This window comes from Nycticebus coucang, chromosome 16 (assembly GCF_027406575.1).
Source record: "Nycticebus coucang isolate mNycCou1 chromosome 16, mNycCou1.pri, whole genome shotgun sequence".
NCBI classification, from domain to species: domain Eukaryota; kingdom Metazoa; phylum Chordata; class Mammalia; order Primates; family Lorisidae; genus Nycticebus; species Nycticebus coucang.
In genome coordinates this window covers 54,331,086-54,907,801 of record NC_069795.1, presented here as the reverse complement: position 1 = coordinate 54,907,801, position 576,716 = coordinate 54,331,086, and the positions used below count along the sequence as shown (strand labels likewise).

The 576,716-nt window shown below is 36.5% G+C and overlaps 1 protein-coding gene and 1 pseudogene across 6 annotated transcripts; one reads left to right on the top strand and one right to left on the bottom strand.

Annotated features, from left to right (window-relative positions):
* Positions 1-293,153: 293,153 nt before the first annotated feature.
* Positions 293,154-293,277, bottom strand: LOC128568353 (uncharacterized; annotated as a pseudogene).
* Positions 293,278-321,334: 28,057 nt separating this feature from the next.
* Positions 321,335-535,093, top strand: CBLB (Cbl proto-oncogene B). Of its 6 annotated transcripts, none has more exons than XM_053565169.1 (19): positions 321,335-321,621; positions 322,707-322,888; positions 337,722-337,972; positions 418,148-418,294; positions 435,819-435,975; positions 441,580-441,701; positions 446,970-447,107; positions 450,143-450,230; positions 453,083-453,214; positions 461,881-462,084; positions 484,306-484,491; positions 486,032-486,397; positions 493,290-493,384; positions 502,084-502,230; positions 505,281-505,378; positions 505,495-505,626; positions 508,437-508,574; positions 515,750-515,869; positions 531,352-535,093. In XM_053565169.1, exons 2-19 carry the CDS (start codon positions 322,721-322,723, stop codon positions 531,612-531,614), a joined length of 2,952 nt encoding a protein of 983 aa, XP_053421144.1. In that variant the 5' UTR covers positions 321,335-321,621; positions 322,707-322,720; the 3' UTR covers positions 531,615-535,093. The 6 variants fall into 6 exon arrangements, with proteins under 6 accessions (XP_053421144.1, XP_053421143.1, XP_053421147.1 ...); XM_053565168.1 differs by having other exon boundaries at positions 321,379-321,841; XM_053565170.1 differs by lacking the exon at positions 321,335-321,621 and adding an exon at positions 321,862-322,002.
* The last annotated feature ends 41,623 nt before the right edge of the window (positions 535,094-576,716 follow it).

The following is a 576,716-nucleotide window of genomic DNA, read 5'->3' as shown; positions in this document are numbered from 1 at the left end:
ATTGTGGGAAGTGGCAAAGCAGGAGAGTAGACTTTGAGAAGGCAATATTTGATGTAACTTGCTTGTGGATTGGATAAGAAATCTGAGGACAAGGGAATTGCTAGGACTGTCAAGACTGACTTCTGGACTTCTAGGAAGTATAGCAGGATGAATGGAAATGTTAGTCACTGAGAAAAGGGACACAGGGGGAGAACCAGAGACTAATGGAAGATGATAGATTCAGTTTAGGATACATTAGATTCACTCAAGAAAAGATTGCAATAGGCCTTAGATATATAAATCTAGATTTTAAAGAAGCAGTCTTTGATAGAAATATAAACGTGTAAGTTTCTATGTAGATGTGGTAATGGAACCTATTAGCATGAAGGAAACTACTTGAGAGTAAACAGTAAAAAGAGGTGCAAGCGTAGGCTTGGAGGAAAAAATACATTCAAACTCATCACAGAATCCAAGACAGCAAGAACTTACCTGTCACCTCTCTCTCGCCCCCACCCCCACCCCTTATTCCTTTCTTTCTTTCCTCCATTCTTGTCATTTTTTAAACTTTATTATTCTTATCTGAAAATAAGTATGATCATATATTTCTGGAGTTGTCTTTGGACAAATTAAGTTAAAATATGAAGTGGCTTCCATCAGGACTTGCAAAGAAAAGTGTTAAAAAGTGGTAGAAATGGCAATGCTGCAGATGCTAGTAACGGTGATGACAGTAAAGCAGTAACAACGTTAGATAAATGTTAGTCCTTTGAATTCAGAACTTTTGTTTTAGACATTTCATTGATTTTTTTTCCTTTTGACCAGAGGAAATGGAAGATAATTTAACCTTTCCTTGATGACTCAGGGTCATAATTTGAACATCAGTTCTTTTTTTTTTTTTTTTTTTTTTTGGCCGGGGCTGGGTTTGAACCCGCCACCTCCGGCATATGGGACTGGCGCCCTACCCCTTGAGCCACAGGCGCCGCCCTGAACATCAGTTCTTTTTAATGGACTCGTATTTTTAAATCATTTAGGAGTATAAACCTTAACATTAATTAGAGCCAAATTCCTATGATAATTGACAGGTTGTATCTTTAGGTTATGATATTCCATCATAACCATCCCAAGATTTTCCTTTAATTACTTTAAAATCATATAATTGACTTTATTAGAAACATGACTAAAATAAATGGACTCTGAACAAAGCACACAGATTTTGTGGCTTCAATTGAGGTTAGATAAGGGATCACGATTGCTTCCTTTCTGATTGATTGCTAGCTTTCAGATGCATGAGATTTCTAGATGGTGTGTCTGTGAGTATATCTGTGTGTTAATTGACCTAAATACATAAATTAATTCCTTCTTTTTCACAAATTCTCTTTATATGAAATTAAATGTAGATACATTTTAATGTATATGTTTATTTTAATTCACTTTACTAATAAATTCTCATTTCATGAAGTTATGAGCATTCTTACCTACCATTTCTTTTCTATTTTTTACATGTACTCTACATCCTAATTTCTTACTTTTACAATGTAAAGTTTAAGAAGATTTAAATACTTTTGTATATCCATATCTGTTCTCTAAGGAAGATCCTTATAATTTTTGTATAGACTGATTCTCAGAGACAGAAATCAATGAAAAAATTTGAAGTTTTTATAGCTCTGTATTAATTGTCTATTACAACAAATAAACTTAGTGATTCAAAATAATACACATTGTTGGTTCACAGTTTCTGTGGATCAGGGGTCTGGGCACATATTAGCTGGATCTTCTGCTTCAGAGTCTCTCACATGGTGGCAATCAAGGCATGGGCCAAGGCTGTGCTCTGCTTCTGAGCTCAGATGGTTGTTAGCAGAATTCAGTTCCTTGCTAGTTGTAAGAATGAGGGTCTCAGTTTATCCCTAGGTGTTGGCTAAAGACTGTCTTGGACTCCTTATTAAATGTGCCTATGCAGAAAGAAGCTCCTATTACAGCAGCTCACCTCATGAAAGTCAGGAAAAAAGAAAAGTCAGCTAACAAGACAGATACTATAATCTTATGTAATATTACTGTACAAATGCCATCTTGTTACTTTGTCATTTTTTATGGGTTAGAAGCAAGTCACAGTTCTTGCCTCAAGGGGAGGAGATTATAGAAGACCCTGAATACTAGGTGGCAAAGACAATTGTGAGACACTTTATAGTTCTTTCATCCCAAGCCATATAGTTATTTTTCTTTGAAACACTTACTAGTATACTTTTATTGTATTTTTTCCTTTATAATTTGCTCCAAAGTTTCCAATTCTTCCTTCAAATATCATCTTTATCGTAGACTCATTTTCTCCTCCTCTCCTGCAAATTTAACATTTAATCAAGTATCATATTGAGGTGTTCTTTTTTTCCTAGAGATATTTTTCATGTGAACCTCTACCTCCTACTTCTATTTGGAGGGGTTACTACATCATACTGTGTGGGATTGACTATTTTTCCTATGTCAGTGACATCTTTAATTGTGTTGCAGAACTTCCTCAGTCTATATACATTCAGTCAGTATTATTGGGTGACTACCATATGTTAGGCACTGTAGAAAAAAGAATAAAACTGTCTGCCCTTGTGGAGCTTATACAGGTACTCTAAGGGAGGGAGACAGAAAATAGACAGCATAAATGAGAAAACAATGTAGCTTGTCTGATGTTATTAATGATAAATATTTAAAAGGACAATGAAAAATTGGAAGGGAGAGAGAGAGAGGAATTGCCTGGGCATAGGCAGGTTTTAGAAAGATGGGGGAGTTAAATTTTAAACAGAGTGAGCAGAAAATATGTCACTGAAGAGCAGATATTTAAACAAAGACCTGAAGGAGGTGAGGAAGAGACACGTGTGTGTATTTAGGAATGAGCTCTTTAGGCAAAATGAACTGCAGTCCAAAGCTTCCTTATGTTGAAGTAGCAGTGCTTTGTACCTTGTCACACTGTATTTCACATAAAAAAGGATTGGTTCAGGAATTATTGCTGGAACCAAAGTGGCCAACGAGTTGTCTTTACTTGGAAACTCTGCAAAATAGAGATATCCTGTTGTGGAATGGGAGTCCGCCCATGATATGTACAAGAACAGAGAAGAGAGAATAGCTGGGAGGGATCCAGCAAAGGCCATGAGGCAACAGCACCAGTGATAAAATGAAGCTAAGCTGTAGAGAGATACATGTTTTGAACAAGCAGAGAACAGAAACCAAAGTATCAGCATAAAACCCCACTCCTGAGGTAATGAAAAGGCTTGTCTGTGACTGATAAATGGAAAAAAAAACTCAATTATAAAATAGAAGCAATTATTTCTATTTTTCTCAATCAGTTTGATGTCTTTAGTTAATACTTTGTCTTTAATTCAATCTTTAAAAACATTAAAAAAAAAAAAAAGGTAGGTTTGGAGCATGAACGGGTTCAGCAGCTTCGAAAGTCAATCCAACCTATCGCCACCTATTTGCATCTTCCATATCAGGGTTTTGTTTTGTTTTTTAAGTTTTGTGTTTTATTGGTTGTTGTTACCATGCCCCATTCTTACCAAAGAATTTCTAGAATTTATACATCAAAGGGAAATTTATCATCTTTAGGACTGATCTCTCAAACTCTTATCTATTCATTGCCTGTCCTTGGAATTGAGCTAATAGACTTATAAGTCTCTGTATGTTTACACTAGGCTATCAGCAAACATGTTTCCTGCCCCTTTTTATATAATTACTACCTTGAATCTCAATCCATTAGATCAACAGTGGGAAGTAATTTTGTACCCTCACCTTGAACAATTGTCACCATAACCTCTCTCTCTTTCTCCATTAAAACTTCAAGGGGTACCGATTATAAATTTGTACTCTCAGAGACTAATGTATTTGTAATATCTTGCAATATAAATTAGACCAGTGAGTGCATGACTGTTGCACTTTAAATAGTCCGTTACTTAAAGACAGGAGCAATGACTGATAGCAGGCTCTGAAGAGATGCTTTACATTCTTACATTTAAATTGCTCCCTGTTCCAGTGGGATGAGTAAAACAAAACATCATTTCTTTTCCTGTTTTCTTTCTGCCAAATTTCTACCTTCATATTACAATAGTTGAGGAATAAGTGCCCCTAATAAAGTGTGCTTAAGTGTAATAATTCAGCAGAAGGATGCACATTAGTCACTGGAGTAGACTTTTAGTAATCCCTGTTTTTACTCATGAAAAGAACTGAGTAAAATTATGATAACAGAACATAATGCATACTATGATTATTATGCTAAGCTCAGCCTCCGAAGTGCAAGAAAGGCTATGAAAATTTTTAAAATCAATGCTTAGGCAATTCATTATATTCTATATTTATTTTTTAGGGGTTATGTCAGCCATGACTGTAACCTTAAAAATCTACTTTATTATAAAGCATTTTTTGCACTCATATAAATTTCTTCATCTGTTAGTGTTGTATTATTCCATTTTGCCACTGCTACCTTATTCTAAATAGCACAACATGAAAAAATGTGCACTGAATTTTTTGTAGTAATAAAATGAGTTTACTATTTATTAATTCAACATCTTGAATTCTCCAGAGCATTTCCCCAAATCAGCATTTCCACGTTTGTTGAATTTCAATCGTTTTAGATAATGTCCTTGACATCACATCAACTCACTAAGAGACCATTATTATTTCACAAGGGAGACACTCCATCAGTAGATAAGCCAAGACCTCAAGGGACCCAAATCCTATTTCCCTGTAAGTATATTTAATGAGGATTATAGGCAGAGGCAAAAAGAGAATGGGAGATAAGTCTGTCTAAATTGAAGTGAATGCTTCAGACTGTTAGAGAGATTAATATATAAAAATATAGGGGCTACCTGTATTAATTGATTAGATCCCCACGGTAATGCATTAAAGATTGCCATTTTGACATTTGCATGGGTCTCTACATTTTGCACAGTGGGGAGAAAAGTTTCACAGACGCTACTTCAACTTCAATAAACCATTTCATAAGCATGAGGCATTAGTACAAGAAAATTTTGATGTCCCCACACTGGAAGTCAATTTCCCAAGCACTAAACAACAATCTTGCCTGCCAGTCCCATTTAGAGTATCCAGTGGCCATTTGTTCCTATGAAACACAAAGTTGATATTGTTGAAATACCCATATTTCTCTGAGTAGTTACACAGAGTAAGCACTTAATAACTATTTGTTGAATAAAGGAATGCCTGATTCTATGAGCTCAAGAAAAGCAGTTACTATGAAATTAAACAGACATGTGTCGTGATAGAGAAGGGTAGCTCAAAGTACAGATACAGAGATGGAGTTTGGGCATAAAAGACTGAGAAAGCTTTCTGGAGTTTTGCCTAATTTTTCCTTTCACTTGCTTTAGCCAAACAATGTTGAGAAGGAAAGTGAGATAAGAGCCTTCTGGACAAAAGAGACAAGTCGCAGGGTAAAAAGCAGTCTGATACTGTAGAATTGCCTGGCCTTCCATTGAGAAGGATTAAAACTTCCCTCACTGTTATACCTCCCATATTATCTTAAGAACTCCAAATTATTTTCAAGGAATTAGGAAATATACTGGATCCTCCATTGCCACTGCTACCAGGTCTACTATGCATCCTGTCTCGTCATCTTATATACCTACATTTGTTGTAGCAAAATGAACTGTAGAATCAATTATCTCCTGAATAGTCTGCCAGCCCTTGCCAGAACTACCAGACACTTAGGGCCAAGTTGTCTTTGTAGATTAATAAAAGTTATAAAAATTACTCCACTGAAGTGGATTCAAAAATTTGTAGAAAAAAATGCCTACTTGGGAACAATCTTAGCAGTGCCTGGAAGGAAGAAAATTTTGTTTAATATTCTTATTGAAATAAGAGCAACACCACACAAAGAAATAGTAAGTAATGAGAATGGCTGAATAAATTGAAAGGAGTTTGATGGACAGTTAGCAATGTAAAGATATTTTAAGTGGAGGAAATGGCTGGTTGAAAGGAAGGAGAGAGTAAAATTCCATCTTATATTCACATATAATGTTAATACTTAGAAAGTAATGAGTTGCCTGTTCAAATTTGCTGAGAATTTGACAATATTTACTTCATGCTCACCCTGCTTTTAAGCCAGCAACCTCACAACAGTTTGTAAACAATAACTGTGTGAGTGATTATTCTCCTTTCTTCATTAATTGCTATGATCCAAATGTTTGTGTTTCCCCCAAAATTTAGCTGTTGAAAACTAATCACTAATGTGATGATATTGGGAGGTGGGGACTTTGGTAGATGATTATGAAGGCAGAGCGCTCATGACTAAGATTAGTGTCATTAAAAATGATGCCCAAGAAAGAGAAATTTGTCTCACTGTGAGGTCACAGCAAGAAGTCAACTTTAGCAACCAGGGAATAGGGCTCTCTTCAGACACTAAATCTGCCTCTCCTTTGACCTTTAACCTCCCAACCTTTAGAATTGTGAGAAATAAATTCCTGTTGTTTATAAGCTACCCAGTGTGTGGTATTTTGTAGTAGAAGCCCAATTGAACTAAGATACCAGTTCTGTGGTCATTTTTTGTAATTAATTAAATACTTGGTGAGAATAAATTTTACTTTATGTCTTTTCCTTTTAATAAAAATCTTTACACATAACACCCAAGATTATCAGTGTTCTTTTTAGAAAAGAAAAATCTGGTTGAGCAAGCTCTTGGATTGGTCAGCATATTCAGTGTAGCCAATTCAATAGAAAACTTAATTGATAATTAGGAATTTTGTGGCAAATGACTGCTCTATCATAATAATGTAATTGTTTAACATTTGAATTTGAAATGTGTCTCTCTTAAAATATTACAATTTATATAAAATCATAATGTATTTCAGAAGATAAAAATAGTCATCTGATCTTTGGAATTGCCTTACAAATTTGATTGTATATGCATATATATATACATACACACACATATATAGACGTAAATTATATATATCATACATAATATATATTATTTTATTGAATTACACCAACCTTGGGAATTAAGACCTTACATTAGATTTATTTTTCAATCAAAGAAATTTTGAAAACTTGTCCAAAAATACACAACAGATTTATGATGGATCAAGATTTACAACCAGTTTCACCTGGCAATAAGATCAAAGTCCTTTCACTACATCACAGCACATTTTTTTTAAAAGAAAAATATGATGTGTTTATGTTTGAAGTCATCCTGTCTTAACAGGCTTTAGTTGGATAAAAATTACTTAAAATTATGGTGCTGGGAAATTTAAAAAAAATATGTTTTAATGATTTGATTAACAAAGAAATGATATATGGAAAATAAAGCTAAGAAAGGAAAGGACAGACAACAGAGACAGGAATTTTCAAGAAATAGCGAAATTGTGGTGTTCGGTGTTTATCTCTTGAAGATTTGGCCATGATCCTGCACCACTTGCTCCCTGCTCTGAGCACTCAGATTATAGTAGTGAGAGATGCTTTTCTTAGGTATTATCTTTGAATCTGCTATATTTTGTCTACTACTTGCAAGTACATTTTAAGGAACAAAAGTTTTTCTTTCTAAACTTTTAGATTCAGTAACTGGAGTCTGTGAATTAAACTCACAAAAGACAGACTAACAGGAAAAAAGTATACAGTTTTGCTTTGAATTTTATATCTAAGGAAGTTATGCAGCCAAGTGAAAACCCAACTTGGGGGGTATTTATCATTTTAGCAAAGAGTGATAAATTGTAGAGAAGTGACTATACGAAGAAGAAAAGAGATTGAGGATTCCAGAGTGATAAATCATGGGAAGGTAAATACATTGGGGAAACTAATGGTAGATAAGAATCATTTAGTAAGGCTTGTTTATGTAAACTCATCTTAATGTTGTTTCCACCTATGGTAAGAAAGGTTGTTCTCCTCTTTCTGGTACGGGGAAGGGGAAGAGATACCATCACAGGGGGGATTTGTGCCTTGCTTTTATACAGATAGGGCAGAGCAGAGACTTATTTTTATGTCTGTTTCCTCACAATTGCCTTCATCTCAAAATAATCCGTATGCCAAAGTGGCATATTTTGAAGTGCCATAGTCTGATCCCCTTCACACAAGATTCCACATGACATTCAATACAGTAATATTTTCTTATAATCTACTCTGTCTTCAAATGACATTCTTTTTCCATGTTGATTCTGAAATATTTATATCCAGAAACTTTATTATTAAGCTAAATTGTTTAGCTTAGAAATCTTTGCATTCTGGCTTGAAAGGAAATATTTGGATATAGATAGATAAATACACACACACACACATAGAAGGAGAGGATAATAATAGAAAGCAAAATTTAGAAATTGTGTTAAAATCTGCAACCTAGTGCAATTTAGTCTTTAAATCATTGAAACTACCTCATTACATGTGCATTTTGTGTCTTCTTTGCTCTCTACTTTTTATTCACTTTTTTTTCTGAATTTTTTTCCAGAGTCAATCATTGATCTTCTTTTTAATATATATTTCCCTTAGTGAATTAACTTTGATTCAATGTTGATATCATTCTTCTCTAGGCTGTATTTAAATGGCCTGTGAACTGAAAATGGTATGTAAGAGATGAATGTTCACAGTTTGATAAGAAACACTAATTTGAATCTCAGCTAGAAAAAAAGATTACCTTCATAAAAGAATTCAGTTTTTATCAATAACAAACCTGTTAAAAATGGACCTTGCTTATTAAACCCTCTATTTTTAACATTTTAATAAAAACAGTTGAACCTGGTTTTCTCTTTTATAAACACCTATGTAATATCTTTAATCTTTTCATTTGTCTTGTAAAGCCTAAAATATTTATGTCTGTCTGTCCTTGCATAGAAAAAGATTGCCAACCTTTCATTTAAAAGTTGTATTCACTCAGTAGGTATTTTCTATTTGGATTTCAAAATGTATTCCAGAATGTTTGAAAAGCATTAATAACAAATCTCATATAACCTTCTCTCTTTTCTGAGCTCCTTTAGCATCTTATAACTTAGTGTGCTTTCTAGCTCTGGGATATTAGTGTTGTGCTGTGCTGTGTTGTGTGTGTGTGTGGGCGCACGTGTGTGCATGTACATCTATAGAACCGAACCTCATCTCAGCTCTTCAACCGAATACAGGCTTAGAGAAGGCAAGGAATTGTTTCTTAAACTTATTTTGTTTCCCATGGATGATAACATTTTCAAATTAACAAAAATCGTGGAAATGATTTCAGTTTAACTTCATGCAATATGATATTGGCTGTGGGTTTGCTGTAGATGACCTCTATCAGTTTAAGAAATGTACCTTCTATACCAATTTTCTTAAGTGTTCTGATCATGAAGGGATGCTGGATATTATCAAAAGCTTTTTCTGCATCAATTGAGAGAATCATATGGTCTTTCTTTTGGAAATTGTTTATGTGCTGAATTAGATTTATAGATTTACGTATATTAAACCAGCCTTGAGACCCTGGGATAAAACCAACTTGGTCATGATGTATAATTTGATATGCTGCTGGATTCTGTTTGTTAGGCTCTTGTTGAATATTTTTGCATCTATATTCATTAGTGATATTGGTCTATAATTTTCTTTTCATGTTGGGTCTTTTCCTGGTTTGGGGATCAGGGTGATGTTTGCTTCATAGAATGTGTTGGGTAGTATTCCTTCTTAATCTACATTTTGAAACAGGCTGACTAATATAGGTACTAGTTCCTCTTCAAAGGTTTGGTAGAATTCTGACGTGAAGCCATCTGGTCCCTGGCTTTTCTTTTTAGGGAGATTTCATATGATGGATGCTATTTCAGAACTTGATATTGGCCTGTTCAACATTTCCACTTGATTCTGGCTAAGTCATGGAAGGTGACGTGCTTCCAAGTATTGGTCAATTTCCTTCAGATTTCTATATTTCTGAGAATAAAGTTTCTTGTAATATTCATTAAGGATTTTTTGAATTTCTGAGGAGTCTGTTGTTATTTCATCTTTGTCGTTTCTGATTGATGAAATGAAATTTTACTTCTTTTTTCCTGGTTAGGTTAGCCAAAGGTTTATCTATTTTATCGAACTTTTCAAAAAACCAACTTTTTGATTTATTGATCTGTTGTATAATTCTTTTGTTTTCAATTTCATTTAATTCTGCTCTAATTTTGGTTATTTCTTTTCTTCTACTGGGTTTGAGGTTGGAATGTTCTTCCTTTTCCAGTTGCTTGAGATGTCCCATTATGTTGTTAACTTCCTCTCTTGCCATTCTCTTGAGGAAGGCTTGCAGTGCTATAAATTTCCCTCTTAGGACTGCCTTTGTGGTGTCCCAGAGGTTCTGATAATTTCTGTCTTCATTGTCGTTTTGTTCCAAAAATTTGGCAATTTCCTTTTTGATCTCATCTCTGACCCAGCTATCATTCAGCGTAAGGTTATTTAACTTCCATGTTTTTGTATGAGTACGCAGATTACTGTTGTTACTGAGTTCAACTTTCATTCCATGGTGGCCCAAGAGGATACAAGGACTAATTTCTATTTCTGAGGGTAGACTTGTGACCTAAGATGTGATCGATTTTGGAGTATGTTCCGTGGGCTGGTGAGAAGTATGTGTATTCAGTTTTGTTGGGATGAAATGTTCTGTAGATGTCTGCTAAATCCAAATGTTGGGTGGTTAGGTTTAAATCTAAAATTTCTTTGCTAAGCTTCTTATTAGAGGATCTATCCATTTCTGCCAAGGAGTATTGAAATCTCTGACTATTATGGAGCTGGAGGAAATCAAGTTGCTCATGTCTGTTAGAGTTTCTCTTATAAATTGAGGTGCGTTCTGGTTGGGTGCATAAATATTCATAATTGAAATCTCATCATGTTGAGTATTACCCTTAACAAATATGAAGTGACCATTCTTATCCTTTCTTACTTTTGTTGGTTTAAAGCCTATTGTGTCTGCAAATAGAATTGCAACGCCTGCTTTTGTCTGGGTACCATTTGCCTGAAATACGGACAACCATCCTTTCACCCTAAGTTTATATTTATCTTTTAAGGTAAGATGTGACACTTTTGTATGCAGCAAATATCTGGCCTGAGTTTTTGTATCCAGTCAGCTAACCTGTGCCTCTTTAGAGGATAGTTTAAGCCATTCACAATAAAGGAGAATATTGAAAAGTCTGGTAAAATTTTGGGTATCGAGTTTTTCAAAAGTCCAGTGGACATTTTTAATCCTTTTGCCACTGTGGAAGTTGGAATTTGATCAAAAGTTTCTGAGTGAGTTTATTTTTGTGGTAGAGGATTGGGCTGGTCATTATGGAGGATAGGTCTGAGAATATCCTGAAGAGCTGGTTTGGTTATGGCAAATTTCTTCAACATATGAATGTCATTAAAGTATTTAATTTCTCCATCATAAATGAAACTCAGCTTAGCTGGATACAGGATCTGGAATTGAAAGTTATTTTGCTTTACGAGATTAAAAGTCGATGATCACACTCTTGTGGCTTGAAAAGTTTCACCAGAGAGATCTGCAGTCATTCTAATATTCTTCCCTTTGTAGGTAGTGGATTTCTTATGTCTGGCTGCTTTGAGAATTTTCTCTGTCATATTAACACTAGTGAAATTAATTATGATATGCCTGGGGGATGTCTTATTTGGATTGAGTCATGCTGGGGTTCTGAAGTGACCCCATTGCAGGCTGGGCAAGGAACTTGAATAGAAACTTCTCTGAAGAAGACAGGCACATGGCCTACAGACATATGAAAAAATGCTCATCATCTTCAATCATCAGAGAAATGCAAATCAAAACTATCTTGAGATACCATCTAACTCCAGTAAGATTAGCCCATATCACAAAATCCCAAAACCAGAGATGTTGGTGTGGATGTGGAGAAAAGGGAACACTTCTACACTGCTAGTGGGAATGCAAATTAATACATTCCTTTTGGAAAGATGTTTGGAGAAAACTGAGAGTTCTAAAAATAGATCTGCCATTCAATCCTATAATTCCTCTACTAGGTATATACCCAGAAGACCAAAAATCACTTTATAACAAAGATATTTGTACCAGAATGTTTATTGCAGCCCAATTCATAATTGCTAAGTCATGGAAAAGCCCAAGTGCCCATCAATCCACGCATGGATTAATAAATTGTGGCATATGTACACCATGGAATATTACACAGCCTTAAAGAAAGATGGAGACTTTACCTCTTTCATGTTTACATGGATGGAGCTGGAATTTATTTTTCTTAGTAAAGTATCTCAAGAATGGAAGAAAAGTATCCAATGTACTCAGCCCTACTATGAAACTAATTTATGGCTTTCATATGAAAGCTATAACCCTGTTATAACCTAAGAATATGGGGAAGGGAGAGAGGGAGGGGAGGGAGGGGGGAGGATAGGCAGAAGGAGGGTGATTGGTGGGACTACACCTGTGATGCATCTTACAAAGGTACATGTGAAACTTAGTAAATGTAGAATATAATTGTCTTAACATAATAACTAAGAAAAATGCCAGGAAGGCTATGTTAAACAGTGTGATGAAAATGTGTCAAACTGTTTATAAAACCAGTGTATGGTGCCCCATGATTGCATTGATGTAACATTAGCTATGATTTAATATTAATAAAAAAATTGGGGTCCATGAACAGTATAAAAATAAGTGATTTTTTGAAGAATTTGATTCTTAACATTAAACCTTATACAAAGTACACATTTTTAAGGATCATGCTTACTTTGGAAAGTTCTCATCTTTAGACTCAGGAATTCTCAGTAAAGGAAGAAGCACTACAACTGTAAGCGGAAAGAACCAGACTGTAGTGAGCGCCCCCTTTAGAGACATGACTCAGTCGCAACTCCTAGATGGCCAAAGCAAATTGGCTCATCTGACTGAATCTGTTTCCAAATTGGAGTGGATGATCTTTCAAATTATGATTCCTTCAAATTATGACAATCTGTGGCTGGCATGATGAGATATCATACCAGCAAAGAGAATAACCAGTCAGATATTCTTTCTACAAATCATCAGTCTTACCAATTATTAACTTTTTTATGTTGTTACCATGCTCAGCATTTTCCTGTATTTTTATTTAATTTTGAATAGAAGGTAGCTTATATTGTGATTCCCATTTATTTTTTTAGTTGAAGACTTTAACTCAAAAGAGGTTGAAGTCATTTGCCCATGTTTATAAAACTTGGACTTGTGAAAACTGAAATTTAAGTACTGTTTTAGTTTGAAACTCCCATTGTTTATACCTGAGCTATATAATTTCATGGTTTAGTGGTCCCCACCTGAAAATTCTTTCATTTTCTAAATTTGAAGAAATATCCTTTGAAATCTCTTACCACTTTATCTCTCAGTCAACCTTTTCATAAGAATTAAGGAAGGTAGAGAGACAAAAGGGAGAAGCTATTTTGACAGAGGCCGATGGACAGCCAGAAAAGATGAACTTTACTTTGGTTATTATGTTACACAGGACAGGCTTTATTTGCAGCTATAATTTTAGATGAGTTATTTCCTTTATGCCCTTTAGGGAAGAACCCTCTAATAGACATGAGCAACTTGATTTTCTCCAGCTCCATAATAGTCAGAGATTTCAACACTCCTTTGGCAGTGTTGGATAGACCCTCCAATAAGAAGCTCAGCAAAGAAATTTTAGATTTAAACTTAAACATCAGAGGGGGAGGACACAAGATGGCTGACTGAAGCCAGCTTTCCACAGAGGCTCCCGTCCAGAAGGAGTTAAAGGACAAAAATTCAGCAAGTAACCTGGTGGATTTGAGCTGCACTAAGAGAGAAGGTTGTAGAACGCACGTCAACCCCGCTGAGGCAAGCTGCAACCACAAGGATACAAACAAAAGGTACAAAATCCATCACCAAGCAGATGGGAGTCCCCTCCCCCATGAGAACAGCTCAGAGTGCCCCACAAACAACCGGGCAGAATTCAAAGGTCCTCCCACTACACTCCATGGGAGAGATCCTCTTAAAACTGGACCTACCTCCCCTACTAGGGTGCCATGGCGTCCTCCTGCCAGGCATAAAACTGTATAAACTGTATATAGTCTCTACCTGGAATTCTGAGCTCCCAGCACTCCCCTTCACTCACACTGGGGTCTGGAGGCCAGTCCCAGTTGGTCGGCGGAGAGGGAACTGCACTGAAGTGGCACTTCCCTGAGGCACAGTGCGATGGCCATCCTTTGGTGACAATATGGCCAGGCATAAAACTGTGTAAAGCTGTGTGTGTTCTCTGTCCGCAACCCAAGGCTTCCAGCGCTCCCTGCGCTCCCCTCTGCTCTCGCTCCAAGGTCTAGAGTACTGTCCCCCAGGGGTCCAGACCCTTGGGCTATTGCTCCAAGGTCTAGAGTACTGTCCCCCAGGGGTCCAGACCCTTGGGCTATTGCTCGAGGGGTGTAGACAGTGCTGGGCTGAAGCCTGTCGGTGCAGACTCTGGGGTATGGGAGTGGAGAGAGGACGGTTGGCCAGAGGGGAGCTACACCGGAGCAACAGTTGCCTGAGCCATAAGGCAGCAGCCCTCTTTTGCTAGCAATACGGCTCACTACAGAATATTCTGAAGCCACACGCCCTGTCTCCCTGGACAACCAAAGACTCTGAGTTTGCCTAAGGCAACTCCAACTTGCAAACCAGGGAAACTCCCAGGGCAGGGCTGACCCAGAGGTCCGCTTTACTAAATCTAAGATGCACCTGGCCCTCAGGGGATCATCAGCCTATAGACAATACAAGAGCAAAGACAAGCTGATTTGGAACTCAATTCAGCTTCTCTTCTGCAGGAGAAACGCAGAGTTGTTCTGTTCTGTTCTGTCAGTAACATTAATCAGGGGCGAGACTGGACCTGAGTGAAAACCCCCCAACCTTCATCAAGCGCCCGAAGTTGTCAGGCCTCACCTCCTCCTGCTGGAGAGAGGCAGAGTGCAGTGGCCTGACAGACTTCCTTGTGATTCAGGCAGGTACAAATTCCTGGAGTACCGATTCACTACAGGCAACTAGGTCAGCCAACTGCACGGCTATCAGTGACTGGGTGTGAAGTGGTGCAAGGTGGGGAAGGAGGCAGCAACCTTCCCAACTGATTTATTGACTGGGTGGCTTCTCCTGACTCCACGCAGCACTGGAGCAAACCACACCAGAGTAGTCACCAGACCCCTGTGATACAGTTCCCAGAGACCTCTTAAACTCTCTTACCCGAGACAGGTGCAGACTGAGACAACTGATTTGGACTTTTTGAACTGAACCAATCGCCTGAGGACAAATCAGGTGGTGCCCTGGATGCACGGTGGTGGGGAGGTTTGATTTTTCTTTTCCCAATTGTTTGCCGGTGGGGGGCAGGGTGACTTAATTGCTGATATTTCTCCACAGCTGAGACTTCAATCCAAAGTATCTGTTTCACTAGGGTGGAACAGAAACCAGCTGAAAACAAGACAGAACCCCTTAGCCCCACCACACCAGACAGGGTCCCAGTTTCTCAGGCCACAACACTGTACGGGCACTCGACAAAGCCCCAGGGGAAAAATCAGAGGGAGTAAAACAACCATGGGGCGGAATCGGCAGAAAAACTCTGGTAACATGAATAACCAGAATAGATCAACCCCACCAATGAAAGATATGGCAGATGCAACTAAAGATCCCATTCATAAACAACTGGCTGAGATGTCAGAAATCGAATTCAGAATTTGGATTGCAGACAAGATTAACAAAGTTGAATTAGGAATTCGAGGAGAAATTCAAAAGGTGTCTCAAGAATTTAATGAATTTAAAGACAAAACCACCAAAGACTTAGACACACTGAAGCAAGAATTTGAAGCCCTCAAAGATATGAAAAATACAGTAGAATCCCTCAGTAACAGAATGGAGCAAGCAGAAGAAAGGATTTCTGACATCGAAGATAAAGCCTTTGAACGCTCCCAAACTCTCAAAGAGGAAGAGAAAGGGAGAGCAAAAATGGATCACTCTCTCAGAGAGCTCAGGGATAATTCAAAGAAGGCGAATATCCGAATCATAGGAGTTCCAGAAACAGATGAAGTGGCCTCGCTGGGCACAGAGGCCCTTCTTCATGAAATTATGAAAGAGAATTTTCCAGACATGCCTAGAGATTCTGAAATTCAGATAGCGGACAGCTTCAGAACCCCAGCACGACTCAACCCCAATAAGACATCCCCCAGGTATATCATAATTAACTTCACTAAAGTTAATATGAAGGAGAAAATCCTCAAAACTGCCAGGAGAAAGAAAACCATTACCGTCAAAGGGAAGAATATTAGAATGACTGCAGATCTCTCTTGTGAAACTTTTCAAGCCAGAAGAGGGTGGTCACCGAGTTTTAATCTCCTAAAGCAAAATAACTTTCAACCCCAGATCTTGTATCCAGCTAAACTGAGTTTCATTTATGATGGAGAAATTAAATACTTTAATAACATTCATATGTTGAAGAAATTTGCCATAACCAAACCAGCTCTTCAGGATATTCTCAGACCTATCCTCCATAATGACCAACCCAATCCTATACCACAAAAGTAAACATACTCAGAAACTTCGGATCAAACTCCAATTTCCATGCTGGCGAAAGGATTAAAAATGTCCACTGGACTTTTGAAAAACTCGATACCCAAAACTTCACCAGACTTATCAATATTCTCCATTAATGTGAACACCTTAAACTGTCCTCTAAAGAGGCATAGTTTAGCTGACTGGATACAAAAACTCAGGCCAGATATCTGTTGCATACAAGAGTCACATCTTAACTTAAAAGACAAATACAGACTCAGGGTGAAAGGATGGTCATCCATATTTCAGGCAAATGGTAATCAGAAAAAAGCAGGTGTTGCAATTTTATTTGCAGATACAATAGGCTTTAAACCAACAAAAGTAAGGACGGACAAGAATGGTCACTTCATATTTGTTAAGGGTAATACTCAATATGATGAGATCTCAATTATTAATATCTATGCACCCAACCAGAATGCACCTCAATTTATAAGAGAAACTCTAACAGACATGAGCAACTTGATTTCCTCCAGCTCCATAATCGTCGGAGATTTCAACACTCCTTTGGCAGTGTTGAATTGATCCTCCAACAAGAAGCTGAGCAAAGAAATCTTAGATTTAAACCTAACAGTCCAACATCTGGATTTAGCAGACATCTACAGAACATTTCATCCCAACAAAACTGAATACACATACTTCTCATCAGCTTATGGAACATACTCCAAAATTGATCACATCTTAGGTCACAAGTCTAACCTCAGTAAATTTAAAGGAATAGAAATTATTCCATGCATCTTCTCGGACCACCATGGAATAAAACCTGAGCAGAGTAACAACAGGAATCTGCATACTCATACAAAAACATGGAAGTTAAATAACCTTATGCTGAATGATAGCTGGGTCAGAGATGAGATTAAGAAAGAAATCCCCAATTTTTTGGAACAAAACAACAATGAAGACACGAACTATCAGAACCTCTGGGACACAGCAAAGGCAATTCTAAGAGGGAAATTTATAGCACTGCAAGCCTTCCTCAAGAGAACGGAAAGAGAGGAAGTTAACAACTTAATGGTACATCTCAAGCAACTGGAAAAGGAAGAACATTCCAACCCCAAACCCAGTAGAAGAAAAGAAATAACCAAAATTAGAGCAGAATTAAATGAAATTGAAAACAAAAGAATTATACAACAGATCAATAAATCAAAAAGTTGGTTTTTTGAAAAGGTCAATAAAATAGATAAACCTTTGGCAAACCTAATCAGGAAAAAGGAGTAAAATCTCTAAGCGTATCAAACAGAAATGACAAAGACGAAATAACAACAGACTCCTCAGAAATCTGAAAAATCCTTAATGAATATTGTAAGAAACATTATTCTCAGAAATATGAAAATCTGAAGGAAATTGACCAGTACTTGGAAGCACGTCACCTTCCAAGACTTAGCCAGAATCAAGTGGAAATTTTGAACATGCCAATATCAAGTTCTGAAATAGCATCAACCATATGAAATCTCCCTAAAAAGAAAAGCCCAGGACCAGGTGGCTTGACATCAGAATTCAACCAAACCTTTGAAGTGGAACTAGTACCTATATTACACAGCCTGTTACAAAATGTAGGAAAAGAAGGAATACTACCCAACACATTCTATGAAGCAAACATCACCCTGATCGCCAAACCAGGAACAGACCCAACAGGAAAAGAAAATTATAGTCCAATATCACTAATGAATATAGATGCAAAAATATTCAACAAGATCCTAACAAACAGAATCCAGCAAAACATGAAACAAATTATACATCATGACCAAGTCTGTTTTATCCCAGGGTCTCAAGGCTGGTTTAATATACGTAAATCTATAAGTATAATTCAGCACTTAAACAAATTAAAAAACAAAGACCATATGATTCTCTCAATTGATGCAGAAAAAGCTTTTGATAATATCCAGCATCCCTTCATGATCAGAACACTTAAGAAAATTGGTATAGAAGGGACATTTCTTAAACCAATAGAGGCCATCTACAGCAAACCTACAGACGATATCATATTGAATGGAGTTAAACTGAAATCATTTCCACTCAGATCAGGAACCAGACAAGGCTGCCCATTGTCTCCACTGCTCTTTAACATTGTAATGGAAGTTTTAGCCATCACAATTAGGGAAGAAAAGGCGATCAAGGGTATCCATATAGGGTCAGAAGAGATCAAACTTTCACTCTTCACAGATGATATGATTGTATATCTGGAAAACATCAGGGATTCTACTACAAAACTCTTAAAAGTGATCAAGGAATACAGCAGCATCTCAAGTTACAAAATTAACATTCATAAATCGGTAGCCTTTATATATACCAACAATAGTCAAGCTAAAAAAATAGTTAAGGACTCTATTCCATTCACAGTAGTGCCAAAGAAGATGAAATATTTGGGAGTTTATCTAACAAGGAACATGAAAGATCTCTATTATAAAGAAAACTATGAAACTCTAAGAAAAGAAATAGCTGAAAACGATAACAAATGGGAAAACATATAGTGCTCATGGCTGGGAAGAATCAACATTGTTAAAATGTCCATACTACCCAAAGCAATATACAATTTGAATGCAATCCCTATTAAAGCTCCACTTTCATACTTTAAAGATCTTGAAAAAATAATACTTCATTTTATATGGAATTAGAAAAAGCCTCGAATAGCCAAGACATTACTCAGAAATAAAAACAAAGCAGGAGGAATCACACTACCAGACCTCAGACTATACTATAAATCGACAGTGATCAAAACAGAATAATACTGGCACAAAAACAGAGAACAGAATAGAGAACCAAGAAATGAACCCAGCTACTTGCCAATATTTCATCTTTGAGAAGCCAATTAAAAACAGTCAGTGGGGAAGATTCCCTATTTAACAAATTGAGCTTGATGAACCAGCTGGCAACCTATAGAAGACTGAAACTGGATCCACACCTTTCACCATTAACTAAGATAGACTCTCACTGGATTTAAAATTTAAACTTAAGACATGAAACTATAAAAATACTAGAAGAGAGTGCAGGGGAAACCCCTGAAGAAATCAGTCTGGGTGAGTGTTTTATGAGTAGTACCCCCCAGGCAATTGATAGCAGCTTCAAAAATATACTACTGGGACCTGACCAAACTAAAAAGCTTCTGCATAGCCAAGAACACAGTAAGGTAAAGCAAGCAAACAGCCCTCAGAATGGGAGAAGATATTTGCAGGTTACGTCTCAAACAAAGGTTTAACAACCAGAATCCACAGAGAACTCAAACATATAAGCAAGAAAAGAACAAGTGATCCTATCTGAGGCTGGGCAAGTGACTTGAAAAGAAACTTCTCCTAAGAAGACAGGCGCGCGGCCTACAGACATAGGAAAAAATGCTCATCATCTTCAATCATCAGAGAAATGCAAATCAAAACTACCTTCAGATACCATCTAACTCCAGTAAGATTAGCCCATATCACAAAATCCCAAGACCAGAGATGTTGGCGTGGATGTGGAGAAAAGGGAACACTTCTGTACTGCTGGTGAGAATGCAAATTAATAAATTCCTTTTGGAAAGATGTTTGGAGAACACTTAGAGATCAAAAAATTGATCTGCCATTCAATCCTATAATTCCTCTACTAGGTATATACCCAGAAGACCAAAAATCACATTATAACAAAGATATTTGTACCAGGATGTTTATTGCACCCCAATTCACAATTGCTAAATCATGGAAAAAGCCTAAGTGCCCATCCATCCACAAATGGATTAATAAATTGTGGTATATGTACACCATGGAATATTATGTAGCCTTAAAGAAAGATGGAGACTTTACCTCTTTCATGGACAAGGGTACACATGAAACTTAGTAAATGTAGAATGTAAATGTCTTAACACAATAACTAAGAAAATGCCAGGAAGGCTATGTTAACCAGTGTGATGAAAATGTCATACTGTTTGTGAAACCAGTGTATGGTGCCCCATTATCACATTAATGTACACAGCTATGATTTAATATTAATAAAAAATTTGAAAAATTAAGACAAATAAAATAAATTAGGCATAATAAGAGATTAACAATAGCTAATCATAAAATAGAACAATTATAACATACTATAAAAAGGGTAATGTGAATGTTCTCTCTCCCTCAGTGTTCTTACTGTTCTCACCTTTTTTTTTTTTTTAACTGCAGTTAAGCAAGGTAGCTGCAGCTGAGAGAGGTGAAACCACAGACAAAGGAGCACCATTGTACTGCCCCAAGTCCTAAGGTCAAAGAAAGTCTAGATTACTGTAAATGGTTTTTTCCTTTTTTTCCTTCTATTTAAGTGAAATCGAACTATCAATCTTACGTATTTGATGATTTCCACCTTTCAAGTTTTTTTAAAAAAATAAATCAAAGAATATGTGTGCCTAAACTTCTGAGTTTCATTTAAAAACGATTTCTTATTGCATCTATTTTGGCCAACTCATGAAAAGTTACTGTTTCAGTTCATGATGAAGTGTTATTAACAGATGTTTTCAGTGTCTTTGGTGCATGAGAGGCAGGTATATATGGAGGGGAAATGGAAGAGAGGCTAGACTAAGTGACAAGGACCTTCGTAGTAGCCTAATAAAATATCATGTCATTGAAGCCCCTGTACCACAGAAATGCATATATGAATTCATGAATTTGTATGTAAATATAGCTGTCAACCTGTGTACGATAATGTATTTGGTAACAAATAAGTCAATTAATGAAAAAATCCTCTTATAAAATTTTTTAGCTAGCCCTACAAACTGAGGCTTCTATAACGTTTTTCTTAGAGCTTTTAGGTTAATAAAACACAGCCAGTTACAATGATCTTCCCAGTATTTCTCTTCCCCACTGATCGTGGTTTACTGGATGCCTCATCCAAAGCAGAGTTTGCTGGGACAATTGAGCAAGTCTAGTGTTGAAAAGTTTAATATAGTTGGAAAATACCCAGCATTGAACAAGAGTCTATGTCAAGCTTTAAAACTAGCCTTTTCTTTTTTTTTAGGATATAAAAATATAAGTTTGTTTTATATTAGAAAGAGGGAAGCGATTGCAGGGAAGAGATGAGAAAGAGAGGAGAGAGAGACAAGGGCAGAGGGCAAGGTGCAAGAGGAGGGAAGATATCTTTTATTTCTCTTTCTCTCTCTCTCTCTCTCTCTCTCTCTCTCTCTCTCTCTCTCTCTGGAATCATTAAGTTTCTGTTTCCCTGAGTCCTCAGGCTGTTGGGAACCTTCAGGAGAGATAAGCAGTTCCTCTGGTTAGACAAGATGCCTTGGTGCTTTAGTCCTTCTTAAACTCAAGTGTGTCTTACAGCAGGACTTTCCCCTTGCTTGCCTGTTTCCTTTTGTGAAACTTGTGGGTTTTCTAATTCTGAGCCAGTTCACAAGTTGGCTGATGACGGGTGAGTAGTTATCCTCATGCAAAGGGAGCTCTATAAATGAGTGTTACATTATGCTAAATGAGTCCTGTGGAATAATGTAAAGCTGCTAAGTCAAGAAGCAGTCAAAGCTGCTGAAAGTATTTATTGCTTACCTTTAGAGTCTGAATTAATTCATGGAACTAGAAGACAGATAAATCAAATAATAACTGTTATTATTTGATCAATTATTTGATCAAAGTGATCAAAAGTAACTGATCACTTTTCAGTTACTATGCTGAAATGTTTTATATAGATTAGTTCACCTACCTCTTACCAGCCTAGGAGGTAGGTATTGCTATTACCTTCAGTTAGAAAATGAGTAATCCACTCAAGGACTTTGATTAATGAATAGTGTGTGAGAAATAAAACCCAGGGCACTCTGGTTCTAAAACAATTACATTGCATTGCTTATAATGTAATTGTTGCCTTTGACCTCTGATATTAACAGAATTTCATGCCAAGTTCATTCAGAGTTTCAGAGTTAATCTGAAGTAAGAATGCCTAAGTGACTCTGCCAATCACTAGTGTATGCCCTCTTGCAAAGTTATACAACCTCACCTATAAAACAAGATCAATAATGGTCCCTACCCATAGGCTTGTTGTGAAATAACCCATATGGAGCATGTGGACAAGTACTCAGTATCTAGTATGCACTCAAAACATTTTAAGTACTATTAGCACTTACCTAAGACAATATCATGTTAAATCATAGCATTACCACTTTCATCTGGAAAGCATGCACATGTATAAATACTAATGCACAGGTCTTCCTTGACCTATTGGTTCTTACCTGCTAATACAATCAAAATAAAGCAGTTGTAGCCTCTTACACAGATAGTTGTCTGGCTTAGTTATAATATTTAAATATCAGATTAAATTCAGCTTTCTATCCCAAGACATTTTGAATGAGCTAATTCAAAATTATGTGTGTTTTAGGAGAAATTATAGGGTGAAGTAATGGCTCTGTTATGCACAATAAGGGTTTCCATTCTGTATGGTCAGTGGGTAGGAAGAATCTGGAGTTACTTCAAATCATCCTTGTAATTGAACCTATAAGTCTTCTCTATAAGCAGATAAGACCTACCAAAACCTCTAGTTTAACCAAAGAGTAGACAAAAAAAGAAAATGTGTATTCACGTTTGTTTCCAAATAGCCTGTGGAAGCCACAAGGAGTTATGTAACCCTAGAGAGAATATTGGAAATTTCCTGGGTTGGTGTGTTTAAAGTCCCCTAAATTCAGCACCCCTCCCCACCAAGCACTCTGCTTTTATTAGCTTTGAGTTTGAAGTCTACCTCTCCACTTAACTAGAAATGTGAACTTAAATATCTCTCTATGCTTCTGATTCCTCACTGGGAAATGATAGCATAGTACCTACCTCATTAGACACATTTAAGCGAATGATTGTAATTAATATAGTGATTGGCATACTATGTTCTCAATACATTTTAGCAATTATGATTTTATGAGTTTTTTTTGTTTATTCCACTCAGAATTGAGTTTGACTATAATTTCAACTTATCTTTTGAGTCTCTATGGCATTAAAAAGGTTAAAAAAGACAATAAGCTATGTTTCATGGAAATTAAGTAATTAAGGATAGCACAGAAATATGCCTTTTACTTGCAAAATCTTATAGTCCTCTAAATTCCAGGTAATAAAAGAGCCACCTATTGTGGTTAGCTTTTTAATTACACAAAATCATAAAACCATCAAATAATGTTTGTGGAATGCCTGCATGAGCTGCGTGAGCACGGCATCATGCTGGGTTCCATAATACAACAATTAATGATGATGCAATGCATAAGCAGCATTTTTCAAGGTTTTAAAGATGCTTGTGAACTGATTAATTCAAATATTTTCATAAGAATAAAGAACTTATTCTTATAAAAGTGCAGTTTTAATTAACTGGATTGAGATCACAAGCCAAAAAGCAACTGAATTCTTCTGATACTGAAATCCAAATCCTATCCACATTTTAGTCAATGTTGGAACTTCAGGTAATTTACGTGCTTTCTGTTCCATCTGAGGAACTTAGATGATGTGTAAGAGGACACACATAGAAGTAGCCTCCAAATTCAGCTCTTCCTAAAGTTTCCTGGCTTGCTCTCTGCATACCACCATTGCCCAGCCAGGACATTCTCAGATAGAATCCTCTTTCCTCCCCTCTAGTCCTCATATACTCCTGTTTAGCCCACAGACTTCAGATCACTTCCCATTCCCAGACTCGTTGTGTAAGTTAATTTTCATATTGTGCATTAATTTCCATATCATATCATCTTAGAGCATCATATACCTTAATGTTTCTCACACTTGTAATGTTACAAATTTCACTGATTATTTGATCATTATCTGCCCCACTAGACAGTGTTGTTCAACAGAAAATCTTCAGTGCCTTGTACTAGTATAGCCATATCAAGCATTCAATTAATAAATATTAAGTAGATGAATGCATTAATTAAAAAGCTCATTTCCCATAAATATATGAAACATTAAAAAACAAATCCCACAACAATTAGGGCATAGCTAATCCTTATATATTGCAGTAAATGCTAATGAAAAATCTTACACTGACAGGCAACTACTACATGAATTATTGTAACCTATCCCTTCTTGTCTAAGAGGAAACTATGGCTTTTGGGAGAAAGAAAACACATAATAATAAAACATGGCATAATGTCAAATGTGTTATAATCCAAAAGGCTCTGGGGGCAAAATATCTGAATTGCAGTGTCAGCCAAACTAATTCCTAAATATATATATTTGAACCAAAGTGCTTAACAATCAACCCTAAATATATGTGAAATCCTTCAGATTAAAAATGTCTTATAGAATCTCCTATATCATGAGTCAATGGCATACTTCCCTAATTAAATTTGTTTTTTACAGATGCTAAAGCACTACTGAAACATAAACCTCAAAATTACTTTCAGAAAATAAACATTTAGACTTCCATTTTTAGGGGTGGTCATTTCATCAGCCATTTTCAGAGTCTTTAGCACTCAACCCTATGTCTAAATTCCTAGAGTAGTTTCATGGAAATCACAGATACTGAACTTTTATTTTAATTTCCCTCTACTGCTTCCTCTACCTATATTTCATCTTTAATTTAGGGGGCTTCATTTCACATCTCCACTTCAGATGTCTCATCAATAATGTGGAGATAAAATGTCTATATGATCCTTAATGGGAGAATAAAATTAAATAGTGTGCAAAATACCTACCACCGAGTGAGGTGTATACTCAACTCTCAATTAATGCTAGTCCTAGCCCTCTTATTCCCTCTCTTATTTTCTTTCTTATTTGTCTCATTATTTTGATTATTCAAGATCTTTGAAACATCTGGAGCTCTACATGCCAATTTGTATGTGTTCCGTTTCAAACCATGTTTCATCCCATCTCTCCAGCAGATGGATATAAAAGATCTTTCAATCGAGGAGTGAATGACTCTTTTATTCTGACAAGTACATTTATTTATGGAAAGACGCTAATCAAGAGCACACATGAAAGACACGAAGACCTTAAAAAAACAGAGGAAGAAGCATTTGTAACTCATGTCATTTTCAGATTGAAGTGATCTGACATGTGGTTTGCCTAAAGGAAATAACAAGCGATACTGAAAGAATTTAACCTAACCTCTTCTACATCTAAAGCCAATTCTCAAGGACCACTTTCACGTGGAAATCTGAGTCACACACACTGCTTCTCTGGAAAGAGTGATTTTGAAACCAACAGCTAACTTCCTCCAGTCAGTTAAGGGAGGTGTCCCTTTGACCAAGTAGTGTACAATAGAAAGAACAATTGGTTTCCTCTTCCTTTTTAGTAGCCTAGATTAAAAAAAAAAAAAAAAGTTAAAAATCACTTAAACTTTCCTGCTCAATAATGTCTCTTTGGCAATTGGAATGAAAATTTGACAGTTTGAACCTATAAGTAAAGTGGTTTGTGTATTTTTTTTTTCTGGTAGTTTATCACAGTCCTTCAGACCACATTGCTATATTTAACTCTAAATGTGGAAGAAGTTCAACTTTGAAAACAAATCCAAAGTAATGACTGAATATGACTTCTGTTGGAATATAAATTGAATCACTGACATTTGGCAGTGGCAGCCAGCAAAGTCTTAGCCTGAGGTGATGAATAGTGTCTCTCAAAATGAAATTCTCTGGCTTAGGTCCTTATTGCAAATAAAGATACAACTCTTTGTACACAATGACTTAATGATTGCATTCCATGGGAGTAAGAAAATGGTTTCATTAATCCCATGTATATTAATAGAACCCAGCAGCATTGCTTAGGAGTTAAGAATATGGACTCTAAATTCAGTTTTTCTAAGTTGAAACCCTGCCTCCAACACTTTCTAGCTGTGAGATCCTGGACAAGTTATGTAACATCTCTCTGCTTCCATTTTCTCATTTGCAAAATGGAAGTATTAATGATCTCTTATAAGATTGTTATCAGTTTAAAGGACAAAGCATATATATGTATATGAGTAATAAATATCAGCTGCAATTTTGTTATAAAGTCTGGAAACAAATAAATATTTACCACACAAAATCAGTGTATTAAGTGATCACTGAATGCTTGGGCAGCTAGAGTTTCTCCAGAGGGAGAGCAATCCAGGGGTCAAAGATAGAATCAGGTCTTGGACTAGAACTATCTTTACTGTGTGTGGCTTAATGACATTTTTGGAAAACATAAACCTGATTAGCACATTAAAAGGCAAGCGTAGGACAGTGAGAGGAGGGGGTTAATAACAGTGTCAGGTTAGAAGAACAAAGTCAGTGATGCTAAAAGGAAACTATATTATCATTTTCCTTGCTGTCTTCTAAACAATAACTTTAAACTTTCTTTAGGCTGACAAGCGTAGATGGACTGTGGTTGATTCTCTTCATGGTCTGCTTCTGTAGAAGGTGGAGGGTTCTAGGATTTTACTCTTGAATGGTCTAGGAATCTATTCCCATAACTTTAACAGCTGTAGAAAAAGACAAGATAACAGAAAAGGGACCTTCCTAAGTTGGGGTTAGAGAAGGTGAATTGGAGGGAAGAGTTTTGATCATGACTAGATCTCCAGGACAGAAAAGCTCTTTTAGCGTTGAATGTGAAAATGTAGTTGGGAGGTTTTTAAGGATTGGTTGAAATTAGCTACAGAAGTAATATGTTTTAGCAATTTTGTAGTTTCTTGATCTGTAAAGGTGAAATTTACTAAATGTAGAATATAAAAGTCTGAACACAATATCTAAGAAAATGCCACGAAGGCTATGTTAACCAGTTTGATGAAAATATTTCAAACTGTATATAAAATCAGCACATTGTACCTCATGATTGCATTATTGTACACAGTTATGATTTAATAAAAAATAAAAAAATCACTTGTTAAAAAGGGTCTTCCATATAATAATGCAAATGGGCTACAACTGAGTTTATGGGGTAAATTTCTTATTCTAAGGAGAACAATGGAAAGCAATTTAGTCCAAGTGAGAAGAGTCTCTTGAGTTAGTTTTTGTAACTGTCCTTCGATTTTATCATTCATTTTTTCTACCTTCCCAGAGGATTGGTGCCTCTAAGAGCAGTGTAGATGACATTTTATGCTTAGGGCTTTAGACATTCCCTGTGCAACAGCTGCTTTGAAGGTCAGCCCATTATCACTTTGCAAACTTCGAGGGAGTCCAAACCTGGGGATAATCTCACATACTAAAGCCTTTACAACTTTCTGGGCCTTTTCTGTCCTGCAAGGGAATGCTTTAATTTAATTAGTAAAAGTATCTATAAATACCAGTAAATATTGTATACCATGTACCTTAGGGAGGCGAGTGAAATCCATTTGCCAATCTTCACCTGGATATTTACCTTGTTTATGTATACCTGGGGGAGTTTGATGGTGATTTGAAGGATTGTTTCCCTGACATAACTCACAAGTCCTTGTTATTTGTTTTATGGTTATAAACTATATAACCATATAGTTTGGTTTTCCACTAAAGAGAGCTTTAGCCATTTGATAGGTACTTTCATTGCCAAAATGAAAAGACTGATGTAAAGTTTTAAGTATTTTGCATTGACTTGCAGCAGGTAATAGCAAAAGTCCACTTGTATTTTGTAGCCAGCCTGATAGGAGTAGTGAATAAAGTAGCCTGTAGATAAAGCCCATTCCTTTTCTTTTTGTGTATATTGAGGTGTATGATTCTCAAGTGATCCCTCCCAAATGAGGAGGATTATTTCTTTCTGTGCTGCATTTTAGCCTCTTTATCAGCAAGTTGGTTACCCTCAGAAATCTCATCTAAGGTTTTTTGGTGTCTCTTACAACAAATAACTGCTATTTCTTGTGGAGCATGAACGGCTTGTAACAATTGTCTATTTCATGATGATATTTTATGGGGAAGCCATTGGAAGTTAGGTATTATCTTTTCTTCCAAATAGTAGCATGAGCATGTAAAATAAGGAAGGTATATTTTGAGTCAGTATATATATTGACTTGTTTGTTTCTCTCAATTTCTAAAGTACGGGTTAAGGCTATTAGCTCAGCTAATTGTGCACTGGTTCCTGAAGGAAGAGATCCATTTTCAATTACAGCGTTCTGAGTAACTACAGCATAGCCTGCTTTTGTGAGTTCCTTGTTCAATGAAATAACTTTTATCTGTATGAAAAATTATGTTTGGATTGGGTTTTGCTCTTCCCACTTGTTCCTTGGTAGCCCACACTTCTGGGTTAATTTCTGTCTCTGATAAGGGAAGACATAGTAGAGGTTTTTGCCCCATAGTCATATAAATGGTTGTTCCCGCTTTAGTTAGTATGTCCCTCCCCAAAAGGGGAACAGGACTTTCAGGCATGATTAGGAAGGCATGAGAGCATAGCCAGTCACTCCAATTGCAGCTTAAACGCTGAGAGAAAAATTTGGTAACTGGCTTTCCAGACACCCCTGTATAGTTACGGATCAGGGAGATAAAAGACCAGGTCTAGAGAGGAGTACAGAAAAGGTTGCTGAAGTGTCCAGAAGAAATTCTGTCTCCTGGCTCTCCACTATGAGGCAACTCGGGGCTCTTTAGGGGTGATGACACAGCTGGAGCCATAAGAATCTGCCCCAGGCATCCTCAGTCCAGTTTGGATGCTGATGGGATCACTGTCCCAGGAGGCCTTCACCTCTGAGGACAGGCCACCCACCAGTGGTAATCCTTGTATTCTCTACAGGGGTTAGGTGGCTTGCCCAGCTGGTGGTGCTGCTGGGGGCAGTTTCTCCTGAAGTGGCCAGCTTGACCACATTGGAAGCATTTGTTCTTGGCTCCTCTGGCTTTCCTCTGCCCGTGAATGGTGCTCATTTGTCAGAGTGCCATTACTAGAGCTGCCATTCTTCTTCTTTTTTAAATCCCTTCTCTCTTTTTCCTTTTCTTTCTCCTGATCTTGGTTATAAAAGACCGCAGTGGTCATTGTAAGAAGATTGTCTAGGTTATGATATGGGCCTAGAGCCAATTTCTGGAGTTTTCTTTGAATGTTTGGAGCCACCTGCGTGATAAATTTATCTTTTTAAGTAATTTGGCCCTCTAAGGAGTTGGGTGTTAACTGGGTGTTTTCTCATTGCCTCCCGAAGCTGCTCAAGAAAGGCTGAAGGACTTTTATTTTGCTCCTGGCAAATAGTAGACAACTTGGAATAATTCATAGGCTTTTTCTTTGATCAATGTAAACCTTCCAGGATAAATGTTAGAAAACGTTTTTGCCATCAGTCACTTTATTTCTCAGGGTCGCATTTGGGATCCTCAAAGGGAACTGCCTATCTTCCCGTGGGGTATCTGTCCCTGTCCCCAGGAGACATACTGCCATCAGTATTGGACAAGAACTACAAATTACCCCACTTTCTAGCTTTATCTAAGACTTCATTTTTTTCATTAAAAGTTAAAGTTTGATCTAGTAGTAACTCTACATCTCTCTAAGAGAGGTCAAAGCTTTGTCCTAACCCTTGGAGAACATCTGTGTACTTATTAGAGTCATCAGAAAATTTTCCTAAATCAACTTAATTTGCTATAAATCTCCCAGAGAAAACAGAGTGTACACTCATGCACTTCCCCTTTTACCACCCACAGTCTCAACCAAGGGACACAAAGAATATGGTTGCCTTCTGGGGGTTCCAGTAGGACCAGAAAAAACTCTTGGGACAACCTCCCTCCTGGGATTTTCTGAACACACGGAGGAAGGTGTGGGAGAAGTAGATGGTGGGTTTGAACTAGGTGGTGACAGTATCTCTCTCAGGAATCTCTGACCATTTGGGGAAGTTACTACAGCCAGGAGAGTTGAATCTATCTGACAGGTCTTACACAGTTGGAGGTTGCTCCTGAGGAAAAAAAAAAGCTTGCACATAGAGCACTTCAGACCACTTTCATTCCTGTTCACAAAAAAATATCTAACTGAAAAATGATATCATAATTTAGAGTACCCACTGGGGGCCATTGTTCAGCAGTGGAGAGTTGATACTGAGGACAGGCCTGGGTGCAGAAGAAAACCATACATTCTTTTTCAGTGTCTGGGGATCAAACATGTCCCAACATAGCCCAGCAGAGTGTTCTGGCAGCACAGGCTGAAATATCAGGTATCTAGGAGCCTGATCCCACCTGATGACGGTTCTCTTGGCAAGAGAAAATTTTACCTGGGTGTTCTCTTAGAGAGAGAACGTTACCCCTCTGTGAGAAAGAACAAACATCCAGCATTTTAATCAATCCCACCCTGTATTCCTGGGTTGTCAAGGCGTCCTCTGACCAACCCAAGAAGCCTTCTGACCAAACAGAAGGAAGCATCCTTCCAATGCGTGGGAAAGAATCCCTGAGGAGAGTGGCCTCCTCAGCCCCTGCGCTTGTCTGGAATTAGCCACTCATACCAGTGTAGTGCTTAGTACCTGCTGGTTCTCCTGTGCTTATTACTTGCCGACAGCACAGCCGGAGAAATCAGATATCAGGGAGCCTGGTCCCACCTGATATAAGTTCTACCTCTTTCTGCACCTGCCCCAGAGTATCAGTGAAAGTGGGGATGAGCCTGCCCTGGAGAAAACGGCTGTGCAGTGCTTGCACATTTAACCTTTTATAATTTCTACAAGCTTTTTCCAAATCCCCAGTAACAAAGGAAAATAGGCTGTTATGAGCAACTCTTTTCCAGCTATGTTTCCAGCTATGTTTTCCAGCCTCCCTTTCATTCCCAAAGGTTAGCAAGGCAACAATAATTAAACTCAGTGACAAATCACAGTTGTGAGGCACTTCAAAAGTTTGCATTACAATTAGTTACAATTAGAAGAAGTCTTAAAGCAATGGTTCTCAACCTTCCTAATGCTGCGACCCTTTAATATAGTTCTTGTGGGTTGTGACCCACAGCTTGAGAACCACTGTCTTAAATCTGGAATTACTTTAAAATTCCTCGTTTACACCAATAAACCATAAGAAATCAAATACCCAGGGTCATTCTTTGCTTTTCTTTATTTTCAAGAGACTAGACTGTAGCTGGGGCTTTAGGGCCATTCTTGCATTGGGGAGTTGCCCTTGTCTTTCCTTCACAGGTCTCTGGTTGCCCACAGAAACCATGTTGGGGAGTCATTTTACCCTTTGTTTGGAGCTGACTTGCAATTAACATGATTCAGCCTTTTCCTCAGACACATAAAACCTCAATTGAAGTTAATTTTGCAATGAAAAGCAATAAAAAGGACCTTACAACATACCTACAACATTACATTTGAAACACACTTCAAACATCTTAAAAATATCAGAACTACCCAATAACAAATCTACCTAAATACATAAAGCAATCCTTTACCAAGGTTCAAACAAAGCAGATATACTATCAAGGAGAGAGAGACCAGAACAGATCTATAGAGATAAATAGGAACAATTTGGGACCATGGAAGAGAAGAGAAGATAGTAAAAGCTTGGAGAGCATGATTTTCCAAAAACCCTCCCATGTCCTGGGGTCAGAACCACTGCTGGGGACCCCAGGGCCTCTGGGTGCTACCTCCTTGCTCAACTCTCAACCAGGAAAAAGGAGTAAATACAGAACAGGTTCAAAAGTCTTCTAACATTCCCTTTGGCTCCTTTCTGGAGCCAAGGGGAATTAGAAAGTTCATTCCCCAACATCCTCTTGCCCGTGACCTGGAGGTCAGCAGCCACCCTAGTGCATTTACAGGCTGATGGGCATCAAAATTATTAGTCTCCATTATTATAACTATAGAGAAAAGCAAGGATAGAGGTAAATGGTCCCATTACTTACCACAGATCATCTTCTTACCCCTTCTGTGCCTCCAAATATGATACCGGAATTTTATCTTCAAGGGTTCTTGGTGATTTGAAGAATGAATCCATGGACCACAGGTCAATGGTAAGACAGGATTTATTTACAGAAAATAAAGAATACAAAAACCACCAAAGTCCTGGCAGAGAGAACTCAGGTGTGTGGGGGAGAGCTCTCTTGCTCCCTCTCTCTGTCTCTCTCCAGGCTCTCTGCTCAGGGGTATATATAGTCCCAGGGGGTTATTTAGCAGGAGTGGGTCCTCTATTTTTTATTTTTTTTTTATTAAATCATAGCTGTGTACATTAATGCAATTATAGGGTACAAATAGACCTGCCATTCGATCCTTCAATTCCTCTATTAGGGACTGGGTCCTCTAAAGTTACATTCAGCCGGAACTCAGTTGTTACTTTTAGCTGCATGGCCCCAAACTCAGTTAATGAATCACTACAATCCCTTTCATTCAGGCCTAGGAAACTTACATGAAATTGACCAGGCCTAGAAAAGGTGGGATAACCCATTCAGAAGTGAGTGCAAGGGGAGGGATACTTAAAGTGCTGATGTCTCCCCAGCAGTTATCTGGCCCCTCTGGTTACTGGTGGCTCCCATCCCCCCCAACTCCCCACCCCCACTCTAGCCTACTGGTTCCGCTGCTGCTGCACCAACACTGCCAGGGCTAAGGCGGCAGGTCCTGGCACCACCTGTCCTGTATCACCACCACATTATGATAGATTTCTGCTCGGGCTAGTTGGATGATAATTGCCAGGTCTGCAGTGGCTTATATGGCCCCATGGTTTGGGCTACACCCTCATCACAACCAAACTTCTTAGATTACTTCTTCTAGGTGTGCTAAAGGTATGAATTGGTTCAGAATAAATCCAAGACACAAATCATCCTACACAATGTGTAACAGATGCACAGACAGGCACTACCAAAGCAAAGCCTTTGCTGCAATTTCACACAGCTTGTACATCTATGCATTGCTAATGTGGGACAACCCATGGAATGTAGCATATAAACCACTGGACAAATTATAATGTAAACAAAGCTTACTATGTACAATTCCTAAGTTTTCAAGTTTCTGAGTGCCCAGCATCATGGAAATGGCAGGCATGTCAGTGTAAAGGTAGTTTACTGTGCTCTCATCCATCTCCATCAGTTCTCCAGGGGATTTTCCCTGCCTACACAGCTAGAAAGTGGCAGGTGTTACACAGGGAACCCTTTGTCTAGGCTCCCTTCTTTAAGTGTAATAGGTGGAGCAGATAATAAGCTACGAAAAAGGTATAACTGGAAGACACTTCATCTGAGTTTAGGAGGAGGAATCTTAGAGATTTCTCTCATCATGTAAATGTGTTCCTTTCCAAGGCAAGAACTAGCTGAGAGTAATCTTCATAGTGAAGATAAAGTAGATTGTGTGAGATAGTCCTGAGAAGGTCAGACAAAGATTTTTAGAAAATCTTGTTCAAAATAATGTTCTGATAGAAGCAGAGCTTGAATCCAGATCAATTTGCAAAAGTCTTTTCTCTTTCTGTTACCATTTTCTGCTTCCAGAGATATTTTTCAGCTCCCATGATGCGATCGATCATCAAGGTGCCAGTGATTCTACTGGTGAACAATTGCCAGATTTAGCAAAAAAGTACATGATCCCCAGTTAAATTTGAATTTCAGACTAACAATGAATAATTGCTTAGTATAAGTATGTCCTATGCAATATTGAGGACATATTTATATAAAATAAAATATTTGTTATTTTTCATCAATAATCTGAAATTCAAATAGAATTACCAGATGAAATACAGGGCACCCAGTTAAATTTAAACATCAAATGAACAGCAAATAACTGTTTAGTATAAGCATGTCCCATGCAATAGTTGAGACATCTTATATGAAATATATTATTTGTTTTTTTGTCATTAGCCTGAAATTCAAATTTAATTAAGTCCACCATAGTTCATCTGATAACTCCATTTGAAGTTCAGGTAGCTAATAAGTGATCAACTTTGGCTTACTTCTTTTCCAAGTCTATGCTGATAGGTTTAGACTTCCCTATAAAGTGGGAAATGGGTACAAAAAGGGAAGGAGGATGAAACTCAGAACAACACCTACTTTACCATTTTGATGGGAGTTCTGGTTCTGTACCCCAAGATTTCTCCTTTTTTAAATTCAACATCACTTTTTGCTACATACTCCAAAAATTTAGTAAAATAGAACATAAGGGGCCAATACTCCTACTCTTAACACTCCAAAATATCAAGTCAATTTTCTTTAATCAAAACTCAAGGTGGCCACTTTGAATCTAATCTGATAAATAGACAAAATATTGAAATAATAATGTTCAGGAAATTGTAGGATAAATGGTCACTTGGCTCATAATTCTCATTTTTTATAAGCACACATGAAGTATGATATTTTACTTGGTCATTTGGTAGCATTTTTCTTATATTGATGCCAATATAATTTCTCATTTATATATAGTGGTTTGTGTCTTCCACCTATCAGTATCAGAATCTTTACATTAGAGTAAAACCTTCTCTAAATAGAGTTTTACAGACTCTCTAAAAATCCTTTATAACCATAAAACACCTCCAATGTTAATTCATTTCCAAAATATTTTAACTAGCCACCATAAACTAATTCAGGTAATTGACATAGAGCATTGGACTTAAAGAGAACTCTCAACCAGAGCATAATGTGATAACACTTTTTTTTACATAATGAATCCACGGTACCCATTCTTTGAAGTTTTTGTTTATTTCTTTGTTTTTCCTGAATGGAGATGTCTTTTTCATTTACCCCTCTCTCTCTCATGACTTCTTTCCAAACAAATGACCTATCTTGATGGGGATGTCAAGTCTGGGTTGCTATAAGAAATGCTGTCATAGTAACCAACACTATCCAGCTTCCATAAGAAATTTATACCTAATTATACAAACTTTTCAGAGGAGATACCAAAATAACACCTAAAATAAGCATTGATTAATAAGCAGATTTTTCAAAAAATAGCACTCACTTCTGATATCATTGTTATTAGCGCTATATATAAAAGAAGCTACTAAAGAAGTTTGAGGTCTTGCTGTTTTGTTGCTTTTTTTGAAAGTATGGATCATGACTCATTAATAGGTTGAGAAAGTCATTTAAAATAGAAAAAATCAACATGCATTGCACGTAAAATGATTTATCATTTTCTGCTCTTTAATTACATCCGTCAGAGTCAGAAGCATGTGATGGTTGTACTTGAGTGATTAGCATAAGACAGAGTTCTCTTGCATGAATGTCTTCTTTTCTTATTCAAAGGGGAATCATAGTTCTATGCCTTAGTTTGGGCTGCTACAACAAAGTACTCCAGGCTGGATGCCTTGTAAATAACAGAAAATTTCTCACAATTCTGAGATGCTGGAAGTGTGAGATCAGGTTGTAGTGGTCCAGTTCTAGTGAAGGCCTTCTTGTAGGTTTTAGATGGGTAACTTCTTCTATCACACAGTTTAAAGAAGAAGAGAGCGCTCTCTAGGGTCTCTTTTATAAAGGCACTAATTGCATTTCTGAAGGCTCTACCCACATGACCTCATTATCTCCCAAAGGCACCACCTCCAAATACCATCCCATTGGCAGTTAAGATTCAACAGGTGAATGTGGATGGGAGAAAAACAAATATTCAGTCTATAGCACCTAATTTATGAGAAAATCAGAACTATTGATAACATAGTGATAAAATATCACTTTCATTGCCATTTTGTTTATCATTTACAAGGGAGAGAGTTTTGGATGCCTCTCTCTCTCTCATATATTGAAGAAAATGTGTGTATATGTACACATGTGTGCACATAAGCATGTGTATAATCTATCCATCTATCTATATTAACTGGCTGTGTCAATCACAAAGACCTTGAGATCATTTTTGGAACTGCACAATTGTCAAATTTTATCTGTATTCAGTATCTTCCACTGAGCTATCTTCCAACCTACATCTCTCTGTTGTCTTTAAATTTAATCTAATAAGAGGAATCACTTTCTTACTCTCATTCAATATGTCTCTCTCTCCTCCCTCTCAATCATTTACATTTATGTCATATGAATGCTTAAATTATAATGGCCTATATCATTTGATTATTCCAAATGATCCCTAAAGTAGAAGAGAATGTGGAAAGAACTCACACTGATCCCATTGAATGCCCATCAGATGCTAAGCACATTTACAGATGCTATCAAATATAATCCTCACAGTTGTTTTATGAAGAAAGATATAATTGCCTGCCATTTGTGAATTACCTATACTGAAGCCCAGCATGATAATTTAGGTTGGGGTGATACTGTCTTCATGACTTTACACACAGACCAATTCAGATTTGTAGAGTGCAGGTCACTTGCATGAGTCACACAGAGTAGTGGAAGCAGCTGACTTCCCGTTCAGTGCTTGCTCTTTTCCCCATTTCCCCACTGCCAAAGGCTTGTTTGTGCACTGTTTGCAATTCTTTGGAGAAGTGGCATGAGTGTTAGACAAAGTGACTATGTCACGAGTATTTCTTTTTCATGTAGTGACTTCCAAGAACGCTTACGCTGTGTATTTGAAGTTGTAACAGCTTAAAAAAGTAAAAGTGATGTGTATTGTTCTCCTTCTCGAAAAACCGCAACATTAACAATAATGATAGGTTTGCTGTTTTTGTTGTTGTTGTGTTTCATTGAGTTTATCTTGTTTTGTGTTTTCATTCTTATTAATGCGGGAGGCCGGATAACAGTGCTGTGGATACCTGAGCCACTTCCATAACAAATGCAAAAATTGATCTATCTTAACATTATTCCTAAAGTGAGTGCTAAGTTTTGAGATTATAAATTATTCCATTTTCAACTATATTCAACTTCTAATAGAGTCTGAAGTAGATGAGACTGTCAAATTCCAAGATTCGGAGAAAGGATGCTACATGCTGCTGTGAAGAGGAGAGTAAAAAGCACTTAAAAGAAATGATCTGCCTAAGGGATTCTCATTTATGATTGATTATTGATCTCCAGAAGGGCCTTTCTGCAGGTAGAAAAGTCTCTGCATTACATCTTATATTCTAGAACACAACCCAAGCATCCTTACATACAACCTGAGCATTGTAATATTACTATAAAGAGATCTTAGGAAGAAGACTCTAATCCCTTTTCTTCATTTTATCTGACTCCCCTGCTGCATCTGACACTGTAAGCAATCTATTCTCAAAACCCTCTTTTCCAGGCTTCTGACACTGTATTTTTATGATGCATCTACTTACCCTTTGATAAGTTCTTCTTAGTCAAACCGTCTTCCTTCAACCTCTTAACTCTGGGTATACTGACAGTCTAGTCTAATCCTTGTCCCTCTGCTTGCTTTACTTTATTTTCACACTCAGAATATTAACCTCCTGGGGCAGCTTTCTGACAATTATTGTCTCAATTACTTAAGGTAGCAATAGTTAATTAAGAAAGATTCATCCCATCCTGTGTTTAACCTTAAAAATGTTGGTAGACTTTATTTTCTATTTCATTATACTTCAATGCATGAGTGGATGACATTTTTTTCTTAGTTCCACAAATTTTAAAACCTTTCCCCAATATCTTGGGATATGCTTCAAAAGTTATCTCATTATATCATGTGCCTTTATGCACCCCCTGGCCTCCTGCCACATACCCTCGGAGCAGAAGTACAATCCGAGAAGCACTGCCTTAAATTATATTTATCTCCAGCACAGACCTACATCCTAAATTTAGATAAAATGCTGTCTAGTAAGGATTTTACTTAGAAATTCTGGCAAATTCCTGAAACTGAGCATGTTTAAAGCCAAACATGTCACCTTCATTTCCAAACTGATCCTCCGCCACCCCCCCAGAAATATTATCATGAGATTCTCAGTGACAAAGATTAAAATTTCAGTATTCTTTTAAATCCCTTTTTAAATTTGTATATGCAGTGATTAAATACAATTTATTATGTGATTCCATTTCTCTTCCTTAGTTTCTCATTTTAGCCCCTTCTGTAATACACACAGCGATCTCACCTTTTTGGAAGTCATGGATTCATTCAAAAATTGAAAGCGCATGGGCAGTGCCTGTGGCTCAGTGAGTAGGGCGCTGGCCCCATATGCCGAGGGTGGCGGGTTCAAACCCAGCCCCGGCCAAACTGCAACAAAAAATAGCCGGGCATTGTGGCGGGCGCCTGTAGTCCCAGCTGCTCGGGAGGCTGAGGCAAGAGAATCGCGTAAGCCCAAGAGCTGGAGGTTGCTGTGAGCCGTGTGACGCCACGGCACTCTACCCGAGGGCGGTACAGTGAGACTCTGTCTCTACAAAAAAAAAAAAAAAAATTGAAAGCTCATGTATCCCTTGCCGGAGAAACTACTATACATGTATTTTTATATACTCTCTGCTCTATAAAATGGCTTATAGCTAGTTTTCTTTCCTTCAACACTTCCTCCAAATTGCTGTAAGATTTATCTTTCTAAAACACCGTCTTTATCAAGTCATTAGCCTACACAAAATTATTTACAGCACTTGACTATGTAGAGAATAAAATGGAAATGTGGAATGGTGTTTAACATGTATCAAGAGTTTATATGGCTCAGCCACTTCATACATATTATTATATTTAATACTCATAATAAATCCATATGATGTTATTATTTTCTGTGTACAAGGAGGAACCAGAGATTCATACATATATTTAGAAAAACTGGGATTCAAATCCAAATCTTTCACTTCAAAACTTATGCATTTTTTTTAACTCCAAGTTGTCTTCGTTCTGCCATTTTGTCTAAATCTAAACAACATTCTTAACCCTGCCTAAATGGCTTTTCTCCAAATCTTTAACTTTGTCTTCCATACCTCTCTTTGTATAGTCCCTATACAAGCTGGAGTTATTTGTTAATTCTCCCCAAAGCTTGACATGCACATACACATTTTTTTATGTTGTATCTTCACCCCATCAGGTAGAATAAAAACCCTAAAGCCCTTTGCTCTTCCAAACCAATTCCTTGCTGTCTTCCAACGCCTAATTAATTTGTGATTTCCCCTGTCATAACTTCCCCTGTGAACCTCCAGTTCGTACTTTTAATCATACACTTTACTGCCATTTCATTTTAGCATTTTTCTACAATCATTTTGCACTGTTACACGGCTTAGTGCTTGTGTGTACCCTCCCTGCCCATTAAACTGCAGGCAGCTGAGGGAACCATATAATTTAATTTACAAACAGCAGGAGTTGTCTGTATTTGTTGAATGAGTGATTGTGTATATATGCATAAGTGACCCATTTTCCTGGCATAAAACCCAGCCACACTATTTAATCTTTATTTTCCCTAAACTGGTCCCTTTGTGAATTCTATATGAAGTAGAATAACCAAGAGTCTTGATTCTTTTCTTTAAAATGTTATTAAAACGTTTACTTTAACCACACTGGAAATATATATTGAACTCTAAATAGATTTCTTAATTTAAAATAATGGGAAGGAAAATTTAACTCAACTCTGTGGTTTTTAAATAAGCCATTAGGCTTTCCTTCTGTCAATATCAATGTTCATCCATCAAAATGAAAGACTATTCTGGCTTGCCTTAAGAAACAGTAGAAATGGAACCTGTTCACTCTTGAAAATCTGTTAAATTGCGTGCTTCCTATTAACTGGTTTGGACATTGACTTGGAATGTCGAGAATGATGCCAGACATGCCCACAAGTTCACCATCTGTGCCACCCTAAATGGAATATTCCCACTAGTTGAGCTCTGTGTAGCTATAGAGTAAGAAATATGTATAGTGTTCTTTTCAGGAATATGGGAGAAGAAAAATAATTTCTTCAGAAAACGCATAGTAAATCAAAGGCAGAACCTAGTATGAAAAGATTGCTTCTCTTCTTCTTATTTAAATACCAAAGAATTTGCTCTCTCTTTGTGTAAAAGAACTGAGCCCCCTAAAAAGAATTGAACAATAATAATTGTTTCTTTATTCCATTTTATGTTTGTTTATCCTTTCATTCTTTTAATAAAGTATTTTTGGAATTATTAGTCTAGGCTATAATCTCAGCCTTTCCTATTAATTTAGCATTTGTTCTTGAGGAAGACATTGGCTTTTCTCCCCAAATTGCATTCACACTTAGAAATTGCTGATAGTTATAGCATTACCTCCTTTCAGCGAACACTAGGATATGCTTTTAATTTAGACACTTACCAGTGTGTAGATTTTTAAAATAATTTTTAATTGACACATTACATATGCATATAAAACGCACCACATTATTAATTTTGAGACATTCAGAAAAGCATTCATGGAATTAGTTCAAGAAATAGAATGCCAACCCTCCCTAAACTTTACTTCTACATCTGGCCTGTACTCCATCCTTCTTTGGTAAATGTACAATCAATCCTGACTTGCCCATTTTTTAAAAAATTTTTATTCTGTCTCTTGTATTTAACTGAAACTTTTCATCTTGTCATTCATATCCTTACCTCTATTCACATGGTTATTTTAGAATTTTTAAATGATAATGACAACATTGAGTTTGTTTGGTGTATGTATTTCTATTGTTTCTTTTCTTTCTTTAGTCATTTGATCTCAAGTGTTATTATAGTTGATAATTTTTGGTTTTGAGTGTCAAATATTATGTATGTGACATTGAAACAATGCTTTGAAATTTTGTAAGATATAATTTTCACTTGGATTGGATTTTTTTTTTTTTTTTGGTTTGCTCAACATTTCTTCTCCTACCCTTTCTTCAAATAATACTATTTCCCTTATTTGAACAACTGCCCCTCCACCACTTGTGTGGTTTTGGTGGGTGTGGTAGTTTCTTAGGGTTGGCATAACAATGTACCACAAACCGTGTGGCTTTTTCAGGAGGCCAGAAATCCAAAAGTAAGGTGTCAGCAGAGCTGGCTTCTTCTTGGGAACTCAGAGAAAGAATTTGTTCCCTGCCTTTCTCCAGCATCCAGCGGTTGCTGGCCATCTGCGATGCTCCTTGGCTGTGAACCCAACACTCCAGTCACTGCCTCCATTGTCACGTGGCATTTCTCCCTGTGTGTCTTTGCTTTGTCTTCCTTTGTGCAGGTCAATCTCTTTGTCTTTTCTCCTCTTCTCATAAAAACACCAGTCATACTGAATAAAGAGCCCACTCTACCCCAGCATGAATTCATCTCAACTAATTACATGTTCTGTGACCCTACTTCTAAATAAAGTTCCATGCTAAGTTTCCTGGAAGGACATGAATTCTCAGGACACACTAGTTAACCCAGTAGAATGAGAACCAGTCACGCTGTTCAGACTTTTGGTTACAACAATTTAACTAATCAGACTCCTTCCCTGGAATTTTATATATGAAAGGAAAACTAGCAAAGAAAATTTATCTCTTTCTCGTTGGATTACATAAGGACAATGTAAACCTGATGCCTTTTTCAGCAATGTCTTTAAGAGAATTTGGCAAATATAAAGAGAAAACTAGAACAAAATGATGGAAGGAGTAGAACATAGGGAGAGAGAATCAGAGAGAGAAAGATCTGGAATTGCTGAAAGCAGTGTCATAGGCTTGGTCTAGACAAGGTTGAGAAGTATCATTTTAAGACTTCAGGGTATGTGGAAAAGAATTGTACACCTGGAGTTTTAAACTTATGTCTAAAACTTTACCCAGCCATTTACAGGACTTTTAAAACTAGACCAATTACTAAAAAACCCTTAAATCTAAGCTTCTATTTTGGTAAAACAAAAATAATCATATTGCTTCTCAAAACCTATGTGGATTAAATGTTCATGAGCACCATTTTGTAAAACCTATAAAGTGTTTCATTTTGCATGTTTCACTTTGGAAAATTTTTTAAGTATAATTTTTGCCAAATTTTTTCCACAGTTTTCATCAAACTGGTTAACATAGCCTTCCTGGCATTTTCTTAGTTATTGTGTTAAGGCATTTATACTCTACACTTAGTAAATTTAACATGTATCCTTGTAAAATGCACTGTAGGTGTGGTCCTACTAATTACACTCCCTCCAACCATCCTTTCATATGAAAGCTATAAATTGGTTTCATAGTAGGGCTTAGTACATTGGATACTTTCTCTTCCATTCTTGAGGTGGAAGAAGAATATGTTCCAGCTCCATCCATGTAAACGTGAAAGAGGTAAAGTCTCCATCTTTTTTTAAGGCTGCACAATATTCCATGGTGTACATATACCACAATTTATTAATCCATTCATGGGTCAGTGCACAGTTGGGCTTCTTCCATGACTTAGGAATTATGAATTGGGCTGCAATAAACATTCTGGTTCGAATATCTTTGTTATACAGTGATTTTTGGTCTTCTGTATATATACCTAGTAGAGGAATTGTAGCATTGAATGGCAGGTCTATTTTTAGATCTCTAAGTGATCTCCAAACATCTTTACAAAAGGAACATATTAGTTTGCATTCCCACCAGCAGTGCAGAAGTATTCCCTTTTCTCCACATCCATGCCAATATCTCTGGTTTGGGAATTTTGTGATGTGGGCAAATCTTACTGGGGTTAGATGATATCTCAAAGTGGTTTTGATTTGCATTTCTCTAATGATTAAGGATGATGAAAAGCTTTTCATGTGTCTGTAGGCCATGCACCTGTCTTATTCAGAGAAATTTCTCTTCAAGTCCCTTGCCCATCCTGAGATGGGATCACTTGTTCTTTCCTTGCTAATATGTTTGAGTTCTGTATGGATTCTGGTTATTAAACCTCCGTCACAGACATAACCTGCAAATATCTTCTCCCATTCTGAGGGTTGTTTGCTTGCTTTACTTACTGTATTTTTGGCTGTGCAGAGCTTTTTAGTTTCATCAGATCCTAGTAATGTATTTTTGGTGTTACTTCAATTGCCCTGGGGTCCTCCTCATAAAATATTCACCCAGGTCGAATTCTTCAAGTGTTTTCCCTGCATTTTCTTCTAGCATTTTTATAGTTTCATGTCTTTTTTTTTTAGAGACAGAGTCTCACTTTGTCACCCTCGGAAGAGTGCCATGGCATCACACAGCTCACAGCAACCTCCAGCTCCTGGGTTTAGGGTGATTCTCTTGCCTCAGCCTCCCAAGTAGCTGGGACTAGGCACCCGCCACAACGCCTGGCTATTTTTTTGTTGCAATTTGGCTGGGGCTGGGTTTGAACCTGCCACCCTCCGTATATGGGGCTAGTGCCCTACCCACTGAGCCACAGGCGCCGCCCAGTTTCATGTCTTAAGTTTAAATAATTATTCCAGTGAGAGTCTATCTTAGTTAACAGTGAAAGGTGTGGGTCCAGTTTCAATCTTCTACAGGTCACCAGCCAGTTCACTCAGCACTGTTTGTTAAATAGGAAATCTTTTCCCCACTGAATGTTTTAAATTGATTTATTGAAAATCAAATAACAGTAAATAGCTGGGTTCCTATCTTGGTTCTCTATTCTGTTCCATATATCTACCTCTCTGTTTTTGTGACAGTACCATGCAGTTTTGATCACTATTGATTTATAGTATAGTCTGAGGTTTGGTAGCATAATTCCTCCTGCTTTGTTTTTATTTCTGAGTAAAGTCTTGGCTATTCGAGGATTTTTCTGATTCCATATAAAACGAAGTATGTTTTTTTTTTTTTTTTTGAGATCTTTAAAGTATGACAGCAGAGCTTTAATAGGGATTGCATTAAAATTGTATATTGCTTTGGGTAGTATGGACATTTTAACAATGTTGATTCTTCCCAGCCATGAGAATGGTATCTTTTTCCATTTGTTAACATTTTCAGCTATTTCTTTTCCTAGAGTTTCATAGTTCTCTTTATAGAGATATTTCACATCCTTTATGAAGTAAACTCATAAATATTTCATCTTCTTTGGCACTACTGTGAATGGAATAGAGTCCTTGACTGTTTCTTTCAGCTTGATTATTGTTGGTGTATATAAAGGCTACAGATTTATGAGTGTTGATTTTGTAACCAGAGGCACTGCTGTATTTCTTAACCGCTTCTAAAAGTTTTATAGTAGAATCACTGGTGTTTTACAGATATACAATCATATCATCTGTGAGGAGTGAAAGTTTGATATCCTCTGACCCTATATGGAGACTCTATCGCCTTTTCTTGCCTAATTGCGATGGCTAAAACTTCCATTACAATGTTGAAAAACAGTGGAGATCTAGTGACTGAATTAGGAACCAGTCAGCCTTGCCTGGTTCCTGATTTGAATGGAGATGATTTCAATTTAATTCCATTCAATATGATATTGGCTGTGAGTTTGCTGTAGATGGCCTCTATCAGTTTAATAAATGTCCCTTGTATACCTATTTTCTTTCTTTTTTTTTTTTTTTTGTAGAGACAGAGTCTCACTGTACCGCCCTGGGGTAGAGTGCCATGAGGTCACACAGCTCACAGCAACCTCAAACTCTTGGGCTTACACGATTCTGTTACCTCACCCTCCCAAGCAGCTGGGACTACAGGCACCCGCCACAACACCCGGCTATTTTTTGGTTGCAGTTTGGCAGGGGCTGGGTTTGAACCCACCACCCTCAGCATATGGGGCCAGCGCCCTACTCAGTGAACTACAGGTGCTGCCCTATACCCATTTTCTTAACCGTTCTGATCATGAAAGGATGCTGGATATTATCAAAAGCTTTTTCTACATCAATTGAGAGAATCATACGGTCTTTGTTTTTTATTTTGTTTATGTGATGAATTATATTTATAGATTTATGTATATTGAACCAGCCTAGAGACCCTGGGATAAAACCCACTTGGTCATGGTGTATAATTTGTTTGATGTGATGCTATATTCTGTTTGTTAGGATCTTGTTCAATATTTTTGCATCAATACTCATTAGTGATATTGGTCTATAATTTTCTTTTCTTGTTGGGTCTTTTCCTGGTTTGGGGATCAAGGTGATATTTGCTTCATAGAATGTGTTGGGTAGTATTCTTTCTTTTTCTATATTTTGGAAAAGGTTAAGTAATATAGGTACTAGATCCTCCTTAAAGGTTTGGTAGAATTCTGATGTGAAGCCATCTGGTCCAAGGCTTTTCTTTTTAGGGTGACTTTCTGTAGTTGATGCTATTTCAGAACTTGATATAGGCCCGTTCAACATTTCCACTTCATTCTGGCTAAGTATAGGAAGATGACATACTTCTAATTATTAGTCTATTTCCTTCAGATGTTTGTGTTTCTGAGAATAGAGTTTCTTGTAATATTCATTAAGGATTTTTTTAATTTCTGAGGAGTCTGTTGTTATTTAGTCTTTGCTATTTCTGATTGATGAAATTAGAAATTTTACTCTTTTTTTCCTGGTTAGGATAGCCAAAAGTTTATCTATTTTATTGACCTTTTCTAAAAACCAACTTTTCAATTGATTGATCTGTTGTATAATCCTTTTGTTTTTGATTTCATTTAATTGTGCTCTAATTTTGGTTATTTCTTTTCTTCTGCTGAGTTTGGGATTGGAATATTCTTCCTTTTCCAGTTCCTTGAGATCCCATTAAGTTGTTTACTTCCTCTCTTTCCATTCTCTTGAGAAAGGCTTGCAGTGCTATAAATTTCCTTCTGAGGACTGCCTTTGTGGTATCCCTGAGATTCTGGTAATTCATGTTTTCATTATCATTTTCTTCCAAAAATTTGGTAATTTTCTTCTTAGTCTCGTCTATAGCCCAGCTATTGTTCAGCATAAGATTATTTAGTTTCCATGTTTTTATGAGTATGTAGATTCCTGTTGTTACTGAGTTCAACTTTTATTCCATGATGGTCCAAGAAGATGCAAGGAATAATTTCTATTCTTTGACATTTCCTGAGGTTAGACTTGTGACCTAAGATGTGATCCATTTTGGAGGATGTTCCATGGGCTGATGAAAAGAATGTGTATTCAAGTTTGTTAGGATGAAATGTTCTGTAGATGTCTGTTTAATACATTGTTGAATGGTTAAGTTTAAATGTAAAAGTTCCTTGCTTAGCTTCTTATTGTACGATCTATCCAATATTACCAAAGGAGTATTAAAATCTTCGAGTATTATGGTGCTGGAGGAAATCAAGTTGCTCATGTCTCTTAGTCTCTCTTACAAATTGAGGCGCATTCTGGTTGGGTGCATAAATGTTAATAATTGAAATTTCATCATATTGAGTGTTATCCTTAACAACTTTGAAGAGACCATCCTTATCTTTCCTTATTTCTGTTGGTTTAAAGCCTCTTGTATCTGTGAATAAAATTGCAACACCTGCTTTTTTCTGATTTCCATTTGTCTAGAATACAGATGACCATCCCTTCACCCTGAATCTATATTTATCTTTTAAGGTAAGATGAGATTCTTGTACGTAGCAAATATCTGGCCTGAGTTTTTATATCCAGTCGGTCAACCTGTGCCTCTTTAGAAGACAATTTAAGCCATTCACATTAATTGTAAATATTGATAAACTTGGTAGAATTTGGGGTATTGAGTTTTTTGAAAGTCCAGTGAACATTTTCGATCCTTTCGCCACTGTGGAAGATGGAATTTGATCAAAAATTTCTGAGTGAGCTTACTTTGGTGGTAGAGGATTGCACTGGTCATTATGAAGGATAGGTCTGAGAATATCCTGAAAAGTTGGTTTAGTTATGGCACATTTTTTCAACATGTGAATGTTGGATTTCCATGAGAAATGAAACTCAGTTTATCTGGATACAGGATCCCGGGTTGAAAGTTATTTTGTTTTAGGAGATTCAAAGTTGATGACTACCCTCGTCTAGCTTGAAAGATTTCAGCACAGAGATCTGCAGTCATTTTAATATTCTTCCCCTTGTAGGTTATAGTTTTCTTACGTCTGGCTGCTTTCAGAATTTTCTCCTTCATATTAACTTTGGCAAAGTTAATTACAATGTGTCTGGGAGATGCCTTATTCGTGTTGAGTCATGCTGGGGTTCTGAAACTGCCTGCTATCTGAATTTCAGAATCTCTTGGCATATCTGTGAAGTTCTCCTTGATTATCTCATGGAGTAGAGCTTCTGGGGCTTTCAAAGCCACCTCGTCGCCTTCAGGAATTCCTATAAGGCGAATATTGGTTTTCTTTGAAATATCCCAGAACTCTCTGAGAGAATGATCCATTTTTGCTCTCCACTTCTCTTCCTCTTTGAGCATTTGGGAGAGTTAAAAAGCTTTGTCTTCATTGTCAGAAATCTTTTCTTCTGCCTGCTCTATTCTGTTACTGAGGGATTCTACTGTATTTCTCAGATCTTTGAAGACTGCAAGTTCTTGTCTCATTATTTCAAAATATTTGGTTATTTTGTCTTTGAATTTTTGAGACAACTTTTGAAATGCTCCTTGAATTTCTAATTCCAACTATACCTCCATTCTATTAATCTTATTTGCGATCCAAATTCTGAGTTCGATTTCTGACATCTCAGCCATTTGTTTATGAATGGTGTTTTCTGATGTGTCTGCCATGTCATTCAATGAGGGATTTAATCTACTCTGATTATTCATGTTGCCAGAGTTTTTCCACTAATTCCTCCCCATGATTATTTGACACTGTTTGGTTAGATTAGCTGATAAGATGAAGTTGGGTTGGGGACTCTTGGAGTGGGGATTAATCAGCCCTTTGCCCAAGAGCTGTGACTGGTATCTGTCCCTTTTCCCCTAGAGCTTTGCAAAGGACCTGTACTGTGCTTTGGCCTGAGATACTAGGGACCTGCTCGGTGTTGTGGGGCTAAGTGGCTCTGTCATGTTTTCAGCTGGTCTCTGTCCAATCCTAGTGAATCAGTAACTCTGGATTGAAGTCTCAGCTGTGGAGAAATACCAGCAACTAAGTCATCCTGCCCCCCAAGAGAAACAACTGGAAAAGGAAAATTAAACATTCCCACAACCGCATATCCAAGGTACCATTTTGGATAGTCCTTAGGTGATTGGCCCAGGTCAAGAGTTCCAAATCAATTGTCCCAGTCAGCACCAGTCTCAAGTGGGAGAGTTCAAAAGGTCTCCAGCAACTAGAAAGCAGGAGTCCACTGGCAGCTTGAGTATGACTGGTTCCAATGCTCAAAGGAGTCAGAAGGATCCACCCAACAAATGAATTATTCCAGGAACATTGATGCCTCCTTCCCTACCTTACAGCTCTGTTACACCCCGTCACTGGGTGTAACAGCCTGCAGGGCTGTGACCCAATTCCCTCCAATGAGCAGATGCTCCAGGGGTTTGCATCTGCCTGAGTCACAGGGAGAGCTATGTCTCCTCAGCCAGACTGCAACAATTTGCCACCACCCGGCAGGGGAACTGAAGCCTGACAACCTTGAGTGCTTAATGGAAGCTGGGACAGTAAACTCAGTTCCAGCCCCACCCCAGATTGATGTTGCTGCCACTTATATTCTGGCAGAATTAGTGTTTCTGGCCCAACTTTATTCCCCTGAGGGCCAGGCTTTATTTGAGTTCACAGAAACTGAGGCTCAGCCCCACCCTGTACTGCTGCCATTGCGCCAATTCTCACAGAGCTGACAGCTCTGTCTCAGCTGCACTCTGTGTTGGGGCAGGCATGGTTAAAGCTCACATTCAGCTCTCAGTTCCTGCCTCTCCCTGGCCTGGTACTTGCACACAGCTCTCAGTGTCTGTCCCTGGACTGGTGCTGTTGCCCCACATGCTTTTGTCTCAGCTATGTTCCCCTGGGGGCCAGGTGCTTCTTAGGCTCAGTAAAGCAGCATTTTTGACTCAGCTCCACCCTGTGAGTATGCGGTTTCTGCATGCTGGTATTCTAGTCTCCATCCTCACTGTGCCCTGCCCTGGCAAGTACTGCCTCAAGCATACTCTTCACTCACGGGGCCCAGATCTGTTCCACCAGTGGCTGCCACTGGAGTAGAGACCTAGCTTTCTCTAGTTGCTAAGAGAGGCGGAGAGTGTCTCTCCAAAATATCCCCAGGGATGTGAGCCCTATTGTTTCTGCCACTGCTACTGCTGCTCTGTGTCATGGGGCACCACTTCTCCATCTCCATCTCAGTCCACGGTATTCTCTTTACACCCGTGCCACAGAATCAGCACAGACCTGCAATAGCTCATGCCTTGTCCACAAGAATCTGGACTCCATGGGAGACAGATTCCAGACCACACAATGAGAGTGGAGGGGAGTGCTGGGAGTTCAGAATTTTAGGTAGAGAATATATACAGTTTTATGCCTGGTGGGAAATTGCCATGGCCCACTAGTGGGTCCTCTCTGGGAAAGGAGTTCCAGTTATTAGAGTGTCTTTCCCATGGTATAAAAGGGGGATGTATGAATTCTGCTCATTTGTCTGTAGAAAGTATGTTCTCATGGGGAAGAGGACTCCTGTTTGTATCTATTGTTTGTTTCCTTGGGATTGCAGCTTGCCACAGCAGGGTTGATGTTCATTCTTCAACCTTCTCTCTTTGTTCAGCTCCAAACCATCAGCTTACTTGCTAAACTTCTGTCCTTTAACTCTCTCAGTATGGGAACTTCTGTGGAAAGCTGGCTCTAGTTGGCCATCTTGCCTCCACCCCCCAGCATCAAATTTTGAGAAGAGCAAAAAATGTATCTACATTTTAAGAGATCTTTTTTGAAGTAAAATTGATCATTCCCAAAAAGTGTACAAATTGCTAGTAAAGTGGATATGCCTAGCATGTCTAGGTACGCTTGACCAATAATGGTACCTTCAATTGAACAATGGAGAGTAGTACATAGATAACATCTCTTAATATGTATATGCATTTTTTGGCTCCCTCTGTATATTTAAGTTGTATAGTATGATGTTTTGATATATACACATTGTAAAATGATTGCCATAATTAAGCTAATTAAAATTTCCACCACCGTACATAGTTAACTTTCTTTATGTATGTGTTTATGTGGTAAAAAAAAATTGTTTTAAATCAATTCTTATCAAATTTTAAGCACCCATTATTATTAACTATAGTCACTATGCTGTACTTTAGGTCTCTAGAATTTATATTTATTATGACTAAAAGTTTGTACCATTTGACCAACACCTCCCCTTCTTCACCTTCTACAAGCAAAACAATTAAAAATCAAGCTATTCTAGAATTTGCCAATCCTACTTCTGGGTATATTGCCACAGTAAATAAAATCACAATCTAGAAGAGATAGCATTCTTGTGCTCACTGTGGCAGTCTTTACAATAGTCAAGACATGGAATCAAGCTGAGTGTCCATCAGTAGGCTAGGTTTTTTTGTTTTGTTTTGTTTTTTTGGTTTTTTGGGGTTTTTTTGAGACAAAGTCTCAAGCTGTCACCCTGGGTAGAGTGCCGTGGCATCACAGCTCACAGCAAACTTGGGCCCAAGCAATTCTCTTGCCTCAGCCTCCCAAGTATCTGGGACTACAGGCACCTGTCACAACTTCCAGCTATTTTTGTTGTTGTTGTTATTGTAGTTGTCATTGTTGTTTTAGCTGGCCCAGGCTGGGTTCGAACCCGCAGCCTCAGTGTATGTGGCTGGTGCTCTACTGCCTGAGATACGAGCACTGCCCAACTAATGGGTTTTTAAAAGTGATATATGTGTGTATATATGTATGTGTGTGTCAGACAGTTAAGTTCATAAACTCACTTTAGAAAAAGTGCTATATACCTCATTGCTGAATATTACTATGGTCACCTTCTAAGTACTCCCTTTGGCCATCTGGTGACCATTGTGTCAGACCTCATATGACAACAGTTCTAATGGTCATTCCAGAAAAAGAGTTCCAAAATTGCTTTGAAGGGTGGATGAGGTGCTGGCCTGGGTGCATAGCTTCCCAAGGGGAGTACATCAAAGGTGACTATAGTGACATTCAGCAAGGGGGTATGTGGCACTTTTTCTAGAATGAGTTCATGAACTTGATTATCCAACCTCACATGTATGAGTGAGAATATATATAGAATTGACAATTAATCAGCCTTGAGAAACAAGGGGTCCCTCCATTCCTTCTATATGTGACAACATCAATGAACCTAGAAGGCATTACGCTGAGTAAAATGAGGCCACATAGAAAGACAAACATGGCATGACATCACTCGTATCTGGAATCTAAAAAGGTTGAAATCATAGGAGCCCATATTTTTAAAACAAGATAATTTCTCCTGATGATCTGATCTTCCAGGTTTTCTAAGAAAATATAACATTCACAGTGCTGGGTCATAATGGCCCCACAGCAGAAGGATCCTGAGGCACGGGAACTCCGGAGAGGGATAGAGGACATATTATGTTGACCGGTCTATGCTCAGCACTCTCTGTTCACCGCTGATAACCTCCTTGTTCCCTGCAAGGACCAATGTGTGTGACACACAAATTCATTTCTTTCAAAGACCAAATGTCTTTATAACTATAGGAACATATTTAAATTAAGGAAAATACAGCCTTTCAAAGAAGGCAAATCTGCAAAGATTATTTTCATTTATTTTGCTGATCTGTTTGATTTAACGAAGAAGTAAGTAGTAAAGTAATACACACAGGCACAAACATATATATATATGTATATATACACACACATATATATTTATATACATATTATATATATATACACACAGAAGGAGAGAATAAATACACAGAAGGGTTAAATAAGAAGCCCCTATTTATCTTTGCTCCAAATCCCCCATCCCTATATTTTTTAATTATCACTATTATTAATATTTTTGCATATAACCTTCCAGTATATGTTTCTACATGTGTATGTAGTTACACACGCATGCATGTACTGTTTTCATAAATGGTTTCAAAATATACAAGTTATTCCATGAGTTATTTTTGATACAACAATAGATTTCTTGTATAAGTATATATAAATATGCCAAAAATTTTAGTAGCAGTATAATATTAAAGTTGCAAATTATTGATTTATTTAACCATCCCATCATTGATACACATTTACTTTTCAAACAATAATGTTCTGGCTCATATTGATACATATTTCTTGATGCACATTTGTAACTTACTATATAGGATTTTAACTCAAAGAGGTTATATTACTGGGTCAAAATTAGTTAACATTTTAGATCCTAACTTATGTGGCTGAACTGAAGAAGTCAATCATTAATCATCGATCCTTGACAAATCCTTCCTCTGATGTTTAGGTGAAGTGTAGATCTGGTTAGATCTTGGTGAAGGCTCCCTAAATATAATGTGACCTTTTCGTTTAATAAGAAGATTTATCTTGCTTATGTTCTCTCTAATTGCAAATTTCAACCATTCTGTATCAAAAAATAAAGAAGAATGGCATCCAGTTCTCTGTTCTCCTCCCTGCCACCCCGTATCAGTGGTGGTACAGCTGTCTCTGAAGAGTAGATTAGACATCTTTTACTTCTGAGAAAGACAACACTGGAGACAGAACTGATGCTCCTTATAACAAATCAGATGCCTAGAGGAAAGTCAAGTGATAAGGAAGCAAGGCCCTGTGCCAAAATTCCTAAGAGGCAGGATGTGTCTTGCAATGTGCTCCAGCTGCAGAGGAAATGTGAGAAGCCTCAAACAGTTAAAAGGAAATAGTCTGGCAAATGAGAAACTTGTGTGTTGGAGGATGTGTTTCTACAGCTTTTCTAGCTCTTTGTTGTTATTTAATACTGTGCATATTCATTTGCTTTTTACTGAGTTTTACTGTCTAAGAGAAAGGCTATGGTACATAGCCTGATTCCCCTGTATGGTACATACTGATTTTCCTCTACTGTTGACATTGCACCTTTGCATCTTGCCTGTAACTTTCCCATGAAATACCACTGAAGAGGCAATGAGTTGTAAAAATGGCCACGTTTTCCTCTAAAATAATTTTCACTAATATGTGTTCAGAAATTTATATAGTATTCCAATGACATAGATTTATTGTAAAATGTATCTTTATTCTGGGGGAAAGAATATCCTATTATTCCATAACAGTTTTGCCCGAAGGGCAAATATAAACAGAGATTAATGGATTCATTCTTTAAAAATCTATACAATGTAGGAAAGGACAAATAACATTACTCTCATTAAAGATTCTATAGTCCATCGAAAGAGCACTAGCATGCTGTGAGCTTAACTGAACATAATTTATGAATGGGGAAAATCTAGGATATTTGTAACAATAGCTTTTATTTGAGAAATATCTGCAATGCTCAAAGCACTTTTGAATATCCTAATTGGAGCAATTTCATGGTGATCAGCAACCTAGTGAGTTTTGCAGGATAGCTGCTAAATTTGATTCACTGATGTTACCTCAAGTTCCTATGTAAAAGGTCAGAGTATAAATTGATTCAGTAAGCAATTTTGAGATAAGAAAACTGAGAGGCTAAGTGTGATACTGAAGATCATACTAGTTACATTAGTTAGTAACCAGATAAGGCCAACATTTCTGTAGACTTCAACAACACAGCTACTTAAGTCCTACTTGCTTTTATCCTTTTTCTCCCGAGAGAATATATACTCTTATCTGTGAGGTTTTTAGTTTGCCCACTATATCAAGAATGGCCATTATGACTTTTGGGCCACTCTCCACAATAAGATATTTTTCTTCTTACAGAATTACTTCACTATATTTACTGTCATTTGGCATTAGCTACGCTGCTTTGGCTCCAATGAAGAAATAGTATTTTCAAGTTGAAAAGGATAAAATAGACATGAAAATTTCAAGAGCCTGAACAAAGGTGAAGAGAGAGAATAAAAGAATAGCCATCAACTTTTAATGAGTTCACATCTCAATGGCCAGAAAATGTCGTGTGGTGAAAGAGCATAGGCTCTTGTGTCCAACTTGGGTTTGAATTCTGAATTCTGCTTGTTGTATGAAATATGGTCAAAATGCTTCTTAGCTACCTTGAGCTTTGTCAACCTGAATGGTAAAGTGAAGATGATAATAGCTGTCATAGAATTTTTGAAGATATAAAATAATGTATGTAAAATAGTTGTATTTCATGGGTTCTTAATAAAGTATAACAATACCAATGCAGTATAAAATCAACTTGCTAAATTTACTTACATGTCATATGATATATAGAATATATTCCTAACTCATAGGTTTTTACCAGATTTGGGGAGCAGGGAAGCAAGGAGAACTAAGACTTAGCAAATATTCACTGAAATCAAGTCATGCTATACCAATATCACTGCCTTTATAGTGTGACACTAGATTGGAGGTCAGCAGCAAAACACAATACACAGGCCAAATCTTGTCTGAAATATATATAATTGTTTTTATATGTCTGAGATGTTAAAAAAAAAACTATGTTTTTAAACAAAAAAAAACACAGAATGATTATATTTGTTTACAGAAAAATTATACAAAATTCAAATTCTAGTGTACATAATCAAGTTTATTGAAACATAGCCCACACTTATTTACTATTACATAAGGCAGCTCTTGTATTACAATAGCAGGCATTGGAACAGAGACCATATGACCTGCCAATCCTAAAATCTTCTAGCCCTTTACAGAAAAAGTTTCCAGACCCTGTACCAGAATAGTAGGTTAGAGAAACTTCCTAGACATGTATTATCTCTGTATTTAAGAAAGTATTTAACAAAGCCACTGGTGGCAAAGACTATTGTCTAACAAACTTACCATGTTTTATCTTTGCATGTTAGGCTACTATCTTTGCATGCCACTCTGGGAAGTGGCAGCCCACAAATGGTCATATTTCCTAGGCATCTTTTGTCTAGATGGGCCATATGACAAGTTTTTCCAATGTGCTATGAGTGAAAATAATGAGCCTTCTTTCTAGAGAAGGGTTTTATGAAGCAGGTGTTCCTTCCAGCCGACTGGACTCAGAGGACTCAAAAAATAACAAAGCCACAGAATGTCAGGAGCCTCAGGCACTGGATCACACATGGAATAAAGTTATCCACCTACCAGAAAAATCTGATTTGTGCTATTATTTGAGTGAGAAATGAAGTTCAATTGTTTTATCACTGGAACTTAGGGAGTTTATTATAGTAGTGTTTTCCTAACAAATTCACTTCTCAGGATACCCTCCTGGAAAAAAACAAAGGAATGTGTATGAATAACAACACTTGAATGGATTCAGAGATGAACAACTGATACCAACATAGATGGGGTAGGCATACACAGAGTTTTTCTATCCTTGGCCTTATCATGACAACCAGTTCTATGAAATTGACACAAGCATTTTCAAATGCTTTGAAGGTTGCCCATTTTAGGGTAATTACTATTTATATTTCCTCTGAAAATTCACAGTGGATAGAATAATTGGGAAAAATAATCAGAGAGATTTCATCTCAGTCTAAAGAAGAATTAAAAATAAAAATAGAGACACCTAAGTAGACTACCTTGCAAAGGAATATGCTCTTTACAAAATGCTCAAGCAATAAATGAAAAGCTCTCATTATTTTGGCAAAAAAAAATAGTCTATAATTATTCAAGAAGGTATACTTTTAATCTCTTTAGTTCCTTCTAGCTTTGCATTCTTTAATTTCATCACTAAATGTTTTCTTGTTCTAATCATAGACTTCCCACTTTAGTTTCAGTAAATTGACAAGTCAACGAGATGAAAAGATAATTCTGTCACTCTGACAATCTGATTACCCATAAAATGACCATATTCACTGGTCATAAACATATAATCCAGGAGTTCCTGATTAAGGTGTTCATTATGTTATGCAGGAGATAAGGTACAATGGGGACTAGGAAAATAACTTGAAGGATTGTTATACATGTTCGTACGTGTTCAGCTGCAAGTAACATAATAACAAGTAATAATGGCTTCACTAAATGATGAAGTTATTTATCTATCTATTTATTTATTTTTGAGACAGAGTCTCACTTGGTCACCCTCGGTAGAGTGCCATGGTATCTTAGCTCACAGCAACCTCAGACTTTTGGGCGTAAGTTATCCTCTTGCCTCTCCCTCCCAAGTAGCTGAGACTATTGGTACCACCACAATGCCCAGCTATTTGTAGATATGGGGTCTCGTTCTTGCTCAGGTTTGTCTCAAACATGTGAGCTTAGGCAATCCACCCACCTTGGCCTCCCAAGTGCTAGGATTATAGGTATGAGCCATCACATCTGGCCTATTCATGAAGATACTCAATCATTTCACATCAAAAAGTCTGAATTCAGCTGAGAGAACATTAAGAGAGCAAAGTTGACATGATATGTAATGCTATATTAGTAATTATATAATAATTAATAAATGTATAATAAGACAAATTGGTATCCTGTACCCTTGATATGATACACCAAGAAGGGTTTATGACTTCTTGGTCATTCTGGCCAAAAATGGGTAATATATCATGAGAAAACATTGAATAAGCTCAAATTATGGGATATTCTGCTAAATAATTGACTAGCACTTTTCCAAAGTGTGAAGGTCATAAAAGGTAATAATGAGTAGAAAAATATCACAGGCCGGATGCAGTGGCTCCCACCTGTAATTGTAGATTGCTTAGAAGCAAGCAGATTGCTTGAGCTCAGGAATATAAGACCAGCCTGAGCAAGAGTGAGACCCCCCTCTAAAAAAATAACCAAGTGTTGTAGTAGGTGCCTGTAATCCCAGCTACTGGGGAGGCTGAGGCAAGAGGATTGCTTGAGCCCAAGAGTCTGAGGTTGCTGTGAGAGACAATGTCACACCATTCAACTGAATGAGGCTCTGTCTCAAGAAAAGAAAGGAAGAAAGAAAGAAAGAGAGGAGAAGGAAGGAAGGAGAGAGAGAGAGAGAGAGAGAGAAAAGAAAGAAAGAAAGAAGGAAGGAAGGAAGGAAGGAAGGAAGGAAGGAAGGAAGGAAGGAAGGAAGGAAGGAAAGAAAGAAAGGAAAGAAAGAAAGAAAGAAAGAAAGAAAGAAAGAAAGAAAGAAAGAAAGAAAGAAAGAAAGAAAGAAAGAAAGAAAGAAAGAAAGAAAGAAAGAAAGAAAGAAAGAAAGAAAGAGGAAAGAAAGAAAGAAAGAAATTATCACAGAAATAAGGAAACGAAGAAAACACAGCAACCAGATTCCATTTGGGAGCCTTCACTGAATCTTGAAACAGAGACAAGAAAGCTATTAGCAGTAAAATCCAAATACATATAGTTTATTTAATAGTACCATACCAATGTCAGTTCATAGTTCTGATATTTGTACAGTGGTTATACAAGATGTTAACTTTAAAGGAAGCTGGGTGAAAGCTATACAGAAACCCTCTATTATTTATGTAGCTTTTCTATAATTCTAAGATAATTTCAAAATAAGAAGTTAAGGAAAATAGATACAGTATAGTGATATAGGAACAGTAGCAGCAGCCTACGTTTTTTTTACTGCTTTTCCATTCTGCTATTCTTCTTTGCTCCCTTTTTGTCTCTAGGCTCATCTGCATACTGGATGGTCTCCAGTATACCCCAGATCTGCATATTTCTACCCTATTCTGTCCACCAGCAGGCAGCTTTCTATGGATTGAGTCAACTGCGCTTCCTGGTCTTAAGCCTTCTGTTAAGACAATACCAGCGGCAGGACAAAGGGCCAGAGGACTGTGAGTTTAGGAAGTTACTACACTGGCTCTTTCCAGTTTAGGCTAAAATTTGTAAGAGCCTGAGGTCCTGGTGACAGCTCCTATGGGGCAATCCTCTCTAAAGCCACAGTCAGAGCTCTCTGCAAGTTCATGCAATAATAAGCTCTCTTCCTGCATGTTCAGACCCTGGGATGCCAACTATTCCTGCAGTTGCCTTTGACCTCACTCACATTTTACTCAACTTTCAATGACCACATTTGCACATGCCATTTCATTCTTGCCTAAACTCTTAACTGATACAGTTCCTCATAGTAATGAAATAGTCCATGTAGTTCCAAGCATCAGGTCTTTTCTCATACAATTAGGAAGCAAGTGAATGGTATTTATGGGCAAGAAAAAAAAAGCGTCTGATATACAGGACTTCCATTCTAGTTGTGCCACTCATTGGCTTCATGTTTGGCACACAGTGAGCATACACCATCTCGTTAATGGAAAATTAATCCTGTCACTGGGGAGAAATACTCTTATTCACTTTCTCTCCAATCCTGCAGAGAGTGGCAGCTCTGCCTCCAAATCTATGTAGAACTGCTGATCAATTCTCACACTCTGTAACATCACAGTCCTAGTTCACCATCTCTCCTTTGAATAATTGTGTTTGGCTCCCTGCGTTAGCACTCCTCCATCCCCCATGCTTCTTCTCTCTCTCTCTCTCTCTCTTTCTCTCATACACACAGTGTTATCTTCACAATAGCTAGAGAAATATTTGAAAAGGCAATTCAGTTCATGTGGCTTTTTTGCTCAAATCACTCACAATTCACTCACAGTGAAAGCTAATCTGGGTCTTAACAATGGCCATAGGGCCCTATACAATCTGCCTCCTTCCACACCTTACGTCCATTACCTAGTTGCTGTTGTTGCCAAACAAGCAATGAGCTCACTGCCTGATGTGCATCAAAGCCAATTCTATGGCACCAGCTTTGATAAAAGAAATGCTTTATTGAGAGTTCACTGTCAAGGAGGCAGGAGGCAATGCTCAAGTCTGTCTCCTGAGGCTGGGAGCTAGGGCAGGTTTTACATGCAGAGAGTAAGGAGGCATGATCTGACTGGATAGTACCAAGGAGTAATGCCAGGGCTTGACCTGATTGCATCATGGGTCATGCCAGGAGGTGCTTGCTTCTTAATTCTTCTCTTGTTCATTGGTCTTAGCGCTTAGGCTTCACCCATGGTTCATCTGGACATGTTCACTTTCCATAACTTGCAATCTGGGGTCCATGACAACTAAAAAACAACTCACCATTTTAGTACACAAAGTTGAACCAGATAGGGCTTAATTATTTAAATTATTATCATCTACTTTATACACTATCCAACCACACTGGGCTCCTGCCTGTTGCTGAAACATACCCAGTATGTTTCTACGTCAGGTGCTTTCCTATTTCCTCTGCCCTGAACTTTGTTGCCTTTCTGATTTTTCCTATTTCCTCTGCTCCCTCACTTCCTTTGGGTCTTTGCTCAAATGTCAACTTATGTTACCATTGTAAATGAAATACAATAAAACTCCCTCCCATCATTCCATCACCAGAATTCTGTATTCCAATAATTTACTTTTTTTCAAAGAGTTTATTTATGTATATGAGCTTTATGTATGTGTACGTGCAAATGCTTAGACATATATACTGTACATGTGGGTCCCTACATAACATACATTCTAGTTCTCTCATTAGAATATATTATCCTTAATGTCATGGCCTTTGTTCAGTGTTGTATCCAAACTGCCTAGAATGGTACCTGGTATAGAAGTGGTACTTAATAATATTTTTGAAATAAATAAATGTGTATTAATTAAATGCCAATCTGCACAAATATCTTTTATAGGTTATTTTGCCCTTGGGATTTGGGGGCACATCCTCATCTGAAAGAAGCAAAGAGAATTTGAACAAAATGACTACATTGCCTACTGAATAAGCTATCGAGGATAAAGGTACAGCTTATCAAAGATTCTTTCCACATTCCTCTCACAGAGCCAGTTTGACAGGAGACTTCCTTAGATAGTGAGAGACAAGTTATATGGATACAGCAAAAATAATTTTATTGCTAAGTAAGCCAAAATATGAGCAGAAATTCTTGATGATACTCTTGATATACTAGAGGGAACTTTCCACAAATGTCATACATTGCTGACATGTCAGCTACAGCTCTCCACACTTGACTGAGAAGCTGTGAAAACAATTACCAGGTCATTAACAAGGACTTCTAAGATTATTTGTGAATCCACACTGCAAAAAAAAAACAACAAAACAAATTGCTGTAATAGGCATATTAGCCCACAGTGTGCCCTGGATTTGGAAAGTTTCCAACTGTCTTCTTGGCTCCATACCTGTTTATTCCTTTTCTTCCTGAGGACGCTCCAAAAGGCAGGTAGAAAGTATATTTCAAATTTCATTAAAATCCCATCTACCTAGGCCTGAACTAGAGGAAAACTATTTCTAGAATGTCTTTCATTCTAAGTATTCACATTCTGACCATTGGGAATAGGAAACAGAAAAATGACAAATTGGGAAAAAAAGAAAAGTACAATCTCTCCCTTATATGCTTGGGAAATCAAGGGCAAGATTCAATAATTTTTATTCCCTCATCTTTTAAAATTGTTTATAGCAAAAACTAGCCCCTGAATCTTGGACCGTTTCTAAGTTGGTATAGTTTACTTTTCTATCCTTGACTAAGTTTATTCTGCATACTCCTCTCAAACCTGGGGCCTTTTCTCCTTTCATGTCTAATATCCTGGTGTTCACCATGTTCATGCAGCCTATAGCTGTTCTAAAGTTTTAAGTGGGACAGCTCATCCCCTGTCTTCTCCCGCAAGGCCCCAACTGCTTCCACATTACTTTCTCTCTCCTGGAGGCAGAAGTTCTGTCCCTTCTCTGCTATCTCGTATGCATAGAGAAGAACATACGCTCATATCCTAGTCAAAGTGGTTTACACAGATTATAAGTTACTATTAGACTGAATGCATCACAGACATATTTGCATTTTTAAAAAGAGTCCAACAAAAATGAATTAAATGTTATGTAACCTCCCATCTTTGAGAAAAACAGTACTGTTTCGATTTATTTTGCTTTCACTCTAACAGAAATCAAAGATACACAATAAAACAGACACCAGTTAGGAGGGTTTTAATTCTCTTTTCATTTATAATTAAATGAAAAGCCAACCAACAGCCATTATCATCAGATGTGCTTCTCCCTGCCTTTCCTCCCCTACAAAGTAGAATTCTTTTTTATTATTATTATTAAATCATAGCTCTGTACATTAATGCAATCATGGGGCACCATACACTGGTTTTATATAACCTTTGACATATTTTCATCACACTGGTTAACATGGCCTTCCTGGCATTTTCTTAGTTATTGTGTTAAGACATTTATATTCTACATTTACTAAGTTTCACATGTACTGTTGTAAGATGCACCTTAGGTGTGGTCCTACCAAATACTCTTCCTCCACCCATCCTCCCTCTTCCCCTCCCTTTCCCCATATTCTTAGGTTATAATTTGTTTATAGCTTTTATATGAAAGCTATAAATTAGTTTCATGATAGGGCTGAGTACCTTGGGTACTTTTTCTTCCATTCTTAAGATACTTTGCTAAGAAAGTATTTCCAGCTCCATCCATGTAAACATGAAAGAGGTAAAGTCTCCATCTTTCTTTAAGGCTGCACAATATTCCTTGGTGTACATATATCACAATTTATTAATCCACTCATGGGTCGATGGGTACTTGGGGTTCTTCCATGATTTAGCAATTATGAATTTAGCAAACAATCTGGTACAAATATCTTTGTTACAATGTGATTTTTGGTCTTCTGGATATATACCTAGTAGAGGAATTGTAGGATCGAATGGCAGGTCTATTTTTAGATCTCTGTGTTCTCCAAACATCTTTCCAAAAGGAACATATTAGTTTGCATTCCCACCAGCAGTGGAGAAGTGTTCCCTTTTCTCCACATCCCTGCCAACATCTCTGGTTTTTGGATTTTGTGATGGGGGCTAATCTTACTGGAGTTAGATGATATCTCAAAGTAGGTTTGATTTGCATTTCTCTGATGATTAAGGATGATGAGCATTTTTTCACATGTCTGCAGGCTATGCACCTTTCTTCTTCAGAGAAGTTTCTCTTCAAGTCCCTTGCCCAGCCTGAGAGGGGATCACTTGTTCTTTTCTTGCTAATATATTTGAGTTCTCTGTGGATTCTGGTTATTAAACCTTTATCGGAGACATAACCTGCAAATATCTTCTTCCATTCTGGGGCTGTCTGCTTGCTTTCCTTACTGTGTTCTTGGCTGTGCAGAAGCTTTTTAGTTTGATCAGGTCCCAGTAATGTATTTTTGGTGTTGCTTCAATTGCTTGGGGGATCCACCTCATAAAATATTTTAACAGGCCAATTTCTTCAAGAGTTTTCCCTGCATGTTCTTCCAGCATTTTTATAGTTTCATGTCTTAAGTTTAAATCTTTAATACAGTGAGAGTAACTCTTAGTTAATGGTGAAAGGTGTGGGTCCAGTTTCAGTCTTCTACACATCGCCAGCCATGACCAAGTAGGTCTTATCCCAGGGTCTCAAGGTTAGTTCAATATATGTAAATCTATAATTATAATTCATCACATAAACAAATTAAAAAATAAAGACCATATGATTCTTTCAATTGATGAAGAACAAGCTTTTGATAATATACAGCATCCTTTCATGATCAGAACACTAAAATTTGGTACAGAAGGGACATTTCTTAAATTGATAGAGGCCATCTACAGCAAACCCACAGCCAACATTGTATTGAATGGAGTTAAATTGAAATCATTTCCACTCAGATCAGGAACCAGGCAAGGTTGCCCATTATCTCCAGTGCTTTTTAACATTGTAATGGAAGTTTTAGCCATCACAATTAGGGAAGAAAAGGTGATCAAGGGTATCCATATAGGGTCAGAAGAGATTAAACTTTTACTCTTCATAGATGATACGATTGTATATCTGGAAAACACTAAGGATTCTACTACAAAACTCTTAGACGTGATCAAGGAATAGAGCAGCATCTCAGGTTACAAAATCAACACTCATAAATCTATAGCCTTTATATATATCAACAAGTCAAGCTGGAAAAACAGTCAAGGACTTTAGTCCTTTCACAGTAGTGCCAAAGAAGATGAAATAGTTGGGAGTTTATCTAACAAAGGACGTGAAAGATCTCTATAAAGAGAACTGTGAAACTCTAAGAAAAGAGATAGCTGAAAATGTTAACAAATGGAAAAATATACCATGCTCATGGCTGGGAAGAATCAACATTGTTAAAATGTCCATACTACCCAAAGCAATATACAATTTTAATGCAATCCCTATTAAAGCTCCACTGTCGTACTTTAAAGATCTTGAAAAAATAATACTTCATTTTATATGAAATCAGAAAAAAAACCTTGAATAGCCAACACATTACTCAGAAATAAAAACAAAGCAGGAGGAATCATGCTACCAGACCTCAGACTATACTATAAATCAATAGTGATCAAAACAGGATGGTACTGGCACAAAAACAGAGAGGTAGATGTATGGAACAGAATAGAGAACCAAGAGATGAACCCAGCTACTTACCATTATTTGATCTTTGACAAGCCAATTAAAAACATTCAGTGGGGAAAAGATTACCTATTTAACAAATGGTGCTGTATGAACTGGCTGGTAACCTGTAGAAGACCAAAACTAGACCCACACCTTTCACCGTTAACTAAGATAGACTCTCACTGGATTAAAGATTTAAACTTAAGACATGAAACTATAAAGATACTAGAAGAAAGTGCAGGGGAAACTCTTGAAGAAATCGGCCTGGATGAATATTTTATGAGGAGGACTCCCCCCCACCCCCCGGGCAATTGTCACAGCATCAAAAATACACTACTGGGACCTGATCAAACTAAAAAGTTTCTGCACAGCCAAGAACACAGTAAGTAAAGCAAGCAGACAGCCCTCAGAATGGGAGAAGATATTTGCAGGTTATGTCTCCGACAAAGGTTTAATAACCAAAATCCACAGGTGGAATTCTTTATATAAAACCGAATCTGTGCAGATATAGAAATGAATATGCATCCCGATGGGATGACTACGATGCTAACATGAAACCTGATAGGAAGTGAGGAAAGGGGACATTTTGACTCCATTAACACTTTCCACAGGGCATTCTGTCACAATTTCATTACTCATTTGGAACACTGAGAAGGAGTGTCTCCTGACTTATGTATGGAAACATGAAAAAAACAGATCAATGTGATTTTCAAACAAGGAAATTTTTAACAGAGAACATACAGATAGATATTACATATTCTCTCTAATTATAGAGACCCAGGCTATCTCAGAATGGGCATAGAAATTGTGCAGAATCTCATTTCATTAAAAGGCAATAGTCAAAGTCTGCTTCTAATTTGAAGACTCAGGCCCCACTGGGTATTTTCTGTCGACTCTTGCTGAACAGGTATCAAGTACATGTTTGATTAGAAAAGTCTCTTCTTTTCTCTTTTTCTTTTTTAATTTCAGTTTTTCTATCAACATCCCTTTCCATTGAAAATAATTGAGTAAAAAAACAAATCTTGGTATTCTTCCTACAGGGTCTTGCTGTAATCAATCTAAGCTCTTACAAGAACTAATATTGCTCTATTTCATTTCATCTATTTCTTAGACCACTGAAGAGATCTATTTAAGTACTTCAAATACTAGCTGTTTGAAGTATTAAATGGTTGAAAGCAAATGATTAGTTTGATTAGTCAAAACTGTTGATTATTAATTTTGATAATTATTTATAAAAAATGAACAACGGAAAACATTTCATTTTCAAATGAGAATATTGCAAAATTTAAGAACCCCGGAGCTTTTCCCCAGGACATAATAAATGCAAGGGTGGCATCCTAAAGTCTTTCTAATAATCGTATTTCCTTACCATTCAAAACAGATAAGTATTTGACATATACTAATTTTTTTCTCATGTGACAAAATAGACTGTATTAATTGCCTGTTGCTATATATAAATTACCTCATAATTCAATGGCTTAAACCAGAATAAATATTTTTTTTCCCTCTGTTCAAAGGCTGAAGAATTTGGAAGTAGACTAGATAAGTGATTCCAGCTTGATGTTGCATTAAGATACTGGCTGCATCTTGGCTCGGTGCCTGTGGCTCAAGCGGCTAAGGCGCCAGCCACATACACCTGAGCTGGGGAGTTTGAATCTAGCCTGGGCCCACCAAACAGTAATGACAGCTGCAACCAAAAAATAGCCGGGCATTGTGGTGGGTGCCTGTAGTCCCAGCTACTTGGAAGGCTGAAGCAGGAGAATCACTTGAGCCCAGGAGTTGGAGGTTACTGTGAGCTGTGATGCCACGGGCACTCTACCAAGGATGATAGCTTGAGGCTCTGTCTCAAAAAAAAGATACTGTCTGCATCTGAAGTCTTAACTGGTGTGGGCGATATAATTCCAAGATGCCTCACTCCCGCAGTTGGCAGGTGTAGGCGGATTGTTAACAGGAGGCTTCAGTTTTTCAATATGTGGACATCTCTACTGGACTGTGTGGACCTCATACTCCTAATAGGGTTGCTGCATTTGCTCTGAATAAATTACCCAAGAAAGAACATGGCAAAAGTGACAACATGTTTGTAATGGACTGAGTGTTTGTGTCCTCCCAAAACTCATGTGTTGAAATCCTAGCCCCCAATTTGAGTGTTTATTTGGAGGTATGGACTGTCTTTGGAGATAACTCTTTAGAGCAGTGGTTCTCAACCTGCCTAATGCTGCAATGTATTTTCTTTTCTTTTTTTTTTATGCTGACAGACATTAATTTTTTTTTATTAAATCATATCTGTGTACATTAGTGCAATTATGGGGTATAATGTGCTGGTTTTATATACAATTTGAAATACTTTCATCAAACTGGTTAACATAGCCTTCACAGCATTTTATTAATTATTGTGTTAAGACATTTATACTCTACATTAGTAGATGTAACATGTACCCTTGTAAGATGCACCGTAGGGTGGTTCCACCAATTACCCTCCCTCCACCCATTCTCCCCAGCCCCGACCCCTCCCCCTCCACTTTCCCCTTGATTTTGGGCTGTAGTTGGGTTATAGCTTTCCTATGAAAAGTGTGGGCGCTTATAAATTGGTTTCATAGGAGGACTGTGTACATTGGATATTTTTTCTCCCATTCTTGAGATAGTTTGCTAAAAGAATATGTGCCAGCTCCATCCATGTAAACATAAAAGAGGTAAAGTTCTGCACTGCTGGTGGGAACACAATGTATTTTCATTGTTAAAAAGGGGTCATGACCCACAGGTTGAGAACCACTGCTTTAGAGTGATCATGAATGATATTATAAAAGGGATCCCAGAGCACTCTCCAGCTCTTTTTTCACCATGTGAGAATACAATAGGAAGAAAGCCAAGAAACGAGTCTCTGAAAAGGTTCAACTGTTACAGTTTCAGTCTCCTTCTCTAAAAACATTTGACAAAATTTCAACTGAAATGAAAATAGTTTCTAAATGGCTAACATAAGAGCTTTGAAAAATTATCTACAAATTAGATTCTATGTTGGTTTAGTATATTTTCATATCGGAAGCAGTGAAAATGTTACGTATGTATTTTTTAAGGCTGCATAGTATTCCATGGTATACATATATCATAATTTATTAGTCCATTCATGGGTCCATGGGCACCTGGGCTTCTTCCATGACTTGACTATTATGAATTGAGCTGCAATGAATAAGCTGGTGCAAATATCTTTTTTGCAAAGTGATTTTTGGTCTTTTGAATATACTCCTAGTAGAGGAATTGCAGGATCAACAACAGGTCAATTTTTAGATCCCTGAGTGTTCTCCAAACTTCTTTCCAAAACGAACGTATTATTTTGCATTCCCACCAGCAATGCAGAAGTGTTCCCTTTTCTCCACATCCATGCCAACATCTGTAGTTCTGGGATTTTGTTATGTGGGCAAATCTTACTGGAGTTAGATAGTATCTCAAAGTAGTTTTGATGTGCATTTCTCTGAAGATTAAAAATGACGAGCATTTTTTCATGTGTCTGTAGACCATACGCCTGTCTTCTTCAGAGAAGTTTCTGTTCAAGTCTCTTGCCCATAGTGAAATGGGATCACTTGTTCTTTTCTTATTAATAAGTTTGAGTTCTCTATGGATTCTGGTTATCAGACCTTTGTCAGAAACGTAACCTGCAAATATCCTCTCCCATTCTGAGGACAGTCTACTTGTTTTACTTACTGTTCTTGGCAGTGCAGATGCTTTTTAGTCTGATAAGATCCCAGTAATGTATTTTTGGCATTGCTTCAATTGCCCTATAAAGTTTTCTCCCAGGCCAACTTCTTCAAGTATTTCCCCTGCACTCTTTCCAAGAATCTTTATGGTTTAATGTCTTAGATTTAAGTCTTTTATCCAGTGAGAGTCAATTTTTGTAAGAGGCGAAAGGTGTGGGTCCAGTTTCAGTATTCTACAAGTCTCCAGCCAATTCACCCAGTACCCTTTGTTAAATAGGGAGTCTTTCCCCCAATTTAAGTTTTTGATAGGCTATACCTCTTTTTTGTTTACATGGAAGGACCTGGAACATATTCTCCTGACTAAAGTATCTCAAGAATGGAGGAAAAAATATCCAATGTACTCATACTTCTATGAAACCACCTTATATTTATTCACACTTTCTTATGAAAGATAAAACACAACTATAGCCCAGGATGAAGGAGAGAAATGGAGTGGGAAGGGAGGGGAGGGAGGAGGTTTGACAGAGGCAGGGTAAAAGGCGGGAAATACTCATATGGAGCATATTGCAAGGGTACAAGTCAAATCTGTCAAGTGTAGAACGTAAATGTCTTAACACAATAATCAAGTAAATGAGGTGAAAGCTATGTTGATTGGTTTGATGTAACCACGTCAGATTGTATAAAAAAAATCAACACATTGTACCCCGGATATGCATAAATGTATTCATGATCTATGTGTATAGACTTAATACAAAAATAAAATTACAGAAGGAAAAAAACTAAATTGATTTGTATTAAAAAAAGAAAATACTATGCATGTAATTAGCAATCCTGATTATTTCATTCTAGTATTTGCATATTTTCCTAATTTTATCTGTTTAAAATAAATAATGAAAATGTATGATACCTTTAAAATCTTAAATGTGCTCAAACTTTTAAAATCAAAGAAACATCTTCCTCCACTTAATCACTCCCTTCCCATAAGTTCAATGGGCTTCTCTGCTGGAAGACAGGAAATGATTTTTTAAACTAACTCTCTGCTTCATCATCTCCTGCTTAAGTCCTTTTATTCTTGGAATTGATAAAAAGGTAAAAGTTCTAATTAGAATACATGGTCCAAATAAGACTTTGGCTTGAGATTTTTGAAAATCTTCAGAGAAATAAAACGTTCTCAAGATGCTGAGAGTCAACCTTGCTCCTCTGAAAATTAAGCATAATTACTTCGCTTGAAGTATTATTTCAAAATGCAATCCATCTACTTCCAGTAAAGTTGTCTTGGTTTTAAACTTAGCTTGCCTTTCTTTCTCTTTTTTATCCTGGACTTACAGCAGTGCTCTTTTATTTTGTGAAGCAACCTACAGGGAATGCAAATGCTTCACAAATTGAACAGTATTTGAACAAATTCAATATAGAAATGAAGATTTTTATACTTGAAATTTTATTTATTTACATATTTATTTATTCATTTTGCAGTTTTTGGCTGGGGTAGGTTTGAACCCACCACCGCCGGTATATGGGCCCTACTCCTTTAAGCCACAGGCGCCACCCTTGAAATTATATTTAACTTCATTCATTTTCCTTCGTGTCAAGGGTGACAGTGAATTTTCTGTATGAATATTCATATCTTCTCTGAATTTTTTGCTAAGAAATCTCTAGTATTGCAAAGGTTTTTTGCAAAGGCTTGCATACATGGATAGGCAGAGTTTCGCTGTTCTAGTTCATGTTACAAGGTGTAGTTTTTGTATTCTTCCCTAAGTTTGGTCAACATTCTGAGATAGTTGTCTAGTAACTGGGCTTTGCTCTGCTGTACTGTGTTCTTTTGGTCTGTCTTCATAAATCACTCTTCCCAGCCCCTAGATGACTCTCGTTTCTCTTCTGAATTCATTCCAGATTTGCTTCTTACTTTCTTACTGTTGGGCAGTCTTAAATGTATTTCAGAGCTTCATTCAGAAGGAAACTTGTACATTTTTGGCTGCCATCCTGAGATAGATATCCCCAAAGGACAAGCAGTATATAATAGGAAAAACACAGGAGTAAAATTAGGAAGCCTGGTTCCAGGTCTCGCTGTTACACTGTTGTTACAGGTTTGCTTTGTACAGTTGAGAAAATCACCTAAGTGCCCTGATCTCCCCTGTAGTCATTCATCCATTCATTCATTCAAGAAGCACATATCATGGGAGTACTTGGGGTTACAGTCATGGGTAGGTAGGGTAAGTTTCTTCCTCCTTATAACTTTAATTGCAGCTAGGGTTGACAAATGACAAACATGATAGTTAAGAAATTGCCCCACACTTTTATGTTCTAGAAAAATCATAGAGAACTACCTGTCCTTGAATGTAAAAACCCATCTTCATCCTTCCTGTGAACTCCCATATCAACTGTAGATAACTCCCTTGTTCACTTGCAGCTCTAAAACTCCAGGCTTTCTCCTTTTTCTTTGAGTGCTTCTCATTATTGCACATTGTCCATATTGCAATAACCTGGATAAAATCAGATCACAATTCCTCAATATAGTCTTTCACAATCCTCTCTCGCCTATGCTTCTTTAATATCTGAAGAATCACAAATACATATATTCAAAAATCTGTGTTTGGTTAAGTCATAGTGGAGTCTGTTTTCCATTCAATTTCTCAACCAAAAAATAATTATTTTCCCCGTTACAACTAACTAACTTTGTAGGACCACTGAAAACAACTCAAATATGTACAACAGGGAGTAGGACTCTGATTAGCCAGCATGCCCTCACTCTCTCTCCCAGTAGCCACACTGGTGTTGTGTTTATGCAGGGGTTTGAGTTGTTCAATTCTCAGTCACACTGAGGATAATTTATAGCCTAATGGACATTAGCTAAGTACCATAATCATAAGGAACACTTCTATTGAACAATAAATATTTTGTAAATTCACCTTAAGAGGAGCTTCATTAAATCCATGAATTACGTCCATTAATTAAAGACATTCAGATAGGATATCATAATTTTTGTAGTATTTAAAAAATATATTAAAGAGATAAAATATGGTGCAGATCAAAGCTTATTTGGAAATAAAGACTATCCATAACCAAAATGTGTTTTATGTGGAAAAAAAAAGTAAATAATATCTTCAAATCTTCTCTTTCATCTCACCTCAATTATAAACAGAACCCAAAATATTTAAAAGCTGAAGATCTTTTAAATGTAAAATAAAATATCAGCAGCTCACAATGTCATGTTTGTTCATTTTAATACTGCAAGTCTTTATTAAAATATAATCTGTATTTTAATACGTATGGCCCTAAAATCAGACTTGATATAATGCCATTTCAAGATTTACCAAGAAGTCAAGCTTTTTCTTTTTTCTTGCATAATTATTTTAAAATTAATTAATCAGAGTATGCTACTTGCTAAGTATCATTAAAGTTTATGCTAAAACCTTAAACACCAGCTTTAACAATTGTAACCTGATATAAATACATTTTTTCTAAACATCATATTTCTGTGTCACTCAAAAATGATAAAATAAAAAAAACACCCTAAGAGTATGTCTTATAATAAAGGAGGTTTGAGGCAAACATCAAAACACATGTGCACACTCAGATGAAAGATAGCTAGCTAAGGTCTTTTTCAGTCATAACATGCTCCAGAAGGGCCATGATAAAAATGTGGAGTGAATGTGCTTATTTAACTGTAACTTCTTAAAATAAATATAGGAATGAGTTGTAATAGCAAATGTTATTTCAACTATTATAGCTGCTACAATTACATTAAAAAGGAGGAAAAAGTGAAAACCCAAAATCTTGAGTAAATATTCCCTTTCCTCCGTTTCCAGTCTTAGTTCGCTCTGCCATACCACTTTCATTAATAGAACAAAGATTCATTCCCACTAAATGGTAGCTTTCAAACTGCAAATTCTCAGTAAATTGTGATTTTTTTTGTTTTTAATTTGAAACCCAGAAATATAGTTCCTTTTCTTGCTTTCATTTTTAAGATATCACTGTTAAATTTTATTTGCATTCTTTCTTCTTTAGCTTTATTTATAAGAACTCAAACTTCCGTCTCCTGCCTGAATTCCTCCCGTACCCAAGCACAGTACTTAAGTCTTTAATGTGGAGTTCCTTTCCCTCTTTTCTTTCCCCAACCTCTCTCTCTCTCTGAGCTTTATCTTTGTGATAATACCGTCTTGAAGCATTTAACCGGTTTCCTACACCTTCATGGATTCCATTACTTGTCTAATATCTCTAGAGTTTTTCACACTATTTCACGCCAAGTTTTGGGAAAATGCCAATACCCCTTTCATACAATCTCAGAAATGGTTAATTTGACGAGTCACCAAGAATGATTAACTCTTTGTGTTTTCTGTAGTTTCAACACACTGAATATGGTTAAGGTTTTGTTTCTCTGAAGATTTAGAAACCATAGGCCTTGATGCCCATTCAGTACTAGAAAGAGGTTCGCCAAGAAAGATCTGGGAATCACACCCTTATTTCTTGTAAGTCTTCCTGCACTGTGAGATCTGAGGCAATAGTAACAAGGTAGAAACCACCTAACAGCTAGATGTAAAACTACAAGTCACAAACATAAAAATAATTGAGTAGTCTAGTAAACCTGCATTGATACTATGGTAGAAAGAAAAGTGTTGGTGTACAAACCAGCAGAGAGCTGGGTTTACTGCAGGTGTCTGCACAATGTGTGATGATGTGTCAAAGAAGCCAAGGAAGAGCTGAGCCTCTAGGACTCATCTCATGCCTTTCTCTAGCAGAGAAGTTGGATTTGCAGATGTCAGAGGGTAAGGAGAAGATGGAGATATTCAGCTAGAAACTTTCTCTATCTCTGTAGTCTTTATGGACCTTTTCTTTGCTAAATCCTATACCAAATTCTGTCTGCACTATTTATTTTGACCTGTAAGCAATTATTCCCCTGTATTTTTTATTCAAATGTTTTCTAAATATTTAGTGACCTTTTGGATACCCCTTTTATGTGAACTTTTGTCTCGCACTATGGGGATTACTGGCATTCCACTAATGAAGGGCACAATGACAGACAGGTGATTTCCTGAACAGTCTTACATCTTCAGCATTAAGCATGTGACCCAGGCTCTGCCGATCAGATGAACAGACCTCAAACTTCTGAATTAGAAGACTGAGAGTTTAAAAAGTAGCAATCCTGTCCTTTGGTAAGAGGGAGGTCAAAAGCAGCCTACAGTCTAGAGGCCAAAGCGCTAGTAACAATGTCAAGTGACCAGAATGGTAGGGCACTTGCCCTGCTGTACAGGAACAGTGGCCGCTTCTTCTGTGGTATGATTGTGGCCATTGATCCACTTCTGGCCACCAAATGAGTTCCCTGGCCCTTCTAGATATTCTGTTAACTATCCAATATTATTTAATAAAATATTTGTCTGTTTTAAGAATTCAGATTGATTTATTTCACTTGCATCCAAGAATTATGAATTATAAACTGTTGCTCACAAAACTCTTTGAAGACTGAGTTATGTCCTTTTTTCATCACTTCATTATATTTGGCAATCACTAAGTATTGATTAGACTGAATAAAATGATTCAGACATTTGCCTAACAAAGCCTTGAACGAAAGGTTGCAAGCTGGTTGCCCAAACATAAATCTAATAAACAGGTATGATTTCTTTGGTCTTCGGGGTTTTTGATTGTTTTGTTTTATTTTTAATTTAACTAGTGGTTTAAAATTTTTAGGTTTCACAATGAAAGTCAGATTTCCAGCTTCACTTTAAATATAGCTCTCAAATCAATGATTCTACCTTCAACACAACACTCAGCAGGCACTCGATAGGAACTGCCTAATTTATACAACACTGTCCAGTGTGCCAGAGTCCACCCATGGCCCATTTCACTCACTTTCTTCCCTATATAAACCTATAACTATTTTGCTGTAGTATTCCAACATTATAGGGTTTAAAAACCAAGATATTCACTTGTTCAGAATGCATGAAAATACTCCTGCACATCGGATTGGTTTGCATACTACCATTTATCACCTATCTCTAACTTAAAAGAAATGAGCAAGAAATGACCATAATTACAAGCATAGGACCACGAGCCAGAATGTGTGTGATAGAATCTTGGCTCAACCTCCTAAGCGTTCTGTTTCTCTGTTTCGTCCTCTGTAGCATAGGGATAATACTCGTGCCTCTCTGCCATGGAATTGCTGTGAAAATCAAATTAAACTAGCAAACAAAGAGCTCAGAGCAAAGCCTCAATAAATATTATCTTTTATTATAGTATCATTTATAATAGCCTATCCAAATGAAGTTTTATGATTTCTATGATTTTAATTATAAATATAAAGTGTGTTTTTAGGAACTTGCAAAGTCTTTTAAAACCTTCGTGGGTGTGTATATATAGATATATGTAACATATATATAATTAGAACTCAAGATTGACTATTTTCATCAATTTAAAGAAAAAAATCTGTAAATTAACAAGAGTATAATTTTGATACATTATGACTTGAGAAAGAAGAATTTATAATAAATTGCCTATCTTAAAAATAATGTCTATAAAAACCCAGGCATTCATTTTCTTCCTTTCTTTATCCCTTTCTGAACAATGACTGGGAAAACCTATTACTGGTCAAAGCCATGTCCTAGTACTCTGCCTGTAAACCCCTACCCAAACCATCCAATAGTTCTGTCCTTCCCCCAACTAGCTCTCCACAATGAAGTTAATAAAATACGCCAAAATACCGATGAGATAACATTTAGTGAGCACCTACTAAGTACTAAGTCTGGTATATGTACAAAGAGAATCTGTAGGGCTGTAGGTGACTAAATCCTGCTCTTAAGGAGACCTAGTAAGACATGAGTATAGTAAAACAAAGAAAAAAAGAAGTGATTTGAGGATTTTGCTATTCTGATTAGACAATATTTTCCTAAAATTCTCTTAAAATGTAATAAATTTATTCTTTAAGTTTAAACATTTTTCAAACTACCTTTATGTTTTTTGATCAGTCTTCACTGAAATAATATTTGCTTATCATTAGTGAATGCAGAAGGAGAAAATGCAACTTTCTCTCTGGGGCCATTCTGTTCCAAATTTATTGTTACATCTTATCATGTCCTGCAAAATAAGAACCTGTTTGCTGGCAGACACGACTGAGGAAATTCACAATTTCAGGACAGTAATCATGAAATTCTTTGCACATATGATTGCTTCAGAGTAATATCTTTTTGGCCATAATGTTTTGAATCTCTTCTACAATGTCTATTTTTATTCTCACAGAATTTCTTTAAGGATGTCAGATAGCATTTTTGGCATATTTATTTTATGTATAAATAGGGTGACAAAAGTTAATTGATTTGCCCTGGGCCACACAGCAAGTCTAGGTAGGAACAGAGATTAGAAACCTAGTTTTTTAATTTCCAATTTAAGACACTGTATACAAAAAAGATCTCACAGATACATGCACTGGTGTGTGGCTTGCTGAGCCACCTCAAGCACTGACAGAGTTTCAGGACAAGCTCACCAATGTAATTGCTTTTGTTTTTCACTTCAGCACCTCAGAGTAGAAATTCTCACAGCTACTTATCTGTGAAGTCTCAGACTTTGTTCTTTCCAGAAAAACAGTGCCATACTGAGAAAATCTAGAAAGGAAATGCACTTTTTATACATACAGAATATACTGGAATAAAATCTCCACTAATGTAAACTCACAATAATGACTTTGATAATGACCTTGTGAAGAAAAATCCAAATGTGTATATAGTGTGTGATTTGAATAACAGAGTGTCAAGATTATTGTAGGTTCCAACTCACTCTGTAAGGCCTAACACTTCACCTCCAAACAGGTCTAATACCTCAGGGGGCCTTTGGACAAATGTACATTCTTCAGGTGTTTCAGTGAGGCTATCCAATGGCCTAATCAGATTCCTCATGGTCACCCTTTATGTTCTCTGCCTCCACGTAATCTCAGACTCAAACCTGGGGATAAGACATTTCTGAACAGTGTCTTCAGATAAGAGGAGATAATGTCTGCCTTTGCTTCAATTTAGAATAAAATTCTGGAATTCTAAGGAAACCATTCTGGTTAATCTAACTGCAATGTGTCAGACTAAAATGCCTGGTTTAGAGACTCACCTTCTAGAAACTTGATAAGATTGGTTCTTAATTTTAGTGTCTTCAAAAATTAAGAGTATTGGCCTATTCGAGCTCTAAATTCTAAATTCTTAGATCCCTCCAAAATAGCATCTATAACATAATATTAGAGGTAGTGTCGGCCTTGGAGAATATCTGGCCCCATAGTCTTCAAACTGTGATCTGAAGAAATCCCTCACCTGAAAGAATAATTCTGGGAAAAAATGAAGCATTAAATTAACTGAATTCCATGTTTCCCAGCAAATGGAATCTTCTTAATCATGGAACTCTTGATTTGACCAGTTTTATATAATGTGCTTCCTTGCCTTAAAATGTAAAAGCTTGAAATAAGTAATCTACTTAAATGTCCTACTTGCAAAGGAGGAAATTAAATTCCAGAAAAATCCAAGGAGGTTGCCCAAGATGCACAGCTTTTTGTGGGCAGACTATGAACATCAGATCAAAATTGACAACTCTTGTTTTTCTTAAAATTTTGTTAAAAATTATTTTAACTTCATTGAGTCAGCTCACTGAACTCACTGTGTCCTTGTCTCCCACTGGAAAATCTTAAGTAGGAAAGGACTGGAAAGAAATCCATGCATTTAATAGTGTGGGCTACTGAGAGAAATTAAGGGAAAGAATTGTTATTCCAAATTCTAAGAATTCATTTCAACAAAGTTTCTCGACAACTCATTGCAATTAACTGTACAATTAACAAGTGATTAACAAATATTATCAGAGGGGTTCAGAGTTTATTTATCTCCTACAAATGTATATTCTTAAAAAAAAAGGTTAGGAAAACAAAATGTGAACAAACCACACACTACATTAAATTGGTTATTTTTTCCTTCCTACTTAGGAAGCCTTAAAAGAATGGACCTGCCTTTTAGGATAACAAATACGATACCCAAAACATTTCACCAAATATCTAAGGGGCAAAATAAAAACTAAAATTCAAGTTTGGTGTTTTGTTTTTGAATAGAAACCAAATTTACTTGTTTTCCTACCAAAAAACTGTAATTTAACATTTAAAAAGATACTTAAATCAGGAAGAACCTTAAATTTTGTTTCACAATATTGACATAGATGTACACAAAGCAGGCTTTGAAATCTTTTGAAGCCATGAGCACATGAAACTAATATTTTAAACAAATACCAATTGACTTTATTGCATTTTTCTTTTTTACAATCTTTATTTTCCCGTTAAAAAGTGTTAAATAAATACAAGGACATCTGGAGCGCTTGTGTTTTCATTTGTGTCCTCACAGTATACCAAAAAGTCTGAAACCTCATAAAATATTCCTCAACAACATCAATATTTTAAAGATAGATTTTTTTATCATGCTGAAAATTTAGTTATTATCTTAAAAAGTAATTATAAAATCACTGGAATTCCCAGGTATCAGTCTCTCACAGAAAATATTTTAAAACTATTTTTTAAATGTATGCTTATAGTACTCAATGCTGCCAAATCAGCTTTTGTTCTTGGGCTTAACTTTGGCAGATTGTCTTGGTAGGGTTCTTGTTCCCTAGACAACCAGCTAATGGAAAAATATATATATATATTAAGGTTCATATGACACAGATGAGACCAGCCTGGGAAATGAGCTTCCTTCTCTCACTTGTTCAGCAGTCATTCCTCTGGGATGGAAGCATCTGGCCCAGCTGATGAAAGCTTCTTCTACCTGCCTGGAGGCAGTTTATAATCCAATTTCTAATCTAAACCCAAGAATTTCACTGCTGTGGGTAATCATACACTATCTCAGTGTGAAGAACCAGTTTGCTTGAAAAAAAAGGGTTAGTCTGAAGTTTTATAAAATCCCACTGTTTGCCTTGGGAGTTTAAATAAGGGCCCTGTGTGCTCTGAGGGCCTGTGATCTACGCCTCCCACGCTACCCAGGCTGCTGAACCAGCTGCCTACGAAGAGACGTTCTATAAATCCAAATGGATGCTTTCCTTCCAGTCCCACATGCTAGGCAGCTGCACCCCTTACATACAGTAAATATGCAAAAAGTTATGCCCCTTGGCTTGGTATCAAGTGTTGGGCTGAAAATGGATAAACTTTTCTTAAACAAAATATACAAAATGTCTTTGTGAGACCTTACCCTACGGCAGCAGGCCCAGCGCTGCAGCAAATGAGCGGGCACAGGGCAAATCTGGCTGCAGGAGGCGCTTCCTGAGAATTCCTGGCTGTGTCCGATGAGAATGAGCGAGGAGGGGGGAAAAAACTTTCCAAGAAGCTATGAGTAACTTTCTTAACATTTTAAGCAGATGAATATTTAAAGAAGAAAAAATTTACCCTGGGTCAGACTGACAAATGAGGACTTGACATTTCCTGGAAATCTAGTTGATTAAAAAAGACCATAAAAAAGAAAACCAAAATACTTAACCAGTCCCTCACCGATATGACCAATGCTGTCATAGATTAATAGAAAATTTTAGGAAAGAAGCTTTATTTCAAAGGTTTATTAAAAAGTATTCTTTTTTTTATTTATTATGGGCAAATTTTGATCTGTTTATATCTGAATGCTAGCTAAACATGACCTTTAAGATTTTCTTTTCACACAATTTTTTTCCTGAGTCATCTAAGTCTAAGGAGCAAAAAGGAAGGTATGTCTCTTTCTGGAATTTTTTTTTTTTTTAATGCTCTTTTCCTCCTTGTTTTTGTATAACTTTAAGCATTTGGATTAAAATCTTGGAACTGGCTTCAATTGTCTTGTGAAAGGAAAATGTATCTCTAATTTCAGAGGAAAAAGTTTCACTAATTACAGTAAGACAAAAAAGTCCTGGGCAATTCTATTCCATTATGTTCTAATTAGGTCAGTACTAATTCTTTCCACTGTATGGACTCGTCAAATTCTCAGCTTTTTCATAAAATATTCTGAAAAGTATTGATATTAAAGAAAAAAAAAGAAAGTAAATATACTCACAATTTCTCAGAAAAATCTTTCTTTCCCCAAGATTCTCACTCCTTCTAAAAAACACTTTCCTATTAGACTATTTTTTATATTTCTCATTATTTAGGGGCATAAACTTTCCTTTTTGACTGTTTCTCTACATGATTCCTTTAGACTATTTACTATCCTCTAAGATAACCCACTCTGTAGTATCACTGAATTACTTTAGATGAGGCATGTTACAATAAAGAAAAATTAATAGAACTTCCCTTTCTGCCATGTGGTTTATAAAATTGGAAGAAATTAAATCTGAAGACAAGTAATATCATCTTGCCAAGTAAAAATGTAAACAGTTTGAAAAATAAATCCAGTCATAGAAATAAAATAATGTTAAAGCTTGGCAAATAGAGTGAAATAATCTCCTTAACCTCTTCACCATCTTAATCAATTAGCTATAATACTACGTGTGAATATATTTGTGTATTTCTTCTCATGCATATTTTCAGAAGTTGTAATCATTGTGTGTGTGTTTGAAATGTTTGGTTTTAATTTTATCCCATTGAATAAATGTACAGCAATCTACTTAACATGTTTCCTATTTACGGATGTCTGGATTATTTCCACATTTTAGGTTTAAGAAATAAAATTTTGTTGTGATCTTCAAGCTCAAAAGAATGCTTATAAGTATGATTATTGAACCAGCAACTATATTTTATTTGCACATTTCTAAATACCTATCGCCAAATTGTTTCCCAAAGGCTTATACTGGTCTATAGCTAACGATAAAAGAAAGTACTAATTTAGTTGATACTCAAATCCAACTTTTGAACTTGAAGGAAATCAAACAAACTATAATGAGTATGGTTGTCAAACACTGGTTATTTATACTCAGGAATAAGTAAAAGACTTTTGTGTTTTGAAACTCTTAGTTCATTATTTTCTTAAGTATCATGAGAATAATTTTACTCATTAGTACATTCATTCTTTGACCCATTTATACATGTATTTGTTTATTTAAAAGCTATTTATCCAGAACTGCAAAAAGGCATGATGCTAAATGTAGCGAAAACACAGCATTAAATACATGGAAGAGATATAGCACTGGGGATAGAGGAACAAATATGAAAAACCCAGTGGGTGGCACCTGTGGCTCAATGGAGTAGGGAGCCGGCCCCATATGCCGGAGGTGGTGGGTTCAGGCCCAGCCCCCACCAAAAACTACAAAAATAAATAAATAAATAAATAAATACAATTATTTTAAAAACAAAGAAAAAAGAAAAACCCAGGTCAAACTTTTGGTACAGAGTCCAAGGAGGGAGATGGAAATTAAACACATTATTATATAATAATGTTAATAATGTCAACATAATTGTTACATATGTAAACATGGAAGGGAAACCCTTATTAAATACAGTAGAATCTCTGTAAGTTGACTACCCAAGGGACTGTAACAAACTGGTCAACATACAGTGGTGGTCAACAAGGCCTACCATACTGATATGTACAACTGGTGTGTGTTCGATATCCGAAAATTAGGTCAACTTAAGAAGGAGGTCAGGGTAGGGTTTGACTGTACACCAAAAGGACAAAATGAGTATGGATGGACAGGGCAGTTTCCCTCTGGAGGTTATAGCTAAAATTAACTCTAAAGAATCAACAGGAATTTGCCAATGGGTGGAAGCAAGGGGTTAAAAGTGAATTATTATTCTAATGCAAAAAAAAAAATTGAAAAGTCAAACAGTCAAAAATGAATCCTGAAGGATGAAGCACTAATAAGAAAGTGAGAAATTTGCAGGAGATGAGGCCTCAGGGGTAAACAAGGAAAAAGCTACACAGGGCCTTAGCACAGGACAAGTGAAGCCTGTTTGTTTTATATTAAGTTCAACAGAACTTTAACTTAAGAGTCAGGGGGAGACACATCAGCATTTTAAGTGGCAGAGCCTTAAGACAGATTTAGCTTTAAAAATATGTATAATAATAACCATGTGGAGAAAAGACTGGAAGCAGAAAAAAATTGATGAAGATGTATCATCTCTGAGACTTTTGAAGGAAAGAGAACGGCAAGAATGCCGAGCCCCAAATAATCCAAATACTTTCCCATCAGGTTAAAAGGAAAGATCTCCCAAAAGGGATTAAGAAGAACAGAAAAGAAGAGGTGGAAGGAAGGCAACCAGAATGAAAAGAGATTTTAAAAATGTCGAATTTTACAATTACAGTGATGAATGCTGATGGGGTGACGAATAAAACAAGGAATGAAAATTGGAAGCCCAAATGATCTTAAAAGGAGAGGTTTGATGGGGTGAGGTAGCCAGTTAAAGTAGAATGGAGTGTGTAAAAGAGGTGAGAAAGGAAATATGGCAAACAGGGCTGACTGTTTGAGTGATTTCTGATGTACAAATCACAATGATATTAAAAACTAATGATACAATAGAAGACATGTTCTGGGGCGTGTTGTAAGTTGTGCCACCATTATAGAGGCACTTCCTATCTCCTAAGGACCAAAAGGTACATGCCCTTCCATGGCTTTAGGGCACTAGAACGCTCCAAAGAGTATTTCTAACTCTCTTAGTTATTATATTGTAAGCTTAAGGAACTATGATACCCATACATTTTGACCGGAAGAGAAAGCAGAAAGGCTCAGGATTATCAGGGAGTGACAAGAGGTATTCATAAAAATTTCTCAGACAGACTTTATTACAAATATACCCTATTAGAAGACAAGGGTTTTTATATTCCAAGCCACTATAGCATATTCCTATATACAATATATATTATATCTAATGCATTTGTCTATTTCTAGATAAGTAGAAGGAAAGTATAAGCTCTAATTTAGCCAGCTCTATGACTTAGCAGCTCAATATTCTTTGTTGCATACATTGCTCTACTAAAAACAACATTTCCTGAACGAATACTGAACTTAAAAATCCCAGGTTCAAACTGCAGTGCGTACGGTTGATGGGCACACCAATAGCTCTGACTCAAGCATTACAAAAGCTATCCATGTAACCAAAAACATTTGTACCTCCTTAATATTTTGAAATTAAAAGAAAAATCCTGGGGTGCTGGGAGAAAAGCAAAACAAAAACAAAGTTATGTACTTCCATCATGCATTGTATTAGTGAATTTTTTCAATTTAGTTGTTTAATATTTTAATTACTTATTTAGATTTACTTCCAATGTAACATTTAATATACACCTTTGGCCCAGATAAAAGAGTGTTATTTAACTGCATTCACCAAGGCAACCAGGAACTTTGCTATTTTTCCTGTGTCTAGCCTTGCTTTTTTTAGGATGGCTTTTAACTAATGAGGCTGTACTCTCACATGTGCAAATTTTGTCTTTTTCCTGGGCTTTTTCTCTTTGGACAAATGCCTCTGAGTAGCCCATTTCAAGGATTTTTCTGGTTCAACTCCTTCCAATGTTTGTCTTTCAGGATAACCCAACAGCCCTTCCATCTTTATCGACTCCATCTGTTTTCTATTACTGTTCCTCTGAGCTCTTTTCTACTTGTCAACCCCTAATCGCTCCCCTGCCATGTACCCTCCCTAACCTTAATTTATCTGGGATTCCCAAGAGAACACTGCCCTGTAGTTCATTTGGCATGATAGTTCCCTTCACCGTGAAACGGTTGCAGTCACTGCTGTATTTCTAAGCATATTTTACAATGGATGGTTATTATTTTTCATAAGGAGTGACAACACAATCTAAACTATGCATTAAGTAAAAGCACCTTTCACCATACAGAGCAACTGAATTTTCTAAGGCCATCGCCAACAAAAAACTATTGATCTCTTATTTACACTTCCATTCTTTACTTTCTAATTTCATATTATGAGAGTAAAGAAATCATTTTTATATCTTACCAATTTCTTCAGAGACAAAATGACAGATGTAGGGTATATTCAGAATTAAAATGTAAATGTTAAGATATAATGTCATGGTTAAAACTTTATCAGATGAGTAAAAATAACACGTTTTTATGTGGTGAACCACTTCACTAGGACTGTGTAATTCTACATTATGTGCTCGTTTTTTCTTTTTTAAAAGAAGCCAAGCATCTCTAGAACAAACATTTTCCTTGTGTTGATTGGATTTACAGTGCCAACCAAGTTTGTTTTTTGCTTTAAAGCATGTTTATTTTTAGACCTTTCAATCTACTATTGCAAACAGATGTGCTCTTTTTTTTTCTTCCCATGGAAGCAAATAAATAACCAAGGTTGCAATTCCCTTTCAAAACTTAAAAAAAGAAAAAGAAAAACAATAAGAGTTTTATTTCAGAATTCTGCTGTGCGCCAAGCATCCAATCTGTAAAACATTTTAGCCTATTGGTCTGGGGATAGGGAAAGACATCTGTGTGGGGGGCATCAATCTGTTCTTTTGAAATGAAATTCCAGTTTACAGAGCTTTGATCTGTTGAGTGATAAACACAATTTTCTGAAACTGCTTATTAAAAGGGAGAAATATTGACAGTCTAAATAAATCCAAACTCTTTTAGACAAAGTTTTATGCAAATAAAAAAAACTAATATTCATGGGGTCTCACAATGTACCAGAATCTATGCCAAATACTACATGCACAGTATCTCAGTTAATATTTGCTTTGAAATAGTGTCAAAATTAGCTTCATTTTAACAGATGAGAAAGTGAAGAAGCAAATCACTATGCATTTTGTACAAATCATTTAGCTGATTAGTCAGGAACAGGTAAAGGAGTGAGCTTTTGCCTCTCAGCACAGACATCTTTCTTCTAAAATGAGCTACCTCCCTCAACTAGAGCACACAATGAATTAAAAAGATGAGACCTAACTGTGAGTCAGTTTAGACCACAGCACTACACTTTCTTTTAAAATCAGCTAGGGAATCAGATAAAGGGAGAGAAAGATTGGAATCCATCTACTGCATCTGCAGAGGTCCAGGCCGTACATTATATATTTACGGGGAAAAAAAAAAAAAAAAAACTTTTCTATTGAACAGAAACAATGGTAAAACAAACATCTAGTTGGCATCCCTTCAACAGTCTTTTACCATACATAAAGAAAAGCCTTATCACCTACATTCAATAGAACAGAATGGTCGATAGTCCAACAATTCTTTCTTTAGGTTGGCTTAAGGCCATAACAGATCCTTCTTTAATTTTCAGACAACACATATTGCCTCACATTTAAATCAGGGCTCTCTGTCTAAGCCTGCTGAGCCCTTCTACATGCATTATTCCATTTATCTTCTTCACATCCTTACGGAACAAGGAAATGAACTTCACCTTTTAGGCCTCACTTAGTACTAGTCGATAGAATTGCATTTCCACATCTCTACTTAATTTCTTATTCTCCTTCCTAGAAACTAAAATAAGAATTCCAAAATCCTGCTTCTGTTTTTCTCACTAACCAGCTTGGTCACCTGGGACAGTCCCTTACCTTCCCTAAGCTGGAGGTCTGTCTAGTATATTATGTGGAGCTGGGTAAGCCCAAATGCCCCTCCAGTTCTACTAATTCTAGGATTCTTTGCTCATGGAATCTTTGTAGTCTTTGGCAAAGATTTGCCAAGTCTGAGCAACTTTTGGGCTGCATTTATCTCTAGAGTTATTTCAATTACCATTTGCATTTCTCCAACAGCTGGACTATTACACATCAAAGTTCCCAGAAAACACTGACAGGACTTCAGTTTAGAAGGTAAAAGCTAGGAAAGTGGCAAGGAAAAATAAATGAAACTAGGGGGAAAGGGAAGAATTGTTAGGGAGAGAAGGAAGGGGAGAGGGAGAGTAAGAGAAAGCCAAAGCCAAAGTAAGAAAATAGGTGGGGGAACAACAGGGGAAGGGAGGGAGGGAGGAAGAGAAGTCAGGAGGACAGGAGGAAGATTATAAGGGTAATCCCAGCCTAGCCTCACTTTAGGGTGATTTTTCTGTGTCATTACCATGATGATAGTGCCATTGTCACGTTGGAGAAGACACGGAATTTGTGTAACAGAAAGCATGGACACTAGAATTAGATCAGACTTGGATTCAAATTCTAGCTTTTTTTCCTGACAAGCCTTAATGTCCTGTCTTAGTGCATTTGTGTGGCTATAACAAAATATTGTACACTGGACAGCTTAGGAAGAACAGAAATGTATTTCTTTCAGTCTTGGAAGCCAGAAATCAAGCTCAAGATGCCACCTGATTCATTGTCAAGTCAGGGCCAGCATTCTGGCACAGAGGGTGGCTTCCCATTGTGTCCTCACATGGTGCAATAAGCAAGGAGTGTCTCTCCAAACTCCTTTATAAAGGTGCTAGCCCCTTGCATGACCTGATCATTTCCGATAGGGCCCATCTTCAGATACTATCATTTTGAGGGTGAGGATTTTAATATATAAATTTAGGAAGGACATAAACATTCAGACCACAGCATGTTCCCAGATAAGTTGTTTAATCTCTCTCTAAATCAAGTTATTTTTAATTACAAAAATGTGATAACATCTGTCCTCCCAGGTATATGTGAGAATCATATAATATAAATTGCATAGCACAAATTAAGTTCATATTATTATTTATAATATAAATGATATGTAGTCATCATCCTTGATCTACCAGCATCAATATTATTTATACCTAATAAAGAGCACACAAAGTATATTTCATATGTCTTAAAACTATACTGGTCCCTTTACACCTGTCTCTCATATGCCTACCATTACTTTCTGTTGCAATGTGTATATGTGCTAATGGCCATGGACCTTACATTCCGGGGTCATCTCAGCTGTTTCTGGTCTTCCTTCTAATAGGTAAAATCTATTGAGATAGCGCAGGGCATCATGGAGATTCTGCTGGCTTTGTCCTCTCTCTGGTAGAGCTTTCTCTGCCTCTACACACAAAAAATATTGAATGCTTTTAGAAGGGCACAAGCTTAAAATGGATAATTTTGTTTTGCCTGTGTGTTTACTGACTTACTCACATGGGCACTAGTCATTCCTACTTTAATTAAACCCCATGACTATTATGTGCATTCTAAAAGAAAGAGCTATGCATGAGAAAAGCAAGCATTGCCAGCCTAGATCTCTAGAGAAACAGAAAGACCCTTTGGGAGATAAATTGCACTGTAAGGATCCCTTCTTGAATGAAGAATGTAAGTGACTGCTAAGAGAAGTAATATAATATGCAGGCATCCTGCTCAGAATTAAAATGTGTAATCTCTTCATATACCAAAGTACCACACTTGCAGGTTCTCTTTATCCTAGAGTTTCTTATTATTCATTCAGCTGGCAAAATTTAATATGCTAAGTGAAAGACAAATCTTGTCACTAGGGAAAAGGAAAGGTTATAAAAATCTATAATAGATGACCTTTGCTCTCCAGAAACTTCAGCTTATTTGAAAGCCTTCAAGTAATTTAATTCTTTCCTCAATTGTGTAGCAGTTGACACCATTTACATTATAACTATGAGAGCCCTAAGATTCCTTACAGGCCTACTCAGTTACGTTGCTCAGGTAGATGACAAGGAATAGTCTAGAATGGCAGCATCTAATAGAAATAGAATGGAAAAATAATTACATAATTCTTAAAATTCCCAGTAGGCATAAAATGAAAGGCAAAAAGAAAGGAGTAAATTTTAATAGTGTGTTTTATTTAACTTAACATACCTAAAATAGTATTACTTCAATGCAAAATCAATATAATATATGAATAAATATTTTATTTTTTTTGTACTCAGTCCTCAAAATCCAATATGTATTTTATACTTCTAACACCACAATTTGGAGTAGCCACATTGCAAAGCATTCAGTAGCCGTATGTGACTAGTGGCCAGCATATTGACATCATGGTTGAAATATTTTCTCTGAGCAGTCAACTATTTTAGTCATTGCAATTATGTGTCTATATCTAACTATTCTTCCTGTGCAGTTACCTTACAGTCAAGTCTCCATTATTTTATGGAACAAAGAAGTATATGTCCACATCTTCTAATACCAGGGAAGATAAACGAAGATTCAGTGTTCTTAGATTTAGATTTAGTGTATTTAGATTCAGTATATTTAGTTTCAATGTTTCTAACAATAAACTAGCATGTCTTACCTGTCTTACTAACTGTTTTCAGAAGAGTTTTAACATTCAGGGCAAAAGAGCCAGAATGTCAACATAAAATTATAGTTCTGGACAGGAAATGTGGATGGGTGCTGGAAGCCACTGAAAGAACACCCAGAGTTCAGGAAAGCAGAGAATATAATTGCTGTGCTCATGGTAGCATTTATCTGGGTAATGCTCTCATTATCTTTCAAGACCACCAACAATGTCACTCTCCCATTTATATATGGCTTTGATGAGGATACGGCATATGAAACAGTGCCTTCAGTTGACTGGGAGGTAGAACACTTCTTTCTTCATCTAGTTATAATCTTCTTTGGGAGTCCTTATAGGTCCATCCAGTTTCAATCACTAAGGTAAGTCTCATCTGTAAGAAGGGTGAATGTACCATTTGAATGTTGATAATACCACCTTTTATCAAGAATGATGCAAAGTCTGTGATTGTACCCTATTTTCAAGCTAGTAAGTTATCTTGTCACAGTTTCATAGATGGAGCAGATGGCATGAGACTTCTGGGTCAGAGACAAAAGACTTTATTACATGTTCTTATCAGTACCTCTTGCTTCCCAAGTCCCATGGGGGTGATGCAGAATGTTCCACGTGGGTGCTATACACATAGTGAGTATGTCACATCACACCTGAACCATCCCAGGTTAAGAAAATATAAATATCCCAAAAGATTTGTTAATTTAACTCTGCCCAACTTTTAACCTGGAAGGAAATATTATCTTTATTATCCTAGACATAAAAAAAAAGAAATCTTTCTCTGTCTTAGAAGGAAGGAAACAATCTATCATTCAAAGTTACTTGACTGCCATATAAACACCATTCAAAAGACAGTAAAGAACAAAAGCTATCAACACCTTTGCTCAGAAAAAGGCAGTAGAGCTGGGTGCGGTGGCTCACACCTGTAATCCTAGCACTCTGGGAGCCCAAAGTGGGTAGATAGCTTGAGTTCACAGGTTCAAGACTAGCCTGAGCAAAAAGAGACCCTGTCTCTAATAAAAATAGAAAAACTAAGGCAAGAGGATCTCTTGAGCCCAAGAGTTGGAGGTTGCTGAGAGCTATGATGCCATGACATTCTACCCAGGGTGACACCTTGAGACTCTGTCCAAAAAAAAGGAAACAAAGAAAGAAAGAAAGAAAGAAGCAGTAGCAAGACAGACCCATGGAGTATGAGACTGTGTCCAAAAAAAGGAAAGAAAGAGAGAGAGAGAGAGAGAGAGAGAGAGAGAGAGAGAGAGAGAGAGAGAGAGAGAGAGAGAAAAGAAAGAAAGAAAGAAAGAAAGAAAGAAAGAAAGAAAGAAAGAAAGAAAGAAAGAAAGAAAGAAAGAAAGAAAGAAAGAAAGAAAGAAAGAAAGAAAGAAAGAAAGAAAGAAAGAAAGAAAGAAAGAAAGAAAGAAAGAAAGAAAGAAAGGCAGCAGCAAGACAGACCCATGGAGTAATGTGCCTGAACACCCTTCTATTATCACTCCTCTCTCATACTTTATAATCTACTAAACTCCTCTTTGCATCACTTACTTAACCAAGGTTTACATATTGTTTTAATGTGCTATTTGATGTGAAATATTGTCAGATTTGCAAAAACCAAGCTCTAATAGATATAAAATGTTCAAAAAGTAATAAAGGTGAAAATTACAAGAATTCTAATCTATTCTACAATAAACCCTTTGAAGATTAGCAGATCTTATCATGAGATCTTAGTTTCCCCAAGTCTCTGATAATCATGAGATCTATATTAGCAGGTCCCCTGATTTGGATCAAAGAAAACATGGTTATTGTAACAAAATTAACCTCTCTCTTTTATATGGCATTTTTATATTCTATTTTTTTTTTCTGACAGCAAATCGTAACAGAAATACTACAGTGGCTTTTAATATCAACTATATTTCATAAAACATACTAGGTTATACAAACTCATATTGAAACCTTCATGTGCAGATAGGTTATATTTAAACATATTAGAAGCTATTTAATGAACTGCTAGTACCCTAATTACTCTGTATAGAATCTACAACTTTTTTAACAGCTGTGTAAAGAGGCTACATAATTAATGATAGCAAAAAAAAAAAAATGGAAACCACTTCCAATTCGACCTTTTAGAAGAATCTGTCAGTTAGAAGTCATTCTCCAAAATGGAATCAGAAAGGGGTCCTAGAACTGGCCAATTAGGACTCACTTTGAAAGATGAGAAAATGTTTGCTGTTCTACGGGATTTGTGGAGACCTTGGAGGGACCGGACCCACATTTGGCTCATTTTTTAGCTGACCATAAAGAAAACTTGGGAATAGGTTGTCATAAGGAAAAGAGTGCTACCCACTGAATGAGTCACAGTCCATTTCCTGAAGTTCCTTACTTAGTGTTTTTGAATGGTTTAGTCATCAAATTCTTGATTCTTATGAGAATGAGTTCCCAAAGCTCAAATAGGTTGCACTTCTATGGTAGTTTGATAATTTTCCATCTAGTGCAATATAATCAGCCAAAATCTTGAAAATCATTATTTGTGAACATATAGAATATATAAAAGAGCTTCAGATGAAAGCCAGCTCTGTCGATGTACATCTTCATTTTGGCACTACTTTAGATAAGTCATGAAGCTGCCTGGCTTCCCCACCTGTACAATGGCAGGTAAAGGAAAGGGGTGACGATTCAGTGATCACTAAAGAGCTTTCCAGTCTTACCTTTGTTTAATTCTATCTCATTTAAGACCAGGCCTTTTAAATTGTGTATTGAGAAGGACATATTACACTTGGCAATTTATGCTACTATTACTACCTTATGAATTATGTTGTTCTCTGCCTCATTCAGGAAGCATATGTCTTAGGTAAAAGAGAAGTATATAGCCATTTGTCAGCCTGGGTAACTCCTCAGTGACATTTGGATCACACAACTTGTTTTTTTGGGCGACTTAAGCTTTTAGGGTCATTCTTCTTGGCAACATGTCATATGGTGATATAAAGATGAGACAGATGTCATTTTAACCAGAAGGTAAAGGAAAAATGCAATCATCTTCCAGTCCACTCATTCTGAAATCTTCTCACAGCATCAAAGGGAGGCCCAGAGATAGATTTCTTGCAATTTTCCCAATTGACAGTGTGGAATACCTCAGTCAGATGAATAATACATGTAGTTACAAGGAACACAATTTTAAAAGAATCTGGCATTTACAAAGCAGCTTTACTGGTGGAAAGAGTAAAGACTTTGAATATTCTGTCAGTTTGAAAAGAGTTTCTGTGTCACCCTATCAGGTCACACGAACCATCTGATCAATTGCCATTCAATGAAAGCATTTATTAAAGTCAAACTAAGGAAATATCAACTTGAAGAATGGAAAAAGCTTAGAGGTTTTATTTTTAAACCTTTAGGAATGAAAAAGAGTGGAGATATTTCTGTTTCTGGAGTAAAATATGCTATAAAATTTGGTTTTGATTGAATAGCTGGAATATGAGTCTTAAAGCAGTGAAAAATTATTTCTGATATTTTTTTAAGTCTTGAGACTATTTCCAGGAAGATGGAGTGGATGTATTTTTCCCTATTCCTCCCACAAAATACAACTAAAATCCTTGGGCCAGCTCTAGCAATATGTAAAAAGATATTAAGACAGTAATTGCTATACTAAAATACTGTGATTCCTCTTTTCATTTCAGTAAAGGCTAAACAGAGAGCTGGAACTCTATTTTTTCTTGATTATAATAAGGTATGCATACACACCCCCACTAGTGTGGCATTAGGGAAATCCACACAGGGAGCCAAGACATTCATGACTCCCAACCGAGTTGGTGAGGCAGCCCCTCCCCCATGTGGTCTATGGATGCCACATGGTGAGCCTGAACTTCCGCCCAACCCAGCAGAAGGAGGTGCTCCCCCCATTGCTCATGAGACTGTTTTAAGAGGAGGACTAGGGGACAGTCAGGACCTTCAGATCACTCATTAGTAATGAGGACATCTGTGCATGAGGCATGGTGTCAGGGGAGGCTGAAACTCTTATTTCCACCCAGTGCTAAAGAGATTTCCCCCACCTCACATGGCAAGTGGACTCAGTGGGGAATCTGTCATTTTACTCCCACCTGGCAGTAAGGAGGCAGCACTGCACCAGTGTCAGAGGAATCCAGCTACAACAAAAGGTTAAAATAAGATCCAGAGTCTTATAATTTTAAAAGTCCACATTTCAGGACATGACTCATATCAAGAACCAGAAAATTCTAAAACTAAATATAAAAGACAATTGGTGTATGAAAATAACTGATTTGCATAACAGATCAGAGATGTTAGAATTATTTGACAAAGATTTTGAAGCAGTCACAATAAGTTTTCTTTAAGAGCAAGTATGAGCATGCTTGAAACAGATTTAAAAATAGAAACTATCAGCAAAGAAATAGAAAGTTTCAGCAAAGACAAAAAGTGTAGAAGACAAAGTAGAAATTTTAGAACTGAAAAATACAAATAGCAAAATAAACTATTCTGTGGATTGGCTCAATAGTAAGATGGAGGGGCAGAGAAAAGAACTCGTAAACCAGAACAATGGAAATTGCTCAACTGAATAATAGAGAGAAAATAGATTCAAAAAACAAAACAAAACAATAAAAAGATACCTTGGTGACTGATGGGACCATAATAAATGAACCAACTGTTCATGTTATCTGAAAGCTGAAAAGAGAAAGGTAGAGCGAAAGAAGTTATTTAAAGAAATAATCATTTAAAACTACTCAAATTTGATGAGGCATAAACCTACCAACTCAAAATGCTGAGCAAAATTAACAATTTCAGCCTCAAAGAACCCCACACTAAGACATATCATAATTAGCTGTCTAAAAGCTAAAAGAAGACATTTGAAAGCATACAGAAAAAAAAATTCTAAAAGACAAAATAAATTTAAATACCAGCAGATTTTCTATCAGAAACCTTGGCCGCCAGAAGAAAGTATTATTCAAGTGCTGAAAGAAAATAAATGTCATCCCAGAATTTGATATCCTTCAGGAAAAAAGGAGAAATTTCTCAGATGATAAACTAAAAGAATATGTTGCCAGCAGACCTGAACTAAAAGAATGGCTAAACAGAATGGAAACAATAAAAGAAAGAAGCTAGGAACATTAGGAAGAAAGAACATGGTAAGCAAAAATATGAGTAAATACACTGTGAATTTTGATAGTGAAGTTCTGTTATGTGGTCTTGCCATTCTAGGATTCTATCATTCCCCTTGCTGCTAAGAAGTTTAGATCTGTAATAACTGGCCCAACCTGCAAAGGATAACCACTACTGACCACTACTGTCTTCTCTGCACATACACACACACAGAGAATGTATTTGTACTAAGTAGTTAGTTAAATACACCCCTCCTGATGAACAAAATCAAGGGAAGTAATTTAGGAATCAGAAAAGGATAGGGTGGAATGTAAATGGAACACTAAAATTGTTCCCTCTTGATGGACAAGGTTTAAGCCTCCTCTGGCAAGTGCCATAACTTCCCAAGCCGTTCAGGGAAAGAGATTTCCAGTTGGCAAAGGACAATTCTCCACTCAAGAATGTAGATGAGTCATTGCAGTACAGTAAGTGCGATATGGGTTGTACCAAACCGGTAAGTAGTTCTAGCCAGAGCACCAACTGTATTTATTATAATTCAGAAAAGAGGAAGGAAATCCAAGTAGGGTACACTGGTAAGAACCAGCTATAGCCTATCCCAGAACTGAGATTGAACATGAGAAATGGGCGAAGTTCTTTAGTGGGTTTGGTGGAAGAGTAACACATTAAACAAAAGGATAGAGGTAGAATTTACTATAGTATGAAATTATTAGGAAAAATGGAACTTCAAAGTTCCAGCTAATTAAATGTATCTTCTTTGATTATTTAAAATTTTGTTTTTCTTTTAATTGTATAATGTATATTCACATATATTCAAAATTCAAAATGTACAAAAGGGGACACAATTCTAACCTTTAGAGGTCATCTAGTTTTCTTTTCTTTTTTTTTTTCATGTAGTTTTCTCAGAGAGTCAAGATATGTCTATCAGATATGTAGTCTATGTATAAATGAGTAAGTATTTTTTGTCTTATTGACATAATGATAAACATGTATTTGAGATCAATCAATAGATAAAAATCTTCCTTGATCTTTTTGTAACTTCATAATACTTTCATATGAATATATCATATTTTATTTGGCAAGTTCCATACTGATGAACATTTCAGATTCTTGTAATCATTCATTATTATACATAACAGCAACAGACATCCACGTGCACATACATACACACACATATGTATATTATTTCATAGAGTCCTGAGGACAGCTATAGGATAAATTTGAAAAGTAGGATCATTGAGTAAAAGGCTATTTCAAACAGCTTAGACCAAATTATACCACAATGACAAATTACATCAACCTCTTGATAGCTTGCAACAATAAATATTTATCTCTCACTCAAGTTATATCTCCATTGCAGGATGCTCTGGCTATTTTCACATCACTTAAATACTAGGATTTTAGCTAAAGTAGCAAGCCCTCTTCAGGGCATGTGAGGTGTTGGTAGAAGAAAAACAAGACATGACTAATCATGTGATGGCTCTTAAGTTTCTGCTTAGAAATAATACATGTCATTTCTACTCACAGTTCACTGACCACAAAAATTCATATGATCAAAGCTGACATCAGTGTGGTTTGGATATATGATTCTCTCCACATAGGGATGGAAGGCAAGTATTTAGAATACCAGCAAAGTTCATCACAATGAGTAGGCATATTTATAAATTTGGTAGATGCCAAATTGTCTTCCTCCAAAGTGTTACAAATTTAAAAACCCATCAATAGTATGTGTTTTCTCCATTTTGTCACTAATATATTATGACATCAAACTCTTTAATCTTGGCCATTCGAAGGAGGACTATATTTTGATATGAACTTAATTTGAATTTCTCTTGGCATGAATGAAGTCCAGAACATGTTCATGTTCATTTTCAAATATGCCTTAGCACACAATCATTAACAATATTTTTAATTCTTTTATCTAGATATCCTGTTTCTATTAATTCAACCTATGATCATTAACTTTAAGCCATTTTCATGCCAGCTTGTGTGCTAGATTTTTTCCCCACATACTGAAAGCTGATAAATTCTGTCCCTTTTAGCTGATAAGGTATGTCTACACCATTTTGAATTTTATAACAAATTTTTAAAAATAAAACACAAATGCAGTATTCTATTTCACTTTGCCCTATTTAGTGCAATATTCCAACCTGTTCTGGTCAATATTGTTATCTTCAAAAATAATTTTTCTTACTAAAATATAATACAAGTAGAAAACATTGAAAATCTGAACAAGCAAATAAAATAACTGCTATAACATCACTCAAAGGCAACTACTATTTTGTAATCTTTCTACTATCTTTCATGTCAGGCAGACCAACTGGAATTGAATTATCTCTGAATTTGATATATATGCTTTCTAAGACTTTATTCACACCATCAAAATAATTAATAAGCAAGTTCCTAGCTATTTCTCTGAGCTTCTACTCAGTTGGCAAGTATCAGGCAAATGAAGAGTAATTAAAAGCCAACTCCTAGCTGGTATAAATTTCTCTTTTGCTAGTGGGATGTCTCTTTCTTTGGGGTTTTGGGGAGTGACTAAGAATTACAAGACTGGATACAGAATGGCAAAGAGAGGAGGGGAAGATTGAGTCATTGGAGCTGTCTCTGAGGCAGAAAATTTTTTCCAAAGGTAGAGGAAAAATGTAAAAAACAGTCAACTATATGTACCCAAGACACCCAAACAGAAGAGAATAACCTATGGATATATATCCTTAAAGGTTCAAAGTTGAGAATCAAAGTTGGTGATAGAGGACACTTGAATTCAGATTCGTGTCCAAGCAAGACAAAGCCAATTGTTATTTAGGAAGAGGGAAATTTTTAAATGTGGTCAATTACTCTGAATATTTAAATTGCCCTGATGAACTAGGGAGGATGTGTTTCTGGCCTATTTTAAGGGTTCATTGTATCCAAACATCTAACAGACTCTGTGTCTCCTTTTGCTTAGATCTAATAGGCATTTTCGTAAAAAAGCTTACATTTATGATCACAGCTAGAAAATTAAAAAGTAACAGTGTAGTGTTCAGAAATAGGGCCTGAAAGAAGTTTCTGGTTGTTATAAATTATAAATTATAAATTATACATAAATTATAAAACGTATACTTGCTAACATTGACGAAGTTCAAAAAAATCACAGTAGAAGGAACTTCAAAAGCAGTACCTTTAATCTTAGCTCTGGTGTCTATAACAAAACACTGTAGACTAGGAAGCACAAATATCATCTATTCTCACAGTTCTGGAATCTGAAATGGCCTGGATCCAGGTGCAGAAAGTCTAGTGTCTGATGAGGTTCCTGTTCCTGGTTCCCTCATGTGGCAGAGAGGAAGCAAAGTTTCTCCCATCTTGTTTGAGAAGGATTCTACATTCAGGACCTACTCACCTCCCATGGCTCTCTTCAAAAACCATCACATTGGAGCTCAGGGTTTCCACATGAATTTTAGGGGCCTGAAACATTTAGTCCATAGTAACTCTAATATTTGAGTATCATCATTGCCAGATAGAGTACAATCAGAACATTTTTACACAGAGAAACTCATGTAGTTAAATCAAAAACAGAGTGAGACGGTGGAGGATTTTCCAGGATTCCTAAAGCTAGTTATTTTTTAGCTGCTATCTTGATCTTTATCTCCTTTTCCATTTCTCATTTGCAAATTCAGTGATTAAGTGGACAGGGTTAAATACAGCCTACCCATGCAATTTGTTTTCTGTCATGACCTATGACACTGGAAACAATTTTCTTTGTAGTTTTTCTGAGTGAGTTGTCCTATAATTTTGACAAATATCCTATGCCTGTCCTTGTAAGGGAAAAGACAATGTGCTTAGTTTTCCTAATGAGAATCCCTAGTTGTATCATCTTTGCAGTTCAGAAGATTCTAGTGACAGGTGATTGACAGAAAAAAAATCAAGTATATGAAAAGTTTAATTCACAAAATATAACCATAGATGAGGTCCTGAACTAGACGGTGAGGAAGGATAGAAGAGAAGACAGTTAGGACTCAAAAAACTGACAAGATTTGGACATCAATCAGCTTTAAAGATTATAGGAGAGACACGTTAAGAGAGGGAGGAGCCAAAGATAGTTAAGATTTTGAGTAATGTGAAAGAAAGGAAACAATAACAGCTGATTGGCTTGTTTTCTGAAACCAATGAAAACTTTGGAAAGATGAACAAAATTGTTTTGATAAACTTCACTGTCATGACATGGAATGCATGAAAACCGAACAAACTGGATTTTAAATTTGCTATGATAATCTTAAAAAGAATAGTTTAAAAATAAATATTACTGTAATTTCTAATAGAAATATCTTATATTTGCTATACAGCTATGCTGGAAACTAGAGAAGATTATTTCTTTCATTTTCTCTTTATACTTTTAAACAAAGAACCTTCATCAAACAGCTGGAAAACTGCAGTCCATGTGCCAAATCTAACCTACCCTCTTGCTTGTGAACAACCTGTCAGCTAACAATGATTTCCACATATTTTTAAATGGTTGGGAAAAACATCAAAAGAATAATATTTTGTTACACATGAAAATTATATAAACTTCAAACTTTACTGTTTATAATTAAACTTTTTTTGGAACACAGCCATGTGCAACTTAGATACTATCTATAGCTGCTTTCATGCTACAAAGTTAGAGTTTAGAAGATGCCAGAGACCATATGGCTACTATGCCTAAAATATTTTTTATCTGACTCATTACAGAAAACATCTGCCAACCCTTGCTCTAATATAAGCTGTTGATTAAAAGATAACTTAAGAAATAATACTACCAATTGAAAGCCCTACTAGAAAATAACTGTGATTTAATTTTACCAACTTTTTTGGTCTATGTATTGAATAAATATTTGCAAGGAGCCTACTGTCTGTCAGATCACTGTGTGAGATGCTACACATATGAATGCAAAACATATTTACACATTAGCCTTCTTCCCAAGAATAAAACACTCTATAAATGAAGTCTCTTTTTAGTTATTCCTGGCAAAAGGATAACAAAGAAATAGAGTGCAGTCAGAATAGAGGCCTTCTTCATACTACTCAATGTAACTTTCAAGAATTAAAGTCTGAGGCCAGAAATGCTGGCTCACACCTGTAATATTAGCACTTTGGAAAGCCGAGGTGGGAGTATCACTTGAGACCAGCCTGAGCAATGACAAAACCCCATCTCTACAAAAAATAGAAATATTAGCCAGGTGTGGAATAATACAGCAGGAGTAATTACAGATGTGTGTGACACCAAAGCCCACTCATTTTAATGAGGCCAACAGTTTTAGCACTTTGTTCTAGGGAACCTAAGGGTTCAACAATGGTCATTTAAGAAGTTTCACATTGGGTGGCACCTGTGGCTCAGTGAGTAGAGCACTGGCCCCATATGCCGAGGGTGGCGGGTTCGGACCCAGCCCCGGCCAAACTACAACAGAAAAATAGCCGGGCGTTGTGGCGGGCGCCTGTAGTCCCAGCTGCTCGGGAGGCTGAGGCAAGAGAATCGCGTAAGCCCAAGAGTTAGAGGTTGCTGTGAGCCATGTGATGCCATGGCACTCTACCCGAGGGTGGTACAGTGAGACTCTGTCTCTACAAAAAAAAAAAAGAAATTTCACATATATCGTACATACAACATGTACATACAGTTATGTTGAAATCAAAACATACAACTCAAACTACCATTTAAACAGGACATATTGTCCATATAATTTATTTCTGTCCTCTTACAAAACTTCAAGAAAATAAAAGTCAATGGATTTTAAAACATAAACTTGCAAAGATAAAAAGTACAAAATGAAGCATATTAGACACAACTTTTTGGAATGTGGATGGTGTAAGAATAAATGGTCATTGACTCAGAAGGCTCAAAGATGCTGAACACTGACACAGTAAGGGGAAAACCAAGAAGCAATCTAGATGTGCCTCAGAATGCCCAAGAGGTAGATATGATAACAGAATAAGTATCTACAGGTGAGGGCAAAGGTGGGTGAAAAACAAAAATAAGAACTTGATAAAAGTCTGTTTGAGAAGCTATTGAAAATCCAGATCCCACTCAACATCTCAAGAGAAGACTGGAGACTCAAATGCAGGTCTGGTCATGGGAACATGGGAGCAGTCTGATCAGGTCAACACCACTCTAAACAGGAATCTCTAGCCCATTCTTCTTTTCTATTATCACTCACTGAAGATTCAGGGTGTACCCCAATGCAGAGCAATCTGCTGAGCTAAGGCCCTATGCCTCAGCCTTGGCTGACAAAGGTGGTCAGAAGCAGAAATAGGCATCACTGTATTGGTAGAGTATGGAATAATGACTTCTCCACCTTCACACTGTACACATGGAGGAAGAAATGAGAGCACAAACAGGAATGCCAAAAGGTAGCAAATATCTACTATGTCTGTCTTGTTAAGCATGCCTAAACCACCGATTTAGCCTTCACACAACGCTTTACTTAAAGAGCATTCCTAATTATCTCACAAGCAACTCATGCAGAAGAATAACTTTTTTATAAATTGGTAGTTAAAAATTTGTTGTCTAAGTGACATAGGTCCTACTAAGACCTCCCTGCCTTATTTTCTTATATTAGACTCAAATGTAACATAGGTAAAACTTCTAGCTTCAATCAAATGTTGCATACCTGCGTAGACTGCTCAAGAGAGCAATGGGCGGGGGGTCCTCCCGAGGATTAGCGCAGGGTGGGGGCTCTGTAGGCTGTCATTTGTCAGCAATTCCCGTGGTGCCACACCCTCGTTTTCATGACTGGTGCCCCGACGTCCCCAACCCAGTGACAAATATGCTGAGTTTCTTCCGTAGAACACTTGGGCATTGGTCAATGCAAAAACATGTAGAGAAGGAATGACTCTGAGAGGCACAATGAGCTGCCACACATATTCCTGAAGCTGGAGATTCTAAGTCTATCATCACTCTAAGTCTATCATCATTCTATCATCATTCTAAGTCATGTCAAGTGTCCCTTCTGGAAGGTACTGATGATGTTAGTGTGGATTTGCCAAAAAAAGCCAAAGGACAAGAGTTGTTTGATCAGATTATGTACCACTTGGACCTTATTGAAAGTGACTATTTTGGTCTGAGATTTATGGATTCAGCACAAGCAGTAGCAAAAATATTGAACTAAGACCTTCCCTGCCATTCTGCACTTCCAGTACGCCCTACCCCCATTACCCAATGAACCAGGAGCCTAACCCCTGCTGAGATTGAGGGAGGAGGTTCTTGAGCAGTGCCCCACCACCCTGCAACAGAATCCGGGGGCTGTGCCGAGCCCCCCCCCCAACCAGGATCTCTACCGGACACAGGGCCTCGCACCTGGCACCCACCCAAGTCTCCTTAGGAGTGGCACTGCAACCCACGACCTGCACCCAACTGGACCTCCATACTTCTGCCCCAGCCAGGGACTCACTGACAGCTGTGTGACACCACAACCAGCACCCTGCGATTGCCGGGCATCCGTGCGCCCTGGCCAGGAACTCCGGGAGTCATGCAACCCCGCATCCTCCCTCCAGTACCTTTCTGGCCTCCATACTGGCCCGCTCATCTGGCCAGCGACTCTGGTAGCCGCGCGCCCTCCAGAGCCCTCAGTGCATCTGCATGGAGCCCTTCTCCTGGCCAGAGACTGCTGAAGCCTTGGAATCTCTGTGCCAAAGTCACAGGGTGCCAGGAACTCCCAAAACCGTGTGCACCATCCCCCACTCTGTTGCTGGATCCAGGTGTGTAACACTCTGGAGCTGCTCCCACAACAAGAACTCCCTGGCTAGGGCAGCCCCAGAGGAGCTACACAGGGTCACTCCCTACAAAGATCCAGCAAAAATAGAGTGATCCCGCTGGGGTCTAATCTTGGAGAGACACCTCTCCAACTCTGAGGACAGCCAGAGGCAATGGTGAAAAACAATCATGAGGTGAAATCAACAGAAAAACTCTGGTAATATGAATAATCAGAGTAGATCAACTCCCCCAAGAAACAATAAGGCAGACACAGCACAAGATCCCATGCACAAACAAATAGGTGAGATGTCAGAAATCAAATTCAGAATCTGGATAGCAAATAAGATTGAATTAGAATTCCAAGCAGTAATCCAAAATGTGTCCCAAGAATTCAATGAATTCAAAGACCAAATGACCAAAGATTTTGACACATTGAGACAAGAAGTTGCAGCCCTCAAAGATCTGAGAAACACAGTAGAATCCCCCAGTAACAGAGTGGAACAAGCAGAAGAAAGGATTTCTGGCATTGGAGACAAACCTTTCAAATGCTCCCGAACTCTCAAAGAGGAAGAGAAATGGAGGGCAAAAACAGATCACTCTCTCAGAGAGCTCTGGGATAATTTGAAGAAAACCAATATTCGTCTAATAGGGAACCCCAAAAGTGGCGAAGAGAATTCACAAGGCACAGAGTCTCTTCTTCATGAGATTATGAAAGAGCACTTTCCAGACATGCCAAGAGATTCTGAAATTCAGATAGCAGACAGTTTCAGAACTCCAGCACGACTCAACCTGAATAAGACATTCCCCAGACACATCATAATCAATTTCACTAAAGTTAATATGAAGGAGAAAATTCTGAAAGCAGCAGACGAAAGAAAACCATAACCTACAAGGGGAAGAATATTAGAATAACTGCAATCTCTCTGCTGTTATTCCATGCTAGAAGAGGATAGTCATCAACTTTTAATCTCCTAAAACAAAATAACTTTCAGCCCAGGATCCTGTATCCAGCTAAACTGAGTTTCATTTATGATAGAGAAATTAAATACTTTAATGACATTCACATGTTGAAGAAATTTGCCATAACTAAACCAGCTGTACAGGATATTCTCAGACCAATCCTCCACCACAAAAGTAAATTCACCCAGAAACTTTTGATCAAATTCCAACTTCCACAGTCACAAGAGGATAAAAAATGTCCACTGGACTTTCGAAAGGCTAATCAATATTCTCATTTAATGTGAATGGTTTAAATTATCCTCTAAAGGGCACAGGTTGGCTGACTGCATATAAAAACTCAGGCCAGATATCTGCTGCATACAAGAATTTCATCTTACCTTAAAAGATAAATATAGACTCAAGGTGAAGGGATGGTCATCAATATTCCAGGCAAATGTAAAGAAGAAAAAAGCAGGCATTGCAATCCTATTCGCAGATACAATAGGCTTTAACTAATCAAAATAAGGAAGGATAAGGATGGACACTTCATATTTGTTAAAGGGAATACTCAATATGATGAGATTTCAATTATTAATATTTATGCACCCAACCAGAACGCACCTCAATTTATAAGAGAAACTATAACATACATGAGCAACTTGATTTCCTCCAGGTCCATAGTAGTTGGAGATTTTAACACCCCTTTAGCAGTGCTGGATAGATTCTCCAAAAAGAACCTAAGCAAAGAAATCTTAGGTTTAAAATTAACCATTCAACATCTGGACTTAACAGACATCTACAGAACATTTTATCCCAACAAAACTGAATACACATTCTTCTCATCAGCCCACGGAACGTACTCCAAAATTGACTACATCCTAGGCCACTAACCTAACCTCAGCATATTAAAAAAAAAAATAGAAATTATTCCTTGCATCTTCTCAGACCATCATGGAATAAAAGTTGACCTCAATAACAACAGGAATCTCCATACTTATACAAAAACATGGAAGCTAAATAACCTTATGCTGAAGGATAGATGGGTTATAGACAAGATTAAGAAGGAAATTACCAAATTCTTGGAACAAAACCACAATGAAGACATGAATTACCAGAACCTCTGGGGTACTGCAAAGACAGTCCTAAGAGGGAAATTTATAGCACTGCAAGCCTTCCTCAAGAGAACGGAAAGAGAGGAAGTTAATAACTTCATAGGACATCTCAAGCAACTGGAGAAGGAAGAACATTCCAACCCCAAACCCTGCAGAAGAAAAGAAATAACCAAAATTAGAGCAGAATTAAATGAAATTGAAAACAAAAGAATTATACAACAGATTAATAAATCCAAAAGTTGTTTTTTTGAAAAGATCAATGAAATAGATAAACCTTTGGCCAACCTAACCAGGAAAAAAAGAGTAAAATCTCTAATATGATCAATCAGAAATGGTAAAGATGAAATAACAACAGACCCCTCAGAAATTTAAAAAATCTTTAATGAGTATTATAAGAACCTTTACTCTCAGAAATATGAAAATCTGAAGGAAATCGACCAATACTTGGAAGCACGCCACCTACCAAGACTTAGCCAGAACGAAGTGGAAATGTTGAACATGCCTATATCAGGTTCTGAAATAGCATGGACTATACAAAATCTCCCTAAAAAGAAAAGCCCAGGACCAGATGACTTCACGTCAGAATTCTATCAAACCTTTAAAGAAGAACTAGTACCTATATTACAAAATCTCTTCCAAAATATAGAAAAAGAAGGAATACTACCCAACACATTTTACAAAGCAAACATCACCTTCATCCCTAAACCACGGAAATACCAAACAAGAAAAGAAAATTATAGACCAATATCACTAATGAATATTGATGCAAAAATACTCAATAAAATCCTAACAAACAGAATCCAACAACACATCAAAAAAATTATACACCATGACCAAGTGGGATTTATATCAGGTTCTCAAGGCTGGTTCAATATATGTAAATCTTTGAATGTAATTCAGCAATAAACAAATTAAAAAATAAAGACCATATGATTCTCTCAATTGATGCAGAAAAAGCTTTTGATAATATCCAGCATCCCTTCATGATCAGAACACTTAAGAAAATTGGTATAGAAGGGACATTTCTTAAACTGATAGAGGCCATCTACAGCAAACCCACAGCCAATATCGTATTGAATGGAGTTAAATTGAAATCATTTCCACTTAGATCAGGAACCAGGCAAGGTTGCCTGTTGTCTCCATTGCTCTTTAACATTGTAATGGAAGTTTCAGCCATTGCAAGTAGGGAAGAAAAGGTGATCAAGTTTATCCACATAGGGTCAGAAGAGATCTAACTTTCACTCTTCACAGATGAAATGATTGTATGTCTGGAAAACACCAGGGATTCTACTACAAAACTTTTAGAAGTGATCAAGAAATACAGCAATGTCTCAGGCTAAAAAATCAACACCCATAAATCTGTAGCCTTTATATATACCAACAATAGCCAAGCCGAAAAAATAGTCAAGGACTCTATTCCTTTCACAGTAGTGCCAAAGAAGATGAAATATTTGGAAGTATACCTAACAAAGGACGTGAAAGAGCTCTATAAAGAGAACTATGAAGCTTTAAGAAAAGAAATAGCTGAAGATGTTAACAAATGGAAAAACATACCATGCTCATGGCTGGGAAGAATCAACATTGTTAAAATGTCCATACTACCCAAAGCAATATACAATTTTCATGCAATTCCTATTAAAGCTCCATTGTCATATTTTAAAGATCCTGAAAAAATAATACTTTGTTTTATACGGAATCAGAAAAAGCCTCGAATAGCCAAGACATTACTCAGAAATAAAAACAAAGCAGGAGGAATCACACTACCAGACCTGAGACTGTGCTATAAATCAATATAATGATCAAAACCGCATGGTATTGGCACAAAAACAGAGAAGTAGATGTCTGGAACAGAATAGAGAACCAAGAGATGAATCCAGCTACTTATTGTTATTTGATCTTTGGTAAGCCAATGAAAAACATTCAGTGGGGAAAAGATTCCCTATTTAACAAATGGTGCTGGGTAAACTGGCTGGCAACCTGTAGAAGACTGAAACTGGACCCACACCTTTCACCATTAACTAAGATAGATTCTCACTGTATAAAAGATTTAAACTTAAGACATGAAACTATAAAAATATTTGAAGAAAGTACAGGGAAAACTCTTGAAGGAATCGGCCTGGGTGAATATTTTATGAGAAGGACTCCCCAGGCAATTGAAGCAGTATCAAAAATACATTTCTGGGACCTGATCAAACTAAAAAGCTTCTGCACAGCCAAGAACATAGTAAGTATAGCAAGCAGACAGCCCTCAGAATGGGAGAAAATATTTGCAGGTTATACCTCCGATAAAGGTTTAATAACCAGAATCCACAGAGAACTCAAACTTATTAGCAAGAAAAGTACAAGTGATCCCATCTCAGGGTGGGCAAAGGACTTGAAGAGAAACTTCTCTGAAGAAGACAGGCGTACGATCTACAGACACATGACAAAAAGCTCATCATCCTTAATCATCAGAGAAATGTAAATCAAAACTACTTTGAGATTATCACCTAACCCCAGTAAGAGTAACCCACATCACAAAATCCCCAAACCAGAGATGTTGGCGTGGATGTGGAGAAAAGGGCACACTTCTACACTGCTGGTGGGAATGTACACTATTACGTTCCTTTTGGATGGATGTTTGAAGAACACTTAGAAATCTAAAAATAGAACTGCCATTCAATCCTATAATTCCTTTACTAGGTATATACCCAGGAGACCAAAAATCACAATATAACAAAGACATCTGTACCAGAATGTTTATTGCAGCCCAATTCATAATTGCTAAGTCATTCAAGAAGCCCAAGTGCCCATAGACCCATGAATGGACTAGACCATTGTACTACATGTATACCATGGAATATTATGCAACCTTAAAGAAAGATGGAGACCTTACCTCTTTCATGTGTACATGGATGGAGCTGGAACATATTCTTCTTAGCAAAGTATCTCAAGAATGTAAGAAAATGTATCCAATGTACTCAGCCCTACTATGAAGCTTATTTATAGCTTTCATATGAAGGCTATAACCCAACTGTAGCATAAGAATATGGGGTAAGGGCCAAGAGAGGGGAAAGGAGGGGGGAGGTTAGGGTGGAAGGAGGATAATGGGTGGGGCCATGCCTACGGTGCATCTTAGAATGGGTATTGGCAAAACTTACTAAGTGCAGAATACAAATGTCTACATACAATAACTAAGAATATGCCATGAAGGCTATGTTGAACAGTTTGATGAGATTATTTCAGATTGCATATGAAACCACCACATTGTACCACTTGATTGCACTAATACACACAGCTATGATTTAACAATAATAAAAAAAATTTTTAAAAAGAGAGCATTGGGGTCACTTACCCAGTGGGCTAGGAGGTATTATTTAAGGATTTCTTTGGGTATGTGTCTGTGTGTACATGTATTTAACTTCTACAGGAATAGAAAGGACCAGAATGGGGTTAGAAATTCTTTAAGTACCTTTTAACTATTGGTCTACTAAATTTACTGATCTTCTATAGTATTTGATTATTTGTTTCTCATTTCATGGTAAAATAGCAAGAGCAGTAAGTTATCTTCTTAATCAGAAAAAATGGTATCAATAAAATTCTATGAATTACAACGCCCAGGAAAACCCAGAGAGATATATACAAAGGAACAGTGAGAACAGTCAAAGCTTTTGTCTCAACTCTGCTACACCAGCAACTTGTACAACATTATCTATTAATCGTTTTCTCAAAATTCTAACAAGAAATTTATGAAACAGCAAATAACCACTCCTATAAACAAGGTATCAAAAAGTTCAGTGTTTAGATATAGTGAAGAAAGTGAGGGGAAAAAAAGAAATTGACAATGAGCTAAAAACAAAAAAGTATTTTCTAATCAGCTTTCAAATCAAGGAAAATTTGAGCTCAATATTGAAATAAAATAAGAGCAAAGGAAGTAATTTAGGAAATTTGTCAATAAACATTTTATATATTTTAAACAAGTGAACACAGTGCTAGTAGGGCTCCTCATGTTTAGCAAATATTATTTGAATCAGTTTTTCTGGTGAGGTGAGAAAATATTATTCTAGTCACTTTTCTCTCATTTCCCCAGGCTGTTAATGAGGATAGTTGACTTTTTCTCCATCCCGTGCAACATCAGCACATCCTGAAATCAATTGCAAAATTATAGATGCCCCAAACTCATCCTAGCTGGCCTTTGAAATGATGAGCGTTGTGAGGTAAATGGGTTTTTTAAAATGGGGTACAATCCCCAGTCTGCCTATGCAAGCTAAACCATAAATAATCTGAAAAAATTATATTAATTATGTTTATAAAGAGTAAACCATCTTATCTTAAATATTTAAAAAATTCTCAAATATAGGTGGCAAATGCCAGTATTAGTTTGCTTTTGGGGTCTCCAAGAATAAGATAATATAATTAAGGTGAATTCAAGTCAAAATGCTGTAGTATTTAATGAAACATAATTGGCATTGCCTGTTTTTAAGTTTAGAATTAGGTTTTTTATATTCAACAATGAACAGACCAAACACTTCCATAAGAATTGTAAAATAGGAGTTTATTTCTTATCACATTTTTCATATCTCCGAATTCATTTTATTTTTTCCCTTTAAATATATGCAATATATTATACATTAATTATACCTTAGTAAAGCCATTAAAAAAGTGGTGAGGCCATTGTTTGTTGGGATAGTTTTTTTTTCTAGAATAGTGTAGAAATACAAGCATTTTTGTTACATGAATTGCTTTTTTATGGTTTGAGTCAAAGTTGTAAGTGTGCCCATTACCCAGATACCATGTCTCATACCCATTAGGTGTGAATTTTACCCATCCCCTCATTGCCCGTCCCCCATCTAAAATATCATCTCACTCCAGTTAAAATGGATTTTATCAAAAACACAGGTAATAATGAATGCTAGCAAGGTTGTGAGGAAGGAGAACAGTGTTGGTGGGAACATAAATTAGTACAACTAGTATCAAAAAGTATGGAGTTTCCTCAGAAAACTATTGTATGGCCCAGCAATCCCAGCGCTGAGAGGAGAATTAGTATATCAAAAAGATATCTGCCTTCCGGTTTACTGCAGCACCATTCAAATAGGCAAGATTTAGAATCAACCTTGGTGTTCATCAACAGATGAATAACTAAAGAAATTGTAGCAGAGGTGGCACCTGTGGCTCAAAGAGTAGGGCGCCCTCCCCATATACCAGAGGTGGTGGGTTCAAACCTGGCCCCAGCCAAAAACTGCAAAAAAAAAAAAAAAAAAAAGAATACGAAAAGAACCTGTAGCACATATACACAAAAAGAATAAAAATCTCACCATTTGCAACAACACAGATCAAACTGGAGAACATTGTACTAAGCGATAACCCAAGCACTTAAAGAGAAACCCCATATGTTCTCATTCGTATGTTGGAGCTAAATATTAAAAACAATCAATCTGGTGGGGACAGAAAGTGGAATGGTTGTTACTAGAGGCTGGGAAGGGTAGTGAGGATGGTGGGATAAAGTGAGGCTAGTGGGTACAAAATTATAGTTAAATAATTAGATAGAATCAACAATATTTGATAGCATGACAAAGTGACTGCAATCAATAAGTTAGGATATACTTCAAAGTAACTAAAAGTGTGGAATTAGAATATTCCTAACACAAAAAGAAGATAAACACTTGAGGTGATGTATACCTCAATTACTCTGATTTTATTAACTCATATTTGTATGCCTCTATCAAAACATTACAAAATATCACAGGTACTGTAAAAAGACATACAACTAGTATGCACCCACAAAAATTAAGAAAAAAATCAGGAGCCCTGGATTTTTATATTTACTGCCAGGGCATCTAAAGCAGTGGTTCTCAAAAAAATCTCTGGAATGTATAAGGGGACAAAGAGCCCTATTGTCTTTGCTTGTCACAGTGATTAGGGAAAGTTAATGGCCATGAACATGGGGTCAAATACCTGGCAATGAACAAGAATAGTTTGGTCCATACTCCTGGACCATTACCTCCTTTATCCTAAAGCTTCTATCAAGACAATCTCTTATGGAGTAGGTTTCACTTTAAGACTATAAACTTACACTTTGTGAAAGGGAAAAATGTTCATCATAATTTGTTTTAATGAAAGTAATATTTTTCTACAGTCATGATTGAAGCAATGGATAAAATCACTTTAATTTTAAAATGAAATCTAGAAACTCTGGGTTGTTCCCTGTCTAGTACTATATGATATGATTTTTAGACTGGTTATTGACTCTACCCATCTTCAAAATGAGAATAATGTTAATGTCACTGGAAGAACATCTGAATTCAGGAACAAAAGCCAAGTATACTTGGAAGTTTAATATTATATTTTAATGCATAATTTTATAATTAAACAAGCCATGTACTATCCAGTTGCATGAATGCTTAATAATCACTAAGTTTGCGTAACAATTAGTAAGTCCAATTATATATCAACCGTCATGTGCTTTCCCACCTTACAAGGAAGTTTTTGACTTCCAAGAATGAGATTCATGCCCGTAGAGCAAGTCAATGAAATGAGAATAAATGATGGGCCTCATCTTTAGCCTGAGGGAGGAATGAGTTTTTATACTTCTCTAAAACAGTTATCTTTTTCAGAAAGTTAATGGTCTACAGATATCGTTTGCAATAAAAACAATACCACTTGATTTCAAACAACTATATCCTCAAATAACAGAATGTTGGCTCCATGAAGCTTAATCAAGATCTCTATTTTATTAAAGCATACCAGGACAACCAGATTTCACAAGTTGGGCCTTTTGTACAGCTCCATGATCAGGTTTATCTGAGACCCTCTAAAACCATGAGGCTTCCTTATTCTCTACGGGCACCTGCAAGTATTTCATCTCATTTGTAATCTAAATTTCTATTAATGTCTTCACTACACATGTGATATAGGCCCTCTATTATTCTACTGCTGTAGGAATACATATATCCTGCAAAGTTCTTTTGACTGGAAGGTCAAGGATGAGGAAGGCAGACCCAGGACCTGGAGGGTGTCACACTACTATTAGTCACCATCTACAAAATACTCCTAGAGACTATCAATTTCTAAACCAAAATATGTTTCTTTGAATTTAGTTGTAACTACAAATCAAAATGCTCAGGTTTATAATCATGAACTAAACATGTAAGGAGGATTTCTTACGCGGAAGCCTTTATGAGGCATGTTTTTATAAAATGGAAGTAGAACTGAAGGACCAAAATCACTGAATTCCTCCCAGGATCTTTGCCAGGCTTATCCTTCATGACCAAGCATCCCTTGTTTGGCATCAGATGTAAAGGACTCCCTGATCTGTCTTCCCTGAAAATCTAACAAGCCATTTAAGCTCCACCTCCAACCACACTCCACTGGCCAAGTCCCTGCTAATCCCTGTGACACTGCCCCAGGGCAAGATTCAAGCCGCAACTCAGCTGAAGTCCGTACATCGTAGCATGATCCTGGGCCCCATGTCCACATCTTGTAGAAGTAATTCTCAATTAGTTTGTTTTGGCATGGTCTCATAAAAATTTTGAACCCTATCCCCTAGAAAAATACACAGTTTTACATGTATACACAATGAAGTCTTTTGTTTCTGGGAATATGAGGACTCTCTGAAGTGAATCATCCTTGGACCTAAATTTAAAAAAAAAAAAACAAAAAAACGAAAAACATGTCTGATTAGAGGCATGTAATCTCTGCTGTACTAATGCTCTTCTTGAAGCTAAGAGTGCATTATGGGCATAAATAATAGTTTCTAGAAAAGAATAATTAAATGTCTCTAATATTACCTACTTCTATACATACAGTTGATTTATGTTTTATAAAGTTGTGTTTATGTTCTATATACTGGACCACTGCTTATAGAGAAAATACAGGGTTAAATCTCTGACAGCCTCTGGTCACAACATTTTCATCAACTAATCAATACATAACCTGGTTTTAGACGTTTGTGTGTGTAAAGAAACTTTATTTGATGTATACTGATGATTCATTAACTTTGCATTCACAGCCAACAGAACCATGATTCATTCCTGAACGAGGCTTACCTAATACATGTATTTTCTCCATAAGACAGGTCTTAGCCTTCTTACGTTGTGCCCAAGGGTGATTTTAAAAGGTGAAAAACAACAAAAAGCACAAAAATGTGAAAAGTGTTTCACTAACTAGGCCATGAAAAAGAGCATGAAATGAGAAGGTAGAGCATCGCCTTCTTCTACCTCCGATACAATGTATGCATTGGACAACTCGACTTTGGCCATTCTGGGTGTGCCCATGTAACTGTGAAAGACACCAAGTACTGATCTGAGACTTCACTGTAGACTGACTATTACACCTCCACCCAAGTTCATATGTTGAAATCCTAACACCCAATTTAGTGGTATTTAGGATATGGTGCCTTAGGAGGAAATTGGTCAGACAGGTGAAGCCCTCATGAGTGGAATTAGTAGTCCCCTCATAGTAAAAGAAGCCCCAGAGAGTCCCCGTACCCTCTTCTACCAGTGAGGGCATGGCAAGAAGACAGCTGTCTATGTGTCAGGAAGCAGGACTCACAAGACAATCTGCTGGCACCTTGATCTTGGATTTCCAATGCTCCTTCACTGTGAGAAAAAAAAAAATTGTTTTTCAATAAGCTACCCAGTTTATGGCATTTTGTGATTGAAACTGGAACAGACTCTGAAAAGTTTACAAATAAATTTCATCAAGTAGTCAAATTCACATATACTGAAGCTGTGGATAGTAAGGCTGGACTTCATACTCCCCACACCAGCTTACTATTACCCATATCCTTGGAGACTGTCAATACCCAACCTCTTAATGTCAAAGACCTTGATTCCCATGTTTTGAACCTTTCCGTACTCTATTTTCACAAATTCTGAAAATTCTTTTATTTTGTGAATAATCACTCAACAGACCACCAAATTTAGCTTCATTGATCCATAATTTAGTAAGTCCTATAATTGAGAGGTCTCCAGGACTATTCCCTTCCACTGTCAACACTTGGCACCACCAATCATATCATTCCTTGTAGGAATCTGCATCATCAACTGCGTAAGTTAATTTCAATAGTACTAAAGTCTCTCCACACTTTGGTAGAAAAAGTGGAAACACCCTGTACACAGAAATTCTTAAAATGAATTTGAAAACTAATGAAGGTAGGACTAAGCAGAAGACTAAGAAGATACATGTACAAGCATATAGATAAAGACCTTATTTTTCAGCTTTAACTCATTTGCTTTATATATTGATGGTGCATGTTAATAACTGCATGATGCTTAATTTTGTTAATGGTCTATCGTGATTGCAAGCAAAGTATCTCAATTTTTCAGAGAAGTAAAAATTGTTTCTTACACTTTCCTTCATGTTGTGATTGTGAGCCAGGGAGCAATTCGCACTGAATAGAAAGAAACTTTAAAGTATAATTATGGTTTACTTGGCTTTTTTTTTTTTTTTCAAAATGACACAATTTGAGAAAATTGAAATATTAGCTACATATGTGCTCATAATAGAAGCCAGTGTTGTTTGTTTTGTATCTTTTGAACCATGTAAAATAATCATGCAAGATATCTCACAACAGACCCTTTGTACTAAAATCAACTTAGAAATTCATAGATAACAAAGGATAGAGATGAGAAAACTCATCATTGTAGCATCTACAGCTACAGTGTGGCAAAATTGAACTCACAATGCCAGGTCATGCATTAATAAAGCATTCACAGAAATAGACTTGGGTTCTGCTTTTGGCCTCATGCTTAAAAAGCTAAAAAGTAAACCACAGACTACAGCTTTTAAGGAGAAAAACTCATGGTCTCAATCCTGATCAACTTGGCAGTGACTTAAAAAACCTCTTATGCTATCTATGTCAATGGATACAATGACTGATATATTTTCCATTTTCCTAACAATCAAGCTAAGAAACACAAACGGTCTATGAAACTAGTGTATGATGCCCCATGATCATATCAATGTACACAGCTATGATTTAATTAAAAAAAAGAAACACTTAAGTTTACACTGGCTTTTTCTTGAACATAAACACAGACATTTAAAAAATGCGAAACGATTAGTGATAGCCAAAGAGTAAAAGACTACTCTGACAAGATCACTGAATCTTGTGAGTATTTATGATAAGCTCCCTTTTACACTAGACTCATTATATACCAAATCATTTACATAGGCTCTACCTTCAAACTGTTTACAGTCTAGAGCTGTGCTGTCCAATACAGTAGCCGCTACCAATATATGGCTATTGCAATTTAAATTTCATGAGGTTAAAAATCCATTTCTTCAGATAAACTAACCACATTTCAAACATTCCGTAGGCCCAGGTGGATGGTTGTTGCCATAATTGGTGGTGTAGATTTCCACCACCATGGAAATACCTATTAGGCTGTGTGTGTATCAGGCAGCACTTATTCAAAGACAATGAATATAAATGGTGAATGCAGAGTTTGGTTGAATAGTTTATTTTTTTTAATTTTGAAGAAGTTAGGGAGAGTTGTCATAATTGATAATCCCCAAAATGCTATGGTATTTTTCTCTACAGGGGTTGAGAAATTTCCATGACTTCTAACCAACCTTCTTTTGTCCCTTTCCTCTGTCCTTTCTTCCTTCATTTTTTTTCCCTCTTCTTTTTCCTTTTAGTTTTCTAAAGTATTCTGGATCATTCATACAGAAGTACAGAAACGGAGAGGGGAGAGGGGAGTCTCTGTCTTTGGAGGAAATGAAGCAGTGAGTGGAGCACTGACTTTTATCTGCTGCCTGTGAGTGATTCTGCTCTATTCCTATAACATAATTAAATTGTTCTTTTAATATTTTTGGAAATGACTTTCCAAATAATGAAACGCATTCTCCCATAATTAGCCATTGCTAATTATTCTATCATTTTCTTTATAGTATTAATGCCTCCCTATAATTTTATAGAAAATAAAAATATTCTCACCTTCAGTTCCTGTCTTGCCACACTTATGGTCTCCCTATGTATTGGCCAATCTAGTTAATAAGCACCTAATTTATTTTCAGTAAAGTAGTTTACCAGAGTACTGGACATATGGTACATTACTAATAAATGCTGCAGATTGTTTAGATATAGAAGTGATTACTGACCCTTCTCAAATTGTGATTAAATTTATCAACATTGTAAGATCCTTTGAAAATACAAAATGAAACCTAACTTTCTATTAATAGAATGTAATATTTTGTGTATCATTTTAAAAATATGATGGGCAGTGCCCATAGCTAGTGGGTAGGGACTGGCCACATACACCAAGGCTGGTGGGCTCGAACCTGGCCTGGGCCAGCTAGAACAACAATGACAACTGCAACAACTACAAAATAGCCCAGCATTGTGGCGGGTGCCTGTACTCCCAGCTACTTGGGAGGCTGAGGCAAGAGAATTTCTTAAGCTCAGGAGTTTGAGGTTGCTGTGAGCTGTGATGCTACAGCACTCTACCAAGGGCACCAAAGTGAGACTCTGTCTCTAAAAAACAAACAAACAAACAAAAAATTATATGTTGTAATTTCTGACCAAATGAAACTACCTTTAATAAGAAATAATATATAAGAAGTATGTATTTTCTGCTTGATAATTATCCTATGTCTTTCTTCATAACCACTTTCCACTTTCTTTATACTCCTTCCCAGTTTGTATCATTGATGCATATATATATATATATTTTTTTTTTTTTTTTTGAGACAGAGTCTTACTACATCACTCTTGGTAGAGTGCCATGGTGTCACAATTCACAGCAACCTCAAACTCTTGGGCTTAAGCGATTCTCTTGCCTCACCTTCCCAGGTAGCTGGGACTACAGGCACCAGCCACAATGCCCTGTTATTGTTTGGTTGCAGTTGTCATTGTTGTTTAGCAGGCCCTGTCCGGGTTCAAACCCGCCACCCTCAGTGCATGTGGCTAGTGCCGTAACCACTGTGCTATGGGTGCTGATCCGTATCATTGATATATTAAAGCTCCCCGTGTGTATTATGATCATTTAATTGTATTGAAATACAACTCTGATTTAGCAAAACTTCAAAGTTATGCTATTTATACCTTTTGTTAAATTATTTTTATTGGGTACAGTTTGTTCTCTTTAATATCCATAAATTTTTATTGGTGTTAAATTTGTTTTAATCTTTGGGTTGTTAATTACTATCTTGAATAATATTAACTTAGTAAAATTCTGTAATAACATTTTTCACATTTCAGACAACACTATTAGCTTTCTGAGTGTAATGACCCATTCATTTGACGTAAACGTCCTCCAGACGCAGTCAGTTAGTCACAGTTACAGACCTTGTTGTTCCAAGAACTGTCAAGTACAAGTTTACTTTATTGCTTACTGTCTTATGAAATTGTTTGATACACCTTTAAGATGGTATTTATATATATCTTTTCAACATAAAAAATAGATACTCTATAGATGTAATATTTTTTTCATTTAAAAGCTTTCTATGATCATTAATTTGATTTCTAAAAAAAAGAGAGGTGGACTTAAACATAACATTTAGTGGCCTGTGGTCCTAATTATGGTTGTAAATGTTTATAAGTAATTAAATTTATTTAAATTTGTTTTTTAAAGTCTCAAATATAAGTATTTTATAAACAATAACCTCTTCCTCTCTTATTCAGAAATGATTTGTTTTGCCCTGAGTTTATCTAATACAATTGGATACCTTTTCCTTTTATTTTGGTCGTTTGAGACCTTATAGCTACTTTAAAATTCTTCCATCTTTCTATATATTATAATTCAACATAAACTGCCTTAAATCATAATTTAAAAACAAATAAGATATTAGGTAAAAATATAATTTCCTCTTTTCATCTCCATATGCTTATATGTCATCTCCTCTTATAGAAGAAAATAAGAAAATAACAAAAATCTTTTGTTTTTTTAAGTAAATGTATTTCAGGTTAATGTGGGGGTGAAGGCAATCAGGTCAAAATATTTCATTTAATTCGGTAGAGTTTGTCTTCTGGTAATGTCCCACACACAAAAAGTGTGCCAACCCCCACCCCATGCCCAATGTTGTAAGCATAAATATTATACTCATATATATACTTTCCTTTTTTTCTAAATTTTATTTTTCTTTTAGACAGAGTCTCACTCTGTTGCTCTGGCTAGAGTGCAGTGGCATGATCATAAATCATTGCAACCTCAAACTCTTAGGCTTACGCGATCCTACTACCTTAGTCTCCAGAGGAGCTGAGACTGCAGGAGCTGGTTTTTCCATTTTTTGTAGAGACAACATCTTGCTTTTGGTCAGGCTTTTAGAAAAGCAGACTGTTAACACAGAGAAGGCTGAAGACAAAGAGCGAATTTGAAGTGGGTATGTGACCTTGAGTAAATAATTTAATAACCTTTCCTGCACCCTAATTTTCTTCTCTATAAAAAAGAATGATAGTATCTGCCTTGTCCACTTAGGGGAAGTTTCGTGAATTTGAAATGATGCATGGAAAGATTTATACAATGGGAAATATTTTGAATAATTTCTATTCATTTCAAGATTAAAATGGAAGAATGTTGGAGTTAAACAAAACCTTAGAAACTACTCAGGCAAATTATTTTACATTTCAGAGGGGACACTCAGAGAAGATAAATGATTTGATTAGAGTGACAATATTCAATTATAAGTCTCTTGGTTTTCTGAGTCAGAGATATATTAGAATTGCAATTTTTACATTTTTTCCAGGTATGGGTCTTATTCTCTAGCAAAATAAAACTTAATTATTTTTCCCTATGACTCACAGAGGTATATTAGAGAGACGAGAAATAAATCTCTGTTTCTATTATAAAACATTTTAATTTTTGTATTAAATATTTCACGAAGGCCTCTGACAAGGGAATGAAGCACCTGGTGTGTTTCAGCTAATGATTAAATGGTAAGAAAATAGAGGACCTAAAAGAAGGAAGTACAAAATGCAATGATCTTAGATAACATATAGACTAGACATTGAAATCTCAGTCAAGATTTAATTTGCCATGCTCTTTCTCTTTAAATACTTTTAAAGAATGAGAGTGGTGCAGAGAATTTGGGGGTTTTCTGTCCTTCAGAACAGTTTTTGTAATCTATATGAATGTTTCTTATCAATAATGGATACTGATATTTTTGTTTTAAAATTAAGTGATTTTTTTGCTAATTATCTGATTTAAATAATAATTTCATCCTTTTGTAAGATCAGAAGAACCTAAACTGCAGTCTAGACCACATCTCTCCATTGATTCATGCAGCCAAACTCATGTAAGCATCTACTCTGTTACTGCTCCGTGTTTTTCTGGATGCAAATGTGAACCAGAGAGATTGTCTTTCCTCAAGGAACTCATAGTACACGTATTACAAGGGGTGGGAGGGAAAATCTATATTACAAGTAGATATAACATAATGTAAAAAGCATTAAATACTTCAAAAGCATTGAATTAGTACTTGAAGCCTAGATAAGATTTATACTTACAATTAAGAAAGGTATAGCAGTGGCAAAGCAGGTTAAGTTTGGATGGAAAACAGGGTTTGTAAAAGCAACCAGTAGGAAATAACTATTCTCCAATTGCTTCTTTGAGCCTGATTCCCGTAACTTTCTTCATTTGAATTTTGCTACTCAGTTACCATGAGAGCTGTACTGAGAGTTAAATTTTCAAGTTAAGAAATTCTGTACCATTTGGTTATTTCCCCCCAAAGCACAGAAAATCCTTTTAAAATTATTGAAGTGCATATTTTTAAAGCACAGCAGCAAATATTTGTAGAGTATTTGATTGCTTTGCTTGAAGTAAAAAAAATAATAATTTTACCTCCCATGGCTAAAGCAAGAAAGCCTCAAAGAATAAAGTTGGCTTTGTGCACCAGTACATAGTTTTAATATCACCTTCTTTATCCTTGCATCTCACATAGAAGTTAAGCCCATGTGGAAAGGAAGAGAAGGTCGAAAGTGGCTATACAAACTGCAACAGCTAAAAAAGTAAATATTAAAAATGTGGCCACTCCACACAAATATTTTATATCTATTTTCTAGCATTATTATTTTCATTCTAACTGTATTCTATAACTGCTCCAAACCTACCGGTCGTATTGTCTTTTTGATTCTGTGAAACAAAGCAAGTTTGCAGGACGAGCAATGCTGATGTTGCTTTGAGGTACATAAGGAAAAGAGAAGACTTATGCGTTAGTAAAGTTCAAGTCGTTTTATATTTGGTGTTTGTGCTGAGAAATTTGGAAGGCTACATCTGTGTCCAGTTTTATTGGCTTTGGTATTGATAGACTATAAGTAGATAGACACATTCTTCTGCATTTTAAATAATAAACAATAAAACTGTGGCAGTTTACGATTTAAGTATAATTTCTTGTCTAGCTAGATCTAAAGACTGAAAACACTAGGGGATTGAGCACTGAAGTGTGTAACTGCGCATTCCCCATGGAGACACCTGTGTGTGGTGCTCGGTATTTGTTGGAGCAATAAGTACACGTACCCGAACCCGCCTCAGCACCAAGGTCAGGTCACCACTGTAGATGTGAGAGTTCCCTTTAACACGTATGGGCTCTGACCAAATTTGACAAGGGAGGCACCAAAGCTTGTGAATAATGATGCAGAGTTCATCATATTCAGGTACCTTTGTGTAGCAGTAACTAAAGTTGGTTTTTATTAACTGCATAGTTTATTAAGATGATACAAATGTGGAAAACGATCTTTACCAAACTATAAAAGATAAGACAATATGTTTTGACATCAGTCAATGTCTCTTTACAGAACAATATACATTGTTTGAGATATAAGGTCTACTTTGTTGCCAATTTTATTCCTAATACCTATGGGTGTTCCTGGAACACAAGCAACCCCTCAAATATTTATTGAATAAATACATAAATGAATAAAACTAAAATTCATAATGATTGATGAAGCCAAGTAATTCTTTCCAGTGTGCCCCATATATTATCTTACACATGTCCTGATTTGGGGTCTGTATCAGTGGGTCCATTTCTCTGCTCTTATTATCAATCAGACATATTTCACCTATCATATTTTAAACCTAAGAAGGGCAATGTAAGGAGTAGCTGTGTCTTACATCCCTGTTCTCAAAACACCTGAAGGTAAGTAAGGCTCTGAGAAATTCTTAGGGAAGATGCTTCTTGAACTCTCCTATCGTGCCTTGGTTTGTGGGAATGGGTCAATATTCATGAGCTCTAGTAGGTGCATTTTTTCCTTCAGTGTGAAATAATTAAGAGGACAGGTAGCCTGAGGAGACACGTGGAAAGCAGAATGCATTCAGAGGGAAAAGTCTCTGTTTGGAGTCTACTGGTAATTAGCCTGCTATTTTCCACATCATGAAACTTTCCATATGGTCAAGAAGCAAGACGGTCCACTTGAGTGGCTGAAAGAGTTTAATACAGGGAAAAGCTAGAGCTTATGGAAACCAACAAAGAGCAGTACTCAAGGGCTGGTTACGGTAGAATTGTTACCTCCCAGGACTAAAGTGTCACCCACACAAGGGTAACAGGACAGAAGCACAGCCTGAAAAGAGCTGCGAGCTGTGGTAGAGGGACATAGACAGCATACAGCTACCCCAAAGAGGGGGCCACAACAAAGTAAATACTCCCTCTCTCCACACACCTGTAGATTACCCATCAGTGTCACCAAGAAGCCAGAAAGCAAGGAAGCCTTTCATAAGTCCATGGGGTTGGTCTCCCAGATAATGAATCTGGAAAAGCAAGAGTTAGTTATCTCATTAAACATTGGTTTCAACCAATCTATCTCCAGTGCCAAACTAGGCCCCCATAGTAGGATCTTCAAAGAAATGTTGCTTTTCTATAATGTGGGTAATTATGTTTTTTAAGAAACTACCAAAGTCTGACTTCCACCACATATTAAAAAAGAACTGATTACTCACATTGCAAAATAATTTACCCAGAACTCCCTTTCCAGAGGCTTCCTTAAAGTAATGATGAGAGAGATTTACACAAATTCTTTTTGGTACGTGTCAATTACAAAGTCCAGATAGGTGGACCCCCCAAAAGAATAAGTCTTACTATTTACATTGTTTTTTTCCTAGAATTACCCAAGTGTCTTATTTATAGGAATAAGTATATAATGATTAGTCACTATTTTCTTTTTTTTTTTTAATTATTTTTTTGTGTGTTTTTTTTTTTTTTTTTTTTTTTTGGCCGAGGCTGGGTTTGAACCCGCCACCTCCAGCATATGGGAACTGCGCCCTACTCCTTGAGCCACAGGCGCCGCCCAGTCACTATTTTCTTTTGTGCTAAACATATTGAGGTAAAAAAGGAGGCAATCATGATTTCAGAAATAAGAGAACAGAATACTTCTTGTCTTTAACTTCTTGGTGGTTGAGATGTAAGCTAATTCCCTATGGTTTCCTGTCAATAATAAAGAAACAGTAGCCAATTTGAAAAATTAAGAGAATGTAACTAACATAAATCCACCTCTAGTAGTTTGGTGACATTCTGCTAGCAAGAAAAGAATAATGGAGTAAAGGCCCCAGATGAAAATGAGATTAAGGGACTCCTTAGGAATCGTAACTCTAGAATTGTGTAGATTTTTAACCGTAAAGTTATGTTTCCTTGTCCCTTTGTCATGCTTTCCTTTACTGTAATTCCATCTTGATCTTATTAATGCACACTCGTTTTGACCATTATGCAATTTCTCTCTTTTTTTTTTTCTTTCAGAAAACTGGAGGATTTTTCTTTTAAAAGACAAGCAGACAGAAATATGCTAAAAATGAGATTAGGAAATAAATGCTAAAATGAGAATTAGTATTTAGAAATCTCTAATGATGCTGTGATTCCCAGAGGGAAGCATTTATTTATATAACGACATTCAGTATATTATTTATAGAAGTAAAACTCGGGAAAATTCCACTCTCCCTGTTTTTATCAGCATACACTGTCCCTAGAGGCCTTGTTTTTGGATTTCCATTCTTAGAATCAGAAAGTCCTTATTTGCTCTTGATATCATCCTTTTTAAAAATGAAATTTACGACAGTAATAACATTGATTTTCTGTGTTTATAAGGCCCATTATTTTACAGATCAATTCTCCTTTTTTCAAAAACCATGTTTTTTATTCAGATACACAGGAAATACACATATGTAAATCTGGAATGTTTTAGAGGAATCCAAAAGTTAGGCTATGTGCTCACTTGGCCCATATCCCTAGCAGGGATGACACTATTCAGCATCCAGAACTCAACAGCCCTGCTGTAGATGTAGCCAGGCCCAAATTCATGCTCCAGAAGGGGCCAGAGAAAGACCCAGGTCATATCAAGCTTTGCAAATGGGAGGTAGAAAAAGGGTGGGGTGAAGGCAATCCATTGTTTAAAACACTTGAAGCCTGGAATTTTCCTTTTGCAATAAAAAAAAGGGAGGCAGTGGTAAATGTAGTAGGTTTTTGGTGGTGAAAGCATTCTAAAAATATCAAGTGTTTTATGACAACATTTCCCAGAAAATATTAGTGCTCTTTATGCAAGAAAAACACTTCCTGCATGAGTGGTTTCCACCTTTTACCTCATATCTTTTTTTTTCTGTGATTTTTCAAATCTTCATCTGAAAATTTATAATTTTATAATAGTCACTCAAGTGAAAAGTATTCAGATGAGTCATCTAATGCCAATGAGAGTCAGAGTCAAGGGCACAGATCACTCCCACTCACTTTCACATTTTAATGCAAGGGCCTTTAGGGATCACACTGAAAATGTATCATAAAAGAACATGATAGTAGTCATTACCTATTCAAAAGCAAACGTAAAAACATAAAGGTCGAAAGCACTTTACTAAAGACTTTTAGACTCATAACAGAGACACACAGCTTTATTGTGCCCTTCATAGAACCAATAATCTCTAGTTCAATCAGCTGAAATAATATTTTATGTAAAAAGATTCAGGCTTATAGCAACAGACACTTATAGTGCTCGCATAATACCAAAAATCCCTCGTTCAGTCAACCATCTTTTTTTTTTTTTTTTTTTTTTTTGTAGAGACAGAGTCTCACTTTATGGCCCTCGGTAGAGTGCCGTGGCCTCACACAGCTCACAGCAACCTCCAACTCCTGGGCTTAAGCGATTCTCTTGCCTCAGCCTCCCAAGTAGCTGGGACTACAGGCGCCCGCCACAACGCCCGGCTATTTTTTTTTGGTTGCAGTTTGGCCGGGGCCGGGTTTGAACCCGCCACCCTCGGTATATGGGGCCGGCGCCTTACCGACTGAGCCACAGGTGCTGCCCTCAGTCAACCATCTTAAAGAATCTTCACTTTGCAGAAAATAACAAAACAATTTTTCTTTTTTACAATGTCCAATCAGAGGACCACTGTCATCTTCATATCTACACTTTCTAGTCTGATGTGGGTTGCATGCAAAAATCCAAACAAAAGCAGGATTGTGATTCAAAATCTTGAAGCGTGTTGGACAGAGTCCTATCCTAACAATGATAATTTTCATATTTTCTGGAGCAATTCAAAGATTGCTCAATTCTGAGGGAAAATGATAGGGAAAACAAGCCAGAATGGTGGGCTGAAAATTGCTTTTCGTTCTTCAAAATATGACCTTCTATGTGTTGCAACTGAATGCCTGGAGATGTCAAAAGGGAAAGAGAAAGATACTTGCCAACATTATGAAATTGTTTCCTTGGGAGAAAATGACATTCATGTATTCTGTGAAGGTGTTATCCTCACAATATATGGCATTCTTGGAAGAATTACTTATACCATATTGTTCAAAGCTTCACCAATCTTAACATCAGCTATGCTTCCTCCTTTTGAAACTCTCCCAAAATAAAGTTCTTATCTCTAAAATGATGTGCAGTTAGATAGATTTGTAACTATGCTCCAAAATGTTATGTTCAAAGACTGATGTTCTCTGCTCCAAAGAGAAAAGTATATGAGGATTTCAGAAATCTGACGGATATTGCCATTGAAAAGAGTTAAAGCCCACTTTCTCTGTTGACTCAGGAAGAACTTTTGTGGAGTTTTGTGGAGAATATTTCAGTTGTAGAATTGGCACAGAAATTCAGCAGTGGTGAGTAACATTTGGAAAGGGAAGGAATGACAACATAATCGAAAAACACAATGATCTAGGGTTAGCACCAAAAAAAGGAAGCAACAGGATTTAACTAAGGTAAATTCCAAAGACAATCCCTAGGTTTAGGGATTTTCATGCAGTAAAATTCTAGGGAAAAAAAAATGAGTAAATAAAGAAGTAAAATTATCTCAAGCCTCACTAAGTAGCACAACAAAATGATTAAACTATTGGTTTTAGGAAATTTTGTCAACTGGCAGAGTTTTAATGGTGATAGAAGTAGATACAGGCCATGGCGTACTACTCAACCATGAAAAGGAATAAATTAATGTGTTTTGCTACAATTTGGACCATTTTCTAAAAATTTGGAATCTTTGTGTAGATGGTACTATTAATTTTTGATATTTTATGTAGTATCTCCCTTTAATTCAATATCTTAGTTGTTTGACTAATAGTAGTTATTTCTAAGAGTACTTGGAATCAGATGACAGAGGAATTATCGAGAAACAATATTCCATAAAATTAATTATCTGGCAGAATTTAGGAAAAAGTGTGACTATGGATGCATTAAATATTGTAAATATGTTTAAATTTAAGATTAAATGTTGTTGTCACCAGAACTTTCATATTCATCATCCTGGAAAACCAAAGGCCCAAAGAATATTATTTACCTAATATTAAAAGTGACCCCAGTCACTTCTATTCATGTATTTATATTCAGATTTAAGCTCCGATGTCTCATGCATTTTATCATTAATTATTTTCCAAGGCATGGGAAGGAATTTGCATAAATACATCATTGTGGAAAACTACTAATGATAGTTTGGTTATTTATAAAATTTACTTTATTGGTCTTAAAAAATAGGAATTCTCTTTATGATAAATTTGAATGATAGAGATTTCAAAAATATGACATATATTTAGGACAAGTTCTTAAATACATAATTTTTAATATTTAAACAAAAAAGCTGACACTCATCAGGAAGCAGCGAGGATTCAGTATGACGTTTTCAGTGAGGCATTCAAGGAATTGTCTTCTGCAGATGAGCTAGAGCAACATACATATAACCGTTATAAAGTCTTATGTAAAGTGGATGAATGATGGACTGCAAGTCATTTTCTACTGGGAAAGCAAGACCTACTACTTCTCCCTATTTTATTCCCTTATAAATATGCAGATGATGAAGCATCATCCAGAAACACAAAGAATCAAGATCATCGTCAAAACTAGCAAGGCAAAATTTAATAAGAATAAATCTAAAATCCTGCATTATTCTTCAAGTAAATCAATTAACAAGTTTACATGAAAAAGGAAGTAAGTGTATTAGTTAACTGAAACTCAATATAAGCCAATTTAAATAATAATTTACTAAAAACATTCATAAAATTCTAATCTATAACAAAGCAAGAAGAAATAACATACTTCGTGTTTACTCTATCTTGGTCAGATCACATACAATGTTTATATCTATATGTGGTTACCATGTTTTAAATGTACTGTGATAAAACTGTAGAGAATTATGGGAGTAGAAGGTAGAACATTAAGGGATGTTAACATTGACATTTTATGTAAGAAATATCAAGAAAAACACATAGATATGGTTATACTAGAATTAAAAATACTTAGTGGGAATATGAGAGCAGTGCTAAAATGTGAAAGGATTATCTTATAAAAGCAAAAAGAAAATACCTTTAAAATTGGTAATCTCAAAGTGTGGATCAATATATGGAAGTAGAGAACAAGACTTTGTATCAATAACAGGGAGCCAAATGGTATATGAAGTGAGTGTATGATGCCCCATAATCATATCATTGTATACAGTTATGATTTAATAAAAAAATTAAAAAAAAATAATAACAGGGAGCACATTCTTATATTTCACAATTATTCAACAATGGCATTTGTTTCCTTTCAAGTCCATAACCTCCCTATCACTGGATGATCAAAGCCAGATGTTTTATGAAAGAGAAGATGAGAATGTGATCTGTATGTTCTCTTCCGAAGTTAAGGTTATTGTTTTATATGTATTTTGATTCTGCTTTTTTGAATGAGGAGGTGGTTGTTCTCCTGAGTCTATTTCTGTGTTGTTTCACGCACCGCTGCAGGGTTGAATGCAGCACTCAGCAGGCACAGAGGACACTAATATCAATGCCAGGGAAGTCACTCAGGGAACAAATGATCTGAAGAGTTCCAGCAGTGAGACCAGGCTTTGAAGGGTGAGTTTCAGATCTGATTTGAGTGGTTTGCTGAAACCCTGATTATATGAGATTCTTTGAAGGGAGAGGTCTGCAACTTAACTCTTTCTGGTGACTTTTTCCTTTGTCTTATGGATATTTTATCTCATTGAGGAGATAAAGATAGGCCTAGTTGTGTTTGTTTTAGAGAACATCACCCTCACAGCCCTCTCTACCACAGACCTACACAGCCTTTCTCAATGACATGTACCTGGGTGATTTGAGAGAAAACTTTCCTCTTACCTAATGTTTTGAGCTTGTAAATCTTGTAGGAAGAAACTGAGAGCTTCAAATATTGATGAGCCAGTGGCATTCCTCTTTTTGCCTCCTGTGAATTTTAATGAATTTTAATAAGCCAGGAGACTGTCTTTGCTAGCAACACTTTGTACACTTTAGAGAGCATCACAATGGAAATTAATTTATTTTTAAAATGCCATGTCTACAACATCTAATGCTATTTATCATAACAATGTTAACTTTGTAAAAAGCTGAAGGTATCAGTAGGGATGCAGAATTTTTTGCCAATAGCCCCTGGGAAAAGGCTTTGCTAAAATTTCAGGGAAGATGGTTTAAAATTTTAAATTCCTATGAAGATTAGTGAGAAATTTAAGAATATTATTCAAACATTTGTCTCTTTCGAAGAATTTTTCGAAATGAAACCCAGAAAATGACCATGGCCTTGTTCATTAGGTGATTATCATGTATGCAGGAAATTCAGTGCTGGTTTTACATCGTCACAATGGTCTCTCTGCAACCCTGAAAACTACCCTCCATATTCTGAGCCTCTTCACCACCGTCATCAGGAATCCCAAAGATGATATAAGTGTTGGGAACTTTATTAGTGTGGTGTGTAGAACAGATGACTCTATCTTCTTATCCTATGAGACTATACCCTGGATTTCTCTGAAATGATTTAGGCCAATGTCACTTGAGAGAGTATGCCAGGGGCCAACCAGTTTAGGCTCTGCTAATCTCACATTTCCCTATTAAGTGCTAGGCCTATTGATGTATAAATGTTCACTTCCAAAGGTAAAAGAGATGTCAGGGCACTGTGTAACAATATATCCTTAAATATATCCGATCTAAAGCTTAAAAATCTAGTTTGAATACTCATCATAGTCAGTTTAACTGCCTATTTTAATTCAATTCAACAACATTTGATAATTTGTGGCCTAGGCTGTGCTGTCTTCTTATCCAGCCCCTGACCCCCAGCATTAGGACAAGGCTTCTGAACCCTCTACTTTCCCCCACCACCCAGCTCTCCAAGGCGCCTGCTCTCTTGATGTTGTTAAAACAGACCAGTCTCCCTCCTCATTTCCTGGCTAGAACGACTGCCATAAAGAAGGGGGAAGGCATTCTTTTCCCCTTCAGTTCTTATAGTTCTTTACATTTCCAAATTGCCACCTGAAGTTTTAGTTTTACAGTCTTGCTTTTAAGTTATAGAAGGAGTTCTCTAGAAATAAGATCAAAGAGAATTAAAGGTTACAACCCAATGCGGATTTTCATAATTGATCATGAGCTGGTATCTCAGGTCAAGGAACAGGCCAAAAAGTCCACCCCAGCACTTGTAGGGGCACTTTCACACAACCTATCACTGCCAAAACTCCTTTCCTTGCTCCCTGGACCAATGATTTATTCCTAAAAGTAAGACCCCAGAATACCAGTTATCTCAGAATACCTAACCGGCCACCTAGCAAGGCCCCCATGGCATTCACCTCACTCTCAGAATTCTTTGGCAGCTGTAAATATGATCACCTGTAATTAAAGAAATAAGAACCAATGGAACAGCCATCTTCTTAGATTTCATGTCTGTTAACTTTTGTTTGAACTATAATCCTGATACGACATCCTCTTTTAACCAAAATTATCAATAATTTGTATTTATATGATATGTTTTCTTAAATGCTCCTTCATATTTCTGATTCTCCTTTTCATCAATTATCCTTATTTCAGATTATGCAAAAACAAGAGAGGAATTCTGTTAAACCTGAAATTATCTCTTGATTCCTGAGTGATGAATCCTAAAATTAAAAATAGCCAACAATCTGACATGATTTTAATAATTTTATGTAACATGCAGGAAATCATTTTGTATTATTTTTCAGAGAAAAAAACAAAGTTAAATAGCTTTTATTTCACTTAAGTAGTATAGCCAGCGATGAGGGAAAGAGGAATAGCTTGCTTGATAAGTATCTTTCCCTTACCCTGAGCTCCTAGAAATAACTTATTTGGCCATTTGTAATGGAACCAATTTATTTTAATTAAATAAGCAGTTACTTCTAAAAAATAAAAGAAACAAATTTTTGTGAAAATACACATTAATGTAAATACCATATCACATCTGTAGGATGTTTAAATATCTGACACATATTCTAAATGATTTCTCATTAATCATTAATTTCCAACATGAAAACAATTTAAGATAACAGAATTGAATAATGAAAGCTAAGAAAAAAAAGACAACCTAATAAAACCCTTTGCTGGGAAAAAATAGCATTGTTTGTTGTATTAAGCATAGGTCAGAACAATAGAGCTGTGTACTCATTTTAAATGTTGGAAACCAGGAACATTTTTAACTAGAGAAAAAAGAAAAGTCAGACATGGTTAAAAGTGACATTTGCCTATAGGACAAAGGCCGCAACTTTTTAGCTGTCTAAAATACTTCTGAGTTTTGGTTCTGCTAGAGATTTTCAGAATCCATAAAGAAAAACCTACGATGTCAAGATTTCTGAAACTATGGCCCAAGGGGGACCTAAAAGCACAATTTAAAGATCAGTCAGCTGCGTCTCTGTTGACATCTTTTTCTACCAGCACATTTTCCAAATTGGACGCAATAATTTTTTAAAACTCAGAAATGTGCTATTTCATAAAAACTTGTAATTTTTAATCTGACAATAATAACTACTACTATCACATAATCATCTCACTTTTTAGATAATGTTACTGAAATAGTTACATTAATATTTTCTTAGATCATAGATTTTTTCTTTATTTCTAAATTATGTGAGTGTTGTCTAATTTGTTAATTATTATGATTAGTTTGAATCTACAGCAACTTAATTTACACTTGTATTGATCTCATATACTCCAAAATATATAATCACCTTTGTGGCCAGGTAAGCATTATAATTCCCATTAATTTTCTAATTGGTAAATGCTATTTCCTGGAACAGTTTTAATTTCTCAGCAAAATTAAATGGAAAGTAAACAGAATTCTCATATATCCCTCCACACACATCCTCTCCCACTATACACATGACTTACCTGAATGATGCATTTTTGACGGTCAATAAAGGTATTGACACCCACAATATATATTATTAGGATTCACACTTGGTGTGTTACAGTCCATGAGTTTTCACAGATGATGACATGTGTCCACCATGGTAATGTCATACAGGAGAGTCTCACTGTCCTAAAAATCCTCTGTGCTCTATTCATCCCTACCTCCTCTCTGTACTCCACACCAGGCCCTGGAAATCGTTAATCTCTTTTACTGTTCCCATAGCTTTGGCTTTTCCGGAATGTCATATAGTTGGATCTATACAGTATGTAGCCTTTTCAGATTGGCTTTTAGCATTTAGTAATATGCATTTAACTTTTCTCCACATCTTTTCATGGCTTCACAGCTCATTTCCTTTTAGCACTGAAAAATACCCCTTTGTCCACATATGCCACCATTTATTTATCCAATCATTTAGTGAAGGGCAGTTTGAATGCTTCCAAGCTTAGGCAGTTATGCATATAGCTACTCTGAGGTTTCTGTGAGGACATAAGTTATAACCTATGGTATGGGGACAGTACCTTTGAGTAAATACTAAGGAGCACAGTTACTCTGTATGTGATCGTGTATGGTAAGAGTGTGTTTAGTTTTATAAGACACTACCGCTTATAGCTGGGTGTGGTGGCTCACGCCTGTAATCCCAGCACTCTGGGAGACCAAGGCCAGTGGATTGCTTGAGCTCAGGAATTAAACACTAGCCTAAGCAAGAGTGAGACCTCATCTCTAAAAAATAGCCAGGCATTGTGGCAGGTGTCTGTAGTCCCAGCTTCTCCATGGAGGCAAGAGAATCACTTGACCACAAGAGTTTGAGGTTGCTATGAACTATGCCACCATGACACTGTACTGAGGGTGACAAAGTGAAACTCTCAAAAAAAAAAAAAAAAAAGACACTACCACTTGTGCTATAAAACATTTATCAGTGTTTTAGATTTTGAGTATTCTAGTATGGTTAATGGTGTGTCATTATTTTTTTATCACAATTCTCTAATGATATACAACATTCAACATTTTTTCATATGTACTCCATGTATCTAAGTACAAGTTTCCAATGTACTCAATATTAATATGGAACCAATATATAAACAACTACATGCCCATGGGAAAGAAAAAAACACAAATATATTCTAGCAAGGGGGAGAGAAGTAGGGGGGGTGATTGATGGGAGGTTTACTTATTATTTGTGTGTCTTTTTGATGTAGTATCTATTTGGGCCATTTTTTGATCATGTTATTTGTTTTAATCACATTGGGTTTTAAACTGTTTTTATATTTTGAATAACAGTCATTTGTCAGATATGTCTTTGTAAGTATCCCCACCCTGTGTATGGCTTATTTTCCCCTTCTCTTGATATTGTCTTTCACAGAGCAGAAGTCATTTTTCTTTTTTTTTTATTACACCCTCACATTGTGCGCATTAGGTGAGATCCCACCAATTGCCCTTCATCCTCCCACCAATAACCCTCCCTATTCCCTCCCCCTTGTTAAACTATATTTTTATTTTTTCTTTCATGTGGGCTTGTAGTTGTTTATTTATTGGTTTCATGTTAGTATTGAGTACATTGGACACTTACTTTACTAAGAAGAACGTGTTTCAGCTCCATCATCCAGGTAGACACAAAAGATGTAAAGTCTTAATCTTTTCTTATGGCTGAATAGTAGTACTCCAAGGTATACATATGCCACAGTTTGTTAATCCATTCATGGGTTGATGGGCACTTGAGTTGCTTCCATGTCTTGGTAATTGTGAATTGAATTGCAATAAACATTCTGGTGCAAATGTCCTTGTGGTAAAACGATTTTTGTTCTTCTGGGTAGCTACCTAGTAATGAGATTGCGTGATCAAATGAAAAGTTGACTTTTAATTCTTTGAGAATTCTCCATACTTTTTTCCATAAAGGGTATATAAGTTTGCAATCCCAAGCAGAAGTTTTAAATGTTAATTAAGTCTACCTTATCAATTATTTTTTTCATAGATTGTGGTTTTGGTATTATAACAAAAAGTCATCACTATACTCAAGGTAATCTAGGTTTTCTACTATGTTATTTTCTGGAAGTTTTATAGTTTTGCATTTTACAAATAGATTTATGATCCATTTTGATTTACTTTCTGAAGGTTGTATGATCTGAATCTAGATTTCTTCTTTTTTGTACATGGATGTCCAGTTGTTCCACCATCATTTGTCATAAAGACTCATTGTTCCATTGTCTTGCCTTTGCTCTTTTGTCAAAGATCATTTGACCATACGTATGTGGGTCTGGTTCTACATTCTCTATTCTGTTTCATTTATTTATTTGTCTATACTTTCACCAATACCACACTGTCTTGATTATTGCAGATTTATATTAAGACTTGCAGTCAAGTAGTATATTCACTTTGTTCTCCTTCCATACAGAGTCAGCTATTCTATGTAGTTTGCCTCCTTATATAAACGTTTGATTTGGTATCTCAAAATCTATGTAATAGCTCAGGGGGAATTGGGGTGGGAGTTTGCATTGAAGCTATCAGGCTAGGAAGAACTAACATCTTGACAACACTGAATCTTTCTACCCATGAATATAGAACATCTTTCCAATATTAGTTATTTAATACCTTTATAATGAGAGCATTATAGTTTTTCTTATGTTGATCTTGTACATATTTTGTTATATTTACACCTCTGTATGTCATTTCTGAGTGCTAATGTAAATGGTGAAGTGTTTTCCATTTTAAATTTCACTTGTTTATTGCTGGTATATAGAAAATTATTAAATTTTGTGTATTAACTTTATATCCTGCAACCTTAAAATAATCACTTATTAGTTCCAGGAGACATTTTTGTTAATATTTTTTTAATTTTTATAATCTATCATCTGCAAACAGTTTTATTTCTTCCTTCTCAATCCATATATGTTTTCTTTTTTTTATAGCATTAGATATGATTTCTAATACAACAATTATAATGAATAGTGAGGGGGAATATTCTTTCTTTGTTCCTAATCTTAGTAAGAAAGCTTCAAGTTTCTTATTATTGAGTATGATATTAACTGCACATGTTTTGTAAATGTTCTGTGGTCAAATTGAGGAAATCCAAGTCTTTTGAGAATTTTATCAATAGACCTCTTGTTTTACTAGATGCTTTTCCTGAATCTATTGATTGATTCTGCAGGATGGAAAATAAAATTGATGTGGTGGATTATGTTAATTGATCTTCAGGTAGTGAAACAGCTCTTCATACCTGGAATAAATACTACTTCTTAATGATGTATATTTATTAACAACAATTTTTATTCAGTTTTCTATTATTTATTGAGGATATTTTAATCTACATTCATGAGAAAAATTAATCTTTAGCTTTCTTCGTTTGTGAGGTCTTAGGTTTTGGTAGTGGGGTAATGCTGTCCTCAAAAACTGAATCTGGAAGTCTCACTTCTACTTTAGCCTTCTGGAATTGATTGCAGAGAATTGGTTAAAAAAAAAAAATCCCTTAAATGTTCAGTAAAATTAACCAGTGAATCCTTCTGACCCTGGTACTTTTTGTTTTGGAAGATTATTAAGTATTGATTCAAATTCTTTAATAAATAAAGGCCTAGTCACATCATTTTTTCCTCTTTACTTTTGGTACATTGTATTTTGTAAAGAATTGAGTTGTTTCATCTAGATTATCAAATTTGTTCACAAGAGTCATTCATGGTTTTCATTTATTATCACTTCATAATCCATGCATCCTATAGTGATGCTGCTTCCTCATTTCTAATATTAATAACTGTGCCCTCTCTGTTTTTTCTTAATTAGCCTGGCTAGAGGCCTATCCCTATTCTTTGCCTTTCCCAACAATTGGCTTTTAGTTTTGTTGATTTTCTCTATTGATTTCCTATTTTCAATAACATTTATTTCTGCTGAAATGTTGATTCTTTTTTATATTCTGCTTATTTTGAACTTTCTCTACTCTTCTTTTTTCTAGTTTCCTAAAGTTTAAGATTGGATTAGTCATTTTAGATCCTTCCATTTTTCTAATACATGCATTCAATGTCATAATGCTTTCACCACATCCCATAAATATTGATAATTGTATTTTTAGTTTTTACATAGTTCAAAATATTTTTATAATTTTTCCCTATATTTACTATTTGATTCCTGTATTATTTAGAAGTATATGATTTAATTTCTATATATTTAGGATTTTCCAGATTTCTGTTACTGGTTTCTATTTAAGTGTCCTGTTAATTTAATTTTAGTGTGGTTTGAGAGCAAAAATTATATTATTTCTATTCTTTTTAAGTTTTATTTTTATGGCCTAAAATATGATCTGTCATCTAAATGTTTCTTGTGAGCTTGAGAAAAATGCGTAACCTTCAGTTGTTGCTTAAAGTAGTCTGTACATTTTAATTATTTCCAATTAAGTGATGATGTTCTTAAGTTCAACTATAGACCACCACAATAAAGTGAATATAGCAATAAAGCAAGTTGTACAAATTTTTCAGCTTCCCAGTGCATATAAAAATTATATTTACATTCCACTTTAGTCTATTAAGTGATCAATAGCATTATGTCTATAAAAACAATGTACATGACTTGATTTAAAAATATTTATTTTTTTTATTATTAAATCATAGCTGTGTACATTAATGAGATTGTGAGGTACCATACACTGGTTTTATAGACAGTTTGACACATTTCCATCACACTGGTTAACATAGCCTTCCTGGCATTTTCTTAGTTATTGTGTTAAGACATTTACATTCTACATTTACTAAGTTTCACATATACCCTTGTAAGATGCACTGCAGGGATTTAAAAATATTTCATGGCTACAAAATGTTAATCATCTAAGCCTTCAGAGAGGCATAATATTTGTACTAGTGAAAAGTCGTGCCTTGATGTAGATTGTGCTGATTGATTAGGGTAGTGGCTATTGAAGGTTGGGGTGGCTGTGGCAATGTTTTACAATAAGGCAGTGATAAAGGCTACTTCAACAACTGACTTTTCTTTTTACAAAACATTTCTGTGTAGCACACAATGTTGCCTGATAGAATTTTATCCACAACAGAACTTTTAAACTTGGGATGGATCCTCTCACATTCTACTGCTGTTTTATCAGCTAAGTTCAATGAATATTCAAAATCTCTTGTCATTTCAACAAGATTCATGGCATCCTTTTTATGAGTGTGGGGCCCCAAAACAATTGGTGTAGTTACATCAAAGATTACAAAATAATGAAAATATCTGAATATTTTAAGAATGACAAAATGTGATAGGCATACTAAGAGCATATACATGAAGGGGCTTGGGGGTCACTAGATGAGGAGGCCTTGACATATATCTGTGTCAGGGGACTGAGGAACACTGGGAGGAACTCTCCTGAGTAAACCATGGGTCTATATTTATTGTCACAAAGCAGGAAAAAGTAGTTAAAGTTACTTATTAGACATCAGCATTAAAAAGGGGGGAAATATGGAAAGTGTCAGACAGAATGTCTCCAATTTGTTTTGCAAAATCTCAGACCTTAGGCAAGACTTCTGCCTCTAGTGTCAAGAGACCTTTGGAATTTAGAGAACCTTTACCATAACCATTAGGCTTGGTGTTGCCACACTTGACATATACATTCTCCCTGGGAAGCCAGTTTTCTAATCTGCACTCACACAACTCACATGCCATTCTCATGATTCGCCAGGTCTCTAAGCAGAAAGGGAGTCTCATGATAAAGATCAGGGCTCAGTTTCCTCTACACAGGCACGCTTTTGGAGAAATGGACAGAGGGACTATTTTGACACAGGTTGCTATAAACCTTTGATTTATAAAAAACACAATATCTTCAAAGCACAATAATACAAAGAGCAATAAAATTAGGTATATCTGTATAATCTTACTCAATTTCTGCCTGATAGATCTGTCCATTTTTTATAGAAAGTATTAAAGTCTCCAACCATAATAGTAGATTCATCTATTTGTTCTTGCGGTCCTATCAAATTCTACCTCATGTATTTTGAAATTCTATGGTTAGAAACATTTAGGATTGATATGCCTTCTGGAAATGTTGACCCTTTATCATTATATAATGCCCTTATTTATTCCTAATACTTTTTCTTGTTCATAAATCTACTCCGACTGAAATTAATGCAGCCACTCATACTTACTTTTGATTTGTGTTAACTTGTTACTTTCTTTCCATCCCTTTACTTGTAATCTATGTGTATCTTAGTATTTAAGGTGAGCTTCTTTTATATACCATACGATTAGGTGCTGTTTTTTAACCCATTCTGACAATCTCTGTCTTTTATTTGTTGTATTTGACATTTAAGGTGATATTATATACTTGGATTAATATCCACTTTATTTGTTACTGTTTTCTATCTGTTCCCCTTGTTCTTATTTCCTAATTTTATCTTTCATACTTTCTCTGACTTTTGTAGCTTTAACCATCCATGCCATATAATTTAGTTTTTCTTCCTTTCTTAGCAGATCAATTACATTACATTTTTTTTTACTTTTTATCAGAAGTTCCTACAGAGTTTGCAATACATGTTTATGACTAATCCAAGTCTACTTTAAGATAATGCTATACCATTTCTGAGATATTACCAAAGATCCTATAATAACAAAATAATCCTCCTGTCCCTTGTACCATTGTTGGCATTCATTTCCCTTATACATAATTACACACAAGTTCAAACACATTCTTATTATGATTATTTTGAGTTAACTATTATATCTTAGGTCAATTAAAAACCTTCATTTATTCATTTGCCAATGAATATAGATCTGAATATCTAACCTATATAATTTTCCTTCTCCTTAAAGAATTTTTAACATTTCTTGCAAGGCAGATCTACTGGTGACAAATTTCAATTTTTGTTTGTTTGAGACTGTTTCTATTTCTCCTTGACTTCTGATGAATAATTTTGCATGCTAGAAAATTTTAGATTGATGGGCTTTTTTCTCTGAGCACTTTGTTTTACTCCACTCTCCTCTTGCTTGTATTGTGTCTGAGGATTTTACAGGAAGATGAGGCCCAATGGAGAGAAAGAGCACCCAAACACCATATTTAAGAGGGAAAAGGCTTTTATTCAGCCGATGGAGCTTATGGCATAGAAGAATTCAAAATGGCCACACTCCCCGACTGGCTTGGTCTTTTCCTTTTTATCTCTAGTCAAAAAATTCCACCCTTTCTCATTAGTCAGTTTGAATCAAGCAGGAGAAGATGTTCCAGCCCTCACATAACTATAGGATTTCACAGAAGTGCAAATTGCCAGGTCCTACAAAGTCTATAAATTCCTAAGAGCTAAGTCACTGTGGAGAGGACCCTGCAGGTGTATCCTTGGGGTCTCCTTGAGAAGACCTTTATTTTCCTAGACATTACCCTTCCCGGGTAGCCTCTCTCTAGGAGAAGTTAAATGTAATTCATATCTTTGCTCCTCACTTAATAAAAGGAAAATAAATTTTCGTTAATCTTTGATTTTTCTGAAGTTAGAATATGAATTCCTGTGTCTACTTGTTCGTGGTGGTGATGTTTGCCATTTAACCTGTTTGAAGTTCTTGGTTTCCTGGATCTGTGATTTGGATATCTGACATTATTTGGAAATTCTCAGTCACTACTGCTTTAAAATATTGCTTCTTTTTTTCTCTTTCTTCTCCTTGTGATGTTCCTATTAAGTGTAAGATAAATTTCTTGTAGTTGTTCCACAGTTATTATACTATAATTGTTTTGTTTTGTTGATATTATTTTTTCTATATACTCTTTTTTGTCTCTTTGCTTTCTAGTTTTGGAAATCTCTATTATCATATATTAAAGTTTAGAGGTTATTTCTTTAGCCATGTTTAATTTACTAATAAGCTGATCAAAGGCATCTTCATTTTGTTTGTCATTTTGTTTTCCTGTAGCATTCCTTTCTGGTGCATTCTTAAAATATCCACCTCTCTGCTTATATTATATTCTGTTCTTGCATGTTGTCTGCTTTTTTCATGAAATTCCTTAGAATGTCAATCATAGTTTTTTGATTTTTTTTTTAATTCCTCATCTGATACTCATGTCTCCATATCTGAGTCTGGTTCTGATACCTGTTCAATTTTTTTCAGACAGCACTTTGGCCTTTTATTATGACTTTAAACTTTAATCAAACTAAAATAGGAACTGGTAAATCCCCCATTCTGGCCATCCTAAATATAACCTCATTTTTCCTCTGTGTGTGAGAAAAGGAAGGAATTGCTTTAGGGGTTTTAACCCCAAAATCATGGAGGCCAATGCGATTCTGTTAGATCTCTGTGCCTATGGATTCCGTCTGCCTAACACATAGCCCCTTGCAGTTCTGTTAGTCTAAGAAACTGAGGAAAGACCATGGGATTCCCCCCGCTATATTTGCTCATTATGCTGTGGAAGCTCTCCTAAACTCGCGTCACATGCAACACCTTCCTGCCTACCCACTCATTGGCTATGAGCTTCTCTTACTTGGTGCTCCTCACTTCATCATGCTGCAATCACCTTAACCCCCCTGCCCTCTCTTTCAGAGGAAACATCACATGTCTGTTTAACTCTGGAAGACCACCTTTTAACTCTTTGGGAAACTCTCCTGGACAATGTTCAGTTGTCCTAATTTACAGATGGCTCACATGTAAAAAATGACTCTGGTTAATTACTTTGTAAGCTATGCAATCTCTATTTCCTTTGATATTGTGAAAGCAGCTCCTTTGCCTTTAGCCATTTCAGCATGACACTCGAGCTATCTACTTGGAAAGGGAAAAACTAAATGTTTATATGAACAAAAGAAATGATTTTGGAGTTGCCCATGTCTCTAAAATGTTGTGAAGGCAAAGAAAATTCCTACCTTCCAATGGAGGCAAAATAAACAATGGATCTTATGTAAAAGTATTGCTAGATGCAATATAGCTACCTGCTGCTCTAGCCATTATCCTCTACCTCTAGTCAGGCTTAATTTGTCTCTATTGAAGGTGGAGGAAATAACCGTGCTGGTGGCACAGAAAAAAATGCTGCCCTGAAAGATCTTATTGATCAAATCTTAGTCATGGTCCAGATAGAAAGGTTCCTAAAAGCTGATCTTTAAACAATAACTAAAGATGCACAGAATTATACACTGGAGACTGAAAAGGAAATTTGGAAAAATAGTGGCTGCTGTTTTAGTTATGATGAAGTACTCTGGTTTGAACCAAATAAAAAAAATCTTCTCTGTCAGATTTCATAAAATTTCTGTCATTAACTACTAATATTTAACTACTCTTACACGAGACAAGTCATTGAGTTGCCCCCCCAAAAAAAAAATTATAAAATGATACTGGTGTGGTAACAGCAATAAACCAGTGAAAAATATTTACGTAACCTGTGCTCCTGCCCAAAATTCAATCCTGAAAAGTCAATGTGTACATCCCCTGGCCATTTTAAACTCCCTGATGGGTTATTCAAGGCTTGGCTGTTTGATTTTATCTAGCTACCTCCCTCACATGGATACAAATATGTTTTAGTCTTGATCTGCATGGTCATTGGGTTAAAGCATCTCCCTGCACACAAGCCATAGCATGGTGTGGCAAAAGTCTTATTAGGGAAAATAATCTCTACCTATTGTACCACTCTAGAGCTCAAAAGTCAATGAGGAACTCATTTTATAACTAAACAAGTTATAAAACAAGTGTGTGCTAGATGGCCAACCTTATAGCACTTTCATTATGCTTATTATCCCCAGGCCTCTGCTCTAGTTGAACATAAATAGTACTTGTAAGTCCCAACTTGCAAAGTTTATAGAAAATTTACATTTGCCCTGGCCACAAGCCCAGCCTATGGTGCTTCTGAACTTTCCCTTTCACCATTTGAGATACTTACTGGACACCACATGCATTTGGTTTCTAATTCCTCTGACTCAAAATTAGTAAAAGGTAAAATGCTTCAGTATTGTAAAAGTATAATCAAGTCCATAGATAAAAATTATTCTCTGGTAGAACAAGCGTTCCACAGTGTGTTCGCTCCCAGGAGATGAAGACCTAAATGCCATAACTCACAACTAGGAGATTTTGTCTATGGAAAAAAAAAAAAAAAGAATTTTGCACCATATCTGCATGCCTATAATCCTAGCACTTTGAGAGGCTGAGATGGGTGAATTGTTTGAGCTCAGGAGTTCAAGACCAACCTCAACAAGAGAGAGACCCCATCTCCACTAGCCAGGTATAGTGGCAGGTGCCTATAGTCTCAGCTACTTGAAAGGCTGAAGCAAGAACACTTGAACCCAAGAGTTTGAGATTGCTAAGCTATGATGCACAGCACTCTATTAGGGCAACAGAGTAAGACTCTGTCTTAACCAAAAAAAAAAAGGCATTTGTAAAAAAAACTCCCTCCAACCTGGCTGAAAGCCCACAATGGATCTTGCTGACCAACACATGCATCACCAAACTTAAAGCAATTAATTTCTGGATACATGTATCTCATCTAAAGAAAACATCAGCTCTTGAATGCATTCCTGCCACAAATTAGTACTAAACATTTCTGGGGTTTAAAGAAGACCACATCTGACCAGATGGCTTTTCCTAAGTTGCTCAGACCAGACCTGTATGCTCTCTCCTTATATCTAATTCTTACTTTGTTCTCTCCTTCTTTTTGATTTCAAAATATTGCTGTTCTACCAGGGAACAAATGTCTTGATTACATATATTGATTTTATTATGCTAGAGTCAGAGTTATAAGTGTGCCCATCCCCCAGATCATGTTCATTGTACTGTTAGGTAGGTTTTCACCCATCCCATCCTCCTCTCACCCCACTCAAATACCATTGAGTTTTACTTCCCTTTGTGCACATGTGTGCTCATCAGTTAGTTCCAGTTTAATAGCAAGTGCTTGTGGTGTTTATTTTTCCATTCTTTAGACACTTCCCTCTATCAAAATACTATCATATTTTATAAATTTAAAAAAAAATTAATTCTGCATTTGTTTTAAAACCAGAAAAGAGCCTAAAAGGCACAGCAATTTTAAGCAAAAAGAACAAATCTGGAGGCATCACATTACCAGACTTCAAAATATACTACCAGGGTATATAGTAACCAGAAGGGCATGAAATTAGAACAAAAATAGATACCTAGACTAATGGAACAAAACAGAAAAATCACATACAAAGCCATCCACATAAAGACAACTGATCTTTGACAAAGCAGACAACAATACACACCAGGAAAGAAGCCCCATTCAATAATTGGTGCTGGGAACATTGTATAGCCATGTGCAGAAAATTGAAATAGGATCCAGATCTCTCACCACTCACATAAATTAATTCTGCACAGCAAAGGAAATAATAAACAGAGCAAATAGAAAACTCCACAGAATGGAAGAAAACATTTGCAGGCTGTACCTCCAATAAAAGGCTAATACCTAGAATCTAAAAAGAATTCAAGCAAATCAGCAAGAAAAAAACAAACAACCCCATTAAAAAGTGAGAAAAGATATGAACACAAGTTTTTTCAAAAGAAGGTAGCTAAATGACCAATAAATATATAAACAAATGTTCAGTGTCACTAATTACCATGGAAATGCAAGTTAAAATCTCAATGAGATATCATCTTACCCCACTTAGAATGGCTTTTATTAAAAAGTGCAAAAACAATAGATACTGGTTTGGATTCAGAGAGAAAGGAACACTCAAACACTGTTAGTGTAGCTGCAAACTAGTATAACTTCTATGGAAAGCAGTATGGAGATTCTTCAAAGAAGTAAAAATAAACCTACCATTTTGATCCAGCAATCCCACTACTGTGTATCTATCTAAAAAAAAAAATAAGTCATTTTACTCATTGCACTCAGATGTTTATTGCAGCACAATTCATAATTGCAAAGATGTGGAATCAACCCAAGTGCCCATCAGTTCATAAGTGGATTTAAAAAACGTAGCACATGTATACAATGGAATACTACTCAACCATGAAGAAGGATGAATTAAGGGCTTTTTGCAACAATTTTGATGGAATTGGAGACCATTATCCTAAGTATCTAAAAAATGGAAAAATAAACACCACTTTTATTCAACATAGTGCTAAAAGTCCCAGCCAGAAGCAATCAGGTAAGAAAAAGAATAATGGGATCTCATCTTACGTGCATATTGGGAGTGTGTGTAGCATGTCCCCTGGGGGAAGGGCTCTTCTACAAATGGAACGTTACCCTGGAAGTGAGAATAATGTAACGTAAATATTGTATCTGCATGTTAATTTGAATAAAGTTTAAAAAATAATTAAAATAACAAATTGGGAAAGAGGAAATCAAACTATCAGTTCTTCTAATAATATGATCTTATATCCAAAAGCCCCAAAACTTCACTAAATGACTCCTGAAATAGATGAATAAATTCCGTGGAAGTCTCAGGTTACAAAATCAATGTCCACGAATCTGTAGCATTCCTATGAGGAAGATTGAAATAGGATCCCGATCTCTTACCTATAGGTCGAGGCTCACCTTAGCTCTCGAGCTGAAAGTCAAATCTGAGTCAGTACCATTCAGAATAGCTACTAAGAAAATAAAATACTTAGGAATATATTTGACCAAAGAGGTGAAAAAGCTCTACAAAGAGAACTCCTGGAGAAAGAAATTATAGACAACACAAACAAAAACATATCATGTGGATGAATCAGTATAATCAACATCATTAAAATGTCCTTATTCCCCGAGGTGATTTACAGATTCAATGTTTTTTCCCTGTTTACCTTGGAAGGGCGATGCCCTCATCCAAATTTCCCAGTATATTTCCACAAGGGGACAAGTTTACTAATTAGTGGATCATCATCTTAAATAAAATCAATTCATGACTCTAGTGACCCACTTGTTCAACTTAGAACAAATTTCATTAACATCCCAGTTCCAACCACTTGTACAAATTGCAGCATTGGACCCTTCTATAAGATTAAGCTTTCTTATTTACTTTTAAATTCTCTCATCTGCCTCACCATCTTTAAGTCATTGACCTCCCAAATGCATTCCCCTCCTATCCCATCCTGGGAATATGTAATGGATCATTTCTTCTGAAATATTCATTAGGACTCTCTAACATATGTTAAAAAGTTATTAGGACCAGTTTAAGAAGGAAGAACTATTAACAGCTTATAATGGTATAACAGAACCTGGTTTAACTCTATGTTTTAGAGAAAAATCACAAGTAGAAATGTCTGTGCTCCTTTGGGGTATATTTACCTGTGTTGGAGAAGGCAACTGAGCATGGGCACTCCAGATGTTTAGACAACTGGATAACATTAGGCCAATGAGGGTTGGGACATTTGACTTCTTTATGTAATAGATCTGACACTTATTCTTGGAGTAATCATTAGACCAGCACCCTCTCACTATAATGAAGGGCCAAACTTGAGTTATTCTATAATTTGTGGGACCCTGGATTTGCTTCCTTTGACAGATCTATTGTATCATGGTATGTTGTATCCACTAATGAAGCAATGATAAATACTTATTTGCTACCCTAGGAATTCTTACAGATTCAAGTTTTCTCCCTCTTTACCTTGGAAAAGGTAAGCTTCATGAAAGGTTTCACTGCAAAGGCTATCAATGCACAGCAGCACTCATTAGCTTCTCTTGCCAGGGATGGGAGGATTGCTCTGGATCATCCATTAACTGGGCAATGTGGTGTCTGCTCATTGCTTATGCTACATTTTATACCTGGATAAGGTCCTTTAGGAAAATTGAGACTCAGTTATATAAAATAAAAGAACAAAATACCTGGCTACAGTAGGTCTCACTTAGGCCCCCGTGGTCATTTGATGTTTAGTTGTTGCCTTTAAGTCTAGGTTCATGGCTTAAAACCATTACACAGATAGAAATTGTTGTATTGCTCTTATTTTTGCTTTATGTTTTTCTTTTTAAATAGTGTACCCATTGTCTGTCAAATCTCTGCAAAAATACCACTCTTGAGCAAACAAAAAAAAGAAAATAAAAGAATTTGATCCAGCGCTTTGAGATGATAGCCAACAAGGTCAAACTTAATGTTAAAATATAGATGAACTAAGTCTGAGAGCATCTCCCTCCAGCCTGCTTGTTGATCAAATGTGGCTTAAAGGTACTTGGCACTGAACTTCAGCACTTTATTACCTCCTTCTGATGTGGGGCCAGACTAATCAGGACAGGACTATCCCAGCACCGAGGGACACTTAAAACCTGAATAAAGCCCAATTTATCAGTGATCCTTTTGGAAAAGGATCTTGACCAAAAGTGGGGAAAGCCAAATTTACAGAAGTTAAGATGACGTCACTCTGGTCAGACCCAGACAAGATAGGGCTGGGAAGGCATAAAGGAAGGGCACCCATGTTTGTGCGACTGAGGTGAAGATTATTTCCAATGATTTTCTAAGAAATTCCTCCACATCCTTCATGCAATTCCTGCTTTGTGTGGTTTCATGTTTCACATTTATAGACTTATTTCTATGACAAGGTGTATCCCTATACATGTTTTAGAACTGTAACAATTCAAACAAGATGTGCTAGAAGGAACACTTTTCCAATAACAGCACCTCCACCAGTAAACTGATGCTGACTCTGGCTTTGAACTCCTTCACCAAACGATCTCCTTTTCTAAGCAGATCACTGAACTCCTTTTTGCCAATTCAAAAGCTTTCCATTTCTTGGTAAATGGTCTGTGAAGCTAGTGAGTGATGCCCCATGATCATATCAATGTACACAACTATGATTTAATAAAAAAAAAAAAGAAAAAAAAAACTCGCACAACTACTCACCAAAAAAAAAAAAAAAAAAAAAAAGCTTTCAATTTACCTTTTCCTCTCCATGTATAATGGATTATAACCCCCTTTTTATATCTTGGAATGTGATGTGGATTGCAATGACCGTTCATCTTGCATTATAATCCCTTTCTTATAATTCCTGGATAAATTCGGCATTTAAAGCTATTTTTTTCTCTAATGTCTTTTTTTTTTCGGTTAGTAGCTTTAAATTTTTTTTGTTGAAAGATGTATGTAATATACTAAGAGGGACTTTAATTAATAGGCTCTTCATAACATAGTGATAAAGTATGAGGCATGGGAAACATTCTATTATCCTATGATTGGGTTTTAGTGTTTTGGTGAGTCTGTGCCCCTGGACTATGAACTTTACAAGTGCTTTTCATTTTCCTCTCCTCAGGTCAGTCTGGCTTTAGAGAGCTAGAGTTGTATCATCGTTTCTTTACTTAGAAGGCTAGAGGGAGCTAGAGATGGGCATTCTCCTTTCCCCAGGTAGGTTAGATTAGGCTCTGCTAAAAATTCCAGAAGATTATGAAATAGTTTCTCCTGAGGGCAGACCTTCTTTAGGACAGAATGCGCTGGCATTTCAAAGTGATTCATATTTCCTCTTCCTGCAAAAGATCAAAGGATTTTTTCCCCCCATTATTCATTGTGAGGACTTGGTAGAGCTCCGGAAGATAAAACTCACAAAGTATGAGGAACTTAATGACTGGGTTCCCCTAGAATTTTTAATTCTCAGAGATGTCCACACTAAGGCTCCAGTAAGTAATCAATGACTATTCAGAGTGATTTTCCTTCCCTGACTCTGGTTTCCTAGGAGTTTTCTCCTAGTAAGTTTCTGCTCTGGTAAGTTATAATTTTCTCTACCCACTTGTCTGTCTCTCCAGTTTGAGGGGTTAATAGTTTCCATATGACATCACTTCTTTGATGGATCTAATCTAATAAAGGTTTTTGTTTTCAGTATGGTCACCTTTTTACTTCCTTTTAGAACAGAGTGACAACTTCTAAGTACTTGACATGTATGACCAGAAAACAGAAGGCACCATTTTCATTTTAAGATGAGATATCTAAGAACCATGGGAGGTAAATGACGTCTCAGAAGTCATGCATGTTTGAAGACAGAATATTGAGACTGGAGCCCCATGATCCTTATTCTGAGTTACTAACCTGTTTTGTAATTGTGTAAAGGCTTGGATTTTACATACCAATTCCTGAAAGAAAGTGACTAAATTGGGATATCAATTCCTTAAATTAAGAAACTAAGGTCATTAACAGAGTATTTTATTCCTGAGAATTTATTTTATTTACATTATGCAACTTTATCTGTGTAGTTGATAACTGTGATTTGTACCTGAAAAAGAACAAATAGCTACAATGGCTATGAAAATTATGTATATGCCTCCAGAGAAAAGCATGTTAAAACAGAGTAATGTGAAGATGACTACAAAACTATTTCTACTTAAAATGAACAATGAAGGAAAGTAGAAAAAAATACTAGTTGTAAGTAATGAGATTTTAAAAATATTGTATAACATTTTGATAAATGCCTATACTGTGGCTGAATGTCCCCTACAAAACTCACATTGAAACTTAATCCCCAATATGGCAGCATTGAGAGGTAGGACATTTAAGAGGTGATTGCATCATGAGGGCTTTGCTCTCAAGAATAAATTAAGCCTTTCATGGGTTCGTGGATTAATGGGCTGTCACCAGAGGGGAACTGGTGGTTTTATAAGGAGTGATAGAGAGGCCTGACCTCGCACATTATAATGCTCAGCAGCTTCACCACATGATAACCCCTGGAGATGCTTCAGAGCATCTCCACTACCAAGAAGGCTCTCGACAGATGTGGCTCCTTGACTTTTCAGCCTCCATAACTGTGAGAAACAAATTTCTTTTCTTTATAAATGGCCCAGTTTCAGGCATTCTATTATGAAAACAGACTAATACAGTATGCTAGAATAACTTCAAAATATGTATATCAATGATACTTTACGTATCAGTTGGAGACAAAATATCAGTCTTTTTGAAACACGGAGATCTTACTTATTACAATTTTAGTTTAAAATTCGGAATTATAAGCTTCAGTTTTTTAGAGGAATATGAATGTCATTGTTTACATGGAGGAGTATGCCACCGTAACAGGTGCCCGGTTGTTCCTCTTGCTGTAACATACACTTGAATGAATGGCTCTCAAGAGGCTTTGTGAAATGGCATTGCATGTTACAATAGTTTCAACTAGCTGTTTATTATACAGCAATGTGGAGTATAAAAGGAATGGAACACAAGGCGATTTCTGCAGCAAAAAGGATTTTAATAATGTGACTGGGGATATAAGACACCATAAATGCAGACTTTTGTTCAACCTCATTCATGCAGCACACAGTAAAAGATGCATGTGCTTAAATCCAAGAGAGCAGATAAGTCTGACTTGAAATATGTTTCTTTCTTTAGTATAATGCTTTTTTTCAGCTCTTTTTCATTAATTCCTCCACCTCACACACAATGAATTGTTGGCTTCTTTATTGAAGGGCAGGTGGATGGTAAAAAAAAAAAAAAAAAAAAAAGCACCACTTTTAAAAACCAGTGCCAAAGAAAACCACTTCTTTTGTGTAAAGAAGAGTTGATAATGGTGTCTGCATTCTTTCTATTTCTTATTTGGGTTTTATATTGACGTGTTCAAAACCTAGACATTTAGCTTTAGTATTGTTTAAAAAAAATTTTACAGTAAAAATAAAAGGCTGATTTTTACCATCCTTGACCTATTTTTAGAAAATTCTATTCCTTTCTTAACACATCTGCCCCACCCAAAAGGAAAAATATTGATATATGTCTGCATACCAAAGTATTTACTAACTTGTTTCATTATTTTATTTTCTCTAGGACAATGAATATAATTATGAGAGAAATCTGATTGGAATTACTTTAAGATCAGAAATTTCAACCATAATAATTGTTTAATTTATAGTCATCTCTGCTTTTAATTACTCTGGGAAGATTACTATCTCACTTTGAGTAAGCATCTGAGTAGAATGGAAATAGAAACACTTTTTTTCTGATGCTAGTAGTGCTTTAATTTAATTCTTGGACCCTTATTGCTTTTGTACCAAACTTGGAATAGAAATGCTCCAGTCCATCAGAATGTCTGGCTTTGTCATGAGTAGTATGTATCAAAAAGCCTTTCCCCTTAAGAGATTTATACATTGAAAGGGCAAACAGAAAACAATAAATTGTTCCATGCACAGACTGAAGGATTTAATAACAGAAGGATTACATTTTGTAATGTCTATTCAGATTTTACTTAACCTATGGGCTAATTTTAGCTAAAATTTATAAAGAAATCACTCATGTTATGAAAGTAAACTTGATGTTTCTCTGTCTACAAACATTAAACTTGATCTATTCTTTCATTTACTCAACAGATATTATTCAGCACACGCTTTGTGCCAGGCATCATACTAAGAACTACGGATGAAGGATGAGGAAGACAGGCATTCTCCCAGCCTTCTCAGAACTTAAAACTAAGAGAGAATTATAATACAGAGTGATATTCTAGAGAGAGGGAGATCCAAAAGCATAAATTTACAAGTGAATAAACTAGCGAATGATGAGTTTATTAGTCAAGGCTCTCTAGTAAAACAGAACTAATAGGAGAGAGAGAGAGAAACTTGATTCGTTATAAGGAAATAGCTCACATGATTATGGAAGCTAAAAAATCCTTCCCAAGGTCTGCAGTTGGTCAGCAGGACACACAGGAGAAATGATGGCGTAAGTTCCACTTTGAAGGCAGGAGAAGACCAATGTCTTCGTTCCAACAGTCAGGCCAAAGAAGTTTCCTCTTAATCAAATGTTTTACTCTGTTCAGATCATCAGTTGATGTAATAAAGACCATTCATAATAAGGGCAATCTGTTTTACCCAGTTTATGATTCTGATGTCAATCTCATAAAAAAAAAATAGCCTTAAAATATTAACACTAGAATGTTTATCACAGCTCAATTTATAATTGCCAAGATGTGGAAACAACCCAGTGCCCATCAATTCAGAAATGGATAAATAAACTTTGGTATATGTATACCATGGAATATTATTCAGCCATAAAGAAAGATGGAGACTTTATATCTTTTGTATTTGCCTAGATAGATTTGGAGAACATCCTCCTAAGTATCACAAGAATGGAGAAGTAAATATGCAGTGTCCGGAATCCTAATATGAAGCCAGTAGATGAAAAGCTACACGCTCACATGATAGAAAAACACAATTAAATTCAAGTCGGAGGAAGAGGGAGGGAGGAGAGGGGAGAAGGGAGAGAATTTAGTAAGCCTAATGGGCACAATGTAGAGATATAGGGCACACTTCCTGGTGAAGAGCTCAATGATAATTTGAACTTTACCTAACAAAAGCAAGAGATGTATCCTAATCATTTATACCCTTATATTAATATAAAATTTAAAAATAGCCTGATAGACACACCTAGAATAATATATGATCAAATATCTGGGCAATATATAGTCTAGTCAAATTGACACAAGAGATTAATCACATAAGATTAATCACAATGGGTTTGGTCAAGAATTCCAGAAGGAGAAGAAACTTAGGCTAAACAATGAAAGATAATAGCTACAATTATACTTTTAATTTACTTGTCATAGTTAGTTATACTAAGATATATGATGTTTTTTGTGTCTTTAAATGACATATTTTCTTTTCATTTTTAATGGAAACAAATGCATCTTCATTTTATTAGGCTAAAATCTTAACTAATCCAGTATTATATTTGAATTTATAAAATAAAATTGTCACATGACATATTGATTTTATATCAATAAAATGCCTATTACTTTATATTTCCACAGTTCTACATAGTTTATAAAATGTTCCCATCTACATTATTTTATTTTAGGCTATAGATTTTTAGTGAGACATTTCATTACCATGAAACATCTATATTACAAAATCTTTTATTAAAAATATTTTATTCAACTGGTTTCAAAGCTAATGAGAAAAAGAGCTCTTGGTATCTGTTAAAGGTGTTTTACATACTTCTTCTAATAATAGTTTATGCTAAAGGTGTTGTTTGCTTCGTAGAATGTGTTGGGTAGTATTCCTTCTTTTTCTATATTTTGGAAGAGGTTTATTAATATAGGTATTAGTTCTTCTTTAAAGGTTTGGTAGAATTCTGATGTAAAGCCATCTGGTCCTGTGCTTTTCTTTTTAGGGATATTTTGTATAGTTGATGCTGTTCAACATTTCCACTTCATTCTGGCTAAGTCTTGGTAGGTGGCGTACTTCCAAGTATTGGTCGATTTCTTTCAGATTTTCATATTTCTGAGAGTAAAGTTTCTTATAATATTTGTTAAGTATTTTTTGAATTTCTGAGGGGTCTGTTGTTATTTCATCTTTACCATTTCTGATTGATGAAATTAGAGATTTTACTTTTTTTTCCTAGTTAGGTTGGCCAAAGGTTTATCTATTTTATTGATCTTTTCAAAAAACCAACTTTTGGATTTATTAATCTGTTGTATAATTCTTTTGTTTTCAATTTCATTTAATTCTGCTCTGATTTTGGTTATTTCTTTTCTTCTGCTGGGTTTTGGGTTGGAATGTTCTTCCTTCTCCAGTTGCTTGAGATGTCCCATTAAGTTATTAACTTTCTCTTTTTCTGTTTTCTTGGGCTTAAGAGATTCTCTTGCCTCAGCCTCTCAAGTAGCTGGGACTACAGGCATCTGCCACAATGCCCGGCTATTTTTGTTGTTGTTGTTGTTGTTGTTGCAGTTGTCATTGTTGTTTTTAGACGGCCCTGGGCCAGGTTTGAACCCACCATTCTCACTGTATGTGGCCATGTTAATTCTCAAATTGTTTATGTCTCAGTTACATTTTTCTTTTGTCCTCAAGTCAATTTCACCATGATGGGAAGAGCCAATTCAAAGACATTTAATAAAGTGAAATTAATTTTTTTAAATAAATACAAGTAAAACTCATAAGTGTAAAACAGTGAGTTTTCACAAACAGAACATACATTTAAACCAGATCGCAAGCAAAGAATAGACTATTACCTGGACCCAAGATGAAGTCCACTTGTCTGAAGAATGAACAAGTACTCAAATGTAAGCCAAGCATGCAAAAAGTTTATGGAGGGGCTTGGTGCCCGTAGCACAGTGGTTATGGTGCCAGCCACATTACATTTGTTAAGTAAAGCCCTTCTTATAATTGTGTCCCACCCCCAAGAGGTATGAGTATATCTTAAAAGCTGTATTACCAAAGCAAATAAGTAATTGGAGACACTAAATACCTTAATTAATTTTTCAGCAACATTTCATATAGAAATTTCTTTATTCTAGGATGAATCTTATAGAGCTTTGTCCCAATCATTTTTCCACTTATATTAAGAATGTTGCTCATAATTTTGTTGTGGGTTGGTTTCTTTAGAGTTCTAGAAATAGCAGGAGACCATCTTACTTCAGAATTGTTTTTGGAATAGGTGACTCAGAGGCTGTTACAAAAGGATCCTTTAGGTTACAAAAGGATCACACTTCTGCTGGTTTAGAATTGTGCAGTTCAATACATTAGGAACTAGCTACACGTAGCTACTTACATTTGAATTAAACCTTTTTAAAAAAATTAAAAATTTCAAGACAGAAACAGACTTAAATGTAAAGCACGAAGCTATAGGCATTCTAGAAGAAAATGTAGTAAATACTGTCCTAGGCAATGAATTAACTTAGAACATCTCAAAGGTAATCACAGCAATAACAAAAATTAATAAATGGGACTTGGGCAGTGCCTGTGGCTCAAAGGGGTAGGGCGCCAGCCCCATATGCCGGAGGTGGTGGGTTCAAACCCAGCCCCTGGCAAAAACTGCAAAAAAATAAAAATAAAAAAAATAAATGGGACTTAATTAAATTGAAAGGCTTCTGTTCAGCAAAGGAAAAAAATCAATAGAGCAAACAGATAACCTACCAAATGGGAGAAAATATTAAATGTTATACATCCAATAAAAGACTGATAACCAGAATGTATTAAGAACTGAAGCAAATCAGCAAGAAATTTCAAACAAATCCATAAAAGGTGGGCAAAAGACATGTACAGAAGCTTTTCGAAAGTAGACTAATGGCAATAAACATGAAAATAGGTTCGATATCTCTAATCACCAGGGAAATGCAAATGAAAACCACAATGAGACATCACCTAATTCTAGTAAGAATGTTTTTTTATCAGAAAGACCCAAAGGAATAGATTCTGGCATGCACGTGGATAGAAGGCCCCTTATACTTTGCTGGTGGGATGGCACGCTAGTAAAACCTCTATGAAAAATAGTATGGAGATACCTCAACGAACTAAAAGTAGACCTACCATTTGATCAGCAATCCCTCTATTGGCTATATGCCAAAAGGAAAAAAAAAAGTCATTTCATTGAAAAGGTATTTGCACATAAATATTTATTGCATCACAATTCCTAATCTCAAAGATGTGGAATCACCAAAAGTACCCATCAATACATCAGTGGATTAATAAAATGTTCTGTGTGTATACCATGGACAGACATTAACAAAGAAAAATGTGAAATAATACCATTTGTAACAACCTGTATGGAACTGGAGACCATTCTTTTACATGAAGAATCTAAAGAATGGGGAACAAAAGCACTATATGTACTCGGTATTAGATTGGATAATTGATCAACACTTATGTGCACATATGGAAGTAAAACTCAACAAAAATCAGGCAGGTGGGAAGGGGATAGAGAGGCAGGGTAAAATCACACCTCATGGGGAAAATACACACATTCTGGATGGACACACTTAAAACTTTGACTCAAACTACACAAAAGCAATTCATGTGGCTGAAACATTTATACCCCCATAATATTCTGAAATAAGTAAATTAATTAATTAAATTTAAATAATAAAAATATTATTTTAAAAGCAAAAACAAGTTTTAAAAAGTTAAAAATATTATTCCTTAGTCTCACGAGCTGCATTTCAAACGCTCAATAGCACTGGCTTCTGTACAGAACAGCCCGGGATGTATATCACGTACAAAACATCTACCGGAGCACATTGATCTAGACTTCATAACTGTAGTGTCATCTGTGATTCAGAAGAAAAAAAAATTCAGTCCTCAAATGGCTGTATCAAAACTGTGCTGATTTGTCACCTGGGAGCAGATGGACTTCAGAGGCCAGCCTTACATTGATTCGTTTCATATGAGAGTCTTACTCCATTTTTATTGAGAAAAACAACATATAATAAAATTTAATCCCATGTGAAAAATAAAAGATTATCCACTAGTAAAGAAAAAAGATACTGCCTGTGGCTCATTACACCTTAATTGAGCATCATTTTTCTTAAACACCAGATCAAAAGTGAAGGATCTGCTGTGACAGAATCTGATATCTTCTTTATTTTAACTTGAACAGTTTCTTATTGATTTCCCTCTGGTCTCCACAGAAGGTGTTCAAAGATACTTGTCATTGTCCCATTCTTCCTGAAAATAGAGCTTGAGGCAGGGATTAAAGTGCTTGGATTTTATTTAATATGTGAACGTCTGGGGCACTAAAGACGAAGAAGCAAAGAGACTTAAGGCAGGATAAGATGCCAAGTAATAACATAAAAGCAGCACTGAGCAGACCATTTAATGAACACATAAGACTGATTATTCAGCAAGTGTTTCACTTAGTATGAGGGGTTTCTATGAAAAGTTTACATGAAGGAAACATACATTGGACCAGTCCACAAAAGAGAGAAATAAAGGGATTTCTGTCTGCCCTGTTCTTTCTCATCTCCCTATTCCCATGGTTTAAGGTTCAAATCATGGGGAACTGACTCCTCACTTCCAAGAAATGTTATCAAATAGTATAGCAATCCATATATGTCTGGAAACATATGGACTGTATATTCCATGCAGATCTTGGGACTCAATTTGGATTTCAGCCGGATTCAGAACATGGCAAAGGCATCAACGAAGGAAGCAGGCGCGTGACACAGGACCAGTGTTGGAGGGAGAGGGATTGAGACTGTGAGTCAGATAGTTCTTTACTGTCATAAGGAAGAATGTCATTGTTTGACGACATAATCTTTAAAGGAGCTGGGGACTTTTAGGAAGACTGGAGGGAGAATGTTCTGAAAATGACATGATGAAGAAGAAATTCAAAATAGGGAGAGATCACAACCACCACTTGCAAGGGTAGCAGAGAAAGCAGTGTCATCAGGGATGAGTCATTTTTGCATTAAGATAAAAAGGGAAATGAACTTTATAAGAGGCTACACATAAAGGGTTTGCTGATAATAACTGACTTAAGATTCAGGGAGGAGAACAGTAGGATTTGATGGGTTAGGAACAGGGTAGAACTAGGTTAAAGTTCTAGGAATGAGTGTTTAGATGACACAGGAAGCACTGGGGATAAGGGGCAGCTTGTGGTGACTGACATAAAGAGGATGTAGGTCTTGAAAGGATTAATGGTCTCTGTGGCATATTGAGGGGTAAGGCAGAAAGTATTGGGGGAAGTGGAATGGGTGGGTTTTGAAGCACCATAAAGAGTCCTGTCCTTTGTAGTAAGCAGAAGCACAGAGGCTTAGAAGGCACTGTGTCTCCAGTACTAAGCTCTTCTGATTGAATAACTGAGGCATCAGAAGAGCAGTCTTTGCCAGAAAACTCTGGGAAGGGGGATAGTGGAAAGGCTGGGCCACATGCTCATCTTTCCTTCCAACAACATTAGCATTGTGTGTATCACAGTCGAGAAATATTTACCACTGGTTTACACATTGCTTTCTTGCAGAAAATAGCAATAGCAATTGTTTTAACTAAAACAAAAAGTTATTTAAAATCCTACTGTAACTGCTTTCAGACTGATTATCCAATAGTGCAAAGTACTCTGGTAGCTCAAATTATCACTCCTGCATGAATGAGAGTACAGAATTATAGTATTTATCTTCTATAGATAGGGAAGGTGGGAGGTGCGGTATTGATAGAGGGACTAATACGGAAACCCCCAAATGGTATCACGTAGGGTACAGAGATTTTAATAGAAAGATACCTTTATTTTTCTGGAATGAATTCCATTTGTAAGATAGCTTTATTGCTTTAAGGCATTTATTACATTATAAACACACAAAAATAAAAATCTCATGCATTTATTATGATAGTTCTAAATTTCCTACCAGAATTTGACATACAAAAACGTTTAGATCAAATCTAGTTACAAGCAAATACTCTTTCTAATATTTGCTATTTTTTTTTTTACTTTTTAAGATGATATTTACAAAGCAAACACATTGTTTAAGGAAAGGCATTCAATAATGCACAGAGTATTATTATTAGATAAATCTTCAGTGTCTCCACTTGTGCTCATCAAAATGCATAGGAACTTGAGTTACTACAATCCTCAGGAAATTGCTAAGAGCTTGTAACATGAATAGATATTAACACTCTTTATAGACCTGAAAGAAAATTATGTTTAGCCCAATTGACCTTAAATCCCTTTCTAGCTGTAATAAGACTCTTTTCAGAACTGAGTAAAAATCATGTTTACCCTAATCATGAATCCTTATACTGCTTCCTGGATACGTGACTATTTTCTTCATTTTGTGTGCAACTTGAATTTCGCTTCTGTAGAGTGTACTGAAATGCCTCTTGTCCAAGAATTGAAGGAAATTTGAAATCCAATAGCCATCAGATTCTCATACTCCTTTGCTCATATAAAATTTCTGAACAAAGACCTGAAATAAAATATTATTCCATAGCAAATAAACTTAAAGGTCACTTTAATAATCTAGAAAACAGAGAACAAACGCAGGGAAAGGATAGCAGACATATTCACTGGAAACTGCTGGTGCCCACAGAGGGGAAGGGGCTAAGTTACAGGCAGATGAAGCATATTAGACGTAGGGATAAAAATCCAGGATGTTCATGAAAATCCCCTCTTCCGTGAAAGTACAGGAAATTTTAAAAATCCCTTTCCTCTAATAAAGAAAATATGTCACTCAAGTAAGTCATGAGATGCTATTGATGATTGCTCTGGTTGCAAACTCTTAAATATGCTGGTAGGCTTGATTTATTTTATTTCTTGAAAACATCCTAAAAAAATGGAAAAGTTGGGGAAATACTGAACACATACATGTATCAATTACACAGGATGACAACTATTAATTCTGTCTCACATTAGCTTGACACGTTTTCATAAAAGAAACTATGATGAATGAAGTTCATCTTCCTCATTACTCTCCATCACTCTACTTGTTCCTTGACTATCCAGAGGCCACCACCATCACCACTTTGTGTGTTCAGTAAGTTTATGCTTTTACACTTTACTTTAAACATATGTAGTCACTAGCAAAACATCACATATTTTCAATTTTATAAATGATAGCATTGTGTGATATCATTTAAAACTTGCTTTTCTTTTCATTCAGTGTTGTATTTTTGAAACCTATTGATGTTTACAAAATTATAAGAATATATCGTATTTTATCCATTACCATTTTGATTTGATTTTTTAGTTTCTAATATTTCACTCTGACAAATCATTCTACAATAAACATCTATTTATATCCTCATGCAACATCAAGGAGAGTTTGGGGGTGTACACCTCTAAGTACAATTGCTAAGTCAAAGTGAGAGCATCTTCAACTTTCTGCTGTATTGCCAGATTGCAAGTTGGTTCTTAGACTATAGACTTTTTTCCAGTGTATGAGAGTTCTGATTTACCCACACTCTAAACTATATGTGGAAAGGTCAAACTTTCTATTCTTACTGATGTAAATAATACATCATTTTAGATTGTTATTTAGACTAGTATTTTTAGATTTGGTTATGAGATTGGGAATAATTTTACAATTTTTTTGACCTTTCGAGTTTGCTCTTCTCTGAATTGTTTTCCATGCACATGATCTACTTGTTTATTAAGTCAGTCAGTTTTTTTGCCTTATTCACTTTTGTGAATATGTTTTCACACTGGAACTACCTATTCTTCGGTACCTAAGTTAAAAAATTCTCATATCTTTAGGTTTTGTGTGTCAAGTTTATCTGTGTTTCCTTTGTGGCTTTTTGCCTTAAATGCTTTTCTTCCACACTGTAAGAAAGTTACCTAACATAATCTAAAAGTTTTTAAATTTTGCTCTTCATCGTGACGTCTTGCATCTAGAAGGATTATTTTGGACAGTAAAGTTTGTGTAGGGAATCTCAATGTGTTCGTCCTTACCATGCTCAAAGCGAGCTAAGGCAACTCCAATAAGGGAGTTTTCAGGACTAATTGGTATTACTGCCTCTGTCACACATAGTGTCCCCATATGGGTTCAAGTTCCTTTGGGGGCTCTTTTTCTTGACTACTGTCCAAATTAAATATTGCTTAATCATGTGGCTTTAAAATATGATAGGTGTCAAGTCTTTCTCTGTTTTTCCACTTTCCAAAATTGACTTAGAATAATTTTTGTCAGGTTCTAAGATTTCGTCATTTACAATAATTACACAGATCAATCTGGTGGAGAAATTACTTACAATAAGTTTTCCTATTCATTAAAATAATCTCTCTCACCTATCAGGTACAATGTAGGGATGTGTTTCAACTGCAACTTGACTTTAAGTAACAAACTCAAAAGTGTACCCTAATTGTATGTACCCCTATATTAATCTGAAGAATTTTTAAATGATATATATTCCTATTCATTGACTTATTTTTTATATTCTTTATTATTTTATTTTCTTTATAAATACTATATAGCTTTCATTGTATATATACTTCCACATCATACATTTTTGTTATTATTTCAATATTTTATTATATCTTCTAAATGGTATAGCTGGCATATAGCAATATTATTAAATATGCGTTCAATTAACTTCATATGTTATCATATTCATTTTAAGAGTTTTTCTGTGGATTATTTTGCATTCCTTATGAATCCAATCATATAATCTGCAATAAAAGCATTTTTAAATATTAAATGGTGTAATGTCTATAATGGATTATTGGTTAATATGTACTCTGAATAAGGATCTATGCAAATTTGTTAAGATTTTAAAGTCCTAAAATAACATTAGATTTTATCAACCATTTTTGCATATGTCAAAATATCATATGATACATATTATTTAAATTATATACATAGATCATTCTGAAATGGTCTTAATTTGTCAGAGCATATTATTAACATTTTTATGCGACAGCTAGGGTTCATGTATTAGTATTTGAGTTCATAATTTAGGCCATAAGTTAGTATTTTAGTTCATAATTAGTATTTTTTTCTCTGTTCATAGATTGGTGAGTAATTTTCGTTTCTCGGAATATTTGTCTGACTTTTCGATTATAGTTATATAACTCTTGAAAAATTACTTGAATAGTTTTTTTTTCTTTTTTAGAACAATATTCATTAGGTAGAGATTGTGTGTTCATTAACTATTTGACAAAATTTACCCATTTAACCTTTTGACCTTGGTATCTTCTTTTTTTGCAAGTGGGGAGGCAAAGGGAAGTATCCATTTTTTAATGGTTGTTATTCTCTTCAAGTTTTCTATTTCTTTTTTATTTACTTTTGCAAGTATTTTCAGAAAATTCTCTGTCTGGCATTAATTTTATCATAAATATTTCCTATGGTTCTTAAATCATCCCATAACCTAAAAATGTTCTCCTTTTTCATTTTCTAATATTGATTATTTGGCCTTCTCTGTTTTTTCTTAAATTGTCTTGATTTTCTTTATAAATACTATAAAGAAATGAATGTTTTTCATTTTTCTTTTCTAAATAATAAGCATTTTACTTTTAGATTCTTTTGCTTCTAGGTTTCTTACCTTATTTTTGTTCTTTTGTAATTTGTTTCCTTCTCTTTATTTTATACTTTTATTTTTATATGTATTTTAGGTGTTCTTAAAATTCTTATTTTTTATTATTATGGGCTTATAGTGGTTGTATATATTAGAGTATGTGTGATGTTTTGTATTGATATGAGCTTACCATGTGTATTAATCAAGTCAGGGTAACTGAGATACTGAGGTAATGAATATATATTTTATCTATTGGTTATGTTGGATTTACTTACTGGGTATAGTTTATTTTTCACTTTCACCTACCTCCTTAAGATCACTATGTAGCTCATTTATGTTCATTTTGGCTCTTGTGTCTAACATATGAACATATGTTAATACATATTCTAATTACTTCTCCAACAATATCCCACACATTTTGATACGTTAATTTTTTGCTGCTATTCATTGTTAAATACTTTGGTTTTTCCATTGTGAGTTCTGTAAACTAAAGGTTATTTACACTGTGTGTGTGTATATATATATATACACCTGTATGTTTTAATATATACATGTAAATTAATTATTGATTTCTTATTATTAAACTAGGCAGATAACACAAACTATGTATTTTTTGAAATTGAGATTTGCTTTGTGGCTTGTACTGACTGATACATATATATATATATTTTGTAGTTTTCACATATGTTGAAAAGAAAGTAAAATCTTTATTTCTTTATTGTTGATTTTTTTAATGTTTTAACTTTTTATTATACAGTTTTTTTGTTTTTATTAAATCATAACTGTGTACATTGATGCATTTATAGAGTTCACTGTACTGATTTGATATACAATGTGAAATACTTACATTGAGCTAAGTAACACATCCATCACAATTATACACTTTTCTTAATAATTTTGAAAAATACGATTGCATCATGCACATTAGGTAAGGTCCCCCCAAATGCCCTCCCTTCTCCTACCTCCCTCCTCCCTGCCTCTCAAGAATGGGGGGAAAAAAGTATCCAATGTACTCAATACTACTATGAAATCAATATATAATCACCCACACATTCATATGAATGGTAAAACATAATCTTTATTTCTTAAATATAGAGTTCAAGAAATGGTAAATAAGTAAGCTGGTAGAGATAGAAAAACAGATAAGAATGCTGTTGACATTATTTATATTTTCTATTACCTTATAATACATTTTTTGTAATCAGCTTTTTGGGAGAGTATTTTATGCCCACTATGCTTGTAATTTTGTTAATTTTTTTACAAGCCTATTAAGTTTAGTGTTATGTACTTTCACTGTGTATTGTTAGAGTATCACAATTTGCAGTATTTATATGTATTAGTGAATATATTTTTATAGGATGTCCCATTCTTGTTACGTCTTTTGCTTTTAATTTTATTTAATAATTCCAGATTTCAGTATTAGTACATCAGCTTAGCATGGTATATTGTTTTTATTCCTCATTTCTTATGTCCTTTTATTTCAAATGTTCTATATTCTTTGGCCTTTTTTTGTCTTGTAAGAGCATCATTTAAAATGGATTTGTAATACTTTTGATAGTTTTTTTTTTAATGGATGAGTGGATTCCTGAGTTTGATGTGTATCGGGCATGCTACACTTCCTTTTCCCTTTGATTTTCCTGGGTTCGTTTCTTTTTTTCTTGCCTTATGCTATAATAATGAAGTTGTGGGCTTTTTAAGAAATCCTTTTTGGATATTTGTGTATATGGAGTTATCAATTGTATTTCTACTTTTTTTATTGTTTACATTAATGTTTGAATACATAATTAATGTATAATGATTATTGACTTTGACTTCTCTTTTTTTTATTTACTATTATCAACATTAAATGTTAATTTGGTTTTTATGGGTAACAGGGAAGATCAGGCCTGTGTCAGCCACAAGTGAAACCCACTTTCAACAAACGAACTTGCTGAGGTTGAGCATATAGGTACACAAATTTTAGATCTTTATAATGAATTAGAAACTATTTGGTATTTCTTTTCTCCTCTCTACCCAGACCCCATCTAGAATTTTTGTTTCAGCTTTTCTCAAAAAGAAATAAGTGACAAAAAAGTTTTTAAATTACTTATTTAAATAAAATGGGCAGACACATTTTATCTTTTTTTCCTCATAGTTGCTTTTTGCGTCTCATGCCTTCCATTCTGATATACTTTTCTTTTTTTCTAAAGTAAATGCTTCTGAATTTCTATGAGTGAAAATTTCCGTTACTTGTTTATGTATTAAAAATGTCTAGCTAGTGCCCTTCTCTTGAATAATTGTTTAGAGGTGTACATAATTGTAGTCTAATAACATTTTTTCCAGTAATTTGAAGCTATTACTTCATTGTATTCTGGTTTCTATTGCTTCTAAAGAGATGTCTGCTCTCACTTTAATTATCAGAAAATTTGTTTTTCTCCCACAGAGGTCTTAAGATTTTCTCTTTAGCTATTATGTTCTATAGTGTCACTGTTTGTCAAGGTAATGTTTACTTTTATATTGCTTAGCTCTTGATATGCATTTCTAAATGAGGAGTCAATTGTTTAGCTTAGAAATTTCTTAGTTATTATGTCTTTAAAATGTTGACATTTTTTCTTCGTTTGATAATTGTATGGGAAGAAATTTTAAATCAGACCATTCTCTATGTTTGCCATAACTTAAATGTAATAGTTTCCCTTTCTTCATCTTTTTTTTTACATTCTATAGTTCAATTCCTCAGTACCCTTTTAATCCATTAATCTCTTCCACATTGGTGTTTATCTAATTTATTCATTTTTTTGTTTTTGTTGTTTTTTAATTTCAATGACTATATTTTTCATTTCTATTATAGCCACTTTTTTTTAAATTTCAGATTAGTGTAAGGATACAAACAACTAGATTACAATGTTTGTGTTTGTTAGGAAGGGTCCCCACTGTAATTGTGTCCCTCACCCAGGAGGTGCACCGGGTACCCTTACATTGCACCCATTATACAGCCATGTTTTTATTCGCAACTTTTAGTAAAATAATCATTTGCTCTATCCTTTATTCATATCCTTTAAAGTCTTAACAATACGTATTTAAATTTATCTCTAATTGCTCAATCATAATTATGTCATCAGATTAACGTATGTTTGGAGGCTATCTTTCCTGATTAATTGTTTTCTCATTGTATGCTTTGGGATTTTAATTGTGTTCTTGAATGTGACATTCCTGTTTATTGTATCTCTTCTTTGTTTATTTTTATTTAATCTCTCCTTTCTCACCTCCCCATGTGGGACAGTCTTAACAGCTGTCTCTACCTGCTTTCCTGTTTTATTGGTAACCAGAGCTCTCGGAATGCAGGATATTATGGCTATATTACCAAGCTACTTGGGACCTGACCCAGCTCTGTTGAAGCAAATAGTTGTGTTTTCTCTCACCCACTAGGCAACAACTTCAGCTTTGCCTGTGACTGTAGGTGCCCTGGCGTAGCTGCCTATCCCACTTGTTGGAGCTGTTCTCTCACCCATTTTGATCCGCAAATGCTGAATCCATAGACATTTCTTCTAGTTTGGCCTCCTGGAGCTCAGTAGGCCTCTGACTTCAACCACATCTACTCTATGTGCTTTTATTCTACTTCTGGCCTTCAGAGTATTTATATTTATTTTGGTTGTAGCCAGGTCTTTCAAAAACATGTGTGATGCAGGTGCTTTCTTTGCAGTGATGTTTGGAGCAGAAGCAGAGGAAATAGTCTACACAAACTGCCAGTGCTGACTTGAACTACCATCTGATGGCAAATGGTTTTATCTGAGCAAAGTCCAGAGTAACAGTTATAGATCTAAATGCGAGATCTAAATAAAAGAAGGAAAGCCTCAGCCCCTTTGTCACTGTTACAGTTCTGAGTGCCACTTATTGAACAGGAGAGAATCACCTGGTTTCAGAGTACAGATTAGTCCCTTTACCCCATTTGTGCCTTGATGCCTGTGCTTTCAGGAGGAGTTTAAAGTCTTAGACATAAGATTACAAATAGTTTTATTCCCCTGATGAAATATATATCTCCTTGTGTTCGATATGACTTTCAGCCTTATGAGTCATTTTTGTCCTACCACCTTGTAAGTCAAATTGTCAAATTCTTTCCTGAGAGCGAGGTTTGACTAGAAACACAGAAAGAACAGGAGGACAGAATCTGCCTAGCATTTAAATTTGGATTAGAAATTATGTTGTTTTTGCAAGAATGCTGGTCTTGGAGTCAATGAGGTAGAGGAGCCTTGACGTATAGCCGAGTCATCTTGGGCAAATATTTTAAGTTATGTAAAATTCTATTTTCTTAGTGTCTACTATGAAATCTTTATGAACATTACATTAGATGATGTATGTGGTAGCATTGACTGTATACTCAATAAATGTTAGCTGAAAGACGAAAAGTAAAAGACAAAGAGGTGAAACTTGGAGCACCAGAGAGATTTCCAAATTCATCTGCGTAATTTATCCTTGTCAGTAACAAACACAGAAAACTAACCTGGGTAAGTAATTTAAGTCATATTTATTGCACAAAGTAGGCATCTGGTTATTATTTTCAGGGAAGAACTTCAGATATGAAGTTTTTATAATCACATATTCAGAAAAAAATCAAATTGAATAGACTGGCATTAACAACAGACTTCTCACTGAACTCAAAGATTCTGAATAAATTCATTGTCACTGCACATTCATTATTTTCACTGACAATTAGTTTTAGGTGTAGACTCTGAACTAACACTTTTGCCAAGACCAAAACAGTTAACTTTGCAGATAGCTAAGTAGGCAACAAAGAGCAACTGAATTTGTTCCTAGTTAAAAGTATTTGCTTTTAATAGTCTTAAGAGAAATATCACGGCCTAGGAGATTGTCATTAAGCTAAATCTTAAATGACACATACAGAGATATTTAAGCCCCCACATTAGGTCCAAACCTCCTACTACTCTTATAAAATTATCACAATTAATTGCTATGGTATCAAAAGTGAGCCTAAAGGATATTAATAACCCTATCTTACAGTTCCTTGCAGTTTTCAAAGCACTCAAATAAATCTATAAAGCAGGAATTATTACCTCAGTACACAGATGAGGAAACTGAGTAAAGAAAAGTGAAATGGTTTTCCTCGGTGATTCAGAGCTCCATGTACAGCTGGCAGGGGTGATCAAAATTTCTAGAGCATAACACCATGCCATCTACACTGTGAGGGTTTAAATTTTTATTATCGGATAGAAGAATAAGATACACTGAACTGAGTATTGCAGGGTATATTAAAAGTAGTGTTCCCAAAGTTGCTTAGACAATTCATATGCATAGACTACCATTAGAATTCATGTTTGGCAAACACAGACATATATCCGTGATTTCTTTTTTTTTTTTTTTGTATATTTCTTTTTTTAATTTATGATATTTTTATTTTATTTTTTGTTGTTGTTGTTGCAGTTTGGCTGAGGCTGGGGCTGGAGCTGGAGCTTGAACCTGCCACCCTCGGCAGATGGGGCCGGTGCCCTACTACGTAAGCCACAGGCGCCACCCTATTTATGATATTTTTTATTAAATCATAGCTGTATATATTAATGCATTTATGGAGCACAATGTGCTGATTTCATATATAATTTGGAATGCTTACATCAAACTGGTTAACATAGACTCCACCTCACTTGCTTATTTGATGTATTAAAACATTTATGCTCTACTCTTAATAGTTTTGACATGGACCCTTACATTGTACACAATAGGTGAGGTCCCACCAATTACCCTCCCTCCTCCTGGCCTCCTCCTTCCCTCCCCTCTCCCTTCTGTTCCTACCTTCTCCTTTTTCTTTTTTCTTTTTTAGAGACAGAGTCTCACCTTATTGCCCTCGGTAGAGTGCTGTGACATCACAGCTCACAGCAACCTCCAACTTCTGGGAATAGGCAATTCTCTTGCCTCAGCCTCCTGAGTAGCTGGGTCTACAGGCACCCACCACAATGCCCAGCTATTTTTTTGTTGCAGTTTGGCCGGGGCTGGGTTTGAACCCGCCACCCTCAGCATATGGGGCTGGCACCCTACCCACTGAGCCACAGGCACTGCCTTTTCCTTCCTTCTTTCTGGACTATATTTGTGTTTCATCAGTTGTATTAAAGTGTGGGTGAATATATATTGGTTTCATAATAGTACCGAGTACATTGGATCCTTTTTCTTCTATTCTTGAGATACTTTACTAAGAATATGTTCCAGCTCTATCCATGCAAACATAAACCATGTAAAGTCTCTATCTTTTTATGGCTGCATAATATTCCATAGTATACATATACCACAATTTGCTAATCCTTTCATGGATCCATGGGCACTTGGGATGCTTCCATGACTTGACAAAGCCCTCAGAATGGGAGAAGATATTTGCAGGTTATGTTTCTGACAAAGGTTTGATAACAAGAATCCACAGAGAACTCAAACCAATTAATAATAAAAGAACAAATGATCCCATTTTATTGTGGGCAACAGAAGCTTCTTGAAGAAGACAGGGGCATGGCCTATAGATACATGAAAAATGCTCGTCATCTTTAATCAACAGAGAAACGCAAATCAAAACCATTTTGAGTTATCATCTAACTCCAGTAAGATTAGCCCACATCACGAAATCCCAAAACCACAGATGTTGGTGTGGATGCAGAGAGAAGGGAACACTTCTGCACTGCTGGTGGGAATGCAAGCTATACATTCTTTTTGGAAAGACGTTTGGAGAACACTTAGGGAACTAGAAATAGACTTGCTGTTTGATCCTGCAATTCCTCTACTAGGTATATATCCAGATGACAAAAAATCATTTTACAACAAAGATATTTGCACCAGAAACAGTGATTTATAAGTCTTTGTCTCTTGAGAAATTATCTTTTAAATTTTTTATTTCAGAGATTTCGAGCACGTCAGAGTTTACATTTTAAAAACTTGGCAGTGAAAGCAATTAAGTATTACACAACATATAACTCTGTACAATAAAATGGACACATTTTATACATATTTGTATCTTTGTTAAACCTAGCATCATGAAATAAAAGACTCCTCCTTATTCTTAAGTATAACTTGTCATGGTGTGTCCAAAATTATGTTGTGATACATCAAATACTGAGCTCAATTAACTACACCATAGGATTAAGCACAGAGATTTCCTTAACAAGAAGTTCGGATTTATTTTCCTAAGACATTGCACATTCACGTACACAGGTTTTAAATATAACTCAGTGCCTCTTGAGCAGAAGGGCTATTGAAACATTTGCAATACCATAATACTGTAAATTTATAACAGCACATATTACTATGAGTTCATATTCCAACTCTCCAGTGGGTCTACAAATATTGTTTTTATAATCTTAAATGAAATGTTTTTCCTAATATCTGAGGAATAGTAAAAATCATTTCTGTCTATATTACACTTTTTCTATTTTCTGAAATACTTGTTCTGTCCTTACTTACCTATTATCCATCCAATGAGTCTTTCCATTTCCCAGTGTCAATTTTATTGTGAGGGTGTAGCTCAATATAATTGTGAAAATAACATGCCTGTCACACTCTAACACAGTGAGTACCACCAATTCACCTAATCACCAGCCCGTCTTCTCCCATGGGTAGAAAAGTAACAAATATTAACTATGCTGCTTCCTTCCTCCGCTGGCTCTCCGTGCTGCCGGGAGAAACCTGTATTCCCCACAGTCCAGCAGCACGGTTCAGACAAGGCTGCACTACGGCTTCCTTGGCCTCTGCCAATTTTGCCTTTGGGGCCCCTTCTTTTATTAAAAAATATTTAAAATTACATCTTATGACTATGTTGATGCAAAGATGAATATATACATATATGTTAAATTTTTATCTAAAAATTCATTTTAGTAGAAATTAAAACATTTTTGTGGTGCCCTAAAAGGACTCTGGGCTCTAGGCACTGTGCCTTCTATACACAATAGATAATCAACCTTCATCCCAAGGCCAGCTAATCCTCAGGAAAACTGATTTTTTTTTTCTTTTAATGAATTGAGCATGCTCATCTTGATGTTCAGGTGTCTGAAAAGTATTTGAGGCTTCTTCAGCATCCAAGAAGTAGCTGTCTCCAGACAAGAAAGGAATGCTTAAGTCATTCATTTGTATAATTTCACAGAAAGAGGGAGTCTCACATTTACTGAGGCTTTACAATGTGTTGGGACTATGGTAAAAGCCGCATATGCATCATTGCCACAAATATCACAACTACTCCGAGAAGTAGGTATTATTACCATTACCTGCGTTATATAAATAGAGAAAGTGAAGTTGGAGAATAAAGTGACCTGTTTGGCATTTCACAGGAGTTGGTTGGTAGAGGCAGAATCTAAACCAGTGTTTGTCTGAGTCTCAACCACAATGCTTATTCCACTTGGTGGTATTATTTTGATGAGAAGAGTGTTTCAGCATTAATTTTACACTGCAATGTTCAAACTCTTCCTTTAAGTATATTTCATTGCTAAAATGTGGAAATGGATGATCTTCCTCTGTTTTATATATTATAAAAGGAGTGACAGGAGCTCTAATTACATACAGTCTACTTTGAATTCACCCTCCTCTCTTCATACAGACTCGCAAACTTGCATGTGTACCCAGCACACCCACACTGAACCCTCCACACACACAGCCTCACCTATCCTCCTCCAAACACACATTGCATCAGATTCTTCATAGACTATTTCATCTTTCTTCCTTTTACTTTTAGTTCAACAAATATCTTTGGTTCAATTTCTAAACCCTATACTGGGTGCAAATAAGACATATGAGTAAAAAATAATAATTTAAACTTCTTTCATCATTTTGGCAAAGGGTCCCAAGTCTGTTGATCTCTACACTTCATTAGCTCCAGGCAACCTCTCTTCAACTAAAAATAACTATATGAGAAGGACCACATTTTATTTGCCAAAATGAAAAGAGAGGGTAAAGCAAGTGGGAAGATTGGTAAGCTGCTAGATGAAGAACAGTCACCAACTAATGCTCTGAATTTGTCCTGTTTGGTTTAGATGCTGCTATGATTCTCTCCAGCTGCGTCAAAAAGAAGCACCTTACACAGCCTGGACACTTACGGCTCAGTTAATAGCGCGCCAACTCCTGTTCTTACCACAGCTGTTCTGTTGCTGTTTTACTTAGAGGGTGCTAACGTGCCATAACAGGGTTTTAACAACAGAAATTAACTTTGAGAGGGAAAATATGAATAATAGCAAAACTATCATTTTGCTAATGTTCAACATATAAATCTTTGGACATATTTAAGCAGAACAACGATAAATTCAAATTATGTTCATTAAATGTCTTACGTACTAAGCAGAGGGTGGTGCTTTAAAATACCTGCATTTGCGCTGATACACAAAGTTACAATTTACCTCAACAAAGTTCCTCCTGAGAAAATACCACTAATACAGTGACATTATTGAGCCAGGGTGTGTTGGGTTCCCCAAAAGAGCACAATGTCAATTGTCTTGATTTCTTCCTTCTTGTCATGCTCAGGCAGGCAGGAGCATCCTGCTTCTGGGGTGAAAGACAATTAGGGAGCACACTCTTCTCATTCAGGAAGACGAAATCCTAGGTTATTAAAAAATAAAAAAAGAACTACATGAAATCAAATAAAGCATTCTGCACAAGAAATAACTATGTATTACACAGGCTCTAAAGAACTGTTTTATCTCTAAGCCATGTGTAGATTTCTTCCTGGGTCAGGCTTATTTTAAGACTTGAGCTTTTTCAACTATAAACTGAGGTAAAACTCACATGAGGAATAGACTCAAATAATTAGAGCATGATGATACTAAACTGTAAATTCCTGTATGCTGAAATATTTTATTCAAGCCTGAGGCTTGAGTTAGAAGAATCTATGGTTTATACCTTTAGACCAGGCTCGTCTAAGCTGGAGCCACTCACCCTCTGCTCCTAGAAGAGGAGGCATGTCTTCTTTGTTGACTCAAAAGTACCCCCCGTGCTGAACATAATTTTTCACCCTGTCTACCATTCCAACTCAGCAGTTAATAATTTGGACTTAATCATCTTGATCATTTTGGTTTCTTATCCCACCTACCTATCAAATCTCATGAGTTACTAAAATCAATTGCAATCTGAGCAAAACCGTAATATAAATGAAATACTATTAGATATGTCGAGTGCTCAGAGAAAAAGGTAATTATCCATGCTTTAAATATGGGTGGGTCTCAGTGAATTTTTAGCAATTATGTATTGCTATGGGTAGTCTATGCATCTACGATTAGTTTATCTATAATCTTCAGAGAGTTGTCTAAGGTCACACAGCAAAAACATGGTGGAGCTAAGTAGAGTGAGAAGAGGACTGGATTCAACAGAAAAAAAAGGCAGCAAAATAAATAAATAAAAGCAGAAGTATTAGGTAAAGAAAAGTTTAACTAAGTGTCAAGGAGATCATGCATTTCAAAAGAATTCTTACCTTTGTTTCATTAACTAGAATCCCTTCCCTCTTGTTCCTCCTTTGACTCATGTCCCCAACTTCCTCAGTCTTCTAGGGGCCATTCAAAAATACCATGACCTTTAAAAGATGTTCCAAAATGCTTTTAGTCAAAACTCACCTTTCCCTCCCCTGTTCTCAGGTTGCCCTTGTGGCTTCCTCATGCCACTATGACACACATATGTTTCTCTACCCCATGAAACTGACAGCAACATGACCTCAGTCACCTCTGTGGTCCCTCCACACCACCGTCATGTTAAGTACCAAGTAGCATTTTGTTTAGGTGAAATAAACTAATGTGAACTGAATAAAAATATATACAGAACTGAGAACTGAGTATCCAGAAGCCTATGAGAAGAGAAATTTCTACCGGTGATTAAAAAGGAATTGATGCTAATGATTTTTTTAAAGAAGATTTTATACTAGCCCTATGAGGGTCACACGAGGGTTAAAGCTGAAATAAATCTAAATTTAAATGAGTCATAGCATAAAATGTCAAGAGATTAATTTATGATTAACATTTGCCATGCTAGACTAAAATGCAGACTGGACTTGGCATTACATCCTTGCAACTTTAATGTTCAGCCAGTGTGGTAATTTCACATAGTGACCAACTCTGTGAACTTACTTTGCTAAGAGAAGAGTGCAGCTAGGATCCCAGACTCACAGTCTGAAGAAGAGAAATCAAAAACTTATCATTCAGGAAATTGTACTAAACTGATTAGGGATACGCACAGTCTGGGAGCTATTTGTATGCCCTTTTGTCACCTCAGGTTCTGATGTTGATTTTGCTAACTGAAAGACTTCCTGGCATTGACTACAAACGCTTGATTCACCGCAGTGTGAGCCTTACCCATTCCTGGACTTCCTGTGTCTGAATTCTGAAGGGCAGATGTCCTAGAAACCGTCAGCACTGAACCCAGATATTACATGGAACTGTCTCTGTATCTCAGGGAATATACCTAGAAACGTTTCTGTCTTACTGTGTTCCTAGTCCCATTGCAAAATACTTTAGGCTCGGCAACTTACAAACAATGGAAGAGTATAGCTCAAGGAGCTACATACTTTTCAAGTATAGCTATGTACAAGATCAAGGAGCTAGCAGATTCAGTGTTCCATGAAGATCCATTCTTCTGAGATGGCGCCTTCTATGTCCTCGCATAGTGGAAGGAGCAAACATGTTCCTGAGGTCCTATTTTATAAAGACGTTGATCCTGTTCATGAAGGCTCATCCCTCACGATCTGATCATCTCCCAAAGGCCCCACCTCTTAATACTATTACTTCAGCGATTAGGTATCAATCTAGATCTTTTAAGGGGACACAAGCTTCAGAATATACTAGCCTCCAATCTTATTCTGCAGATTGAGAGAGACACAGGACAAAACAGGACCAAGCATTCCTCACAGGACATCCTAGACTAATGCTGAAAGATGTTAACTAAAACTATAAAAGTGATTTGAACTGGTGCTAACGTACCTGTTAATGCCACAGAGGTTATCTTGATAATTTCATGAAAGCATTTAGGGCCTTTTAAGTTGAGATGATAACAAGCCCACATAATGGGGGAATAATGGTTTCCCCCAATGGACTAAGAACTAATGGCAAGAAGAGGCATATTGATTCTAACAGGAACAGGGAATGTCATTTGGGATAAATCCACTTTGAAACCATGGAAGAGCAAATCCTCCTAATGACATAAACAAACTGTGCTCTTGCTTTCTCTTATAAATTTCTCTCCCTGCGTCTTTAGGTTTCTTCAAGGACAACCCCATGAATACAAGGCCTGCACTCCACTCGTCCAGCCGAGGAGACACAAGTCCCACATCCTCCTCCTCCCCTCTCTCCTCTGTCTTCCTCCTTGAAGCCAGGAATGGCCTTTCTCACTTACTTAACTCTCTTTCTCCTGACTTCCTATTTCCTGTATCAGATGTGACAGGGTATAAGGACTTCTCTGCCTCATCCCATTTTCTAATTACTTCCTTTTTTCCCCAATAAAATTGCTTTAGCAGCACTTTTCCCAGTAATAGTGCTTTACTAGCAAGACGTGACCATTCAAAACAGCCAAGTTGTCATCCATATAATATCTTAATGTGAATCAAAGTTAAAAAGTGCTTGTCCATACAAAATCTGATCTATTTTAGTATTATCTTTTCTATTTTTAAAGATTTACATATTATAAGTTTTTATGTAATATTCCCTCTCATGATATTTTGGTTACAGTAACATTTCTTCACCTTAGGTCATCCTCACTTAACACCTCTTATGTCTGAAATTCTCCCTCTGTTGCTACTACCACTACTGCTGCTGCCATTATTACTACTACAATTACTTATACTGTGGTTATTGTAGCCCTAACTACCACCAAGGCCACTGCTACTATTACGGCTAGGACTCATTCTGGTCATAGCTTTGTCTAATGTTTCAGGTAAATTAAGTTTTCAAAAATGGAGTGTTCCCTTCAGGGTTGTAACCTAATGCAAACTGCTGATATCCTGAGATATTGATCTCCTTCACCGTCCATTGATCCCAGCTGATGATCATAGATGATTATTTGCTATCACATCAAATGCATTTTGTTTCACAGGGAAAATGTGCAGACCCTGCTCTAACCACATAGCTCTCTCTTTTTCCTTCCTTGTATCAAAATTATTTCTGTGACTGTTTAATACGAGGCAGGGAACAATACCAAGGCAGCGACCAAGTCCCCCTCATACAGAGCACTATCTCAGCTGCTTAGCAGAGTGGATGGCACCCAGTGGGCAATCACTACACATTTGTTGAATGAATGAAGTGGCCATCTCTACATTTCATAGCCACCATAAAGAGTAAGGGAATCAGTCAGGGTCTCAATAACTTTGCTGGAGAGTTTAAGTTAAAGAAACAAAAAAGTAGGTCCCATGCTGGTTATACAGGGCAGGAGATTTCAAAAAGTAGCTATCTTGCCAAAGAAGGACAACAGGGTCATTAGACATGCATGGAGACTAAACAGATTCCAGGAAGCATTAAATGAACCACTAGTTAAGCTCAATGCCCTGCTTAGCTTGTCACTGTAGGCAATGGAGAAAGATTGCTGTTGTGGGAGAGAGGGAAGTAAAGGATTTCTCTCTCTTTTTTTAAAACAATGGAAACAAGAAACTTGTATTAAGCTTCTAACAGTGGACCTTTGCCTATTTATTTTAAAGTTGGATTTATTGAGATGTAATTTACATATTGCAAAAATTCATCATGTATAGTATACAGTTCTATAATTTTTGACAAGCACAAGGAGATGAAACCAACATATAATTCAGACAGAGAACATGCCCATCACCTCCAAAATTTCCCTCCTTTCCTTTTGCCAATCTCCTTCCTACACCCCCACTTTTCCGCTTTCTATTACTATCGATTTACCTTTTCCAAGAATGTCATATAAAAGAAATCAGACAATGTGTAAACTTTGAACCTGATTTACTTTACTTGGCATCAATGCATTTGAGGTTGATCCAGGTTCTTTTTTTTTTTTTTTTTTGGCCGGGGCTGGGTTTGAACCCTCCATCTCCGGCATATGGGACCGGTGCCCTACTCCTTGAGCCACAGGCGCCGCCCTGATCCAGGTTCTTGCATGTATTAGTAGTTCACGCCTTTATTTTATTTTGTTGTGTAGCATTATATTATGTGGATGTATATTTACCTATTTATTCACCAATTGATGGGCATATGGGTTATTTTCCATTTGGGAACATTATGATTAATAATGCTGCTATGAACATTTGGACACAGGATTTTTAGTGGACACATGTTTTCGTTTGTCTTGGCTACATACCTATGAGTGCAATTGCTAGGTCAGAGGATAAGTATATTTTTAACTTGTAAGAAATTGCCATTCTATTTTCTAAAATTCACCCTCAGTCTTATTTTCTTCAATTTCTAACATCCTGTCTTCCAGGGTAACCATTGGCAAGGCTGAAGTTCTACAGATGGTATATGACAGTTGTAAGGAAAAAATAGTATGCGCAGATTTGATAGGAAGAAAAACACAGATGACACATAAAGGTACAGATCCTGGGTATCTCTGATAGGGTCTTACACGCCATACTTTGAAGACACAAATGAGGACAAAATCAAAATGAGACCATGCTGCCTGTCAGCTGCCATCTGCAAACACCCATTTTCCTATTCCTGGCTCTACACTCAGGCTCCGCATTTCCCTAACACTCTCTCTCTCTCTCTCTCTCTGTCTCACACACACACACACACACACACACACACACTCACACTCACACACACACACACACACACACACATATCTTATCACCATACACCGTCCTGGCTCTGGGTTCCATGAATGGGACTGAGAGTGTAATTTTCTGAAACTTTAACGCATGCCAAGAAAAAGGAATTATGCCTCTTTGACAGTATTAACAGTGTTCCTGGAGGTTCTTTAAGAGGAAAATAAAGCGCAAGAAAGAAATGTTGCTCACACTACATTATTATGTTTTTCATCTGGCACATCTCCTTGAATTCAGCTGGAATTGGAAAAGCATGTGCCAAAATGAAATCCAGAAATGCATTTATGTTAGGGGGTGTTTCTCCCTTGCCTGAAACCAGGAAGTAGCCAAAGTCTTAAAATGTAAGTTCCCCCTTGAGCTTTCCAAACCAGTTTTGTGGTGTTTTGCCAAGCACTATTGCATCCAAAGCTCTAACTCCAGGTCCTCTGAGATACAGTTTCAAGCAGAATGGGCCCGCTCACATTAAATCGAAAATTAATGAAGATTTGGGGTGGAAAACAGAATGTTTCTCTACTTCTGTTTGCTGATGCCATGAGAAGTTTGTAAGGAATTTATAAGGCAAATGCCCTCAAGAAGGGGGAGATGAACCCTGTCCCTGAAGATCTTGGAGTTCTGAGTTATTTTACCAATCTTCCTCTGACTTTAAAGAGTTCATTAGCTCCAGTCCATGAGTCCATTTTGAAATTGGCAGGGGCTTGACTGTGTTGGGATGTCTTAGTCATGATTAAGCCCTTTTAAAATAACTTTTCACAGAGTGAAAATATCACTCTTGACAAGTAACTCTTCAGAAATACTGGTTGGGAGTCATAGTTTAGTCACCACTCATGACCTATGGCTTATGACTTTTGCACACAGCTGTTTGTGAGTGATCTCTGATGAGTTGTCTTATCAGGAGAAGTTGAGCAGACAGCTTACGGCGCATTGCTCATTAATTCCTCCTTCAAACTATGTAAGAGATATAAGAAATTGTCCAGAATTTAATAGTCATAGAATAATTGTCACAGACTTTATGAAAAAAAGGGATAAGCACAGAGAAATGAAGCCATTTAAAGTCTGTCGAAGAAAAGAGTGAATTTCAAAAACAACCCTCTGTTTCATTAAAAATGTATTTATTCAAGTTTAATGTACTTTGAAATGAATTAGCATTTTTAAAGAACAGAATATCTTTTTGTAATACTTTATCAGGGAAATACCATCCCAGAAAGTTCACTTATAAGCTGTAACAATGTCAAGTGGTTTCTTTCCTAGATTTGGCATGCTTGAATATTCTTATTTCATAAATTACTCATGATAGCATCTTACCTTTATAATGTAACATGGCTTTTGATCAAAGCCTTTTTGAAATAACACTTTGCACTTCAAGCTCATTTATTCTGAATATACCCATTCTTAATGCTTATCAAAAAATACATGTAATACATTTCCTGAAAGTGCACAGAGTGAGAGAGATAAGAAATTAAATTTTTCGTTTCTGAGATGATCTTAAATGTTCAATAATCTGTCCTGGAAAAAAACTGAACTTACAATCTTATAGTTCCATTTTTTTGACAAGGAATTTATATTAATTATTTCAAACACACAATTTTTCTAGAATATTTTCTGTTTTAATTTAGTAGAATCACAAAAAGTTAGATTCTGGGGGGAATTTCAATATTATTTAATTCAGTGATCTGCAAACAATGGCCCATGACCAACCATATGTTTTTGAAAATCAAGTTTTATTGGAACCCAGACACTCTCATTCACTGAAGCAGTATATATGGTTATTTTCATGTTATGGTGGCTAAGTTTAGAAGTTTGCAATAAAGACCACATGGCCCAGAACTTACGACACTATTGGACCCTTTAATAAAAAGTCTTCCAAGAGATAATCTAGTGTATCTTCTATATTTTACAAAAATTAGAGAACACAAAACATATAACATTTTCATTACTGTGTTGAAACAATACCAGGGGAAAAATATTATCACATTATGAAATCTTATAGTGCCAAAAATATACACTAGTTTGCTTTACATTAATATGTATGTAGAATGATTGCCTTATAATCCTTTGTTTTAAAAAGGCATCGAACTATTGTGTCCTATGGGAAAACAGCATTGTCTCAATGGTGTCTATCAAAGAACGGATTTAAAATGCTTAGGGAAAATATAGCTACATAGTATTTAGTGAATTAAAGCATTATGTATAGAGTCAAGTTACTGATCAGAAAAAAAGTGAAGGACTTAAAAGCAAACTAGTCACGTGCAATGAAAAAAATCATCTCTCTCTCCTTATTGTTAAAATACCAATAAGGAGATCTGAAATAAATCAACCACACAACTATTCTTGTAATGTTTCTCTCTCTCTTTTTTTTTTCCCCAATCTGTTAGTGATGAAAAGACAAACCATTTGGAAGAGCAAGTGGAATGTCCCTCTAATAAATTCTAAGCTGGCAGTTTTCTCATAAGGAGATTGGAGGCATACTTTGATTTCAAGGTGCCCTGAAGCCAAGAAGTATCATGGGCAATCTTTAACTTAAAGACACTTGAAAAGGACGCTTAAATGCCAGCTAAATACATGGTCAAATGATAATTGCAATGTCCATGAACAGTGCCCCTTGACTTGTACATTGCACAATTCACATGAACATATATTGGCAGCACTACCTCTAAAGTGCTAGCACTCACACTTTTTATGTAACAATGAGTTTCATAGGGGGGAATAATATATATTTACAGAGTAGAGTCATACGTACAGAAATCTACAGTTTTCATTACTAAATAATCATTCTGGGCCCCTAAGCCTGTGTTTCAATTCACTGAAGTTGAGTTGCTCTATGTGTAGAACCACCTTGTTTTTTTTCATCATGGTTACTTCAGTTCTGTCCATCGCCAGTCTGAAATCTTCTCTTGCATAACAAAAAATATATTTCTATTTACAAGTCCATAATATTTTAAGTAAAGCACAGAGAATCACTACTTGTTTACAATCTTGGCTTGTTTTCTTTTTAAAATTTCACTATATAATGTACAAACAAAATGTGCCTATGTTAAATATGTTGTTCCATGAGTTTTGACAATGTGTATACCTTTGAGATCACCAGTACAATCAAGTTACAAAATATTTCCATCACCTCAGAGAACTTTCTCTTCTCTTTTGCAATTCTCCCCCCACACCCCACATTCCCAGATAATTATTGGTTTACTGTCAGTCACCACCAATTAGCTCTGCGTAGCCTAGAAATTCACATCAATGGAATAATATTATACATAATTTGTGTACATATATTGTACATAATATTGTATCTGCCTTCTTTTGCTCGGCAGAATTTCTTTTGAGATTCATCCATGTCGTTGTGGGTATCAGTATTTAATTTTGTTACTGATGTTATTCCATTGTGTGTGTATACCACAATTTGTTTCACATTCATCTGTTGATGGACATTTGGTGACTCCTCACTTGGGACTTCTATGAATACTGCAGCTACATATATTCATGGGAAGCCTTTGTGAGAACATACGTTTTCATTCCTTTTTGCTAAGTATCAAATAGTGTTTTTTTAGTTTTAAGTATTTATCTGTATTTTAAATTTTATTCTATTTTTTATTTTTTAGCCAGAGAACCCTGTGGTCTATTCTCAGTATTCCTTCACATCTATGTTCCAATTTTTATAAATTATTAATACTTTTGAGGTAAAATAGAATGAAAAGTAATGCATATACCAATATATATATACCAATATATGGTCAAAATTCATAAAAAGTAAAGTATTTCCAAATTATCTGTTCTTTGCCAGCACCTGTTTACAAAACAATTTTGCTAAAATCCTCAGAACAAAATTCAAACCTAGGGGGTTCTGATTTACATGAATTCTCTTTTATTTGGGAGGGATCACAAAACACAAATAAAATTCAGTTGTATAAGTTCTGAACAGAAAAGGTCTGCCCCAATATGAAAGAAATGAAACCCTCTAAGCTTTCTGCAGTCTCGATGACGCATTTTCTTCACCTATATGGTGTGAAACCATACTTGTTTTGATTCTTAGCAGGGAAAAGAGAGATGTGACCAAGAGACTTGTGAGAAGATAATATGTAAATCTCTACTGAGCTTAAAGGTCTAAAAAATGGCCTAGATGAGCATGAGTCTTCTAGAAAACCTAAGGGATTCTTAAAACTTGGAACACAAATTATGAGTCAATAATAAAATAATGTACAGGAATCAAAAATTCTTTTATGTTAAGACTGTCAAAGACTCTGAAGGAAATGAAATTTTGCCCTACTTTCAAGCTAACAAGTTATCCTGCCTACAGTTTCATAGGTTCTGGTAGAAGACATGAGACTCCTGGGTAAGAGACAAAGGGTGTTATTATCCCCAGCAATAGCAGTAGCTAGGGTATCAATATTTGTTCTGGCTTCCTGAGCCCTAATTCTCATAGGGAAATATAAAGAAAACCAAATGACACCACCCAGCATATGCAGGGGGTTGCATTATAGGAAAGGAATTCCCAGCTTAAGGAATCCAAATATTTCATGACAGGAAGTATATGCACCCCTGACATCTGCCTTTAAAGCAAATACTGTCTTTAGTATATTATACAATCAACAAACCTGTCTTTTGAAAGCAAGAAAGGGAGGAGAGAGGTTGTATCTATTTTCTACAGGCTCTTTACTATGAAAACATTCTTAAAAAGATAGCCCAGAACAAAGACAGTACTTTTGCTGTCTTTGCACAGATACGCACAGATATGTGAGACATCCATGGAGATTTTCTTTTCAACAATGACACTGGATTTTCCATGGTCAAATTATCTTTCTCTACCAGGGTCCTATATGATATGAATACTGCAGATAGCTTGGACTTCCTCCAGAATCCCAGGGACCAACACTGTTCCCTACCCACTGGGGTTTACATAATTTCCTACCACTAACACTTCTAGCACTATAAGGTCTACTGAACTGTTTGGCCCAAGCAGCAGGGTGATTGCCCTCATCGCAGTATAGCCCTATTCTGGGTCCCACTGAAAGCAAATAGCTAGGTATTTGGGCTAGAGTAATATTTTGGGGTACAGAATGTGTTGCCTCTAAAATGTCTTGCCTCAAGAAAGGCAACCACAGTATTTTGTGGTAGGGCAGGCAAGATGCAGAAATTTGCCTTTTATATTGGAAGGTATACTCTAGTATAGCCCTCATCACTAGCTCCTTTACACCTGCACTGAATCTACATAGGATTTATCTCCCACTCCGCTGAAGTATCCTACGAAGGCCATGAGCACACAAGCCACCTCTCGCTTGACTTGTTCAGTCATTGATGCAATAATACAGCGGTTCTCAAAAACAATCATGTATCCCTGCCCCGGCCCGCGGGGAATTCCATGGGGACCTGGGAAACAAAGGGGTCAGTTGAATGAGGGGACAAGAGACACGAAAGAATGAGAGCAAGTCAAGAGTCTGATCAAGCTCCTTCGAGTTTATTTTTCAGCTGGACTTATATGCACACAAACCAGGAAGTAACTAAGGGCTATTCCTAACAGGGCGGGGAGGGGGCTAGTTTCTGGAAAATTACTAGGAGAAGGTCCCTAAGGCGGGGGGTGCATTTTTGAGGAGATACGCAAGGGGAAAGTACCGTTGCTGTTATGGCTGAATTCCTGAGAGTAGTTTGCTCGTAAAACTGCAAATCAAGCAGGCTTAGCAAGGGGCATTTTTGTGAGATGTTTTGGCTCCCGGCATATCCCAAGGCAAGGGCAGGGGCAGAGATTGGTACGATCACTAAAAATGAAAAGACACAGAAGGTGTGGTGCCTATCACATCTCAATTTAATTTGCCAGTCTGGCTCCTGCATAAAACATATGGATCCTTTGAAATGATTATAGAGTACCTCATACTTAATCATGAAGTAGCCATGCTCACAGCTATGATGCTTTGCACTCTATGATAGAATTTACCCCCAGAGACCAGAGACCTAATGACAGTGTTTACTCCAACTACCGGGTATGTTGATTCCAAGTACACACTACGGAAATAACTGGCAGCGCTCCATTTATTACCTGACTCCCAAACTACACATATACCTAAATAAATGGCCTCAGTTCCCTTTGGGGAAGGATAAGGAATCATGCTGGCCATAGTGGTGGAACTCCTTCCTCCCAGAGATGAAGCTATCTCTTCAGTCAATGGATTCTGGATGTGAAAACTGGATCAGGGCTGGGAACAAAGCAAAAGATCAAAGGATCATGACTTTTCCTTGATTGAGGAAGCCTCTCTCTATGGCTTCACCTCTCCATGCCCATGCTCCACCGTTCTTGATCTTTATATTTTTTTTTCAGATTTTTGATGTTGTTGTTTTGTTTTGTTAGAGATATTAAGCAACACAGACAGCAATTTAGGCAAAGACTCACAGTGATTTCTCTGCAGATTTCTGGAGTTCTTTTGCTTCATAGCTTCATCCTATTTCCTACTTTCTCCTATAAATTCAAGGCCACCTTTGTCTACCTCATCTCCAGTCTCTGTCTCCTCATTTCAATAGGGAGAGTGTGATTTCCTTGGGATAAAAAAAGAGCCTTCAAACAGAAAGCTCACTTCACGTGTTTACTTTCTTGCAGCGACCACTGATCTGCACTCTCTGCTGTCCAGTGTCTGAGAACAGATGTCTCATGTGTTTTGTCTGGTGTCCTAATAGCTTATGATGATGAGAGGATTAAGTACAATTCCAGTTAGTCTGTTTCTGGAAGTAGAAAGTCCTGTCTTTAAACACTGGCTTTTGATAATTTTATTTTATTGATACATAGTATTTTACATCATACATGAATATGATGTAGAATGATCACATCAGGGTATTAGGGGTATCCATTCTTGAGCATTTCTAGCATTTCTATGAGCTAGAAATATTTTGAGTCCTCTCTTCTAATTACTTTGAAATACATAATACATTATTCCCAAACATAGTCAGCCTCCTCTGCTATTAGAACTCATTTCTTCTGTCTAACTGTATGTTTGCACCCATTCACTGAATTCTCTTCACCACCATCCCCAACCCACACACCCCAACCCACACACCCACCCACCTCTGTTATCTATTGTTCTCTTCTCTATCTCCATGAGATCAATTTTCTAGCTCATGCATGGGTATGTGTCTTTCTATGCCTGACTTATTTCACTTAACATAATGACTTCCATTTCCATCTATTTTGCGGCAAATGACATGATTTCATTCTCTATTATGACCAAATACTAGTCCATTGTGTATGTATACTACATTTTCTTTATCCATTTGTCTTATGATGGACATTTAAGTTGAATTCATATTTTAGGCTATTGTGAATTGTGGGATGAACAGGCAAGTGCAGGTACTCCTGTGATATACTTCCTTCTTTTCTTTGGATAAATATCCAGTAGTGGGATTGCCAGGTCATATGATAGTTGTGTTTTTAGTTTTGAGAAATCTCTGTACTGTTTCTACGCTGGTTGTACTAATTTACATTTCCACCAACAGCATATAAGAGTTCTCTCTCCTTCATATCCTCACCACCATCTGCTATTTTTTGTCTTTTTGATAATGACCATGCTAACTGGGGTAAGATGATTTCTTTGGGGGGTTTTGATGTGCATTTCTCTTATTATCAGTGATGCTGAACAATTTGTTCTTGATTTCTGTCTCAGCTAGTTCATTGTTGGTGTACAGCAATACTACTGATTTTTGTATGTTGATTTTGTATCCTGTAACTTACTGAATTTGTTAGATCTGAGAGTTTTTTGATGAAGTTTTTAGGTTTTTATAAATATACAATCATATTATTGGCAAAGAGGGATAATTCAACTTCCTCTTTTACAATTTGGATGCTTTGTTATTGTTGTTGTTCTTGCCTAATTGCTCTGGCTAGAATTTCCTGTGCCATGTTGAACAGGAATAGTGAAAGTGGGAATTCTTATAGTAACAAACTATTTTATAATTTAATTGAACAATTTAAACATGTAACCTTTCTCCAATGATTTTATGATAAGACCGTTACATGTGTATTTTTCAGACAAGATTGTGTGTGCTTGGGGTAGTATGGCAGTAGGTAACGTGTATTTTTCAAATTGTTTATGGTAATCCTCTATGATATTTCCTCTATCTTCCCTAATTCCTCATCCAATTCATAGCTATACAAGTAGCCTGCATTCATAAGTTTCATGAAGCTTCAAATTACCTGAAGAGATTGTGGTGTCTCTCCCCAAGTGTTTTTTTCTTTCAACAATATTTGTTCAATAAAGTTTTATTGAGCCAGGTCTATTCCCAGAATAGTATCTGCTTCCCTTTGCCATGGGATTCAGTGATCTTCTCAATAAATTCTGATGCCCAAATGGTTCTATAGCCCTGTCCCTCTTACCCTGCCTCCATTTCCCACATTTCACTTAACAGTTTATAGGTCTTTTGTAATTAATTATTTTGAACAGAATCCAAGCACTTTACCTTCCAAAGAATTAACCTCAACCCTGAATAGCAATGCATTTTGCTGATGTTCTAAAATTGTTACTCATTCTTTCCTCCAATCTCTTTTTTCTGGATCTGAGGCCAATTTCTCTCCTTAACTAGAGACAATAGAAAACAACCAATTGCCTTTCTTTCCTGGCTCTATCACTGGTGTCATATTAGGCAGGATACTTAAACTTTCTTCCTGTTCTTCTCCAAAAATTATACTAATATCAACTTCAAAGGATTATTGTAAGATTTGAGTTTGTACACATAAAGTATGCAGAATAATATCTGGCATAGTAAACAGTAAGTACTAACTACTATTATTATTTCTCAGAATCATGAAAGTCTGGCTTCCAGTTATCTGATTGTCATATGTTTCTACATTACTGTATGCTGTGCCTTAGTAATAAGTTTAGATGCTCTAAGTTTCAACAAATTCAGAAATAAAATTCATACTTGGGGCCTTTTTAAGTTTTGGCCCAGACTCCCATTGCTCTCTTCAGGGTGAGTGTCCATAGCCAGGTCCCTTTGCCTTGTCTCTGACCATCCCATTCTCAGCTTCCTCTATACTGGTTGCCGGCCCTGTTTCTCCAAGGGACTAGTCCCACCTCTCTCATGAGGCAATCCAGTATGCAGCAACAGTGTTCACAAGGGCACCATGAAGCTGCCCTTTTGGTCCTGAATTGGGAGGTAAGGCCCCAAAGTGCTAGCTGTGATTGTATGCATTTAAAGACAAGAAAGATGAAAATAGAAAATGGGAGATAATAGGAAAAACAAGTAAAAACTTGTGTATTTGGCCCTAAAAAGAAAAGGAGATAAGCAAAGAATTCATCTTGGCCAGTGCACATTCTGAAAGAATGTGGTGAGTATATGCAGCACGCAACATAAGTTTCCATAAACTAAACTGTAATTACACAATCTTTACCTTAGAGAAGAGATTTGTTTGAGAATCACATGGATTTAGCACAAGACTATATAGCTAAAATTTAAAGTCTGTGTACACAAATAAGTAAAATAAATCAGTCTTATTTTATTAATAAAATCAGTCTTTATTATTTTATTAATAAAGTAAAATAAATCAGTCTTATTTTATTACTTTTATTAATAAAATATTAAATTATTAATATTTATACTGCAAGAATAAAGCACTGACTTCTTCCTTGGCTGGAGGAATTATAAGTCAGTAACGCGTCTTATAAATCAAGCACATGAACCATTTCTCATCTTCTGCGATTCTAAATCAGTCATGTTCACAAAGCGGTTGCATGACTTGGAAACAACTCCAAGGATGAATAAATCAGTCACTTCTAGATATATGAATAAGTGACATGACCCATAAATCACATGACTATATACTCATGCTTCATCAATCAGAAATTTTCATTTATAATTGAAAATTTGAAAACACTGTGAACAATTTACTAAATGCCCATCTGGAATTCCCATAGTACTGTAATATGATACGTATAAGAAATGTGGAAGTTTTCCTGTGCCAAAGACTCTTTTTCACTAAACAGCACATTTTTTTTCCAGTATTTCCTAGTATTTCTGCTTGCAGTAACATTTCATTGTCCCCATATATGGAGGTAGAAGGGCACCATTAAAAAAAAAAAAGAAAGAAAAAAAACTTATTTTTCCTCCTGTATACTTCCACAACACTTCTGGTCAAAAGGTATAGATTTTTGCACACCAAGAAATTCTCTGACACAGAGCTGGGTGGTCCTACAAGTCAATTCAATTCTGTTACTAACTATAGTTAGCAGAGATGCCACTGTTAAGGGCAGTTGCCCCCATTTCAGATGTCAATGGCAAATCGTAGGATTCCAGGTACTCATGGATTCTGTCCATCTTACTGCAAATAGGAGTTTCCCATAACCCTCTTCTCTGTTCTATAATTTGCTAGAGCAGTTCGTGGAACTTGGAAAAGCACTTTACTATTACCCATTAAAAGGATATAACTCAGGAACAGTCAGATAGATGAAATGCCTAGGGAAATGGGGTTGGGGGTTGCATACACTCTTGGGACACTGTGCCTGCCAAGTGTTCAGCAACCAGGAAGCTCTCAATCCTTGTCCTTCTGGGATTTTATGGAAGCATCATTATTTAGGCATTATGACCAAATCATTGGCCAATAGTGATAAACTCAAGTTTCATACTCTCTCCTGGAGTTGAAATTTCCAAACCTCTAATCATAGGGTTAATTCCCCTGAGAGCCATCTCCCACACAGAAGCTGTCCAGGAGTGCCCAGCCATCAGCTATATCATTAGCACTCTATTACAATATCACAGTCCCATATGGAAAATGTAGGCAACTGCAACTTACTTATCCACAATCGTAGCTTTTAAACAATGTATTTTGAGATACCTGAATATAAATGCATCAATTACTAGAAATTATGTCTTTTGGAGAATATTTTCAAAAATAGATAAAGCAATGAAATTATAATTCATAATAAGAAAGAAATAAACATTAACCTAAATAATGTTAGGACTACAAAATAATGTGCCAAAGGACACATGTAAATTTTTTTAATATAATTATGTTTTTTATTTGCATACCCCTTCATATATTAATCAGTCTCACAGTTTTGGTACGAATGGTTATAACCATTACATAGATGAAGAAAGTAAGTAGGGCAATTAAAACAAAAGTCACATGTCCACCCTAACTACATCTCAGATCTCTTGTCTTCTATTTCTGTATTTCTTATTTCACTATGTTGCTTTTCATATGTAGAAAGGCTTGGGTAATTTTTTATCTTTCAATGAATGTATAAAGTTTACTAATTTAGCTTACCGTTCATTCATTGAAGCTTAAAGTTGACTATTTTAGGACTATTTATATAGGCTTAGAGGTGTCACCTACCTCCTGCAGCACTTACCACCTGCTAACTTTGAATGGTATAATAATCATGAAATATTTATTCATACACCATTGTACATTCGACATGAGCCAAAACTTAGATTTTATGTTTGTGATGATAGATGACTCATTTCTGCATAGACTCTGTGAGTTATTGCATGTTTAATGACTTTTGTCTTTGAAATAAGACCACCATTGAGTGGTGGAATTTCATACATCTTCTGACTATAATTTACCTGAATACAAAACCACAAATTACTAATAATTTCCAATTTCTCCAATGTGTCCACACATATCACCTGATGATCACTCCCCAACAAATATCAGGCTGCTCTCTATGCTTTTTCCTGTGACTTAATAGGGGTGAAAGTTTAATCACTTCTATTTCTCATTATCAAACAGGTAGCTTACATAAAATCAATTTAGAGTCCAACGATAGAAACTAATTCTTACCTTCATAAAGAGTACAATGTTCAGTGTACCCCATAAGAAGTGTTAATTAAAAATCATTTCTCTCTCAGAAAAGGTTCTGTTCATGTCTCTTGCCCAATGATAGATGGGATTGTTTGCTCTTTTTTATTAATTAATTTGAGTTCTTTATAGATCTTAGTTATCAAGCCTTTGTCAGATTCAAAATGTGCAAATGTTTTTTCCTATTCTGAAGGTTGTCTATTTGCTTTAATTGTTGTGTCCTTAGTTGTGCAGAAACTTTTCAGTTTAATTAAGTCCCATTTGTTTATTTTTGTTGTTGCAATTGCCATAGACGTCTTCTTCATAAAATCTTTCCCCAGGCCAACATCTTCAAGAATTTTTCCCACATTTTCCCCTAGAATTTTTATAGTTTCCTGCCTTGGATTCAAAACTTTTATCCATCTTGAATCAATTTTTGTAAGTGGTGAAGAAGCAGGTCATGCTTCAATCTTTCACACGTGGTTATCCAGTTCTCCCAGCACCATTTACTGAATAGGGATTCTTTTCCCCAGTGTATGCTTTTGTTGGGTTTATCAAAGATCAGATAGTTATAGGAGATTGGTTTCATCTCTTGGTTTTCTATTAGGTTCCAAATGTCTATGTATTTTTGTGCCAGTATCATGTTGTTTTGATCACTCTGGACTTGTAATATAGCCTAAAGTCTGGTAGAGTGATGCCTCCGGCTTTGTTTTTATTACTAGGAATTGCCTTGGCTATTTGGGGTTTTTTCTGGTTGCATATGAAATGAAGAACTACTTTATCCAGATCTTCGATGTATGATGCTGGTATTTTAATGGGGATTGCATTGAATCTGTAGATTTCCAACAAACCTGTAAAAAAAATGTTCATTGTCCCTAAACATCAGAGAAATGCAGATCAAAACCACCCTGAGATATCACCTAACCCCAGGAAGATTAGACCACATCACAAAATCCCCAAGTTGCAGGTGCTGGAACAGATGTAGAGAGAGGGGAACACTTTCACACTGTTGGTAGGACTGCAAATTAATACAATCTCTTTGGGAAGAAGTATGGAAAATCCTCAAAGAACTCAAATTAGATATTTCATTTGACCCTGCAATCCCACTACTAAGCATCTACCTGGAAGAAAAAAAATCATTTTATCATAAGGACATTTGCACCAGATTGTTTATCACAGCTCAATTTACAATTGCCAAGACGTGGAAACAACCTAAATGTCCAGCACCTCAGGAATAGATTAACAAACTGTGGTATATACATACACATGGAATACTATTTAGCCATAAAAAGATGGTGACTTCATATCTTCTGTATTAACATGGATGGAGTTGAAACACATTCTCCTCAGTAAAGTATGACAAGAATGGAAAAGCAAATATCCAATGTACTCAATACTAATATGAAGCCAGTAGATGATCTAATTCACACGCACATAGGAGAAAAACTCATTTCAATTCAAGTTGGGGGGAGGGAGAATGAGTGAGGAAGTGAGGGGAGTGGGGTTAAAGAGCTGCCCCTGAATGGGCACAATGTAGGGGTGCATGGCACACCTTATGGGAGCAGGACATAGCTACAAAAGGGACTCTACTAACAAATTCAAATATTGTGATTTAGTTGTTTGGACTCTCACATTAACCTGAAATTTTAAAACGATCATCTCTATTTATTGGCTTTAGCATTAGTTTGAGTAACCATTCCATTGTAGGCCATTGTAGTGTCAGTTTTTCATTAGAACTGGTGTTTAGATCAGCTCACAGACTTTGTTTTGGCAATTCTTCCCCCCTCACATTAGTTATCATTTGGGAAGGAGTAAATAAAAATTGTGCTGCACAATTTACGGTATCCACTTCAGAGAAGGGCATTTACAGTTAGATTCCTTCTGAGTTGCTCGTTAGTCATCTGCTAGAGAATGATAACACCACCTCCCTTACATCTCTGGGGTGGCCCATATCACACAGTCATTATGTTTTGCTTAGTTGCCATAATTATTACAGATTTCAGCATTGTTTTGGTTTATCAACAGAGTAAGTCACTTGGGAACTGTATAGAAAACAAGTGATGCTCTGCTGGTCAGCAAGATAGACATTAATTACATTTCTGGTTTAGATGGGGTTTTGTGACCTAGGTGGTATCACTGACTCTCTTTGTGATCTCAGTTTCTTTTTTTTTTTTTTTGTAGAGACAGAGTCTCACTTTATGGCCCTCTGTAGAGTGCTGTGGCCTCACACAGCTCACAGCAACCTCCAACTCCTGGGCTTAAGCGATTCTCCTGCCTCAGCCTCCCGAGCAGCTGGGACTACAGGCGCCCGCCACAACGCCCGGCTATTTTTTGGTTGCAGTTTGGCCGGGGCTGGGTTTGAACCCGCCACCCTCGGTATATGGGGCCGGCGCCTTACTGACTGAGCCACAGGCGCTGCCCCTCAGTTTCTTTTTCTTTAACTTAAAGATTATATTCCTTCCCCCTTTGTGGTTCTTAAGAACATTATGAGCAAACATTAATAAAATGGATGTTGAATTCCTCAAATGAGACTAGGTAAGTCCAAAAGCTGTGACTGAGTCATGAGAGGGTCTGGTTTTAATACTCATTTGGTACACATATTCAGAGTAAAAGAACCTATTTCAGCAATTGGGAATTCATTAGTTTTAAGATCTCTTGGATAAGTGATGGCATTCCCTGCAAAACTCTCCCATGAATAGCTTTGTACTTCTCTTTTAATTCCTCTTGTTCTTTCTTGGTAGTGAAAGCATACATCTGGTCTTTATCTTTGTCAGATGTGCTCAGTGAATGAAATTCCTCAGCATGATGATTTCTGTGAAGTTCTTAGGTTTGATGAAGTTCATGGAGAATTTCTGCTCAAGCTGAAGCAGATATGACCATCATGCTATGCATGTAACAAATCCTCAGTAAATACCCGTTGTCACCAATTAAATATAATATTAAGTTAAAAATGTTTAAATAATATTATTAGGAGATTATCATTAATGAAGTTATATTTTGGTAAAATGCCACCAATCTGCATGCATCATGGTATCTGGGCTTCCTGGCGTCTATGACAGGATGGTGTTCCTTAGGACTTCATCTTCACCCCACACATTCCAGGAAGCAGACCATAACATAATCCTTATTTGCCACCCTGTCCTGTCCATCTGGATGTCAGATGGAAGCAAAGAGATTCATAGCACTTTGAAATAACTGAGGTGGCCTGGGTAGTATTTCATAATCCAACTTATAAAACCAGGTTTTAATATCCACATCTCTGTTTGAACTGTTTATTAGTGGATAATGGAGGCCACATTTTAATCCACATTCACTGTACTACTATATCTTCTAATTCACTATCCTTAAAGTACTTCAGTGTAGCCAGAGTAGAACTAAATTTAATGTAGTATTCATCATAGTTCAACAAAGTACACTGCAGAATCACCTTTAAACCCTAAACCTTCCACCACAAAACCATTTTCCCATCCTATTCTGAATTCCTTATGATTGCACAGTGAATTTGTTATTCTTGGAATGCCTGTCTGGGAAAAGGGGGAAAGGGGAAATGGAGAAAATGGACAAAAAAAATGGAATATTAAGCAAGATAGCATAGATTCAAAAGAACCCTTAAAAGAATGTAGGAGAAATGAATTTGTCCCTTCTCGAAATCTGAAAGCTATCTGTCAAATACCTTCCCCGAATAATAACAATGCTTTGAGAAAAGTTTGACAGAATTTCTGCAAAGATACTTTGGCATCAGCAGCACGGTTCTAATCCTCCTTGCTCCAGGTTCATTGCAAGACTGCAGTTCTTAACCATTCGGGGTGTTTGGGACCATACAACTAGTCTGGCAAATGAGGTCCAAGCAAAAATGAAGTGTGTCATTTATGGGCTATAGTGAAATTCTCCAGAGCATTCTTTTCCTTCTGATAGAAAGGCATATTTATATTGGTTGTTCAATTAGCCAGCATGCCCGAATACTTATCATGAGTACTTGGCATTGCACACTTGTCAAGGAGCAGGGGTAAGAAATCAATGTTTATTATTTTAAGGCACTGAGATCTGAGATTGTGTTTTACAGCAGCACAGCTCACATTATTCTGTTAGAGACACCCAACTTTGTTAAGAATAATTACAGTCCAGTCTTCAGCAAGTAATTTTCAGTGCTTCAAGCAACTTTCATCTTGTATTTGTTCTATATCTCAGACCTTTATTTGATTAAAAATTAAAGGATAGTTTAGATCTATATAATAATGCTCATTAGATTTGTAGAGACAATGTGAATTATTCATATATAGTCATTTATTGACTATACTAGGGTATTCAATATATCCATTTAGTAGTTCTATCTACATTCAGAGTGTAAGTCAATTGTAGATAAAAAAACATTTACTCTTTACATAATTAAATGAGTTAATTGTCCCCAGGTGCTGATTGGTCCTATACAACCAGAAGCTACATTAGAGGTACATATTCTTGTTTGTTAATGCCATGCTTAGGGCACCATAATGTAAGTCACAAGGTAAAAACTTCAGCAAGGAGAGATCTTGAAACCTTGCCATTATGCCCACTTTGTACATGAAACCAGTACTCATGTACTGGTTTCATGTACAAAGAAGAAAGAGATTGATATCCACAGTGTAGAGCAGGTGTCCTCAAACTTCTTAAACAGGGGGCCAGTTCACTGTCCCTCAGACTGTTGGAGGGCCGGACTATAGTTTAAAACAGAAAACTACGAACAAATTCCTATGCACAGTGCACATATCTTATTTTGAAGTAAAAAACAAAATGAGAACAAATACAATTCACACCGCATCATGTGGCCTGCGGGCTGCAATTTGAGGACGCCTGGTGTAGAGCATGTGGTCTACCTGACCAAGAGTCTGCTCAGATGAGAGAACCTTGTGATGATCATTTATGTGAAAAACAAATGTCTTCAATCCTGGGCCCATTTCAAGAAATCCATTTATATTTCTTCTGCCCAAATCACTTTGCCATCAATCTTGTAACCTTCACTCTGAATCTCTGTCCATCTGGCTTAAGAAATTCTTCCCTGTTTGTGATCACTGTAGATCTGTATTTCTGACAATCTCTTCAGTCACAAAGCCTCCCACTTCAACCTTTCTAACACAGATATATTTTGCTCCCGTATGGTAAAATAGATCAAGTAGGTAATTAATGGATTGCTCATCTATTTTAATTCTAGAAATGCCATGATCAATTAGTTATTACCTAAAGTAACCACAGATCAAAGCACTTCTATTTCCACGTTGGCTCTGTGTCCTATTAGAACTTATCTGTTACATTCCTGCCCCTTTTCAGCAGGTGCTGCTACTTTACCTCTGCTACTCAGAGATTCTATAACCCCACTGAAATTAGACAGTCTGTTTCAAACTCACCGTTTCTTGCCTTATCCTTGGCCTACCAAGAACAGGCACTACCGAGCTTTGGCTAACATATTTATCTATACTGATATATATCTCAATTCTGTAGCAAAAGAAGTATAAACTGGATATTCTCAGAAAACAGGACGAAGGTATGCCTGAACCAGTTTCCCATAAAGAATATCTGCTTCAGCCATCCTGTTTCCCCAAGACTTTAGAAACTTTTCGTACACTATAATAAAAAAATTCTATTATCCCAATTTCGTTTATCATAGGCAAATATTGAGAAAACATTTAGAAGCACTCCCAGCTGCTCAGATTAGAACTCTAAACCAAGTAACTTTAGCTCAGTGAGGTCTAGTTGTGTAAACCCATATTATCAACAACAAACAGCAAGCCTATCTGAATGTGATATCCTTCCCATCCTTGGCTAGAATCTGTCTTCATTTTCATAAATATTTTCCAAATTTTCCATATTTTTTCTTGCTAATTTAGCATAGTATTTCAATTATTTTGCTGTGGAAGCTTACCTTACTTCTCCTGGTTACTTTGTAATTTACCCCTTAGGACATATCGAAACCTGATTCCTTTATTGGCCTTAAGGCCAAAAAACCTCCCCCCAAAAAACTAAGTATACATGTTGAAATGAGAAGAATTTGCATTTCTTTTGCAAGATAACTATTTCAGGTAAGACATTTACTGCGTCATCATACCAAAAAAAAAAGTACATACACATACACACACAAGTTAGGTAGGGAAGGAGAGGTTGCTTCTGCTGGCATGGGAGGCAGATTAGAGTTGGGAGGTGGGTTCACTAAATATCAGATCCTTCTCATTTCTAAAGATTTCTTTAATTTTCACTCTAGAGAACTAATGTGGCTATGAATTTAATCTACAGTATAATTCAACTACCCTCATGTAGTGAGTTTGAGGTATTGGAGACTGATTACAAAGAAAAAATAAAGAAGATGATATGATGGCACCAGCATGTAATGCCCTTTATCTTGGAAAACACTTGGAAAGGTTTGTATGGGGGTGGGGGGGGGGTGGAAGTCCTCACAGCACGGCAACATTTAGAGGCCAGAGACAGGCACTATACTCCAGAAAGAGAAGAGAGCAAGGGAATCCCAGGAGAGGGAGGGAGATCAGAGAGATCAGAGAGATATTGTGTTTAGGTAGTATGGTTCAGCAGTCCCGTGGGGAGTCTCTGGAGAGATAGATACTTCCAGAGGACAGTGGAGGCCTGGCATTTTTTATACCTGTATGAAAGATCATTCTGGATCTTTGGATAGCAGATGTTTCGTACTGTTTTATGGGACAGAGAAAGCAGGTGAACTGTAAATGGCTAAAAATCTGCATATTGGGGCTATGTTTAAAATAACTAGATGTGTATAAATTTTAATTTGGTGCTGGCTAACTTCTGAGTTAATAGACCTCAGCCTGCTATAAAGAAGTAAATAAGGTAGGGCCAATACACAGAAACTACCATGGGCTCAATTATACGACACCTAGAAATCAGAAAGACAGTGAATTTTTACTTCTTCAACTTTAATATAAGGGATAAAATGTCATGTTAAGGCAGTCCCAGAGATTTCTTGGTTCGCAAGCTCTACAGTGCAGTTTGAGATAGCTATTCCACCTCCATAATCCTTTTATGCTTCAACTATTATTCATGGACTATTACAACAGTCACTCAATTTGAAAAGCTTGGCTGCCATTTGATCCTGCAATTCCTTTATGAGGTGTATATCCAAAAGACCAAAAATCACTTTATAACAAAGATATTTACACCAGATTGTTCATTGCAGCTCAATTCAATTCATAATAGCCAAGTCATGGAAGAAGCCCAAGTGCCCATCAACTCATGAATGGATTAATAAATTGTAGTATATGTACACCGTGGAATATTATGCAGCCTTAAAAAAGATGGAGACTTTACCTCTTTTGTGGTTACATGGATGGAGCTGGAACATATCCTACTTAGTAAAGTATTTCAAGACATGGAAGAAAAAATATCCAATGTACTCAGTACTATTAAGAAACCAATTTACAATCACTTACACTTTCATATGAAGAATAGATCACAACTATGGCCCAGGATGAAGGAGGGAAGAGGGGCGATGGAAGGGGAGGAGGAAGGTCACATCGAGGGAGGGTGAATGGTGGGATCACCCCTATAGGGCATATTGCAAGGATACATGTTGGATCTATAAAGTATAGAGTATAAATGTCTTAACAATAATTAAGTACATGAGATGAGGTATATATTAACCAGTGTGATGTAAATGTTCCTAATTCTATATGAAATCAGCACATTGTATCCCATAAATGCATTAATGTATACATGATCTATGTGTTTATGATTTAGTAAAAAAATATAAAATAAAATGAAAACTTTGGCATCAATAGGACTTCATTCTAGGATCACCACAAAAGATAATTTAAATAACCATTTTACCATGGGAATATATCCCATTTTTTAATGGTAATGGACCCTAGTTACCATTCACATTTCCTTGAATATCAATTACATACAACGACCTGATGAAGCAACTATTTCTTATACAACTCAGATTTCACCTGCAAATAGACAGCAGAACTCTATATTGTCTAAATGTTTGCATTCTTCTAAAATGTGTATGTTGCAATCCTATTCCAAAAGTCATCATTTTAGGAGATAAGGCCTTTGTAAGGTGACTAAAACATGAAGGTGGAGCCTCATTCTTGGGATTAGTACCCTTCTTTATGTTTTTTAATTTTTTTTAATTATTGTTAAATTGTAGCTGTGTACATTAGTGCAATCAAGGGGTACAATGTTCTGGTTTCATATACAATCTGAAATATTCTCATCAAACTGTTCAACATAGCCTTTATGGCATTTTCTTAGTTATTGTATGTAGACATTTGTAGTCTGCATTTAGTAAGTTTTGCCTGTACCCATTCTAAGATGCACCATAGGTGTGGCCCCACCCAGGACCCTTCTTCCACCCCAACCTCCCTCCCCCCTCCCTTCTAAAGAGGCTCAAGATATCTCATTTTTCTCTTCCACTGTGTGAGGTTACAATGAGAAGGCATATTCTTTGAACCAGAGAGTGAGCCCTCACCAATACTGAACTGTTGGCACTTTGATCTTGGACTTCCCTGCCTCCAGAACTATGAGAAATAAATTTCTGTTATTTATAAATTACCTAATTTGTGGTATTTGGTTATAGTAGCCCAAACAGGCTAGGAAGAATTTATTTTAGGTAGCTCAACCAGACAGGATCTAACAGAGGACATTAGGGGAATAAAAAATTATAAGGGAACAAGTTCTATACTAAGTTCTGAGGAAGAGCTCTCTATAGAATTCCTTTACCTCCATCCTAAGGGCACCACTTGGTTGAAAATTTTCAATGAGATTAATACTCTTGATTATAAAACCACATCATTTCTGCCATAATCCAGGCCATAAAATATAAGAATGCTTCACCCTTTCCCTCTGTCCACATAACTTAGTTCCTAATTAATGTTGTTAGAGATTGCATTTCCTTCCTTCCTTCCTTCCTTCCTGCCTGCCTTCCTTCCTGCCTTCCTTCCTTCCTTTGTTAAGCCTTAAAATACCTACCATATACTTTATTGGTATGCAGGTGTTAGGGATATAGCAGTGAAACAAACAAGCAAATTCCTTCCTTATGGAAGTGGGCAACAAATAGAAAACTCTTTATAAAGAATGCCATAAATGATTTTAAGAAAATGAAGATAGGATAAGGGAATAAGTCAGTTAAAGAAAAGGGGGGATTATTATTATTATTATTATTATTATTATTATTGAAAAGGAGAGATTATTATCCTATGTACCTCTGTCAGAGAAAGCCTCAATCATATATGGGTGATTATGGTAACATTTGAAAAGAGACCTGAAAGAAGGAAGGAAGCAAACCACAGAGATATCTGGGAGAAAAGACTTTAGGAATAGAAAAGAATTATGTCCAAAGGAGCATGTGTGATCAAGAAACATCAAAGAAGTCCAGTAGAGGAAAGGCAGAGTGAGCAAGGGGGTGAGTGGAAGAGCATGAGGTTAGAGGGGCAGAGAGTGTTCTGGATTAGATAGTGTCTTGTAAACCATTCTATGCTGCTTTTCTCCATGAAAATAGGAAAACATTGAGAGGCTCCAAGTAAAAGAGTGACATTATTTGACAGAGATTTTAATAATTTCATTATGACTGCTCCATAGAGAATACAATAGTTGGGTCAGCAAAGGAATAAAGAAACCAAGAGTCTGGAGTAATCCAGTCAAGAAGTTATGATGCGTCAGACCAGGATAGTGGTGATGAGATTAGTAAATTGTCAGTTTTTCAATGTCTAGTAGTTTGAAGGTAGAGACAGTCTACAGGATTTTATGCCAAATGTAAGAGAAAATAACAAGTCAAGAATGACATTGTTAGAGCAGTGCGGTGGCTCAAAGAAATCCCTGAAATAATTGAAAAGAGCAAGTAAAGTGTTACCAAGAAAAAAGAAGTTTATTAGCAACTTGCCCAGCAAGCCAAGTCCATTCTAATGACCACAAGCTCTGTGAAAAGTATGGTTTTGGGTTTTATATGCAACTTTGAGGAGTATCAGGGGCTTCCTGAAAGTCTACCAGGGATACTTATTTAAGTTTGCTCTCAAAACAATCCACCTGCACGATCTGAATGACAACCCACCTGCAAGGTCTTAAACAGCCTCATTCCCATAATATCCCAGATCAGCCTGACCTGAACCAGTCCAAAATAGCACAACCATATCTGTCATCTGCTCTGGTCATATCTAGCTAACTGCCTAATAGCACCAACATTTTTAGCATGACAAATGGATAAAATTGCTATTAACTAACATGATGAAGACATAAAGTAGAACATGTTTTGAGTTAGGGAAATATTAAGGGTTCCATTTTTAGAATACTTAATTTGAGAAATGTAACAGGCATCCAATAAAGATGTACAGATGGTGGTTGGAAGTATATTTGGAGTTCAAGGGAGATGACAAGGCTGGAGGTAGAAATTTGAAATTTATCAACATATAGGAAGTTTTTAAAGCTATATCTAGATACATACTCAGGAGTAAGCAGAGATAGAGAAGAAAAGAAATCCAACAACTAAAGCCCTAGTCCTCAGAGATTTAGCAATCAGGGAATGGAGGAGAACCTAGAAAATGAGATTAAGAAAGACACCAGGATTGAGTAATTTTATAAATGACAAATGAAGAATATATTCCAAGAAGAAATGATATCCTATTGGCAAGTCAAATAAAATGAGAAGAGTGAATTGCCATTAGATATGGCTATGTTAAATCATTGGCAAACTTGACAATAATTTAGGAGAATTATGAGAATGAAAACTTCATTAGAATAGATTCAAGAAAGAAAGGAAGGAAAAGAAACAGTAGGAAAAAAAGACAATTCCTTCAAGGGGGTATAACTGAAGGAGACATAGGTCCAATGAGTTTTTAAAATAAGAAATATTATAGCATGTTTTTATTATAATGCAATGATTAATGTAAAGATTTGGTGATGTTAGAGAAAAAGAGAGACAAAAGGAAGAGGATATCTTCAAGAAGGAAAAAGATCATAGAAAACAAGCAAAATTCCTCTAAACTAGCAAGAGACAAGAAGAATATAGGTGATGATGTTCCAAAAATCATTTCTGATTGCTTGTGTGTAGTATTTTCTCAGTGAACTGAGAGTAAGAATGGGAGGGAGGCTGGGGTAAGGTTGTTTTTGAAGTTTGAGAGTAGAAGGTTTGAAATATCCCATGAAAATGAAGATAAGATAAGGGGATGAAGGGATAGGATAGGTTAGAGGGAGAATGAATGGAATGGTGAACTGTAGAATTGCAAGGCAATATAAAGAGTGTGGGTGAGGTTAATAGTCATGAATTTAATTAAGAGCAGTCAATATGGTTGTTTGATTTTCTGCAACCATTTTTATTGCTCAAGTGCTGGAATAATTGGAAATGGGGTGGATTCAACCAGCATTAGCTCATTTTCCAAGTGAATAGGAAAGAGGAATAGACAAGCAAAACAGTTAAAGTCATAAACAAGATTGTGCTCAGAAAGATAAACCACGTCATAATAGTAGTAAATTGATAGGATCATTGGATTTTAGTCTTAAATATATAAGATTCTTGACGGTGAGATAATAGAAGCAGTGATCTAGAAAGATAGCACAGTTGGAACTGTGAAACCAAACATACTGAAAGGTTTGCCTATATGGACATTGAAATTACTTGAGCTAGGAAACATGTTGTGTTAGAAAAAATGATAAGAAATCCAGCAGCTAAAATCATCAAGCAATTTCAGGAGTCACCCAAGGGCCTGAGAATAACTAAAACAAGGAAAGATCACAGGCAATACACCAATGTTTTGGAAAATGAAATTCTGAAGCAAGAGGTGAAAATCTTCAAAGAAATCAGCAAAAAAATAATTTTAAGCCTTCTGGCCTCTGTACACGAGAATGGATTTGGGACAAATATCAGCAGGTCAGTCCCACATGTACCACAAATCACATTAAATTATATGTGAAATTTAATTCTATGTGTGTATAGATTTTATAGGCAGTGTATTTTTATAGCTATATTAATATTGTCAATGGGTCCATGGTGCAGAAAATCTTTACAAACATTTATAAATATTAGATTTGATTGAACATTTATTGGGCACATATTTGCCAGTGTTCCTGAAATTGTGTCCCAAATATGTGTAAGACAGAAACTTTGTCATAAAGCTTCTTAGACCCTGGTTTCCTGGGGTAGGGAGCGAAGATAATTGTGAGTGAAAAAGTCATAGTACAAGGTTAATTTGAATAACTACAAGTTGGAGTAGAAGGGACATGTTATAGGATTATAAGTGAGGAAGTTGTTCATTGTAACTGAATGCTTCGGAACTCTTTATGGAAACAGTAACCTTGAATTGGACCTTACAGAAAGGGGCATTTCTATAAATAAAGAGAAGAATAATCGAAGCTCAAGAAATGGTATTTTAAAAATCATGGAAGCTTATAATATCATTATGGTTTTCAGGATAACAATAAACATCTGACCAAATTCTAAGTCTCTAAAAGGCTGCAGTAGAAGGTGAGTTTTTTTATTGGGCCATTTCAGAAAGTGTTTGTAATATTATATAAGGGTGTACAAACTGCTGTAGACAGCAGGAAACCACTGAATATTACTTGAGACCACAAGTGACATGTGATACAATCCAACCTGTGATTTAGGGGGGGAAATTCCAATAACAACACAAAAGATGAATTAGAAAGCCAGGAGATTAGAGGTAGGGAGATGGCTACATGACTACATGATGCAATCATCCATCCTAGGCAAAAAACTGTGAGGTTTCAATTAGTACAATAACAGTGAGCTATGGACAAAAGGATATACACATTTAAAAAAAGAACGTAGAATAGACTCTCCAATACCTGGCTACTGATACAGTAGCTTGGATGGGAGGGGAAATAAAAGGTCGAAGAAAATAGAAGAACAAAAAGTGATGAGCTTATCAAGTTCCCCTCCTCCCATCCCCCTCTGCCCCCTTCTTAAGTTGAACTGTGTTTTTCTCTCACGTGGGCCTGTAGTTGTTCATCTACTACTTTCAAATTAGTATTGAGTACGTGGGACGCTTGCTTTTCCATTCTTGAGATAAGGAGAATGTTCTTCAACTTCATCCAGGTACCCCACCTAACAGGTACAATGCAGGCAAATGTTACGTATCTCCTGGGTGAAGCACTCAACTATAATTCAAACATTACCTAACAAATACAAATAATGTAACCTAATCATATATACATTTATATTAATCTGAATTTTTTTAAAAAAGATAATTACCTAGGGGGAAAAAATGATTTTGAGACCAGATGCCTGGTAATAGCATTACCAGAGAAGAGATTTGGCATATGAGAAAAATTCAGTGACTTCTAAGAAGCAAAGTGTTCAAACTTACGACATTGTCTTTTCACTGGCAAGAAATTCAGGTTTGAAGTTTAGGTGTCAGGAATAGAAATTCAGATTTCATGGCTCCATACAAATTTTAGAAATAATTTTTTCTATTTCTATGAAGAATATCATTGGTATTTGAATAGGGATTACAATGAATTTGCAGATCACTTTGGGTAGTATAAACATTTTAACGATATTAATTCCTTCAATCCATGAATATGAGATATCAGTCCATTTATCAGTATTCTCTTTAATTTTCATCAATACTTTATATTATTGTTTTTAGTGCAGAAATATTTTACTACCTTGCTTAAATTTATTCCTAGGTATTTTATTTGTTGTAGCTATTGTAAATGGAATTGTTCTCTTAATATTTTTTTCAGATAGTTAACAGTTAATGTATAGAAATGTTACTGAATTTTGTATGTTGATTTTCTATTCTGCAGCTTTACAGATTTTGCAAAATCTTTAGAGTTTTTAATACATAAGACCAGGTTTTCTGCAAGCAGAGACCATTTAAATTTGTATGGAGTCACAAAAGATCCAAATAACCAAAGCAATCTTGGTGGGGAGGAGGTGATGGGGAAAAAGTAGGAGGAATCACTGTACCTGACTTCAAAATATTCCACAAAGCAACAATAACTAAAACAGTATGCAATTGGCATAAAAACAGAACATAAAAACAGACCAAAGGAACAGAACAGAGAAACCAGAAATAAATCTGCACATCTATAGAAATTGATTTTCAACAAAGAGGCTAAAAATACACATTGAGAAGGGGAGACAAGATGGCGGACTGAAGCCAGCTTTCAACAAAGGCTCCCGTCCAGAAGGCGAGTTAAGGGATAGGAATTTAGTAAGTATCCTGGTGGACTTGAGCCTCACCAAGAGAGAAGGCTGAAGAACGCACATCAACACCGCTGAGGCAAGTTGTGATCACAAGGACGCAAACAAAAGGTACAAAATCCACCACCAAGCGGACTGGAGTCCCCCTCCCCCATGAGACCGGCTCTAGAGCCCCAAAATTGAACAAGCGGGCAGAAATTAAAGGCCCTCCCACTACACTCCACGCGAGAGACCTTCTAAAAACTGGACCTACCTCCCCTACTGGGGTGCCGTGGCGTTCTCCTGCCGGACATAGGGCTGAATAAAACTTTGGGAATCCTTTGCCGGCAACCCTGAATCCCCGGCGCTCCCCTCCCGCCCACTGAGGTCTGGAGGCCTGTCCCCCAGGACTTCGGATCCTTGGGTGATTTCTCAAGGGGAGTGGACAGTCCCCTTGAGTGCGACTGGTCAGCATTGACTCTGAGGCGCGCAAGTGAGGAGAGGGCACCGGGCTGAGGGGGAGTCACGCCTCGCGGCACTTCCCTGCGGTGCAGTGCAGCAACCCTCCCCAGGCATACGGGGCCCAAGACTGAATCAGACTCTGGCCTTCCCGCTGAGAGCTGAGAACCCCAACTCTCACTCGGGGTCTGAGGGCCTATCCCCCAGGAGTTCGGATCCTTGGGTGATTTCTCGAGGGGAGAGCACAGTGCCTGAGCTGCGTCAGGTCAGCGCTGACTCTGGGACACGTGAGCGAGGAGAGGGCACTCTGCTGAGGGGAAATCAAGCCTTGGCGGCACTTCCCTGCGGTGCAGTGCAGGAGCCCTCCCCGGACCGTAGTGTTGCGTAAAACTGAATGAAACTCTAGCTTCCCCCCGCCCCACTCCCAATCGGGGTCTGGGGGCCCATCCCCCAAGAGTTCTGATTCTTGGGGGATCTCTTAAGGGGTGTGGACCCAGCACAAACTGCGGCCGCTCAGTGCTGACTCTGGGGTGCGGGACAGAGGAGAAAAGGGTCACCTGAGTGCCCACATCAGAGCAGCAGTTCCCTGGAGGTAGATCAACAGCCATTTTTTCTTTAACGGCAGAACGCTCACTTCTGGATATTCTGAGGCCACACCCCCTGTCTCCCTGGGCAACCAGAGGAGGCCACCGGTGACACGGCTCACAAACCAGGAAGCCTCCAGGGCGGGGCCGACCCAGAGAGGTGTTCAGACGCAATTCTCCAGCAGCAAAGACGTTTGAACTCAAAACAGCCCGTCTCCTGTAGGCGACGACAGGAACAGAGACAGAACCTCAAAAAGTTGTCTGTTCTGTTCTGTTCTGTTAGCAGCATCCATCAGGGACGGGGCTAAGCCTGAGTGAACACCTCCTTCCCATCACCTGCATCAAACACTCAAAGATGTCAGGCCCCATCTCCTCCTGCTACATAGCGGCAGTCTGCAGGGGCCTGGCAGACTTCCTTGCGATTCAGGCAGGTGCAAACCCCTGGAGTGTCTGTTCACTGCAGGCAACTGGGTTAGCCATCTGCAGAGATACCAGTGACTGGGTCCGACGGAGGGGCAAAGTGGGGAAGGAGACGTCAACCTTCCCAGACTGCTCTGTTTGCTGGGTGGCTCCTCCTGACTCCACGCTGCACTGGGGTGAGCTGTGTCAGAGGAGTCACCAGGCCCCTGTGATCCAGTTCCCAGAGACCTCTTGAACCCTTCCACCCCAGACAAGTGCCAATTGAGACAGTTGATTCGGACCTTTTCAACTGGGCTAATAGACTGAGGACTTTTCAGGTGGTGCCCTGGGTGTGCGATTGTAGGAAGGTTTGATTCTCCTTTTCCAAGGGGCCAGAGGTGGGCAGGCGGGGTGACTTAATTGCTGATTTTTCCACACAGCTGAGACTTCAAGCCAGAGTAGAAGTTGCAATAGGATCGAACAGAAACCAGCTGAAAACAAGACAGAACCACTTTGCTCCACCACACCAGACAGGGCAACAGTTTCTCAGGCCACAACACTGTACGGGCCCTCGATAAAACCCCAGGGGAAAAACCAAAGGGAGTAAACCATGGGGCGGAATCAGCGGAAAAACTCTGGTAACATGAATAACCAGAATAGATCAACCCCCCCAAGAAAAGATACGGCAGATGTGATTGAAGATCCCATTCATAAACAACTGGCTGAGATGTCAGAAGTCGAATTCAGAATTTGGTTTGCAGACAAGATTAATAAAATGGAATTAGGAATTCGAGGAGAAATTCAAAAACTGTCTCAAGAATTTAACGAATTTAAAGACAAAACCACCAAAGACTTAGACACACTGAAACAAGAACTTACAGCCCTCAAAGATATGAAAAATACAGTAGAATCCCTCAGTAACAGAATGGAGCAAGCAGAAGAAAGGATTTCTGACATTGAAGATAAAGTCTTCGAACGCTCCCAATCTCTCAAAGAGGAAGAGAAATGGAGAGCAAAAACAGATCACTCACTCAGAGAGCTCTCAGATAATTCGAAAAAAAACAACATAAGAGTTATAGGAATTTCGGAGAACGATGAAGTGGCTGCCAAGGGCACAGAGGCCCTTCTACATGAAATTATGAAAGAAAATTTTCCAGACATGCCTAGAGAATCTGAAATTCAGATAGCAGACAGCTTCAGAACCCCAGCACGATTCAACCCCAATAAGCCATCTCCCAGACATATCATAATTAGCTTCACTAACGTTAACATGAAAGAGAAGATTCTCAAAGCAGCCCGGCGAAAGAAAACTATAACGTACAAAGGTAAGAATATTAGAATAACTGCAGATCTCTCTGCTGAAACTTTTCAAGCCAGAAGAGGCTGGTCATCAACTTTTAATCTCCTAAAGCAAAAAAACTTTCAACCCAGGATCTTGTATCCAGCTAAACTGAGTTTCATCTATGATGGAGAAATTAAATACTTCAATGACATTCATATGTTGAAAAAATTTGCCATAAGTAAACCAGCTCTTCAGGATGTTCTCAGACCTATCCTCCACAATGACCAACCCAATCCTATACCACAAAAGTAAACTCACTCAGAAACTTCGGATCAAACTCCAACTTCCACACTGGCGAAAGGATTAAAAATGTCCACTGGACCTTTGAAAAACTCGATACCCAAAATTCCACCAGACTTATCAATACTCTCCATCAATGTGAATGGCTTAAACTGTCCTCTAAAGAGGCATAGGTTAGCTGACTGGATACAAAAACTTAAGCCAGATATTTGTTGCATACAAGAGTCACATCTCAACTTAAAAGACAAATACAGACTCAGGGTGAAAGGATGGTCATCCATATTTCAGGCAAATGGTAATCAGAAAAAAGCAGGTATTGCAATTTTATTTGCAGATACAGTAGGCTTTAAACCATCAAAAGTAAGGAAGGACAAGAATGGTCACTTCATATTTGTTAAGGGTAATACTCAATATGACGAGATCTCAATTATTAATATCTATGCACCCAACCAGAATGCACCTCAATTTATAAGAGAAACTCTAACAGACATGAGTAACTTGATTTCCTCCAGCTCCATAATCGTTGGAGATTTTAACACTCCCTTGGCAGTGTTGGATCGATCCTCCAGAAAGAAGCTGAGCAAAGAAATCTTAGATTTAAACCTAACCATCCAATATTTAGATTTAGCAGACCTCTACAGAACATTTCATCCCAACAAAACTGAATACACATACTTCTCATCAGCCCACGGAACTTACTCCAAAATTGATCACATTTTAGGTCACAAGTCTAACCTCAGTAAATTTAAAGGAATAGAAATTATTCCATGCATCTTCTCGGACCATCATGGAATAAAACTTGAATTGAGTAACAACAGGAATCTGCATACCCATACAAAAACATGGAAGTTAAATAACCTTATGCTGAATGATAGTTGGATCAGAGATGAGATTAAGAAAGAAATCACCAATTTTTTGGAACAAAATGACAATGAAGACACAAACTATCAGAACCTCTGGGACACTGCAAAGGCAGTTCTAAGAGGGAAATTTATAGCACTGCAAGCCTTCCTCAAGAGAACGGAAAGAGAGGAAGTTAACAACTTAATGGGACATCTCACGCAACTGGAAAAGGAAGAACATTCCAACCCCAAACCCAGTAGAAGAAAAGAAATAACCAAAATTAGAGCAGAATTAAATGAAATTGAAAACAAAAGAATAATACAACAGATCAATAAATCAAAAAGCTGGTTTTTTGAAAAGGTCAATAAAATAGATAAACCTCTGGCCAACCTAATCAGGAAAAAAAGAGTAAAATCTCTAATATCATCAATCAGAAACAACAAAGACGACATAACCACAGACTCATCAGAAATCCAAAAAATCCTTAATGAATATTACAAGAAACTTTATTCTCAGAAATATGAAAATCTGAAGAAAATAGACCGATACTTGGAAGCACGCCACCTTCCAAGACTTAACCAGAATCAAGTGGAAATGTTGAACAGACCCATATCAAGTTCAGAAATAGCATCAACTATACAAAACCTCCCTAAAAAGAAAAGCCCGGGACCAGATGGTTTCACGTCAGAATTCTACCAAACCTTTAAAGAGGAATTAGTACCTATATTACTCAACCTGTTCCAAAATGTAGAAAAAGAAGGAAGACTACCCAACACGTTCTATGAAGCAAATATCACCCTGATCCCCAAACCAGGAAAAGACCCAACAAGAAAAGAAAATTATAGACCAATATCACTAATGAATATAGATGCAAAAATATTCAACAAGATCCTAACAAACAGAATCCAGCAACACATCAAACAAATTATACATCATGACCAAGTTGGTTTTATCCCAGGGTCTCAAGGCTGGTTCAATATACGTAAATCTATAAATGTAATTCAGCACATAAACAAATTAAAAAACAAAGACCATATGATTCTCTCAATTGATGCAGAAAAAGCTTTTGATAATATCCAGCATCCCTTCATGATCAGAACACTCAAGAAAATTGGTCTAGAAGGGACTTTTCTTAAACTGATAGAGGCTATCTACAGCAAACCCACAGCCAATATCATATTGAATGGAGTTAAATTGGAATCATTTCCACTCAGATCAGGAACCAGACAAGGCTGCCCATTGTCTCCGTTGCTTTTCAACATTGTAATGGAAGTTTTAGCCACCGCAATTAGGGAAGAAAAGGCGATCAAGGGTATCCATATAGGGTCAGAAGAAATCAAACTCTCGCTCTTCGCAGATGATATGATTGTGTATCTGGAAAACACTAGGGACTCTACTACAAAACTCCTAGAAGTGATCAAGGAATACAGCAGCGTCTCAGGTTACAAAATCAACATTCATAATCGGTAGCCTTTATATACACCAACAACAGTCAAATTGAAAAAGCAGTTAAGGACTCTATCCCATTCACAGTAGTGCCAAAGATGAAATATTTGGGAATTTACCTAACAAAAGACGTGAAAGATCTCTATAAAGAGAACTATGAAACTCTAAGAAAAGAAATAGCTGAAAATGTTAACAAATGGAAAAACATACCATGCTCATGGCTAGGAAGAATCAACATTATCAAAATGTCCATACTACCCAAAGCAATATATAATTTCAACGCACTCCCTATTAAAGCTCCACTGTCATATTTTAAAGATCTTGAAAAAACATTACTTCGTTTTATATGGAATCAGAAAAAACCTCGAATAGCCAAGACATTACTCAGAAATAAAAACAAAACAGGAGGAATCACACTACCAGACCTCAGACTTTACTACAAATCGATAGTGATCAAAACAGCATGGTATTGGCACAAAAACAGAGAAGTAGATATCTGGAATAGAATAGAGAACCAAGAGATGAATCCAGCTACTTACCGCTATTTGATTTTTGACAAGCCAATTAAAAACATTCAGTGGGGAAAAGATTCCCTATTTAACAAATGGTGCTGGGTGAACTGGCTGGCAACCTGCAGAAGACTGAAATTGGACCCACACCTTTCACCATTAACTAAGATAGACTCTCATTGGATTAAAGATTTAAACTTAAGACATGAAACTATAAAAATACTAGAGGAGAATGCAGGGAAAACCCTTGAAGAAATTGGTCTGGGTGAGCATTTCATGAGGAGAACCCCCCGGGCAATTGAAGCAGCTTCAAAAATACACTACTGGGACTTGATCAAACTAAAAAGCTTCTGCACAGCTAAGAACACAGTAAGCAGAGCAAGCAGACAGCCCTCAGAATGGGAGAAGATATTTGCAGGGTATAACTCTGACAAAGGTTTAATAACCAGAATCCACAGAGAACTCAAACGCATCAGCAAGAAAAAAACAAGGGATCCCATCGCAGGCTGGGCAAGGGATTTGAAGAGAAACTTCTCTGAAGAAGACAGGCGCACGGCCTTCAGACATATGAAAAAATGCTCATCATCTTTAATCATCAGAGAAATGCAAATCAAAACTACTTTGAGATATCATCTAACTCCAATGAGACTAGCCTATATCACAAAATCTCAAGACCAGAGATGTTGGCGTGGCTGCGGAGAAAAGGGAACACTTCTGCACTGCTGGTGGGAATGCAAATTAATACATTCCTTTTGGAAAGATATATGGAGAACACTCAGAGATCTAAAAATAGATCTGCCATTCAATCCTGTAATTCCTCTGCTGGGCATATACCCAGAAGACCAAAAATCACAACATAACAAAGATATTTGTACCAGAATGTTTATTGCAGCCCAATTCATAATAGCTAAGTCATGGAAAAAGCCCAAGTGCCCATCGATCCACGAATGGATTAATAAATTGTGGTATATGTATACCATGGAATCCTATGCAGCCTTAAAGAAAGATGGAGACTTTACCTCTTTCATGTTTACATGGATGGAGCTGGAACATATTCTTCTTAGTAAAGTATCCCAAGAATGGAAGAAAAAATACCCAATGTACACAGCCCTACTATGAAACTAATTTGGGACTCTCACATGAAAGCTATAACCCAGCTACAACTTAACAATAGGGGGAAGTGGGAAGGGGGGGGTGGGTAGAGGGAGGGGAATCGGTGGGATCACACCTGTGGTGCATATTACAGGGGTATTTGCGAAACTTGGTAAATGTAGAATGTAAATGTTTTGGCACAGTAACTGAGATAACGCCAGAAAGGCTATGTTAACCACTGTGATAAAAATGTGTCAAATGGTTTATGTAGTGAGTGTATGATGCCCCATAATCATATCATTATATACAGTTATGATTTAATAAAAAAATTAATAAAAAATACACATTGAGGAAAAAAGCTTCTTCAATAAATGTTGCTGGGAAAACTGGATATTCACATGCAGAGGAATGAAACTGGACCTCTATCTATTACCATATACAAAAAAAATCAACTGCAAATAGATTTAAGACTTAAATATAAGACTCAAAATTATGAAACTCATTAAAGAAAACATAAGGGAAATGCTTTATGATATTAGACTGGGTAAAGATTTTTAGATAAGACCTCAAAAGCAAAGGCATCAAAAGCAAAAATAAGGATCCAGTGAAGAAGTCAAATGATAGCAGAAGAGCTTTTAAAAGATGCCCAACATTTGTGCTGATGAAGGGATAACCACTAGCAATAAAAGCAGTTCTAGTCGGTGGGGAGGGAACCAACATCAGATTGTTTGTCCCTGTGCATGGCTGGGTGCTGGTTGTGGAGTGGACCAGCAAAGGTATTAGTATTTTCACAAGTTCATTAGTGGAAGCAAAGAAAGAGATGGTCAGAATTCTCTTGGTTATAAGTGAAAGAAAACCCGATTCAAATGACCTTAAACAACAAACAACGACATCAAATGGGGGTCAGGAGGTTAGAAATGGTGACTGAATGGACTCGGCCTATAAACACACTCAGGTGAGGCCAGACCCAGTGTCACCCAGTGATGTAATCAGGTGACAGCTCTTCTCCTTCCCTACGATTCCTAGCCCAGGATCCTAACTGAATTTCATACAGAAAGAGAGAAGAAGTACTTTTCCAGAATTCCTGATAATTTTTTTTAACCTCAGGTCCTTAAGATTGAGTAAACCTCAGATTTCAGGCCATGAAATGTCAACATTGGCCTTTGCAAGGCACCTTGCTTTAGGTATTTATTTATATTATTTATTAACATATTTCTTATCAACAATGTGTCAATTCCATTTTATTTTCCACACAGAAAACCATTTTAATTTGTTTAATATCTCTTTACTTTATGGTGTTCTTGCTAAATATGTACTATTTTGTGACTGTGTTCAACTTACATAAATAGTATGTCATAAATTCTACTTTTTCACTTAAGCAGTATGATTTTAAGTTCCAATTATGTTGCTCTTATGCATCTAATCCATTGATTTTATTTGCTTTATAGCACCCCATAATGTGCATCAACCTTATTTTTTACTATCTCAGAAGCACACAGCCTGCCTCCAAGTCCCCATGCTGCAAAAAACGTATTTATTCACAAAAATAAATAGGACCACTAATTTACACTGCGCCAGGCTCTGTTTTAGGTAATGGCACACATTAGTAAATAAGACAAATATTGCTGCAATAAATGTCCTTACCTAGGACCTGTCCTTACCTAAATTTCCTAGTGGGTCTGTGGGAAAATTTCCCTAACATACAGAGTGGACATAAAGTTCATGTGCAATTTTAAAAATTTATAACTTTAAATTGAACACAAACTTTCTGCCTACATTGTATATATATTTAGGAGTACAATCCAGCAAACTTCTTTTTTTTCCAGTTTTTTATGTCAAATTAATATGAGGGTACAAATTTTAAGTTACATTGTTGTCAATTCTAAGGTAAAGTTTAAGTTGTAGTTGAGGGGACGTGCTCAACACCCTCACGTTGTGCACATTAGATGAGATCCTGCCAAATCCGTGCCTCCTCCCACCAATCACCCTCCTGCAAAATTCTTAATATGTTGGCTTTAATTTGATCATATGTCCTTTTTCTGTACCAGTCACTGCGTTAAGGAGATAGGATGAGCTAATTAGCCTAGGTTACTAAATGCTCACCTCAGAGACAGTGGTTAGGGATGCCGGAAACTATAGCTCATTTAAAGAAAATGAGGATGATGTATTCCATGGAAGGAAGTCGGGCAAAGTGGATGGTAAATAAACAATGAGTAGCAAACACAATTGCTTTCCACTGTAGATGGGATGGCAGCTCAATAGGAACGCCCTCCATTCCTGTGCCTGAGACTCTTGAACACCCCAGAAAGGAGAAAGGCATTTTCATATATATGAAACAAAACAGAATGGTTCTGACCCAGTGTGTCTGCAAAGCACCAAGATTTTGCTTTTTTTTTTTTGCAGTTTTTGGGCAGGGCTGGGTTTAAACCTGCCACCTCTGGTATATGGGGACTGGCACCCTACTCCTTGAGCTACAGGCGCCATCCAAAATTTTGCATTTCTGTTAGACTTCCAGGTGATGCTGATGCTGCCAATGTGGGAGAGGCATTTCAGGAACCACTGCTCTAGTGTAAAAGGTACAAGTGAATAAATATCATAATCAACCAATGCTGTGAGGGCCAGAAAAAACCAGTATACATTAATATTCTTGATAAGTGTGCATGATTTTAAACATGCAACTTTAGAAATGTTTATTGTTACTATTTCATTTGTTGTGTGATATGTAAGGTGAATAATTACTTCATCTTTCATGAGGCATCAAGAAAAGAAATATATCATTAAAGAATGGAATGATAAACCTAAAAAATCTAAATATAAACTTCACTTACTTCTCAAAGTTCTCAGTGAGGTTTTTGTTGGACTTTTGTCGATCCTTACCAGAACTCCCAGAATGACAGTGTAATCATAGATTTAATTTAGGGACAAGGTGAGATCAGAGAGCTCACTCTTTGAAATATAACCTAATAAAATCAATATAAAATAGATAGGGTTGGCCATCTAGAAGATGGTATCTGAAATGGATATTAATGAGACTGGCATGCCTCCTGCAAAATGATCAAGCCGTCTTCTGAATGTAATGAAAACCTGGAGTGCCTTAACCAAATTACGGTGACCAGAATTTATTCTCAAGGCTACAGCTTGGCCATGGGAGAAGGAAACTGAGCTGTCACCCGCTTAATAGGATGATGGGTTAAAGTAGGGAGGTGGTCTCAGGAATAACACAGAAACAAATAATTGAGCAAGAATAAGTTACTGATATAGCTTTCACATGAAAGCTATAACCCAGTTATAACCTAAGAATACGGGAAAAGGAGAGAGGGAGGGGAGGGAAGGGGGAGGAAGGGCGAAGGAAGGGTAATTGGTAGGACCACACCTACGGTGCATCTTACAAGGGTACATGTAGGGTAAATGTAGAATATAAATGTCTTAACACAATAACTAAGAAAATGCCAGGAAGGCTATGTTAACCAGTGTGATGAAAATGTGTCAAACAGTCTATAAAACCAGTGTATCGTGCCCCATGATCACATTAATGTACACAGCTATGATTTAATAATGAAAGTGCATTTCTAAGAGCCCATTCAATTTGGGGTTAACTAACAAGTTTGTGTTTCTAGAATTGCGTAGCTAAGGATCATGCCCCATGCCCTGATGAGCCTTGCACCATGTTTATCACACCTTGAGTGCCCCTAACATAGCAGCCTCCTGACTTTTTTCCTTAACATTTTGTAATAGTTCAGTGTATTTTTAAAAAGTTTTTAGTATTAATATATTTGACCCTTTCCACCTTTCAATTTGGTGAGCAAAACACTCATAAGTTTTCAAAAGTAAATGTTATAAATTTGGGATGGCGAAGCCTTGGCTAAAAATAAAAGATCTTCCATCACATGTGAATATGTTAACGATACTAATTTAGAACATCCATCACAATGCATTTTATATTGATAAAGTAATATGCAAAAGAGAATAATAAACCACATCCAATTTCCTAAACATTATGAGGCATTAGTAGGCAAATCACCATGATAGATGTCTGCATTTAGGGGCCATCTAGTTAAGCACCTAATTCTTGAGAAATATGTTAGTATCAAACACTGCTCCATAATTAATTATAAAACTACTATGGTGTCAGAGAAATTATTTCGTTTGACTCCAGAGGGCAGAGTAAGGGCCAGTGAGTGAAGTTATAAGGAGTAATTTTTTTTATTATTTTTAGAAGGACATTTCTAAGAAAGAAAAAACTGTTAAAAGATTGAATAGACTTACCTAAAACTGAGAATCTTCCATCAGTCTTTATATGATTTCTCTGGGTACGATTCAGAGCATTTGGACATCACATAGGAAATAGACCAAGTGACCTCCAAGATGTCACGCCACTCAGAATTTGTAATTCTTTTAAAATAGAGACTGAATGGTTTCTAATAGTTTGAGTCCGTTTAATCCTAAAATTCAAAAATACAAATAAGGTTACAAAAATGTACCCTGAATATAAATTCATTCTCTGGTAGTGACTTTTTTTCTTCTCTGTATTACCCCACAAGACTCTGAGAAGCCCCAAGTCATGGCAAATGTTTTGCTCCTTCCCGCACTCACTGCACAGTGTCTGGGACATCGTGACCACAGTTATTACTGTTAAATGGGGGCTGGGTTATATTTGGAAATGTTGACAGGTGTTTTTTCCTAGCTATATTTCCCTCTCTGTTTCTACCATTCAACTAGAATGACTCTCCACTGCATTGACTCTGAGGGGCTATGTGGTACATCTCAACCATTAGAAAGATCCTTTTAAGATTACTAAGGAAATGAAGAGGAAGAAAGGGATTCTTGGGTATAAAAAAAAAATGTATCTTTGAGAAGGAAGGAATAAAGAGGACTTAACTCGTCCCATCAATTCTAGAAACAATTCTTCTGGGTTGTGGTTCTGACACTCAGGAACAGGGCCCGTCCCCAGCAGTGTTAGCAGGAGGACAAGTCAGCAGGGAGGCAGTGACTTTCTGGGGCAGGTAAGCAGGCAATACCATGGCCAGATCTCTCAGTAATTCTGTCTCTTCTGCCTGATTCTCTGAGCTTCTGCCACCTTGGCCTTTGTGTTCCTAAGCAGGACTGTGACCTCCCACCTCAAGGACTTCACACAGGCTGCTCACTTACATGCTCCTTGTTGCCCTCTCCTTTGCAAGTGAGCAGAGTTAAGAGCCTCTTGACATGAAAGGTCTGGGAGACAGGAACAACAGCATAGGTGGGCCAGAGCAACGGCCGCTGAGCGACCCTCAGTGTGAACCAGGCACCAGGGACTAGAGGCCGCTGAGCGACCCTCAGTGTGAACCAGGCACCAGGGACTAGAGGTAACACATTAGGCCTCAAAAATGATGGCTCAACCCTGGGGAAGAGAAAGAGGCCTAAGAGGAACTGATATTAACACTTTCCAATAGTCCATTAAATTACAAAGCCAGATGTTAAGTGGTTATAGAAAACAAAGGGGTCCCTCTTTTATTTATTTTTTGAGACTGAGTGTTACTCTGTTGCTCCAGGCTAGAGTCCGTGTCATCAGCTTAGTTCAAACTGCTGGCTCAATCAATCCTCCTGTTTCAACCTCCCAAGTAGCTGGGACTACAGGTGCCTGCCACACCACTCAGCTAATCTTTCTATTTTTAGTAAAGATGGGTCTCACTCCTGCTCAGGCTGGTCTCTAACTCCTGAGCTCAAGGAATACCTTCCCCTTAACCCCACCTCAGCCTCCCAGAGTGCTGAGATTACAGATGTGAGCTGCTCCACCCAGCCAGATCCCTCTTTATACACAAGTTACATGCTGCGATTGATGCCAACCACTAGTGGCTGGAAAGAACTTATCAAATTAGATGAGAGGATGCTGGAAAATTTAAAGCTTATCTTTATTCAGTTTTTAATGTTTCCACTGGGCATTTGTGCTAATTTTTTTCTTTTTCTTTCTTTTTTTTGGCTCACCAAATGAAGCTCCATAATGTCATAGTCCCTGCTGGTGAATTCTGTTTTAATCCATGATACCACAATGTAAGTCATACTGTGAGAAAGTCTGTAAGAATCTGGTTTATGCTGTGTGCGCATCCTCTGTACATCCCCATTGATAATAAAATGCAGTCAAAAAAGTGTTTTTGCTTTTTAAAAACACCCAGAATCAGTTTAACACATGGCAGGCGATTGTTTAATCTTTGTTCAAGAATGAATGCCAAGTTTCTGTCTTGAATATGTAGTATAACAATGGCTCCTTCATCCTCCAATGAATACTTGTTTAAATGTTCCTGAAATTGAAATTGTTGAAATTGTTTCTGTGTTTAACCTAAATCCTCCCTACTGTAGCATAAGACCATTATATCCTCCTCTTTCCCCTTGTCTGGAAGAAATAATGGCTCCCTGTCCTCTATTTAATATCCCTTTACGTCGTTATATACCATGGTTTTATCTTCCCTCTCTCATTGTGAATAGGTTGACAGTGATCACATCCCTTAACCTTGACTTCTTGCTCTCACTTTCCAACCTTTTCTGCTGTATAATGTGTGAACTCTCCCACTGTCATTCATTTTCACTTCAAATGTACATCTATTTGAGCAAGCTGAGGCTGCCAGAGAGATTAAAACTGAAGAACTATTAATCCCAAGGTGGCACTTCTGAATTTTAAAATCAATTCGAAATGATCAGCTTTATCAGGGGTTTCATGAGGTTTCCAGAGCCATATGAATTAAAAGCAGCTTGCTCCACGGAATGAGAGAGAGTCCTGTTGAACTTGAAGATTGCTGAGGAGTGGGGGACACTTCACTGCTTTGATTATGTCATCCCTTGCTCAAAATTTTTCCTCTTACCCCCCAAATAAGTCAAAAGTCTACAGCCTGGGATTGAAAGCCCTGTATATTATTAGTCTGTTCCTCTTGCTATAACAAAATGTTTCAGAACATTTTGAGCAGTTTATGAACAATGGAAAGTTATTTCTTCGTAGTTCTGGAGACTGGCACCAGATTCTAAGACCAAGGCACCAGAATATTCATTGTCTGGTGAGGGGCTAATCCCTATAGATCAGGCCTTCTCATCCCCACATTTAAAGGCAAAGGGGGTCCTATAAGCCACTTTCCTAAGGGCACTATTCCTATTCATGGGATAGAAGCCCTGACAACCTACCTCCCAAAGGCCCTACCTCTTAATATTATTGCACTGGAGACCAGGTTTCTATATATGGATACTGACAAGGAGAAATATTTAGACCATAGCAGAATAGCCCCAATAGTCCCTTCAGCTTCATTGTGTACAGCCTCTGAATGGAAGATTTTATTCGGCCTTACTGGGTTGTTCAGTATATGCTCATTTCAGGTTATAGTTATACATATACATTGTTTTGTAGTACATGGTGTACTCAACACATTACTTCAATCAGGGTTTTTTTTGTTTATTTGTTTTGAGACAAGATCTCTCTCTGTCTTCCAGGCTACAATGACATCATCATAGCTCACACCAGTCTCAAACTGCTGCCTCAGCCTCCCAAGTAGCTGGGATTACAGGCACCTGCCACCACACCTGGCTCATTTTTTCTCCTTCTTTCCTTCTTTCCTTCCTTCCTTCCTTCCTTCTTTCCTTCCTTCTTCTCTTCTTTTTTTTTTCCTGTAGAGACAAGGTCTCTCACTCTTGCTCAGGCTGATCTTAATCTCCTGGCGTCAAGAGATCCTCCCACTATGGCCTTCTAAATTGCTAGAATTACAGGTGTGAGCCAGCACACCCAGCCTAGTTTTATCATATTTAGTTAAATAAGCCTAGTTTGCTGAGTTCTTATACATAGTATTTGTTATTCCCTTATTAAAATCATGCTTCTTGAAGACAAAGGGTAACTCCACTGTTGAATACTTTGAAAATAATCATTGTGAAAGTGGTTGGGTGATTTTAAAATTGGTACAAAGAAGGGATAAAACATCTGATACCAATACACATTTTTTTCAGCCCAAATGAATTGTTCTATTTCACATAAGTATCTCTTACTCGAGATTAAAGACATTACAGTCAATGTATTATATGTGGATTTCCTGAGGGTAATCTGCACAGGAGGGAAATGAAAGATGAAAATCAGGGCCACTATGAGGAGAGAAGAACAAAGTGTCCTTCCCTCATCCACCCAATCCATTTACAATTCTATTCTTGGGAGGGTCTTTTCTAAGGGTCATTTAAGACTTATGTGCGAGGTTAACTGTGCATTAAAATGCCATTAATAATATCAAATAGCTAGGCCCACTTAAAAGCAGGTGCCCTAGCAAAGAAAATGCCTCAAAGGGATGTACTTCAATGAAGCAATATATTTCACACTAATTCAGGACAATTGTGCTCATTCAGGAGTTAACCCAAACGTATAGGGGCCAGAAAATCCAGCCTTACGTGAAGTAACAGCATGGACTATTGGATGAGTATTTGATTTGGGTTTTTGTACAAGTATGAAACAAGAGAAGAAAAACATCTAAACTTCGGGGATTTCATTCTGCAGTCAGATAAAGGTCAGAACTCTCCATAGAAAATCACTGATGATACCTAGAAAGGTTTTAGTCCATTTATGTTAGCACTAAATGAGATTGATTCATTATTAGTTCTACACACCAGTGCTGTGTTGCCATAGAGTTTTTTTTAATATGCTTAAGAGTTTATCTTAAACTCCTTTGTTTCACAAACTCAGTGTATTTAAGAGTTGTGATTTAAGAAATTATTAAGACTATGTTTCACATTTTAAACAAATTGCCTTTCTTTAAAGAATGCTGAGATAAATAAGGTAAACGCAAACAATGTAACCTAATCATTTGTATCTTCATATTAATCTGAAATAAAAAATAATTAATAAAAGTAAAAGTGGTAGGTCCTAGTAGCTATCCCACTAAAAATGAATCTAATGGCTGAAAATACAAATAAATAAATAAATAATGCTAAGACATCACATTTGATTAAAGCTGAATATTGACTAAGTTATAAAAAGTGTGCAGAGGACGTGGAGAGCCTGAAGGCCTCTGAGCGAGATGATTCGCAGCTTGGGGGCGGACCCTCTGGCAACTCATGGGCAGGCCTTAAAGCTTAACCATCCTCTGGAGTCTGGAGAGAGGAGCCCGTGACAATCCATAAGCACGTAATCATGGTCTAATACTCCCCTCACCTGTCATGTACCATCTCAATAAACTGCGCAGGTTGCTGGGGCTACCCTGCACTTAAGGTTAGTGTCACACCTGTTTCTTTCATGGGACAAAATGCATTTCTAGATAAGCACCATACTGAAAATTTATCTCAATGATTCCACAATGTTAAAAGCAATTCATTTTCAAAATAAGTTTTATTGGCCTGGGGAAAGACTTCATGAAGAAGACTGCCATGGCAATTGAACAACAAAAATAAACAAATGGGACTTCATTAAACTGAAAAGTTTCTGTACAGCTAAGAAGACAACCACCAAGGCAAAGAGACAACCTACACAATGGGAAAAAATATTTGCATATTTTGAATCAGACAAAAGCTTGATAACTAGGATATACAGAAAACTCAAATTAATCCACATGAAAAAAGCCAACAATCCCATATATCAATGGGCAAGAGACATGAATAGAACCTTCTCTAAAGAAGACAGACGAATGGCTAACAAACATATGAAAAAATGCTCATCATCCCTATCTATTAGAGAAATGCAAATCAAAACCACCCTGAGATACCATCTAACCCTAGCGAGAATGGCCCACATCACAAAATCTCAAAACTGCAGATGCTGGCATGGATATGGAAAGAAGGGAACACTTTTATACTGCTGGTGGGACTGCAAACTAGTACAACCTTTCTGGAAGGAAGTATGGAGAAACCTCAAAGCACTCAAGCTAGACCTCCCATTTGATCCTGCAATCCCATTACTGGGCATCTACCCAGAAGGAAAAAAATCCTTTTATCATAAGGACACTTGTACTAGACTGTTTATTGCAGCTCAATTTAAAATCGCCAAAATGTGGAAACAGCCTAAATGCCCACCAATCCAGGAATGGATTAACAAGCTGTGTATATATGTATACCATGGAATACTATTCAGCCATTAAAAAAAAAATGGAGACTTTACATCCTTCGTATTAACCTGGATGGCAGTGGAAGACATTATTCTTAGTAAAGCATCACAAGAATAGAAAAGCATGCATCCTATGTACTCAATTTTGATATGAGGACAATTAATGAAAATTAAGTTCATGGGGGGAGGAAAAGCAGAGAGAGGGAAGGAGTGAGAGGGGTGGGGCCTTGGTGCGTGCCACACCTTCTTGGGGCAAGACATGATTGCAAGAGGGACCTTACCTAACAAATGCAATCAGTGTAACCTGCCTTATGGTACCCTCAATGAATCCCCAGCAATAAAAAAACAAAAAAATATGTGCCATGGTATTGGCACAAAAAAATAATAAGTTTTATTCTTAGTTGAAGTATACAATATGACATTACGGGATACATGTGAATACTAAAATAATTACTATAAATGAAACAGATTAATACCTCATCTCACAGAGCTACTGTTTTTTGACAAGAGCAGCTAAAATTTGCTTTACAAACAAAATCCCCTAATATAATACAACGTTATATGGTCTTCATGTTGTCATTATATTTCTAGATTTTTCTATTCACTTATTTGCTACTTTGTATGAATTACTACCTATATTACTCAACCTGTTCCAAAATACAGAAAAAGAAGGAAGACTACCCAACACGTTCTATGAAGCAAACATCACCCTGAGCCCCAAACCAGGAAAAGACTCAACAAGAAAAGAAAATTATAGACCGATATCACTAATGAATATAGATGCAAAAATATTCAACAAGATTCTAACAAACAGAATCCAGCAACACATCAAATTATACATCAAGACCAAGTCGGTTTTATCTCAGGGTCTCAAGGCTGGTTCAATATACGTAAATCTATAAATATAATTCATCGCATAAACAAATTAAAAAACAAAGACCATATGATTCTCTCAATTGATGCAGAAAAAGCTTTTGATAATATCCAGCATCCCTTCATGATCAGAACACTTAAGAAAATCAGTATAGAAGGGACATTTCTTAAACTGATAGAGACCATCTATAGCAAACCCACAGCCAATATCATATTGAATGGAGTTAAATTGGAATCATTTCTACTCAGATCAGGAACCAGACAAGGCTGCCCATTGTCTCCATTGCTTTTCAACATTGTAATGGAAGTTTTAGCCACTGCAATTAAGGAAGAAAGAGCAATCAGGGGTATCCATATAGGGTCAGAAGAGATCAAACTTTTGCTCTTCCCAGATGATATGATTGTATATCTGGAAAACACTAGGGACTCTACTACAAAACTCTTAGAAGTGATCAAGGAATACAGCAGCGTCTCAGATTACAAAATCAACATTTCATAAATCGGTAGCCTTTATATATACCAACAATAGTCAAGTTGAAAAAACAGTTAAGGACTCTATCCCATTCACAGTAGTGCCAAAGAAGATGAAATATTTGGGAAATTATCTAACAAAGGACGTGAAAGATCTCTATAAAGAAAACTATGAAACTCTAATAAGAGAAATAGCTGAAATGTTAACAAATGGAAAAACACACCATGCTCACGGCTGGGAAGAATCAACATTGTTAAAATGTCCATACTACCCAAAGCAATATATAATTTCAACGCAATCCCTATTAAAGCTCCACTGTCATACTTTAAAGATCTTCAAAAAACAATACTTCGTTTTATATGGAATCAGAAAAAAACCTTGAATAGGCAAGACATCACTCAGAAATAAAAACAAAGCAGGAGGAATTACGCTACCAGACCTCTCAGACTTTACTGCAAATCGATAGTGATCAAAACAGCATGGTATTGGCACAAAAACAGAGAAGTAGATGTCTGGAACAGAATAGAGAACCAAGAGATGAATCCAGCTACTTACCATTATTTAATCTTTGACAAGCCAATTAAAAACATTCAGTGGGGAAAAGATTCCCTATTTAACAAATGGTGCTGGGAGGAAGACCTGCAGGAAGACTGAAACTGGATCCACACCTTTCACCATTAACTAAGATAGACTCTCGCTGGATTAAAGATTTAAACTTAAGACATGAAACTATAAAAATACTAGAGGAGTGTGCAGGGAAAACCCTTGAAGAAATCAGTCTGGGCAAGTATTTTATGAGGAGGACCCCCCAGGCAATTGAAGCAGCTTCAAAAATACACTACTGGGACTTGATCAAACTAAAAAGCTTCTGCACAGCCAAGAACACAGTAAGTAAAGCAAGCAAACAGCCCTCAGAATGGGAGAAGATATTTGCAGGTTATGTCTCCAACAAAGGTTTAATAACCAGAATCCACAGAGAACTCAAACGCATTAGCAAGAAAAGAACAAGGGATCCCATCGCAGGCTGGGCAAGGGATTTGAAGAGAAACTTCTCTGAAGAAGACAGGCGCGCAGCCTTCAGACATATGAAAAAATGCTCATCATCTTTAATCATCAGAGAAATGCAAATCAAAACTACTTTGAGATATCATCTAACTCCAGTGAGACTAGCCTATATCACAAAATCCCAAGACCAGAGATGTTGGTGCAGATGTGGAGAAAAGGGAACACTTTTGAACTACTGGTGGGAATGCAAATTAATACATTCCTTTTGGAAAGAGATATGGAGAACACTTAGATATCTAAAAATAGATCTGCCATTCAATTTTGTAATCCCTCTACTGGGCATATACCCAGAAGACCAAAAATCACATCATAACAAAGATATTTGCACCAGAATGTTTATTGCAGCCATATTCATAATTGCTAAGTCATGGAAAAAGGCCAAGTGCCCATCCATCCACGAATGGATTAATAAATTGTGGTATATGTACACCATGGAATATTATGCAGCCTTAAAGAAAGATGGAGACTTTACCTCTTTCATGTTTACATGGATGGAGATGGAACATATTCTTCTTAGTAAAGTATCTCAAGAATGGAAGAAAAAGTACCCAATGTACTCAGCCCTACTATGAAACTAATTTAGGGTTTTCACATGAAAGCTATAACCCAGTTATAACCTAAGAATAGGGGGAAGGGGGAAAGGGAGGGGAGGGGGAGCGGTGGGTAGAGGGAGGGAGATTGGTGGGATTACACCAGCGGTGCATCTTACAAGGGTATATGTGAAACTTGGTAAATGTGGAATGTAAGTGTCTTGGCACAGTAACTGAGAGAATGCCAGGAAGGCTACGTTAACCAGTGTGATGAAAGTGTGTCAAGCAGTCTGTGAAGCTAGTGAATGATGCCCCATGATCATATCAATGTACACAGCTATGATTTAATTAAAAATAAATAAATAAATAAAAATGAAATAAAATAAAAATGTATTTAAATTAAAAAAAAGAAAGATTATTATTCACAGTTCCTAAAGTTTCAAGTGGTGTTTAAAATATTTTACATACATTACATCTATTTCACATATATACTATTGCCATGATTAAAATGTAAGTAGTAAATTTAGAGTTATAACCTCCCAACCTAGGTATATTGCCTTTTTTTTTTTTTAAATGGGAAGGGAGACAAGATGGAGATTAATATAGAAAACTAGTATTCTCCATAAAAATGTATACAGACATGAAAAGAATGGCCATTTCTAGCAGTTTATATTTAAATTACTGACTTTTAGGAAAGGCCTATTTTCAGGTAGATGAGATATATAAATGCACCTCAAATTTCTGCCTACTTTCAATATTTCATTGAGACTTTTAAAATAGAAATATTGTTGAGGACATAAATCTCTAGATTACTAGTGGTTCTACTTTTTTTTTTCTTGGCACTTCTCTTTCTGAAAAAATCTTCCTCTTACATAGACATCTTTGTGTTGTATAGGACCAATACAGAGGAGAAATTTACACAGAGTGAGAAATAGAATGTGAAGCTATTCACGGCTATGAAAGGGAATAAATGAATACTTAACCATGTAGTATTTACTGAGTATCTCTTATTTATTTAGAACTGCACCAAATAATGTTAGATATTAAAGATGTCACATAGGTCATCCTAGCTATCAAGGAATTTTTTTATTCAATAATCAATCATTACTATAGTTATGGATTGGACATTGTTTACATGCCATATGTAGTATCAGCCTCTCAACACGCAGCTCTAACAGGCCTGAGTCTACCCTCTAGTCTAGAAGCTGAAGGCTCCGCAGAGAAACAAATTACAGGTAACAAAGCACACAAGAGCAAAAGTGGCTGGGGCAGAGGTTAGCATTGTGAAACTCCAGTGGTAGAATTTCATCAGAAGGTGAGTGTCATGGTGGGGGAGGCGTGTAAAACTCCATGGGTGGATAGTCAAATAAAGCCCCTGAAAGGGTTCACGCCTGGGACAAATGTTGAAAGGTGAGGCTGACTAGCCAGTGAAGGTAGTGGGGCCATCCAGGCACGGAAGATAGCATGTGCAAAGTGAAAGGATATATGGTAGAGTTCACGAGGGCAAATGGACCAGGCTCGAGTCACTTATAGGCCATTTATGCTTGCTAATGCTCAGGATGTGGATTGAATTAGACGATCCTGATTTTATGAAATTTAAAAATCATTAAGTCAAATCAAATTTAGATAAGTAATTATAAAAATCAGTATTGATTTATAACAATGACAAATGTCAATAAGTAATTGTAAAATCAATATTGATTTATAACAATTACAAATGTCAAGAGTAAGGTGTTTTGAGAGCACATAAACTTAATCTGGAATTTCAAAGAAGGTGATTGATTTAAAATAAGCAGGAGCTCCCCACCTCTCACTCTCAAGCCCGGCCACACGCATCCGTTTGCCCTAGAGAACTGTATCATATAAAGGAGGCGAGAAGAAAGAGATTGAACATCCCAGGCAAAGACCTGGAGCCTATATTATGGTTTTTGGTATAATGCTAAGAACACTTTGGAAGTCACAGAAGTTTGACCTTCAAGAACAGAGCAATTGTGTTATAGTAAGTAGAGGTAATATGGATATGGAGTCAAGAAAGATTTGTAGAGGGAAACAGAAATCAGATCATGAAAGGCTTTTTAAAAAATATATTGATTTTTATCATGAACTGAGGAGTTAAAAGTAAAGGAGACATCAAGTATGTCTCTGAGATTTCTTGGCTTGCAAAACTAGCTGGATATGTGTACAATTCACCAAGAGAGGGGGAAGAAAGGAGAAAATTTGATTTGGAGACTTGATGTGCTCTTTTTGAGATAAAGTGTCTAAGGGACTTCTGAGAGGTGTTGTCCAGCAGCTGATAGATTTATAAGATTCTCAGGTGAAATGCCTTGGTAGTCTAGGTGGGGAGAGAAAACAAGAATAATAAATGCTGTGTGAAGAACTGAGCTGCACTGACCCTAAACCTGTCCAAGAAGGAAAAGGTTATCTTTATTTTTATTTTTTTCATACTGTAATGTTTTATTTTGTTTTATTTTCAAGATTTAGAAAACTACATATTGGAACTTATCCCTACTTTGCCACAATTAGATGGGCTGGACAAATCCTTTTACTCCTTTTATGTGTGTACAGCAGTTAGGAAGTTCTTCTTCTTTTTAGACCCTCTAAGAACAGGTAAAAAAAAAAAAAAAAAAAAAAACCTTATCTAACATAGATAATATTATCTAACATCCTAAAGACTAGAGAAAAGTCTTGAAACATGGTGTTTACTTTCCTAATGTGCCATCACCATTAATAATCTGGCAAATCTCAAGCGGGTAGAAAAGTAAAAAAAAATAGCAACAGTTGGGCAGCGTCTGTGGCTCAGTGGGTAGCCGGCCCCATATACCGAGGGTAGCAGGTTCGAACCCGGCCCCAGCCAAACTGCAACAAAATAGCCAGGTGTTGTGGTGGGTGCCTGTGGTCCCAGCTACTCAGGAGGCTGAGGCAACATAATTGCCTAAGTCCAGGAGTTGGAGGTTGCTGTGAGCTGTGACATCACAGCACTCTACCAAGGGCGACAAAATGAGACTCTGTCTCTACAAAACAAACAAACAAAAAACACAGCATCACCAATTATTCTGAGACAGTTTGCTGTCCCTGATACATGACACGTATGATGAAAAATAAGCATTTGGGGATATAGGAACAAATCAGCCATGATGTATTCTTCTCTCTCTTAACTATATCCTATCTGGGAATCAGATTAGTAAGTATGGCTTCATTAACAGTATGCTTTATTAACAGTATTAACCTGCCCAGACTTAAATACATGTAACTAGGACAGAGAAGGCCCAAATCAAAGTCCTCAATTCTTCTGTACTTGAAAATCCAGCCATGAGTCCAATCACAGCACATAGTAGGTAACAATCTTTTTAAAACTCCTCTATTATAGGCACATACACACACAGCTTTTCTGATTTTTTTTGCAGTTTTTGGCCAGGGCTGGGTTTGAAGCTGCCACCTCCAGTATATGGGGCCTGTGCCCTGCTCCTTTTGAGCCACAGGCATCGCCCACATACACAGCTTTTCATTTTCAAATTTTATAAAATAGCTATTTTGACTATTTATGACATACTGTACTAAGCATTTTGCAAGGATTCTTTTCGTTTTCTTCTTATAACCCCATAAAGGTATTATTATTGTCCACATTTTATGTGAGGCAACTGAGACCTAGCTAGATTATATACGTACAAGTGACATTCACACTCCTGCACACTCTGTCTGCTCTTAACCACGCCTCTATATTGCTTCCTGTTAGTTAATTTCAAGAACAAGACCAGTTCAATTTTTTTTTTTTTTTTGAGACAGAGTCTCACTATGTTGCCCTGCTCATAGCAACCTCAAACTCTTGGGCTCCAGTGATTCTTTTGCCTCAGCCTCCCTAGTGGCTAGGACTACAGGCGTCCACCACAATGCCCAGCTATTTTTTTTTTTTGTCTGTTTGTTTAGCAGGCTTAGGCCAGGTTCGAACCCACCAGCCTTGGTGCATGTGGCTGGCACCCTAACAGCTGAGCTACGGGCACTGAGCTATTCAGCTCAGTTTTTAAAAAGAGCAATCACAGTTGATATTTTAAGGCTTCTAGATCTTATGCTACATTTAATAAAGTTGGTACTTTGTGTATCTACCTATATACCCCCAAATCTATAAATCTAAAAAAAAAGCAGTAAATTCTTTCTGAAATTGATAATTTCTAGAAAATTATCAGATTTCTAAAAATGTTATATTGAATATTTTGTGATTAATAGATATGATATTGCTGGTAAATAAAGAGATTGTCTCTAATTTTCTTTGGTTCTGGAACAGGAAAAGGTTATCTTCAAACAGGAAGGTAAAAACCATCTTTGCTAAAGAGATGGGTTACAGTCAGTTGGCTTTGAAGGGCAGTCGAGAGGGTAGGGATTGTGACAGAGGGAAAACAACAGAAAGACATTATATTATATATAATAGAAAGTATAGGAATGTGAAGGGAAAAAAACAGATACGGCCAATAGGAAAGAAAGATGGTCATGCTGAAAAGGATTCCCCCCACCCCAGAGTCACCTTGAGTTAAAGTCCACTATCAATCCATTAATACATCCCTTGGTTTACAAAGAAATGCCTGCACAAACACTAAATTAGAGCTAAAAAATGGAAACTCGAGCAATGGAACATCTGGCTAGTGCGTCACACTTTGGCCATACAATTTTTATAACTGAAATGAGAAAAACAGTGATTTCTAATAAAATGACTTTCACTCTGTCATGATGAAGTTTTCAAAGTGCCTTCATATGTTAGAGCTTTATGTTCTTATCAACCTTGATGTTCAAAGATGCCTAGTGATTGCCTAAGATTACAAACTAGTGAGTGCCCAACAGAGATTTGATCTGAGTTCCTCTAGCTCCAATTATAAAGCATTTCCATGGTAAATCTGTATAATGGTCAGGTAGATCCTTTTACATATTATAAATTTGCTCCATATAATTTTTCTTGTTTTTGGTTCTTTATTTTTCTCAAAGCATTTACTTTAATTACTCTAATGGAGAGAAATACATACATAGGTATTTTTTCAAAAGTAAATCATTAACAACATCTACAAAGGAATCAGTAATGGCCAAAATACCCAGCCCCTCCATGTTCCCCTCACTGCCTAAATAATAGAAATGTCTTTGGATGGGTAATTCTGTCTTCAAATGCTTCTCAGCTCTGTGAACATGTAAAAATCCATGTGTGACTACAGATGGTAGCCTGGGCTCAGATGTACCTGTTGTTTGGGTTTCTATGGAAACAGAGAAACTTGTCATTTAAAAAATAATTCATTTACAGAGGCATGTGGAAATCATATAAGGGGAGGATTCTTAATAAGTGTCTGTGTGTTTCCCCTTGGGGGGAAAAATATCTGTGTTCGTGCTTCAGTGAATGGTAACCATAGTCCTGACCCTTAAAATGTAAATTCTCAAGTCTGTCTGATAAAAATTATACCTGAGTTTAAGAAATATTCCTAATGTTTACATATACATGATAAATTCTGTTTTTCATAGGTATTTTTTAGTCAGTGTGCATGTGTGATAAATAATAAGGTTAATCAATTTACTAGTTTTCTTCTTTAGAACATTTTTTGGATAATTAATAAATTTTTATTTTACTACATTGAATCATTTTAGAAAATCTAGTATTTATGTACATTAATTTGACCCTATAAATGCCATAAAATAATTTGATTTCCTAACAAACTCCTATCACTTAATTACATCCATCATATAAACAGAACTGGTTTTAAAGAAAGAATAGGAAGAAAGAATACTGTATACTGACATATGCTTAAATAGAAGACAATAATAACTCCAAGAACCAGTATTCAGGGAATAAAAGTCACGGCAAGGTGACCTGAGGCTGAAGGACTGGGGAGTGTCATTTCTAGACCCCTTTGCTCTGATCATAATTGTCAGTATAATGCAGGATACGGGAGACTTGGCTTCGAGCTCCACACTGCCACGTAAAACCTACATAATAGACAGACATAAAATTGCAGGCAAGATCGAGTGACAAGGACTAGATTTAGTCTCCTACCTGAAACAATCACTGAAACCAGATGAATCGTATGAAATAAATGATCTTCATTTGACATCAGGCAACAAAAGACAGAAAACAATCAAGGTAAACCCTACTATTGTCCCCGTAGAAGTAATGAGACAAAAGGAAGATAAATAGAGCCCCCCCCAAAAAAAGAATTTCAGTAAGTGTTCATTAATGTATAGTAATGGAGTTCAGATCAGTGCTTGTGTGAGGATCCATGTGCTGGGGGAGCATTTGTAGAGGAGGGCGGGAGGGAGAGATTGCAAAGGAGTGAGGAAACTTCGGGAGTGGTGGATAGGGTCCATACCTTGATTCTGCTGGTGGATTCACAGATGCATACGCATGTTCAGAAATATCAGATCTTGCAGGTTGAATATGTACAGTTTTCTATATGTCACTATACTTTAATAAAGCTGTTTTTTAAAACCTAGATGACCACCAGCAAGTTACTAAACCTTGACTTCACACATCTGTAAAGTGGTGTTGATAACTCTATCAACTTTATACATGTATTATATGGAATAAATGGGGTATTTGTGGGTGTCAGCGTCTTAACACATCACCCAGCATGTTAGAAGGGCTCAGTGAATCTGCAGGCTTCTTTGCAGAGTACCAGATGGTGCATATTCTTTTTTTTTCTCTCTCCCGCTGACAGTGGATAGCACAGTGTACATAACCATGAACTTTTATCATGCCCCATAAGACAAGTCATCATGGTAGCACCTCTGTGAGTTCATTGGCAAGAAATTAATCTTCCAGCATTGCTGAGCTGTCTAATGCTTGGCTGCAGGAAATGAAGTCCTGTGCGCTGTCTCTGCCGTGGAGCCTGCCTGTGGAAGCCAAACTGATATGATGCCAAGATTTCTGTCAGACGACGTGACAGGAGCAGGATGGAGAGGGGAAAAGCTGCCACCGGAGTTATTCTGACAGAAATTTTGATATCCCGAAGCTGAAGTGACAAAATTCATCAAAGACCTTGGTTTCATGCTGTGTCTACATAGTTAGTGCATATGTTGGTAATGCAAAGACACACTTTTGTGAAGTTGTGGGCTGATTTATGTCCCCTCAAGGTTACATGTTGAAGTCCTAACCCTAGTACCTCAGAATGTCACTGTGTTTGGAAATAAGTTCTTTAAATAAATAAATTTAAATGGTGTCAGTAGGGTGGGCTGTCATCCAATATGTTTGGTGTCCTTATTATAACAGGATATTTAGGTTCAGACACATGCAGAGGAAAGATAAATAGAACAGAAGATGGCCGAGAGAGATTGCAGGGGAAAGAAACACTGGTGTCACCTTGATCTTGGACTTCTCCAAAACCAGGAAAAAATACTTCTGTTGTTTCAGCCAGCCAGTATGACACCTTTTTACAGTGGCCCTAGAAAACTAATATACAGACTATTTTTATTGTTCTTAAAAACCATCATCTTTCCTTGGGTCTAATGAATGACTGCTTTACTTTGGAGTCTCCTTGTATCTACATGTATTTTTATATAGACATAAGAATTGTCCACAGAATTTTTCAGTCAACTGCATGTGTCTCCGTGTTTGTGATTTTTTCCCCTTGCTAATGCTTTTCTGGCTTTGCCTCCTGCTAATTGTTTTTCTTGTAAGTGTTTCTCACTTTTTGGCCTGGTACCACACTCACATTAAGAACACAGAGTTTTCAGGAATCTTCCTCCTCTTTTCCTACAAGTAATCATTCTGGCTTACATGCTGAGATATTTTCCTCTCTCTCATTAAACTTATGAATGTTAAATTTGTACAATACTAATATGTAAATCTTCCTTGAACAGCATCAAGCAAGTTGAAAAATAAGATAGGTAGGTTGTCTTTTTCATGTTTTTGGAAAATTAGATATTTTACCTGTTGCCTTAATTAACCATTCATAGTTATGTTTTGATTACATATGTTTTGGCACCAAGACTGAACTGAAGGGATACTTAAAATGAGGGGGGGGAAGCAGAAAGAGGGACGGAGGGGGGGTGGGGCCTTGGTGTGTATCACACTTTATGGGAGCAAGACATGATTGCAAGAGGGACTTTACCTAACAATTGAAATTAGTGTAACCTGGCTTATTGTACCCTCAATGAATCCCCAACAATAAAAATAAAAAGTATCAGAAAAAAAAAATAGTTGAAGTGATGGAGACTTTTTTGCTAACTTAAGTTTTTCAAGCAGCTACATAACTCTGGAAAAGTGTGAAGAAAGAAAAAATAAGGAAAGAAGGGAGGGAGAAAGGGAGGGAAGGAAGGGTGTTAGAAGAATGAAAAACAGAGAGAGCAAATTTGGTTAAAGATTTTCCCCTTTGCATTCATGTTGTCTGCCTGCAACAACTTTATCCTGAAGCCTTTAATGTTTTGTTTGCTCTACTTTATTTATTAGTGTATTAGAAACAGGGACTCTTGCTTACATTAATGATCTTCAAATCATGGTGCATCATTTTTCTGCTTCAGAATTACTTAGTTTGATCAGTGAAAATGTAAATTCTTGGGCCCATTCCAAATCTACTGAATCAGAATCTTGAGGGGGATATGGTTTGGAATCTGTATTCCTATCATGCTCCAATTTTTTTTTTCTTTTTCAGGGAACAACTTCTTTAAATTCTATGACAGCAGGGAAAGGTGAGGGCTGTAATATTCCCCAACTAAAGAGAAAGCTGACTAAGAAGGTGGAGAACAAGGAAAGTCGCAGATATAGAACCATTTGGTATTTGTTGGTATGCTATTGGTGCAAAGGAAGAAAGCTGTGTGAAGCTGGAAATAATTTCTCATTACAAATAAGAGAACTACTTCAGAAACATATTAATAGTTCAGAGTGCTCAAGAAATCGGTGTATTTTTTAATTAAGCTCAATATGCCCATTTATAATTGAGCTTTAACAGTGATGCTTAACATTGATTCTTGAGAATATTTTAGGCTACTATACAGAAACTGATTTTTATTTGTCAAGAGTTAAAATACATTAATCATATACAATGCTTTGAACCAATAAAAATTTGCTTTTCCAATGTTTTCCAAAAAAAAAAAAGAAGCTCTTAATCATTTGGGATTTGAGAAATTACAAAGACATTTTCAGGAAAGAATAACACGTTAACAGCTAATTATTGTCTCCTTTGAAAAAGGGTAAGTTAGGGCTCCCAGTAAGAAATCATCATGTGCTGAGCCAGCACATGTTCACTCAGCTTCTCTGATCTTCTGACTTCAGCGTCAGCTTTTACAGCACCTCTCCCCCACGCTCCTGTATTATGAGACTCAGAAAGACATCCAGATATTGCCATGTGTTGACTAGGGGGGAAAAAATCTCCCTTGGTTGGGAACACCAGTCTACCCAGCCATTTTGTCATTTACTCTGTATCTCCAAACCAGACTAAATTTCCCCATTCTCTATTTTTCTACAGAAATTAGTTTTATAATTAGCTTTATAATTTTTGCTAAATTGGAATCAGAGTGTTCTATTTAAAGAAAAAAATTAATAAGCTAATCTGTATAACAGTTGTCTATAGATGTAAAATGCTAGGAAAACATAGGCATAGAACTCATCTTTTGTGGTGCCACATTTGATATTTTTTCATTCATTCAAAAAAGTGAGCATTTATCATCCTTTAGTTACCAAACAATTTGGCATAACTGGGTTCCCTAGAGCAGAAGAGTAGATGGGGAGTAGTTAGCAGCTGTTATCCAACCTTCTTTTAGTATGAAACAGATCCTAGGAGCGGCCCCGGACACATCACATGATTAGGGGGTGAAATCCAGTTAACTGGGCACCAAGGTGGGTGGGCATGCAGCATTTTGATGGTTAATTTTATGTGTCAACATTTGAATACGATTAACACTTACATTGGTAAACCTTCAGTAAGCAAATTGTCCTCCATAATGTCAGTGGGCCTCATCCGATCAACTGGGACCTGAATAGAACAAAAGGACTGACCTCCCCAAACAAGAGGGAATTCTCCAGCAGCCTGCCTGAACTGCACCATCAGCTTTGCTGGATCTCTAGCCTGCTGACTCACACTGCAGGTTTTGAATTTGCCAGTCTCCATAATCATGTGAGCAACTCCTTATCACAAGTCTAATTCTATATATGCACATCCTATTGGTTGTTTCTATGGAAAACCCTAACTAATAGATGTATCCAACGAGAGTGGGTAGTTGAAACTGGCAGAAAGCATCAAGAGATCCAATCTTGAGGAGTAAGGTTGGTGGAGAGGCTGGTGGGACACAGTCATAGGAATTTTAGAAAGAGTAAGCACTTAGGAATTCAGGAAGTTCATTGAAGGCAGAACAGTCTTTCAGCAGCATGCCTCCAATCCGCTCATCTTGGTAAGGGTATTAGCAACAAGGTATGACCCTAAAGATTTACCAGGATAGTAACTTGGATCAAGAAATTCATAATGGATTGAGCTTGGATCCCTGAAGAACAAGCTAGATAATGAGTAAAGATACTTTTTTATTACATGGTATATCATGATTGCTATAAGAAGTGATAAGCAGTAATACCAACAGTGATTGTCACAGTGTGGACACGGAGTCAGAAAATCAGAGAAGCTGAGTTAACACATGCTAGCTTAACACAGGATGATTTATTTATTAGTGATAGCCCAAACGTACCCTTTTTTAGAAGAGACAATAATTAGTTTTGTTAACTTCTTATGGTTCTTTCCAGAAAATGTTTTTAGAATTTAATTCATTGTTGTGGGAAGCTATCCTCCTACAACAAGGAATTAAATCTGGTGAGAAGACTATCCTATTTGAATGAAGCCTTTAAGAATTGATAATAATCCAAAAGTAAAAAATGGAAAAAGTTGATTCCAGTCAAAGGAAAAAAAAAATGGAGATAATTCAGAGAACTGTGGTCAAATTTGTAAGTGCAGAGAAAGTGGAATATGATAAAATCAGTAAGGTGAATTGTGAGGGTTTAAAGCAGTGCTTTTGAATTTTAGCACGTAAGAATCACCTGAAAATTTCTTAAAAGCCAGATCAATTGGCTCTACCTCCAGCCTTTGTTATTTGGTTGGTCTTCAATTATGTCATAGAATTTGCATTTCTAACAAATTTTCAAGTATTGCTGCTGCTGGTGGGCTATGAAGCACATTTTTAAGTGTCAGAGATGCCTGGAAGGATGTTAGGAATTTGATTTCTGGGCAAGAAGAGGGCCATTAATCAGAACAGTTATTTAGGAAGATTACTCAAAAACAACATATGGGATGCACTGTATTAGGGAGAAAACCAGTACAAAGAAACAAACCAATTAAAGGCCATGCCAAGGGCCACCAAACAACTTGAATCCTTTGCTTCTGTGACTTGGGCAGCCGGAGAGACCTGGAGCAATGAACCTGTAGACATAATTCCCTCTTGACCCCAGCTGTGTAATTATGGTCTGCCTGGAGTTTGGTCTTCACCACTTATGCACAATCCTTGGTTCTTTGTAATGAATCTCTTGGGATAAACCCTAAGCTGACAGCCTTCAGACAGGCTGCCTGCCTGCACTTAATAAGTAGGATTGAGGTCACAAAAGCTAGGTGACAGCGCAAGGAGAGGCTCCCTTAGATAGCCAAATCACTTGAAATTGTATTTCTTTCTGGGTCAACGAAAGAGCAAAAGATATTGCCTCTGCTGCCACCTCATCCCATTTTCCAAATTATCTCTAAGGAGGTTGGATAAATCCATACGTCAAAAAGCCTTTGTGCAATAATGCAACTTTGCAATAATATAACATTTGCAGGACCTGTCAAACAGACAATTTGTTTTAGAATCCGCACAATACCTAAGAATTCTAATAATCAGAGGGGCTCAGTTTTAACTGATTAGACTTCTTTTCCAAACCAAATTTTCTCTTCTAGACTGAAAACTACTGCTTGTTTATCTATGATGCTTGGTACCACCAGCCCTAGGGGAAAGGGGAAAAAAATGTTCCTTCTCCAGCAACTGATCTGACCCTTTTAATGATAAGGACCCTCTGACCCTCTTGTCAACAAGCTGAAGTCTGGCAAACAAGCAAGCTGGAGGCTGTTTCCACTACTGAGGAATTCTCCTGCCTAAGGGTTGCTAAACACAAGCAGGAACTGGAAAAAAAATGGAGAAATGGAACATATGATAAACATCTCTGTTTCATCTTTTCTTTCCAGGTTTTTTACCCTCTTTCCAAAAAAAAAAAAAAAAAAAAAAAACTTACTCTTTTTTTTTTTTTTTTTTATTGGCCAGAGCCAATGGTGACCCCAGCATCTTCAGACCAGAATGCTGCTCCACCCTTAAATATGGCTTTTTCTTTCTTTCTTTCCTTTTCTTCAGAGATACTATGATCCTCTCTCAAACACATGCTTTTCCTTCTTTTTTCCTCAGTTACTCAGGCTCACCCAAAACTGCTATGGTACTTCCTTATACTCTGACAGCTACTGTGGATATGTTAATAAATAAAGTACACACTTAGGTGCTTTTTGGTAAAATATATACTTTTTTAAAGTTATTATAGGATAGCAAATGGAAATAAAATTGAAGAAATGAAGAGAAGAAGCAAAAAGGAAGGAAGGAAGGAAGGGAAGGAGGAAAGGAGGGAGGGAGGGAAATTTAAACTATACAATATAGCAAGACAGTAGTTTTTCCAAAACTCCTCAGTGGTGGTTCTCAAACTCCGCTGTGTGCCGTAACACCTGGGATCCCCATTGTGGCTGCTAATTTTAGGGCCCCAACCCTAGAGATTCTGATCAGTAAGTCTGAAATAGATCTCTAAGATATACATTTATAACCTTCTCTCCAGACATTTCTGTGCTGGTAGCCTGGGGCAATCACACCTTGAGAAGCTTCCAAAATTTAGATTGTCCCCACAGAACACTGTTAGGGTAAACAGCCTGTGCTTGTTGTCAAGTTTTGCCAGATGAGAGGTAGGATGGATGATAAACAGCAGCTGCTTAGATTTAAATGTCTAGGGAAGTAAGCGCAGGTGGTAGGAGATTCACCAGCCTTCTGAGGCACTAAGCACCAAGATTCCCATCTGCCATGAGCCTCCCTCTCCCATTGCCCAGCTGTTAGACAGCTTTCTCACAGCCCTCCTCTCCTCCATGTGCAAAAACTTTGTTATGGACTGAACTATGTTCCCCCAAAATTAATGTATTGAAGCCCTAAGCTCCAATGCAACTGTATTTGAGATAGGACCTTTAAAGAGGTAATAAAAGTGAGTTTATGAGGGCAGGGCCTTAATCTATAGGACTGGGGACTGTGTAAGAAGAAGAGACACCAGAAATATCTCCTTCTCTCCCTGCAAGTACACAAAACATGCTGTGTAAGGACATAGCAAGGAGGTGGCCATTCATAAACCAAGCAGAAGGCTCACTACACTCCAACCCTACTGGCCCCTTGATCGTGGACTTCTAGCTTTTGGAACTGTGAGAAAACTAATTCTTCTTGTATATGCCGCCCAGTCTGTGGTATTTTGGTTATGACAAGTTAAGTAGACTAATCATATATCTTCCCTCAAAGCTCATTTAGGTATTTCTTACTCAAGAAACCCCCCTTCCGTAACACTACTTCACTGCTCAAGTTTCCAGGAAGGTCAGTTCCCAGAAAAGTTGTGGAATTTGATTTAAAAACCCTATGCAACTTGGGGATGAGCAGAGGGAGCTGCTCAGATACTATAAATACTTTTTTAACCAGAGCATGTGTTACAAACAAGAATTTTATGTCCTGGCATCTAATCTCATTGTCTTTATTCTACTGTTTACAGAATGGCTCTGAGGTCATGGAATGGCAAATAACAAATCATGTAAGATCTAGGCCATTACAATGACTTTTCTACTCTGAGTCCCATGGAAAGCCACTGGAAGGAGGAAAGCAAGAGAGTCATATGATTTATGTTTTAAAATGATCAATTGGTTTCTATGTGAAGACTAGTCTGTATAAGTCAAGAATGGAAGCAGAGAGACCAAGTACAAGGCTATTGTCTTATTGACAGATGACAATGATTTAGATTAGAATAGTGTATGGTATTGGGAATTGGTCAGATGCCAGATAAAAAGAATTCCCTCTTCATCTGTGGGAATTATGTTCCAAGACACTTACTGGGTGCCTGAAACCACAAACAGTATTACATAGTATAATGAGGTCAATTAGGTTTAAGAACTCATCCTAGAAAAAAATGCCACACACTATCACTACTGTCACCTTCAAAGTACTCCCTTGGGAAGCTGTGCACCAACACCAGTGTCTAGCCCACCCTTCAAAGCAATTTTGGAACTTTTTTTCTAGAATAGCTATTAGAGCAGTTATCTTACGAAATCTGACGATTAAGTTTGCAAACTCATTCCAGAAAAAGTGCTTTGAAGGGTGGACTCAGGGCTGGCCTCAGTGTACAGCTTCACAAGGGGAGTACTCTGAAGGTGAACATAACGATACTCAGCAATGAAGTATGTAGCACTTTTTCTGGGATGAATTCATGAACTTAATGGTCCAACCTCATATACTATATTTTTTTCCTAAACAAACATACCTATAAGAAAGTTTAATTTATAAATTAGGCACAGTGAGAATTAACAATGACTAATAATAAAATAGAACCATTATGACAATATACAGATTGTTATACAAATTATTTGAATGTGGTCTCTCTCTGTCTCAAAATATTTTATTGTGTGTAGTATTTTTTAGACCATGGTTGACCACAGGTAACTGAAACCATAGAAAGTGAAAATGCAGACAAGGGGGACTACTGTATTTAAAGGTAAAGACAGCAATTTTTGCTAATGATTTGATATATTATGGTATTATGTCAAAGAGAAGGGAGGAATAAAAATGTTGAGATTGTGGTTAATTTAGTAGGCCTGTCCAGAACTAGCTACTCGGAGAGATAATTGGATGGATCTATCTGTCTATTACAGTTTACAAACCAAAACATTAAAATGTTCATCACTAATGATATAATTATAGAAGACATTTATCTGCTGCTTTGGCTTATTTCTAATTTTTAAAATATTGAAATAATTTTCAAAAATTGCACATATATAAAAAAATGGTCGCTTGAATTTTATGGAATTCAGGGTAACAAGGTCTCAATTTCAAGGGGCTATTTCTGACATGTGAGATTAAAGGAAAGAACCTGAAGAAATTGATTCTACACTTTTATTTAACTTGGGGACAAAAGACACTAAAATAAACTATATATTTAAATGTTTTGATGACATTAGTTTATAAATTCTTTAAAAACATTTGATGGGTGAATAAAATAAAACCATAAGAAAACAAAAATAGAAATATAGTCTATGGCTCTTTTTGAAGAGGTTTTTCTTGTCTTAGGCAGTATTACCGCAGCAGTTCTCTGGATCCTAGAGATAAGATCAAAGGCACGACTCACTCTCACTCTCAAAGCAATGCAGTTCACTTTGAAGTAAACTTTTAATCCTGTCTTAGTGTTTTTATAAGTCATATATATTCACATGTCTATATATTTGTATTAATTTGCACCTTGTTTGTGGTGGTTTTATTAACATTAATACAGAAGAAGAAAAAAATCCATGTATATCATATATAAAAAATAGGACTTTCAGGTTTGATATGCATATGACAGGCTTATCTTAGATTCATATAAAAGTTTTATTTTTAATACCACCTACTACTTGCAGAAGTAATTTTTAAATCTCTGTGTATATAGTTTCACTATAAAACATTCTGGAATGACAACACTGTTCTTTTTTTAAGAATATCTTAGTGAATTATGCTACTACTGTTAAAAAATAATTCAGACAAAATGAAACAAACTGTAAAAATATCTTCCTTGAAATAGTCCGACGGTGAAACAAGAAACCCAGAGACATTTAAATGTTCTTTTTAATTACATGTCCCTTGACGATATAAAATTATACTAATATTAGAAAGATTATAGATCAGTGAAACAATGCATACATGATCAAAAAATTAGAAATAATGATTGGAAAATAAGATCAGGTTAAAATTTTGAAGTATAGGCATTTGCAATAGAGCTGGATTACTAACTGAACACATCTCACACTTTAATTATATTCCTGAAAGATCTGGGGGTCTTAGAGACCAACATAAAACAATAGAAAAACACAGGTGGCATTAGGCTTCCAAGAAAAAAAGCTGAAAACCAAATTTCAAAGGCGTCAAGATACACATATGTTAAGGACAATAATTTAAAATAAGCTTTTAGAAAGAAAAATAATTATGTTTCAACAGCAATTTTTTAAATATGTAAAATAAATTAACGAGAAAATAAAAAGAAAGATTCTAAATGTTCCTCCCTTTTTTTTAATGGGGGCAAAAGATGAGGAAAACAATAATTACAGACATTCACAATAGCCTGCTTACAAAATTGATTTATTAGGATGATCACTCATTGGATTATAACAGAAATTTCACAATAAATTTGAAAGTCATCAAGACATATTAAATATGTTCACTATCACAGTGGAATTAAATTAGAAATTAACAAAAAGAAAAATATCTGGAAGGTCCTTCAAATATTTGAAAATAAAGTATCACATTTTAAAATAATCAATGAGAAAAGAAGAAATCAAAAGAGTAATTAAAAGTTATTCTTAACTAAATGAAGATGAAAACATACCATAAAAATCTGTAGGGTGTAGCTAAAAGAGGAATCAGGAAAAAAATTTATACAACGAACTTCTCATTTTAGAAGACAGATCGCAAATCAGTGGTGTTAGCTCCCATCTTTAAAAAAACTAGAAAAAGAAGAGCAAATAAAACCCTAAAAAAGTAGAAAAGAGGAAATGATCAAGATAAAATTGGAAATCAATGAAATAGAAAAGTAAAACAAAACAATAAGCTCAATTTAAAAACCTCTAACCAAGAGGGAATTTGTTCAAGAACCAATTACCAATATCAGGAATTAAAGCAGTGGCATCACTACAGATTCTACAGATATTACAATTAGAATATTCCAATATAGGGCGACGCCTGTGGCTCAGTCGGTAAGGCGCCGGCCCCATATACCGAGGGTGGCGGGTTCAAACCCAGCCCCAGCTGAACTGCAACCAAAAAATAGCCGGGCGTTGTGGCGGGCGCCTGTAGTCCCAGCTACTCGGGAAGCTGAGGCAAGAGAATCGCTTAAGCCCTAGAGTTAGAGGTTGCTGTGAGCTGTGTGATGCCATGGCACTCTACCGAGGACCATAAAGTGAGACTCTGTCTCTATTAAAAAAAAAAGAATATTCCAATATATCTACAGATATTAAAATCAGATATTAGAAAAGAGAAGTTAACAGTATCACAAACTAGATCAGGCCAAGGAATTTTCAAATTTAGATTAAATGACAAAATTATTTGAAAAGTAAAAACTGCCAAAGCTCAATCAAGAAGAAAGAGATAAAAATACACTAGCCCTATAGCTGTTAAAGAAATTTAATTTGTAAGGCTGGGCACAGTGGCTCATGCACTCTGGAAAGCGGAGGTTGGTGGATTGCCTGAGCTCAGGAGTTCGGGAGCTCAGGAAGGCAGAGGTGGGTGGATTGCCTGAGCTCAGGAGCGTGGGCCAGAGCGAGGGCTACTCTCTAAAAATAACTAGATGTTGTGGCAGGAACCTGTAGTCCCAGCTACTTGGAAGGCTGAGGCAAGAGAACAGCTTGAACCCAAGATGTTAAGGTTGCTGTGAGCTGTGACGCCATGGCACTCTTCTGAGGGCAATATAGTGAGACTCTGTCTCAAAAAAACAAAAATCAAAAGAAAAAATTAATTTTTAGTTCAAAACATTCCCACAAGGAAAACTCCCATATTGCTATGCTAAGAAATTCTACCAGATATTTAATGAAGAAATAATACCAACTCTTCACAAATATTTCCAGAAATTAAAAGAGGAACTAATACTTGCCAAATTATACATTGATATCAGAATTATTTCAACAACAAACCCAAAGTCACTTAAAGGAAAGAAAACTGCAAACCAATGTCTCTAAAGACTTTACACGCACGATTTTAATAATATGTTTACCAATCAAATTAAACAATGTATAAAAAGAATAATAAAACATGACTAAGTTTATCTTAGGCATACAGGTTTGGTTTAACACTTAAAATTCAGTCAGGTAATAGTCATTAGAATATTTATCATTAAAAAGATGGCCATCCTAAGTGTTGGTAAGGAATTGGATGGAATGGAATTCTATGTACCGATAGTGGAATGTCAAGTGGGAGAACTACTTTGCAAAAGACTTTGGCACTTTTTTAAAAAGTTAAACAGATTTTGGCTTTATTGCCAACATATATGAGCTTATAAATATCATTCTCACATTTACACTAAGAAAAAGCTAGCCAAATAAAAAAGTCAATGACTTTTCTTGAACCTATCAGTGAACTGAGGTTGCAGTTTATATTGCCATCTGGAAATCTAAAGAGTCAGATGAACAGATAGAGTCACAAGCTGAGATCTGCTTACCTGGACAAGCTGCTGAACCATAAACCAGTAGGAACACGTACTTTGTAATTTTTAGGAATTGCTAGAGGCTGAGTGTGAACTTGTGTAAGAATGAGAAAATTCTGGGAGTCACAGTCTTAATTAGATTCCCACATAGCCTTTTCCTCCAGGTATCCCAGGATTTCATAGCGAGAATATGAGAGAGATCCCTCTGGCACCATTCAGAGGAAGGGAAGAGTAGCTATGTGAAGGACATGTGGGGGCCTTTCCAGGGAAGGCCTACTCTCCAGAGAAAATCAGGCTTCCTCACCAGACTACAATTCTGAAAACTGTGGGGAAAGGAATTCCTCTAAACCCCAACTCCTATAAGCCTTGTGATCTCACCTAAAAGGAAAAAGGACTTCAGAGAAATGGATTGGACATGCTGTAACTAGGATGTAGGGACAAAAACGTTTGTGAAGATCACTTCTCCAAGACTCAGGCTCACTAAAAGACTGAGACTTAATCAGAAGATTATGTTAACTAAATGCTCTACCTCCTTCACATCCATAAGTTTGTGAAAAATGATGATGACTTAACAGCAGGAAAGCTAAAAGATACAAGCTTTCTCTAAGGACTAGTACACAGAGAAGCCACAAATCCAAAATTAGAGTTAAAAACAAGGACCCTAGAAAAAGTTAAAGGCCCTGGTACCTATAGTGTATGTTTATGTTTAATAAACATTAAACATAGCTTAGCTTGCAAACAGATTAATATAAATCTTCACTCAAAAGGCCCCTTTGATACAACATGGTAAATTGGCCTTTTGATACAACATGTCTAGCATTCAACAAAAATTATAAGTCATGTCAAAAAAGAAGAAAAAATAGTTTGAAGGAACAAAGCAATCATCATACCAAAACTTAAGTAAGATGTGAATGCTGGAATTCTTATCAGAAAAGCAATTTAGCATAACTGTTAAATATGTTAATGACTCTATTGGGAAAAATAGTCAACAAGCAAGAACAGATGGGTAATGTTAGGAGAGAAGTGGACATTATTAGAAAGGATCAAAATAAAATGCTGGAATGCAAAAACATAGTAAAAGAAATAAATGCCACCACTGATGGGCTTATCTGTAGACTTAACAGATAAGGATGAGGAAGGAAAATTTAATGAACTTAAAGATGGTTCAGTAGAAATTTCACAAACTGAAATACAAAATAAGAAAAGAATGAAGAATAATTAATAAAAAGACCATCCAAGATCTGTAGAACAATATCAAATAATGTAATATATACATAATTAGAATAATAGAAGAAAAAGAATGGAGCAGAAGAATTTTTAAATTAATAATGGTCAAATAGTTTCTAAAAATTAACGAAAGACAATAAACCACAGACAATCAGAGAACACAAAAAAAATAACAACAAAACTTTCTAGTGATTTCATACTCAAACGCAGAAAAAAAAAAAGACAATAGAAAATGTTGAAGTATGCCACCTTAACTTTACAGAAAGAAAAAAATAAAGATGTCAAAATGACCAGAATTAGTATTAGATGCTAATTTTTTTTTATTGTTGGAGATTCGTTGAGGGTATAATAAACCAGGTTACACTGATTGCATTTGTTAGGCAAAGTCCCTCTTGCAATCCTGTCTTGCCCCCAAAAGGTGTGGCACACACCAAGGCACCACCTCCCTCCCTCCTTCCCTCTCTCTGCTTTTCCTTCTCCCACCCCCTTCCCTCCATCCTTCTCTCTTTTCTCCCTTTCCCCACCCTTTCCCTCCTTCCCTCTCTCTGCTCTTCCTTTCTCCACCCCCCCTCCATGAAATGATTGAAATTTAAGTTTGTAATAAAGAATAATAATGTGTCATAGTGAACAAATCATTTTAACAGTTTGGGTGTATTCAGACCTCTTTGGAAAATTTTATCTTGATCAAGAACATGTCTCAATCTGGTGATATTTGGGGGCTTGTTAGTTTATTGTCACGATTACCAAATTACCCTGGTAATCTTGAGTCATAATGGCCAGGCAATTTGTACACTGTCCATCCAGTGGAATTTTTCAGTTTTTGCCTTCAGATGTTTTAGATTTAAAACATCTGAAGAAGATTTTTTAAAAAACAGAAATGTTAAGTCTAATTTACTGAAAAATACCATTACGTATCCAGAAGTAAGAATGTCATCACTAATACCTTAACAGGAAATCAAAAATTCCTTTTAATTAATTAATTCCACATGCATGTCTCAATGAACAGAAATTGACATATCAAAAGAGCACCTGTCTTTAAAGTATTAACTGAAATAGAAGTCCTCAAGTAATTCTATTTTAACGGAAGTGTTCAAGATTTAATGTCAAGCCTTCATGCAACGTCAGAGAGAACTAAGAGCTCTGTGTTTAAAAGAAATAGAGAATATTAAGGCTGTTTTACCTTTTTTCCTACGACATCAGCCTAACATAGCACTGGTGCAATCCTGTGAGAAGAATGGTGACAATTTATTACAGAGAAATACTTTGCATTAAATTATTTACTATTCTTACATAAAAAATCAGTCTCTTTACATAAAAAAGGTGAACAAGAAAAAAATGCTAAGCTCATATTATAAATGCTATTAATTTAGAGGACTTTTTTATGACCAAAAAATAAAAGGTGACTTACCTAGGATTTTATAGAAGGAAACAGAATAAAAGTGAATATAATTACAAACAAATTTTATGGCTCCAGAAAGCTAAATGATGGAGCAAATTTATATGATTTTATTTATTTATTTATTTATTTTTGAGACAAGGTCTCAAGCTGTCACCCTGAGTAGAGTGCCATGGCATCATCATAGCTCACAGCAACCTCCAACTCTTGAGCTCAAGCAATTCTCTTGCCTCAGTTTTTTTCTATTTTTAGTAGAGTCAGGGTCTCGCTGTTGCTCAGGCTGGTCTTGAACCTGGGAGCTCAAGGAATCCTCCCACCTTGACCTCCCAGAGTGCTAGGATTACAGGCATGAGCCACTGCACTCAGCTGATGGAGCAAAGAGACTAACAAATAACTGTAAGTCTCAATTCTAATTCTAGGATACTAAGTCTAATTCTGGGATGCTGAGTATCCAAGCACCTCATTTGTATATGACTTGAAAGGATAATACTCATGCCTAGGCCAGCAATGAGAGATTTTTTTTGGTTCAACAAGAAAGGAGCTACTGCAGGAAGAAAGAAGGGACTTCACCTTCGGTAAAAGTACAGTTTTAATTTGGCAAAAATCCACATCTGACGCATTCTTTAAGTGCCTTGTAGGCAATTATGTTCTTCACGAGATGGTTGTTTAGTGACAAAGGACCAACTGTGAAGAATTGTTCCAAATCTGGCAGATCCTGGCCGAGATGGAAACCTCGGGCAAAAGCAGAAATATTAACTGAGAAATAAGGGAACACTGGGCATGTAATAGATGGCTGATTTAAGAACGTACTCTTCCAAATCTTAGGGGTTAGTGCCATGACCTGATTCAAAAAGAAAAGTTAATGTACTAACAAATAAAATTACAACTATATAGCTGCAAGTATCTTTTTGAGACAGAGGAGAGGTAGGTAAAGAGAACGGCGTGATAAACTTCAAGGTCTGTGAATACACACACACACACACAAAAAAAAAAAATGGACAGAAAACCTACCTAAATGAGCAAGATAAAGCTGCTAAGAACAATGTAAGAAGGATAATACCGACAAACAAGCTGCAATGACTGAGAAATATTAAGGATGATGAGGATTTTCTAAAAATTCTTGTTTGGTACAAGGATAAGAAAACACAGATCTGTTACTTACAGCAGTCATGTTAGTTATAACAACTACAGTGTAATACCCATGTCTCTTAATCATCTCTGCAAAAAGTGCACTTTACCACGTTGGTCTCCATTTGTCAGGTCTCCGTAAGTACCGTAGGCAGATTATCTCACCGAACCCCGCCCTCCAAACACTGCCATGATGTAGATACTGCTATCATCCTTTTCCTCACAGCTAGGTATATTAAAACTTAAAGAGGCTGAGGAACTTGTCCACGGTCACACAGACAGTATAGAGTCAGAGCCAGGATTTTAACTCAAGTAGCCTAACTTTAGAATCCATGCTTTTAATCATATATAGGACTTTACTATCTGTCCCATCAAACCAATCATCTTTCAGACAGAAACGATAGAACATGCATGCTTGTGAGAATATTAAAATCCAAGATACCTGTGAGGCATCTAGATACTCTAAATGAGTTTTAGTCCCTTGGCAAAGACTATTTACCTTTCAGAAGACTAAAAATACATACCAACGAGATCACGCTAAATCCTACATGATCTATGAAGAGTCTTAGAATAACCATCTGGTATCTCAAGAAGATGATAGTCAGATAAATGGTTTCTCAAGCTTCCAGAATAATGGGAAGTTGGATGTCCCATTAACAATAGGCTGTCTATATTATGTCCATCCTAGGAAAAATTATAGATGGTCTATCAAAAAAAAGTTATTAAAGTATTTGGTCAGTCAGCAAAGGTCAGCCGGTATTCATTAAGACTAGAACATGACAGAGGAAACATTTATATTTTCAAACTAAAAAATATAGTAAAAAAAAATTTAAGGCTTAAAAAAAGCCCCTTTTGATCAGGGGAAAGCAGTAGACAGCATGTGTGGAATGTAGGAAAGACCACGGCTTTCTAGAGAACACACCAAGGTATTTCTAAGAGGTTGTACAAGTTTATGAAAAGAGTTTACCGGTAGATCAATATCAAGCAGAAGAAAATCTTATAATGACATGATGACTTTATTCAAAGACCTGCTTTCTGTCCTTTCTGGATCAACATTTCTATCCACAAAGATACAGACGTGTTTAACACATTTAAGGATGATCAAAAGGGAAAAGTTAACAAATACATAATTTTCCAGGAAGATTTCCAAATTACCTTAACAGGAGAGGATGATGGACTAAATGTAACCAGATAAAATAGAGTAAGGATCTGTATTTAAGAAATACACTTTGGCTAAACTAGCAGGATGGAGACGTGGTGTTCTTGAGGCAAGAACCAAAATGCTGTGGGACCAGGTGCCGCGGCTTAGGCCTGTAATCCTCTGGAAGGCTGAGGCAAGGGGATGAGGATCACCTGAGCTCAGAAGTTCAAGATTAGTCTGAGCAAGAGTGAGACCCTGTCTCTACTACTAATAATAAAAATTAGCTGGGCCTTGTGGTGGGTGCTTGTTGTCCCAGGTACTTGGAAGGCTGAGGCAGATGATAGCGTGAGATTAGGAGTTTGAGGTTGCTGTGTGCTATGAAGATGCCAGGGCACTCTAGCCAGGGCAAGAAAGAGAGAAAGACACACACACACACACACACACACACACAGAAACACTGTGAGACACGGAGTTGACATGACATTCAACATGAGTCAGCAGAACTCTCTGCCCTGGGCACGCCATGAGGAACTATACTATTGCTTTCACCCCTGGCCTTCAGTAAGTAAAAAGGCTTCTGGAGGAGAATGACCAGGATAATCCAGGCTTAGGAGGAAAATCCTGGAGAGCAGAAGCGCTGAGCGTATTTCATCTGTAGAGAAATGTGTCTTCATCAGTTAAAACATTCTTGGGTGCAAGTAACAGAAACTCCAACTTAGATGCTAATCGTGGATAAAAGCATCACACCCAGAGAAGACATCCAACCGCAACAGCTCTTCTTACAGCTCTACAATAAGAGAAAGAGAGGAAACTTTTCCCAAAAGATTTCTGTTGTGACTTCATTGGTCAGAATTATGTCTCATTACCATTTCTTGCCTCATCACTTAACAGGATGGGATTCGTCCTAGACTAAGCAGCTCTCTTAACTACTGAGTAGCAATGTTCCTTTGACACATAATAATATCAGAGGAAAGTGAGATACATTTGAGCAAAACTGAGAGTTCTGTTAGAAACAAAAAAGAGGAGACTAATAAGGTCCATCATAAGAAGTCATAGGGAAAATTTGATTATACATTGCAATCATTTAGCAGTTGCTGTAGAAATACAGCCATGATTTGAGAAGAGGGAACATTCTGCTAATGTTTGAAAGTTAAAGGGGGATATACAGCAAGCCAGCATAAATGGTATTTTCTGCCTACTGACTGAGTCCCTCGCTCTACACATGTTCTCTGGAGGAAAAATACTATATTGCCCACCCCACCCTCCCAAAAGTCTTCCATCCAAAGCCCAGCCCACAATTATTCGGGTTTTATTCTGCACAAAAGCATTGCCAAGAAGGTGAATGGAGACTGAAATAGCAAAATAATGCCAGGCTCTCTGGGTACATGAATCTAGAACAAAGATGCTCTATATTTTCCAGCAACTCCCCACATTGTTAACATCCACTGAAAAGGGGACCTTTCTGAAACTTTCACAAAGATGCCATGTGTTCTAGTCAGCCTGGCAGTGATTCCAATACTAGATTTCTCTGATCGAATTTTGTAACTTACTAAAATAAGTTGGAAAGAATAGAATATCAGTTCAAAATAATCACAGTGAAATAACAATTATTTCAATGCTTAAGAGTCTGCAAAGCGCTTTTCCACCTTTAAAGTAGGGAGTATGATTATTCTCATTCTTCATAGATGAGGATATTCAGATCCAAATTTAAATACAATGAATTTGGACTTTCCAACTTTCTACCTGATTCCAAATAAGTGCAGTAATAATCGCCATTCTTCTTCCCTCTCCTCCTCCATTCCTCTTCCTCCATCTTTTTTTCTTTAATTGAATTCATAAATCTTTTTCTGGTAGCAATAACAAAACATTTTTATAATGATACTTATTTCTTAAACTCATAAGATCTTTAAAAACAAAACTCTGTCCTTCCCATATTTCATTGCTTACTGAGGGCTTTTTATGCTTTTCCACGCACCCAGAAAGATAGTCAGGTATCACAATAATGGCCTCTTTTCAGCGCTTGATTCACATATGTGTTCCCACTATGGTTCCGTTTCCAGGAAAAGAATGCATTGGACATAAGCTTCAGGATGATATCAACTTTCCTTTTCTATTATATGGTCCCTTCCCTGATGACCCAAAGTTGAAATGACTTACATTAAGCATACCTTTTTATGCTGAACTCAAGTTCTTGTCAAGTCTTCACTATGTTGCAGATTTATTGCCAATACACCTGCTGTCACACAATGAATGCCTCCAATTTCCTGTTCTTCATTGAAATATTATAAAACAGTATATTTAAATAAATCTCAGTGCCACTTTACCAGAAATAAAGTTGAAGGGCAAAGAAGTAAAGTTTTTCTCTATGCTGAAGTCTATAGGTCACCTTTATATTAAGAAGTAAAAGGGAAAATAACAGAAATTGCAGAATGATAATAGGGACTGAGCACAATTGGAGAAGGAAACGGGGTGAGACTGTTCACTGTGTGCATATTAACCTTTTAAAATTCATTTATGCCATCAAATATTCATTTAAGTAAATAAGTTCAATTAATAATTTAACCAAATAAGAGAAAGATAGATAGGAAGTACTAAAAAGAAAAGAAGGAAAGAAGAAAGGGATGAAGGGAAGGGGAGAAAAAGAAAGGGTTTCGTTTAATATATTTTGCTTAGGTCCTGAACTATCCTCACAAATTTTTATTCAGGAGTCTTGAAAAGCTGTCATACATGTTTTATTGAGTATTTATTTATTTATGTAGAAATTAGGCCTTTCTACGTTACCCAGGCTGCTTTAAAGTTCCTGGCCTCAAGCAATCCTCCTGCCTCAGCCTCCCAAGTAGCTGGGACTACAGGTGTGAGGCACCACACCCCATATCATCATTAATTTTTTGAGAATTGTTAGAATATATTTTCAAATGCTCCAGATCTTTATGGATTTAAAAGGAGAGTACAGACAGGAAATCAGTTCCGGGGAAAAGAGGAGAAATAATAATAATTGGTAACATAGGGATTCCTGATTTTTTTTTTTTTTTTTTTAGTACCTTAGGCAGAAGACCTTAAATTTGCACTTTTGAGGGATGACAAAAAAAGGAATAAATAATTAGCTAGTTGTAAATCAAATGAGATACTCTGAAGAGAGTGAATCCCTAAATTTACAAATGAAAAGATTCTCTAGGACCCAGTGATTGATTCCTCACTCTGAAAAGAAGCATAATTCTCACCAAGTGTTGGCTGTGCAACCACAAAATGACTCCATCTGAAAACAGATGCAGAAACATAGCACACGTGATTGTTATGCTATCAACTCACCTACCAAATCAGGACACCTCACAGAATTCCAAACAGTATTGTTAGTCTATTCTAGAAGAAGTGTTGCCCTGAAATTGGTTTTTAAAGGAATTTCCATAAAATCTGTCTTATAATAGAATCAGAATGAGGCTTGCACTTTAAAATCAGAATTAAAATATTTTGATGAAAAGATATTGAAGTAGTCAATACAAGACTATGTCTCCATCATTTTTTGTTTGTTTTGTGTTTCTTTATCATAATTCTAGACTCTGAGATATCTTCCCAATGTTACTGTTTTTCCATCTGGAAATTCTATTTTCTTCACCTCTCCCATTTTCAGGGTTCATTGTTTGCATTCATAATGCTTACTTAGAATATTCAAGCTACTTAATAGGGCAGGATAACAGTACCATACTTCCTTCCTTGGTATGGTAACATATTATAATAAAATTGAAAAGTTCATTGATTTCAAGAATTCAAATTCTGTAAACAATTCTAACAATTCTATAATCTGAAAATTCTCTAATATTTTGTTAAAATAAGGAAATTGTATGAACAAGAACCTTTTCGTGCTGTCAGAAGCTACAAGGCATGTTTAAGATACATGAATAAATTCAATTGTGTTTACAAAGTCCCAGTGTTTCATTTCTTGACCTGTCAGATCCCCAAGAGAATGAAAGTTAACAAGATACACTTCAGGCCCTTAGGAAAGTTTCAGTTTCTGATATGCAAACGTCAAATGTAAATGCAGAGAGCAGTGGCAGTCTCCGCACACACACCTGGTCCCATAAAACCAATTAAGGCAAGAAGGGGTCCAAATTCAAATCAGCTTCCTTCCGTGACTATTCCAGACTCATTTAACATCTGTTCCCAAGAAATTGCTTTACTCTTGAGCCTCAAATTAGAAATCCCTTAGCAGAACACCATTATTTTATTATGTGGACCCTGGAATTGTGCTCCTCACCTCTCCATTGCAGTCCACTGCCTATTCCTTCTTTCAGCCTTCAGTTGGCCTATTCTTCCAGTGTAATATTCATAGGATGCAGAAAACACTCCCCCAGAGTATTAACCTGGGCATACTAAGTATTCAAACATGAAGAAAATTGAGAAAGCTGCAGAAGCGGGAAGGTCTCTTCAGCCTTCTCCAGCACCCTTCCTCCTGAAGCAAACCATAGAAACTCAAATTTACTGCACCTCTTTTTCTCTGTAGAAATTAGAATTCCCCATTCTCCTCCCCCCTGGGCAGGCCACAAAACCTGAGAAGGTCAGGCTGTGACCTTCACCCTGCCTTCTCCCCTGAAGACTCTCAAGTGGTAGGTGTCCTGTCCTATGCCCAGAGGAGAGGAATGCCACACAGGAAGGTCAAAAAAATCTGAACACACAGGCCTTGCTAAATTCCCCCAGTTTATCACCATTAGATTATACCCTTCGTCTTACAGTTACATGCCTGTTCACCTAGTTTGTCCTGAGTCTTTGGTCCTTTGTTTTCTTACAAAAATTCCCAGTCATATCAAACTTACATTAAATAAATTTGTGTGCTTTTCTGTTGTTAATCTGTTTCTTTTATTATAGTAGTCTCAGTCAGGAAACTTGTGATAAAGGAGGAAGAGATTTTTTCCCCCCACAGTCTCTAGATTTATCACAACCTAAGTTTCCAAATAAGCTCTAGTTACTGATATTTTCTTTTTATGTCAGACTGAGGATTCTCCAGGCTTTGGAAGAGTGAACCAATTCCACCTGTGGAAGAAATTATTCTGTGCATGAAGTCCATCTAGTTTTGCCACAGTTATGTGTGGCCATCTGATTGAGTTCTGGTCCGTGGAAGGTGAGTGGGAATGATGCGTAGCACTTCCAGACCTAATCCCTTAAAAACATTCCCTGTATGATCCCGCATGCTCTTTTATCTCCTGCAGATTGGTGCAAAATAAATAAAAATATAAATACATGTTAGGCAGACTTTGAAGGAAGTAGAATAAAATTGTTCTTTTTTCTAATGACAGGAAGTTCATTAGATTTAAAACCAATTTTATTTAAGTTGTAGTAAATGTTAACCTGTAAAAAAAAAAAAAGTGTGTGTTGTTTACTTGAATGGGTCTGCAAAAATTTATATTTGCATCAGGCAGTTGCCTTCAAGTTGAAAGCCAGAATTGCAAACTCTTACTTAAAGTTACTAGTTAAGGTTCAGAATAGTTAAGAGATTTAAAAAGAATTTTTTTCTCTTACTTTCTTTTTTTAGTTCCGTGAGGAATGGAAAAATACAAATTTAACTGCTTTCAGAATCACCTTACAATATAATTTGAGTTTTCGTGGCCACAAGGAATTCTTTGTAACAAGACTAAAATGATGTGAAGGAGAGCAGCTTCCAGTAATTGATGATTTTGGGTCAGGAATTTTAGGTTGTATTTCTAATTCTACCACAGACTTACTAGATTACATGAAGTTAGGCAGGTTACTGTTTCTTTGCCAGGCAGGTTTGTGGGATGGAGTAGGAACACTAATATTCTTTTAAAACACTTTTTTCGTGATGACGGAACCCCCGTGGACATTAGAGGCCCCAGCATACGTGCCTATTACTTTATAGCTGCTCCCTCTCATCCTTTCTGGTTCTTTCAGCTGACTCTTTGTCCTTGATGCTACTCATCTGGTGGTTGTTTGCAACGAATGGAAGAAGTATGGAAACATTCCCTGGCAGAGCGGCACTTAGTTTGTATCATCTGTGACAGAAATATAATTACTCCCAAGGACTCAAATTAGATCTCCCATTTGACCTCACAATCTCACTACCAGGCATCTACCCAAAAGAAAAAAAATAATTTTATCACAAGGACATTTGCAGTAGATTGATAACTGCAGCTCAATTTACAATTGCCAAGATGTGGAAACAACCTAAATGCCCATCAACTCAGGAATGGATTAAAAAACTATGGTAGATGCATAACATGGAATACGATTCGGCCAAAAAAAAAAAGATGGTGACTTCACATCTTTTGTATTAACCTGGATGGAGTTGAAAGACATTCTTCTCAATGAAGTATCACAAGAAAGGAAAAGCAAATATCCACTGCACTCAACAGCAATATGAAGTCAGTAGATGATCTAATTCACACCCACATAGGAGAAAAACTTATTTCAATTCAACTTGGGGGGAGAATAAACAAGGAAGCAAGGAGAAAAGAGGGGTCTTTGGGGTGCTCCCACTGAATGGGCACGATGTAGGAGTATACGGCACATCTTTGGGGTGTAGGACATAACTACAAGAGCGGCTGTACCTAACAATTTCAAATATTGTGATTTGGTTGTTTGTACCCTTATTTAACCTAAAATAATAAAAAGAAGCTATCTCTTCTTAAATATCAAAACATTTTCAGGCTTTATCAAATTTTTTGATATTACAAATGACAGTGGCTCTTTTCTCAAGGAAGTTAATGTTTTCCACCTTCTCTAACAGATAGATTTAGTACATCTTAGTTGTTAAATATTTCAGATGATATGTGTAGAGAAAATAGCTTTAGGAGTTTTAACATAAATCTAAAATACTTGACAAAAAAAAGGGCTGACGATGGAGCAGCAGCAAACCCTACCTTTATCAAACAAAGTGGGAGGATACCTAGCCTCCTTTCCGTAACTGTTCATTAGATTGCCAAGACTAAAATTTCCATTGACTTGGCAATTAGTTGAGACTTAGATATTTAATTTTAATGATTTACTGCTTTTTTGCAATAACATTTTCCTTTACCATTACTAATACACTACAGCAGAATTTCCTTTGAAAAGGCCTATAAAAGTACTTAAAGACAAAATATTCAGAGTACATATTTTTCATAACTTTACTAAGTGATGCAGGGCCTCATAAGTAAAGGAAATTGATGAATTGAAGAAACGAAACAGATGGTAGACCTGCATACATGTGCCAACACACTCCAGCCTGCAGGCTGTTCCAGATTTTGCTAAGGCCAGGAACATAGTGAAAGTAATACCAGGAGCTTGATCCAGAAAAAAAAAAAAGCTTATGTTCCCCTTGGGTCCTTAAAATCAGGCTTCCTGGCTCTGACACAAGTAGCCCTATGTGCAGTAGTATTCCATGGAAGAGCTGGGTTTTCTGACCTTCTGGAAGTTTGTATGTTAAAGCATATGGTCCTTTTCAAGGGAAGAAAAGAAAAATCCTCTCTAAATAACTGTCAAGGAAATAGATGATATATGTAAATGGATATACAAAGACAAAATAGTTCTCTTTTTCCTCATGTGCAACTATCATTTTTTTCCCTTACTTATAATTAAAAAGTACCTTCCTTTGTTTTTTATTAATAGATAGTGGTTGCCCTGCTAAGCAGTCTTTCATAGTTTCAGATGATTGGAATGAGAGTTCTGCTCTCATGGTGAATCAATGGTTCACCATTGATTACTTCCGTCTTCTAAGAAAACCTTTGAAGGAGCACTCTTAGGACAACAAGAATAGCAAAAAGAGAAAGTAAATCAAGGCCATTTTACTTTGGCTTCCAGATGTCTTTTCAGTTACCAAGATGGCAGCAAATTAACATTTGAACAACAGGATATCATCCACACTTTCCAATGAAGGTCATTTTTGATTAGTGTTTCAATTAGTGCCTTGTTAGTAAAATATACTCATCAATAAAATGAATGTGGAACAAAAGTCAAGTGACAGTGGATTTTAATATTTAAACTTTTGCTGAACATTAGTCATGATAGAAACTAAATATTCAATACCATGAGACGGGTAAAATAAAGCATGTTATTTTTGGACTGTGGAATATTAGGCAGCCCAGGGGGTTGTTTTTTAGGAATATTAAACAAAATGGATGTTCAGTCCATTCGTGCTGCTATAACAGAACACCTGAGACTGGGTGATTTTTAAAGAACAGAAATTTATTTTCTCAGAGTTCTAGAGGCTGGGGAATCCAAGATCCAGGTGCTGGCATCTGTAGAGGACCTTTTTGTTAGGTTCTTGGGGTGGGGTGGGCACCATGTTCTCACACGGGGGAAAGTGGATAGCAAAGAAAGAGAGAGAACAGGCTTGGCACCTGTGGCTCAAGTGGCTTAGGTGCCAGCCACATGCACCTGAGCTGGAGGGTTCAAATTCAGGATGAGAATCTTACCCAAGGGATTCATTTTCCTGTCCCAGAACCCCGAAAAGGAGAGTTAAATAGATGGGTTTATGTTTAGCAGTTCAGGATCCTAGTGAAAAATATTGTCTTCCCTATTAGTTCATACTTTCTCTTAATTAAAAGTTCTCTTATTGATACCCAAGAAGGCATCAATAATTCATACTTCATTGTGTCATATAAATTAACCTTGTTCAAATAATCAGACCAATACCCAACATAAACATGTACAAAAGGGAGTCATTGCTGGGGACAGGCTGAAGTTAGAATAGGAGGAGAAAGAAAATAAGAGGCGTGAGACTTTTCCTTGAAGGGCAGTTCTATGGTCAGCACCTACTCCGAGAATTTGAATACCTATTGGCAACCAACCAGAAGATTCTGAGACTCCGAAGAGGGCAGTACAGGTATAGACTATGAGGCAGAAGGGAAACAAAAAACATTTCACTTTTTTCTCTTACAGCCCAAGGCCAGTTTTCTACTGAACATAATCTTTAATCTTCAGTACCATTTTAATACCAGGTATCAGGTAACCACATTTATTAGATATCTAATCATGAGAACTCCTAGCAAGCAAGGCCTATACTTTATTCATCTTTTTTAGCGTTGGCATATAGTGCTTAGATGAGGCGAAGATGAACAAAGATGAGGAGATGGTAACTTTCTTCAACAAACTACTGCCAAAACCAAGTCAATTAAACAAAGTAGTTAAAGTAGACAGCAGACGTGTGTGCTGCGCCAGGAGCGTATATACGGAAAGGAGAAGGGGAAAGTGTTCTATAATCTTTGAGAAGGCAAATTCAAGAGAGGATTGAGTAGGTGATTTTGATGTTCATGTTGAGAAAAAGAAGAGCAAAGAGTATTCCAGACTAAGGAAAAGCCGTGTAAACCCAAGTCATGTGTCTTACTGGGATCTTACTGGGTCCTCCAGTTCTACCTTATTCAATTTCAACTCTTTTTTTTTTTTAATTCAGGGAACTTTATGGATGTTACATGACAAGGCAGGGCTCCCTAGGCTCCTACCATTCTTTAGTGGGTCTGGTGTGGAAACTGTGTGGGGGGGAGATTCTCAGTGAGGTAGGAGACTGAGTAGGCAGTGACACCCCAGCAGCCAAGGGTCTTTCTTTTCCTCTCATGCTCTGGCTGGGGCTGGTGGTATGGGGGTTCTTATTCCTGGGAGGCCATGTGGGCCATAAGGTCCACCACCCTGTTGCTGTAGCCAAATTCATTATCATACCAGGCAAAGAGTTTGACAAAGTGGTCATTGAGGGCAATGCCAGCCCCAACATCAAAGGTAGAAGAATAGGTGTCACTGTTGAAGTCAGAGGAGATGACCTGGTGCTTGGTGTAATCCAGGATGCCCTTGAGGGGGCCCTCTAATGCCTGCTTCACCATCTTCTTAATATCATTGTATTTGGCAGCCTTCTTCAGATGGCCAGTGAGATCTATGACTGACACGTTGGCAGTGGGGACCCCGAAGGCCATACCAGTAATCTTCCCATTCAGCTCAGGGATGACCTTGCCCACAGCCTTGGCTGCAGCAGTTGAGGTAGGGATGATGTTTTGGAGAGCCCTGCAACCATTATGCCACAGCTTCCCAGAGGGGCCATCCACAGTCTTCTGAGTGGCAGTGATGGCATGGACTGTGATCATGAGTCCCTCCACGATGCCAAAGTTGTCATGGATGACCTTAGCCAAGGGGGCTAAGCCATTGGTGGTGCAGGACACATTGCTGACAATGCAGAGGCTGTTTTCGTACTTCTCGTGGTTCACACCCATCACAAACATGGGGGCATCAGCAGAAGGGGCAGAGATGATGACCCTTTTGGCACCCCCCTGTAGGTGAGCCCCAGCCTTCTGCATGGTGGTGAAGATGCCAGTGGACTCCACAATATACCCAGCGCCTCCCTCGCCCCATTTGATTTTGGTGGGATCTCACCCCTAGAAGATGGTTATGGGATTTCCATTGATGACAAGCTTCCGGTTCCAGCCTTGACTGTGCCATGGAATTTGCCATGGGTGGAATCATACTGGAACACAGAGACCATGTAGTTGAAGTTAATGAAGGGGTCATTGATGGTGACAATATCCACTTTGCCAAAGTTAAAAGCAGCCCTGGCAACCAGGTGCCCAATATGCCCAAAGCCGTTTATTCCGACCTTCACTGTCACCATGGTGCCTCAGGATCCAGCTGGCGCTGCACTAGAAGAAGCAGCTGTCTGACAAATGGGAGGATCAGAGAGCTCAATTTCAACTCTTAAGTTTAGCCATTTGTAAAAACTGTCTTACTCCAAAGATAACTATTAGACACTATTAATATATCCATAATGCTTATTCAGATCCGTACTAATAAATGATCTCTCTGTCAAGCCTTACACCACCAATTCACAAATACTCTGAATATTTCTGAAACTGAGCCAGGTATCTGGTATTATAGTCTCTCTTTCACAAGAAAGGGAACCTTAGGAATAAAATTTCCTTACCCTACAGATTATGAGTCTATGACATCTTACTATTCTCAGTTCAAGTCATATGGCTGTGATAACAGATTTGCTGTCAGACTCACGTTTGGGGGGCTTAGTTGATGGCTATTATTTCCTGGCTATGAATTAAACTTTATCAGCAGTTATAAAATCACGCCCCACAATCTGGCAGGTACTTTATAACACTGATACTTTGAGAAATGGTAGCACCATTCATTGCCAGACTGGTTCCTTTAAAGTCAAAAGATTTTCTGTAATACTAACAAACACATTTGTAAGTACGGTGTAATATATTTGGGATTTTATCCACATCCCTAAAGTATACTTTGGGAACTTATAATGTGTGAATATACATGAAAACTTTTTTTTTTTAAGTCCCAAATCACATAAAATGGCTTTCTTAAGTCAGTGACATATGAGAATAGAACAACTGTATGTTTAACTTTGTGAAACAGCCTTTGTGAAGCAGAAATCTCTTATTCAGTCTGCACACATGATAGTGAAGGCAGCTGTTGCAAAGAGTTCTGTGATTCCCTGCCAAGCCTAGATGTTGAAGAGATAAGGGTATTTAGAAAGTTAAATGCTTGCCTTTTGCTAAGTACTTGCCTGTGCATGTTTATGGTCTGTGTGTGGAGAAATCAAACATACTCTTTAGGTAAAGGAAATGGATGAAAAGTGAGCAATAGACCTGAATCCTTAACCTCTGACCATCATGCCAGCAACTTGATACACATATAGGCTGCTAACGATTAAAATCTTCAGCGCTTCATAAAAACCACTTTTTCCTAAAATATCTAAATTAAAATAAGTTTTATTTATTTAGTTATTATATTTTATTTATTTATTTATGGCAGAGCCTCACTCTGTTGCCCCAGGCTGGAGTGCCATGTGGTCTGCCTAATTCACAGCAACCTCAAACTCTTGGACTCAAGTGATATCCTTGCCTCCTCAGCCTCAGAGTAAGTGAAAAACTACAGGTGCCTGCCGTGTGGGGTTTTCCTGTTTTTAGTAGAGACAGAGGGTCTGACTCTTGATCGGGATATTCTTGAACTCCTGAACTTAGGGAATCCATTCACTTTGACTTCCAAGAGTGCTAGGATTACAGGGATGAGCTACCACGCCAAGTCTAGATTTTGTTTAATTTTTAATATAGAGATGGCAAAGACCATTCAATTCAACCATCTATTTAATACATTGGGAAACTGAGTAGAGTCTAGGGCCAAACAGTTGGGAATGGAGACATTTGGATGCCAAATATTTCAGGGGCAATCAGAAAGTCATCTGGGCCAGGCATTCATCACCAAGGATTGTATTTACCATTTTAAACTTTACATCCCAAGTTAAAAATAATCTCTTGACTCCAAAACCTTGTATGCATTATGTAATAATTAATGTCTCATATTCTTCAAGGTTTTGTATATATATACATATATATGAGACTTACTCTTTTAACCAACATGTATCTAGTTCTTATTGTAAGTCAGGCATTATGTTATAAATAAAAAGCAACATGGTCTCTGTCCTGGATCTTAAAACACTGTAAATAAATGTAACATAAGTGTGTCATATGCTATCATATATTTTCAAATTGTAATAAGTGCTATGAAGATAAAGAACAAGCTTCTTCAAGGAGGAGACCTTTGAACTCAAATTGCAAAGATGAATGGGGTTAACCGAATGGAGAGAGGTTGGCATGGGACTGGAGATCTCTGGTAAAGGAAACAGCACACACAGAAGTCTTGGCACTAAAGAGATAGCAGTGCAAGTGGAGAATGGGGAGTCGGGTAGAGTGATGAGGTGAAAAAGGAAACCTAGTGAGAGGTGGATGGCAGAAAAGTCTTACAGGTGATACAAAGGACTTGGAATTTCAATCTAATTGCAATGGGAAACTTTTGAAGCATTTTCAGTAGGGATACTAACATGAATACATGTATAATGTTAAGATGATTAGGATTTCTCATAAGCATTTGATAATTACCTGGGTTAAAACACAGAGTGTTTACATGTAGACATCCAGTTCTCCCAACACCATTTATTGAATAGGGAGTCTTTCTCCCAAGGTATGTTCTTGTCTGGTTTATCGAAGATTAGGTGGTTGTAAGATGTTAGTTTCATTTCTTGGTTTTCAATTTGATTCCAAGTGTCTATGTCTCTGTTTTTGTGCCAGTACCATGCTGTCTTGACCACTATGGCTTTGTAGTACAGACTAAAATCTGGTATGCTGAAGCCCCCAGCTTTATTTTTATTACTAAGAACTGCCTTAGCTATACGGGGTTTTTTCCGGTTCATGTAAAAGACTAAAACTGGAACCACACCTTTCCCCACTCACAAAAATTGATTCAAGATGGATAAAGGACTTAAATTTAAGGCATGAAACAATAAAAATCCTCAAAGAAAGCATAGGAGAAACACTGGAAGATATTGGCTTGGGGAAAAACTTCATGAAGAAGACTGCCATCGCAATTGCCACAACAACAAAAATAAACAAATGGGACTTCATTAAACTGAAAAGCTTCTGTACAGCTAAGGAGACAATAACCAAAGCAAAGAGACAACCTACACAATGGGAAAGGATATTTGCATATTTTCAATCAGACAAAAGCTTGATAACTAGGATCTATAGAGAACTCAAATTAATCCACATGAAAAAAGCCAACAATCCCATATATCAATGGGCAAGAGACATGAATAGAACTTTCTCTAAAGATGACAGAGGAATGGCTAACAAACACATGAAAAAATGTTCATCATCTCTATATATTAGAGAAATGCAAATCAAAAGAACCCTGAGATATCGTCTAACCCCAGTCAGAATGGCCCACATCACAAAATCTCAAAACTGCAGATGCTGGCGTGGATGTGGAGCGAAGGGAACACTTTTACACTGCTGGTGGGACTGCAAACTAGTACAACCTTTCTGGAAGGAAGTATGGAGAAACCTCAAAGCACTCAAGCTAGACCTCCCATTTGATCCTGCAATCCCATTACTGGGCATCTACCCAGAAGGAAAAAAATCCTTTTATCATAAGGACACTTGTACTAGACTGTTTATTGTAGCTCAATATACAATCGCCAAAATGTGGAAACAGCCTAAATGCCCACCAACCCAGGAATGGATTAACAAGCTGTGGCATATGTATACCATGGAATACTATACAGCCATTAAAAAAATGGAGACTTTACATCCTTCGTATTAACCTGGATGGACGTGGAAGACATTATTCTTAGTAAAGCATCACAAGAATGGAGAAGCATGAATCCTATGTACTCAATTTTGATATGAGGACAATTAATGACAATTAAGGTTATGGGTGGGGGGAAGCAGAAAGAGGGACTGAGGGAGGGGGTGGGGCCTCGGTGTGTGTCACACTTTATGGCGCAAGACATGATTGCAAGAGGGACTTTACCTAACAGTTGCAATCAGTGTAACCTGGCTTATTGTACCCTCAATGAATTCTCGACAATAAAAACAAACAAACAAACAAAAAAAAACACACAGAGTGGATATGTGATGACACAAATCACAGTCTTTAACTTGTACTATCTTGGTGCAGGATATTGTATAACTTCCACCAGTATGGAAGCAGGCAGCAAGCAGATGTCGAGTTTTCATAAAGGAAACTTGACCACTCACCATTTCACCTGTTCATACTTGGCTTCCAATCCTATACCTCTGTTGCTCAGTTACTTCCCTTCACTGAATCTATCCATTAGCTCCCTCTCCAGCATCTAAACTTTGCATTCTTTGCCTGGCTTTCAATCTCTTCTCTCTCATCTTCTGGTATTCTTTAACTCTACAAATATGACAGTCTTTGGCATAAGTGGAGCTAATATTTTATGCTTGTTGAAGGAATAAAGGGATGAATGAATATTAATAATAGAAATCTGGACTTTGCTATCAACAGAGATGCCAATCATTGCACTGACTAGTGGTGAGACAATAAAAACTACCACTTATGTATTCTTTTTTTACCTTCTCTGATTAACTACAAGCATTGAACAAAGTCTTTATAGTTCTGTCATTCTTTTTTCCAAAATCTTCATAGTCTTCATCTAATTGAAATTATTTTTGTCTACAACTTCTCTTCCTGGAATGAAAAAGCTGTCAAAATAGCCATACCATTAAAAGTGTCATGCAACCTGGCCAAAATAGTCTCTTACTGTCTCAGAATGAGTAAGATTGATGAATATTCATGTATCTGTTTTCCTGAGGTCATTTATAATTCTGTACATTTGTGCTCTCCCTGCTGGGATTAATTTGACCTTGAAATAATGCACATTACCAGAAGAGAACACATCTGACACTTCTGAACTAGATATATGCTTTAAAAAAAAAGAAGGAAAAAAAAAAAAAACACAAGAAAAGCAAGCTTAAGATGTTGCAAGCCAGGATATTTACTTTCCTAGATTATTTCTACCCTGTTTCCCCAAAAATAAGACATCCTCCGAAAATAAGACCTACTTGCAGGAAAGATAAGACATCCCCTGAAAATAAGACCTAGCGCATCTTTGGGAGCACACCTTAAAATAAGACACTGTCTTATTTTCAGGGAAACAGGGTATGACAAACTGACAAACTCATATTGCAAACCAGTATTTATTTCTAAAAGTCAGAATTGATGCCTATCTATGTACTAAGAAGATAAAATTTGATGAAACTAAAGATAAGTGAAATGTATTGTTTGCTGCCTCATGTCCCTTGCTTGGCTCTCTCAGGGTCACCTATTGTCTGCCTTGCTATGGGGAAATCTACATGGACTCCTTGGTCCTAATCCTTTGGGACTCTGCTCTTCGTTAGCTGTCACCACCGGAAATGATTTGGCTCAACAAATCCCCTAACATGTTACTGATATGGACTCAAAGCGTGATACTCCAGCAATATTGATATTTTATTAAGGGATTGGTAAAGGACTAGAAGTCATCAAGAAAGAGCAAGACATGATTGCAAGAGGGACTTTACCTAACAATTTCAATCAGTGTAACCTGGCTTATTGTACCCTCAATGAATCCCCAACAATAAAAAAAAAAAAAAAAAATTAAAAAAAAAAAAGAAATACATCTTAAATGTTGGACTTTCAGGCAGGGATTTGTCCTGGAGCTAACCTGGGTCTGAGTAAACCTTCCTTCCTAGTGCCCCTCAAATTAAACAAGATGAAGCAATTCTACATGTCAGCCCTAGAGAAGAGTTCAAGGCAGGTTGTCCATACCTTATAACATTGTCATTATCAAAGTAGGGAAAATATGAAATCTGGAATCAGATAGGTTAATTGCCAAGTTCTAAACAGTCTGCTTAGTTTTCAAAGTGTGGATGTGCATGTAGGCTTGGATAATATCATATTTAATTATAGTTCAACACATACTATCTGTATAATCTTTAGGTTACTTACTCTCTATGAGACTCATTATACTTTAAAATAAGAATGATATCATCCTTGATTTGACTTGAATTAATTTAAGTAAAATATTTATAGCAACATGTACAGTGCTTGACACCTAGTAGCAGTCAAGAAATATTAGAATTCTTCATTGAATAAAAAGCAACTTCATTTATGTGTAATACCTTGTCTTTCTGAATTAACATAAGCAAAATTTTATATTTACAAATAAAATATATAAACACAATTTATTTACAAACTGAAAACAAACACATTGGTAGAATATGTGGTAACATTAAATTGATTTATTGACTTTCTTTAACAATACTAACCAAAAAAAGACAGAAATTAACATGGAAAATCCGAAATATTTCATGTATATTACAAAACCACATCCATTAAAGCTACAGTACACATAGAAATCACCAAAATTCAACCTGTAAGTAGTACATTAAGTGCTCCACAGGTATACAAAATTTTTCTGCAGGCATATATAAATTTTCATCTTGGAAGTTGCCTTGGACTTTCATATACTAGATCTTCAGACAAATGAAGAAAGAAATTTCATGACAAAGATCTGTAAAAGAGAAACACCTGCTTCCTGTCATCCATGACTAACACAGGGACTGCTTCACCAGATGCGTAAAGCAAATTGTCATGTACATAGTATGTGTTCTTCATACCCACTGCAGAGAAGAGAGCTACAACTAATGCCCTCTTTCACAACTTCTTCATCACCGACCCCCTGTCTGCAACTCAACCACTTCCAAGGGACATTTCTTCTCACTAGAGAAAACTGATGCCTCTGATAGTTAGAATTTACCATGGTCAGCATTTTCAGTAACCAGTGACACATGGGAAATAGAACATAAGGTAGGTAACTGGGCCACCACGGGGAAATTTCTCCCCCAGTCTGATAGGTTAAAGTGTAGCAGAACCAGGGCTGTAAATCCTCTGAACTGCTGGAGTTCTCAATCCCTATCAGCTGCAATAACCTATAAATTAGGATCTGGCTCCTCCATGAACCAGGGAGACTACACGCATCCTTAGTCTGAGTATGTTATTTCCAGTGATTTTTGCTGACTTAGTAAGCCGGAGCCAAATTAACCTATAACAAAATCTAAACCATAAATAAAACTGTCACTCTTTAAATTAATTAAAAATATTAATAGTTGTTGAGACGTGAAATGTATTTCTAACCTATTTTGAAGCTGTTAATCAAAATTAAATTATATAAATCAGTAACTGCATTCACACATTTTTAATATGAGTTTTAAAACCATGTACAGGAAAGTGCAATAAGGCATGAAGATAGAAAAAGGACAAGTTCTTTGTTTCATTTGGATTTTGTTCGTTTCTGTAGTCTGAGAAACTAGAATAATGTTTCTAGCACCTAGCAAAAGCTCCATAAATACTTGTTGACTGACTGATTGAAGGAGTTAATGAATAGTAAAGTAGAACATATATAATACTTTGAAAGAGGATATATGTGTGAGGATGTAGAGAATTCTAGTTTTAGAAGCAGTAGTAGTATAGGAAATACTATGGAAAGGTATAGAAAAGTAAGAAAAGGCAGGAATTTCATGGAAACCTAGGAAATGATATCTAGAGAGGGAAGTCACATCTCACAAATGAGAATACATTTGTATATATACATATATATACATGGGATATATATTCCAAGACCTCCAGGGGATGCCTGAAGCAGCTAATAAGAACAAATCCGACTGCCATCAATTGGACCACAATCCTGTTCATGTCTTCTATCTGAAAAAGTAATACCTTTTCCATCTTAACTAAGCACATACCATACACTGTGGCCATAACTTTTACAGTTTGAGGTGAAACAGCAAAACCAGCATGAATTATTTTTCTTCTTCACAATGTCATGGACATGAGAATCATTCTTACCATACATCTTAGCAACCTCAGAATATAAGATTTTCACTTTGCCTAAATTAAGACATTTCCTTTTTTCCACTTAAGGAAAGCACTTTCCAGCTTCTCTTTGGTATATCCAAACAGCTAGCATCACTACTCTGCTTTGAGGTCATTATTAACTAAAATAAGGCTTACTTAAACACAAGGACTGTGGTCCTATGACAGTGGCTCTGATAACTGAGAGGGTCACTAAATGACTAAGGGGTGGGTGGCGTGGACAAAAGGATGATTTACATCCCAGGTGGGACCAAACAGAACAGTGCAAGATTTCATCAAGCTACTTAGAATGGAGTGATCAAAAACTTAAGAATTGTTTAGTACTAGAATTTTGCATTTAGTATTTTCAAACTGCTATTTATCCCAGGTAAATGAAATAGTAGAAAGCAAAACCACAGATAATGAGGGACTATTGTAGGGCACACTGGAGTAAAAGTAAAGATAAAGAAAAGGGTGCTCACAGACAGCGTATCAGAACCGCCTAACAGGAAGGAAGGGCTGAACTTACACAAATGTGAATGGCGGAGAATCCCTTTTTGTCCTTGGAGAAAAGACTTGTTAATAATAAAGAAAAACATTGGTGGTTAAAAGGGAAACTTAGTGCTATGGAGAGGGAAGGGAGAAGGAAGGTAAAGTATAAGAATGTAACAGGCCACAATGTCCCATGAGCCACGCTCATGTTTCCCAGTTTCTAGGCGGTACAAATGGAAATATTTAAGGGGACGGTTATTGAGTGATTGGGGCCTCCTGGTAACATAGAAAGTATATGCCCCTTCTTAAGGCAGCAGCTGATGCAACTACAGTGACTATTTACCATGTCCAAAGAGAAGCCAACAATGTAGACTCCTGTTTAAAATCTTCTTGTTTTTAAATGCGAAAAACTGAGGGCAGTACCTGTGGCTCAAAGGGGTAGGGCGCCGGGCACATATGCTGGAGGGTGGCGAGTTCAAACCCAGCCCCAGCCAAAAACTGCAAAAAAATGTAGAAAACTGATTCTACTTTTATAAAATTTGTTTGTGATACATAGCAACACAAATTTATTAAAGAAAGTGAAACAATTACATGGATGAGGTTTATAGCACCATAGTCTTTATATGAATTTCAAACACATTTAAATAAAAAACAATACAAAATATTCTATAAGATTCTGTGTACATTGAGTGACATAAATCAAACACCATAAAGTCCTCCCTTGGTCAAATGAGACAAGTCTGGCTATGAGAAATAGAGGGAAGTGCCATATTTAAAAAAAAAAAAAACAAGAAGACTCCTATATGGGCACATGATGATAACATGGCATGGACTGAGAAATAAGACTATACAACCTTCTGTTCATAAGGTCCAAAAGTAAATAAGTAAATATAATTAAAATAAAACACAATAAAGGTCCAAACACAAAAATGAAAATATGCTATGTAGCAGTTGAATTTGCTAAGTGAGTCACTGGTTTGAAAATCCTTCCCTATAGCTTGTCTCCCAGGAGCTGCCCCCAAATGTGGTTAGAAAATTGGACAAGTTTGAGGGACACTGGCAAGCAGAACAGTTCAGAGGACTGCTGTGAGCATCCAGCTGCTGCCACCATGTCATCTGGGGATACGCCTCCTAATGGTTTATGCGATGGGCATTAAAAGGCCAAGGAGCAAAAGGCAAAGAAAACATGTACCAGAAGTGGCAGACTAAATCTGATTCTCATAACTCCCCTCCCCCAGCCCCACCCCCCCAGTACTAAATACTTTACAGTACTCTATCTTCGTGCAAATCATCTTGTAAGTTCTGTGATTTATATCTTTTAGTATTGCGTAAACTATTTTTGCACATATGTAGTGGTGCTAGGTGATGGTGTTTGGGTCAACATTTGTTTGCAAGTGCTAGTATCTTCTTCCACGTGAAGATATTTCTGTTCATATGACACTTTTGACTTCTCTCTACCTTCTTATTCATTCTTCTCCAGGGATTAGTAGGTCTATATTTTGGGGAGGAGAAATAGGGCATAAAATTGATCACCCCTTGGGCGGCGCCTATGGCTCAGTCAGTGGGACGCCGGCCCCATGTGCCGAGGGTGGTGGGTTCGAACCCGGCCCCGGCCAAACTGCAACCGAAGAATAGCTGGGCGTTGTGGCGGGTGCCTGTAGTCCCAGCTGCTCGGGAGGCTGAGGCAAGAGAATCGCTAAGGCCCAGGAGTTGGAGGTTGCTGTGAGCTGTGTGATGCCACAGCACTCTACCGAGGGCTATAAAGTGAGACTCTGTCTCTACAAAAATAAAAAATAAAAAATAAAAAAATTGATCACCCCTTTTTCTCTTTTCTATATTAGAGGGAAGGCCTGCAGATTCCTGGCACTATATGTGCGTTGCTTGGTATGTTTGACTAATTCTGGACAGCTATACACACAAAAACTTACATCCTTATTATAAGCTTTTGAGTTTCTCATGCGCTTCCAAAAAATTGATTGGTCATTAATTAATTAAGTAATGCTTGTGTTTAATTTGCTGTTTTTCAGCTTCGAGAATCATCTAACTTTAAAAGCTGCAAAGCAATTCTACTGGTGTCTATGTCAGCACACGTACTTTATAAATCACTTCATTTTGGTTCAGGGAAATTTCCTTTCTATCCTAAGACCACAGACACCCACAAGACAAGAATCCAGGATTGCTGATCTTGACCCACTGGTTTTTCTCTTCTGCTATATTTCCCTCAAGAATGACCCACAATTAACAACTAGAATTTCCTAATTAGTTTTATTCCGAAGGAAATATGTCAAGTTGTCTATTCAACAAAGATGTACTAGTTTCTACCATATGTTCTCCTTGGGTTTCAAAGACAAAAATATCATTTTGATATCAAGACATTAACAATCAACTAGAGGAGGATATGAAACTAAAAATAGCTGGAGAAAGTATAATAATAGTGTCATAGACTATTTATAAAGTTGGCCCACGAGATAAAGAGAGCTGCTCTGCTTAAACAGCGTAAGAAAAGTTGTAAGAGAAAGAGCTTCTTAAAGTGTCTTGAACCAGGAATTCCCCAGGGGTTTTTGAAAGACGTGGGCTTGCCACAAAGCGTATTGTACGCCCTAGGAACTACACAATGGACCTTATTTCTAGAATGAGGAAGCGGTTGTTGATGAGACAGGTAATATACATAGGCAAGGCCCACATTCCAGAGGCTTTATACATATTAGGAAGTGAAGAGTTTATCCTACCAATATTGAGGAACCATTTCTTCATTCAAACACTATACCTGTTTTGTTTTGTTTTTTATTCTCTACCTCTGGAATAATCTCTTGAGGCATGCAGTCTCTTCCAGCATTTAGCAAACTTGGAGGTCTAAAGACTAATATTAGTATGATTCTATGTATATTCATGAAAATATTATTTAAGATATGTATACAAAGATCTTGATTCATATGAAAACTCTTGTAGATATAATATAATTTTATATATTCAACACGTTATTCATCAGTCTTCTTCTATAAATTTGAACCCTTTAAAAGCTTGTGGATAAAAAGGAACTATGCACACAGTTTTATTTTTATATATATCAAAGCTAATATATTTTTATAAATGGATTTGTTCTCAGGATCATGATGAACTCAATATTTCAAAACTTTTAATGATCATGAACAATGGAAATTTCATTTTTCCCTTAAAGTCTACATTAACCTTAGGTTAAGAATGTACTATGATTACTGCCTAAGGCTGTACTATTTCGAACAATAAATTTCTCTAAATTATATTTCACTCTTTTTAAAGTTATTATTTAAATGATCATTATCTCTAACAGGGCTTCTGAAAATTAGCTTTTATTGAATGATAAATGCAAGTGATAAAATCCTGGATTGCAAATATAATTGCATTAAGTACATAGAAAACCAACTATAATTTTTTTTAAAGTTCTGAGTTGAATTAGTAAATATTTATTCTCATTCTTATTAAAGTAGACTTAATTTTTGTATTATTAAAAATGTAGGTAAAGGATTATTTTTAGTAGTTGTAAGAAATGATGTAGCTTTGGTTAAGTTTCACTACGCTACTTAACTATGTGACTTTTACTTAACAATGCTGCAGTTTCTTCATCCCTAAAATGGTAAGAAAAAAATATGACCTACATCTTTAGGTTATTGTAAATATGAAATTAACTACTATATTATAAAGATCTTAGAATATTGCCATCAAATAAACGGCAGCTATAGTTATTTCAGGCTATACCTAAAAATCAAATTGCCATTGGAAAGGATGTATTATACATATTACAAGTATTCCAAAGATATTTATTACATACATTTTCAATTATATTTATCATCATCTGCTGAGAAGTATTAATAATTTAGGTCACTATTTAAATTTGTAACCAGCAACTTTACAGTGGAAAAGTATCATCTTCAAAATTAGCATTAAATCTGTTGTATTACGAACACTAGTCTAGTATGTCATCAAATAAAATGGAAAGTCTCTCTTTAATGACCAACATTCCCTCCTACAGAAATATGCACGTATTTTATACATGTTTTGATGGTCAACACTAGAAAAGTGGAATATCAAGAAACACAACTTTGTATAAGGCATATTATAGAAAATTGAATAATGACTATTTACCCCAGCACAGGTTCCAGCAGTAATAAAAATAGTCATATTTAGAACCTATAGATTAAACAGATCTCTAGAAATGGAAAAAGAAACACAGATGTTATAAAAAATACTTTTTCATGCAAAAATATATTAAGGTTGATAGTCAAACAACAGTTTAAAAAAATTGAAATGAAGATGGTAGGTAAAAGACTGATTAAAAACATCTGTAATGCATAAAGAAATTTTGACAATGGTTACAAAAATCTTAACAATCTAATAGATCCAAAGGAAAAGGATATGAAAAGTCAGGTTAGAGGAAAGTGAATCCAAGTGGCTGACAAACATGAAGATGTGTGTCTTTGGTGATGAACATGGGCAGCCAAGTAACCCACAATCTCCACTAGTCAAGAGTGGGAAACATGGGCAGGCATCACAACCCTCCCATGGGTCTTTTCAACCTTCCATAAATCCTGAGTACCTAATGCAGCTGGGTGTTCCCGTGAATTCTCCCCAAGTGGTCTGCCTCTTCAGGAAGCCCTCTCCCAAAGGGTTTAAGGGATGGAAAGAATAAGATAAAGCAGTCAAAGAAGGGTAGAAAGAAAAAACCTTTTTACTCCATGAAATGAAGTAAGAAGAGTGTGTCATGAACTGATACTAGAGAAACAGTTGAAGAAAATTTCCTCCAGGGTGTTCCAACCTAGGACAGAGAAGTAGTCAGGATCTTCTGCTTGCTCTTAAGCAACTTGTACCAGTAGAAACAGGTGATGGTTCTCTTGATAGATTCTATGACCTTCTCTGTGGTGGTGACATTAATTCCATTATAATGTCTTTAGTGTTCATTCTGCATTCAGTATACATTTTGAAATATACATCTCCCAGATTCTCTTTTTCTGGAACTTACTTAACACGTATACTGGAGCTTCCCATTATATTCTCATGTCTTTTTTATTATTTCTCATCTCCTTATGATTTTGAAATTGGGTCTGTCTGAATCATGCTCAACTTTGTATTCTAGTTTAGTAATTCTGTCTTCAGTTGTTCTAACCTATGACTTAACCAGTTAATAATAGTAATAATAATATTATAATTTCAATAAATGATTTTATTTCTATGTTTTCTATGTAAGCCTTTTTTCAAGTATTCCCATTCCTATTTCATGGGTCACATTCCTTCTTATTTCTCTTTGAAGAATTTAAACATACTTATTCTAAAGTCCTTGTCATATTTCTCTCTTTTGTCTCATCTGTCTGCTCATGGGATTACACTTTTTCACATATTTTCTAATTATATGTACTTTTATCTTGAGAGAGAGTTATGTTCTACCATGAACATGAGTTCATGAGACTCATAGACCATGAGTCTATCCCAGTGGGGTCACTTCCAAGTTGCCTCTGTCAGGAGCTTACAGAGTTCACCAGTGTCAAACAAGATTATGAATGAGGTTAGGCTTTCACTAGTATGCAACAAAGGTCTGTGTTATAATTTCTCTGGAAAGACTCTTCCCTCATGTTGACACAAAGCACTTTCCTCTAGGTGACAATTCCCCTGTTTTCATTCACAAGTGGCACAGGTCAGTCTCCATTCTTGCCTTTTCCTACACAAGAGTACTCTTCCTATCTCCTGCATGCCCCAGTCCAGTAACTAAAACCTAGTCTCCAGGTGGCTTGAGAAGCTATTCACAATGTGTTTTATGAGAAGAGGGAAATACAACATATCTTCCAGTCTATACCCTTCCCCATTTCCACCCAGAATTCCAAGATCTAGCAGGAAGGAAGGGGTGGGTGCTCTAGCTTCAAGGACCAATGAGAATAGGCAAGATCCTGGTCTTAGAGAAACTAGGGTAGGTTATCAAAATGGGAAGTCAGACACTTAGAAATACATAACAAGGGCTCGGAGCCTCTGTAATTGGAATTAGAACTAGTATGGAAGCTTCTTAAAATTCTAAACTAAAATCCCCCACCCCAAATAAGTACATAAGTGAGTCTGAGGCAAGCTCATCAACACATACAGGCTGAGCTTCTATAATTGCAAGGGGAGAATGAAAGCTGAGGCAAGGAGACAAGCAGGTAGTTGTTATAGAGCGAACTGCCTTCAGAGTTGTACTTTTTGTTTCACTTATGGAATGGAAAGAAATACTGAGAAAACTTGTGTCATTTTTTTCACATATTTCTGTGACAATATTTGATGAACTGCAACTTTATAATTTAGTGGATTCTGAAAATATCCAAACCAGTATCTCCAGACATCTCAGATGATACACTGAGATTGAATAATTGTAAAACAAAAATAAAGCTATATTATTAAATTATTTTGGGGAGAGAAGCCTCATTTCATAATGACTGTGGTATTAGAAGTATATCAGGAATGGAGTAATGTCAGCAAGATGGTGAAATAGTTCTTCAGCTTCACCACCCACCAAAAACCCAACAAGCATCTATCTCCAGATGAGAGCACCATGCAGAATATCCCAGAACTTGAGAGTGAGGCTGAAACATTTACTTGGACTACAGAACTGAGAAAAGCTGTGATCAAATGGTAAAAGGAATGGTTTTCTTTAATTATTACCCCCACCCCAAGCTGACACAGCACCACATACAAAAAATATTCCTCTGGACCAACTGTTTCCACAGTGGAAAAAGTGAGGTGGTATAGGACATTTGGCTCCCCCACCATTCTGGGACCTCTGTTGGAGGCTCACTCCTGTCTCATCTCACAAGAAATGTTGGGAGCATTGGCACAGCTAGACCACTGGGATAAGTTAGAAACAAAGAACAGGGACAGGCACACAGCAACCAGTATGTGGATCTTAGTGGTTGCTCTACATTTCAGCCAACAGAGGTGCCACACCAGGGAAATTAGCCAAGAGCATCATGTTGTGAGGGAACACAGTCCACAGTTCTTTCAGGCTCGAATTCTTAGTCAGCTTCCCCACACAGCCTGGATGCTAACATGAGGCTTCCGCAGGCCCCATATAAGAGAAGCAAAGGGGATAGACAGGCTTAACCCAGGAAGGCAAGCAGTGGCTCCACTTAGCCAAAAGACACATTCTTCTCAAGAACACATAGAACATTAGCCAGGACAGATTCTATGTTATGATACAAGCAAGCCTCAGTAATTTTAATACTGAAATTATAATCAAGCATTTTCCAAACACAATAGTGTAAAACTATTATATAAATCAATAACAGGGGACATTTCAGAAAACTTAGAAATACATGGAAATTAAACAACATGCTCCTAAACAACCATTTGGTGAATCAAATGTTAAATGTGAAGAAATTACAACAGAAATTAAACATATATCTTAAAACAAATGAAAACGGAAACATAGCATACCAAAATTTACGGAATACAGTAAAAGTACTCCTACATAAAACTTAACAATAAACACTTACATTGTTAAAAATAAGTCTCAAACAACCTAACTTTATACCTCAAGAAATTAGAGAAAGAAGAACAAACAATGCCTAAATTAGCTAAAGGAAGTAAATAATAAGGCAGGGCAGAAATAAATAAAAGAGAGACTAGAAAAACAAAACAAGGGATCAGTGAAACTAGGAATTGGTTTTCAAAAAGAAAAAATTAGTGAACTTTTAGTAGACTAAGAATAGAAGAGAGAAAACTCCAAGTCAAATATGAATGAGGAGACATGACGACTGATACCACAGAAATACAGAAGTGATCATAAGATACTGATATGAATAAGTATCTATCAACAAATGGAAAAAAAAGAAATTGATACTTTCCTTGACAAATGCAACCTACCAAATCTGAATCATAAAGAAATAGAAATTCTGAATAGACCAATAATGAGTAATAAGATTGAATCAATGATAAAAAATCTCCCATCGAAGAAAACCCTAGAACCTGATGTTTCTGTGGCTGAATTCTACCAAACATTTTTAAATAATACCAATACTAATATTTCTCAAGTGCTTTCAAAAAATTGAAGAGGAAGGAAAACTCCCAAACTTTTTTCACAAGACCAGCATTACCCTTATATCAAAACCAAAAACATTATAAGAAAAAAAGTTAATTGACAATATCTTTAATGAATGTAGGTGCAAAAATCCTCAACATATATACTACCACATCAAATTCAAGAACATCTAAAATGATCATATAATTCAGTAGAACTTATCCTTGGAATGTGAGTATGATTCAATATATGCAAATCATTAAATATCACATGTCATATTAACAGAATGAAGGACAAAATTCATATAATCATCTCATTAGATGCAGAAGACACATTTTACAAAATCCAACACGTTTCATGATGAAAACTCTCACCATATTACATATAGAAAGAATAAACTTCAACACAATAAAGGCCAATTCTGAGAAGCCCACAGCTAACATTATTATATAATGGTTAAAAACTGAAAGCCTTTCCTCTAAGATCTAGACCAATAAGAGGAAGCCCACTCAGGTGGCACCTGTGGCTCAAAGGAGTAGGGTGCCAGCCCAATATGCCGGAGGTGGAGGGTTCAAACCCAGCCCCGGCCAAAAACTGCAAAAAAAAAAAAAAAAGAGGAAGCCCACTCTTGCCACTTCTATTCAACATAGTATTAGAAGTATTTACGAGATCCATTAGGCAACTGAAAGAAATAAAAGACAGCCAATTTGGAAAGGAAGAATTATCAATGTTTGTTAATTATAATGACCTTTTATATAGAAAATTCTGCCAACTCCACCAAAACACTGTTGCAGCTGTTAATACTAAACAAACATGATAAAGTTGCAGGATACAAAATCTACACACAAAACTCAGTAGAATTTATACACTAACAACAAACTATTTGAAAATGAAATAAAGTTAACAATCCCATTTACAATATCTACTACAATAAGGAAACAAAATATGTAGGAATAAATTTAACCAAGAAAGTAAAAGACTTACACAATGAAAAGTGTAAAATATTGATGAAATAAATTGAAGAAAGATAGTCTATGTTTATGTATCAGAAGAATTAATGTTGTTAAAATGTCTAAACTACCCAAAGTAGTCTACAGATTCAATAAATTTCTTCCAAAATTTCAATATTTTACATAGAAATACTAAAAACAATTATAAAATTTTATGGAACCAGATGCACACACCAAAAAAATAGCCAAGGGAATCATGAGCAAAAAAAAAAAAAAAGCTGGATATATCTCACTACCTGATTTCAAACTATACTACAAAGCTACAGTAATTAAAACAAACTGGTATTGGCAAATAAAGTAGACACACTGACTGATGAAGTACTGGAGACTAGTATGAAGGCATGCATGTACATTTAGTTGATTTTCCACAAGTGTGCTATGAATATCCTATGGGAAAATAACAATCTCTTCAACAAATGGTGTTGGGAAAATTGGATTTCCACACACAGAAGAATGAATTTGTGCCTTATCCATATGTACAAAAATATATGTGAAATTGATTTAAAATTTAAACATAAAACCAAAGTGGTCAAACTACTAGAAGAAATAAAGGGTAAACTATATGATACTGGTCTGGGCAATAGTTTTTTTTGGGTATGACCCCAAAACACAGACAACCAAAGTAAAAATAGTTCAATGGGATTACATCAAAATAAAAATCTTCTCTATAGCAAAGGAGATAATCTACAGATTGGGAAAAAATATTTGCAAGACAGACACGTGGTAAGGGGTTAATAGCCAAAACATTATAAGAAACTCAAACAACTCAATAGCAAGGGGAAAAAAGCAATTAAAAATTGGGAAGACCTCATACAAACACACAAATTAAACAGTTTTTTGTTTATCTGTTTGTTTTCTTCATTATCCAAACCTGCCTGAGGTGTAGTGTGGTATGTTAGGTCACATGTATGGGTAAAATACTGTGCTTTCAAGGAACTTACCTGTCAGTTGAAGAGTCAAGTCACAAATCAGAGAAGATTAATAAATAACATAAGAAAAAGTTTGGTAAATAATAAATGGCCTGGGGTCTTAATGGATTCAGAGAATAGAGAATACTGCCTGTTTACTTGTTATAGAGTTGTAAAAGGGCTTGGCCCTATAAATAAAATTTAGTGCTGTTTCATAGCTTTAGTTTACAGAGCCAACTTCCAAGTTTTTGTTTTCTGCTTCAAAATACATGGTAGTTATACTACCAACAGTTGATAGGTGAAATGCCAATCACATAATCTGAAATAGAAACTATGAATTAAACTGGATATTCATTCTAAGACCATATATTTTCACTATCTCTTTAAAATGAAAACTCTATCAAGCTAAAAAAATAGAAACATTTTGCTGAATCAATTATTCTTTATTAAACAAGATTTGTAATGGATGGTTCAAGTTTTTATTAATATCTTTCTCAATAATCTTTTTACTTTTCAACATCAGCGTCTATCATATTACACGCCTATAATAAGAACAATGTATTTGTTGGAAATTTTTTCTCTTTACCCTCAATTTACATAATTAAATCTTACCGTGGCCAATAAATATCCATGTCATTTCCAGATAGCCTGCCATCAAAATCCTTTGAGGTTTTGCTGATCTGCTAGCTTTGGGCACTTCAATGTACCTAAAAGTAAAAATTGTGATAACTATTTCTTTTTTTTAGAGACAGAGTCTCACTTTGTTGCCCTCGGTAGAGTGCTATGGCATCACAGCTCACAGCAACCTCCAGCTCCTGGGCCCAGGCAACTCTCCTGCCTCAGCCTCCTGAGCAGCCGGGACCACAGGTGCCTGCCACAATGCCCAGCCATTTTGTGTTGCACTTCAGCTGGGGCTGGGCTCAAACCCACCATCCTCGGTACATGGTGCCCTACTCACTGAGCCACAGGTGCCACCCTGTGATAACTATTTTATTCACAGAATATTTCTGAAATAAACTGATACATGTTTAAATTCTCTCCCCTCTGACTCTTTTTATTTTCTCTTTATTAGTAGTCAAAGTAATAATGATAAAGATTTATTAAATATTTAGTGTATATTTATAATATTGTTTCCTTCAGTCTCCATGGTAAGTGTGAGTTCAATCACCATCACCATGTTACAGATAAGAAAATGCACGTGTGTGAAGACTAAATAACTTGGTTAGGGCACACAACTCCAAAGAGGAAGAGTCAGGCTTTAAGGCCAGTCAGACTAATTTTAGAGCTTAAATTTTCACCATTCCAAGATACCACACATGAAAGAGACAGACAAGAGTGAGAATATAAATTTAAGATAGCCTGGTCTTCTCCACAAAGAAGGTACTTATTATATTTTCTTTTAAAAAAGGTCTTTTTAAAAAAGTACCTCTAACTGTGCTTCTCTACTAGTCCATTCCCAAGATTAATCTACAAACAGAGGGTAATAGCATTTGAATACTATAGCACTATTTATATTAATATCTTTGCATCCATTTGGTCAACAGGAAAGATGCACATTAATTTTTCTGATTTTCAATTCTCCTACTTTCTCCCTCACTTCTCTGCTGTTCAATAATATTAATATTAATGAAGGGAGAAGGCTGAGAGTTCCGTAGGGAGGAAAATAAGAGATGAATGAGGATGGAAGGGAAAGATAGTAGCTATTGGAGTCTGGGTCTGGGGAGAATTTATTTATATTGAAGTTTGGAGAGAAAGAAGAGCAACACAGGAGGATGTTTACAATATTGAGAGATCCCACCATTCACCCTCCTTCCATCTGACCTCCCCCCTCCCCTCACAGCCCCCCTCATCCCTCCTTCATCTTGGGCCATAGGTGTAATCTATTCTTCATATGAAAGTGTGAGTGATTGTAAATTGGTTTCATAATAGTACTGAGTACATGGGATATTTTGTCTTCCATTCTTGAGATACTTTACTGAGTAGGATATGTTCCAGCTCCATCCATGTAAACGTAAAAGAGGTAAAGTCTCTATCTTTTTTAAGGCTGCGTGACATTCCATGGTATACATATACCACAATTTATTAATCCATTCATTGGTCCATGGGCACTTGGGCTTCTTCCATGACTTGGCTATTATGAATTGAATTGCAATGCACAATCGGGTGCAAATATCTTTGTTATAAAGTGATTTTTGGTCTTTTGGATACACACCTTGTAGAGGAATTACAGAATCAAATGGCAGGTCTACTTTTAGATCCCTAAGTATTCTCCATACTTCTTTCCAAAAGGGACATATTAGCTTGCACTCCCACCGGCAGTGCAGAAGTATTCCCTTTTCTCCACATCCATGCCAACATCTGTAGTTTGGGGGGGTTTGTTACGTGAGAGACACTCTTACTGGAGTTAGATGATATCTCAAAATTATTTTTGATTTGCATTTCTCTGATGATTCAAGATGATGAGCATTTATTCATGTGTCTGTAGCCCATGCACCTATCATCTTCAGAGAAGCTTCTGTTCAAGTCCCTTGCCCACAATGAAATAGGATTACTTGTTCTTTTCTTATTAATACGTTTGAGTTCTCTGTAGATTCTGGTTATCAAACCTTTATCAGAAGCATAACCTGCAAATATCCTCTCCCATTCTGAGGGCTGTCTGTTTGCTTTACTTATTGTGTTCTTGGCTGTACAGAAGCTTTTTAGTTTTGATCAGATCCCAGTAATGTATTTTTGGTGTTGCTTCAGTTGCCCTGGGGGGGTTGGGGGGGGGAATCTTTCTCATAATGTATTCTCCCACGCCAATTTCTTCAAGTGTTTCTCCTGCACTCTCTCCAAGAATCTTTATAGTTTCATGTCTTAAGTCTTTTATCCAGTGAGAGTCAATTTTTGTTAATTGTGAAAGGTGGGGTCCAGGTTCAGTCTTCTGTAAGTCGCCAGCCAATTCTCCCAGCACCATTTGCTAAACAGGGAATCTTTCTCCCAATTTATATATTTGATGGGCTTATCAAAGATCAAATGATGGTAAGTGTCTAGGTTCATCTCTTGGTTCTCAATTCTATATGAAATCAGCACAGTGTACATCATAAATGCATTAATGTATACATGATCTATGTGTTTATGATTTAATTTAAAAAATAAAATAAAATATTGAGAGACAAAAATAAAATTCCAGGATGTTTTAGTCTATGTTATCTAAGGAATTCTACACCTCTATTTTGTTACAAATACTTAAAAACTTCATTAGAAATTTAAATTTGACTTTCTCCCCACCCTGCCCCCTGTCTCTCTCTCTCTCTCACACACACATAAATCAGCCAAATAGCCAAGTTGTATTCAATGATTTTTTCTTTACTTCTAATCCCTGATCAAAACCTATCTTTTTAGGTCCCTTGTTTATTTATTTCCTTCTGTTCTTGACAATTTTGATTTCAGGCTCTCAGGCCTCCCCTGCAATCTCTGCTGTCTTTTTTTTTTTTTTTTTTTTGAGAGAGAGAGTCACTATGTCACCCTCAGTAGATTGCCGTGGTGTCACAGCTCACAGCAACCTCAAACTCTTGGGCTTAAGGAATTCTCTTGCCTCAGCCTCCCAAGTAGCTGAGACTATAGGCACCCACCACAACACCCGGCTAAATCTCTGCTGTCTTTAATTATCTCCAAATGTACACAAAGCATGCCAAAAAATATACACACATTTTAAGAAAGGAAAACAACTATATGGAATGTGCACTATTCAAGTCATGTTTGGCTTCTGGAATTATAGGAGATGCTCTACATGACTTGTATTCGTCTTCGTATCCACCTTTTGTTATGCGTATACATGGAGTATTATAATTTTAACACAGTGTTTTCCTTTCTTAAAATGTGTGACATTTGTTTGGGACTCTATACACAATCATCTAAATGACTGTCAGTTTGTATTCTTCCTGGCTACTCTCACTCAAAAAAGCCCCAAACCCATATTAATGCTAAAATATATCTTATGTGGTCATATATCCTGGTCATTGAGCACCTGTAGAGAAAACACCAGATCAAGCAAACTGTGGTCATAGTACATAGTGTGGAATCTCAGCTGGCTTCTCTGTACCAACAGTTACTGTTTGCATTTGTCCCGATCATTTTCCTCTTCCATTCCTGTCACTGATTGTTCCAGATCCTGATCTCTCTATGTAAATTCCTTGATCAAGACCCACAGTCTTCTTTCTCAGCAGAAGACATTGTTTCAAATTGCACTGATACTGTGGAAACCTTTGGATGCCCTCTCAACTTCCAGGCTGCAAATCTGTCTACAAACAAACTTAAGCTCTTTTTCTCTTCCCTAGGACTAAGAATCAACGCACTTTAAGTTCTTTTTCTCTTCCCTAGGACTAAGAATCAAGGCGCTTCCCACAAGTTCTAAAGCAGGGGTGGGGAACATGTAACCTTGGGGCCATATGTTGCCTTCTGGATTTGTGAGTGCAGCCTTTTGATTGAATCCAAATTTTACAGAACAAATGCTTTGAAGTTTAGGTTCGGCCCTTCTGATTCCTCCGCAAACTTCCTGTTGTTTTATCTTACTTTACCATTTACCTTGGTTTTAAAACAAGCCCTCTCAACTTATTCTCCCCTCTGACTCCATAAATAGGCTCAAATTTTCTTTATCATAAACAAACAGGCAAATTTTTCTTTAATGCAGTATCTTCTCCTAAGAATCATCTATCTAATCTTCTTCCTTTACTATCCAAACATCTAGAAAGATTCGTTTATATTTCTGTCTCCACTTTGTCATCATGCTATCATTCCTCATACATTTTAACAAGGATTCTTCCCCATCACAAGTCTGAAAAAACCATTCACTAACATACCAATGACTTTCTTAAGCTCATCTTTTATCTATAGGTGAATATTGTTCTTTACCATTCTGAACTTTCTATTGCACTGAAAATTCATAACTGTTCTGTCCATCTTTCTAGAAACAAATAGTAACACATAAAACTTTCTACTTAGTAGACTTCATTGACACTTCATTCTCTGGCTTAAATTTCCTTGTATCTTCTAGTCAATTCCATTCCGCCTTCCTGTCTCCCTGTCTTTCCTCTTCTTATCAATTAAAACTGTTTCCAAACTGTTACTGGAGAACTGATCTCATTCTGCAGACTTCCCTGGGAGATCTCAGCCCACCCATTATTTTAATTACCAACTATTCAAACTATCTGAATCAATACTATATTCCAACGACAGCCACATAACTCCATTTGAATGATCTAAAGCCCTCACTAAAATTAAAATGCCTCAACTTCAGTTTAGCCTCTTCCTTTCTACACCTACTTTTCTGGAATCTTTTATACAATTGGGGGCTCTCCCATCTACTTCATCAGCATATCTTTTCCTCTCATCCTTTCCAATTTAATAAATATCCTGCTGACTTAACCACCAAAACATTTCTGATATCTGTCTAGTCCTCTTCTTTCCTACTAGAACTGCCCAAGTTCTGAAAATGTGTCATCTCTGAAATGGGTATTACGACAGCATCTTAATTGGCTTCAAGCTAACCTCTTCAAATGCATTTTACATAGGGGCTCTACCTGCCATAGCAGATATGAAGGTTTAATTCTTCTATTTCTCCCCTTTATTTTAAGAAAGCAACCAAGATCCCAAACATGACATCTCGGGTCTTCTACAGTCTGGCTTCTACTTATCCCTCTAGTGATTCACTGACATTATTTTGTCTTTTACTTTATGCTTTAACAATGTTAGCAAAGTGCCTTAGATTGCATCTAGTCCTGGTCTCAAATGTCTACTTACCTTTATCTGAACAATTCCTGCTTTAGGAAGATTCCCCTTTCTACACCCCAGCATCCTGAATCCAGCTGGCATCTTCTCAGAAGTCCTCACTCAGTATACCTACCCTGCTGTGCTTGTCTCCTCGCTGGACTATGCACCTTATAAGATCAAGGACCACAGCTTTTCATGACCTTTCATAATGCAGAATAGACTCTCAATAATTATTAAGTAGAAAATAAATGAATGAATGAGTAAATCGATTCTTCCAAGAACAACTTTGACGGGCCACATTTAACCTTAACTCCTCTTGTGTATGATCTTCCAAACTTTGTGAGGGAGATACCAATATGTGACTTTTTCCTACTGATTAAAATCAAAGTTAATTTTAATAATGTTGAATCCTTTAAGTTTTCCTTCTAGGAAATCTTCTCATAACATCTGGCAATAGAAAATCAGTGATCAAACTAAATTAAATTTTAAGTGAAATGATCTATCATAAAAATATTTAAGTAATCTTTAAATTTATTAGTCCATTGTAACTTCTTTCTGTATCCAGTTCTTATCCAAGAAAGACTTTCTGGTTCTTATTTTTTATTTTCTTAATTTCCTCTGCCCAATCATTAGATGGCATATGGACTATTTTTTGAGAGAATGAAGGGAAGCAAAGAGTCAGAAACATTGAAAACAGTTTGTGGATAATCTCTCTGATGAGTTTATGCATTAGCTTTGGAGGAGGGGGATACCGTGCTACAAAGCTAACAAGGTAAAACAGGATCATCCATTTCAATGATAAAATCTAGGATATCTCTTATCCCGTGAAACAAAGGTACATTAGCTAGGAAATTCCTTTATGAAGTAAATAGCAATTGGCAGTAATGGAATTTGAATTTAAAAATACATTATGTACATTCTCTGAATAATGTCAATGTAAGAAATCCAAAATCAACAAGAAAATTATCAACAGGCACATAACATTTTAAATAATTAAAATGCTGTGTTGAATAAAGAAATGCAACTGCATTTTGTGTTAATTAACATATAGCTCCAAAAATGAGTTCTTAGATTCCATATTTTTGTTGCTTTAAAATGGAAAAACATCTACATATATATGTAGACCAGTTTAATAAGAGATACATTTTATGTTTTACTCTAACAAAAATAAGAAAGAGGGGTGAACCAGATTTTATCAAAACCTCAATTACAAAACTCAAATATAGTTATTCCTATGAAGTTTATAATAACACCATCTGGAACTTGACAGACGCTAATAAATTTGAGATAAGGAATATTCTGAGATCCCAGAATTAGTATTGTCACTCCAACCAGGTAACATTTATGATATCCTGGATCCCTACAGGAGGAAAGATCTTTAAGGGATCCAGGAATTTTAGTACCTTGAACTTCCAGTGGCATTTAGAACTTCTCTCAGAAGGAAGTAAGGGTGGTGACTTTTATGTTTTAATGTTTCCAAAGGTGTTTGTAATGTCAAATGATGAAAGCTCAACAAATCCTTGCAGCAATCAGCTTTCCAGCCACTTGCCTCTGCTTTGTAACATTTACGTACACGAGATCTTCGTCATGAAAAACTTCTCAATATTTATCAATCATTAATTTCTTTCTATATTTTTTCTTTCAAGTGAATTCCCATATTTCTAGAATCCCTATTGTCCTTTTCAGCGCAACAATGACTTTCTTCTGTTATCGAAAGTTATTAGTGAGGATTTGGCTTTTGTCATGGAAGAATGAAGCAGGCAGAATTACCAGGAGGGGTCCTAACAGTATAATCCAGTCAGCTTAATAGGTAAGGTTTCCTAGTAAATTTCTGAAAGAATATAAGCAAAGACCCGTTTAATAAGAGATAAATGTAATGTTTTACTCTAAATGTTTATTCTGAATACTTATTATGTTTTAAATTTTACATTTTCCCCCGTATTTCTGCCAATTAAAAAACAACCATACCTTCATTTGATATGAATATAACTAGAACAAAACAATATTAAAAAGAAAAAGGATTATAGCTTTAAGAAACACAAATACAGGATTCATACTGTCATGATAATTGTTCTAAGTTAGAGCAAATTGTTGTACAATAAACTGATTTTAATAGTTTTTTATTTTTTTGCACTTTTTGACAGGGGCTGGGCTTGAACCCACCACCTCTGGCAAATGGGGCCTGTGCCCTACTTCTTTGAGCCACAGGCACTGCCCCTGATTTTAGTAGTTTTTAACATGACACATTTTAGATCCAAAGTTTCTTTAATGAATTATCTGACAGGATTAAAATCTTCCCAGAAAACATTCTGATGCCTTTCAATTGGATGGAGGACAATAAATGTTGCTCAGCAAGTACTTCTGACCTTTTAAGGCGTCAGGAAGTGTGTGGAGGTAAGCGCTTTCCTGAAGTGTCATAGTCTCTGAGGATAGAAAGGGGATCAGTTGCCAAATGACGTTCCAATTCTCATGGTTGGGCCTGTTGTCTGGAAAAAGAGTCATGCTCCTTTTAGTAATTTCAGTGTTTCTTCCTCTTCCTGTAAATGAAGGTGCGGGAGTAGGAAACATTCATTCACAAAAAAGGAATAGAAATATGTACCCCGTGGGAAGGAGCCGTTTATAGAACTGTCTAAAAATATTTTTTTGGACAGGTCAGATGACGTTTTGCAATATGACTGTGATGACCATTAAGTGTGCTCACTGGCTTGAATATGTGTTCATTTTTGAAGCAGGAGTCATTTTGAAATACTAGGAAAATAGGGTTGCCAACGAGATAAATTTTTATGTGGCTAATTGCTTTGTATCTGGTTCAAACCTGCTCCCCTAAGCAGAACTTATGAATATCTGTGAAATTAAAAAAGTAATAGTCTACTTAGGATTCCTTACTGATGACATTATCCTCATAATACAGTATTACAAGTTATAGTCTTTTTAATTTAGTGTATAATTTTATGACCTACTTAATAAGTCATAAAAGTAACTGGGCAAGGGAAAACTGAGACATTGCGGGAAAGTTTCAGGTCATAGAGCTCATCAAGCACACAGGCCTAGCAAGCGATCATTCCTGGACTCTAGTTGCTGACTGGAGGATGAAGAGGTTTTCATCATGTTAATAGAGCCTATTCGAGAATGGGCACAGGACAGAGCCTCCAAGGGACACAGACTGTAGACGCCAGCGCTTTAGTTTTCACATCCTTACTCCCCATCACGCACTTACTTTATGATCTTGGAACAAAATTTTAATCTCTTTAAATCTCAGGTTCAAACAAGAGTGAGAATTGAGCAATTTGTAACACTTTTTTGGCTCTAGATTCTGATTCCATGTTTTATTATTTTTGGCTCTCCCTCTGTTGTGAAAGAAGACTGTTTTGTTTGTGTTCTAGATAAAAGATTCCCATGTTCATTCAAGGCACTATTGAGCTGAAAGTCAGACACACTTTAGTTTTCTAAAAGTGATCAGTAGACTTTCTGGCTTACTTCTGCTTTTCTCTACAAGACAGACACACATGATGCATCATGACCCATCCTTCAGCGAAAAGGTACATCCAGGTTAAGGGTCAAAATGGGAAGGGCTGAAGTCACACTCTTCCTGAGATGGTGCTCATCTGGGAGGTTCATCTCTCTCCTGAGCGACGTCAGGTCATCCTACCTCTTTTACACCTCATTTCTTTAGTCTACCCAAGACCATCCCACTGTATAGACAGCTAGATACGTGTGTGTGTGTTTTATTGAGGTATTGGTGCACTTTGAGATAATAGCTAAACAAAAGAAAAGCAAAATAGCATATTCTCAGTTTCCGAAAAGAATGCTCAAAAAGCATTGAGTTCTTTCTAAGGGAGACCACTCCTAGGCACCTCCCAGACACTTCAACACCTAACCTCCCTCCCCAGAACCCCCAATTACATTAATGGCAATCTCTTCTAGTACTTCCGTTTCCAAAACTTCTCTTGGCCAATCTTCATAATTTTTTTTTTCAACAAACTTTAGCTGTTTCTATTTACTGAATATATTCCCCTTCCACAGTGCATTTTCCCAAATACGAGTCATGCATTCTGGATTCTTGAGGAGGAAAAATATTATTCACATGATGAGAAATGTAAACTAACTTCTGGAATGACCCTTCAGATGAAGGGGAAAAATAAATGACCTCATCTCCAATGTAAGGTCCTTATCTCTATTCTAAATCAGAAGAGTGAAGTGGGGATCATTCTCAGATGGAGAGATATTATCCTGTCTTTTTCCATGTTCTTGGTCAGTTGGAGGTGTCTGGCCTATGCAGAGGAAGGAGGAGATGCTACGTGAAAGTAGGTCAAGGAAAGAAGGGCTCAGTAGAATGCAGCTTTAGAAAAGTGCAGGAGCCGACCAAACCATCCCATAAACAGAGCCAAGTCTTGATTGCAACATCAACCACAGAGAGTAACTTTACTGGAATGTCTAAGGGTTTCCAGTGGTCTGGTGGTGAGAGAGACAAGTCACGCCTAAATTTTGCCAGCTCTGATTTCTATTTTATGCCTATGCTTCCTGGGTGTAGAATCGAATTTTTCTTATATCCATAGTATCTCCTACTGATTCCCTGAAGTAATCCCTAAGTACTCATTGGTTCCAGCATTTAATAGCTCTGAAAGCTGGGTGATAGAAGGATTGCTTTGCCACGTAGAAATATGTTGATTTATGAGGTTTATCAACTGTTTGGGTTTGAGAGTGGTATTCTCCCTAAAACAAAGAAATTCTGTACCAACTGAGAAGAAAAAAAATCTAGATAGATACACAAGGTATGACAATTAAGTTTGTGAACTTGCCCCTGTGCACCCACATGGGCAACACTGTACAAATAAACTCAGTAAGCTTCCATAAGCTGGAGTATCAGTGTCTCACAGCTGTGTTCATGTTGACATGTGGCAGTGTTTTTGAGTGCTGTTGCAAGGATGTCAGAGCTTGAATCAGAGCAACCAACAAACATTAAACGTCTTGTTAAACTTGGCAGGAGTGGAAAGGAAATAAGGGACATGTTAGTCCAAGTTTATGGGGATAATGCTATGAAGAAAACAGCAGTGTACAAGTGGATTGAATGTTTTTCTGAGAGGAGAGAAAGTTCCACTGAAGAAGAGAGGTGTCTAGTAATGAGCAGAACTGATAAAAACACTGCAAACATTCATCAGACTGTGTGTCAGATGACTGTGAGAAGCAAGGAAGACCAGCTAAACATTGATAGAGAAGCAGAGGGATGGAGGGAGGGGGGTGGGGCCTTGGTGTGTGTCACACTTTATGGGGGCAAGACATGATTGCAAGAGGGACTTTACCTAACAATTGCAATCAGTGTAACCTGGCTTATTGTACCCTCAATGAATCCCCAACAGTAAAAAAAAAAAAAAAAAGAAAGAAAATCTTACCTGAAAATATTGGCATGAGAAAGGTGTGGCTCTGGCATCTTGACAGTGATGCACTGATAACATTGATGAACACTGTCTGGGAGGGAGTTTTTAGCCAGTAAACAAACACCCTCCTTACTCACCTTTTCTGGCTCCCAATGACTTTTCTTTACCTGAGATTAAAAAGAGATTGAAAGGAAGACCTTTTGATGACATACAGGACATCAAGGTTAATACAACAACAGTTTTCATGGCATTCCAGAAAAAGAGTCCCGAAATTGCTTTGAAGGACAGACTGACATCCATTCAAAGCTTCCCAAAGGAGCACTTTGAAGGTGACCATAGTGATATTTAGTAATGAGGTATGAAGAACTTTTTCTAGAGTGAGTTAACGAACTTAATTGTCAGACCTTGCAGACAAAAAATGGATTACTGATTTATATCTGGTAAAGGTGGACTAAAACATTTCTACTGTCCTCAAGACCAAAATGGGTTTCTTCCCATGTCCAGGCACAGGCATTAGGATTTACATTTGGAGATAGCTGGGTCTGCAGCACAGGCACGATCTCCACTACCTGCCCCACACCCAGCTGCACATAGAAAGCTCAAGAGGAAAGCCATTCGTCTGCTCAATAACCTTGAGCATATTGATATCGGCCACTAGAAAAAAAAGATGCAGATCAATTTAAGCATCTTCTCACCAATCATATAAATCACTATTCTTACCAAAGAAAAGAACAAGTGAGAGGCCAAAGGGAAATGGTCTCTTTCTAAATTTTCACATGCATGTAAGTAACTGTTTTATGAACACAGTAGAATATGGGAAAAGGAAAAAAATGGTTTCCCATATAATCAAAAGAAGGCTAATAACTCTCAGCAAACTAACCTGATTTTACACTATGAACTGAATATTAATGTTTAAATCAGTGATTACAAAATCTGGATCTTACCAGATAATCTATTTGCTTCTTTCTTCAGAGCTTATGGTAAATTCACCCCTTTATTCATTCAATAAACCTAAAGTTCCTACATTGTGATAAATCCTAGGGAGATGCAATAGGGCCCTTGAAGAAAGCAAAATACTTGAGAGAAACAAGCGAGTAAACAGCTTCTATAGACTGTAGAAAATGTTGCAACAGAGGAGAATGATGGAGGGCAGGAGTTTCATAAAGATAGTAAATACTTACAAAATAACTCAAAATATGAATAGGCTTTAAAAGGAGAGGAAACGAGAAGGCAAAGCCTTCTAGGCAGGGTGAGCAACACGTCTAAAACTGTGACAAATTGTTTCTACTTCAGGGAGCTTTGGGTAAAAAGTGTGGATTGCCTGGAATATAAGAGACACAGAAAAGGTAGATTTGTTTGTCTGCCTCAGTCATCATTATGCCACCTCTCTCCCAGGACACCACTTCATTCTTTCAACAAAATTAGTCATTGGACCTTTCCTCCTCTGGATCAAGACAATACTGAAAATGGAGCATACTGTACTTTAATGGCCTCTATGGACGTTCACAAAAAGGAGAGTGTGTTCTAAGGCCATGGTTTATTTCTCTGTAGTCTTTTCCTTGATGACTATATCAGGGGGGAAATTTTTCTTATATATTTATACTTTGTTGTGTTTAGAGGGTGAGCCCAGTTTTTCCTGTATGTATAACATATACACTTAATTATTTCTTGTTGGACCTATACCTGGAAAGTATTTGATAAAAAGTTTTTGCCTAGGACTCTTGTTTGCCTACTGTACTGTTAATTCCATAAAATCATAAGAGAAACCATTTCACCAGCAAAGTATAGGTAAGAAATATACTACACCTGAGAATTCAGCATATAAAATATATTGAAAACAGGACAAAATCCGGTCATGGAAAATCAAAAGTCACCGGATTAAGAACCTTGAACTCTTCATAAAAAAGGTAATTCTGAAGGAAATAATATGATCATACTTGTGTCTTAAAAGCATTTGAAGTGGATGGACTTTAAGGAGAAAAATTGAAAATGTGGAGACATTCTTAAACTATTGTAATATTCATGGGAATGAATAAATGAAGCTACAGTCAGATAGGGTTAATAGGGAATAATGGGGGTGGATTTAAGTTATGTTTGGAGGTCAGTTTGACAGAATGACATTTCAAGAGATAAAGTAATTAAAGGAAATTTAGGATAGAGTTCTCTGCTGAGATTAGAAACACAGAAGAGAAAAAGGCTCTATGGGGCAATGAGTAGGAATAAAACTGAATTTAATTTTAAACATTTTTAAGCATGAGATCTCTATAGGACAATCAGATCATAACTCTTCTGGAATGTTTTCAAAGGCAATAAAAAAGGTACTGTAGGAACATAGCTGATTTTTCAAAAACTGAAAAAAAGTTACTTTAAAAGTATAACTCCTTGGAGATTGCTGTAAACTGTGATACCACTGCACTCTACTGAGGGCAACAAAATGAGACTCTGTCTCTAAAAAAAATAAATTCTGGTGCTGCAAAAAAAAAAAAATATATATATATATATATATAACTCCTATAGCAAGTGTCTCTGGTGTGCAAATGTCCTTTTTTGTTGCTTTGTTTTCAAAGAGTATGATTATAAGTCAGTTATTTCTGTAGTCTTCTATAATCTTATTAACATGTTAGTTTTAGCCCACACTGAGGCAACTTAGCATTAACTAAAGACCAATGAAAGATTGAAATGCTTAGGCAATCAACAATGTGATGTCTAAAAAGTGAGAGTCAAACAAAAAACAAAACAAAAACAAAAAAGGGTCCAGATAATATGTTGAGATGAAGGAGAGTGCATCAGAAAAACAAAACAGAAAAACAAAAAAATCTTAGCCGAAAGATATACTATTTCAATCAAATATCTTCTACTTCCCCCTGGTTTGCTTACTCAGTGCCAGGCAAATCTTTACTCTATCAAGTCTTTAGGTCATGTTCCCAATGAAGCTTTTTTTTGACACTTTAACATACATCCATAATGAGATAAAGTTTCCTTAGTTAAGATCCATCTCCTTTTTTGCAGATTCTAAAATAAAAAGACTTTAAATGGAAGAGAAGTGTATCCTTAAAAATATAAACCCAGAAAATGGCCAATAGCTTAAGATTTTATAAAGAGTCTACTTTACTGGGCTATTATCAAGAATTATCTGAGAATTACTCAAAATATTAAATTGCAATTATCTACATGACTAAAGATGAGATCTTAACATGCTATATTTTTCTTCAGAGCATTAAAAGTAAGCAAGTGAAAAGTAAGCAATATTCGTGTTCAGTAAATATTGCATTTCCGAAAGTAATAAAATTGTATTCACAGCTTTTTTTCAGACTGGGCAGATTTCATTTTTCATATGATACTCTCAGGAGACCTCTTTTTTGGTAACACAAAAGTAGATAAATTGAAGTTTGTCTAAATGCTCAGTAGTCTAAGACACAGAAAATAAATAGAAGTTGGCTATGCAATGTAGAATTCTATCAAAGCTTTAAATTCCTAAATAATAACTCAAGACTGGAAAAACATGTTCCTTGAAAGAATAGATAGAATTGTATCTATTATTACTGAAGACAGCATTGTAGTCTCTTATAGACTCAATTTTTATAAGTATGTTGTATGTTAAAAAATAGGCAAAGTTTCAAAGGCTAAGGTTCAATATAAAGTAATTATTTGGAGGTCTCAAAATAGTCACTTGCTGAAGAAGTAATTTTTGTATTAAAATATTAATATATACCATTTCTTAAGGCATGTGGAATCATACGTAGGTTTTAATAATGTAAAAATACATAACAATACCTAGTAAAAATGTCAACTAGAAGAAAGTGAATTGGATAAAAATGAAGACTTCCTCCCATCCAGCCACCCAGTAGTCCTTCTGCAGCCTTCCCAACTTCTACCTTCCAATCCACCAAATAAAAGTCCTGTTCTTGGTTGTCAGGTTTTTGTATATTTTACTCAAAAAGTCCTCTACATATACAAATATATACATGATCTGTATATCTATCTACCTATCCATTCATCTATCTATACCCTTTCAACACAAACAGAAATCATCATAATCCTATTCTTCAGTTTAATTTTGCTTTCACCTAATACATGTATATTATGCATTTTCAATATTGTCTCATATTAATGAAAATAGAACTATTTTTTTCTTTCCTAAATTGCAAGTATGGTATGAATGAACAACAGTTTTAGAATTAGCTTTTTCCTAAATATTACACAAGCTTTCTTAGAACCATATTGGCTTGTGAAGGCTCAAGGGTAGGAAATTCCATTTGCTGTGAGGTCAGTCTCAACTCTATTTCACTTTTTGAAGAATTTCATATACAAAGGAAGAGCTCCCCCATTTAAAAGTAAGGATACTCTGCTCTCCCAGGGAGTTTTAATCTTGAGAATACAAACTCTCAAAACACATAAATCTTTCATATGATGAATTGAAAATATCTGCATAATTTTAGACAGCTCGTTCCTCCATCTTAACACATAACTTGCCCCTTCAAAAGTTTTATGTTTAACATGAATTAATTCAATAAATGTTTTTTATAAAGAACTTCAAGAGGACTACAAGATCAGGGAAAATTCTTGGTCAGAGGGGGTTCCTCCATCCGACTGCTCATACAAGCCACAGATGCCATCCCTGGGCCTCTGCCTGCTGCTTAATAGAAGGGGATTCTTGAGCCAGGAAGTGAATTCCTGAGGTAAATAGTCTATGGGAATTTCTTGTGCTTGTCAGATTCTTATTTGAAGACTATCAGCAGAAATTATTTACTGTGATAAAAGTTGGGGAGAATTGATCTCGAAAGTTTACTCAGTTTCTAAGTTTGTATGTCAGGAGTCCACAAAGTCAACACCTACTATCAGAGCTCACAAACCAATGTAAATAACAGAGTGTAGAGTCCTGCTCTTCCCCAGCTATCTCTCAGACACACGAGCTGCTTCTCCAGGGTTTAGCTTCGTGTAAGATACAGGCCACTCTTCTAATGTAATAAAACTCAGATTCTCTGTGGGACTTTGTGTCTCTCAAATAATCCTTTTCATTTAGGTTTTTCTCCTTGTTCAGAGACTTTATCATTAAACAGAATTTTGCTGAAAATATTACCATAACTTTTTAGTGTGGGACTCTATTTTGAAGGGTTACAGATGGAGTAAAAACTAGGTGTATCTGTAAGCAGAGTTTATTTAGAGAGAAATGAATATCCCTAACCATATTCAATGTAGGTGGTGCTTAAAATGTACCCCCTGAACAATAATATAGGTTTCCTCACACTGAATGTTGACCCAGGATATTAGAAAGATTCCACATGGGTTTCCTCCTCTTAGACACACGTGCACCATGCATGTTAATTCTACTAATCTCCAGTGCTTCCCTGTCTTGCAGTAAAGGCCTACGGAATTCAAAGCCAAATACTATGGTCCCTTACCAAGCCTGGATCCTGCCTGCCCCCAGTACTTTGTGTCCACTGTTCTTCTGCAATGTATAGGAAGTTCTCCTAATATCCACCACTTTATTTACAATATTCTACAGCACTGCTCCACACTCGGGGCTAGACTGCCTGATCGCAATGAACATATTATGTTCATAAGAATTCGCTATGCCCATTAGGTCATATGCATTGTGTATGGGACAGTTTTCCAAGGTAGCATCTGTAGTTAAATGAATTTGCCCAGCCTCTTCCCCATTTTAAAGATTAGTCTTTGGCTGGAAATTGGTTACTGCTTTCTTAACAGCTTACATTTTTTCCAGTTGTAGAATGTTTCTGAATCCTACTGAGTTACCAACATTATATTTGAGGAAATTCTTCATAACAACTAAGGTTTTCTTTTCTGCCCTGTCAGAGCCTGGCCTGACAGTGTTGCAACTGATGAAGCCACAATCTCCAGAAGGCTTTTCTTGTGCCCCTAAGACAGGACTGTCTCTACTTTTTCTGCCATAATACTCTCTACTTACACCAATAAGCCCTTGTCACAATATATTGCAACTGACTGTCAAAAATTGTGCCCTATTCATCATTTAGTTCAGTGTCTAGCACAGTGCCTGGCCAAAGTGTTTCCTACATACTTGCCAAATGAATGAAAGTTGGTGTTGAAGGAGAAAGAACAATCAGAGAGAGGGGATACGTGAATAAGCAGAAAACAAGTGGAGATGTGGCATGATCATCACAGATAATGTTTCAAAAGTATGTTTATGTTAGAATTTAGTCTGACACATAACCATGAAGAAACCTTTTGTAAACTTGCCCATCTATAGCAATTTGATAAGGGGTAAGGAGTGAGATAGATTCTGAACCAGAGAACAGGATCATTTTTGAGAGAAAAATGTGTTATAAATAACAGTTGGGGAAGGAATGTAAATGCTCTTTATCACAGACTGTTTCCTAAGCATTAGCATGCAAGATGGCAAAATGATATAAAAAGAATATCTAATCCTATGTACCGCGTTTGTGTGTGTGCGTGCGCGCATTCTTTTTTGAAGTAGTAGCTTTAATGGGAAAAGTATGACACAATGTTGTCTGGAAACTAAAGATACAAAAATGCATAAATAATACAAATAACAACACAACCCTTCCCCCAAAATATCTGTGTAGGGTAAAATAGAAGGATAACATCTAAACTATAAACAAAGTATATGTTTAGTGAAAAAATTATGGGGGATATTTTGTATACTTAATATTTTCTAAAATATTATCTGATAAGTATACATTACCTTAATCATTTACAAAGCTTCTATCCTTTTCTAATATAAATTCATTTAATGAACATAAGAATGAAATTGATGCAGAAAAGGCTTTTGACAATATTAAGCATCCTTTTTGATAGGAACACTTTATAAAACAGGCTTTGGTGGTACAACTCTTAAACAGATAGAGGCCATCTACAACAAAATCACAGTCAATATCTTGTTGAATGGAATAAAACTGAAAGCATTCCAACTCAGAAATGGAGCTAGACAAGGATGCCCACTGTCATCACTGCTATTCAACATAGTGCTGGAAGTCCTAGCCATCACAAACAGGCAAGAGAAGAAGTTCAAATGTATTCAAATGGGGACAGAGGAGGTCAAGCTCTCAATCTTTGTGGATGACATGATCTTATACCTGGGAAATGCCAGGTACACTACAAAGCTCTTAGAAGTTATCAAGGAACGTAGTAGCGTCTTGGGATACAAAAATCCATGCCCCCAAATCAGCAGACTTCATATATGCCCATAACAATCAAGCTAAGAATAAAATCAAAGACTCTATACCTTTTACAGTAGCTCCAAAGACAATGAAATACCTGGGAATATATCTAACAAAGGACATGAAAGATCTCTATAAAGAGAAGTATGAACTCAGAGAAAGGAAATAGCAGAAGATGTTAACAAATGGAATAATATAACATGCTCATGGCTGAGAAGAATCAACATCATTACAGTGTCCTTTCTACCCAAAGCAATCTTCAGATTCAATGTGATCTCCATCAAAGCACCAATGTCATACTTTGAACAACTTGAAAAAAATAGTACTTTATTTCATATGGAAGCAGGAAAAAAACCCAAATAGCCAATACAAGTTTTAGAAATAAAAACAAATCTGGAGGGATCACATTACCAGGCTTCAGCTTATACTCAACTCTATAGTGATCAAAACAGCATGGAATTGGCACAAAAATACAGATATTAATCTATTGGATAGAATAGAAAATCTAGAGATGAACCCAGCCACATATTGCCATTTGATCTTTGATAAACCAAACAAAAGCATTCAGTGGGGAAAAGAATCCCTATTTAATAAACAGTGCTGGGAGAAGTGGCTAGCCACATGTAGAAGACTGAAATTGGACCCACACCTCTCACCATTGGCAAAAATTAACTCTCACTGGAAAAAAAAGATTTAACTTAAGACACACAACAATAGAAATTCTAGAAGATTGCATGGGCAAAATGCTTAACAATATCAGCCTGGGAAAAGATTTTATGGAGAAAACCCCCCTGGCACTTGAAGCAACACCAAAAATAACTAAATGGGATTTGATCAAGCTAAAAAGCTTCTGCACAGCTGAGAGTGCCACAACTAAAGCAAATAGCCAGCCTTTAGTTGGGAGATTTTTGCATGGTATGAATCTGACAAAGAACTAATAACTATAATCTACAAAGAACTCAAATTAATCATTAAGAAAAGAGTAAACAACCCCATTTATATGGGATGAAAGACTTGAACAGAAACTTTTGTGAAGATGACAGATGAATGACCAACAAAGACATGAAAAACTGCTCATTGTCACTAATCACCAGAGAAATGCAAATCAAAACCACTCTGAGATGTCACCTAACTCCAGTGAGATTGGCCCACATCACAAAGTCCCAAATCTTCAGATGCTTGTGTGCATGTGGAGAGAAGGGAACACTTCTACACTGCTGATAGGATTGAAAATTAATCCAACCTTTATGGAAAGAAGTATGGAGAATCCTCAAAAAACTGAAAGTTGATATTCCATTTGATCCCACAAGTCCATTACTAGGTACCCAGAAGAACAAAAATCATTTTACCACAAAGACATTTGCACCAGAATGTTTATTAAAGCTCAATTCACAGTTGCCAAGTCAGAGAAGTAACCCAAATGCCCATCGACTCATAAATGGATTAACAAACTGTGGCCTACGTGTACCATGGAGTACTCTTAAGCCATAAAAATAGATGGAGACTTTACATCTATTGTTTTTATCTGGATGGAGTTGAAAAGCATTCTTCTTAGTAAAGTATCTCAAGAATGGGGAAAAAAATATCCAATGTGCTTAATACTAATATGAAACCAATATGTAAACAGCTACACACTAAACAAATGATAAACCACAAATATAGCCTAGCAAGAGAGAAGCAAGGGGTGGGGGGAGAAGGGAGAAAAATTGGTGAGATCTCATCTAATATGTACAACATGAGGGTATTCAGCATATCCACTGGGTGAAGGGCTTAACTACAACTTGAACTTTACCTTAGAATTGAAAACAATGTGACCTACAAATTTGTACCCTCATATTAATTTGAAATTAAAAAAAAATAATGGAATTCACACACCAACTAGAAAGGTTGTAAATCTGTTTCCCTGAATAAACTACATTAACCTTTAACTCTTTCAACACAATAGGGTAGTAAAACTCATCTTAAAACAATTGTTAGTGCCAAACCAAATATATTACTATCCCCTTAAGATAAATGTTAATTATCTTTTTAAATCATTTTAGTATTTTAAGATACTTGAATACAGAGATTTGTATTTTGCACTTTCCTATAACAAATGTCTCCAAGAATTGTGACACCCAAACACGTTGAATAAAATCCTTGAGCATTCTCAAAGACAAATACAAAACCATGCAGACATATACCATGTGTAATGCAGACACATCAATGGCTAATATCATGTATGAATCCATAGCTAGTTTTGAAAAAAGAGAAAGTATATTAATGAAGTTTACTTGGGCAAATAAATAATAGAAGCTCTATACCCATATTTTGAAGGGGAAGGTGAGAAAGAAATTAAATAGTATATCTGAGGCATATTTATGTATATATATATGAAATATATATATACATTCTCATCTATATAAACTTGCAGTCAAAAAGGTAGGTAGTTAGGATTCTGGTTCTCCTGGGGAAAAAGGCAAATGCAAGCTCCCAGTCCTTCTTGATGCTACCCTACCTATTCCTGCCCTCAGTGATTGTCCACACCTAAGAGAGAAACCTCCCTACCAATCTACCATTAGAATTTAGTGTGCCAACTGCAAAGGATGCAGAGGACTCTCCAGCCCATGGGCCAAGTAGCATAGGTATGATAGAGTGTAAAAGGTGGAAGGTGACCGAGAACAACCTTAGAGCCAATTATCCTATCATTAGCTTAAATCTACAATATGATACAACCTGCCCTCCCCCATGGGTTTTCAGAGAGGTTCTGGGTGGTCTTCAAGGGCAGCAAGACTCTGGTTCCAGGATGACCTCTAAACCAGGATGTGGGCCCAATCCAGAGGGTATAAAATGGAAACCCAGGCCATAATCAAGGCCAAAACAAGAGAGCCTGTTCATTGTTTATAGTGCATATATCTTTTTTTCTTTCTTACTTTTCTTTTTTTTGTTTTTTTGAGACAGAGTCTCATTCTGTTGCCCAGGTTAGGCACCCACTATGACATCTGCTAATTTTTCTAGTTTTAATAGAGATGGAGGTTCTTTCTTAGGCTGGTCTCAAATTCCCAAGCTCAAGCAGTTCTCCCGCCTAGGCCTCTGAGAGTGTTAGGATTACAGGCGTGAGCCACTGGCACTAGCATGGCAAATGTAACTTGACCTGTAAACTTATCTCTTGTTTTTGTTTTTTAAATCTGTATCTCTTTTCCTCAATAAACTTTGCTTCACCCTCGCTTTGCTTTGGTGGGTCATCATTCTTCAGCCAAAGGCACATTAAGATTTAGGAACTCTGGGGCTGTGCCTGTGGCTTAAAGGAGTAGGGTGCCAGTCCCATATACGGAGGTGGTGGGTTCAAACCCGGCCCCAGCCAAAAACTGAAAAAAAAAAGATTCAGGAACTCTGACAACTGCCTGAACCCCCACAAAAGATCTAAATAATATCATAAACTATCTATCAGATTATTTCTCTTCTTTCGTTAAAAAATAGTAGTGGCACTAAGAATTTTGATATAAACACAACTTTTACAGTTTACATCGTATCCATTTTACTTTTAAGAATGGCATGTAAAGGGTTTTAAATCAAGTTCTAAATATTAGTATAAAAGAAATAGCTATAATATTATCTCTTCTCCCAGTATCGTAACTTAAGTCACTGATAATATCATTTCAGGCAAATGTCAATTGAAAGATAGTTCAATTTATGTAAACAAAATTTTACTCATCCGCACAATTACTAGAACATCAATTACTAAAACATTCTTTCTTTTAATTAGTTTTTAAATTATAAATTGTTATTATTACCATCATTTTCAAAAAAAATGAACAAATCTTGAATTATAATAACTTTAATAATGCATTTCCTGTCTTTCAATATTTAAGTTCCAAACTCACTTCAGAATTAACTGGGTCTTATAAAAGAACTTCACAGAAGTTATTTTTTCAAAATATAGAAGAAATAACGTAATGAGGTTAAAATGTATGTTTGAATCAATAAGAAAATATGTGAATATTAATACATCATAACCAACCCATAGAAAAATTAGAACTTTATTTTTAACTTATGTGCTAAATATGTTATGAATTTTACACAACATTTGATGACGAACAACAAATTAACTCTCAAACTTTCATCTCTTCACTTCATATAAAGTTTCTTTCTTACTAATCTAACAGTCCGATTCTGGTATTAATCGTCCTTACATAAGCACATTTCCCCTCTGTGATAATTCAAGGACCCAGGGTTCTTCTACTTTATGTCTCTTTATCTCATAAGGTCTGGGAATTCCTCCCATATGATTGGCAAATGGGGAAAAGCAGCGGGTAAAGGGCACATCTACACACTTTGTAAATATCTTGGCCCAGAAGTGATAGCAGTACATATCACTGGAACTCACCATCCACAAACAACTGAGCACACAGCCCACAGAGTCACAAAAAAAGGTGGGAAGTGTAATCCCTAGCTAGACAGCCACTTCCCAGCAAAAACTCAATACCACAGAAGGAAAACACAAATTTTGATGGATACATCATCATATCTACCTCACTAGCATTTACACTAATATTTTTTTTTTTTTGCAGTTTTTGGGCAGGGCTGGGTTTCAACCTACCACCTCCGGCATATGGGGCTGGCGCCCTACTCTATTGAGCCACAGGCGCTACCCTACACTAACCTTTTATTAATATTTACTTACTTCATGGCAGACATTATTTGATGTGCTTAATAGACACATACATAATACAACAAATCTATGGAATAAAAAAAAAATTTTTTAGCTATTTTACACAAAAGAAAACAGGCACACAGGCTGTTCCAGAATATTATTTACAGAAGGATTTTCTTATGATAGAAATTGAATCTTATCCCAACTTTTCATAAGAAATAATAAATATCAATGACATAAAATATTAAAATGTAATGTGTGTGTAAATATAGATCACTAAATACTTTATTTTAAAAAGTAATGTTGGATGTATCATGAAGCAATATATCATGCTTCTTTTACAGTCAGTCCCACTTTTTTCATATGTAAGTTTATTTCTTGATTAGTAAATGTTTTCAAATACTGCTCCTAACATAAAAACTAGAAATTAAGTTGCTATATCATATGTTTCCATAACTTGAAGAGATAATTATCAAACTGAGTGAAAAATCTGTTTTCTCTATATGTCTATACTTTTGATTCAAATCATTTTATCCTAAAGAGTTTGACAACCTCTGTCATTCTGCTTTAGATTTGACCCAACTAGTTAAGGAGTTCATTATCCACTTAATGAATCAGCAGCCTGCTTTTGACCACTAAAACACCATTCTTCAAGAATGACTAAGAATTGTCAAAATTGCTGAAATTATAATTTATAACACACTAGTTACAGGATACTTAGTACACACACATACCATTTCTCTTTTCCATTTCTATACATTGTCATCTTTCATTCTGTAATTGATCTTGTCGGTCAAATAATTAAACATCAATCTTTGTAGTGTTTGTAATTTTATGGAGTTTTGAATCACTTAGATTGTATTTGGTTACACTCACACAGAGGGGCTGAATCAGATACGGTGAATATTTTTCTAATAGAACAAATTGTCTGAGTGTAGCAGTCTCAACTGGGGCAGCAGCTTCCTGATGTCGTCGGTTCCCCAGGCTCCTTTTTTTTTTTATTAAATCATAGCTGAGTACATTAATGCATTTATAGGGTACAATGTGCTTGTTTTATATACAATTTGAAATACTTTCATCAACCGGTTAGCATTTGTCAAATCTACTAAGTGTAGAGTAGATTAACACGTGTCTTAACACAATAATTAAGAAAGCGAGGTGAAGGCTATGTTAACCAGGCTCCTATTTTTTACCCTCACTATATTACATGTAATCTTTTGTCCTCAGGGTTGCAATATTGATCTCATTGTCTCTAGCCATTGTATTTGTCTTCTGGTCAGAAAGCATTGAAAGATGCAAATGGCAAAAGCGCTTTGTCTTAGCAAGTTTTTACTTTTTGATGAGGAACACCTTGCTTAGGTCTTTCTCTTCATCCCACTGTCCAGTGCTGGGTCACATAGCCACTTCAGGGTACAAGTTGAGGCTGCTTTTCCCCAGACATGTTATTACCTTGAAGGGAAAATAGAGTTCTCTGAGGAAAAGAGTTGTTAGATTAGCAGTTGTGTATTTCATTTTTTGAGAGCTACATCTAACATTTGAACAATTTTTAATTTTTACTTTTGTTATGACAAAAACATACAGCCAAACTTTTTTGAGTGAAAATAATCAGTTTTTTGATGTCTTTCAAATTTGTTCAAATATACTACAAAGTTGCTTTTAAGATAGTATACGTTTGCAGCAATAATTTCGTTGTCTTCTTTTTTTCAGTTTTTGGCCAGGGCTGGGTTTGAACCCGCCACCACCGGCAGATTGGGCCAGCACCCTACTCCTTTGAGCCACAGGAGCCACCCAATTTTGTTGTCATTTTTAAACCTTTTCCTGAAAATCTAATTTAACTCAGATATCACTTTGACCCATTAAAAGTTCTTGCCCAGAAAATACTTAATCTTAATTTCTGAACAACTTATTATGTCAATCATATAATGGGTTTTATTGCTTTAAGTAGTATTTTCAAATTTTATCAAAATTTTTTGGTAGGTTATATGTTTTAGACTGCGTTTTTGAAGACCTGCTATGTTCAAGTGTTCAAATATTCACTTTGGTAAATTAGTCTTAAAATAGAAAAAAACGAAGATTATTGCTTTATAACTGTATTTTTATTTTGAATTACATATATCTTTTTTTGCCTAATTTTTTTCCTACTTTATTCCAGAAAACAGGGACAAACAAGTTAGTCTCACATTTCATAGAACTATCATGACTGTATTTTCAAAAGATATAAAAATAGATTCTACTGTGAAAATATGAAAAACAAAAGTTGTTGAAGATTGTGTTGGAATATATGCTGAAACTTATAAAGAAGATGTGATTTTGAGAAAATCCCTAAATTTAGGGTTTATGTATGCCAAAGCAGCCTCAATTAAGTACACACATAGTAAGCTCCATTAATAACTCCGGTAAGAAGTGGTAAAAAGTTGGTGCTTTACATCATTCAACTCTGTATTCTTGAATGTTGCCTTGAGTAACACAAAAAATAAAATAGAAAGGTAGAATTTATTTGATTAATAAAAGATAGTGCTTCCTTTTTCTGGATTATCCATTGACAATTATTTCTTTCATGAAAACATACAAATTGGCATTAACTAACTCCAGGTAGAACCTTAGGAAATACCTCTGTAATTATCTTTATGTTTGATTATTCTTAAAAAACAGGGAAAAAATTGGATGTTTCTTGATTAGCAGCTTGTCTTCAGATTCAATTATTTGTAGATTCTCTCAAAGATTTTTACTTATGGCCAATATTTAATCTTCTTTGTTAGATTAGGAAAGAATTCTAGAACAATGAGAATACTTCCAACTTGGTCATTTTCCTTTGGTTTAGATGGAATATCCATTACTGTGCGTGACTATCCACATAGATGAAAATGTGGACTTATTAGCTAGTTTTCCTACATCTATTTACATGGACATCAATAGAAAGACAGTCATACTATTTATTAAGTGTTTTCAATATGTCCAGCTCTATGATAAGTGCCTGGATTATCTATTTCATGCTCAAAGCAGTATCATGCAGCACCATTTTCCAGATTAAGAAACCAAGAGTAAGAGAATTACCGTAAAACAACTTGACCAAGGCCATCCCATACAAGGGGCAGAGTTAATATTTCAGTACAAGCAGAAAATCAATAAAATTTACATCTCATCAATTTAATCGATTAATAAAATTTACACGAGGCCAAGAAAGGTGAGCAACAGGAGATGTAGATGATTTCTAAATCACCTCTATCTTGCTGATTATGTGGTTTGAGCTATATTAAGAAAGTTTTGTATAATCTTGCGATGGAATGAAGTTAAAAAAAAAAAAAAAAAAAAACAACGAAAGACCTAACGGGAATGATTGTGACAGGGAAAAAATAGTGCTTGTTTTTGAATTTAATTTTATTTTTTAAGTAAGCTCTGCAAATGCAAGGCCTCAAAAAATTGGTTAAAGACTCAACTCCCCTCCACAGAAATCTTTAGTAAAAGATGAAAGATTTATAAGTACCGCGTTTTTTAATCATGAGGACAAATGAGGTAATATCACCTCCAGAGATTTCAGATTACAATCCATTTTTACACTTAGGTGCCTGGGTGCAAAGACAAATCAGAGAAATGTGCGTGATAAAAACTGTTCTGTAGGTAAGAATGTGCATAAGTGGAGAACAATAGCCTTTGTGGCTTTGAGAGAGCTGTCTGGATGCTGCAGGCTGGATAGGATGGCAAGAAAGGGAAGTAGCATGAGAAGGAGCTGTGTCAATTTTTACAAGCTAAAGAGAAGTTGCTCTACTTGCTGATTCTCAGAAGTCCAGATGTTATCCTAGAAAGTTCTAAGAATAGTTCTAAGACATCAATAACATTAGAAAGTAGCCTTAGGGCCTGTAGAGAGAGAGAGAGAGTGTGTGTGTGTGTGTGTGTGTGTGTGTGTGTGTGTGTGTGTGTGTGTGTGTGTTGGGGGCAGTAGTAGGCACAAGGGGTTGTTTCAGACTCCTTCATCTTAAGTAGCAGTTGAAGCTGGTAGGGAGGCAGCTTGTCTGCCAGTAACTTTTGTTGCAACCCTGTCTGGGGAAGCATTTAATTTTAGAAGACTGGATTATTTTCCAATGGTAAGGCGAGAGAGAAAAATGGAAAGCTTTGTGCCTTGCGTTGTTTGCCCAGACGAGGAACTGTGACATTAAGCTCAATGCCCCTTTGACTTAACTGCCTCATCTCTGACTCTCGCCTCCAAATTGGGATTTATTGATCAGCATGACCAGTAAAATACAAAACACACATAGCAGAAAAACTAGAGACTGAGTTCACATTTTCTAGTTGTAGAAAAATAAAGGAGACTTTCCAGGATGTATGCAAAAAATATTGTTCCAATAATATTTAAAATATTTTATTTTTCTATTCTTAGGCAATCTGACAGGAAGTTAAAGTAAATAGAAGTAAAGCAACCAGGAAAAAAAAAAAGTGACCCTAAAGCAAGAATTGTGAAGAAACATTTTTTTTGAGTTCTGCACTGGAAATGATTGAGTTACTTACTCGGAAATTCTAGTTTATATTGAATTAAAGGATTAACTAAGGAGGAGTAATTGAATTTATTTAAAAATTAGATCATTTAGTAATTTAGTTCACTGAAAACTTTTGCATAAGTTTCTCCTTCTATGTCACTTATGAGGTCAGAATAATAAAGTTCAATAATGTCCATGTTGTCCAATGAGGTTGTCATTTACCACGTGAACAATTAATTTGAATTTCAATTAAGTAAAATTCATTACAATTTAAGACAAAATTCTTCAGTAGCACTAGCCACCTTTCAGATGTTTGATAGCCCCATGTAGCTGGTGACTATCTTGTTGGAGAGCCAAGAAGACAGATCATTTCTGTTCTTGCTGAAAGGCCAATCAGACTGAAATAGAGAAAATAGCAACATAGAGGAGGAACCTCGGTTTATTAGATCATCAGCTAATAAACCGATGCTTGCAAGCCAATTTATTTATCAGTGACACAGTTTCAATTTTTAAGACACAACACTTTCTGCTTCACGCCATGGTTTGTGATCTGCGTTGTGGGAGGGTTTAGAAGCATGACTCTGAAAACAGGAAGGCCTGGGTTTGAATGCAAGTCTGCTGTTTACTAGCTGTGTGATTTGGGAAAACTACTTAATTGTCTAAATATAAGTTCTTGTAGATTGAGATAATCACACCCACTGCACAGAAGTGTTGGAAGAATTAGAGACTTAACTGAAAAAAAATACAAGTATAGGGTGGTGCCTGTGGCTCAAAGGGATAGGGTGCCAGCCCCATATGCCGGAGGTGGCGGGTTCAAACCCCGCCCCAGCCAAAAACTGCAAAAAAAATACAAGTACAATACTTTACATAGCATATGGTACCCATTCAATAATAAGTACAAACTTAAGTTTTTCAGAATGTGAGTTACCAATCTTACCCGTCTAATTTCCATATTACAAATTAGATTTCATAGATTCCATAAACTAAAGAATAGAAACTAAAAAATTCTCCCTAATACGGAAATAATAGTAATAATTGTCACTGGTATTATCATTCAAGAAGAAGATATTCCAATGATTCTATTTACCCATTAATCAAATATTCTTTTTCTTAACATTTTACTGATCATCAATATTCTAAATAATGCTTATCTCATAAGTTATCTTAGTTCCTTTACCTGAGAAGGAATTAACAAATAAGTATGAAATTAACATTCAAACACATATAATACGGTAAAATTTTGTTATTTTAATTTCACTTTTAAATGAATAAACTTCCCCCTTGCCACATACTAAGGCATCTTAAGGAATAATAGGTTTTTCCATTCTACACTTCGATTTTGAAAAGTTCCATGGCCGCAAGAGTTAAATTTTAAATTGATGCAAAGATGGAGTTATTTTATTTCTAAACACTCCCATATAAGCACATTAAATTTACCTCACAGAAAGCCCTTCAGTGGTTTTAAATTCTGTTTAGAAAAGGCAAAACTTGAAAAGGAAAGATTTCCTTGCATTGGTTGGTTTGTGGTTTTAGCACCATATGTGTAGATTCTTTAGAGAGAGCATTTAAACTTCATGCTCTATACTTTCACATTCTCATTTTAATCTGTAAATCTTTTTTTTTTTGTAGAGACCGAGTTTCACTATACCGCCCTCGGGTAGAGTGCCGTGGTGTCACATGGCTCACAGCAACCTCCAACTCCTGAGCCTACGTGATTCTCTTGCCTCAGCCTCCCGAGTAGCTGGGACGATAGGCGCCCACCACAACGCCTGGCTATTTTTTGTTGTTGTTGTTGTTGCAGTTTGGCCAGGGCTGGGCCTGAACCCGCCACCCCGGGTATATGGGGCCAGCGCCCTACTCACTGAGCCACAGGCGCTGCCCAAATCTGTAAATCTTTTATGATGTGCACACTTTACTAATCATATTGAAGTGTGTGTGTGTGTGTGCGCGCATGTGGCTTAAAGCAATAAAGTATATAAAAGACATTTAAGATTGAAAGAAGTTAGTATCTGTGTAGTAAAAAAACTTAATATGTGGTTTGTATAGAAAGAATACTTGAAACAGAGGATAAAAGCTGCTTTAATACGTAGAAGTATTTTACTAGAAAATAGGTACAAATAACTTGGTAGGGTGTAATTTTTAAAAATACTGCTTTTTTTCCCTTGAAGGTTAGAATTTTTTCAGAAAAGAAAGAAATATCTGATGTGTTAAGCAGTTCAAAGTTTGTAGCTTGACTACCATGAAATGAATATTAGTAAGTTGTCCTGGTTTAAGACATTGAGAACACCCATGTTTATCACCCCAAGAAACAGTTGAAAGATAACTATTATGGTGCAAGTTGCTTAAAGTTTTCCTGGGCTATTATTTCCTTACATTATGTGTTATTAATTTAAATAAATTTCATCTTTCTCTATCTTCAACCAGTTTATATTTATGTGTCATCTTCCAGTACAAAAAAACTACACTATTTTTTTCATTTTTTATTTGCATAGAGTTAGGGGGTGCAAGCGATTGAATTGTACAGTGGAGAGGTCTACGTTTTTAGTATACCTGTCTCCTGAATAGTATATAATGTACATAATAGGTACTTTTCATCCTACATCCTTCTCCCCTTTCAGAGTCTCCAATTCTACTAAGTCACTCTGTATGACCATGCACACCCATTCCTTAGCTCCCACTTCTAAGTGAGCAAATGCGGTACTTGATTTTTTATCTTCCTGGGTTCCTTCACTTAGAATGATGGCCTCCAATTCCACTTGAGTTGCTGCAAAATACATTATTTCATTGTTTTTAATGTTTGAATACTATTCCATAGTGTACGTGTGTGTGTGTCCCACATTTTCTTTATCCACTCATCAGTTGGTAGGCACTTAGGTTCCATACTTTTGTAATTGTGAATTGTGCTGTGATAATCATATAGGTGCCTGTGCCTTTTAAATAAAATGACTTTTTTTCCCTCTGACTAGATTCCCAGTGGGATTGTTGGATGGAATGAGAGATTTGCTTTTAGTTCTTTGAGAAAATCTCCATACTGCTTTCCATAGACATTGTACTAATTTATATTTCCATCAATAGTGTATAAGCATTCCCTTTTCAATGCATCCGTACTAATATCTATTGTTTTTTTACTTTTTCATAATGACCATTCTGATAGGGTATCCATTGTGGTTTTAATCATTCCCTGATGATTAGTGGTAGTGAACATTTTTACATAACGTTTGTTGGCCATTTGTATATCTTCTTTTGAAAAATGGCCTTGTCTTTTACCCAATTTTTAATGGGGTTATTTGTTTCATTCTTATTGATTTGTTTGTAGATTCCAAGTCTTAGTCCTTTCTTTGTCAAATGTAGAATTTTCAAGTATTTTCTCAGCTTCTGTAGCTTTTTTATTTACTCTGTTGATTGTTTCTTCTGCTGTGAAGAAATGCTTTAGTTTAATTAAGTTCCATTTATTTATTATTGTTTTTGTTTCATTTGCTTTTGGGGGCCTTCGTCATAAATTCTTTGCCTAATCCAATGTAAAGAAGAGTATTTTCTAAGTTTTCCTCTAGAATGTTTTGTGTCGGGTTGTGACATTTAAGTATTTATCCATCTTTAGAGATTTTTTGTGTATGATGAGAGATAGTGATCCAGTTTCAGTCTTCTGCATGTGGCTCTCTAATTTTCCCATTCATATGGGATTCTTTACCCAGTGTATGTTTTTGCCTGCTTGTCAAAGATTAATTGGTTTTAGGTATATGGCTTTATTTATGGGTTTCTGGGTGCTCTGACCTGTTCTCTTGATCTATGTGTCTACTTTTACACCAGCACCAGGCTGCTTTTGTTACTATAGACTCATAGTACAATTTAAAGTCAGGTAGCCTGTAGCTCAAGTGGCTAAAGCGCCAGCCACATACACCAGAGCTGGTGAGTTCGAATCCAGCCCAGGCCTGCCAAACAACCAAAAAAATAGCTGGGTGTTGTGGTGGACAGCCTTGGGAGGCTGAGGCAAGAGAATCGCTAAAGCCGTGACAACACAGCACTCTATCCAGGGTGACAGCTTGAGGCTCTGTCTATAAATAAATAAATAATGAAAACAAAATCAGGTAATGTGACTCAAAATTTCTTCTTTTTGCTTTGGCTATTCAGGCTCTTTTTCAGTTCCACATGAAAATCAGAATTTTTTTCTAATTCTGCGAAATATTGCTTCACTATTTTGATAGGGAGTGCATTGAATGTGTATATTACCGTATAGCCATTTTAATATATTGATTCTTTCAATTCATGAGTATGGGAAGTTTTTCCATTTGTTTGCATCATCAGTGACTCAACAGTATTGTATAGTTCTTCTTTTAGGAATATTTCACCTCCTTGAGTAAGTATATTTCTAGATATTCTAATGTCACAGGTATTGGCCAGGTGCAGTGGCTCACACTTCTAATTCTAACACTCTGGGAGCCTGAAGCAGGAGGGTCACATGAGGTCAAGAGTTTGAGACCAGCATGAGCAAAGCAAGACCCCACATCTACTAAAAAAATTTGCAGTTACCAAATGGTATTGAGTTATTGCTTTGATTCTCAGCTTGATTGTTATTCTGTGTAGAAATGGTACTGATTTATGCGTATTAATTTTGTAACCTAAGACTTTACTAGATCTTTAGGCTTTTCTAGGTATACAGCCATGTTATTCGATAACAGGGATACTTTGAACTCCTCCTTTCCTATACAGATGCCCTTTATTTCTTACTGTTGCCTGATTGCTCTTACTAGGACTTCCAGTGCTGTGTTGAATAGAAGTAACAAAACTGGATGTCCTTGTCTTGTTTCAATTCTTAAAACGAATGCTTTCAACTTTACTCCGTTCAGTATGATGTTGGCTGTGTATGAAGTTTGTCTTATATGACTTTTATTATTTTGAGCTCTGTTTCTTCTATAACTAGTTCGTTATGGATTTTTGTCATGAAGTGTGCTAGGTTTTATTAAATGCTTTTCCTGCATCAATTGAGATGACCGTATAGCTTTTGTTTTTTATTCTGTTTATGTGGCAAATCACACTTATTGATTTGCATATATTGGATCATCCTTACATGCCTGAGATGAAACTCAGTTGATTATGATGATTTTTTTTTTTTTGATATGCTGTTGGATTTGTTTTGCTAGTATTTTGTTGAGGACTTTTGGTTCTACATTTATGAGGAATATTATTCTGTAGTTTTTTTGTTGTGATACTGGCTTCATAGAATGAATTAGTGAGAATTCCCTCCTCTTCAAGTTATGGGAAAGTTTCATAGGAAAGATACTGGTTCTTTGTAGGTCTAACAGAATTTACATGCAAAACCATCTGGTTTGGGACTTTTGTTGTTGTTGGGAGGTTTTTTATTACTGATTTAATCCTGTTACTTTATATTTGTCTGGTCAGGATTCTTATTTCTTCCTGATTCAAACTTGGAAGGTTATGTGTTTCCAAAAATTTATCCATTTTCTCTAAATTTTCTAATTTGTGTGCATAGACGTGTTTGTAATACTCCTTGATAGTCTTTTATGTGTCTGAGGTATCAATTGTAATATCTCCTTTTTCATTTCTTATTGAGGTTATTTGAATCCTCTTTCTTCTTATCTTGGTTATCTAGTGCTTTGTTAATTTTGTTTATATTTGAAAAGTGTATCTTTTTTAGTTTCAATTTCATTTAGTTCTGTTCTAATTTTTGTTTTTCTTGTCTTCTGATGGCTTTGGGTCAGTTTGTTGCTATTTTTCCTAGTTCTGTGAGGTAAGACACTGGGTTGTTAATTTGTGATCTTTCTGTCTTTTTCATGTAGGCATTTAGTGCTATGAGTTTCCCTTTTATCACTGCTTCCATTGTATCAAAGGCATTTTGGTAGCTTATTTTTACCATGGTTATTCAATTTTTGTTTCCCTTTTATCACTGCTTTCATTGTATCAAAGGTATTTTGGTAGCTTGTTTTACCATTATTATTCAATTTAAAAAAATTTTATTTCCATATTGATTTCATCATTGACCCAAAGATAACTCAGCAGCAGATTGTTTAACTTCTGTGTATTTGTATAATTTTGAGACTTCCTCTAGAAATTAATTTCCACTGTTGTCTGCGAAGGTACATGATATGATTTCACTTTTTAAAAATTTGCTGAGTACGATTTTTTAAATACAAAGTAAAAATTTTAAAACACAAAGTATTTTTGCTTTTTTTCCCAGGTCATAATTAAAGTCTTATTCTTAACATTTTGCCTGTTTTAAAAAAAGGCAATGGAAACAAACTTCATAAACCTTTATTATTTGGTTGTCATTTCAAAAACCATACATAAAAACTGAAATAAAATAAAAAAAGAGAAAATATTTATCCTTCATAGATTAAATCTGCATAGGAGAAATAAAGAAAGAAAGCAATTCATTAAATATAAACAGCTATTGAACATCATTTGTATCCCAAGACCTGGTGTTAAACATTGAACTCTATACATTGATAAATAATAAGGAGTTCTAGCAGATCAAAAGATAGTCTAATAAAGGAAATAAGATGTGAATTCAAGCTACTAAAAGGTGAAAAGTTTTGTAGTGGTTCATTTGAGAGAGATATTTCTAAGTGGAAGAATAAACAACAGACAGCAGAGGAAGTAGAACTTGTGCTTGAAAAACAAGAAGCTAAAGGGAGAGAGTGTTACAGAGAAAGTTCTGGAAGTGGTAAGCCCAGGGTATGCATTTGGTACACAAAATATTTCAGTGGAATATTTTGGATGGAATATAGGATGTGAACAGGAGAATGTTTAGAGATAATTTGGCAAATGGTCACTGAGTGATAATTATAGAAAACCCAAATGCCAAAAGCTGGATCCAATGGACATTGGCACCATAACATCATTTTGATGACAGACCAGCAGAAGCATTGTTTTGGAAAGACTAGAGAAAATGTTGGTGTAAGAAGAGATGAGATGTAGAATCCAGTTGGTTGATTCTGCAATAGCCCTGAGACAGAATGGGGAGCCCCCGCACCAAAAGACAACAGTGATGACATTGAGGTTTCTGGGAGATGTGATCTAGATGCAGAGTCCATGGTGTCAAACAGGTGCAGGTATCAAGGGAGAGAGAGAGAGGCCAAGGAAATCTCAAAATATGGGACTGGAGTTCAGGAAAGGATAGTAGTACTTTGGAGAATTCTGAAATGTCAAATATTTGGGGCTAGATTGGTGTGTCAAAACAATGAGTTTAATATTGATTTATACTTTTCAGAAATATTTATTAATATCCAATTATGTGCCAGAAACTGTGCTAAGTGCTATAGATAAAATGATAAGTACAAACAGGTAGATAATAGTATATTGAGGAAGATATCTATGCTATTGGAAAATACAAAAAAATACAAATTTAAAAGTATAACAAATGTGAAAAATACTATAAAAGGTAGGTACCTAATTACAATTGATACTGCAATAAAAATAGTGCTTCCAAGGTAGTTCTTCTCCCACTAAAATGATGCTTTAACTGAAATCTGAAGGACAAGTAGAGGGAGTCAAATAGAAGAAAGGGGAATAAAAGACCTTCCAAAACAGAGGTGGTTATGTGTGCTGTAAAAACAACCACCATCACTACCATAGAACCTTGTGGAGAGGGGAAGGTGATGGCTGTGTTAGAAATGGAAAAATGACCATGAAGCTACAGCAAAAAGGTGAAGGAATGGAAGGTTTGATCCTAGACAATAGAGACAGCAGAATTAGACCATGCTGGTCCCTATAGTTGGTGTTAAAGGGTCCATTACACAAAGAGCAGTAGAATGATACTGAAAAATTTTAAGCATGACAGTGTCATAATCAGAGGATGAAGTGGTAATATAGACCAGTGTCATGGTGGGAAACAGGGGAAAAGTGAACCTGTTTAAGAATATTTCAGAGGTAGAAGAGTAGCATTTCATGATGCTACTGGAAATTGTACATTTGAGAGAAGAAAGTGCCAGGGTAACTTCCATATTTTTGCACTGCCCAAGAGGATGGATGAGATGGAACTCAACGGAAAAGGCCCATATAAGAAGGGAAAACTAGGAGTTGAGTTTTGAACATATGCAATTTAAGGTACCAAGAAGATTTCCAAATAGATATGTCCACAGCTATTACAAATGAAAAATAAATATTTCTGAGGTTGGTAAAATGTGAAGATAAACACTTGAAAGTCATTGGAAGGAAAATTGAAGCCAATAGAACAGATGAAACACTGAATTATAATACAGAATGAGGTAAGAGAGACCAAAGACAAAATTTTAAGAAATATCCACGTGAATTTACTTTTGTTGTTGTTGTGATTGACAATAGAGAATTCTTCATAAAATCTTTTCCCAGACCAATATCATCAATTATTTTTCTTACTTTCTTCTAGAAATTGTATTGTTTTGTGTGTCAAATTTAAATCTTTTATCTATTATGAGACAATTTTTATAAGTGGAGAGAGGTGCAGGTCCAGTGTCAGTCTTTTACATGTGGATAGACAGTTGTTCCAGAATCATTTCTTGAATAGGATTCTTCTCACCAGTGTATACTTTTGTCTGGTTCACTCACATTTGCCAAAATGTAGAATTAACCCAGAAATGGACTAAGAAACCGTGGCATATGTGTACCATGAAATAGCACATGACCACATGGAAACTTTACATCTTTTGTTGAAGAACATTCTCCTTAGTAAAAGAATTCCACAAGAATGGAAAAGCAAGTATGCAATACCAATATGAAACTACTATTACAATTACATGCCCAACACAATCAAATAGTGTTTAAAGGGAAGAGGAAGGGGAAGGGAGAGGAATTGGTAAGCTCTCACCTTCTTGGCACCATGTAGGGGTATGTGGCCCACCTCCTGGGTGAAGAGTTCAACTACAGTTTGGACCTTACCTAACATATGCAAACAATGTAACCTAATTATTTGTATCCTCAGATTAGTCTGAAATTAAAGGAAAAACCTGAGGTGGGGGGACATGTTAGAAAAAAAAAAAAAAAGAAATATCCATGTGAGAAAACAGAAGGAAGACATTCCTGAGAAGCTGGTATGGAGGAATAATCGTAGAAATGAGAGTAGAATCTGAGTACTGAAGCAGCATGGAGTTTTATGAAGACTTAATCGCCCATATTACTTATGTATAATACCAGTTACTTATTTAATGATACGAACAGAATTAAGATAAACATTGCCTTTGGTGGCCCTTTAGACTTCCTCTCCCACCACTCCAACACACACACACACACCTGCTACCCTGCCATGTTATGGAAGTATGAGGAAATGGTTATGAAAGTTACATTTTATTATCTTCAATAATAGGTGTGTATTTAGACAAACAGTTTTTTTGTTATATTGATGGAGAGCTAAAAAATATAAATAAGTGAAGAGTTACCTCTAGCATCAATGTTAAAAGACTACAGCTATTGTTTGAACTTCACTTGTTGAGATATTGTGGCATGGAGCCAGTTTAACTCAACAATTGATGGTAGCAGCAACGTAGCAACAAAGTCACTGGGCTACATGAAAACTATAAAAAGGATATTTGCTGTATTGTTCTTGCCCTTGGAATGCTCTTTCCTTCCTTTCCTGTTGTCGCAATAGGATGTCAGCTTAAATTTACTGTCATTATTGTCACTGGGCCAGTGACTGTTATGAAATGTGGTAGGCGTTTAACATTTTGTGAGTCCACGAGCAGGGGTCTGAAATGTGACTACTCCAAAGAGGTTATGGGATGGCTGAGTGTTCTTGAATACAAATGTGATGGTGAAGTGTTTCTTTTCTTCCCCCAAGTGAAGTGCAACCTTCAGAATTACTTTGTATCTCTTGGATGGCCGTTAAGGAATAGAATTTGCTTTCTCACACATTTTCAAAATTTAGTCCACAGATTTAGATAGCATCCTGAAATTCCATGCGAATCTTTCTAAAAATAATAACAATACAGATTTATTTTCATAGGAAACAAGTGCAAGATAGAGTTTCCTAACTTCAGCCCCAGTGACATTTGGGAGATTATTCTATGTTGTGGGGGTTCATATCGCATTGCATGGTATTTAGCAGTGCCCCTGGCTTCTCTCCTCCAGCTTCTAGTAGTCTTCCCCTTTCCCACAAGAAGTGATAATCAAAAATTTCTCCAGACACTGACAAATGTTCTTGATGGAATTGGGAGGGCAAAATCACCCCACGCTGAGAACCACTGCCTAATAGAAGTACCTCCCGGTAAAGCAAAAATGAATAGAATTTGCAAAATATTCTACATCACCATGATTTAAATCCCCCGCTGTACTTTCTGTCATTATGTAATATAATTGTGCCTAAAGAATAAATGCAAGCCATTAAATAGTAAAATCATCTTCTTAGAGTAATAATTCTCAAATCTTTCTTAACATAATGAAAAATGAGGTCAGTGTGGTTTGGATTTTTTTCAGTGTTCTCAATTTTGCATTGAAATTGCTAAAAATAATAATAAAATAATTTCTTTTATTTATTTATTCATCCATTCATTTAATAAGTATTTCCTTCCATGCTTCAGGCCTTAGGGGCTGAGTATAAAATAATGAGTGAGATCAGCAAGGTTGCTGCGGCTCTGATGGAGTTCAGTTGTATTGGAGGAAGACGCAGGACAAGATAACATTCCCTTAGGCTCAGGATCCACAGAGTTCTGTGTGACTGAGCAGGAACTGACAAATGATGCTGGCCTGATTTTGCAAATAAAGTTTTCTCGGGACACAGCCGTACTCGTCCTGCTGCAACACCAGGGTCAATTAGCTGTGACAGAGAACTTATGGCTTGCTGAGCCTGAAATATTTGTTATCTAGGACTTTACAGAAAAGTTTGTAGACCTCTGTAATAGAGATTGAGTGGTCGCTTTTGTTCAAGTGATCGGAGAGTAAGATCTGCAGAAATGGCATTTGAACTGAAAGCTAACTAGAATGGATTAGGTTTAAAAAGATGGAGGGGAAGAGCAGACAAAGGAGAAGCTGAAACAAAACCCTCAGGGCAAGAATGAGCTAGCGTGGTGGAGGAATGGTCAGAGATGAGACAGGAATGGTACTGGGGGCCATGTCTACCGGAGAGGAGGGCTTTTACTTCACGTGAGATAGGAAGTTGAGTAAGATTTGAAAATTTTGTGTGATGTGACCTACGTTACATTTTGTTGTGAATAATATGGGTATTCTGATGAGAATAGGAGGTAAGAGATTAACTAGGAAGCCAATGGTCACGCCAACAGATAAGGATCCCTTGGCATTCCACCATTTCTACTGAAGTTGGAGAGAGAGAAAGAATCTGGGATACATTCTGCAGGTAGAATTTACATGATTTGTCAGTAAGGTAGATGTGAAGGATAAAGAAAGAAACCAAGTGAAGAATAATTCCTAGATTTTTGTTTTGAGTATTGGCATGGATTGCAGTGCTCTTTACTAACATGAGTGTCATAGGGGAGGAAGTGAGTTTAAGAGTCTGTGATACCAGAAGCTCTGTTCTGGGTCTATTAGACATCCACATGGAAATATCAAGTGTTAGTGGATATTTAGGTGCATGATTCTGGAATCGCAGGGAGAAGTCAGGGTTGGAGTTAAATATTTAGAATGGATCTGTGCACGGTGTTTAAGCCCATGAGAGAAATGAGAGAAGATGAAGTCATTTAAAGACATGTTTTACATGGAGGAGAGCAGGTCAGTTCCACAGTTAGTGGTCAACTATGGGAGGAGGATGTGGCCCAGGACAACAGGTAGAAATACTCAGTGAAGAAGGGAAATGAGGAAAGCATCTCATACTGGAATTGTCCCTGGGTGAACAGAATGCCCCATCATCTTGTGAGACCAACTATTTATAATCCCACTTTCCAAAAAGCTAAGAGATTGGGCGACTACCAAAGGTAAAACTCAGTGGAGAGAGGACCACACTCATATCTTATTCATTCAACAAACAGAGCTCTTGTAGCCATCTGAGGGAGATGTTTCGTTTATCCTGTTCGCATCTCTTTGAGGAACTATCTCCTCCTTTCCTTCTCACTCCACATGGCAGGAGTGAAACTCTCTAACCAGACCTTCAACCTTATGGCTCCAGTAAACGTTGGGGGGATGAATTAATGATACAAAGCAATCTAACCAGTTTTCTGCCAGAGTTTCCTTCAAGTGTTGAGCACAAGGGTAATAAGCTGTGAGAATGCAGAAAGCCTGGATTGCCAACCGTTAACTTGCTACCAAAATAGAACCAACACGGAGCACTGGGTAGAGGCAACATGGGAGATGTGTGAGCACCCAGAGACTTAGCTGAGCCTGAGTATAAAGCACAGCTCCCCACCACCTACTCCCCTTCGTTATTTTATTTATAATGGTTTGAGCTGGCTTTTTACCATTTGAACCCCCAAACTCTAGCACAGTATTTTCTCTTGTTTATCTGTATACCTCCATTTGGACATAAAAGATGCTCACGAACTCTTCATTAAATAAAATTCAAAAGTGAATATTTAATAATAATAACATGTCCTGATTTAAAATTAAGCACTAGGTTAGCTATTTAAGATGAAAGTATCAAATGAGGCTCGGTACCTGTAGCTCAGCGGCTGGGGCGCTGGCCACACATGAGCCGGTGGGTTCGAATCCACCCCAGGCCTGCCAAACAACAATGACAACTACAACCAAAAAATAGTCAGATGTTGTGGCAGGTGCCTGTAGTCCCAGCTACTTGGGAGGCTGAGGCAAGAGAATCACTTATCCCCAAGAGTTTGAGGTTGCTGTGAGCTGTGATGCTACAGCACTCTACTGAGGGTGACATAGTGAGACTCTGTCTCAAAAAAAAAAAAAAGAAAAGAAAAAAAAGTATGAAATGGTTTTAAAAGTTTTTCTTCCCTTACTACTGAAAAGAAGTTTCAGTAGTAAAAACATTACTACTGGAAAACATTTAGTTTCTGAGAAAAATAATTTCAACCAAAATGGTTGAGCTTTTTAAAATGTCAACACTTTGAGAAGTAAATCATTTAATAAGAACCCCCTCTTATTTTCTTCTCTTCCCTTTATTTTTATAGTTTGATAAACGAACAAATAAATATTTCTAGACCATGTTCTCCAAGTGGTTTTCCTTCCCTTTCATCTCTCGTCTTTAGAGGGTGCTATCATTAATATCTTCTTTCATACTCTTGCTGTTCTTTGAGTCCCAACTCTATAAATTTGTCTTTGTTTAGGTGCTAAAAATAATTCCTTAACTATCCCTAAATTTTGAATACACTTTTTTTTTTTTTTTGAGGCAGTCTCATTCTGTCACCTTGGGTAGAGTGCCACGGTGGCTCATAGCAACCTCAAATTCTTGGGCTCCAGGGATCCTTTTGCCTCAGCCTCCTGAGTAGCTGGGACTGCAGGCACCTACCACAATGCTCAGCTAGGTTTTAGAGACAGGGTTTCCCTCTTGCTCAGGCTAGTCTCAAACTCCTGAGCTCAGGCAGTCCGCCTGCCTTGGCCTCCCAGCATGTTAGGATTACAGGCCTGAGCCACCACACCTGGCTTTTGTGAACACACTTTTAAACTTATAAAAAATAAGTTAAAGTCATTACAATGATTGGTATTGCCATTGCTCTTATAATTTTTCTCCTCCTGAATATTCTGTTTATTGAAGCTTGTATTGATATTGTTTGTAATTAGAAGTACTAGTCTTCTGTTGTGTGGGAGAAAATAGGATCTCATCCTTATTATAATTCCAATGAAAAATCTGGTTTCTACATTAGACTCTAAATACAGTGTCTGTTGTGTTGCTGATGTTTCTTTCTGAAATTATTGACACTGTTACCTGTTTTATTACCAAAGGGAAAGTAATCCAGTATTTTCTAGAACTACCTTAAGGACAATAGTAGTGAAATTTTAGCACTCAAATCTTTATTTTTAAGTACCAACCTCCAGAGCCTATAAATATTATATTATGATTCTACCTACTAGAGTGTCTACCCCAGAAATGTCTTTAGCCAGAAATGGTAATGAATTTGTTTTGTGGATGTAAACAGGGTGGACTCCACTAAATACGTGGCCACCAACTTCTCTAGTTGACTTTATTCACTGCACGATTCATTTCGTCTACTGCCGTGTCTTTTCTGTTTCATCAAAAGTTATTATTTCAAGTTCTGTTTGTACTTTTTCCTGCCTAATCTGACCCAACTTTGTTTTTTTATATGCCTGGCTATTTATCCAAATTTACACAGATATAAAGTTTCCTTTACTCTCAGCATTCCTCTCCAATTTGTTTCACTATTTGGATCGAGGTAGCATTTACTGAACACTTATTTTCACACTCTGTGTTTTAATGACTATACTTAACTCCTCCTCTATTTCTCTGTGGATTTTATGATACAAATATTACTGAGACTTCTTTGGAATAAATTTGATCTAGTTTAGTCCATTTCAGACTTCAAGCAAACATTTTTGGTCTCCAAGTAATAAGCTTACTTATCACGTTAAGAATTACATAGTGGAAGCTACTATGTATAAAAGAACGCAATCTTAAAATATATAAGCCTAATAATATTCTCCTCAGACTGGGCAAGGTAGCTCATGTCTGTAATCCTAGCACTTTGGGAGGCTGAGGCAGGTAGATTGCTTGAGCTCATGAGTTCAAGACTAGCCTGAGCAAGAACAAGACCCAGGCTCTATTAAAAAAAAAAAAATAGGAATAACAAGCCTAGCATTTTAGTGGGCACCTATAGTCCCAGCTACTTGGGAGGCTGAGGCAAAAGGGTCACTTGAGCTCAGGAGTTTAAGGTTGCTGTAAGCTATGACTCCACACTCTACCCAGGGCGACAGAGTAAGACTTTATCCCATAAAATATATATATTGACACTGTTACCTGTTTTATTACCTGTTTTATTCTCCTCAAATCTGGATTCATTGTGTCTTTTCAATTACATGTTGTATATGAGGTTACTGTGAAACTTCTCTTCTTGAATTTATATCCCTTATTAAAGCTTAACTTTTGATGACATCTCACAAAAAAATATTGAGCCATTCTTAATAGGCTTAGCCATTTCAAACATTAGCTAAATGTCATCTGATGGCTTGTGTTACACAAATGTCAAGTTTAATCAGTAGGAGAACTTATCTGAAGTGGATTTGAAAATTATTCCTTTGATCCTAGTGAAGATCCTTGGTAGACAAACTTTCTTAGATTTGAGTCTGCTACTATGGTAAGTGGTCCTATACAAAATGAAAGCATGCGTGTGTGTGTGTGTGTGTGTGTACGCAGGCACCTGTTTTAACTGATGGGTGATGAGAAAGTTAAGATTAATAACTTTATTTAAGCAACCAAGAAGATTGGTACAATAATTAACTGAGTAATATTTCAGATGAAATATACTTGAGCTTAAACAAGTAAATGAGCCAATAGGCCACATTGGTGGTACACAAGTCTGCCTTAATAAACTTGGTAAAATGAATAGTCCAAACACTGTCCTGTAATTAGATGTATCTGCAAGAGTATTCATATCTCACCATCATATTTTAAGAGAGAAAATTGGAATGTTCCCAAAGAAGAAACACCAAAAGTTAAAGAGAGAGAAAGTAACTTGGAGACTAGTTTAGGAACCTAATTTATCCTATAGAAGATACAGTGAGCTGTAAGTTGTCATATGAATAATTTATCCTAAAGGATCGATGGTAGTATGATCCATGTGTTGTTAATATATATTGTGTATAATATTATCATACATTGTGTGTATTGTATAACATAGATGATATATAATATTTTACAGAAGTGCCCCCCAAAGTACGCACATCTTAAGAAAGAAAAAAAATATTAAAATTGTCACATGCAACATATACCAAGAACAAGAGATGAATACAAGTTACATTTGACTTCTGCAATTATGAGAGGTATTCAAGGTATACACATAATATATATAATATACAATACATGGATAACATCTCTTATAATGCTTTTTTTTTTTTTTTGGCACTTCAGCATATACTATGAAGAGTTTCCCACCAAAAGGAAGATTGAATTTTTCCTTATAGATGTAAGAGGCAGAACTGAGGTCACTGAAGTGCATAGGTTTTGACTTTTTGTAAGAAGCAGCTTTCTTCTCATAACCAGAAGTACCCAAATGAGAACGAAATATTCTCTCAAAATGTCTCAGTAAATGCTGTTCTATCATAAACTGGGGTTGTACTGGAATTGAACATATGGATTTTACACCATCCTAAGATATTTCATCATATGTAAAAGTGATGATTATTTAACCAGATATTATTAAATACTAAGATGTAGAAGAAGGCAGTCAATCTCTATGAAAAAGACCTCTCCATGATGTGATAGGGTCTCAAACGTAGGGATATAAAAATAAAATCATTATAACTGAATTTTGTTCCCCTCTTTACTTCCCTATTTTTCTCAAAGATGTGAAAATATACACACACACACACGTATATAAATATATTATTTTTTTCTTCCTTGTAAAACCATATTCAATTAGAACCAAAGTCATAATACTTTTAAAAAAAAACTGTCTAATGTCCATCCTTTAATTTCTTTTTACTACTAGAGCTATCACATTATTTCAGACCCTGAACTGCTCAAATATAAACCAGGTCCGCAGCTTCCTAATGAGACCCCTTGTTACTGGTTTCTTCATTTTTATATTTTCTTAGCTGTTCTACCGTACTAACAAAGTGTCCTTGAAATACTGATCTTATTTTACATTTCTCTTCTTCGGTAATCTTTAAAGTTCCCTTTGACTACAGAATTGGTACAAATTCTCAATTAATGAAATTCAAAACGTCCCATAACTTTTTATTATCTACGGAATGCTGTCATTTTCAATGTGAACTTTCTGGTATGGGGCTGATACCTTTCATCTCCCAGAATATATAGACTTGATTATTTGTTTCTTTTTCATGCCCAACCTGTTACCCCCATCTCTGACCTTATATTTCCTTCCCTCAATATTCTTGAAGGTCTACCTCACTGTCTGTCGTGCTAAAGTTAAATGCCCATTTTGTTTTTATTTCTCTAGAAGACACTGCAACGATGTATTTTTGGTACACATGCATTGAATAGACTAGTAGCATTCACTTTGCAGTGTGCATGAGAGACGCTCCAGATACCTAACATAGCTGTGTTCACTTTTTACTAATGATATGGCTTAATTTTGCATATATAATCACAATTCCAAGACATTTATTTTCTACAACATCAGACCTGAAAAAACATGTGCACTTCTCTCTCATTATTTATAGCTGGGAGGAAATTCTTGCATTTGGTGCTTTGAGGCTCAAGAAGCGCAGGACAAGCTACCCACAAAGGAATTTAGGAAAAAATCTTGCTTGGAAGCTGGATAAGCCCAAGTAGCGTCTCAGTTTATTTTTAGCTCTGCCAAGGAAAGCTAATTTCATGCAAGAATTACCTTACACCTGACCCAGAGTAAAACACCCTGGTTATTCTTCATATACGCTGAAGCAACACTAGAATTGTCTCCTGCTTTAAAAACCAAATAGGAAAGAACATGAGAAAAAGACAAGAGACTTATATAGTAGTGAACAGTTTTACTTTGCTTTTATTTTCTTTAGCAGACTTATTTGTAACTGAAAAAAAAAAGGCCGTCAAGACATTTAGCAACTGGGAAGAATTGAAGTTGTTGTTTCCCTTAAGAATTTTTGTAAATCTTTTTTTCTAATGTTCCTTTAGGAAACTAACTTTAGCAGATGGTGTTAGGTCTCATTTTCTCTCTCTCTCTTGTTGACATTCAACACAGTCTCCTCGTTTATCATTTTATGTACAGTTAAAAAAAAATCAATGTTAACAATTTTGATTGCCTTCTCAGCAATCTTCTTGTGACCTGTGCAAGTAAGAGGAAAATTGAAAATAGGTCATTTAGAGAACAGACGTAGGGAAAGGAGAAGAGTGGGAAATCAACTGTGTCATCACCCTGGTCTTTTACCGAAGACTGCCTTTAAAAGACAGCCTTTGATTTTCAAATTCCTTTTTACTTATATTCAGGTGCAACTTACCTACTGAGAAAGACGTTGATCTATATTTCATAGGTAAGTATTATTCACATGAATACTTCTTTCCATTCTATAGAAAATACAAGCTGCACATATCTCTTGACCTCATCCTGCCCCTTGCCTTGCCTTTGCCTGCTAGTCATAAAATTATGTATAGTGTGTGTATGTCTTTTGTTTTGTTTTGGAGACAATGTTTCACTCTGTCACCTGGGCTAAAGTACAGAGGCACCATCATAGCTCCCTGCAACCTCAAACTCCTCCACTCAAGTAATTCTCCTGTCTCAGTCTCTGGAGTAACTGAGATTACAGGCATGTGCCACCATGCCCAGATAATACATTCTGTTTTTTTGTGGAGATGGGGTGTTGTTCTTGCTCAGGCTGGTCTTGAATTCCTGGCCTCAAGCAATCTTCCTGCCTTGGCCTCCCAAAGTGCTAGGATTACCCGTGTGAGCTATGGCATGCAGCCATGAAACTGTATTTTAAAAGTGTATCTATTTCTTCCTCAATACCAAAATTAAATAGCAACATGAAGCCTTATTTTTTAAATTTTTAATTATTATGAGTACATTGCAACTGTATATCTTTATATGGCATGTGTAGTTTTCATACACGCCTTTTCCTTTTTAATATTGGAAATAGTCATTTTCTCCTAGTTGATAGACAAAATAAAAACAAAAACAAGACACGACAGGAAAACCAAAAGGATCTTAGTGGACTAAGTGACTTCCTGTTAGAGAGAGGTGTTTGACTGGGTAGGGGTGCAGATAATCAAAATCATCAATCCACCCCATGCCTGACATTGGCAGGAGACATCACTCAATGAAGACTTCCTGCTATCCTTGAGTAAAGACTTAACTATCTGGGGAAAGGTAACATGTTAAGCTCATACACCTATCATTGTGAGAACATTTTTCATAATTTTTCAACAGTCACTAGGAGGATAGGGGATGGGGAGACAGACAGAACAGGAGCTTTCCTGAAAAAAAAAAAGTAACATAATCTGGGTATAATGTACACAGTGTGGGTGAGCTCTGACAATAAAGAGCATACAGAGGTGAGTCATAGAAACTTGAAATTGGTTAAGTAAAGCAGACCTGGTCAGATGGGCTTGTCAGATTTGTGTTTCTAAACATAGAAAAGGTATAGTAAAAATATGGTGTTAAGATTTTATGGGAATGGAAGGTGCCTGTGGCCCAGTGAGTAGGGCGCCATATACTGAGGGTGGCGGGTTCGAACCCAACCCCAGCCAAACTGCAATAAAAAACAGCTGGGCGTTGTGGTGGGCGCCTGTAGTCCCAGCTACTCTGGAGGCTGAGGCAAGAAAATCGCATAAGCCCGAGAGCTGGAGGTTGCTGTGAGCTGTGATGCCATGGCACTCTACCAAGGGTGACAGAGTGAGACTCTTTCGAAAAAAAGAAAAGATTTTATGGGAAAACCCTGGTATATAATGTTCGTCATTGACTGAAATGTATGTGGTACAAGACTGTATATCCATGCATCACCCCCTTTTTCATAATGCACAGAGGTCTCCTCTTTTCCATCATCTTAGGATGAGATGCCCTTTAATCTTTTCCTTTCTAAACTCTCTTAACAAAAACTCTTATGCTTAAATTTCTCTCATTCTGAGTATTTTCCCTCTCCCATCCCCACCCAGCCTGCATTTATGTTATAGGTGCTGTCTAAATTCTCTTCTCCAGGCTTATCCAAATTTCTTGAAGGATTAATCTCTATATCATCATTTTCCACTTGTTCCATTCTTTTTGACCCATTTTTCAGTTGACATCATTCCCACTAAGGTCACAAATGACTTCCCAGTTATTAACTCCCTGAGATATTTTGTAATCTTTATAAATTGGACCCTTCTTGCACATTTGAAACTGTCGCTTGCTCCCTGGAGATACTGATGCTAGAAACTTCCTTAGTTTCCTGTCCATCACATGCACCTGTTTCCTTTGTAATGCCCTATTTGTCCTCTTTCTTCTAGCGATCCCCTTTTCTTCTGCTTTTCTCTGAACACTGGTGCTCCAGATTCAACTCTCAAGTCAGTGTTCTTAGGAAAGAGAGACCTTTATGGTTTAGTAACTCTCGGGTATTACTCCATTGTCAATGTTGCCAAACCTATGATTATTCAGGTCAATGATCTTAGTGTGTGTACTTCTGATGTTTCCATAGATGCCTTAAATTTTCTATTTTCAGAATTGAATTCATTCTCCACTTCTCCAAAATAGATTGTCCTTGGATATTCCCTATCCAGTTGTTGAGACTTTCACCCAGCCGTGAAAGCTAGCGTATCAGCACTTATTCTTGACTCTGCTTTCATCTGCACGTCTCGGATTCTTGTAATTATCATTGACTACTAAACTGACTAATCTGCGGTTCTCAGTCTCAGTTGCTCAAGATAAATATATAACTGGTCTCTGTTAACATCAGTCTGATTAACAGTTAATTTCTCACACAATTACATAATTTTCATACTAAAAATTAATCTCTGATGAATTTAGGTTTATACTCTAAGCCCTGGAGAGCTTAAAAAATATCTCAGGTCAATTAAAACAGAATCTCTGGGAGGAGGCCTTGTTACTCTAATATGCAGAAAGGATTAGAAATAAATTCTCTCAGTATTTCTCAAATATGTGACCTTTTTTTTTTTTTCACCTCTACTACCACCCCTCATCTCAGGTCCTCGTCATCAATACAGGGTGTCCATAATGTTCTTGTGCAAATTACTATGTTAAACTATTTTAAATTTCACATGAATTTTATGTCCTGTGCACATCTCCTAACTGGGCTGTTTGTTTTCAATATTATCCCTCTCCAGTCCATCACCACCTTGGCCATCAGCGGGACCATGTTCAAGTGCAATGTCATGATGTCGTCTCTCTTTTCTCTTCTGTTTCCATATACTTCCTCTGCCTGACCCCTGCCCTTCCAATTGGGCTTAAGGTCCTTTAAAGTCTTCCTATGAAAAAGGATCCAGCAGTTCTTTAATTGGGCACATGAAGTCCTGTTTTAATTTACTTATCTTTTGCCTCTTATTTGCCATTCTGTTTCCCACAAAATGGAAACTTTTATTATCTGTTCATATATAGATGCTTTATGTCTTTTATGCCTTTTCTCATGAGCTCTCCTTTGACTAGAACCACTCTCTGTGAATAACTGTTATTCCTATTTGTCTTATATGTCCTGGCTTAGTGACCACTGTCTCCAAGCTGGGTTGGGTGTCTTTCCTCTGGTTATCATAATGATCTTTGGCCACAGAAATCATCCCTTTACCACTTGAGTTTACAGTGATCTCTTCTCATTCCTGCTATCTCTGTGGGAACAGTGAATTGTGTGCAATCATCTTTGTATTTTCTGGTGTCCCATATAAATACTTAGTATATATTGGATGCTCAAAAAAGGCTTATTAAATGAGTGAATAAGAAGTTGGAAATCATAGCTGATTAAAATAGACACAGATGCCTAATCAATTTTATCTCTTAATCAAGAGATTTAAAATAGAAAAGGATCATATTTGTATATTGAGATGGAAACTCGGGAACAGTAGAGAAGACTTTCTGAGATTGATATTAAATATCAGCATTGTTGGAGTTACTTTTTAGGTAGTTTTCTTCTTCTAATTTATACATTCATTTTGGGTCTTTGAGGTCTTAATATTCTTGAGTAGAAAGATAAATACATAACTGGTCTCTGTTAACATCAGTTTGATAACAGTTAATTTCTCACACAATTACATAATTTTTATACTAAAAATTAATCTCTGATGAATTTGGGCTTGTACTCTAATATCTTTTAGGGTCCAAAAACTCTGGATAAATTTATCAATTTCTAGACCTGGCAATTGACAGTGATAAGACCTCTGCCAAGATCCCCTTTAGCTATAAAATTTTTTAATGTGTATTTTATTTGACAAAATAAAGATTAAATTTGCATTACTTTTGAAGAAATCGAAGTGAATGGAGACTATAAAAATTATCTTGACAAATTATTTCAAATTTTGTATTTTTTACACCAGATCTTGATGCAAAAGAAATCTATCCATATTTTACTAAAACAAGCCTTTCAGGGAAACATGAAAAATGCACTATGAAACATGGAAAGTGTGGTGGGATATGAAGGAAAAAAGAAGCCAAAGTAACAGGTTTACTCCAAGTTTTTAAGTAGCTAGAGAGTAGTTTGGTATAAAACCTCTTTACTACAAAGAACAACTACCAAATAAATCATTGTCTGGAAAAGAACAGATCATGGAATCAACTGTCTGAGAAAGAAAATTGCAAAGAACTGATTTTGATGCTTTATTTTTCAGAAATGTAATTATCTAAGTTTGGGAGGAAATCTATTAAAGAAGTTTCTTATTTTATTTTGCCCATTCTAGACTGTCCTACCGATTGTTCAGTATTACTGAGCATACGTACTCTAATGAGAATTGTATATAAATTACGATACATACTTACATACGGATTATGTGTCCATGAAGGATAAATGTGTCTAGTGACAGCAGATGCTAGTTTCTTCTAAAGAATAGGAACTATAATCAATAGCCCTGGGTAGGGGAATGGTGTTAAGATTACCGTGTGTGTGCGTGTATATGCACATTTAGACTCCGGATTTTGAAGCAGTATTTCAAATACTATCTCAGACCACTTGCAATGGGATTGCTAGCTTTTGCTTCAAGAAGTGAATTATTAATCATGTCTTAGAACATGATAATTGTGGTAGAATCTTCCAGTTTCTTCCTACACCTATTCACCCTTTTCTCTTTAGAAAGTAACCAGAATCTTTAGTTGATTATATTGTTGGTTATAATAAAAAGCATAATGCCTTCCAGATTTTGCAGCTAAGTTTGGCTATGGGACTAAGTCTTGAGCTATTTAAGAGAAATATTTGTGGGAGTTTTCTGAAGACTGCTTAAAGGAAACGCACTTAAGTGAAGTGCCATTTGCCCTTCTGCCTTTCCTTTCAGCTTTTAGCCTGAAAATCAGTGCTAATGGCTGTTGTCCTACAGCTGCAAAGGAACACGAGATGACTTTGAGGGTGGGAAGCAAGGTGCTTGGATTGTACAGTCGAAGTACAGGAACTCGAATGCTTGAGAAAATTGTGGAGAAACCATGTTTACCTGGTATTTTGACCTTCAGATTTTTCTATGGGTGAGAGAAAAGAGGGTTCTATCTTATTCAAGTCATTTATTATTTTTGTTATTGTTCTTGTTTAGCAAGAATTCCAGTGGAGCTCAAATGAGGACTTGGGGAGTCTATATCTGATGAGCCCAGGGATCAGCATCCTCACTGTCTATTGTTAAGGATGGATGGAAATCTATGTCTCTTAACAAGAAATGACTTCCTGGGGTGGCACCTGTGGCTCAAGGAGTAGGGCGCCGGCCCCATATGCCAGAGGTGGTGGATTCAAACCCAGGCCCTGGTCAAAAACTGCAAAAAAAAAAAAAAAAAAAAAAAAAAAGAAATGACTTCATAAGCTCAGAATGACTATTTAATATTGCCCTTCTTTCTTTCCAATCTGTGAATCTGTGTCCATGTTCTCTCTGGGAAATCTGCACTTTAGGTTCCAATGTTCTGTTTTTGTGTTAGGATAGGCATTGTAAGTCCAAGTGTTATAAAGAGTAAAATCTTGTTTGGAATTGTGAATTGAGTGAATTCTTCATTATGCAGAAACAGGAAAAGTGCTATGTTTCTCATGTAATATCACTGAACAGTCCATTCATTCAACAAATATTTTTGAGCTGTTATGGGTCAAATAAGTTATGAGAGGGCTTTGTTATTTAGTTAACTCATGTCCAGTATCACAGTGTTAACTTGTGAATTTGAAGAAATTAAAGAAGAATAAAAGTTGAATCAAATGACAAGTCTAAATATTTTTCCCCACATAACTGTCTCTAAAATATAAAAATCCTGTATTTAAAGACAGGAACATAATCTGCATTTTCCCAGATGGTGCCAGACTGATGGTACATATATTAATGTCAAATATTAAGGCTGTAATTATCAGAGTCCATAGATGCTTCTGTAAAAATTTTTCAGTGCCCTTGCCACAAAGTTTCCCATCTTTTCTGGGAGACACAGGGAAAGGGTATTATGTATGTGTATGGCCAGCTTGCTGGATGTTCCTATTACTCACCAACTGGCAGTTGCAGTCCTTGCAAAACGCTTTAGGTAGGAGTCCCACCGTTCTGTCATGTCAGGTATTCCAGAGCACTGCATTCCCATAAGGAGGCCATATGAATATTCTCTCTATGGTACAAATCCCGACACTGCCGAATAGTGCTGCACTCACTTTACACTGCAATGTGCTGGAGGTTGACTTGCTCTATAGAAATGAGGAGACTGTTTCTCTATCCAACTCTGTCAGCGTGAGGTGCTAATACTTACATCCTGAGTATCACAACATCCGTTATGAAAATACTTCTTTATGCTCTTATTTATAGCCCTGCGGCAGGCATCTTAGAGTGGGCTCTTTCCCTGCTTCTCCATCGGAGGCACCTGGGGAATGAAGTTGTATCCCAGAAGGTCTTCATTCTCTCATGTACATTAACTCAGGGAGGGATCCTGCCCTATCAGTTTATCAGACATAACCAAACCGTGAATGCTGGTTTGAGCTCAGCTGGGATCTCTGCTCCACCAGAACTTGACTTGGCCTTTAGATCACTTTGACAAGATAGCTAATTAAGAACAAAGCTACAATTTCTTGATAAAATATCTATGCATGAATGTATGTATGTATGTAAGGATATTCAACAATCACACACACACACAGCAGTACCCTTTTACCCACAGGGGATATGTTACAAATCCCCAGTGGATGCCAGAAACAATAGATAATACCAAACCCTATATATATGATACTATGTTTCTCGTGTACATAAACAACTATGACAAAGTTTAATTTATAGTTAAAATTCAAAGTTAACTTACTATCAGGCACAGTAAGAGAGTAACAAAGGAAATATAATGAAAAAATTATAATAATATATTGTAATAAAAGCTATGCGAATATGGTCTCTCTTTCTTTCAAAATATTTTATTGTACTTACTGTACTTACCTTTGACCAAAGGTAACTGGAACTAAGGAAAGCAAGACTCTTGATAAGTGGAGACTACAGTAGCTCACATACATATGCATATATGTATAAACATAAACCACAAAACTTGTAATTTGCATTAACGGGTTCATAATACAGGCAGTACCATTTCCTCATTAAGTCATCTCTTTCAGTTGCGAAACACAATATGAAAAGGATGGCACATGCTGTAACATGTATTTTACTTACCCTGTTTATGCAAATACGAGTGAGTAATATATTCAGTTATCATATTTCCTTAAGTCACTCTTTCTCTACATGCTAGAAGATTTTCTGTACATAATTTAGATTCTTTTTGGATTTATTTTAAAGGTGACCCAGTTAGTTTTTCTCTTTTGCAGTTTCTCCCTAGTAAATGTAGCTACTATGTCTATGAGTAAACGAAATGTGGATGGTTAGAGGAGATAGGGGGAGACTGGTAGAGAAAGACAAGGTGAAAATTATTGGCATAGGAATAATCACAAGTAAACAAAATTACTTTCTGAACCACATTTTATCACCTGACGGGTAGCAATGAGCACAATTTGTTTTTATCAAATGAAAATATGAATTTAGGGCTGCAAAGCAAGTTTATGAAAACTCAGGAGACTTCACCATAATAAGCACAGTAATAAAATGCTTATTTTTGGTGGTGCCTGTGGCTTAAAGGAGTAGGGCACCGGGCCCCATATACTGGAGGTGGAGGGTTCAAACCCAGTCCCGGCCAAAAACTGCAAAAAGAAAAAAATGCTTATTTTCTAGAAAGTGGTTAGAAAACCATAGCAAAGCATTTTATCAGGGTAAACCGGTTAGAGAAATATTAGAAACATACATTTGTAAAATAATGCAAAATATCATGATATCCGAGAAGTCTAAGTCTGAAGCGTATTCAACAATATCAATTATAGTGGAAAGAAAGTTTCCAAGCATGAAAATCCAGAGCCAATTGGTAGTAGCACCAGTGGTAGGATTGAAGTAAACAGAAAGAAATGGAAGGCATTGGTTTAATCTACGCTCTTGTTGAAAGAAGGGTACCAGCCCAGTAGCTTTTTCCTTTTAAGAATAGCCAAATGCCCTTTTAAGGGTATAAAGAATAGAGCCACAGAAAGAGATTAAAAATGCTGGTAGAGAATGGCAGAATACAATAAGGTTGTTTTTAGAATGGGGAGAAATCTATGCAGAGTAAAGGTGACTCAGGCCAAATACAAAAGCTGTTTCCTTCTCAATCATTTGTGCAGAAACTTGTGCTAAATAAAAAGGTGCAAAGCATATATTTGCAAAGCATATATTGCAAAAGCAGTTCCCATTATCTGGTACTTTCATTGCCCTGGCATGGTTAAGACTATTTAGCCAGCATTGCCAACGATTTGCTTTTTCGTCTGCCTGATGTTTTATCTGCAGTTCCTCTAAAACTAATAGCAAAAGAGTAACGTTCAGAAATCTCTTAAGTTTCAGTCGGCAATCAGGTGTTAGCCTCACTCTACTCTGTGAGGTTCCTCCTTCAGCTTAGAAGCCTGGTGGCTGTTGCTCTTTTTGATAGCCAGCAAGAAGCAACGTCTTAGACCTGTTTGGCTGCTGTCCTGGGTAGGAGAGTTTGGTAGCCCTAGGGAGATGAATTTCTTCGGCTTTGGATCCGCCCAGAGTAGAGAAGCAACACCCTCCAGCACTCCACTGTTGCTATGAAACAAAAGACTAGGAAGGTGAGCGAAGCAGGAAGTCCCGCCTTTCAGCCCCAGTCAGCTCGGCTCCCGCTCCCAACGCTCACGCCCACCGGCTTCCCCTTATTGGTTAGCTCTCTGCTGCCTTGCATCCTTCTTCTATTTTCTTTCCCTTTTCCATTTTCGTTCCCGGTCAACTTCTTTTCCTTCTGAGTCCCCTTCCATTCCGACACGCGACGAACGGGCCTTCCCCGGGGGTCATTGTGTACTGTGGGGGACGTGGACAGGGTGTTAGCGCGAGGAGGACGGGCGCCTCCCGCCCATTGGCTCCGCCCGCCGTCGGGCAGGGCGCGGGGGCGCGGGATTGGCCTTGCTGAGCTCGGACCCGCCCCGCGCCCCGCCCCGTGCCTCGGTCTCTGTGTATGTTACCGGGGTGGGGTGTCCAGCCGAGCGCTGCGGCGGCGTCCCGCGGCCTTCCCCAGAGTCGGGCGGGAGGGGAGGGCGGGTGTGGATTTGTCTTGACGGTAATTGTTGCGTCTCCACGTCTCGGTGGCCTGCGCTCTGGGTCGCTCCTCCGTCGGGAGCGTGCAACCACGGCGATTACACACTCCCTTCCCGGGCTGCCCACGCACCCTGGTTGCGTGCGTGTGGAGTCGGACCCGCGCACACGCGTGTCTCCGGACGGCTACGGCGCCCAGAGGCAAGGAGGGAAGGGGGCGCCGGGAGGCTCGGCACTTCCTACCCGCTGCGGGGCCCCGGGGTCGCCTGCCGGGCGCGGGGAGAGCCCCGGCTTGCAGCTGCTGTTGCTGCCGCCGTCCAGTTTGAAGTGGGGCATTTAAAGCCTGGAACCGGGCAGGCCAAGGGGAGGAGGAGGCAGGAGCTCAGGGAGACCGGCTGGTGGAACTGCAGACGGCTGGGAGGTGCGTCCATCAGCCAGCGCCCGGGGCGGACGGGGCTGCGGGCGCTGGAGAAGCGACGGGATACTTTGTCCTCTCTCTGTCCAGCTTCCTCCCCAGAGGAGAGTGGCGGGGCAGGGGCCTGAGCAGGCAAGGGGAACAGACGTCCTGAAACAAAGCTTTGGGTGAGACTAGAGGCACGGAGTGAAAGAAGTGAACTCTTTTCTCCTTTCTGGGGCTGCTCTTGTCAGTTTTTCACCCTGTCTTTTAAAATGGGCTGTTCGTTGTCTTCTTTGGCTCTTGGGAATCACTACTCGCCGCTTTGGTTTAAAGAACCCTGTATTTGTGTCTTCGTACTTGGAGGTTTGAGTGGGGAAAATCCAAGTCCCACGCCTTTGTTGACAACAGACCTGTCCCTTAGGCTTGTGTGGAATGATCTTTAAGTTTATATAACTTGGAGAAATCTAACAGAGTGAAATGAGATTTTTGAGTGTGGTTCTCAAAATGTATTGTAGGGGCTTCAGTTCCAGTATTTTGAATTGGGATTTAGGCGGAAGGGGGAAGCATTTTACGTGTTCTTATCTAGTTGGAGGAAACCCATTGAAGTTTTTTGTTGTTGTTGTGAGTTGGTTATTAGTTCAGCCTTAGCTACTTGAAGCATAAATGATGCATCTTTAACTCTTAGTATTCTAATAACAAATCTAGGGTCATTGCCCCTTAAACTATTGTGTGTAAATTCACAAGCATATTGAAAAGTTGAATCTGGGACTCTTGGTTTTGTTCTCATTGATGGAGGAGAATGTAGCGGTTGCAAGTTAACTTGTTCAGTTTTATGGTGAGTAAATATCTTTATAACCAACTTTTTTTTTTTTTAATCTGCCTTTCAAAGAACTAAGATTACAGATGGCAAACTCTATGAATGGCAGAAACCCTGGTGGTCGAGGAGGAAACCCCCGAAAAGGTCGTATTTTGGGTATTATTGACGCTATTCAGGATGCAGTTGGACCCCCCAAGCAAGCTGCAGCCGATCGCAGGACTGTGGAGAAAACTTGGAAACTCATGGACAAAGTGGTAAGTTCTGTCTCACTGCATGGAGGGAGCTCTGTTCACCTTGGGTCTGTTTTCTCCAGATGTATTTATAATGTTAATTAATAATTGGTATGGCAACAATCTTTTAATTTGTTTTGATCCCTTTTCTACCAATCCGTGTGTTTGGAAAAGTTGGATTCAGAGCAAAGACTTTTTTTTCCCTTACCTTTTGTCCTTCCTACTTGCAGAGTTCAGAGTTCCTCTATATGACTCATAGTCATAGTTTTTACCATTGGTTGCTTTTTCTTAGTATATGGACATAGTATGTTTGGAAGTGTTTGTTTTGTCTTTATGATGTTTGTTGCTTTTAGATAACCAAAGAGTACAAACAAGTCATTTAAGAAAAGTCTCTGATGGACCACTGGTGACAATCATATGTGTATGATACTGAGGAAGTATGTACTGGGGAAAGAAACAGATTAGTCCTTCAGTGAGGAAGCAGTAGTTGAGACAGTTTCCATTTTCATCTTTGAGAATTCATGTTCATTAAGAAACTTTTTGTTGTTAATGGTAGAGTTACAGTTTCTTTCATCTACTATTCCATTTTGAAACAGGAAACCTTTTGATTGCACGTTGTTTATTATGAAAGGAAAATATATGTTGGGGGTGGTGGGGCTGAGTGGATCAGAAACCTCTGTGGTTTTATCATGTTGGTTTCAGATGAACTATAATTTCTCAAGAAGAAATCAAGATGGATGTGAGTATCCAAAGAAGTCCAGTTAAAAAGGCGAATGGCACACCTTATAAAAATCTACTCAGAAAACTGTAGCTATCAGCATTCTAGCTTATTAAGTAGGATTATGAAATAAGTTTGATTAAGATGTAGTTTGCTGCTTTATAAAAATTCTGATTCTTGCTTTTGAAATAGTAGGACTCTTCCATATTTATTGGTAAACGTTTGTCCCACCTTATGGGCTTATTTCATAGATATCTGGGGCTAATTATAAATTTAGTTAGGAAGGACTCTTTATACATGTATTGTTAAAACTGGAGAAAATGGAAGTTTAAAGAAATATTCCTTGGTAGGGTTGTGCCAGAGTACTCATAAAGTCATGTGGTAGCATTCCCCATTGCTTTGGTTAGTTACTATGTGTAAATACTGGCTACAAAAAGCCACCCTCAGTAGTATTAACAGTATAAGGAGGTGACAGGATTTACTTTATCTTCATTTATTCTTACGGAAAATACACATAGATAGATGGATGATGGACTTGTTATTCTGCTGTTGGTGGTAGTAGAGGCAGAGACAGAATATTTTTGCCAGGTAAATACCCTTAGTTTCCTTCTTCAGCGTGACCTATTTAAGCTTCTGCCAATTTATTCAAATTGTTACATTAAAGTGCTCCAGACAGAATGATGTCATAGTGTCAGAACATTGCAACTTGCTGCTTGGGGTCAGAGTTTGATTTTAGCATTGAATACTTAAGGAATGTGCAGTTGGAAAAAATAGCATGTATTTGACAAGCACAATGCTATCTCTCTTTGCTTTTCTAAAGAGGATGCATTTGAAGGTCACTGCCATTGCGTCAATCATTAGTTGGGGATAAGAGAAGGTATTCCAGTTTTTCCTCTTATCTGTTATACAGGGTGTCCCAAAAAGTTGCCCCTAAAGTTGCCCTACATAAGGAAAGTGAGAAATTGTAGCTAAATCTACCTTTATTTATAAAATATTCATCATTAAAATTGACACACTATTTACAAAATGTCTGTTGGTTGCCTCTTTGTACAATTTTGTAATGAGTATTTTATAAATAAAGGTACAGTTAGCTACAATTTATCCGTTTCCCTATGTATGGCAACTTTAAGAGCGACTTTTGGGACATGCTTCTTAAGGGGGCAACAAATGGATCAGATTATATAAGGGAGCTTCTCCCTCTCCTACAGCCCTTCTTTGAGTTTTCAAAAGTTGTACACTTGTGAATGTTAGAATATCAGATCAAAAAGATTTATGTAAGAAAGTGGTAAGCTGTAGTGACTATAAGGAATTATTTTTGAAACGTTAAAAACTGGGTGGGCATAATTTTGGTCTATAACTGATTGTTAACCTAAGTTTTATCCTCCTTTAATGATTTTACCATGAGTTATGGTAAAGTAAATGGTTATTTGATAATTAAACATCTGTGGTTGTTTATTTTATTAACCCTTTTGTGGGTTTGGGTTTAGCCTCTCTAACTGAGTAACTTGACTCACGTGAAAATTTATTACCCGAAGTCTCTACTTAGTGGGATGTGGGTGCGGTCATTGGTGAAGGTAAATTGCTATGGCTTTCCCTGTTTATCTTCATTGTTTGTTGAAGGAGAAAACAGTTGTGTTCATTTGTGTATGTATCTGTGGGCTTTGTAGAGAGAAATCACATGAAATATTATACAAGAATTGAGTATATTTATTTTTATTCCATCACACAATAATAGAAAGGCATTCATAATTACAAATCAGCCATATGTTTAATGTGAGTATACAGCATGGAAACATCCCCTACTTGTGTTTATCTTTTCTTATTTGTCAGTAGTGCAGGAAGTGGCTCATAATATCAACATTGCCCTGATGATTATATCAGGGGCTTTTATTATTAGTCCCAAAGTTACTCCCTTGACACAATACTTGTTTTTCAAAATAACTTCAATAGCATGAGTTTAGCTTGTGAATAACAGAAAATAGCAACTTTCCAGTCTAATTGGTGGTTGTGTAAAAAGCAGGGTTAAGTGAAAGGTTGGCATTTTTTCCTTATGAAGCCTCTTCACAAAAACAGATCTTAGAAGTAGAAATATGCACACAAGCTTTTCAAATTCAGTGTGTGTCTGCCAGCCACAAAGTAAAATAACTTATTTTATAGGAGATAATGAAGGAATCTTAGGCTGGAAGGGAAATATCTAAGTGTGTAGTATCACCTTTTCTTGGCCTCTAGAATTTAAAATGGTGAACCGAGATTCTGGTTTCAACTAGTTGTTCTATTTTCAGAGGGCAGGCATTTTCTCCAAGGTCCCTGAAAATATGAGAAAGAGAAAGTCATTGCTATTTGTGTTCCACATAAGATGTGGTAGAATGTTTTGTAACAGAACATTAGTAGCACAGAGTTAGCATAGTACATGTATCGAGAAAAAGAATGGTAGCATGTCCAAAAGCTTCCCACTTAGACAGATTTTTCTGGCCCTACTTCTGTGTTTCAGGGTAGGTCAATAGCTAATTGGATGCCTATTTGACACAGTAAGAGAACCGTTACTCCTGAATACACCCTGAATGAAATGTGGGTTCCAAAGCTGTTAAAGAGAAAGAGTTTCTTAAACACTTAACAGACATTTATTGAGGGCTTACTGTGTTCCTACTAAGCACTTAACACATTTATCGAGGGCCTACTGTGTTCCTACTAAGCACTTACCACATTTATCGAGGGCCTACTGTGTTCCTACTAAGCACTTACTACTGGGAATGCAGAGTGAGACAAGTTGTAGTCTAGTTCTTGACCTGTCCAGGAACTGGGAAGCCAGCATCGGAGCCACGAGTGTAAGCGGATAATTGCCATGGAGTATGGAAAGGGCTGTGTTACAGATGCGTACAAAGTACCGGGGGAGCAGAACAGAGCAGAGAACGTTCACCTTGTTGTTCTGGCCACTGCACAGACGGTTTTCTGTCTGGATTCTGCTGGCCATGCCTTTTAGGAAGAGCATTACTGTGTTCTTGTTGGAAATGCTGAGGTGAGGGTAAGGAAATGATTGCTAATCAGTATGGTCGGAATGATAATTTATTAATGTGAGGTTCCTGAGTGTGGTTTTCACAAGAGTCTTAGCCAGGTGATGGAAAATAGAGAAACCATTTTCCATCTAATAGATGCTAAATGTACTGAGCATACATGGATGCTCAGGAAATTAGAAAATAATTAATTGATGCTAAAGAGCAAAGGAAGTTGGGTACTGGCCTGTGTTTTCGTCTTTTTGTCCTTGTCATTTATTCGCAGGTACACTACTGACTTAAGTTTAAAAGCATTTGGAAAGTGATGATGCCAAAAAGCCTTTTTCTGCCTTTTGTTCTCTGTACGTTTAATACTTTTGTCAAGCCTGAAATATGATTCATTCTCTATCTTTTTAATTAATGGAGGTCATAATGTAATTTAAAGTTTGTTAATCAGAGGTGCTTGGATTATATTCAGATATTTACAACAGGTAACAGTAAATAGTCTTTCCTATTTTGAATTCTTCATAACGCTAAAAAATATTCCATTATGAAGTAAAACTTAGATTTTGGATGCCTGTTGTTTATGTTTGGTGCTTTTGAGACTCTCACCTTCCTAGAATCTGGAAATAGGGAATATCATTTTTTGAATTATTCTCCTTTACAGATTTCCTTCTCCTTATTGAAGTTGCTTTTTTTTTTAATTTTTTATTTTTTTACCTTAGCAGAATCATGGGGCCTAGCAGACTTGAATAAATGAGTGGACAGTTTAGTACTGTGTTAGATTTTGAATTTGTTCTAAGATAAATTAAGTGATCCCCTAGTTTTCTACTTGAGAATTCTAAGAAAAGCTTTTGATAAAGTAAAATATTTAAAGGAATCTTATTAAGAGTTAACCTGAATACCCCTGTGCTATATAAGGCATATATAAAGCAGAAGCCTTAATTTCTAGTGATCTCTTAACTTTTATCAAATTTTCACCATTCAGATTTTGAATCCACTTCCTCTTTTGTTTTGAAATTTGCTTTATCTGTTTGTTGTCTGTTGATTTTCACCATTCATTTATCCAGTCCCCTCTGATGGAAAGATAGACATTTATAAGTAACTGTCACATAATAGAATGTATAAATGCTGTATAGTGGTATAAGTAAAGTGCTGTGAACATAGTAAATGGAGGAGGTGAATATTACTTACTTGGGGTGAAAAGTTGGTATATAGAATTCAGCATGGAGGAGGCACCATTCAACTGTTCTTTGAGGATGGTTTGCCTTCCAGCCAGGTTGAGGAAGCATTAGGCCAAAGGAATAATGAGAAATTGTTAAGGGAGAGAAACTAAGGTAGAGAAAGATGATAGAGGATTTAACTGCTCTGTCATGGAATTTGGACTTAATTTATTTGGTAGGCAGATAACCAGTGAAGGCTCTTAAGAAGGGAGAGGAAAATTCAAGGCCTTGCTTTGATAGAATGTTCTCTTGACTATGTGAAGGTTTGATTAACAGAAAAAAACAAAAAACAGAAAAAAAAAAAACTAAAAGCAAGAAAAATGATTAAGAGGTGTTAAAACAGTCTGGGCAAGAAATTATAATAAAGAGTTGGTCTAGAGGATTGACAGTAGGTTATAGCAAGTGTTGTTCAGACGTGGGAAGCATTTTGGAGGTAAAGTCTACAGGTCTTGGTGTCCCTTCAGAGTTGGAGGATAAAAGAGAAGGTGAAGTGAAAGTAACTCTTGAGGTTTTCAGCCTAGTTGACTCTGAAGGCAGTGATGCCCTTAATGAGATAAGAAAAATAGGAAGGAAAAGAGAAAGCATGGGGGTTGATATTTGACCATGCTAAGTTTGACATGCCAGAGTGAAATCCATTTTGAAGTCAGAAAATTGAGTGTGCAGTTCAAGAGAGAAGCTGAAATGAGAGATGTATTTGGTACATATGTTCTTAGAGGTGGAATTTCAAGCTGTGGTACTGCAAGAGATTTCTAATGCAGAGTTAGAGGAAGAGAGTCAGAGGAGTCAGAGAATTGATTTTTTTGGTGATGCGAGGGTCCTATGTTAGATGGCAGAGTCAGAAAGTGCATCTTACAAAGAACAGTTATGAGAAAGGTAGCAAAAATAATTAAGATAAAGTTATTTCCTAAGTAGAAACAGCTTCGAGAAGAAGATAGCTTAAGTTCTGATAAAACTAGTTTCAGGTTCAAGTGGAGAAACCAAAACAGGGTGAAAATTTGAGAAGTCATTGAATTGCATAGTTAGAGCCTTTGTTGACCTTTACAGGGTAGTTCCACTTGCGGGGTGGGGTGGAGCTAAATAAAAATGAGTATGTGGGTTATTTAAAAATTGTTTCATAACTGTTACAACTAATGAAAAGGAAGAAAGTTGTGATAGTGTGAGGGTTTGAAAATAATTAAAATTTTGTTGTAAAAGGAGGGGTTCAAAGCTTGTAGGTAGGGAATAATTTAAGATGTAAAAGAAAAAGTCATTGAGAAAGTAGGATTCTAGATTACATGGTGGGAGGGGAAGTCTAGGAACAAGTAGAAGGGTTCAGCTCGGTGGATAAATGTGCTTTCCACTTAGAGAAAAGAGAAGTAAGGGAATACATGAGAAGTTTTGAGGGAATTGGTAAATTTTGTGTTGGGTTTCGGGAAGTGATTTAAGGCATAATATATATACCGTATTTAAGGTATGCCTTAAAGTTTTATACTGCAGAATAAATATTATATATTTTAACCAGTTTTCTAGCAATTAAGTGGGTAAATAAGTAAAAAGTAGAAATGGAAATCATTTATCATCTTTAATATTAAGATCATCTTAAACCCATGCTCTGACTTACATGGTGCCACCATGTTATTTTTATCTACTCTGCCTGGGCATATGTTTCAGGTTTTAAAAATGTGTTTGTAGGTTGCTAATTTTTTCCTAGTAGTGAAAGTAGCATTTTGAAAAGATTCAATTAAATTTTATAGCTTTTTAATAGCAATATTTAAATCATTGTTAAGATCACTCACACTGTTTTGCAGTAGTAAAAAAAAAAATTATTAATGTTCTTTTAAATTTTAGATGAATACAAGGGTAGAAATGATGAGGTTATATTGTTTATGTTTCTTAGGTAAAGTTCATGTTGTAGTTGAGCCCTTCACCAGAGGATGCGCTGTGTACTCTTAACCTTGTGCACCTTAGGGGAGAGTTGACCAATCCTCCTTCCCTGCTTCTCTGCCCCCTTGAATTTAATTGTGTTTTTCTCTCCTATGGGTGGGTAGTTGTTTTTCTTTTGGTTGCATATTAGTAGTGAGTCCGTTGGATACTTGCTTTTCCATTCTTGTGATACTTTACTAAAAGAGCAGTTATTAATGTTTTATTAAAAGGTAAAGTATTTTAGCCCTACGTCTTTTCCTGAGAGTCTCTTGGTTTTGAAGGAACGAAAGGATTTTGTGTCAGCTAAGAGGAGTACTGACCTGGACTTAACCTTATTTCTTGCACAGAACTTTCCCCATAAGGGTTTTTAAGTAGTGTGAATAACTTTATGGACTAGAAGAACTTTTTAAAAATCATTATATCTAACAAGATGGTCAATGCCCTTATTTTAATTCTTACACGTTTGCAAAACTTGCAGAGATTTTTCCTTTGTGATGGAATGTAAAATGTGGAAGGAGAAGAAATACAAAAAAAAAAAAAAAAGTTGAGTGCAGACTATGTGCTAGGCACTGTGCAAAGCACTTTACATTTCCTCTTCTGAGAATTATGATAACCCTGAGAGGTTTCCAGAAGAAGCAGTCGACCCAAGGTTATAAAGCTACCAGGTAGGACTGCGAGATCCCAGGTCAGCTTGCTTTTTGATATGTGTGTTCATCGTATGAATAGAGTCAGGCAGACTACTCCATGGAATGATGTGATGCTTCCTATGTCCATAGGAAGTAAATCAAGGGTATTTCTGTTCCCCACATTCGATATTATCAAATTATTTTCCAAACTTTGTACTCATTTTTAGGCAGGTTTATTTAAGATAGATATAGATATCCTATTTGTAATATTAATATATTACTTCTAAGAGTTTCTTACTTACTTTGGTCTTTTCTTCTATGTCTCCGTCCAACCATCTAGTTTTCCTTTGGATATGTTACATAGAAGGTTCTGCATGGAAGGTTATGGAGATAGACCAGTGAGGAAGACAGATACATTCTCCTCCTTTAAGAAAATTTCATTCTCATGTAGAAGAAAGATAGAGAACAGATAAATATGCAGTTGATATCTTCATTATAACTGGTTGATTCTTTAATGATGCTTTTTAAAATTGTTTGACATGTGGTCTCCTTATGTTGCTGGGCTGAATTAGTCCTCTCACCTCAGCTTTCTAAGGAGACTACGGTACATACTACCATCCCTGGCTTCCTTAAGGGTTGTTTCTTATATCAATTTTTTTTTTTTTTTTTTTTTTTTAAAGATAGAGTCTTACTCTTGTCCTGGGTAGAGTGCCATGACATCATAGTTCACAGCAACTTTAAACTCTTGGGCTTGAGCAATCCTCTTGCCTCAGCCTCCTGAGTAGCTGGGACTACAGGTGTGTACTGGGCTAGTCGTTTTTTTTTTTTTTTTTTTTTTTCCCTATTTTTTGTAGACATGGTGTCTAGTTCTTGCTCAGGCTGGTCTCTAAACTCCTGAGCTCAAGAAGTCCACCTCTTTTGGTCTCCCAGAATTCTAGGATTACAGATGTGAGCTACTGTACCTGACTCTTATATTTATCTTAAAATATACCTTCCTTGAAAACTAAAAAGGAATTTTCTTTTTCCCAAGTCTTGCTATAACTTATATACTATGCTCACGACTGATTTTATGTGCTTTGTTTCCCCCAGTTAATATTCTATGTAGAAGAAGTATGTTTATATTTTTTACATTTTATAATTTATATCTTTCTGAACTTTTATATATTTAGTGATGATTTGCTGAATTAAAATGCAAGGAATCCAAAGAACTTGTGGATATTTTTTACTATGACATGTTTACTTTTATGCAACTGCAGTAAGAAACTTCTAACGTTTACGGGAGGAGGACAGGGGTTTCTATCTATCTTCAGAAAATGAGATATTTCACTTGAGAGTATATGACTTGATTCCATATAACTGAACGCTTCTTTCAAATAAAGTCTGTTACAGTATAGGCACAGTTCTTTACTGTTGAAATTTTCATTTGCTTCAGTAGAATTGCCTTCATATGTTTCAGGGGCTGGATTGAACATTATTTGCAAGGAATATATTAGCTGATCTGATACCTCTTAATCACCTTTTGGCTGGAAATTTTAATTAAGGCACAGTCTGAAAACTCTTTATGTGTAAAATGTTCCAAGAATAATTAATGACTTTGAGAATTCTTGTAGCAGCTGTAAATCCTGTTTTTATGTTTGTGCCTTTGCTTTGATATGGTTGAATGTATATTAATGTATATAACTACATTTTAATGTATTTATTGAAATATATGTGTATCATACATTTTTATTTATGTGGAACAATGCAGATTGCATGTACAGATGGCATCTCCTTAGAAATCTTTAATATGTTTAAATACGTATGAGAGTCAGTTGTGTGTTAGTATGGAAAGAAGGCCTGAATCTGCAGTCCAGATATCAGAGCTATCAGTGTTCTGAGCAGTAACATTAGTTAGTTCTATTTCTGTGTTTTAGTATTGTCATGTCAAGATGAGGGAGTTGGTCTCTCTGATTTCCAAATTCTTTGCGTCAACGACGTAATGGAATTTTAAGGCTAATTCCAGTAATGTTTTGCCTTTTAGTTCAAAAGAAAAGAGTAATATTGCTAATGAACCAATTCTTTTATGTCCCAATCGGTGCTCTATTATATAAAGTGACAGCAGATTTGTTCTTTGTGAAAACTGTTCTGTGTTAGCACCAACTTTCATTCTGGGGAGCGATTTCGATATTTCTAGAAGAGATGTAAGGCATTCGAATCCAAACTTGAACTTGTGGTGAGTTTCAATTCTCCTTAATATACTGCTTTTAGAAAAGCAATTTTTCTTTCCCTGGCTTTTTCAGTTCCTTGCACATAGCCGGCACTCGATAAATATTTATCGAATGGAATTGGATTTGACCTGCTTGGACGTCGTAGTCCTGATGTGGGGTTATTCATTTCCGTGGGAGCTGTCGTAAATCACAGGGTTTAATAGTAATCCAGCTGATGAACTGCGTGCTCAGCGGCTTATATAGTAGTTCAGTATTGTATGTTGCACTTTCCTAGGTGCAAATTTAGAGAACAGTGTAGTTTACAGGGCCTTAATGAACTGACTCCTGCCCATTTCAGATCTCCTGTACTACTCACAGCTTTCCTATGCTCCCACCTTTTAAAATAGCTGCATTTGTTCTTCTCTTAACATTGCTTTGCTCTCTGGCACATCTTAAGCCTTTGCCACAACCCTTTTTGTGTGCTGGAAAGTAATTTTAGGTACGCCTTTCTTAACACTCGCACGTGGATATGAGTGAGCTGCTGCTTTTCTCTTGTAACGCTTTGTACTTTCCCTCATCATTGCACTAAATTCTCCTGTAATTCTTTCTTAAGCCACCAATCTTTCCCAGTAGACAGACAACTCCTTGAGGGTAGGTCTGTGATTTATCCCTTTCTGTGTTCCCGAGAGCCTGAAACAATGGCTGACACATAAATGTTTGTGGAATTAACAAATGGGTCCTGAAGTTCATGTAAATTTGCAAATGGAATAAAATAAAAATGTTAATGAGTTTAGCAGAGATCATTAATTATATGCCTAATTCTAATTAAATTGTGATATAGTTAGAAAGACTATCACTCCGAGATTCAGAAGATGCAGGATATCTTGTGTTGGATTAATGATTTTTTAAATAGTCCTTTAATAGTCCTTTGCAGTTCTTAGTTTTGTTATCTGGAAATGAATGGATTGGATGGGATCTTTGCTAAGATGCCTTGGAGCAAGGATTACATTGTTCCTAAGTTAATTATAGAGAACTAGGTCTCTCTGCCAGGCTCCTGGAGTCAGGAAGTATGTTCTAGCCATCCATAATTTCCAGGCACTCAGCTCAGTACCTGGTAGATAGTAGTGAGCCAAATAACTTTACCTGATAAAGCAATAAATTCTCACATGGAATTACAACTTTAAATAAAGCAAATGAGGAAAAGATCAGGTAGAGAATAGTGAATTAAATATTTCTAAAACTTAAAATTATCAAAGAATAGTTATTCAGTATTTCTGAAAAAGCACATGAGAGAAATTTTCTTATTTGTCAGTTAAAAGTTCACTAGTAGAAGAAGTGGATTTGGAGGTTGGTCCCCTACCTAGAAGTTAATAATTAGTTAATCTGTCACATATACCAAGTTTTATGTTGCTGAAATTAAACTGTGCTATGTGATATTGGTAGTGGCAGTATTTTTGAAATTTTTGTAAATGTGTAATAACATAAGTTTTGAGATTCACAAAAATCAAGAAATGTAAAATCTGTGTGGACAGAAACAAATGAATCCCTCTCAGCAACACTGATAAGTCAAGCACATTGAAACTTTCATGGTTGAATTAGAAAGATGAATGTCAACTGTGTTTCTTGGAAGTGAAATAGTGACCATAACACATTCTCTGTCAAAACTTTCATAGTGACCCATGAATACTTGTGATAGTATCTTTGGTGTTGTAAAAAACATCCAATTTCAGCCAGGATTTGTTAAATCATTGATATATTTGGGACTTAATCTTTGGGTCTAAATGACCTTTTCTAAATGTGTCAACATATATTACAAATAAAAGGGATAAAAAAATCTTATCAGTCCTTTCAGCTATACTTCTGTAAACATTTGGCCTTATTTAATACATGAGATACCATCTTCTCTTTGCAAGAAATTTCTTGGAGATGAAAATAATATTTTTTATCAAATTAAACCTATTCATTTGGGTCATTAATTTGAATACTTGATACATACAGCGTTCAATTATGAAAATAAAGGACAAAATACACTCAAACTATTTGTGTAAGAAAAAAATTATGTATCAGCCAGTCTATCCATTCATCTACCCTGTTTCCCTGAAAATAAGACAGTGTCTTATTTTAAGGTGTGCCCCCAAAGATGTGCTAGGTCGTATTTTCAGGGGACGTCTTATCTTTCCTATAAGTAGGTCTTATTTTCGGAGGATGTCTTATTTTCGGGGAAACAGGGTATTTATTAGTTGTGTACTCAACATTTCTTCTTTAGATGTTGTATACAAAGAGGAGAAAGATATATTAATACTCTAGATGATTGTGAAAAATACTATCTATACTATCTTAAATTGGGGGTTGATGCTTAGTAATTTGAGCTAGATTTTTCTCTCCAGCCCCCCCCAAATTTAAATAAAGTAAATGTGATAGTAAGTATACTATGCTTTCTTCATTTGTTGTTTTTTTGATTTATTGTTTTGTGGTTCTTGAAATTAGTTTAGTTGTTTTTTATTTGCCCCAGGAACTTTTATGAGTGCCTGGGGGCAGATCTATGTTTTGTGGAACCTGAAATGTAAATAATTTGAAGGGATCCTTCTAGAGGTAAAGAATATAGAAGTACAAACACAAAATTGGGTAGGAAAGTGAATTTTCTTTATTACAATTTTTTAAAAGTTGGTAAATCTACAAACATCAGAGAAATAAACTGGACTAGTTTTTGACTCTGTTCATCTTATACTTGGATTACTTTTATCACCCACATGTACATCTAGTCCTGGGTACCATGAGACAAATTGCCTTGCACTGAACCTTACCATTCCTGTGGTAGGCTAACTTAGCATTGTGGGAACTTGAAGTACTCCCCAACCCATTCTTTTAAAAAATATTCTTAAAATTGAAAAAAACATATGTTACATATTTAAAGTATACAACATGACATTTTGATACATACACACATAATGAAATGCCTACTATATGCAAACAAATTAGCATATTTGTCACCTCCCATAATTACCTTTTTGTGGCGGTATGGCAGTAAAAGTATTTAAAATCCATTCTTTTGGCAGATTTTCAATGCACATGCAATATATTTATCTGTAGTCCTCATAGTGTATATTAGATCTCCAGGTATTTTATCCTACATAACTGCAAATTGGTATACTTTTACCTATTTCTCTCTATTTTGTCCTCCTCCCTTCCTGGTAACCATCATTCTTTTTCCTGTTTCTATTTATTTATTTAATTTATTTTGTTATTTGTATACTTTGAGACAGAGTCTTACTCTGGTAGAGTGTTGTGGCGTCAGAGCTCACAGCAACCTCAAAGTCTGTATTTAAGCCATCCTCTTGCCTCAGCCACCCCAGTAGCTGGGACTAAAGGTACCTGCCATGATACTTGGCTAGTTTTTCTATTTTTGGTACAGATGGGGTCTTGTTCTTGCTCAGCCTCCTCAAGCAATCTGCCTGCTGCAGCCTCCCAGAGTACTAGGATTATAGGCTTGTTTCTATTTATTTGATTTCCTTTTTTGCAGATGCTGCATGTAAGTGAATTCATATAGTATATTTCTGGGCCTGGCTTTTTTTATTTTTACTGGGAAAGTTGACAGTAATTAAACTATTTATAAAAGTCATGGGGAGGGAAGTCATAATGGAAAAAGACAGAAATTTTAACCAATTGTATTTAAATATCTTGCTCTTGAAAATTTTACCAAAAAAAGAAACATGAATATGGGTTTAGAAGAGGACTATGCATCTAAAGGACCCAGAGGTTATGCTTCATTAGTTTCTTGGTAAATCTGCCTTTAAGAATGTAGTAGTCTTGGGTGGCGCCTGTGGCTCAGTGAGTAGGGCACCGGTCCTATATACCGAGGGTGGCGGGTTCAAACCCAGCCCCAGCCAAACTGCAACAAAAAAAAATAGCCGGGCGTTGTGGCGGGCGCCTGTAGTTCCAGCTACTCGGGAGGCTGAGGCAAGAGAATCGGGTAAGCCCAAGAGTTAGAGGTTGCTGTGAGCCGTGTGATGCCACGGCACTCTACCGAGGGCGTTACAGTGAGACTCTGTCTCTACAAACAAAAAAAAAAACAAACAAACAAAAAAAAAGAATGTAGTAGTCTTAATTGTTATAAGACTTAATTACTCTTGCCTAAATCACGTTAATATGTAGCAGCGAATACAGTAGTTGAAATACTACCTTTTCATATTAGGGCTGAGTACATTGGGTACTTTTTCTTAAAGCTATAACCCAATCTCAGCACAAGAATATGGGGAAAGGGGCAAGGGAGGGGAGGGGAGAGAGGAGGATGGGTGGAGGGAGGGCAGTTAGTGGGTCCACACCTACAGTGCACCTTAGAAGGGGAAAGGTGAAATTTACTAAATGTAGAATATAAAAGTCTGAACACAATATCTAAGAAAATGCCACAAAGGCTATGTTAACCAGTTCGATGAAAATATTTCAAACTGTATATAAAATCAGCACATTGTACTTCATGATTGCATTATTGCACACAGTTATGATTTAATAAAAAAAAAAAAAACGAAATACTACCTTTTCTTGTTGGCAAGAATTAGCTTTGGTTCTGTAAAGAGACTTGAATTACCCCAGTAGCTGGGTGGCATCTGATGGGATGACTGAATTGTTATATACCACATTCATAGGCTTGGTAGACAACATGGGAGGTGGAAAAAACCCATTTGTACCTGACACCCATTGTTACCTAATAATTTGGTTATTAAAATTGCAGATCTTTGTTTTATTCTCCTCAGGGTTCAAGAACAGTACACAAAAACATTAATTAAAATCTGTGAGAGAGCTTTAGCTAGCTAGGCGTTCAATGTAGTAAAATAATGTTTAAGCAGTAGACATTTGTTGCCAACAGAAAAGGCCCATTTCCTCATTTTTATTTTTAAAAAAGGCTATCAGTTATATACAGTGATTTGTACACTGAAGTCTGTTAAGCTATGGACGAAACTTTAAGGGTTGAAAATGAGGCTATGAGACAGAAAAATGTGAATGGAAGAAAAAGATGGAATGACTTAATTGTTATAAGACAAATGTGTTTGCAAGTTCTTAGTCAATTGGAGATAATTTAATATTACTATTAAATTTATAATATGGGAAATGAAGAAGTAGGTTCTATAAGTAGTAGTTCTATAAGTTTCTCATTTTCATGCGAAAGAAAATATTATAGTTTATATAAATAATATTTTATTGTTGTCTTTTTTAGGTAAGACTGTGCCAAAATCCCAAACTTCAGTTGAAAAATAGCCCACCATATATACTTGATATTTTGCCTGACACATATCAGCATTTACGACTTATATTGAGTAAATATGATGACAACCAGAAACTTGCTCAACTCAGTGAGAATGAATATTTTAAAATCTACATTGATAGTCTAATGAAAAAGTCTAAACGGGCAATAAGACTCTTTAAAGAAGGCAAAGAGAGGATGTATGAAGAACAGTCGCAGGACAGGTAAGAATAGTTCAGATCTTTTTTCTTAGTGTTAACGTCATTTATGCTGCTTTTTGCCTCATAGTTAACATAAATGTCACCATGGAACTGTTTTGGGGGGAATGCCGTTCACTTTGTATACAGTTATATGCTGCTGAACAGTGAGGACACATTCTGAGAAATGTATCTTTGGGTGGTGTCATCCTTGTGGGAACATCATAAAGTGTACTTACACAAACTTAGATGGGATTGCCTGCTGTACCTGTACAATGTGGCTCGTAGGTTACAAACCTCTACAGCACCTTACTGTACTGAATGCAGTGGCAGTTGAATGCGGGGGTAAGTATTTGTCTGTCTAAACATAGAAAAGGTACAATAAAAAATATGATGTAAAAATATGAAACAGTATACTTGTATAGGATACTTAACATGAATGGAGCTTGCAGGACTGGAAGTTGCTCTGGCTTAAGTTAAAATGAGTGATGGGTGAATGTGAAGGCCTAGGATGTGACCATACACTGCTGTAGACTACAGTAAAGTCATAAAAATATTTTTCTTTCTGCCATGATAAATTAACCTTAGCTTACTGTCACTTTATAAACTTTGAAGTTTTGGTAACTTTTTGACTGTTCTATAGTAACACTTAGTTTGAAACACCCCTTGTGTAGCTGAACAAAACTGTTTTCTTTCTTCATGTTATTCTGTAAGTTTTTAGATTTATTTTTTCTTATTTTCTAAACTTTTTTTGTTTGAAATTAAAACCCAAAATGCATACTAGTCTAAACCTAAAGAGAGTGAAGGTCCTCAGTGTCACTGTCTTCCTTCTCAACATCTTGTCCATGGGAAGGTCTGTGGGGCAATAACAGAAATGGAGTTGTCGTCTTCTATAATAGGAACGCCTTCTCATCAAATCCTTCCTGAAGGACCTGCCTGAGGATGTTTTACAGTTTATATATATATATAATATATATGTATTTTTTAATAAATAGGAGTCAGGTATAGGGTGGCTCACATCTAAAATCTTAGAACTTTTGGAGGCTGTGAGAGGAATATCACTTGAGGTCAGGAGTTCGAGACCAGACTGAGCAAGAGCAAGATTCCAGAAAATAGAAAAATGAGGTGGGCATTGCGGTGGGCACCTGTAGTCCTAGCTACGGGGGAGGCTGAGGTAAGAGGATTGCTGAAACCTAGGAGTTTGAGGTTGCTATGAGCTAAACTGATACCAGGGCACTCTAATCTGGGCAACCGAGTGAAACTCTGTCTTAAAAAAAAAAATAAAGTACTCTAAAATAATAATAAAAAGTATGATATATACGTACTCTATAATATAGTAAATACATAAACCGGTTATATAGTTGTTTATTGTCATTATCAAGTATGATGATGTATCGTCCGTAATTGAGCAGTTTTAGGTTTATAGAAAAATTATTCAGAAAGTACAGAGAGAGGCCATAAATCTCTCCCCTCCCCACAGTTTGTTCTGTTCACATCTTGCATTGGTGTGGTACATTTGGTACAGTATATTATTATTAAAGTCAGGTTCATGCTTCGTGTTTCACTGTTCTCTGGTTCATAAATGCATCATGAAATTAAAGCGCAAACATGCACACTGGCCTAAACCTAAACAGAGTGAAAGTCTATTATGGTATTACATAGAAAATGCCCTGTGCTCCCTGTATTTACCATCCTCTTGAACTCTGAGCGCCTGAACTCCAGTCTCTATAGTTTGCCTTTTTTGCAGAGATGTATGGTTAGGCTCATACACGTACATAAGTGAATTTTCAGACTGGATTCTTTTACTCCACAATATGCATTTGTGGTTCCTCCATGTCCTTTCATAGCTTGATACCTCACTGCTTTATGTCACTTTATAATTTCCATTGTGTAGCTGTGACACAGTTTGCTTTTTCTGTCACATGTTGAAGAACATCTTGGTCGTTTCCAAGTTTTTTTTTTTTTTTAATTTTTTTTTATTAAATTATAACTGTGTACAATAATGCAATCATGAGGTACAATGTGCTGGTTCCATATACAGTCTGAAATATTTTCACCAAACTGGTTAACATAGCCTTCCTGGCATTTTCTTAATTATTGTGTTCAAACCCTATACTCTACACTTAGTAAACTTCACCTGCACCCTTCCAAGATGCACCATAGGTGTGGACCCACCAATCCCTCTGCCTCCACCCTTACTCCCCCTCCCTTCTCCTCTCTTGCCCCCTTCCCCATATTCTTGAACTGAGATTGGGTTATAGCCTTCGTATGAAAGCTATAAATTAGTTTCATATTAGGGCTGAGTACATTGGGTACTTTTTCTTCCATTCTTGGGATATCTTGCTAAGAAGAATATTTTCCAGCTCCATCCATGCAGCCACTTCCAAGTTTTGGCAATTGTGTATTAACTTGCTACAGATATTTGTATGCAGGTTTTTGTGTAGACTTAAGCTTTTACCTTTTTTGAGTAAATACCTAGCAATTTGTATGGAATGCCTGTGTTAGCTTTGTCAGAGCATCCTGGCCTGTATCCAGGGTCTCTGTACTATTTTGGCTTCTTACCAGCAATGAAGGAGAGTTCCTGGTGCTCCACAGCCATTGGAGACAGTGTCTTTCAGACACAGTTTGATTGAATCTGTGGATGTGACAGATGTGGGTGGGAGATAGAGCTTCAATCTCTGTATTTTTATTTAAGTGAGAAATTGGACTGGATGGAAAGGATGGTAGTGACATCATCTAAATCCTCATTCAAGACACTTCATTCAGATTTATTGTTTAGCTATTTTGATGTTAAAATTTAGGAGCAATCTAATAAAATGATAGAGTTTTCTATTTCTGGGAATACTTTAAATTATCTAGTATACTCACTAAGATAGCATATTTAGATTTTCAAATTGTAAATCAATATTTATTAAAATGTATAATGTCTTAACATATTAGTTAAATTGAATTTTAGTTGAAGACTAACCTCCCTGTGTTTTAGTTTTCTTACATGTAGGAAAACCTCTATAAAACCATTGATACTTCTTTCAGGTCAGAAAAACTAGCCTCATTTAGTCTAAAAGAGCATAGGGTTGTATAATAGAAAATCTAGGGGGGGAAAAAGGAAATTTAGCTATCTAGGTATGTGGGCTCCAAAGTTGTTTGTAAATCCTGGCCAAGCAAATACCCAGAGCCAGTAAAACCTTCAAATTCAAACATAGAGGAGCCTTCTATGTAATGTGGCAGAAATGTTTATGTAGGTATAATTTGCTCTAAATGAGCGATGAACTGGTCATAAAAGTCTAACCATCACTTTATAAGGCTCATTTCGAGGGTGGTGAATCTTTTAGTTGCCTGTTAGCTTTAAAGTTTTAGTGGGACCAACAAGGGGAATTAGAGTTGTCGCAGAGATACCAGAAGTAAGGTAGAGAAATATTTTAGTGATTATTTATTCATGCAGACTTGCCAAGAATGGCCATTGTTTGAGAAAACAGATGTTTATGCTAACATTTTGTATTTCTTGGATTTTCATTGAATTCATAAAAGTAAGTTGTTTTATACATGTCTTTTTAATTCTTATTTAGACTTTAGTAGTCATGAAGTCCTTCCTGATTTATGGAGCCATCTATTATATTTTACTTTTTAGATTATCAGGGCATTGATGAGGTGTGTTATTTTTCAGTCTAGGAAAAATAGTAGATGAGTGCCTGTAGCGTTTTAACTGGATATAATATGTGATCTGGTAAACTTATAATTTACTTTCATATCTTCTGTGGAAACTTGAAACATTTCTTGACTAAATAAATGTCTTATAATTACCATCTTATTTATTTGCATATTTTTGTGCAAGCATTTCGTAGGATACTTTAAAATTTTGGTCGATTATGTATAAAATTCCATAAATGATGATAGATCTCACGTTGCTGACCAATCATGATGAGGCCACTCTGTAAACTTTGTAATTCTTGTCTGTATTTTAAGTGTCTGTGTGTATTTTGTTTACTGTCTTAAATTCAATGCTAAGACAAAATGTCTTATTTTCTGTGTTAGTATAGCATACCACTAATTAGATTTTTCTGTTCATCATTGTTGATCAGGTTCTGTAGCCAGCTGTGTTTATGTGAAACTTAGATTTGATAAATATCTAATTATAATTCATAATTATGTGCCATTCTTGGTTCGCCATAACAACCATATAGACTTTTGAATTTTTATTATTTTTTTCTGCTGGTGGTATATTTGTACACAATTCACTTCTAGGTTCCCTTAGTATTTCACATGCAAACTGAACCTAAAGTGGGCTATTGCACATGGAACTCTGAGGCGTTTTGCTGTACAGAACACCAAAGAACCTTCATGGCATGTTCTATGGTAGCTAGGCAACAGAGAATACAGGGTAGTAAAATGACTCTACCTAACATGAATCACAGATGGGTTATTGGGAATGTTATAAATTATTGGAACAATCTTTTTTCTTATTCTATAAATAGTTAACTAGGGACATTGATATTACTAAGCTAAAAACGAAGGACCACAATAATAGAAGCAGTTATTTGGAGCGCGTCGACTAAATCAGTATTCTCCAACTTGTGCTGGTTGAATACATGAATCGAAATGTTTATTTTAATGTTCCTGAATCTCTCTCTGTGGCAACAATATACTTCTCTGTGGATTTATTTTAAATACGAGGGTAAATGGGAAAATAAAATCAGGCATCATTTCTGACCTGGCATTTTTTAAACTGATTTGCTAAAGAATGAGTAGCCAGAATTTTTAGTGCAATTTTACATAAATCTAATAATTATAATAAGAGAAAAATAAATTAAATAAATGAATGGCACTCAGTGTATTTCCTAGTTACCTATGTTCTATGTAAAAGGAGAGAGGGAGAAATTACAGTTAGGCAAATGTATTTGCTACTGAAATAGATATTTAGGGCATAGTGAAAGCTTCTTGCCCTCAGAGTGGGCAGAGGAATGACTTTCATGGAGGAAAGGCTTAATCAGGCTGCCTGCCTTCTCTGAGTGTTACAGGAATCCTTCTCTTGTTTCACTTTTCCCAAGTTTTTTTTTTTTCCTACAAGCAGCTAAACCTCACACTGAGTTGGTGCTTCTCCAGCTGAGTTTCTAAACCATTCTGAGCTGGCATTTCTGGGAAGAGTAATTCAGTGATTTCTGGAAAGGATAAAGAGTGTGTGTGTGTGTGTGTGTGTGTGTGTGTGTGTGTGTGTGTGTTGGGAGGCGGGGCCAGAGGATACAGACATGTGGAGAAGTCTTCAGTTTGAAGCACAGATTAAAAGAAAAACTATGTCTTATTGCTTAAAGCCTTAGTGGCCAAAGTCAAAGTGGATGTGAGGCAGTTACTGCTGACGCACACGCAGGCAGGCGTAATTTACAAGCGTAAAAAAACACGTAAGTGATGTGACTGGCAGTTTCATCAGTTGACCATTTTCATAGTAAATTTCATTGTTTCAGATGGAAAGTACACATTAATCAGCTGCTCTTCAAGGTCTGGTGTTGGATACTGTGTTTTGTTTAGACTCCCAGGGTTGACGGCCTCAGGACATTCAGATTTTCCCTATTTTAGAATTGCTTGAGTGAGCGCTCAGGGTGCTAAAGCCCATTTCCCCTCCCACACTCTGCTAGACAACCACTGAAACAAAACCAGAAGTCAACTGAGGTGGAAAAAACAGCTGTGCCTTTGATAAACCCTGGAGAAAATAAAAGCTTTAAAGAAATTCATGAGAGTGGAAAACGTAGATGTTGTCTTGTTCTTAATGTCATTTTAGAGCCCCTGGATCTTTCTTCTTCAAGGACTACAAATCTCTATGCTTGCTGTTCAGACCTGTACTGTAATTTATGAAATGGAAGCTATGAAATGGTACCAAAAACGTTTTGGATCTACTATGTTAAGGATGTGTGTTTAAATTGAAGGTTGAATCAACAAAAACAATAGCTACAATAGTAACTACCAGAGTGACAAGAAAATGTGCAGCTGAAAACAAACCTTGCTTTCCTTGTATTACTGTATGACATCATTGCTTTGGGCAAAGAATAATGTAATATTAATTCAAAAACCTTTGCATTTGTAGAAATACAAATACATATTGCTTATATGGTCACTGAAATAGTTTTAAAATGCCTCCTGAATTTTTAGTTCACCATATAAAAAGACTGAGCTATACATTCAGTGTGGGCTTTAAAAAATAGTTACTGGACATCACCAGTTAATGGCCCAGTTCATGATGCCGCGTGAGGCTCCCCATCTTCTCAGAGGCAGCTTTGTATATCAAGAGAGGAAATGAAGAGAGTGCTGTTTAACTTAGAACAGAATTGTGGAGCCCAGAAATCTTTCAGTCCCTTGCCATTTCTCTTTCCTGTATTCTTTATAACTTCTTCGGTTGGCTTCCTGACTCCAATGTATATTTTCAGTTTTTAAATTATTTTCTGCATATTCATAATATTTTCACCTGAGATGTTCCACATTGTAACATAATGATTCAGTTGTCTTAGACTAAATGCTACTATTGCTACCTCAGTCTATTAAATAATTTTTCAAATGCAGTAGTAGTTTCTAGTAAAAATATTGTTTTATTATTATAACATTGACAAGATAATTAATCTTAGGGAGGTTTTGTCTTTCTTTTATAAATAAATCTTAACTGTATTGAATGTTTTCCATTCCATGAAATATCTACTTGATGATACATAAAAGGGAATGGTTTCTATTCATTTACAAAATAATTTTACATTTTAAAAATTAATGTGATCTCTCTGCTTTTTTGTTTACTAATGATAAAGATTACAATTGTTTTGAGTTTCATGAGGACAAGGAATAAATTGCAAGTAGAAAGTATGATTTCTAACTACATGAAAACTGGAAACTAATTTCTTTTAAACACATAGTTCCTATTTAATTTTTTCTGTATTTGTTTGCATTATAGATATTTTCTTTTTAAGTGGAAAACTAGACGAATTAGAACATTAATTTTTGATATTTCAAAATAATCATTTTAACTTGGATCCAAAAGACAAATAATAGCAGTCTTATGAAGAAATGCATCCGCCAAGTAGGAAAGGTTATTTTCTTTAGAAAACTTAAAAACATTACTGAGATTGATTTATCATAAATGAATAACAAATTTATTTAGCATTGCTAATAATGTTTCTATGCATATTTCAAGCATCTGAGAAATATGAATAGATTATTCTAAAGTTTGGGAATGAAGGGGCTCATTTCTTTAATACACTATGAAAGCGGAGGCCACAAGAAAGTTGTTTAGACAAATGTTCTCAAAGTTAAACAAAGGGAGTCTGTTAAGAGTGGGCAGGTGAGAGCTTGAAGAATCTTTGACTGTTAAGGACTTTATGGCCCTGTGTATTTGGCTGACTTCACCTCTGCTGCTTAGCTAACGAGATACAATATATATTTTTTGTTGTTAATTTTTGTTTAGATGAAAAGTAAAAGTTTTTTTCTTGTAATTTCGTCTCTGAGTACGTGTTTTCAAAATGTGAAAGAAAACAAATTATTCAAATATAATTGAAAACAAGTGCTACTGTTAGTTTTGTAAATTTTAATAAATGTTGGCATGCAATTCATTATTTCCTGTTTATTTATTTTTTTTTAAAAACTCCATGCTAATACCATTCGGCCCCTAACTTATGGTTTAGTAGTAATTAAAATATATTGCAACTTATTTTAATTTCTTCTAAGTCAGATTATATGTTGTTTATACATTATATTTTGATTTAAGACTGGGAATTTTTCCCACAGAGTTTGTTAAATGTTTATAAATTTCAGAAAATTATAACCATTTTATAAGACAGTAAGGAAATTCACAAGATTCAAGTGAACTTGGCTTTATGGTTGAATACCTTTTACGTTTTTCAGCATTAGGTAGTTAGCTTATAAAAGTTGATGTTTTCCTTTCGATAAATATCTGGCGACATTAAAATTTGATAATTAAAATTCAGAAACACTCAAGAAAGGATGCTTGTTTTTAGTTTCATAATAACAATACTCCCACAAAGAAGGTTGATGAATGATGTCTTTCAAGTGGCAGATTTATTATTTAGTGAGACAAAGCTCCTTTGGCAGTTTCTTACAAAATTAAATTAAAGTTTGTTTATAAAACGGACAACCAGAAGTGATAATCCTATAGCCTGAGGAGTACTTGGAAATCTAGCTTACAAGAGTCTTATTTTTTCAGTGATTTAACAAAGAAGTGAAATTTCCAGGAATCCAAACAGATTAACATTCAGTACTAATTAGGTAAGGTTTAAAATAGTACTCAAGTCTGACTGTTTTGAAATAAAGTACTTTCTAAGTATTCAGTTTTCTAAATCTGTTTATAATACTAATCTTTTGTCTGTTTAAACTCACTGTTTGAACAATAGTTCTTGTTTGAGTATATATTTACATATCAGTTATTTATACATGTGTTAATTATACCAGGGCACACATATGAGGTCATTAAGAAAAGTGCCCTTTAGAGATTAAAATAAAAAAGTGGTGCAGGGCTGTCTTGTTTGGTAGAATCATTGAAGAACACATTAAACTGAATGACAGATACGTTATTGAAATATATTACTTTGAACATCTGATCATGTGTTCAAAGTATACCGCTTTCACAAGAAAAACCAAAAAAAACCCTTTCATATACATATAATCACAAATGTGTGACCATGTTAGTTTCCCTAATCTGTCATAACAGTGTACCACAAATTTGGTGGCTTAAACAGGAGAAAACACTTCTCCTTCTGTACCTCCTAAGGTAGGATGTATCTATGTCTCTTTCTGTTTGTGGTACTTGCTGGCATTCCTTGGCTAGTGGCAGCATAACTTCAGTCTCTGCCTGTCATCACATGATGTTTTCCTTTGTGGGTGTGTGTTTGTGTTGGTGTCCAGAGTTCCCTCTTACAAGGACACCAGTGATTTTGGAGCAGTACCTTCCATAATGACATCTTAACTTCATTGTATCTGTAAAGACACTATTTCTTAATAAGGTCACAGTCACAGGAAGGATTGAGGTTATATAGAATTCAACATATCTTTTAAGGGGACACAATCAAATCCATAACAGTTACCAAATTTGGCACTGTACTTTTATACTAAAGGAAGTGAAGAAGGTTGATACTCATTAGAGTATGTCATGAAGGTGTGAAAAACTTGGCTCAATAGACTATAAAGCCAAAGTTACTTACAGTTGTTTTTGGGAAAGATCTGTAGCACAAATAATGTTTGTAATTTTTCCCACATGTACAACGTATGGTGAATTTATTAGTTTTATGCATACACTGAAAAACATGGTGAATTCTACATTGACCAATAAGAAATTGTCATATATATTGACATAAATGAATTTACAAATACCTCCTTATAGCATTCTTACAAATTTTAATGTATAAAATGTCATCTCCCTTTAGAAATCATTAATAATATAAATATTTAATTACAACAAACTTAATTATCGTGTAAAAATTCCTATTTTATTTTGCGATAAACTCTTGAGGATTAATTAAAATATTTATCATGACTTACATCATCATCATTAAATCTGTTTACAAGGTTTTCTGAATAGGGGTGGGTGGGAAATGTTTTCACTGATAGCATTTACTCTCTGCCTTTAGTATTAAAATTGGATGCATAATAATAAGTATCATTTCAAATCAAATGTGCAATCAATTTAAGGATTTTAGTTTAAAGAAGAGTAAATGATTGTTTCTGAACACGGCATACTAAATGGTTTGAATCAGGGGTTGGCAGACTGTATAGGGCCAGTTAGTAAATATTTTAGTTTTTGCCAGATGGTCTTTGGCGACAGGTCAAGTCTGCCTGTGTAGTAGGAAAGCAGATGTAGATAGTCTGTAGAGTAAATGGCACAACTGTGTTCCGATAAAGCTTTATTTATAATAACAAGTGCCAGACTAAATAAGGCCTGTGAGCAGTAGTTTGCCAACACTTAGCAAAGTTCTAATTTAGTTTTTGGACAGTAAAATTGTAGGAGTGTTCACTCAACACAAACTGAGTTGCATCATTTAGGAGTATATTTGGCTAAAAGTAACAATACCCACCAGACAGTTGTTGGTGTAGAGAGAGATATGTGTTTTTCAGCCATGCTGGCCGAGACCTAGGCTCTTTCTGACTTTATAATCCTCTTCCTTAGCAGGTTGGGTTTTGTCCTCCTCCTGTTTTCTACACAGTTGTAGAGTTCTTGTTGCAGGGCCATGTTGTTCAAGATTATAAGACAGAGGAAAGGGCAAGGACGGCATCACATGGATCTGTTCTCTTTATCTTGAATCAAAAACCTGACCCAGAACCTTTCCACCCACTTGCTTCCTCCAGCAGATTTCTCTTAGGCCTTATTAAGTCACTGAGTCATCCCTGATTACACAGATGGCTGATAATATTAAAAATTTAAAATATTGACTTCTATAGTAAAGGAAGAAAAAGGAGAAAATGGATGGGAGAGGGTGTTTAGTCTATTGTAACTGTCAAAAGAGAATTTGCCAGGCACAGTTTATTTAAACTTATGGATCTTATGTTATAACTTGGCCTTATAGCTTATTTCTTTAAAAATATATTGTCCACAGCTGTGATGCACCTGAAGCTGATTCACATTCACAGATGCTAGACTATTGTCACAGCAATAATAGTGTCAGTCAGGGTAGCATTATTTGTGCTAGGTGGCCCATCACCAATTCCTTCAGGGCAGGATAAAGGCCAGGAGACTCCTGCCCGTGCTTTTGCTCCTAGAGAAGCTCAAGTTTAAGGACCCTGAGTCTTTTAAAATGAGCAGTAAACTTGCCTGACATTGGGCCTGAAAAGAGACGTCATCTTGAATGCCTTGGACATTGAGCCTCTTTTTTTAAAGAGAGAGGCACTATCTCATTCATCTAAGGCTGTTTGATATTCAGATAGTCCTGAAAAAGTAGTCTGAAACTAAGTCAGTATGTGGTTGTTTGTAAGACATGAAAAAACAAGAAGGAGCTATAGAAGATTTTCCTCCAAAACGTGTATGCACACTTCTTCCTTAGAAACCGTAATTGTGTCTTTAAAGTTCTGGATTTTGAATGATGTGTAATAGTAAGAATATTAATGGCACTAGTTTGGATTGCTAATAAGCTCAAAATTTTGGTTCTGTCATTCTAATATATAATTATGTATGTATGTTATATATCTAACATGTATATTAGAAATCTCACACATAATGAAATAATGTGATAACTACAACAACAATGTAAACTTTTTGGAGTACATTTTTAAAATTCTGGTTGACATTCTAGGAAAAAATAGTTAAAGAAGGAACAAATATACTAAGGCCAATTCATCTAAAGCTCATGATCCTTTAAAATAGAAGACAATTCCATTTTCTTCATTTTTGATTGAGTAGTACCTCATTCTCTTTTAAAATTTGACTACTGTAATATTGGGTTCGGACCCAAATAATTGGTTTTAGTAGGTAAGAAAAATTAAATGTATGTGTTATGAGAATGATAATATTTGCCTTTGTCATCAGAGTCTGTACTTTAGAGGTAAGTGCAGAAGTAAGTCCGTTTTCTATGTGGATAAGCTAACTGGGTTGGGGATGACATGGCTTGACAGAGGCTGTATATAGTTAGTTGTGTGTGAGGTATTCCTAAATGATGTCTCATTAACAGTTGGCTTGTCTGAGACTGCAGCTGTTGACCTGTGAAGGGTATGAACACTGTCAGGCTTTTTTCAACTTTGTTTTAGGAGAACTAAATTTGAACAGTTAGCACATATTATGGTTATGAAAATGAGCTATTTTCTCCTCCTCGTTAAACCAGAATTAATATTGTATGTTATCTGGTCAGTCAGTGCAACTTTTTTCTGTAAGGCAGCTTGTATTCATTGGTTAAATTCAGAATGACTATTTATTTAAAGCCTTATTTATTAAACATAAATAATCTCTGTGTGTGTGTATGGGGGGGATGTGGCCTGTGACTTTTTAAGCTTTTAATTTGTGTAAATGAGCAAAGTTTTTTCTTTTTTCTTTTATGAAAATAAGAAAGGTTATCTAATTTGTTCTGACATATGTCAATGAAAATAAAACATTAGCTCATTTTTAGATGCTGAAATTATTTGAATGTTTGTTATGAAGTTTTTTTTTTTTTTTAAGACAGAGCCTCACTATGTCACCCTCAGTAGAGTGCTGTGACATCACAGCTCACAGCAACCTCAAACTCTTGGGCTTAAGTGATTCTCTTGTCTCAGCCGCACAAATAGCTGAGACTACAGGTGCCCACCACAATGCCTGGCTATTTTTTTTTTTTTTTTTTTATTGTTGTAGTTGTCATTATTGTTTGGCAGGCCTGGGCTGGGTTTGAACCTGCCAGCTCCGGTGTCTGTGGTTGGTGGCCTAGTTGCTGAGCTACAGGCGCTGACCCTGTTCTAAAGGTTTTTTATGGGACATATGATTTCTTATGATCACATCGACCTGTGAAGCTGTTAAGTTTACTCTTTTTTCCAGAAATTTAAGAAAACTTTAATTTGAATAAAGATTTCCATACTGGACAGGCAGGTCTCATTTATCTGATTAAATTAAGTTTCCAAGGATGTAAGTTCTAAAGAAACAAATTCTCCTTACCAAATTTTGCATGAATTTTTTCCAGTATAATTATTATTTTAGTTTGTTCTCTTTGCAAACACATGTGGAAAAAGTATGTTTCGTAAAGCAACTGATGTTGTAAGTTGGTAATTTATCACAGTGCTTTTTTACCCCCACTGTATCAGCACTTGGTATACTACAGCCTGTGGGCCAAATCTAGTTTGTGCTTCTTTCTGAAAGTAAATTTTCAGTGGCACAGAGCCATGCCCGCTCATTAACTTATCATCCAAAACTACTGTGGTAGGAGTAAGTAGTTCCATAAGAGACCATGTGGTTTGTAAAGCTGAAAGGATTTACTTTCTGGGCGTTTATTGAAAAAGATTGCCAATTCTTGCACTACTGATATGATCTTCCACAGTAGTCTTAGATATTTGGCATTTTTTTTTTTTTAAACATAATTTTTTTTCTTTTTGCTGTTTTCTTCTCTCTTTTATTTTTGCCAGTGATACTGTGTGCATTACTGACAATTGCGATCTTCTAAAAGCATAAAATGTTGATGTTAGGTAGTCAACAGTTGACTGCTAAAGCCTGTAAGACTAACACTTCTTGTCTTGTGTCAGTGTCCTGGTATCTGTATAATTTCAAAATATAATAAATAAATTTAAATCTTTTTATAGTTTTTCTATTTTTCTTTCTTTCTTTTTCCCCTTTCTACCCTTTTGATTCTTTCCTTTCTTTTCTTTCTTTCTTCTTCTCTTCTTGTCTCTTTTCCTTTTTTATCCTTCTCTTTTCCTTTATCTTTTTCTTAGCCTTTCCCTTTCCTTCCCTTCTTTCTTTTTTTATGGGGTCTTGCTCTGCTGTCCAGGCTGGAGTGCAATGGCATGATTATGGCTCAGTGAAGCCTGGAACTCCTGGTCTCAGAGGGTCCTCCTCCTTCAACTTACTGAATTGTTGGGACTACAGTCATTTGCCACCACAACTGGCTAATTCTTAAATATTTATTTTAGAAACAGTAAATTACCCAGGCTAGTCTAGAACTCCTGGCCTCATGCCATCCTTCTACCACAGCCTCCTGAGTAGCTGAGATTACGGATGTGAACCACCTCACTCAGCCCTTTTTTTACTTTTATTTTTTAAACATGAGGTATGCAACTAATGTCTGACAGGCATTTAATTGATTGGCTATCCTATATATTCCATGGAGCCAACTATAATCTTAACCTCTGGAAAGATTATTAAATAGAGATTCTCGTACTTTATGTAATATCTACTGAATCCACCAGTTGGGATCTGTGCATTTGTATTGTTAAATAGTGTCTTCACCATTTCTTTCTTTTTTTTTTTTGTGTAGAGATGAGAGTCTTACTTTATGGCCCTCGGTAGAGTGCCGTGGTGTCACACAGCTCACAGCAACCTCCAACTCCTGGGCTTAGGCAATTCTCTTGCCTCAGCCTCCCAAGTAGCTGGGACTACAGGCGCCCGCCAAAACGCCTGGCTATTTTTTTGTTGCACTTTGGCCTAGGTCGGGTTTGAACCTACCACCCTCGGTATTTGGGGACGGCACCCTACCCACTGAGCCACAGGTGCCGCTCTTTTACTCACCATTTTTAATATCTACTTTAAGAATCCTCCTGACCCAAATTGTCTCCTGTTACGGATAAAATTATTAGGACCATTGTGTGGGAATAGAATCTTGGATGTGTTCAGAACTCCTGACTTTACTAAGCTTCCTTTATCAGCATTGTAGGAATCCTCTCCCAGTTTTAGATTTAAAGCATCGCCAAGAAGAATTAAGTTTCTGTAAGGCCTTTAAGGGAGTTTTGTTGGAAAAGATAGATTGAAATTCTCTTTTTATGTTTTTTTTTCAGATTAGCCTAATCTTTGTCCTTGGATTTACTTTTACATGCCAGCCTTTTGTCATTACCTTTTCCTCACTGCGTATTTCCTGCGTATGCAAATCCTCTTTCCTATGACTGGTATAGCTAAAGCTAAAGCTTCTCTACCCCATGCCCCATTCCACCCAAACTGTGTTATTTTTTTCTGACCTAGCTTTTATTGAGGCCTTTACTGTGACAGTTGACCAAATATTGTTCAAATATTTTTATCTTTTTAAACTGGGATAATACATGTCATTTGTATTATCTTATTGTAAATTTTTTAAAGCAAAACTCACTTTTCTTAATCTATCTCCCATGGTATCCAGAGCAGTGCTTTATACTTGGCAAACACTCATGATAATATATGGTTATTTCTTTAGGATTACTATAGGATTATTTGAAAATCCTGATTTATTCCTAGATTAAGAGCTATTAGGCCCTGGGGAGTTGGGAAAGGGAAGATGTTTCATTGAAAAATATTCAGTGAAGTTTCTAAAGGATAGCTTTTAGAATGTCTAGGTAAACTCTGAATCTCAGCTTCTTCAGATTTGGCAGTGAGTGTCAGAAATTTTAGAAGGACAAAATGCTCAGAGCATAGTAATATTATTGTAATTATTATAGAGCAGTTATATTAAAGCGAGTCTTAATTCTGTGTGTATACTAAATGTCTTAATGTAATGACATTCTTGAACAAAGTTTATGAAATTGGTACAATTTTGGAGTACTTATTTAATGGAGTGTCCTTGTATCTACGTATCTGTAAGGCAAATCCCTATAAAATCCTCAGCTTTGTCATTCCGCCTGCTCCCACAAAGTACTCAGCATATTTCACGCTTTTCCTATTGACTTGTTAGTTCTGTATCTGAGCTCCTATCAGCGTTTTCACTTCCTCTAATTCTTTTTTTAACATTTCTTCAAAGACTGTTTTTGTTTCTGCCCTGTGTTGTATTTACAACTCTAAATACATAGGACTTTTCAGCAAGTGTGAAATCCTCCCAAAGTCTCTGCTTTCGACATGAATAGTCTAGTTTCGTTTGGTGTGTGTTACTGATAGAAGCACTTCATTCTCTGTTGGATGCTGTGCAGCTCGTGGTTATTACATCAATTAGGACTCTTATAGGAGTGCATCAGTAATGCGCTCAAATTTAAAAAAGAAGGTTGTTATGGGAACTATCTGTGTTCTTGTTGATGGAGTTCTTTGATACAGATGAGGCCTTCTCAACTTAAAAATTAGTTTTCTCATTTTAGCTAAAGTTCTTTTGTAGTACATTTGCTTATCTGCTTTCTTTTTCTTTCCTTTTAGTGTAAAGTTCAGAGAGTTTGATCAGGTATTCTTGCTTTTATTTGGAAAAAAATGATGCTTTTTTTTTCTTTTTGTTGTTTGATGCGAGCATATCAGTTCTGAGGGACACCTGAGGCATTTTGAATATGCAGACAGGGCTTTTAAAGAAAGACATTGCTGCTTTCTTACATCCACCATGGAGACTTAGACTTGAATGCCAAACAGAGGCCTGTGTGTCCTCACACTGTTATCATTGCACCCCCTCACATAGCTGTTGGGATTTGTCAGAAGTTTGTTTTGAGTCACTGGACCAAGGTGGGGGTGGTTTTGTGTGTTTTTGTAAGTTAACTCATGTGTGGGACATGAGTAATCTCAACTTTACCATTTTTAAAAAATTATTTTGTATTAAATCATAACTTTGTACATTGATGCATTTATGGGGTTCAGTGTACTGCTTTGATACACAATGTGAAATGCTTACATTGAACTGAGTAACACATCCATCATTTCTTAATAGTTTTGAAATGTACCGTTGCATCATGCACATTAGGTGAGGTCCCCCAAAATACCCTCCCTCCTTCCATATCCCCCCTCCCATATTTCCCCTCCCCTCCCCTCTCTCTCTTCTTCCCTTCTACTTTCTGGACTACAGTTATGTTTTGCCATTCATATGAGTGTGTAGGTGATTATATATTGATTTCATAGTGGTATTGAGTACATTGGATACTTTCTTTTTCCATTCTTGAGATACTTTACTAAGAAGAATATGTTCCAGCTCCATCCAGGTAAATATAAAAGATGTGAAGTCTCCATCTTTTTTTATGGCTGCATAGTATTCCACGGTGCACATATACCACAATTGGTTAATCCATTCATGGGTCAGTGGCACTTGGGCTGTTTCCATGTCTTGGCTATCATGAATTGGGCTGAAATAAACATTCTGGTGTAAATGTCTGTGTTGTAAAATAATTTTTGATCACCTGGGTATATACGTAGTAGAGGAATTGCAGGATCAAACAGTAGGTCTACTTTTAGTTCCTTGAGTATTCTTCAAACTTCTTTCCAAAAAGGTCGTATTAGCTTGCATTCCCACCAGCATTGTAGAAGCATTCCCTTCTCTCAGTATCCACGCCAACATCTGTAGTTTCGGGATTTTGTAATGTGGGCTAATCTTACTGGAGTTAGATGATATCTCAAAGTAGTTTTGATTTGCATTTCTCTGATGATTAAGGATGATGAGCATTTTTTTTCATGTGTTTGTAGGCCATGCTCCTGTCTTCATCAGAGAAGATTCTGTTTAAGTCTCTTGCCCACATAGAAATGGGGTTATTTGTTCTTTTCTTATTTATTAGTTTGAGTTCTGTGTAGATTCTAGCTCTCAGACCTTTGTCAGAAGCATAACCTGCAAAAATCTTCTCCCATTCTGAACGTTGTTTGTTTCCTTTACTTGCTGTGCTCTTGGCTGTGCAAAAGCTTTTTAGTTTGATCAGATCCCAGTAATGTATTTTTGGTGTTGCTTCAATTGCCTGGGGAGTCCTCCTCATAAAATATTCTCCCAGGCCAATTTCTTCAAGTCTTTTCCCCACACTCTCTTCTAGTATTTTATAGTTTCATGTCTTAAATTTAAGTCTTTTATCCAGTGAGAATCAAGTTTTGTTAATGTTGAAAGGTGTGGGTCCAATTTCAGTCTTCTATAGGTTGTCAGCCAGTTCACCCAGCACCATTTGTTAAATAGGGAGGCTTTCCCCACTGAATATTTTTGATAGGCTTGTTGAAGATCAAATGACGAGAAGTAGCTTGGTTCATCGGTTGGTTCTCTATTCTGTTCCATAAATCTCACCGCTCTGTTTTTGTGCCAGTACCATGCTGTTTTGATCACTGTAGATTTATAGTATAGCCTGAAGTCAACTTTACATTTTGGTTGGCTATGATCCCTCCCTGTAAGAAGCAGTCACATTTACCCTATTTTTAGTACCCATACTTTTGGTACTAAAACTTTACCTTTAATACTTGCCCAAGAGTTTTTCTCTTCTTATGATTCTAGAGGTTAAAACTCAGCCCTCAAGATACATACTTTTTCTTGTTTCATGTTGCTTCAAAGGGATGCTCATAGTATTTTGTCAAACTACTTTGGGAAACTCCGTGAGATATTGTTTTCAATTTATCCTAATTATACAATTAAATTTAATTTTATTTGCTGTAGGGACACTCTTAAATTCACATTTTATTTCCCAGGAGGTAGTTCTAGACTATAACCATGCTAGCTTATTTTGTTCTGGGATGAAGAAGTCTACAGGTGGGTCTACGGCAGCGGTTCTCAACCTGTGGGTTGCAACCTCTTTGTAACAATGAAAATACATTGCGGCCTTAAGAAGGTTGAGAACCACTGGTCTATGGGAAAGAGAAGGGGGCTCCAGGACTTGGTTAAAAGGGTTTTTTGACTTCAGAAAGTGTTAGTATAAATAAGGTGTCCTAGGCTGATCTTTGTGTTGTCTCTTAAGAGAAACCTCCCCCTGGGAGTTGTTCGGCATGGTTTCTTCCTACACCTCCATCATGATGTTAAGATTGGGAAGTCAAGCTTTATAGATGAGACATGAAAGGCAAACAGTGTCTACTTCTCATTGCTGAACACAGCTGTTATGTTGAACAGTCAGTGTAGATGTCTTTTTGTACGTCCCAGGTAACTTTCCACTATGGAACTCTATTTACTTTCTTTGCTATATGTGTGACATCATTCCAGCAGCAAGTGTAATTCTTCTTTGTATGTTTTATATTAAACTGCCATTTACGTGGGATTAAAATAACTGGAAAGCCTAAATAACTAGAATTTTTTTAGCATGTTCAGTACTTGACATTTAGGAGACAGACAGCAAGAAAACAAGGTGAAAGTAAGGCTTTTTTTGCTATGCTATAATCTCAGACTGCTATAAAGAATTTTCAGTAGATGTTGTTTTAAGAACTTTCAATTCTCTCCAGGTCATTGAAGCTTAGGCAGAGGCAGAGTGTACACCAGGTATTTTATTAATAATATATGAATAATGCACTGCACTGAGCTGAGAGTGTAAACATTTTACTGGGTCTCAGTGTGTCTTGTTTTATGATTATTTTTCTATTTAATTTTAAGTCATACTATTTTAAATTTCTTGTTGGGGTTCAAATTCAAGTTGGTTAAGTTTTGAAAGATGTAAAAATGTCTTCTGATGTCTTACCCTATCCTTCCTGCTCAACTTTTTCATTTTTCTTTTTGGTCGTCATTTCTAATTTCCTACGGCTTCAGTGGACATTTGCTTCACTGCAAGATAGTAGTTTTACTCGTGATTCAACATTAAGTTCTTCAATTTTTACAAAAGGATTTCTGTGAAATGACATCAAAGTTTTTTTTTTCTTTCTTCTTTTTTTTTTTTTTTTCAAATTGAAGCTGGTTTTTAGAGCTATTCATGGCACAGGAAAATATACTTATATCTGAAATACAGAGTCCTGACATTGATACTGAAGTTAGCGCTCCCTGTGTAATCGGTATTTTATTATTAGAGTTTAACCCAGTCCTTCATATTTTGTTTTTGAATACTTGAGCTCTTTTTTATGTATAGTGGGGAAATTTTTGAGATTTTTACCTCTTTACAGTGCTTTATTTCTTTATTTTTAAATTGACAAATACAAATCGTCTATGTTTATGGTGTACAGCATGATGTATATTTTCATGAACGTATACATTGTGGGGTGGCTACATCAATCTCATTAGCATATCCATTATCTCACATGTTTGTTTTTTTAGTTCTGAGAACACTTCAAATCACCCTTGTAGTATAGCAGTTTTCAAATACACAATGTGTTGTTATTACCCAAAGTCACCATGTTGTACAACAGATCTCTTAAATGTATTGAACTTGTTTCTCCTATCCAACTGAAATCTTGTATTCTTTGACCAACATCTCCCTATTTCCTACCTCCACTGCTCTTATACCTCAGGCCTCTGGGAAATTTTGGTTGCTACATTTTTTTTAAGGATATTGAGTTAATGATCTCTTGCATTTAGAACAATATAGTAATAGTAAAACAGACAAGAGCTAGTTAGACGACGTTTCGAGAAGGCAAGGCAGTTCTGGATTTGACATCCTCAAGGTCTGGAAAAATAGTTTCAGTTTTTTAAGATTTTAATTGAAGGTTTTACTTAATTATCAGGATACTGGTCTTTAGTAATTATTTAAATGTCCCAGAGGAAACTATTATGTAAGTTTAGAATTTTTATTTAAAATTTATGCTACTCCAAGATTTTAATAAAGGTCCAAATTATTATTAATGTGTATTAATTATTATTAACATAAATTATTATTATTTATTATTTAAAAGAGAAGCATATTAAATCTTAGCAATTTACACAAATAATAATATTATTTGTATTATAAGGAAAATACTTAGGAATATGAGTCTTCTTTTCAAATCAGAATTAACCTCATTCATACTTGTAATACCCCTAAATACTGAAAGTAAATATTAACAGCATTTCTTTTTCAGAAAATGAAACTGATTGAAAACAGAAAGAGAAAATATCTTACTGAGTATCATGTTGAAAGCAAAGGAGTTGTAACAAGTAAAAGTCACTAGTTTTTATCTTATATCAAAGTCTTTAGTTTGGTCCTAGAAATAATCAGCCTGTCTCAGAGAATGATATTTGGTCTGCTTTCACTATTCTGCCTGAGGCAGGATTCTGGAATGTGTTACAGAGTCATCTTGCAGATTGAGCTGGAGTTATTTGCTACAGAATATGTTTTTCACGTATTATTTGCCAACCTCCACAACCATTCTTGTTATTCAAGATCATATGCTTGAAATGAATAGAAGCTGGTGGTTATAACTGAGAGAAATAACATGATGAAAAGCATTATTTATTCATTCGAGGGGTTTAATCATTTTGATATTTCCCTGCACCTCAAGGCTCTTTCTCTCAGGTCTTGCTCCAGTCACGCGTCATTTTTCGGTTTTTAGGTCTTTGGTACCCTTATATGTGTACTTCCATCAGCCTGAAATATTTTTCAGCTACCTAATTCTTCCTCATCCTTCAGATCATACGTTAAATGTCCACTCCTTAGAGAAGCCTTCCTTGCTATCATTCTAAAAGTGTCCTATATTATTTTTTCACCTGTTACTCTCTTCTGTTCTTTCCAGAAGTTGTCACAATTTATATTTTTTCTTTCTTTTTTTGTTTTCGACCATTTTTTTCTTTTTCTTTTTTAAATTTTTATTGTTTGAGATTCATTGAGGGTACAAGGAATTAGGTTGCACTGATTGCAGTTGTTAAGTAAAGTCCCTCTCGTACTTGTGTCCTGCCCCCAAGTGGTGTGCCATACACCATGACCCCCATCCCAGTGGCTCTCAACCTTCCTAAGGCCGCGACCCTTTAATACGGTTCCTCATGTTGTGGTGACCCCCAACCATAAAATTATTTTCATTGCTGTAGCAAAATTTTATGGTTGGGGGTCACTACAACATGAGGAACCGTGTTAAAGGGTCGCGGCATTAGGAATGTTGAGAACCACACCTATATCCTTCTCCCCTCCTTCCCCATCCCCCACCTTGTAGTAGATCATCTACTATCTTCATATTAGAATTGAGTACGTTGGATTCTTGCTTCTCCATTCTTGTGATGCTTTACTAAGAATAATGTGTTCCATCTCCATCCAGGTTAATACAAAAGATGTAAAGTCTCCATCTTTTTTAATGGCTGAATAGTGTTCTGTGGTATATATATATATACCACAGCTTGTTAATCCATTCCTGGGTTAGTGGGCCCTTAGGTTGTTTATGTTTTGGCGATTATAAATTGAGCTGCCATAAACAGTCTAGCACAAATGTCCTTATGATAAAATGATTTTTTTTCATTTGATTGGTAGATGCCTAGCAATGGGATTGCAGGATCAAAGGGGGGGGGTCTAATTTGGAAGGATTCTCCATACTTCCTTCCAAAAAGGTTGTATTACTTTGCAGTTCTACCAGCAGTGTAAAAGTGTTCCCTTCCCTCCACATCCACGCCAGCATCTGCCGCTTTGAGACTTTGTGATGTGGGCTGTTCTCACTGGGGATAGGTGGTATCTCAGGGTGGTTTTGATTTGCATTTCTCTGATGATCAGGGATGATGAACATTTTTTCCAGATGTTTGTTAGCCATTCTTCTCTCTTTGTCACACCATGCCTACCCCAGTTCCTACAAATAGTAGCTACTCAGTATAAATTGAAGGAATAAGGGATGGATATACGAGGGCTGTCTGGAAAGTACCTGTATCCAGCCATGTCTGTCTCTGTTTTTCATATTATGTGGATGGGTGCTTTCCGGACAGCCCTCCTACCTTCATCTCCAGTAGTTTAAGGAGCTTCATAGAATGTGGCTGATATAATTCAGCCTGTATGTGGACGGGGGTATTATTGGTTTGATTTTTTTTGTTTTGTTCAGTTTTCTTTTTTTCTTTCTTTCTGGGGGTAGAAGGAGAAATGTATAGTAATTTAGCTGGAGAAATTCAATTAAATTGGATTTGTTAATCTGATATGGTCCAGAGGTACTTTGTTTAATCATCTGGGGATTATATTTTCATGTGACATTTTAGGAAGGAAGAAGAGGGCCTTGTAGCCACATGCATCATTCTTTTGCCTGCTGGTCCGTAATTAGAACCAGTGCCTGGAGTCTGTTTTTGCAGAGAACTAAAACACCAGAATTAGAAGTGAAACTACTTTCCACATGTTTAATTATTTGTTACATAATTATTGCTCAAAATTAGCATATGAATTTTAGTTTTACGAGAAGCAATATTTGTTTCATATCCTGATTCATGTTGTATTTTCTTTTTAATACAAATTAAATGGTGGGATTACACCAGCGGTGCATCTTACGAGGGTATATGTGAAACTTGGTAAATGTGGAATGTAAGTGTCTTGGCACAGTAACTGAGAGAATGCCAGGAAGGCTATGTTAACCAGTGTGATGAAAGTGTGTCAAACGGTCTGTGAAGCTAGTGAATGATGCCCCATGATCATATCAATGTACACAGCTGTGATTTAATTAAAAAAAAAAAAAAAGTAAAATTTCAGAATCCCTATAGCAAAGGTTGCTATGGTGTAGTTTCTTGGTTGTAGTTCCAAGTTGATGAATATATTAGGAATATATTGTATAGGAGTATTTTTTTCTGATACACATCTGTTTACATGAAACAGGTGAACAGTATTCAGGTATTATCTTATACCTTGAAAGAATTACCAACTATTGCTTTATTATGCCAGTTTATTTTTATTACAATTCTTTAATGATTCTTTGTTTCCAGTTATATCTACTTTAACTAGCTTTTTGTTATGAAACTACTTTAACTAGCTTTTTGTCCTAAACCTACTTTTCTTAAACATTTCTTCTGCTCTCAGTCCATCACTCAGGATCCTGTACCATAGTATCCCTCTGTGTATCTTGGTTTATTTGATTCTCTTACCTGAGATAAATTTTTAAAAATTACTGTGTTATTCTATTGGTTACTCTTGAATGGAAGTTAATTTTAGCTTCATTCGTCTAACTTTAATTTCCAGATTATAACTATCTCTTTAGATTGCTTCCCCTTCCTGAAAAGTTTTTCCTTTGATTCTCTTCACACCTTTAGGGGAGAGATAACGATCTGAATATAAATACTGTTTACTTGTTAGATGTGTCTTCTTTGACCACTCTATCAAACAGGTTATCTCAATTAGTATTTGACTATTTCCTGATGGTTTCTTCCTTTCTCCATTTATGTTACCTATCTTTCAAGGTATACTTAAAGTTCTTACTCTGGAAGTTTTTATTCTTCTGACCTATTTGTCAAAATATTGTGTCGGTGGCGCAGAAACAGAGTTCTGTCTTGGTACATCAGGGGTCCATATTTAGTTGAAGGGTGCTTAGGACTCACAAAGGAGCACGTGAGCCCATCTGGAGGTCTAGGAAGACTTTGTGGGGAAATGTCTTTGAGTAGTGCTTGAGTTCAGTTAGGAGTTCGAAGTTGGCAGAGAGAGAGGACGTCCTGGAAGACATTTTAAAGGAGTAGGAGGTGCCAGCTCAGAAGTATGTGAAAGCATGTTGTGTTGGGGTTCTGCAGTGTGGATAATTTGGCAGGGTAGGAATTAGGGGATTTTGGTTTCTCTTTTATACTTTTTCTCTTCTGCTTTTCTGACTTTTCAACCAGGAGCGTGGTTATGTTTATGGTCTGGGGTTGGGGTGAGTTGTAGAGTATATACCAGAAAAGACGAAACAAGTAATGAAGTTACTCTGACAGTGTGCTGCACAATTTTGTATTTAAATGACTGGCTTTTGTATTTTGGATATTACACGTGTTAGATATGTCTTGTCAGTTAAATTCTAGTCGTTTTGCAGTTTGGTGCTCCTGATTCATAATTGTTGCCATTTACCTTTTTATTATATAAGATCACAGGCTGTACATACAGTGGGCATTCAGTTCACACCCAAATGAATGAGCTGACCAACTTTTAAGAACAATTTGACTTTTAAATTTGGTGATTTTTTGGTAATTGTGCCCTAATTGAAGTTGTAGTAGACATTCAGTTTCACGTTAGATCCCTTATGAGATAAGCTTTTGTTTACGTGAAGGTGTGTGTCTTAACTTTGCTATCCTGTAATAGTTTTGTGTCTGAAATTAGATAATCAAATATTTTATTATTTAATGACTTTAAACCTTAATCTTAGATTGCATGATATTCAGTTATTTACTTGAAACAGACTTTTAGAGACGGAGAAGGACTTTTCAAACAAACATGAAATCTAGTTTGTATCTGTCTCGTATCTCTCAGAACTCTGACAACTGATTGATCTTTCTCATTACGTGATGCTTTCTGAGACTGACCCCATCAGAGTTTCCAGCGCTTCCCGTGACAGAAGAAAAACATTCAGATCCTTGTAGTGCTCAGTCAAGGGAAAGTGTTATATGCAGCCGAGGAAAAGTCTTTTTTTGGTAGGAAATACAACTTCCTCTAGGTAATTAAGTATAGGAATCTAAATGTCTGTCCTATCAATAGTGGACAACCTTATTAGGCAGTTTTGGACACCTATTCATTGACTTTTTAGAGGTTGTTTTCATCCTGATTCATGAAAGTTTGTAGGGTAGTGATAGCCTTGCAGGTTGTTTTGATTTTGACATAATGCATTATTAGGGCTGGGCTGAGGATGGGGGAGATTAAAAGTGCAATGACAAATGTACATTTCTCTCTCTTCTTTGCTCTCCTATTTGTTTCTTAATATCCAAGACATTAGAATTACCAAGAGTAAGTGTCCCAGTGACAAGAGAAATAGGTAAAGTTTATCTGATTGTTGAGATCCTTGGATTTATAGCTATGCTAATTATATATGAAGAGATACATCCTTTTAAATTAAAATAGTATTTGAAAATAGCACTTCAAAGACTATTATTCAGGCTGTTTTGTGTTAAATTTTCTGAAATAGTAAATGATCTGTACAGCTTGGTTCTCAATAGCAGGAGTTTCTCAAGCAGTGGGATACTCCATCAGAAATATGAAGAAATGTTTCCAAAATTACAATAATATGTAATTTTGTTTTTAAAACTTTAGGATATTCTAGACTATGTGGTATGACATTTTAAAATTAAAGGGAATGCTAATTAACATTGAGAGACTTTTCTTTTTAAAAATTTGTGCCATCCAGGGCGGCGCCTGTGGCTCAAGGAGTAGGGCGCCGGTCCCATATGCCGGAGGTGGCGGGTTCAAACCCATCCCCGGCCAAAAAAAAAAAAAAAAAAAAAAAAAAAATTTGTGCCATCCAAAAGGTAATTGGAAGACTTAGGAAGTGACATAGAGCTAGAAATTATCATTGTAGGGTCTTGTTCCCGTTGAAGTGAATAGAAAGGGATAGAAGAATTTGGTTTCAAAGGCGGTCTTCTTTCATATAATAATGATAGCTGTAGTTTTGTGTGTGGGAGCTGATCTCCTGCCTTTACTGTGACAAAACATCTTTATGGAAAGACAGTGTCCATTACATTTATTTCACCTGTGTGTTCAATACTAAGTGTTTATAATAAGCTAAAAACAAGATTACAAAAGAAACCTGTGTTTTCTGAGGTAGGTATCATTTAGGAAGTATATAACAACAGCATTTTTAGATACAGTTTTTTTATTACATTCAAGAATATCACAGTGTTTCTTCAGCAGTTACTTCGTAGGGAAAAGAAGATAAAATAAAATCAATTGTTACTGAAATTGTTTTTTTACAGTTAGAGAGATGGTAACTTAAAAAGAATTGTAACAAGTCATATACCTTAAATTTTCTGGTGTTGTAATGGGACATAGAAGTTCCCTAGAAGCTTCTGTTCCATTGTGGTTGAAGTGTTTTCTCACCTTCTTGAAATATCTCATTGCTGCTGATGTAGGTGATATCTCAAAATGTCTCTAGAGAAAGTTGTGTAAAACTTCTTTTGACCTTTCTGTAGTTAGGGCTAAGTTACCTTAGACCTGCTGATTCTTTTTAAAATCAAGTAGGTTGTGCTTAAAAAGAAAGTTTATGTATAAGAATACTTCAATTTATGTTTTGTGTAGAATCATCTCTCTCCTATAAATTTGTGACTAAAAAAAAAGTAGTGAGTATTTTGCCCCAGAATTAAGAATAATATTATTTAAAATTAATTAGTACATATTTATTTATTTCCTATTCTGTGCTAAAAAATATGTGGGACTAAAATGGGAAAAATATTCACTTTTTTGTTAGTTATTAAAAATGTTGAGTATTTCTTATAATCTTATAATTTAGGGTATCTTGGCATCTGTCTTCATATTTTCTCCTGTAAGGAAAGACAAAGATTAAAAGTCTTAGTTCTAATTTAGCTTAATACACTCAGTGAAGCATCATTTAATATCCAATGAAAATCACTTTGTAGTTTCCTTGGACATCTGTATTAAAGACTGTTCATTGCCTCCTAAAATCATTTTGCCTTTTTTCCTATCTTATTATATATATATATATATATATATATATCCCTCCATTTTTGTCCAGTCATGGTAAAGACCGTGTTTCCTAGGCTCACATGAAGCTGAGGTGGCTCAGTGAGTAAGTTTTGATGAATTGGGTGCCAGTAGACGTGAGCTGTGCAGCTTCAGATCGTGTTCTTAAAGGAAGGCCACCTGGCCTCCTCTTCCCCTTTTTCTGCTCCTTGCTGGCTGGAATGTAAAGAGGGTCATCGTCATCTTCAGCCGTACGGAGGAGGGTGATTGCATAGGGATAGCAGAACTTCAAGGGAAAAGGCGCCTGGATCTTTGACCCATAGACTAGAGCTGTTACATTTTAGGTGAGAAGAAACTAAAACTCAGTGTCAGCCAATATCTTTCTGTGTCTCTGTCATACTCAGCTAAAATCCATCACCATACTAACAGTATTCCTCATTTTTGCTGCCTTTTGGGGGGGCTATTTCAACGTCGCATAGTAATATGCCAAGACATTGTTGTATGAAATAAACTATACCTTGCTTAGCTAAAAAGCAGACATGGAATTTATGCTACTGAGGTACCTTAGCATCATGCTGCTGTGATGTACACCACACAGATATTTGACATTAGGCTGTTCTGTGACTGCTTCTAGCTCTGCTGAATTTCAGTTAGTCTAGAGGGTTAAAAAGCTTAGTCTGGATTTCCTGTGTTTTAAATTTTTGTGTCTATCTTATCTACTTCCCTTTCTCTTTTTCCCTCCTGTCTTTCCCTTCCCCTTCTGCACGTGGCTGTTGTTTGGGCAAGTGCTGATGCAGCCTTGCCTGTCCTGTTCACCGGCCCTCCTGGACCCTCATAGACACCAGGTGCCTGGCATTATTCCTGAACATACACACTGGTGAAATTCAATTACTTGCTCGGGGAGTTTATGGGCTTATAATGGATGGAAAAATGCCTTGTGATTTGCAACCTTTTAGACTAAGTAATACCACTTACAAGAAATTACGAATGTTATGGGAACCAGCTTCTGTGTGGGAGATGAGCACTAGGAAAAAAAAAGTTTCATAATGATGAATGACAAATATTCAAAAGGTATTGCTTGGTTGATCATTTTTAGTCCAAAAGGCAACTTGCATCATCACTCTGGATATGGGATACAGCGTCACTGAATGACAGGGTTTGGTCCCAAATTATTTAGTTATGTTTCATTGTATTGTAATTCTCTGCTCTTGCCAGAATCACTGTAAACTGTGTGTGAAGCTCTAAGGGGGAAATGTTGAAAGAAGGGCCATGTTACATTACAGGAACAATACTTGTGCTCTTGATGTTTTTCCCAAGTTTTGTGTCTATGCCAAATTCCATCATGTTCTGTGTGCATTGCTGTGAGTACATACAAATACCAAGCATCTTACATTAAAACACAAAACAAACAAACAAAGAACAAAACAAAACAAAAACAAAGATACAACCAGACTAGGGAGGGAGCACATGTGGTCTGTCTTGCTTGGGGGAACCCATCAATACAGAAAACCCTCTAATATCACAATCCTGGAACGTCTGGGTGTGCTGGAATGACATGTGTGGTTTATTTTCAAAGGCCATTCCCGTCAAGGCTTCCAGAGTCTTCTGACTGTACTGGCACACACGTCCTTGTAGATACCAACATAAATCTCCATAGAGGTGATGCTAGGTAGATGGGGAAGAAATAGGACAGGGTGCAAGAATAAAGATCGGATCTTATGAAAGCTGTGAGGAACCCTGGTCCAGTTCTTAAACAGTGAAGCGACACCATCTAACATAAAAGCGAAAGCTTATTTTAATAGTTGTGTAATGATGGTAAAGACTGGAAAATGGAGTGGGAAATTTATTAGATCTTATACTGAAAAGTTAAGGTGTTTTCAGGTTAGCATGTCTTACTTAATATTTTATCTCTTTTTAATGGAGATCATGTTTTATACTGCATTGCTGCAAGGTTGTATTACTTAATGAATGACTTACTAGAGCACATTTTACATATGTAGTCAGTGTGAGTGTGTTCATGTCTCTGGTCAAGGAGATGATGGATTTCTCTTGAAGTGTGTAAGTGAGTTGTAGAATGAACTTGAGTCTCCATAAAAATAACTGGGGACACGTCATGTTGGAGGCATTTAGAAGTCCAGTGTGATTGACGTTAAATTTCAAATGCATTTGGGTTTGTTGTTTAGGTGCTTAATTAAAGCAGTCTTCTCAAGAATTAAATCTTATTAAATTGACTTTATTTAATTTTCAGGGATATGTATGTCATTAAATACTCTCAAAGATACTGTTCAGATTTGAAATGAAATATGTGAGCAAAGCTTTGTGTCTGGTTGCTGATGCAGCACATTATTTATTATACTGGGAAGTTAATGCTCATCTCAACCTCTGATGTTAGGAACCTCAGGCCTTTTTATATTAGTCTTCACGTCTTTTCATTGGGAAGATAAAAATTTCAGCTAATGACAAAGCATTTTGTATCTTTAAAACAATTTAATGAGAAGTTATTTTTACTCTAAAAGCTGAGGCAAGGGATACGTGGCAGTCAATCTGCTGTTGTTAATTTGCCTTCTCCTCAGGTTTTTAGTAACTGGTTACGTATTCATCGGTTCCCTCACTGATCGGTTGTTGGCCGCCTCCTTTACCCTGGCACTTTTCTAGTCACACAGGATGATTGTGAGTTAGGAGCTTGAGTCCTTTTCCATATGGATTGGGGAGTGCACATAAAATATCAGAAAAACTAAATAATCTTTGCTCTTTGATTTTTTTTACTCCTTCCCTTCCTTTTCCTCCTCTTCTTTTTCTGCCTGTCTCCATCTCATTTCTGCCTCTGTCTCGGGGTACAGGAGACCAGGAGACGGGCATTTGGAGTGAGAGATTGGTTTAAGGAAGCTGTTTTCTCACCATGGGTTTGATTTTCTGCACGACATCTCATGTGACTTAAAACTGTGAAAGAAGGAGATGGCTGTGACTATACAGATTCCTTCCTCCCACCATCATCTTTTGCGCACTCTCAATGTGCCAGCCTTGTTGGAGGCCCAAGGGATGTAGTGGTGAGCAACCGGACACCGCCCAGTGCTCAGGGAGCATACATTCTAGTGGAGGAGGCATATTACAGTGGAATCAGCAAGTGCAGAAATGCCGTAATTTTAGTTAGGCATAAGTTCTGTAAAGATGAGTGATCTATGCTAAGAGGAAAAGAAAGTGGCCTTTAGAGTGATGTCCCATTCTGCGCACGTTCTAGCTAGGATTGTGTGCATGACCTTGTCACTTTCTAACCCTGTGCGAGGATTGGGGATGTGTTTCTTTTTATAGGTCTAAGTCTAAATGAGAGGAGGCAGGTTAGGGAAGTATTTCTCCCAGCAGCTGGTGTGAAGGGGAAGGGTATAGGGCAGGGGTCCTCAAACTGGGGCTCACGGGCCACATGAGGCGATGTGATTGTATTTGTTCCTGTTTTGCTTTTTTACTTCAAAATAAGATATGTGCAATGTGCATAGGAATTTGTTCATAGTTTTTTTTTTTTTTTAAAAAACGATAGTCCGGCCCTCCAACCGTCTGAGGGACAGTGAACTGGCCCCCTATTTAAGAAGTTTGAGGATGCCTGGTGTAGGGGATCCCCTTGCCTGAATGCCCTCGCTGCCTCCTCGGGGTCACCGTGTAAGGCTGTGCTGTCAGCTTCCCCTCCACATTATTGTTTCCAATCTGTGGAATCCCACAGTTTATATCAAAACCCTGTTTTAGGGCGTTACTTCATAAGCTGGTTGTGAGTAAGAATGGTTACATAATGGACACAGGGAAGGAACCAAAGAAGACAGAGGCCCTGGGCGGCGCCTGTGGCTTGAGTAGGGTGCCAGCCCCATCCATATACTGGAGGTGGCGGGTTCAAACCCGGCCCCAGCCAAAAACTGCAACAACAACAACAAAATAAATAAATGGAAGACAGAGGCCCAGAATAGGGAGATTGGAGTTCACTAGAGCAGGATGACTTTGCAGCACAGTGTCCCAGAGCCAAGGTTGTGTCTGTGACATTCAGTCCTTTTATGTGACAGAAATAGGTGACGTTGGTTTTAGGTCCCAGGTACACGACTAAAAATCACTTTGCTTGCATGGCAAAAAACCAGGCTATAGCCCATTTTATAAGCATAAGAGGGGAAGTGTCTGACATTTGAATTTGAGGCCCTGGTAAGAGTCTCCACCAGTAGAATGCTGTCCAAGGCCCTTCATGCCTGAATCTGTGAAGAAAAGACTGCCACAACCTTCTCATCAAGAGCTGCCCCACTCAGTCCCTAAAGAATGAGCCGGGTACAGAGGGGGCCCCGGTGAACTTGGTAACCTGTAAATCTTGAGTTTGGGAAATGCTGAGGCTACCAGAAGAAAGCACCTTAACTTTAGGCTTAAGTTTTGGATTCCCAGTTAACTGCCTACTTCTTGGGGGACTGATGATGGGGAGAAGACTTATGAAAGAAGAGGAGTTTTAGAGAACCTGTGAATTCAGAGGCAGATGATCGCATTAATAGACACAGCTATGATTTAATATTAATAAAAAAAGTTAGCTAAATAAAATCTTCACCTTCCTTTGGGACAACTTTTCATTTTAGATATCTCTTCCCAACTTATTCTTGTGCTAAGTATTATAATTTTATCTTGTTTTTAAAAGTTTTTCAATCAATCAATAGTAAATAATGCTAGCTATTGTACAAAAAAATAAAATGAAAATGTAGGGAGACGTGTGAGAAGAACGTGGAACTCAGTGGGGAGAGCAGAGGCAGCTTTTGAGAGTTAAGTAGTAGAGCTGAGTTTGCAAGGGCAATGAGGGAAGTGAGTGATGGACAGATGATAAGAGTGGAAGTTCATGGGTGGTGCCTGTGGCTCAAAGGAGTAGGGAGCTGGCCCCATATGCTGGGGGTGGTGGGTTCAAACCCAGCCCCGCCAAAAACTGCAAAAGAAAAAAAAAAGAGTGGAAGTTCACAGGAGCCTGAGGAGAGGGTGCTTTTTACTCTGGCTAGAGGAGAATTTCTGGGTGCAGAGTTCAGGGGACCCTGTTAAGTCAGGACTCAGCATAAGAGATTAGTTGCAACTTGAAATAAAGAGGGTAATTTGGGGCCAGAGAGAAAAGTGTCATCATGTCAAAATTGCTGAGTGCCTGGGGAAGCATCAACAGACAAGAAGCCATACTCTGTGAAATAACTTAAAGAGGTTTATTCTGAGCAAATTTGAGGACTATGACCTGGGGCCTCACCTAAGAAGCCTTGAGCACGTGGGCTCCAGGTGGTGGGGTGATAGTTTGGTTTTATTTTAGGGAGACAGGAATTAAAGGTGAGGTCATAAATTAATACCTGGAAAACATACCTTTGTTTGGCCCCCAAAGGCAGGACAGGTGGAAGCAGCAGGAGTTTGCAGGTTCAGGTGGGCTTACTCTTTCTCTGACAATTGGCTGAAAGAGTTAGGCTTCCACTTAGAGACCAGGAGTCTTAAAAAGGAATACTTAAGATAAAGGGTCTAATAATTAGAGGCAAAGTTTCAGACAGATTCAAGTGGTTTGTTATGTATATTGAGGACCTGCTGGTATGTCTGGGACAGCCTCAGACCTGTTAGTGAGTCACCAAGGGCATCTCTAAGAAGGGGCAGGGGCATGATGGGGCCTGTTTGACCTCCTTTCTCATTGCTAGCAACTCAATTTTAGGGATCCTCTTGGCCAAGGGGGAGCTCCAGACAGTTGCTAGGTAAAGTAGCGGGGGAGCCTTACGGTTTTATTTTAGTTCACGGAAGGGTAACCCAAGTAGGAAGGTAAGAGCCTGTTACCAAAGGGTACAGGTGACTGAACCAGGGGAGATTTGAAATAGAATGACTGATTGGGAAGTACATTAAATTTATCAAGTAATGTGAACTCTCCTGTGTATTCCTTGAACTGATCACTTGTAATTCAGGATTCTCTCAAAAATGTTGTAAAAATAAGTTTGTGTGTCTGAAAATAACTGCACTGCTGTGGCCCTGAAGGAGAACAGGCTGACGGGAGAAATGCACATCCCTGGGGTTCCCTCTGCAGCGGAGTTTTCCTCACCCTTTGCCTCCGTGTGTGGATGGAAGGTCTGCAAGAGCAGAGGAGAGAGATCAGTCCAGGGGCCTTCTGTTGCAGCGCTGCCCCATTCTGTGCGGTTTTGTCTGTCAGTGGGGCTGATCCTAGCCAGAAACAGCTGTTTCAGTGAAGTTCAAACTTGCCATGTATTTTTGGGAGAAGCAGGAAGAGAGTTGGAGGCCGTGTTTGAGTTCTAGGGCCGTTTATAGGCGCCTAAGATGAAGCTGTTTAGATCTTCTGACCTCTATCATTTCACTTATCAAATTCAAGCACAGCCCTTTAATTTCACCACACTTAACTTCTGGAGATGAATAGGGCACTGAACGGGTTCTATAAACAAGTGCTTTTCTGAGCCATAAACAGGAACAGAAGCAGCACAAGCAAAGATAGCACGTCAACAAGGCAGGGCGTGGGATGAGAGGGACAAGATTCCAGTATCTAATCTGGGGAAGCAGCTATGTTTTCTTTGATTTAAGGAGCAGTGAAGTTATAAATAGTAGAAAATGGTCAAGTACCTAAAAACCATTATTCAGTACTGTAGACAGTGCTACTGGGTGAAATGCAGAATAAAGCTGATTAAATGGATGTTGTTTTTTAAGGAACTACAAGATGGAAAAGCGGGGGGCGGGAAGGATAGAATTATTTGAGTACTAAGAATAGAGGGAGCCTGAAGATAATTTTCATGAGGGTGTATCTTCCCATCCGTATCTGAAAAGGTCCTAGTGTTATCCTTTCACTGTATTTTGGTTCTATTTGTTTGTTTCCTTTGGCCCCGAGTGTGCCTGAACAGATGCTTACCTCCTAGCCAGTGGCACTGACTGACAGAGAGCTTTATTATACATTCTTCATTTTCAAGGGGGTGGGGGGAGATCCAATTCATAGTGCCCCAGATAGAGTGTACCGGTTAGTTCTAGAACTGACCAGCCATGGAAAGACAGAATCTTTGCGCATTTGAGAGTGCTCATCCTTAAAAAAAAGGACATGAGCTAACAGAGGTGTTAGAGGCCTAAGAGCCCTGAAAATACTTCAGGCACTTTATTTTTCAGCAAGCATTTCCGTGCCTATTGCATTTGGAGCTCTTACGCATGTTATCCCATTCAAAAGTGGGATGTGTTGGTAAATAGGTTAAACACTGTCACTGTGTGTGTGTGTACCATGTATATTCATACGTAATCGCAGATGACTAATATATAAAATTGTCATACAGACACCATGTGCTGTGCTAACTGATTACACTGTGGTACCTCCATACTGAATACTGTAATTGTGGTAAGAATATAAATTGTAATTTGTAGTAGGAAGTGACAGAGAATTGGTTAAACAAATTATATATTTATACAATAAAACATTTCCACTTGTAAATATAATAAGCCATACGTATATGTGGTGGTACCAAATAAGCATAAGGAAAATTAAACCAGGTGCAGAAAAGTGTGTTTAATGTGATAGCATTGAAGCAAATAGGGAAATACACACACACAGGCCTTCACATCTGTTTGTTGATACTTCTTGGACTATAAGAAGTGAGAAAGGATGAAACTTTGACTTTGGACATGAGAAGCTCTATTTCTTTCCCTCAGATAGGAGGAAAGAAGTTGTTGGGTAAAGATAATGAGGAAACATTGACAAAATTAGTTGAGGAGGAAAGGAAGGGAAATCAATGAGCACAAATCCTGTTTTTGTTTTTATAAACATTTCAGTATCTGGGAATTTGAGGAAGCCAGGGTCACAGGTTGGGTGATTGTGTCCAGGGTCACGGGTTGAGTGATAAGGGAGAAGTATACAAACGGGCACTGGGCACTAGCTCTTCTGAAATGCCTTGACCTTTGTGGCAGGTTTTTTTTTTTTTTTTTCTATCTGCCCCGCAGAGTTCTTTCTTATCTTTTTTTTTTTTTTCTAGTAATGTTTATGTGAATTCGTAATTTTATTGTGAAATGTTAACATCTGTCCCCTCCATAGACTGGCTTTGTGCTGGGATACTGCCTATTTTAGGACTAGACAGGCCCTACTGAGACTAGGTCATTTGTTCTGGTGCTTGACTTTTAGGAAAGTAAATGTGTAAAACCTTTGTTTGGCATTTAAAAATTTGTAGATCTCAAAAAAACAAACAAACAAACAAACAAACCATGGATCTCTTAGGCAGACGTGTCACTGTTCAAACAGTAGGTTGTATGTTTCTGACCTTTTAAGGAACTGTGGTTATAGAATAATGTTAGTTAGGCATCTGAATTACTTTGGTTGTAGTATGTGTTTGTTTGGGAGGGACAAAACATGCACTTAGTTCAGTTTTCTTCATCTTGTAAAATTCATAAAATATAAACAATGCAATGTTTGCCTCTTATTTGGCATTTATATAAAAAATGCAAGTGTGAGAATCATGGTCTCCTGTGTTACCTTACAGCCATCACTTCATGTCCTACCATCAAGGATATAGGTAAAATATTTTCTTTAAACCAGATCTTATGAATTTCTATTAAAAATGTTGGATTTTTTTCGTTTTCATAAAATTTCACTTTTCCTAGTAGAGAACAAAATAGAATGGAAAGTAGCAAGGACAGAAAACAAACTTTCTTTTTTCAATTTTTAATTATTGTGAAGACATAATAGCTGTACATATTTATGGGGTACAGTGTATGTGTGGGAATTAAACAAATTGAACTCAATGGAGAGAGAGTAGAATGGCGGCTCCTGAAGGATGGGAAGCATAGTGGTGTCCTGGGGTTGGGGCAGCTGGTTAATGGGTACAAAAATACAGTTAGATAGAAAGAATAATATCTAGTGTTGGGTAGAAAACAAACTTTCTAGGACTTTTTTATGCAAAATTAATATTGAAGCCATCAGTTTGTTTCCTCATGTGGCAAAGTCTTGTTTTATTATGTATTTCCCTGATTTTATGGCATAAAAGTCTTAAAAAATTATCCGAAATAATTTGTTCCTATACACTTTGAAGTTTTACATTTTCATTTGGTGTGATATGAAATTCACAGAATTTAATTATGGAGAGATGTTTAAGATGAGTGACTTGATTCTTGCTCTCAAAGCTGAAACTGACCATTTTCCTTAGCTACTATAAGGGTGGGTGGGCAGCAAAGCAGAGATGCTTATTGACGATATGAGCTTTGATTCCTCGGCTGTTCTGTTGATACATACATTGCATAAATGTTACCCCCTTCCCCCGACTGTCGCTCCTACTACTTTTAACTATGTGCTAACTTGTTTTCTGAACTCAAACACACTTAGGATTTGTGGCATTTCATTTTTACAGGTGTAAAAATAACATTTTCATTTTGGGAATATGGTTTTCTGTGTAATAATAGGAAAGGTGGATCAGTGCAATTTTGGAATGGTTTGATACTCCACATGTAGAGTAAGTGTAACTGAAAGGAAATGTGGGATGTGTTTAAAGAACTTCAACCATTTGTACTCATAATAATTAAAAATAAAAATTAAAGTAATTTTGTTCTGTATCAATTTGTGTAAGTTCTGATGATACTGTATTTCTAAAAGTGAGAGTTGAAACGTTTCAGGATCAAAGATACAAATATAACAGAAATAAAACAACAACAACAAAATAGTGCTGATCACTTTGGACTAGAAATTGAAGTGTTTCTATAGATCCTGCTTTCCCCTCAGTATATATGTTGATAAATCTATTAATTTGACTTTCAAGGAAACTTTATGCTCCAATTTAAATATATTCAATTTTCAAGCAGTTTTCACACAATGGTTGATTATATTTAGCTAATACATGAAGCTAGGGTCAAGTTACAGCTAACATTTTGCCAAAATGCTTGAAGCATAATGGAGTTATTGTATAACTACACATAAGAAGTAGAGGTATTTCTGTTTTGTAGATTGACAAGTACAGCTGTGAAGTTAAGCCAGAGAGAGTTGAGTTGAAATAAAATTTTTCCACTATGGTTTTTTTTGCTCATTGACAGCTATTTTCTCTGGGTAATTTTTTATAAGTTGATAACACAGGGCAAATGGCTCCCCTTTCTTTCTTTTTTTTTTTTTTTTTTGTGGTTTTTGGCCGGGGCTGGGTTTGAACCCGCCACCTCCGGCATATGGGACCGGCGCCCTACTCACTGAGCCACAGGCGCCGCCCATGGCTCCCCTTTCTAAATCTAAATCGCTTGACTTTAATTTTTCCATACTCTATGCTTCGTAAAATACTAAAGATTTGTAGTGGTATAGACTAGTTTAAAATAACTGTATACTCTGTTTATACTAATTTGTATAAAACTAACCTTTGTAATTATCTGTTTTTCTAAACTTCAGGCTTTTTGCATCTTAGCTGAAGAATTTCTTATTGCCTCTCCTTAGTTGGGAATTATTTAGACGGAATATTTTAATTAAATTCAATGGTAATATACAGTTAAGTTTATGATATATTTATTAAAAGTAATACAAATAATGAGTTTTTTGATGATGAGTTTATTTTGAGTTTAACATGTATTTGTTGCCTTTGTTTCAAAAATGCCAGTGTAATTTCTTGGCATTTTTATTGAAGTAAAAAAGCTATCTAGTCATTGTGCTTCTGGAAACCAAAATTTTAAGCAAGCATTTAGTATAACTAAATCTTAAAAAACTGTTTATTTTTGCAAATGTATTTTGCTTGAGGAAAAAGTTTCAGCATAATGATTTAAAATGATAAATTGAAAGATACAAACCTTAATAATACAAATAAGGTTTTCCTGGTTGTGACGGTGTCATCTTGCTCTGTGTATATGTTTATAGTACCAAAGACACCCAAAATACTAAGTACCAGCATGTTTCTCACACCAAAACAAATACTTGCCGAAATACAGTTTTCTACCTTTTTTTCCAAACAAATGTTGTGCACAAGTCTTAATTTTTCCCAACTAAGTCCTCTGTTATTCTGAGGTTTGGGCATTGGTATGTTAGTGTTCATAACTTTCTCTACGTTTTGTTCAACTTAGCCCCTCCCACTGCTTTTTGAGAATATTCACCTCTCTGGTTTTCAGTAACAGTCTCTGTCTTGGTTCTTTTCTTACTTGTGAACTGTTCTGTCTCCATTGCTCTTGTTGGGTCTCTTCCTCTTGAGCGCCTGTATTCCCCATGGCTGCTGCTCTGACTCATTCACGGCCTCTCATTCTTCTGTTCACCCTCTTCACTTAACCCTGAGTTCTGTGAAGTCTCCTCTCCCTTAAAAATAATCTCTGCTGTCCTTCTTTGTCCTCTTTTCTCACAACTATGTTGTTTCAGCCTTCCCTTGCCCTTGGCTAGGTTACTGTTAATGGTCGGCCTTCCAGTTTTTTGTTCCTCCATTGTGCTAAAGCCAGACAAATCTTTAACTCTTAATACTTAGGTATTTTCCTTCTTTGAGGAAGATTATCTTTTTTGTAATCTGTTTTCTTTATATATCCCATCTCATTTTTTACTGGTCCAGACTTGACTGTGTCTCATTTTCATTTGTTCATTACCCTGAAGCCGTGTCATACTCCATTCTTGTCTCTATGCCTTTGGTCATGATGTCTCTTCCCACTCATCTGAAATTATTCATCCTACCCACCCAGTTCCTATTCCAGCTCTTCCAGAGCCTTTAGGCCTTGCTGAATTTTCCTTTCTCTGAACTGGTCTTAGCTCTTAGGGCATGTATGAAGTGCATTGTCAAAGTATACTTTGTTTTACATGGCTTGGAATTGTGGGAGTCATGTTACTTCAGTTGAAATGTAGGCCCGGTTTTGGCAGAAACCGCATATTTTTTGGTATCCACTACATTAGTTCTGGGCCCAAATTTTAGTGCTCATTAAGTTTGATGATTGTTTAGGTGAATCTCTCCTCCCACCCCAATAAAAGCACACAAAGTAGAATTCTGTTTATGCACCATTTAATCCTGTGGTTACTTATAAGTGATACAGTATTTTTCATCTCTTTTTTGTGGTCGACTTTCTGGAGTGATTTTTATGTAAAAATATAGTTTCTAGCATAGGGATTAATGAAAAATATTTGTGAGCGTTCCATTAGTGCACCTGCCAATTTAGGCATACCCAAGTGTTTAACTTAGCAAAATCAAACTTGCAGAAAGAGCTGCTTAAGTGCTAATAGGGATGATGATTCAGTAAACCTGCTTAGTAATTGTCTAAATGGTTTAGAAAAAAATAAGTTACTTTTGTTTCAAGTGATTTAAGGGCAACCAACTTAGTGATTTTTTTTTTTTTAAATTAATAAGGGCAGTTAATTTATTTTTTTAGTTTTGTGTTTTGGCAAAGTTAGAAACAAGATTAAGTCAAATGGCACCATGTAATCTTTGCAAGTTTCTTTGGAACTGATAAAGTTGGCATTGATATCCCATTATAACATAAAGAAATCAACAGCCTTTCTGCCTGATAGCTTTTGCATATTATCCTTTGAGCAGGACGGATGCTTTTATTACTCTTTTCACTGTAACACAAAGATATTTTTATCATCCATTCAATAAAGATATAGATACTATAGGTGAATTCAGCACTGTCCCTAGATTTATAGCTCAGTTTTCACTGAAGGAGTTTTCAAATTAGGGAAATAATGTAAGTATATAAAAGATAGTGTGATTTTACATAGCAATGTGCTGGGAAGTGCTTTCATAGACGTATAATCAAAGACCTCACAAAGAGGGAGAGATTTCTTGTGCCAGACTGGGCTGATCACAGTGGAGGGAATGGCATTTGAATCTAACTTCAGACACAGTTGGGATGTTAGCGGGCTGAGGATGGGTGATGGAGGAATGTACTGTGTAAGACGAAGGGACAGGAGATACAAGCTGTGCAGTCGTGGTGGTGAATTTTCTGTAGAAAATTTGGTTGTGGAAGTGAATGAGACCAGATCTTAGGGGCATCTGAATCTTAAGCTATAGAGTTTTCTTCCTTTTTTTTTTTTGTAGAGACGAAGTCTCATTGTACCGCCCTCGGGTAGAGTGCCGTGGCGTCACACGGCTCACAGCAACCTCTAACTCTTGGGCTTAAGCGATTCTCTTGCCTCAGCCTCCCGAGCGGCTGGGACTACAGGTGCACGTCACAACGCCTGGCTATTTTTCTGTTGCAGTTTGGCCAAGGCTGGGTTTGAACCCGCCACCCTCGGCATATGGGGCCGGCGCCCTACACATTGAGCCACAGGCGCCACCCAGCTATAGAGTTTTCTATAGCACATGAAGAACAGATGAGGAGAAGTGCTATGAGCAGAGGCGTGTTTATGACATCATTGTTATGACATCACTGTTATGACATCACTGATCAGGATAAATTGCAACTTGATGACATTAGTAACGGATCCCCAAAGAAGCTATTGTATGAGGCCCAAACTTAAGATAATGGCAATGGGAATGGAAAAGAGGGAATGAGCACAGAGTGATCTCAGAAGAATTAACAAAACTTGGTGTTCATTTATTTATTCTTTCAGTATATATTATATCCTTATATAATTCTCTGCCAATATATTCCATGGTGGAATATACTTAATTAAAAGATTTTAGTTGTAGCATCGAAGTCTGTTTACTTTAATGACAAATAAGTTAGATCAGATTTGTCACGGAATTTGAGTTAAATATATCATCTGCATAAAACAAAGTAAAATATAATTAATGCTTAGCCTGGTTAATGCTCGTTAATCGATTTACGTATATTGAACAATACTCATATTTGAGTTCTATCTCGTTTTATTTTCTTTCACATTGTGTTTTTTGTTAACTTTGATACACATATAAACATAAAGTACATTAAGAGCTTTAGTTGGGAGAGCTTAATGCTGTCAAAATCCTATTCAGATTTTGGGTTCTACTCTTTATGAGGGTATGAACTTAAACAGATTTTTTTTCACTTTCATTACAGAGTATCAAACGTACAATCAAAAATGCTTCATTGACCATTTGAAACTATTCTATGCAGGTGGTTACAATGCCTTCAATAACCTTTTCTTACACTATGTCTTTTTTCTTTTTTTTTCCAGTTTTTGGCTGGGTTTGAACCTGCCACTTCTGGCATATGGGGCCGACACCCTACTCCTTCGAGCCACAGGTGCCGCCCCACTATGTCCATTTTCATGGCAGAGTCTAATTGGCTTCGCAATTGCAAGTAGTGTATTAGAAAGATTTTATTCATTGAAATGCTGCCATTGATGAGGAGGAGGAGAAAAGCAGATGTCTCAGAAGCAGGGAAGACAAGAAAACAGTCACAGCTAAGATTAGTTGAGCAATATCACGCTTGGTGTTCTTGTTGTTGAATTTTTGTGGTGTAGGCCTACCAATCATTTTGTGATATTGCTTCCATGTGTATGCTGGGCTACAAGGTTCTATATTCTCTAAGATCTCTGTGATAAATTATAAATGCAGGAATGGTTTTGGCCCTTGAGGGCATAACCTTACAAACTTTGAAAGACAAATTTTTATTTTCTTTTTCTTTGAAAGTTTATTGAGGTATAGTTGACATTTGAAAGACTAATTTGTAATTGAAATTTAGACTCTTTTTCACAGTCAGAAATGATAATATTTAGAAGGAGAAGTGATGGTTTCTTTATAATGTTACGCAAAATATGTATACATAACAATTATGTCGTAAATATATTAAAGCGATTAATGGGCACCCACTTTGTGTTTAGTAGTAACTTAGAATAATCAGTGACCTTTGGGTGTAAAGTAAGTTTTCTTTTGTTCTCATCTTTGTCACTGTCAATCTTTAAAATACTTTCTCTGTGAAACAAACCAGCGCAGATAAGCTGCATGATGCCCATGTTGGAGGTTTTGTTTGATCTGTTTACTTTGACCTCATGTTTTATGTTTGTATTGTCACATGGAATATATTATTATAAAGGTGAAATACCCTCTAGAATTCTTTTCTTAATCATTTAATCATTTTATCACTCTTCATCACTCTTCTTCCTTCCAGAGAGCCAATATTGACTTCTTGTGTTTGTTGAGTTACTTGAGTTTTTACTCATTTAAAAACATAGTTTTGGTGGATAAGCTTTTATAGTATTTGAAATGCTCTTTTGGAATTAATATGCTACTTTAGTCTTTGCTTCATCCTGTAATATGCACTTTGCTCCTTAATTCTTTTCATAGCACTAAAACTGTAAATGGGATTGATGATTTTATTTACAATTTATAGATAAAATTGGTAGACTTGTCAGTTGAAGTGATCTGCCGAAGATGACTAAGTTGGAATAAGAAATTGGGACTCTGACATTAAGAGGGTGGTTTTCCTTAGTGCAGTAATCAAGGAGAAGCTTAGCAGTTGTCCTGTGCAGAATTTATATAGAAGTGGCAACAACAAAGAATAAACACCCCCCGTCTTTCCTAGGTCTCATGTCTCCAGCGCCATTTATGAGGTCCTCCTGCACCTGGCCCTGACGACCGTTCTGCTTCCTCTCACACCGTGTCTCCCTTGTTTCTTTGCTGCACCCATGGCCACCTTTTCTTCCAGTCCGTTGTAATTGCTCCATTCCCTTTTAAAACAGAGCTTTTGTCCATGCTCATTTCTGGCTGGAGCTATCATTTCTTTCTCTCAGCATCAATCACTCCAGTTTGTTCTTCAAATGTCATCTTCCTCAAGAAAGATGTTCCAGACTTCACTAGGTCAAGTTCCTTTGCGTAGGCCTTGGCGCAGTTGCAGTGTCACCTTAGTTTGTAGGTTAGTTTGAGTCATGCCTGTCCTTAACTGATCTGTAAATTCTGTGATGCCTGTGTCTGCGTCTGTTTTTATTCACTGCTGTGCCTGCAGGGACTAGCGTAGTCATAGAGACATAGGTACTCAGTGAATATCTGTTAGATGAGCGGATGGGTTTAAGAAACAATCTTTGCTGAAATCTGCCGTGTCCTCCTTTATTATTTATAACTAGTCAGTCATATTTGTCAGTTTTTATATTCACCTGTTTGTCTTCTTTTATACTGTTTGCCACTAGCAGCAAAGCAGAAATGTAGCTCTTACTGGTAGGCTTAAGTCTTTGGAGGGTAAGTTAAAACAACAAACAGATTGAGTGCGATGGTTTATATCTGTAATCCTAGCACTCTAGGAGGCTGAGCTGGGAGGATCACTTGACAGGGTTTCCCTCTTGTTCAGGCTGGTCTTGAATTCCTAGGCACTGCAAAAAATAGAAAAAATAACTAAACATTTGTACCCATTTATTCATCTGAAATAAAATAAAATAATAAAAAAGTAGAAAAATTAGCTTGGCTTGGTGGCATGTGCCCAGCTCCTTGGGAGGCAGAGGCATGATGATGCTGCAGTGAGGTACAGTGAGGCCAGTGCATTCCAGCTGGGGCAACAGAGTGAAACCCTGTCTTAAAGCAACGGCAGACAAACAAAAACCCAAACCAATTTAAGAAGGGGAGAGGAAGAACACGAGGGAGACCAAGTATTTTTAAAAAAGAAAGTGATTTCATAGGGTTGGAGAATGTCAGAGCCCCTGTGGAATGGTGGAATTTATCTAGAGCGATCTCTCTTTTCTCTCATGTTTTAAAATTTATTTCGAAACTTCACCCAGTCTCCTTCAGTGTCAGCCTCTGCAGGCACAATATCAACAACAAGAAATAAAGATTGTCACGGTCTGCAGAGCTCCTTCAGATTTCCCCAGGTAGTGCATGTGCTGATTGGAAAGAGAGAGTGTGTGTAGTCCAGTCCGTTTCAAGATGAGAAAATAGACGTTTCTAGATTTGCGTTAGTGACTTGTACAAGGTCACCAGGACCATGAGGTGAAAAATTGTATTTTTAAACTGCATGTTGCTATCTGCCTCCCAGCTGTGAGTTCTATCAAAGGAGTCTCTTAAGTATCAGGGATTGTTCATTAGCATGAGTGCCAGACTTAGACTAATCTTCTATATTGAAAGATATTAACTATGCCTCTTAACCGGCTGTGTTTATAATGACTTAAAAATTTAGTTTTATCAACTTGGATCTATGTCAAAAATTAGAATTAAAGCCCTACTTTTGTTTTTGCCCAGCAGGAGTCCTCTACTATTCAAGGAAAGGCCTAATTAAAGTTTCCTGAAACTGCTCTTTAATCACTTGGATTGGAATAAAAAAGAAATGTTTTTAATCACATACATATCTGCTAATGCTTTCTTCTAGTATCTAATTGCTTTGATAATAAAAAGTAGTAATAAAAGCGGGGACTTAATGGATTTTGAACATGTGGTTTCTGAACTATACATGGTAGAGGACATGTATACTTAGTGCATTAGTAGTGTTTTAAACTTATACCTATAAAGTACTTTGGGTATAAAATTGATGAGTAGGATCAGCAGGCAACCTTATTTAGTATTTCCTGGAAGTAGCAGGCCTTTACTCTGAACAAAAAGTACAGGGAAATTAATACCATTTGATTTGGTGTTAGAAGCTGATTTAAAAGATCAAATTTCTTCCTTTGTTACAAATATTTCTATTTAATCCTTTCTATATGTAATGATTATAGAGAAAAATGGTTTATAACTTTAAGTTATTTTTTCAAACTGTAGAATATAGTTGATTGGGTTAGTAAGTTCTCTAGCCTTTGACATGAACATTTTAGGGTATAGGTTTACTCTGATTTTTAATTTTGAAGTTCTAGAAATAAAGTCTTAGGAAGATTGACTTTTGCTCTACTAACTGCTTCAAATTTTAACTGTGCAGTAGCCTCTAATTTGTTTTTGTAATTTCACTAAGGAATAATAGTTGGTAGGCTGTGGAATATAGCTTTTTAAATGTGTGATTCTTAGTCATTTAGAATAAAAATAAATATTAAACTGCTTTAAATAAATCTGATTTACTAAAAATACCTCTAGATACTTTAATTGAATGTTTTAAATTTTTACAAGGAAAAAATTTTTTTTTTTTTTGTAGAGACAGAGTCTCACTGTACCGCCCTCGGGTAGAGTGCCGTGGCGTCACACGGCTCACAGCAACCTCTAACTCTTGGGCTTACGCGATTCTCTTGCCTCAGCCTCCAGAGTAGCTGGGACTACAGGCGCCCGCCACAACGCCCGGCTATTTTTCTGTTGCAGTTTGGCCGGGGCTGGGTTTGAACCCGCCACCCTCGGCATATGGGGCCGGCGCCCTACTCACTGAGCCACAGGCGCTGCCCAGGAAAAAAATTTTTTTTAAAGATTTTAGGCTAAGGAACTTCTATTTTACTAATAGAGCATGCATGCTATAGTGAATACAATTGGAAATGTAATTAATTTCATTGAATAAAATGAGGGCAGAACATTTCTCAATAGAAAAGCTCTTTGAATTGGCACTACTTCCAGGCCAATTGATTTTAAGGGTCATAAATCCATATCAGGACCAGTTCAACTTCATTTGTAGAGCTCCTCACAGTTGTTTAAAGCAGGTCTCTGGGTATAAGCTTTCTGTACTTGTTTACGTCAGTAGAGACTTTTAAAAATTCTTTTTTTTTTTTTTTTCTAATGTCTACAAATATATTTCTTTGGGAATTGTAGGCTTCCCACTTTTGCTTGCTGGCTTTTGCTTAGTCATTAGGAAGTGCTGATTCCCTGTTTCTAAGTGTCCCACCTTCCTTTCTCACTGACTTCACTTCAGACGTCTGATAATGGGACATTAAAACCACATGTATAGTTTACTGGGGCTTTGTTTTTCTATATACCATTAAACAGTGGATGTGACCTTTGCACCCTGTAAGCCCTCATCTGCTTGAGAAAGTAGACAGCCAACCAGGTTTTGCCAAGGAAAACAATAAGAACAGTGTTTGGCAGTTTGCTGGGCCAGCTTGGGATTTGTACACATTTCTATCTCCCAGTCTTTGAGTTTATGACTTTAATGACTGTAAGTCAGACTGAGCATAAAGCAGATCTTTTATTAGACACTCTGGGATTAAAAAAATCAAGATGGTGCTGAGATTATGTTTTTGCTTGTTATTCTTGAGAGACTATGTGTGCTTAAAAAATAAGAACAAGTCTGAAGGTGCTGTTTATAACTTCTGCCTTCATGAGACTTAAGAATATAGTTGGATAAGTATAGTGTAATGATATAAGAAATTCTGTTACACAACTTAAAACTGGCATAATGTCTATACTATGAAAATACAGAATTTTCCCTAATGGGGTATAAGTTTATCTTTAAAATAAAGGCTAAAAACCAAACAAACAAAAAACAACAACCACCACCACCAAAAAATTCCCAAGCCTACATTCAGGTCCTTAGAGAAATAATTAAAGCATGTGGGGAAAGTATTGGGTATGACATAGGTTGATGGGAGAAGCATAAAATTAGTGAATTAGTGCAAAGGTCTTTTTTATAGATTTAATGTTGCACTAAGCATGCCTAAAAGTAATTCTCTTTCTAAGGTTTTTAGATATTTTAACAAAAACACCCCTTTACATGAAAAATAGAATAACTTTGTAGGAGGTCAGAAAATGAACTTAAAATTTTTCTTTAATAATTAAATGGAAGATACTTTTCCTCTTGGTTTTATAAAGGCTCAGTTGAAGAAAGATATAGTACAGAAGGTTAAATACCTAAGCTGGCCATGGGAACAATACCTTTCAGGAAAACTTGAGTAAACATAAATTTCTTTTGGTAGCTTGTTTCTTATTTTATTACATAGAGCAGTGACATGTTTATAGTCTGCACAGTAATAGTGTAGTGATTATACTCTGATTATAGTCAATACTCTGTAGAGTATTGACAGAGGTATCTGGCGGTCCACATTGTGGTACTGGTTCTGTTTTCTCAGCCAGTTGTATGATATTGGGCAAGTCTTTCTGGGCCTCTTTCCTTACCTGGTAATTCATGGAGTTACACCACTTTATCTCTAAGGTCTCTTCCAACTCTGTATTCTCTCCTGATGTATTAGATTCTACATCAGAAGCAGTGATTTTGAATAATATTTGTACTAACTCACAGCATAATATTGAGAAAGATAACAGTTTTTTTTTCTTTAAAGCAAATTATTATTTTGGGGGGTAAATTTTTGTTATGCTTTGTGCTATTTTTACACACATATATACGTACCCAAATTCATATATACACACATATGCATGTCTGTGTATATACTTGCATCTAAATACAATTTTATCCTTCTATGATGAAATTATATTTTTCCCTAATTGTGCTTGCGTGAACATAGGATATACTTCACAAGTAAAACTGTGTATTGAATTATTAAAAATGCTTAGTGGACACCCCAAATTCTCAGGATTATTTTTAAGATTATATTGCTAGGTAGTGCAATCCCTGCATTGCTGATAATGGAAAATATCTCTACCTCTCATAATCATTTGAGGAAAAATAGAATCTTTAGGAAAATAAGGGTTTAATCTTTCTTCAGAATTTTATCTGGTGAAATTTATTTCAGTGAGACTTGGTTGTATCAATAGAAATTTATTATACAAGCTAAAATTTATACAAAAAATTGTATTCTCCCGAATGTATGTATGATGTACTATTCTGAGTACTAATTGACTTAAATATTTAGTTTGGTGTTAGTCAAAACTAACTCATTGCTATAGTTAGACAGTGAGTCAGCCTAAGAGAATCTTGTCTCTGAACAGCTCAGTAACAGTAGCCTAGCAATTCATGTGGTTCCAATTTTAGGTTTGTAATGAAAATAAGTTACTTAAATTTTTTTTTTTTTTTTTTTTAAGTTTTGGAAGCAACAATGAATGTTTTGCACAGATCAGCCTCATTTAGATTACTTTGATTCTAGTATATTAAGATTCCCTTTTCTGAGCATTACACATTATTGACCAATATTTTAACAGCTTTCATGTCTTTTTTTCCATGTCTCTTTTTTCTGGAAATTTCTGGCCATTAACTTAACGCTTAAAGATAAAAATAACATGGTATAACACATGCCTCTTCCTGTGGCCTGTGTTCTTTGAGTGGCTTTTCAGCCAGCTGTTTGGCAAAGCTTAGCTGAGGGGTTAAGACTCTGCATGTCTTGGTGACCTTTAAAAAGAATATCTACTTGCTGTAACAGATAGGGATCTCGTGCTTACAATCTTTATTTTTTTTTCTTTTTTGAAGAAATTTTAATGTCAGTTCACTTCACTGTATAAATAAAGTAACCACTTCTGCATTTGTTTTGAAGTCCATGGTGTTATACGTATTGGTTTTCATCCATGGTTCCTATAGAGTTTCCTAACTCCCATACTTTTTGTTACAGTATTATGGTACTTTAGCTCTCCAGAACCGACCTCAGGAGATAGGATGTCTCTCTCTGACCACCTTCTGTTGTCCTTTCACCTGCCAAAATAGGATACCGATCTGATTGTGGGTCACTCCCGAGTGGGCCCTGCCCCATACCCTGGGGAAGGAATGCTACACTGTGAGGCCAGGAAGAATTTGGACAGACCGGCCTTGCTGGGTTTAGAGCATGTGCTTTCTGTCCAGTCCCATTGCTATATGGTGGTCAGTCATGCCTGTGTAATGAAGCCTCTGTAAAACCCCAGGAAGACTGAGAGCTTGTGGACAGCTCCACACATGGAGGCTCTGGGAGGGTGGCACCCCCTATGGAGAGCGTGGAGGCTCCCTACCCCTTTCCCATACCTCATCCTATGCTTTTCTTTATCTGTAACCTTTGTAATATCCATTATAATAAACCAGCAGATATAAATGTTTCTTTGAGTTCTGTGAGCCACTTCAGCAAATTAATTGAACCCAAAGAGGGTGCGGGTCATGGGAATCCCAACTTGGAGCTGCTTGGTCAGAAGCTCCGGAGGCCTGGACTTGGGTCTAGTATCAGGTGTGGGGTGACCCTGTGGATCTGACACTACCTTCAGTACATGGCAATGGGAGGCGTGGACTTGGGACTGGTATCAGGTGTGGGGCGACCCTGTGGATCTGACACTACCTTCAAGAAAGCACTGGGATTGAATTAGAGGACATCCGGCTGGTGCCCATTGCTTGGCATGTGTGGAAAAGCCCCCCATTTGGTCACAGATATGCTCTTCTCTGTTGATTGCTGTAGAGCTTCAAGCAGAAGTTCTCTACCTTTTTGGCACCAAAGACTGGTTTTATGGAAAACAGTCTTTCCATGGAAGGAGTGGGTAAATGGGAATGGTTTCAGGATGGTTCAGACACTGTATAACTCCACCACAGATCATCAGGTGCTAGATTCTCTGAAGGAATGTGTAAGTTACATCCCTTCCATGTGCAGTTCATAGCAGGGTTCCGCTCTCTGAGAACCTAATGCTGCCAGTTTTCTGACAGTGGAGCTCAGGTAGTGATGTGAGTGATGGGGAGCAGCTATAAATAACAGGTGAAACTTCGCTTGCTACCCTGTCACTTGCTCACCTCCTGCTTTTCTTTCTTTCCTTTTTTTTTATTCTAGTAATCATTTTATTTTATTTTATTTTATTTTAATTAAATCATAGCTGTGTACATTAATGCAATTGTGGGGTACAATGTGCTGGGTTTATATACAATTTGAAATATTTTCATTGAACTGGGTTAACATACCCTTCACGACATTTTCTTAGTTATTGTGTTCAGACATTTATATTCTGCATTTAGAGCCACAGAAGCCACCAGTCCTCTTTGGCCTGGTGGTTGGGTACTGCAGATTTATAGGCAGGCACAATACAGGGAGTGTTTTTCCCAAAGCCGAAGTGGAGGTTGATGAATTTTTGAGAATATAGACGCTTCTCACTGAGGATTGTTGGTTGTCCTGAAATTTCATTTGAGTGGTAAGTAAATATGGTTATGTTTGTCGAGATCTTACCATACATAAGGTGTTTACCTCCGTGTTCGTAGAATTTTATTCATTGATTTAACACCTGCTATATGTAATGCCGCTTTAAGGTGAGAATTAAAAATCTCTCTGAATTTCTGACTTTCTATACCCAGAGCCAGTTTCATTCACTTTGTTTTTTATTTAGCAAGAATTTCCCCTTTGAGTAGCTGCTGTATGCAGACCCTGGGAACAGGGACTGTGTAAAAATAGCGGTTCATGTGACCTGTTTCGTATCCTTAAAAAGCACTTTTTTGTTTTGTTTTCCCTTTTCTTCCTTCCCTCTCTTTCTGTAATTCTTTATTCTTAAGAATCATGCAGCATAGATAAGCATGTGAATATGATTCAAGAGAGGAAAAAAAATTAATGCTGTACGATGATACTAATACTAAAGTGATATGGGTTTCACAAAGAGTGATTAATTCCAATTTTGGAGGCTGGAGGTAGCTTCACTAGGAGCCGAGTGGGAGCTTGATAAGCATCTGTGTGAGAGAAGGGTCTTCCAGTCTGAAACAGCATCATTTGTAAAGACAGGAGTTTCTGATGTACCTGCCTGGCAGGTACAAGGGAATAACATATAGTCGTATGAGAAGTGAGGAGAGATGCACCAAGAAAAGTGGCTGAAGTGTTCAGTTCAGGGGAGAGAGAATGAAGGCCGTATTCGAAATGTGAGCTTTGTAAAAATTAAGATACCATAGGCATTTATTTAAGGAAGTAAACGAAGTGATATGACCTGTACTTAAGAAAGATGATCTGGCAGAGTATGGAAAATGTATCAGAGGTGATAGATTAGAGGCAGCGGAAACCACAGGGCCTGTGGCTGTTGTTTGGATGCGAGGTGGTGAGGGCTTGACCTCCGGAACAGCAGTTAGTGTGGCGCGTGTGGAAGTTAATGTCCAGGGAAGAAGAGGAGCTGATAAATATACGAGTGATGTTTATTTTTTCGGGATGGTTGGTATGGAAGGGTTTGAGTGATGGAGTGATTTCTCACTACACAGTGAGGACGAAAGAAAAGCAGTTCTCCTCCAAAGGAATATCTAAGTGGATTCAAAATCTTTAAAGAGGAAATAAAAACTGTAGAGAAATAGAAACAAAGCAATAGATACAATAGAGGTAGGACCTGATGAGCTCAGAAGATAGCACTGTTTATTAGAAGTATCATGTAAGCATATGTAATTTTAAAGAAGCAAATGAAATTATTATATATTTTATTTGACTTAAAATATCTAAAATATCATTTCTACATTTAATAATTATAACAAATTCTTTTTTTTTTTATTGTTGGGGATTCATTGAGGGTACAATAAGCCAGGTTACACTGATTGCAATTGTTAGGTAAAGTCCCTCTTGCAATCATGTCTTGCCCCCATAAAGTGTGACACACACCAAGGTCCCACCCCCCTCCCTCCGTCTCTCTTTCTGCTCCCCCCCATAACCTTAATTGTCATTAATTGTCCTAATATCAAAATTGAGTACATAGGATTCATGCTTCTCCATTCTTGTGATGCTTTACTAAGAATAATGTCTTCCACTTCCATCCAGGTTAATACGAAGGATGTAAAGTCTCCATTTTTTTTAATAGCTGAATAATATTCCATGGTATACATATACCACAGCTTGTTAATCCATTCCTGGGTTGCTGGGCATTTAGGCTGTTTCCACACTTTGGCGATTGTAAATTGAGCTGCAATAAACAGTCTAGTACAAGTGTCCTTATGATAAAGGGATTTTTTTCCTTCTGGGTAGATGCCCAGTAATGGGATTGCAGGATCAAATGGGAAGTCTAGCTTGAGTGCTTTGAGGTTTCTCCATACTTCCTTCCAGAAAGGTTGTACTAGTTTGCAGTCCCACCAGCAGTGTAAAAGTGTTCCCTTCTCTCCACATCCACGCCAGCATCTGCAGTTTTGAGATTTTGTGATGTGGGCCATTCTGACTGGGGTTAGATGATATCTCAGGGTTGTTTTGATTTGCATTTCTCTAATATATAGAGATGATGAACATTTTTTCATGTGTTTGTTAGCCTTTCGTCTGTCATCTTTAGAGAAAGTTCTATTCATGTCTCTTGCCCATTGATATATGGGATTGTTGGCTTTTTTCATGTGGATTAATTTGAGTTCTCTATAGATCCTAGTTATCAAGCTTTTGTCTGATTGAAAATATGCAAATATCCTTTCCCATTGTGTAGGTTGTCTCTTTGCTTTGGTTATTGTGTCCTTAGCTGTACAGAAGCTTTTCAGTTTATTGAAGTCCCATTTGTTTATTTTTGTTGTTGTTGCAATTGCCATGGCAGTCTTCTTCGTGAAGTCTTTCCCCAGGCCAATATCTTCCAGTGTTTTTCCTATGCTTTCTTTGAGGATTTTTATTGTTTCATGCCTTAAATTTAAGTCCTTTATCCATCTTGAATCAATTTTTGTGAGTGGGGAAAGGTGTCCAGTTTCAGTCTTTTACATGTAGACATCCAGTTCTCCCAACACCATTTATTGAATAGGGAGTCTTTCCCCCAAGGTATGTTCTTGTTTGGTTTATTGACGATTAGGTGGTTGTAAGATGTTAGTTTCATTTCTTGGTTTTCAGTTTGATTCCAAGTGTCTATGTCTCTGTTTTTTGTGCCAGTACCATGCTGTCTTGAGCACTATGGCTTTGTAGTACAGACTAAAATCTGGTATGCTGATGCCCCCAGCTTTATTTTTATTACTAAGAACTGCCTTAGCTATACGGGGTTTTTTCCGGTTCCATACAAAACACAGAATCATTTTTTCCAAATCTTGAAAGTACTATGTTGGTATTTTGATAGGAATGGCATTGAATAGGTAGATTGCTTTGGGAAGTATAGACATTTTAACAATGTTGATTCTTCCCGTCCATGAGCATGGTATGTTTTTCCATTTGTTAATATCCTCTGCTATTTCCTTTCTGAGGATTTCATAGTTTTCTTTATAGAGGTCCTTCAGCTCCTTCGTTAGGTATATTCCTAGGTATTTTATTTTCTTTGAAACTATGGTGAAGGGAGTTGTGTCCTTAATTAGCTTCTCATCTTGACTGTTATTGGTGTACACAAAGGCTACTGACTTGTGGACATTGATTTTATATCCTGAAACATTACTGTATTTTTTGATGACTTCTAGGAGTCTTGTGGTTGAGTCTTTGGGGTTCTCTAAGTGTAAGATCATGTCGTCAGCAAAGAGGGAGAGTTTGACCTCCTCTGCTGCCATTTGGATTCCCTTTATTTCCTTGTCTTGCCTAATTGTATTGGCTAGAACTTCCAGCACTATGTTGAATAGTAAAGGTGACAGAGGACACCTTGTCTGGTTCCAGTTCTAAGAGGAAAAGCTTTCAGTTTTACTCCATTCAGTAAAATATTGGCTGTGGGTTTGTCATAGATAGCTTCAATCAGTTTTAGAAATGTGCCACCTATGCCTATACTCTTCAGTGTTCTAATTAGAAAAGGATGCTGGATTTTATCAAATGCTTTTTCTGCATCTATTGAGAGGATCATGTGATCTTTATTTTTGCCTCTGTTAATATGGTGGATAACGTTTATGGACTTGCTTATGTTAAACCAGCCTTGCATCCCTGGGATGAAGCCTACTTGATGAATTATAACAAATTCTTAATGAAATATTTTACTTTTTTATACTAAGTATATTCCTAATTAAATATTTTACCTTTTTTTAATATTAAGTATTTAAAATTCAGTGTGCATTTGCAGTTACGGCACTTGTCAGTTTAACTATATTTGAAGTGCTGAGTAGAAAGTGTGCTCAGTGACCACTTGTTGGGCAGTTCAAGGTTTGGGAAGTCAATTATTTTGAGTCACCAACAACTTATTTATATATATTAAAAATGTTGAAGTTAGTGTGCAGTCAGTGGCACGTGAGAACTAATTTCATGGAAAAAGTGGTAGCTTAAGAGAAGGCTTTTGGGTGAGTAGAAGAAACACATTCTCAGCATTACCCTAAAGAGCCCTTCTGTAATTGAATGCCTTGCTATTTTCATGAACTGTTCTTAGTTTTAAATATTTTTAAGTGACATTTATTTGAGAGGAAGATTTAACTTTTAATAAAAGTTACAGTGAAAAGATAAATGGCCTCTTCCAGGGATGCAACAAATTTAAGTTCATTCTATTATCTTAATATATACCCAGCTTTTATTAACTTCGTTATAATAATCGACCGGCATAATGAATTGCCACCCACCCCCACCCCCAGATGGAATAAAAGAATAATTAAAATTATCGCTTCAGAGAATTCCGGGCACAGAATAGGACACAGATGAGCCACAGCGTCCTCCCTGCCCTTCCCTTCAGCTTCCGGAAGATGGAAGGCATGGACAGTGTGCTTTGAGGCAGCCTCCTTTTTACTTACCTTGAATCTAGAGGAGGTGGTCCACTCCATGAAAGTTAACTCTGAATGTCTTTACAGCACCCTCAACACCTTGAAAGAAGCTGTATTTAATAACTGATAGCTGCATACAGGGATAAATCAGTAGGGGCTTGGAAAGTAAATGACAGAGTTCATAAATTCACAGACTCTCAAACACTGAGCCTAAAGAAATAAATGGAGGTTCCATAATTATCTACAAATTATGTATTCTACATCTACTGAGTAATTATCACAAGTAAAAATTACACATTACCAGTGTCACAACTAGAAAATTACCTGGAATTGCTTGCTCAGTGAGTATTTTTCAGAAACCAAAATTTGTGCACAAAATGACTATGCATGACAGCTATTTATAATGGAGTGCTTGTTAGTAATGGCTGGTGCAAAGACTTCGCTGATTTCTGTAATTTAATTTCCATCAACTGCACGTTTCAGTGGTACTTGTCTCAGTGTCTAAGCGAAGGAGTCATCCTACTCTTAGAATAAAGCAGTTAAACTACACAGGTGAAAGGGATTTCTATATATAAAAGTGTATACAAATATACTGTATGTATAAATTCCAAGAATATAGTAACTTCACTTATATGTTAATTCCCTTGCCCTTGCTAAGTTCAGATCAATTTTGCCATTATTAAATGAAAATGTAAATGTCTTCTCAATATTTTAGGGAATACTAATTTAATAGCAGACTCCACTGAGGACTAAGATATCTGAGCTGCTTCAATAATAGTTGGACCAGAGGTCCTGATGGAGTTTCTATGTGGGGCTAGCTGTACACATTCCTATTCTTACAAGCTTCTCCCTCTAAATATAGAGACAAGTAAATGATTTTTATAAGGAGATGCTTTTAGGTTTTGTCATATTTTGGTCCTGACTGTGAGTCCCAAGGAACCCCTGTGGGACCCGTGTTGCTGTGAGCATAAGCATCTGGGACTTTAATTTGATCTTTGGCCTTTATGCAGTTTTCACTTCCATTTTTAGTTGGCAACTCTGGAAAGCACTGGTTCCTAACCTCTTTTGGCTTGGTGCCCACAGCTCAGTGCTTAGGGAGCCAGCCACGTACACTGGGGCTGGTGCATTCGAACTCGGCCCAGGACCTACTAAACAGCAGTGACAACTACAACAGAAAAATAGCCAGGCGTTGTGGTGTGCGCCTGTGGACTCAGCTACTTGGGAGGCTGAGGCAAGAGAAGCCCGGGTGTTTAAGGTTGCTATGAGCTGGGACGCCCGACACTCTACTGAGGGCGACATAGTAAGACTCTGTCTTAAAAAAAAAAAAAAAAAAAGAATCTAGTAGAGACCTATGGATTCTTTTTGCCAGAAATATGTACTGAAGCACAGGAACAATGTTACTAAGGCCAGGGAGAAATTAGGGAGACTAAGGAAGCAAACTGGGGACTGTTCCAGCTGAGAGGTCGAGGTGTAAGAAGGGGCACTGATGCCTGAAACAGCATCACCTGTTTATGTAATTGCAAATTGTGTGTGTGTGTGTGTGCGTGTGTGTGTAGGCTGCCATGAGGAATGAGGTGATAAGCAGGGTTCAAGTAATGAAGAAGAGCAGGGATCCCACATTCCGTACGGTACGGGTGTGTTTCTCTGGGGTATTTCAGATTTATGCCATGCTAAAATTACTTACAAGATTATCTTGAAAATTATTATGACGACTCAGCTGTCATTTCTGGCTAATTGATTTTTTTAAATGATTTCTGGTTTAAATATTGATAAATACACTTTCATAGACACTTTCATTTCTATATTGGGGCAGGCTGTTTCTGGTCCTCCTCAGAATCCAGGCAGCATCCCTTTTCTTCCCCTGGCATCTCTTGGAACTTTCGGGACTTTTTAGAGGGTAGAGCTCAAAATGTCATTTTGACGGAGGTGTTGTCCTGAGCTTGTCGCCATTTCTGAAGTACCATTTTGAGGAAATCCCACTTTCCTTAATTCATAATTTTCTTTAATTCTTACCCCCAGGAGTTTTGTGGTACCTTTTGTTGTTGTTAGCAATCAGTTAGTTTTCAGTTGTACCTTGCCCATGGCAAAACACGAAGGAAAACAAATTGCAGGAAAAGTCTTCAAAAGGGGCAGTGGGCAAGGCTCACTCTGTTTTAGGAAGTCTCTTAAGCTGTTCACTGTACCACACAGAGTGAAGGAAGAAAACCATTTCATGTAAATGAATGTAGTGATGTGGTTAAGCACATCAAAGTTCTTTTGTAAAATGAAAATTAAAATTGTCCATACCTGTGTTAATGCTTACTTAAAAGTCTAAGTGACTAATTTGACTATCCATTTGGTAGAGGATTATTCACTTTAACCTTTGAGTTCATTATACTTTAAGTAGCTAAACACATTTTAAATCTGTAATGCATTAAAATATTAGAAATATGATGTGCTTTCTCATTAAAAATGCTACCTTTACCACTTTTGTAAGTAGGGTATTTAACACAGTGATTAAGTGTCATTTCAGTGGCCTCTACCTAGGTTTTACAAGCTATAAAAGTTGTAGACCATTTATCTGTTAATAGAGGCTGCTGCTGCTTTTATCCTATTTTCCGAAGTGTTTTAAAGGTTGTTTGTATTAATAAGCCAATGATTGAGCCCCAAAGTAAGGGTAAATCCCCTCTGAAATTTGGCTTTCAACCTGCTCAGGTCATGAGTGATTAAAAAAATTTTGTGAAAGCCCATCAGTCAAATATTCAATAAATATATTTTAAATCTCTTCCTAGGAATGAAAAAATACCAGGCTGAAATAGCCTTCCCTCTCTCCTTCTCTGCCACACTTTCAAGTAATCGTATGAACCAGGTGACTCAAATACTCTCTAGGCAAATACTCACTGCACTTTCATAATTTGTTTTTATGTTTATTAACTAAGTTTTATTTGTGCCATAGTTTGATAAAACGCAAATTATATGTCTTCACCCTCTTTACTCACCCCCTCCCCCCAATGATAATATACTATAATTGTATTTTCTCAGTAAGTCAGATCATGGCAGGGACATTTCCAGAATCTTTGGTAGGTGTCCTTGGGATATTGTTGGCTCACAGGACTGGGGTTGGCGGTTTTGTGTTTGTTTTGTTTTCCCACAAATTTTTATGTAATTCTAGATTATTGTCAACAAACTGATTGTAGCCAGAAAAGAACTTGCCATTTAAAGAATTCTATAGTTTTTCCGTCAAATATTTGAGTCTTGATTCCCACTGGAATCACCTAAGGAGCTTAAACAACTCGGTCGTCTGTGTCCCATCCCCAGAGGTTTGTTTTTGTTTTTGTTTTTTTAATCGCCTGTATATGGAGATTTTATAAAATGGCCAGGTGATCGTAACATGTAGGCAAAATTGAGAAGCTCTGATCAGTCACTTCTTTTTTCAGACAAGGAATTTAAGGTATAAACAAAAGAGTGTAAGTGACATGTCTAAGATTCACAAAACCAGAAGCAGAATTTTGATCTTCAGAACTTACTGTCAGATGTTTTTAACCAGGACAGAATTCATGTTGTTGTGGAAGTGTGGGTTTTGGTGCACAGAAGTGCACATAAAATTATGTCCTTGCAACCTTCTCTTGGCTGCTTAGTCCAGAAAATAACAAATATTTTCTCCAATACTGGAAAATGACAGGTCATCGCTGAGATTCAGTCATTACCTTTGTTATGACATAAGAGAAATTAGTAACTAGAATTTTGAAACTTCCATGTAACTTGCCCACAGTCTCTGGAAGTAAATCAGACTAAGAAATAACACAACTGAAATTTTGTTAGGGCAGATTAACTTCATGTCACTATTTTTTTTTCTTTTCATTCTTTCTTTCTTTTTTTTTTGAGACAGTCTCACTTTGTCACCCCTGGTAGAGTACCCTTGTGTACTGGGGTGGCTCACAGCAACCTCCTATTCTTGGGCTCAAGCAATTCTCTTGCCTCAGCCTCCTGAGTAGCTTGTGACTGCAGGCGCCCATCACAATGCTCAGCTATTTTTCTAGAGGGGGGTGGGGTCTCACTCTAGCTCAGACCAGTCTTGAACTTGTGGGATCAGGTAATCGGCCCCATGTCACTATTTCTAAAGCAGAAATTTTATGAATGTTTATGTTTATAACATCAGAACATGGGTCTTTCTCTAGGACTTTGTTTTCCAACCTTCTTTATCTCACAGCACACTTGAACCTATCATTGGACTGCTGTGGCACACTTAAATTATGTTGATTTAAAAATAAAAGACTTAAAAAAAAGAATATACTTGGAGTGCTTTGAATTTCTCTTGAAAATACTTTAATTTTCGTGGCACATCTAAAATCCTCCCATGGCACACTGAAAATTTCTGTTGTAAGAGAGGATTTGCAAGGGCTTCTAATTAGAATTCTAGGTATAATGTATATGATAAAGTGTACTTTGTCAGTAACATTAATATCAAAGATAGAAATTAAGGCAGTGCTTTAGGAATATAATTTTCAGAATGTTATAAAAGGGGAAATATTAGGAAAATATTATATACTAACAATATAATCTGATATCTTTGGGAAACAAATGTGTATTTGGTACTGTGAGGACAGAGGAAAGGTGTAAGGTAGTTGTTATCTTATCTTTCTGCCCTCATCTCAGTACTTCCCGAAACCCACACAGTCACAACCCTGTCTGTGGTTTCCTCTCTAGTCCTGTAACAACCAGTACCTTGCCTTACTTAACACTTGTTATCTTTCTGTATGCTTCAGCCTAGCTTCTTCATGGACTTGGAGTTTTAAGAAGTGTTTGTTGCAAGAATGAGATATTTTGTAAAATCTTAGGGCAATAGTTTGCAAAATGTGATCTGCAGAGCAGCAGAATCCTCAGAACCATCATTATCAGCAACAACGCACACTAGGAACTTGTTGGAAAGGCTCGTTCTCAGTTCCCACCCCAAGATTACTAAATCAGAAACTGGAGGCGGAGCCCAGTTACTGGGTTTTCAAAAGGTTTCCAGATGTCCTGATGTGTCATAATTTGAAAACTGCTGAATGTTTCTCCCTTCTCTGCAGGACCTAGGATAAAGAATAAGATCCCAGGATGTATAAAGTAGTTATAGATGCCAGCAGGTGTTATGTTTGGTGCTTATACAGGTATAATTACAGTGTTTACTACTTTGTATCGGCTTGCTTTTGCCTCACAGTGACCCTAGTTTGCTTAAAGTGACTCTTTGGGCCAGCTGGGTTGTTTTTGCACTCTGGGCTGTTCCACTGTGGCTAAGTGGCCTAGGATGGCTCACTCTGTGTCTGGGGCCTCAGCTGAATTGCTGGAGCTTCTCTCTTTTTTCCATGTGTCTTTCATCTTCCAGGAGGACAGTCTGAGCCTGTTCACATGATCCGATAAGGGTTCCTGGAAGCCAGAGAGGGAACTCTGTGGCCTCAGTAGGTCATAGGACCAAGCCTCGATTCAAGGAATGGAACTTTAGATGCCACCTCTTGATTGAAGAAGCGAAGGCATATAGGCAGGGGAGGAATTGTTAACTGTTTTTTAATTTATTATGTAAATATTTATTGATGGATTACAATTTGTTTATTCCTCACAGAATATATATCTTGCCTAATGGTGCAAGATAGATATACTTTGAGGACAAAAATGACATTTTTTGAGAATTACCTTTCTAATTATTTGTTAGCACCTGTGGTTTTTATCAGAGAGAACTGTTCTCTTCCAGCTTTTGGCAGAAATAAGGTCTTTGGGGACATCATTTTTAAGAAATTTGTGGATCTGTATCACAAATGGAACAGTAAATAACCGGTTCAGACATTGAGGCCTATTTCTCTTCTTTTAAAAATATATGTATGTTTAATTTGGGAGTCTTGGTGTGAGAGTCTTCCTTGAAATAGTTTATCTGTTAAAGCAATAGCCTTCAATTCATATACATCTGATTCCAAGTTGAAAGTGTGTGTGTGTGTGTGTGTGTGTGTGTGTGTGTGTGTGTGTTGGGTAGAGGAGATATGTGTAGACACCAACTGAAGGTACACAGTGAAACTCCAGGAACTAGAAGAATACTCTTTTATGATATGTAAACTTTGGACCACACAATGAAATGTTTAAAAAGATGTTTTACTCTTTTTCATATTTTAGGGTGAATGCATACACATTGTGGACATTTTAGAAATATATAAGTATGAACAAGAAGTAAAATGAAAATCATTTGAGATGACATAGCACAAATGTTATTTGTGAATTAAATGCTGAATTGCCTTTTTCTTGCTCGTTAAACCTTTTGTTATGCAGATCTTCCCTGTTAATTGTTGGACTAGTCTATATATTATTGAAAGTATTACAATGAACTTCATGATGCAACTATGGTTGTACCTATTTAACAGATGTTACTAGTTATGCCTATTCATGTAGTTAATAAAAATGGGAAAACAGCTTCAAGGCAGTTTTTCCATGCTAAAATGTTCTCTTATATAACCTCTACCTAAAATATCCTTCTTTGTTTTTTCCTGCTTTGTTTTGTTAATTTGTCTGCTTTTTGTGAATACCCTCTTTGTGTTTTTCTTCGTTTTCTCAATTCCAGGAACTTCTTTTATATTCTTATTTATCATGTGTTCCTTTCTCCATTTCTATCTTTATTACTGTGGTCATTTTTATATGTTTCATTTTTCCATCTAGACTCTTTGTTAGATCTTGAAAGATTGGCAACTGGTATCACCCTTGAGATCTCATCTTTTACCAGTATTGATAATTCCTTTAAAAGGATGAGACCCTTTAGTGTTCTGAGGAGTTTAAACTACTCAACTTTTGACTTTCTGTGTGATGCCCCCTATCACCCAAAATAACAACAGCAAAAACGTAAATGTATTCCTGACAGGTGTTTGAGCCCCTGTGTCACTCACACACAGGGCAGGCAGTTAGGAGCTTTTGACATAAAAGTTGAAAATCTTATTTGTTTGCATAAACTCATACCACGCAAAGTGAGCATTAAGGAGGGGGAAACAGGGGTAGTTCTCTTGGGTTTTAAAAGAGGAAGTCTCCATCCTCCACCCCTAAATCTCAATCTTTAACATCTGGTTCTAACTACAGATGGGGCGGGGGAGGGGGGGAAGAAAACAGACCTCAATCTCCATTCAGCCTGTCCTACCCTCAAACAGTTTGATCTCCCATAACATTTCTGTTTTTATTGTGGTCTTCAGGGTCAGATGATTTCGTTAATGATTTGTAATGAGTGATCTGAAGGCTGTGCCTATATTTCTCGGAGTGGTTATAATGTAACATACCAACATTTCAAATCTCCAGATAGTGTTAGTTTAAGCATTCTATCATGAAAAGTTAAAAAAAGTAACTTATTGCTAGACCTCATGTGTTTCTTATTTTAGAGATGAAACAGAAAACAGAAACCTTTAATTCATGTACTGATGTTATTATTTTAAAATTTTAATTTATTTAAATTTCGAGTAAGTGGTAAATTCACATGCTCAGAATCCAAACAGTCCTGTGGAATACCTGTGTTATTTTTATTTATTTAGTTTTTTTTACTGTTATTTGCATTATTTTATGTTGCATCTATTCCCTTGCCATAAGTTTTTGTTTCTTCAGTTTCTTCTGGGATATCTTTTTCTTCTGTGCTACCTCTTCTTCTGGTTTGGGAACAATCTGTTCCTTTTCAGTCAGGATCATCTCAATGTGGCAGGGGGAGCTCATGTATGGGTTAATGCAACCATGAGCTCTGTAAGTTCGGCGACGCATCTTAACTTGAGGGTTTAGATGTAGATTCTCTGGTCATTGAGCATATCCATGTGTTATTTTTAAAACTCCTCTTTAACAAATTTTTTAAAGCTATGTCTTTACCTCTCTTTGTTCAATAGAATATTTTTAAAGTAGCATTAAGAATAGATAACGTTTTGTAATTTGCTGAGATCATTCTGTATGTGAGGCTGTGTCTTAACAAAAACTAAGTCTGCTTCTGATAATGTACTTCGTTTTGAAATTTGGAATGGCCAAAAGGAATTCGTGTGGGTCTGCTCTTCAGGTGGTTGCTGAGAACAGCTCAGTAATTCCCACTGACAGTGCTTCTCCCCCTGGAATGGGTAAAACCGGGGGAAAGTGCCTTGCTCTTGAGCTTACCTTAATGGAAAGGGTAGAGCTTCCACCTTCCGTTATTCTTCTTTCTACGTTTATGTGCAGAATTGGAGGATGCCTATGGAAGAGACATTCACACCCTTGAAAATCAAATGGTCATGATGTCTGAATCAAATTCCAAACTTGAATTAAATATAAACTTAAGTAAGGTCTGATTTTACCTATGTTGGTTTGTGTACTCAGACCAGAAAGTGAAAAGCATTTTATTGGAAAACTGAATTTTTATTGAAATCCAGAGTTTGTTATTTGAAGTTGGTGGTTAGATTTCTCAATGAGAGGAATGATGAATTAAAAAAGATCTGTGTGTACACACTATACATACATCTTTTAAAATATATCTTTTGTAATATATGTATAGTGTGATGTTATACGCAGTGCAGGTTGGATAAAAGTGACGAGCCAGTTTTCTTTCTGATACTAGCATCAATTCATGGATTCTGGCAGTTTCACATTTGGGGCAAGCTTTGAAAGAAAAGTATAGACATTAGAGCGGTACAGTTCCTGCTCAAGCTTGTGTTTCAAGGAGTTAATGTTAAGAAGGAGCGAAAGTCTCTTTCTCCTTCTTTATCTAGGGAATGAGGGAAAATGTGCACCCACACACTCAGCATTATCTGTCCCCATAACTACGAATTTTACTTCCATTAGTATGTAGTATATCCACATGTGACATAAATAAATATTTCTTAGGTAAGTGAAACTTTTGTGTCTTTGTTTGTTTTGTTCAGCACCGTGTCTGTGAGCATCACTCTCACTGCTGTGTGTGGTTGCAGCATGTTCATTCCCGTTACCGTTTAGTGTTCTATTCTGTGAAATTCTCACACTTCGTCTGTTCTATTGAGAGATATTTGTTTGAATGAAGACGCTATGAAGGTTCTCATGCATGGGTTCTAGAGCATATCTGTGTGCATTTCTGATAGATGTATAGACTAAGATTCCTGAATTGTAGGGTATGCATATATTCCACTATAATAGAACAATATATATTTAACATTTTTATCTATTTATGTGATACCTGTTATTAACTCTTTTGGCCATTTCAAAATGAACTATGGCTTATCAACTGGTTAACCCAGAAGAAAATAAAGTCTTGCCTATTTATATCTGGAGCAAAATGATAGAGTCTGTATAGTTTCAATATAATTTACAGTTCAAAGACTCAATTCTAGGTAACAAAGGTCTATGACATTGGGTTTGTCACAACGTCTGTTAAAGTTTGTAATTTCATTTCTGTACACGAGAAGACAGAAATTAATAAATGGCTTCCATCTCTACAACTCCATGATTATTTTGATAGAGAAGTGCACCTTTGTAAACGTCTGCTAACTCTAGGGCAGGGATTCTCAACCTGTGGGTTGCAACCCACAGGAACTGTATTAAAGGACTACAGCATTAGGAAGGTTGAGAACCACCGCTCTAGGGGAACAAACCTACCAAGTCAAGTTAATGATTGGTGATATTATTTTTATAATAATTAATAGTACTGGGATGTGCAGAAACTCTTGTTTGGGTTATTCAGTAAGCAAGCATGACTTTTTGTAATAGGCCCCTGTTAAAATAATTTTTCCATCTTTACCTGCTAATACTTATCCAGAGGCTTAACAGAGAATATTTAACACTAACTTAAAGCAATAAAATTTTACAGTTCAAATAATTTGTTAACCTGGAATTTTATGTCCAAAGAAATTTTTGTATATTGTGTTAAATTTTCAGTTGAGTTCAGTGAATGAAATGGGAACCATTGTCTCTAGTCTTATTTTTAGTGTTGGCCGTATATATTTTAATAGTCCATTCTTTTTTTCCCATGGCTTTTTCCTGGATATAAACTGTATTTGCAAGTTGGTTTCAGAGTTGGAAAAAATGAGCTAATATTTTATTATTTCATAGGTGAGTTAGTAATTTTATTGTAAGCCATGTTTAACTCAGTTTTGAGAGGAACTTTTTTCCTTTTTGTTTTATTTCTTTTTCTCAGTTTGTGTTGGGTACTTAGCTCAGCTCTTCATCTGTGATTACAGGCCTGTGGACGTGCTGCAGAACGGGGTTGGTACATGCTGCGTGGTTTTATGCATTGTTCCCGACAGGGGTTCATTGGTACCCATTCATGCTCTAGAACTAGGAGTTAAATAGGCATTTTAGTAAGTCTTTTGTGCAGTTAAATTTATCAACTTTAAAGGAATATTTTTTTCCCCTGACATTGTCTTTGTTCTTGTTATTATATGGAAATGTTATTTAAAGAGTGATAGATTAGAAGTTTTATGTTAATTCCATCATTGGTGAAATAAATAGAAGGCCTTATGTCAGTTTCACTTTAAAATTCAGCATTTGGAAACCAGAAGCTCACAAAATACCTTCCTCCATCAGTTCTTTTGTATTGAAAAGACTTGCTTCTCTATGTCAATTTCTCAAGTCCGCTTAGTTAATTTTATCCATGATTTATTTATTTTTTCCCTCTCTGATTATTTTATTTAATTGTTTTTTATTTCAAATTAATATGAGGGTACCAATTTTTACGTTATATTGTTCTCATTTCTAGGCTAAAGTTCCGTCTGTGAAAGAGCCCCTCACCCAGGGGGCGTGTTACACACCCTTTCAACGTGCACGTTAGATGACTGAGATCCCACTGCCAATCTTTCTCCCCGGTTCCTCCTACCCCCATACTAGACTATATTTGTGTTTTATTATTCATGTGAGCATCCAATTGTTTATAAATTGGTTTCATACTAGTATGGAGTACATTAGCTGTTTATTTTTCCATTCTTGCCTTACTTTACTAAGAAGAATGTATTTCAGCTTCCTCCCGGTAAATGTAAAAGATGTAAAGTCTCCATTTTTTTTTAATGGCTGATGGTATTTCATGATAAACATATACCACAGTTTGCTGATCCATTCATGGGTTGACGGCCACTTAGGTTGCTTCCACGACTTGGCAATTATGAATTGAGCCACAGTAAACATTCTGGTGCAGTTGTCTTTGTGGTAGATGATTTTTTGTTCTTCTAGGTAGATACCTGGTAATGGGATTATGGGATCAAATGGAAGGTCTACTTTTAGATCTTTGAGGATTCTCCCTACTTCTCTCCAAAAAGGATGTATTAGTTTGCAAAACTGCCAGCAGTTCCCTTCTCTCCACATCCATGCCAGCATCTAGTGTTTTGGGACTTTGTGATGTGGGTTAATCTTGCTGGGGTTAGGTGATATCTTAGAGTGGTTTTGATTTGCATTTCTCTGATGATTGAAGACGATGAACATTTTTTCATGTTTGCTGGCCATTCATCTGTCATCCTTGGAGAAGTTTCTGTTCAAATCTCTTACCCGCATAAAGTAGAGAATCTAGAGAGAAACCCAGCCACAGATCGTCTTTTGATCTTTGTTTGACAAGCCTACCAAAAACATGCACCTGGAAAAAGAATCCTTATTTAATAAATGGTGGTGGGAGAACTGGTTATCCACATACCCTTGATTTATTATCCCATGCTAGCTTCTCAGACAGTGCTGGGTTTGCGTCTATGACTTGCCAAGAGTCTCTACCCCCCAGTTTCCTTCTCTTAGGTGCTAGAGTACAGCAGCATCTCCCTTGGGATTCTGCAGCTGTTCCTCTGAGACTTCACCACTCCCCGCCCTTGTTCTACTCTGTGGCATTGCGTTCAACATCCTGCCACAGGCTGCACCAAGATGATTCTTTGATTAGAAATTCTCATGACAAAATAAGCTATCAGGACTTGCCTGACCTTTTCCAACGTATTTATGCTGATAGAGTAGGCGGGGAGGCCTTGATTGCTCTATGATTATTAAGTTACAAGAAGATGTATAGCAGGGAGAAAAATCAGTTGTAGGAAGAAAGCACCTTAGTGGTGTGCTGCGTTTGGAGAGGATGTTTTTGTGTTTCACTGGTTTCAGTTCTTGCTTTTTTCCCCTCCCTTTACTGATCTCTCAAGGAAAGAACCAGACATATTAGATGGATTGCTCGCACTTAGAAACCTCCAAGGTTAATGGTGATTGATGGAGATGAGTGAGAGAGTTAGTTTGCTTCTTACTCAAATTAGGCATAGGTGAACGAGGGATGTCTTCCATTTCCTGTAGTGGGGAGCAAGAGAGGAAACAGCAGCCCTCTCTCTGACCTCTGGCAATATGTTGACCCATCAGAGGAATTTAGTTTTTCTCCTAGTATAGAAATGTGGGGATGAACTGGGGTGTGGTAATGGTGGATATTATCAGTCTGATGTTGATATTTACAAATGTGAAAAGTACACACTGTTCCAGGCCTGGGCTATCAGTAACTACGGTTGAGTTATTGAGCAAGAGGCATGACTAATGAAAGTCCCATAAGTAGGTGCCTTTGAGGTCTGACCTGAAAGAGAAGCTAAATCCCTCTACAGCAAGGATGTTCCAGCTCAGTGGTGACATTAGCAGGCTCCGAGCACATCAGCAGTATCACGAGAGGGATGTGGTTTGAAACAACAGAGTGGAATCTCTTTCACGAATCTTTAGATCTTCAGGCTGCTTTAAGTTGCAGTTTTATCTAGAGGCAGAGCGATCTTTTGAGGTACCTGTTGAATGATTGCATTTCTGATAGTAACATGAATGTGAATCACCTAGAATCTTCCTAAAGCACATATTCTGATTCAGCAGTTCTGGGGGGGGACCCGCAATGCTGCTTTTTTAACCAGTTCTGAGGTGATGTCTGTGCTGCGGGTCTGAGGATCAAATTTTGAGTATTGCTGTTACGCGCTTATTTAAATAAGTAGTATCACTGATATTTCTGCACGTTTAGTTTTTTCGTCTTTACATTTTCAGCACGAAAGTGCTCTAAACAGTGAAGAAGTTGCATTTTATTTTTCCCTGTGGTATATGTAATGTAGCTGTATTATGGAAGAACAGTGATGAAAAATAGATATTAATAGGATCCAAAATAAACCCACCAATTAGCATACTGGAAATTCATTGTGATCACAAGCGGAAGATGAGGCCACACATCGCTATTTACAGACATTTCCATGTGGTGCTGCGCTCACATGTGTGTGACACCAAACAGATGTCTGGAAGACAGACTTTGGTGGGAGATTTTAGCTCAGGAAATATATCCATGTGCCATAAAACTTAATGGAAAAATGTACTACTTAGCTACAGTCCATTTTAAAAAAATAGATCACAGTGTCTTCCATGGAATTGGACAGGTTTGTTCTTGAGAGGTTTAAGGGAGCCTCCCTACCCAAGGAGTTACATTAGGGAATGTCAGCTGGTGGCACAGCATTTGATTGGTTGTTGATAGTGTGTGTTTTGGGTTTGCTAAATTCAGCTTAGTATTCTATTTTAGATCATGAAGAGAGGACACATTCCTTTACTCTCCTAAATATTTATCTGGTGAATCATTTTTGGAAGTGAAGGATTATTACTGTGGTATTTTGAAATGGAAAGATATCTTTTCAGAAGTGCATCAGCAGAGTGATCTCTGAGTCTGTTGGAAATGGCAATGCACCAGGGGCTAAGAGTCTGCCAGAGTGGAACATCTGCTTCTCAGTCATAGTTTCTGGTACATTCCTCTCTGGGTACCATCATTCTCTCAATTTGTTAAATCTAGATTATATTTTGTCAAGGACACAGGGAAGGAGCGCTCAAAATTCATCCATTATCTTGCAATAGAGAAATCTTCTTCAACAAATCTTTTAAATATGAATAAAGATCTAAGAGTTTCTAATTATCAAATTATGCTGTATGGTACCTTTTCTTAAAAGTCACTTTCTAAAGGGCTGTGCAGTCCTCCCTGGTGGGATCATGGTTGCATCCGGTGAGCAGCACAGGTACCTAGGAGGCCTGTGCTGGTGGGAAGGCAGGCCTGGATGGGGAGGCTCCGAGGATCCATGGCATGTTCCTGCTACCCTAACAGCCTCTCTCCTGAATGCACATCACTCTGACTCTGCCGTCTGTTATGTTGCCAGACTAATTTACACCTCCATGCCTTCTTCTACCAGGCTTCTTGCTTTTAATAGGGCACTTTCTTCTGCTTTGTTCTGTTTCTCTTTACCCTTTCTAAGAAGCCCAGGGTTGAGTGCTTTTCTCTCTGTAGCACCTTCAGTGTACCTCAACTGTACGATACAGACACCTGGAAGGCAGGGACTGAGCTGGTCTTCATCTTGGGGTTCCATTGCTTAGTACAGTGGCAGATTTTAGCAGGTCCTCAAATTATATTCATTCAGTGGATAGACTTTAGTAAAGTCACTGTAATTCCATATACGCATATGTAGATCACTATGTTCATTCATATACAATTATTCTGGAAATGGGGAAAAGTGACCCATGTGTAAGCAAGCTAGACTTTGAGACAAAAATATCAGTGAGCTGTATTGTGAGTAAGATGTGTGGGAAAATGAAAAGACTAACTTTACAGCCTTATCCTCATGGATTATTTGTGGCCTTTTCCTCCTCTTTTAATACTTAATTCCTTGTGAAGTGCTTAATTCAGCAAGAAATAATTAAGCAAGGCATAAAATGTTTCTGTCTCATTCTGATGTTTAACAGAAGTAGTAAAAATTATTTTTTGTAAAACTTAAATATTTTGATTTTCTTATTTCTGTTAAGTTTTAAATGATCCAGGAGAAGAATAAGAATTGATTTTTGGAGCTACCATGTAAATTAAGTAGCCCACGTTTGGGGTATAATAATGCATCTATTGAATATCTGTTTCACAAAAAGCATTTACATGGGTGGACAGGTATAACGGTCTGATTAGTAGTATTTTTAAATATCTTCTCAAAGGTGTTGTAGTAGTCATTCAGGTATAGCTGGGAACCCAAAGAATTATGCTAGCAAAATCAGTGTGTATCTTTAATGTCCAGTAAGTCAAGGGTTATTGATAAGGCTTGACTTTTAAATAGAGACCCCATTGGATAAGAAGTAGACAAGTCAACCTCCAGGATGCTTTCTTACCTAGACACATGTCAAATCTAGTTATGTTGTCTTCAGAAAATTCATGATTTAAATGGGTCCTCAATTAAAATATACTGCTATAAAGTCTGTAAACATTGCTTACATTTCACCCACGTATAGTGTCAGGGGCTTCCCTGTACACTTGAGAATTTAAAACTCGCAGAAATTAAGTGTCTTGTTTTGTCAGTACAAATCAGTGGCTTAGCATAATGCTATTTTCACAGTTCAGTTTATTGTGTAGTTATCTAAGTAAATGTGTTTTGCGAATTAATTGCAGTTAATTCCTTCTGATCCAAATCTGGATAGGCTCGTTTCCAAATAGGATAATCCAAATTTCTTCTAAAAATCTTTTCTTGCTTGGTTTGTTTTCATATCAGAGAAAATATAGCACATGTAAAAATCATAATTTTTAATGTTAAAATACTTTCTTCAATGAGAATACAAATTTTAAAATAATGTTTGATTATTTACTCATTAAATTCTCAGAGAGAAGACTGTGCTCTCTTCCACTGATAGTGTTGAATATGCTAATAGTAGTTTGATGGTACTCATAATGCTAATAATAATGAACATTTGTCAAATACTTTGAATCAGTTTCCTAAGTCAGTTATCTGTTGCCGTATGGCGAACCACCCAAAACGTAGTGGCTTCATTTAACAACAGTTATTGTGTGTCGTGGTTTTTTGGATGGTCTAGATGGGATGGTTCTTCTGCTTTATGTGATGTTGGTTCTGGTGCAAGTTCAGTTGGAAGATCCTGTGGCCTCATTCACATGTCTAATATTTGGTTCTGCCTTGTAGCTGGGGTCTCCCTTGGATCTTTCTGCAGGATTGCTTGGGCTTCCTCACAGTATGGCACCGAAATGTAAGAAGCAGAGGCAGAAACTGCAGATCTTGTGATGTCCGGCCTCAGATTTACACAGCGCCCTTTCTACTACATTCTGTTGAGTAAAGCAAGTCACAGGCCAGCTCAGTGGAAGGGGAGGGGAGGGAAATGACTTCACCTTGTATTGGGAAGAAGGGCAAATATTTTTTGGCCATCTTTAATCCTTTAGAAATCCTATGGCTAAATACTATTCCAATTCATATTTTAAGGATCAGGGAACTAAGACTTAGAGAGATTCAGTTGGTATCCAGGGTCATCCATTTACTAAATGGTTTGGTTTAAGCTTTAGTTTAGGTACAATTTTACCTTGAGAACTAGAGCTTTTAACCATTGTAATACAGACACCTTCAGTAGTGTAGGCAAAAATTGTCTTTCTACTCCAAAGCCAATATCTGAGGATGGTTTAATTGATGTGGGGGATATTTCATGTGCATTCAGACTGAGATCGTAAGCATGAATCATGTTGTTGAAAAGCAACTTGGCAAAAGTATCAATTTCTCCAAATTTGGGTATTTCTGGATTGTTAGGTAAGGTGGCAGGTAAAATTTTTACGTCTGATATTATCTTGTGCCATTACATATATTAGCACATTTCCTTACTAGGACAAATAAGTAAAATCAACTTTTTAAAGTTACATTTTTCATATGCTTTCAATATTGTAGTGTTTACTATTCATTAACCTGAAACACAGATTTTAAATGTCCTGTTTTTGGTTATTTCTGCTGTTTTTTCTTTGTTTTGTGATCCAGCATTATTCATGGATTTTTGTTGTTGTTGTTGGAAAAAGAAAAAAAATTAATGTCAAAGATATCTGTGATGGTAAAGAAGAGAATAAAAATCAAGGTTTCAAGTATTTTAATGAAAGTTTTCATATTTGCCATGATTTTAATTTTCTATGTTAGATTCTTGGCATCCTGACTTTAGGATTTCTGCAGTGTGCGATTGAGGCACATTGAGGAAAGTCTGTGAGTTGAAAACATTAAATACATGGCATGTTGTAGTTTCATATTAGCTGCTGGTTGTGAAATGGATTTGCAGTTTTTGCTTAAAGCATATAGGCTTTTTGATACTAGGGCTATCTGTTCTCTTGCTGAGCAGAATAAAAGCGGCAATAGCTCCATAGAATGTTATGGGTCCTTATCATTAAGCTACTTCCTTTCATACAGGAAGGAGTTTTGGATAAGAGAAGTTTTCACTCTTGTTCATGCCATGGCTTAGTGCGACACTCAGAACAGTGTCTACAACCCCAGGCCGCTAGCACCACATTTCCCTCTACCTATATCCCAGTATTTCGTTAATAGGCCTTGTTATTAGCAATGTGGAAATGACTTATCTAAGAATATCCTATCACCACCACTCAGCTGTAGAGCAAGTTTGACTTTTCTCAGTTTATGAAAGTATCATACTTAAAAAAATATAGTTGTTATATCCAAAACACCTTTATAGTGGTCCAGGGAAATTTTGTTGCTAAGAACTGGTGGATGATTATAGCCATGTTTTCTAATGATACTTCACCTTTTCATGTTTTATTTTGAAAGAAGAAAGTATAGTCTCACCACTATAATAAGACAACATTTCTCTGTGCGACCACTGGAGATCTAAATCAGTGTCTTCTTAAAGTGTTCTTACACAAACATGTCACATACCTAGTTAATGGAAAAAGTGTGGTTAGTTGAATCGCCTGGTCATGTGTAACTGGACATTTCTTCATGATGTTGGATGACAAAGAATACACATGATGCACAAGTTGGTTCGTATAATGACCGGGGCTTTCTTGTTCCTAAGAATAATTTAATTTGAAATTTTTTTAGGAAATTGTTAAAAGGGTAGGATCACCAACTACATTTAAGGATCCAAACCCCTCCTTCTGTTTGAGCCATCTTTAGACTGAAGTGTTTGAGCTGTGTATTCTCTGCTTTTTATGTTTAAAATATGAAATTATGAGGTCCTCTTTTAGTGAAGGACGTGTGTAGAAACTAGTGTGCCATTTGTCAATGTACGATGAGGGAAGGACTAATAACGTTTTGAGAATTGGGAATCAGTATGTAAGTGCTTTGGGTTGAGCGTACCGGAAAGGCCTTTTCCTGGGAAAGTTGAAGCTGTCTGATTACCCCTGGGACCTCCCCCAGGACTGGGGCTGCTGCAGTGGGTCTGGAAGCGTATTCTCTCTCTTCTACCTGCATTTCAGGTTTGCCCGAAAACATTGGTAACAGCTCGTCTATGATATTTTTGCTTCTTGTTGGAAATAGGGCAATTTAAAGAATAAAAAAGAAAAAACATTTATTATAATTTGACTACCGAGAGGGTACTAATGTCTTTTGGTGTATGTCCTGTATTTTTTTCTGTTCATATGTTATCTATATCGCAATGTTTAGCCTTTTAATAGAACTAAAGTTGTACTAGTGCAGTATCATAATGTTACAGTGTGGGATCTGTATCAGATTATGCCTAAAATAAATGAGAATTGCTTAGCAAGTTTGCACTTGTTATTATTTTGTATTTGCATCAACCATGTGAATGAAGGTAATTTTAATCCCAGAGGAAGAGGTAGAATAAATCTCATTATATTAGTTTTCTTCTGTTAGTATTATACAGTGTGAGCCCCAGAGAGATGGCCTCTTTCCTCCTGTGGGTTCATTTGATTTTTAATTTTTCCCATTCCAAGAGAGCAGGGTTAAATGAGACAGAAGTATCAGTAAGGGAAATTTCTGGAGCCAAAAGAAGGAAGAACTGTCAGGAAACTGTTAGTGTGATGGGAAAATGTTTGTGCTTCCTCAGAAAGGATGAAAACTAGGTTCCGTTGACTTGAGTGTCTGGAAACTGCACGTGAGGCATATAGCGTGAACGTCCTACATCTTGCTGGCGTTCCCTTTCAGCATTCAGGAAGGAGAAACAGATGGACCCCTGGGCTCACAGCGCTAAGTTGTTGGGTTTTTTTTTTTTTTTGTCCCTAATGTGAAGTCAAACTCCAGAGTTTTAATTCTCTATTAAAATGGCTTTTTGTAAAATTCTTTTCACCCAAGTTTGGAAGAGAAATGGTGGAACAGTACCCTGGCTCCGTGGATGGTAGAAATCCTTGATGAAAAAAAAATTTAGGAGAATTTATAAATATATTCTGTTGAGTAAAAATAAAAACAGTAGCATTCCTTGATAAGTCAAAAGTGATAAAAGTAGTAAAAAGGCTGGGATAGAGATGATTATGAATTTCCTACATGTTTGAGGTAAGATGTGGAAAAAACTGACCAGTTGTACATGTGTTTTCCTATATTTAAAATTGAGTTGGAGGCTCAGAAGCAATAAATAGAGACTAAATGACATTATTCAGATTGATATTATTCTCTCTGTGTTTGTATATTATGTATAATAGACCACTGGGAGTTGTAAGTAACAAATAGGTGAATCTAGATTTTCAAAAACTTTATTGCTGATGTTTCAAGGTCATGTTTGTTTATGACACTCTACTTTTATCACATTACCCTAGGTCATGAAAATATAATTTGTATTTTCAATGTTTCTTTCCGAAATGTAGCAGAGTTCCTCTGTGATATGGTTGTTTCTGTATGCTTTTCATAGCAAGCCTGACTTTCTAGTTAGTGTATAGAGCTTTCATTTAATGGATTTTTTTTTTCTTTTTTTGTCTGGAGAAATAGACTGGTCTACATTTTTAAGATTAATTTTACAAAAGATACTTGTTACAGGTTTAGTTTAATAAAAGAAGTCCAATATTAAGACAAAAGACTTTTATTTATTGAAATAGATATGGTAAAGATTTTAAACAAGATAAAAGTATGCGTTATCATATAATGCAGTAGGCTTTCATAATAAATTTTTCGGGTAAAACTGTTCAAAGCATCAAAGAGATGTTTTTAATCCTACTTTGGCATTGCTGCAAAGTTAAAATAATTGACATTAACAGTCATTTGGGAACCTTTACTGAGTACATAGAGATAAGATTTATTATAGTCCTTCACTTCATGTATATTGCTATCGTAATCTTAGGAAATTTCAAAATTGAATGACCCGGTTCATCTCTGGAGCTATCTAATTCCTAGTGTATTTCACCTTCACTCTGGTGTAGCTACCCATCTCAGGGTCTGATGCATTTTGGTAGAACCAAATATATCACCCCAGAATTCTTAAGCTCCTCTCCCTCTCTCCCTTTCTGATTGCCGCCTTTGTTCTGGTTCCATCTCAGCTTTATCCCCACTACATTGTTCTTAACCTTTGGAAATCCCTATGCCCCTTAAATTCATTAAGGGTAGAATTTTGTCATCTTCGTCTTTGTAACTTCAGTGCCTAGACCAAGCCTGGCATATAATAAATGCAGAATAAATGACTGAGTGGTTATATCAAATACTTGTCCATTGTTTGCTGTTTATGGAATTATAAGAGGCCACTGGGAGGAGTGATGGTTTTAATAAAATGAAAAAGATGATTCTTACCTCATTGCGATGATAGCATTATGAGGAAAAAAAGGAGAAAGATGACTATGATAAATGTTTATAATTTTAAACAAAAGTGGCCAATAGAAGTAAATAATAATAATCCATAATTTATCTATTGAGGGTTTTTAAAATTAGATGTGTTAGGGTTCCATCTACATGTCTTTTTTTTTTTTTTTTTGAGACAGAGTCTCAGTATGTTGAGTATGTGGCCCTTGGTAGAGTACTGTAGCGTCACAGCTCACAGCAACCTCAAACTCTTGGGCTTAAGTGATTCCCTTGCCTCAGCTTCCCAAGTAGCTGGACTACAGGTGTCCGCCACAACTCGCGGCTATTCTTTTTTGTTGTTGTTGTTGTCGTTTTTGTTTAGCAGGCCCAGGCCAGGTTCACATCCACCAGCCCCGGTGCATGTGGCCGATGCTCTAACCATTGAGGTACGGGCACCGAGCCAACCTACGTGTCTTATTTACTCCTTTCAACAACTCACATCAGGTGTTTTTATTTACAATTTTTAGATATGAGGAAAGTGATAGAGTTAGTTAACTTGTTCTAGAGCAAAGTAGAACAGTAGCAGCAAAGTAAGGTTATAAACCCAGTGCTATCAAACTTAAGGTCCAAACCTTTTAATATAACATACTTGAAAAATTAAGCAGGATATCTCATGGGAACTTCCCAAGGGATACTATAGGCAGATCAATCCAAGTTTGATTTATGTTTAAGGCATTCGTGAATTGTCCATTTAAAGTTACGCTACATCCTTCATGGTTAACCCCTTCCTACACAGGTCATCTCCTTAAGTTGACCTAATTTTCAAAGATCAGATATGTACCACATGTACGTATCAGTACAGTAGGCCTAGTTCTTTATGTTGGTCAGTTCTTTACTATCCCTTGGGTGATCAACTTGTAGAGGTTCTACTGTATTTATTTTAGAAGGTAAATATATTTGCTCTGTAAATAGCATTCTTATTTTGAGGGGTAGTCTCTTGCTTTTAATTGACCTTTATCGATAACATGTTCACGGGAAAGATCAAAGTATACCTGAAGTGCATCTCTGCTAGCCCAAATTTTGGGATTAGCCCCTCTAGCCATACTAATGGTGGATATTGTATTCTTTAGGAAAGGAAATGTTAAGACTTTCCTGTTGCCTATTTCAGTTCAATTTTTTGGACTGGCTTCATTTACTAAATTTCTTTTTTGAGTGAGCAATTCAATATCCATGAACTAAAATGGAGTACTCTAAAACATTGTCCTTCTTCCTGCCTCTCAGGGCAGATTGTTTGTGGCACACTCCTGAACTTCTTTTATGACTTTCAGTAAATTCTGTCTCTTCGTTGGTATTTGGACTTGTTAATGTCCGCATTGTACTCCCCTTATGGATATTGAAAATTTTAAAGCATTAGGGCAGAGGTAGCAGGTAAGGATCTGGTTTTAAGACTTTTGAGACCCAACTTAATAATAATTTCTATTCCCATGAGGGAAAAATGAAAGGAAAGGTTAACGTCAGCCTGGTTTGCTTACTTACTGAGGAATCACAATGTTCCCAAGGTCGTAAACCTTGTGAAGTAACTCTCTTCATCCATTTTGGAGGGTACTATGTCAGAAGCACAGAGAAAATTGCTCTATAACTGGACGTGAGTCTCATCTTAAGTACTGCTGTTTGTATTCTTTATGTCCTGTCTTTCTTTTTATGTTGAATTTGTTTCGCCTTGTAAAGATTAAGAACATGATCCTAGCTTTTAAGTATGAGAATTGGATTATTAATAGTTTTGGGATAAAAAAAAATGATTCCTATTTCTTCTACCACGAGCAGTACATTCTCCTAGACTTTAGATCACATGGAAAAATAAAATGTCATTTAAAGTTTTTCACTAATTCAGCATTTAAGGCTTTTTATTTCTGCCTTGATTTATGACACAGCTGTTTCTTGAATGAAGAAAATGCAGGGACTTCATGCGATCTAATTAGATTACATTCTTAATGTGTCTCCCACATTTAGTGGAGGCTACTAATCAAATCTTGATTATTTTCTATTCATATTTTGAATTAAATTCAAGTCAAGATGGCTGTAACAAGGGTACCCATCCCCTACCACATTGTGTCATAATAATGTTTTTTGTGTCTTTTTGTTTCATACTGTGATCCGTTTATTAGAGGTAGCTTTGCGCCGTCTGTCATCAAACCTTAGTTGGCTGCACCTTCTTAAACTGCTAGACTTGTTCATTGACGGTGGAGCACCATCATTCTAACAGAATCATCATAATGGTTTCACACTCCTTGAACTCCGCCTTTTAGTTTAACTCCAACAATTTGAGTTGACTTTTGGGGAAATTGGTACATACCATTTTAAAGAAATGTAGTATGAGTGATTAAATTTGGGATAAAAGGCACTTTGTTCTGTAGGTGACACATTGTGATGCAGAGTGTCACATCTCTCTCTCTCTTTTTTTTTTTTTTTCCAGCTTTTGGCCAGTGCTGGGTTTGAACCTGCCACCTCCGGCATATGGGGCTGGCGCCCTACTCCTTTGAGAGACAGGTCTCTCTGTCTCTCTGTCTGTCTGTCTGTCTGTCTGTCTCTCTCTCTCTCTTTTTAAATGTAGCTAGCTTTCCTTCTCCTTGCCCTCTATGTTTTCACACCTTCCTCCTCCCTTCTTCAAGACTTGTCCAATATTAACATCTTTAGATGACCTCGTATTTCAAAATACTTTTCTTCCAAGACTATTTCTTCTAAAGAAAATCCCGTGCAAGACAAACTAATAAATTGCTTACTTTATGTTGGTAGATATGTAATTATAAGTAAATTCTCTTTGAAGTGAAAGAAGAACATGGAAAAATTCCATGTAAAAGTAATTAAGGTTGTATTTTTAAGATTATTGATTCTTTTCTTTGTGAACTCCCTGTTATTTATCAAGTTGTTTTTGGTTTGTTTGAGTTTTAGTGACAGAAACATGTTCTCAATTAATAAACACCAAATTCTTTATTTCAGTCATTATTTTTGGTCATATGCCTCTGAGAAATGAGGTGAGCACAGGGAAACTTGACTCAGTATGGAAAGATTATATAATAGAAATCTTATATGGAAAGATTTTTTTTCTTTCATATTGAAAGAAAAAACCCTTTCATCTACAAAAACGCATTATTCTTGCCTTTCTTCCCCCTATGTCTGGATAATTAGAGATGATTGTATTCTTGGGTACCCCCCCCCGCAATTGGAGGTTATTTAAATAAATAAATACATGAGGGTTCAGATGACAGTGGAGAATTAAAGAAAACACAACCTGCTTAGAAAAATGCAGAGAAAAAAAGAAATCACAGAAAAACATAGAAAAGAAATTCTGTTTGGTATGATGATATTTTTAAATAATGTCAGCAGAATTATCTGTCAGTTCTTTCCACACCTTGGTGTAGATTATAGACTCTATAAATCTTATGTTTTTGACAATGGGTTTCCAAAATGGTAATTTACATATATGTGGTGTGTAGTGTACAAACATAAAATAAATATGTCATATATATTCTGGTATGTGTGAAGAATAAGGTAATCTGAAACTAATGCATTCAAATAATTTTAACATGAGTTTGAGTTTCATTCAAGACTAAGGCAAAAATGTATTTTTTTTATTGCCTTAGTTTATGCAAAAATCAAATAAATATGTAGGGCTGCACAATTTGGGGCAAGAAACTGGACCTATATACACATTTATAATCAAGTGATTGGTTATATAGGTACTATTGTTTACTAGAGTTTTTAGACTATAAATTATAATATTACTATTTCTCTTTTAAAGTTTAGTGTCTATATAACCAAAAATCACATATCCAAGATGGGCAATCATTGGCATTGTACACCAAATTTTAGATCTAAGAAGTAAAAAAGAAAAACATTTGGATATGATTAAAGAACAAAGAAACAAAGGGGGAATGGAGTGCAACCAATTCAGAAAATAAGGAACAGTTGGTTTACCCTAATGATAGCCATCTTGATTTTCTCTATGTATCAATTTTAAGTTTGCTAGAAAATTAAATCTTTCTCAATTATAGAAATAAATTCATTGCAGATTTTCTAAAATGACTTTATGCTTTCCTTAAAACTCAAATCTTGAAAGTCACTTGTAGTTCGTATTGCCATAAGACTTTCCTTTGATATGATGTAATAGTTCACTTTTTATTTTTTAAGACTGGATATCTTTTATCTGTTATCAAAGTGAGACAGTGACTTAAATTAGGAAATCAGATCAATGTTAAAGATTCAGTTAATTAACAGAAATTTTGCATTTGGATGAGGCCGAAGTATGCAGAAGTTTTATTGAACCTGAGAACAACCATAGTACATTTGTAACCACCATGAATTTTCAGATTGTTTATTGTTGCGTATCAAGCACTATAATAAGACCTAAGTTTTGACTCTCATTTTTCATAAATCTGTAAGAAGATTTATGTGAATAGAGATAAAATTTACTAATATTATAGAACACTCTATACTGTTTTATTTTCTCTTCATGACTACTTTTCCCACTTTTTATCATGTGTATGTTCTATATCATTGTAGTACCTGGGAAGTTCTGTGTTTCTTTTATAAATGTTTTGGGAAAACCGATGCCTGTTGACTTTATTGACAAGTGCATATTACACAATCTCTGTAGTAACAAACATGGCTTTTGTATTTGAGAGTCACTAAACATAGAAACAAGAGTAAATATGGGGTAAAGTACCATGACTTTCAGTGACAAAGGCCTTTTAATACATTGAATGGTTTTACATGTTGTAAATTTGATAGCTTTCTCCGTGTAAATTTTCCTCTATGTTTTCTTTGAGCCTTAAAGCAACTGCTTCTGCTCCACCTCCCAACAGACACACATATAATAAATAGCTGAAGCTTTAGAATGGAAATACATGTAGATACGCAGTATGTACCATTCAGTTCTGGTCGTTCTGAGTAAACAGGAATATAAAAAGCACAGTCAATTTAAAACTGAAAAATTCTGGAGTATTCTTTATTTCAGTTGCTGCTTTTCTGTGTAACACGAACAGTTTTGGACTGATTCACAACATCCTGTTGTAAACTTAAGGAATTGTAGGAAGGATTACAGGTGATTAGATAGTATGATTTTGAGGTAGGAAGCATGTTTAAATTATGTCAGAATCCCAGAAACAAACATAGAAATTAGAATACTGGTGACACCTGCATCTCCATTCTTAACCATTTTTTTTTTCATACTGCCACAATTGTTTCCTCCTAAAATAGAGATTTCATCAAGCCCTCTGTCTCTTGAATGCATTTTGCCTCCCATTCCTTAAAGCAATAACTCTTAGGGAGAGGAACACATTATGTGTCCAGGGAGCTTCCACTGTATGCACACATCTAGAACCCGTCACTGGCAATCTGATTTTTAGGTAGAAGCGGCAAGTATATTTGAGACAAACTTTGCCCCTTGTTTCTGATACCTCTTTACGTCGTGTCTTAGCCAGTCTTTCTCACCTCATCTCATGTCCTTTTCTTCTGCTATCTTCAGTTCTGCTCCAGCAATGCCAAACATAGGTATCATACAAATACTTAGTTCTGTTTCTTAACTATAAACTTTTGTACATATTGTCCTTGTCACCTGGAATACCTCTTTTTTCCCATCCCTCCCTCCCTTTCTCTCCACTCCAGGTCATCGAGCTGTCACACGGTGGCTTACCTTCCTTCCTGCGTGCTCCTCTAATGGCAAGTCTTTCCCTCGCTCCTCCAGGCAGAAGTAGTCACCTGTCTCTTGTGTTTAGCATTTGTATTTGATTGTGATGTTTTTAAGCATCCATCTGTTCCACTAAACTGCGAGCTCAATAATATCATGTAATTTATCTTGTTCATGTTTATCTTAACTGAATACAGCAATGAATCATAAAGCAAAAACTTGTTAGGGATTTAAATGCACATTGTGAACATTGTTTTTAGGGGCATCCTTAAGTTGAGATTCATGATCAACCTCCAAGACCTACGTTGATATTTACACAATATTATTTTCCTTAATAGGTATTCCCATTAAAAGTGCATGCATATAGATACTTATTTTTGTCCTCATTTTTCCCCCTTGTGTCTGCAGACGAAATCTCACAAAGCTGTCCCTCATCTTCAGTCACATGCTGGCAGAAATCAAAGCAATCTTTCCCAACGGTCAATTCCAGGGAGATAACTTTCGTATCACAAAAGCAGATGCTGCTGAATTCTGGAGAAAGTTTTTTGGAGACAAGTAAGTAAAAGTCATTTTTATAATTTGGATTCATCCTTTGATGATTAACCAAGTCCTGCCTCTAGCTGCATATGGTATGGAATAGATTGATTGTACTTGAGTATTTAAATAATTGTATTTGAGTGATTTTGGAAGTGTTTTGATTGGTAATTTTTTTTGGTGATGTCACCAAAAGTATATCTGAATAATGAAATAGTTTTCTTAATTATTACAAAGTAATATCCAATTATACAGCATTATTTATTTTATGAACATCCATTGAGTTAGTTTGGTCTAAGTAGCAGAAGAATCTAAGATCGTGTCTTTATATATGTGAATATCGTAATTCCTCATAAGTAGGTATACACTTAAGGCACACATATAAAAGGTAAAGGGGATAGATACTTTTAAACTGTCATAAATCAATTGTTCTGACAATCTAGAGGAGAACAGTTGCTTGGACTGCAGCAATTGGGGACTGTTTTCCCAAGGAGGGGATTATGTTAAGGTTAGCTGAGGTCTGAAGTTGAGGAAGATGGCATTAGACCCTGAGCCACCCTTGCTTTGTTTGATTACACATGTAAATATGATACCGTGAGGAGATTATCACAGAACTGCAGTAGCATAAAGTAACTGGATAAAGTTGTTTCCCGTTAAGTACTTCCTACTCAGACACAAATTCGGATGAACTCAGTAAATAGTGAATAGGAATCTAGTGTCTAAAATCAGCATAACATTTTTAACACTTGCAAAATTTTTGTCATATGTCTCAGTAAGGTGATCAAAAACTAATTGTTAGGAGACAAGTAGTTGTCTCAATAACTTTCTAAGGGTCCCCTTTAATGAGGTGCCCCCTGAGAATGTCTAGACTATAGACAAAGCCCTGGCTGAGTGGTGAGGAGGAAGACTGATGGCTTACAAACACGTTATGGTTTAATCCTGTATTACAGGTCTTTATTTATCTCTTAACTGATGAAATTAGACATGTAAAATCACTTGATGATTTTAATGCTTTGATAATAGTGAACCGTAATATCAGTCTTCTCTTTTTGTTGTTTATAAAGTGCTATTTTTATCTATAGCTACTATCAAGAATAGGATATAATACACAGAGTGATGCACATTTTATTAAATACATAACTTTTGGGCTTTAAAAATATTAAAGCCTGTTTCCCACATCTTATACTAAAATATATTTTGAATTATTTCTAGGCATTAAAGGAGAAAATACCATTGTTGCCATTAGCATGAACATTTTGTGTTCTAGAGAGCTAGCTATTTTTTTTTTTTTTTTTTTGTAGAGACAGAGTCTCACTGTACCGCCCTTGGGTAGAGTGCCGTGGCGTCACACGGCTCACAGCAACCTCTAACTCTCGGGCTTACGCGCGATTCTCTTGCCTCAGCCTCCCGAGCAGCTGGGACTACAGGCGCGCGCCACAACGCCCAGCTATTTTTCTGTTGCAGTTTGGCCGGGGCTGGGTCCGAACCCACCACCCTCGGCATATGGGGCCGGCGCCCTACTCACTGAGCCATAGGCGCCGCCCCGAGAGCTAGCTATTTTTAATATTCCTGTAGCCATTCATAAATGTGGTAGAATTTTTAATAAAAGTTTATTCTCATCTATATTAGAGTAAGAGTCTGAAGAATGCTCATTAAATGTTTGTAGAAAGTAGAAGGTCTTGCTAAGTTCAGGATGTAAGGACTGAGGGGGTTTCCTGCAGCTGTTGCTCACATATTAACATTGTAAGCCTGGTGCAAACGGTAACCTTCAAAATAAACTTTCTCTGAAAGTTTTAAGAAAACATATAGGGCAAATTGTTTGTGGTGTTTCTTTTTGAAAACTGAAAATTCTGGTGGGTGATAAAATTTTTTACTTGTCATGAGGTCAGTAAAAAGTGGAAAGATTGTTCACAGGTTTAAGAGAGGAGTTCACTTTGCTGGCACTTCAAGCCACAGAGAATTATGCCTTTGAGACATCTTTATTTTCCTTTATTTATAACCACAGACATCAGGGACTGAAATTTCTGTTCCAACTGCTACATGAGTGAAATCACTACTTCATCAAATGGAGGATTCTTGAAATAACCGATTAAATTCTCTTCCTACCACCCAAATCCTTTTGAGTTTGTCTCCTGTTCTCACTAAATTGAGAAAGTTGCTTAATTTGTCTTTAAATATTTTTATTAGCTGGGTGCAGGGGCTCAGACCTGTAATCCTAGCATGCTGAGATGCTGAGGTGTGTGGATTACTTGAGCTCAAGACTTCAAGACCAGCCTGAGCAAGAGTGAGAGCCTGTTTCTACTAAAAATAGAAAAATCTAGCTGGGCGTGGTGGCACATGCCTATAGTCCCAGCTACTCAGGAGGCTGAGGCAAAAGGATTATTTGAGTTCAAGAGTTTGAAGTTGCTGTGAGCTATGAGGACTCCAGGGCTTGCTACCCAGGGTGACAAAGAGTGAGACCCTGTTTCAAAAAAACAAACATTTTTATTTTGTGGGTAATAACCAATTTTCAAGCTACTTCTGGAATTTATATGTCTTTCTGTAGTCATAGAAATTAATGACTCTTTAATTAGATAATTGGAGAAACTATATTCTTCATGGGTTTCACCTTGTTGTTCCATGTATTTTGTTGAATGAATTAACACGTGAATGCATAGTCTAATCCTTTCAAAGGGTTGAATTCTTTTATTTTCATTGTGCTGTAATACTAGTTTGTATTTTCCCAAAACTTAGGTCTTCTGTTTTGCTACACATTGAGGTCATGTGTGAATGCTTTCATTTAACCTAACCAGTGCCTTTAAATTTGAAAATAGCATTAAACTGCGCTATTAATCCATTCAGGAAGGCAGAACCTTCAGGACCTAATCACCCCTTAAAGTCTCACGTTAAAGGCTTCACTATCTTAGTACAGTCACAATGTTGATTAAATTTCAACATGAGTTTTGTAGGGTCCATGCAAATCATAGCCCTGTCTTTCTTGAAGGCCTGGCGGGGCTACCTCTTTGCTCAGGTTCAATCCCAGCAACCAAGAGCCTGCCTGCCCTGAAGTCCAAGGGGAGCAGTAGCACGTCATGCACTATGGCAAACAAATTGTGCATTTGTTCATTTTTTAAATATGTTAACAGTTTAATCCTGCTTTTGCTTTCTTAGTCTGTTGGCCAAGATATCGTAGAAATATGTAGGAAAAGAAAAATGTCCTTGATTGAATAAACATACCCCACGCAAAATGAAACTAATAGCAAACTGAAGGTCTACACGCTGGAATAGTAGTTTATAATCTGGAAACTTTAAGCATGAAGCTCAAAAAATATGTAATTAGCTATTAAAAGAAAAAGAACATTAATGTGACTGGACTGTAGCTGTCATTTTTCTCAGCAGCCAGGCAGCACGTCCTGGGCTGTGCTTACTATGCTTCTTGACATTGAGATTGAGACGTGAATTTCCAAATTATAATTCAACAAAAAGCAGGAATTCTAACTCTTGAGTCTGCTTATGAATCCTGTCCTCCCCATACTTAATTTAGTTTAAGTTTTCATCGTTTCTTGGATTACTGCAATGATAATCTTCTGATCGGCTTCCCTGTCTTTAATAACAGCCCATCCAAATGTTCTTTTTGGTGAGACCAGTGAGCTCTCTGAAAAGAACTAATTGTTCCAGTATTTTGGTTGAAGGGCTTCCATGAAAATTGATTGTGTAAGTCTAAAACCCCATTAACAAGAAAGCTTTAGGAACAATTTTTTTTCTAGTTTAATTTTTTGTACCCACCTCATCTCTAAAGTAACAAACTACTGAACACTTAGGTCTCCTGTGTGTTTCTCGTTTTCCACTCCTCACTGTCTTTATTTCCGTGTTATCTCACCCGCTGCTTGGGTAGCCAGTCATCCTACCCCATCCAGGGTTACGACTTTGGAAGTTTTCTTTGACTACCCTGAAGTGGATATCCCTCCTCTGCGCTGCCAAGTCCTGGGTCATAGTGAATTACTTACTCCCAACTGACAGATTTCCAATAGATTAGAAAGTTTCTTTGAAGCCAAAGACTATGTCTTACTTATTTTTGTTTTTATTGAGCCTGGCACGTTTCCTGTAACGTGAGACACTAACAGTTGTTAACCGACAATGTGAATAATTGGGTGGATCAATGGTGTCTATCCTCTGCTCTTATTCTGCAGTGACTTATCATCTCAAAACTGATCTTTTACGATTATCAGATCCTATAGTTTTTTACTCCCTAGATGCCTCTAGTCTCTCTTTTTTTTCTGTCTCCCCTTTTGACTTCTTTCTTTAAGACTACTTCTGAACTCCCTTTTTCTGCATTTATTTTCACTAATGCCACATAGTCAGTGGTAATTACTCCATTGTTTAGACACATGTATATTACAGAAGGTGTGTTTACAAGTCTTTCCTGCTTGATTGCAAGGCTCCTTTTTATCCAAAAATTCATGAAAACAGACACATTTCAACGTCAAACTCTGTGTTCAATGCTTTCTCTTATGCTAACTCCATCTTCAGCATAATATTTGAATAGTTTTTCAAATGATTATTGAACGAGTCCCTTCAATACAGTATGTATTACAGACACTCAGAATTTCTTAATTGCATATATGAGGCATGATGTCATTTTTCTACCATTTAAGCACTCTTTTTCTTACTGACGACTTGTTCTCTGACAAGTCAGCAATTATGGGTTTCCATGTCTTTTCTATGCATGAAGATTTTTATCATGTCTGGCATAAGAATTCTCATTGATCCCTTGAAATTCATTTTGCTCTTGATTTTGCCCTTATCGTTATTAGTAGATCTCTTACTTCTTAAATTCTTCTAAGCTCTGGCTGAACTTCTGCATTTACTATTTTTATCGTTGTATTGAAATTACTTGTTTAGTTATCATACGTCTCCTTTGATTATAAGCTTTATGAAATCAGGCTTATTCATTCACTTTTGTAGTTCTGAAGTATTTCAGCACAATGTCTGAAATATAGACAGACGGTCAGGAACTATTGTACATTTAATTCAGATGTGTTGAGAAGCAGAGGAATGTGCATGAGCATGTGAGACAGAAAGACGGAGGCAGAGCTTGCCCCTCTGTTTTGGGAGATGGCGCGTTTGGTGCGAGGCATGCAGGCTCTGGGGCCAGGGTACCTGGACAGGTTCCAACTGCAGCCCTCCGAGCTTTGTGACTGGTGGGGGAGCTACTAGGTTTCCTCTTTGTATTTATTTTCTCGCTTATAAAAAGTGGATAATATTAATAATACCTACTATCAGGGTTCTCATGAAAATAAAAAGAATACATAAAACTATATCTGGTTCATTATAAGTGCTCTGTAGTCTAAACTCGTTAATCAGTTTAAACCTTTAATCTTGCTCCATATGCTGTCAGTATATTTATCATTAATTTTATAAAATTGACATTATTAATATTTGCCTTTGTATGATAGAGGTTTCACATGCCGTAGCAATCTAAAAGCAAAGGCAAAAGCAAAAAAAAAATGTTCAAATATTATTAGATATCTCTAGATAAAAGATAGGAGTGAAGATAACTGCCTTCCTTGCCATAGAGAGAAAAGAATCTATTTATAGCTCAATTTATTGTCTTTACCTTTGATTTCCTGGGGAAGTGGTGTGGGCTGTCTTTGGTTTCATGTATTTTTCTTTCACTTTTCTAAGAAACAAAGGAAAATGATTTCTTAATGTTTTCAGTGAGTGAGATATCTCTTTGTCTAGCATATCAACCAGATCTGTTTTCCCACTAATTAAAAAAAAAGGCAACTTAATTATTTTTAATTAAAGGAGGGAGTACCTTGTAGAAATTAAGGACTTTTACATTGAAACTGTGCAGCAAGTACTCTAGACAGAAGAAAAAACAACTAAAATATAACTACTTGCTAATTAATATTTCTACTAGTTAGCTACCTCCCGTTGTTGACTATTTAAAAAAATTAAAATATCTTTATGTCACTGAAGAAAATAGAAGCATCCATATTTATTGAAGGCCTATTTGGTTCAACTCATTATATGAAGACCCTGAATAGGAAGAACAAATAAGATGCCAAATTATGATTTTCTGCCTGTAAGCAGTATGTATTCAATTTGGGGAGGACAAGATACCCAAAAATGATAAATAATTTAAATTAGTTCTATACCATTAGAAAACTGCCTAAGGAATGTCACAAATAGTAAGTTAATTTTACTAAGACAGGCCTACCTCAGAGATCCTGTGGGTTCGGTTCCAGACAACTGCAAGAAAGCAACTATCACAAAAAAGTGAACCACATGAATTTTTTGTTTCCCAGTGCATATAAAGTTATGTGTTCACCGTGATCTATTATAGAAGTGTGCAATAACATATGTCTAAAAAAAGTACATATCTTAATTACATTATGTTTTATTGCAAAAAATACTACTGAGCATCTGAGCCTTTGGAGAGTCACACGCTTTTTGCTGATGGAGTGTGTTGCCTCGATGTTGATGGCTGCTCACTGATCAGAGTGCTGAGTGTTGAGGTGACTGTGGTGGTGTCTTAACATAAGACAGTGGTGAAGTTTAATGTATCCTTTGATGCTTCCCTTTTATGAAAGATCTCTTTGTAGCATGCAATGCTTTTTGATAGCATTTTACCCACAATAAAACTTCTTTCAAAATTGGAGTTCTACTCTGTGTCAAAATTACTGCTTTATCAACTAAGTTGACGTTATATTCTAAATCGTTTGTTGTCATTTCAACAGTGTTCAGCACTTTTACCAGTAGATTCCATCTTAAGAAAATGTTTTTTTTTTTTTTTTTTTTGGTTCATCTATAAGAAGCAACTCCTTGTGTGTTCAAGTTTGATCATGAAATATCAGCAATTCACTCACATCTTCCACTTCTAATTCTAGCTCTTGTCTTGTTTCCACTATTATTTCTGCAGTTACTTCCTCCCCTGAGTTCTTGAACTACTCAAAGTCATTCCTAATTATTTGGAGTTTACTTCTTTCAAATTCCTGTTAATATTGATATTTTGACCTCTTCCCATGAATCAGAGATGTTCTTACCGGCATCTAGAATGGTAAATCCATTCCAGAAGGTTTTCAGTTTGGTTTGTCAAGATCCATCAGAAGAATCACTATAGCAGCTATAACCTTATGAAATGTATTTATTAATAATAAGACTTGAGAATAAGACTTGAAAGTTGAAATGTCTCTTTGTTTGGGCTACAGAATCAATGTTGTGTTAGCAGATGTGAAAGCATCATTGATCTCTTTATACATTGACATCAATGCTCTTGAGTGACCAGGTTTATTGCCAATGAGCAGCATTTAATTTTGAACAGGAGGTCTCAACAGTGAGTTTAAAACATTCGGTCATCCAGGCTTTGTTTTTCCACTTATAGAACACAGCCAAAGTAGATTTAGCATAAGTTTTGAGGGCTGTGGATTTTCATGATGTAAATGAGCATTGGGTTCAACTTAAACTTACCAGCTCTGTTGGTCCCAAGCAAGAGTCAGCCTGTCCTTTGAAGCTTTAGCCACCTTCATCATTCACTTTAGTTGGATCTTCTGTATAACTTGCTGCAGCCTCTTCATCACCTTGCACTTTTATGAACTGGAGGCTGCTTCTTTCTTTAAACCTCACAAACCAACCTCTGCCAGCCTAAGACCTTTTTCCTGCAGCTTCCTTACCTCTGTCTGCCTGCACAGATTAAAGAGAGTTAGGGCCTTGTGCTAGATCAGGCTTTGGTTTAAAGGAATGTTGTGGCTCCTTTGATGTTCTGTCCATACTGCTTTCTTCGTATCCCTAGTAAGGTTGTTTCACTGTCTTATCATTCATGTGCTCACTGGAGTGAGCACTTTTCATTTCCTTCAAGAATGTTCCCTTTGCATTCACAACTCGGCAAACTGGTTGGTGCAAGAGGCCTAGCTAGCTTTCTGCCTGTCTCAGCTTTTGACCCGCCTTCCTCACTAAACTTAATCATTTCTTCCTTTCCTTGAAAATGAGAGACACGTGATTCTTCCTTTCATTTGAACACTTCGAGGCTGTAATAGGGTTATTAATTGGCCTAATTTTATCACCACTGTGTTGTGGGAGAGGGGCCAAATGAGAGGGAGAGAAGGGGGACTGGTCAGTCATTGGAGTGGTCAGATCACATACAACATACGTGCATTAAGTTTGCTGTCTTACATGGGCACAATTTCTGTGCACCAAAACAATTTCAATAGTAGCATCAAAGACCATTGATCACAGACCTCTGTAACAGATACAATAACAATGAATATTTGAGATAGATAGTGAGGATGAATGAAGTGTAACTTAGAGACATGACACACGCATGTGCTGTTGGAAGAATCCTACCCATAGACTTGCTGGATACAGGGGTGCCACAACCTTCAATTTGTAAAAAACCATAATATCTGAAAAACACAATAAAACAAAGTGCAACAAAATGAAGTGTGCTTGTAGTTATTACCCTAGTGGTTAGAGGAGTGTTCACCCTGTATGAAAAAGCTGATATTTTATGTACGTTATACATGCACTAATAGGGAACCTTCCCATCTAGTCAGTGGGAAATGCCCATGAATGGGACTGAATTGTTATGGTATCTGCTGTGGTTCAAAAGAAAGGTTTATAATAATTACAGGGGTTACATAAATGCATTTCTTTTTCTTATTCTTGTTTTAATTCTCTTTTTCCTTCCTCTCTTTACTGTGAACCCCTCAATAAGTGACATTGACCTCAGTAAAATCACCATAATTTAGGTTCTGGTTCTTATCCTTGAAGTTTGATTTTATTAGAACCTACATATGTTTAGAGACTGTATACAGATTAAGTTAACTCACAAACTGATCAGTAGCATATATTTCATTAATTCACGGTGATTAATGCTGCTCGCTGGCAGTTGAGCATGTTTCCATCACTGTAGGTGAATTACATATGGAGCCACATTATACCCAGAGGATGCCTCGGTGGACAAGGAGTGATGGTTTATGACCCACAAGAGGGCTCCACTGCTTTGGAAGTTCTGCCCACTTTCTGGCCCTTTGGGCTTTTGTTTTGCATATGTGGAGTTGTACTTTTGAAACTCTTTTCTTTGGGACACTGACAATGGGGAATCATTGAGAGGTTTTTAAGTAGGGAAGTGGTCACACTTGTGTGTTACGTGCATCATTCTTGTGACGTTGTGACAGTGAATTTGACCACTGGTCTCCAAACCCATTTGATTGTACAGACACATTTATTGCACATTATAAAAGATTTGAGCTCCAGGTGGTGCCTGTGGCTAACTGAGTAGGGTGCTGGCCCCATATACCAAGGGTGGTAGATTCAAACCCAGCCCCTGCCAAACTGCAACAAAAAAATATAGCTGGGCATTGTGGCAGGCGCCTGTAGTCCCAGCTACTCAGGAGGCTAAGGCAAGAGAATCGCCTAAACCCAGGAGTTGGAGGTGGTTGTGAGCTATGATGCCATGGCACTCTACCAAGGGTGATAAAGTGAGACTCTGTCTCTTAAAAAAAAAAAAAAAAAAAAAAAAAAATTGAGCTCCTTAAGTTCCAGATTCTACTCCAGTAACAAAATCCACAGTGTATACAGAAGTCATCTGGCCTTCTTTGCATGCTCTTAGGGGAATTAGAGTTCAGGGTAAAGGTGTAAGAAAATCCCGTTACTCTGGTCACTGCTCTTGTTGTAAGTGGGAAAGCCATTTGGCTGTGACCCAGAAACCTGGTGTCCTTTTCCATTATGCAGGGAACTGTGATAGGCCAACTTGTTAATTTGCAAGTATGATAGAATCTCAAACTCTACAGTTCCTAAGAATCATGTTCTGCTCATAGAGAAAACAGGACTGAATAACAAAGTAAATAAAACTTTTTATTTAATGTAGTGATTTATTTTTAATAAATATATTGCTAATGATTGATATTTCTTTTTCTCCTTATTTTAACATTTAATTATTAATAGGAAACAATAATTATTTTCCTTGTATAGTGTTTGTTATTCTTCAATACAAAGGAATGATTTGTACATCATCAGTAGTTTTTCTTATTAAAAGGAACTTTTGGTAGATCTCAGCACAACCATATATATGGTTTCTCTTGACACAGTTTGAGAAGTGATATTGGAAATTATTTATTTCTTTTGTCTCCAATTATCTTATACTTCTGGGAGGCTTCATCCCTCGCTTCTTAATTGACCTCTATTGAGAGACTTTTCTTTCATACTGATTTGTTTGTAAGGCTGAGCTCTTATTGCTAAGAGGAAGATCATTTTAAAACCTTGCTTAAGCCCCTTTGTGGCAGGACTTTCTAATTTTAGAATATATAATTTTCCTTTTTTTTTTTTTTAATTTGACCACAGCAGATCAAAGGCATCTTGGTATCATCCGTGAGCTCATGTATTATGGGAAATTTACCAATATTACTGAACTTTCAGAGAAAATGTTCTAAAGGAAAGCTGTGCTTTAGGTAGAAAAGAACAAATATTCATTAAGACCAGAATCTTTCTGTTCTATGGTCAGTGGCTTCTCAATAGAGAAATTAAAAATGGACATTTTACACATTTTTATGGAATTGTGGTTCCAGAACCTTTTCCAAGTTCTTTCCACTAATACACTTTATTTTCAAAGTAAAAGAACAAATAGAACTATGTACAAATGAAATTCATGGCTACATCAAACTTATTATGTTCAAAGGTTAGGCTATGAGACCAGAAGTTAAAAAGCATTAAATTTGTCATATGATAAAAGTTATTGAGAAAATGAAGAGTAATACTAAAGAAGCTATTTCCTTTTTTCCTGCAGTCTCATAAAAATGTTATGATTCTAGATTTAAGTTTCAGAAGATGAAGATGAGAATCATACTTGTGCCCTATACAAAGAAGTAATGCTTGTTTATATTATAAACAAATGTTATGAGTTTTTTGACAAAGAAAAAGAAATTTTTGCAAACACCCAGTAGTCTTTTACTATGAATACCAGGAATTTTCAGTGAGGAGGAAGAATAGTTAGATCTAATTAAGAATAACTATGGTAATTATCGTTACCATCATATCAAAGATGAATTGTTGTAAGGCAGCTGTTCCACCAGAGTAGTTTTGGTAGTGTTCTTTCTGTGAACTGCTGAAAAACAATTGTTTTCCCTTATTGATGGAGCAGAGAGCACAGCAATAACCTAATAAGAATCTGCTTTCATATCATTTAAGAAATTGAGTCATTGCAACAGAAGATTGAATTTAAGGAATAGCTGTATACAAAATGTCAATAGACTTATCAATCATAGTACTGGTATTTTCCATCTATTATAAATATCAAAATATACCAAATATCTTATGAATATCCTATATTCTTTGAACAAAGCTACCCCTCAACTTAAAGGTATTGACACCAAACATTTTTGCTGATTGAGTTGAATTTTTGGACATAATTTATGTAAAATTAAAATAAAAAATAGAGATTGGTTACTATCGAAAAAGATTTCCTTTTTGTTTAAGATCAAGATAACTTTAGATATTTCATAGCAGAACAGTTTTTGAACAGTTATCACCACCACCGCCACCACCAACACCACAGTAACAAAAATAACAGAGACAAAGCAAATGTGTTGATTTCCTTGTTTGTATTATGGCAGTTACTTTTTCCATGCCCACCTTTCCCCCCTCTTTTTTAATATTAGATTTTTAATGTAATATTTTTCTAAAGTTCAGTATATCAAGTTTGATGTACATAGAGAAAAGTACAAAAATCATAAATGTGGGGTGACACATTTTTACAAAGTGAACACACTAACGAAACGCTACCCAAATAAGGTAATATGGTTCCTGCATCTTGGAAGACTGCCTGTTCAGCCCCTTGGAAGGTCTCAGTCACTGCCCGCTCACAGTGGTTCTAACAGGTAGCATCAGAGAATCATACATAGCTGAAATTGCACACATTACCCTTCTAGGAAAAATCTGACTTCTCTCTTTTTTATGTTTATGGAATTCAACTCAGTGCTTGCGGTGGTAATACCGTGTTCATTCTCCTTGCTCCCTTCTGTAGCCGTAGCACAATCTACCTGTTCATTCTGTTGTTGGTGGGCATTGGAGTTTTCCTAATTGGATTGTTATCGATAGTGCTGATGCATACTGTTCCTGTACATTTTTAAACATGCCTATACATTGTATTACGTGTCTATAGAAGAGTTCAATTGTTGTCTTCTAGTTTATGTAAAGTGTTACCTTTAGGAGACTCCAGAGTGTTTTCCAAAGTCGCGGTGATTTTATCAAAAGTTTCTGTTGCTTTGCTCCATATCACCCTCAACATTTTATAAAGCCCTTCATCATTTTTGCTAATAAGTCACTCCTTTGGGGTTGAGTAGGGTTTCACTGTACTTTTAACTTACATTTCCCTAATGACAAGGACATTGAGCACATTTTTGTACGTTTATTGAGCATCTTCATTTACTTTTATCATGTTTGTGAAAATTGTTGCCCAATTTTTATTAAGTTATTTGTCTTTATTTATTTTTAGAAGTTTTTATATGTTATAGAAGTGAATCTTTTAATGATTATTTGTATGTGAATAATTGCTCCAAATATGTGGCTTGCTTTCTTTGTTAATGGTATCTTCTCATAAGCACAGGTTTTTAATTTATGTTTTTCCTTTATGCTTTGAGCATTTGGTTTCTGTTTAAATTTTTTGCCAGTTCCAAAATAATGTATTATCTGATGTTTTTTCTAAAACCATGTATTGTTTTACCTTTCATATTTAAGTCCATTTTAATTGATCCATTTAAAATTGACTTTTAGCAATGGTGTACAGTTTTTTCGCATATATGTCCATGTGTCCCAGCAATGTTTATTGAACAGTATTTTTTCTACACTGCTGTTCACATATAATTGATGTTATATATCCAGTGTTTAAATACGGTGTATTTGTATGTAAAATTTAAGCTTTGTTACCTTTGTCTGTTTGTCTGGTATGTGCCTTGCCATACTGTCTTAATTAAAGTGAAGGGTGAAAACTTATCAATATTGTTCTTATTGAAAATTACCTTATTTATTTTTGGCTCTAGACATTTCCCTATAACGTTTTGCATCATTTCATCAATATCCACAACCAAAATACCCCCTAAAATTTTTGGTTGGTGTTACATTAAATCTTTAGATTAATGTGGGGAGAATTGACATCTTGACCCTCTGTTTATGTCTTTTCTTTTATATAAAGACATAAACTGACTGTGTGTGGGCTTTGTGCTATGGCCTTCTTCATCTTTTTATAACTTTATTCCTACGAAGTATTTGGTATTTCCAGAATCATTGTAAAAATCAAATGGTTAAAATTTTATTTTCTACTTATGTATGCTTATGCGTAAAAATGCAGCTGATTTTGTATATGAGTCATATTCAGAAACCATATTCAAGTCCTTCATTATTTCTCAGACTTTAATCTGTATTTTTTAATTTTACGTTTAAAACCGTGTCATTGGCAAAAGCTGTTTTAATTTTTGTTTTTAGTTAACTCTTATAGAAGCATGTATGTTTTAGTCTTAGTATATCTTTTATTTTTTAATTCCTGATGGCATATGAGTAATGTGAAAAGAGTTAAAAACCATGAACAAATCCATAAAAAAATAAAAAATTTCCTAAAATTTTTCCATAATCCAGTTATTATCAGTTAATATTTATGAAGCTATATCCAGATAATTAGGCAGTTTTGAACATAGGATTATAAAGGGCATATTTTTTAAAATTCTATTCCCATTTAATAATATGCCATGGACAATTTTACAAGACAACAAAGATTGTTCTGCACAAAAAAATGTTACTAGTGAACATGTTTGTTTTTTAGTTTTTGCTATTGTAAGCAACACTGCATTTAAGAGACTTGCGGTGGATGGGTCTTTGATGTATACTTCTTGGAAATAGCTTCCTTAGATGCCATTTCTAGAAGTAGATTTTCTGCGTCAGAATGTATAGGCTTTTGAAAGCTTGTTGCCAAGTGGTTGTGTAGACGTGCTGTACAAATTGTCATTCAGACTAGAAGTCTATAAAGCTTCATATTTCTAAATACTCTGGCCATTGTTGGTATTCACATTACATGGAAATGTTTCTTGTTTTTCATATTAGTTCAAAATAAAACTTATAGTCTTGTATGAACTAGCAGTTTCATGAAGATATTTTAACCTTGTTTTTGTGTCAATCTTCCTTATATTGTCTATCTTCTATTCCTTTGGTTTTGTCTAAAATTCACAGGACTTTCAAATTAGAATATCTAATACTCTCCTCCACATTTACACAGAGGGAAACAAACCTGAGTAATTTGTCAGTTGCTAACCTGCTGATATTTTTTGTTTGTTTGTTTTATTTCTCTCAATCTGATCTTGGTTTCTTTGAAAGAATACTCTGTTTTTTAAGACTTTTAATTACTCTTCCATTTTAGTAGATAAACTAGGAAACATTATCTAATAATAAGATTATGATATGGTTTTATCTATCACATTCTTATCTTTCGTGACATTATATGAACAAAATTATACTTTAAAAAATGTCATCAATATATTTCTACGTAGGAGAGTGATAGGAGGTCATCAATAAATGGCAGCTCTTCTTAGAAGTATAAAGATCCGGAAATTATTAGTATATTATTCTGATGGGCGCATAGCTATCCATTGGTCCGGTATTCTACTCTTTATAGATTGCGGGTTGTGCTTTTTTCAGTGTATTTTAAAATTAATTCAACTTGCATTTTAAAGCAGTTTATAATTGCAAAGATTAAATAGAACAGATTAAAGTTAGATTTGAGGACTGGTGAAAGCTTAGAGTTTATCAGCCCTTTTATGTTCTATTCCTTTTCTTTCTCTTCCCCTCTCTTTGTTCTAGGCCTCTGGCAGCACCCTCAAGTTTCTACATGTTTGTAAAACAATTCGCCATTACTATTTTCTCTCACTTGCTTCATCTCTAAAGGAAGAGGTAGTAGAAACCACCACTTCTTGTTGCTGAAGTTTAATTCAAGGTGTGAAAATTTGTTCTGTCCCAGTCCCCTTTGTCCCATACACTTCAGGAAAGAATGTGGTAGCCACTTCAAGTCCCTTTTATAGAATCTTTAATTCCTTAGTGCAAAGGTTTTAGAACATCTAAATTTGTTTGTTTGTAAAGGTCTTTGTACTTTATTGTATTCTACATTCATGAATCCCCCTCTCACGGCCTTTCCTCCTCCACCTTCTACATAGGGTGGTGTTTTACCGAGGTAGCCAAAGGAAGGGTGTCTATTGTTCAGACACCTGTAGAAGATGCCTTGGCTTCTTCATTCCTGCTATCCTTAATGAACGTTCCAGAGAGTGCCTGTTTGGACTTTAGGTTTAACACGAAAAAGCTGAAAAATGCCGTTTACACAAGGACTGTTTGAATATAGCATGTCTCTTTGTAAATTGTTATTGCTGAAGTAGTGTATGAAGATGAGAATTTGTAGAAGTTCATGCATTTTGTAAATCATTGGGTCCTCAAAAGTGTTATGAGTTGAGTTCACTATAAATACAAGATTAGGACGATATTTTATGGTAACATATTGAAGGTGTCTATTTAGACAGTATGTATTTTTACTTTTTCTACGTTATGTACAAAATAAATATTGAAAGTTTCTATTTGGCCACTTTGTTTACATCCCATACTTCATATACAAAGACAAAATGCTTAACTTTTCCATACAAAAAATAAAATCTCTGCCGTTCTTAAAACAGTAGTTTTTGATTACATTTTTTTCACTCTGAGTATCATGATTCAGATCCTTTATGGATGTTGAGTATTTGAAAACTTTAGGGAAAAAAATGGGCTTCTTTAGGCCCTGCTTTCTTGGAAGTGTAGTGAAGCTGGACATAATTTCATATTTATATTTCATTATAAATCAATGGATTTATAATATTCTTAAAAGTTATCCTTTTATTTTGTTAAGCAACAGTATTTCGTAAACTTTAATGAGAGCTTGACGTGGGCTTTGAAAGGGCATCAGATGTGGTATCTCTCCTTAGTTCTCTGTGGTTTCCTGTTTTTTTCATACATTGAGAAAAGCCTTTTGAATATGAAGCCTCATATTTTTCTTCTTTTAATGGTACATCAAACCTAAACTCTCACGTAAATACGTCATAGTACTGTAAGCCTATCTCATCGCTCATTTATGCCACTTCCAACAGAGTCTCTGAAATTCCTCCAGCTCTTACTGTATATCTATTAATTAGCCTTTCCTTATATATCCCCTTTAGATTCTTTAGCATTACAGATCTTACTTTTACCCTAAACCTGGTGTTGTCTTTAAAAACAGAGGTGATATCTTTAACCTTTATAGTTTTATTGCTCCAGTGGTGCCTTCCTTTAGCATTGAACAGATGTGGTACATTAGTAGTGACTCTCAAAGTGTTCCCCACCTTGGTAGCATCGCCATCATCTGGGAACTTGATAGAGCTGTAAATTCTCAGACCCGGCCCCATTGCTACTGTGCCAGAAGTCTTGCATTCCCCATACTAACAGCCCCTCAGATGCATGCTAAAGTTTGACAACCACTGCTGTAGGTAATTATGGAGTGAACACCAAGAGTGTACCTTGACAGCGATGTTTTATTCCAAAGATTGGTATAAGATGGGGCCAGGTAGTATTTACATAGAAGGGTATATATAACTCTTACTCTAGCCGTCCTATTGTCAAAACTGCAGTTTAAATTTCCGAAATATGAATGTTTTCTTTCTTCGTCCTAATAAGGAATAGGCATTTAACATTCTGAAGGGAGGAAGAGTCAAGTAGGAAATGAGTACTAGATGTTATTTTCACGGTGGAAGGGAGGATGGGTGAATGTTGGGATCTGGGCAGATACTGAAAGAGGACTTTTCCATAGGTACCATTCTGTGCTCTAATAAGTTTTTGAATCATGTAAATGTATTATCTATTAAAGTATTTGATGTATGATATTTAACAGAAGTAAATTAATGAAGAAGTGTTGAATTTTATATAAGAAATTTCCATGAGATAAGTATTGTGGTTGCTTAAAAAATTAGGATTTCTTTTTGCATTAATATTAAATTTAGGTAACATGTTTCATCTGTGCAGAAAACCTCAGGGCAGAAATGCCTTGATGACTTTCCACCTTACCCTTCTTGAAATGGTTGATACACATTACCCTTTCATGCAATTAAGTAAAAGATTTCTACTAATATGTGCACCCATCTTCTTTAACTATCTTAATAGAGAAGGAGAATTTAATCTTGATTCAGGATTAAATAATCTTGTATACACAATTGAAGAGGTCATGACATACAGGATTTTAACCGAGCATCTCCTTTCAGATGTTTTCCTAGAGATGTCTTGATAGCCAAGGACTGTTTGAGAGACAAATTGACTGAGGTTTTTGTCATATTCTTAGCAAATGAAAAATAATTGAGTTAGCAGAACTGAATACATGTGTTCTTAATTATGAACAATATTCTCAACTATTTTCCCTTTAATGCAAATACAATTATATTAATTTAATGATTGAATTGTACTCTTTCAATGGAAGGTATGTCTTACATGACACTTGAATTAATCGGTCATTTTTTTTTTTTTCTCCATTTCTCAGAACTATCGTACCATGGAAAGTATTCAGACAGTGCCTTCATGAGGTCCATCAAATTAGCTCTGGCCTGGAAGCAATGGCTCTAAAATCAACAATTGATTTAACTTGTAATGATTACATTTCAGTTTTTGAATTTGATATTTTTACCAGACTATTTCAGGTAAGCTTTTACTTGCTAAGTCTGTTCATCCCTTCCTTCCCTCCCTCTCACACCACTTTCTCCCTCCCTTTCATCTCTCCCATGTCTCTCTCCCTTTCTGTTTCTCACACATAATACAGAGACATATGGGAAATAGTCTCATTCTCAGTAGCCTATAATTTTATTTGTGTTTGATCATTGCCATGAGTTTAGAGTGAGCCATTGGCTTTAGTTTGGAGTATCAGGTGCTGACAGCCTGGTGGCTGCTTGTTAGCTTTGGGAGGATTCATGCAAAGGAGCTTTGTTTTTAATTCTTTATTTCAGTTCTGACTTTATGCTGTTGATCTTTTAGCCCAGTGGATATTAGAATGCAACATTTACAGTGGGCATTTGCCAGCGCTGTATCTAAACTTCTCTTTGTCTTCTAAGGAGAAAAAACAAATAGTAAACATAGAAGGCAAACTGTTCTACACAGTAGTATACTGTTGTGTGTACTCTTTTATAAATTGCTTTGCTCATTCAACCACATGTAATGAACACTTTTCCATGATAATAAATATTCCTCATCAATGATTTTGAATTTTTGGTTCCTATATTACATCAAAACAACATGTCAGTTGTAATTTAGTAAAGGCTTCAAGGCTTCTTTTGGAAAATTTCCATGTTTTTCATCATTATCCCTAATGTAAACAATATTGAAGTGAATATTTTTGTTTCGTTTATTGTTTTTTTTTTTTTTTCAATCAGTCCTCCACAATTGTTTTCACGTAGCTATTCACAACAAGGTATGTATGGGTGCTGTCACTTTATTTTTTGCATGTCTTAATGGAGTAACTCTGAACATAGCTCTGAACATGAAGACTTGGAATCTGTATCTTCAGTTTCCACGACCACATATATAATCTATAGGATTTGGTCCAAGTAGTCACAAAATGAAAGAGGATTACTTAAAATTGTTAAGATTTTATTAATATAAATTATATAATGAATGAGGTCAGTTGGTCAGAACTAGTCTTATTTATATTCTGATGCATTTTTATTATCTTAATCTGAAGCAAAATTTATTGTCATGGAAATATGCTTTCAAGAAATGTTCGAGCAAAATGTTGGTTTCATGTTTTCCATGTTGTGTGAATTTTACTTGTCTGATATATGATTCCAGTTGGCACTAACTGGAGAGGGTTGGGGACTTACTCATGAAAGAAAACGACATTGCATGGAATTAACTTTATGAGAAATCTTAATAAGAGAGATTAATTCCTGTCAGCAATACATATAGGAAATATTTTTATTACAATGTCAGAATCATATTTCTGTCTTATCTATAGGCCAAGAAATTAGATAAATTACTAGTGAACATGTACTTTTGCTTATTTTAAATTTATCATAGTTTTATGATTCTTCATTGGCACATATAGGTTATCAATTCATGTTTTTCCTCAGATTTTGGGATATAGTTTAGGAAAAAAAGTTGTTACCTGATATTGGTCATTTTATAGCAGAACCTCTCCTTTCCTTAAAATTTTTTGATAATTGTCCAGAATAAACACTTTTTTTTAACATGATTCAAAAACATTCTAAATAATAAAAGCTTTGCTTCTTCACCCTGTGAAAGAAGAGGGTAAAAGTAATTTTCACACATTAAACCTTCCTGCTCATTTTGGGAAGTGAGTATGTTTTTGTGGTAAGCCTGGCTCACTTTCTAGTCTGGGTATTAAATGCTAGAATGCCTTAGAGTTATACATTAACAGTGTAAAGGCTCTTAATGTTGGTTAAATGCTCATCTAAACTGCTACTTAATAATGTGCACTTGTTTTACTTTAAAACAGTGTTAAGTAACCCTAATACTATAAGATATGTATACTTCATTTATGTTCACAGGGATGGGAGAGGAAAGGGATGTTTTTAAATAGACTTTTTGTGAAAAGTTTTAGTTAAGAAAATAAAAATCTTACCTATGCCAAATAATGCCTAATCTCTTTCAAAACACGTGATTATAGAATTAGCTGAAGAACTCTTATTAGCCCCTAATATTTCTGAGACTTTTCGCTTCCTTTGATTTCCATACTTATAAATCAAACACTTTGAATATAGTCATCCATGTGCTTTCTTAAAACATGATCAGTTTAATTCTGTGCTTAAGGAAGTAGGTATTTTAACTTTTTCTGATCCCAGCTTTAAAAATTAGTTTTCTTAAATTTATTGTCTTTATTATATTTCTGTATGTATATATAATGGAAAATGTAAGTTTTATATTAATACTGTGACTGAGGGACACAGTTCATCAGCTATATACTGTGGTAGCCATGGTATTGGTGGTTCATTGGCAATGAATATTTCTAACTGTACTTTATTGGGAGTAGGGTATTTATGACAATGGTCTGGAAGTGAGTAAAGTTCGTTCTTAGGATTTGGGGTCTGAAGTACAGAACTAGCTTAAGAGTTTGAAGAAGGAGTCAGCAGGGGTCAGGTGATGAAATTGAAAATTGCAAAAAGAATGAAAGAAGAAAGTTCGTTTCCTCTTGGCTTCATCCTTACATCAAGGCGGAACTTGAACGGATGCTGGGGAGTCATTCGAGGGATCTTGTTTGGGTCACCTTCCTCATTTCCTCTTCTTTCTTCTGGCTTTAGCATATTCTCTTCCCTTAAGTCATCTGGAGGTAATGAGATCAGTAGGTACTAAAGTCTTGGACTGGAAATGCAGGGACTTTGCTTCCTCTTTCTTTTTGCTGGTCTGCTGTTCCTGTGTCCCCACTATTAGAGAAGATGTTGTTGGGCACTGGTACACTAAATTTGAGGGGTGGCCAGACAAAGACGGAGTGTTTGGGGAGACTATCCTAGTGACTATGGAATATATAGCATCAATGCAACAGGGAAGAAAATCAAAGAGGAGGAATGTCTTAAGTTATAGCAATGGATTATAGAGCACATGCGGACAGACCAGCCAACGACCCTCTTCCAGCTTAAGGTGTAAGTCAGTTAGTAGCTTTTCTTAAAAACGGTAGCATTTGAGAGAATTGGGGAGACTTGTCTCTTTTATTCACATTATTAGTTTTCGTAGTGATTAAACATGTCCAAGTAATTTAGTATTCTTGTATGTGAAAAAATGTTCCTTTTATCTAAAAATACAATTTCAAAAATAATTCTTCTTTTCCAGAGCACTTTGTTTTGCTTTCTTTAAGCCATTAGTTAGCTAAATACTTTAAAAGGAATAAAAACACATAAGTACTGTGTGCTTCTGACTGTTTTGAGTGGGTTATATTCACAAGAAAAAGCAGTACACAGACTCATTCTATTACATAAATATTTTTGCAATGAGAAGCTGGCTCTCTGGATTATGTACTAAGAAACAGTTGCTAAATACTATAGCAGTTGGCTCAAAACTCTGTTTTTTTTTTCTTTTTTTTATTTGTATTTTGATTTGTGCATTGGTTCTCTATGAAGTTCTGCATTTTTTTGAATAACTCTTCCATTAATTTATGTGGGCGTTCATGGTGGTGACCCAAGTATTTGTCTGATATTTCCTCCATTGTTGTCCTTTATAGATGGAGAAATAAAACAATAACCAGTGTCTAGAAGAGCATTACTTCACAGTTGTTTTTCTACATATGCTGATAGTTTTCCAAGTATTGTTTTATGAAATTTTTCGTCGTGCCTTAAGAAGAAAATTAAAAACATGCATTACTTTTTTCAAATCCCATAGACAGAACTTTTCTGTTGTATTAGTGGTCTCCATAGCTCTCTCTCTCTTTTTTTTTTTTTTTAATTTAACTCAATTAGGTATTTTAATGTGATGGGGAAATACCCTGAAGAGTTTTCTTGTTATGTCAAAAGAGGCTACAAAATGCTGTTACTTAATTACTCCTTCCTTTGTTATCCTCATCTCAAGGGTTATAATCTTTGAAGAATTCCACCTTATAAATTTGAAACTTGCTTAACAATAGTGAGGAGCAAGTCTCAAAATAAATAAGAGCAGGAACTCTCTGTCTTAAGTAATCATTTCTAGGATGGCTATTTCAACAGTTTTAACTTGGCAACATAAAATACCTTTTTTTTTTTCTTTTCTGTAGAAGATTTGACTTAATAATCTGGCACATCAGATAGAATATGCTGCCAATTCCTTGGAATAAAAGTAGCTGTAGCCTTAAAAATATTGCAGAGGCGGTTCATCCTCACTATCCAATAAAGTTGTTTATCACTGACTGTCTTTCATTTTTGTCTTGCATTGTTCCTCCAGTTACTGTGGCATCAGATGCAAAAGAGAATGATACGTTTGTAGAAAGGAAGTATCTTTCTGAAAAGATTTTTACCTAACTTACTTTTAAACCATAAGCCTTTCCTGATTTTATATTGTTATAGATAAGCCGGATGTGATTATAGTAGTACATTACCATGGAAGGAACTCTAGCCTTTCAGATAAGGGACCCTGCAGGGGTGTCCAGCCTGTGGCCCATGGGTCACACTTTGATTTTTTAAGGACTCTTTTTTTACTTATCAGTGGTGTTGGCTATCATGAAAAGTATGCATGGAGCTTTTTCCCTGCTAATCAGCTTTCATTAGTGTTTGCATATTTAATCTGCGGCCCAAGACAACTCTTATTCTTCCAGTGTAAAGCAGCAGAAAAAAAGCAGTTTGGACACCCCAGGAGAGGGTCTGTTCAATGACACTAGCTCTGCCTGATTGCTGTGTGACTGACACCGTGTGTAGATCCTGGTATCCCAGGTGTGAGCAAGACAGGTGCGTTTCTTGTCCTTAGGTAGCTTATGGTTAAGGTATATGTAACCTTTGGCAGATCACTGAAGTTCCATAGTGTGGCTTCTCCTTCTGTAAAATGAAGCAGTAGTGGACAAAACAGGTACAGAGAGAGGTGAGGGAAGTGACAAGAGATAATTTAAATAGGCTGGTCAGAGCTGGCCTCATTGAAGAAGTGACATGTGAAGAAAGGAAAGGTGTGAATATTTGAAGGAACAAAATTCAGGTGAAAGAATCGGCAGATACAAAGGCTCTGAGGTGGGAGAGCACCTTTGTCTTCAAGACCAAAGCAAAGAGGTCAGTGTGACTGGAGAATAGGCCGGAGATGGGTGTTACAGCAAGTGGAACAAAAAAGGAAATTGAGGATCAAACCTTATATAAATCCTCTGGCCATTTATGAGGACTTTGGCTTTTATTCAAACTTATAGTTTTTTTTTTGTTGTTGTTGTTTTTTGCAGTTTTTAGCTGGGGCCAGGTTTGAACCCGTCATCTCTGCTATATGGGGCCAGTGCCCTACTCCTTTGAGCCACAGGCATCTTCCCAAACTTACACTGTTTTGAAGAAAAGAGTTATGTGATTTAGATTTCAAAGTGATCAGTGAGTGCCACAGTGAGAACAGACTGTAGGGAAGAGGTTATGTGAGTTCCTTTTCTCTGTCTGTGCTTGGTTCCTAAAAAGCTGTTTTCTGCCTACGTGATGAAATTATTGCATGTTTGCTGTTAGGTAACAAAGGTTGACCTAAGCCAGATAAGCCAAAATTAACTTAAAAAAATATCTGGGAGAATTTCATTAATTGTATTAAATGATAAGTTGGTGTGTAATCAACCGTTGATATTCTCTAGATAATCTCTCCTAATGTATTTATATTTTTAGCCATGGGGCTCTATTTTACGGAATTGGAATTTCTTAGCTGTGACGCATCCAGGCTACATGGCATTCCTGACGTATGATGAAGTTAAAGCGCGGCTGCAGAAATACAGCACCAAGCCTGGAAGGTAAGACTTCAGTAGTGATATTATGCGATACATTTTAAGATGAAAATCTTCCATGGGTTATTCCTGAGTAAACCCATGACCCACTATGAGTTTGTGTGGAGAGTGGTAGAAAAACTGATAGAGTAAAATGGTGCTTCTTAATCAAATCCTTTAAATCAGTGGTTCTCCTTCTCCACTGCTGGTGGGAGTACAAACTAATATGTTCCTTTTGGAAAGAAGTTTGGAGAACACTCAGGGATCTAAATGTTGACCTGCCGTTGGATCCTGCAATTCCTCTACTAGGAGTATATCCAGAAGACGAGAACTCACTTTGCAGAAAAGATATTTGCCCTGTATTATTCATTGCAATTCAATTCATAATAGCCAAGTCATGGAAGAAGCCCAAGTGCCCATCGATCCATGAATTGATTAATAAATTGTGTTATATGTACACCATGGAATACTGTGCAGCCTTTAAAAAAGATGGAGCCTTTACCTCTATTATATTTACATGGAGGGACCTGGAACATATTCTCCTGAGTAAAGTATCTCAAAAATTGATAGAAAAGTGTCCAGTGTACTCAGTACTTCTATGAAATCTACTTATATTTACTTACACTTTCTTATGAAAGATAGAACACAACAATAACCCAGGATGAAGGAGAGAAATGGAGTGGGAAGGGAAGTTTGATAGAGAGAGGGTAAAAGGCAGGACTACATCTATGGAGCATATTGCAAGGGTACAAGTCAAATCTGTCAAGTGTAGAACATAAACGTCTTAACACAATAATCAAGTAAATGAGGCGAAAGCTATGTTGATTGGTTTGATGTAACCACATCATATTGTATTAAAAAAAACACATTGTACCCCAAATCTGCATAAAGGTATTCATGATCTATGTGTATTTGACTTAAAAAAAAAAAAGTAAATAAATAAATCAGTGGTTCTCAACCTTCCTAAAGCCACGGCCCTTTAATACAGTTCCTGTAGGTTCCTGTATTAGTGGTTGAGAACTGCTGCTTTAAATTGATGCCACTGTTCTTGCTCTGAAAGTCAGTATTCATAAAGTGAAAGGGGATGTGCTCCATCTTCTGTTTCCGTGATACCTGTGTTTGTGTGCATAATTATATGTATCTATTTGATTACTTCAATGTTGTGCTAAAGGCAAAATAAATAGAACAGAGTAATGTTCATTATTTGAGGGTATTTTTAAAGACATTCAGTTAGGCCCTATGATAAATACATGTAAGTATATACGTGTGTAAAATACATGTAAACACGGATGCATATACATAAGGACACAAACATGGATAAGCCCACTATTAGATTCCAAACCAATTCTACATCCTCAAAGATTGCTTCCATGATATCTCATGCTTCTTCACGGTTTCACTATTTATGTTTTATCTTTTTTTTTTTTTTTTTTTATTGTTGGGGATTCATTGAGGGTACAATAAGCCAGTTACATACACTGATTGCAGTTGTTAGGTAAAGTCCCTCTTGCAATCATGTCTTGCCCCCATAAAGTGTGACACACACTAAGGCCCCACCCTCCTCCCTCCATCCCTCTTTCTGCTTCCCCCCCCATAACCTTAATTGTCATTAATTGTCCTCATATCAAGATTGAGTACAATCTTCTCAGAGAGATTGTTTGATCAGCCCCTATAGTTTTGACCAGGAAATCACACCTTCTTAATGGCAGATCTTCAACCAGAAAATGTCTCTTCCTTGTTTTAGTATATTTTCCCCTATGTCCCATCTAGAAACGCATTAGGTATATAGTAGACACTTGTGCTGTGGCAGGCAGTGTGCTGGGTGTAGCAGTAGTGACAGACATTAGAAATGTGTCTTCAGAGCCCTTGCATTTTAGTAGGAAATGCCATTTCATTGTTTGCTGGTTTTCATATAGAGATTATTTCATTTTAGGAATGAATTTGGTTGTTCTGCTAATTCTGTCTTTTTCTTATAGTATCATTTTTATTTTGCTTACAGTGCATATGATATTTTTCCTTTAACAATGTTTTCTTAAGTACAAGCCAATGATGTTTATTTTCTTCTCTGCCCTATGAAAATTCCCACCTTTTCCTCTTTAAGAATTTTTATGTTACATGAAAAGGAGTTAGCATAGAAAACAGTTGAGCTCCTGTTGAAATCCTTTGCTTAAGTGAGGAAGAATTGGTTCTCACTGGGACCATAGAAGCAGGGCAGATAGTTTGCATGTAGATGAGGGGTTTAGATAAATCATTTTGTTTCATTCAATAATATCTCATGACCAGATTTTCTCATAATTTTACCCTCTTGATTAGTATCATACACAGTGACATTCTTGCTCCTGGGCTAGGGTTTGAAAAATGTTATGTGGTTGGAATCATACGGTCAAGTGATTCAGCATAGAAGTTATTTGGATAATGATCTTGTTCAAGCTTATAAAAAGAACAAGGAAACTGTGGCCTTTTTTTTGTTGTTGTTGTTGCTGTTTTCTTATTCAATATCATGAAGACCCTGAATCAGAGTTTTGGGATTAATCTAGATCTCAGCACTATTTGGAGTAGTTCTCGTAGTAAAGAAATATACTGTCCTCTCTTAAGAGCATTCAACAAATATCCACTGGTGTACTTACCTCCAAATGCATCAAGAGGTATACACTGTGGCTCTTTAATATGTTAGTCATAGCTAAGAAAAATAGGATACTGCCCTCTAAAAGAATGTCTTCTATTCCTTACTAACAATTTTTCTCTATTAAATTTTAGATAAAGATGAACTGAATGGTATATACTAAAATGTCATATGTAAAGTGTGATGTGGATATTTAAAATATGTTCAGGAAAACATTTAATGAACAAGTTAAATACGTTTGATAAATATTCATTTTATAGAATACCTATGTTTAACTGGTCCTTTCTCTTGGAAAGTTTATTTCCTTGCTTTGGCTTCATAATGAGGAATATAGTTGGATTCATTTCAAGGACATTTGGATTCCTTAATTATACTGGAGAATTCAGGTGAAATATCCATTGGATGACTTTAGTGTTACAGAGTGGCCTTGAGGCTGGGCATGGTGGCTCGTGACTATAATCTTAATACCTTGAGAGTACCAAGGAGGACTGCTTGAAACCAGGAGTTTAAGATCACCTTGCCCAATACAATGACACCCACCCTGTCCCCTCATCTCTATAAGAAAATAGAAAAATTAGCTTTGTATGGAGGTGAGCACCTATAGTTCCAGCTACTTGGGAGACTGAGACGGGAGAATTGCTTGAATTGAGCCCAGGAGTTTGAGGTAGCACTGAGCTATGATGACTGCTGTACTCGGGCCTGGGCAAGATCCTGCCTTTATATATGAAAAAAAAAAAAAAAAGTGACCTTGAACCCTAAATCACCCTGTCAATATGAAACAAATTTATCTGATTGTGTTAATTGTTCCATTAAAAGAGAAAGAAGCTAAAAATAAAGCAAAAATTCATCTCATGAGGTTGGGTAGCTATTAGCCAAAGCATTAGCAGCAAATGATGTAAAAATATGTATAATAAGGCCTGAGAGGAAGAAGTTGTTCTGAAAAGCCGTATTGTGTCTCTTTCAAATTGTCATTCTTACCTTCTGTTATCTCTGTTAATTGATTGAACCTTCTCTGTAATAATCAATTTTAGAAGAACCATCTTAAAAACAGTATTTAGTGCCACAGAAAAGGTTGTTAGTTAAAAACTGAGCAATTTCAGAAGTATGTGTTTCAGAATTTACTGGAGTCCTGGTATATGCATAAATGTGGAAGTACTTTTAAAATTACTAACAATGTAGATTTGTAATTATGCGCTTCATTTTAGTATATTCTAAATTCCAATAAGATCCATACTGCACTGAACTTTAAGATTTCTATTTGATTTATTTTTTATTTGAAAGACATTTGTCATATTTTATTTTTAAATGTAATGGTTTAATGAACTTCTGAATTATAATTTTAGTGATTTTTACATTATTTTGGGTACTTCTCGTATCAGAGCCATAAGTCTGTTATTTTATCTGATTCTTATTAAAGATGCCAATTAATTGACAAGTTGATATCCTAATTTTCAGGCTCTCTAGGGAAACATATTTTTAGATGTCCTTGAAAAATCATTTCCAAAGCTTCTAGCACTAGTATACAATTAATATATTTTAAAATCTCAACTTTTTCCATTTTCCAAAGCCCTTATTTTCTTGAAAGATGAAATCACACTGCACTACTGAATATACATGGTAATTGAATCCAGTGACCGTACAGCCATTATATGCGCTAAATTATATCTTACAAAGTTACTTTTAGAATCCTTGGTTCATCGATGAGTAAAGTATATCAAAGGATACATATTTCTGCCACATACAGCAACCACACTAAAATATAGCCAACTATAAGGGTCAAGATATAAGTTGACTTTTAATCTGCTTAATGGGTTACAAATTCCAGAAATGGATATCATTATGTATCATTATGGCATGAGTAAATGTAGTAGATTTAGATAGAAGGAAGTGATCTAAAATGAAATAAGTAAAAAGATACATGACTAATTGAACGTGACAGTGATAAATTTAAAAAAGCAATTCAGTGTGTCCTTTCACTGGAGATTAATTTTAAGGGACTTGTCTTTGTTATTTTTAAACTATCCTGATTTCCTATGCAAAGTATTCAATTTAACCTGGTTGGATGGCAACCTTCTAGTTTACCTTTAAAATTATTTAGTTTGCTTTCTCATTAATATTGTTTAATTCTTTTGGGCTTTCGTTTAAAGATGAAGGTCTGGAGTGCTTGAAAGAAAAAGTTAATTATTTTTAAACAAGTTACTTAATAACTAAAATTGCTTAATTTTAATGTTTAAATCATAATGTTGAACTCCACATTAGAAACGGTCCAAATATTTTTCTGAGTAAACAAATTAAATTTAAATTTTCACTTATTTATTTTTACTTGACAAAAATAATTTTTCATAGTCATTTTATACTAACAGCACTTTTATACCTAATACCTCTGATGTGATGGTGATGGTAGCAAATCACTTGATAGTTTAAAAGTTCATGTATTTTCTCGTATAACTAGATATATTTAAATGAAAGAAATTACCAAGTTTCTCTAACAAATCAATATGTAGAGAAATGCAGTGGCATTACGAATAAGTTAACAGAGTATCAGGAATATCTAGTTATTAGGAAATCTAAATGATTCTGTTTATACTTTTACCTAAAAGAAAGCCAGAAATTGTCTAGTAGTTGGCTTACATTTTCAGTGTGATTAAACGTAACTTTCTTATGTTTTGCAGCTACATTTTTCGGTTAAGTTGCACTCGGCTGGGACAGTGGGCCATTGGCTATGTGACCGGGGATGGCAATATCTTACAGACCATACCTCATAACAAGCCCTTATTTCAAGCCCTGATTGATGGCAGCAGGGAAGGGTTGTAAGTATAATGGGATGGCCAATGATTCACAAATCTGAAGAATGGAGACTGCTTTGTGATAGAGAGAATGGATAGTGACGCTGATAATCTGGTTGTTCACCTTTTATCTCAAGACTGAGAAGTAATGGATGTTCTTTAGTTTTTATTGTTTATGTCTTTAAATAGTCATCTTAAAGAGACTTAATGATTAGCATCTAACCATATGTTATAGCAAATACATTTGGCCTTTAAATTTCAGTGTTAGTTTATATCTTATGGAAGAGAGGTGGGGACTTAAACGTAGTTTAAAAATAGTTGTAAAATTGTGTACGTATTAAGAGAAGACTTCTGTTGCCTCGTGTAACTTTCAGATTGCTAGTTTTACCTTTTTTTATTTTGACTGGTGCTGCCAGATTTTCTTTTCTCCCTTCTTCCCCCAGCCTTCCCCTTCCATCTCATAAAAGGCCTTTTATTTTCACTTACAATGACTTTCATATTCCAATATTCTATGTTAATAGCTAAGTTCAGTGAACCTCAAGCTATTCTTTTTAAATTTAAAAATAAGTTTTCCTCTTTGTGTTTTCAACTATTAACATGTTTTCCCCTCTATACACAAAGTTTGGAGGATCTGTTAGGCCACTTCATAATAAGAATATCAGGTTCTTCTTGTTCATCTTAGTCACATGCCGTTCCCTTGGGCCCTCCTTGCATTCTCAGTGTTACTTTGTCACTCTGCCTTTTCTCGCACTTGGCCTTGCTCAGTACCTTGGAGATCTGTCTGCTGCAGCTCGCTGCAGCACTGTGTGATAGAAACCTGGCAGGAGAATGTCCACCAGAATTAGCAAGGAAAAAATGATTTAAGTTTTACCTTTTCCAAAGTAATTACAAAAAAACAAGAAGAAAGAAAGAAAGAACGAGGGAGGGAGGACTTGATGAGATCTATGTGCAGAAAAAAAGAATATGTTTTTTAAAGCTATGAACTTTCAAGAAATTAGTTACATATGGAAAGTATATATAGTATCAACTGTATAGTTCTCCTTTTTTCTTCCATTTTTCATGAATTTGCTATTCTCAATAATGTACACTTTACCTCTAGTGCATCAAGGATTCATGTGTATAACTTTTGCTTCTCCTTGATTATAGGCTTTTTTATTTTTAAATAAAACACACTTTGACGTTTTAAACTTACAACTTCAGGCTATGAATGGGCAAATATGTAGATGGGGTAATTTTAATACATCTTACTTGTATTATTATCATTCCTTCCATTTATTTTCCAAAAGGAAATCAAACAGTGCCTCCCTAATGGCACGTTCTCAGTTTGTATCATATTCAGATGGAGTCACCTCCATCTCCAAGTCTTAAAAAACAAAAATCCATCTCACTGATCTGTCCCTTCCCAAATGAGAGTTATCTGTCCTTTAAATTCATTTTTTGGGTTTTCCCAAGAAAATCCTAACACTTACTAACATGTTTGCAGACTCTTCATTTAAGGATGCATTTTTGTAGTTACTTTCCATAATAGTTTTCCCCCTTTTCAATATTCAGTACTATTGTATTGTTAATTCTTCATTTGAATGAGTTAGTTTATAAAGATATTAAACAGAATTAACCATAATTTAATAAGCTTGATGAAATCCACTTATTTTTTAATCAAAAATACTTACCTACACAAACATTTTAAAATGGATTTCTGAGTAACAAGTGAATGTGGGGGCCTGGGATCTGCACTGAGAGCAGTTGATGCCAGAGAACACGTGGACGCCGTGATCTCAGGTGAAATCACCTATGGGAGCCTCTGAGAGGTGTGTGCTTGCCACTAAGTACCATCCAGCAAGTGCAGCCCCGTTCCATTCCCCCCAAAGTCATTCACAAATTGTAGATCATATCGACAATGTGAAACATAAAATTAATTTTAGTAATTCAAAGCTGGGCTCCTGAAGCAATCATTAAAGTCAAACGGGGGAACAAAAGAGAGAAAATTATGCAAGCACATCATGTGATTACAACACACACTTTACAAATTAGGGGGTAAACTTTAACTTTCCTAACTTGCTTCAGTGATTCCCATCTATATTTGGGCAGGACTCAGGCAGTAGCAATCTTTAGTTCTATGAATTCTGTTCTCAGCTTCAAGATATCAATCGAGCATCTGCAGCCCCTGGAGGGGCAGAGGCCTGGACTCTGGTCAAACAGGACCTTCTAAAATGTTAGCCCTGAGATGCTGGTGCCAGACATCCTGCAGACGGGTTTTGAGGATCCTGAACTCTGGTCATCAGGCCCTCTAGAGATGCCTGGTCTAACCTGCACTACAGACGTTAACTTCCACACGTAAACGCTCAAATTTAACACAGCAAGATGGCATCATCATTCTTTTAATCAGATTTCAGTTTTTCTGACAATAGAAACTTATGCCTATAGACCATTCTATGTTTGTAACTTTACTGAAGTCAAGGAAACATAAAATTGTAATGTTTTCTAATTTTTTAAACCTGGGTGTTCCTGCGTGTGCATGTGCACATGTGTATGTGTTAGGGGGGAGTGGAAGATGAGTCAGAAGAAAGATGGAGAAACTGTAAGAATAAGAAAACCTCAGATGTATTTGTGTAATTTGTGGGAAAATTGTGGCCTTTGATTCTGTTTTTCTCTCTGTGGTATTAAGTGGGGTATGAAATGATAGTTAACATTACTATAATTCTGATAAAACACATACTGATTGCAAACAGGTGTATAATTGAAGCATTTTGAAATAGAACATAATTGACCAGTAAAATAAAATTTTAACTTACATAAGGGACATATATTAAAGGTATTTAATCAAAAATGGATGTGTAACGGCTGAATTCATATTCATCATGTATTTCTTACATGACAATGATGTCTGCATTTTTAAATGTCTTAAAATAACATAATATCATGGAAACAATGATAGAATATATTATTGATGTGTTATATAAAAAATCAAATATGTTTAGATATAGAAGAATTCAGCAAAATAGCTGTAAATGCAATTAAAACTTGTATATTAAGGTAATAAAGTTTCTGTTTAAATCCAGTTATCTTTATCCTGATGGGAGGAGTTACAACCCTGATTTAACTGGATTATGTGAACCTACACCCCATGATCATATAAAAGTTACACAGGTAAGGACAATTTCTGGAAAAGTATAATGAATAAGTGTCTATATTACCTTTAAAATAGGATTCTCTACTTATATTGTAGCTAAAATCATGTGTAGGTATTTAATATAAAAGATACTTCAGGAATTCTAAGAGTGTTTGAAAAGGAATTTTGAAACATTTTGTATAAAAATTTCTGCTTTTGGTATTTTTGTTTACAATGGCATTTATATGAGGGAGATAAATAGAAAAATCTATCGGTAGGTAGATAAATGTGAGGAGAGAACCATAATTTAGAGAACTATAAAAAGGACTAAAATAATTATATACCATAACTTTTAGAGTCAAATGGGTAATTGAAGCCTATTAAAGATAATAATTATATTTTTCTAAATCCATTGTTGCCAGCCTCATAGATTATAAGTAAGAATGTATATGGAATATTTTATTTTACATAAAGTGTAGCTTAAATATATTTTATATTTGAGATATATTCATGCTTTCTATGATGAATAGTAAAAATCTAAGGGAAAATACCAAACCAGAGAGGTAATAGGGTTTTTAGAAAGACAGCAAATACTAATTTACTTTATTTGTAGTTCTCTGGGTTTCGGGCCCTATGGTCTTTATGTTATTATGTGAAACATACCTGTTGACATTTATGTACATCTTGTGGATAGCTTTTTAAGTTATGGGTAGGCGGCCATGATGGCTCACTCGTTCCTGTAATCCTTGCACTTTGGGAGGCTGAAGTGAAGGGATTGCTTGAGCCCAGGAGTTCAAGGTTGTAGTTAGTTGTGATCCAGCCTGGGAGACAGAGCAAGACCTTGTCGTTAAAAATAATAAATAAAGTTGATATATGACTGCCATTTAAAAAAAAATTACACATTGATTCTATATTTTCTAATGTGTAAAGGACACTCATGAGCGACAATTCCTTTTTATAAAACCGTTTTTTTAAAAAGTTATCTTCAGAAGTTAATATCATGTCCTTAAATTATTCATAAATTTTCTTATCTGTTAGGTTACATTGAGTTCTGCATCTGTGGTTTTGGTCTATCGTAATTTTTTTATCATTACAAATATTTTCCTTAAATAGTCATAACCAAAATCAGTACTAATCTATTATTTCAGGACATCAGCAATTTATAATTTATTTTGAAATACATGAGAATTATTTCTTTTCCATCTTGATCCTTCTATCTTGTCTTTTCCTTCCTGAAAATTATTTATGTACTGACATATAGATACAGCATGGCAAACACAATTTATGTGTGTATGTGTGTGTATGCATGTACATATAGGCGTGCTGATATATGTATAGGTATAGATCAAATTTTCACACCAAGATTGTAGCATCTGTAGTAGATTATGAACTAATATTGCCATTTATTTATCCTATAAAGGGTATACACACTGTAGGCACTTACTGCCTACAATTTTGTTTAAGCACTAAGTAATTTCCTTGTAACTCTCCATCTTTTTTCATATTTTCTTTACATTTAAGATAAACCAATCTAGGTTCATCTTCCTTGTCACACAGATCTTTTCAATATTTTAATACTAAGAATTGTCCTATGTCAAATGTTCTAAGCTGAAAACCATGGTAAATCAAGAGAACTGAAGATTAATAAAACAGTTTCTGGTTACTGAAGGACTTAATTTTCTTGGCAGTTTTAGATAGAAAAAGTATACACTTTTTGTCAGAGACTTAATTTGGAATTTGAAGATTTTCTTTACAGTTTTAGACAGAAAAAGTATACACTTTTTGTCAGAGACTTAAAATTTGGAATTTGAAGAAAACAATTGCTCTCTCCCCGTCCCCGCTCTTTCCTCTCTCTCTTTTCTACCCCCCCCCTTTTTTTCTCTCCTCCTTGGTGCTGCTCTGCAGCATCCCTCCCTCGCCAATAAAAACCTTTCGTATAAAAAAAAACAAAGTAAACAATATAAACTTATTGAACCTCAGGTATTTTTGCTTGAATACAATATGTATCTTGTCAGGCTTTGAGGAGCACAGGAAATGGTGTAGGCCACAGGGCGTGGCATGCAGGAAAGACTTGACAATTGTTTGTTGCTTTTCTTCCATTCCAGAATTTCTAAAGATAATCAAATAAAATTCTGTGTTCAGCTAGAATATATATATTTTCCAGAATTTCTTTTTTCTTTCTTTCTTTTTTTTTTTGTTTTTATTTAAGAGTCAGAGTCTCACTTTGTCACCCTTGGTAGAGTGCTGTGGCGTCACAGCTCACAGCAACCTCCAGCTCTTGAGCTTAGGTGATTCTCTTGCCTCAACCTCCTGAGTAGCTGAGATTACAGGTGCCCACCACAATGCCTGGCTGTTTTTTTATTGCAGTTTGGCTGGGGCCCAGTTCAAACCCACTACCATGGGTATATGGGGCCAGTGCCCTACTCACTGAGCCACAGGCGCTGCCCTATTTTCCAGAATTTCTAAAGATAATCAAATACAATTCTGTGTTCAGCTACAATACATATTTTAGAAATTTGACAGTGAAATTAGATGAGCAACTAACATTTATCAAGTCATTTACATTGCCATGTTAAAACGATAGGTTTTATTTTTTGAATCACTGAATATTGAAGCAAGGCCCTTCGTAAATGATCAGTAAAGGAAACTTACATACTCTGAATTATTCAAAAGCTTATAAAATACCTGATGAAAGCTCAAACCTTTTTAAAATGGATTTTGTAGAACAAATTGTGATTATCAATTTAAAGCATATCTTAAATGGTAACATAATTGTGATAGGATCAAGTGTGAAATATTTACTGTAAGTCACTATATTTGAGAAAAGTCAGCATTAACAGCTTATGCTTGAAATACATTAACATTGCATCTTTTCCCCCCCCAATTCTAGGAACAGTATGAATTATATTGTGAAATGGGCTCCACTTTTCAACTTTGTAAAATTTGTGCAGAAAATGACAAAGATGTCAAGATTGAGCCTTGTGGGCATTTAATGTGCACCTCGTGCCTGACGGCGTGGCAGGTATACACTTGGTTATATACTTGGTTTACTTGGCAATATGGTTGTCTTACTTCTGTACACTACAAAATATCTCTTTTGGGTGTTTTGGTCTTGGTTATTCAGGAAGTAATATGATAAAATGCTTTATTTGAAATGGTTTCAAAAACCTTACATTTTAAATTTCTTTATGATTCGATTTTTTTATTATGTTTTACATTTTGTTTCTTTTGCGTGTATAACTTAATTTTTTCTTATAGGTTATAAGTAGTTCTACTACAATATTGTGAATTTCAGGATGCTCATTTATAGATAGTACCAACTAAACACATTTGTACCTGTCACATTCTGTTCATAACACAAAGTCAGATTCTGAAGCCGAGTACATTTAACTAGATAAATCTTAAGTCGATGATTTCAACCAAACTTCTTTTCATCTTAACACATATCCGTGGTTGCGCTGAAGGGCTAAAATTGGAGAATCAAACAGGAAATGTCTCTCAAATACTTACAATTCCCAGAGAAACAGGCGTTAAAATTTCCACTTTATACTGGAAGCAGAATCTCAGGCCAACTGCCTTCCCATATGGAGGTAGGCATTCAATAAATATAAATTGATTTGATGTTTTATAATAAGGCTTATAAAATAACTAGTCTCCACAAGGACTTTCTTATATTTCTTTATCTGTAATAAAGATGAGGGATTTTAAACTGGATCTTTGGACAGAGTTCCAGTTTGGATATTTGGAAAATTCGTGGAATATTTTGATCTAGCCATTTTGCAAGTGCTGTTCAACGTAGTCATATTGAAACTAGAAATGGAAATCTGTTGGTTGAGAATCCAGTTGACACCACTGCCATATTCCTGAGCCCTCTCAGTTCTTGGTCTTTGCTGTCCAACCCTACACCACTCTGACCTGAGGAAGGATGGGCCTAGAGGTTGAGGAAAAAAGGAGGAGAGAGGGCATGGACACCTGGTGAGCTCATTACTTGATAAAATGTGAAATTGTTACATTCTGTAGTCTTATAAAAAGGACCTACTTTTTCCTTTATGTAGATTGAAAAAAAAACTAAATGGATAAAAGGGAAAGAACTAGGACCTGAATTACAATTGGCTTATATTTTCAGAGTCCTTTCTGAATATCGGGACATCTTTGCTACCTCAGAAAAAGTTTTTCACAAGACTTAACACTTCTCTCCTTCAGCACAAATTTGGCTTATGTCTATTACTTTAGGTTTTTCTTGCTATTGTTGCTCTTATTTCTTTTCATCCATTCATGATTTGCATAGTATGAGGAGTTACAAGAAATCATTCTCAATGTATAGGCACTTGATTGTTATTTAAGTTAAAAATAATAGTTCTGAAAACTTTCAGAATTTTGCTATGTTAAATAATCTAAGCTAAAAACTGTAGTAAATCGAGAACTGAAGTTTAATAAAACAATTTTTGGTTACTAAAGGAATTGCTTTTCTTGACAGTGTTACATAGGAAAAGAATATGTACTTTTGAGTCAGAGACTTAATTTAGAATTTGAAGAAAACAGTTTAAACTTATTTCAGCATTTTTGTATAGGTTGTACATGGTGACTCTTCCTGCCCTCTAGCAGGTGTATTTTGCAGCTTTCATATTATAGTATAAGCAACAGTGTTTGGTTATCCTTCAAACATGTTATTGCAAAATGCCCCTGGTATATAATAAAAATAAACGTCTTACAAAGTTCATCCAATTAAAACTCACTTAGAAACCATTAGATATTTAATTAATAACAGCCTCATACCTGTAACCTCACTTAGGTTCTCATTGGACTTACCCTAATTGATAGTAAATATGTGAATGAAAAGACCAGAATTAGAAACTTTTCATAGTTCTATAATATATTGTCAAATGTCTGTATCTAAGCTTATGGATGTGATAGTATAAATTCTGAGAGTTATCACTTCACTGAACTTTTTCTTCATTCAAAAATGATATAGAACTATTATCCATATTTTCTGACTTACGGAATTCTTTTTGTTTTGTATAATTAAGTTTTCAAGTTTAATTGTCACAAAGATAATTTATTATTTTACTTCCCCTTACTGGTTCTATGCAGAAGCAAACCTGCATTATTTCAACTATCATTCTCCAGGATCTTAAATCCATTCATATATTCATTTATTTAGAAAATGTTGCTTGGGCAGCTCCTGTGTCCCAGATTCTATACTAATCTCTAGGCTTGAGATGAATACTAAGACACAATTCCTAGTCTAAAGAAGTTAAAATTAAACCTGAAAGTTTTATTGCGGCACATGATATTAATAGTTACTTGAAATGAGTGTCCTGTTATCCTTCAGATTTAATTATGTATGCTAGACGTTTTTTGTTACTTTCTACTTCTTTGGTTGGATATGCTGATTTTAAAGTGATTTTGAAAGCTGCATGTCTGCCAAGAAGCAATGATAAATCAGTCAGAATCCGGTAGCAAGTATTAAACCCTGGCCATAAATCATAACATGTTCAGCATTTTTAGCAAGTCATTCTTCACCAACTTTTTCTTCCTGATGATCTCCTTTGGTTTAATTGAAATTCATTAGAGACTTAAGTTTTATGTAATTAACAGAAAACTTAAATGCAGAGTAGCAGTGTCAGTTAGTTGTTAAAGACTGCAAGTGGTTACTCTTTAATTGCTGTCATCATGGCCCATTAGTCATGCCTCCAAAGAGGTGTCAAATGCTTTTTTCTCCTTCTGAAACATCTGTGTTATTTAATAAATTAAATAAGCGAACAAAGTTTGCCACGGGTGCCAAAGAAGTTAAATAATCACCTTTCTAGAAGCATTATTTGAAGCAGTATTACTCTGAGTGTAGCATTTCATTTCTACCCTTGGCAGTAAAACTTGGAGAATTGTCTTTTGCTTCCACACGTTCATGGGAAAGTAACAAAATATTTATTTTCTCGACCCTGAACTTCTCCACATCTTTCTTTTTTGCAGTAGCGTTATTATATAGCAGTGATGCTGCAGTGTTACCAAATGAGGTGTAAAGGAATTGTTTTCATTCGGTGTCTTTCCAACCATCTAGAAAATGGCTTCTTGGGCTTGAATGGCACAAACTCTAAACTATATTTTTGAAATCTTCCTTCCAAAATAAAAATGGATGTCTTCATCAGTTGGACACACAGATTTAGAGATGTCTCTATGGAGAGGGCATTGTTGGGAGAAACTGTGGAGTTGTCTAGGAGAGGTGAGAGAGGGGCTCAGCTGACGTCATTTGAGGCAATGAGAAACAATTCTCTATTGACCTTTATCGTATCTTCCTTCAGAGGTAACCAGCAGTCAGATTTCTAGCTTCAGTGAGTTATAATAACTTTAATACTACAAATAAAAAATAATTTTTGCTTTTAAGAATGATTTAAATTGGTACTTCTGCCTTTAATTGTATGTTGTCTCTTTTTATATGTAAAACGATAAAATGTTGGAACTTACCGTTCATGTTGAAAGTAATGCAGAAGTTGCTAGAATTGTTCATAAATGTTGAGACGATGTCATAAATTAGAGTGATGCACTAGCTGTGAAAAGAAGGTGACAGATAAGAGAAAGTCAAGTCTTGTAGGGCAAGTGCACTTCTCTGAGTTCAGTGGCTAAATTGGAAAGATACTTGTTGTGGTGTGATGTGCCTGGACAATAACAGATGCTAAGGCCTTACAACAATTTTCAGTTGACACTGACATAAATGAACCTTTTTATAGGTATTTTAAAGTTGACCCCATTAAATAAGTAAACTCAAAGTTCATGTATTAAAATTTTAAATTGAATTTAAGGAACAAATGTTTAAAAGAAAAAAAGCTCTTACTATGTAAAAATATATGCCCAGGAATACTGTAATTACTTAGATAGGTTTTGTATCTAAGAGCTGAAACTTTTCAATTAGAGCAAGCAGAATAGTCACTGATTATAATAGTTCTTTAATTTTGAAACTTGCGATTAGAATGACATAGTTTTAAGTTTTCTTTTCATTTTTGAATTACTAGCAAAAACCAATGTTAAAACTTAATTTGGTCCCAGGCTGTGAATTAAAAGATTGAATCCTGCTACTGTACTGTAGTTTGAAATGATTAGACTGTTGAAACAGACCAGCTTGTTGCAATTTGCTGTTTAGTACTGTTAAGCTGTGTGACTTTCGTCAACATATACACGTAGACCTTCAGTTTTCTTATTAGTAAAATGGGAACCTCCTAGGATTTAATGAGTTAATATTAGTGCTTACAACAGCGCCTAGGATTTTAGTTAATATTGTTGTTAATAATATAGAAAACGACAGCTTTGTATTATCTCACCCGGTCTGATAGACAACTTTGTCCCTGTAAATGTGCCTTATTTTATTATTCCCTACAAATAATATGCAGTGACTCATCCAGTGCCATACAGCTGTAATTGGTGGGCGTGGAAGTCTGATCTAGACATTCTAATTCAGAATGTCTATGCTCCTTTTCTGATTCACTGAACATGGTTTTGTGGGCCTCCCACATCAAAACTAGAAGACTCAATACAACCAGTGTCTTCCTCCCTTGTCCCTCATAAAAGAACACCAGAATTAAAGGTATCTCCCACTCTGGGGCATTTCATCAAAAATCACTGTAAACGATCCTCCTTCAACTACAACATACTGAGATTCCGTGGGGGACACTGTGCTCTGCACGTGCTGAGTGTGGACTCAGCCCTCTTCTTAGTATATGTTCATGTGTAATTGTTCCAATTTTTAACATGGCTATTAACATGTTAAAAAAGGTACACGATAACTTCAAAGATACATGAAATGCAGCAAAACAATGTAAATTAAAAGTTACTGACAGGGCGGCGGTGCCTGTCGCTCAGTGGGTAGGGTGCTAGCCCCGTATAGGGAAGGTGACGGGTACAAACCCGGCCCTGGCCAAACTGCAACAAAAAAAATAGCCTGATGCTGTGGCAGGCACCTGCAGTCCCATGTACTCAGGAGGCTGAGGCAAGAGAATTGCCTAAGCCCAAGAATTTGAGATTGCTGTGAGCTGTGATGCTACAGCACTCTACCGAAGGCAACAAAGTGAGACTCTATCTTTACAAAAAAAAAAGTTACTGACAAATAAAAATGTATACACACATATACATACAGTAAAAATATAAAATGCATTCCAGATAAGACTTACGCGGTCCTACAGTATTCCCTAGGGCTCTCAATGTACGTTATATATGTGGGAAGAAAATGATTGACCTTAAGACACCATGTCTCTAATAATTAATCTTCATGAAAACAGTCATTTATTTATTTGTCATGCTTATCTTAAAAATATTGAAAAGAAAGTATTTAAGATAAAGTATGTTCATCTTACCAATATTTAAACAGCATATAGAAGGTGATAAATCCTGGTGGTGGTGGTGGTGATGAGGTAGTACTATATTTATTTATATTTACATTGGATTTTTTGTGGAGAATAGGGTACTTGATTTATGAAGGCAAATTTTTTGTCCGGAGCTGGGTTTGAACCTGCCCCTTCTGGCATATGGGGCTGGCACCCTACCCCTTTGAGCCACAGACGCCGCCCCTATGAAGGCTAATTTTTTTGTGAATATTAATTTATTCCAAGTTTACCTAAATTTTTATACATGTAATATCATATAGCTTGTATTATGGTTGACATATGAGTCTGAATTATTTTACTGTATCATGAGTGTTTTACATAGTTGAGTTTCAGTTGTGTAGTATTCACTGATAACTTCTGTATCTTTTGGTTTGAAAATACTTCTTATTAGAGAAAGTGAAACCTACTGAGTCAATTAGAAGAGACGGGGCCCTGAGTACTTCCTCTTAACATTCACAGAAAGTAAAAAATGTTGGACCTGTGTTATTTATTGGTCTTTGTTCTTCGTCAATGCATACACGTATTCTTTGATCTTGCACTAAGTAACATTGAGAAACGTTATTATAATTACTGAGGCACAATCCTAATGAGTTTTATGTCTGTTGAAGTCATTGCTCATGTTTATTCAATCAACTATCTGACATAAACTGGTAGAGTAACGGAAGTTTCATTTGAGACTTTATGGTTAAACTGAATTTGCATATGGCAGCCATCCTTTATAAATAAGGAGTGATAGATGAAGTCATTAAAATAAGTGTCTTTAAAGAGGCATATTCAGTGTGATCTGTTTGCAAATCAAAATGAATGTTCATTGCAGCTGTTGTGTTGATCTGGCAAGTAATGTAAACACTCAACAACAGATAAAGCTGAACAGAAAATATCTTTTTATGATATCTTCTCATAATAGCTACTCTAACACATATCAGTAATTTGTGTAACAAAGTTTTCAGGTGGGGAGGTATAGAGAAAAATCTAAATGCTCCAAGTTTGGACGTTCCAAGTCTTTTTCTTATACTGTCAGGACGTTACTGGTGCTTTTCACCTCCTCCCCTTTCTGATCCCAGTCTTTTTAGGCACCTTGTGTAAGGAAGTGGATCACGTGACCTGGAAGTCATTCTTACCCAAAGCAACATGTAAACTGACTATGAAGTTTCCAGGAGAAACCTCTGTTGCGCAATAGGCTGACTTACACATTGTAGCCGCTACAGTCAAAAATAATACAACTTTCTTAATTATATTGTAGTTATATCTTGAAAAGGTTTTCTATTTTTATTTATACATACTAAAATATTTAGAGATGAATTTATGTAATGGGTAGGACGTGTGCTTCATTATATTCCAAGGGTAGAGAGAATAAGTGAAGGTATAGATGAAAGTGGATTGTGTGTGAATTGATAATTGTTGGAGCTCGATAATAGATGCGTAGAAATTCATTATACCTTTTCCTCTAGTTTAATATATATTTGAAATTTTCTGTGTTTTTTTTTTAAATGCACGAGTGAACAAAGTGTCCACTTAGAGCTGAGAGCACAGCTTCATTCTTACGCATTAAAGACAGAAAACACAGCTTTCTTTCACAGCTTGCTCTCACATAAATAACTACCTTTGGGAAATTGTATTATGTAGATCTGTAAGAAAATTCTACTTCCGACACACAAAAGGGATCCCTTTTGACTTTTACAGTAAGTGGATTTTTCCTGGATGAACATATGTTGAACATGCTTTTAAATTTAATGTTCTTGTTGTAAAAAGGTAGGAAGATTTACTCTTTAAAAAAATACTTACTCCTGTGTTATAAAATAATAATATGAGGCTGTTACTGAAAATAAAAACAAATCGTAACTATATCATCTGTGAAACAATGGGACAAATGACAGTTAGGGTGTTTTTAAGCCCACCAGCCCTAACCACTGAGGTAGTCAACATCAGAGAATTCTGTATTGGCATGTCTGTATTTCTTTACACCACCTGACTTCAACTATTTTACCATTCCAAGGTTCTTTTCCAAATTATATAAAAGGAGATGAATAAGGGAATGTTGTTATTTCTTTTTCCTAAGCAAGCCAAAAGAGTGTTTTCCTTTCATGGACAATTTGTTTGGCAAAGGAGATACTCCATTTGTTTATCTGAGTGAAGCTTACAAAGAATGTTACAGAGTCTGCCGCAGAGTCTGTTCCGTGGTTGTCCAGTGAGAAAGTGAATTGCACCTCCACTGATCCTCGTACCACTCTGAGGCATATAGATCTCTGACTTCCCATTAGTTCAGTCCTGAGTTAAGTACTGAACATTTTTTTTTTTAATTTTCTACATCCTTTGTCTCAATTTCTAAAATGGTACCAATTCATCCCATTTCTTCCTTTAAAATAGTGTTATAGTTTTGACATTTTAAAATTATTTGCTACTGAGGCAGAGATGGTGTAAAAACAAAAATAGGGTAACGGCTATCATGTACCGTCTCTCTAGAAGACAGTGTTGTCTGCAGGGTGAGAAAACAGTCTTGTGCTCTTTCCCTACCAATGGTGAATTTTTAGTGTAATTAGTTCTGAGAAATGAAATGGAAAGAATTAGAAAAAAAACCTCCAATAGGTACCAGTAAATGCATTTCCATCCCAAAAGTGTTTGTGCCAATCTTTTTGCAGTATCTGGTTTGGAAAACTTAATATCTCAGAGAGTACTATAGTCCAGATGAGCTGTGTCAGGATGATCAGCTTTCAAGACAGATGATGGTTTCTGAATATAAATGTACAGATTTTACTTTTTTCTTACTAATTGCTTATGAATTGGGATTTTTAAATTTGGAGGCAATTAAAATGAGAATAATTACCCATAGTTATATGCACAGGAACTTTACCAAAATGGATTTTGAAATGGATTGTTCTCATTGATACTACTGCTTTATTTATTATGAATTTTTACCAAAACATGCTTTTTATAAAATGTTTAATTAGCACTGCTGTCTTTTTCTAAAGAAAAATGTGATTCAGTTTCCAGCTTTCTGCATTACTCTAAAGCCTTGATAAATTAGAAGCACAAGTGAACATTCAGGAAAATAAAGAGGTTCCTTTTCCTTGGCAAGAGAAAAAGTGACTTTTTGAAAGAAATTTTTCTTCTTGGCAAATTTGAAATATTGCACATTTATATATTTTCTTGGCTTTCTGTTCAACTCTCAATATCTCTTCAAGACAAATCTTCACCTCCCTCCTACCACAGAACCTCTTTTTTTTGCATCTGTTTTTATAGTTGTAGAACATTAGCACCTCTCAGAACTGTTTGTTTAGAATAAAAACCAATCGGTGCATTTTCTGTGTTTCCTTAGGAGTCTGACGGCCAGGGCTGCCCCTTCTGTCGTTGTGAAATAAAAGGAACGGAGCCCATAATTGTGGACCCCTTCGACCCCCGAGACGAAGGCTCCCGGTGCTGCAGCATCATCGACCCCTTCGGCATGCCCATGCTGGACTTGGACGACGACGACGACCGCGAGGAGTCCTTGATGATGAACCGGTTGGCCAATGTTCGAAAGGTAAAGGTTTAGTTGGGGCTTTATGAAGACGCAAAAAATAAATGATGCTGTCACAAATAGAGTATTTGTTTTGGAAAAAAAAAGACACACGTTCGCCTAGGCCTGCACAGGGTCAAGGTCATCAGTGTCACTGTCTTCCACCTGCAGGTCTCATCTCAGAAGGTCTTTAGAGCAATAACATACATGAAGCTGTCATCTCCTGTGATAGCAATTTCTTCTGCTAGAATTCTTTCTGAAGGATTTGTTAACTTTTTTATTAATAAGTAGAGGGAGTACTCTCTAAAATAACAATAAAAAGTATAGTGTATATATATACTTATAAACTACTATTTATGTGTGGTAAATACCTAAGCCAGTGACATAGTTATTTGCATCCATGTGTATACTATGCATAATTACTATGCATAATTGTATGTGCTGTACTTTGATGCGACTGGCAGTGTAGGAAGTTTGTTTGCTCCAGCATCACACATGTGAGTATTGCTTTGCGCTACGACTTTACAATGGCTGTGACTTCACTGGGCAATAGGAAATTTTCAGCTCCGTGGTAGTCTTCTAGCAATGCTGGCATATAAGTGCCTATCACCAAAATGTCATCATGCGGGTCATGAGTGTGATTTGACAGGCTGGTAAAATCATGGTCTGAGAGAAGACTAGACTCCATCACGGTATTCTCACTGGCTTTAAAATTCATAAAGAGATGTGTTGAGTGTGTTGGGACTGAATTAAACATCATGTAAGATGGGCAGTAGCAAATTTGTGGAGAAAAATTTTATAAAGGGAATTATTTGGAAATGGCGAAACTGAACTTGATGAAAAAACACTCTGCTGAAAGTCTAGAAGTATCTGATAGAATTCTTTTGTAATTTTTTTTAAATTTCAAAATATTAATTAAGGGAGTATAAGTGTTTTTGTTACAAACATGCCTTGTATAATGCTCAAGGCAGGGCTTTTGGTGTGTCCATCACCTGAACAGTGTTCATTGAAACCCATAGGTACATTCTACCCGCTGCCCGCATTCCCGTCCTCTCTGCATCTTGGGTTCTCTTGTCCTTTATTTTGCTTTGTGCCCATGTATACCCACCAGTTGGCTCCCGCTTATTAGTGAAAATATCAGTTGTTTGGTTTTCCATTCATGAGCTACTTTGCTTAGGGTCATGACCTCTAGTTCCATGTTGCTGTAAATGACATTATTTCATTCCCTTTTACGGTTGAGTAGTACTCTATGGTACATACCCGAATTTTTTTTATCTCTTCATGCATGTTGAAGGGCACTTAGATTGATTCCACATCTTTGCAGTTGTGTATTGTGCTACAGTCTAGATTGACCACATTTATTGTTATTTGACTCTTTAATAGTGGCCATTCTGGCATAGGTGATATCTCATTATAGTTTTAATCCTCATTTCCATGGTAATTAGTGATGCTAAGTATTTTTTCCACATATGTCTTGGCCATTTGTCTATCTTCTCTAGAAAAACTTCTGTTTAATCTTTTGCCCATTTTTTTGATGAAAAACAAAACTAATATTTTAATCAAAGTACAGTCATTTGATCAGGTGTTCTAGAGGAAATATCCATAAGGTCTGGCTTGCTTTCTTATTTTTCATCAAAATATATTAAGCCAAACATTATATAATTGAACAGAGAAATACATTTATATAATAATTTTTGAGAGTTTAATATCTTACTTTCAATAATGGATAGATCAGTGAGAAAAAAAAAGGAGTTAAATAATACAATAAACCCACTAGATCTGACAGACATATACAGATCACTTTCCCAAACAACAACAGCAAACACATTCTTCCCAGTGCCCCTGGGGCATTTTCCAAGATAGACCCTATGTTAGGCCATAAATTAAGTCCTAATAGATTTTTTTTCCCTTTTTTCTTTTTAGTTTTTTAAACCAGGTTACATTGATTGCATTTTTTAGATAAAGTCCCTTTTATAATTGTGCCCCGCCCCCAAAAGGTGTGTCACACACTGTGACCCCCTTACCCACTCTGTACCTTCAAGACTTGGAAGAAATAATTCCTTGTTTTGTATGGAACCAGAAAAAAACCCTGTATAGATAAGGCAGTTATTAGTAATAAAAACAAAGCCAGAGGCATCAGCCTACCAGACTTCAGGCTGTACTACAAGGCCACAGTGATCAAAACAGCATGGTATTGGCACAAAAATAGAGACATAGACATCTGGAACCAGTAGAAAACCAGGAAGTTGAACTAACATATTGTAGTCACCTAATCTTTGATAAACCAAACAAGAACATACACTGGGGGAAAGAATCCTTATTCAAAAAATGATGCTGGGAGAACTGGATATCCACATGTAAAAGACTGAAACTGGACCCATACCTTTCTCCACTCACAAAAATTGATTCAAGATGGATAAAAAACCTAAATTTAAGGCATGAAATGATTAAAAAAAAAAACCCTCAAGGAAAGCATGGGAAAAACACGACAAGATACCGGCCTGGGGAAGGATTTTATAAAGAAGACTTCTATGGCAATTGCAACAAGAACAAACATTAACAAATGGACTTTTGCCCACTTTTTGATGGGATTTTTTTTTTCCTGCTTGTTTGAGTTATTTGCAGATACAGATATCTGTCCTTTATTGGATGTATTTTTCTCCCATTCTGTAGGATTGTCTATTCATTCTGTTGATTATTTCCTTTGCTGTTCAGAAGCTTCTTAATTAAATTCCATTTTATAATTTTTTGGTAGCCATGTTTGCATTTGGGTAATATCTAAAATGAGTTCCTCCTATATTTTCTTCTAGAATTTTTATAGTTTTATGCCTTCTATTTAAGTTTTTAATCTGACTTGAGTTAATTTTTGTGTATGGTGAAAGACAGGGATCTTGTTTCATTCTTCCGCATGTGGCTATCCAATTTTCCCAGTACCATTTATTGAATAGGGCTTCCTTTCCCTCGTATATAGCGTTATCTGTCTCCTTGGGGAAAGCTGCCAGGGAGGGGCTGAAGGGTCCCAGCAAGCCACAGAGTCTGCTCAGGGTGGAGGGGCCATCTGTAATTTGCAGACTGGTTGTCAGGGGTGGGTTTTCCTCTTCCATCTTCTCCCCTGCCCCAGAGATCTCCTGCTGGTGTCTGGCCACAAGCAGCACAGACTAGCTGACCTCACCAGTAGTGACACCACAGGCTGGAAACTTCCCTGCCCAGGATCTGGTGGTCCGTGGAGGGAGGGGTGCTCCGTAAGTGCTGTGTGGCTTGGACCCACATTGCTCTCTTCTTTCCATTCTGTCCTCATGGGCTCTCCTGCCTCCCAAGATTAGTTCAAAAATCTACCCTCCTGCCCCCAAGCAAAACAATTGATTCCTGGGGTCTTAGGATCTAGCCTGCAGACCTGGCACCCATTCCCTATAGTTCAATTCCTGACTGTGTTTGTCCTGAGTTGTCCAAGGAGAATTCAAGTAGGCTTACTGTCCCTCTGCTTTGAGGTACGTGCTGCTTTGCTGAGCAGCCATCTGAGGAACACTGGGGAGGGCTGGCTGGCAGAGATCTCAGAGTCTGAGCACCCCTTGGTCTCCTGAAGGTCTTGTCAGAGTAAACTTATGAGCCCCAGTCTCTGTGGAAGCCACAGTGTAGTGGATGTGCCAGCAGAGGTGAAGCAGGCTGTGGTGAGAGTCTTGGCTCAGTCATCTCTTGGGGCACCCTTGGCAACTCAGTGGGAACTTCTACTCGGAAGCACTGGGCATGGGAGGGGAGAGGAGAAGATCCTGAATCAAGGTGAGCTGGCAGTCTGGTCCCCTTTGTCCTTTCTCCCCAGAAGGTAACCCTCCTGAAATGTCTAAGTTCTAGGATCACACAGTTACCCCCAGAGCCACGAGCTTCTGTGATATTCTGGGCAGATATTGGGGAATGTTTGCATGGGGTCCATGCATATGAAAACTGAAGTGCTGAAGCTCTCTGGGGAGGACAGAGGACACCCTGGACGGAGTTGCGGTATGGCGCCTGTCCTCTCAGCTTCGGTCTGTGGTACCTGGGCATGACCCCATGGGGCCTGGCATCCTGGGCTTTATCTTTAAGAAGCTCTCAGTCTGCTGGCAGAAGAAGCTCTTGAGCTTGTGAGGGTACGGAAGTTCTCTAGTAGCTCAGGAGCCTGCTGACTACCCGACGTGTAAGGGAACAAAAACCAAACCCCCACCTACTCCTTCCGTAGGGTCCAAGTTTCTTGGGGGGCAATCTCTGCTGATGTCTTTCTCCTTCTTGTTCTGCCCTGCAACTTTTTCCTATGGAATCAGCAGATTCTGACATTTTTTCTCTCTAAATTACACCTGAGCTATGTTTTATTTCATATGGAACTTTTCCTTATTTATGAGATGATCTGGCAAATGATGTTTGTAATCAACCATTTTGCCCCACCCTCCTCACAATTATTTTCTTAACAGTTATGTCCAGCCTTGCTATTTGGCTTCTAACCAGTCACGTAGACTTACTTTAGTGAATTTGCCATAGTTTGGGTTTGTTCATCAATATTGTTGACGCAGATAATTGACCTTGTCAGTTCACTGAGAATGGATTATACTGCCCAGTTGGAGTTTATATAACCAACTTTGCAAAAAACTAATCAATGAACCGGAATGCCAATGATTAGCTATTAAAGCAGAAATATAGTGGGCACAAAGGCTGGACTTCTGGATATCAGGCTATTCTCTGTTTAGAAAGATACGTAAAATTCCAATTGCACTCAGAAATTTTTTTGTTTCAAAATTAGGGAAATGAGATTGAGTAGTGCGAGAGGGTCTGCCACTATGGTGCCTCCCTTCCTCCTGACTCAGGTGGTCATGGCTAATAAGTCCTGGCACTTCTCCCCACTGAGTTCACCCTTAGCCTACATATCCTTTTGTCTACAGTCCTAAAGATCTTCCATTATGATTCATTAGGGTTTTTCAGGTAGAATGAAACCTATTTGCTTTTTAGGTGGGGTAATGGCATCACATTTATTTACTGTGTGCTGCTGTCTCTATATTAGGCAAACACTTGGTGCTGAGAACTAGACGAGGCATCCCCTTGAGTTGTCCCTTCTTTAGGACTGTGTCTGACGTTGCCTTTCGGGAAACTACTACGTTTTCTTTGTTCCAGTGTTACATGCTGACCAGACATTCCTTTATGATCTTTTCCATATAGATTTTTACATATGAAGAGATGTGAACATCACCAATAGCTATTCTCAAATTTTGGTTTTGTCTAGAATAATTTTTATTCTTCATCTCTTTCTTTTTTTTCATAAATTTCATAATTTAGCTCTGAAAAACTGCAGTTGATTTTACCTTTTAATTGCCACAACTATATTTATTTTTTAGTTTTGAATTATGTGATCCCTTTGACCAAAGAGATAGAAGAAAAGAAGACTTTTTCTATGTCAGCCTTAAAAATATTATCAACTTGGAATAGAGAATTAACTTGAATCTCAAAACAACTACGGTGTTAACTGTAGGAAAACCTGGAATAGAGCACCAGTTGTGCTGTAGCAGAGTCCTGGGATCCTAGGGAAGATATTTAGCCTCTTTCTTGCTCAGTGTCCTCTTTTGTAAAACAGAACAATAACATTAGCTTCTCTGTGCAGTGTCGTATGATCAAATAGAATCAAGGACTTAATAACCTACAGTGGCCTCTGGCCATAGAAATCATAAATAGGAACTATTATATTAACCAATGTTAATTAAAATTAATAATAGTATGGTAAGTATTCTAGGATATACTCAATAATCTGTGTTACTAGAAATCATCTCATCACTGTGCACGTGAGAAAGCTTCCTATGGATAGTTGGGAAATTGCTGAGCTATTAGGCAGAAGACACAACTTAGAATCCTAACTCTAAACCTTCTACTAATGCAGCCAACTCACATGACTAATCTGAGCCTCATTTCCTTATCCAGAAAGGGAGACGAATGATACTCACCTCCCTCAATTTTTAGAAGAATACAATAAATTATTAATATTGCCTTTATTGATTTATGGCCTTTTTCTCTGCGAACTAAAGAAGACTTGCTTTTTATGTGATATATTTTTAAATTATTAAATAAGTATTTACACAATTTCCTTGAGTTTGTATCTTGTCCTGCAAAATCAAAAATATTTACTCTCTGGCTTTTTTTTTTTTTTTTTTTTTTCAAGACAGAGTCTCACTATGTTGCCCTCAGTAGAGAGCTATGTTGTCACAGCTCACAGCAACCTCAAACTTTTGGGCTTAAGGGATTCTCTTGCCTCGACCTCCCAAGTAACTGGGACTACAGGCATCCGCCACAACACCTGGTTAATTTTTGGTTGTTGTTGTCATTGTTGTTTGACAGCCCTGGGCTGGGTTCAAACCTGCCGGCTTTGGCGTATGGTGGCTGGTACCCTACCTGCTGAGCTACAGGCACCAAGCCTACTCTCTGGCCCGTTAAGAAAAAATTTACAGCCCCAGGTCTAAGCTTAGGCATTTAAAGAATGTATATCAAATGTATGGATAATAGGGAATGACAGAAAAGAATCTGATATACATACACAGCTCAAGAAGTTCACTTGACCTAGATGGAAATGTTTTTTCTTTTTTTTTTTTTTTTTTTTTATTGTTGGGGATTCATTGAGGGTACAATAAGCCAGGTTACACTGATTGTATTTGTTAGGTAAAGTCTCTCTTGCAATCGTGCCTTGCCCCCAAAAGGTGTGGCACACACCAAGGCCCCCCCCTTCCCTCTCTCTGTTCTTCCTTTCCCCACCTCTCCCTCCTCCTTTCTCTCTTGGCTCTCCCCTTCCCCCACCCCCACCGTGACCTTAATTGTCATTAATTGTCCTCATATCAAAATTGAGTACATAGGATTCATGCTTCTCCATTCTTGTGATGCTTTACTAAGAATAATGTCTTCCACATCCATCCAGGTTAATACGAAGGATGTAAAGTCTCCATTTTTTTTTTTAATGGTTGAATAGTATTCCATGGTGTACATATACCACAGCTTGTTAATCCATTCCTGGGTTGGTGGGCATTTAGGCTGTTTCCACATTTTGGCCCTTGTAAATTGAGCTGCAATAAACAGTTTAGTACAAGTGTCCTTATGATAGAAGGATATTTTTCCTTCTGGGTAGATGCCCAGTAATGGGACTGTAGGATCAAATGGGAGGTCTAGCTTGAGTGCTTTGAGGTTTCTCCATACTTCCTTCCAGAAAGGTTGTACTAGTTTGCAGTCCCACCAGCAGTGTAAAAGTGTTCCCTTCTCTCAACATCCACTCCAGCATCTGCAGTTTTGAGATTTTGTGATGTGGGCCATTCTTGCTGGGGTTAGATGGTATCTCAGGGTGGTTTTGATTTGCATTTCTCTAATAAATAGGGATGATGAACATTTTTTCATATGTTTGTTAGCCATTCGTTTGTCTTCTTTAGAGAAGGTTCTATGTCTCTTGCCCATTAATATATGGGATTGTTGGCTTTTTTCATGTGGATTAATTTGAGTTCTTTATAGAGTCTAGTTATCAGGCTTTTGTCTGATTGAAAATATGCAAATATCCTTTCCCATTGTGCAGGTTGTCTATTTGCTTTGGTTGTTGTCTCCTTAGCTGTACAGAAGCTTTTCAGTTTAATGAAGTCCCATTTGTTTATTTTTGTTGTTGTTGCGATTGCCACGGCAGTCTTCTTCATGAAGTCTTTCCCCAGGCCAATATCTTCCAGTGTTTTTCCTATGCTTTCTTTGAGGATTTTTATTGTTTCATGCCTTAAATGTAAGTCCTTTATCCATCTTGAATCCATTTTTGTGAGTGGGGAAAGGTGTGGGTCCAGTTTCAGTCTTTTACATGTGGATATCCAGTTCTCCCAACACCATTTATTGAATAGGGAGTCTTTCCCTCAAGGTATGTTCTTGTTTGGTTTGTCAAAGATTAGGTGGTTGTAAGATGTTAGTTTCATTTCCTGTTTTTCTATTCAATTCCAAATGTCTATGTCTCCATTTTTGTGCCAGTACCATGCTGTGTTGACCACTATGGCTTTGTAGTATAGCCTAAAATCTGGTATGGTGATGCCCTCAGCTTTATTTTTATTAGTTAGAACTGCCTTAGCTATGTGGGGTTTTTCTGGTTCCATACAAAACGCAGAATCATTTTTTCCAATTCTTGAAAGTACGATGTTGGTATTTTAATAGGAATGGCGTTGAATAGGTAGATTGCTTTGGGAAGTATGGACATTTTAACAATGTTGATTCTTCCCATCCATGAGCATGGTATGTTCTTCCATCTGTTAATATCTTCTGCTATTTCCTTTCTGAGGATTTCATAATTTTTTTATAGAGGTCCTTCACCTCCTTTGTTAGGTATTATCCTAGGTATTTCATTTTCTTTGAAAGTATGGTGAAAGGAGTTGTGTCCTTAATTAGCTTCTCATCTTGACTCTTATTGGCATATACAAAGGCTACTGACTTGTAGACATTGATTTTATATCCTGAAACATTAATGTATTTTTTGATGACTTCTAGGAGTCTTGTGGTTGAGTCTTTGGGATTCTCTAAGTATAAGATCATGTCATCAGCAAAGAGGGAGAATTTGACCTCCTCTGCTCCCATTTGGATTTCCTTAAGTGTTTTTTAGCTGTCAGGAAGGCATTTCAGTTTTCTTTAATAAATGGGTTTCTTCTTTCAATGATCCTTGTCATAGAGTGGAACTTAGCCTTAAATGTAATGCTCTAAAGAATTTTGTATACCTTACTGCTTGGAGAAGAAAACCGTATTTGCCCTCCTTGAGCCTGGAAAAGTTGCAATCTCAGCCTGCTTTCCATTGAAATAGGTTGAAGTTTGAGCCTCTTTTGAGTAGTGGCCCTGGCAGTCTAAGGAAACTATGCTAACATAAAGTGAGTAACAGAATGTGCCGAGTGGTTCTCCCCCATCTTTTTATCCACTCCCAAGACCATGCATGTTTCACGTTCCCTGGCACCCGGGTGAGCTTCCTGTGGAGGGGGCTGAGAGGTTTTACATTGATACTCTTCTGTTGTTTATCGTGCAAGGAGAAGACTCATGCTCTCAGGCATCTTTCTGCATTTGGCAGTCAACGGTGTCACTTAATAAACAGTCAGTAATTGTACATTCCTATGGCAGTTGGATATTTTGGAAATTTAAAAAACATATTTACTTTTAAGTCGAAGAATCATATCTCAATTAAGCGTCTTTGTGTTCACTGATCTGCTTCTAGTCGATTAAACAGTTTGTGAATTTTATAGCATTTCATAAATGTACCACTTAACTTTCAATAAAGTAGGAATTTTGTGTAGAAGCAAGCGTCACTTCTTTCTGAGCAGTTGGGAAAAACATTGCTATGACAACATTATGTGCCTGTAATACTATGTGTACTTCTATTTCAGGAGTTAAAAATGTGTTATATCGGTGCCCATGGCTCAGTGTTTAGGGCACCGGCCACGTACACCAGGATTGGTGCGTTCAAACCCAGCCTGGGCCAGCTAAACAACAATGACAACTACAACAAAATAGCCGGCGTTGTGGTGGGTGCCTGTAGTCCCAGCTACTTGGGAAGCTGAGGCAAGAGAATCAGTTAAGCCCAAGAGTTTGAGATTGCTGTGAACTGTGATGTCATGGCACTCTACCGAGGGTGACATAGTTAGACTCTGTCTCAAAAAAAATAAAATATAAAAATGTGTTATATTTGATTCAGAGGATTGTCTTCTCCATTAGACTATTAATTCTTAAGGGCAGGCACAGTGCCTTGTTTAGTTTTGTGTTGCCTGGCACCTAAATGCAGTCAGTAAACATTTATTAAATGAACTAACAAATGCACACACATGCACATATGTTCCTGTGAGGCCAATGGCATGAGGTTATTGATCTTTTTATCTTTGCTCCGATCTAAAGATCACACACACACACACACACACACACACACACGGCATGTTAAACAAACTGGTTTTATCCAGTTTTGCCTTAAAGGAGAGATTATGAATAGGTATCACATAGTCACTTTGACGTAGTGACTCTTCTACCTTCTTCCTCTGTTTTTTTTTTTTAATCATTCTGTTGCCTTCTTTAGTCATTCATTCCTTTATTCCAGGGGTCCTCAAACTGTGGCCCGCGGGCCACATGTGGCGGTGTGATTGTATTTGTTCCCGTTTTGTTTTTTTACTTCAAAATAAGATATGTGCAGTTTGCATAGGAATTTGTTCATAGTTTTGTTTTTTAAACTATAGTCCAGCCCTCCAACAGTCTGAGGGACAGTGAATTGGCCCCCTGTTTAAAAAGGTTTGAAGATGCCTGATTCATTTGTTTTTAATACATTTTCTCAACTGTAAGAGTGACTGTCAATTATTTTCTTGAAGAATTGGTCCATTTATTTTAACCTTTCAAATACTCATCTCATCTTTCTCTTCTTTTCTGAGTGGGTTGATCACTATGTTATGAAATTATTTCTGCCTGTCTTAAGCATACTGCTCTCTTTAATTGAGTAGTGCTTCCATCCAGCATGGAGGACGGAGTTAATCATATATTCCTGCTACAATGGTAATTTCCCACAGCTGGAGTTTGTAAATTGTAGCATACTAAGCACATAGAATATGTTTATATTATTTCTTTTATAGTTAAGTGTATCCAATAAGGTATTCTCTACCTTTAGAGAAGCAAATAGAACCTGTAAGTCTAAGATAATACATTGCGTTGGTTGCTTACTTAGGTAAATTTTTTTTTTTTTTTATTTTAACTAGAATATGTTTCACATTTTGCCTGAGTTGGTATCATTGCCTAAGATCTCTAGTTTTCAGCTTTCCAGTATAAGTGGATCTTGGGTGAGTCCTCAGAGACAATTCAGGGTGTGATTGGTAAGATTATAGCCTTCTCTCTGAGTTCAATCAGATCAGGAAAAAAAAAAAAGTATTATTATTCAGACATTTCTTTCATTTTGCTAGAGGTGTAAGAGAAGTCTTAACATTTCAGCAGTTCTATTAATGAAAAATATTTAATCGTTAAATATATAAAATAAACACAGAAAAAAGTTTGTAAGCAAAATAAATATGTTGATGGACTGAACTAGTTTTTTTTCTGAAGGACCTAGATTGATACCTATGGTCTTAAATATTCTATTTTCTTTAAGCAATATTAAAAATCTTAATGAAAGGCCCTATTAGGACAAAAACAAGGTGTGACCAAAGGTGAATAGAATTATTCTTTTTTTTTTTTTTTGCCGGGGCTGGGCTTGAACCCGCCACCTCCGGCATATGGGACCGACGCCCTACCCGTTGAGCCACAGGCGCCGCCCAGAATTATTCTTCTTTTATCTTTTTTATAGGTTCTACTAATTTTGCTTAATCAATTAAAGTATACATTGCTAATTAAAAAGTAGTATGTCACCTAATAACTGTTTTTCCTAATAATAATAAGTGTGAAGAAAGGCTCTATAATATTACTGATTTTAAGGGCAATACTTTGTGTGCAGATTGCAGTGTTTGTGTAGTTATTTCTAGGAGGATGTTGCCTTTTTATGTTTTTTATTTAAATTCCCTAACTACAAGGCTAAAGTCCGGTTAGCAGTAAGGACAAAAATTATGACAAAAGCAAAAAATAAAAATAAAAACAGACATTCAAAATGTAGAATGTGGCTCTCAACTGGGTGCAGTTCTACCTCTTGAGTATTCAGAAATATATGGGTTCCATGATGACCGAGGGATAGGGGTGCTGCCTGCTTCCTCTGGGCAGGACCACAAGTGCAACTGAGCATCCTGCAGCCTCTGGGACAAGCCCCACCCAAGAGGAGCTATTCTGACCACAGTGCCAGTAGACCTTACCTCTCCCTTCGTGCACTTAGGTAGAGTCATGGCAGTAAGCAGTACAAAGGCACAAGCTTGTTGTTTGCCATTTAATCAAATTCTATTCACTGGTTTTCTTAAGTCTCTTTCTGTAAATAGTGGCATTTGTTTCATTAGTGTGCAATTAACATAGGAAATAAGTTCCTCATCCAAGTGGTATATGATATTATAGACATTCTTATGATTCCTCAAAAATGGTTTTTCATAGATTGTATAATAGGAAAAGCAACACTTGAACTCCCGTACCCAGTTTGGGGTTTGCCACCTCTGGGAGACTGCCTCTTGCGGGCAGGAGCCAGCTTTTCTCTTCATTCTTGCCTGGTGCTGACACACGGGCCCTTGAGAAAGGTTTTTTCCTGAAGGATCAGTGGTGACCCAGTTCTTAACTTTACTATTTTTAAGTAGAGCTATCCTCCCTGGAATCAAAGTGCCCAGACCCCTGTTCTAGTTGTGTGGCATATGCTACTTCACATACCCCACTCCCCATGGTACCTGGTCTGTAACCCGCACGTCTTAGGTTTAAGATTAAAAGAGGTAACACATGTAAAGCCATTACAACAGTGCTGGCATGTGGTCAATGCTGAGTATCAGTTGTTAATTATATTTTTTTATAAAGTGTTATCTGAGATTCCTGAAATATTATTGTACTTCTATTAAGTAGTAGTATTTTTGAGATGTCTATGGAAGATTTTTCTTTTAGATATTCCTACCTGTTATTACATTTAGGTAGAATTAAGCACCAAAACTGTATTGGTTTAGCAAGCAGTTGGTTGTACTTCTTTACTACATTAACATCTACATAGTTATAATTTCATTACATGGCTATATTAAATCATAATAATACTATTATTATTTACTTTTAAATCATATTAAGTCATCATAATGATATTACGATTTACTATTAAATCATGTTGCATGTTTGAAGCACATAGAAAGTGCAGTTGCCAACATGTCAGCTGAAGTGCTATTTTAAGGATTAAATAATATAGATAAGCTTCCAATATTTTTATTTTCAGTGTGAGTAAATTGAAATGATTATGTATTCTATAAATTAGGCTAAAGGACTATAGTAACCAAATAGCAATTGCTTGTTCAAACCAGCTTTACTTGGTATTTTGGGAGCAATAAAGATTTCACATGAAGGTGTTTTTTCAGTGACTGAAATTTATTGCTTTAATTCCCAGAGTGTTCTTGTTTCTCAACCATTTTTATGGGAAATATTTCTGAATTATATGTCACCCTTCCTTGCCTTCTCAAAATTGGTTATGCAGGTGAGTGAACCAAAGGGCATAATTTAGCCACTGTAATCTACACAACATATTTCTAGAAGCTTACATTTCGTTGTAAGATTGAAGGGTAGATTTCATGAAGAATGGAGAACCATACATTTAAATTAAAATCACACGTCTATTTTCAATCAGGATGCAAAATTCATATAAATCTCTAAAGTAAAATAAGGTTATGGGGGCTGATTGCGGGTCCTGAGATCACATGCACCCCATACTATGTAAGAGGCATTTCACAGAGAAGCAGTATTGCTCTGCGTTAACGAAATTTAATATTTTCACACATGATCTTGGCTAAAAGGCGGATAAGCAATAATATTTAATGTTGTAATAGAGCAGTGCCCTTGGGGTTATTCCTGAGAGTGTTTGCACTATTTTAGAGTAGACGCTTTGGCAATTTTGTTATCCACCTACCTGCCACATCTCAAAGAGAAGTCAACTCTTATTTCAGTCCATATTTTGCAATATACAGGTCTCTAACCATTTTCTAACCATTTACCTCATCTTTATTACTTCAAATTTGTAATATCCAAAAAATTCTGGAAGTTACTAGTGGAACATAAACAATAATTCAACCTTGAAATTAGTGAACTTCATTTGACACACAGATCAAATACCCACATTCTTAGGAAGATCTCAAGGTAGCTACATTTTATTCCTGTAGGAAGACATGCATCAAAATTTTTTCCTCCTACTTAGAGAACTTTCTGTTTCATTCTGAGTTTCCCTCGAAATTCTTATAGGTTGAGCCTTCTGGAAAAGGGACCCTGGATAAACAGGAAGTTATCATACTACCCTTTAAAAATGTTCTTCCTGCAACCCTTGTTTATTATCTAAAAGGAGCCATGGTATTGGTATTCCAAAATAGACAGCATAAGTCATTTATGCTTAAACTATAAACCACACACGATTAGTTTATATTTAGCAAGTTTGAATATAAGTGTAAATATTTCTTTAGTGTATACCTTCTGAATAATACCTTGTGTAAGCTACTATATATATATATATATATATATATATATTTTTTTTTTTTTTGTAGAGACAGATTCTCACTGTACCGCCCTCGGGTAGAGTGCTTTGGCGTCACTCGGCTCACAGCAACCTCTAACTCTTGGGCTTACGCGATTCTCTTGCCTCAGCCTCCCGAGCAGCTGGGACTACAGGCGCCCACCACAACTCCTGGCAATTTTTTTTTGTTGCAGTTTGGCCGGGGCTGGGTTTTTGAACCCGCCACCTTCGGCATATGGGGCTGGCGCCCTACTCACTGAGCCACAGGCGCCGCCCGTAAGCTACTATTTTTAATACTTCTGATTTTAAGTTCAAACATTAAGATGAGAAAATAGGATACAAGAAAATAATTAGTAGCAAATACTTAGCATATTTTATTATATTTGATAAAAGGATCTTGAATCCTTTATTAATATCTGTAGGGGAAAACATTGACTCTGAGTCTCTCTCATCAGCCTTATTATAACATGTGTACCTACCTTGTTCAGATATGGAAATTCATTAAGTAAAAATCTCCTTAGAAGTATTGTAAAATTGACTTTGATTATCTCTCGGACTGCCAGAACGGTCAACTTATTAGTAATTGGAGAGGTTTTCTCTTGTCCTATTTTTATTATAGCCTGACTGTGCTTGAAGTTTTTTTTTACCAGATGTTTTGCCATTTTCATAATAATGGACCTTATTAAAGCTTTTATGAAATGACTCTTTAAAGGTGTGGATACAATGAAGAGTGACTGAAATAGAATGAGTCCCAATTATTATTGGTAATTGCTGAGCGTGCTGAGACGGGCTTTGACTACTTTACTTCCTGAGCTTTTTTTCCCATCAGGATTTTCTGTTAAAATTGCCAGTGTGGATTCCTCTGTTCTTTTTGGTAGTCATTAGTATCCCATTCTAAAGGCTAAAAATTCCATAAACTTTACCAGAAAAATAAAAAGTATTTATTCATTCCCAGAAGCAAAAGGCTGGGGAAAATTGGTAAGCACGGAGACATAAAAGAATCTAACGTGGTCTTTAAATTTCTAGAGTGCTGGGATTTCAGTTTATAAAAGAGGTATGCATTAGCTACCAATGTTCAAGAATTTAAGAGAAATTGTTAATTAGACAAATATACTGTTTGATGATAACACAGGAAGGAATCAAGGCAGGCCTAGCCTTTGGATTAGAGAGGAATTGAAACAGAAATATACAGTTTTTTCTAAAGTTCTGGAAGCAAGTATAATGCTAGGAAAATGTGAAAGTTACCGAAAGTCAAGATAAGGAAGTAGAATTATACTAATCGGTATCCTGTAACTTGAAAGGATGTTTCCAGTCTTCCCACCTTTTGCAGTTACTCCTATATGAATGACTTTGGATATTGGATAGTAAATTTTGTACAGTTCATTCTGTATCTACATTCTATTTCCTGTATTTATCTATCCATGATTTTCTTATGTTCCTTTGTTCTCACTTTTAAGACTGAACAGAGATACATGAAACAGTGATAAAGAAGGATTATCTAAACAGTAGCAAAGGCATGTGTTCCTTTATTTAATTATGTATTAGCAGAAGAAAACCAGAAGAGCAGAAGTGAAATCTATATCATGAAAAAATTAGAAAACACATTAAACTGGGAAAACTATTGTAATAGCAATTGTAACAGAGAGGTTCACTGTCCTAGTACCTAAAAATTATTTAAATTAACAAGGAAGAAATAAATGGATATAATAGATATGGGGAAAAAAACATTTAAAAAAGTAACCCAAAGAAGAAATACATGTCCAGCAAATACCGCAATTTTTAAAAATTATTTGTCAAAGAAAGGCAAATTTAAATGTTGTTGTAGACCACTAAAATGCCAATCATGTATGAAAGTAAACAAAAATATGCTTTTCAGTTTTACGTCATGATACTCAGCACACACAACTGATGGAAGAATCATTTTTTTTTTTTTTTACTGTATAGACAATAAATGAGTCTTAAGAATGCTTATGACCCAATTATAAGTTGATTATCATATGCCCCTCAAATTCTTTGAGTATTTCCTTAAAACATACGTGGTTGAAGATTGCTTTATGATTCTATCTGATAATTGAGAAAACTTGAAAACAGCATAAATATTCATTGCGAGGGGTTATGCAAATGCTGATACATCCACGTAGTACAACCTTTATTATTATGTGCATGAAAAATATTTAATGTCAGATAAAATTCTTTTGTTATAATGCTAACCAATATAGAGTAGGTCCAACATTGTATATGTGATTAGAAACTATAACCACTGTGTGTTTTTCAAAAATGTCTATATTTTCCTATAATTCTAAAGTTTACCACAGTGAAATTATATTCTTTCAAATGAAGAGAGAAGAAGTGAAATGAAAGAAAATTGAAAAGGTGCAGGGAGAAATTGCCCAAACTACTAAAACTCATTTGTTACAGTAGTTCGGCAATATGCATACCCCCACTTACAAACCTACTCTGATTCCTCAACTACTTTTCTTGTTATTATTTAAGACTCTTTCTATGGTAAGGAGAAAAAGGAGGTTCGGCGCTTGTAACTCAGCAGCTCGGGCGCCAGCCACATACACCAGAGCTGGTGGGTTCAAATCCAGCCCAGGCCTGCCAAACAACAATGGCAACTACAACCAAAAAATAGCCTGGCATTGTGGTGGGCACCTGTAGTTCCAGCTGCTTGGGAGACTGAGGCAAGAGAATCGCTTAAACCCAAGAGTTGGAGGTTGCTGTGAGTTGTGACTCTACAGCACTCTACCGAGGGTGAAAAAATGAGACTCTATCTCAAAAAAAAAAAAAAAAAGAAGAAAAAGAAAAATGAAATGTTAATTAAATTTCTGTTCTAAGTTTGTTTTTTGAATGATCACTGTTAATAACAGCAAATAGTCCAAGAGGCATTTCCATTTGCCTTTTAAATGCATTATAAAACTTAATTATGGTTAGATATTTTATTTTGTTACTAATGCTTTCTTTAAGCCTCATAGAGGAATTCTCTAGGACAGAATAAGCAGTAAGGACAGGGCATTTTGTTAAAAGATATATTTAATGAAATTTTCTTTTGATGATGAAGATAAGCAAGGTTAGAACTGTACCTTGGAGATGTAATAGATTGTGTTCTATCCCTTCTACATCAAAGTTGTCCATCTTGCTTACTGTATCATCCAAATAAAAGTTAAATGTGGTGAAACCTCCATAGCTGACCATCTTCCTACTTGACTGTCCTTGTAACTTGATGTAATTTTCATGGACTGGACATGCACTTTATATATGTATTACCCATTTTTATGTCATCATACACTTGAACCTATAGTTAAACTTCCCCACAGCCCTCTTAAATTGTGTTAATCAGGAAAAAAAAACATACTTATTGTACTTTGAACTTATTTCAAAAATAATTTAATGAACTTTTAAAAATTTTCATAGCAACCTGAGATCCTCTGAGGGTGCGCCAGTGTGCTGCAGTGCACGAGTCGAAGATCACTACATGAGAGCTTAGTTTGATAGTTCACCACACCTGAAATTCACATTTTCTAATCAAGAGTATTTCTATCAACAAAATACATGCCCATTGCAATTAGAAACTTAAATAAATGCTTTCTTACTCATCTAACCAAGATATTTTATACTTAGGCATTCAGTCTATGTTTGTGTGCAGAGTGAAGGTGATAAAGAGTAAGAGATATACCTGATGAATCAGTTAGAGATGATTAAGTTACCACAGTCTACACTCTGAGAATTGAAACCTGAGCCAGCTGATTGGTTCATGTTTTGTGTATTGTTATTGTTTATCACCAGCAACTTTCTGTATCACCTGCCACAAGTAGACAAACAGAATTGGCCTAAACAATTTCAGGATGGGGATTAGAACCAGGGGAAGAAGGCCAGGAGAAGTTTGGAAGGAAATGTGTGATTATGGAGTCAATTTAGGGGTTAGTATAAACTAGTAAACTAAAGATGAGTTGTTCCATCCCTCCATCAGGTCCCAGCTTTAGAGGCATTTATTTTACCTGAGGTCCTTTAAATTGCCAATAAAAATGCAAATACCATAGAGATACAGTGTTGTAGTTTAAGGGAAAATAATTTCAGTCTACATTCAATCTATTTTATTTCTTTTTATTTTCAGAGGGATAAAAAGGGCAAACTTTTAATTCTTTAGAGTGAACTGATAAATTTTGATGCCATTAATTTTTATTATCTCATTCAAAAAATTATGGACTGAAATGTGCAATATTGTGCTAGATTTCCTTCCTTTTTAGACTTTCAAATAGGAAAGGAAGAAAAATATAATTTGTGATTACTCAAAGAAATTGACCTTTTAGGTGGAAATTACCTACTAAAATTTTGATTTTATTTATTTATTTATTGAGACAGAGCCTCACTCTTGTCACCCTGCGTGCTGTGGCTTCATAGTTCACAGCAACCTCAAGCTCTTGGGCTGACGCGATCCTCTTACCTCAGTTTTGCTATTGTTAGTAGAGACGGGGTCTTGCTCTTGCTCAGTCTGGTCTTGAACTCCTGAACTCTAGCAATCTACCCACCTCGGCCTTTCAGAGTGTTAGAATTATAGACGTGAGCCACCACTTTTGGCCTGTCTACTAAAAATTTTCATAGTTAGTGTTTGAATTTTACCAGCAATGGAAGTTAATATAAAGGTTCAGTACCCTGATTGCAGAATTGGTCATATAAATAGCAAAAGGTTCTGCAGAGAACAGTGCATGGAATTTTACAATGCTTTAGAACTGAAGTAAACAAGTGAGTTATGAGGAAGTTAGTCCATGCAATCAGTTAAGATGAAATGTGTTTTGCTTCTTCACATACGCTACACAAAACCTAACTAAACCACTTAGTGATTGTGTAATGCTTCAAAGTGAATTAACTCTGCAGGAGGACAGTACATAATCACCTTCAGAACACAATATGAATTGTGCTAGGCAAGGTCTGCTTCCAATTACATTCACAGGGCTGCAGAGAGTATGTAAAAGTTCAAGGTTATTTTTACTTCACAACACACATTGGTTCAAATGTCTGTTCTCAGGATTTCCACTGTACCTTTTCAGTATCTAACAAGCCCCCCATCCTTTTTAAATAAAATCCACCCTCTTGTTTAAACATGCTAGGAATTTAGTAACTGCTGAAATTTTAGTTAGTAATTAATCCACTCTAGGGTGAAAGTTAAGTTTAAATGATAATGATAGGCTTTTTTGGCTCTGTCAGAATTTTGTGTCTTGTTGCAGGTAATGAGGGAAACAGGAAAATATTTTCAGAAGAAAAGCAGTAGGAGGACCGTGGGTCTTGTTTAGCAGTGTCTGTCAATGTGTGTGGCTCATGCTGAAACGTGTCTGCAAGTAGCCACCCACATGAAGTGATATGCGTTCTTTGAACATGTGTAAAAAATATCATTTGGGCTAAAAACTGTAAATAGCTTTGCTCCTTGATTTTCCCTTTTAGAAAAAAGTCAACAAAGAATTCTTGGCAGATAACAATTTTGCTAGTTCTCAGAGAATGCGGTTTATCCAGTGGGAATGTAGGAAAACTACATGTGCCGTGACATCTGACATCTTCTGCACAGCACACAGTTTTACAGCAGGCATTCTTTCTGATGTGTCTGTGATGACTTTTAGATCTCCTTGGCTTTAGAAATTCACAATTCATAAGGCCCCTCACATTGGGGGTAGAATCGTTATTTTGTTAAGAATCACCAGTGGCACTAAAATAGTTATGACTATACAGATTTTGCTGTTTCTCCTTCAATTTAGTAGTAATTGAAAAAATTTTCAGCTTATAATAAGCTAAGAAATATGAAGAAACACTAAATTACTAAAAATAAAAGTTCATTTGATTTTGTGTTTAAATTTGTTGAACTCTTTTATTTGGCATCAACTGAGAGACTCAAAGACTTGGTAGTTTAGCAACATTCTGACAATATAAGGCGTGTCTCAGGTATGGTCTAGACCAGTGGTTCTCAAACTTCCTAATGCCACAGCCCTTTAATACAGTTTCTCATGTTGTGGTGACCCCCAACCATAAAATTATTTTTGTTGCTACTTCATAACTGTAATTTTGCTACTGTTATGAATCGTAATGTAAATATCTGATATACAGGATGTGTTTAGGCAACCACTGTGAAAGGGTTGTTTGACCCCCAAAGCGGTCACCACCCACAGGTTGAGAATTGTTTGGTCTAGAGGCTTCTGTTCAGCCTCTCAAATTTATTTTTAAAAAGTCTTTACTCCTGTGGCTCAGTGTGTAGGGCACCGGCTCCATATACCAAGAGTGGTGGGTTCAAACCCAGCCCCGGCTGAACTGCAACCAAAAAATAGCTGGGCGTTGTGGCGGGCGCCTGTAGTCCCAGCTGCTCTGGAGGCTGAGGCAGAAAAATCGCGGAAGCCCAAGAGCTAGAGGTTACTGTGAGTCCTGTGACATCATGGCACTCTACCAAAGGCGGTAAAGTGAGACTCTGTCTCTACAAAAAAAAAAAGTCTTTACAAAGGAGACCACAACTGTCCACTCCTTGAGTGTGGGCTGAGAAGTGACTTCCTTGCAAAGAATATGCTACAGGAAAGAGGAGAGAAAAGAAACTGTGTTGAAAATACCTGATTAAAAAATACATCAGCCTGGTAATTCATGTCAGCATCAGCCGTGATGAATCATGTTGATAATATAAATTCTTCATAGGATATGGTTAGAATGACACTTAGTTTTCATGGTCTTTCTCCCAGAAATTTTAAGCCCAGGCCAATCATTGAAAAATTATCAGACAAATCCCAATAAAGGGAAATTCTATAAAGTATCTGACCAGTATTCTGGAAAACTGTCAAGGTCATCAAAAACAATGGGTAACTGAGAAACTATCAGACCCAACCAAGGAAAAACTAAGGATACATGTTGTCTGAAGCTGACATAATACTCTGCCTGAGATCCTGGAGCAGCAAAAAGACATTAGATAAAAACTAAGGAAATCCTGAATAAAGTATGAATTTTAGATAATTAAGAAAAAGCCTTACACAAAATAGGTATGAATGTGAACACAAATCTATTGTCCTATCTCAGATAAAGGCGGACTGGCTAAATCTTTCTCAGTGTCGCTGGAGTTCAAATTAAATTGTTAGGTGATGACATCAACTGTTTTTATAAAGGGGTGTAATGTTAAGGGTAAAATGACTTTAAGAACAAGCTTACACTGGCTTGTTTATAAAAATACTAGTGTTCTGAACCAGATGAATGTCAAAGCATGAAAAATTCATATAGTAGATTCTAAAAATTAATCCTCAAAGAGCTAGTAACTTAGACTTATAAAGGAAACTGCCTAGCATTTCAGATCAGAATATTGCCTTTTTTAGTAATGCCATTTGATTAACAATGACTTTTAATCAGAAAGTAGCAATCAAGTTATTCTATATAACTAGGACACACAGAAAACAAATTCTTCCTCAACAAATGTGTAGCATAGGTACAAATGTATTTTTACTGATTTTTTGATACTATTTTATCTCCCAATTTGTAACAGAATGGAAACTTACTCTTTTTAGCAGAAGTACAGACTTTACAAGATTTAGTTAATTGTTGTTAAAGAAGAATTTTTAAAGTGAGGATTTTTTTTCCATGTGCAAGGTTAAGAAAAAACTATTTGGGCTTAAACCTGTTTTATTGTACGTGTACAAATATTTTTTAAGACTCCGCCTGACTCGGTTGATTTGCAGGAAAATCGACTATACACTGGATGTGTATGTTGTTTGGAACAAAATAATTTGAATGTAAAAAGTTCTAAGACAGTTTTATCATGTAGGCAAGAACGGTGTATTTTACTTCATTCTGTGTTTCTGATTTCCATATAAAATATGGATGAGTTTCTTGAAGAATCTCTGCATTGATTTTCTTTACGCTTTTACTTTTCTTGTTTTCCTAGACCCTTTTTGTAATATGTAAGATAAACCCATCCATCTATTCTTTTCATAATACTACTCTTGAGGGACAGTATGAACTCTTTGCATCTATTAATCAGAGTAAACTAAGGGAATCTATTTTAACAAATGTATCATGGCAGGCACTTTCTTGAAACCAGATATCTTCTTTAAGACCTGAAGGGCTTACACTCTATATCAAATGAACAGCAGGATCTTGCTTTTTTATTGATCTAGTGTACTGAGAGGCAGAACTCACCAGTCACATCCCCAGGATCCTCTCCCCTCGCCCAGAGAAGAAAGCCACAGACTGACGCTCTCCAGATCCCACATCTAAGTTTGCCACCAGTGCCTCCCCGCCTGGACCTGATTCAGAAAGGCATAGTCCGATCTCCCTGCAGTAGTCCAACTGGGTCACCAAAGGTAAGTCAGTTTTTTATTATTAGACAATAATTTTATGCAACAATTATTGATTGCTCAAGTTCCTTGAAATTCCATTACCGTGTTTTTTTGTATTTTAATTGTTCATGAACAACTTGATGGTTTATGGTGAACCCACAATCATATTCCTTCCTTATTACTATAAAAGTGATATAATTATTGCAGAAAGAGAACATACGTCTGTAGCTCCCTGATTTGCTAAAATAACTAGAGTAAGAATACTTATCCTGTAAAAAGGATTTAAAATTATATGCATTATAATTATTTGCATGCTGTCATTAAATTATATTTTGCCCTCATTTTTATAGTGCTATGACAAGAATAATGTGATGGGAGTATATTTGCATAAGAACTTAAGGTGTGATAAATTATCACCCGTACTTCAAGGTGATTCAGAAAAGGGAATTATATCTACTTTTTATACCCTAAGGAATTAATTATAATGGATTATAATATTTACAATGTAATTATATTACTATTTGATATTAAAGACATAATTCTAACTCTTTAAATTTAAGCCTAGACTTTATTTTAGTCTGTGTGAATTATTTTCCAAATTTAATAATTAGGACATATTTTTCTTTATTAAATGTAATATTTAAAAGTTAATTTTATTCAGTAATATGCTTTATAGTTGAAAATTTACTGAGGGCACAATATTTTAGTAGCATTTGATTTGCTTGCCATATAGTTAGCTTAATTTTAAATCATATGAAGACTCATTAGAATGTTAATTATAATTATGTAAAAATAACTGATTCTTTTTTGTTTGATATTTATTAATAGTAAAATCGTAAATTTTTTGTTTTCAGACAAACTAAAAAAATCAAAAGCTGTGACAGATACATATTCAATTCACTAGTATGGATAAGTCTTTGTTTCCATGTAAGAATTAGGTTGATCTTTTTTCATTGTAAGATTCATAAAATTAAGTAATTCTATAAAATAATACTGTTCAGGATATTTGTGACTTTTGACTATTCTGATAATAACTGATAAGACAAAAAAATCAGAGCAAATTTATCCAAAATCAGTTGCTCTATATTACAGTGACATAAAAATAATTTTAAAAAGCTTTTAATCTTACAAAAATTCTACAAATCAAATTGCTCCTTAAAAAAACTAAAACAATTACCACTTTGATGGATTTTTCCTATGTCTCCTAAGTTATTGAAATGTGCAAATAAGTTAATTATTGACATATTACTTTAATGTTGATCAAAGTCATATAATTATGATCTTGTACTTTTTTCTGTTTAGTTTATATAATGTAACATTGGCATTTACATATTTGTACAAAAGAAATCTTCATGAAACATTTATTGAGGTTTTCATTAATTTTTTAAAAATTTTATTAACTAGTAATAAAAGAAACTTCTGAAAAGATGGCATGGGAATCTAATAGAGCTTCATTATGGTTTAGAAAACAAAAGCAATAATATACTTGTTTGGGAGTCATTTCAGAGTTTGGTACAATTTTTAGTTTTGTTTGTTTGTTCGTTTTCTCTTGTGCTTTTTTTAGTCTTCTCCTTGCATGGTAAGAAAACAAGATAAACCACTTCCAGCACCACCTCCTCCTTTAAGAGACCCTCCTCCCCCTCCACCTGAAAGACCACCCCCAATCCCACCTGACAACAGACTGAGTCGACACTTCCATCCTATGGAGAGTGTGCCTTCCAGAGACCAGCCAATGCCTCTTGAAGCCTGGTGCCCTCGGGATGTGTTTGGGACTAATCAGTTAGTAGCATGTCGACTCCTAGGGGATGGCTCTCCAAAGCCTGGAATTACAGCAAGTTCAAATGTCAATGGAAGGCACAGCAGAATGGGCTCTGACCCAGTGCTTCTACGGAAACACAGATGCCATGACTTGCCTCTAGAAGGAGCTAAGGTAAGAAATATACAGAGTAGAACTAAAGAGTCTACTCATACAGATTGGGCAATTTGGGGATTTTTGTTTTGTTTTTCTTTTTTTTTTTTTTTTTTTGCCTTTTCCTTGCGGGTCTTTATTTATCTCTAACTTATAAATAATCAGCAGCTTATTAAACCTTGGACTTGAAAGAAGTCAGGAAGCAGGTTCTAAGTAATAATTTAATTTTAATGTAAAAGCACCAATTTACCTGAGATTTACTTCACCTTATTTCATTTGCCAAAAATTTCCCCTGTTAATATTGTGATGGTGTCATAATCACCACTGTATTCTTTTAAAAACTCTCTTAGTTCCATCTAATTTTTAAAAAATTATATAATTATACATTATAAATCAGCTTTAGAATCATTTGTTTTGTTTTAGAATCATTGTTTTCTAGGACAGTCCACTAAAGTAGAGGTAGCAGCCAGGTAAAATGAACATCTCACATACTTAAAAACACCAAACCTAGTTCACTCCTTTTTTTTTTGTTAATTAATTATTTTTTATTAAATCATAACTTTGTACATTGATGCATTTATGGGGTTCAGGGTACTGCTTCGATATACAATGTGAAATGTTTATATTGAACTAAGTATCACATCCATCACGATTATGCTCATTCCTTAATAGTTTTGAAATGTGCCATTGCATCATGCACATTAGGCGAGGACAAGCTTTTTCTGCATAAAACTGAAAGATCTTGCATTTGTTGATTCCTAACTTGAAGGATACCACCACTGTCATTTATATATCCAGGAAAGAGTTTATGTGTACGGGGAACTGAAAAGACAGCAACAGAAATCATTGCGTGTAGAATTCATGGTAGTTCTTGGTAGAGATGTACTATAGTATTTTCTGATATTTGTTTCCATGATGTTTTTGGCTCAGTGATTTGATTATCGTCTTTTTCCCTCTTTTGAAAACTGTAATCTTAAAATGATTCCAGCTCTACAGATCTTAAAGTGTTGTTTAGGGGAGTAATCTGTTCCTTCAAATAATGATTTGGAGTTGGTGAGTTCATTTTATAACGTACGCAGGGAGTGAGGAAGAAAAGTGAATGTACTCACCTCTGCGAGTGCGTATGTACGTGCACATGCGTGTCGGTATGATGATAATGAAACCTCAGTGACATTCTAGGCTAGGCAGAATAGGAAGAGTCACAACTCCCTAGTGCACCATTCAAAACAAAGGAAATGATGGTGGTAGATTGCTGTGACTCTCGCCCGGGATTCTACCTTGGTACCATTACTCTCATCTGTTATAAATATGAGAATTTCTGAATGTTTCATTAACACCTTCTAAATATAATGCAAACGTATGAGAAAGCACATATATGCAATTTTGTAATGTTCTCTGAAATGAAGAGCTTATCTGAAAAGAATTTTTTTACAGCTCTTTTTTTTAGTCATTTTTTTCATGTATGATCACACTTGTCTTGGAATAAGTTCTAATGTGAATTGTTAAATTTATCTTCTGAATAAACCTCAAAAATACTTATAATAGTTACCATTGCCAGTTCATTGAAGACCTCTTATTTCAGGCTTCAGTTAGATAACATGTTACATAGTTTTAGCACTACTATAAACCTGTCCTAAGTTCTAAAACACTGGCTATTAATTTTTATGTGATATTTTAGTTTGAAACATTGGGGTGACAATTTCTTATGTTGCAGATATTTTATTATATTAAATATAGGTATAAAATATTAATATGAGTTCAGTTATGAAAATTACTTTGAATGTCTCTATGTGGACTTACGTGCTTGATATACAAATTAGTCTGTGTATGAGAGAACATTAATTATAATATTTCTCTTAGTAAAAATTAGATTTTAATCTTATTTAATTCTATCTAAATAATCATTAAGATGTTTAAAGTCTAATCTCATATATTATGCTTATTAACATTAAATTGTTTACATTCTCGAAGTTTATTTCACGTTATAACTAGAATTGACATTTAAATCAAACTTAGATTTCTGAGATTTCTGATTTCAAACTACTAGTTTCACTTCTGGGGTGGATTGTGAAGAAAGATTTTTATATAGTTAGTATATTAAATGCTGTAAAACACAAAACTTTCATAAGGTAGAAAAGGCCTAATTCTACTTTTCATTTCATTATTGGGGGACTTAAGAAGCTGGTTTCAACTAAGCACTGACATAGCCTGAGTCTTAGGAACCTGTAGTTCTCAGTTTCTGTGATCCTCAGTTGGGCTTTGCAATCAGACCTGGATTTCACTTCTTGTTCTAGAACATTCTGGCTTTGAAGCATGGTGCACTTGGGATGTGTTTGGGACTTACGAGTTGGTGAGGTCAACTGGTTTTGTGGAACAGAGCAGCTTACTTCATCTTCCCACCCAACCCCACTTATTTTCCTTACTTTAGAAAATGGAATGATAATAATACCTAATATCTAGGAGAATAGTTAGCCTCCAAGTATCTGAATTCCCACACCCCTTGTCTCAGGACAAAACCAAAAATAATAGCTGGACATGGAATATCAGAATAAGCTGCAAGAGTTGATACTTCCATTTGAAATAGTTGTCTCATTTTTAAAACAAAACCATCTTCTCTTTACTCCTCTCCTCTCCTTTTATTTAGCGTAATTTCTAAGGCATACTCAGTAGGCACTCAGTAACTTGGTTGCTATTATTACAATACTTAAGCTGAATGATCGAGGCCCATGATGGATTGTGTTGGGGTTGGTGTAGGGCAGGGAAAGAGTGGGTGGAAGCGGAGAGGATGGCTGGGATACACGGGAGCACAGACGGACAGGTTTTCATGTATCTCCTCAGAACTGGTCTTCAGCTAAGGGAAGAGCATAATTTTCTTCTTTAAAATAAAGCTTTTTTTTTTTTCCTCTTGAAAAGAGTATTCCTTTTAAACAGATCACATACACTAAGAAAAAGGAAGGGATGAAGAGGAAGGGGAGATGATTTTAATTTTTAAAAAAAGATGAGTATCTTTAATGAAAATGATACATGTCAACCGTATTTTCTCACCTTTCGTACCTGGTGTAGTATTGTTTTGTACTATGTTATCATGGAAACAAAGGGTGTGGAGATTTAGGTATTTGGAGGCTGATTCTTCACATAACCCTTCCCTCTAAAAACACATTTTTTTGTCAATAAGTAAGTGCCATTTAGATTTAGGTGCTTTCTTCAGAGGGAATGCTTCAAAGTAAAAACCATCTTCCTATTTAAGAGATGAGAAAACCTAGGTAAGTGCTGTAAATTGAAATGAAGTCATACACATGGAATGCCAAAAGGGGAATTAAAATCTGAACACCCTGCAGATGGGTTGTTTGTCCTCTGTCCTGTGTCAGGTCCCATCATTCATGAGAACTGTTTGCTTTTTTTTTTTTAATTGTTTGGGATTCATTGAGGGTACAAAGAATTAGGTTGCACTGATTGATTGCATTTGTTAGGTCATGTCCCTCTTATAATTGTGTCCACCCCCAGGAGGTGTGCCATTCACCATACCCCCCCGCTCTTTATTTTATTTGTTTCATTAGATAGATGGATGAGACATGAGAATAATCTAAACTCTAATTACTCCTTCTGCTGATTATAGAGAGCTCTGAGGTGGGGAGAAATCTTCTAAAATCATAGTTAAAATGAAATGTAAGAATTTTCCGTCACATTCATTTATTTCCTCTTCTCTTTCTCCTCCTCCCTCATAATCAATGTTAGGTGAGGTCATACTTAGCTTTTAATATCACCAACCTGCAATCCAAGACTTACTAAGTGTATCTATTTTGTTTCATGATTTCTTTCCTCTAGCACTGCTTCTATTGTCTGAAATTCTCAGATTCTGGCCATATTAGGAAGCAAGATGGAGCTTTTAAAGGTTTTTGGCAGAAGAATGATAGGATCAGAATTATCAATTGAGAAAATTTAAGTCGATAGCACTTTCAATGGACTTGTGATAGATTTAGGGCAGTGAAGTAGGAAGGCAGAAGACAAAAATCAGTTCCGCAGTTGAGAAATCAGTGAGGTTTTGGTGTGAACTGCTTCAGTTGATGCTCTCAGTGTACACATTTGAAGAACTTTACTTTTCTACCATTTGCAAACAGGTTTTTCAGATTTCTAGTGAACATGAAATATTTATTCTTAGCTCAAAAAGTTGTAATTCATTACACTCAGGAAGTGTCAGCTCAAATGATTTCTGGTCTAATAAAATGGGTATAAGTGGGAACATAGAATTTAGAAGGACATAATGTCAAATCTTTCTCCAGCCACTATTGAGAAGCACAAACAATCGCCTTACATGAACAGAAATATGAATATCAATCTCGTACTTGCACATTGAGGTCCTTTGCTGTTTGCACACTTGTGTAATCTCTGTTAATTAAGAATGAGCTACACAGAATTCCATGTTTGACAGTAGGCATATTATTAACTTTCAGCACAAACATATTTTAGAACACTTTGTAGGAAGATTGGCCATTAAGTGTATTACATGTGTTTTCTGAGAGTATTTCAGTAATCTAATAAGTTTCTTCCATCTGTACCTAAAGGAAGTCATTTCATTGGTTAATGCCTCCATTCGTAAGGTCATCTAAGCCAGTCAGCAGGCAATATTTATAAATCTCATAAGGAATGTGCCACAAAATGATAAAGAAATAAAGAATTTTGTCCTGAAAGAGGCTCAGTGTGACGTGAATTCTCCTCTATGGACTATTACACAGAGCATGAGCAAATATCGTTAGATGCCAAGAGGCAAATGAATGATCCAGAAAAGACACCAAGGCATTTGGTGGGAGAAATCGTTTTACCATGTATCAATAACAGCGTTTCTAAAGCAGTTAGAGAAAGTGTTATTTGCAGTTTAAAGATGTTAATGGATTTTTTCATAAAATTGGGAAGAAATCATTTAATTTTCTAAGGTATTACCCTCCTAAAGAATGTTACCTTATTAACTATAGTTTATGTTTTTCACTAGCAATGGACATCATTGCCTGCATGACTTGTCTTTGTGAAATTTAATTGCAGTACATAAAAATGTTGTGTAAGCTCTGCTAATATATTCATTCTCTCATTTACCTAGTATGTAAGATGAAAGGATTTTCAATATCAATAAATGAGTGCGTTGATACTCTTTTTCAGATATGTTCACAATGATCTGATTATAAAATTATGGTCAGTTTATTGTTAATTAAAGCCAATGTAACTGGAACTGCTATTCCCATATCTGTTTTTTATTGTATCATTGCTGAAATTTTATTAAGTATCTATCTGTGTTTGATGCTTTTTCCTAAAAGAACAAAATTTTGCATAACAAATCCACATTGCATTTTCCAGAATGATTTTAAATGTATTTGCGGCAGAAACATTAACGAGATTTGATTGCCGAAATTTCATATACCTACTCCAGCAGCTTGCGAAGAACTCCAAATAAGAATGACTTTAAAAGCTCAGTATCAGAGTATTTGTCAGTAAAACAGCATGTTTTTTATGTGAAAGAGTTTCATTTAACTTTGCAATGATTAATATCTATTAGGAAATTTCTTCCATCAAGCTCCAGAAAACTTTGCCTGGTTATGTTACGTGGCCCGTAGTCAAAAGCTTATGATAATATCACATCCTTTCAAGGTGTATTTGTTGTGGTATACTTACAGTATATTGAATTTAATGAGGGGAGACATGAAATGGAGAAATCAGAGCTAAAGCATGGGCCATAATTTTTAGAGTGAAACTATAATGCTATAAAATTAGACTTTGTAGTTTTGAAATGCAAACATTGATATATTTCAAATGTGTTCTTTAAATGTGTTTCTTTTATTTTAGATTGATGGGTAAGGGTATGGCCTTTCAATTTCAAGTTCCAAATTTACAACACCATTTAGAAACATGATGAAGAGAAAGTCATTGGTAGATCATTGAATTAACTGAGTGTTCAAATGACATTACATCCTATTGGTTCTACCATCAGTCTACCTTTTGCAAACTCTTAATTCATATTCAAAAGAGCTCCTTGATAAAAATCTAGTGATTGCTACTAATCTGACTAAGCATTCTCAGAGATTAAAGTGTGTTTCAGATTGTGCACTTAAAAACAAAAAAATCTAGTGATTATTTACATAACACATTTAACTCTTTCTTGTGAATATGTCTTTCCAAAGTTAATATGTTATCTTCCTCCTTTTAAATTGCTCTAATTTCAAGTGGTTCAAGAAGCAGAGTTCTTCAGATAGTTCTTATACTTTGAGAAGACTGGAAATCAGAATTTTCTAATTCTCAATAATGAAACACTGTCTCTCACTTATACTTTAGAAGCAAGTTAACAATTCTGGTTAGTGGTGCTCACAAACTGAAAATTATATTTAGATTTGCCTGCACCTGAACAAGTCTCTAATTATCATTAGTTGTGAAGGTTCAACTCTGAAAGAACAAGGGCATTTCTGCTTATACATGTGTACTGTTTTATCTGGAAGTTTAAGAATGTTCTGTCGACCTCAGAGAGATGTGATTTACAACAATTACTTGGAAGGAATTGAAACAAGAATTGCACCAGTGCTACTTTTTGCCTTATAGAAAATGCCAAATTTTCAATAAAAATTGATCACAGTTGATGAATGTTACTATCGAGCTCCTCATCTAGCTATCTATATCTGATTTATACAAATTATAGTATTACCTCCCAAATATGTTTAAGAGTCATGTTGTATCAATTTTTTTTCCCTGTACCCTGGTACTCCTTTGGGTGGTGATGAATCATAACCACTGTGGGTGCTACTTGTCCCCTACATAAATTGTCTAATATTGGTTTAAATAGTCTCTTCAAAATTTTCAGTTTTCTAAGCTACTATTGTTATAAGATCCTCCAAGAGTTAAATTCGTGGAAACTAAACATTTCATTTGCTTTCAGGTCTTTTCCAATGGTCACCTTGGAAGTGAAGAATACGATGTTCCTCCCCGGCTATCTCCTCCTCCTCCAGTTACCACCCTTCTCCCTAGCATAAAGTGAGTTTTGTTCAATTTGGACATCACTTATCCATGCAGAAAGATTTGGTATAGAGTGGTTTGGAGGTTCTCAGTACAGAAGCAGGATGAGTAGAAAGACATCAGTAAAAACAATCCAGCTGGATTTATGAAGTACCAGAAATAAAGATGTTTTCGGCTTTTTGGCTAGTAACCACAGCTTCTATGAGACTTATCTGAACTCTTGAACTTGCATATACAAGTACAGGGCGAGGAAGCTAAGTGTTCCTTGCATCAAAGAAGGGGATGGTGGAGTAGCGCAATGAGCTCTCTCACCGAGTTTACCTTTCCTCCGCAGAAGGAGTGCATTGTGTATCTCACTACCCGATTTAACATCGTAAAACAATCTTTGGTTCCTCCAATTTTTTATTTCTTAGATCTATTCAAGCACTAAGTTCTATTGATTGTTGTTCTCCAGTTTCACATTCAGCTCACTTTCCCTAAGTTTGCCTCAGAGCTGGACCACTAAAATAGCCTCTTATCTGATCATCTGATGTGATTTCAGATTTAGTATCAATGGATTTAAAGCTAGAAAAATGTGATAACCTGGGTGTTGCATTTGAAAAACGTGCATACAGAGGCACACTGGACAGTTAAGTGATCTCTACCCGAGTTAAACCAGGTGAAACCAAGTATCCCAATTCTCCTTTTTCTGCTCTGTATATGAAGTCAGGCCTTCCCTCCAGTATGTTTTGTTCACTGCAGCAGAAGTCATTGAATTTAAATTCTTTCTTTCCCAGGTCACTTTCTCACTCAAAATATCCCTTTTTCAACTGAATTAACTCAATACTCTTCCACTAGCTAAGATCCTACAGAATTTTACCCATGTAAACTATTTTTCAGTGATTCCTAATGGCTGCCCTCTAATCCTATTTGGTTTTTTTTCTGGGTTTGTGAGATTTTTTATACTATTCTCTCTGACATTCCACCTTTTCAGACTATTTATCCGAAAGGTCTGTGTCTTAGGCTCTATTTCTGATGTGGTTATCTGTGTGACTTCTTTGGGTGTAATGATTAAAACTGATTTGCATTCCTCTTCCTGACATTTATTTTCTGCACATTTAATTATATACTCTGCCATACTGTTTTCTAATTTTAATGTGGCTCTCCCAATTAAAAAATGTATAAGGTTCTGAGGGCAAATCCTTATCTGTATCCTCTGCTTCTCCATAACACCTTACCGTATGTTATATATAGTAAGGACATGGAAAATACTTGGTCTCTTGTTCTAGTTTTAGCTGCTGAGGTCCTCATTTCCAGTTGAAAGTCTTAGAATTTCTTCATTCCTCTCTGTGCAGATCACTGAATTCCCACTATGTACGTGAATGCAAAGGAAAGATAAGCTAAATCCCAGCCCTCAAGAAATGTGCAATCTACTTTAGAAAATAAAACTAACACAGATGAAATCACTAGCGAACACTGTACACTAAATTTATAATGACAAATTGTTAGTTTTAAATGAATTTGAAGGAGAAGCTTGTCAGAGATAAGGTTATTTCACAGGGAGGATGAAAATTTCCTGAGTCATGGAGGATGGACTCAATTGGACAAGGGCATGAGAAAAAGCAAGGGTGTTGAATTGGACGTTGTTCAGGGGGCAGTGGGAAACACAGCTAACGGACCGTTCTCCAACAGGAACTTTTCTTGGCACTGCCAGATACTTAGCGGACATAGGAGTTGGGAGCAGTTACACATACTTGGTGTAGTAGGCCTTAAATCAGTGACAACATATGATGAGATCTAGCCCTGAATGAACTCTGGATTTATGTGTGTGTAATAAAACATCGAAGCTCAATTACCTCTCATAATTCAGAGAGCATTAGAAAATGAAGTAAATGAAATCTTGGTAATTAGAGATTAAATTTTTACATTTTCTTTATTAATAACATATCGGCAAGTAGGATGAGAGATAGAGGTTGTGCTTTACTTCATTTGTATTTAACCTAAAGTTCCTGCTTCTGTAAATAAAGCAAGAGTAACAAATTCATATTAAAATGTATTTTGCTGATAGATCTAATACTTGAATTTGTAAACACATCTAACATTGGCCCCGTAGTTGTATTATTCTTTCTCCCCATTTACTCTTGATTTTCCCCAATTACTTAGCTGCGGAAATATTTTTAACATTGCATGTTTAACAGTAAATCAGCTTTCTATTCTGCATGCTGCAAGTTAGCCACAGTTAACAATGCAAGTGTTAGCTTTTAATGGTGAATTTTTTCTCTCCTGGTTATTTTTGTTTCTGATCCAGTAGTTAACAGTTGTTCATTGCAGAAAATATGCAAAATATACAAAGAAAAGATAATTACATAAATGTAGGCATACATATCCCCTAAATATCGATGTATAGTTTTAACTTTTTGACTTTTTATGTAGACTTTTCTTATACCATTTAGATTATAAGTAGAGATTATTTTGTGACTTCATACTATTTTAAGTATTTTTCTTAATCATTTATACATTGTTTATTATGAAACTAGCACAGAACTCTGATGTGAATGATAGAATAAAATTAGACTGGGTTCCAAACATGACTCCAACATTACATATTTGTCTTATTTTAAACAAAATAACTTTTCTGGGCTCCATTTTCTCTCTCTGATTATTGAGAGGATCAGTTTAACTTAAATGATCTCTGAAACCCTTTTGAGCTTCAAATTTTTAGGTTTTATGCAATGTGTTTTTTATGGATTATGGATGGCATTAATTATGTATGAAATTTTGGCAACTTGAATTTTGTCTGTAGTCAGGTGATGGCGTCTGAACTCACTTGGATTACTACGCTGGTTGATGATCATGGTGAATGGCCGTGTTGGCCTCATTCATCAGTGTACAGCTAGAGTACAGTGAATGTAAACTCCTGGCTCTGAAGAGTCCTGGAGCAGTCACTTAGGAAAATGTCACTCTTTGAATTAGGGTGTTGAGCATTTAAGATTCCATTTCCACGTGAGACTCTTAGTGCATGTTTTAAAACCTGACCGAAGCATAATTATAATTTGCTACTAATGTAAGCTTCTGTAGTTCTCACCAGTGCTAAATAAAAAATGTCAAAGCCAGCATTTATTTTTAAATCTATGCTGTGTTGTCATAAATATTTATTGAAGTATAATTGTTAAGTATGATATTCTTACTCTGATTCCCATTTACATGATGTTGGAGGCGACTCAGTAATAGTACTTTCTTCCTATGTGACTTTTACTGTGTAAATTATCTTGAGACCTAAAAGGTGTAGCATTTATTTCTAAAAGACATACTGTTGTAAAAGTAAGCTGAAATTGTAATTATTTGTTTAGATATACTTAATTTTTCTGAAATAATGTCTTTTCTAAATGATTTCTATTTAATTAATATCTTTGCAACTTAACTGTAAATATAAAATTTTGAGTAAATGCTTAAAACACAGTTGTTATTTTTCGAGGGATAATAAAATATCCTTAATAGTCAAAATTATTTCTTTAGTAAATTATATTAACTTTGAAGCAATTTGATTTTTTAATATTAAACCAAATGAAACACTAACCAGTTGAGAAAATACTTATTTTACTTGACACAGTATGTTGGCAAATAAACAGGGTCATCATTATATAAATAATAATGGAGTAATTGTTTTCAGGTAAGATAAGGTTGGGGAATGCCTGTTTTTAAAAGAATATTTTCTTGTGGTTTGTCTTCTAGAAATAGACTTTTTGTACTCTGACATAAAAATCTTTGACTTTCAGCTCGGTGCCCGTAGCCTGGTAGTTAATAGCGCCAGCCACATACACCAAGGCTGGTGGGTTCAAATCTGGCCTGGGCCAGCTAAACAATGACAACTGCAACCAAAAAATAGCCAGATGTTATGGTGGGTGCCTGTAGTCCCAGCTACTTGGAAGGCTGAGGGAAGAGAATTGCTTAAGCCCAAGAGTTGGAGGTTGCTGTGAGTTTTGATGCCACGGCACTCTACCAAGGGGGACGTAGCGAGACTCAGTCTCAAAAAAAAACAACAACAACATATCTTTGTCTTTCAAATATCTATGAACCAATATTACTTGGTGTGTATTTTTGTCAGAAAGCTTTTGTTAGAGATGGTATTCTTGATTATTATTATTATTATACATTTTTCTAACTAGATAAAGTGCTTATGTTTCAGGTGTAATGAATTGGGAGTCAAAATATCACCTTCTCGGTCCTATTTTCATCCACTTGCTTTACTGACTGGAGGTTCAGTATGAATAAGATAAAATCTTTTTCCTCTTTGGAATTTATTCTCTACTTAGGGAGGGCAAAAAGTAAACAAATAACTATATTATAAATTGTCAGCTAGTGGTATGTGCTAGGAGGAAAAATAACCAGAGAAAGGAACAAATAATGTTAGATTTATACTTCAGATATAAAAGGTCTTTCATTAGGAAAGACCATTCTGAAAGGATAATAATTGAACAGAGACCTGAAAAAAGTAAAGGAGTGAGCCACGTGGTTATCTGTGTGAAGACTGGATAGAACACAAGTGCAAAACAGCTGCAAACAGGTTTCTCATATTTACAAACAAGTTAAAGTTTATCTTAGGGCTTAGTGGTATACCTGAAGTACTATTCGTTAGTAGTATACCTGTTGATGTCATGAAACACCCGTCACAACTAGCATGTGTGTTGTAAAACTCACTCTAACATTTTAGGGAAATGATTTATTTGTGGCACCCATACCATAATCATTTCAAATGGTTTTACTTCCTCTCTGGCCTATGATTTCCTTGAGTTAGGCATTTTTCCTGTTAGAATTAGGATAGTATGATATAAAACCAGAACAAAGGGAAAAATGTACATGGCAAGCTCTAAAAATTCTCTTTTAATAAGATAGTTTTTATAATACTGCCTTCAGATATTATTAAGTGAAAAGAGAAGCTTGTAAGTGGAAAATAAGCAAAATGATGTATCACATTTAAAATGCTTTTTTAATGTTTTCACTCCTTATGAGCTTGGTCATTTATTTCTGTAATGACCAGTCATTATTGTTGTTTAAAGCTTGGAAGTGCTCAACTACACACATACCATGCCAGGCCTTGGTTGTCTGAAGGCCGACCCTTAATCATTTTCCAATGTATGACAAATAGAAGAAAGATACAGGTGAATCTGTAGAAAGCACAGAAAAGTATGAAGTATTCATAACAGAAAAGATTGAAATTCGAATGAAATGACTGAATTTGTGGCGCAACGTCCCATGAATTTCATAGGTAGACAGTGAAGATGGATAGCTTTACTTTGCTTCCCGTCCCACCCCTTGCCCCTGGAAAGTTCATGGCGTAATAGAGGTATCGTATCAGAAATTGTTCAAATGAAGGAAAGAACAGCGCTTGGCAAGGGTGATGTCTGAGGTACAGCTTGTAAGGGTTAAAGCTAATGTGATATTCAGAAGATCAGCCTTCCGATAGTAAGCCTTTCACGCTGGGACTTACATAATGCTCTCAAGGGAAGGCATTTGTGAGCCTTCAGTTCTAAAATGTAAAAGTCACTAATTAAACGTAGCATTGCAGAATATCCACCTGTGCTGGCCTGACAGTTCACCTGTTTCCCGGTTTGTCTCAAGCATGCACATAGATAAAATGAATGTATTTCTCACTGAAGGTTCAAGTAACTAGTGAAGGGAATTTAGCAAGGTGTGCAGGTTGGGAGAAGGTGGCTATGCATCCCTGTGCACTACCAGTGCATTAACTGAGGAGTGACAGCCACAGTGCAGAACCCTCTGTGAGTGGAGGGTGGTTACGTAAAGGGGTGCAGCAGTGGGTGTGCACGGTAGCGTGGTTTACTTGGCAGCTTTAACTTGGAAGCAGCCAAATCTGATTTGTTCTAATTCGTCCCTCTGGTATCCTAAAAATTTCCCATAAGTTAAATTGATGACTGAAATTGTCTCGTGTTCCATGAGTTAACATTTTTTTTTGTACTGCCAAAAGTAATGTATGCATGAATAGATAATGATAATTATCTCATTTTTAAATGAGTTTGTAGAGAGCAAAAAAATAATTCCAAGTATAATTACGAAAGAGTGTAATTGTTTACATGACTTCAGATTTGTCTTTTGGTATTTTAGATCATCATATTTAGATCTTCTTCCAGTTTTTCTTTCTGTGGTAGAAACTGCTTTAATTTTTCTTTACAGACTGAACAAGATGAATTTTTCATAAAAATTATGCAATATTGGGGCGGTGCCTGTGGCTCAAAGGAATAGGGTTCCAGCCCCATATGCCGGAGGTGGCTGGTTCAAACCCAGCCCTGGCCAAAAAAAATGCAAAAAAAAAAAAAAAAAATATGCAGGGCAGCGCCTGTGGCTCAGTTGGTAAGGCGCCGGCCCCATATACCGAGGGTGGCGGGTTCAAACCCGGCCCCGGCTGAACTGCAACCAAAAAATAGCTGGGCGTTGTGGCGGGTGCCTGTAGTCCCAGCTGCTTGGGAGGCTGAGGCAAGAGAATCGCTTAAGCCCAGGAGTTGGAGGTTGCTGTGAGCTGTGGGATGCCACGGCACTCTACCGAGGGCCATAAAGTAAGACTCTGTCTCTACAAAAAAAAAAAAATGCAATATTGAATAAAATGCATTGAAATATTGTATATTGTTTTATTTTTAAGAGAACATAAATACTGATCAGGAAGTTTACATTAGAAACATAAAAATAAAACTTGAATCTTTAGAACTTCAATAAGATGATGATAAAGAACATCTAAATATCTTCGTTCATATTTAGATACAAAGCACCACTTGAAAACTTGTTTTCACTTCTGTATCTGTCACTAAAACACTTCAGCTAACAGTATATATTGCATTCTCTGTCATGGAAGGTAAAATACAGAATTAGCCACAACAGATAGGATTTCTAAAACTTTCCATTTTTGACTGATAATGAAGTACTTCTTTGGAAACATAACCTTTGGAAATAACCTACAGCAGGCAGATCTTAGAACCTTCCTGACATTGATGTGGCTGCTGAATATTTCATCAAAAATGTATTTTTTCTTTTATAAAGTGTATGCTTGAGTTATATGGAAAAAACAATTTATTATGAATGAAACTATAATAGGACATATAGAAAGGATGTATAGCGTATATTTCTCATTTCATTTGGTAGTAGAACCCATTCTGGTCCTTGAGTTAGCTAAATTGATGTCAATATTTACAAGAATTTATTTGAAAGTAATGTTTTAAGTTCCTGCTCCAATGTTATCAAATCACCATTTTGCAGCTCATAAATTTACCTGTCTTCAATTGAAAAGTAAATCTTCCAGAAATAAATTATAGTGGGTATAAGTAACCCCTAGATGATTAATAAGGTTCTTAGCTAGTGCCCTGGGCAGTGACATCAGACCTGAACTTCCTGCATCACTGTACTTTCATCTCCCCATAAACTGCCATGTGAATTTGAAGGTTGGTCAAATAAACAAGAATTTAATTATTAGTATTAAAAAATTCTTCCAAGATGTGTAAAAACACACTTTTGAAAAATCTTAGAAGAAATTTTCCTTTTATCTCTCAACTTCCTAGAAACTTAAGATACTATCATGGAAACTTGAAAACCTTTAGGTTTTTCAAAATGTCATCTTGTAATGGGCATAAAGAAAAGCCCCTAAAATTGTTTCTGTTCTAACAAGAAGAAATCAAAATGAAAGTTACTTCAGGTTTGATGGCTTCATATACCAAAGGCCTCTTGCTCCCTCTACAGAAGGTGCTTCAAAATTGCAGCCACTTTAAATTTTTTTGTGTTTTAATGAAATTTATTCCTCATGAATGTCATGATGATTAACAGAAAGATTTGGATCAATATGTATTTCCAGTGTTTTGAAAGGTAGTTAGTTGTCCTAAATTTGGTCAGATGGGGTTTTTGAATTTCTACTTTGTCGTTTTTCATTGACATCAACAAGGGTTAAACTCTGTAACAACAATAGTGAAAAACAGTAGGATTTTCTGTGCCTATTTGTTGGGATTCATTTTACCGTGTTTTATTTGCCACGATGGTTGAAAAATGCTTAACATTTTCATATCAAATGATAGTTTTACTCATTTCAGTTTTCTTGAATTTAGTGAGGTAATTTATGCCTTAAAAATAATGTATGCCAAAGATGTAACATAAAGTTTTCTCATTTTCTACTTCTAATTATTCTGTTCACTTTTGGTTCTTATTACTTATTGGGGAAAAAGTCTAATAACTAGAATCATAATTTTCCATGAGAGTTAAGTATTATTAAAAAGTGAATTTTTTCAACTATAAATCGTATTCACAAGAGACAAAACATTTGCTACTTCTGTAAAGACTTCATTAATATATAAAACTACTATATACATACTTATAACACTTTATCTATTGAAGTTAAACAAAATAAAATTTTAGTATTTTTGCAGCTTTGGTTTGAATAATTTTGTGCATTTTGTCTGACAACTCCAACACCTTTTAATTTTATTTAACACATTACTAGTTTTTTCTTATTTTGTGCCATTTAATATTACAAGGATGAAAATTATGTTATCTAATCAAGAGTCTCAACAAAAGATCAAATATCCTTTTCATTTGTATTTAGAGTAAAAATGGCTCCTCTGATGTTACTTTGTAATTGAAAAATGACCATAAGCTGCAAAATGACTTCTTTGATTTGAATATATTAAATTAGACTTGCCTGTTCTGAATATTGTGCTAAAACTAGATTGGATTTTTTCCCCTGATAGGTGTACTGGTCCATTAGCAAATTCTCTTTTAGAGAAAACAAAAGACCCAGTAGAGGAAGAAGATGATGAATACAAGATTCCTTCATCCCATCCTGTTTCCCTGAATTCACAACCATCTCATTGTCATAATGTAAAACCTCCTGTTCGGTAAGAATATGGACAGCTTTTACCACCTTACATCTGCATAAGCATTGTATTTTGTGATGTTTGTTGTTAAGCAGTCGTATCACATCTTTTTTATTTAGTCAGAAATACTTGGTTGCTTGCTGAAAGCTTCTTCCTATATACCATTTTTTCCATTACTTTCAGAGAAAATTAAAAGATGCAGATTTCCCATTAATCAGGATGCCATTTGACTAGTAAGCATAACAAAACATTTTGTTGCCCTCTCAAATACTCTAATAAAACTTTGCTATGTTATTTCATATGCTGATGATTAGTTTTTGGATTTTCCATAAGTTATTTTAATGCATTTTATCATTTCTAAGCACATATCTCACATATCTCATAAGAAACATTAAAAAATTAATGCTTAGAAACGTAGATTGTGGTAGCCTCCTTTAGAGTTTGTTTTTAATGATGTATAGGCTGGTATAATGTATATTCATTTCCCTTCTTGATGTCCTTCCTGCTTCCACTCAGATCTTGAAAAAGTGGGGAAAAAATACTTAAACTTGTTTTCTTTAACTGTTTTTTTATCAAGTACAATTTTGCCTTTCCTTGGATCAAATAAGAATGTAGCGTATATTTATTTGTTTTTTTCATTCTGTTTGTTTATCCTCACTATCATGGGGATATCCTTGGTTTCTGAAGTGGAAGCCCCACTGAGCTGTGTGAATTCTAATGGATTACTTCTACTGAAATATTTAGTTGGGCTTTAAGTAAAAAGCATGATTCTGCATTTATATAATTGAATTAGTAAACTGGAATTATATTTCTTTTTTTTTTTTTTTCCTGACACCTATGAGGGACTCAACAATCAAATCTCTGCTTCAAAACTTGCTTTCTGGGCTCCACGTCCTTTGAATAACATGCCTGGAGCTGTGCCTGGCACGCACTGACTGGGGCTCACTGACCGCTGGTGGCCTTGCATTCCAGAGTGTCTGCCTTGGCTGACTGAGGGATGGAGGGCTGGGGAACACTTCAGTCATCTTAGTGTGCCAGTTCCTTTTGAGGTCAAGTACATCAACTGAAAGCATTTTATGAGTGGAGTGTTCTTTTCTTTCTAGATGAAACATTAAAAAGAAATGAGTGCCCTTCTTCAAGTATCTCACTGAGGTAGAAAATACAGTACTCAGAAAAGAGAAGCAAATATTCATTTTAACCAGATGTCCGAATAAGTGATCCCCGTTAGCATTGTGAACATTGTATGGAATTACTGCCCAGGATTATTAGCAGTCTGTAGTCCAGGACATCATTGTTTTTTTTTTTTTAAGCAAGAGCCAGTGCAATTCTTGCTAATTGCTAGTGTTTAAGACATTTGTTGATAAAACAGTACCATTGATAAGACAAAGAAATAACTGGGAGGCATTTCGATAAATCGGAAGAACCAAGTGGCTACTGATCTTTTACTGAATAACATTATTTCTTCTCATCAAGTATAAATTGATACAATTTTAAGTTCCTTTGGCTTTTACAAAATGTGTAGTAATTTTTTAAAACTGGAATAAAAGGATAAAGATTTTTGGTCTCCCTGGGAGTCTAGTTTTTTTGCCTTGCTAGATAATTGAGGAGTATAATTATAATATGTTAAATTTTAATTGTTACATCATATTGGATGAGATTTTTGGTGGCAGAGGTCCCAAATCCTGAAAATAAATTTGAATTATAACCATCATTACCATCTTTCTGCTGTTAAAGACAAGTAATAAATGTTGATAATCTCTACGCTTAACCGGAATGAATTCTTTATCCAATTTGTTCTTGAAATCTAATGTATGAAGTATCTTCTCATGCCCTCTCCAAAGTATCCTTTAAGCTTAAACTTCCTTTCCCTCTGTGTTTCTCTCCCCCTTTGGAACATTAGGAGAAATAAATTGTCAATACGTGGAAAAAGTGAAACAGTAAATGAATAATTCAGTTCAGTTTCAGTAGAAATCTGTCATTATTATGAAGATTCAGTGCATGATAACTATTTTTAAATGAACCATCTCTGGCCCCTTAAAGAGAAGTGGCCACTGGAGAAAATAGAAATGAATTTTAGATGAAGTTATCTTGCAATATCTATTCAAATACCCACCTATCCACCTCTCCTCCATTTTATACACACACACACACACACTTACTTTGCTCTAAGAATTCAGTGTAATTCAGAAAAGGTAACTTTTCTGGAAAACTCTATTTTCCTTAGTTCTCTATGTGTTAATCCTTAGGCAGCTGTGTGCTGCAGGCAACATCCTCTGCTGCTCTTCTGCGGCCATTTCCCAGGCCCCCGTGTTACTTATTGTATTCATAATATGCTTCCGAAGTGTTAATGCCAATAACTCAAACATACTTTTAGTGTATGGTACCCACTGCACACACTCTGATTAAAAGACTGTGCTTATGGTATACCCAAGGCTTTTGCTAATGTCATTTTTCTACAATGTCAGAGGGCCAGAGTTTTGTTCTTGACCTGGCGGCTCCATGTCTTTGAATATTCCTGTCCAAGTTCAATGGAATTAATGAAAGTTTAATAATTCTTCTTCTTTTATGAGTTCTATTACAAGGAAAACATAAGTTAAGTTACAGAAACAAAACTATGGTACTAAATGCCATCTGTAAATAACAAAGTCATTGGGAGTGTTGCATAGTTTTTTGGTTGTTGTTTTTTTTTTTTTTTTCTCGGCACATATTTCTTTGTTAGTTCAAAAACTTAACCAGGTGTTCCTGAACTCTGTTCCAAAGAGATATGTTAATTTCACATATGTGTTTAGGATATCAACAATTTTTGTGGTCCTGGTAATTCTTGGTTTTAGTTGAAAAAAAACAGAAGAGATACTTGTCTTCCATGGAATATTTACTTCTGCTTTCTAAAATGAGGGATAAGATTATCTAAATAATGCTACTCGCACTATTCCCAGAAAAAGAAAATTAAGTATCTTTATTTTCAAAATTTATTAAATGGGCAAGGATGCTAGTTTCCTTTACCTCCCAAATGACTTTTAAGTGGAAAGTGATTATCCTCATATGATTTTGTCCTTTGATTTCTGCGTTAGGTCCTGTGATAATGGTCACTGTATATTGAATGGAGCACACGGTGCATCTTCAGAGATGAAGAAATCCAACATCCCTGAGTTAGGCATATATTTAAAGGGTATGTACAGAATACATTGTCCTTTGTGATCTGCGTCTTAATGGTCAGAATTTAAAGGCAAAATTCCATGCCATTGTTGTGCTGAAAATACATTAAGGTTTTGTGTTGTCCTCTAGGAGATGTTTTTGGTTCAGCCTCTGACCCAGTGCCATCACCACCTGCCAGGCCTCCACCTCGGGACAGTCCAAAGCATGGTTCTTCACTCACCAGGACGCCCTCTGATTATGACCTTCTCATCCCTCCATTAGGTTGAAACCTTTAAAAAAATTTTAAGCAAACCACCCCTGCCTCTTCTCTCAATATCAAAATTATCAGAATTCAGGGTTCAGTGTAGTGCAGACTCACTGGGTTGTGAAATGAGTTCTCCAGGTGACAGTGGCTCCCAGGTGCATAGGACCATTACTCTATTTAGATGGTTAAAGGAATAGTGCAAATAGCTGGCCATTAGATAGGCATTTATCAAGTCTCCTGCATACCGAATGTAGTCTTAAAGCACACGAGAGCATTGTTCATCTCCCTAGGCCCTTGTCTTCTAATAGTTTGAAATGATGATTTGAAGTGTTAATTGAGATTTTCTTGAACTATAATAATTCTTAAGAAATGAGAACTTTTCCTTTGGCATGAAATGACCCAGGTCCACTTACACTGATTAAATTATGAAAAATGATATATTTGCATGTAGAGAACTGAGAAGAAATTCTGTTTTATTCTAACCATTACAACTGTGACATTCAGAAAATTGGTTTGTTTCAAAGTACAATATGCAGAAACATCTAAATTTGTGTTTGTGTGTACACGTGTGAAGGTGCGCATGAGTGTGTATGTAATGTTGAAATTGGCTGTGTCACTATAAATTTCATGAATTCTAATTAGGAAGCTTCTCACCTTGTTTTTATAGGAAGACAGAATCTACACACACCTTAAGGCTTCACAATAACAAGTAACCCTAACATAAAATAATGTAATATGAAGGTCCGTTGATAAACTGTTCTGAATTGATATTAAGCTACCAGAAAAATGGAATGAATCTTGTTGTTTTCTCACAAATACCATGGATTGGTGTTTAGAATTACACAGTTGCCGTGTCTTTCGCTCCCGTACTCTTTTCTTTGTAGTTCAGGACTGTATTCTCACCGACATTAATTACAAAGCCCTCCTAACTTTCTTAGCGCTAGTCTTTTTTTCCCATCCTCTTACTGCTGAATACCAGTTCTTCATATATCACCTGGAACTTTCCATGGTTATGTAAAGCATCTGGATGCTTGCGTATGGTTAACTATGGAACTATGGAACTGAATTTTTGTTAATATAAATTTAAATCACTATATGCAGATGTGTGGCTACTTAATTGAACAATGCAGGTAGGTGTTCCAGCCTACCTTTATAACTCAGCCTTCCTCTAGATCTGCTTGGGTGCGCCTCCTTCTTTTTTTTTTTTTTTTTGAGACAAAATCTCACTTTGTTGCCCATGGTAGAGTGCTATGTTGTCATAGCTCTCAGCAACCTCAAACTCTTGAAGCGATTCTCTTGCCTCAGCCTCCCAAGTAGTTGGGGGATAAAGGCACCTGCCTTGACACCCGGCTATTTTTAGAGATGTCTTGCTCTAGCTTAGACTGGTCTCGAACCTGTGAGCTCAGGCAATCTACCTGTCTCGGCCTCCCAGAGTGCTGGGATTACAGGCGTGAGCCACCACGCCAAGCACATCTCTCTCACTCTTGGTTCATACTGTCTTTTTGCTCAGAAGACCCCATCCTTGATATCAGGACTTCCTGTCCTCCAGCACTCCTCTGAATGCTGTTTGTCTACATTTCCCTTCCCTCTTCCAGTGCATATAATTGTTTTATGAGACCAATCAAACCTCTCGCCTGTTTCTCATACCTGTTTGTGGACTTTCTCAGCTCCTTTCATGAAATCTAAAACCCTTGAGTCAGGGCTTTATAATTTTGATCTTCATATCAGGCGTGAGCCTGGCAGGTGCCTGATACTTAAGGGCTAAAATAGGATTTTAATAAATATGAGAATATAGCAGATAGCTATGTTATTGAATCTTCAAATATTTTAAATTCAAAAAATATTATAATGATGAGAGAAAATATTCTGCATTTTTGGCAAGCAAGCTCAGTAAATGGTAAAACCATTTTTCTTTAATATACCTCTATGTTGGTCATTAAATTTAAATATATACGAATTTTTATTATTAGAATATGAAGGTATTTATATATTGCCTGCCTTATTCACAAATATTTGAGATAACTTACAAAGATACATGCACTACATCTTATTTATTTTTAAATCAAGGTAAAGAGGAGGGGGGGAAATAAAATAAAATAAAATAAATCAAGGTAAAAAATATGAGTAGAATAGTAGGTGTGACTTATAAAAGTAAGTCAACATGAAAGCATGCTGTAATATTCTACAGTTTGTGTGAAAACGTAAATAGCTTTTGGAACCACAAAAGGATGGTCTGTATTTAACTGTTCTTTAGCAATACCAAGTAAGTAGAAAAAATGCCATATTCTTCTCATCTAGATGCATTCTCCATATATTTCGACAATAAATCAAATATATGGAATGTTGGTTTAAATGAATTAAAATCCAGTAGAATAAACTATATGGGATAATTTAAACTGGTGACATTAAATTAGATATACGTGGTGTGATATTCTCAGTAGAGTTGCAAATTCTTTGAGTTACACAGAAAATTGTGCTTTGATCTTGTGACTGATAACAATCTTTATTCCAACTTTCAGTGTCTAATCTTATAAAGGTTGCAAGTGAACCATGAGTTGTTTCATAACCGGTAGTGCTTCTCTTTATAAAAGGCCTAGGAGATAGAAAAAGTTTGCATTGGAGTGTTTGCACGTCTGTGTACGTTTCTCTCCCGCCCCTCCCATAAAATAACTACATCCAGTTATTAAAGTCCGTGAACTGCTGGATAGACCCTACAAGTGAAGTTCTTTATAACCAGCAAGACAAAGTCAGTCATTACTTTTGCTTGGTCCTGTGTTTTTTGATTAATGAAGTTCCACTGCTGATACCAACTTTTCTTTAAATGCAGGTGAAGATGCCTTTGATGCCCTCCCCCCGTCCCTCCCGCCTCCCCCACCTGCGCGCCATAGTCTTATCGAGCATTCAAAGCCTCCTGGCTCCAGTAGCCGACCATCTTCAGGACAGGACCTTTTTCTTCTTCCTTCAGGTAGGAGAGAAAAGCCAAAGAAAACTATTCACTTAAAGCAAAAATATTCCTAAGAATATAATTAAAAAAAAAAAAAGGAGCTATTCATTAGCTTTCTTCCTTCCTAGCAGAACAATCACTGGGTGGTGAGAGTAGCAGTTGGTGGGTTTGTTTGTCAGTTACTGGTTTAATTCAGAAGGAATTCAAAGAGAGTGACAGCAGTAAGGAATCATAGAATTTAGAAATGATGCTGTAGAAGAGACCAGCCAGTCCCCATAACACCCTTCTGTTCCAAAAGGAACAGAACCCGAAAAGCTAAGTGATTAGGTAAATAGTACGGGGTCAGAATTTAGACTCTCTGTCCACTGTTCCCAAGGCAATGTCTCATTTCTTAAAAATGAGGGTTAAATATTTTGTCAGACACATTAGTGTCTCAATTTTATTCAAAACACGAATTTTTTGACAATTTATATTGTTATCACACAAATTTTTCTGAAATATCTGCATGTTACTGTCACTATTTTTATTTCTAATGCCTCAGTATGTCTATATGCTGACAAATGGGTCTTCAAGGAAAAACTAATATAAAATAATTTTTATACTAATATCCTTTTAAATATCAGAAGAGAGAAATAAAAATAAAAATGAAGAAATTTAATAAACTTAATAGTTAGAAAGCAAGAAAAAGAAAACAAATTCATTTGTGTGCACTTGGCTGATATTAACAGTTACAGTTCCGAATAGTAATACTATACTCTGAATCATTTGCCACTGGGACTCGGTTTGGTAAAGGATAGGATAAAGATTTTTTAAATAGTTTCTTTACATTTCTATATGAGATAAATTGGGAAAGCCTTAAAAAGTGCTCAGTCATTTGGCCGCCTGTATGTCTCAGTGAACACATAGAAATCTGAACATTATTATTTGCCTCAATTAATGATTAGTCACCTTGAGTGCTCATCAGTTTGTTTCTGTTTTCACTCGATTTGAAACTTTTGAAAGTTTGAGGAGATTTAATACGACATGGTTATGGACGTATAACTTGAAATACACAGATTTACTTTCTGAAAGTGGTTTATTTATTTTTTAAGAATAATTTCCAGTTTACTTTTTTAATCAGTAAATATTGGTCGAGCCATCCACTGTTTCCCTCCGTTAGTTTCTCTTCCCTGGATGCTTACAGTCAAGGGGCACGTGTCGTAACCCCTTAGGACCCAAGCAGAAAAATGGCTAACTACTTAGCTTTATCCATGTAGCTACATGTAAGTGCAGTTGCATTTTGCTACTTTATTCATTTACATTTGCTTAATTATTTGTTTTATACATGAACTACAATTAACATGAATTTTTAAAAAATGAATCATTCTAAATCTTAGTTACTTAAACTTGTGTGTAGTTTCTAGCCAGATTTCTACAATGTACCTATCACCACCATATATATATATATGACTTAAGCCCCAGTAGATAAAGCCTCAATGTTGTAAGTTTTTTATAAAATGAAGTCAAATTTTCCAAGCGCTAGCAGAAAACACTTACACAAATACATACTTTTACCTGTTTTTAATAGAATTTATTATGAAATCTTTTAGTTGTTTATCATAAGTATATTATTCATTGTGCTTTGTGTAAAAATCTTTCTACAAAAGATCTCTCAAGATTAACTGGCCAAAGAAATTATTCCTTCAAAATGAAAATTCTCCCTTTTATTGGGTATAATCAGAGTTGTGTAAACCACTTTATTTCATTTATAGGTTGGCTTGTTTTTGCGTTTGCTTGGCTGCCAGGGAACTCAACAACAGTTACCCTTAACCTAGAGTGTATGTTATCACATCATAATAATACTATAGAGCATAAGAATTTCTTTTGGGGCGGCGCCTGTGGTTCAGTGAGTAGGGCACCGGCCCCATATGCCGAGGGTGGCGGGTTCAAACCCAGCCCCGGCCAAACTGCAACAAAAAAATAGCCGGGCGTTGTGGCGGGCGCGTGTAGTCCCCGCTGCTCGGGAGGCTGAGGCAAGAGATTCGCGTAAGCCCAGGAGTCAGAGGTTGCTGTGAGCTGTGTGATGCCATGGCACTCTACCCGAGGGCGGTACAGTGAGACTCTGTCTCTACACAAAAAAAAAAAAAAGAATTTCTTTTGGCTTATAAATAAGCATTTGAGTATCATTTTGCGAAGTGTGTAATACTTTTTACTCTGGAGAGAAATGTAATGGAAGATGTGTGACAGCGGTTCTTCATCCTTAGAACTTTATGGATGGATGTGTTATAAATGCTAAAGATTAATTTTGTACTTTTAGAGCCATAAAAGGTAAACAGAGGAGACTGCTCAATTTAAACAAACTTTGGGAGCATTTCACTGCTACTTTTTCACTCTTCAATCTGTGAAATCTTGGTCCAGTGCAATGATAAATCTTTTCTAAAAATGATTGACATTTAGTTTCCTTGAGGAAATAATTACACCTAATTAAAGACAAATAATAGGTGTGTTAGAAAAGGAGGTTATATCCTCTCGTTTTAAATACATGATCAAATCTATTTCTCTTTATTGGCATCAGTGTCCTGCACAGTTGAGTTGTTTTCAGCTTTGCAGTCTTGTAGCTCACTGCCTTCTCTGTGGTAGCGACAGCCACACAGCAGTGTTCTGTGCTTCTGCACAGCAGCCTCAGGACTCCTGTCGGATCAAGGGAGTGAGCCAAGCAAGGGCACAGCTCTGGTTCTTCTTTTTATCTGCTTTCTATTATAGGCTTTCATGCAAGATTTTGTTTGGCTAAGTAGTCATGTCTACTGCTGTACAGGAGCCATCTATTTTGAGCAGGCCAATCATATCTTAACAAAACCTGGTGTCTTCAACAAAAGCTTTCTACTTTTCTGTCTCCAAACGCAAGGCTACTGCTAACGTATATGTGCTTTTTTTCTCCAAATTAGAAAAAAGTGCATCCTTTGTTCTAGCAGATTGAAATAGGCACCCCTCCCTTCACTTCGTGCCAAGACTAATGCCGGAGGAACAAAGCAAAGGCGGTATTTAAGTCCTGCTCGTAGCCATAACTGAGTGTCTTTGCTCAGTGCACAAAATTCAACAGCATTTTTGGCAGCCCTGACATCACCTTTTCTTCACTTTTTTTCTAACCTGGAATCTCTTTTGAAGTGCTTATCCAATCTTAAAGTCACAATTCAACTCTGAAAGGTAGCAAAATTAACTTTATTAAAGATGAATGGAAGTTTTACTCTTGGATTCAGCAATGTAATTGCATAAGTAAAATATGAAGAAAGTATGCATCATTAGCCAGTAACTAAAAAGGTTTTAGGGGTTTTGTTGACTGAAACACTTTGTCATGGTGTGGCTACCAAGGAAGCTCATGCTGGTTGGGGCTTGCACAGAATTCAAAACAGAAAAGGAGTGAAGTCCTCCAGGGTGCTCAGCCTTCACTGAGACCACTGTGTTCAGGTGTTGAAGGATTAAAGGGCTAGAACAAACCATAGTCTCTGGATTAGCAGGATCAGCAACTCCTGGGGATTTGCTTTAAAATGAAAATTCAGCTATGATTTAATAAAAAAAAAGAAAGAAAAAAGAAAAACAACTCAAAAAAATAATAAAATGAAAATTCAGGACTTACTAAATCCGAAACTCTGGAGTAGCACCCAGTGACCACAAGCCTTCTTGGTGATTTTGATACAGGTTTAAGTTTGAGAAGCACTGGGCTCAGGGATTATCAAAGAAGTACAGCCAGTATGGAGAAGGAAATTTGTAGCACCCCAGATCTACTGCAGTGCATTAAACAAACCAAGGATGTGTAGCCTGGAGAGGAGACCTTGAACATACATTCGAGGTGCCTTTGATTACAGTATTTGTGAAAGAAGGATTCTATTTCTTCCAAGTCACTTCAAAGGTAGAAGACGAGTGAGAAAAATTGAAAATGACAATTTCATTCATGCTACTATGAAGAAGTTCCCTAAATTATTAATCCTTATTCTACCTCAAGGAACAGAGGCTTCTTTAACATTGGAAGATTTTAATCAGTGACCAGATCACTGTATCTTTAAGATTTTATGAACTTAAGTTAAAGAGTGTAAGCAGCAAATAGGGAAGAACTTTCTTTCCCCTACGTGGTACTCCAGGCCCCTTCTAGCAATTAGACGTTGCATTGATGTACTGTCTTAAATTTTAGGGGATAAACGATCAATTTCCAAGGTGGTTCATGTATGCTCTCAGAGGGAGTGGGCCACTTTTTTAATTGTTTAATTTTATTTGCCTTTTTCTACACTTGAGAAAGAATATAGAAGTATTTCAGATAGTGGGAAACAAAAGAAGAAACATACTATAGCACTGTCTCTAAAAGATAACCATTGATAAGTGTCCTTTCTTTTTAGTCTACAAATATGTAAATTCCTATTTGTGTAAAATTCCTTTCACGTATATGCTATTTATAACCTTTCTCACTTAATATGTCTGAGCGTTAGTCATGCTGTTAAATATTCTTATACAGCATTATTTTGATTGATGTACCTATTTTCATTTCTTTTCTAGCCAGTAGACCCTTTCCTCCCAGTCTATGCTTCGTTTTTATAACCTCTAAAATAAGTATCAAATTTTCAATTTTACATTACCATACTGTAAATTAGAGGAGGCAGTACTTTACTTTTTAGAACAGATTAATCCCAGTGTGTATATTCTTTAATTTCTCAAACATTTATTACTGTATAAATGATATATTGGCTCATTTCAATCGTATGTTTTAATGCTAAATGTGCATATAAAATTGTGCTTTCATTAGGTTTTGAAAAATTTATTTTAGAAAAGCTTTATTGCTTTTCAAAATTTTCTTATCAGGAGATGGTTGGTAATCATTGCATTCTGCATAGTAATTGTGCTATGTGTATGTCCTTCCCTCTGAAGCATGGATACCTCCAGCCTTTTGACTTGCTACAGAAAGTCCAGTCCCTATACCTGACCAACAGCAAAATTAGCGTGAAACAAGATGGCACATGATAGTGATTCAGAATAGAACTATAGATAGATATTTTTGCTATTTAGGGTAATATGTTGGTATATCTAGTGACTTTCTGAGTGTAATACTTTAATGCAGCACTCAGTGGGATATTTTATCCATCTATTTATGGTTTTCAAATATATTCAGAATTTACTTTTTAGCTTTAAATAAATGGATGATTAGAAATAGTGTATTTCTGACAAACCTATAACTTACTCCCCAAAGAAATAAACAAGTGTATACATTGTAAAAGAAAATCTTTCCTTTCACTGAATGTTATATTGGGATCATTTGGAGTGCACAGAAACCTAAAGTAAGTTTTATCAACTAGAGTGAAATCAGAATCTTTGGAAAATTGCAAAATTTGGAAGTTACAATATTGGTTCCTTAGGTTTCTCTAACAAACCAAAAGGTCAACATTTGATGCATGGAATGTGATTTGTCTCCTCATTCCTTCAGCAATATATCAGCAATATTAATGAGTCTGTACCATTGACTTTTCAAACACTGAGAGCTCAAAAATCTTAAGAATTATTTTAATCTTGAAATTTATGAAAGCAAGTTATGGAGCCTTACCTTAGTCAAAAGTCCCAGCAAATAATTATTGTACTCCATAAATGGGGAAAAGTAAATAATTAAAGGTTTTGAATTGTCTTATCAAAATCTTGTCAAAAATTAATATAAAAATAGACAATTTTTAAACATGTATTTTTTCTTAAATAATTAAACTCTTGTGTATTGTTGATGTCAAACTCAAATGGAAGTTCAAACAATGAAATAAAATCAGATCACCTTTAATATATACAATTTTTGCATTGTGTTAACAATTCAAGAGTCACTGATTTTGAATTTATGAACAATTTGAATCTATGTAGATTTATTTTTGGTAGTTATAAGTAAGTATTTTTCAAATGCAGCTATTTTCCAAGTAGTGTGTTAGGTGCTGTATTTGAGTTAAGAGACGTAATTAAAGCATAATGAATGAGACAGGATCTCTGCCCTCAGAAGAGTTTGATGGTACCTTCAGAAATAAGAGAAGGTAATAAGAGCAGAAAACATGAGTGTGAGATGAAAGTGATAGGTGTGTACGTTATTAGTGAACCAAAGATGTGGAAGTAAGGTTCATCTACTTAGGAAAGGAATCAGTTATTAAGAATTTCAACCCGTATACCACTCATTTTACATCAGTTGAGTTTATAGTCTTCGTGATTCAGTATTACACACACTGATAAAAATCTTTTTCTCTTTAGATCCAGTTACAAGTAGCAAAATAACTTTTAATTTTTTCAGCAATTTATATTTAAATGCCCCCTCTCTGACTATTAAGGTAATAAAAAAAATCGTATTTTCCTGTCTATTTGAACCTTAATGTTAGTAATGGCAAAATTTTTTAACAATTGAATTTACTATTTAGTGAGCCAGGTAATAATTACTTTTATCATAGAATGCTCAATATAGTGCTATTAATAGAAGCACCTTGCATGCGCGGAAGATAGAACCTATACTATTTAATCTTCAGATACCAGATTTCACGTTTGTTTTACAGATTTGTCTGTCTAATACTTAGAGAAATTAAGTGATTTAATAATATTCTTATGGATAAAATCTGCCCCCCCCCCTTTTCTTTGCTTTTACTTTAGAACAGTTTCTATTCATTGTACAGGATGGATTGGGACAGAAAATAAAATCTAGAAGCTATTTTTACCATTAGCAATCTTACTAAATAAATGATCTGAAAAATAAAAGTAAAAAGTCAACAGTTATTATTACCTACAAATAAATGAGAAGAGCATATTTGAGCAAATAATGAATTAATTAGAAAATACAGTGATTAGAAAACAGGGGTGGGGCCTTGGTGTGTGCCACACCTTCTGGGGGCAAGACATGATTGCAAGAGGGACTTCACCTAACAAATGCAATCAGTGTAACCTGGCTTATTGTACCCTCAATGAATCCCCAACAATAAAAAAAAAGAAAGAAAACAGTTACTATAAATCCTGAATTTAGTTTTCATATATTTTAAAGCTATAATCTTTATTAAACAATTATAGAATTATTTTCTCCAGCCAATCCACATAGATCATCCTTTTTTCCCCTCCTTTTTATTTTAGGTTGGTATGAGGGTACATTATTTGTTATTTATAAGGTCAAGTTCAAAGTCCAAGATGTAGTTCATCGTTTTAATTCAAAAATCCTTTTTGTTTTTAAGATCCCTTTTTTGATCCAGCAAGTGTCCAAGTTCCTTTGCCTCCTGCTAGGAGATTACCGGGTGAAAATGTCAAATCCAACAGAACATCCCAGGACTATGAACAGCTTCCTTCATCTTCAGGTGAGTTGGCTAATAATAGTAATACTAACACACTGTGGTTGTACGGTGCTTTTCACTTGTCAGACCACCTCCTGACTCGTTATATAATTCAGTGATCATTACCTGCTCCAGTTATTTTTATCATCTTTGCATTTTGCTTATAAAGTCATATTCGGACACAAAGGCCTGTAATACTGGCTCATGGAAAAGAAAAAAAATCAATATTATCTTTGATCAATTAGTAAAGCCACATTTTTTTGATGCAAAATTCATTCATTCTTTTGCTTTCCTTTTGCCATATCAAGTTTGAGAAATCTCTTTGTACATTGAAATGCTATTTTCTCTTACTTCTCCATTAAGTAGAAATCTCATTAGGGTTCATACTTGCACCAAACTAGTGATTTTCACAGCTTATTCAGGGCTACTGTGCAGGGCTCCACTGCCCGCCATCATGCAGAAGGATGTACCAGTTTAGTAAGGAAGTCACATTCATGACCATTGAAAAGGACAGGCTGCCTCTGCTCTCCTTGGATTTTTCAAGAAGCCTTCCCTGACCACTGTTCAAAGGAGGCCCCATCTTCAGCAGTCACTTCCTTTCCTCTTTTGCTTTATTTTTCTTCATGGCACCTGTCACTGCCCAAAACGTATTAGTCGTTTGTTTTCTTGATGGTTGCTTATCTGTCTGTTTCCTTTGGTAGAGTATTTACACTTTGAAGATGAGTGTTGGTTCACTACTTATCTTTTTCAGTTTAGGCTGCTACAACAGGATACGATAGGATGGATTAAAAACAAACATTTATTTCTCACAGCTGGAGGCTAAGAAGTCCAAGATTAAGGTGCCAGCATTCAGTGTCTGCTGAGGCCCCTTCTTCGGGCAGGCACATTGATGGCTGCCTTCACACTGTGTCCTTACACGGCAAGGGAGTGCTTTGGGATCTTTTATAAGGTGCTGATCCCTTTAGTGAGGACTTGACTTAATCACCTCTCAGAGGCCTGCAAATACCATTACTGTGGAGACTCGGTTTTAATAGGGGGCAGGCAGGAACATTTAGTCCGTACCATTGCTGTATCCTAAGTGTCCAGGAGGGTGCCCAGCACATGTTTATTGGATGCATAGAAAGATAAATGAGTGTGTGGATAGAGATGTGGGTAGCAGGAAGGGAGGAGGAGCAGCTGATACCTCTGTTTATCCCAATGTATATATGATATGAGCAATATTTTTGTCTTATTTATAAACAAAAGCTTTTTCTATATGGATTTTTGTGTTATTTGAAGATTTTTATTTTATGCTTTTTATCTCAAGCCTCAGTGCACATAAGACTTAATTAATAGTAATAGCCATACATTCTATAACTTTTAAAGACAATTAAGGGGTGTTTTGAGAATTATCTTTTTTTTATTTTATCTTTAACTTTTTATTACAGAGATTTTCAAACATACACAAAAGTCCAGAGAATGTTATAATGAATGCTCATGACCTATTACCTGACTTCAACATTTTTCAATTTCCTGCCATTCTTTTTTTTTTTTTTTTTTTTTTTATTGTTGGGGATTCATTGAGGGTACAATAAGCCAGTTACACTGATTGCAATTGTTAGGTAAAGTCCCTCTTGCAATCATGTCTTGCCCCCATAAAGTGTGACACACACCAAGGCCCCACCCTCCTCCCTCCATCCCTCTTTTTGCTTCCCCCACCATAAACTTAATTGTCATTAATTGTCCTCATATCAAGATTGAGTACATAGGATTCATGCTTCTCCATTTTTGTGATGCTTTACTAAGAATAATGTCTTCCACTTCCATCCAGGTTAATACGAAGGATGTAAAGTCTCCATTTTTTTTAATAGCTGAATAGTATTCCATGGTATACATATACCACAGCTTGTTAATCCATTCCTGGGTTGGTGGGCATTTAGGCTGTTTCCACATTTTGGCAATGGTAAATTGAGCTGCCATAAACAGTCTAGTACAAGTGTCCTTATGATAAAAGGATTTTTTTCCTTCTGGGTAGATGCCCAGTAATGGGATTGCAGGATCGAATGGGAGGTCTAGGTTGAGTGCTTTGAGGTTTCTCCATACTTCCTTCCAGAAAGGTTGTACTAGTTTGCAGTCCCACCAGCAGTGTAAAAGTGTTCCCTTCTCTCCACATCCACGCCAGCATCTGCAGTTTTGAGATTTTGTGATGTGGGCCATTCTCACTGGGGTTAGATGATATCTCAGGGTTGTTTTGATTTGCATTTCTCTAATATATAGAGATGATGAACATTTTTTCATATGTTTGTTAGCCATTCGTCTGTCATCTTTAGAGAAAGTTCTATTCATGTCTCTTGCCCATTGATATAAGGGATTGTTGGCTTTTTTCATGTGGATTAATTTGAGTTCTCTATAGATCCTGGTTATCAAGCTTTTGTCTGATTGAAAATATGCAAATATCCTTTCCCATTGTGTAGGTTGTCTCTTTGCTTTGGTTATTGTGTCCTTAGCTGTACAGAAGCTTTTCAGTTTAATGAAGTCCCATTTGTTTATTTTTGTTGTTGTTGCAATTGCCATGGCAGTCTTCTTCATGAAGTCTTCCCCCAGGCCAATATCTTCCAGTGTTTTTCCTATGCTTTCTTGGAGGATTTTTATTGTTTCATGCCTTAAATTTAAGTCCTTTATCCATCTTGAATCAATTTTTGTGAGTGGGGAAAGGTGTGGGTCCAGTTTCAGTCTTTTACATGTAGACATCCAGTTCTCCCAACACCATTTATTGAATAGGGAGTCTTTCCCCCAAGGTAAGTTCTTGTTTGGTTTATCAAAGATTAGGTGGTTGTAAGATGTTAGTTTCATTTCTTGGTGTTCAGTTCGATTCCAAGTGTCTATGTCTCTGTTTTTGTGCCAGTACCATGCTGTCTTGACCACTATGGCTTTGTAGTACAGACTAAAATCTGGTATGCTGATGCCCCCAGCTTTATTTTTGTTACTAAGAACTGCCTTAGCTATACGGGGTTTTTTCCGGTTCCATACAAAATGCAGAATCATTTTTTCCAAATCTTGAAAGTACGATGTAGGTACTTTGATAGGAATGGCATTGAATAGGTAGATTGCTTTGGGAAGTATAGACATTTTAACAACGTTGATTCTTCCCATCCATGAGCATGGTATGTTCTTCCATTTGTTAATATCCTCTGCTATTTCCTTTCTGAGGAGTTCATAGTTTTCTTTATAGAGGTCCTTCACCTCCTTCGTTAGGTATATTCCTAGGTATTTCATTTTCTTTGAAACTATGGTGAAGGGAGTTGTGTCCTTAATTAGCTTCTCATCTTGACTGTTATTGGTGTATACAAAGGCTACTGACTTGTGGACATTGATTTTATATCCTGAAACATTACTGTATTTTTTGATGACTTCTAGGAGTCTTGTGGTTGAGTCTTTGGGGTTCTCTAAGTATAAGATCATGTCGTCAGCAAAGAGGGAGAGTTTGACCTCCTCTGCTCCCATTTGGATTCCCTTTATTTCCTTGTCTTGCCTAATTGTATTGGCTAGAACTTCCAGCACTACGTTGAATAGTAAAGGTGACAGAGGACAACCTTGTCTGGTTCCAGTTCTAAGAGGAAAAGCTTTCAGTTTTAGTCCATTCAGTAAAATATTAGCTGTGGATTTGTCATAGATAGCTTCAATCAGTTTTAGAAATGTGCCACCTATGCCTATACTCTTCAGAGTTCTAATTAGAAAAGGATGCTGGATTTTATCAAATGCTTTTTCTGCATCTATTGAGAGGATCATGTGATCTTTATTTTTGCCTCTGTTAATATGGTGGATAACGTTTATAGACTTGCGTATGTTAAACCAGCCTTGCATCCCTGGGATGAAGCCTACTTGATCATGATGAATGACTTTTTTGATGATAAGCTGTAATCTATTGGCTAGGATTTTGTTGAGAATTTTTGCGTCTATGTTCATGAGTGAGATTGGTCTGAAATTCTCCTTTTTGTTTGGGTCTTTTCCTGGTTTTGGTATCAGGGTGATGTTTGCTTCATAGAATGTGTTGGGGAAGATTCCTTCTTCCTCAGTTTTTTGGAATAATTTCTGCAGTACAGGGATAAGCTCTTCCTTGAAGGTTTGATAGAATTCTGGAGTGAAGCCATCTGGACCAGGGCATTTTTTAGTTGGAAGCTTTTTTATTGTTTCTTTGATCTCAGTGCTTGAAATTGGTCTGTTCAGGAGGTCTATTTCATCCTGGCTGAGTCTAGGGAGAGGGTGTGATTCCAAATATTGATCCATTTCCTTCACATTGTCAAATTTCTGGGCATAGAGTTTCTGGTAGTATTCAGAGATGATCTCTTGTATCTCTGTGGGATCAGTTGTTATTTCCCCTTTATCGTTTCTGATTGAGGTTATTAGAGATTTTACTTTTCTATTTCTAGTTAGTCTGGCTAATGGTTTATCTATTTTATTTATTTTTTCAAAAAACCAACTCCTTGTTTCATTAATTTTCTGAATGATTCTTTTGTTTTCAATTTCATTGATCTCTGATTTGATTTTGGATATTTCTTTTCTTCTACTGAGTTTAGGCTTAGATTGTTCTTCTTTTTCCAATTCCATAAGATCTCTTGTGAGATTGTTGATGTGCTCTCTTTCTGTTTTTCGAATGTAGGCATCTAAAGCGATGAATTTTCCTCTCAAAACTGCTTTTGCAGTATCCCACAGGTTTTGGTAGCTTGTGTCTTCATTGTTGTTATGCTCAAGGAAGTTAATGATTTCCTGTTTTATTTCTTCCTTCACCCATCTGTTATTCAACAGAAGATTGTTTAATTTCCATGCCTTTGGGTGGGCTTGAGCATTTTTGTTAGAGTTGAGTTCCACCTTTAGTGCCTTATGGTCTGAAAAGATACAAGGTAAAATTTCAATTCTTTTGATTCTGTTGATATTTGTTTTGTGTCCCAGGATATGATCAATTTTGGAGAATGTTCCATGGGGTGATGAGAAGAATGTATATTCTTTATCTTTGGGGTGGAGTGTTCTATATGCATCTATCAAGCATAGTTGTTCTAGGGTCTCATTTAAATCTCTTACATCTTTGTTTAATTTCTGTTTAGAGGATCTGTCCAGCTCTGTAAGAAGTGTGTTAAAGTCCCCTGTTATGATGGTATTATCAGATATCATATTGCTCAGACTGAGTAAGGTGTGCTTCAGGAATCTGGGAGCATTTAAATTGGGTGCATAAATATTTAGAATGGAAATGTCTTCTTGTTGTAATTTTCCCTTGACCAATATAAAGTGACCATCTTTGTCTTTTTTTACTTTAGTTGCTTTAAATCCACATGTATCTGAAAATAAGATTGCAACTCCTCTTTTCTTCTGAATTCCATTTGCCTGAAAAATTGTCTTCCAACCCTTGACTCGGAGCTTTAATTTGTCTTTTGAAGCCAGGTGTGTTTCTTGCAGACAGCAAATGGATGGCTTGTGTTTTTTAATCCAGTCAGCCAATCTATGTCTCTTCAGTGGGGAATTCAAGCCATTAACATTTATTGAGATAATTGATAAGTGTGGTAGTATTCTATTTGTCTTATTTGGTGAGAGTCCATTGCTTAGTTTTATCTTTTGCATCAGTGTGGAGGTTAGGTTTTGTCCTTTGATTTCTGAGTTCTTACTTTGCTGCTGATCCATTGTGGTGGTCAGTGTGCAGAACAGGTTGAAGTATTTTCTGTAGAGCTGGTCTTGTTGTGGCGAATTTCCTCAATGTTTGTATGTCCGTAAATGATTTGATTTCTCCGTCAATTTTGAAGTTTAGCTTAGCAGGGTACAGAATTCTGGGCTGAAAATTGTTCTGTTTAAGTAGATTAAAGGTAGATGACCATTGTCGTCTTGCTTGGAAAGTTTCATTAGAGAAGTCTGCGGTAACTCTGATGGATTTGCCCCTGTAGGTCAACTGGCGCTTACTCCTGGCAGCTTGCAGAATCTTTTCTTTTGTCTTGACTTTGGACAGGTTCATCACAATGTGTCTTTGAGAAGCTCGGTTAGAGTTGAGGCGACCTGGGGTCCGATATCCCTCTGAAAGCAGTGTGTTAGACTCTTTGGTGATGTTTGGGAAATTTTCTTTTATAATATTCTCTAGTATGGCTTCCATTCCTCTGGGGCATTCTTCTTCCCCTTCTGGAATTCCTATAACTCGTATGTTGGAACGCTTCATAAAGTCCCATAATTCTGACAGTGAACGTTCTGCTTTCTCTCTCTTCTTTTCTGCCTCTTTTACTGTCTGAGTTATCTCAAGAACTTTGTCTTCTACCTCTGAAATTCTTTCTTCTGCATGGTCTAACCTGTTGCTGATACTTTCCATTGTATCTTTAAGTTCCCTAATTGACTGTTTCAGTTCCTTCAGGTCTGCTATATCCTTTTTATATTCTTCATATCGTTCATCTCTTATTTGATTCTGTTTTTGGATTTCCTTTTGGTTATTTTCCACTTTATTAGCAATTTCCTTCATTGTTTCCATCATTTCTTTCATTGTTTTCAACATGTGTATTCTAAATTCCCTTTCTGTCATTCCTAACATTTCTATACTGGTGGAATCATCTGCAGTAGCTACCTCATGGTCCCTTGGTGGGGTTGTTCTAGACTGGTTCTTCATGTTGCCTGGAGTTTTCTGCTGATTCTTCCTCATAAGTGATTTCTTTTATCTGTTTCCTTGCCCTAATTTTCCTTTCACTTCCTCTTGCTCTTTAAGTTCTTGTGCCTGTGGAGTAAGGGTTACAGGACCAGAAGGGTGAGAAGGTTGAAGAGCAAAAAAAGGGGATGAAAGAAAGGAGGACCGAGTGATAAGAAAAAAAGAAAGATAGAGAAAGGAGAGGGGGTGGGTATAAGGAATATTGACAAAAAGAAGAGAGGCACAGAAAGAGGGAGACAGGGCAATATAGGTGTACAGTGGGGTACTTTGACACAACCTTAAAAAACCCCACCTTCTGGGGGTGCCCAAGTTGCGTGGTTCCCTTGAGGTCAGCAGCTCTTTGCTAACCTGATCTGACACAGTACCCCACCTCCACCAAGTAGAGAGGAAAGACAAAAATGCTATAAATCAAACCAAAAGAAGCAAACAGAAAACTTTACGGGGATAAAATTGGGTGAAAAACCAAATTATATCGGTAGAAACACTAGCAAAAATGAAGTTGAAGTTATTTAGAAAGGCAGCAATGGGAAATTATAATTAAACTAGGAAAATTGAGAAAGAAAAAGGGATCTGTGTGGAAAAGATTGAAATTAAAAAAAGAAAAGAACATCAGCAACGTCAAAATAAACAAACAAAAAAAAACAACCAAACCAAAAAAAAAAAAGGAAGAAAAAAATACACCGCCAAAATCAGAGCAGTTTGTATATGTTATTGAATATTGTCTGGGCAACACGTGGTCTTCTGGGGTATGAGATGTTAGTCACAGTTCTGATACGACTGGAGGCTGCTGATTTCTCAAACCCCAGCAGGTAGACACCCTAAATCTCTCTTCAGCCTACTTAAAAGGCACTTTGAACTTGTAAACTTGCTGAGCAGAAGCTTTCCCAGCTTTCTCACTGGAATCGCTGCTGAAGTGGCTATCCACTTACTCAGTGTGCCGAAACAGGTCTCACTCTGCCCCCGAGGGTCAGGGCTGCAAGGCGGCTCAGACCCCACCCTTAGGCTACTTGGTTGCTGGGTTACCAGCTCCCACCCGTTTCTAGCTCTGCGACCCTGAGGGCGGAGCTTGCCGGGGCAGATCACTGACAATGGATCCGTGTGACCCACCGCCAAACACTATTAGCTCCGTCTGGCTCAGCGGCTCAGACTGGGGCCCTAGACAATGGCCAAAGTTCTCCGCACTCCCGCTCAGGCCTTCCCCAAGGCAGTTCAACTCAGTGCCAAGTCCAAGGACATCAAAACAGTTCACAGGCAAGGCCTTTCTGGTTTGCAGTCTCGCTGCTACTGAACTTACAGTTGTGGGCGGGTTTAGACGGATTGAACACACGTGACCACTTGCCGGTTTTCCACTGTTTTAGTCCTCCTCTTGGGGTTCAGAAGTCTCTCGCTGACTCCTTGTATCTTCATAGGAGTGATGATAGGCAGTTCCCACCAGCCAGAGATGCCTGGAGTCCTATCTCCCCAGACTCATGGTGCCCAGATGCAAGGAAGCTGTTACTCGGCTGCCATCTTGCTCCGCCTCTCTCTGTTTTGAGAATTATCAACATGGTACTTTAAGTATGAGAAATATGGAAGTTATATAGTTCTATGGTTTTGTGATTTTTAACATTTACATGTAACTCAGGAAAGCACAGTTTAGAAACTCTTAACCTTTTCAAATTTTGGTCTGTGTTCTTTTTTTAGTTTGCTGCTAGTCATTGTAAGGTTTTAAATACATCCTATAGTTACAGTCAAAGAATTTGGTAGCAAAACATGAAAATCAAGAGAGACAATAGTTTGACAACCTCTATAATAAGGAAGCAAATTAAGGACATAGCATTAAAATAGAACTTTGAAAAAAGTACATGATTAATTTAAAATAATATATCCAGTACTATCAACTCTGGATTAAAAGAAACATACCAAAGTTATGGGAAGAATTGTCGCCAAAATCCACTGTTGTCACAGCTTCCTTCCAGTTTGCTTCCTATTATGTGGGTGTTGTAGAGTCCAGAGGAACATCCTTCACATAAATGATTTCAACTGGTATGAATTCTGATTAGCATTACACTAGAAATGTCAGGAAGAACTTAGAGTCACAAACCTTGCTGAAATATCCCCAAATAGCCATTTATTGGACACCTGAACTGGCTTTTACCTCAGTGATAAAATAGTCCACATTATTACTCTGAGGGCTGCAACTTGCTGTAACATCAAATATTTCAGCCTACTCCTTGAACTCTCTTTAAAAACACAAACCACAGAAGGTCCTTTCTTTGAATGGATGTTTGTTCAGATGCAGCTCCCAGGGCTGTCAGGCTGTCCGCTGGTTTATTTCATACCAGCCGACAGTGGACTTGCCTTGCATATCTTTCCATCAAAACTGGAGACAGGATGCTCTTGTGCCTTTAGGATTCCAATAGCCCTCATTTTGCACTAACAAATCTGTTTTTATTAAAGCCTTTTAAAGATGACTGCATGAGGATTCTGGTATGATTGCTTCATTTTATAAATTCAATTTTTATTATCCTTTATGGCCATCTAAATAATTGATAGTGATCTATTTTTTGAAATTATCTTTTATCTCTGTTTATAAATACTAGTTGTCTATTCTTTGATACTTTGGGGAAAAAAATAATAAATAGTCAATTGATGACTCCATACTGAATCTCAGAGTCAAAGCATTCTATAATAGACATAGTCTTATTTGACAATGTAAATGTTACTTTCTTTGCATTACTATTATTATTATTATTGCTTAATACTTCATTGCAGCAGTCGTCTGATTTCTTTCCTGAATGTATTTGTCTTCGTTCATTCTTTGCGAGGTTCATGTTTCTGGTTCCTATCATAAACATTGTTATTGTTGTTAAATTTTAAGCCTTTTTAATTTTGTGAAGGCAAAAAGTGGAAGACTAATGAACACATGTATATGTGAAAATCAAAAATAATAATAATAATTGATAGTGACTTATTTATGGAGAAGCTTTCTGTGAAAAGAGTATTTCTAAAGAATTCATAAATACAGTTTCATCGATTTGAAAATACCTTCCTTGTCCTCTTATACGAAAAGGGCGTCTGCATGTACGTGTATGTTGGTATATGCAAAGAGCCTTCCAAACATTCTATTCCTCTCAAAGAGAATATTTTATAATTTTCTTAAAGTTTTTTAAATGTAACAAGTGATACTTAATCAGATGAATATGTCATAAAATGTATAGTCAAAAATGAGAGGATTTTTATTAGCCTGCATTAAATTCACATATATCTATCTATGGGGCAAACATTTTTGCTAATAATCTGCTTATTTCTTTACATGGGTATATTACTTGCATGGAGCTCAGGTCTCTACTAGCTACGTGTGAGTTTTTACATATTTTCCACTTTGCTGTTCCCTTGTAAGAAACATTATGCTGTGGTTTAAATACCATTCTTGAACACTCTGTAATGGTTGTGCTGATGAAGTGAAGATTAGCTCTTAAGACTTTCCATATTCTTAGTATTTAGAAGGCAGTTTAAGGTAACACTTGAAAACAATGCTGAAATTTTAGAACAACTTACGTTAAATGTGATTATAGCTCGTGAAAGACATTGTTGCCAAATATGCGGGCAAAATAAAGGCAATCTCATTATGAAAAGAATTCATTCCTGCACTACTTTTCCTTTACTAACTTAAAGGAAAATTGGTGGAATGCTGAATGGATTTTATATAAGGACCAGTTGTTCTATAGTAATCCCCATAGAGATCTCAATTGGAAATTATGGCTTTGCTTTACAGATGGTTAGAATTCTATCGCAAATTATGTATTTTTAAGATTTTGTTTTGTGTTTCAACAAAGGACATTGCAGTGTTATTGAGTTTTACTATACTTTAACTACCTGCAGTGGTGCTTACATAAACCTTCCATTTTAAAGCCACAAAAACTGGGATCTTTTTTCTTTTAATACTAAAGTTTTTTAAAAGCCTGTTGGTGGATGTATTTAAAAACATGGTGTATGTAAAGACTGTTTACTTATTTGTAATGTAGCCTATTAAATCATGTCCTTCTATAAGTAGGTAATATTTTTATAGCAGCAATAATTCAATCATATGGTGTAAGTGAATTCCAGGATTAATCCAATTTATAGTAGAATAACAGTTACAATAATAACATGTTTGAAATTTCTATTCGTTTATCAGTTAAATTCACATTTTTCTTCTAATTTTCAGTTGATGTTATAGTTGAGAAAATCAGTAGTTTTAAGAGTTGATATATACCCTAACAATTACCACTAGTTTAGTAAACATTAGACATTATTTCTCACAAAATTTATGAACAATATTATTTTTATGTAATTACAATTATTTAAATTTGTTAAATACTTAACATAGGCTAGATTTTGTGCTAAGTATTTTACATATAGATGTTGATATATGTGTTTTTTATAAATAGGTAATATATGCTACATATTATATAGAATTATATTTAATAGTTAACATGCATAAAACATATAATGTATATTTTATGTTGCATATTTCTAATTATATCTATATATTGAATTTTTATAACTATATTGTTATGTAATATATGTATAATATAAAACAATGTTTCCTTACTATGTAATATAGGTAGAGATATAATTTTATTCCCTGCAGCCACTCTGAAATAGGTACTATTAATGTCAATTTGTAGAAGAAAGTAAGACATAGCGATTTAGCTGTTTACCCAAGGTGACACACCTAGTAAAGATCAATCTGGTAGGATTTAAATCAATTCTTTCTCAGTAAGCTATGCACATATTTTTTTTTATTTGTTAATAAAGTTTATGTTATTATATCCTCAGTAGCCAAGCCAAAATTAAGGTAGAAAAAAAATCACACGTGCATATTGCGATGATTGCTAAACTGTGTTTGGAGATGCTTGATGATAAAATCAAGATAATGGTGAAAGAATAGTCATAATGACAAAGGAACAGAGGTAATAGAAATAGTAAGATTATACTAGAGATTTCAAAACTGGAATTCTTATCATTTCTTATGCGACGCTAGGCAAGCCACTCCTCGCATGCTTCACATACTTTTCACGTTAGCAAAATCAAACTCTGGTTCTGAATCTTGGATTCTTGAGCAACTGAGGTCTATAAAACCAGCAGAGGGGATCTGAGGCTATATGTTGGTAGTGGTTATGGCAACTTTTCTGATTATGAAAGTAGTACGTGTGCATTGGAAAATATAATGGAACTACAGAGTTAGCCTGAAAAAGAAATCACTTAGAACTGTATCATCGATAAGGAACAAGATTTGAATACTTCCTTCTAATTTTTTGTCTGTGCACATTTTCACATGGTTAAGGTCATATCATGTATGTCAATTCGGTTTCAGTTGCATTTAGTGTAGTGTAATAAGTATCTTAGTACAATATTTTTTAATGTCATTTCAAAGTATCATATGATAGTCCTTCATATTTATGTGCTTGCTGTCAAACACTAGTTTAGTATTTGAAATCTAACAGAAACTTTATGTGCAAGAAGATTGGTGTGATAATTGTTGCTAACATAACTTAATATAACAAATAGAAAATGGAGAAGTGTATTCATCAATATAACAGCATTTTGTCCCTCCAAAATAAAGACAACCTCTCTCCCGAACTTTAGGTGCTGAGGGAAGTAACATGAGAGAAGTTGGTGGTATTTCTATACTATCAGCTCCTATAGATGTAGGTTATGTAGACACCCAACAGTGTGTCTCAATTGTTTTTTGTTGTTGTTGTTGTTGTTTTTACTTATAGTCTGCTAAAGGGCATTTTTGGACATTTGTTTTTTTCTTGTTTGCTTCCTGTTCCCTGTAGCAACGAAAGTTTAATACTGCAGATATGTTTTATATCTCTATGTACTATTTCTCATAGGAGGGCCACGAACCATTGTATTAATAGCATCTAAGATGATTATTTTTCACCACACAATAATCAGTCCCCCTTTGCCCCACGGAGTGCAATATTGCCCCTGACTAGAATGTCTAACATAAAGTAGTCACTCTAGGGACTATTCCAACCAAAGTTTTATCCAACGAACTCTTGTGCCATCCAGGATTTGCTTTTCTTTTATATGCTTAGAAAATGAACATTAAATCAGGAGTTACTCCTGAAACGTACTTCTCAAATCTTTCCTGAAGAAGGTTAATCCTAAACAACACTGGGACTGGTGGGTTAGCTAGTCCACATGCCGGAAATTGATTTAAGATCTGTTCTATCTCAAAATTTCATGCAAACTTTACATTTCACTCCTTTGTGTATCTGTATTCATTTCAATACTTAAAAATACTAATATCATTGCTTCTTGGCCCTTTGGCTAAGATTAAGTGTGGTAAAAATTTTAATGTCCTCACATTCTTGAGTAAAATTGGTACCTGGGTGTATGCATGACCTTAACCTATAGTCTCACATGTTCCTACACTTAATTTTGATAACTGTTGCAGATTGCAAGAGGGACTTTACCTAACAGTGTAACCTGGCTTATTGTACCCTCAATGAATCCCCAACAATAAAAAAACAAAAAACAAAAAGGAAAGAAAACAAAGAATGATTACCCTTTGAAAATTAAAAAATAATAATAATACATAGGATTACAAAGCAAACCAATTATATTGAAATCTAATCATCAAATATATATACAGGGTGGCCATAAGTGGCCATTATGGAGACTTGGGGATGTGCGGCCTTTGTTACCGTGTGAAATAGCAGCCCTCAGGGCAGATCTGATAGCCACCTAAATTTGGAAATGGAGGTGAGAGCACACACCTGGGATACCCACACAACAGAATATGATCGTGATTTCTTTTGGCCATAACGTGTCTGACACTACTGTGGATTGTTGCTTGTGTTCATATTTGAAGGAAAGACTAAATTTGAGTTAGAAGTTAGTGAAAATAAAAATGTCATTCTCCCCCCTCCCCCCGCAAAAAAAAATACCATGAGCATGGACAGCAGCACTAGAACAAACATATCTTCTTCCAAAATAACTGTTTTTAAGGAAGATGTTTACTAAGTACAAAAATTCCTACCAGGTTGATAAAGTCTGTGGTCACCCCAGTGCCAAAACTATAAAGGCTGGTTCCACCCTCAGTGCCATGGATTCCTTCAATGCCCTGCACTTTCTAATGTGCTGAAAAGGGAATGAAAATGAAAACCTGGTGTGTCCTACTTTTAGATATTGTGAAAAGAACAAGTGAAGGAAGTGACGCCCCTGAGCTTTGGGAAAAGACAGAAAGAAAGAGGAATCAGTTATAAGCAATTTGTTCTGTAATGGTCAGCGTGGAAATGACTTCCTCCTCCCGCTTTCTATCAGTTTCTACTGTTAGTTCAGGTTGTAACAGATCTTGCTTTTTAATATTTTGCGTAAATGCTCATGCAGGATCAGGCCCTCACAACAAATTTTGTTTTTCCCTCTTTCATACTTCTCTGGTGTTCATGTTAATTTATGATTGCTGTTCTGTAGTGTTTGAGTATAGCAGTTATCATTACAAAAGTCAATTTATCGTCCTTTCTTTCTTTCTTTTTTTTTTTTTTTTTTTTAATTTTTTTTTGTAGAGACAGAGTCTCACTTTATGGCCCTCGATAGAGTGCCGTGGCCTCACACAGCTCACAGCAACCTCCAACTCCTGGGCTTAAGCGATTCTCTTGCCTCAGCCTCCCGAGTAGCTGGGACTACAGGCGTCCGCCACAACGCCCGGCTATTTTTTGGTTTGCAGTTCAGCCGGGGCCGGGTTTGAACCTGCCACCCTCGGTATATGGGGCCGGCGCCCTACCGACTGAGCCACAGGCGCCACCCTATCGTCCTTTCTTTCTAATTGTCTCCTCAGTATATAGGTATTACATTACATGTGTGCACATTGCTTCTCCTATTTCTTAGGAAAGATAAATAATACTTCTAGAAATAGATATACAAAAGTGGATTTGAAGAATGAGAAAGAGAGAGAGAGACAGAGAGGTAGATGTGGCAACCCATGAAGAAAGTACCCTGTCTAGTTAGCCAGTGCGTGCCCTGGACACCCTGGTGAGATGAGGGCTTATACTTAATTTTCTATTCTCTTAACATTACTGTCCATTCACAGGCACCAATGTTATTGTTTTAAATTTGATGAATTGTTATCATTAGAAGACTAAGTTAGAAACCAATTCTTCACTCCCAGTGTTTCTTGTAAGGTTTGCTTAGTATCAAGCAAAATTTCCTACATTTGCATCTGGGTAAAGTATTGAGCCAGAGTATCAAGTTTGCTTCTATTCAACCTGCTAACTAGTAGTAGAGTCAAAATATCCACTGTTTTCTTTTTTATTTTCCTCTTGGTATCAGTAAGGTGCAGATTATTACATTTTTATCCTTTTTTAGCATAGTCCTATTCTAACATGGGTGGGATAGAAGCCTCTATGAGCTTGTAAAGATACTTTGCTCTGGTAGAAACTTGCCAGAACTGTTCCTCTGAAGGACGCTCAGGCAAAGCCTGTGTGTAGAAGAGGATGAACTGTGTTGCTAAGCAAAGTCAACGCCTTCCTTTCTTAGATAGTTGTTTTGGTGTTTTTCTTCCTGTATATTTTTTTACTGTATACGGCTTAAAGAATAAGACTGTGGAATTGGGAATTAAATGCAATTTCTCAGTAGAATTCCCAACACAGTCAACACAATCTGTCTCAATTTGTAATATTCAAAATGAGGATAATACTACCTGTTCCATAATGGAAGGAAAAATGCAGGGCGGTCTATTTGTAAAGATGATGAGAAATGCAATTTTAATAGAAAATAATGAGATAATACAAAAAAATAAAAAATTAAATAACACCCTTGTGTTATAATGTCATTTATATCTCATCGTTCACATGATATCTCTCTTTCAAAATCTACACAGATGGTTCACAAGCACCAGCCCGACCCCCTAAACCACGACCCCGGAGGACTGCACCAGAAATTCACCATAGAAAACCCCATGGGCCTGAGGCAGCATTGGAAAACGTAGATGCAAAAATTGCAAAACTCATGGGAGAGGGTTATGCCTTTGAAGAGGTGAAGAGAGCCTTAGAGATAGCCCAGAATAATGTCGAGGTGGCCCGGAGCATCCTCCGAGAATTTGCCTTCCCCCCTCCTCCTGTTTCCCCGCGTCTAAATCTATAGCAACCAGAACTGTAAACGCCCAGTGGGAAGCGATCGACACTTTTTCCAGGAGCGTGGAAATGAGAGATTTGAGATGGAGTTCCATAGAGAAGGTGTCGCTTCCTCCTGCGGCATCTTGATGCGAGAGGCTTGGGGAAAGCAGCTTTTCAGAAGGAGACCGCTGCTCGCTCAGGATGTCGACGGCTGTGGCTTCCTTGTGTTTGCTAGCCATACTTTTAAATCAGGGTTGAACTGACAAAAATAATTTAAAGACGTTTACTTCCCTTGAACTTTGAATCTGTGAAATGCTTTTCCTTGTTTACAAGTTGGCAAAGTTGCAGTTTGTTTTTAGTTTAGTTTTTTTCTTTTTATATAATATATATATATATATCTGTACTGTATTCCTGTTGGACTTCGTAGCGTGGTCAGGTCTGCTGTGACATTTCCCACCAACTCTCTTGCTGTCCACATCAAAGCTGCATTACTTACTCATTTTGATTCTACCTTCCATGCCCCCTGCCCAGGTCCAATTCCATTTCTCCCAATTACAAGATGCTTTAAAGGTTCCGATTTTCAATGTATCAAACTAGTGCAAAAAAAAAAAAAAAGCATGTGTTCTTTCACTACTGAGTTTTTTCATGGCAAACCATCATTCTTGAGAGATGGGAAAAACCTGAATGTATAAAGTATTTGTTTGTCAATAAACTGCCTTTTATAAGGGGTTTTTGCATAATACAGAGGAACTTCCCTCTTAGTTTAAGTTTTGTGACTTCTAATTTTCTGTATTCTCATCTCTCTCCCACCAGGCTTGTTGTGACTCTGAAAGTCTAAAATATTAGGAAGCAACTATTGCAGATGTGAAAATTGCACTTGCACCAGACAGACTGCCCCTAATATTTATGCTTGCATTACTTTGAGGCATGCTAAGTGGGGTCATCCCTCTAAAATACGTTACTAACTTTCAGGTAAAATTACGCACATCACATGAATTGGAATTAGAGTTCCTTTGCTATTTGAGTGATTACCCTCTGTTTCCTACAAGCTGTGCAAACCAGTTCATACTGCAGTAGAAACGTGGAATCTTTGATGCACTGTTAAGTACGAACGCTACTGTGGCCATGTTTGCAAAATCGTTAGTAATTTTCTCTCTCCAATCAGTGTTCAAATTGAATTTATGGATTCTCTCATTGCCCACATTGCTCCATCAAATCAGGTGAAAGACATTAATATAGTTTTGCCTTTTTTTGCAAAATGGCTCTTCAGAAACTATATTATTACTTCTAATCTGTGAGTATTTATTGAGCATCTGTGATGCGGTTGGCACTGTCAGGCACTGTGTTTTTAAAGCACAAATTTTCACACGCTGATTCCAACATAATGTTTTGTTTTTCTATGTCTGCAGTTTTGATGGCAAATGTTTCTCTGATGGACAAAGCCTAGAAGGTTTTCACCAGAGCTTCAGAATTTTTTAGCAGTTTGCATTTTTAAATTCCTAATGAGAAGTTAGTGGAGAATTGAGATAAATCCATCTCTGTAAATGCTCAAACCCACAAAAGGTTTTCTAAATACGGACTAACTGCAGCTTGGTGTGTGTGTTTCTACCACTCCTTTTTAAACTTCACACCAAGTGTGACATAAAAGGATGCATCCGACAGTGGACCTGTCTTCAGGACTCAAAAGGACGGGAACAAACATCTGACAGATACGATGGAAATTAATGTGCTGCAGGACTTCTGTAGCCAACCAAGCTGACCCTGGGAGGGAAATTAATTCATTCCTTTGCAAAGTGACACATGCCCTTGTGTGACAGTCTGGCTTTCATGGTAGGAGTTGATACCTGAGGCGTCACAGGTCTTGGATGGTTTGTGCTTTTGCATGAATTTTTTCAGGTGATTCTGAGCTGGTTAGGTTCATGGAGGGGAATTTTTAATTTGCCTTAGATGTTCGTCTTATGAATAGATACGTGAGTGCAGTTTTTTACATGTTTAAAAATTCCATGGGTTAATTTTCCATCGCTTTATGAACTCCATGTTGTGTCATCATGAGTTTTCACTTGATTTAACAATTTCGGATGTCATATTGGAATAGCACCATACATTTTGGCCTTTTGTTGACTTGCTGATCACAGGTGCAGTCTAAAAGCCAAAAAGTTGCTGCTCAATTGTGATAATGTTGCTACAACATTCTTAATAGAGACTGATGTAAAATAGACCGTTAGAAAATACAGTACATTCTCATTTAGTTATCAAATGATATGTGAAAATTTCCAGTGAGAATTTAAAAAAAGGAAAGACTAGTTATGATCCAGTAAATTTGGGCCTGAAATTTGGGGGGAAAAATGGGGTTTTTTTGCACAAAAAATGTACTGATCTTTACCACAGTTTCTCTGGATCTTGTTCTCAATAGCAGCCATTAGTTTTTTCATTAAAAAGAATGAATCCAAAATTATTACCGAATAGTATAGTTAGAGGGAAACTTTGAAACACTGTCATGATAGACCCATTGCTACCTATTGCCTAGGAAATCAAACTGAAAAATAATTTTTTGAGGAAATAATAATTAAACCAACATATTTTTCCATTACAAATGTGACTACTTTAGTCACTTAGTGTTTGGAAATGATCCAGACTATTTCACTGTGATCCAAAAAGTTAGACATTCCTTCCATTTCTCAAGATTTGTTAATGCAATTACTTTTTAAGACAGTATTTCATATATAACTACTAAAATTAAAACTATCATGGCCAATATTAACCCTCCTCTCTCCACCCAAACATGTTCTGGATGTAGAAGGGCTTATCCATGATATTCCAGTAAATGCATATCCAACATGTTTTCCCTTAATATGTGGTAAATCCTAGCCAAATTTTCTAGCATTGAATCAGAGCAGTTTATATTTAACTTGAACTTCCACTAATATGACCTTCAGCTCTTCCCTGTTCATCTCCCCTTGTCTACGTTGCAAATAGTATCGATGATAGAGCCCTGAATGCAACTTCAGTGGGCTCCATTTGTTAACGTAGCATTTCATACACCAACAACACTTGCAAAGATTTCTTCATAATGTGAATTTTTCATTTTTCTGTTCCAGAAGCATTTCCTACAGTTTGAACATTATTTTTCCTTCATATTTTCAACTTGAAGCTTTAATTTGCACTGAATTATCTAACCTGGTTAAAATTTTCCCTTTTCAGCTAACATGTTTGGAAACAAATTAGAGTATGCTTTAAATAACAACACGTACTGCCAGTTAACCTGGAATTCTGATGACTCTGGGGAAATTTTCCAGAAAATGACAGCAATAGAGTAAAGGTTCCCCCCCCCATTACTATTTTATTGTTTTTATAAAATGCCTTTTTTAAACTTGTGTAATGTGGCAAAATAGTTATGTGTTCAATTAATTTATATTTTATTCATTCTTTTTCAATTCTGGTTATTATGTAGCCTCAAGTACTTTATCTGTTGTTCTAAGGTATTTTATAAAATGAATGTTAACAAAATGCAGAGTTGGTACTGTATTTTTCAAGTGAACACGAAAAACTTCTTTCAGAGCATTTCTATGTGGTAATTTTTTCCTCATATTAAGAAAAATACATTTGATTTAAGAGCCAATTGAACAACGTGGTGAAAGATGCCCATCCTAGGTAATTTAGTTATTAAATACCACAACTGTAGCTTTTTAAGATAGTCTAATATACTGCATCCATTTCACAGAACTGTAAGTTATTTTGAGGTTCCAAGTAAGAAATACCATACCCAGGCAAGGCTATAGGTCTTCGAGATGACAGACTCTATAGATGATAGTTCCTGAAACATTAGCATCCGTTCTTTCAACTTTCAATTTTTCTAATCATTTATGTTACTGGTAAGTAGTGGGGGGAGAACAGAGAAGATAAAAATATTAATAGCTTTTATATCAAGAATCATAGCAAAATGTTATGAAATTAACTAGTACATACAAAAGTCCCATGCATAGTAATAATTATTATTCCCTGGAAGGGAGTGGAGATGCACGAAAGCAAGAAATTCCAAAACAATCTGTCATTACAAGTCGTGGCAGTACCCCAGAGATACACATAGACGGTAGTGTTTAGAAACCAGTTCTGGAGCCCATGCTATCTACAAGAACTTAGTAGGAAAGGGGAGTGGAGGTCAAGAGTCTAAATAGCATTTTGTCGGCCTAAAAGAAGAGCAAGATTTTATTGTTAAGAAAAATCAACAGGTAAAGCTTTGCAACTAGGATGAGCACACATGAGAAACCATTGTTAGTTAGGCAAAGGTGAGTAGTGGGGCCAGGGAAACAGGCAAAGACCAAGGAGAGTATGTTGGTGCCTGAAGATGAGGGACTTTGCAAGATCCTGGGGCCATAGGCTTAGGAATCATTTACTCAAAGTCAGAGGTAAGAGTAACCATAAAAGTGAATACCAACCTTTCAACCCAAGGAATTAGGATATACCTAACAGGAATTACCACATCAACTGACAGGCTGAAAGGAAACAGAATTTCCATCAAGTCCTCCTCTTTGTGTGTGTGGGGCGGTAGTTTAAGAGAAACTTGGGAAATGATTCTTAATTTTTTTTTTGTGTGTGGGGTTTTTTTGTTTGTTTTTTTTGGCCGGGGCTGGGTTTGAACCCACCACCTCCGGCATATGGGACTGGCGCCCTACTCCTTGAGCCACAGGCGCCACCCAATTCTTAATTATTTTTACTTCCTTTTCATTCCTCTTGCCACTGTCCTTTTTTGGGATCTGAATTATAAAACTCCCTTAAAATTTCAAATAGCCTCTAATTGGACTTCATAGCTCTAGTGAAAACCAAAATGAAGTCTCTGAAATTCAATCCAGTGTTCCTTTATGTAACAGCTCTGTGGTGGGGCAGTATCTGAACTTCCTCATACCTACCTCCCACCACTGCCCTTCTGATCTTGCAGTTATCCAAATGTGCTCCATGCTACTTACTCCTTCTGAATATTTAACTTTTTCTGCATTGGCCAACTTCTAGTTATTCTTCAAAATCCAGCTCAAGCATTGCTCTGTGAAGACTGTGCATCTTATCCTTTGAGCTGGTGATGCCACCTCTCACGTCTCACACAGTGTTCTAATATTCACCATGTAGTTTGCCTTTACTTCACATAAGGTCCAACTAGACTGAATTTCTTTGGTGGAGGAGGCATCTAATTTATGTCTGTGCTCCAACCTACTAATAAAGACCTGGAACATACCACAAAATCAAATGTTTCAAGTAAGTGAGTTATTTGCAGGGCACAACAGAAACGTAGCTGCACACCCTCAGTTGTGCTCTTGAAGAGCCAGTATTGGACACTAGTCCCAGCTTTTCCACTTGCTGTGTAAAAATACATCTCTTGGGCGGCGCCCGTGGCTCAGTCGGTAGGGTGCCGGCCCCATATACCGAGGGTGGCGGGTTCAAACTCGGCCCCAGCCAAACTGCAACCAAAAAATAGCCGGGCGTTGTGGTGGGCGCCTTTAGTCCCAGCTACTCGGGAGGCTGAGGCAAGAGAATCGCTTCAGCCCAGGAGTTGGAGGTTGCTGTGAGCTGTGTGAGGCCACGGCACTCTACCGAGGGCCATAAAGTGAGACTCTGTCTCTACAAAAAAAAAAAAAAAATACATCTCTTTCCTTTAATATTATTTTCTTTACTCATGTAATTGCATTAGATGGTTTAGTTTTCATTTACTGGATGGGGAACAAAAACTAAATTACAAAAACTGTTTCACAAAGTATAACTAAAGAGATTTTAAAACTTTCTTTGATAAAGTTGTAAACTTTTAAAATTAACTTCAGAGGCTCAGAGAATACCTCATAAAGAAGCCATGGCAAATGTCTTTTCAAGAGATGACTTCTCATCGATTGCCATGGTGAAATAATAGTGGTTAAGAGTGCAGGCTCTGGAGCCAGATTGCCTAGGGTAAATTCCCAACCCTGTTACTTCCAAGCTGTGTGGCCTTAGGAAAGTGTTGTTCTAACTGCTGCATTTAGATGCCTCATTTGTAAAATGGGAATAGCAACCATAGCTATGGTAAAGGTTTGATAAGGAAACTCAGTAAATACAGATAAATAACTTAGAAAAGCACCAGGTACTTAATAAATGCCAAATAAATGGTAACTGTCATTACCAAGTACCCTAACCCAAAGAATATAAGCCACACCCAATCCTCCCAGAATCCAGAGTGTAATCAGCATGTCTGATCTGTCCTAAGACTTTACATAGCAAAGAGTTGCTCTGGCGGTCTTTGGATAAGAATGGGACGTACTGTTCTGGTTAAACCAAGAACATTTGAAACCTTGAAGGGTAAAGAGCTACATAATCTTGCGAGCCAGTTGCAGAACTGAGTTCTCAGCATACAACCCGTGCTGCCACCACGCGCCCTTCCTGTGCTTACTGTTCCGATCCCCATGCAGTCAAGTTAGAGATTAAAGGTGCGAGTGGGTGGGACTGCCAAGGCGGTCTGGGTTCTCTTAAGAGCTGCTTTCTTCCCCATGGACCACCTAAACCATATATTCAGAATCTCTCTATTTTATTAATAGATGGAAGGACTTCTTTATTTAAAACCTAGTTCAGACACAAAGGTAGTTTTGCCTTCAGGATGGAGAACAGTGTCATAACTAATGGCACTTTTATTCCAAATACAACAGGATGTTGAAGAGAACTTTTCTTTCGCCCCCTAGAATGACCCTAAAGCCCCAAAGCTAAAAATAAAAGATGCTAAGTTCCTCCACCCACCTAGACCAAGGGTGTGGGACTCATAAAAGGCTGGTGGCAGAAGTCCCACACCCGCACCCTCGAGAGTGGATGAGCAGGAGAGGATGGACGTGAAGGCTGAGCTGGGAGGGGAAAGTGAGGAGTGTGTTGTGGATGGACCCACCTCTCCCAGTCATCTACATTAGCGAACTTGTATTTTATTCTGTTGGATGTCTACACTGAATTTAGTGATCTACCATTTGTGGGTACTTGAGCAGAATTAAACAAAACCGTAGAGGGGAATGCACAGTGAATTCACCGACAAGCGTCCCCAAGCACTGGGAGGGTGAGGACACATCATATTCCCACGAAACCAGCAGACCTGTCAAGGCAGCTGAGGTTACACCATTTTGACAGGGCCCAAGAAGGCCACCTGCCAGGCACAATAACCCAAGCAGCAAAAGACGTTGGGGAGCACAACACTGTACCAGGCATGAGGGAATCAAGCGGTGGACATCTGATCTGTCAGATAGTAATTCAGTTGAGTGAACACAAAGAAAACACACATGAGCTTGATGACGAAGTCTGCAGTTGGGAATTTAACAGGTGAAATCAAAAATCAAGGATGCACTACTAAGGCATAACACTTGTGAAGTGAAAAGAATTTTGCTTTAATTCTTTAATGATTCTTCACTTTATTTCCTCCTGTCCCAAGCCTGAAGAAGCAGAAACATAAGAGTGAAGAGAAGCAGTGAAAGAGTAGATCCTTCTCTTTCTCTGCCCCTAGTACCTGAGGTTAAGACCTGGCCAAGAGTGGGAGACAGTGGACAGGCCAGACACAGGTGACCAGAACAGGAAGGAGAAGATCAGTAGTCAAAAGTAGTTATTAGAGAAAAAAAAGCCAACCTGCTATGTTGGCAGCCCATCAGCTTCAAGGTGCTCTGTTAATAAGTATTGCATTTCAAATGAACCTCAGTGGTTTTCTTATCCTAAACAGTACTCCAAAGCTGGGCAGTGCCTCTGGCTCAAGGAGTAGGGCACCGGCCCCATATACCGGGGGCGGCGGGTTCAAATGTGGCCCCCGTCAAAAACTGCAAAATAAATAAATACTCCAAAGCAGATAGCCATCATTAAAGGGACCTTCTCTGGGGAAGATGGTGTGAGCTGGACAGATCCATTTTGTTTCTCTGGAAATATTTCCTGCCTGCAAGCTCAGTCCTGGAATACAAACTCTGGCAAAGCCCTACCAGGGTCTGCTCAGCAGAAACTCCTCCATCACCCAGCAGTGCAGGGTCCAGTCTCATGCCCAACTCTCCCTTTTCTGTAGGCATTTCCTCCCCTTTGGTAAACTATTCAGACCTCCTTTGTTAGTTTGCTTCTAATGTAAATATGGGGGTGCATGAAATCAAACATCTGGCAGCAACTTTTCCCAGAACATCGGTGAGTGTCCTGAAACTACTTTCAAAAAGAATTGTATGTTTCCCTGAAGAACCATCCGAATACACAATGCAAAGTATCTTTGGAGAAAATTAAACTTAACCACAAGTGCCTAGACCCTAGGCGATTCAGATATCAATCAAAAACAGCAGTACCAAGGCACTTATTGGTATAAATGTTTAATCAAGAGTGATGCACAGTGCCTATGTATCTGGAATTTCCTGTAAAATAAGGGGGAATAGATGGGCTAAAGCAAGATTAATATATCTGTACCGAGCATTTAAATCAGTGCTAACATAATTAAATATTTATGTAGCACTTTGGGTTTGGAAAGTTTTATATTTCACTTTCAAAGTTGTATTTCTCAGAACTCTTTTGATGTAGGTGTGTTATATCTGATAGCTGCTCTTCGCACATAGAACTTATAAGCCAGTGGGCATAAATAATTTTCCCTGAGTTGCTCAACAATTAACAAGAGCTAATTAATCTATTAATTAGTCCCACCCCACACATTAGACATTAATAGTGGACCCAAAAGCAATCAGATAAAAATCTAAGCAATCCTTCCTATGGGCAAGATAGTGAATTTAAAATTAATAAATGACTGTTCACCTAGCATCATTATTGTATATTTCAGCAAAATGAACCAGAAAGATAAGTATATCATTACTTATTGACCAGTTTTTTTTTTAAATAGTTTGTTAATTGGTCAGTGTTATCCTATGAAGCAAACGGAATCATGTAATTGAAGCTGAACTACACACTGTAAATTTTGCAACGTTAATCAGCAAATTTAAAGTGAAGGTAAGTTAAGCAATCAGCATTCCAAAGAAGCTATGGGTCTTTCTAGCTAGCCATGTTCAATGTGTATAAATGCTTGTTTCTCAGTAATTTACTGTTTGTTAGAAAGTGGAAAATAAAAAATTATGTTACGTTTTGCCTTTTTTTCCAGCAAAAGTGGTCTAATTACTTGATTCAGTAAAAAGCTAATAAATGGGAAAGGGGAACATATACTCTTGCAGGTTAAATCAAAAGACATCTGTTCATTTGTGAAGCTTCACCATGTAGGCAGAGAAGTACCTTTGGCAGCCGTGCTATTAATCTCTGAGAGTCTGTAAATGTGTCATGGTAAGGACCCTGCAAATTCAGCTTGAACATACTTTGCTTTTCACATTAACGGCACGTGAGGACACTTAGGCCTCTCATCACCACTTCAGCGCCTTGAGAAGACCAGCGTTCTTGTTCTGCTCTTAAAGGATCATTCCCACTTCACTGCGAGTCTTGTCAATCCTTTGTGATATTAACCCCTGAAATTAAACTCACTTGGGGATGAAGATGGTAACAAGAGCACTTCGTTCCCTTTTAAGATCACACACTTTCATTCCACCTGGAAAATTCAGAAGCATTCAAACCCTCCAGTGTTGATTAAAATCAGTTCAGATATTGATAAGAAGATTCAAGCTTCATTTTCCTCAGGAGAATGGCCAGGGTATTTGGTAAAACATTAAAGAGAAAAGGCTAACTCCCAGATCTAGCAGTGCTCAGGTCTGTGCTTAATTTCATGTTTGTTAGCGAGGTAAATGCTGGGGTCCTCACATTTTGCATCTTGTCCAAAACTTCTCACCTAGAAAGAAGAGTTGACATATGCCTCAAGATATTGTGAAAATCCACAGTTGAGTTTAAAAGACTTTAAATGACTGGCTTCACTGATGCTCCCTACATGTTTTAAAAGATGAATTCTTAAATCCATTACATTTTTTATAAAGATTAGAAATCAAAACTCTCTTTTCATTCTCTTTTGACATTTTTTCCAATCTCATTTTTTCCCAGGTTTTCTAAATATACTGCTTTGTATATAATTCTATATTTTAGAAGGAAGTTCTAAAAACTTGTTTGTCTTAATGGGAAAAGCCCCTAAAAGAGGTTCTGTTCTTTACCATTGTTTATCTACGACTTCGGAAGCAAATAGCCTCTGATATCAATCTGCTGTGTGTTCATCATTGCATCAAAGTATGTTCTTGACACATTGAAAGACTGTCCAAAATTCCGGTACTGTTCAAAATTGGTACTGTGTACATATATTTAGACAAAATTAAGTTTCTCTTAGGTTAAAATACATAGTCTGGCTTCCTATTCTTCAAATGATGTCACAGAATATTCTGTGACACCATTCACATGCAGAATATTCATATTAGCTCAAACTATGAGTGCACCATCATGCCAGTTATAGTCCCATACTTCATTTTTGCAAATGCAACATATACTGTTGAGGGCGCCAAAGGCAATTGCTTTGCTCAAAACTGCATACCTGAGGGACTCACTAGCTAATGGAATGGAATGTATACATTAACCAAAGAAAACTGCATACTAAGAAACTTTCTGGAAAACTTTAATATTATTAAAGACAAAGCATTATAAATTATCTCTCTGTTTATTAATTTCTAGGTTAACTAACTTTGTGTATGTGTGTTGGCAGTGGGGCTGTATAGTGTGAAATTGGTTCAATGAAAGAACCCTCTGCAATTCTAGTTCTGTCATCATTGATGATTCTTCACGGGTGATGGCAAGAAAGATAATTGAACTCTTTGTGACCTACTTTCCTTATCAATAAGGAAAATTATTAGTACTGCCAGTCAGTTACTTAAAAGAACTTGGGAAACATTAAATAAGCATAATCTTGAAAGGTTTTGAAGAACTTACTCAAACTAATTAATAACATATTAAAAGGCACATTACTTTGACCATTGTGAGGTATGAGGGTATGAGTAGTGATTGGAGAGAGAGTGTCTTTCTCAGTGGAGGCACCCCCTTCCAATTAATCAGAATGCAGCAAGCAAATCTGCTCTTTAGTCAGTGTTGAAATTGTGGCTGCCTGCTGTGCCTGCCTTCTTGACACAGCAATTACAGTGCGAGAACAAGACTTTATTATCAATCACCAGGTGCTGAGCTGGTGACAACCCCCCCAAAAGGGAGTAAATCAGAGAAAATGGAAGAAAGAGTAAATCAGGGAAAATCTAAGAAAAAGACAGAGAGACAATGGCACTGAGTGGAAGGGAGCAAGGGTACCAGCAAGAAACTGAGGTAAGACTAAGCTGTGGAAGGGAATAAAGATATTAAAAGGACAAAAAGTAGGGCACCAAAAACCCACCAGCGGATCACGTTTTATTATCAACAGGCACATTTGGCAGATTTAGCATATTTGATCAGCGATAATAAATAAAACAGAGCTTTGAAAGTGGAATGTGAGCCTGCAATTTATTTCCCACAATTAGCGGTGGGAGGTGAGAGTAAGACTAGTTTTAGGTGGGAAAATATGTAAGTAGGACAAAGTCATTTGGGAAGATCTGTCCTTTCCGTGTGCTTCACAGACATTTGCTGAGTGTCCACTCAGTGCCCTAAACCATATAGGATAATGGAAATGAGTCACAGTTTTTACCTCGGGAGTTCAGGGCTGGCTGGGAGCATAGTGGGTAGTAGTCAAAAGTGGTTAGAATGGACTGAGTTACAAATCCACTTACAAGCATGAATGGATTCTCACCTATCGCTGGCACTTGACCTAATGGATGGGGGCTCTCTGGGTACCGGGCTTATCCACATCCTTTATGCTAGAGATTCTTTTAACCCTACTTTCTTTGACAATGCCCCATGCTCCGAAATTTTCTTTTACTGTTCATGTCCAAGAACTTTCCTGGCAATGTCTGCAGAACCATTGCTTTCCACTAGCTAACCACTAGATACAAGAAACTCTGTAAGGAATCCAATCTAGGAATTAAACACATGGACTGCGGAGTCTAATTACAGCACTGCATCTCTACTACAAGAAACCGCGTCATGAATGTCATCCAGAAATCAAACCTATGGACTTTGGAGTCAGTCAGTATATAGTCAAATTATTAAGCTGCACCTTAATACCTTCCTGACTTTGACAAGTTACTCATCTTAAGAATTATGTATAAAATAGAGATAATTATTGTATTTACTCCATAAAGTTAAAAGTTTTAAAAGAGTATACAGTAAGCACTTAAAAATTGGTTACTGTTTTCTACTGTATTGGCTTTCTAGGGCTGTCATGAGAAAAGTAGCACAGACTAGAAGGGTGAAATAGCAAAATGTATTTTTCTCCAAATTCTCTAGAAACTTGGCTGGAAGTGGGCTGCAAGTCTAAGATCAAGGTGCCCCTGGGACTGGTTTGTCCTAAGGTCTCTTCCTCGGCTTGCTAATGGCCATTTTTCTTGATGCCTCTTCAATAGGTCTTCAGTGAAAACACTCCTGGTGTCTCTGTGGGTTGACATTTCCTCTTCTGATAAGAATATGAGTCAGATGGATTAAGGCCCATCTATATGACATTATTTAACTTTAATTACCTCTTTAAAGAGTCTTTCTCCAAATACAATCACATTCTCAGTTATTGGGGATTAGAACTTCAACATAATGAAATTGGGTGAAATGTGGTTCAATCCATAACAGCAGGTAAACATTCTTTTTTAAATTTTTTTAATTTATTATTATTTATTTATTTATTATTAAATCATAGCTGTGTACATTAATGTGATCATGGGCACTGGTTTTATATATCATTTGACATATTTCATCATACTGGTTAACATAGCCTTCCTGGCATTTTCTTAGTTATTGTGTTAAGACATTCACACTCTATACCAGGGGTCCTCAAACTATGGCCCGCGGGCCACAGGAGGCGGTGTGATTGTATTCGTTCCAGTTTTGTTTTTTTACTTCAAAATAAGATATGTGCAGTGTGCGTAGGAATTTGTTCATAGTTGGTTTTTTTTTAAAACTATAATCCAGCCCTCCAACGGTCTGAGGCACAGTGAACTGGCCCCTGTTTAAGAAGTTTGACTAAAGTAAATTTTACACACACACTCAGAAATACACAGTCACACTTGCGTGACTAACCCTAGAAGACTCCACATCATGTGGCTTCCCCCTGAAAGCCGTCTTCTCTTGCAGAAGTAACCCCTATGTGACTTCTATCGTGAGAGAAATATTTGGCCTATTCTTGAACTTCACATAAATGAAATTATACAACACATATTCCTATGTGCCTGGCTTCTCTGTGGCTCCATGTAACAGTATTTTGTTTCTTTTATTTGCTACATATAAATATATCATAATTTGTTTACTCATTCACCCAGGGAAGGCCATTTAGGTTGGTCTGTGCCTGAGAGTATTATGAATAACACTGCCGTGAATGTTTTATAGTTGTTTTTTGGTGAACATATGTATTCATTTCTTCTGAGAGGAATAGATTATTTAGAGGTTCATTGGTTAATATCCAAATAAATGAAATTTTCTAGGTTTCTTGTTCTTATTTATTTCTGGTTTAATTTCAGTCTTGTCAGAGAACATACTCTGAATTCTTTCAATCCTTTAAGATGTTGAGATGTGCTTTGATGCCACTGTATGGTCTATTTGTAAATATCCCCGGTCACTAGAAAAGAGTCTGTTATGCATTTATGTAACACAATATCCTATGAATATGGTGGTGCCAATGAAGTCGGGTTGGTGCATAAGTGTTTTTTATATCATGTTTTTACTGTAGATGGTTAAAGTCTTTAGTAAATTAGGCTTTTCTTTTCTATTTTCTTGTTTGTTTTAACCTGATTTATATACTTGGAAACTATGCTATATATTAAACACCTACAAATTTGGGCTGTTACCCATTTCCACTGAATTCACTTTCATCATTTTGAGATGTTCCTCATTATCGCTAGTAACATTTTCCTTAAAACTAGCTTACTTAATCTATTCATGTATATATTTTCAATAATTTCACTTCTTCTCAACATATATAAAGTGTATCCTGTAAATATACAGCTACCTTTTTAGCCAGTATGATGATCTTTATTGTTTAATTGAAACATTTAGTCCAGATAAAGCCCAATTAATTAATCACATGCTTGGTTTTAAGTATACCACCTTCCTACTTGTTTTCATTTGATTTAATGGGTTTCTTTATTAACTTCTTGTGCATAAATCAAGCTTTTTTATTATTCCATTTTTTCTTCTATGATCGGCTTTTTAGTGACACCGTATTTTATAATTCTCTTGATAGTCACAATAGTAATATAAAGATCACAATACACATCCTTTACAACTATTGAATAATTAGGATTTGTGCTTTTCTGTTATAAAATTGAATTTCTATTTGACTTGCTTTTATAGATTCCAGGTATCTTTTGAAAATACAAATACACTTCTCTATTTTCTTGAACTTATTGTGTTCACTTAAAGAACTAATACAAATATCTGAATCATCTATGTGTCTCTTCCTATTATCTGTTGTTTATCTGTTCCTTTTTCTTTTCGTTTACTTTATAATTTCTGATTCGAAGCCAGACATTGTAAATAAGAATTTACAGAGGCTCTTGATGATATTTTCTTTTTCCCCAAAGCATTAAAATATATTTTTTAATATACTGACTTAGATGGTTCACTTAGTGGTGATCCACCTAATAATATGGCCTATTTGGATTTTAGTCTTAATCCTAGAGCACAATCTTCTTTCCTCTATGGCCTCAAGAGAATGCCTACTGTTGACTGTGTCCCTCTAATTCAAGGAGGTTTAAACATTATGTCCATGTCCCTGGCATGGTGCTGAAATCTCCACTCAGCTCATTGACCTCCAGCTGCTGCTACATTCTTGATTTCTCTCTTTTTGTGAAGAGTAGGAGTCAATATCTTGAGGGAAAATTATGCATGGATTTTTATATTCCCTCCTTTATGGTTTCTTTCTGAATGGGATTTTACACTTTTACTAGCTCTGATGTCTGCATCCTCAGCCTGCATAAATTGATAGTTTTTGTTTGAGCCCTATTCCTCTGCTTAGTTGTTCTCCCATATCTTTAAACACACACACACACACACACACACACACACACACACACACACTTGATTTCTTATTTGTTTTTTATTGGCCAATGGGTTTATTCAATGGCAGCTGCTCTATCATGAAGAGAACAGGTAATAATAATTAATACATGGATAATAATTTTTAATACATTAGTGTAGTTCCCCCCAGATTAGATTTGAAGTTGTTTTGTGTTTTTGTTTGTTTGTTTCTTTGTTTTCCTTTTTCTTGAGACAGAGTCTCACTCACTCTGTTGCCCAGGCTAGAGTGCCCTGGTGTCATAGCTTATAGCAATCTCAAACTTCTGGGTCCAAATGATCCTCCTGCCTCAGCCTCAGCCTCCCAGGGAGTTGGACTATAGGCTCCCATCACAATGCCTGCCTAAGTTTTCCTATTTTTAGTAGAGACAGCGTCTCACTATGTTGCTCAGGATGCTCTGGAACTCCTGAGCTCAAGTGATCCTCACACATCAGCCTCCCAGATGGCTGGGATTACAGGAGTAAGCCACCACATCTGGCCTAAATTTGAAATGTAATAATAGGTAGAATTTACTGCCTTGGGCAAAAAGTATTAGTGAATGTGGATTTGTGGGGGGGGGGGGTTGGTAATCCTCAGGGAAATTCTTAGTGCTTCTGGGAATATTATTAAAGATACCACTGTGAGGATAGTGTTTAGGTGAGACATTCATGAAATAGCCTCCTGATGTGTCTATTGTGTGATCTAGGATTTTGATACAGTGTGCATTGAACAAAAAGATAAATAAACAAACTAGGAAAAGAGTAGTGAATTGGTAATTATGTGGAAAATACATGTCAAATAAAGGCCATGAAATCAATTAAACATCTATGGATTATCCATGTATTAAGTGCCTATACTAGACACAGAGGCAGAATGGTAACTATACTTGTTTTGGGGTATTTGACAACAAGAAATTTGTAATATTCTTGAGAACAAAGGTAAAATGGAAAATTCAAGTGCTATATGGTAGTTTAGAAGCTATAACAAGATTTTTGAAAGAGATACAAAGTAGATCTCAGCATGTCTATATTGAGTTGAAACCTATCTACATTTAAAATCAATGAAAGTGAAGAAAACAAATAAGCAGGCTATTTGATTTCAGTTATCAGTGGGATAAAAATTTTAAATTTCTCCACCTTCCAAAAACTAAATAGGACCAGCTGGCATTTTACCACATAGGGTGACAGGATAGAAAACACTAATTTGCATGCCCTAAATATAAAAGTGTTATGGTTCAAATGAGAGTTTTCTGTTTTTGTCCTTTTCTTATTTTCAAATTCTAGTGTTACTTAGGTGTTGGTTAGTAATATTTTAACCTTAGTGGGCCTCAGGCCTTTTTTTAAACTATTAGCATATCAGGACATGTTATTTAAAATAGGATTAGTGACAGCATTCCAGATTTACTGAATCACAATCTCAAAATATTTTTCACCAAGCTCCAAAATGTTTCTGATACAAAGCTAGGTTTATAAACTTCTATTTCAAACCATGAATTAAATTATTACTTCTTAATTTGCACAGTGACATTTGAAAACTGAATTCAGAACACCTGTGCTTATTAGACCATAGGTGATATTTTGCTAATCCAAAAGTGAAATAAATGTATTCTGTAAAATGAAACAGATAATTCTATGGATAGAAAAGAGTTGGGAAATCTTTCTTGACCATTGAAAACCTCATATTTACGTGCAATTCATATGAAAAGCAATTTTCAATTTTGATTTTTTAAAAAATATTATAGATTTTTTTTTTAATTGTTGGGGATTCATTGAGAGTACAAAGAACCAGGTTACACTGATTTGTTGTGTAAAGTCCCTCTTATAATTGTGTCCCACCCCCAAAAGGTGTGTGAAACACCGTTATCCGATTGTCTATGAAACAGAAACACTCCCTCTTAAAAGTAGGTAAAGATCCTGTACACAATAAAACAAAAGTATTTTGAATTCATAACAGAACTTGCAAAAAAGAAAGGAAAGTCTCAAGGTGCAAGAAACAAATAGTAAGCTAAAAACTAGTGTTATAAATATGTAATCTTATGTTGTGGCTGCCAAAGGAGCTATTATTGTTTTGAATTATGGAAGGGCTTGTTTTTAAAGCTCAGCAAACAGAATAGATAAGGCCATGGGCAAAGTAAAAAACTAAGACTTCTATGTAAAACTAGGAATCTCAAAGGGCTAAAAACTCAGGAAACGGCAGATTAGAAAAAAGCCTATGTATAAACACAGGGAACTGAAATGCTTAACAATCTCTACCTATACTTTGGTTAGATAGCAAATAACTCTTGAACGTTTGAAGATCTGAGTTATGAAATCATGCATATTTAGATATTGAAATTTTAATACTCTAGAGGTCCAGGAGCTTTAAATCAATCAATCTGTCAAAAGTGGTTCATGACCAGTAATACTCCTATAATTCCTGATACGACCATTAAATTCCATGACCTAGACCATCCATCCTTTCTACAGACAATGAAGCTCCATTTTGTATTAAAAAATATTACAAAACCCATAAAAATTACACCAAGAACAAGAGTCAGAGGTACAGCAAATAAAAGGATTATATAAACAAGAATTTAATTAATAGAATATAAACTGAAAGCCATACAAAATAAATATAGATAATATAATTACTTATACAAAGAAAAAATAAAACCTATAAAGGTAAAAAAAGATTAATAAAAAAGATTTTAATAGAGACCAAATAGAAGATCTAGAAATAGGAATCAAATAATGGGAAGATAGATTTGAGAAAAGTAAACGAGAACAAAATTGATAGAATAAGAGACATAGAGATATAATTAAAAGGCCCAATGTAAGGTGACAAGAATTCCAGGTGGAGAAACTAGAAAGTTACTTGGGAAGCTAGTGCTCAATCCTAAGTGTGTCAGACTATGATAGAAATGGTGAAGTAAGGAACTCCTAGATTTGCAAAGCACAAAAGTCCCAAAGGAAGATAAAGAAAAGTAAATGTATGTATCATAGTTAAATTGATAAAGACCATGAGTAAGAGTTTAAAACAAATGTTGCAAAATGATAGACCATATGCAAATGAGTAAGTAGGCTGTTAGAAAAGTCCTGAAGAGTTGACTTCTTCCAGTGTGGAAGACAACAACAAAAAAAGACTTAACCTCCTCATATAAATATACAGAAGACTAGGTCTGAATGTTTGATAAAAGCTAAAATTATGTTCAAAAAGTACTGTCCATAATCTGGCAACAGATGGTTTCCAGACTGTGGGCAGAGGAAGATAGAAACTTAATGAGTCTGGTAGACATCTGAAGTTGAGGAAAGAGCGTCAGTGTTAAAGGAGTTCAATGTACATACACTCTATGAGGCAGAGTTCCAAAAAAGAAAGGAATTTGCAGAAAATATGTCCCAGAAATCTATATTGATTTCTCCTTGAGTGTTTGCCACTAATGCACAGAAAAAAATTCACAACACAATAAAGAATGTCCAGTGAGTGTAAGGAGAGCAATTCTCAAAGTTCCAAGGGGGTAGAGCATTACTGAGTTTCAGTCAGTTATAGATAGAAAGTCCTCAGTGGTCATCTGGTTATTCAGTGAAACCCAGCTGCATGAACTATCCCTAGAATGTAGGCTACTCCAGACTCATTGGGACAAAGCTTTGAAACAGGATTCAGATGGGTAAAATTGATCTGTAACAACCTTAATCCATTGTTACAGAAAGTCTAGTAGCCTTTAAAATTAGACAATGAAATCCAGACCTTCAACCAAGTAATACGATGTCCAGCATCCTGTCAAAATTACTAGATAGGCCAGAAGCAAGAAAATGTAACTCATAGCCAGAAGAAAATTCAATTAATGGAAACATACAGAGAAATGCCAGAAATAATAAGTATAAAGGAATAAGTATAAAGAAGTATATTGTGATAGCTGTCATAACCATATATGTAAAGAAAAATATAGATAAAATTATAGAGAGAAGTGTTAGAAATTAAAAGACAAAAGAACCAAATGAAAGTAAAAATTTCACTGGATTGATTTATATCAAATTAAACACAATATCTGAAGACACACCATAACATATATCCAACTGAAGCCTAGAAAGAGAAACCAAAAAAGAGGAAGCATTAGTGACCAGAGTCTAATTTTATCTTCTACCATATATGAATCCAATGATTAAGTCCATAGATTCATCCTAGAAAAAGTGCTATATACTTCATTATGAAATATCACTACAGTCACCTTCAAAATGCTTCCCTTGGGAAGCTATGCACCAACACCAGCTCCTAGTCCACTTTTCAAAAAATTTTGGACCTTTTTTTCTAGAATGGACATCAAAGCTGTCTTCATATTACCCTTAATGTCCAGTCATCACAACATATTCCTTTCAATATTTCCTTTATATTAAAAAGTCATTGAGGGGCTAGATCAGGTGAGTAGGGAGAACATTCCCATAAAGTTATTTCTTTACTGGCTATAAAATCCCTCACAGACAGTGCTGTGTGAGCTGATGTATTGTTATGATGCAAGAGCCATGAGTTGTTGGCAAAAAGTTCAGGTCATCTTCAGCTGAGATTTTCATAACTGTTCCTTTATTGATGTTTATTTGGTCTGCTGTATTTCTTACAGCCATATGATGATTTTGATGCATAATTAGGGAAACTTTTGCAATGTTTTTGTTGGTTCTGCTCATAAGTGGCTGCCCTGATCTCTCTTCATCAATGATGCTTTCTCTCCCTTCTGAAAAACATTTAATCCATTTGTCCACTGCCATTTTATGCATGGCATTATTCCCGTAAACTTGGATTATTATGTCCCTGACTTCACTTCCACTCTTGCCAAGTTTGTCAAGAAATTCAGAATTGTTTGTTAGTTACTCTAATTTTTTATTCTCCAACATTCTCATCATGACACACAAAAACATGCAACAACAATAATAAACACCAGTCAGCAAGATACTGCCACATGTCCACATGAACACAACTGTGAGACTCTGATATACCAAGGTTATGAAACCTTAAAGAGCTGTTTATACAGCACTGCCAATGTAGGCACATAGTGGCAAGTTGGCAAACTGAATTATCAGACTTCCTATGTATGTATGTACACACACACACACAAGACTCAGGAGGAAAGGAGAGAGAAGCATAGAAAAATATTTGAAGAAATTTTCTTTGAAAAATTTGATAAAAGTTAACCAGTTTGATGAAAACATTTCAAATTGTATATAAAACAAGTATATTGTACCCCATGATTGCATTGTTGTACACAGCTATGATTTAATAAAAAAAAGTTATAGATGCTAATCCAAAAGTTTCAATAAATCCTAAGTAAAATGAACATTAAGAAGTCAAACGAAGGTACACAATTTTCAATTCTGAAAAATAGATATAAAGAGAAAATTTTAGAGGCATTTCCCCACTACTCTCATCAAGTAAAAAAAAATTACATAAAAAGAAATGTTCATTTTGAAAGTGATGAAAGAAATACATTCTCAATTTAGGACCAATATACCTCCAAGGAAAGAGATGCCTAACAAACAAATCTTTCAGAGAAACAAAAGCTTAGATAATTAATTTAAACCCAAGATGACTAGGAGAGCATACACTTTAACAACAGCATCCAAAGAGTAGAAGGAGTTAAGGGTTTATGGTTCAACACCAGTTCATTTGATTCTAAAAAAACAGGGTAACTTTATCTGATATCTGGGATATAAACATTATAATTTTACATCCGTGGGAGAAATCTAGACTATTTCATAACTAACAATATTTTGAAAAAAGAAAATTTAAATTGCTATTTCATGTAATAATAAATTTGACCTCTAGTAGAAACACAAATATGAAAGATGAAACCATAAATATGCCGTAATACAAGTAGAAAAAAAATATATTACCTTGTTGTGGGGGAGACCTTTTGAAACAGGACATTAAAGCCAGAAAATATAACGGATAAAATGTGTGTGGGGGTAGATGGGCAAATACATAACTCCCTTATTTTCCCTTCCCACTTTCAGATTGATTTGAGAAATAAGGCTCCTGAGCTGGAGATCAAAAGATCAGTTTTATTGCTGATGGAATGGATTGGAGCAAATGACTTTGCTGCTCAGCCAGTTTGCTTTCACAACATGATACACTGGCCTGGGTTATCTGTGGGGAAAACTTGGGGAACAAGGAATGGAAGTTCTCTGCAACAGATAAGGTTCATACATCAGATTACACAGAATCAGATAAACAATCACAGGCAAGAAGAATATCTTCAATGAATTTGAAGGGACACTATTCCCAAATTCCCACAATACACAATTGGCATTATTGACTTTGGATTCTATTTCTCGTGCCTAGCTAAAAACATGGCTGAACTTTTCTGGCTGTTCCATGCTTAACTGGCTCCTCAAAGCAGAGGATAACTTGTGCTTTCCCCATCCCTGTACCCTGAAACCACTGTCCTCAGATCACAAGTAGGTGCTTTGATTTTTCCAGCGAGATAAAGAGAGCAGCAGACACTGGGATCTCCATTGCTGCTGACTCTACCCTCTTCCCATTCAGTATTGATAAATATCTACAAATCTGCTGAAGTGTGCTCCAAAATACTACCGTCTCTGCTGGTGGGATGAAGACCTATTTCATTCTTAATTTTTACCTACATCTCTTTATTTCCTTCAACAGAGATCAAGAAAAATCCTCAGATCCGACTAGCTCTGTTATCGTGTAGAATTAGTTGTTTTGATAATTACTTACTACCCAGTACTGTTGCATTCCTTAACCAATTCCTGGGGCAACTACCTGCATTTTAAAAATGTTACATCCTGGATGAAAAAAATTCTGTCTCACTCTGTTACTGTGTAAATCTTAGTGATTTTAAAATACAAGGTTCTGATCCTTCCGAGACGGGACCTCCTAGGACTTTAACCCTCTCTACTCCAGTTGCCCTGTCTTCTACCTCAGCCTCTCACACCCAGAGTCACACCCTAGACCTTGTCATCACCAGTCACAACACCCTATCATTTCACGTTCTCCTACCATTCCAGCTCCGCCCCTTTAGAGTCCTGAGGTTTGATCTCTTAGCTCTCTCTACCACCAGCTGACTGACCCTACCACCTCACCATTCTCTCCCATATATTTGACATCCTCTTTCCTCCCTTTCACAGCTAAATTTTCCATTGTCTGCACTCTCCATTCCCTCAGCCCTCTCTTGTCATTGTATTTTCTTGGCACAGAAATGTCCTGATTAAATTAAATTTAAGTACTGGTAGTCAAATTCTCTGCCTACCACATGCTTACAGCCAAGCAGCTGATTGTGACAAAAGAAAGATTCAAACACCCTGACTAGGTCTCACTTTAAAAATATGCCCAGATACCTCAGGGAGCTCTTAATGCTATGGCTAAAAACTCTCCCATATCTCCCCAGGCCACTTAGTCTCACAATAGTCTCCTAGATGACCATTTTGCACCCTTTATCTCTCCTTAAAAGTCCCAGACCTCCTTCCCCACTTTTACTCTTGGCTGATTATTTTGCTTTTACTGCAACAGAGAAATGAGAAAATTCAAGCAATTACTAAAACCTTTGTAAGATTCGCACGACCACATCTATCCATCAGTGAGCATCTCGTCCTGGACATCTGCTCTCCCAGACTCTGCCTTCCCTGACACCACCAAAGAGCTCCTCTTGCTCCTGAGTGATGTCACTTTCTCAATACATGTGCTAGATTTTATCCGCTTTCCAAACCTTCTCCCAACAATGGCAGGGTGCAGGGCAAAAGGACAAATGGACGCCACCCCCAAATGTACATATGTGTACATCATATTACATATATTCATATATTATAAAATGATCGTATTATATTGATACATAGTGAATTAAATAATATATAATCCTTTATATTATATGATACAATACACAATGTATGTACATATGTGATGGTTGTAAGAAAGATACTGACATAAATAAGACAGCAAGTTTAGATGTACAGTAACATTTAAACAGAAAGGATAATTAGCTGCAAAAAAAGAAAACAAATATTTATAGAATGCTTGCTATTTTTCAAGTAGTGGGGTAAAATATTATATCATCTCATTTACTTCAGGAATGAAATCATACAAGGAAAGAGACTGTGAGCAGTTGAATAACTTGCCCAAGATTACACAACTGATAAACGCTCAAACTTGGTCCCCCCCAGCCCATGTTCTATTCACTGTGGCTATGAGAGAGAAACACTGTAATTTCCTGGATGGCTACTCCAGATGCAATTTCTGAGAAATTTTCATTTCAGGATCATGCTTTATAGCCCACAGTGCCACAGAACTGGATCCTGAACTGAGGTATGGTTTGGTTGCAGGTGGGCCCTCTTTCCCCCTGTCTGAAGGTGGCATGACAGTCTTTTGTGAAAAAGATGCCAGGACAGGCCCCAGAGGCAGAGGTATTTCAGTTGTGGGTAAGTCTGTTCTTAGATGTGTGCTTTCTGATTCATTTATAAGGTGCTCTGGGATTCCACTAGATGAAATTTGTCCTATAAATATAATTTGTAGTTTCATTTACCCTTTAGTTTAGAGCTGCCTGGCGATTTAATTCTCAGTGCACTGTATTTTAAAAAGTATATTTAAAAGCATTTTTTATCCAGTAGTAAACTTTCTAAATGGCTCTTTGAGAAGTTTACGAAACAAAGGGCAAGTTCTACACAAATGTTTGCAAATAACCATTTCTTATTTCCGAACTTATTTGTATTTGGTACTTTATACTTCTTTTCTGTTTTTCTTTCCTCTGAACTGCTACGCAGTGAAACAACCTTTCAGCTGAATGCAAGGTAAGGGAATATGTGTTTAACTCATTCTAAATTCTTAATTCCACAATTTAAAAACACTAATATTTTCTGCAGTGGCAGCAGTGGCAAAATCATATTTTGAGTGAATTTATTTTCTGTAAGCACAGAAAGTAAAATAAACATGGTCTCCCTGCCTTAGGGGACCATAACCTAACATGCAAGACATGATAGTAAAAAAGTTGGCGCCTCTTGTGTTAGAATCAGGAGATCTGGTCAATAGCTCTACTGCTATAACTGCATATGGTTTTAAAGCCCTGAGCAAATCATAGCAGTAGTCTGAGATACCATCACAGTGGTGATTCGAGTAGGAGCAAGAATGGTTTTCTTGTATGTAAACTAAGAGTGTTGGACATTCACAGCTCTGTGAAACTTATAAATTGACATCAAGATTCATACACAATCAAGTAACTTTAAGGTACTCCTGAGCAGATGCAATGTTTCCATTGGCTGGACATTCCTACCTATGTGTGTATCTGTGTGCACGTGTGTAGGTACCCCTTAGGGTCAAAAGGGCTTTACAAATACTTTCTTTCAACCCCTCATCTAACGCTTAAACATTCTCCCTTATACACCCATCTGATGGAGAGCCACCCTACTTTTACTTGGCATTCAATTTAAATCAATCTTTTTGCTCAATTTCACCCGACTTTGACATAGTTTTTCCACAATCTAAAATTTTATTAATCAATTACTGCTGTCTTTGGTAGAGGACATAAGCATAAGAAAGAGATAATTGAGCTCACAAACTCAGTTTCTTGGATTTCATTTTTATGGCTTTTTTTTTTTCTGAAAGTGCTTTACATTTTACTTAGAATCTTTAAATCATGATGAACTGTTGAAATTGAAGACAGAAAAGGTATTGTCACCAGCTGTTTCTGTGTTCTTTATTATCCTTGGCTCTTTGCACTAAATATTGTTGAAATTAATTTTCAGATATCATTTAGTTAGATTTTTTTTTTCCATTTTCCTTAAAGTAATGAACAGCCCTCTACACATCGCAGCAATTTAAAAATGGGCAAAGAGGACTTCAGAGAATGTAGTTGCATAATACATTTTTGAGTAAGTGAATAACTGCAGTTGTAGATAGGAAATTGGAAGACTGATTTAAAAATACAGATAGAAAGTCCTTGAGGTAGAAAGTTTCATCTTCTGAAGTTCAGCGTCTCACTGGGAGGCATCCGTGATTCTTTCTGCAATTGAAGAATTATCCAAAATATGTCTAATTTATCTTAATAATAAGCCCAGTATAATTCTTCGGTCCCATTTTTTTTTTTCAGTTTTACTGTGTTCTTAAATGTGAGTAATATGAAGGTCTTTATCATCAATAAAAGGTAGAAACATTACTTTATTGAGATCTAGGATATATTTCTTTGCATTTAGTATTTGACTATACAGCAGAATGATATAAAAACATTTGAATTGGGCAGTGCCTGTGGCTCAGTCGGTAAGGCGCCAGCCCCATATACCGAGGGTGGCGGGTTTAAACCCTGGCCCTGGCTGAACTGCAACCAAAAAATAGCTGGGCGTTGTGGCGGGCGCCTGTAGTCCCAGCTACTCGGGAGGCTGAGGCAAGAGAATTGCTTAAGCCCAGGAGTTGGAGGTTGCTGTGAGCTGTGTGATGCCACGGCACTCTACCGAGGGCCATAAAGTGAGACTCTGTCTCTCCAAAAAAAAAAAAAAAATTTGAATTATAAGGAAGATTTAAAAGGGACATATTTGCCTATTTAGCAAAGCAAATGAGAGGTACATCTGTATTTGAATTTTGCTCACAAAGAAGACAGAAGAATAATTAGGTATTTCATTGTAATCTTGCCCAGGAATATTACATTGAGTGGAGGAAATGTTTGCTTAGCCATAGCTTCACCTCACCCTGCAAGACAAGTGAGGCGTGGTGGTTTACCCAGGCAACGCTGTTCTGAAGGGAGGGACTTGGGCACATAGGTGAGTCAATGAACTGGTAGGAAATTTTATTTCTTCATTCATTAATTCAACAAATACTTATTTTAAAATTCCCACTATGTGCAATTACTAGATATTCAGAACACAATAATGGGCGCTAGCATATGGGGTTCAAAGCTTCATGGATATGGGAATAGTGACGTGGGAAGACACTATTCAGATGATCATGCTAATAAATGACTGTAATGAACTGATGCAGGTTCGGAGAAAGAAAGGATCACAGTTTTAGGTTAAGGGGACTCTGACTTGTACTTGCAGCTTTCCAAATGTGATTCAGTCAGCCAGACTGACACATCCTTTATCCCTCTTAAGACAAAGGCCTCAGAGATTGGATCGAATACCTTTAATCAAGCATCACTGCTTAGTTTTACGAGTTCTTCCCTTCAGAACTGCACTAAGTGGGTAAACCAGCATGGCTCAGTGCAGGGTGAGGTGAAGCTGTGGCTAAGCAAATACTTCCTCCATGTAGTAAGAAGCCAGATGTCTAGTGAGTTGTTCACATCTGCTCTGAAGGTTGCCAAGAGCTGATTTTACATCTCACTTCTCACATTCCATGTCATCATGTTGCTACTTTGAAATTGGTCATACAGAGAGAATTTAAAGTGCAAAATAATACACACTACAAATCAGGGTTCTTCTTCCCCAGAGAGTGGTTTTACCGCCCCACCACTTCATAGATTCCCCAAATCTTAAAGTATCCTAGGGTCCTGCTGGCCAGAATATGACATATGAGGTACAGGCAGATTAACGTGGAAGGTCTGTAGGCATTGTTCCTACTTACGCAATACGTAGGCCTTGGCTAATTAACTCTGAATGCTAGATGTAACAGCACAGCCCTGAGGATGAGGATGTGCTTAGTGCCCTGCACAACAGTCTTCTCACCAGTCTACCGGCCTTGTTCATCCTGAGCACAGACTTATTCTATTTTTTGTCTATTTGTTTTTCTTGTTCAGAAGATAGGGTTCTGCTATGTTGCCAAGCTAGAGTGCAGTAGCCACTCACAGGAGAGATCCAAGCACACTATGACTTCCAACTCCTGGGCTCAAATGATCCTCTTTCCAAGCCTGCTCTGTGGGTGGGACTCCAGGCATGTGTCACCGCACGTGGCTTAATTTCTACTTTTGATAAAAATTGTGGAAGGGCTCACTCAACCTTCAATTCATACCACATTAGTGAGATTGGAAAGTTGATATCCCCATTTCTGAGACTCTCTTTTGATTTAGATTATTATGTTGATTAGATTATGGCTATTTATTGGACTAGTTCAAAATTTGGCATGTTTGAAAGAGGCAGAGATTGTGGAAAAGTGAGATTTTCTTGAAACAATGTTCCAATGACCAATCTCTTTCTTCTGGTTTTAACAAGTGGTTTCTATGCCAGCTTATTGTCTTTAGCTTTTGAAAGCTTGATCCGAGCCCCAAAAGTATTTTTGAACTCATCTCTAGTAATGGTCTCCGGTGGAGAAAATAAGGCTCTTGTGAGTATGTCCTGTGTATGAGCTCAGATGATTAAGTTCATAAACTCATCCTAGAAGAAATGCCACATACCTCATTACTGAATATCACTATGATCAGCTTCCAAATATTCCTCTTGAGAAGCTATACACCAATACTAGTGCCTAGTCCAGCCTTCAAAACACCTATTCTAGAATGAGTTTTTAAACTTAATCATCAGACCTCCTACATCTGAAATCATTTCTACAGATTAGGACTAGAGCATTCCCTGTAAGCCCTTATGATGATTTCTTACCACGTAATTAACTATATTATTATTATTATTTTCATTTTAGGACAGTCTCACTCTGTCACCCTGGGTAGGGTGCTGTGGCATCATCATAACTCCCAGCAACCTTGAACTCTTGGGCTTAAGCCTCCTGAGTAACTAGGGCTATAGGTACAAAACACCTAGCTATTTTTAGTAGAGACAGGGTCTCACTTTTGCTCAGGCTGGTCACACACTCCTGAGCACGAGCAATCCACTGACCTCAGCCTCCCAGAGTGCTAGGATTATAGGTATGAACCACCGCACCCAGTTAATTTTTTTCTTCTGAATATAGCTAGATATGTTTATTTTTCCTATCCTGTCAAGATATTTGGAGCAATAAATTAACACTTAAGAGTGAGCATCTAAGATTGTCTGACTTGGTTTGGATTAAAGGAAGTAAATACTATAAGAAAATGGTTACACAAAATAGATGACATAAAATGACAAAATAATTACTTAAATTATCATCCATCTCTATCTATAATAAAGGCTAGGCTTTATTAAAACAACAAGTTTCTAAAATAGGCCTTTAGAGAGACACAGAGCAATGCGAAGTCTAAGTTTCACTGGCAGCTTGTAATTACACTAGATATAGAAGGAGCAGGGGAAAATAAGAAAGGAAAGAAGAAAAAAGGAAGAGGAAAGAAAAGCAGGAAAGAAAGAAAAAAGAAAAGAGAGAAAAAAGAAAGAAAAATGTAAAGGAAAAGAGAAAGAAAAAAGACAAGGAGGGAGGGAAAAGAGGGAAAGAAGGAGAATGGAAGAGATAGAGGGATGAAGGGAGGAAAGAAATGAAGAAAGCAAAGTTTTAAATTTGTAGCTTGAGGTATTTTCAAGGATCTGAAGTCCTTGTTACTGCCCTAAAACGATCTCTTATCAGGATGAAATAGCTGAAAATCAAAGGCAAAATCTGATCATATAGTTAATGAGTCAGCTAAGTCAGTTATCTTACACAATTTAGGGCAATTTTTCAGGTAGAGTTGGGTCCTCTATATGGATTGAATATACTTCTGGCTACTGAAAAAGAATCTGAGTTCCTTGGACCTCCAAAAATGCTAATCCTCCTATGTCGGCAGAAGCAGCCCCCTTAATCTGTCTTATGAGACTAACTGTACTCTGTTTGCTTCTCATATAAGTCCTCACTTGAAGTTGTTGCCATAAGCAAAGACCAACATTTTCTTTTGTAATTTTTGTCCCCCTCTTTGTTGCTTTTTGACTTAGAATCAAGCCTTAACATTTCCCAAAGTCTTAACATGAAGTGACAGAGTTTCACAATAACAATTTTCAAGACTTTGCTAATTGATTTGCAACAATCTGAAGAATATTATGGGGATAGACACTTCTTTTTTTATTTTTTTATTTTTTTAATTTTAATTTATTTATTTTATTAAATCATAGCTGTGTACATTAATGCGATCATGGGGCACCATACACTGGTTTTATAGACTGTTTGACACTTTTCATCACACTGTTTAATATAGCTTTCCTGGCATTTTCTTAGTTATTGTGTTAAGACATTTACATTCCACATTTACTGAGTTTCACATATACCCTTGTAAGATGCACCACAGGTATAATCCCACCAATCTCCCTCCCTCTGCCCACCTCCCTCCTCCCTCCCCGCCCTTTCCCCCTTCCCCCTATTCTTAGGTTATAACTTTAGAGCTTTCATGTGAAAGCCATAAATTAGTTTCATAGTTCTACCTCTGAAATTAGTTTCATAGGGCTGAGTACATTGGATACTTTTTCTTCCATTCTTGAGATACTTTACTAAGAAGAATATGTTCCAGCTCCATCCATGTAAACATGAAAGAGGTAAAGTCTCCATCTTTCTGGGGATAGATACTTCTAAGACTCCAAATTAGGGAAGAAGAACTAAAATATTAGATCAGGTGAAATTTATCATTACGTGTACATTTCTAAGAGATTTATAGTTCAGTGTGCTGGCTCAAGCATTTCGGAGTGATTCTGTCTCAAGATTGTCTTTTAGGGGATGATGTAAACATTCATAGTATACTATAGTAAGAGGAATACAGAGATTTAAAAAGATATGAGTGAGGGAATAGATTTATTACTTGTAGTTTACTCATTCAACCTGAAATTATATCTCTGGGGGACCCAGAGACACACTCTTCACCAAAGCACTGAGAATCTCTGATAGAAGCACCAGACTATCACAAAGCTCTGTGAAGGACATCCCTGTAGGGCTAACACTAAGGTAGGAAGGATTGCAGTTTCAATTGTCTAACTTAACTCAATACCAATAAGAAGCCACACAAGAGGACAACCCAATTCAATTTGTGACAGGGGGAAGGAGGGAGGGTGATTGGTGTGCTCCCACTTAATGGGCACGATCTGCAGATGTATGGCACATCTCCTAGGGGCAGGACACCACTACAACAAATGTGTACATTGTAACCTAATGCTTTGTATCCTCAAATTAGCCTGAAATAAAAATAAAATAAAAGTGGTCTTATTTCACTGAGTTGATGAATCCCAGAAAGAACACTGTGATTGGTAGGCGCCTGTGGCTCAGTCAGTAGGGTGCCGGCCCCATATACTGAGGGTGGTGGGTTCAAACCCAGTCCTGGCCAAACTGCAACCAAAAAATAGCCGGGCGTTGTGGCGGGCGCCTGTAGTCCCAGCTGCTCGGGAGGCTGAGGCAAGAGAATCGCTTAAGCCCAGGAGTGGGAGGTTGCTGTGAGCTGTGTGAGGCCACGGCACTCTACAGAGTGCCATAAAGTGAGACTCTGTCTCTACAAAAAAAAAACAAAAAACAAACAAACAAACAAAAAAAAACACTGTGATAACTTTGTGTGTCAGTTGACTAGGACTTAGTACTCAGTTATGTAATTAAACACTCATCTTGATAGTTTTGTGAAGGTAATTTTGTAGACTGGTTAACATCTACTATTAGTTACTTTAAGTAAAGGAGATTTTTCCTCGATAATCTGGGTGAGCCTCATCCAATCAATTGAAAGTTTTAAAACACAATCAATATGTCCTAAAGAAGAAAAACTTCTACCTCTGAACTTTAAAGTTGGTTCCTGGCAAACTTTTCAGTCTGCAGGCCTGCCCCACACATTTCAGACTTACCATCCACACAATCACCAATCATAGAAGCCAATTTCTTGACATCTCTTGTTCTCTCACTCTCCTTCTCTCTCATGTTCTGTTTCTCCCTCTCTACTACGTGTAAAATAGAACCCAACCAAGTCCAGAGTGGTAACAACAATACTTTGATAATTAGTAGTCACTGGGAACGAATTAAAATAATTAAACTACCCCGTTTTCCCCAAAATAAGACATCCTCTGAAAATAAAACCTACTTACAGGAAAGATAAGATGTCCCCTGAAAATGAGACCTAGCGCATCTTTGAGAGCAAACCTTAATATAAGACACAGTCTTATTTTGGGGGAAACAGGGTAGTAAAATTAAAACAAAAAGAGAAAGAAACTATAGGTCTGCCTGTACACATCTAACTCAAATCACCTATCCCTACAATAATTACTGCTTCTCACCCACGTTGCAGACCTGTTGCAATTCCAGACTGGCTTTTCTATAGAAATTTGAACCAATACATAATGGGTTCCCCTCCACACATATGTAATATGAACTTCCACTGCTTTTCCCAAACTGTCCTGCAGCTGTTTACCAAAGTTACTGTCCACTAGGGAAGGACAATACTCAGGCGCAGGCTCTGGGGAAGAGAATGTCATCATGATAGGGTCTTTGTCAGAATAGGTCTCCTGAGTTTGCACATACACCTTAAGATTATTTTTCCTTTCTTCTGAATGTGTAGTTGGTATATACATACACTACAACCAGCAGAATCGCAATATCGGCTTTCTGAAAGTAGAAGCTTTACAACAGGGTGCAATTGAAGCTTCTGAAGCAATCCTTTCTCCAGACCTAATACTGAATCTCTGGAGAAAGAGAGAAGGGAGTACTAATGTTAAAGTCCTGAAAAGATATAGGTTGGTGTCAGGGCTTATGTTGTGTAAGGAAGTATTGATGTCCTAACCCCCAGTATCTCAGAAAGTGACCTTATTTGGACAAAGGGTCATTGCAGATGTAATTACCCTGTTTCCCCAAAAATAAGACATCCTCCGAAATAAGACCTACTTACAGGAAAGATAAGACGTCCCCTGAAAATAAGACCTAGTGCATTTTTGGGAGCACACCTTAATATAAGACACTGTCTTATTTTCGGGGAAATAGGGTACTTTAATTAAGATGAGCTCATACGGATGTAGGGGGGGGCCCTTAATCCAAAATACAGAAAGAATTCTATGCCAAGACACGGACACTCCCAAAGGGAGGGCGCCATAGGAGATATGCGAGGTGGAGTGATGCAGCTGCAAGCTATGGAAAGCAAGGATAGAGGACCAAGAAGAGGCAGGGAAGATTCTCTTCTACAGATTTCAAAACAAGTATGGCCCTGCCAACACCTTGATTTTGGACTTCCAGTCTCCAGAACAGTAAGTTGAGAAATTTCTAATTTTAGCCCAGTTTTTGATACTTTGTTACTAATACATGTGGTATTCTTTTCAAGTTTTCATTCAACTTCCCTGTTTCACCATTGAAAAAAGTGAATGGTTCTTGGAGAATGGCACTAGAATACCTTGAGAGATTAAATTGTAACTTCAATTATAGATGCTTCACTAAATATGGACACTTAACTGGAGCAAATCACCAAAACATTTTAGCAACTAGTTTTTGAGATGGCAAATATTTTTTTAAAAATACCAGTAAGCCAAGATTTTCAGAATCAATTTTTTTTTCACATGGAAGATCCAACAGTAATTTTCATAAGCTTACTCATCTCTGTGTTAACTTTCTTTCTCTATCATAAATATATCTACAAGGATTTTTATCATGTCACATTTCCAAGCACATTACAATTGTCCTCTATGTAGAAGACAACAAGCTTCTTGGACCTAGTGAGAATGATACACAAAAATACCTTGGGAAGAAAAAGGCATGAAAGTTAATGAGAGATACATTCCAGCAAAATTTAAGAGTCTGCCAGCTCTGTGGAATTAGTGGATGTCTGGATTTCTGAGGCTTGTTAAGTTTTAGTTACACCTTTCAAGGAATGACAATTGTGGCATTAGACAAAGGTTAAACATTTAGTGGGCACCTTTGATTTTGCATGTAATATAAATCATATTTGAATGTGTTTCCCTGTACAAGTAACCCATACAACTTTAAATTTGGGCTGGAGAAAGATCTCTGGGTATCCCAGTTTGCATTACTTGCACCTTAACATCCAGCTGATCTAATGGTATTTAAATGTTCTGTGAGATACTGGATGCTGGAGAGGGCCTGCAAAAGGCCTCCGTGTGAGTATATAAGACTTTTGTCCCTTCTCTCTCTTATCACACACTGTTGGTTCCATGAGAAAGTTTACTTTGACAGGTTGACCTAAGAGTAAAAATTAGGAGCCTGTTTCCCCATTGACTTCCTAGACTATTTGGAAGACTTGCCCCCTTTCTGGAAATAGATCGCTATTTCTCCTAGCACAGTGGTCAGAAAAACAAGAATTGGTAATTTCCTTCTTGATCTCATCTCTGACCCAGCTATCATTCAGTATGAGGTTATTTAACTTCCATGTTTTTGTATGAGTATGCAGATTCCTATTGTTACTCAGCTCAAGTTTTATTCCATGATGGTCCGAAAAGATGCATGGAATAACTTCTATTCCTTTAAATTTACTGAGGTTAGACTTGTGATGAAAATGTGTCAAATGGTCTATGAACCAAGTATATGGTGCCCCATGATCATATTGATGTACACAGCTATGATTTAATAAAAAAAAAAAATCAACCTATTGTACCCCATACATACATAAACGTATTCATGATCTATGTGTATTTGACTTACTAAAAAACAAACAAATAGAAAACACACACACAAAAAAAGAAAAACAAGAATTGTTTATATTTGCAATATAGCGTAATATCTTCTCAGAACTCTATTTTGGGACATAAAGCACACATATAACCTGACCGGCCATTAATTTCTGGTTAAATGATAGTATTTTGGTTTGCTTTGTTTTTACAATTAAAGATGAGTGACTGAACTTGTAGTGATTGACTTAAGTCAAGTGCTTAAATTCACAGATTGCTCACAAGACTGAAGGAGTTAAAGACACATGGGAGAATACAAACCTTGGTGTAAAAGTCTAAAAACAAAAGGTGAAATGAAAATCATTGGTGGAAAACCGAGACAGATGCAGAAGTGGAGATAAGTGCCACAGATGTTCCAAGCACATAAGGTCAGTGGGACAGATTTGCAGTTGTCTTCAGGGTACAATAAAAGGAGCTTTGTGACAGACAGATGAGGGAGAGTTGATTGGAAAAGAAAACTTACCAGGGAGATTTTTTTCAGAAGATACCAAGTGAACTAATGTTTGAAATTTTGAATTAGATTGTATATCACTGATGGTGCTTTTGGTAATACAAAGAATGCATACAGAATTATTCAAACCTTCCTGAAAGAACTGAATGTTTAAACATTTTCCTTAAAAAACATGAACTATTTTCTGGAATTCTAATATTTAAAATAAAAGCAGAGACAGTCTTAGTAAATAGAAGAGATGGTGGAAGCAGAGAGAGCTCTCATCTTGGTCTGTTCCCTACTCTTAAGCTGCCACTGGTGTAAGAACTATCAGTGTTTATCACAATTTTGTTAAGAGCAAGATCACTCCCGCACTTCAAAAACTATTATCGACTTCAAATGAAAAACAGTCTAAATTTCTGCAAGAGTGTATTTGTAAGCTGTAAAAATGGTAGTAATGAATTCTTTTCCCATACCTTTTACTACCTTTTTGGTCCTTGATTCATTTTTTTGTTTTATCTTTGTGATTTTAGAATCACAGAGTAATGTGATTGTTTGAAAAAAATGGGGAGAAGAAATGTTGGCTTACCAGTTGTGTTTGGGTCCCGTGGGGACCACCTAATAGTTTTACCCTATACTTAATTTGAAGCTGGATTCAGCATTACTGTTGAACATATGGTAGTTTCCAAGGCTTCGTGGGAAGAAGGTTTTATTTGGAAGATGTAGTGAAGATTTTGTAGGAGAAAGGAGGTGAGGGTTGTATTGGCATCTTACACAAAAGGACTCATATAATTTTTAATCAGACGTCTCAGTTCTACCTCTAAATTCCCAATTCATCTCCAATCACACCTTTTCCCTCCAACCTTTGTAGCACCAAACTTTTCCAGTTCTCTTGGATTTGGTGTTTCCCGAATCGTAGACAGTCCTACCATCAAGTCTTCCTGTTCTCCACTTTTTCCCCTAGGTACAGAGTGACATAGCTGTCAAGCCTCACCATTTGCTCAGCAAAGAATATAACTTCCATATATTCCATTCCTCTGAGAAATCAGCAAATAGCTTACTAATTTTTCCTGCTTTAATTTGTTGCATTGTATTTTTAACTAACTTAGCGCCACATAACTAGTGGAGCAAATCTTCATGTGCATTCAGTGATATATTTCTCTGTCTGCATTAGGCAGTGCATGGTTTGCAGCTCTCCCTCCACCTGTGGTCTCTCCATGGCAGAATGTGATGAACTGTCTAATATTGTGGAGATTGGTCAGGAGAGGCTGAATTGTGTTGCAGTAACAAAGAAATCCAAGATCTCAGTGACAACAACATCAAAATGCGTCTGCTGTTCCTTCTACGTCTCTATTATTGCTCAGCTAGGGTTTTATGACTTTTTACCACACTCTGTAAGCCAGTCTGAGGAAGCAACCACCATTTCAAACTCTGGTGGTCACAATGGCAGAAGAAAAGAGCTCTGGCCATCTGGCAGACCAAATTCAATGCTTAAACTCAAAGGGGCATAGAGATCGCCCTCACACTTTATCACTTACCCGCAAAGCGGCTCCAATGCATGTTACTCTGTGTGTCCACAAGACAGAAAGTCAGAAATACTTACAAGCATCACTGCTGATTACCACGCTGTGTTAGTAACTTCTCAACCCACCCCTCATCTGTTTTCTCCTCAAAATACAGAAATACAGGGTGAAAGCGGTGGTTTTCACCTGGGCTGGCGTAAGAGGTCTCAGGTATGCTGGAAAAATTTTTAAAGATCATTAAATTATTTTTGAAAGAAGTTTAAAGCATAGTAAATATATTCTTTTTTTCACTTTTTTTCTTTGATCATCATCATCATCATCATCATCATCATAAGTAGTGTGGGAAGTGTGCCGTGGAAGTTTAACTATAGCTTCAAGTGTTTGTCTTTTGTCTCCTAATTTTAATTCTTGTAACCACTCACTGCAGAACATCTCTATCTACTCTGCCATCTGGATTACTTTTATTTTCTCTTCTCAAACTCCAGTTTCTTTCCTCTAAGAATGTTCAACAAAATATTTTATCTATGTTACAGAAAAGCCTAAAGTTACAATGGGGAAGCTTTCCAAATGTACTCTAAAATGTGTAAAAGCTTTCCTTCATGAAAATTGCCAGAAAATGATCAGCAGACTCTCAGTCTCTTCCAGTCAATTATTCTAGGAAGTGATAAGGTCTAGCCAGATATTGGTTTGTGGGGACAAAACCCAAAATTAATTTGTGTCATTTGCATCATTTAACCTATTTGTAATGAGAGCAGAGGTAATTCATGACTGGATTATAGTTGACTATAAAACAAAAATTTCTTCCTTCCATTTAGATGAGAGGTAATTGGTGGCCTATGTCATGATTTTTTTTTCTTTCTTTGTACCAGAGAATCCAATACAGATAAGTATATAGTAGGTGGCTCCTAATTAGCAGCTACATTGTATGATGAGACACTAATTTATTGCTTCTTCAGAATGGTTCAAGAGGCCAGCAGAACCAAAGAACTGAAATATTTTTTACAAAGACCCTCCACATTAATTTATAATCACTATCAATACTCTAAACTATGTAGCACACTTTTCATACACGGTTTTACACTTAATTCTCCAAGCAAGTTTAGAAACATATAATATTTTCTCAAATATTAAAATAGAGGAAACGGATCCTCATAAAGATTAAATTACTTTCCCAGTTGTAAGTGATAATAGTTGCCAAGGAAACCTGCAACAGGAACTCATGTTTTCTGAATATAAATCCAGTATTTTTTTCTATTAATAACCTATTTGTATTATAATTCTTGAAGCCAGATATATTAGTTAGCTTTAGATTCATCTGGATATAAAACTTCAATAACAGAAACAGAAGCTGTCTTTTATTTAACCTTTTATCTGGAGGTGGTCAGCCTTAAACCTCTATGGTTACACTTTGGAGTTATTAGGGTCCAGGCTCCTGTCTTTTTCCCTCATCATCCTAGTTTATAGCTGCCACTCTCAGTATCATTTTATGCCCCCAAAGGATGCCTGGATTTTCAGTGTTTCCAGCCATCACCTCCTACTTGAGGGTTACTTGAAGAATTGTAGGATACTTGTGAAAATGAGCTTCTACCACCTGAATCGGCTTTTTTTGAGCAATGTTCTTTGAAGTTCCCAGTACTTTCACCTCTGTCCCGTTTGGGCACAGCTTAGTTATATACGTGCACCTCACTCTTAAGGTTGTTTGAAATTTGGGAAATGTAGTCTTTAATTCTGAGAAACAATGTACTTGAGGTAAAATTCAGGGATTTGTCATTAAAGCGGAGGAGAAAAATAGATATTGGATGGAGAAATGGCTATCTCAGCCATAGTTGAGCACTTCATTTCAAGCCAAACTCTTTTCTCCATCTCTGTCTGAAGTCAGTAATTAAATAAGTGAATTCTTGTGAAATTGATAATACTGGATTTCATCAGTTTTGAGGTATATCCCTTCACACACCACTTTTGTATTTTTTTTTTTTCAGATTAATATGAGGGTACAAATGTTTAGGTTACATTGTTTTCATTTCTAGGGTCAAGTTCAAGTTGTACTTGACCCTGTCATCCAGGAGAGGGTGTGCTGTATACATACCCTTGTTGTGCACAATAGGTGAGAGTTTACCAATCCATCATCTTCCCCCCTTTTTCTCTTTTCCTCCCCCCGACTTGAACATAATTGTGTTTTTCTCTCATGCATGCTATTAATCTGACAAAGGGCTGATAACTAGACTCTACAGAAAACTCACACTAATCAATAAGAAAAAAGCAAACAACTCCATTTATAAGTGGGCAAGAGACTTAAACACAAACTTCTCTGAAGAAAACAGACAAATAGCCAACAAACACATGAAAAATCAGCCCTAATCATTCAGCCCTAATCATCAGAGAAATGCAAATTAAAACCACTCTGAGATATCCACTAACTCCAGTGAGAACAAACCACATCACAAAGTCTTAAAGCTGCAGATGCTGGCATCAATGTGGAGAGAAGGGAACACTTTTACAGTGCTGGGGGGATTACAAACTAATACAAACTTTATGGAAAGAAGTACAGAGAATCTTCAAAGAGCTAAAATTAAAACTTCCATTTGGTCCCACAATCCCATTTCCAGGCATCTACACAGAAGAAAAAAAAAATCATTTTACCATAAGGACATTTGCACCAGAATGTTTATGTAGTTCAATTCACAACCGCCAAGATGTGGAATCAACCTAAGTGCCCCTCAATCCATGAAGGACTAACAAACTGTGGTATATGTATATCAGTGACTACTATTCAGCCATAAAAAAATGGAGACTTTATCTCTTCAACGGGTTGGAATTGAAGCACATTCTTCTTAGTAAAGTATCACAAGAATGGAAAAGGGCATATCCATTGTACTCAGTACAAATATGAAACCGATAGATAAAAACCTCCACACACATCTTTTAATATGTTACTACTATGTTTTCCCGAAAATAAGACAGTGTCTTATTTTAAGGTGTGCTCCCAAAGATGCGCTAGGTCTTATTTTCAGGGGACGTCTTATCTTTCCTGTAAGTCGGTCTTATTTTTGGAGGATGTCTTATTTTCGGGGAAACAGGGTACCTATGTATTACTCTCAACAAATCTGCCAAGTAGAATTTTGATTATCATAATGCTTCAACTGCCACACCATGCTCTGTTTTATAGAGAAATCTATAGGTGCTGCCTACAGATGGGCTTACAAGAACCCCAGGACCTGATACTCTCTAGACTGAGGCAGGCGAGAGCTCCATGCCTTTCCCTGCTTTAACTTAATTCATTAACTTACTAATCTTTGGTTTACGCAATAATTCTAACATTTTTATTGAGTGTTAGGTCAGAAACTATACTGTGCCATCAGGATGTATCAGGAATCATGCCCTGGTCATGGATCTTGTGTTTTTGTTGGGATAGTGTGACAAATTATACAAAAAATTATCAGAAGTGATCAGTGTAAGGAAAAATAAAGCAAGTTATGGAATAAGGAGTGTGTCTGGAGGTGTGGGCATTTTAGAATCTACAATCAAAGAAGGTCTCTGTGAATGGCTAGCTAATTGTAGCAAGAGTGACTCATTTGTGTCATTTGCCTACATGGAGGAAGGACATTCCACTCAGTGTGAGATTTAGGATTAAGCTACTCACTCAGACCAAAGGTCTGAACCAGTAACCCATGCTTGAGCTTTCCTTAACTAGTTCTAACATATTATTTGCCTTTAAATGTCTGCAAGATCCCTTCCTTCCTTCCTTCCTTCCTTCCTTCCTTCCTTCCTTCCTTCCTTCCTTCCTTCCTTCCTTCCTTCCTTCCTTCCTTCCTTCCTTCCTTCCTTCCTTCCTTCTCTCTGTTGCCCTGGGTAGACTAGTGCCATGGCATCATAGCACAAAGCAACCTCAAACTCTTGAGTTAGAGCAGTCCTCCTGCCTCAGCCTCCCAAATAGCTGAAACTATAGGCACCCACCATGATGTTTAGGTCTTTTTTTTCCTATTTATAGTAGAGATGGACTCTTGCTCTTGAACAGGCTGGTCTCAAACTCCCGAGCTCAAGCAATCCACCTGCCTCAGCCTCCCAAAGTGCTAGGATTAGAGGTGTGAGCCACTGCACCCAGCCTTACAAATTTGTCTGTAGCCAGACTCAGTCGACTTGCCAAGATATCACAATTGTCCTTACTGGACTTCCTTGACGTTTCAAAAGCTACCTTTCTAGAATACCAATTGTCAATTGCTTTGTTTCTCTACGCTTTCCTGCTACCGTGATCCACCTGCCTTCTTTACCTCCCTCCTCCAGTGGCAGAGTGTGCCACATGAGTCTGCCAGACCCAAAGTGTCTGTCAGGTTTCTAGTGATAAACCTCTTTATACTAGTTTTCGAACTCCAATCTCCTGATTCTGGCTCAAGGTCGGTCTCTAGGATAAAGCATAGGCATTTCAAGCTTTTTTATGTCTATACTGTCATGGATAATACCTTGTACTTATCTTGAAATATTTATTTCCAGATAGGCATAAATCCTCTATTAAAAGGATCTATAGGTATTCAAAAATTGGTCAGTATGATAACAGAAGAACTATGGAAATGTTCTTGTCTTAGGTCTGTATTTCTTCTTGAATAAAATGGAATTATTACTTTACTTACAATAGTACATTGATATTTGTCAATTTTTAAATTTAAGAATAATGCATTATTTTAAAACCCTTGGGAAAATTTTCTTCTTCATAGCCTTTTTTGTTACAATATTTTTAATGCCATTTATCTAATGATTACCGCAAAGTTTTTATCCTTGTAATCTGTTCTACAGTCTAATGACCATACCTTCCTAAACTTGTTTCCAGTGTCTAACTTCTCTTATAAAAGATGGGCTAGTTCATATTTAGGATGGCCCTGGTATGTTGGCCTTCTGTAGATAACAAATGACCTCAACACTAGTGATTTAAGATAATCACCATTTATTTAGCTGAGAGATTCTTAGGTGAGCTTAGTAGTTTTTCTGGCCTGAGCCAGCTCTGCTGATTTCTTTTCTGTTTGAAGTTAACTGGAAGACCAGTTTGTGGTTGAATAACTCAGGGTGGTCCAACTATTCATCCTCTGGACTACCAGGGACAGTTGGGCCTTATATTTCGTCACCTGGGAGATTAGCCCAGGCTTCTGCATACAGTGGCTGTAGGATGCCAAGAGCAGCAAGCAGAGAAGGCCCAATGTGCATTCACCATCTTTCCTAGTGACCCATAGTCCAAAACTAGTCAAATGTTATGGTAAGTCTGGCTTCACATGGTAGAGAAATAGACATCATATGTTGTGGGGAGGAGATAAGAAGCACATTTCAAAGGGGTATTTATGAATGCTTATAGAAGCTTTATTCATAATTACCAACAATTTGAAATAATCAAGATGTCCTTCAAGGTGGATGGATAAACAAACTATGGTACAATGAGAGGATGGAATATGTAATATTATTCAGCAAGAAAAGGAAATTATCCAACCATAAAAAGACATGGGGGAATCTTAAATGTATATTGTTAAGTGAAGGAAGCCAACCTGAAAAGGCTTCACATACCATAGGAGTTCAACTATATGACGTTCTTGAAAAGACAAAACTATAATGAATGCCAGTGGATTGAGGGAAGGAGGTCATGAGGCACAGAGGATTTTTAGGGTGAAACTGACATTATATATTTATGAAAACCCTTAGGAGGTACAACACAGAATAAACCCTAAGGCAAACTGTGTACTTTAGGTAATAATAATGTGTCATTATGAGTTTATTAATGTGTCACATAATATAATGTGTCACAAATATATGCCACTCATGGAAGATAATGAGAGAAACTGTGCGTGTTGTGGCACAGCCGAAGGACAGGAAGTATATGAGAAATTTCTTTTCTTGTACAGTTTTTCTATAAACCTATAATTCTTTTTTAAAAACTAAAGTTTACTTTTAAAGGGAGGCTTTGTGTACATTAAGAGATAAGAATCTGTGACTACTTTTGCAATCTATCGTAGTATCTACAGCCATTCAAAATCTGATAAACCCAATTCTCCAGCCTCATCTCCTACTTCACCTGACCTTGCCAGTTGGTCCAGAGACTTAGAAACATTGAACCCTTCAACTGGTTTCCTGACTACCACTGCATTTCTATGTCCTGTTGTATTTTCTTCCCTTAGTTAGGAGATTCTGACATCCTCTATTTTTCATATTAAAATTCTTTTCATTTCTTCAGCAGTTCCCATTACTTTTTCCATAAATCCTGTCATTATACTCTAGTCTCAATCCTTTCTTCCACATTCTAACAACATCCTGCAAGTGCCTCGTCATCAGTATTTATCCTAGTTGGCCTTTTATTATACTCAGTTTTCATATCTGTTCACTTTGATGGCCAGTCCCTTGTCTTAATTTTTTTTTTTTTGTCCAAATACAATTCTAATCACAGTGCAAGGAAGATAATTGGAATTTAGTGAATGCTGATTGGAAATAGCAACTAAATGCAAAAGGGATGTTGTAACTTCCCAAAAGTATTGTTTTATTTATTTATTTATTTATTTTTGGTTTTTGGCTGGGGCTGGGTTTGAACCTGCCACCTCTGGCATATGGGACCGGCGCCCTACTCCTTGAGCCACAGGTGCCGCCCCTTTTTTTTTTTTTGCCTTTTTTTTTCTTAGCAGTTTAGATCCTGGTCTTCTTTGAGTGCTAATGATGGAAATGCCATTTTATTTGTACAATATAAAGAGCAGGGCAGAAAGAAAGTTATTAAATCACACAAATAATAACAGTAGATAGTTTCAGTACGAAGGGGAATCATGTCTGTTGCATATAAAGAATGTCACATTTCATTTATGGCTTGTGGCAAAGGAAAATACATATAGATTATTAGCTATTAGAACTGGCTATTAGAACTGCAGGTATCTCATGCAGTTGATCATGCTAATTTTATAAACATTGCATTAGGCATAGTTTCATAAAAATGAATTTGGTGGTCAATATTGTAGCATTTGGGGGTACATTTTTCTTTATTACCCTGACTATTGGAAACAGTGCGGATTTGAGTTTCTAATGTTAATTGATAAGCAGACGGCTTTCTGCCAAATATTGAGCTCCAATGGCCCTAGGTCTGCTCACTTTTCCAACATCACTTCTGTGCAATTGAAATAAAATGATCAATTAGTCTTTTAAGCTCAGCACCTGTGTTTTGAGGGCAAGTTGAGAACAAAAGTAAAAATCGATTTCCTGGATGAGTCTCAGAGGGGTGCTGGCTCTTTTCGTTCAAAAAAGTTCCCATCTCTGAGCAGAAGAAAGCAACTAAAATTAGGGCAAAGGTGGCATGTAAGTAAGTTTATATGTGAGCTGTATAGGGAGTTTTAAACTGGTAACAGTTAACTCGATTATACGCAAATCTAATGCTAAAATCTGTTGAGAAATACACAACCACTTGAGGAGAGTGATAGCTACTCAGCGTTTCACTGGAAGAGAAAGCAAGGCGGAGCCCTAACTCCGGGATGATAGTCCTTATTATATGCAGGATCAAATGCTGTCTCTATGGAGGATGAGTCCCACTGTGATAGGAACAGAGGAGGGAGAACCTCCATTGATGGAAGTCTCTCTGCTCTCCAAAACTAGGCAGTGGCTTCACATAATCCCCTGCGCTTTATTGCTTGCCCATACAAACACTTATAGAAATATTCTTAATGAGTGCTAAGTATTTGGAAAATGGCCCTCAAGACTATCTGTATTTTAAAGAATATGCATAGGACTAAGATAAAGCCAGAAGAAATAACCTACAGCAATAAATAATATTCTTAGGCTAAAAGGTTTAGTTCAGAGTACAGGAAAATATAAGCAGGACCATGGTAGGGACCCAACTGGCTATTAATGTTCCATATGACTGCTGTACCCAAGGGAGGGGGTAAATGCTCAGGTTAAACATGCCAAATTGGAAAAGCTCCATAGATTCACTGACACTCCAGTTTTCAGTTAGAAAGATGTCCTCCTGCTGTTTAGTTTCACTGATAGAGACAGAGCTCATTAGGTCTATTACTTGCTGCCAACACCAGTCTAAGCAGTTGTCTGTATCCCTCCTACCCAAAACACACGTATACACACACACACACACACACGCACGCACGCACGCACACTCCAGACTCAAAGGAGGAAAGACGAAGCTCTTCATGTCATGAGTCATAATGAAGATATTTTCCTCCTTTGATTATTTGGATGATTAAATGAACCACTCTTAAGAAGATATGTAGCACGTGGGGATCTGACACAAATGCCCGGGCGGCTGTTCTCCTCCTTGTCATCCTCTTCTGTTACTCATGCTACTGTCTGGCTCCAGGACCATATTTAGCAGAGGTATTAACAACCGTGTATAATGTGCTAACTTACTTAACCTTAACTCATCATTTTTTTAACTGTCAAATGGGGCAGTAATATTTACCTCACAGGATTGTTGCACAGAACTAAGTGTCTAGGACACGGTAGGTGATTAATAAATGCCAATGCCTTTTGCTATTTCCTCCCAAGTCTCACCTACGAGAATCTTCTCTCTAGACGAGAGGGTGCCACTCTTGAATAAGTGGGCTACAGCCCCAGACACCACTTCCCACTCGGGGGGATTGATGGAAACCTGTTATCTCTCTCCAAGCAGCAGTTGCTGCGACTGCCACACAAGTGTTTTCTGGAATGTGCTGTTTGCAGATAGTGACGCTTTATTGCTCACAGCCAGCTGACCATTTCTCAGAAGTAAAGAATCCCAAATAAAGTGGGTGAACCAGTGTTGCCAGCCAATTCAGAACATGTCCTGGGTGGAGACGAATGGAATCCTCTCCATTTCCTGTGTTGTCATGGCTCTCACAAGCCTATTATTATAATTGCACGCCCCTAATTCCCTACTCTTTATGTTTATCTTTAAAAGTTGATTCCATTTTTAAATTTGCTTTGCAGGTTTCTTCTGAGACCTTTCCAGTCTGGAGGTAAGCTATCGTATAACTTTTTCTTTCTTTCCACAATCATTTCCTGTTCTACTCTTACCAGTTATTGGCCATGATGAGATTTTGAGTAATTATTAATGTAAATCCTTTACTGGTCTTTCAAAGAGGCAGCGAGATCTTGAGGCGTGGGCATGAGTTTTACAGTATGATACGGTCCTTATTGTCTATCTATAGGCTCTAAATCAGGGAAGCCTCAGTTACCACAGCTGAGACTAGGAGACGGTAATGCACACAAGTAAAGGATTATTGACGCTTACGTGAATGCTCGGATGGAAAATGGCTTGTATATAATTGATGCTTAATACTTTTCAGTACTTAGAATTTCTCTTTTGTGCACACTCAGACTTGTTCAGCCTAATTTCTACATATATATTCTGTAAGAACTCTTACTCTGAAACGTTTGCCCAGTTTCCTTCTCTTTTTGCTATTTTTTATTTTTATTTTTCTCACTGCTAGACTCTACCCTCAACTGCCTCTGTTGCAGCTTCAGAAAAGAAATGGTGAGCACGTGGCTATGGAACTTCTCCAGCTGTTTAACTCCAAAGTCCCAGCCTCCATGGTGGGACACGGGAAAAATAGAGCCTACATGTGGAGGGGAAGCCAAACAATGGGCCACTTTCTGTGACAGCACAGGTGGTGTGACAATCAAGAATATTTCTTGGCCTCAAATCACCTGGTTAGGCTCAGTGAGGCATTGCAAAGGAAGGAGAAGATGGGCTCCCTGCTGGGCTGCTCTCCCCGCCAGCTCCTCAGGAGCTTGA

Bases quoted from the DNA above. Each gene is read 5' to 3' on its own strand.
- CBLB (XM_053565169.1), top strand. From the start codon at position 322,721: ATGGCAAACTCTATGAATGGCAGAAACCCTGGTGGTCGAGGAGGAAAC. The intron at 337,973-418,147 runs GTAAGAATAGTT...TTGTGTCTGCAG, and splicing joins GAAGAACAGTCGCAGGACAG to ACGAAATCTCACAAAGCTGT. The intron at 505,379-505,494 runs GTATGTACAGAA...GTTGTCCTCTAG, and splicing joins GTTAGGCATATATTTAAAGG to GAGATGTTTTTGGTTCAGCC.